The sequence below is a fragment of the Felis catus genome, chromosome C1 (assembly GCF_018350175.1).
Source record: "Felis catus isolate Fca126 chromosome C1, F.catus_Fca126_mat1.0, whole genome shotgun sequence".
Classification (NCBI taxonomy): Eukaryota; Metazoa; Chordata; class Mammalia; order Carnivora; family Felidae; genus Felis; species Felis catus.
The window spans coordinates 103,423,688-104,000,403 of NC_058375.1; the positions used below are offsets into that span (position 1 = coordinate 103,423,688).

General features: G+C 44.3%; 7 protein-coding genes, 3 long non-coding RNA genes, 1 other non-coding gene and 1 pseudogene across 40 annotated transcripts in view; 7 read left to right on the forward strand and 5 right to left on the reverse strand.

Annotated features, from left to right (window-relative positions):
* Nucleotides 1-63,964: 63,964 nt before the first annotated feature.
* LOC101095276 lies at nucleotides 63,965-64,411 on the reverse strand (annotated as a pseudogene).
* A 55,286-nt stretch (nucleotides 64,412-119,697) lies between these two features.
* Nucleotides 119,698-204,362, forward strand: BCL9 (BCL9 transcription coactivator). Of its 8 annotated transcripts, none has more exons than XM_045033403.1 (10): nucleotides 119,698-120,006; nucleotides 183,169-183,303; nucleotides 185,432-185,523; nucleotides 189,957-190,269; nucleotides 191,500-191,816; nucleotides 193,038-193,227; nucleotides 194,115-194,268; nucleotides 197,048-199,289; nucleotides 200,555-200,815; nucleotides 201,918-204,362. In XM_045033403.1, the coding sequence occupies exons 4-10, from the start codon at nucleotides 190,217-190,219 to the stop codon at nucleotides 203,033-203,035; spliced, it is 4,335 nt and encodes a 1,444-aa protein (XP_044889338.1). In that variant the 5' UTR covers nucleotides 119,698-120,006; nucleotides 183,169-183,303; nucleotides 185,432-185,523; nucleotides 189,957-190,216; the 3' UTR covers nucleotides 203,036-204,362. The 8 variants fall into 8 exon arrangements, with proteins under 8 accessions (XP_044889338.1, XP_044889342.1, XP_044889341.1 ...); XM_045033407.1 differs by having other exon boundaries at nucleotides 201,954-204,362; XM_011285100.4 differs by having other exon boundaries at nucleotides 119,699-120,006; nucleotides 194,115-194,214.
* A 2,966-nt stretch (nucleotides 204,363-207,328) lies between these two features.
* On the forward strand, nucleotides 207,329-214,811 carry LOC123379039. The gene is made up of 3 exons (XR_006582981.1): nucleotides 207,329-207,588; nucleotides 207,688-207,764; nucleotides 214,399-214,811. It is a non-coding gene; the product is annotated as an uncharacterized LOC123379039 (long non-coding RNA).
* Nucleotides 214,812-218,086: 3,275 nt separating this feature from the next.
* On the reverse strand, nucleotides 218,087-245,707 carry ACP6 (acid phosphatase 6, lysophosphatidic). Of its 6 annotated transcripts, XR_006582971.1 has the most exons (12): nucleotides 245,025-245,707; nucleotides 237,030-237,158; nucleotides 236,784-236,914; nucleotides 236,369-236,448; nucleotides 233,356-233,443; nucleotides 232,350-232,482; nucleotides 231,140-231,240; nucleotides 228,621-228,716; nucleotides 226,791-226,956; nucleotides 220,188-220,350; nucleotides 219,933-220,106; nucleotides 218,087-218,340 (listed from the first exon to the last, which is right to left on the reverse strand). XR_006582971.1 is itself a non-coding variant. In XM_045033408.1 (11 exons), exons 1-11 carry the CDS (start codon nucleotides 245,238-245,240, stop codon nucleotides 218,315-218,317), a joined length of 1,329 nt encoding a protein of 442 aa, XP_044889343.1. In that variant the 5' UTR covers nucleotides 245,241-245,707; the 3' UTR covers nucleotides 218,087-218,314. The 6 variants fall into 6 exon arrangements, 5 of the variants coding, with proteins under 5 accessions (XP_044889343.1, XP_044889344.1, XP_006935110.4 ...); XM_045033408.1 differs by lacking the exon at nucleotides 219,933-220,106; XM_045033409.1 differs by having other exon boundaries at nucleotides 218,087-220,106.
* Nucleotides 245,708-245,727: 20 nt separating this feature from the next.
* Nucleotides 245,728-345,825, forward strand: LOC109502579. 10 transcript variants are annotated; one of them, XR_006582974.1, is made up of 5 exons: nucleotides 245,728-247,275; nucleotides 327,563-327,704; nucleotides 338,729-338,776; nucleotides 342,075-342,223; nucleotides 345,295-345,825. It is a non-coding gene; the product is annotated as an uncharacterized LOC109502579 (long non-coding RNA). The 10 variants fall into 10 exon arrangements; XR_006582972.1 differs by lacking the exon at nucleotides 342,075-342,223; XR_006582980.1 differs by lacking the exon at nucleotides 327,563-327,704.
* On the reverse strand, nucleotides 306,772-324,039 carry GJA5 (gap junction protein alpha 5). Of its 2 annotated transcripts, none has more exons than XM_003990532.6 (2): nucleotides 323,884-324,039; nucleotides 306,772-309,912 (listed from the first exon to the last, which is right to left on the reverse strand). In XM_003990532.6, exon 2 carries the CDS (start codon nucleotides 309,878-309,880, stop codon nucleotides 308,804-308,806), a length of 1,077 nt encoding a protein of 358 aa, XP_003990581.2. In that variant the 5' UTR covers nucleotides 309,881-309,912; nucleotides 323,884-324,039; the 3' UTR covers nucleotides 306,772-308,803. The 2 variants fall into 2 exon arrangements, with proteins under 2 accessions (XP_003990581.2, XP_044889347.1); XM_045033412.1 differs by lacking the exon at nucleotides 323,884-324,039 and adding an exon at nucleotides 315,430-321,048.
* Nucleotides 345,826-379,658: 33,833 nt separating the features above from the next.
* On the forward strand, nucleotides 379,659-382,580 carry LOC109502580. Its single transcript, XR_002161261.3, has 2 exons — nucleotides 379,659-380,032; nucleotides 382,304-382,580. It is a non-coding gene; the product is annotated as an uncharacterized LOC109502580 (long non-coding RNA).
* A 46,523-nt stretch (nucleotides 382,581-429,103) lies between these two features.
* Nucleotides 429,104-439,087, forward strand: GJA8 (gap junction protein alpha 8). Its single transcript, XM_019837741.3, has 2 exons — nucleotides 429,104-429,208; nucleotides 434,145-439,087. The coding sequence occupies exon 2, from the start codon at nucleotides 434,156-434,158 to the stop codon at nucleotides 435,476-435,478; it is 1,323 nt and encodes a 440-aa protein (XP_019693300.1). The 5' UTR covers nucleotides 429,104-429,208; nucleotides 434,145-434,155; the 3' UTR covers nucleotides 435,479-439,087.
* Nucleotides 439,088-447,276: 8,189 nt separating this feature from the next.
* GPR89A (G protein-coupled receptor 89A) lies at nucleotides 447,277-507,333 on the forward strand. Of its 2 annotated transcripts, XM_003990534.6 has the most exons (14): nucleotides 447,277-447,501; nucleotides 456,082-456,141; nucleotides 457,099-457,202; nucleotides 461,752-461,858; nucleotides 462,294-462,395; nucleotides 468,656-468,776; nucleotides 469,671-469,751; nucleotides 486,542-486,651; nucleotides 488,959-489,047; nucleotides 489,966-490,058; nucleotides 503,091-503,186; nucleotides 505,293-505,382; nucleotides 506,493-506,558; nucleotides 506,692-507,333. In XM_003990534.6, the coding sequence occupies exons 1-14, from the start codon at nucleotides 447,460-447,462 to the stop codon at nucleotides 506,896-506,898; spliced, it is 1,368 nt and encodes a 455-aa protein (XP_003990583.1). In that variant the 5' UTR covers nucleotides 447,277-447,459; the 3' UTR covers nucleotides 506,899-507,333. The 2 variants fall into 2 exon arrangements, with proteins under 2 accessions (XP_003990583.1, XP_023114840.1); XM_023259072.2 differs by lacking the exons at nucleotides 447,277-447,501; nucleotides 456,082-456,141; nucleotides 457,099-457,202 and having other exon boundaries at nucleotides 461,852-461,874.
* LOC111562011 lies at nucleotides 469,022-469,156 on the reverse strand. The gene has a single exon (XR_002745072.1). It is a non-coding gene; the product is annotated as a U4 spliceosomal RNA (small nuclear RNA).
* Nucleotides 507,334-507,501: 168 nt separating the features above from the next.
* Nucleotides 507,502-552,557, reverse strand: PDZK1 (PDZ domain containing 1). 5 transcript variants are annotated; one of them, XM_019837738.3, is made up of 11 exons: nucleotides 552,372-552,555; nucleotides 547,784-547,849; nucleotides 536,458-536,530; nucleotides 533,305-533,516; nucleotides 532,388-532,637; nucleotides 530,038-530,174; nucleotides 529,019-529,214; nucleotides 526,102-526,298; nucleotides 519,552-519,770; nucleotides 509,664-509,954; nucleotides 507,502-508,351 (listed from the first exon to the last, which is right to left on the reverse strand). In XM_019837738.3, exons 4-11 carry the CDS (start codon nucleotides 533,512-533,514, stop codon nucleotides 508,298-508,300), a joined length of 1,554 nt encoding a protein of 517 aa, XP_019693297.3. In that variant the 5' UTR covers nucleotides 533,515-533,516; nucleotides 536,458-536,530; nucleotides 547,784-547,849; nucleotides 552,372-552,555; the 3' UTR covers nucleotides 507,502-508,297. The 5 variants fall into 5 exon arrangements, with proteins under 5 accessions (XP_019693297.3, XP_006935115.3, XP_006935116.3 ...); XM_006935053.5 differs by lacking the exon at nucleotides 547,784-547,849; XM_006935054.5 differs by lacking the exon at nucleotides 536,458-536,530.
* Nucleotides 552,558-564,111: 11,554 nt separating this feature from the next.
* CD160 (CD160 molecule) overlaps nucleotides 564,112-576,716 on the forward strand; it is an 18,043-nt gene continuing 5,438 nt past the window's right edge. Inside the window, exons 1-3 of one of the 3 annotated variants that reach the window (XM_003990577.6) lie at nucleotides 564,112-564,394; nucleotides 573,870-574,014; nucleotides 574,693-575,019. In XM_003990577.6, coding sequence (XP_003990626.3) covers nucleotides 564,347-564,394; nucleotides 573,870-574,014; nucleotides 574,693-575,019 — 520 coding nt within the window. In that variant the 5' untranslated portion in view covers nucleotides 564,112-564,346. Of the gene's footprint in view, nucleotides 564,395-564,684; nucleotides 565,221-573,744; nucleotides 574,015-574,692; nucleotides 575,020-576,716 lie in introns of those variants that run through there. The other 2 variants (XM_019837742.3, XM_019837743.3) reach the window with 2 other exon arrangements.

Genomic DNA, 576,716 nt, shown 5'->3' on the forward strand with positions numbered 1-576,716 from the left:
CAAGAGTCTCTTATGCTTTGGCTCTCTCCCACTCTAACCTCTTTTTTTCCCCCCATGGGTTTCTGTTAAGTTTCTCAGGATCCACATAAGAGTGAAAACATATGGTATCTGTCTTTCTCTGTATGGCTTATTTCACTTAGCATCACACTCTCCAGTTCCATCCACATTGCTACAAAAGGCCATATTTCATTCTTTCTCATTGCCACGTAGTTCTCCATTGTGTATATAAACCACAATTTCTTTGTAATATATATTTTGAACCAGTGAACAACATATGGTACAGTTTTTTCCATAGTCAGAAATCATGAGTCTGTAGCCAAGTGGTGAAAATGGGAATTTTTTCCTTTCACTATTTATCTAAAATCCATTCATAAGATGTTTGTTTCTGGGCTTTTCTGGTATAATTGTCCAAGTTATCAAAGGAAGAATGCTGTTAGGGAACATAGCGATGATTCCATTGATCTATAAGTTGAGATTTCCACTGCCATTTTGGGCTCTAGAAGTAATTGAACCAACAATCAAAGTAGAAAGCTGGTATATTGCTTAAGGTAAATATTCCCTATTCTAATAAAAAGAAAGATTCCATTTTATTTTTCATGTATGACTGCTGGAAGTTTCCAGGTCCCATTCTTTCACTCTCCCCTTTTCTCCTCATTTCCCCGAGAGTCTTGGCACCAGTGGTAAGTTTAAATCATGCAAACCCAACCTGGCCTCACCTCCTAGACACATTAAAAGCCAAAGCCAAAGCTTTGCTCTTCCTTCACTCAAGAATGAACTTCTCTGGCAATCCTTTTGGTGTTTACCATGTGAGTAATAAACTTTATTTCATATCTTTCATCTATATAAATTCCTAGAGGAAGAGATGCGGCTGAGCATTCAGGAGAGGATGTTATGTGTCCATATAAGACTTTTATTATCTCAGAGAAATAGTTTTAATGAATAATGGTGGAGTTACTTATTAAGCCTGAAACCAAGATGACTCCCTAAAGGTGGCTTTTAGGAATACTATGACCAATAGTATTAGTTAATGGAAGACTACAGGAAGCCCAAAAAGACAGAAACATAAGGGCTCATAATTCTTAGAATTAGAGGTTTCCATCACATCTTTAACTGAGGCAATAACTCTGAATGGAAAGAGAGCAAAGAATGGTCTCTTCATGGGGCATATGGGTGGCTTAATTGGCTAAGCATCAGACACTTATTTCAGCTCAGGTCATGATCTCACTGGTGCATGAGTTCGAGCTGCCACATGGGGGTCTGTGCTGACAGTGAGGAACCTGCTTAGGATTCTCTCCCCCTCTCTCTGCCCCTCCTCTGCTCATGCTCTCTCTCACAAAATAAATAAATAAACTTAAAAAAAAAAAAGAATGGTCTCACCATATAACAGATATGGGGGCTATAGCAACCACGCATAATTACTTTTCTTTTTTTTTTTTTTTTTTTTTTTTGCTTTATATATGTGTATACACTGACTAGGCATTTTCTCCCTTTATTTTTCTTGCCATTCTTTATAAAAAGTGTTAATGGGTGATTAATTTAAATATTTAGCCTGTTGTGATGGTTAATTTTATGTATCAACTTGATTGGGGCACGGAGTGCCCAAAATATTTGGTCAAACAGTATCCTGGGTGTTCCTATAAGGGTGCTTTTGGGTGAGATTAGCATTTAAATCAGTAGACTGAGTAAAGCAGTTTGGGTGGGCCTCATCCAATCAACTGACATCATCTAATCGGTTTTCTATCAGTTAATAGAACAAAAAGATTGACCTCCTCTGAGTACAATTCTTCCTGCCAGAGAACCTCTGAACTGGGACATCAGATTTTTTTTTTCCTACTTTCAAATTGAAACATCAGCTCTCCCAGAATCTCCAGCCTGCCAGCCTTAACACTGGAACTGTACTTATGAGGTTTTGGGTGAGGGTGGGGTTTGTGGAGTTTGGAGCTGATGGTCAAGAAAAAGTTCTTGATGTCTTTGGTGCAAAAGGTGATTTTATTAAAGCACAGGGACAGGACCTGTGGGCAGAAAGAGCTGCACTGGGGTTGTGAAGAGTGACTCATTTTAAACTATGGGGCTGGGGGAGGTAAAGTCAAAAGGGAAGTTCCTGAAAAGATTTTCATATGCTAAAGACTCACAGATTATGGGAGGCCTCACTATAGTCAAGCTAAGGTTGTTTTTCCCTCTAGCAAAACATTAAGACAGTAGGGAGTTCCTGGACTTTAGGCTATTAATGGGATTGCCTTTTTCTTATAAACGGGTGGAGATTTTTACCAGTTTAACCACTTGGTTTTTTTGTCCTTTCCTGTTTTTGAGTGGCCAGGAATGTCCAAGTAATATCATACATGTCCCACCTGAGTGGTGGGACGGTGGTGTGCTAGCTTGTACTTTGCCCTTTGCCTGCCTCATGCTCCCTCATCATATAGCATAGGCTCTTCTGGTTCTCAGGACTTGAGACTTGAACTAGAACTAAAACCATCTGCTCTCCTTGGTTTCTAGCTTGCAGATCTTGGGACCTGCCAGCCACAATAGTCACATGAGCCTATTCCTCATAATAAATCTTTCTTTCTGCATATACATCCTGTTGGTTCTGTTCCTGTGGAGAACTCTTACTAAATCAGATTTTGGTAGGAAGAATAGTTATAGAGGAAAAAAACATTTAGGATGAATTTTCTGAATTGGTTCTGAAATTTCTGGAATTGGCTTTCTAACCTGAGTAGATTTAAAGATGCTAATGACTCTAGTAGTGAAGAAAGCACTGATAATCTATGACATGATCCTAATCAACCACTTTTAAGAGACAAGGATCTAGACAACTGTGTATATGATACTTTCAAACATTTTGGTCAAACTAATGAATATAATTGTCTGGTTGCTCCTAATGTCACTGGATAAAGTAAGGAAAGAAAAGGATGAGCTCAGGGATTTGAATTCCCAGCTCAAGCGCTATATAAATAACCTGAATGTGTCTAAATGTTCCCTGAAGGAGAACCTTTCTTCTATAGCCACAGGATTGAGGGACTGCTGAAAAATCAAACCCAGAATCACATCCTATGCTTGGCTGGATTATGATGCAAGTTGAAACTTCAGCCTCAAAGGGCATCTACTATTTAAGTGGGAGAACTGATTAGGACACTGAGCCCCTAAATTCTGAGGAGACTTCTTTGCCAGTGGAAGCAAACTTTCCAATCCTAGTGGAAGAGCCCTCTCTATACCAAGTGGAAATGTCCTCCTCCCACTTAACCTTGCATTGCCTGAGAAAACCTTGCAAGACAATGAAGATTTTCCTCAGGATTTATCCCCACCACCCTTCTTTGCTTCTAGATCTATAGCTAGACTCAAGTCCCAGCAGGACCTTGGAGATAAGGTACAAAATGAGACTCATGTGGAGATGTGCTACATTCTAAAAGAGTGACTTGGGGCGCCTGGGTGGCGCAGTCGGTTAAGCGTCCGACTTCAGCCAGGTCATGATCTCGCGGTCCGTGAGTTCGAGCCCCGCGTCAGGCTCTGGGCTGATGGCTCAGAGCCTGGAGCCTGTTTCCGATTGTGTGTCTCCCTCTCTCTCTGCCCCTCCCCCGTTCATGCTCTGTCTCTCTCTGTCCCAAAAATAAATAAAAAACGTTGAAAAAAATAAAAAAAAAAAATAAAAGAGTGACTTGAGGGGCACCTGGGTGGCTCAGTCAGTTAACCGTCTTACTTCAGCTCAGGTTATGATCTCACAAGTTTGTGAGTTTGAGCCCCACGTCGTGCTCTGTGCTGATAGCTTGGAGCCTGGAGCCTGCTTCAGATTCTATGTCTCCCTCTCTGTCTCTCACCCTTCTCCCTATTCATGCTATGTTTCTCTCTCAAAAATAAACATTAAAAAAAATAAAAAACAAATAAAAGAATGACTTGAGCCTTCTAACTTATACAGACAGAAATCTGGGGAATATATATGGGAACAGAAACTAAGTATGTGGGATAATAGTGGATCAGGCCACATTTATTGATATGGGCTCAATAAGCAAAGATTCTGCATTATAATGCTGCAGCTTCAGGAATTAGAAAGAACTCTGTCTAGCTTAAAACATAAATCAAAAGGTGGCCTACAGTATGTGAGTTAGAAATGCAAGACCTACCTTGGTTTAATGTAGGGAAAGGGATTCAAGGGTTTATGGAAATGGGAATGTTAGAGTGTATTTGTCATTTAACACCAGCTTATCCACCCTAGAAGGGTCTAGGAGATATACCTTTCACCATGACTGTGAGAAATAAATTTGTGAGGGAAACCTCAGCCTCCTTGAAGACCTCTATGGTTGCTCTCTTTGTAGGCCAGACTTTACAGGAGGAACCGTGTCACTGAATTGGAAAACCTGAATGCAATGGGAATAATTGGATCCCAGGAGACAAGTGGCAGCACTCAACCACCAAAGGCAAGGTGTATGGTAATGGAGAGAAGAGACAAAGCAACAATGAGAATAGTTTGACTTGCATAGACTTATGCTGTTTGCTAGTTGAGCATGATGTTCCTAGAAGTGAAATAGAGATGAAGCCTATTAAATTATTACTTGATCTATATAAGCAGAAAATTTCTTGGTCAAGGGAACATAAGTTAACGTTATAAAAATCAGAGAGTCACAGCCCCTCAATCAGTTCCCAGACCTGAGCCACTTTATAGATTCAGAATCCCTTGAATAAAGGGGAGTCTAATTCTCCTTGAGGAAGAAGCCTGGTAATTTATATTGTTACTCTTTCTCCAGGTCTTCCCCCAAAAGGAACCATGAATTTTACTAATGTAACTGTACAGTGAGGAAAAGGAAATAGACCTTTCAGGGATCACTGGACTCTGGCTCTGAACTGACACTAATTTCCAGAGACCCAACACATTACTGTGGTACACCTGTCAGAGTAGGGGCTTATGGAGGTCAGGTGATCAATGTGGTTTTAGCTCAGATCTGTCTCACAGTGGGTCCAGTGGGTTCCCATGCCCATCCTGTGTTTATTTACCCAGTTCTGGAATGCACAGTTGGAACAGACATAGACAACAGCTGTCAGAATTCTCACATTGGTTCCCTAACCTGTGATGTGAGGACTATTATGGTGGGAAAGACCAAGTGGAAGTCACTGGAACTGCCTCTATGCAGAAAAATAGCAAAGCAAAAGTAACATAACATTCCTAGATGGATTGCAGAGATTAGTGCTATCATCAACGGCTCAAAAAATGCAGGAGTGGTAATTCCCCCCACACCCCCATTTAACTTGCCTATTTGGCCTGTGTGGAAGACAGATGGATCTTGGAGAATGACAGTGGATTATCATAAGTTCTACCAGGTGGTAATTCTAATTGCAGCTGTTGTACCAGATGTGGTTTCCTTGCTCAAACAAATAACACGTCCCCTGGTACCTGGTATGCTGCTATTGATCTGACAAATGCTTTTTTTAATATAGATATCAATTAATAAAGACAATCAGAAGAAGTTTTCTTTCATCAGGCAAGGCCAGCAATATGCCTTCACTGTCCTACCTCAGAGATATATAAACTATCTAGCACTGTGTCATAATTTAGTTCACAAGGATCTTGATTGACTTTGCCTTCTACAAAATATTCTGGTCCATTACATTGATGGCATTATGCAGATTGGACCTAATGAGCAAGAAGAAACTACTCTAGACTTATTGGTAAGACATTTGTGTGTCAGAGATATGGAAATAAATCCAACAAAAATTCAGGGGCCTTCTACCTCAGTGAAATTTCCAGGGGTTCAGTGGTGTGAAACATCTCATAAGGTGAAGGATAAACTGTCGTACTTGCCCCTCCTCCAACCAAAAAAGAGGGAGGCACAAAGTCTAGTATACTTTTTTGGATTTCAGTGGCAACATATTTCTCATTTGATGTGTTACTGTGGCCCGTTGACCAATTGATCTGAAAAGATACTACTTTTGAGTGGGACCCCAAAGAAAAGGCTCTGCAATATGTCCAGGATGTTGTGCAAGCTTCTCTGACAGTTGGGCTATGTGATCCAGCAGATCCGGTTGTGCTTGAAGTGGCAGTGGCAGATAGGGATGCTCTCTGAAGCCTTTGACAGGACATAACATATATGAGAACCACAGCAGCCATGCTTAATTTGTTTCTTTTTTGCTCTCGATATGAGCATATATAAGTAGGTATTTTCTCCCTTATTTTTCTTGCTATTTTTGTGAAGAGTATTGGTTGATAATTAACTTGATTTTTTAGCCTTTAGTTATAGGATATTTGCAATGTATTGTGACTAAACTACAAACAAAACTCACCTAGAGAATATGACTGATGAGTCTTTGGGACACTGTAATCTGAAACGAGAGGAAGTGTGTCTTTGTGTGACTAGTGCTTCATGTAAGGCACAATCATTATATTATTGTTTAGAAGTTTACATTGAAGTTTAAGAGTGTATGTGGATGACTTGCCAAAGGGGTAAACTATGCCAGGTTGTGTCTTGGCACCCAGCATCATCCTCACCATTCTATGCTCTCTTCTGAGTCACAGGGGCTGAAAGTCTGGAAGCAGAATTTCCAAGATTCCCTTACTACTGGAGTTCTATGTTAGGTCTAACCAATGAAAACACAGATGACACACTATGAAGCACAGGGAGAGTAAAAACATTTTCTTCTGACTCTGGCAGTGATGGTGACTATAGACTAGGATAGTTTCTTGCAGTTGTGGTATTAACTACAGGCAGACATGGGATCAAATGAGCTCCAGCATGGAGGGTAGCAGCTTATTATTACATTTCCTGATCTCTGATCTCTGGGAGGTACCATCTTCCTTCCATGTGTGCTCCTTCAATGTTTCTAAAATTCATAGAAATGAATTCTCCATATTAAATGTTTTTCTATTTCAAATATCAAGAGTGTCTTCCATTTTCCCCGACTGAATCCTAACTGATAGAGAAAACTTAGTCTCACCCTTTCTAAATCTTACCCCCCAGGGTATGGTAATCTCTATCTTTTTTTAAAAAAGATTTTTTTAAAAAGTTTTTTTTCAACATTTATTTATTTTTGGGACAGAGAGAGAGCATGAACGGGAGAGGGGCAGAGAGAGAGGGAGACACAGAATCGGAAACAGGCTCCAGGCTCCGAGCCATCAGCCCAGAGCCTGACGCGGGGCTCGAACTCACGTACCGCGAGATCGTGACCTGGCTGAAGTCGGACGCTTAACCGACTGCGCCACCCAGGCGCCCCAAAAGATTTTGTTTTTAAGTAATCTCCACACCCAACGTGGATCTTGAATTTACAACCCTGAGGTCAAAGGTCATGCGCACATGGACTGTGCCAGCCAGGCACCCCCGTGGCAATCTCTTTAGATCCAAATGAATGTAATAATTAGACTCATTGGTAACAATGATAAAAACATTAAATAAATGAGTAACAATTTTTTTTTAGGAAGTTAACTATTGAGAAAGGCATTTTCATGCATACAGTCTTTTATTCTCATTCAGTCACATAAGTATGGGTCTTGGGCCTGGAACGCCTCCTTACCAAGATATAAAGAGCCCATACAGCCTGAGCTGGGCTTGTCATCTTGCCTGTGAATATTTTTCCCTATTTCAAACTCAGTGTGTGCTCTTTTGTTAAGCTTAAGTATGTATCTTTTAAAATTTTTTTTAAATGTTTTATTTATTTTTGAGAGAAAGAGAGAGAGATCATGAGTAGGGGAGGAGCAGAGAGAGAGGGAGACACAGAATCTGAAGCAGGCTCCAGACTCTGTGCTGTCAGCACAGAGGCCAACATGGGGCTCAAAATCATGAACCGCAAGCTCATGACCTGAGCTAAAGTCGGAAACTTAACTGACTGCACTGCCTAGGCACCCCTTAGGTGTATATCTTAATGGCCTTTAGACATGCCCCCAGCTTTCAGTATTTTGGATTCCATGGAGAGAGGGAGAGGTCCTTCCTGAAGCATTGAGATAGATACATGTAGGTAAATTTCCCTGCATAAGTTGTGGGGAAAGGTCCATTGGCCATGAGAGATTAATGCCCCCTTACTGATGTTGATCTTGCTTTTTCTCTTCTCTCTGTAAGTATTGCTTCATCCAGTGCTTGGCCACCTTGTATTTTACTTGATGCCACAGGAATACTCCAATACCAAAATGGAACAGGACAAAGCATTTAGAGTCCTCCCCAGGATTGGTAACCTGTGCATGGTGTTATGGTCCCTTGGGATAGATAACTGGTGCATGGTATTTTGCTCGATATTAAGTAGTTCCTAGTTCTTTGTTTTCAACAAAATTAAAGGAGGACAAAATTCAGTAATTAGCTGATAGATCACTTTTATATTTACTCAGACATTTACCATTTACTGTTAGACATTTACCTTTTCTGATGCTCATTATTTCTTGAGGAATCAAGATTCCTTCTGTATAATTTCCCTTCGTTATGAAGAACCTTAGCATTTCCAATAATGCAGCTCTTCTAGCAATATATTCTGTTTTCTTTTACTTGAAGTTGTCATTATATCACCTTGATTCTAGAAGAATATTTTCACTAGATACAGAATTCTGGGTTGGCTGCTTTTTTTCATTTGACATTTAAAAAATGTAGCTCCAGGAGATGATCCAAGATGGCAGCCTAGCAAAACCTTGAACTCACTTCCTCCCACAGACATGCAGAATCTACACCTGCATATAGAGCAATTCCTAATGAAGAAGAGTTAAATGCTACTTGAACTTCTGCACAGCAAAGGATACAGGAATCACACAGAGAAGATTTGGAGAGACAGAGACATGGTAACTACAGGAATCCCATTCCTAACATGATGATCTGCAGTAGGGGGGAGATGTAACTGAGAAACTCCCATGTAGGCTCACTCACCCTAGGGCACAGCAAAAAAACCCCAGCAATTTAAGGGGAAAATGTACTATAAGTGAAGGAAATCCATTTACCAACCCTAGAGCATTCACCAAACTGTGGGGGACTGCTGGAACTCTCTCTGGGATTGGAGATGCTGGTAAATCCATTCTTTACATTCTTTCTCCACAATGATAGCATAAATGAGAGCAGAGCCCAGGCACTCTAGCTGGCATGCTAGGGCTGCCCTTGCAAGACCCAGGCTCTTGGCCCATACCAGCTCCAGCCATCGAACCAAGGTGGCTCCCTACCCCTGCCCATCTTAGTTCCAGCCATCACACTTAGGTGGCCCTGGTGCTGTGTACTCTAGGATCCCCAGCCCATGTCCACTTCCAACTCCAGTGATCTCACCAAGGTGGCCGCAGCACAGAGTGCCCCAGGATTCCCCAGCCTTATGTCAGTTCCCATGCCAGCTCGAGCAATCCTGCTAGGGTGACCCCAGTATAGAATAGCCCAGAAGTCCAGAGCCCATCTCCACTCCAGCTCCAGCCATTCTGCCAGCTAAACAAACCCACTTCTAACGTGATACTCAGTGATAAAAAGCTGAGAGCATTTCCTCTAAGATCAGGAACAGGATGAGGAATGCCTACTCTCACCACTTTTATTCAACATAGTATTGGATGTTCTCACCACAGCAATTAGGCAAGAAAAATAAAAAAACATTCAAATTAGAAAAAAAGGTCTATTTCACTTTTGTTAAGCTTAAATTTTTTTAAGCTTAAATTTGTTAAGCTTAAAAAATTTTTTAAACGATACATGTCACTATTTGCAGATGACATGATGTTATATACAGACTCCCTAAGACTCCATCAAAAAACTTAGAGCTAATAAATGAATACAGTAAAGTTGTAGGACACAATATTAAAATACAGAAATTATATGCATTTCTATACAGAATAATAAGCTATCAGAAGGAGAAATTTAGAAAACAATCCCATTTACAGATGCATCAAAGAAAAAAGATACCTAGGAGTAAATTTAACAAAGGAGGTTAAAAACCCCTACCCTAAAAAGTGTAAGGCATTGATGAAATAACTTGAAGAAGACACAAATAAATGGAAAGATATTTCATGGTCATGGATTGGAAGAATTAATATTGTTAAGATATCCATAACACCCAAAGAAATCTATAGATTCAATGCAATCCCTATCAATAAACTCAAAATGGATAAAGGACCTGAATGTGAGACAGGAAACCATCAAAACCCTAGAGGAGAAAGCAGGAAAAAACCTCTCTAACCTCAGCCGCAGAAATTTCTTACTTGACACATTCCCAAAGGCAAGGGAGTTTAAAGCAAAAATGAACTATTGGGACCTTATGAAGATAAAAAGCTTCTGCACAGCAAAGGAAACAATCAACAAAACTAAAAGGTAACCGACGGAATGGGAAAAGATATTTGCAAATGACAGATCAGAAAAAGGGCTAGTATCCAAAATCTATAAAGAACTCACCAAACTCCACACCTGAAAAACAAATAATCTAGTGAAGAAATTGGCAAAAAGCATGAATAGACACTTCTGTAAAGAAGACATCCGGATGGCCAACAGGCACATGAAAAGATGCTCAACGTCACTCCTCATCAGGGAAATACAAATCAAAACCACACTCAGATATCACCTCACACCAGTCAGAGTGGCCAAAATGAACAAATCAGAGGACTATAGATGCTGGAGAGGATGTGGAGAAACGGGAACCCTCTTGCACTGTTGGTGGGAATGCAAATTGGTGCAGCCACTCTGGAAAACAGTGTGGAGTTTCCTCAAAAAATTAAAAATAGATCTACCCTATGACACAGCAATAGCGCTGCTAGGAATTTACCTAAGGGATACAGGAGTGCTGACGCATAGGGGCATTTGTACCCCAATGTGTATAGCAGCACTCTCAACAATAGCCAAATTATGGAAAGAGCCTAAATGTCCATCAACTGATGAATGGATAAAGAAATTGTGGTTTATATACACAATGGAATACTACTCGGCAATGAGAAAGAATGAAATATGGCCTTTGTAGCAATGTGGACTGAACTGGAGAGTGTTATGCTAAGTGTAATAAGTCATACAGAGAAAGACAGATACCATATGTTTTCACTCTTTGTGGATCCTGAGAAACTTAACAGAAGACCATGGGGAGGGGAAGGAAAAAAAAAAAGGTTAGAGAGGGAGGGAGCCATAACATAAGAGACTCTTAAAAACTGAGAATAAACTGAGGGTTGAGGGGGGATGGGAGGGAAAGGAGGGAGGGTGATGGGTATTGAGGAGGGTGCCTGTTGGGATGAGCACCAGGTGTTGTATGGAAACCAATTTGACAATAAATTTCATATTAAAAAAAATACCAATGGCATTTTTCATAGAACTAGAACAAAGAACTCTAAAATTTGTATATAACCACAAAAGGCCTCAAATGGCCAAAGAATTCCAAACTATACTGCAAGGGTACAGTAATCAAGGCAGTATGGTATTGCCACAAAAACAGACAGATCAATGGAATAGCAAAGAAAACCCCAGAGGGAAGGAGTAAAGATGGCAGAGAAGTAGGGGGACTGGGATTTTCTTTGTCCCTGATACGCAGCTATATTGAGGTCAGATAACTTTCTTGCCACCAAGAAATTGATCTGTGGAGTGGCAGAAGGATCTCCACAGTGGGGGGAGACAGCTTGGCAGGATCAAGGTGCATGTATGTGAATTGGAGGAGATAAAACAGCATAGGCATGGAGGGGAGGGAATCATCTCTGTGGAGAGACAAAAGGGAGAGAAGGAGAGAAAGGTTGTGAAAGTGTGGCATCGAGTCAGCACAAGAGGAAAACCTCTCCAGACCACAGGCTGGGGAACAAGAAATATGGAGAGTTTCTTTTTTTTGCCAACAGCCTTAGGAGCTGAAATTCAGAGGTTTGGAAGTGCACGACCTTCTCTGGACTGAAGCCAGGAGCTTTGGCTTGTGCTCCTGGGGAGAAGAGAGCCACCCCAGAGTGTATAGCCTGGGGTAGCAATCTCAGGGGTGCACTGAGAAAGAATAGTCCCCTTCCTTGAATGCTTTGGGAAGAGGGTTTATTGCCTCCCTAAGGACAAAAACAAAAAACAAAAAAACAAAAAACAAAAAAACCCTGCAGATGCTAGCCAGCCAAAGGCCTTTTATCAGAAGAGCAGAGTGTCTCTACACCAGAACAGGGCCTGCGTGGTACAGGGTCCTTTAAGACATTGGGTTTTGAATCCCAGCCAAGCACCTAGAAGACACTAGAGAACTGTGGAGCAAGGCAAGCCAACCACCACACTATTCTGTGAAGGCTGCCTGAACAGTGTGGTTTCAGACACCAGCTCTAGGAAGAAGAGATTGGGGTGTCACCATTTTTCTCCCCAACAGCAACATGGTGGGACTTCAGAGAGCAGCACACTGGCCCCCAGTGGAGGCAGGACCTGCTTATGCCAAACCCCAAACCTCCGTGCCTGGCAACTGCTTATCTACTGGAGCAGGACTGACACTGATTTAACCAGAGTGTCTCTCCTCCAGACCAGCAGAGCCACCTGTCCCAGGCACCAACAGACAACTGTTTTTTGTTTATTTTATTTTATTATTTTATTGTTCTTTCTACTCTCTTCTTTTTTTCTTTTGGAATCAGGATCATAGCTTCTAATTTGTTTTTGGTCAATTCTTATTATGTATATATAAATTTTTTGTTTGTTTAATCAGGCATTTTTATTCTATTCTTTTTCCACCTTTTCTCCTTCTTTGTTATTTTCCTTTCTCTTTCTCTGTATTTAGCTTTATAGCTTTTTAATTCTTTGGTCTTCTTTTCTCCACTTTCATTTTTCTCTTTTTATGGGATCAGCGCCCCCCCCCCCACTTTTCCTTTTTTGTCCCCCAAGGTTACTTCAACAAACAAATCAAAGCAAACCTGGTTGGGGGGTGCCTGGGTGGCTCAGTCAGTTAAGTGTCTGACTTCAGCTCAGGTCATGACCTCATGGTTCATGAGTTCAAGCCCTGCATCAGGCTCTGTGCTGACAGCTCAGAGCCTAGAGACTGCTTTGGATCCTGTGTCTCCCTCTCTCTCTGCCCCTCCCCTGCTCACTGTCTATCTTTCTCTCTTAAAATAAACATTTAAAAATTTTTTTAAAAAAGCTCACCTGGTTGAAGATCCAAATGATCCACCACTATAAGCAAGGAGGAGTTCTGCAGAGGACTAACCAGTAAGAGCAGCCAAAACACAATAACAGAGCACATACAACATACACCAAAAACTTCCTGAAGTGCCAGGCACTGGACAGTGTATGACCCTTCTTAATATGGTAGTACTCTCAGGTGCAGGATACTTAACAAGCTTCTAAAATATGCAAAAGACAGAAACTTAGCCAAAATGACAAAACAGAGCAATTCCCCCCAAAAGAAAGTTCAAGAAGAAATGACAGCCAGAGAATTGTTCAAAACAGACATAAACAATGTATCTGAACAAGAATTTAGAATAACAGTACTAAGGCTAATAGCTGGGCCTGAAAAAACATAGAAGACACCAATGAAATTCTTGCTGCAGAGATCAAAGACCTAAGAACTAGTCAGGATGAATTTTAAAATGCTATAATTGAGGGGAGCCTGGGTGGTTCAGTAGGTTAAGTGTCCGACTTCAGCTCAGGTCATGATCTCACTGTTCATGAGTTTGAGACCTATATCAGGCTCTGTGCTGATACTTCTTGTGTGTCCTCTCTCTCTCTCTCTTTCAAAAATAAATAAATAAACATTAAAAAATTTTAAAATGCCATAATTGAGATGTGAAATAAACTACATACAGTGACACTGAGGCTGGAAGTGAATAGGTGAAATAGAAGATTAAAATATTGAAAATAATGAAGCTGAAAAAAGAGGGAAAGCAAATTATTAGATCACAAGGGGAGAATTAGTAAACTAAGTGATTCCATGAAATGAAACAATATCTGTATCCTAGGAGTTCCAGAAGAAGAGTGAGAAAAAGGGACAGAAAGTTTATTTGAACAAATTATAGCTGAGAACTTCTGTAATATGAGGAAGGAAACAGGCATCCAAGTCCAAGAGGCACAGAAAACTCCCTTCAAAATCAGCAAAAACAGGTCAACACCACAACATATCATAGTGAAACTGGCAAAATACAAAGATAAAGAAAGAAGTCTGAAAGTAGGTAGGGACAAATGGTCCTTACTCTACAAAGGAAGACACATAAGGGTAGTGGAAGTCCACTGAAACTTGGCAGGCCAGAAGGTAGTGGCAGGAAATATTCAATGTGCTGAGTAGGAAAAATATGCAGCCAAGAAATCTTTATCCAGCAAGGCTGTCATTCAGAATAGAAACAGAGATAAAGACTTTCCCAGGCAAACAAAAACTAAAGGAGTTCATGACCACTAAACCAGCTCTGCAAGAGATCCTAAGGGGGACTCTGAGTGGCAAGCAGCAAAGACTACAAAGAACCAGAGACATCACCACAAACATGAAATCTGCAGATAACACAATGGCGCTAAAGTCATATCTTTCAATAATCACTCTGAATGTAAATGGACTAAGACATAGGGTATCAGAATGGATTTAAAAAAAACAAGATTCATCTATATGTTGCCTACAAAAGATTCATTTAGAGCTGAAGACACCTGAAGATTGAAAGTGAGGGGATAGGGGCATCTGGGTGGCGCAGTCGGTTAAGCGTCCGACTTCAGCCAGGTCATGATCTCGTGGTCCGTGAGTTCGAGCCCCGCGTCGGGCTCTGGGCTGATGGCTCAGAGCCTGGAGCCTGTTTCCGATTCTGTGTCTCCCTCTCTCTCTGCCCCTCGCCCATTCATGCTCTGTCTCTCTCTGTCCCAAAAATAAATAAACGTTGAAAAAAAAATTAAAAAAAAAAGAAAAAGAAAGTGAGGGGATAGAGAACTATCATCCTAATGGACGTCAAAAGAAAGCCAGAGTAGCCGTACTTATATCAGACAAACTAGAATTTGAAACAAAGACTGTAACAAGAGATGAAGAATGACATTATATCATGATTAAAGAAAGGGTCTGTCCATCAAGAAATGCTAACAATTGTAAATATTTATGTCCCCAATGTGGTGATCCAAATGTATAAATCAGTTAATCACAAACATAAGCAAACATATTGATAATAACACCATAAATGTAGGAGACTTTAATACTCTACTTACAGCAATGGGCAGATCATCTAAGCAGAATAATAAGAAAACAATGGCTCTAAATGACACATTGGACCAGATGGATTTAACAGATATATTCAGAACATTTCATCCTAAAGCAACAGAATACACATTCTTCTCAAGTGCACATGAAACATTCTCCAAAATAGATCACATCCTGGGTCACAAAACAGCCCTCAACAAGTATAAGATTGAGATCATACCATGCATATTTTCAGATCACAATGCTATGAAACTTAAGACCAACCACAGGAAAAATATTTGGAAAGACCCCAAATATATGGAGGTTAAAGAACATTCTACTAAAATATGAATGAGTTAACCAGAAAATTAAAGAAGAAATTAGAAAATAATGGAAGCAAATGAAAATGAAAACATGACAGTTCAGACCCTTTGAGATGCAGCAAATACAGTCCTAAGAGGTTAATCCATTGCAATTCAGGCCTATCTCAAGAAGCAAGAAAGGTCCTTACACCTAAAGGAGCTAGAAAAGCAGCAGCAAATAAAGCCAAAATCCAGGAGAAGAAGGGAAATAATAAAGATTAGAGCAGAAATAAATGATATAGAATCTGAAAAGAGAACCTAGAAAAAGTCCATGCATATATGGCCAATTAATCTATGACAAAGAAGGCAAGAATATACAATGAGGAAAGGGCAATGTCTTCAATAAATGGTGTTGGTAAAATTGGACAGTTAGATACAAAAGAATGCACTTGGACCACTATTTTATAGCATATACAAAAATAAATTCAAAATGGATTAAAGACTTGAGTGTAAGACCTGTAACCATCAAACTCCTAGAAGAAAATATAGGCTTATGTAAGCTTTTTGACATTGATCTTAGCAATATTTAGCAATATTTAGCAATATTTTTTTGGACCAGTCTACTCAGTTAACAGTAACAAAAGCTAAAATAGATAACTGGGATTGCATAAACTAAAAAAAAACTTTTGTATAATAAAAAAAGCCATCAACAAAGCAAAAAGGAAACCTACTGAAAGGGAGAAGATATCCACAAATAATACATTCAATAGGAGTTAATATCCAAAATATATAAAGAACTTACACAACTTAACATAAAAAACTGGATTAAAAAATTGGCAGAGAACTTAAATAGACATAATAATAGACATTTTTCCAAAGAAGACATATAGATTACTAATAGGTACATGAAAAGATGCTCAACATCACTAATCACCAAGGAAATGTAGATCAAAACCACAATAAGATATTGTCTCACCCCTATTAGATTGACTATTATCAAAAAGACAAACACAACAAGTGTTGGTAAGGATATGGAGAAAAAGGCACCCTTGTATGCTGTTGGTGGGAATGTAAATTTACATTGCACATTTACCAATTGGTGCATCCACTATAGAAAACAGTATGGAGGATCCTTTAAAAAAACCATATAATATAGCAGTTTCACTTCTGGCAATTTATCCAAAGAAAACAAAAACACGGATCTGAAGAGATATATACACCCCTATGTTCATTGCTACATTGTTTACAATAGCCAGTGATATAGGAGCAACCTAATCAATAGATGAGTGGATAAAGAAGATGTGAGATTCACACACACACACACACACACACACACACACACGTAGAGGAATATCACCTAGCCATAAAAAGAATGAAATCTTACCATTTGCAACAACAAAGATAGAACTAGAGGGTGTATGTCAAGTGAAATAGGTCATACAGAGAAGACAAGTACCATATGATTTCATTTATATGTGGAATATAAAGAATAAAACAGAGGAGGAGGAGCCAAGATAGCAGAATAGCATGGAAGTTTTTTTTTTTTTGCGTCTCTCATCACCGAAATACAGCCACACCAACACTAAACCATCCTGCACACCTAGAAAACTGATCTGAGGATTAACACAACAATCTACACAACCTGAACCACAGAATTCAGCAGGTACATGGTGCAGAGAGGTGAACTGGGGGAGAGAGAAGCTGCAGAGGGCAGGGAGCTGTTTCTGTTTGGGGAGAGAGGATGGAGATGGGGGTGGGGGGGGTAGTATGGGAAAGCATCCCCCCAACCCCCTGCCTGAAAGTAGCTGGAGAGAAAAGAAAGAATATGAAAGGGACTGGAAAAAAGAGAGAAAGGAGAAAGGAGAGGGTTTAAATTCCATTAAGACTCCATAAACAGGGGGAATGAAGAATCTGAAACTCCACAGCTTGATACCTGGCAGTGCTCTGGTGGGAAAGGTGAATCCCCTGGAGCAAAGAGCGAGGTCCTCAAGGTCTTCAGGACACATAGGAAGGGGCAGTTCTGCTGCTGGGAGGACATTCAGTAGAGGCCCTGCAACCACCCCACAGGCAAAGTTCCCAGCAGACCCTGGAGAACAACTGCATGCACTGGTGCTGGAACAAGGTCATTAAGGGTGAAGCCTGGTGCCAGATGTGTCCTGTGATTTTCCATAATCCCTGAAACGCTGCTGCTACAGATCGTGTGAACTTTTTCTAGGCGGACTGGCACCCAGCTGCAATCTCTGCGCAGCAGCAGCATGGTGTCAGAAACGTTCTTGGGGGCCGGCATCCGGCCATTGCTCAGTGAGACCCTCCTCCAGAGGGCCTGAATGGGTCAAAGCAGCATGCAGTCCCTCATAAGTGAGGGGTTGGGAAACACAGCCGCATCTGATATATATATAGAGATATCTATATCTATATCTATATCTATATCTATATCTATATATCTATCTCAGGAGAGAAGTCCCACCTGGCAACCTGAGAGCTTGGTCACGGACAGTATAAAAGCAGGGAGCGGATGGGAGGTGGAGACACCAGCGATTGCTAGTCGGGGAGAACAGAATTCCAGTACTAGAGACTGAGTAGCTTGGTGATGCCATTTTCACTGCTCCCTCACATGCGCTCACACACCGTCAAGCGCCACAATAATCCACCCCAGTAAACTGAGCCGCGCCATCTAGTGGAGAATTAAGCCATTACACTAAGTGCTGCCCAACTGGGCCAAACTCACTCTTCAGGAACACAAATCTCTCTGCCTGCTTATTTTCCAGACTATAAACTTAGTTTGACTTCTAGGGGAAACTGATGTAATTTCAATCATATTTCAGTCTGCTTGCTGGTCCATCTATTCAATTTTTTCCTATTTCTTTTCTTATTCTTAAATACAGAAAGAGAAAAAATTTATTTTTATTTTCATTTTTTATTAAAAATATTTTTCTTTATTTTTTCTACAATATTTTTTCTTTTATGTAAAAATTTCAAATTCTATTTTATTTACATCATTTCACTTTATTCTATTTCATTGTATTCATTTTTTCAAATTTTCAAACATCTTCCATTTTTTTCCATTTTCCCCTTATCTTTCCCTTTTTTTCACTAATCTATCAAGCTCCTTTCCACACCAAACCAAAACACACTTAGATTCTAGCATCATTTATTTGATTTTTTTTTGTTTTTAGTTTTTTAATTTTAATTTTTTATCTTACTCCTTTTCTTCCCTCAAAATGACAAAATGAAAGAATTCATGCCAAAAGAAAGACCAGGGGAAAAAATGACAGCCAGGGAATTTAATCAACACAGATACAAGCAAGATGTCTGAACCAGACTTTAGAAACATGATAATAAGAATACTAGCTGGGGTTGAAAATAGATTAGAATCCCTTTCTGTGGAGATAAAAGAAGTAAAAGCTACTCAGGATGAAATAAAAAAATGCTATAACTCAGCTAAAATCTCAAATGTATGTCACGGTGGCAAGGATGGATGGGGCAGAGTCCCATCAGTGATATAAAGGACAAACTTCTGGAGAATAATGAAGCAGAAAAAAAAAGTGAGACTGATGCAAAAGAGTACAATTTAAGAATTTGAGATCAGTGACTCATTAAAAACGAGCAACATCAGAATCATAAGGGTCCCAGAAGAGGATGAGAGAGAAAAAGTGTTATGTGAGCAAATCACAGCAGAAAACTTTCCAAACCTGAGGAAAGACATAGACATCAAAATCCAGGAAGCACAGAGGACTCCCATTAGATTCAACAAAAACCGACCATCAAAAAGGCATATCATAGTCAAATTCACAAAATACTCAGGCAAGGAAAGAATCATGAAAGCAGCAAGGGAAAAAAGGTCCTTAACCTACAAGGGAAGACAAATCAGGTTTGCAGCAGACCTATCCACAGACACTTGGCAGGCCAGAAAGGAGTGGCAGGATATATTCAACGTGCTGAATCAGAAAAATATTCAGCCAAGAGTTCTTTATCCAGCAAGGCTGTCATTCAAAATAGAAGGAGAGATTAAAAGTTTCCCAGACAAACAAAAATTAAAGGAGTTTGTGACGACTAAACCAGCCCTGCAAAAGATATTAATGGGGACTCGCTGAGGGGAAAAGATGAAATACATACATACATACATACATACATATATACATACATACAAACCAAAAGCAACAAAGGCTAGAAATGACCAGAGAACACCACCAGAAACTCCAACTCTACAAACAACATAATGACGATAAATTCCTATCTTTCAGTACTCACCCTAAACGTCAATGGACTAAATGCTCCAATCAAAAGACATACAGTAACAGAATGGATAAGAAAACAAGATCCATCTATATGCTGTTTACAAGAGACCCGCTTTAGACCTAAGGCACATTCAGATTGAAAGTTAGGGGATGGAGAACCATCTATCAAGCTAATAGTCTCCAAAAGAAAGCCAGAGTAACCATACTTCTATCACACAATCTAGACTTTAAAATAAAGACTGTAACAAGAGATGAAGAAAGGCATATCATAATTAAGGGGTCTATCCACCAAGAAGACCTAACAATTGTAAACATTTATGCTCCAAATGTGACAGCACCCAAATATATAAATCAATTCATCACAAACATAAAGAAACTCATATGGTATATAATACCATAATAGTAGGGGACTTCAACACCCTACTTACAGCAATGGACAAATCATCTAAACAGAAAATCAACAAAGAAACAATGGCTTTGAATGACACACTGGACCGGATGGACTTAACAGATAGATTCAGAACATTTGATCCTAAAGCAGTGGAATACACATTCTTCTCCAATGCACATGGAACGTTCTCCAGAATAGACCACATGCTGGGACACAAATCAGTCCTCAACAAGTACTAGAAGATCGAGATCACACCGTGCATATTTTCAGACCACAATGCTATGAAACTCGAAATCAAGCTCAAGAAAAAATGTGGAAAGATAAGAAATACTTGGAGACTAAAGAGCATCCTACTAAAGAATAAATGGGCCAACAAAGAAATTAAAGAGGAAATTAAGGGGCGCCTGGGTGGTGCAGTCGGTTAAGCGTCCGACTTCAGCCAGGTCACGATCTCGCGGTCCGTGAGTTCGAGCCCCGCGTCAGGCTCTGGGCTGATGGCTCGGAGCCTGGAGCCTGTTTCCGATTCTGTGTCTCCCTCTCTCTCTGCCTCTCCCCCGTTCATGCTCTGTCTCTCTCTGTCCCAACAATAAATAAAAAACGTTGAAAAAAATTAAAAAAAAAAGAGGAAATTAAAAAGTACATGGAAGCCAATGAAAATGGTAACACCACAGCCCAAAACCTCTGGGACACAGCAAAGCAGTTCATAAGAGGAGTTTATATATAGCAATCCAGGCCTTCCTAAAGAAGGAAGAAAGGTCTCAGATACACAACATAACCTTACACCTTAAAGAGCAGGAAAAAGAAGAGCAAATAAAACCCCAAACTAGCAGGAAACAGGAAATAATAAAGATTAGAGCAGAAATTAATGTTATTGAAACAAACAAACAAACAAAAAAACCCCACTGGAACAGATCAATAAAACCAGAAGCTGTTTTTGAAAGAATTAACAAAATTGATAAACCACTAGCCAGACTGATCAAAAAGAAAAAGGATAGGACCCATATAAACAAAATCAGGATGAAAGAGGAGAGATCACAATCAACACAGCAGAAATACAAACAATAATAAGAGAATATTATGAGCAATTATACGCCAATAAAATGGGCAATCTGTAAGAAATGGACAAATTCCTAGAAACATATACACTACCAAAACTTAAAATAGGAAGAAACAGACAACTTGAGCAGACCCATAAGCAGTAAACAAATCAAATTAGTAATCAAAACTCTCCCAAAAAACAAGAGTCCAGGGCCAGATGGCTTTCCAGGAGAATTCTACCAAACAGTTAAGGAAGACTTAACACCTATTCTTTGGAAGCTCTTCCAAAAAATAGAAATGGAAGGAAAACTTCCAAACGCTTTCTATGAGGTCAGCATTACCTTGATTCCAAAACCAGACAAAGACCTCACGAAAAAGGAGAACTATAGACCAATTTCCCTGATGAACATGGATGCAAATATCCTCAACAAAATATTAGCCAACCGGATCCAACAATACTTTAAAAAATTATTCACCACGACCAAGTGGGATTTATACCTGGGATGCAGGGCTGGTTCAATATCCACAAAACAATCAATGTGATACATCACATCAAAAAAAGAAAGGACAAGAACCACATGATCCTCTCTATAGATGCAGAGAAAGCATTGGACAAAATACAGCTCCTTTCTTGATAAAAACCCTCAAGAAAGTAGGGATAGAAGGATCACACCTCAAGATCATAAAAACGATATATAAAGGACCCAACACTAATATCATCCTCAATGGGGAAAAACTGAGAGCTTTCCACCTAAGGTCAGGAGCAAGATAGGGCTGTCCACTCTCACCACTGTTATTTAACCTACTATTGGAAGTCTTAGCTTCAGCAATCAGACAACACAAAGAAATAAAAGACATCTAAATCGGCCAGGAGGAGGTCAAGCTTTCACTCTTCGCAGATGACATGATACTCTATATGAAAAACCCAGAAGATTCCACCAAAAAACTGCTAGACCTGATTCATGAATTCATCAAAGTCACAAGATATAAAAACAATGCACAGAACTCAGTTGCATTCCTATACACCAACAACGAAGCAACAGAAAGAGAAATCAAGGAATCGATCCCATTTACAATTGCACCAAAACCCACAAAATACCTAGGAATAAATGTAACCAAAGAGGTGAAAAATCTATACACTGAAAACTATAGAAAGCTTACAAAAGAAATTGAAGAAGATACAAGAAGAAGAAGAAGAAGAAGAAGAAGAAGAAGAAGAAGAAGAAGAAAAAGAAAGAAAGAAAGAAAGAAAGAAAGAAAGAAAGAAAGAAAGAAAGAAAGAAAGAAAGAAATTCCATGCTCCTGGATAGGAAGAACAAATATTGTTAAAATGTCAATACTACCCAAAGCAATCTACATATTCAATGCAATCCCTATCAAAATAACACCAGCATTCTTCACAGAGCTAGAACAACTATCCTAAAGTTTGTATGGAACCAGAAAAGACCCCAAATAGCCAAAGAAATCTTGGAAAAGAAAACCAGAGCTGGAGGCATCACAATCCCGGACTTCAAGCTGTATTACAAAGCTGTAATCATCAAGACAGTATGGTACTGGCACAAGAACAGACATTCAGATCAATGGGGCAGAATGGAGAACCCAGAAATGGACCCACAAACGTATGGCCAACTAATCTTTGACAAAGCAGGAAAGAAGATCCAGTGGAATAAAGACAGTCTCTTCAGCAAGTGGAGCTGGGAAAACTGGACAGCAGCATGCAGAAGAATGAACCTGGACCACTTTCTTACACCATACACAAAAATAAACTCACAATGAATGAAAGACCTAAATGTAAGACAGGAAGCCAACAAACTCCTCGAGGAGAAAGCAGGCAAAAACCTCTTTGACCTTGGCCGCAGCAACTTCTTACTCAACACGTCTCCAGAGGCAAGGGAAACAAAAGCAAAAATGAACTATTGGGACCTCATCAAAATAAAAGGCTTCTGCACAGCGAAGGAAACAATCAGAAAAACTAAAAAGCAACTGATGGAATGGGAGAAGATATGTGCAAACGACATATCAGATAAAGGGTTAGTATCCAAAATCTATAAAGAACTTATCAAAGTGAACACCCAAAAAACAAATAATCCAGTGAAGAAATGGGCAGAAGACCTGAATAGACACTTCTCCAAAGAAGACATCCAGATGGCCAACCGACACATGAAAAAATGCTCAACATCACTCCTCATCAGGGAAATACAAATCAAAACCACAAAGAAATACCACCTCACACGTGCCAGAATGGCTAACATTAACAACTGAAGCAACAACAGATGTTGGCGAGGATGCGGAGAAAGAGGATCTCTTTTGCACTGCTGGTGGGAATGCAAACTGGTGCAGCCACTCTGGAAAACAGTATGGAGCTTCCTCAAAAAATTAAAGATAGAACTACCCTATGATCCAGCAATTGCCCTAGTATATCCAAGGGATACATGTGCTCTTTAGAAGGGGCCCATGCACCCCAGTGTTTATAGCAGCACTATCAACAATAGCCAAAGTATGGAAAGACCCCAAATGTCTATCACTGGATGAATGGATAAAGAAGATGTGGTATATATATATATACAATGGAGTATTACTCAGCAATCAAAATGAATGAAATCTTGCCATTTGCAACTACATGGATGGAACTAGAGGGTATTATGCTACATGAAATTAGTCAGAGAAAGACAAATATCATATGACTTCACTCATATGAGAACTTTAAGATACAAAACAGATGAACATATGGGAAGGGAAGCAAAAATAATTAAAAAAACAGGGAGGGGGACAAAACATAAGAGACTCTTAAATATGGTGAACAGAGGGTTGATGGAGGGGTTATGGGAGGGGGATTGTCTAAACGGGTAAGGGGCATTAAGGAATCTATTCCTGAAATCATTGTTGCAGTATATGCTAACTAAGTTGGATGTAAATGAAAAAATAAATTGTTAAAAAATAAATAAAAGTACCAACCAAGAATTCAAAAAACCAAAAACCAAAAAAAAAAAAAAAAAAAAAAGAACAAAACAAAGGAACAAACAAAACACAACAGACTCACAGATACAGAAAACAACTGTTTACCAAATGGGGGAGAGGTTGGGGACTAGGCAAAATATGTTGAAGGGGTTTAAGAGATACAAACTTTCAGTTATAAAATAAGTAAGTCATGAGGATATAATGTACAGCAAACAGAACATAGTTATTAATATTGTAATATAATTTTGTGTGGTGAGAGATAACTAAACTTATGTAGAAATCATTTTGTGATGTATAAAAATATCAAGTCAGTATGATACACAGCTGAAACTAATAGGATATTGTCAATTATAATTCAAAAATACATATGTACATACATGCATATAGATGAAAGAGGAAAAAAATAAAACTATAGGTTTACTGTCTTCTGTCCCTAATTGTTTATGAGAAGTCAGTGAAAATTCTGTGTATGATATCTTAAATTTCTATTGTGATTTCTTTTTTTTTTTTTAATTTTTTTTCCACGTTTTTATTTATTTTTGGGACAGAGAGAGACAGAGCATGAACGGGGGAGGGGCAGAGAGAGAGGGAGACACAGAATCGGAAACAGGCTCCAGGCTCCGAGCCATCAGCCCAGAGCCTGACGCGGGGCTCGAACTCACGGACCGCGAGATCGTGACCTGGCTGAAGTCGGACGCTTAACCGACTGCGCCACCCAGGCGCCCCTCTATTGTGATTTCTTATTTGATCTATAGGGTTTGAGAAATATGTTATTTAATTTCTTAATATTTTGTGATTTTTCATTTACCTTGTTATTGATTTCTAGTTTACTTTCATTGTGATCAGATATATTATACATAATTCCAATAACTTAAAATTTATCAAAACTTACGTCCCAGTTATATGGTTTATTTTGGCAGAAATCAATGAATAGCAACCAGATCAATGAGGCCAGAAGGCCAAAAGTTTGTTTGAAAGTTTGAAAGTTTGAAAATATTTTTGTTCTGATTGGCTTTTGTGATTTTCTTAGAATTTTTTAGGTCCTATGACAGTATCCTAGGATTTTACGTGCACTCAAAAAGAATGTTTATTCTACAGTTGTTAGGTATAGTAGTCTAGAAATATCAATGAGATGAAGTTGGTTAATTGCATTGTTCAAATCTTTAAATCTTTAACTAAAATTATTAACTTGTCTATTTCTCCTTTTCATCCTGTTAATTTTGTTTCCAAAGTTAATATTTTTAAATAAGGCTTGGGCTTGTTATATTTCTTAACTGAAGTAAAATTGGTGTATAAAATTATATTAGTTTCAGGTGTACAAGATAATAATTTGTATACACTATAGAGTGATTACCACAATAAGTCTAATGTCATTTGTCACCATTTGCAATTGACCCCCTTCACCCTCTTCACTCACTCCCCATAGTTCTGCTAATTTTGCTTCATGTAGTTTGAAACTATGTTATTAGGTGCATACACATTTTTTAAGATAACCATCCATCACCAAAATCTCATTTTACCAACATTTTAATCACCCCTAAATGATCCCTAATTTCATTTGTAGTCAGTCCCCATTCCCATCTCCAGCCCCATGCAACCACTGATCCACTTGCTGTATATTTGGATTTGTTTATTCTGGATATTTCACACAAACGGAATTATAAAATATGTGGCCTTTTATATCTGGATTCTTTCATTTAGAATAGCGTTTTCAAGGGTCATACATGTTGTAGCATATATTGGTACTTTGTTCCTTTTAATGCTGAATAATATTCCATTCTAAGGATATACCACATTTTATTTATCCCTTTAGCATTTGATGGACATTCAGATTGCTTCCACTTTATAAACAGTATGAATAATACTGCTATTAACATTCATGTACAAATTTTTCTTGGACTTATGTTTTCATTTCTTTCTGGCATACATCTAGGAGTGGAATTTCTGCATCCTTTTGAGGAACTCCCGGGCTGCTGTCCAAAGCAGCTATACCATTTTACATTCCCACCAGCAATGCATAAGGGTCCAATTTCTCCACCTCATCATCAACACTTATTATCATTCTTTTTGATTATAACGGTTATAACATTTCTAGCAAGTAAAGAGTGGTATCTCGTTGTGGCTTTGTTTTGCATTTCTCCGATGGCTAAAGACGGAGCATCTTTACATGTGCTATTAGCGATTTGTAATCTCTTCTTTTGGAGAGTCTACTCAGAAACTTTGCTCATTTTTTAAAAATAGAGTTATTTGGCTTTTTATTGGTGAGTTGTAAGAGTTCTTTACATATTCTAGATACAAAATCCTTATTAGATATATGTTTGCAAATATTTGCTCCCATTCTGTGAATTGTCTTTTACATTCTTGATGATGTTCTTTTTGTTTGTTTGTTTGTTTGTTTGTTTGTTTACTTATTTTTGAGGCAGAAAGAGAGGGGGAGAGAGAGAGAGAGAGAGAGAGAGAGAGAGAGAGAGAGAGAACATGAGCAGGCAAGGGGCAGAGAAAGAGGGAGAGAGAAAATCCCAAGCAGGCTCAGATGCTTAACTGACTAAGCTACCCAGGTGCCCCTTGATGATGTCCTTCGAAATACAAATTGTTTTAATTTAACGAAGTACAATGTCTCAAAGTATGTATTTGTTCTTTTGTTGCATGTACTTTTGGTGTCACATCTATAAAACTATTGCACGACTCAAGATAAAAGACTTGCCTATTCCTTCGTTTTTTTTTTTTCCCTAAGAGTTGTATGCTTTTAGCTCTTATATTTAGGAATATGATCCCATTTGAGTTAATTTTTGTGTACCTTTCTCACAAATCTTAAAAATTATGTTCTGTAACAAAACCTCCTTGTGAGCTGGAAACTGCCTGGAACACATGATCTTTTGAACAACACAGGTTCACTTTGACATTAATTGTGACGCACTGGAATATGTCAAAATGCCTCTGCACTTGTGTTTTAGGGGCCAAACAAGCGGAGTGGTTCTTCACAAAATCTCCTGGTAATTGTATAAGTTTTAAAAAAGAGAGAGAGACTTTTTCTTCAGGTTCAAACACACACACACAAAATCCAGCTGGCTGCAAAAGTTTAATCCCAATACAAGATTTCTATTTTGTATGCCTGTTGGTTATGCCCAGATTTCATACAATTTGCATGCCTCCATTATGACATTTCTGAGGTCTTCTAATAAACATCATTGCTCCTCAGTGAGCAGAAATAGCATAAATTATTAATGGTGTCTGCATTTTTGACATCTATATCTGACACTGTCAGATGTTTTTGCCCTAATTTTGTTGCAGTAAAACACTGTGAGATTATTCAAGCCTACTGCCTTTCCTTTGACCTGGAGGCATAAATTTGCCCTGAAGAGCTGCTGGGGTTTTTTCTTATATTCCAGAGGCACTTGGTTTTAGTACCACGACATGGGCAATGTCAAGCAGAATTTTGGGGGAGTGATGAACAAGAGGCTGTGGGGAAGACAGAAGGCACAGCCTTTGGGAAAGCAGTTTCCATTGGAACATAGTTGGTACGGAGAAAATGTACTGTTAGAACTGTAGCTCTGAATGCCGAAACACAGGTCAGCCTAAGCTGGTGAGTCAAAAGAAAAGGAAAGACATGATATGGAGTTTAAGAACAAGATCTGTGTACACGGACTCCAGCTCAAGTGAAGGAAAAAGTCCTTGTGTGGAATCTAAGTAAGTAGGTGAGCTGCAGTATGGCTTGTTTAAAATCCAGGAAGAGCAGCAAAATCAGCTACTTATTCAATAAACACAAAAGAGAGGCTTATTTTCATGGATGGCCATGGGGAGAACATGGAAGATGCTCAGACTGACCAATAGGGAACAGGTAAAGAGAGGAGTCCAGAAAAGCAGTAATAGTAACTTGGGATTTGGAACCACACAGCAGTATAACCAACAATATGCCTGAGATTTCTGAGGGGGGCACCTGTGTCTTCTTATTTCTAGTACTCCAGTGCCTAAAATGCACCTGGCATAAAGCAGGTACTCAGTGCATGTTGTGGAATGAATAAATGTTCATAATAGGATAGAGGTTGCTTGCTCATAAGCTTAGTTGAAGCCATTTTTTTGTGTGTGGATGTCTAAGGGTTTTTGTTTACTTTAAAAATGTTTTAAGTAAGCTCTAACACCCAACATAGGGATTGAACTCATGACCCTGAGACCAAGTGTTGCATGCTCTACAACGAAGCCAGTGAGGCACCCCAGGATATCTAAGGGTTGTTAGATGAACACAGTTCTCCAGAGAGAGGCAGGACTCTGCAGATGACTAAAGTTGGAGACCATAGCCTAGGAGTGCAATGGCTTTGTTCCATGGAAGAGTACTCACTGTCAGCACCCAGCAGTCAGATACGTGGTGGCTAAAGTGAAGAAGCAATGTAGTAAGGAAGAAAATTAAGGAGTGGCTATTTTGACAATCTTTCTTCTTAGGGCTGGGAAAACTGCACGGGTGCTGAAATGGAGAGCTCCATCTGTTCAACTGTTACTTAGGGCGGCCAAAACTAAAAACTTCCTGTGTTACTTGCAAACGCAAGGATCTATCAGAGGACTTTTGATCCTGGAAATAACAAATCAGAGGATAATTTGAAACCAGTATTGATAACACCTGACCCCAGGGCTGTCTACTGTTCCTCAGGAGTAATTGATTTGAACCACTCAGAGGAACCAGGAAATTCTTAAACTCTTCACAATATCATATTTACATTGTATAAACATCTAAGTATGACAATAATGACTAGTTGGTAGAAACTGTAAGAGTTGTCTCAGCAGATGTGGCAGTTCAGCCTCTGCTTGGGTATCTCCAGTGATGAGGAGCTCACTCCTCCCTAAAAGTTATTAAATGCTTGCTCAGATTAAATTAGTGAAACAAGGACTTGATAAGCAAAAAACTAAGATAACAGCAGCAACAACAAATTTAAAAATCAAACCTCTGTGCCAACATACATTTGCCTTGATTAAACATGAGGATAAGGAGAGTATTACAATTCAATAAGAATTTTTCAATTTCTCGCTTGGTTGAGCGTCTGACTTCAGCTCAGGTCATGATCTCGCAGCCCATGGGTTTGAGCCTTCGTCGGGCTCTGTGTTGACAGCTCAGAGCCTGGAGTCTGCTTCAAATTCTGTGTCTCCCTCTCTCTCTGCGCCTCCCCTGCTCACACACACACTCTCTCTCTCTCTCTCTCTCTCTCTCTCTCTCTCTCTCTTTCTCTCTCAAAACTGAATAAAAGCATTAAAAAAAATGTTTTAAAGAATTTTTCAACTTCCCAAATAGTGCTAATCACACAAGAGATTCACTGGAAAACCGTGTGGATTTACAAGTAAACGAAATGAGTTGTGACTGAAAACCCAAACATACTGACATTAATATGGAGAGTTTAACCCCTTCAGCTTATTCAACAGAGATTTCATATTTTGCTAAAGCAAATTTTTATTTCTTATTTATGTCCTCCAGGCTTATTGGGTTTCCACTACTTTAATTTAGTTTTAAGAACTGTTTAATTTTAACTTCAGTATCAAGTTTCTATTGAATTGTAAATACTTTAAGATCCTTGAAGCTTTGAGATGGGAATTTTAATGAAAGCTTTGTCTCTTAATCATGTCTTGAATTCTTATGACAAAGAATAAGAAGTGCACCTCGTTTTGTATAGATGCTTTGAATATCTCAAAGTACTTTAAAAACATCATTTTATAATCAGATAATATAAAGCATTATTCATAACATTATTATAACTACTTAATCCCTTTGTGTCTTGAATTTCTCATCTACACAATGAGTATAATAATAGCACTACTCCTAGGGGCGCTTGGGTGGCTCAGTCGGTTGGGTGTCCAACTTTGACTCAGGTCATGATCTCATGGTTCGTGGGTTCGAGCCCCGTGTCAGGCTCTGTGCTGACAACTCAGAGCCTGGAGCCTGCTTCGGATTCTGTGTCTCCCTCTCTCTGCTCCTCCCCCACTCATGCTCTGTCTCTCTCTCTGTCTCTTTCAAAAATAAATAAACATTAAAAAAAATTAAGTAATAGCACTACTCATAGCTTGTTGTAAGGACATGTAAAGCAATTAGAACAAATCCTGTCACCCAGAAAGTGCTCTATAAGTGTTAAATACTATTTATACCATCTAATATGTGCCCACACTCACAACATAATTTGGAATATCCGGCTTGAATTCAGTCATATGACAGTGTTGTATAGTTTCAAATTAATAGCATGGGTTTTATTTGTGGATTTGTTGGTTTATAATGAACTCAATCCAGAGGTGGCAAGTCATAATGGAGGATACATACACAGCATTGACCCTGGAGTCTGACAACTCCAGGTTGTATCCCATCCCTGACACTTTTTAGCTGAGTGAACTTGGGCACTTTATTTAATCTCTCTGTGTCTTATTTTTCTCATCTGTAAGAGGGGGTTATAAAAGTATCCATACCATAGGGTTGTTGTGAAGAATAACTGAATTAATATGTGGAGAGTATTTAGAACAGTGAGCTGTGTATAAGGGCTTACTACTCTTTCTAGTTGTGCTCTTATTTTCCAGGGCCTACCTTCATGTAGATGAAGTTGCATTTCAAGGCATTTAAAATAAGCAATGTGACCAATTCCAAAAGACAACCAGTTTTGACCCTTGAAAATTTATGTTCTTTTTGTTATTCTGGTCATTCAATAACTAAGCAAGTGTTTCTTAGAGTAACTCTGTGAAGAGTGTCCTTCTACAAGAGACCTTTTTCCCCCCTACCTAGATGAACTTGGGATATTCAGTTGGGATTTTCTACATCATGAGATGAAGTAATGTACCAGCTTCCAAGGTAGGAAGAATTTGAGGTTCATCTACAGAGATGATAAAGATCACAAAAAGCAGTGCCCTCATTACAAACGGATCTGTTACAAGTACACACAGATTCCTAACCCATTTCACATATGGATTTACCGAAAAAGGACGCCTGAGACTTGGGGATGTTACTGCCAGCAGCTACTCTGGAGTTTGAAGTGAACATCTGGAAGTCCCTTGAAGGTCTTTCCTCAACAAATTTTTCTCCCTTTTAAATGGGTGAGGATCCCATTGCTAACTTTTTTGCCATTTATTTATTTATTTATTTATTTAAGTAGGCTTCACACCCAGCACAGAGCCCAGTGTGGGGCTTGAACTCATGCCCCTGAGATTAAGACCTGAGCTGAGATTAAGAGAGTTGGATACTTAATGACTGAGCCACCCAGGTGTCCCTCCTTTTTCTCATGCTAACTACCCTTCCTGGCACATTTCACACATAGCCATGGCTTCAGCATCCATGTTTATGCCAATGACTCAAACTGTTACCTTCAACCTTTCTCTTGAGTACCAATCCTATACTTTCAATTGCTGACTGAGCACTTTCTCATGCCCCATAGCACCTTAAATTTCCAAAATGATCCCATGATCTTCATTCTAACTGTGCATCAATTAATGACATCCCCCTTACTCCTGAACTATCCAAATTGACTCAACAAATACATACCCACTCGCAGGCTCCAGGATACTCTAAAAATGGCTCCCACACTGTGAACAATTGCTGCAGGGGTTTTTCCAGTCTCCAAAACTTCTATCTTCAACTTACAGACCATTCCATTCAAATAAATATAGATCAGCATCATCCACTGTCCAGGTCTAAATGAGAAATTTTGAATGTCAGGATCTACTGACCACTAGGAAAAGTCAATGGGTTTTGTGATTTTGAATTATGTGCAAAATTCCATGAATGTAGGTAAATTCATTTTTTTTAGTTCTTGGATTTCATCAGGTCATCAGAACAGATCACGATCCAATAAATGTTGACAACCCCAGGATATTTTCTTCCAGAGGTCCTCTACTTCTCAGTCTTCCTTCATCCCCTTGCAGATGCCCCACTCCTATACCTAAGTCTGGTTTCTATGCAGATCCCTGGATTTCCTGCTGGTCCAGAAAGGGTAGGAAGATATTCTCTGAAGCCTCTGTTGTGGAAGTACTTGGTTGCTTTTCCTCGAAGACCTTGTCCAGAAAGGCAGGTTGACACAGTCCCCATAGCCAAGTTTTGCACCCCAGAAGCAATCGATTCCCTATCACCTCACCTGATACCCCAGAAACAAGCTCGGAGCCTGTTGGAACAGCCTCCCAGAATTGCTCCCAGTTGCAGGTTGTCCTTGCAAAGATGCAGGGACTTCCAAAGATACAGATGTGGCTGCTAGTCAATTATTGCCCTCAGAGCTCAGAATCCAAGTGCTTTTCTTCCCTCAGCCCTTGGAAATGTTCTCCAGTGTCCCAGAAACATTAGGAACCTTTATGCTGTGGTCATTCTTCTACTGAATCCTTCTGAGACTGTTTATCTTTTACTCCTGCTATGATTCATGACCGGACCATATCCTAAAGGATCCTTGTCCATCATTCAACTTTAGATCTTATCCTTTTGCCCATGGAGAGAAGTGTTTTCTGAAGTGTTCTTCATAGGCTAAAGAACATTCCACATGCACACATCAGCATCACAAACACCTACTCACATATTCACACACATGCTCTTATATACCACTGAGGCTTCACAATCCATCTGTGGCTCATGGATTCAGCAAATAAACCCACTGCTCCAAACAAATCATTGATTCCTGCTTTTGAAAGATGTCAGTTTTTACATACATACACATGGACACCCTGATGATCTTCATAAAGAAAAGTAAAGAAGATCAAAGATCTGCCAGGAATCCTTGGTCACTGTGCAGTCATCGTCTAGGACCATTACCAGCTCCCCTGAGAATAAGCCTCCAAGGCCTTCTTTACAGAGAGTACCATTCGTCGTGAAATTAGATGTTTGGGATACCTTTTACTTCATCTTCATCCAGGGAGTGGAAGATAAACTTTCAGATATATCTTTATTGGTGTGAGTTCACCATGATGTCCTCTGGGTTCTGCAATACTCCAACCAATGTCCTTACATGATTGACAGCATTTTCAGTGACCTTGTGGATGTGTTTATAAAACATGCTAATATACTTACCTACACTGACATCCCACGGACCCTCAAGCTGCACATAATTACCTATTTTGGAAGCGCCTCCAGCTCAATTGCAGCAGAATTTAAGAAATTCAAGGTAGAGATTCTGGGCATACTGTAATTAGCCATGCAGCCTCCGTGTTTATTCATTTACTTTTGCTGCTGTAACAAATTACCACAAATTTAGTGCCTCAGAACAACACAAACTTATTATCTTCTGGCTCTGGAAGTTAGATGTTCTATAGTCAAGATGTCAGCAGAGTTGCATTCCTTCCAGACGCTCTAGGAAAGAATCTGTTTCCTTGCCATTTTCACTTCTACAGGCCACCTATATCCCTCAGCTCATGGTCTCTTCCTTCATCTTCAAAGTACAACTGACCCTTAAACAACATGGGGGTCAGGGGCAGTGGCCTCACGCCCAATCAAAAATCCATGTGTAAGTTTGACTCCCTCCAGATTTAACTACTGACACCATCCTACTGACCAAAAGCTTTATTGACAACATAAACAGTCAATTAACACATATTTTTATGTTATATGTATTATATATTGTCTTCTTACACTAAAGTAAGCTACAGAAAAGAAAATGTTATTAATGAAATTATAAAAGAAAATCTAGAGTACCGTACTATAAAAAGTCTTCACATAAGTGGACCTGTGCAGTTCAAACCTGTGTTGTTCAATGGTCAACTGTAAATCATTCTAACCTCTGCTTCTATCTTCTCATCTCCTCTAACTTTGATCCACCTGTCTTCCTCTTCTAAAGACCTTCATGATTACATTGGATACACCCAGACAATCTGGGATAATCTCATTTCAAAATTCTCAATTTAATCACATCTGCAAAGTCCCTTTGCCACAATAGATAACATGTTCACAGATTCTGGGGCTTTGGGGACAGGACATCTTTTGGGGGCCATTATTCTGCCTGTCACAGTGAACAAGGTAACAGTCTTTTTAGGATTTAAGTTTCCCTTCTTCCTGTTAATAAATGTGTTAAGTACTCCTTGGGTTCACCAGTTGCTACCAGCAGCTCATTCTCTAGTTTCCCACCCAGACATCTGCAATTGCTTCCTTTCAGAAAGGAATACGAGTTTTCTTATAGAGAATGAGGTAGTGTTTCAGCATGCTTCTCTCTGCCTTAATTAAAACTTGCTCTCACTAGACTCTTTTGTGAATCACTCACAGGTGAATCTCAGTCTCCCCTCTTACAAATGCTAACCTGGATAAAAGTTCATTATCTGATTTAAGTGTGTGGGTTCAGTGTGCTGGACATGCTGTTTGAGAACAGTGAGTGGGTTGGTCTGGCTGCAGCACAGTGAGAAAGAGGGACGCATATACCACATTTCATTTATCTGTTAAGAAGTTGATGGACCTATTTTTCTACTTTTTGAGTACTATGAGTATGCTTCTCTGAACATTCATGTAAACATTTTTGTGTGGGGGTGCCTGGGTGGCTCTGTCTGCTGGCCTCTGAATCTTGATTTCAGCTCAAGCCATGATCTCACAGTTCACGTCGGGCTCTGCACTGACAGCATGAAGCCTCCTAGGGATTCTCTTTCTCCATTTCTCTCTGCCCCTCCCCAGCTCATGCACACACATGCCTGTTCTCTCTCTCTCTCTCTCTCTCTCTCTCAAAATAAATAAACTTAAAAAAAAGTTTGTGTCATATATGGATCCTGAGAAACTTAACAGAAGACCTTGGGGGAGGGGAAGGGGAAAAAAAGTTACAGAGAGGGAGGGAGGCAAACCATAAGAGACTCTTAAATACTGAGAAAAAAACTGAGGGTTGACGGGGGGGGGCGGGTGGGGGAGAGGGGAAAGTGGGTGATGGAGGAGCGCACCTGTTGGGATGAGCACTGGGTGTTGTATGGAAACCAATTTGACAATAAATTATATTTAATATAAAACAAAAACAAAAACAAATGAAAGTTTGTGTGTGCACATGTTTTCATTTTTCTTTCTTTTTCTTATAGTATTATATTAGTTTTAGCTGGACAATATAGTGAATCAGCAATTCTAAATGTTACTCAGTGCTCCTCACAATGTTTTCATTTTTCTAGATGTATACCTGGAGTGGAATTGCTAGGTCATGTGGTAACTCTATGTTTACCCTTTCAAATCTTTTTTAAGACTGCCAGATTGTTTTAGAAAACAGCTGTACTATTTTATATTTCCATCAGCATTGCATGAGCATTCCAATTTCTTCACATCCTTACCAACATTTATTATTATCTGTCTTTTTTTTTTTTTAATTTTTTTTTCAACTTTTTTTTTTTTTTTGGGACAGAGAGAGAGAGAGCATGAAAGGGGGAGGGGCAGAGAGAGAGGGAGACACAGAATCCGAAGCAGGCTCCAGGCTCTGAGCCATCAGCCCAGAGCCTGACGCGGGGCTCGAACTCACGGACCGCGAGATCGTGACCTGGCTGAAGTCGGACGCTTAACCGACTGCGCCACCCAGGCGCCCCCTGTCTTTTTTATGGTAACCATCCTAGCACGTGTGAAGTAGTATCTCATTGTGGTTTTGGTTTGCACTTTTTTATGTTTATTTATTTTTGAGAGAGAGAGAGAGAGAAAGGGAGAGAGAGGGAGAGAGAGAGAGAGAAAATGCACGGGGAGAGTGGGGGACAGAGAGGATCTGAAGCAGGTTCTGCACTGACAGTGGATAGCCCAACGCGGGGCTTGAACTCACCAACTGTGAGACCATGACCTGAGCTGAAGTTGGATGCTTAACTGACTGAGCCACCCAGGCACCCCTGTTTTGCACTTCTTTAATGTCTGATGATGTTGAGCATCATTTCATGTGCTGATTGGCCATTTATATATCTTCTTTGGAGAAATGTCAATTCAGATCCTTTTCCCAGTTTAAAATAGTGTTATCTTTTTATTGCAGATTTGTAAGAGTTTTCATGTTTTCTAAATATAATTTCCCTTATCAGATACATGTTTGCAAATATTTTTTCACATTCTATGGATTGCTTTTTCTTTTTAAAAATTTTTAAAAATTTTAATTCCAGTTAATTAACATACAATATTATATTTGTTTCAAGTGTGCGGGATTACCTTTTCAGTTTCTTGATGGTTTCCTTTGAAACACAAAACTTTTTCATTTTAATGAGATCCAAGTAATGTAATTTTTCTTCCACCATGTGCTTTTGGTATCACATCTAAGAAAGTTTTGCCTAACCCAAAGCCACAAAGATTTATTCCTATATTTTCTCTAAGTCTTTTATAATTTTTGCTCTCACAGTTTTTTAAGTTTATTTATTTGAGAGAGAGAGAGAGAGAGAGAGAGAGAGGCAGAGAAAGGGAGAGACAGAATCCCTAGCAAGCTCAAATCTGTCAGCCTGCCGTGGGGCTCAAGCTCATGAACCATGAGATCCTGACAAGTGGAGATCAAGAGTTGGACCTTAACCAACTGAGCCATCCAGGTACACTTTTGCCCTTACATTTAGATCAAAATGGATCTATGGTCCATTTTGAGTTAATTTTTTTGTGTGGTATAAGGTATGAATCTAACTTCATTCTTTTACATGTGGATATTCAGTTGTCCCAGTAGCAGTTGTTGAAAACACTATTTATTCCCCATTAAATTGTCTTTCACTCTTATTGAAAATCAACCGTGTAAGAGTTTCTGTATACATTTTCAATGCTATTTCATTGATCTATATGTCTCTCCTTCTGCCAGTATTATACTGCCTTTGTTGTAGCTTTATATAGTAAGTTTTGAAATAAAAGTGTTAAGTCCTCCAACTTTATTCTTATTTTTCAACATTTAGCTACTGAGTCCCTTGCATTTCCCTATTAGTTTTAAGATTGGTTTATCAACTTCCACAAAAAACCCAGGTGGGGTTTTAATAGGAATCACATTGACTCTGTAGATCAATTTGGGATGTACTACCATCTTAACCATTTAAATCTCCCGATACATGAATATGGGATATATTTCCATTTATTTAGCCTTCTTTAATATCTTTTGATATTTGCAGTTTTCTAAGTATACGTCTTGTACTTCTTTGTTCTTTCTTAATATAGGCATTTACATCAATCAATTTCCCTCTGTTATTGCTTTTGCTGAATCCTATGTTTCAGTATTTTGTGTCTTCCTTTTTATTCATCTCAAGGTATTTTCTAATTGCTCTTATGATTTCTTCTTTGATTCATGTTACTTAGGAGTGTGTTTCTTAATTTCCATGTATTTGTGAATTTCTCAAATGTTTTACTGTTATTGATTCCTAATTTTGTTTTACAGTGATTGGAGAACATACTTTGTATATAATTTCAATCCTTTCAAATTTACTGAGGTGTGTTTTCTGGCCTAGAATATAATCTATCTTGGAGAATGTTTCATGTGTACATGAGAAGAATATGTATTTTCCATTATTGGGTAATATATATGTAATATATATTTTCCATTATTGGGCATTGTGTGCCCCTAAAATTCATATGTTGAAGCAATAACCCCCAATATGACTGTATTTGGAGGTCGGGCCTTTAAGGAGTTTAGATAAGGTTATAAGAATGAAACTATAACCTGACTGGTGTTCTTATAACAAGAGGAAAAGACATCAGAGCTCTTTTGCTTCATGTGTACACGGAAGAAAAGCCATGTGAAAATACAGCAAGAAGGTGGGCATATACAAGTCCGAAAGAGGTGTCACCAGAAACCTAGTTTTCTGGCACCTTGATCTTGGACTTCTGGCCTCCAGAATTGTGAGAAAATTGATGTATGTTATTTAAGCCACCCAATCTGTGGTACCTTATTATGGCAACCTGAGCAAACTAATACAGGTGGAACATTTTATAGATGTCTGTTAGTTCTTGTTATAGTGTTGTTCAAGTCTTCTATTCCCTTGTTGATCTGCCTACATGTTCTATTCATTTTGGAAAGTGGTGTTGAAGTTTCCAATGATTGCTGTAGAATGATTTATTTCTCTCTTCCATTATATAAGTTTTGTTTTATGTATTTTGAGGTTCTGTTATTAGATACATATATGTTGTAACCTCCATTTTAATAATTTCTCAGGTCAAAAATCTTAAAGTCATTCTTTTAAAAAATTTTTTTGAATTTTATTTCATTTTATTTTTTTTATTTAAAAAAAATTTTTTTCAATGTTTATTTATTTTTGGGACAGAGAGAGACAGAGCATGAACGGGGGAGGGGCAGAGAGAGAGGGAGACACAGAATCGGAAACAGGCTCCAGGCTCCGAGCCATCAGCCCAGAGCCCGACGCGGGGCTCGAACTCACGGACCGCGAGATCGTGACCTGGCTGAAGTCAGACGCTTAACCGACTGCGCCACCCAGGCACCCCTGAATTTTATTTTAGATAACTAAACCAACTGAGCCACCCAGGTGTCCCAAAGAAAACTTTAATAGTGTGCTTTCCTCATAGATAAGTTAAATCAGATAATACCTAGAAAGCACTTAGCACAGGTCCATGTGGAATAATACATCCAAAAATGCTAATAGTACTTCAAGACCCTTCAGGAGTCTGCTTCTACCTCTTCACCTTCAAAGTACTAAATGAGGATCTTTCAAATACACCAATCTGGGGGCACCTGGGTGGCTCAGTCAGTTAAGCATCTGACTTTGGCTCAGGTCATGATCTCATGGCTCGTGGTTCAAGCCCCACGTTGGGCTCTATGCAGACAGTGCAGAGCCTGGAACCTGCTTCAGATTCTGTGTCTCCCTCTCTCTCTGCCCTCCCCCACTCATGCTCTGTCTCTCTCTGTCTCTCAAAAATAATAAATAAATGTTTTTAAAAAAATACACCAATTCTTTTTACCCTTTTGTCCTTTGGCTCATGGCTCTTCACTGTCTGGGATACCTTTGCTTTCATTCTACTTTGCTTGGTAAACAACTAATTACTCTTCCTTTAATAATGAATTCTGACATTGCATCCATCTGAAAGCATTTCCTGAGCTGTTTAGTTGGGGATAGGTGTTCTTCCACGTGGACAGTTTGCTCTGTATCTTATATTTGTGATGTATATTTGTGGTGATGGTCCCATGGCAATGAGGGTGAACTTTCTACTCTGCTCAGTTGACTATCACTCAGACAGACACATTAACAATTAAATATAGTAAGAAGGGAGCCAATGATAGAGAAACTCCTAGGGCATTATGGGAGCTCAGAGGAAGGACAATATCCCTCTTCTGCCATTTACAAAAACCTTAAAGAGAACTACCAAAACTGACTCACTAATTCCACATTCTGTCCACATACTGTCTTTCAAAACATGCCATTTAAGCTTTATTTCTATCAGTTCATCAAAGCACACCTTGTACAAGTCACCAATAACTTCCATGTAACCAAATCCAATCACCATTTCCAAGTGCTTATCTTACTTGATTTATCTGACATAAGTAATTGTTCAGTTTTGTTTGGCTATGAGACAATACTCTAGATTCTCCTCTTACAATATTGACTGATTCTTCTCTGTCTTTTTTTTTTTTTTTTAAATTTTTTTTCAACGTTTATTTATTTTTGGGACAGAGAGAGACAGAGGATGAACGGGGGAGGGGCAGAGAGAGAGGGAGACACAGAATCGGAAACAGGCTCCAGGCTCTGAGCCATCAGCCCAGAGCCTGACGCGGGGCTCGAACTCCCAGACCGCGAGATCGTGACCTGGCTGAAGTCGGACGCTTAACCGACTGCGCCACCCAGGCGCCCCTTTCTCTGTCTTTTTGATAGCTTCTTGCTATGGTCTGAATGGGTCCTCCTGCCCCCAGTTCACATGTTGGAATCTGAACACCCGAAGTGATGGGAGCTTTTGGGAGATGAAGTTCTCATGAATGGGATTAGTGCTCTTGTAAAAGACTCTCCATATGAGGCTATAAGGAGTAGTCTGTGACCTGGGAGAGGGCCCTCACCAGATCATGTTGTCACCCTGATCTGGGACTTATAGCCTCCGGAGCTGTGAGGAATAAATTTCTATTGTTTATTAGCTACCCCAATAAGTGGCATTTTGTTATAACAACCTAAAGGGACTAAGACACTTCTCATCTTCTTGGACTGTAAGTGTTGGACTGCACTGAGCTCAGTTATCAGAATCATTCCTGGGGTACCTGGCTGGCTCAGTCAGTTGAGCGTCCAACTCTTGGTTTCAAACAAGGTCATGATCTCAAGGTTTCACGAGTTTGAGCCCCAAGTCGGGCTCTGTGCTGCCAGTGCAGAGCCCGCTTGGGATTCTATCTCTCTCCCTCACTCTCTGCCTTTCCTTCACTCGCACTGTCTCTCTCTCTCTCTCGAAAATGAATTTAAAAAAATCTTTAAAAAAAGAATCTTTTCTTTTTTTACATTTTTAAATATTTATTTATTTTGAAGGAGAAAGAGAGTGGGGAGAAAGAGAAAGAGAGAGAGAAAATCCCAAGCAGGCTTCATGCTGTCAGCACAGAGCCTGACTTGGGGCTGGATCTCACAAACCATGGGATCATGACCTTAGCCAAAACCAAGAGTCAGACACTTAACTGACTGAGTCACCCAGGCACCCCAAAATCTTTTAATTTTCTTATGGACACTCACACCCTATGTACTCTCATCCATTCCTATGCCTTTATATTTGTATACAGATGACTTCCAAATTTATATCTTTATCCTTTTCCCCTTTCTTCTGAACCCCATACTCATATATCCAAATGTCTTGAACTAGGTTGGTAGTAGTAGAGGTGGTAAAATGTAGTTATATTCTGAATATGTATTTATGTTAAAGAAGGCAAGTTTTGCTGATGGATTCACTGTTGGGTATGATAGAACAAAGTCAAAGATGGTTTTAAGGGGTACCTGGGTGGCTCAGTCATTGTGTGTCTAAGTCTTGATTTTGACTTGGGTCATGATCCCAGGGTCATGGGATTGAGCCCTGTGTCAGACTTCACGCTGAGCATGGAGCCTTCTCAGGATTCTCTCTTTCACTCCCTCTACTCCTCTGCCCCCACTTACACACACACACACACACTCTCTCTCTCTCTCTCTCTCTCTCTCGCTTTCTCTCTCTCTGTCTCAAAAAAAATTGTCCTCATTTTACAGATGAAGAAACTAAGGCAAAAGAGATAAGATAACCTTTCAAAAGTCACAAAGCTAGAGAAGAGTGTTCCTGGATTGGCCTGAGTCTCTTCTACCTTAACCACTCTGATATCCTGACTTGCACACTGTGTGAGGTGTTTGAATTCTACAAAGCAGTAATTCTCAAAGTTTGGTCCCCAGACCTCACTTGGTAACTTGTTAGCAGTGCAAATTCTAAGTCCATACCCAGACCTCCTGTATTAGAAACTGGGCATGGGCCCAGCAACCTGTTTTTAACAAGTCCTCCAAGTGATTCTGACGTGCACTGAAGTTTGATAACCACTGTTATAAAGGATGAGGAGTCCCTGATGTATTTCAAGCTGAAGGAAGACAGAATCCATTTTGAGTTGTAAAAAGATCACAGTGGCAGGGTGATAGCATCATAAGAATGGCTTCCATTTTTCATGTTGATCAGACAGAGTTTATAAGTGTTACTCTTCAGTTGCCAAGCAAGGTTACATTAAGAAACTGAATATATTGATTTGTTTCTCCTGCTATTCAGAGAAAGAATTTTAGGCATTTTTAATGAACATACATAATGCTCAAATGGGGTCAATGTTGAGTAGAGTGAACTCTGTTGGTCAGCTCTATAGGAGGAAGAAAAGGTCCAGTCCAAAGAACAATTAGAATAGTAATGGTGAGGGGCACCTGTGTGGCTCAGTCAGTTGAATGACCGACTCTTGGTTTCTGCTCAGGTCATGATCCCAGGATCATGGGATAGAGCCCTGTGTCTGGCTCCATAATGAGCATGGAGTTTGCTTAAGATTCTCTTTCCCCCCTTTTCTCTGACCCTCCCGTGCTCTCTCTCTCTCTCTCTCTCTCTCGCTCTCTCTCTCTCTGTCTCTCTCAAAAAAAATAGTAATGATGAAACAACTGATATGGAAGGTAATACCTAAAATCTGAACACACATAATACTTTCTAGTTTAAAGATTAAAATACACATGAAGAATAAAGGGACAAATTCCTAGAAACATACAAACTACCAAAACTTAAACAAGAAGAAATAGAAAATCTTAACAGGCCCATAACAAGCAAAGAAATTGAATCAGTAATCAAAATCTCCCAACAAACAAAAGTGCAGGGCCAGATGGCTTCCCAGGGGAATTCTACCAGACATTTAAAGAAGAGTGAATATCTATTCTTCTCAAAATGTTCCAAAAAACAGAAATTGAAGGAAAACTTCCAAACTCATTCTACAAGGCCAGCATTACCTTGATTCCAAAACCAAAGACCCCCACCAAAAAGGAGAATTACAGGCCAATAACCCTGATGAAAGTGGATGCAAAAATTCTCAACAAGATACTAGCAAATTGAATCCAACAGTACATTAAAAGAATTATCCACCACATTGATTATAAAATCAATCAATGTGATACACCACATTAATAAAAGAAAGGATAAGAACCATATGATACTCTCAATAAGTGCAAAAAAAGCATAATACAAAATACAGCATCTATTCTTGATAAAAGCCCTCAACAAAATAGGTATAGATGGAACATCCCTCAACATCATATAGTCCATATACAAAAGACCTATAGCTAATATCATCCTCAATGGGGAAAAACTGAGAACTGTTCCTCTATGTTCAGGAACAAAACAGGGATGTCCACTCTCACCGTTACTATTTAACATAGTACTGGAAGTCTTAACCTTAACAATCAGACAACAAAAACAAATAAAAGGCATTCAAATTGGCAAAGGAGAAATTAAACTTTCACTATTTGCAGATGACATGATACTCTATATGGAAAACCCAAAAGACCCTACCAAAAACTTATTACAACTAATACATGAATTCAGGAAAGTCGCAGGATATAAAATCAATGTGCAGAAATCTGTTGCATTGCTATACACCAATAATGAAGCAGCAGAAAAAGAAATCAAGGAATTGGTCCCATTTACAGCTGCAGCTAAAATCATAAGGTATCTAGGAATAAACCTAACCAAAGAGGTAAAAGATCGGTACTCTGAAAACTATATAACTTATGAAAGAAATTGAAAAGGACACAAAGAAATAGGAAAAAATTCCATACTCATGGATTAGGAGAAAAAACTTTGTCAAAATGTCTATACTGACCAAAGAAATCTACACATTTAATGCAATCCCGATCAAAATACCACCAGCATTTTTCACAGAGCTAGTACAAACAATTCTCAAACTGGTATGGAACTACAGAGACCCCAAATAGCCAAAGCAATCCTGAATAAGCAAAGCAAAGTTGGAGGCATCATAATTCTGGACATCGAGCTGTATTACAAAGCTGTAGTGATCAAGATATTATGGTACTACCATAAACCTGACTCACAGAACACAACAGAAAACCCAGAAATGAACCCACAACAGTATGGTCAACTCATCTTGACAAACCAGGAAAGAATATCCTATAGAAAAAGACAGTCTCTTCAACAGATGGTGTTGGGAAAATTGGGCAGCAACATGCCAAAGAATGAATTGGACCACTTTCTTACACCATACACAAAAATAAATTCAAAATGATTGAAAGACCTAAATGTGAGACAGGAAACCATTAAAATCCTAGAAGAAAGCATGGGCATCAACTTCTTTGACCTCAGCCAGAGCAACTGCTTACTAGACATGTTGCCAGAAGCAAGGCAAACAAAAGCAAAAATGAACTCTTGAGACTTCATCAAGATAAAAAAATTCTGCACAGCAAAGGAAACAATCAACAAAACTTAAAAGGCGATTTACAGAATGGGAGAAGATATTTGCAAATGATATATCTGATAAAAGGTTAGTATCCAAAATATATATAAAACTTAATCAAACTCAGCACCCAAAAAACAAATAATCCAGTTAAGAAATGGGCAGAAGACATGAATAGACATTTTTCCAAAGAAGACATCCAGATGGCTAACACACACATGAGAAGATGCTCAACATCACTCATCATCAGGTAAATACAAATCAAAACCATGATGAGATACCACCTTACACCTGTCAGAATGGCTAAAATTAAGAATACAGGAAACAACAGATGTTGGCAAGGATGCAGAGAAAGGGGAACCCTCCTGCACTGTTGGTGGGAATACAAACTGATACAGCCAGTTTTCTGGAAAACTGTATGAAGGTTCCTGAAAAAGTAAAAAATAGAACTACCTTAAAACCCAGCAATTGCACTACTAGATATTTACCTAAAGGAAACAAAAATACAGATTCAAAGGGGTACATGCTACCCAGTGTTTATAGTAGCATCATCAACAATAGCTAAGTTATGGAAAGAGCCCAAATGTCCACCAACTGATGAGTGGATAAAGAAAATGTGACACACACACAGACACAATGGAATATTAATCAGTCATCAAAAACAATGAGATCTTGCCATTTGCAATGACTTGGGTGGAGCTAGAGTGTATTATGCTAAGTGAAATAAGTTAGACAAATACCATATGGTTTCACTAAATATGTGGAATTTAAGAAAAAAAACAGATGAACATATGGAAAGGGGGAAAAGGGGGGAGGTAAACCATAAAAGAGACTCTTAACAATAGAGAACAAACTGAGGGTTGATGGAGGAATGTGGGTGGGGGATGGGCTAAATGGGTGATGGATATTAAGAAGGGCACTTGTTATTTTGAGAACTGGATGTTACATGTAAGTGATGAATCACTAAATTCTACCCCTGAAACCAACTCCTGAAACTAATATATTAACTAAGTAAATTTAAATAAAAATTTGGGGAAAAAATACACGTGAAAAATGACAGCTTTGCTAAAATAAAGGAGGGGTATCCAGGAAGACTAGACTAGATAGAGTTAGATAAAATAGAAATGAATTAATCTAGGGTTTTATCCCCCAAAAATGTACTGGATCCCAAAATAATTTTAAAAACATACATTGATTTACTTGTTCTTTCATGCATTTATTCAAGAAAATGTATTGAGCACCTTTCAGTATGCCAGATATCACACTAGGCATTAAGACTGGAGGGGTGAACAAAATTAAGGAGATGGCCTCACAGAGTTTATATTCTGGTTGGGAAGACAGAAATTAAATATACATCTCTATGTCTTATTAAATGTCAGATAATGGTTAGTGTCATAAAGAGAAATGAATAAACTAAGGGGATAACAAGGAATTCTCTTACAGTTGAGAGGGTAGGGCACCCCTCTCCAAGGAGGTGACAAGGGAGGAGAGAGGGAAAGGGGAATAAATTGTGCAAATATCTAGGGGAAAAATTCTAGGCAGAGGGGACAGCAAATGGGAACATGCTTAGTAGTTCTCTTAAAAACCTATGTTATGGGGCGCCCGGGTGGCTCAGTCAGTTGAGCATCCGACTTCGGCTCAGGTCATGATCTCGCGGTCTGTGAGTTCGAGCCCCATGTCGGGCTCTGTGCTGACAGCTCAGAGCCTGGAGCCTGTTTCAGATTCTGTGTCTCCCTCTCTCTCTGACCCTCCCCCATTCATGCTGTGTCTCTCCCTGTCTCAAAAATAAATAAACGTTAAGAGAAAAAAAAATAATTAAAAAAAAACCTATGTTATACATGTCTTTATCTTATTTTATTTCTAATAATTATGTACATCCTTACATTGTTACCATTTTTATAAGAGCATCTTAAATATTCTTTCTTTGCAAAATTGTACTATTCAATACAGTTTTATGACCCAGAGTCACCATGTTGTACTTTAGATCTCAAGACTTACTCATCATATATAACTGTTACTTCATAGCCATTGACCAACATCTCCATGCTTCCCCCACCTCCCTGACATTCATAACCACTGTTCTACCCTCTGCTTCAATGCATTCAACTTTTTAAGATGCCACATGTAAGTGATATCATGAAGTTTGTTTGTTTGATTTTTTACTTTCTGTGTCTGGGTTATTTCACTTAGCATATTGTCCCCAAAGTTCATCTGCATTGTTGCAAAAGGCAGTATGCCTTTCTTTTTAAAGACTGAATAAATTTGCATTGTATATATGAAAAGAACAGTGGGAACATGCTTGGTGTAGTTGAAAACAGCAACAAGCCTAGTGGGGATGAAGCCAAGTGAGACTAAGACAAGGGGTAAGAATTAATGTCTGAGTAGTCAGGGGCCAGATCACACAGACCTCGGAGGCCAGGACATTCGAGGCTTTCTCCTTGTGTGATGAGAAAACACTGGAAGTGGGACAGCAGGATTTGTATCTACACATCATCCTTGACTTATGATGGGGTTACACCCCAATAAACTCATTGTAAATTGAAAATATTGTAAGTCAAAATGCATTTAACACTCCCAAACTACTGAACATCCTAGCTTGGCCTAGCCTACCTTAAGTGTGCTTGGAACACATTAGCCCACAGTTGGACAAAGCCTGTTTAAAATGAAGTATTGAAGATCTCATGTAATTTAGTGAATACTGTACTGAAAGTGAAAAACAGAATGGTTCAATGGGTACAGAATGGTTGTCCGTACACTGCCTGGCTGACTGGGAGCTGCGGCCCCCCCTCGGCATCACGAGCGAGAACAGTACTGCATATCACTACCCCTGGAAAAGACCAAAATTCACAACTTGAAGTACAGTTTCTACTGAATGCCTATTGCTTTCACACCATTGTAGAGTCAAAAAATCATAAGTTTAACCACTGTTATGTTGGGGGCCCATCCCAGGGTCATGGGATTGAGCCCTGCAATGGACTTCACACTGAGCACAGAGCTTTGAGATTCTCTTTCTCCTTCTGCCCCTCTCTCCCCCTTTGTGTTCTCTGTCTCTCTCTCTCAAATAAATTAAAAAACAAAACAAAATTTTAAAAAAGAGTCACTCTGGCTTCAGTAAGGAGAATAGACTAATAGAGGCAAGAGTGGAGGCTGGGAGGTCAGTGAGGAGGCTGTTGCACAGTCCCAGAGGCAGGTGATGGTAGCCTGGACTAGGGGGTTAGCAGTAGATCTGATAAGAACACAGGTGGGAAACATTTGGAAGATAGATCTGAGGAGCACATGTATCTTAAGGGATTTTTACATGGACTAATAGATAATCAAATTTAATCCTTCTTAAAAAAAACTTATGGGACGGATACAATGATCTTTATCATTTAGATAAATAAACTGAGACTTACACAGAGAGATTACAGCAATAACTTGTCTAGGATTAGAGGGGCAAAGCTGGGATTCAAATCTACCTGGCAACAAAGCCTACTCTTTCCGCTACAGTTCACTCACTCCGAATCTAGAACAGATGCTCTGGGAAAGAACCCAGTATTGCCTCAAAGTTTAAATGAATAATAGAAAGTTGGTGATCATTTTGATTCTTCCCCTAGGAAATACAAAATATTTGATAGAGGGGAAATCTTGGTTTTACAACAGTTTTAGCAATGAGGAAATATATCAAAGAAATTGTCCTAAAACTAATGGGTTGATTGAAATTTCTGAACACTAATGTGGATGGAACTAGAGCGTATTATGCTAAGCGAAGTAAGCCAAGAGAAAGACAGATATCATATGATTTCACTCATATGTGGAATTTGAGAAACTCAACAGATGAACACAGGAGAAGGGAAGGAAAAATAAGATAAAAACAGAGAAGGAGGCAAACCATCAGAGACACTTAAATACAGAGAACAAACTGAGGGTTGCTAGAGGGGTGGGGGTGGGAGAAGGGCTAAATGGGTGACGGGCATTAAGGAGGGCACTTGTTGGGATGAGCACGGGGTGTCATATGTAGGAGGTGAATCACTGGGTTCTACTTCTGAAGCCAAGACTACACTGTATGTTAACTAAAAAAGAAAAGAAAAATAAATAAAGGGGACATTTAAAAGAATTCTGAATACATAATGAACTCTAAAAACAGAATTAATCTTATTAAGAAAGATAAACTCCATACAAAGGAGAAATTGCTCCCCTCAAAAAAATTCTCAAGAAATCTGTTAAAAAGCACAGAACTTAAACATTCATCTTGAAGAAATTAGCAAAGGATTAAATATAATTATGTAAAAGATGCTTATCATAGTATTTCTATAATGACAAAATCATGAAAGCAATGTAAATGTTCAACAATACGAGATTAATTAAATACATTTTAATATATACTTCCACATAATATAATGTTATGCAGCCATTAGAAATTGTACATTCAAATATACTGAAAGCTATAGGAAAATGTTTGTACTATGACAATAGTAAAAAAAAAAAAGATACAAAGTGGAATATAAACTAAGATTTCTATTTTGTGAAGCTATAGGTGCATATATGTATGTATATACATACAGCTATAAATACAGAGACACAGAAAGAGAATGGCTGAGGGGAGAAGGGAAGAAAAAAAGAGAATAAGAATAGAAAGAAATACATTGGAATAAAACTGATTCTGTGGGCGGTAAGCATCTTTTTGGTATTATTTTTATCCATAAACATTTATTATATTAATAGTAATAAAAAGACCTTTATATAAATACATTTAAATAATATAGTGAAAACAATGGCAGGAGGGAGGTTTTGCTTAGCTAGTGAGAAATGAGCTCACTCTAACGCAGAGACGCAGATTTGGATCGAGTCTGCACTTATTCTTACCCTCTGGCAGCCACAGAAGCCCCTGAAGGAGGTGCCTGGGCTTGAGCGGGCAAGGTCTGTCTGGCGAGGAGCTGGGATGGTCTCCCTGAGGACAGCCCTGCACACTTCCCCCCACAGTCCAGGCTGCTTTGCACCCAAAACAGTTTGACACAACCCGTATGTTGACAAACCCCTTTGGGGTTCATTTTATTATGGTTTCTTTTCCTCATTGTTTTGTAGCTGTGACACCATTGGCAATGAACGATCAATCAGTTGTCACTGAATTCATTTTCTTAGGGTTTTCCAACCATCCAAACTACAGGGCGTGTTCTTCCTGGTCTTCTTGGTTATTTACCTGACAACTCTCCTGGGAAACACACTCATAGTAACAATCAGTCGTGCCTTCCACACTGTAATGAATTATTCCCTCAGGAACCTGAGCTTCTTGAACATCCGCTGCATGTCCACTACCGAGTCGGTCTGCACTGAACATTCCCTCAAAAAGGCCGTTATCTGCTTGACCTTCTCTCTTGTTCTAGAGATGGACATTTACAAATAAACTAAGAATCTATCGCATGATCTACCTGAGAGGCTGTCAAGTTTTAGTACTTTAACAACCCACCTCCTTCGTATGGCTTTATCCATTCTCATAACTATAAAAACCACATGCCTACAAATCTCAAATGTGTATCTCTGGTCTATACATTGCTCCTGAGCTTGTGACTTACAGATGTGATTGCCTACTGATATCTCCACTTAGATGTCTAATAGGCCTCACAAACATACTATGTTCAAAATAAAGGTCTTGATTCTCCCTGCCTTTTATCTGACCTTCTATTCATCCTCTACCATCATGCAATTCCCAAACCATGCTGAACAGTCAATCTATGACTGAGTCCTGTGTTTCTATCTCATCGACCTCACCACAAACCTGGACCTAGCCACTAACACCTCTTACTAAGATTCCAGCACTATTCTTTCACTTGTTTTTTTGATTCCACTCTTACTTCACTCCAATTTTTTTTCTACAAGGTAATCAAAATGATACTTTGAAAAATATAAACAAGACATCAAATACTCTGCTTTCACTCAAAAAAAACACAACACTTTTTATGTGTATTTCTCTTAGAATGAAATATAAGTATTCCTGGGTTTACTCCTCCAGTCATGCATGGGTAAGAGGGTATGTAATTAGAAGTAAAAAAAAAACCTGTAAAAATATCAGAAACAACCATTTTCAGACATTGGACAAGAGGTAGTACAGGGTCCCTAAGAAAAGGAAAACAAAGTAGGCTCTACCATTTCAAGACTTCCTGCCAAGGGGTAATTTCCCAACTGTAGTACAGGGAAGGAGAATCTAAACAAAGCCCAATCTTTTGAGCCCATCTCATTCTTTTGGGAAGACAAAGGAGTATGGGGAGGTTAAGAGCACTAGAATTCATGGGACAAGATATTAAAAGGAAGCAGTGATGCAGACAAAGAATTCCAGAAATTTACATCAGCATCTCCTTGAGTCTTTGACTGAATGCTGATCCGTGTGTGCATAGGGAGAAACCTCATGAACTTAAGCAGGAACCTGTGGGGAAGACCAATTACCAGGTAGATACAAACAACAAGAAGCCAAATTATTCCCAGATCCAGAAATCATTCCAGTTTCCACTATGGGAAACATAGAGACATCCATGGATACACAGGGCAGTCAGTAGAGATACCAGAATGGCCATACCTTAGAAGTGTAGCTTCAGGGGCGCCTGGGTGGCTCAGTCAGTTAAGTATCTGACACTTGGTTTTGGCTCAGGTCATGGTCTCACGGTTTGTGAGTTTGAGCCCTGCATCGGGCTTTGCACTGACAGTGTGGAGCCTGCTTGGGATTCTCTCTCTCCCTCTCTCTCTGCCCCTCCCCCACTTGCTCTCTCTCTCAAAATAAATAAACTTAAAAAAAAGAAGTGTAGCTTAATTTGGGGTGCTGGCTCGCACAGTTGGTAGAGCATGGGACTCTTAATCTCAGGGTTGTGAGTTCAAGCCCCACGTTGGGCATAGAGCCTACTTTAAAAAAAAAAAAAAAAAGGAAGAAGAAGAAGAAGTGTAACTAAATTAGCCCTGAAGGTCTCTAGACCTGACTTAAAGAACTTCATGAAGGGCCTTGAAAGAATCAAATTGATCTGCAACTAACTAAACTGATCGACGGAAAAAAATCAAATATTCTGTAAAGAAATGTAACAAAAGATAGAACTCAAGAATATAATATTCATTACTTCCAGCATCCAATTAAAAATTTGCCATATGTAAGATGAAGGAGAAAAATGCAGTTTCAGGACAAAAACAGTCACTATAAACAGATCCAAAAATGACAGAGATGATATACTTAGCAAATAAAGACATTATAGCAGCTATTATAAATATGTTCCATATGTTCCATAATGTAAAAGAAAGTATGAACATAATGAGGAGGGCAATGGAAGACATAAAAAGGAACCAAATAAAACTTCTTCTAAAGATAAAAATACCATATCTGAGAGAAAGTTCACTGTGAGACTAATATTAAGTTAAAAACTACAGAAGAGGGGCGCTTGGGTGGCTCAGTCAGTTAAGCATCCGACTTCAGCTCAGGTCATGATCTCCCGGTTCATGAGTTCGAGCCCCACATCGGGCTCTGTGCTGACAGCTCAGAGCCTGGAGCCTGCTTTGGATTCTGTGTCTCCCTCTCTCATCTGCCCCTCCCCCACTTGCACTCTGTCTCTCTCAAAAATAAATAAACATTAAAAAAAAAAAACTACAGAAGATCAGTAAACTTAATCCCAATGGAAACAGTGCAAGATGAAGCACAGAAGGAAAAAGGCTGGAAGAAAACCCAAAGCTTTAGGAATTTGTGACATAATTATCAAGTGATTGAATGTACAGGTAATTAGAATCCCTGTAGAAGAGAGAGAAGGGGAGCAGAAAAGGTATTTGGAAAACTAATGAGCAAACAGTTTCTAAATTTTATGAAATTATCAACCCACATATCAAGGAAATCCAATGAACTACAAGCAGGATATAAACACACACATATCACTTACATCATGATCCAGGTGCTAAAAAAAAAAAAAAAAAAAGAGAGAGAATCCGATAAACAGAAAGTTTGAAAGCAACAATAGGAAAAGACACATCACATACAGAGAAACAAAGATAAGAATTATCATAGATGTCTTTTCAAAAACTGTGCAAGCCAGAAGACAATGGGATAATATCTTTAAAGTTCTAGAAAAATTGTCAGCCAAGAAACTTATATCCAGTGAAAAATATTTTTCTTTCTTTTTTTTTTAATTTTTTAATGTTTATTTATTTTTGAGACAGAGAGAGACAGAGCATGAACAGGGAAGGGGCAGAGAGAGAGGGAGACATGGAACGTGAAGCAGGCTCCAGGCTCTGAGCTGTCAGCACAGAGCCCGACACGGGGCTCGATCTCACGAACTGTGAGATCATGACCTGAACTGAAGTCAGACGCTTAACCGACTGAGCCACCCAGGCGCCCCAAAATATTTTTCAAGAATAAAGCTGAACATATTTTCACTATAATTATCACTTAGGTGTTTCCTTGAGTGAATCATAAACTCCTGAAAGACAGATCTTCCTGTAGGCACAGAGTAAGCCCTCAGAAAATGTTTATTCTTGACCCAAATTACATTTAATTGCTCAATTGATTTTTTTTTTACCATCCTCTTTCCCATTCCTCCCCACACCCCACAGCTTTTACTCCTTGCTCTTGACAATAATGACAGTCATCTTTCTAAAGTCTAAAGGTCTCATCATGGCACATTTTTTGCTATATTTATACAGCAGATATATAAATATACATTTGTATATTATATGTATTCTAATATATATTTTACGTTATATATGATAGTAACTTTATACATTGTATTTATATACATATATTTTTATTACAGAAGTGTAAATAAAGACAAGTGTAATAAATAAACATCTTTTAAGTGCACTTTTAAAGAAAAAGCCTCTCTCCACTGTGAAACTAGTTCAAGAAAAAAAACTCCTGAGTATTAATGCGGAAGTCCCTCTGATACAGTTTTTGCAGGAGTCTAAGAGTCTAAGTGACAACTTTTACCTAATTCCTTCTTAGCGTTTCTACGTGTCTAAATTGGTCGATAAGCATCTACATCTGTCTGGCAGTATAATATATTACAGTTGTGCCCTTTTTGAGAACAAAACATGCACATTTTAAAGAATCAATTGTTTTCTCTGGGATTTATAATAGAATCAGTTTCACCTACTAGTCTATCAATTTGGTGATCACTAAACTCACTACCTGGGTGCCTGGCTGGCTTGGTCGGGAAAGCACATGACTCTTGATCTCAGAGTTGTGAGTTTGAGTCTTACATTGGATGTAGAGATTGCTTAAAAAAATAAAATCTTTAAAAAAAAAGTTCACTCCCGAATATTTTATGTTTAGAAAATAATAAGAAATCTCTCAGTTTTTCTGCCTCACCAATCTTCTTCTCAAGGTGCCATCCCTTAGTTACTTAATTAATAATAATAGGAAATAATTATTATCTCAAAATAAGATTCTACTTTGCAATAATTATAAAAACAATTTGCTTTTTCTGACTAATGGAAGATTATTAAAAGCCCATTTAATGCATATGTGAAAGTCAAATACCTTTATTAAAAGCCTGCTATCTAGACAGCATTATATTAAGTCATATAAGTAAGTTATTGGTAATTTAAAAAGTAAAGGTGAACAGATAAACAATTAGGAGGATTCATCATCAGCCAGTGTGAACAAGAAATGTTAAACAAAAAAGGACACCAGGTGAAAATTGGATTAATCCATGTAATGAAAATGCTGGAAATGGTATATATATGAGTAAATATTAAAACAATTTTCTTAGTGTGGCACCTGCGTGGCTCAATCAATTAAGCATCTGACTCTGGCTTAGGTCATGATCTCCTAGTTTGTGAGTTTGAGCCCCTCATCAGGCTGTATGCTGACAGCTGGGAGCCAGGAGCCTACTTCGGATTCTGGATCTCCCTCTGCCTCTGCCCCTCCCCTTCTCTTCTCTCTCTCTCTCTCTCTCTCTCAAAAATAAATAAACATTTAAAAAAATTTTAAACAATGTTCTTTGTCATTGTTTTATTTCTTTCAAAGATAATGGATATTGAGAGCAATATGTGTGTGATGCCAACAGCACAAAGGATAGGAAAGCACCCTGTTGTAAGGGTCAGACATTATTTGTGAAGCAGGATAATAGCATTCTAAGGTAGATTATAATAAAGTAACAGCGCGTGTTGTAAACCTTAGAGCAACACTTAACAATGACAACAACAAAGCATAGCTAATAAATAGTAGAGATAAAGTGGAATTAAATTCCTGGGCATACAGTAAGTATATTTTTATAAGAAACCACCAAACTGTTTTCCACAGCAGTTGCTCTAGTCTGCACAGCCACTAGCAATATATGAGCATTCCGGTTGCTCCACATTCTTGCCCATACTTGTTACTGTCAATATTTTTTAATTTTAGTGATTCTATTGGGTGTTTGTTGATATCTCATTATGGTTTTAATTTTTTCCTTTTCTAGGAACTCAAGATATAGAGCATCTTTTCCTGTGCCTGCTGGCCATTCACATATCTTCTTTTGCGAACGGTCTGTTCAGATCTCCTGCCCAGTTTTATTAGATTTTTGTCTTATTACTTAGTTGTAAGACTTCTTTATATATTCTATACATGCTTTGTTGGATATATATACTGTGAATATTTTCTCCCAGCCTGTGGCTTGCTTTTTCATTTTATTCAGTGTCTTGTGAAGAGCAGACATTTTAGAGGTTTTGAATTTTGATGAAGTTCAATTTTATTGTAAATGGTCTTGTCTTGTTTAGCGTCCAAACTAGGAAATCTTTGCCTGCCACTGAGTTATGAGATTATAGCTTTACCATGCTTACTTAGGTCCACAAATAAATTTGAATTAAGTCTTGAGTATGGTGTGAGGTAAGAGCTAAGGTTGGTTTTTCTCCTTACAGATATAAAATCATTCCAGCACTCTTTGTTGAAAAGATTATCCCTTTCTTATTGAATTGTATTGGCATCTTTGTGCTGAGATAAGGATCCCAGACATGAAAGAGTACCTTCCTTATGATTCCCTTTATATGAAATTCTAGAATAGGAAAAACCAATCAATAATAATAGAAATAAGAAAGTGGTTGGTTTAGGGAGGAGCCAAGTTGGCAGAACAGCATGGAAGTTTTGTGTGTGTGTGTGTCTCGCATCCATGAAATACAGCCAGATCAACACTAAACCATCCTGCACACCTAGAAAACTCATTTGAGGGTTAACACAACAATCTTCACAGCCTGAACCACAGAACTCAGCAGGTACACAACGTGGAGAAGTGAACTGGGGGAGAGAGAAGCCGCAGAGGGCAGGAAGCTGTTTCTGCTTGTGGAGAGAGGATGAAGTGGGGGAGGGGGGAGAATATGGGAAAAGCACCCCTTCCCCCCAAGCATCCGGAGAGAAAATGGAAAAATGGAAACAGCCGCAGGGACTGAAAAAAAGGGAGAAAGGAAAAAGGAGAGGTTTATATTCCATTAAGACTATGAACAGGGGGAGTGCAGAGTCTGAAACTCCACAGCTCGATATCTGGCAGTGCTCTGGTGGGAAGGGTGAATCCCCAGGAGCAGAGTGGGGTCTGGGGCTCTTTGGGCCACCCCGGGAGAGGTGGTTCCCCTGCTGGGAGGACATCTGGTAGACACGGTGTGGCCTCCCCATACAGGCAAAGGCCCCAGTGGACCCAGGAGAACAACCATATTTGCTGGTGCTGGAACAAGGTCCCTGGGGGTGAAGCCTGGCACCAGATGCGTGTTGCGATTTTCCAAAATCCCTGAAATGCTGCTGCTACACCATCACGTGAACTTTTTCTGGGGCGGGCTGGCACTGGCCACAGTCTCTGGGCATCAGCAGCAGCACGGTCTTGCAAATGTTCTTGGGTGCGACAGACCAGCACCCGGCCAGTGCTCGGTGAGACCCTCCCCCAGAAGGTCTGAGCAGTCAAAACCACAGTCCTTCAGAAGTAAGGAGTCAGGAAAAACAGCTGCATCTGAGATAAAGCTCAGGAGGGAGGTGCCACCTGGCAACCTGACGGCTTGGTCACGGACAGTGTAAAAGCAGGGAGCCAGACGGAAGCCAGAGACAAAGGACGGGTGCACGATTGCTGATCAGGAAGAACAGTGCTCTGATACTAGAGACTGGGTAGGTGGGTGACGCCATTTTCATGGCTCCCGTGCATGTGCATACACACCTACAAGCGTCTGAATAATCCACCCCAGTAAGCTGAGCAGTGCCATTTAGTGGAGAATGGAGCCATTACACTAAGCCCCACCCAACTGGGCCAACCTTACTCTTCAGGAACACAAGTCTCTCCGCCTGCTTAGTTTACGGACTATAAAGTGCTTCATAGTTTGACTTCAAGGGGAAAACAAAGTAATTTCAATCGTATTTCAGTCTGTTCACTATTCCATCTATTCAATTTTTTTTCTCTTTTTCATTTCCTTTCTTTTTCTTGAATACAGAAAGGCAACTAATTATTTTTATTTTCAATTTTTATTAAACATATTTTTCATTACTTTTTTCTACTATATTTTTTACTTTTGTGTAATTTTTTTCAAGTTCCTTTTACTTCCATCATTTCATTTTATTGTATTTCAGTGTATCCATGTTTTCAAATTTTCAAATAATTTCCTTTTTTTCCCTTTCCCGTTTTTTCTCTAATCTATCAAGCCATTTTCAAAACCCAGACCAAAACATACCTAGGATCTAGCATCATTTATTTGATTTGTGTGTGTGTTGTTTTTAATTTTTTCATTTTAATTTTTTTGTTTTAATTTTTTATGTCATTAATTCCTTTTCTCCTTTCAAAATCATGAAATGAAGGAAATCACCCCAAAAGAAAGAGCAGGAAGAAACGACAGCCAGCGACTTAACCAACACAGATACAAGCAACATGTCTGAACCAGACTTTAGAATCACGATAATAAGAATACCAGCTAGAGTTGGAAATAAATCAGAATTCCTTTCTGCAAAGATAAAAGAAGTAAAATCTAGTCCGGATGAAATAAAAAATGCTATAACTGAGCTAAAATCTCATTGGATGCCATGGCCCCAAGGATGGATGGGCCAGAGCAGAGAATCAGTGATATACAGGACAAACTTATGGAGAATAATGAAGCAGAAAAAAAGAGGGAGACTAAAGCAAAAGAGTACAATTTAAGAATTAGAGAAATCAGTGATTCATTATAAAGGAACAACATCAGAATCATAGAGGTGCCAGAAGATGAAAAGAGAGAAAAAGAGGTGGAAGGGTTATGTGAGCAAATCATAGTGGAAAGCTTTCCTAACTTGGAAAAAGACACAGACATCAAAATCCAGGAAGCACAGATGACTCCCATTAGATTCAACAAAAACCAACCATCAACAAGGCATATCATAGTAAAATTCACAAAATAACTCAGGTGAGGAAAGAATCATGAAAGCAGCAATGGAGAAAAAGTCCTTCACCTACAAGGGAAGACAGATCAGCTTTGCAGCAGACCTATCCACAGACGCTTGGCAGACCAGAAAGGAGTGGCAGGATATATTCAACGTGCTGAATCAGAAAAATATGTAGCCAAGAATTTTTTATCCAGCAAGACTGTCATTTAAAATAGAAGGAGAGATTAAAGATTTCCCAGACAGGGGTGCCTGGGTGGCTCAGTCGGTTGAGCATCCAACTTTGGGTCAGGTCATGATCTCACAGCTCATGAATTCAAGCCCTGCGTTGGGCTCTGTGCTGACAGCTTGGAGCCTGGACCCTGCTTCAGATTCTGTGTCTCCCTCTCTCTCTCTGCCCCTAACCCACTCACATTCTGTCTCTGTCTCTCTCAAAAATAAATAAACATTAAAAAGAACAACAAAAAAAAAAGTTTCCCAGACAAATAAAATTTAAAGGAGTCCGTGACGCTAAACCAGCCCTGCAAGAAATATTAAGGGGGACTTTCTGAGGGGAGAAAAGATGCAAATGAATAAATAAATAAATATAAATAAATAAATACCAAAAGCAACAAAGACTAGAGAGGACCAGAGTACACCACCAGAAACTCCATGTCTACAAGCAACATAATGGCAATAAATTCCTATCTTTTAGTACTCACTTAAACGTCAATGGACTAAATGCTCCAATCAAAAGACATACGGTAACAGAATGGACAAGAAATAAGATACATCTATATGCTGTTTACAAGAGACCCACTTAGACCTAAAGTCACCTTCAGATTGAAAGTAAGGGGATGAAGAACGATCTATCATGCTAATTGTCTCCAAAAGAAAGCCAGAGTAGCCATACTTCTATAAGGCAATCTAGACTTTAAAATAAAGACTGTAGGGGAGCCTGGGTGGCTCAGTCGGTTGAGCGTCCGACTTCAGCTCAGGTCACGATCTCATGGTTCGTGAGTTCGAGCCCCACGTCAGGCTCTGGGCTGATGGCTTGGAGCCTGGAGCCTGCTTCCGATTCTGTGTCTCCCTCTCTCTCTGCCCCTCCCCCATTCATGCTCTGTCTCTCTCTGTCTCAAAAATAAACATTAAAAAAATTTTTTTTAAAAATAAATAAAATAAAGACTGTAACAAGAGATGAAGAAAAGCATATCATAATTCAGGGATCTAACCACCAAGAAGACCTAACAATTGTAAACATTTATGCTCCAAATGTGACAGCACCCAAATATATAAATCAATTCATCACAAACATAAAGAAACTCATATGGTACATAATACCACAATAGTAGGGGACTTCAACACCCCACTTACAGCAATGGACAGATCATCTAAACAGAAAATCAACAAAGAAACAATGGCTTTGAATGACACACTGGACCAGATAGACTTAACAGATAGATTCAGAACATTTGATCCTAAAGCAGTGGAATACACATTCTTCTCCAATGCACATGGAACGTTCCCCAGAACAGACCACATGCTGGGACACAAATCATCCCCCAACAAGTACTAAAAGATCAAGATCACACCGTGCATATTTTCAGACCACAATGCTATGAAACTCGAAATCAAGCTCAAGAAAAAATGTGGAAAGATAAGAAATACTTGGAGACTAAAGAGCATCCTACTAAAGAATGAATAGGCTAACAAAGAAGTTAAAGAGGAAATTAAAAAGTACATGGAAGCCAATGAAAATGGTAACACCACAGCCCAAAACCTCTGGGACACAGCAAAGGAATTCACAAGAGGAGTTCATACATAGCAATCCAGGCCTTCCTAAAGAAGGAAGAAAGGTTTCAGATACACACAACATAACCTTACACCTTAAAGAGCAGGAAAAAGAACAGCAAATAAAACCCCAAACTAGCAGGAGACAGGAAATAATAAAGATTAGAGCAGAAATTAATGCTATTGAAACAAGAAAAAAAAAACCCACTAGAACAAATCAATGAAACCAGAAGCTGTTTTTTGAAAGGATTAACAAAATTGATAAACCACTAGCCAGACTGATCAAAAAGAAAAAGGATAGGACCCATATAAACAAAATCAGGATGAAAGAGGAGAGATCACAATCAACACAGCAGAAATACAAACAATAATAAGAGAATATTATGAGCAATTATATGCCAATAAAATGGGCAATCTGTAAGAAATGGACAAATTCCTAGAAACATATACACTACCAAAACTTAAAACAGGAAGAAACAGACAATTTGAGCAGACCCATAAGCAGTAAACAAATCAAATTAGTAATCAAAAATCTCCCAAAAAACAAGAGTCCAGGGCCAGATGGCTTTCCAGGAGAATTCTACCAAACAGTTAAGGAAGACTTAACACCTATTCTTTGGAAGCTCTTCCAAAAAATAGAAATGGAAGGAAAACTTCCAAACACTTTCTATGAAGTCAGCATTACCTTGATTCCAAAACCAGACAAAGACCTCACGAAAAAGGAGAACTATAGACCAACTTCCCTGATGAACATGGATGCAAATATCCTCAACAAAATATTAGCCAACCGGATCCAACAATACTTTAGAAAATTATTCACCACGACCAAGTGGGATTTATACCTGGGATGCAGGGCTGGTTCAATATCCACAAAACAATCAATGTGATACATCACATCAAAAAAAGAAAGGACAAGAACCACATGATCCTCTCTATAGATGCAGAGAAAGCATTGGACAAAATACAGCTCCTTTCTTGATAAAAACCCTCAAGAAAGTAGGGATAGAAGGATCATACCTCAAGATCATAAAAGCGATGTATGAAGGACCCAACACTAATATCATCCTCAATGGGGAAAAACTGAGAGCTTTCCACCTAAGGTCAGGGGCAAGATAGGGCTGTCCACTCTCGCCACTGTTATTTAACCTACTATTGGAAGTCTTAGCTTCAGCAATCAGACAACACAAAGAAACAAAAGACATCCAAATAGGCCAGGAGGAGGTCAAACTTTCACTCTTCGCAGATGACATGATACTCTATATGAAAAACCCAGAAGATTCCACCAAAAAACTGCTAGACCTGATTCATGAATTCATCAAAGTCACAAGATATAAAAACAATGCACAGAACTCAGTTGCATTCCTATACACCAACAACGAAGCAACAGAAAGAGAAATCAAGGAATCGATCCCATTTACAATTGCACCAAAACCCACAAAATACCTAGGAATAAATGTAACCAAAGAGGTGAAAAATCTATACACTGAAAACTATAGAAAGCTTACAAAAGAAATTGAAGAAGATACAAAAAGAAGAAGAAGAAGAAGAAGAAGAAGAAAAAGAAGAAAAAGAAAGAAAGAAAGAAAGAAAGAAAGAAAGAAAGAAAGAAAGAAAGAAAGAAAGAGATTCCATGCTCCTGGATAGGAAGAACAAATATTGTTAAAATGTCAATACTACCCAAAGCAATCTACATATTCAATGCAATCACTATCAAAATAACACCAGCATTCTTCACAGAGCTAGAACAACCATCCTAAAATTTGTATGGAACCAGAAAAGACCCCAAATAGCCAAAGAAATCTTGGAAAAGAAAACCAGAGCTGGAGGTATCACAATCCCGGACTTCAAGCTGTATTACAAAGCTGTAATCATCAAGACAGTATGGTACTGGCACAAGAACAGACATTCAGATCAATGGGGCAGAATAGAGAACCCAGAAATGGACCCACAAACGTATGGCCAACTAATCTTTGACAAAGCAGGAAAGAAGATCCAGTGGAATAAAGACAGTCTCTTCTAGTGGTGCTGGGAAAACTGGACAGCGACATGCAGAAGAATGAACCTGGACCACTTTCTTACACCATACACAAAAATAAACTCACAATGAATGAAAGACCTAAATGTAAGACAGGAAGCCAACAAACTCCTCGAGGAGAAAGCAGGCAAAAACCTCTTTGACCTTGGCCGCAGCAACTTCTTACTCAACACGTCTCCAGAGGCAAGGGAAACAAAAGCAAAAATGAACTATTGGGACCTCATCAAAATAAAAGGCTTCTGCACAGCGAAGAAAACAATCAGAAAAACTAAAAGCAACTGATGGAATGGGAGAAGATATGTGCAAACGACATATCAGATAAAGGGTTAGTATCCAAAATCTATAAAGAACTTATCAAAGTGAACACCCAAAAAACAAATAATCCAGTGAAGAAATGGGCAAAAGACCTGAATAGACACTTCTCTAAAGAAGACATCCAGATGGCCAACCGACACATGAAAAAATGCTCAACATCACTCCTCATCAGGGAAATACAAATCAAAACCACAAAGAAATACCACCTCACACGTGCCAGAATGGCTAACATTAACAACTCAGGCAACAACAGATGTTGGCGAGGATGCGGAGAAAGAGGATCTCTTTTGCACTGCTGGTGGGAATGCAAACTGGTGCAGCCACTCTGGAAAACAGTATGGAGCTTCCTCAAAAAATTAAAGATAGAACTACCCTATGATCCAGCAATTGCCCTACTATATCCAAGGGATACATGTGTGCTGTTTAGAAGGGGCCCATGCACCCCAATGTTTATAGCAGCACTATCAACAATAGCCAAAGTATGGAAAGACCCCAAATGTCCATCACTGGATGAATGGATAAAGCAGATGTGGTATATATATATATATATATATATATATATATATATATATATATACACACACACACACACACACAATGGAGTATTACTCGGCAATCAAAATGAATGAAATCTTGCCATTTGCAACTACATGGATGGAACTAGAGGGTATTATGCTACATGAAATTAGTCAGAGAAAGACAAATATCATATGACTTCACTCATATGAGGACTTTAAGATACAAAACAGATGAACATATGGGAAGGGAAGCAAAAATAATTAAAAAAAACAGGGAGGGGGACAAAACATAGGAGACTCTTAAATATGGTGAACAAACAGAGGGTTGATGGAGGGGTTATGGGAGGGGAGATAGGCTACATGGGTAAGGGGCATTAGGGAATCTATTCCTGAAATCATTGTTGCACTATATGCTAACTTGGATGTAAATTAAAAAAATAAAATAAAATAAAATAAAATAAAATAAAATAAAATAAAATAAAATAAAATGGGTCTTTTGTAGACGGCAAAAAAAAAAAAAGAAAAGAAAAAAAAGAAAATGGTTGGCTTAGGACTGAGGATGGAGAAGGTTGGCCAGAATGAGGAAGAACAGAACACTCTGGGTACTGGAAATGTTCTTTATTTGGATCTTGATTGTGGTTACGTGAGGTAACCATATTTGACATTGTTAATTAACCTCACTAAACTGTATACTTCAAATGAGTGCTTTTATTATATGTAAAATGAATATATAATATACATTATAGGCTAGGGGCACCTCATTGGTTTAGTTTGTAGAGCATGTGACTCTTGATCTTGGGTCATGAGTTCAACCCCCACGTTGGGCCTAGAGCTTATTTATATATACACATGTGTGTGTATACATACACACACATACACACACATATGTATTATCGTATATAGTACATATGATGCCTCAATATATGATATATAAATAAATTATATATAACAAATAAATAATACATATTATCCCCGATATATAATATATATTTTACCCCAATACATAAGTAAATTATATATATTTATAATATATATCATATTACATATTATACCCCTATGAAGCTGATTTCAAAAGTATATGCCTTACCATGGTTTGTAGAGCTGTACATAATCTAGTTCCTGCCTCTGTCTCTAGCCTAATCTCATACGAGCTCTCCACCTAGCTCATTGTCTTCTCTTCAGCCACAAGGGGTCTCCCTTCTTCAACAAAGCATGACCTTTCCTGTGGCCAGGCTTTTGCACTTGCTGCTGCTTTAACCCAAAGTACTTGCCCCTAGCTCTTTTTATGTCTGGCTCATTCTCATTCTAAAGATCTTCCTTCAAATGTTTCTTCCTCAAAAACCTGTTCTTGCTGGTTTAATATAACCACGCCTTACCCTAACCCACTCCCCTTTTCACTTGGCTTAGTTTTCACAACCTAGTGAAGGTGTTATCTTCCAAATACGACCAGGGACGTTTGAGTGGCTCAGTTGGTTGAACATCAGACTCTTGGTTGCAGCTCGGGTCATGATCCCAGGATCATGGGATCAATTATCTCTCTCTCTCTCTCTCTCTCTCTCTCTCTCTCTCTCTGCCCCTCTCCCCTGCTCATGCACTGTCTCTAAAAAAGAAACAAACAAAACAGTTTTTGAGATTCTGTTAACAATAATTTTACTTTTTAATCCAAATTAGTATTCCATTGTATAAATATCCCACAATATGTTTACCCATTCACTTTGTTGATAGAAATTTGGGTCATTTCCAGTTGGGTCTACTATGAAAAACACTGCTATAAACATTTGTGTATAAGTATTCCGTGGACATCTTTTTCATTTCTCTTGCAATACTCCCACTCAGAAAAGAAGGATATCTGCAAAGTCTCATGTTACAGCCCACTCGTAATTATTTTATTCTGAACTACCAAGCACTTCAGGTGGGGGAAGACTACTTAGCTTTAAATGGTATCAAACAAATTATAATATTTAGATATGCAAGAGCTATCCCTGATGGAAATGGTGAGAGAAGAGAGAGAAATTCATACATTTAGTACTTCTTTCTAAAAGTATGACCTCACTATTTTATTTGTTGTATGGCAGAATAAACAAGCATTTTAAATACCAGTTTGAAAGGCATATTCTATATGAATATCTACCAAAATATGGATAAATTAGAGTGTATTCATATAATGCACTATTTTTTCAACGTTTATTTATTTTTGGGACAGAGAGAGACAGAGCATGAACGGGGGAGGGGCAGAGAGAGAGGGAGACACAGAATCAGAAACAGGCTCCAGGCTCCGAGCCATCAGCCCAGAGCCTGATGCGGGGCTCGAACTCACGGACCGCGAGATCGTGACCTGGCTGAAGTCGGACGCTTAACCGACTGCGCCACCCAGGCGCCCCTATAATGCACTATTAAACAGGATGTGCACAAGCTAGAGCTACATGCGTCAACATGGATAAGGCTTTTTTAAAAATAGTTCGACTTTTTATTGAACAGGTTACAGAAGAGGCTTGGTCAGAGAAACCAAAGCGTATGTCATCATCAGACTCCTCTGATTCTTCTTTCTTTGCTTCCACTTTCTTCTCCTAGGTGGCGGCGGGGCAGCCCTGGTGGAGGGAGCAGGACCTTTGCTGGTGCAGCATCAGCTGCTGGGGCAGGTCGACCAGCCCCTACATTGAGGATGAGGCCCCGGTGTTGATACTGGCCAGGGCCTTTGCAAGCAAGCCTGGCCAGAAAGGTTCAATATTTACACCTGCTGCCTTAATGAGGGCATTGATCTTGGCCTCTGTGACCATCACCTCATAGCCGTGCACGATGAGGGTCAAGTAGGTGCAGGTGAGCTCCGAGAGGGAGACCATGGTGTGGGCGAGGGCTGAGCAGAATCAAGTGAGGACCTCACCCCAGTGCGTCCTTTGCTTCCCTGGAAGGATCGAGCACCTTAACAGCAGCTGGGGAAAAAGCAACGTAGGTAAATCTTATAGGGAAATCATCTTATATTTTAGGTTCATCATATATTTAGTCACCAATGATATATATGTTGTCTACTTTTCATTAAGGGAGGGAGACATCCATAGGCCCCTAACTAAGGAGTAGCCCTGTACAGTCATGTTATAACATCCCTCCCACTGCACTCCCACACACATATTTTGGACAATAGATATATGTTTGACCCATGAGCAGCCAATCCATAATTAAAACTAAAATACATACAATTCCATGCTCAATACAATTAAAACAAACACATGCAATCTGTGCTCAATAAATTCCATGCTCAATATGAATGGAGGTAATAACAAATTCTGTCTTCAGAAGCTTCTCAGGGTAGGTATATCTAAATGGGGCCCTGAACAAGGAAGAAGAAAAGAAGCATGTGGAAATATGACTGAGACTAAAAGTGAAACTTACTGACTCACATCACTAAACAAGACTAAGGGAAACAAAGTATACTTCGGAATAAGATACATAACCAGGATTAAAGAGGGATATTTGTAATGATAGAAGGCTATCATATCTCAAGAAGATATAACAAGCCTAACTGTATTCATTTAATAACAGAACATAAAAAACTGATAGAACTGAATGGAGGAGTAGATAAATCCACAAGTATAGCAGACATCAACACCCCTCTCAATTGCTGGTAGAACAATTAATGATGATAGCTTTAAAAACTATACCACAGACTCCACCAACCACCAGTAATAAGGCTTTCATACCCAGCCAAAGGGCTGGTGATCCAGTTCTGAAATCCGTTTCTAGAGTCTGTTTCCTAGGAACAGTCTCAATATTTACTCTTTTATCCATATTCCCTGGGAAAGAGATCTGAGACAGGGATTAGCTTTGCAAGACCCCACCTGTAACAGGAGTAGGAGTGGGTTGGACAGAGGGAGAAATGATCCAGGTTTGACAGAGGCCTCAGTTGATCCCATGTGGAGCTGGATGACTCTTAAGAGTTGTCTCAGGGGCACCTGGGTGGCTCAGTTGGTTAACTGTCCGACTTCAGCTCAGGTTATGACCTTGCGGGTTCATGGGTTCGAACCCTGCATCGGGCTCTGTGCTGACAGCTCAGAGTCTGGAGCCTGCTTCCGATTCTGTGTCTCCTTCTCTCTCTGTCCCTCCCCCACTCACGCTGTGTCTCTGTCTCTCAAAAAAAAAAAAAAAAAGCTGTCTCAAATTGAGGCAAGGGGACCAGGTCTTTGTACCTCCCACATCAAGCAGGCATTGGAAGGAAGCTGGAAGGAAGCATTGGGAGGAAACTCCAATCGGGCAAGAAAGCTCCTTTCAACTGAGAGCAATTCCTAGGCAGGGGCTTTGCTGTGAGCTAGTGGAATGGGAGCCTCAGTCCTGAAAGGGGAGTGCCTCATCGCATTCATTGCAAAAGATCTGAAGCTTAGTGTTGTTAACATTTGAGATGTCTATATGACATTCAAGTGGAGACATCAAGCAGCCAGTGGGGTATAAGAGCTTGGAGCTCAAGAGAATGGTGTGGGCCAGAGACAAATTTGGAGTCAACAGCATTTAGATGACATTCTAAAACTGTAACACTAGGTGAGATGACCAGAAGTATTGGAAAATAAGTAGTTCAAAACCTGGACCTTGGAGCACTTCCAGTGAAGAAGTCTGAGAGGAAGTAGAGGAACCAGCCAAAATAATGGAGAAGGAGCAGCCACTGAGGGAAGAAGAAAGCTAAGAATATGTGACCAGGAAGCCAAGTGCAGAAGGTGTTCCCAGGAGGAGGAAATGACCAATCGTTGCAAATGCTGTAGATAGGTCAGGGGAGAAGACTAAGATGTGCCTATTGGATTCAGCCATGTGGCAGCTGGTGACCTTGACAAGGGCAGTCTGAGTAGCATAGTGGGGGGTGAAAGCCTGATTGGAGTCAGTTTATGAGAGAATGGGAAGAGAGGAACTGGAAGCATTAACAATTAGCTGATGGAAGCATTTGCTATAAAGGGAAGTAAAGAAATGGGGTGCCGCTGAAAGGGAAATGGCGTTAAGAAAGGCAAGAAAGTTTTTCTTTTTTTTTAATGTTTATTTATTTTTGAGACAGAGAAAGACAGAGCATGAATGGGGGAGGGTCAGAGAGAGAGGGAGACACAGAATCTGAAGCAGGCTCCAGGCTCTGAGCTGTCAGCACAGAGCCTGACGCGGGGGTCGAACTCATGGACCGTGAGATCATGACCTGAGCCCAAGTGGGACATTTAACCAACTGAGCCACCCAGGTGCCCCGGCAAGAAAGTTTTTCAAAGATAAGAGAAATAACAATGCATAGGATGAAAATGGCCACACAGGACAATCGATAATGTGGAAGAAGAGGGGATAGTGCTGAGTGATGGCCTTGAGTAGACGATAGGGTGTGGGACCCAGTGCACAGGTGGGGGTGTTGTTCTAGTTGGGAGAGTAGGTCCTTCAGCTGGAGGAACAGTCAGGAGACAGAATACATGGAAGTTGGTAGGAGTACGGTGAAGTTCCTTTGATTACTCCAGTTTTCTCTGTGACATAGGAAGTACCAGGATCGGCTGAGAGTGAGGACCGGGGAGATGCCGGAAATCTGAGGAGAGAAGAGTTAATGGAAGGGAATGCAGTCTGATAGCTGGACAGCATTAATGCCCACTTGAGGTCTGTGGTCATTAGTTTAAAGGGACAGTGATGAGCATGACTGTTTCCTCATCACAGCTATTCAGCTGCCAAATGGGGCGCATCTGTAAAAATCAGCGCCTCCTTCATCGTGTTGTTGGAAGGATTTGAGGAGTCATTTTAATACACATAACACGCTTGGACAGGGTATCACTTAATGGTTCTTAGGATACTGTAGGGTACATTGTTATCTTGGGTACATATCTCAATTTTGATCACAAATGAGTTGACTCATAGAACCTCAAGGTTAAAAGCCATTGAGCCCAACCACTGAATTGATACTTGAATTGTATCCACATCGCCATTCAGCTTTTGTCTGAGCTGCTCAGGGACAGCGCATGTGTATGTAGTCATTGGACATCTGGGAAATCTGCTCTGTAGTAACTTTCACCAGTGTCTACTCATTCAGGCCACACTGAAGAAAGCATCCCTGTGTATGCTGTCTCTCTCTTCTACAAGTGGTCCTCATCAGGTTTGCCTATAGATGGGACAGCAGCCCACACAGCTGCCCTGGAAACTCAGTATGTTCCCAACCTTCCGAAACTTCCTTATAGGAATCATTAGCATTCACAGAAGAAAACATTTCTGTTTTTTAATTCCTCTCATCTCCTGTAGCCACATCCCTGTCAAAGCTTCTGACTTGGTTAGCTTGCTTATCTCCTCATCGAAAAGTGTGTGATCTGCTTTTCTCTAGTCTAGAACAATTCTTCATTACTGTGCTCTGGAGAACTTCATAAGATCCTAGTGATTATTCCATGAAAAAATAGTTTCATGTAGTCAAATAATTTTGGAAAACTGCAGGCATAACTAAACAGTTTTCTCATGTAAAAGTATGCTAACATGTACTATAAATTCCCAAAAGGGAGCTGTAGAAATGCTGTAGTGCATTTCCTAAACTTATTGGTTAACAAATGCATTTTGTTGTGGTTGCTTCTTTTCTGGGACTAGCATTCCATAAGACGATCTTTGGGAAATCTCGTCCAGAAAGTATATCTCAAACTTAACTATTATATGACCTATAAAATATTGCCTTAGGGACGCCTGGGTGGCTCACTCGGTTAAGTGTCTGACTCTTGATTTTAGCTCAGGTCACAATCTTGCAGTTCACGAGTTTGAGCCCAGCGTCGGCTCTGTGCTGACAGCTCGGAGCCTGCTTAGGATTCTCTCTCTCCTTCTCTCTGTCCTTCCCCAGCTCACTCTCTCTCTCTCTCTCTCAAAATAAATAAACATTTAAAACATAAAAGATAAAACATTGACTTAGATGACTGTATTATAAAATAACATAAGTATGTACAATCATAAAAATAGGTGTAAACTCCACTCCTTGCACTTGCAGCTCTTATATAAGCAACTATAAAACCAAATCAGTTTACAAATTAAATATAAGCCAACCCAATAAAATTCCAATTGACCACATTAAGTTAATGTGACATGTAGTACTGCTTTGCTTAAGCAAAATCGCCAGTGTGGAGTTTATCGATAAAGACATAAAATCCTATTATTAACTTGATTTTTTTGGCTTTGTGCACAGTAGACTTGCACTTGAACCATCAAATCATTGCTGATAAATTTCTTTTTAAAAAATGGAACTCATTTAACCACATATTTGTTTGGGGATGGGTCAGTCAATGCCAGGGTGCACCCCTCCCATATAAAATAGTATATTTTTAAAACACTCTTTTAAGCAAATTATTGATTTATTTTCTGCTATTGAACTGTATGTAGTAAGTTAGTATGAACAAAGAATACAAGGCAAACACTTAAAATAGGAGTAGCATTCAAATGTGGTGCTCACTGATGTGCACAGATGCTTCCAGGTTTGACCTTCCTGTATTTTTCTGTCACGTGGTAGTGATGACAATTCTCCCAGCGCTTGTATTTTCCTGAACTAGCAGAAAACTTCATCTACAGATGATCTGGAGGCATTATTTGGCTTTCACTTGACAGGAATATGATCTCAGGCAGATACAAAACCAGGTACCCAAACTAGGAGGCCATATTCAGTTTTTAAGAGAATCATCTATAATTCAGAAAATGCTTGTATTCATTTTTAGACGTGATTATAAAAGTAGAACAGATTAAGGGAAAGTAGAGACTGAGTGCTGCTGAAATGCCTACATTGATTTTTGCAGAGAGAGTTGGTCCACAGACTCTTTTCTTGGCAACAGGGAGGACGAGAAGTCGGTTGGCTGGAGTTTCCAGTTCCTGCTTTTCTCCCCTATGGCTCCCTCCCCTGCCCTCAGACAATACAGGAAAGGAGCTATTGGGTATGTTTTGACATTCATTCACACCAGTGTGCTACCTCTGTTGGCAGTTTTAAGACCTTTAATTCATTACTGTGGAAGAAAGACTTTCCCTCTCACCTAAAGGATGTTGGAATTCAGACTCCCTGGACTGGAGGAGGAACTGGATTTGGGGACAGAGAGGATATATAGGAGTAGTTCTCTCCTTAGAATTTAAGCCATATTGGGGCTCACAGGGGGCTCAGTTGGCTAAGCGTCTGACTCTTGACTTCGGCTCAGGTCATGATCTCACAGTTCATGAGTTTGAGTCCCATGTCGGGCTCTGTGCTGACAGTGCAGAGCCTGCTTGGGATTCTCTCTCTCTCTCTCTCTCTCTCTCTCTCTCTCTCTCTCTCTCTCTCCCTCTTTCTCTCTGTCCCTCTCCCCCATGCATGTGCACACACACACCCTCTCTCTCTCAGAATAAATAAACTTAAAAAAAAGAAAAGCATTTAAACCATATTTAGGAATGAAACTGAACAGAATACAAATCTAATCTGAATTGTGATCTGAACTCACAGGCTTAGGCAGGTGGCATACAGAAAGCTGCCCCCTGTTTTAACCTGTCTCAAGACACCCTCAAGTCCCTTCTTCCCGGTGTCCTCCTTTTGCCGGGGACCATGGCTGTGTCTGGCTTGGGGCTCTCTTCCTGTTTGCCTTTCCTCTTTTTGAAGCCTGTCAGCCATCTCTGTCCCATTCCACCACCTCTCCATCCAGGGAGGGAAAACATACTCCAGGACCCCCTCTGCTGGGCAGCTCGGGGATTGACATGGAAAACACATGAAGGGAACTTCGTGAGAAGGAATCCCAAGGGAAGCTCAGGTGGGGAGAAATAAGATGCATGCCCTTTGTCTTTCATCATGTGGGTGATAATAAAGATACTAAGATGTTAAAGATTGAAAACCCAGGATATGGTCTCCAGGTGCACACCAATGCTCTTTAGCTAGAAGAATGGTGGATAGTGCTAAGCAGCTAAGTGAGAATGTATCTTGAGGATCTTCTCTGGCTAGCAATCTCACGACTTCAACTGGATTTCCTGATCTGGAGAACTCTAAATGACCAATATTCCACCCAAGTCAGGCATGGTAGGATTCTTGCCTTTTCTCGAAGAGGAGAAAAAGAAACATGACCGTAAGCTGGGATTAAGAGCATGCAACTCAGATATTTCGTGCAAGTCATGCACCTAACTTATGTCTGTATAATGTTCATTGTTTTTCCTTCTTCTTTTTGTTTTTTTTAACTTTTTTTCTCATGTTTTCAACAACTATTTATTAAGCCCCTGTGATGTGATAAGCTCTCTGCCAAGACTTTGAGAGTCCAAAGATGAAAGACTTGATCCCTGCCCTCCAGGGATCAGTCTAGAAGAGGGAATGAACAATAAACTAAACAGCAAGACAACAGATAATTGCAATACATGACCATTCCTTTATTTAAAAAAATTTTTTTTTAATGTTTATTTATTTTTGAGAGAGAGAGAGAGAGTCAGAGCCCAACTGGGGGAGGGACAGAGAGAGGGAGACCCAGAATCCAAAGCAGGTTCCAGGTTCTGAGCTGTCAGCACAGAGCCTGACTTGGGGCTCAAACTCACGAACCTCGAGATCATGACCTGAGTGGAAGTCACTCAACCGACTGAGCCGCCCCCGCGCCCCAGGCCATGCCTTTACTTGCTACGGGCTTGTGAAGCCATCTACATTCCTGTTATCTCCACAAAGCAAGGCATACCCTGGTCTGCTGAGATTCTACAGTCCTTGCCTAATATCTTGTAGAGAAGGGCGTTCAGCATGTACGTTTTTGATAATGAAAATATAGACCCTTGTGTGAGGACAATCCATCCATGGGTTGCAAGCTCTTAGTGCAGGGATTGTAGCTAATTGTCCATTTCATACAGCAGGCAATTCACTGGGAAGAAAGTGTGGTAATACTTCCCTGCTGCCACCTGGTGCTTTATTTACACTAAATTAGCTCAGAGTAGTGGATAAGGCAACTGAAAATCATTTACCACGCTCAACTTTGAAATGAAATCCCAGCCCCATCCACCCAACACACATGTGGGGAACACGTGAATACACACTCACCATGCACACATATATCCTCTCCCTCATTGCTTCCATCTCTGCCAGCCCCAGGGCAGGTTTTCTGGGAAAGTGTGTTCAGTTAAGACTAGAAAATGGGGCGTCTGATACAAGTTAATGTGTAGGGGGTGCCTCGCCACTTAAAAAAATTGTTTTAATGTTTATTTATTTTTGAGAGAGAAAGAGAGACAGAGCACAAGCAGGGAAGGGGCAGAGAGAGAGAGAGACACACACACACACACACACACACACACACACACAGAATCCAAAGCAAGCTCCAGGCTCTGAGCTGTCAGCACATAGTCTGACGCGGGGCTCAAACCCACAAACTGCGAGATCATGACCTGAGCCGAAAGTCGGAGGCTTAACCCACTGAGCCACCCAGGTGCCCCACCACTTTTTCTCATTTGTTTTACTTTGCCAGTTTTTAGCTTGATTTTGAAGGTGTAAGCTTATCCTGTACATACAGGTTGTTTTTAAGCAAAGCTTTCCAGCCTTTAACGTGTCTAGTATTTTTCTAAGAATAATCAGAGAACTATTTATCATGGATTTTAATGTACGATGCAGACAGGTGATCTCAGCATGTTGGTTCCTGACCCCTTTTCTGTTTGTTGTCTGACTCTTGTAACTGTATGCCTGAAATAATTCAGTATTTTCAGATATCAGTATACCCTTAATCGTTAATGAAATAAAAAGCTCTTAGCTTCTCTTTGCAGTGGAGAAAGGGGGAAAAAAAAAAAAGACTAGGGAATGGGGCCAAGGTGCCATGATTGGACATTTTTTTTTTTTCCTCTGGAGGACAAAGCACATGCTGGAGTGATGAACCCAACTGTGTAAAGAGTTAGTGAAGCAAGGGGTGCCTGTGTGGCTCAGTCAGTTAAGCGTCCGACTTCAGTTCAGGTCACGATCTTGTGGTTCATGGGTTCAAGCCCCGTGTCAGGCTCTGTGCTGACAGCTCAGAGCCTGGAGCCTATTTCAGATTCTGTCTCTCTTTCTCTCTCTCTCTCTCTCTGCCCCTCCCCGACTTGTGCTCTGTCTCTCTCTCAAAAATAAACGTTAAAAAAATTAAAAAGACAAAGAGTTAGCAAAGCAACTGTGACCATCAGCTTGTTGGTTAGCCCCTCATCAAATATTTTTGAACACCTACTTTGTGACAGGCACAATTCAAGGCTCTGGGGAATCACTGGTGAAGAAGAGGAGTATGTTAGCTCACCTAAAGGGGATTAGTCTAGGGTGGAGAGTCCTGTTAAGTCCTAAACAAATAAATAACATAATATCAGGCCTGCATAAGGGCTAGAAAGAACATTACGTGTGGGGATATGACTAAGGTGTTTCAGTGACGTGGCCAGGGCTGGCTGCTCAGAGGAGGCCATGTTTGAGAGATGGAGAGGTGATACCGATGGTGAAAAAGAAAAATCTATGGGAGGAGAATCTAAGGCAGAGAAGCCCACACAGGCCACGAGAAGAGAAAGACTTGGGTACCTACAGAACAGAGGAAGGCGAGGGTGGGAAGAACCACATGAGGTGAGTGATGGGCAAGGGGAGGAAGGGGAAGCTGGCAAGAGTGGCGGGGCTGGACGGGCTGACACTGGGGGGACAACAGTAAGGCCTTCAGATTCGATTCTATGTGCAAAGGCAAAGCGGCTAGCTGGGTTGAAGCAAGGGCGTGATGCGACCTGCTCTGGTTTTGTGAATGATTGCGATGGAGGATGGGTTATAGGGAAATTATGAAAGTGTGAGACCAGTTAAAAGGCTGTGGCTGTGTCAGCTTTGAGATGTATTTTTCAGGTAGAGCCAAAGGGTTTATTGAAGCCCTAGATGCAGGGATATGAGTGAGAGAAAGGGATCAAATAGAGCCTTCAGAGTATCTAAGTAGATGGTGGTTCCATTTGCTAAAGTGAGGAAGGCTGAGATGGGGAAATGTATTTGGAGTGCGGAATCAGTAGCTCTGTTTGGCCATGTTACATTTGAAACATCTGTCCGATTGCCATGTGGAGTAGACAGGTAGGTGGTAGGCCTGGATTTCAGGGAAAAAAGGTCCAGAGGAGATGTGGGCGACATCAGCACGCGGATGGTGCGTGAGGCCATGTTGGTTCCCCTTACTCTGCTTTATAGCCTCGAATAACATCCTTACCTAACACCGTCTATCCCAGCTCTCAGAAAAGCATCTTTCCGTTGGCAAGAATAGCAAAGTAAAAGTCGGATGGGGTGGTAAAAATCTGCCATTTTAAAGAAGAAGCAACTCCAGACACACGCATAAGATGTCAGACTTTGCAAGGGCTCTGCCTCCGAACCCCTCATTTTGTTGATGAGAAGTTCCGTGTGCGGAGAGATAAACTGACCAGCGGTGTCACAGGTCTGGTGCGCACACGGCAGAGCCAGACCTTGAACCTACGTGTGCTGGCTCCCACGCGCCCTCTCGGCACTCCTCCTGGCTGCCAAGATGGCCCGATGGCATAGAGTCTGTGGGGTACAAACAAGGCCAGGTGTGTGTACCTCTCACAGGTGAATTTAAAATCAACATTTCAACCCGTATTCGAGATTTTCGTTCTGTACCATTCAAGAGTGAGTGATAGTTCCAGATTCAGCATAGAACAAACAAGAGCAAATAATTTTTAAAAATAACAACGTTCTGGAAACCAGTCTCTTCACCTCTGTCTCTAGGGCCGCTTTGAGACATCTGTCTCATCTGTCTTGGTCATCAGTGAAGGCCTTAGGACACCTCGCTTCCAGATGCCCTGGGAATCTGCATCTGCCCTTTGTGAATATGGCAACGGGCAGGGAAGGAGCGATTCTGCGTCCTGCAAGGCACCGCTAGAGGGCTGCAGAGACTAGCGGTGACAGGTACAGACGGTCAGCGAGACCCAACCCAGAGAACCGGCCATCATCACCTAGTGGCCCAACACTCCCTCCCTTTAGGCGAGGGAGGAAATTGGAGCCTCAGAAAGATTAAGGCCACTGGCTGGTGAGTGACAATCACAGATCTATCACAGGTTCAAAATTCAGTGTGACACAATGGCAAGGGTGTGGGTTTTAGAGCCAAGAATCCCAGTCGGTCAGATTGCCCAACTTGTCTGGACATCAGTGTTCTGGTCTGTGTTATGGGTAGTAGTGCTCCTGCCATATGCCATGCAGCATGTTACGTCAGTAAGTTGGCGTTGTTGAGAGGCCTTAGTAAACATTTGTCAAATGCCCAGACCTTTCTCCTCTTCTTGCCGAGGCGCTCGTTCCTCTCTGGACTAACTCACCCTCAGGAAGCAACTTTCAGTCATCAACCCAGATGATCCCATCTGCTTATAATGCTCTGCTGCATGGCCAAGTGTGTAAACGGCACTATATAACACAGAAACATAACAAGCAAAGCCACAGGATATATATGTGTATATATATTTTACATTTATCAAAGAGGCTGGGAAGGAGGGTGTCTTCCTTGTCAGTGTCCCAGAATTTGGAGGGGCAGAGGGAGGGAGACACGGAATCTGAAGCGGGCTCCAGGCTCTGAGCTGGCAGCACGGAGCTGACATAGGGCTCGAACTCATGAACCGTGAGATCATGACCCGAGCCGAAGTCGGACGCTCAACCGACTGAGCCACCCAGGTGCCCCATCCTTGGTTTGATTTTAGAGATGAGGAAACTGAGGACCAGAGAAGTTAATTAACTTGTCCAAGTCCTACCAGCATGCAAGTGGCAATGCTGGAGGTTAAGTTCAGCTCTGCCTGTGTTTTCACTGTGCCCTTTTTCTGTGAGGTGCTTGCAAAAGGTGAAACCATGGAAAGTGCCATAAAGGGAAGGCTGCCGGGAGTTCTGAAGGGAATAACTGCTCCTGACCGAGGGATCTAGAAGGAATTCTGGAGGGAAGCTCAAAGTGGCCAAGCCTAGAAGCGGGAAAAAGGAAGAAAGAATTCCCACACACCAATCTGTAGTTAACGTGATGCATCGAAACATGGTGTATTTGGTGTACGAGAGAAAGACACACAGGAACGCACGCACGCATGCATGCACGCATACTTAAGGCTGATTGAATTCTCTAAAAGAACTCTCCCTGGAAGGAAGTAGGGGTCAAAAGCTGAGGTGAAAAACAATCTAAAGGTAGAGTATTAACACCAGTGTGCTTCACTACCAGCTCGCCCAGGAAATTAATTTCACGTTGAGTCGTTCTATTAAAAACCCAACTGAAGTGTCTTCACAAGGTAAACAATGGGAAAGCCTCCAAGATCTTCCTAAAGCCTGTAACACAGCCAGAGGCTGACCTGACCTAATTGGCAGGTGTAGATCAGCGGCCAGGGAAACCCAGTTCTCTTCCACCTACCACAAGCCTGGACAGCTGCCACTCAAAGATGCTAGTCCGGTGGCCACACGCAGCAGCCTCGAGGCTACCCCACCCCCACCTTCAGAGGTGCTGCCCACCAGTATGCTAGTCACTGTGAGCACCTTCTGAACATGAAGGTCTAAACGCTCTTGCATAGCAGTTCTAGAAATAGCCAGGCACCTGAGTGTAACGTGACACAGGAAACATCCTTCCATCAGGTACAAAGAACGCTCCTCCAAAGGACAGGGAGAGGACGTCATAATTAGCATCATTCATTCATCCAGCAGAACTGAGCCCCCAGCTATAAGCCAAAGGTAGTTCTCAATCCTGGCTGCCCAGGAGAATCACCTGGGATCTTTTAAAAATACCAACGTCAGGGCTCCACCCAAAGCCAATTAAATGAGAATATCTGGGAGTGGAGCCCAGGCCTTGGTATTCTTTAAAAGCTCTCTGGACGATTCTCCTGTGGTTGAGAACCACCACATTAGACATTGTATTCAACAAAACACAGAATCACTGACCAGGCCTCAAGGAGCTCACGGTTCCACAGAGCCCTACATTCCGCGATGGGTTTTTTTCCTGTAGGTGACCTTGACTGATCTTCACACCAAGCCTGTGTTAGAAAGAAAACAACAGGCCCAAAATGGAGTCACTTGGGCCAGGCCCAACCCTGGGCCTAATACCTAACCTATTTGTAGTTCCCATCTTCCCCAGAAATATGTCTTACCATGTCAGTCAGGAATTTTCTGATGAACACCACTGAGGTGGTCTGTCACAAAGGCCCTCTCCATCCCCCAAAGGAAGATGAGGTAATTCACCTAATAAGGCCTAGAACAATCCTTTTTTCTTTTCTTTTCTTTTCTTTTCTTTTCTTTTCTTTTCTTTTCTTTTCTTTTCATGTTTATTTAATTTTGAGAGAAAGAGAGAGACAGAGAGAGAGAGAGAGAGAGAGCAGGCATGGGGGAGGGCAGAGAGACAGGGAGACACAGAATTCGAAGTAGGCTCCAGGCTCTGAGCTGTCAGCACAGAGCCCAACTTGGGATCACAAGATTATGATCTGAGCTGAAGTTGGCCACTCAACCAGCTGAGCCACCCAGGTGCCCCAAATCCTTTCTTTTCTTTTGCTTATAACTTTCTTTCCTTACCAGCCTTCCCATAAAAACCTTCCATTTTGTATGCCTTTCTACTTGCCAGATAGAATGCTGCCTGGTTAACGAATTGTTTAATAAAGCCAATTAGATGTTCAAATTTCCTTCAGTTTTGTTTTTTAACAACTGGGAGGGTGTTGTGATTGCCCATTTTGCAGACGATGTAGCTGAGGCTAAGAGGGGTATATGTGCCCAATGTCACACAGCAGGTAAGCAGCAGAGTGGGCATAGGAACTGGGTTTTCTGATTCCAAGACTCTTGCTCTACATCACAGAGGAACTGGACTTGAGAAACGGCACATCACAACTACACCATGGCAGGGGCCAAGAGCCAAAAGGACACATGGGGACAAGAATTAGGTGGACCTACTTGTCATAGCAAATGCATGCTAACCAGCTGATGTCCATCAGTGTTCCTAAACTGTGTCTGTGTTGATCAACTGCTTGTTTATTTAACCATTTTCATTAAGGACTTTTCTAGGCAACAGAGCCTGTGGCCAGAATAGTAAGTAGATTTTTAAATTTTTTTTTTCAACGTTTATTTATTTTTGGGACAGAGAGAGACAGAGCATGAACGGGGGAGGGGCAGAGAGAGAGGGAGACACAGAATCGGAAACAGGCTCCAGGCTCTGAGCCATCAGCCCAGAGCCCGACGCGGGGCTCGAACTCACGGACCGCGAGATCGTGACCTGGCTGAAGTCGGACGCTTAACCGACTGCGCCACCCAGGTGCCCCAGTAAGTAGATTTTTAAAAGATCACCTTGCCAGGCTCAACTCTTGGCCTTGGGATATGCTAACAACCCTTTAGAAGAATACAATTCATTGCACAAATTCTTAGGCTGTGAATAGTGGTACCAGCAGGTTTGCTGATTTGCTGGCCGTTAATTGTCAATAGGTATTTGAGGCGCAGCCTGTGTTAGTAGAAAGAAAGAGGGAGACAGGTGCAGCATGTGGCTAAACTCAGGGGCTTTGAAATCTAATCCCTTCTCTGGGTGGCAGGTTAGCCTTATAAAACCTTTGCCTCTTTCGGTTGCACACACAGTTTTGCCTACTCAGGAGTGTCCCGTAACATTTCCAAGGTGGCCTCAGAGATACTGAGTCTGGTTTCCCAAGGTCCTTTGGGAAGAAGGAACTACTACTCTTCATAACCAGATTTACTGGCGCTCTGCTTCTCCCTTCAGTATTTTGGCCTAGACTCAGCTCTGGTCTGCTCTTCCAACCCCTCCTCCTCTTCACTCCTGGGATCTGTCACCAATCAAATGGAACCCTCTCGTTTTGCAAACGAGGAGACCGAGGTCACAGGAGAGACCTGGCCAGAGCCAAGTGAAGAGTGGTAGCGCGAGGACCAGCCTGGCATCCTGGCCCCACCGCAGTGCTCTTTGCATGGGTTCAACCTTAGGCAACATCACCGTGTAAACAGAGCTAGTCTTATAACCTCTCACCTTTTTCAGATCAAGAATAAAGAACTTAGATATGCTAATACGCATTATTAACACCTCAGTACAGGCAAAACCCATATCTCTTTTTTTTTTTAATTTTTTTTTTAACATTTATTTATTTTTGAGACAGGGAGAGACAGAGCATGAACAGGGGAGGGTTAGAGGGAGGGAGACACAGAATCTGAAACAGGCTCCAGGCTCTGAGCTGTCAGCACAGAGCCCGATGCGGGGCTCGAACTCATGGACTGTGAGATCATGACCTGAGCTGAAGCCGGCCGCCCAACCGACTGAGCCACCCAGGCGCCCCCCATATCTCTTTTTTAAAAAGGATTTGCCTTGTATGTCAACTCTACTTCAATGATATATATGAATGAATGAATGAATGAATGAATGAATGAAAAAGGACCCATTAGGAGAAAAAAAGTCTAACAGCACTTTTGGTCTCTGACAGTCTGTATTCAGAACTTCTTGGCTCCTTTAGTAAGAGTAAAAGTAACAATAATCAACATACCATTTCCCGAGCACCCAGTATGTTCCAGGTGGTGTAAAAATCTGCTTTTATATATAGTTAATGCCCATGTAAAGTAGGTCTTTGTTTTTCTATAAGCAGATGAGGAAGCTCGAATTCAGAGTGGGCACTAGCCTGCACAAGTTCACGCAGTAAGTAGCTGGGCAGGGTGAAGTGTGCTGCTCAAAAGACAGGGTCTTTGTACCACATACGTAAACGACATGTACCCTCCTCCTGGACTGAGGCCTTATGGGAACGAGGGTCCGGAAACTGTGGACACGGCAGGGCCTGCACACGGATTCAAGGATGCACAAGGGAGAGAGGCACCAGCCCCCAAGGGCCGAGCATCTTGTAGTTCCCTTCTAACTGCTCCCCCTTCCCTGCCCCCCATCGTTACCATTCATCTCCTTGTTAGTCATAGACCCTGGAGGCTGTGAGGGAAACAGGCAGTTTGAGCACAGCCTGGCCCAACCCTGGAATGGAGCCCGATGCCTGTGACATTCATCAACTGGTTAATTTCAGAAAGGCATCCATTTGCACCAGCTGCTTAAAAAGCTCTCTGCCCTCAGGAGACGCTCAGCCAATCACAAAGCAAAGGCAGGGAGTTTTTCTGGTAACCATGTTCAACCCAGTGTCTGTCTGCTGCTTGTTTGGTTGTATAATTTCAGTGAAGCTCAGGAGAGTGGAGAGTACGGCTAAAATGAATGATCTTATTTCCTTTAAATTATTATTCTTATATTTATGGCTCACATTTGTCCTTACTGCACAAGTGCCCTATTAACCTATGATGATGATGATGATGATGATGATGATGGTCATGATGAAAATGAGTGCTATTGCTCTTTGCGTGGTGGGAGATGCCTGGCTGTTTCTGACAGATTCTCTCCAGGTGGCTGCATCTCATATGTGTGTTTGGAGAGAGGGGAGAGGGAAAGTCCCCACAAGTCTGGGGACTGTGCATGAGTTCTGTCAGTTCAGGTTCAAGCCTCAAAGTGAGAAAGTCCTTTTAGAAGTGATTGATCAACCAGAATGCAAACACATTCACATAGAGAAGGAGAGATCCCTCACCAGTCCCCAGAATTAATTCTCAGGTCCAACCAAGAGACCAAATGCTTTGTGATCACAGATTCGGGATGTTGTCAAGGGTGGGTGTGGGTGGGGACTGTGGAGGGCCAGCCCTTCTTCTACAGCTAATACTTATCAAGCTCTCTCATTGTTCTAGGCACTGGACATGAATGGCCTCAGACTCTGCAAGAGCCCTAGGAGAAGGGTGCTAGTTATCAACCCCATTTTACTAGTGGTAAAGCAGAAACTTGGGAGGTCACCTTATTCATTCAAGTTCAGGTGCGTCTATCTACAAAATTGATTCTCAACCACCTTCTTGGTCCTCTCTTAGGGTTAGGGGCACTTAAAGAGTTAGCCTTATCTGTTCACTCTGGGACCACCTTCTCCCTGGTATAGTACTGGAGACTTCTTTTTTTTCAATTTTTTAATTAAGTTTATTTATTTATTTTGAGAGACAGAGAGCAAGTGGGGTAGGGGCAGAGAAAGGGGGTAGAGAGAGAGAATCCCAAGCAGGCTCCAACACTGTCAGTGCAGAGCCTGATGTGGGGCTCGAGCTCATGAACTGTGAGACCATGACCTGAGCTGAAATCAAGGGTCAGATGCTTAACTGACTGAGCCACCCAGGAGCCCCAGTACTGGAGACTTCTGATTGATTTTTGCTTACATGTTCCTTTTTATGGTCTCTATGTAAGCCAGCTGTCTGGCTACATTTGACAGTTTATATTTTTGTTTTGAACTCAATGGTAGATTAGAAAATGAATTAAAAGTCAGGCCAGAAAAAAATGTGTAATATATATACATAGTAGAAAGAAGTTGAAGGTGATGCTAGAAGGGGGTGGGTGGGAGAAGATGACATAAATATGCAGTTGTTGCATTGATTCATTTATTCAACAATAAATCTGTGCTGAATACCTACTGTGTGCCAGCTACTGAATGCTTAGAGCTGACAATAAAAAGAACAGGTCTAGGCTATACCCTCAAGCTTCCCAGAGTGTAGTAGGGGCAGGAATGGGAAACACTAATGATCCAATGTTCAGGGTATTTGGAAGCAAAGGAAAGTGCATGGCCTGACCTTGCCAAAGTCTCTGGGTAGGGAAGGGGGCTGGGAAGACTTCACAGTGCTTCTTAAATTATACCCAATATCTTCTATTAACACATCAATAGCAGCATAAGATCAGTTGAAGAAGTTCTTGTTTTAAGTCCATGTGTAGGGCAAAAACATCTTAATATGGTAAGTACAGCTGATCCTTGAACAACACAGGGATTAGGGGCACCAGCCTACTGCCCAGTCAAAAATCCATATATAACCTTTGACTCCCCCAAAACATTACTACTAATAGACTACTGTTGGCCAGCAGTCTCATTGATAAGTCAATTGACACATAGTTTGTATGTTATGTGTATTATATGCTCTATTCTTACAATCAAGTAAGCTAGAAAAAAGAAAATGTTATTAAGAAATTAAGGAAGACAAGCACTGGGTGGCTCAGTCAGTTGAGTGTTCGACTCTTGATTTCAGCTCAGGTCAGGATCCCAGGGTTGTGGAATTGAGCCCTAAATTGGGCTCTGCACTGGGCACGGAGCCTGCTTGAGATTCTCTCTCTCTCTCTCTCTCTCTCTCTCTCTCTCTCTCTCTCTCCTTCTGTCTCTTTTCCCTGCTGTCTCTCTCTCTCAAATAAAAAATATATATATATAGTATGTATACAATATATGTATACACACACACATATATATACACATATATAAATTAAGGCACAGAGAATACATTTACAAAGCTGTACTGCAAAGAGCCCCCCTATTATGTGTGGACCTCCACAGTTCAAACCCATGCTGTTCAAGGATCAACTGTATTTAAAAAAAAATCGACAGTATTTAGAAATATTAGCTTCAAATTGAATAATAAGATATGTGAAGTGGAATTAAAATAATAATAAACTAATGTGTATGAATTCAGGCAGTAACCTAAACCATTGACATGATTAACTCAGTTGTCACTAGAACCCCAAGAGGTAAATATGAATAGTATTCCCATTTTATAGACTAAAGAACTGAGTCCCAGATTGATACAAAAGGCCAAGTAGTACCCCTCATCTATGATGTACCTAGTACTAAGGTTAAAGCAAGGGGGCAAGAGGAGACATCAAGTTTGAATTAGGACAAGACTCTTACACATGTGAGGTCTGTAGACTTGGGTCTTCATGGGTAAAATGAATGGGTAAGATCAATTCTGAGATGCTTTCAATGTCAAACCATGAAAATAATTCTTAAATTTATTTCCAATGGAATAAAATAAGGAAGGTCAAGAGATGAGAAACAGGAAAGCTGGGCTTTGGAAGATGCCTTTGGAACTTCATGGAACCTGTACCCACGACGTAATCTAGAACAGAATGGACGTATGAAGGAAAGGACGTGTACAGAAAAAACAAAAGTCTCCCTTGGAGATGGAAAAAGATTGATGCGGTATATTACGGCAGAAAACAAAGTAAAAGCATCGTTCATGATGGATCGCCAGTGGGAGAGCTGAGGAGGAGCATGGCCCCGATAACACTTCACGTAAGGTGGCAGGAGCGCCAGTTCTGGCATCAGACTACCTCAAGTTCAAATCCAGGCTCTGCTACTCTGTAGTGTGACCTCAGGCCAGTCCCCCAACCTCCTCCGTGCCTTGGTTTTCCACGTCTATAATCTGGGGATAATACTAGTACCTTCCGCCTGGAGTTGCTGACCGATAGGCTGAGATAACACACGTGTGGCAAAGTGCTCCGTGAATTTAGCCATTGTTGCTAATCCTAAAACAGTGGGAGACAGACAAGTCGCATTCCAGTCTTTGCATCACATCCAGCCTGATTAGGCCCTGACAGAAGTCATGGCAGTGACAAGAGTCAGTTGGGAAGGTCCCAAACACTGAAGAACTGAGACCAGCCTTATGGAGAAGTGAAGGTCAAGGCAGCAGTCATTACCTGTGTCCACACGTGCATAAAGGAGTCATTTCGTGTGTCCACACACTACACATGTCCACACGTGCGTAAAGGGGCTCCCTCAAAAATGCCAAAGAATTGTACCTCTTGATCTCATTTTGGGGCAGATCCAGAGAAAATGAGCTTCACACAGGAGGGAAGGACTTCCTGATGAGGGATTAGGTACAGAGTTCTAAGCAAGGAGGGGTGTCTGCTTGCTACCCTTTGGAGCTTTAACATATAAATACATAAAGTCTTATTTTGCTGACGTGGGAGCTTAGCCAAGGCCCAGGGAGTGATTAGAAGATGATTCCTTCCAAGTCTCGGGCCTAAGAACCTAGCACTGAACCCACTCGTGCGGTTGCTTTGGTTCTGTTTTCCCCACACTCAGTCACCCCTTGAGCTGCGCACCTACTGTGCGCCAAGCACCCTTCAAGACCCCACATTCCATTCCTATTCCAGGCCTCTTTTCCTTGCCGGGCCTTTCTGAAGCACCACAGTCGCGCACATGTGCATTCCATTCCCATCCAATTTCAATTCTTGTCCATCCTCCAGGAGCTAATTTCCGACACACGTACACATACTCAAGTCAACCTTAACGATGGGGTGCTTCCCTGGTGCCTGTGCCCGAGGATGGCCTGGTGGAGGCGGTGTGACGCTGGTTCGGACACTGAGCCTCCGCAGGGTCTGGGTCCCCACACTCACTCCTAGTAACGTGGGCCCCAGAAACCGTTAGTGCAATGCAGTGACTTCTCTCGGTTTCTTGGGTGCTGAGTAATGGGGGTAAACTAAAGAGAAGAATCGTATAAATAGACTACTTTAACAAACGATCATATTCACACATAGGAAACACAACAGCAAATCAGAACAACAGGGAAACGCAGCGCGCTAATGAGACCGGAAGGCTGTTTCGGTTTCTGAGCTCTGCTTGCTGGTGTTTTGAAAGGGCGAAGCAACTCCGTGGCAGGAATGTCCTGGGGGAGAAAATTCCACCAGGACCGGCTATTATCAGGCTGTCGTGGAGGAGGTGGGAAAAGGCTGCCCAAGAGAGTCTGATTCGTAGACTGCTCTCGGAAGGAGCCGATGCTGGGTCTGATCAGAGATCATGGTCTTAGTGCTGCCCGGTTTTTTGAGAAATAAACGCCCAGGATCACATCGCATCTTCGCAGGCTCCCCAGCCAGCCGGCCTGGGTCTGGGCTCGAGGGGCGGGCAGGGGAGAGACGAGAAAACGTGTAATCTGACGCCACCACCTGCTGGCTGGCTGGAGGGCTGGCTGGAGGGCAGGAGGGAAGGAAGGCGGGTGTTCAAGAATCTTTGTGGAGGTTTTGCTTCCTCCCCCTCCCTTCCCTATCCTCCCACAGAATTGCTTATTCCTCTGGCAAAACCCTGATTCTCTGCGCCAAAGTTCTCCACGCACGAAAGGGGGGTGTGTGATAACATCTGGTACCCGCTTTTCCAGTGTCTTGCAAGGCTTCATATTCTAATATTTCTAAAGCATCTGGAAGCTCAGCAAAAGGTGACCATTTGTAAGCACCTTGAACTGTCATTGACAACTGATATTTAGTGAGCATAGACTCTGGACCAGAATACGTACTGGCTATTATAGATCATCCCATGCAAGGCTTCGCAACAGCATGGTGAAGAAGGTATTGCTATCCCTGCCTTTCTGGCAAAGAAAAAAAAAGAAAGCCCAGAAAAATTAAGGAACTTGTCTACATTTATACAGGTAAAAAGAGTCAGGATTGAGTCTGACCCAATATGTGGTTCTGCCTTTCCTGTGTACTTTGAATTGTGTCTCCTGGGACGTTCTGTTCATTTATCCTGTGAATACTCTGGGTATCCTTTATTTTATGTTTTTCTCCCTTCTGTATCTCTGTGTCCGTGTGTCTGTTTTTCTGTGTCTTCCTCTGTCTCTTCGTCTCACTCAGACACACACACACGCTCACACGCCCTGAGTGCCCAGTTAGGGGGCGGCCAGTAGTTCTGGGCCCTGCCCCATAGAGACGGTTTCCCTGTTCTCCCTCCTCCCATCCCACACCCCGTTTTCATCACACATTTCCCAGAGACCTCAGTACCTGTCCCCTGCTAACGGGGCCAGTTCAGCTACATGAAGCCGGCAGTTTGAAATTCTTCCTCCCAGGGTGAACCTTCCTTGGCAAGGTCTGAAGAAGTTTGTCCGTTCATCGTATGCTACAGTTCACTTGCCGATAAATCCTATATTGCTTTGTATTTGTGACAGCCCTCCTCTTGTTGCCTTTAACAACTGTTTGGCCCTTGAATCTTCCACATGTTTTCTGTCTTGTTCCTAGAAGCAGGAATCATGTCTTGTGTCCGTTTCATCAACACCCCCACGTGCTTGACACACGACAGGCATTCAAGAAATATTTATTTGTTTTGTGTCCAGTTTCCTCCCCTTCCTGGGAATGGGTCTACCAAGTCACCTCTGCGCCCACCCTCTGTGCCTTGCTGGATATTCCCCCATCCCCATCCTGCCCAGGTTTTTCATTCCTTCCTCTCCTCAGTTAACTTGGCATGGAGTCCTGTTTGCTTGCTAAATCGCCTTCTTTGGGTCCTATAGGCGGAAAGCAAACCAAATGCGGAGTGTTGCTAAGTTTTAGTTCCTTGTTGGACAACAGAGTTTGCTGGCCACACGACCAGAAGGACGACAGAGTTTGCTGGCCGCACGACCACACTCTTCTGATCCTCTGTGTCTCCCACAGCTATCGTCTCCGGGCCTTTCCCTCGCTTGGAACATGCCATGACACATCCCTTGCAAGAGTTGTCAACGTTCTACCAACAGCTAAATCCAACGTACCCTTTTTGGCCTTTTATCTTGACCTCTCAGCCCATTTGTCCTTACTGACGGGTTTTTCGCAAACACTTCCCTCAGCTTTCGTGACATCACCCTCGTCTGACACCCTCTGGCTTCTCTGGCCGCTGCTTCCTCTGGTCATCATCAGTCCTACACTTATTAAACATAATTAACGTAATAGCTGGCATTAATGGATGCTTACTGTGTGCCAGGATTTTGGTAAACTTCGTAGATACGGTTCTGTAAGGTATGTACTGTCATTGCCCCATTAGAGAGGAAGAGGCCAAGGCTCACGGGGTGACACAACTTCCCCAGAGACGTATGGCCAGAGGCGCCTGATCCGATTCCAAAGCTTATTCCAACAGCAACAAGATGCTTCATGTCATTGGTAGGTTTTCTTCTCTTCACTTTTAGAGCTCCTTGGAGCTCTGGCGTGGCCCTGTTTCTCCTCTTGCTGTCTACTCTCCCTGGACAGTCTCGCCCGCTTGTCTTTAGCAAGGAGATAGTGCCACACGGCTACCTTCAGCCCACGCTCCTCTCCTGAGCTCCAGATCGTCTTCTCCAACTGCCTGTGGGCCAGTGACACGTGAGGTCTCAAACATGACATGACATCTGTCCCTCAAGACCTGCTCTTGCTCCCAGACTCCCTCTCTCAGTAGAATCACACGATTATCCACCGATTGCCTGAGTGAGGAAACTTAGTGTCCTCTGTGTTACATCTTATTCATCCTCCTTAACGGGGTTTCCAAGGCCCTTTAAGACTGCGTTTCTGCGTCTCTTTCCGGGATTTCTTCCCGTTGTCTTCACCTCGTTGCGATCACCCCATTGCGGTCCCGAGAATGAGCCAATCACTTCACTGCAATTACTTTCCCACCGTTGATGTAGTCTCGTCTGTTGCAGTATCTTGAGGATCCGGCAGAGCGCCGTGTACATCAAAGGCTCTCAAAATAATACTGAATGAATGAATGAACTGCAAAACAGCGTTAATTATAACTACTTCTCTGTTATATTGGGTAATTGTGAAAATTACATGCAATAGTATTTGTGATTGTGCTTTGTAAGCTGTAAAATTATAGAACAATAAAAAACTATGCATGGTTGATCTCCTCTGCTTTTCCGGATTCCCCGTCCTCTTTCTGGACCCACTATCTCTTCAATAGTCAAGAGACCATGAGCTAGCTATCCAAGTCCTGCTGGGGACTCCAGCTGACATTTGCCCCGGGCTCTCTTGCTTGGAGGCTCCCTTCTGATCCAGGAGCTGCTAAGGTTGCATTCCGCATCATCCCTAACTTGGCGCAATCTGCAGCTGCTGCCAAAGCCTTATACTCACCCCACCACACCCACAATTTGACTCTCACCCAATCCAATTTGGTTCTTTAGGCCAGCTCTCCCCACCCTAAAGAGTATTAGTGGCCGCCTTGGCACTAAGGGCTAGCACCTCTGTCCCCACACACCCTGATGGGACTTCTTGCTTTCCCTCTTTCCAGAAACTTTGCTAGTGGGGATATCCTGACCAAAGGTTCTCCTGGCCATGGAGAAGATGATTTGGAGAGGAATAAAATGCTAAGAGAGTTTTAAAGCACACTCTCAATCATTGCTGGATTCAGAGGAGAGAGGTTGGAAAGAATGTGAGAAAGGGGAGAAATGAGGAGTAGATGAGAGGGTGAGGAGTTGCTGGGTGGGCGGGAGAAGAACTCAGTCCTCCCTGATCATGCTCTGTTCCCTGACAACCACCCACTTTGGCAAAGCAGACGTCCTCTCTGGCCAGCTGCAAAGGTGTTCCATTCTCATCTAGTGTCACCCTCCACAAGACATGCCTTTGACCTCTTATGATTTAACTTAGAAATAGAATCATTGCTGACCTTAGAGGCCAAAATCAGAGGTCGTCACCGGTCATCATTTTAATCAGTACATTTGGGGGAGGTCAATCACTGTATCCTCTGGTGGTTTCAAATTATAAAAACAACCAGAATCACAACAGCCATAGCCCCATTGGCTCATTCACACAAGGTGGGGGCATAGACATGCCCTCTTCTCTGTCTCAGCACCTGCTTCTTAGACTAACACCCCTTGTGACTTCGTGAAAACTGCCCTGGATATTCAGTAACCTCAAGTTATCTGGAAGGGAAAGCAGTTAATGTGATCTGGCCCAGACCACCCATACCAGGAATGGACAAGCTTTTAATTCCATAGAAGCCTGTTTATCTGGAAATAGAACCACTGCGCATATGCTAAATTTCTTTCTTTTTGTAAAAAAAAAAAAAAAAAAAAAAATTTAATGTTTGTTTATTTTTGAGAGACAGAGAGACAGAGTGCGAGTGGGGGAGGGGCAGAGACAGAGAGAGACACAGAATCCAAAGCAGGCTCCAGGCTGTGAGCTGTCAGCACAGAGCCTGACGTGAGGCTTGAACTCCCGAACCGTGAGATCATGACCTGAGCTGAAGTCAGATGCTTCACTGACTGAGCCACCCACGCACCCCAATTTCTCTTTCTTTTTGAAATGTTGGGTTCTTTTGGAATGAACCTCTCTAAACGCCATACAAAGCACTGATTGGATGCTCCAGGTGAACACTGCCCCCCACCCCTTGTATTCACCTGCACGCAGGCCCCTTCCCTCAGCCCCTTTATGTCTCTCATCTGACATCGCTGTGCAGGACCTCTTTCCACCACGCAGCCCCGTCCTGGGCCCAGAAGCACATTGCTTGTATGACACTCAGGGTGCTAAGCTCACCTGCACCTTTTCCTGTTTTTCCTGTGCAATTTGGGAAGTGACAGAACTGTCATAATGTGTACGTTTAAGTCTCTGAGTTTTCAACAGAGAAGAGAAGGAGGGGGATCAGGAAGATGAGAAGGGGGGCAGACGCATTTTATTACTTTTCGAGATACTAGTTCTGGAGCCTCATTTTTTTTTCACGCTCCAAAAAAATCCCTGCATAACAACTAGATAGAATGATGAGCAGTGACACCTTGGAAGGCAGCCAGTCTAACACTAACCGTATTAGAGAGATAATATAATTTTAGACCTGGAGGGGCCTCAGACCTGATTTAGTCCAGCACTCTCATGTGGAGATAAGGACAGTGAGGCCCAGGGAGGTGTTGTGACTTGCTCAAGGTCACGTAGGGAGCGTGGTCTAGAAACAGCTCTCTGGGCAGGCAAGGCCACTCTATCCAGACTCTGGCAGGGTGAGTAGCGCAGCAGGGTCTGTGCAAAGGGCTGGGGGTAGGGCGGGGGTAGAGGCAGTGGGAGAGAAAGTGAGGGAACAGGGTGTTGGAAGAAAAGAAGCCAGGAAGGGTCCCAGAGGAAGATGTTCCAGAAGCACCGTTTCAAATGGAACAGTCAAGCCTGAGACATCTGGGCATGAGAGGTGCCAGGTGGGCCTGGACTGGGCAGTCGGGCACCAGGAAATTCCCTGGGAGTCAAAGCAGTCGGGAGAGGCAGAGTCAAAAGAGGCTGATTTGCAAACAGCACAGGGCTCTGCAAACAGAAACCGCAGCTGCAGGACCCAAGGACAGAATTTAGATTTATGGAGTGTGGATAGGACTTTTGGTCAGCATCAGTCACCTCCACCCTGTGAATCACAGCCAAATCTGGATGAGTTGTATTATTGACCATGATAATAGGAGGATGAATGGTGGCTGTGATCGCCTGTACTGCCATCAACCTATAAGATGGCTAGAAATTTTGATCTGGCCAGCCCTTGGCCCAGATAACGATGTGCCAGAGACACCGTGACCGCCGTGAGCAAGACAAAGGCCACTATGCACAATCCTGCGATGGAGGGGCCCGCTCTGTCATGGGTCAGAGCCCAGGTGAACACAGACCTTGGTTGGGGAGGTTGGGGGCGGGAGGGGTGGGTGGGTGGGAGCAAGGACAGCAAAAGCTGGAGAATGGAGAGGACCAAATCTTCCTCTCACGGGTTCAGAAGCCGTCAGTGAGGCAGTGCCCAAACGTTGGTGCTCCTAATGCTCAGAGGGCACACCTCTGAACAATTTCATTGCCAGCATATCCAGATTTTGTCACAAACCTTGAGTAAGTCACTTAACTTTGCTATGTGTCAGGCTAAATCAACACAATGCAAAAAAACCACATCTGGATGAAAATGAAATGCCTCTGTCAGTTGTCTGGGTGTTTTGTCTACCTGACATCAAACAGCTGGATTCTTGCAAACATTTGGATGACGCACTGAATTCTTCATTTTTCATTCAGATCACAAAATCATAAACTCTCCAGCTTGGCAGGAACTTAAAGGTCATCTAATCCCTGATATTTGGCATAGCCTCAAATGACCTGTTTGGTATTATCGTGCAAATCAAACACTAAGATAGGGTATGTGTTGTGTCTAATTATACATATTGTATCTTATTTAAACACATGTTTATTTTAACATTTTGTTCTCCTTGGCTGTTTAATTGAATTGTAAATGAATCATTTACAGAGTAAACTAGATTATTATATGTATGAAAATACAATGAAATCCTGTAATTAGCCCAGCCTTGATTTAAAAAAAATAAAAAGCTGCAGGTGCGTAAATGTGCATGAACCTTGATGCCACACTCAGCACGGAGCCAAGAGGCTGCGTGAGTTACCTTCCCTCCTGAAGTTACCCGCTTAGCTTGACAGAGAGCGGTTTGCAAAGAAGTTTGCCTCGTCTCTTGTTCACTCCCTCACTTAAGGCTGCCATTTAAAGAGCTCGAACCCGGTGTCCGTTCCTGGACGGAGGCTGAAGTGGAGTTGACTCCCAGTTCGTGAGTTTGAGTCTGCACCGGGCTCTGCACCCAGAGCGTGGAGCCTGCTTGGGGATTCTCCGTCTTCTCTCTCTCTGCCCCTCCCCCACTCCCTCTCTCTCTCAAAATAAATAAATAAATAAACATTAAAAAAAAATAAAAAACACAGGGGCACCTGGGTGGCTCTGTCAGTTAATCGTCTGACTTCGGCTCAGGTCTTAAAACCGTGGTTTGTGGGTTCGGGCCCCGCATCAGGTTCTGTGCTGACAGCTCGGAGCCTGGAGTCTGCTTCGGATTCTGTGTCTTCCGGTCTCTCAGCCCCTCCCCTGCTCATGCTCTGTCTCTCTCTGTCTCTCAGTAATAAATAAATGTTTAAAAAATTATTTAAAAATAAATAAATAAATTAATTAATTAATTAAAACCTTCATCCAAATGCAGCTTCACAGAGAAGATGCGCTAAGGAAGCTTTCTCCCCCACAGATCCGGCTCCTGGCCTCAAGTATGTATTTCATTTCCCTGACAATTTGCGTGGGGCTTTTCATTTTTCACAAGTGGTTCTTTGAGCCATTGACTCATTTATCCTGGTAGGCTCTGTAGAAATGGGTACAACCAAATTAAGATATAGGAGCACAGGGTAAATATATTCCAAAACCAAATAATGTGTGCACTGAGTTAAAATGAGGGTCTGGGGAGAAAAACCAAGTCGTGAAGGTCCGGGAAGAGGAAGAAAGGGTGAAATGAGATGGTGAGTCAATGAGGCAGGGAGATGGGGGAAGACTGTTCTGGATGGCAGGAGACGTAGATAAGGAGGTTCTTATATTTGCAGTGACGAAAGCTTATAACGGGATGGAGGGAAGGTGGGAGTAAATCAGTCAGTCGGCCAGCCAGCAGCGTTTGCGGGTACCCACTGTGCACAGAGCGTTCTTGGTACAAATAACGGTGGGGAGTTAGCCGGACTGAAAAGACCTTCCCGGATGAGCTTAAAAACTAGTGGAGGAAACCACCACAGCAAACAACACTCCTGTGAACTTCAGAGGAAGCAGGGCCATATCGAATAATGAAGATAGCTGTAATCTAAGCAGGTAGCAATACAACCACATGCACAAAAGACAACTCAAGCAATCTAGATAGTATAGATTTAATACATATGTATGTCAGGGCTAACATTTATCGAGTACTTACTATGCAGCAGATATTGTATTAAGCACTTTATGCACATCTTATATATGGGAAGTGTGGACTAGCCTGGGAAATCGAAACATCAAGTAATACGCCTGTTCATTTTGGTATGAAAGGAAATAAATGAAAGGGTATAGGGAAGAAGTGTGGGAACAGACTTTGGCATTCCAGGATTTGACATAACAAGCAGTGACTATCGAGGAGCAGCCCTTAAAGTGCAGGTCGTGGATTAACGTGCAACGTGCTCAGATAAGAGTGACTTATGTTGGGTGACGATTCTCTCTTAGCTTTGGGGGAGAAAGTTTCACTGCCCACTGGTTGCATCTCAGTACAACCTCCTTGTTCTATGTACTTCATTGAGTTTGTAGTCATTCTTCTGAAAGGATGCTTTACTGCACTTCTTGGGGGGAGACTAGAAACCACTGTTTTAAATGCGAGTTTGAAGACTTACAAAGATGTTATGAAGTGCACTTCACAAAGGCAAGGGGTCTCCTGATTTCAGAGCAGCGCTCAAGTTCCCTGTTGGGCAGGGGTAAGTTCTCTGATGCCTCCCTGTGGTCTAATTCCAGTGGAATCACCAGGGTCTGTACCAGTGGTTCTGTCAGAGCCGCTGCTGTGACAGCTTTGCCATTCTTGTCTCCTGGGAGTAACACCTCTGTTTTGCTCAGGGTTTGGGGGATGGAGAACTGTAAAATGTATTTCGGATTGGCCAACCTTCTCTTCAAAGGGTGCCTGGCCTCGACCCCCCATTCCCTGCTGTGCTGCGGGACAAGGCCCTGGGCTGCTCTTGCAACCAGGGTGGCTGTGTTCTCTGCAAGAGCCTACACTCTGCCCTGTGATCGAATGCATAGTTGGATCTCGATAGAAAGGCGGCCAGGGCGCCTGGGTGGCTCAGTCGGTTGAGCAACCAACTCTTGATTTGGGCTCAGGTCATGATCTCAGGGCCATGGGATCGAACCCCACGTTGGGCTCCACACTGAGGAGACTTCTTAGGATTCTCTCTCTCTCCCTGTGCCCCTCTCCCCTACTCACATACTCTCTTTCTCTCTTTCTAAAAAAAAATGGGGCACTTGGGTGGCTCAGTCGGTTGAGCGTCCGACTTCAGCTCAGGTCATGATCTCACAGTCTGTGGGTTTGAGCCCCGCGTTGGGCTCTGTGCTGACAGCTCAGAGCCTGGAGCCTGCTTCGGATTCTGTGTCTCCCTCTTTCTCTCTGCCCCTCCCCCACTCATGCTCTGTCTCTTTCTCTCTCTCTCTCAAAAAAAAATGAATAAACATTAAAAAAAAATTTTAATTAAAAAAAGAAAAGAAAGACAGTCGGTCTGAACTGTGTGTCAAGTGGGCTCCACAGAAGTGATGACATAGGGCAATAAGGTTCTTTTAGAAATTTGAACCGGTAAATTCCAAAAAGGAATCGGTAGCACAAAAAGCATCAAGAAGTTCAACAGGGAAGGTCAACTGGGGAGAATAGCGGGTCACGCTTATGGCAAACAGTACAACGCTGAAGGGCCGCCTCCTGGGGCAGATCCTCCCTGTGCCCATCAGACACTTCCCTCGCTGAGAGGCTACTGTTGCCAGATGGTTCTGGGATGTGTCTCTCTTCTATTGCCATAGGTATGCCTCAGTAAGCCCCCACCGACTGAGGCAGAGTGAGGTGGTGTCTGTTCCTGGGAAAGAAGATATCCCAGGACTGTCAGCCAGTTAGGGATCATTTCATCAGTGCTACCTGAAGTACAGCCCAAGGACCAGTGCACTCCACCGCCGGGCCGGTGCGTGCGAACCAAGAACAGAAAGTGAGAGTAAGCATTTGATACTTGAACGGGAATTTGACTTTGCCGCAACATCCAGTTTTATGGCTGTTGAATCTACCGATAAAAAAATTTGAGCCTGCGTTTAGTAAGTCTGGGGGTTTATTTTTACTTCATTTTTCTAGTAATTTATTTTTATTGTGTCTTACAAAATTATCAGTAACCGAAGGGCTGTAAATGGTAAACAACAACAACAACAACAACTTAAAAACAAGTCCTCTGGAACAGATAGCCCTGATCGATCCTTGATCCATGTGTGGATATCAGCAATAACAAATAATAGAGTAGAAAATATTACAGTACATTGCATATAGCAAGGTTGAGTATGGGTTTGTTTGTTTTTAACTCGATAAGTATGGTTTTGTGAAACTTTTCTTTAAGTATAAGTAAATACACACACACGTCTTTTTGTATACGTATACAGCAGGGCAACGAACCTGGGATCATCATGTTTGTTTGTAAAATGGGCCTCTGCTTTTTTCATAGGTATAGGGAAAAATATGTACATCACTGGAAAATTATGTAGTATCTATAGGATAGTCTTTTGCATTATCTGATTTTGACTCTATGGGATCTATTTGACAAGTGTATAAATTGCAGATCACTGGGGCGCCTGGGTGGTTCAGTCAGTTAAGCATCCGATTCTTAACTGTGGCTCAGGTCATGATCTCACAGTTCATGAGACTGAGCCCCACATCGGGCTCTGTGCTGATAGTGCAGAGCCTGCTTGAGATTCTCTCTCTCCCTCTCTCTCTCTGCCCCCTCTCTCACTCATGCTCTCTCTCAAAATAAATCAGTAAACATTTAAAAAAATGATAGATAACTGATAGCATTGCAAAATAATTCCTGTCTACAGACATGCAAATTCTATCACTTTAGGGAGTGGTTCAGATGACTCCCACCCCCCATGGAAGAAACCAGTTTTGCCTCTTTTTGTACATTCTTTTCAGTATTCCTGATGTAGAAACAGCCCCGTTCTCTGGATTCTCTTTGATCCAGTTGTAACATCCATCTAGTTCCCTCACTGGTTGAATTAAATAAAGTCTCTAAGGGGGCGCCCGGCTGGTTCAGTCAGTACAGCACGTGACTCTTGACCTCAGGGTTGTGATCTCGAGTCCCACGTTGGGGGTAGAGATCACTTTAAAAAAAAAAAAAAAAGGGCAGTAAAAAAAAAATCTGCAAGGCATGAGCATTCTAACTCTGTATGAGCGTCGAGTCTACCTTTTCTTAAGGATGATCTTTCAACGGAGGTCATGGTAACGCTTTCATGCCAACATCAGGTTGTGGTGTTCGTTGAGACTGAAGTCCATTCTGATGAAATGGGACCCCTTGACAGGAAGCAAAGCCTGGGACCCCAGCAAGGCTGAGGGGCTTCCTCCTGTGCTCACGTTCTGCAGCTGCCATTACAGGAATTGAAAGGGACTTCGATTGCGAAAGACCTTTGCGAAAGACCAGGTGCTGTCAATGACTTTGGTTGCTGCTCCATAATATCCCTCCCAGACCTTATTCCTGTGATATTTTAAAATACACATCCCTCTTATTATAGTTCAGAAAAATGTCAAGATGCAATTGAACGTAGACTAGGTAAATTCGAAGTATAAGGCCTCAAAGATAGCAAGAATGAACAGCAGCCTGAGAATCAAATATCTAGATGCTAGCCCAGGGGCGCCTGGGTGGCTCAGTCAGTTGAGTGTCCAATTCTTGATTTTGGCTCAGGTCATGATCCCCTGGTCAGGGGATCGAGCCCCGTGTCAGGCTCTGTGCTGAGCATGGAGCCTGCTTGGGATTCTCTCTCTCCCTTGCTCTCTGCCCCTCCCTAACTCAAGCATGCTCGAGCTCTCTCTCTCTCTCTCAAAATAAATAAATAAACATAAAAAAATAGATGCTAGCCCAGCTTGATCTCTAATTAGCTGTATGATCTTAAGAAAGTTACTTAACCTCTGTGGGCCTCAGATTCCTTATCTGTACTTTGACCTAAATTAATAGCTTTGATTTTGGGGGTGGGGCGGAACGTGGGGGTAACAACAGTTTTTTCAAAAGAAAGCTTGCACACAGTCCCAATTTGCAAAACAATGGCGGACACTCTCTCCAGTTGGGTGTCTGCTTGGTTTCAGCTCCCCACACTGTGGCCGGCTCTACTTACAGGGGCCCCTCAGAACCCCAAGGATTCCAGAATAGCACAGCCTCCTAGACGTGGAACTCAAGTGCATGAAAGCCCTTCCTAACGCTGTGATGTTACAGTCAATTATTTTGTCTCCGAGTGTCCTGACCTTTGGAGTGGTGTTTCTATCTCCAGTTCCCGTAACCCCTGGGATTCACCCCTCAGCTCTAGTTTAAAACATGTCTATTGTATTCTATGGGGCACCTGGGTGGCTCAGTCAGTTAAACATCCGACTTCGGCTCAGGTCATGATCTCATGGTCTGTGAGTTCGAGCCCTGTGTCAACCTCTGTGCTGATAGCTCAGAACCTGGAGCCTGCTTCAGATCGTGTGTCTCCCTCTCTGTCTGCCCCTCCCCCACTCATGCTCTGTCTCTCAAATATAAGTAAATGTTTAAAAAAAATAAAATAAAACATATCTATTGTATTCTAATAATCTGTTGAAATATCTGCTTCCCCCACCAGCCTGTGAGTCCCCCGAGAGTACAAGCCACATCTTCATTCTGGGCCACCTCTCTGAGCTCTCTCCTCCACCCCACCAGTGACCTCCTGCTCAGAGCTCGCTCCTGAGCCTCAGGCTCCCACGTGCAGCTGCGTGCCAGACAATCCCACCCTGGGGACCTCCCAGGCTCTTCAAAAGCAACACGTGTAGAACTGGCCAGAGCTTCCGTTCAGAACCCTCACCCCATCCTGACGTCCCATCTCGATGAAGGATGCTGCCATCCACCCGCTGCCTCACTTCATTGCCACATCCAACCTGCGACGTGTCCCTTAATTCCACCTCCTCCTATTCTTGGTTCCACATGCTTCTCCTCCGGTGGGACACTGCTATTGCCCAAGGACCCATGGCCACAGGGATAACAGCAGATAATTTTGATGGAGCTTTCGGGGTGCCGAGTGTTGTGGTAGTATGTACGTATATAAATAAGTGAATTAAGTAAGTTGCTCTTCATACGCGAACTCCTTCAACGTCCGTGCCTACTTGGTAGCTTAGTGCTCATTACCAGTCTCTCATTTGATGGTTAAGGACATTGAAACTCGGAGAGAATAAATAACTTGCTGGAGCTGGAACGCGAGCCCCTCTTTCTCTGATGCTAATGCTCCAGCCCTTGACCATTCCATGAAAACTGAAATGTGGGCTGGTGTTCTGTCCCTACCACCAGCCTTGCCCTTTTAAGTCCTTTCTCCCTTCTTATAGCCCGGGGCATTTTTAAAAATAGAAGTCTTATCATGTATCCTCCACTGACAACTCTTCATTGTTTTTCCTTTGCCCTGGATACGTACAAACTTGTTTCGAGCTCACTGGGCCCTTCACAATCTGGACCACATTAACCTCTCCGACTCTCTTCTTGCCTCTGTCACCCTGGGCTCCAGTCACATTGAATCGTTTGCAGTTTTGAGCACACACCTCACAGTGTCTCGCATCTGTCCATACTGCCTTTTGCTTGTGCCTGGCAAATTCTTTGCCCCACCTCTTTACCCAGCCGGCCCCTGGGCCCCGAGGCACACTCCAGGGCTCAGCTCAGAAATGTTCACTGCTAAGAAGCTCTCTGTGACCCACTCCGGTTGCCGGAGCCCCATGTATTTCCTGACGGTATCGCCATTACTCAACACCGGAAGTCCCTGTTTATTTGTCAGTGTGCCCCACCAAAACCAGCTCCCAGAGGGTAGAGACTGCTTCTCATTCATACATTGTCACCCTTTGCCCTAAGTTGGGTTCCTTTGAAACAGGTGAGGATTCTTGGCAGGTGATCGATTTATTGAGGGAGTATTTATCTCAAGCTGGTCCCAGAGGGAGCTCTGGGTCTTGATGACAACACAGATTGTCCCCTCTCCAATGAGCAAGGGGGCTGAACTTCCATCCCCTCAGAGAGAGAGAGGGAGAGAAAGAGAGAAAGAGTGTGTCGGGGACATAACCCCCTGGCATCACTGGGGACAGTGCTTCCCACCCATAGGATTCCAGAAAAGGGCAGCTGTGAGTCCTTAGCAGCCAGCAGGTGGGTACGCCCTCTGGCTAAGAGGATTTGCTACTCACCCCAGCAACTGAATGCAGCCTGCCGCATGACACTCAATAACTGTCAGAGGAATAAACGACATAACTTTTTTATTCATCTATTTCTCATTTATTCCTGGCTTAATGGTTTTTCTCGTGAATTAAATCCCCTTAAAGCTCTCTAGCTGTTTTCCCCTTCCCTGAACTCTAACCACTTTACAGTGTTCCCAAACTTGGGTAACTCTGGTTTCTCCCTTAATGTGTTTTGTTAAAGTACTAGCCAAATATGCACACGACTGTTCAAATTTCTACAACTTAATTAGTTGTTAAGGGTCTAACTGCTCCCCAGTCAGACCGTACACATCTTCTCAAATCCAGGAGGATTTGCGGGGGAAAAGTTTGTGTCATACTGGCAATTGTGGGCAAATTTGATTTTTAAAAAATTTTTTTTAATGTTTATTCATTTTTGAGAGAGAAAGAAACCGAGTGCAAGTGGAGGAGGGGCAGAGAGAGAGGGAGACACAGAATCCGAAGCGGGCTCCAGGTTCCGAGCTGTCAGCACAGAGCCCGATGTGGGGCTCGAACTCACGGACCATGAGATCATGACCTGAGCCAAAGCCAGACACTTAGTCGACTGAGTCACCCAGGCGCCCTTGGGAAGATTTGACTTTTAAGCCATTTGCTTAGAATGATCTGCTCCAGAATATCTACATATATCCTGCTTGAGGGTCTACTCAAATATATCTATCAATTCTCCATAATTTGTGTGTGTATTATCAAGGGTAAGGGCCCTTACCTAGCAGTTAGCTGCTGCCTGTTCAGAGGGCCTGACATCAGCAGCCCCCTTCCCCGGTTAGGAAGCTGGGGAGGTCCCCTGTGGAAGGAAGGTGGGTTATTCCTACAAGAAGTTTGCTTTTCTGCCCAAGAGGGCCAGGGCCCCGACTTTGTTCCTCAAAGACATTTTCTCTCTGGGAGAAATTCAGCCCCATCAGACTCAGCCAGAAGTTAAGAACCTTCAAGGTAGAGACTGAGTCTTGTTCGTCTTTACATAAACTTAGTAATACTTCACACTCGACTGTTTAAATGTACTTTCACATATAGTATCTCATTTGACCCTCACAAAAATCACAGTGAACAAAGAACCATTGGTCCCATTTTACCATCAAGAAACATCTAGACATCAAGACATCTGGAAGTCAAATGACTCCCCTACGATCACATAGCTATTAAGTGATGGAGCCACGATTCAAACCCAGGATTTCTGATGCCAAATGCGATGGTCTCTTCAGGGCACCCCCCTGCGTCCCTGAGTAATGTGAGGCTGGCATGCCATATGCCCTCATTAGCTGTTTGTTGGGTTGAATTACCTATGGCTTCTCTTATTCATGTCCAGTGCTCCCCTTCTTTAGTCTAGATAGCAAAGAGTACACGATGGGCTCGTCTGTGTCAGTGGAAGCATTGTGCCAATAAGGTCAAGGGCATTGGTTCAGTTCTCAAAAGAACAGTTACTTCTGTCCCAAGACAGTAGCAATCTTAGTTCCAGAGATAGAGGTCACTCCTAATCAACCGTTTTGCCTGAGTGTCATGGTCAACAGCAAGGAATGGACAAAATAATTTGAATAGGGAGGGGCAAATCCATTACTAATTCCAGGGAGCCTGGGAAAGAAAATCTCGTTATTTTAATTTTTCTCCTAGGAAAAGGGGTAGAGAATCAGTGGAGTTACCCCAAGAAGACTCTGGGTCAATATTCAATGATTCAACTGGATCTAGCCCTAAAATGTTTAGGAAGGAGGGGGTGAGCCAGGCTAAAGTGAGAACAACGGCACAGGAAGAAATGACCACCTGGGACATTTGGTTCCAAAACACATCAGGTCTTCAAAGAGGAGGTCAGAGGGTACATTTTCTGCTAGAGATACCTTGAAGAGTTTGAGGAACAGGAAAGTGTCATGCTTCCACTGGCTAAATTTTAAATCCAGAACCTCCAATAAAACCTTCACCCAAGTTCCCAACTTCCATTCCTACCACTTAGCTTATAATGACAAGAAAGAACAAACGCTTTCTAACAAATACTTGAAAACTTCAGAGCTCTTACTGCTAATAAAGCTCATAGCCATTCAATTTAATGAACACTGGATGACAGGCCTGTTGTACATCCACAACCCTATAAGGCCCCGGGAGTGGGGTGCATGAAGCCTCTGCCCTTGTTATCATCCAAGGAGTAAAACCATTGTAGTGCGTAGTAACACAAGTCAAGCAAAAAGTAAGCGCTGACTGGTGAATGTGCTCTAGGAGATTCAGGGGGAAAGCTGGCTGTGATCACATTCCTTTGGGAAATCTTCATGGGAGGGGACTGAACTGAACTTTGAAGGATTGTTAGGATCTGATTCTGAAGGCAGAGGGGAGGGGAAAGAGACTTCCTCTTTCGAATCCAGTGCCCCACCTACATTCTCCGGGCCCCCTTTGCTAGTTCGGCCATTGCTGCAGCAACCAGCCACAAGCGAACAAGATTTGGCACTTCGGGGCCCGGAGCAGTGCTGGCTTTCCCTTCCTGGCTTCCTCCGCCCTCGCCGTCCCATCCGCAGGAACCAGCTCAGCTGCTCTGATACACGTGCAAACTGGCAGCTCGTGGAAGTTAACACCCAATGGACAGCACTCGATCAACGGGGAGCAGAAGCTGGTGGACCGATGCCTCCGTCTTCCACCCTGCGGGTTCCCAAGTCTGAGATGCCTTATACAAGGGCTCTTCAGAGCGTCCCAACTAGCACTGAACGCGGGTTGCCCGCAGTGATGATCAGATAAATAAAGTCCGCATGGATTGGCTTCTCTTCCTTTAGGCCCCCAATCCTATTCCTTAGAATCACTTCCCAAAACTAACCGCCTGCACACAAGCTCTTGACTTGGAAAGAGTCTGGACTAAGGTTGAGAATGAGCTTGTTGCTTTTTCTTGTCCTCCCTGAAAAGCAGGTGTTCCAGAGAGAGGAGAAAGTCATGCAATACGGTACAGGGAGGGAGGGGCCAAATCTCTCTACCAAACCTCACAGGCGGATGACCTGCTCCTTCTTTTGGATTGGTCCTACAGGACTTCACTTAGAGCCCTCCTGGGGGTCTTCGGAGAGCTCCCTGAGGCCTGAGTGATGGAGAACGCCACCTCTGTGTGGTATAGGACACTTCACTGAGGCTGCAGCAGCCCAGCCCCGTGCCCTCCTCTTTCCCCAGTTGTCAGTGAAAGCTGAAAGGGGTTCTTGTATTCTGAGGCCCAGCATTGTGGAGAGGGCGAGAGCTGGACCTCAGCCTACCTGCAGCAACCTTGTGGCACTCCTGTACATCCCTCCCTCCCTAAGCCACCAGGTCTCAGCACCCTCCAGACGCCCGACCCATCCCCAGGTTGACATTTGCTCAGTCTGCACGCAGCCAGCCTCCCCAGACCACTCGGCCCCACTGTGTCCTCACCAGAAAGCATGCTCGGAAGGGCCCTCAGACCGGCTTACTCTGATCTTGGCAGTACGCCTGATCCTCTCTGAATGTAGACCATGTTGAGTTTTGTGCCTCACAAGTGAAGCATGATAATAAGAACTTGGAGAGGATCTCACAGGGATATGGGTTTGAGAGAAAGATCTAGACTGAATGCCGAGAGGAACAGGGTGACTTAGCTCGGTGAGAAGGAAGGATGTGCAATGTGCCAATGGTCCCAGTGATTCAACAGACCGACCCATGCCAGAGGCATGGGACATTGCCTGAAAGACTGAGGTTGGTGGGAACTTCTCCTTCAGAAGGACCGTGAAGGCCTTGCATTAGGTGGGAAGGTGGGGGCGGGAAGATTGTCAGGGAGACTGAAGAGAGGTAGATGACTGAGTAGGGTTTCTGGTAAGACCAACAGGACTCAGCGTTCATTTAAGGACGACTAAAGCCCAGTCATTGGTGGTGGGAGGCTTGTTCTCCTCGACAATCTCTCTGGCCCTGAGTGATGCCATCAGGCTCAATTTTACCCCTGTGCACTTGAAGGTGCAGGAAAGCGATGTGGAGAGGAGGGGAGAGAGGGCGGTGGGAAAGGCAAGAAGGAAGGGGGAATGGCATCTGTAATTGCTGTTGGAACGCCTCTGCATCAGCAGCCAGCCCTACAGGTCTTCTGGACCCTGTTCAGGAAAGCCGCATGGCCCAGGGGTCAGGATCCTGGCCTGGGCGACAGACCCGAGGGTCCCAGCGCTGCCTTAGGCAGGCTGAACGGCCCTCGCTCCACACGTACCTCCCAGCACAGCTTCCTCATCTAGAGTGGAAACCCCGTGAGGACAGGCACTTTGCCCTGTTCATGGTGATAGCCCTGGAGCCTCGTAGGGCACCTGGCAATGCATATTTTCTGAATGAATGCAGAAACCTATGAAATGGGAGTAATGTGACCACTGCTCCATAGGCAATAAAACATCATGACAAAGAACATGGAATTCATCTGAATTCAAACTCAGCCACTTCTAGCATGTAACTTGGGCAGGTTAGTGAATCTCTCCATGCCTCTCTGTGCCTCAGTTTCCTTATGTGTAAAATAGAGAAAAAGTACATCTACCTCAACCAGGTATGGTGTAGCTTAAAACAAGTTAATTTAATGTACGTGAAATGTATAAAATAGTGCCTGGTTATATATTTGTTAGTTATTATCATTGTTATGAGGATTAATTGATAAAAGGCAGAGAAATGCTCAGCCCTTGTGTTCTATTCTATATACTCCTGAATGATTCACCTCTCTTACAATGAAAGGTAATCAGATATTGTTATTGAAAAAAAATTTTTTTAACGTTTATTCATTATTGAGAGACAGAGACAGAGCGTGAGCATGGAAGGGCAGAGAGAGAGGGAGACACACAATCCAAAGCAAGCTCCAGGCTCTGAGCTGTTAGCACAGAGCCCGACGTGGGTCTCAAACCCACAGACTGTGAGACCATGACCTGAGCCGAAGTCGGACACCCAACCGATGATGGAGCCACCCAGGCGCCCCGAAAAAAATTTTTTGTTTATTTATTTATTTTGAGAGAGACAGAGACAGCACCAGCGGGGGAGGGGCAGAGAGAGAGAGAGGAAGACAGAGAATCTCAAGCAGGCTCTGCGCCATCAGTGCAGAGCTCAACGCGGGTTGTGGGGGGAAGGGCTCGAACACATGAAGCCGTGAAATCATGACTTGAGCCGAAACTGAGAGTCAGACAGTTACCCACCTGAGCCATCCAGGCACCCCTGAAAATTTTTTTAATATAAAAACATTAAAAAAATTTTTTTTAATGTTTATTTATTTTTGAGAGAGACGGAGACGGAACGTGAGTGGGTTGGGGCAGAGGGACAGGCACAGAATCCGAGGCAGGCTCCAGGCTCCAAGCTGTCAGCACAGAGCCCGACACGGGACTCGAACTCATGAGCTGCGAGATCATGACCTGAGCTGAAGTCGGACACTCGACTGAGCCACCCAGGTGCCCCCTTTTTTTTTTTTCTTTTTTTTTTCTTCTTTTTTTTTTTTATTTTTTTCAACGTTTTTTTTATTTATTTTTGGGACAGAGAGAGACAGAGCATGAATGGGGGGAGGGGCAGAGAGAGAGGGAGACACAGAATCGGAAACAGGCTCCAGGCTCCGAGCCATCAGCCCAGAGCCTGACACGGGGCTCGAACTCACGGACCGCGAGATCGTGACCTGGCTGAAGTCGGACGCTTAACCGACTGCACCACCCAGGCGCCCCAGGTGCCCCTTTAATATAAAAACATTTTAAAGCCCATAGCTCATCATCTGCCACACTGTAAGCTCTCCCTAAATGTTAGTAATTATTACTGTTGCTATTGCTTTTGGTATAAGAAAATCATTCTGATCTGACCAGATCTGCAGGCTGAGTTTCATCCTCAGGATCCATTTGGAACAGGAGCAGGTAGTGGCAGGCATTAACGGAGGAAAGATCCCCAGGAAAACTGCTCTTGGCATTGAATAGGATGGAGTAGCGGGAACTGAGCTGGTTGTAATGTTTAGCCGCAGGCTAGAGAAACAGACTTGAACAACAGCAGAACAGGAGAAAAACAGTGATGTGAAGAAGCACAGACACCGAGTAGAACTTGTTATAATTCACCAGACCAATTTCTTCTTCTGTACAGTTTGTTACTTCCATTACTAGTCAGAGAGGCTGGTTCAATTCCTCAAGAAGTATTTACGAAATTTGTACTATTATCATTTTTTTCGGCACTGTGATCAGGGTTGTGAGAAATGGAAAGGCAGTATATGGCAGCCTTTGCTCTTGGGCTTATAATCTCTTAAAGAGAGAATACAGTAGACACATTAAGATTGTATATGAATGCATCCCTAAGTGGACAAAGCAGGTGACTGCTGCAATACTTTAAGACAAGGGAGACGTTGATTCATTTGTTCATTCTTGCAAACACTCACTGACTCATTGTTTAATAGACATTTACTAAGCAGCCACTGTGCTGAAGGTCACAAAGGATAGGAAGTTCAGGAAACTACATGCCTGCCCTCAAGGAACCTGTACTTTAAAACTGAAGGTGGTCGGGGGGCCTGGGTGGCTCAGTCAGTTTCAGCTCAGGTCATGATCTCACCGTTTGTGAGTTCAAGCCCTGCATCAGGCTCTGTGCTGACAGCGTGGAGCCTGCTTGGGATTCTCTCTCTCCTTCTCTCTCTGTCCCTCCCCCCATCTCAAAATAAGATACATTTTTTAAAAATTAAAAAAAAAAAACCTGTTGGCGGTCTGTATGAGAACAGCTCCAATACAGGGCAGAACACAGTCATGTTTTAGGGATTTGCTCAGTGTTAGCATTACCAGATGTACCTGAGTGGTCTTGTGTGGCTTTCTGAGGATGGAATTTGATGTGAATTGAAGGCTCAGTATAACGTAAATGTATGGGGGCAGAGGTGGCATGCCGAGGAGGAAACTCGCAGAAGTAGAGATCAGCACGGCTTGTATTTCGTTGATTCATCAATTCATGGAACAGACTTTATTTTTGGAAATATCTATTATAGGTCTTAAAGAGGAATAAGAAATCGTTCCTTCCCTCAATTTGTAGGCTAACGGGGGAGGCAGGTGCATTTGTGAAAAGCATATTACAGTGTGGCATGTGTAACAATTGAAGCATGTGTAAAGTAACGTGCAGAAGGCTATAATGACGTGGGGACTCAGCAGGTGACAAGGGAGCCAAGACTGCAGGAACAAGGGCCAGCATGTGCAAAGGCTCTTTAGGAAGCCCATTGGAGAAGCCAGTGTATAAGGGCAGATGAAGAGTGATGGGAAATCAGGAAGTTAGACAGGTAGAGATCAGGTCATAAGGGCACTAGAGGCCATTCAATGGAATTTAGGCTTTGTTCAGAGGACAGGACGATCAGTAAAAGTTTTCGGGGGAAATGACCTACCACATTTGTATTTTGGAAAGATAATGATAACTGTGTCTTATATTATTTAGGGAGGGCCAACTGTGGTTTATAAACCTCAACCTCACAATAATCTTTATCACCTCCAGAGAGATGCACAAACTTGCCCACGTTCACTCAAGGGGTGAGGAGCTGAGGAGGCTTTCCTGTCTTACCCCTACACGCTGCTACCTCTCTGCCGCATGGAAGGGACCAGAAGGGAAGAGGCAGAGCTGTAGTCAGAACAAAAGATACTAAGCCCAGAACTGAAGCAGTGGGGGAGGAGTGTAGAGAAAGAGAGTCCAAAAGTATTTAAGACATAGGCTCTCCTGGGCATTGTGAGAGATTAGATGTGGGGAGAAAAGTGGGGAGGGGCTAGAGCGACCCCCAGATTTCTGCTCCTAAAACTGTGTTTCTTGTGGGGCTGTCTGCAGGGGTCGGAACTGTAGGAAGTGAGGGAGGCAGGGATGGACGTGATGGGGGAGGCAGCTGTGGGACATCCAGTGAGGACCCCCGTGGGTGGCGGATGGGTCCAGCCAGGCTGGCCGGACGAAGTGACACGCAATCTGACGGACTGGCCGGACGGGCAGGGCTGATTGGACTGTAGAGAGCCCGGATGACAGGATAACACACGGATGTGAGTTTGAAGGCAGTAAGGAGTCACTGAGGCCCTTTGATTAGGGAAGCAACATGGTCAGTAACAGCTTTTTAAATGTCAAGCCTCAAGTGACAATACAAGAACTTAAACCAGAGCTCCATTCCACTCTGTGGTGAAAATAACGCATCAGGAAGGATCGGCCAGCACCTCCCTGGGCGGAGACCAAGTGCTGTGCGGCTTAGCAAGCCCTGGAGAAGGGGCTGGCTCTTGGCTGTTGTCACCCTCCCATGTGGTGCCCCTGAGACATCTCGTTCCCGAGGTCTGCAGGCCTGCTCCGAGCCACGTGCACGGGCATCGTCGGGACTGCGAGGGCTCTTCCCGTCTCTCCCGGGGAAAGGCCAGAGGACTCCCAGCTCCTGTCTTTGTCTTTCTCATTCCTGCTACCACATGGTGACCGAAAGGTAAAGGATGAAAAGAAATGTTGGGAGATGAAATGGAGTGGGAAATATTAATTTGTACCTTGAGACACTATCCTGCCACTTAATAAGAGTCCTATTTTGGGAAAACCAGTTCACGACATCGGACAGGGTCTGGTGGAGTGAGGAGACAACCGAGGAAATGGGGAGGCCAATTAGGAGCCTACCGGGGTCACGGGGTGTTGTATGGGCCACACAGAGTTACTCTTGAGCAACTCGCGTATGAACCGCGTGGGTCCACTTACACGCGGGTTTTTTGGGATGAGTACCGTACACAACTCTAAATGTATTTTCTCCTCCTTATGATTTTTTAAATAACATTTTCTTTTCCCTAGCTTCCTTTCCTGTAAGAGCACAGCGTGTAGTGTATATAACGTATAGAATATGGGCTAATCAACTGTCTATGCTATTGGTAAGGCTTCCGGCCAACAGGAGCTTTTGGGGAGTCAAAAGTTATGCTTGGGTTTTTGACTGTGCAGAGGCGTGGCGTCCCTGACCCCCACAAGCATCAACTATAATTTATAATGGGCTCTCCCCTCTCGTTCGATGTTCACAGGGACTCTGTCATTTGGTCTTGTGATCCCCATTTTACAGATAAGGCAACTGTGCGAAGTTAAGCAGACAAAGCCACCTTGCCAGCTTAAATTAAACTTCGGTCTTGCATCGAAAACCTTTAAGGGAAGGAGCAACCCTTGTGCCCTCACAACCCACGCACATCCTGCAACACCTCCTTGCCTCTCCGGGAATACGACGCCTAAACATCAGAGCCCAAAGGTGCATGTGGTGGCTCTATGTTGAGAGAAGATCCCACTGGGAAGGAAGGCTGCAAGCCTTAAAGCATTCCTCTGGGCTTTGGAGGGACTTCCCACAGAGAGCTGCTTGGAGCAGCACCACACAGCCTTCCGCAGGCCCCGGTGTAACTTCGCTGTTGAGGCTCAGCGTACAGCCGGCTCTGACAACCGTCCTCTGATCCATGCTGAATGAATCCCGGGTACACACTGTCAGAATCTAAGAGGCAGGTGTGGCTCCCCTGACGCTTTGAATAGGAACTTGTTCAAATCATGTAGCCTCTCTAGGAATGGTTTTTCAAAGGAGTGGTTTATAATTTCTCCTCTGCAGCAGGAGTCAGGGGGTGGGTTGGGAGGAGGAAAGGGGAAGTACTGATGGGGGAGGCAGGGAGAGAGACACCTTCCTGGATCAGAGCAGCAGAGATCAAAGGAGAGGGGTGATCCCGGCTTCTGGAGATGAGAGGCGGGGAGAGAGTGCCTGAGTAGGTAAAGGAGAGAAAGAAATGAGATGTGGCAGGTGGAGCCCTCTCTAGAGAGAACGAGAGGAGGTTTCTGTTTCCCCACAGGAGTTTGCTATTCAGGGCTCCCTGGCCCCACCCTCAGCCTCTGTAACCACTTCCTCTTCGTCCAAGCTACAGCTTCTGGTCCCTACTCTTCCTGACCTTCCTCCCCAACGGCAGGCACCGTCTCCTCCTCTCCTCCTGTGGTTTATGCATTCCTACCCCTATACATCCACTCACCTAGATAGCCCCCAACCCTTCACCCTGTCTCATTGATCAGAACCAAGTTTAAAAGCTGAATGCCCTGTGAGTCTGAGAGCCTCCAGCCCCAGAACCGAATCGCCTACTCCTGTGCTTTCAGGCGCTAGCCCACCTCAGAATCACCTGGGGGGCTTTATAAAACACAGACTGCTGGGACACCCCACCCCCAACAGTTCCAGATTCAGCACGCCCGAGGTGGGGCCTGAGAACCGACATCGCTAACAAATTTCTAAGTGATGCTGAGCTAGTGGTCTGAGGACCACTAATCTAGATCATTCACGTAGCCTTAATCACGCACTGCCCCAGGGGCGCCTGGGTGACTCAGTCGGTTAAGCGTCAGACTTTGGCTCAGGTCATGATCTCACAGCTCGTGAGTTTGAGCCCCGTGTCAGGCTCTGTGCTGACAGCTCAGAGCCTGGAGCCTGTCTCGGATTGTATGTGTCTCTCTCTGCCCCTTCCCTGCCCACGTTCTGTGTGTGTGTCTCTCAAATAAACATTTACAAAAATTTTTTAAAAATCATGCACTGCCCTGTATTGATACCTTAATTGAGTGTGTGTATCCTGCCTCCCGGATGAAACTGAACAGTTCAAAGGCAGTGGTAAGTACATGACTGTCTCCTCCCCCTACATCCCGCAGTACTGAGCCAGCAGACTCTGAGCAGGTACCCAGATCCAATAAAATTTATTAATTGGTTGTGAAGGGTTAGTTTTGATTTGGGGTAAAAGTATGAAATAGGCAGTTTGTCCACAGGAACCCTCCCACTTTCTTCTCTTTTTCTCTACTGATTTCTGTGCCATTCACTCTTCCTCTTCCAGGCTGAACCTGCTCCCCAAACCATATGACCGTCCTAAAAACCCAGGGTTCTGTTGTTCACCCCCTTAGCGTCTATCAGCAATTCTTATAAGCCGTTGGGCTGAGAAGGAGAAAAGTGAGACCAGGCAGTAGCCATAGAGGATATGGGGCCCAGGAAGCCTGTATTTTTATTTTATTTTACGTTATGTTATGATATGTTATTTTGTTTAAAGATGAGGGGAACTTGAGCTTATTTAAGACTGACTGAAAGAAGCCAGCAAGGTGATGGTATGAAAAAGACAGTAGGATGGAGAGAGTGAAGATTGAGGGGGGCAGGGAGATCCAGAGGAGGAGAAGGATTGACACAGACAGGAGCAGGGACTCCTCTCTCACTGTAGATAGAAAAAGGAAAGGGGTTTAGATTCAGGGACAATGAGGCTTTGGACTTTAGGGGACTCCTCACTCTAACATCTTATGATTCCACGAAATTAAATTGCCACAGAGTCAGTGGCTTAAGGGGCACCTGTCTTTGGCCAAGCTTTTTTTTTTTTTTTTTAAGATTTTAAAGTAATCTCCATACCCAGTGGAGGTGGGTCTCGAACTCCCAACCCTGAGATCAAGAGTCACACCGTCCACTGACTGAGCCAGCCAGGCAACCTTACTTCTCCTTAGCTAAGCTTTAACCCAAAGAAAAGAATTTTTCCTGCAGAAGTCTCAGGCACAGGAGGCCTGGCAGCGGGGCCTTCCAGTGGCCTCAAACACCTGTTGTCCTACTCCATAAGGTGGAGTTGGAAAAGCAGGCCAAATATGTCCAACTGTGACAATGTAAGGTCTAGAGCAGGGTCACAGTGCCAAGCAAGTGCTGGAACCAGATTTGGAACCCTCCTCCACCTGACCCCAGAAGCCATCCAGTCCACCCCTCTACACTCATTCGTTCTCTGACCACCTAAAATTACAAGGAAGTGTGGGCAATTTTAAGACAGCTTTTCTTAGCCCTTGGCATTCAGACTGGAGATCCACGCAGCCCTAGCCCATCTCTGAGAAAGAGAAGAGTAATCACAGCAATAATAACAAGTTGTAATACATCCTCAATTACGTTAGCATGCCAAGTCCTGCTACATTATAGGAACAGGTCAATAAGTGTAGGTTGCCATCATCTTCTTCCTCCATCCTTCTCCTTACCATCATCATCACCATCATCATCATCATCACCATCACCACCATCACGGTGTGTCCAGGCACCATACCATGCTATGTACTTATGTGTTTATTTATTTTTAAAGTATATGTTTTTCCTAATTACAAAAGTAATAGATGGGCAGTATTAACAAGTTCTAACAAGAAAGGCATAACAGAAGAAGGGCAAGTGTGGTGTCCTGGGAAGAGGGAAAGCCCTGGGCTCAGACTGCCTGTGTTCATATTAGGGCTCTACTGATGTTGGCTGTGTGATCTTGTTTAGCGCTTCTGTGCCTCAGTTTCCTGATTTGCTAGGTGAGGGCAAGAAGAGTTCTTAACGTCATACAGTTCTTAGGAAATTTAAGTAAGATGTTGTATACATAAAGCATTGATCACGGTGCTCGGTACATAGTAAGCAGTCAGGAAAAGGGGATTGTAATTGATATTATTATTATTGCTGCTGTTCTGTAAATGAAGCTCCCCACAATTCACATCTCAGAAGTAACCAGTATTGACAGCTCTTTGCATATCTTTTCAGGTTTTGTTTCTATCTATCTATCTATATCTATCTATCTATCTATCTATCTAATGTGGGGCCCAAAATATGTATACTATTTCACATCTTTGTTCACATGACAAATATTCTAGATGATTCTCAAACAGTCCTACAAAGTACATATTGGTAATACCATTTGTTATGGATATCCATCAGTTATGGATAACTGATATACCCTCTCTGAAGGTGGCATCTTCATATCGCAAACGTTCCAAGGAAACCTTTGGAGGCTGAAGTATAGGGTGTAGGTCAGCAATCTTTTTCCACAAAGGGCCAGAAAGAAATAGTTTGCACTTTGCAGACCATATGGTTTCTGTTGCAACTACTTAACTCCATGGTTCTAGTATGAAAGCAACTGTAGATACTACGTGAACGAATAAGGGTGATTGTGTTGCAATAAAACTTTATTCATGGAGACCAATTTGAATTTCATCTAATATTTACATGTCATGAAATAGTCATCTTTTAAAAACTTTTTCCAGCCATTATTTTGAAATGTAAAAACCATTCTTAGATTGCAGGCTATACCGTACAAAAATGCTACAGGTCGAATATGGCCCATGGGTCCTAGGGAGCACCCTAGATTGCCATGCTGGAACGTGGTTGAAAACTAGAGAGGCAATGACGTGTAGAAGTAATACCTTAATATGACCTTCCTACCTTCTCTGTAGTATCTTTTCCTCTGCTTGAAATGCATGAGCCCACCAAATCTCTTCAAATCCTACTCCAGGTTTAGATCACACACTGCATCCTCTGTGAAAGTTTCCCAAAATTCCTCTGAAGAAAGAAATGCTTGTTTCCTCCCCAGATTCTCTTAACACTACTTTCATAGTACTATATACGTACTTTTCACCTACCAGAATCCCTACTAGGCCTCAAACTCCTTGTGAGTTCGATTTAGTTAATGTGCATCTGGAACAAGTATGCTGCTTGGCATCTAAGAAGGGTTGAACTGAGTTACTGAGCTTCATTCTCTCTACTGGGGGCAAGAAAGAGAAACCTGTTAGAAGTAGTCTGGGGGGAGAGCTGGAGAGGGGTTATTTAGTGTCCTGAACATCTCAAGGGACCTCAATTCAGGAAGCCTCCCCCAGAGCAGACAAGCAAGGATACTTTGTCTCTCTCTCTCTGTCAAGCCACATGGATTCTCTTCTCTACCTCTCTGAGCAGGTTGATTTCATTACTTTTCTTCCCCCACTCAGAAGTTCTCTCAATTCAGGAGCTAAGAGAGATCAACTAGCTTCTGTTAAGTCCTGATTCAATTTCTTAGAGACAGAATGTTACTGGCCAGGGGAGCTGGTTGCATCGTATAAACATAAGTGCTCCAGCTTTTCTGAGCAGGTGGCCTGGGTGTTATACTCCAGGAATGGAGGACATGTTTTGGGCAGAAACCGCTGAATATGTCCAATACCTGGGTTCCTGGCTGGCTCTGTTGGTAGAGCACACGACTCTTGATCCCAGGGTTGTGAGTTCTAGCCCCACATGAGGCCTTCTTTAAAAAAAAAAAAAAAAAAGCCTGTGACACCTGTTGGCTTCATTTACCTTGTGATGGCTGGTGTTTTCACTTGGAAGCATCTCTCTCTTTTCCACTATCTAGAGGGCATGCTCCTTTAGAACAGAGGCAGTCTTACTCATTTTGGTGGCGCCAGGCTGAGCACAGTGTTTTGCACACAACAGGTAATAGCAAATGCTTATTGAATTGGACTGAAAATACCACCTTCTATTCAGTCTTTACTTCATCTTTCATCTTTATGAAAGGTACACATTCCATTGCTAGGCAAAAGACAGGTGGCATGAAGGATAAATTTCCTTTTCCTGGCTTCGGGATTTTTTTTTTTTATTAAATTGTCTTAAGCTCAGATAATTGCATTATTTCCATTCCAGGTTTTCAGAGGTCAAACGACCTCGGGTCCAGATGTACTATGAATGCCACTATCATAGTTGCAGAGCAATTATCTCCTTCCAGCTCTGCAGGGCGGAACAGCTCCAACTCTGGAGCCAGTCTAGGGAGAGATCCTTGTGTAAGTACCCCTCTCAGAGGTAGCGAAAAGTGAACTCCCAGCCGCTTGGTGCAGAGGATTACGTGGTTGTGGCTGGTGGCCGAGGCACTGGCTGCCTGCGCTGGCTTCTAAGCAGGCCCCGGAGCAGCTGAGGGCCTCAGGTCACACCTGAATCCCTCTGCCTTTAACCAAGGCCAGGGAGACCGAGCCTCCAAGGTCAATCAGGGGAAGCAGTCATTCCCTGGCTGTCTCCCTGACTGCTGGAGAGACGCTCTCTAGCCACGTTACCACATCGCCTCTGATCTGTTCCCGTGGGGGAGAAGTTGGCTCATTGTTTACCAAAACCTGCAGCTCCCATCGGTACCTCTGCTGCCTCTTTCTGTGCTGATGAGCTACAAGCTTTGTATATGTATAGAAGCGGATCTCCGGGAAGGGGCATTACAGATAAAGCCCTCGGCAAATGCAGCATGTTCTAGTTTGTGCCTTCCTGGCCTTGGCTAATATCGATTCCTCAGGCCTTCTAAGCTCCCTTCCACATCTAGCTTAGAGGAGAGGGAGACGGGACACAGTGGCCTCTCTGTCCCACTGAAATGCCAGTTCCTAACAGACACTCTACAACCTGCATAGTTGGGGTACTTAATCATGCAGATCCGGGCCCACCTCTCTCCCAAGACGACTGTGTGCGTGAGCACGTATATATGTGCCACGTCCCCCCCCCCCCCCCCGTGAAATGCACAGAACTCCAAATTATCATTAGTTAACCCACTTAAATGACAATTATAAATACGAAGCAAATACATATGAACTCCAGCAAATCTCCAACTATCCTTTATCTCCTTTATCATTCAATTAGGGTCCTCTACAAGCATGCATAGGTCCTTTGCAACAATTAGAGCTTTTTCAGAAAGTTGCCTGGAAAAAAAAAAAAGATGAAATAACTCGAGCTTAAAAAATGGTGTGTGAAGACCTTGGGGCATTGAATCTGTTGGCCGCTTCCAGAATGGTTATCCTGTCAACCTCCCCACATTGAGCCTGTTCTTCTGATTTATTGTACTTTAAAGAGAAGGAAGAAGCCGTATTCGTTCACTCTGCAGGAGAGGGGCTTCTGTTCCTCACTACGTGATGATCTGTGGTCACCTGCCATCTCTCACTGGAACTCAATTATGTGAATCTCTCGTTAAGATATAAACTTAAGTTGTGCTCCCTTTAAATATTTTTTGCCTGTAAAATGGATCTTCTCAAATTTCTATGCATCTCTCAACATTTGGGGTGGGAGCATACTATGATTTGTAGATTATCTACATGCTTTGTTCTTTCTTCTTATTTTAAAAAAATCTTTTTAATGTTTGTTTATTTTTGAGAGAGACAGAGACAGCCAGAGTATGAACAGGGGAAGGGCTGAGAAAGAGAGAGACATGGAATCCGAAGCAGGCTCCAGGCTCTGAGCTGTCAGCATGGAGCCCGACGCAGGGCTCGAGCTCAAGAACCGTGAGATCATGACCTGAGCCGAAGTCGGATGCTCAACCGACTGAGCCACCCAGGCGCCCCTGTTCTTTCTTCTACACTATACTTTTTGGCCACTGATGCTCTTTTTTTGACCTGAAGCTTAGCTGAGAAGAGAAGATAAAATTCAAACTAATAATTTTTAAGTTCTAAAACACGAGTCTGCCACAACCATTTTCTGAGATGCTCGCACTCTGCTCCAGGATTACTTGGAGGGATCCTTCCAACTAGTGTTTTCAAATAATAACATCATTTCTCTAAGATGTGCTGTATGGAAAATATTTTCCTTGAGTGTTTGTGTTTACAGACCAACAGTTCACGTGGGAAAGCTAATAAAGGGTAAAGCAAATGATGATGCCATTAACATGTCCTTTCAATTACCTGCGGTTCAGAAAAATCAATGGTGAGATAGACAATATAAAAGAACAGTAAAGAGCAGGGGCTCTGGGTCCAACAGGACCACATTTGGGTGCCTTATATGTATAAGCCGTGCGACCTTGAGCAAAGCATTTAATCTCCCCACGTTTGTGAAATGAGAACAAATATAACATCTAACGTCTGCTGATTACTTTTTCATGTGCTGGGCACTGTGCTAATTATGTCACATGCATTCATTATCTCATTTCTTCCTCAAAATAATCCCATGAGGAAGGTACTGTTGCTATCCTCATTTTGCAAACGAAGAACCTGAAACTCAGAAAGGTTGAGTAATTTGTCCGAAATCACAGAGTGACTGTGACTCACTGTAACACGATACCATGCCCGGCTGGCTCTAGACACCCAGTATGAGCACAAAAGCACCGTGTTGCATTGTGTTAGCAGTACTTTTCTTACAGGGTGAGTTGGAGCAGTTAAATGAGATACTGCCTGTCAAAAGCAGCCCTGATACATAGTAGGGCTCTTATTGCCACAGATGTTTACCTATTACTTGCTAAAATTTGTATAGCGCTTTACTCTTCATCAAGCCCATTGACACAGTAACTCATCACTTCATGATATCATGTGAAGTATCATCAAACTGTGGCTCAGAAAGGTTAAAAGCCTTGGCCAAGGGCATTTAGCTTATAAGTACATCACATCGGAACTCATATCTTTCACTTCCAGAACCCAGAAACTTCACCCTGCCTTTTAATCCTGGAGGAGGTAGCTATATTTTTCTGTAACGTAATTTATTTAATTTATTATTAGGAGAAGCGGCTATTTTCAAATCAGGTGAGTTCTAATCTTGCCTGCCCTCTAAATTGCTGCTTTATCTTGCTAAATCTTGAAACTTGGTTCTTGATTTTCTGCTTGATTCTCTCCTTTAGGTCAGACAGTTCACCTTCCAGAAATGCGGAGAGAGAAACCTCTTTTGTCTGACTCCCACATTTTTTCCCACAGTCAAATACATACAGGTAGACGGATATCAAATTATGAATGGGCTGGGTTTGGTAACACTAATTTGTGAGTTGGGTGTTTGGAGGGCTGAGCATTTTTCCCTCATAAAAACCATGTTTGACATGGAACTTGAGCCCCATAGGGACCCCGCAGGGACCTATTGTGAGCATGTGTCAGGTGCAGGGAAAGGAGAGTGTGGAGGATGAAATCAGGGTCCCTCTTCCTGTATGTATGTATTTATTATTTTTTAATGTTTATTTATTTTTGAGAGAGAGAGAGTCAGAGAGTGTGAGTGGGGGGAGGGGCAGAAAGAGAGAGGGAAACACAGAATCTGAAACAGGCTCAGGCTCTGAACTATCAACACAGAGCCCGACGCAGGGCCTGAACCCATGAACTGTCAGATCATGACCTGAGCCGAAGTCAGATGCTTAACCGACTGAGCCACCCAGGCGCCGCAATTTTTAAATTTTTTAAAAAAGATTTTATTTTATTTTTTAAAGTTTATTTATTTCTGAGAGAGAGAGAGAGAGCTGAGCAGGGGCAGAGAGAGACGGAGACACAGAATCCAAAGCAGGCTCCAGGCTCTGGGCTGTCAGCACAGAGCCCGACGCAGGGCTCGAACCCATGCACCGTGAGATCACGACCTGAGCTGAAGTCCAGTGCTTAACCAACTGAGCCACCCAGGCGCCCCTAAAAGATTTTATTTTTAAGTAATCTCTACACCCAACATGGGGCTTGAACTCACAGCCCTGAGATCAAGAGTTGCATGCTCTATGGACTGAGCCAGCCAGGTGCCCCGGTCCTTCTTCCTTGAATTCCAGACTCGCCTCAGATACAATTTTGAAACTATTTGCCTTTATTGTGTTCTCACCTTCTCATAGTTAATGCCATCCCCTCCTGGCCCTTTATCTTCTCCCGCTTCGAGCAAGCCCCAAATCAGGCCTGTCTTAAACCAAGACGCTTCTCAATTCTGAAACTATCTACCTGCTTCCCCTAGTCTTTTCCACTTCACTCTCTAAGCTAACTGGCCATTTGATATGAATTAGGTATTTGGAGGAAAGTAGCCTAATGAAATAATTCACACTAACCTAAGAGTGGCTGATTTTCCTCATCCCCTCTAGAAGCATTTGTTTTTTTTTTAAGATTGTTAATATTGCAAGCGAATGTGCAATTGTTGGAAATTCTGGCAGTGAAAGAAAATAAAGTGAAAAATAGCTATCACGTGGTAGGTATTTGGGGGGAGATGTGCCATGATTTGGGTAGATCCGCCCAAAGAGTCTTCCTTGCTCTATCCCTTCATGCCATGACCCTCTCCGGCACACATGTACACACGTACCCAAACACACGTCTCATCAGCTACCTTGGCTTTGACCAGGGAAACTTACCAGAACGATAGCGTTTTAGTGCTAGACACGGCGCCAGGGCTGATGGCGTCGGCTCATTTTATAACTGACGACACCAAGCTCGGACAGAAGGGCCTGGTTCACATCCCCGTGAGTGGTAGAATGGCACTAGGATCCAGATCTTCCACTCAAGAATCCACGACATTTTCTACCCTACTCCATTCTTAGCGTTCAAAAGTCTCCTAAAATAAACTGAGGAACACTCACACCGTGACCTTGCTCACTTGCCTATTTGCATTTTCTCTTCTTGGCTCTTTGGACTTGGCAGGTGCAAACCATCAGTGGTAGAGGCAAGATAGTACAACCTGGCGTTCCTATCAACATGTTGTGACCCAGGCGCTGGGGAGTCTCGGCCCTCTGCCAGGTGGGACTGTGGAGGAATTGGAAAACTGGGGCTGTCGGGGGGGGGGGGGACCCTGGCATAGGCTTTCTTCTCCATTAGCCCCTCCTGGAGATGTCACGTGAAGACATTAGCATTGTTATTGCCTCTCTCCTCTCTCTCTCTCTCTCTCTCTCTCGCTGAGCATTCAGATTGTCACTCTAATAACTGGAAGGGGTCTTCACTCTCCCACTACTGTGCAGCGGTAGAGATCACAGTCTCTGGAGAGGAGGGCCGCCTGGGGCCACATCTCAGCCAGCACTTCCTGCCTCACTGAGCTTGGCACCTTACTGAACCTCCGTGCCTCAGCTTCTTCATCCAGGAAATGGGAGCGGTAACAGTTTATACCTTATGGGGTTGTGTAACAGACGGAGGAGCTTAATAAATGTTAGCTACCGTCATCATCATCATTATCGTCAACACCTTGCGGGTGTTTTTAGTTTGCTTTTATTCTTTTTTTAAGGAAGGGAAGCCTTCCTGGCCTTAGCTGCCTTTCTCCATTGCCCGGCAATCTGTAAATCGTGTAGTCATTAAAGGTTAAGTTGACCCTTTATGCAATTTTTGCCTAGAAGGCCCCATTGTGTATAGTGAGTCATCATGGCTTAGAAGTGGACGGTGAGTCAGTAGCCTGTTAAGGGGAGGTCAGAAGGTCCCCTGGCTCAGAGTGAGAGGACTCAAATCCAGTTCTGAGGTGCAGAAGGAAACAATGCATTTGTATGGCCGAGTGGGGTGTTATGGAGAACCCGAGCTCTGCAGGTGAGAGGGCATAAACTAGTGGGCAAATGCCGGGCCTTTGGCATCAATCACACAGACCTGATTTCAGGGTCTGATTTCAGCCCCACTCGTACCTTGCTGTGTGACCTCAGGGAAGTTAATTAACCTCTCTGTGCCTCATTTTTTTATCATCTGTAAATGGAGATGGTCTGAATAGAAATGCTTTCATGGTACAAATGCTTGGACAAGTGCTAACAATTAAGTAAATACTCAACCAAAAGTAGTTACTATTCTGGGGCACCTGGGTGGTTCAGTTGGTCAAGTGTCCAACTCTTGATCCTAGCTCAGGTCTCAATCTCAGCGCTGTGAGTTCAAGCCCCGAGTTGGGCTCCATACTGGGTGCGGAGCCCATTTAAAAAAAATAATAAAGTGGTTATTATTCTTATGATCGCCATGAATGGGAGTTGGGACAGAAAATTCTAGGGATCGGCCCTAATGGAGAAGCAAACTAGGTGATGAAGTAACAGGAACAAGGATGTGCCTTTGACCTGGTGAGTTTTAGGCAGTGACAAGCCATGTAGTCAGCATTAGGTTTAAAGAGCCCTAATTTCCCCTTTGTCGCACCTCTACGAAGAGTGAGTTATGTGCGTCCACGTAATTTGCATTTTGTAGAAGATTCTGAGAAATAGAGTCTAAGCCACCTTCCTGTAAGAATGCAGGTCTAGATCAGCTCCAGTTAGGAGCTAAGCTTCCCCACAGACCCCGCGTGCTGGGGGGTCACTTCCTGGCCTAGGGGGAGACCCTGTCAGGTCTGTGACTGCACAACACAGTAAGCATATGAATGTCACATAATCATCCTGTCCTTCTTCTTGATCTCAATCGGCCCTCCTGATTTCATGCCATCTGCAAATTCGCACATCTTTTGTGCTCCTTCTTGTTCACATTTTATGCCTTCGTTTGCCATCTCATTTCCCCCACATGTTTCAATCTCTGGGCTTCCATTTTTCTTCTTCCTTTTTCAATGCAGTCTCTCTCTCTCTCTCTCTTTCCCCCCCCTTCTCTTCTCTCCTTTACACCCCCACCTTCCTCCTCCCTCCACACCAATCAAATTCCTGCTTGCTTCATGCCATATTCATTATCCTACCTCATTCCCCCCTCATTCCTCGAAAACAGCTCACTGAGACTCACCCTCCCCCCTCCCCCCTTCCCCGCAACTCCCAGCGCCCACCCTCCATACATTCCAGCCGCCTGGCAATCAGTAACTGTAGCATCACACTTCACAGCTCTCGGAGTTTACACTACTTGTTACTACTCTCCTGGCTACTGCTCTCTAGGGTTTCTGCAAAAAAAAAAAAACCAAACAAAACAAAAACAAAACAAAAAACAAAACCCAAAAAGCAAAAAAAAACAAATCCACTTTAAAAATATCCCGGGTACAAGTTGAACCCACAGTTAAAGTTTACTCGCACCTTGACACGTTTCATGGCTTTATTTTAACTAGTAGCTCAGGTCTGGGCTCAGTTATGCAGTGAAGAGAGACCAGCTCCTCAGGGGACCAATTTTTGTCTACCGGAGAGAAGAAAAGGCACCTATAACATTCTACAGACGCGCCGGAGCTGGGCCCACCTACCCTCTCACGTCCCCACTCCCCCAGTGTGGAGCTGACGGGACCTTGCTGTTTTGTTTGTGGAGTCATTTCTTTCACTCTTCCTGGAGCTCAGGCTACCCCCCGGGGGTGGGGGGGGGGGCGTCTCTGTGCACACGTGTGTGGCCACTGCTGTTTTTCCAAAGGGCTCACCTCTCTTCTGCCATTTTACCAGGACACAGGAGGCTCTCCTGCTCTCCCGCTCCCTCTCTCTTTCTCTCCCTGCCCCCAACTCAGCCTAGGCTTTTTCCTGTCTCTTAACTCCACCAGTGCAGCAACTAGCTGAGCTGCTTGCGTGTGAGTGAGTGAGAGAGAGAGAGAGAGAGAGAGAGAGAGAGTGTGTGTGTGTGTGTGTGTGTGTGTTTCTGCCTGCGCAGCTAGGCCAAGCCTGCGAGCCTGCCTGTCACTGGAGAGTTTTAGTTTGCATTCAGAAGAAAGGAGGAGGGGAGACAAGGGGGGAGGAGGAAAAGGTGGAGGGGGAGGAGTGGGGGGGGGGGGGCGCCCAGAAGGGAGGGAGAATGTCTTGTTTGTGGCTTGTCAGCAATTGCTTGAGACAAGCTTCCATGTGTGAAAGCTACTTGGCATGAATGCCTGGGCCGTACCAAGTGTCACCGCAGCAAGAGGGGGAGTCAGAAGAAAAACAGATCAGACCAGAGCAGACAATAGGCCCCTAAAGTGTTCCCCCTAAGTTGCTTTGATGTTGTCCTAGTGTCTTGATACCAGGAGGCCGGGGATTGCAGGAAAAGGGCCTTTTTTGTCTTCATTCACTTTCCCCCCTCAGTTTCTGAAATGATTCTCCAGAATTTCTCCTCATAAAAAAGGTAAGAGCCCTAACAATTCCTTCTTCTGTGGCTGGCTCGTTCGCCCGTGCCTGGAAGTGGGGGTCTCATTCCTGCGCTGCTCAGGAGGGAGCGCTGGGGTCCTGCCGCTGGAGCTCTTGCCTTTGCCCCTAGAAGTGCTGCAGGGCTGGGGATGGCCCCTCTTTCGAGGGAACCCCAGTAACACGATCTGTGCCTCTGGGTTGGTGGGGGAGAAGGGGTGGATGGAGAGGGGCGGGAGGAGGGTGTGAGGGTGGAGGTGTGAGGGGGAAAGAGAGAGAGGAGAGAGAGAGGGGAGGCTGAAAGAGAGGGAGAGAAGGGCAGAGCCCTCGTTCGGAGCAGCCCCAGCCTGGAGCCCAAGGAGGCCTTGCAGGCTGGGAGCTGTGCGTTCTCAGGCAGGGCTAGGGCTGGCCGGGGGGCGCCTGCAGAGATGGCCTCGAGCTTTGTGTGTGCGAGGGTGTGCGTGTGGACGTCCCCCACATGGCCCTGGCCCCCCTTGTGAAGGGGAGGCACCCCAGCCCTCATCACCCCGAGCCCAGACTCGGAGGCAGAGCGGCAAGCAGACGAGAAGGGAGAGCAGGAGAACTCTGCTGCGAGACAATCCAGAAACTTTTCCAGTCTCGGGGATTTCTCTGGTGGTAGATGCTGTAAAGGAGTTGTGGGGGGGGGGGTGCGGGGGGTGGGGAAGGGGGGCGTGCCTCAGTTTCCCCTTCTGTACAATCCAGAGAGCTGAGTGGGGATGCCGCAGGTCTGCCTGGGATTTGGCGACACAGTACAGATCCTTGTGTCTAAGAGGCATGGAGACATCTTCGAGCTGGCAATCCTGCAGGATCCCCAAGTAGAACTGTTATCATCATCATCGTCAAACCATCATTAAAGACACCCCGAGACAAAAAACCGGGAAACACAGATCAAGTGTCTGAGCATTTCTAAGGAAACAAAATGCCTTTTTCCACCTGTTGGCTTCTGTCCTTTCCTCTTGTGTCTTTTCGTTAGATTTATTGGCCGATTTGTACAGAGAATGGGGTGGGAGGGCTTAGGTTTTCCCCTTTCCTCCTCCCTTGTACATATTTTTTTTAAAAGAAGGTCCCTGTAAGATGCTTGAGAGAAAATGTGCCTCCTGTTAGAGTAGTTTATTCAAGACCTTGTGTTTTCTGGCTCTGGTAAGGCTTGTAGACACATCTGTAAACTCTACCTTGGAGGTTAAAGATTTTTATTGTGGCTTTTAGAGATTAAATGAGATTTATTTACAATTGCTGTTTATCAGAGAGTAAATGTCTTACTGTGTGTGTGAGGGTAAGAATGTGAAGGCTTTTTACTCGCTGGTGGTTTTGTGGATAAAACCTTTTGCTTTTGAAAGTGACATCTTGAGAGATGGGAAGAGAAGGCGAAAATCAGTGCCTAATACTCATCTTAAAAAAATTTTTTTAAGAAAAAAAATGTCTGCTTATTTTCTTGAACTGTGGATTTCCTTTCTTCTCTTCTTACGCGGCAAGGCTCTCAGTTGTAGCTCTCTTTGAATTCTCTGGGGGAATTTCGCTTTCTTACCTAATTCTAGGTTTTCTGTGACTCTGCTAGTTGTCCCCCCCAAGAAAAAAAATCTGTGAAAGTCTGGGAGGCTGTGCCTCCTTCCATTCGAACTGCAAATGTTTATCAGACTGACTCCCTGTGATAGCTAGAGATTGAAGCAAAGGGCCGGCCCTGGTTCAGAATATTTATGTTTTTCTCTGGGAGGCCTGGAGAGCCTGACTTCTGGGTGTGAGAAGGGCTGAAAGAGAGATACTAATTGGCCTGGATCGGGCAAGAAGCGCCCTCCACACACCCATATAATGTTTCACTGGAATAGAACTGAACTTCGTATTTAAAAACTTAATTCTTTTCCACTTGGTAAAGCAGAAGATCTTACCACGGTTTGGTTCCGGATATCTTCCTAAAATGTTAGAGTTTCAGAACTGCCAGGGGAGAGAAAGGGTATTTATTCCTCAGGTCTTAAATGAGAACACCAAAGGCCTGGAAGGATCAGCAGTGATCTGAGGGGTTCAATGAAGCTGCCCTGGGGTTCTGGGTGCCCCGATGGTGTCGCGCTGGCCCCCTTCCCTGGCCTCCACGCTGGACCCTGTACGGCCCAGCACTCGGGTCTGCCAAGAAGATTGGCACCTTTTTGGCTTCTGCTTGCCGTGCTGGACTAGGGCGGTACACTCAGCCCTGCTCACGGCACACGGAGCGGACAGGGCGACCCCGTGTGACAGCGTGGGTTCGCAGGAATTCATTCATGTATTCACTTGTCTGTTCAAGTGATATTTGAGGGGCATTTCCTAGATACCAGGCCCCTTGCTGGGCACCGAGGACACAGGGAAGGACCAGGCGCGTGGTCCCTTGCTCTTGGAGCACTTGGTCCTGGTGGTGTAATCAACATTCACCACACAGTTAAATTATAATCATAATACCGATAATTCACACCGAACAGCATGCAGATACCGTCATAGGGCAGAGCATAAAGGCGTAGAAGTAACTGCCCTAAATTTGTAGCTAGACTTAAGCTAGCTGTCCTTTTTTCTTGGCTGAGTTCTCCCCCCAGCCAACTTCCATTTCACTGGAGGCATCCCAACTCGCACAGAGTCCAGTGTTTCCAGTTAGAACCCCTCCCCCCACCTGCCCACAGTGCAACAAAGATACAAATCGTATCTATTAACCCTTTACACTTGTACTATTAAATAACTTCACACTCATTGTGAGTTGGCCTCCGTGGCAGCCATCGCCCGGGTGACTCACGTTAGCTGTGGCCTCTGCACCCTGTTAACCTCTAATGGGCATTGGGAGAGACATGTGGTTCGTGAAGCCCTTGTCTCATTTCACTTATTCCATAGTTTCTCCAGTTGATGCCAACTAAACACATAGCTGTGGGAAACCCCGCCATTAGCACTGTCCCCTCACAATTCCAAAGACTATAGATAGCGTAATGACATGGCTTTTCCCATTCCTCCTGACACGGACGTGTATCTACAAAGGGCAAAATATTTTAAAGCCTCTTCATCTTACCATAGTCCCCTTTGGGCTGGGTTATTAAAATCTGACTGGCTTGATCCCCCAAAGTAGGAGAATCTCCCGTCCCCATTTTGATCTTGCTTGGAGGGAACGTATGGTTGAAATGCCACTCTCTTCCGTGCAGGCAGACTTGTGCTCACGCTTGTATCCCCATTTTCTACATGGTGTGTTTCTCTAGTACTCAGAGGAGTGTTGTCAATCCATCTTTTTTTTTTTTTCTAGGCTAATTTAGTACTTAAAAGGAAGACAGACATGCCCACCCACACATAAATCATAGGTTTGGTGCCTCTACTTGGGGAACCTACACAGGTCGTGTGGTTAAGTCGTGTGATGAGTCATTTCTCTGCACCCAACGTTGTTACGCGGTGAAGTACCGGCCTACATTGTAGCGACAGCCCTATCCACAGCTTGCCATCGTCATCTGCATTTGGCACCTGTGGCCATTGCCTTCTCCTGTGAGCTGTACGACTTCATTTGCAAGTATTTGATCACTTCCGACACACTCTGCCCGCCCCCCAATGTGTTACTCACTGGGGCGCTGCCTCTGGGGGAGGCAATCTGAGTCCGCTTTGGAAGAGTAATCCAAGGAGGGGAGTGGGGAGCTAAGATGTGGATAGAAGGAGGATCTGGTTGAGGGAGAAATTTAACAGAACTGGGAAGCCAGACAACAAGTCATCAGGTCGTCCTTAACTCTGGGGGAATAAAAATGAAGACTGATGACATTTAAAAAGTGCATTGTTTGTGCACTGTGTGTAAATAAAAGTGCGAGAGCTTCTAGTCCCTCTGAAGGTAAAACCGTTACTACGTGTGGGACATTCCCCAAACTCCTTGGTTACAAATGCCGATTTTGCATGTAACTTTAGTGAAGGGAATTGTGTGTGTGTGTGTGTGTGTGTGTGTGTGTGTGTGTGTGTTTTCCCCCAAAAGATATAAATATAAGGTGTAAAATGGAAATTTTCTCCATTTCTTTTAAGCCTTGACATTTTAATGCACTTTAAAATATCTGCTAAGCCCTCTCTTACAATAGCCCTATGAATTAAGTAGTATCGTTATCCTTCTGTTATAGTTGAGTAAGGTTATGTGACTCACCCAAGGACTCACAAGAAAATAAGGGGCACCATGGCTAGCTGATTAAATTTCCGTTTTTCCGTTAGGCCAAATCCCTTCAAGAGATGAGAAGCAGAGACGTGAGGCAGTCACCATTGATATTCCAAATTTACTCCTTTCTTTAAAGACAAGAGTTAGAGTGTTCAGGTGCCTGGGTGGCTCAGTCGGTTGGGCCTCCGACTTCGGCTCAGGTCATGATCTCGTGGTTCGTGGGTTTGAGCCCCGCGTCTGGCTCTGTGCTGACAGCTCAGAGCCTGGAGTCTGCTTCAGATTCTGTGTCTTCCTCTCTCTCTGCTCCTCCCCTGCTCATGTTCTGTCTCTCAAAAATAAATAAATGTTAAAAAATTAAAAAAAAAAAAGATTTAGAGTGTTGATCAAAAAAGAAGGGGCCCCAATTCTAATTTAAGCTTTACGTGGTTTTTACGAGTGTATTGGACCACTTTTTGGTTTTGGTTTTGCCATGCTATGACCCAGGACTCCCCATTCTGCTCCTCTGGACCTCTTTCAGAATGAGGGGCTGGGCTGCCTCATATCTAAGTTTCCTTCCTGTTGTTCCCTACGTCTCGAATTCTGTGAAGAGAATGTTCCACGGATCTGGTCTTTTGGTTACATTTTACAAAGCCCAATTCAAGAACTGTGGTCCCCAGAGGGGAGATGTGAGTTTTGTGGGTATATGGGATTCATTCCTACACATCCAAACCACGTTGACGTTTTGAAGTGAAAAGCACAATAAGCAAAAGTGGGGTTTTAATTTATGGATTTGAAGAGAATTGGCCAGTCAGCATGCAGGCGCGTGTGCAAGGAGACTAAAGAACCAGTTCCAAAAGAATAGGCTGTTTTGAATGCACATCTTCCTGTATAATAAGTATGAATTGAAAATGGACGGGCCCCGGGTACATCTCTTAGCTTCATGCTTACTGCTTCCTCCCAGAAATTGTGCTGTTCCTTTTCGAACTATGCTTGCATACTGTTTCGAGGGCGCAAGGGACCAGTTTAAGCAACGGCAGTGCCGATGACACACGCTACGTGTTAAACACCGTGCTTTGGGGGATGACAGGGCTACTGACGATCTTTATGATCAGCAGCTCCTGGAGGATATTGCTGAAGACTTGCTGATATGATGTGTGAGATATATATATATATATATATATATATATATACACACACACACACACACACATACATATGTGGAATATACCTTTAGGACGTGAGTGAAAAACTGCCTCTGAAATGTGACCAAGAGAGACAGATAGGGTGGAGACTGAATGATGTTTTTATTAATCATGTTTTGTGTGAGTAATTCCAAGCACTAGTCGCTTGAAACTGGCTAAATCTTTGAAAAGATAGAATTTAAAAATTTCACATGGTAGCTCTTAATGCAATTTTCGGAATCCGGAGTAAGAACTTGCACCATATTTTAGGACTATCATCTTACTTGTGGCAAGGGAGACTAGTTCAAGGCGCTTTGAGGATCAGTAAACCACTGACTCTCTTTGAATTGGTCTTATTTCTGTCTGCTAAAAAAAAAAGTATCTAAGATATAATTACTTTTAACTGGGGAAGGGAATTTGGAAGACCATATTTAATAATATTTTGACTTATACCTTTATTTTTGGTTGCTTAAAATTCCTAACATTGGGTATATAGCTTAACTTCATAAAATCCTAAGAAGCAACTATGTAAGAGAAATATATTATTCACTTTATAGATGGGAAAACATGAAGAGGTTTGTGAAATGCTATACCAGCAAGTTTTTTAGAACATAAGACTATGCTCTATAGGGGCGCCTGGGTGGCTCAGACGGTTGAACGTCCGACTCCGGTTCAGGTCATGATCTCACAGTTCGAGCGTTCGAGCCCTGCGTCTCGAAACCTTCTTCAGATTCTGTGTCTCCCTCCCTCTCTCTCTCTGCCCCTCTCCTGCTTGTGCTCTATCTCTCAAAAATAATTAAATAAACTTAAGAAAAAAGACTATGCTCTATAGAAATATGTGAAATGTGGTTATTGTTGAATGCTAAACTTGAAGGAAAAGAAAAACGTATTCTATGTATCAGTGTAGCCAATCTAACTTTTGATGATCAAGATAATTATCAAAAGTATTTTTTATGTTATATGTTAACAATACTGGAATTAAAATAAAAATCTTAAAGTATTTTTATTTTGTTCGTGGAAAGGTTCGAAATGCCTCTAATCAAAAGCTTTGGAGAGCTTTAGTAATTTACGTGAAAACCATAATCGTTGGGGTGCCTGGGTGGCTACGGTTGAGCATCTGACTTCGGCTCAGGTCATGATCTCACGGTTTGTGGGTTCGAGCCCCGCGTCGGGCTCTGTGCTGACAGCTCAGAGCCTGGAGCCTGCTTTGGATTCTGTCTCCTCCTCTCTCTGCCCCTCCCATGCTCATGCTTTGTCTCTCTCTGTCTCTCAATAATAAATAAGTGTTAAGAAAAAAAACATTTTAATAAAAAAAAAGAAAACCATAATCATTCTTTTCCTTGAAAAATACATACACAAACTCAAAATGAACAGTAATGACAGTTGAAAGGAACCAAGCCATCATTTGCTCAGAAGAGAAACTTGGGAGCCTTGCGGTAGCTTTACCTTGTCTAGTACTAGCTACATTGGATTTTCTGCTATCCTTGGGGCTGGCGTAGTTAGCGTATGGTTGGGGAGAAAAACTTTGCTTAAGGTGTATGACTAAGGGACTTTTTGAATGTGAGTCAAGGGCATACTTGCCTTTTCTAAAGACTCCTGGATTGGTGGCTTATTGTACGGAAGTCCATGATATCCCAGGGTCTTTAAGGCAACTGTGGTCTAAAGGATGCAGAGCATTAGTGCCCAGGTCATTACCTTCGCCTGGACATCTTTCTGCCTCATCTTTTCCAAGCCAACTCCTGCCGCTCCTTCAAGACTTATCCTGGGCATTTCTTCTGGGAAGCTTCTTAGATCCTATCTCTGTCCCACTGCCTCTTCGGCCGGGCGTATGCTTATGTGGCCTTTATGACACTGCGCTGGAATAGGATACTTCCTGCTCTGGGCTGTAGCCCCTTCAAGGTTTGGGACTGTCTTTAGCTTTTGTGCACCTGCTGCCTAGCACAGGGTGAAACAGCAGGTGGTCATTTGTTGCTGTCAAGTGAATAGGTAATTCACAGTGAAATGTAGCTTATTAAGAAATTTAACTAAACCGGGGCACCTGGGTGGCTCATTCGGCGACTCTTGATCTCAGCTCAGGTCTTGATCTCAGGGTTGTGAGTTCAAGCCCTGCACTGGGTTCTGTGCTGGGCGTGAAGCCTACTTAAAAAAAAAAAAGAAGAAATTTAGCTAAATGCAAAAAGAACAACAGGTAAAAATCTTAAATTATACAACCTTACATCCCAAGTTAAAAAAAGGAAGTTTCTTGTATTAGGATATTCACCCTTCTCCTCCTTTGCAGAGTAAACTATACCTTCATAGCAAAGTATTTTGTGAATCCCTGAATCTTTCCTCTTCTTGTGCTCAGCTTTTCTCCTGGAAAGTTTGTTAGTTGTGTTTCTCATTGGTCTAAGAGTTTACTTCTTATGTCAAAGGGTCATAGGCGATAAATGAGTGGTGCGGTCTGTATTGATATTTAGGTAGTAACTAAACAGGAGAAGTTTCTCCTATCTCAGAAACAGGGAAAATAGATCTTTGAGGAAGTCTGGACAATCAGAGGGTAGTCAGGTGAACGAATGCCTGACTTCCAGGAATCTGCAGCTGAGACTCACCTGAAACAAGAGAACAATACAATTGAAACTTCATTTTCTAAAAGAGGTTTTAAGTGCTGAACCCTCAAGAAAAGGCCTTCTGGTTGCAAAGAACTGACTCATGGAAGTTTCCTCAAGGAAAGGGGTTTCCCTGTGGGGATGCTCAAGAAGGAACCTGAAATCAGAACTGAAGTCTTTCAGGACCTGAGGCAGCTCCAAGGGCAGCCTCTTCTTTTATATCAGTCTCGTTCGCTCACTGTGTGTTTGCCTTACTAGCTCCTTTTGCTGCATGCTGATTTGGTCTTCCAGCTTTATTCGGCGTAACCTCTCTCCACCTCATAGCTTTTGCTTACACCTAGTGTTGCTTCTTTGACTTGCCAAGACCTCCATGTCCAGAACTCTACCCTCTCTACCCTGCTTCTTTTGTTTCTTCTTCCTCGTGCCTTCTTTCCCTACATTTTTCATCTGTAATTTTCCCTGATAATTGCTTCATTCTCTCAGGTTTTCCTAATTCAGATACCCAAGAAAGAATCCAGTAACCCAGCTAGCCTTTTCCTTGCCCTTCTTCTAAGTCCCTAACCAGCCTTGCCCGAGGGTCAGACGCAAACCTCTAGTAAAGGGAGGTGGGTGAGGGTGGGGGGGGGGTGTTAATATAAAACTGGATTGCCGTTTAGTAAGAACTATGGAAGGGCCATCTTCCCTTCTATGTAGGTGGCAACAAATGTATTTGACATATCTAATATAAGTCCATTATGGAAATTTAAAGAAATTAAGGGTAACCAGATTATTAAAAATTAAAATGTTTCACGGTTGACAGTATACAGAGATAAGAAGACTGTGGGAACAAATAGCAAATTTGTAACCAGGAAAGAAATTAGGAGAGGGAAATGTATTAGAGTTAGTTCTTAGATGAGTGACATCATTTCATACATTTATTAAAAGGCTGGAGTGTGTGAATAGTGAAAGTGAGAATATATTGTGTCAGATCCCAGAGGCTGGCTTAAAAAGCAAGCCTAATCGAGGCACCTGGGTGGCTCCGTCGGTTGAGTGTCGAACTTCGGCTCAGGTCATGATCTCACGGTTCGTGGGTTCATGCCCCGTGGCGGGCTCTGTGCTAACAGGTGGGAGCCTGGAGCCTGCTTCGGATTCTGTGTCTCCCTCTCTCTCTGCCCCTCCCTTGCTCGCACTATGTCTCTCTCTCAAAAATAAATAAAGATTAAAAAAATAAACAAAAAGCAAGCATAATCCAGGGCTCCTGGGTGGCTCAGTCAGTTAAACGTCCCACTTTGGCTCAGGTCATGATCTCACGGTTCATGGGTTCGAGCCCCATGTTGGGCTCTGTCCTGACAGTTTGGAGCCTGGAGCCTGCTTCAGATTCTGTGTCTCCCTCTCTCTCTCTCTGCCCCTCCCCAGCTTGTGCTCTGTCGCTCTCTCTCTCAAAAATAAATAAACATTAAAATTAAAAAAAAAAAAGCAAGCATAATCTTGAAACTGGGGATTAGGGTGGGGATAAATAGGCTTCTTAGGGAGTTTCTGCCTATACTTTCTGCCTGTATTTTCTTTCTCTGCTTCCTATTCTGTTCTTGATCCCACTTACTTTAGCTTCTGGAACAATCTGTCATGAACTAATGATGTGACCTTGGGCTGGTTATTTATTCTCCCTGAAACTCAATTTACTCATCTGTAAAATAGGGATAATGATTATTATCTCGATAGCTTATTACAAGAATTAAGTTAGATGGCATAATATATTTAAAGGCATAATATATTACCTAGGATAGGTAATGAGCACATAGGTGCTCAGTCCATTGTAACAATTATTCTAGCACACAGGAAGGAAGGAAACATTGACTGAATGTGTTGGGTAAAATTTTGCTTCTTATATCATTTATCTCTTGTAGGAATCCTAAAGAGTTTGTATTATTATTTCTACTTTATGAACAAGGCTACAATTTTAATAATTAATTGAGTATTTGCTACGTGCAAAGCACTGACCTGAACCTTTTCCTGTGTTGTCTTATTTAAATCAAGTTAGGTGCTCGTTATGTTTCATGTCGTAGTTGAGGAAATTGAGGTCTAGAGAGTTTAACTTGCCCAAAGCTGTACAACTGGTAAGCGCCAATCAGAGCTTATGTGTAAGTCTGTCTGAACTCAGGTCCATCTGACTCGAATGTTTTCCAAAGTCACTTAGTGGCTGAATGTGAATGTGATGGAATCGAGATTCTGGTCTCGTGTAGGGCAGCGTTCTTGAAGTTCACCACCAGAGGTATGCACTGACTGAATGACAGATAGTGGTAAGCACACACACACTTCCGCTGCATCTGAGTCTGAATGCCATGACTAGACAGACAAGGGCAAATTTTGGAAAGAGTACAAAGGAAAAAAAAATTTAAAAATTAAAATATGTCCAAATAGGCCTCCCAGACCTGATGAAACGATTTAACAAACATGTGTTGAATGTCTACTGTATGTCAGGCAATGAAAAATGATCTTGGCCTTGTGAGAATGCAAGGCAAGTAAGACTGAATTCCTTCCTTTAAGGTGCTTTCATTCTGGTGGAAAGAGATAGATGCTCATACAGTTAAAGCCTGTAGCACTGGATCAAGGAACTATGGGAGTCAAGGGAGAGAACGGTTAGTTTGGTGGGTGAAGGAAACGGTGGTAGAAGGAACAGAGGAAGGCTTCATGCAGTAGACAACATCTGCCGTGGTCTTTGAGGGGACAAATACAGAAGGACAAGAAGCCTCCTATAGTTTCCTTTTTCTTGATACCAATGGTTTTACAAAGGGTGGTACAAAGTAACTCCTGCAATAATATATTGAGAGTTAGTAGTGTTTTTAAAGATTAGGTTCGTGGGGCGCCTGGGTGGCTCAGTCGGTTAAGCGTCCGACTTCGGCTCAGGTCATGATCTCTCAGTCTGTGAGTTCGAGCCCCATGTTGGGCTCTGTGCTGACCGCTCAGAGCCTGGAACCTGTTTCAGATTCTGTGTCTCCCTCTCTCTGCCCCTCCCCCGTTCATGCTCTGTCTCTCTCTGTCTCAAAAATAAATAAAGGTTAAAAAAAATTTTTTTTTAAATAAAAAAAAGATTAGGTTCGTTGAGTGTGAAGAAACAGCTACTCTTGTTAATCATAAGAATATATTTGGGGCGTCGGTGGGGGGGGGCTCAGTTGGTTAAATGTCCGGCTTCGGCTCAGGTCATGATCTTGGCGTTCGTGAATTTGAGCCCCGTGTCGGGCTCTGTGCTGACAGCTCGGAGCCTGGAGCCTGCTTCGGAGTCTGTGTCTCCCTCTCTCTCTGCCCCTCCCCGGCTCACACTCTGTCTCTGTCTCTCTCTCTCTCAAAAGAAATAAATGTTAAAAAAAGTTTTTGTTTTTGTTTTAAAGAATATATTTGTGTTTTCCTGGTCTGCACTTACGTGTGTTTCTATTAAAAGGACCAGAAAATGGAATCCTGTTTTCTATGCATTCTAGTTTGAAGATCTCAAGTTGTCCAGCAATCCAACAAGAAACTACAAATCCCCCAAGTGGCCAAATGGTACACCAGTGTCCGCTTTCAGCTGTATCGTGAGGCGTTAAAAGTACTAAGTTACCGGCAAGTGGGTCACCTATCCATTTAAATTTGGAATGGAGATTTTAGTCTGTGGTTGGGAGTTCTCAATTTTTCTTACATACAATACCAGGTTTTCTGAAACAAAACAAAACAAAACAAAACAAAACAAAACAAAACAAAACAACAAAACAAACAAAAGAAAGCAAAATACCAGTCCCAATTTAAAACGTTCTGCCTTCTCTCCATAAGTATATTCATGATTGGTAATCTGTGTGTTCTGATTGTAATTCAAAGTCATCAATTAAATGTTTGGAGAGGCCTGGAGACATCTTCTGCTCACAGACTTTGTCCCTTGTTTTTGTTTGGTTCTTTGCTCAAGTCCCTTTTTTCCCCCGATCTCTGTTGATGGACATGATGCTCACCCTTCCTAGAGCCTGAGGAGTCTCTCCATCCCCAGAGTGTCCATGTTATCTGGTTCTTTTCTTGAAGTGACCATAAGAGCTCTACACGTTCACCATCACAAATCCCTTAATAGGCGATAAACAAGAGGGCAGGTTTTAGGTGCCATTCACCTACAGATCCCTGTAAACACCCAACACGGCCCCGGCCTTACGAGTAGCTGGCGCTCAGAGATGTTTACTGAACTGAACTGAATTGAGTTCTGGGTTTTGTCGGACTGGGTTTTTCAGAGCTATTTATTTATCTTGAGAGACACAGAGACGGTGCGAGTGGGGGAGGGGCAGAGAGGGAGAGGGAGAGAGAGAATCCCAAGCAGGCTCCACGCAGCCAGCGCAGAGCCCCACGCGGGGCTCGAATTCGCGAAACCATGAGATCATGACCTGAGGTGACACCGAGAGTCAGACGCTTAACCGACTGAGCCACCCAGGTGCCCCACGTCGGGCTGGCTTTGGGTCTAGTAACGTTGGTGTCTGACCTCCAGTTCCCTTTTGGAAAAGAAACGTTGCTTTAAAAAGAAAGCCTTTTAACTGATTTTAGGATGAAAGAAACCATGTAGTATAAACAGTAATTGTAATTATTATTAATACACATAATTAAAGTAGCATGAACTGGTAGAAGTGCTTCCATGCTTACTCTTGCTGGCAGAGTGGGCAGGCCTGATGAACTAACTGGTCTTTTCCATCTGTAATATGTATGATTCTTTGAAATTTTATGTAGACAAGTGCGAGCTAATGTACACTGGAAGGAACAATTGAAACAGCTCATACTCACTGATGGGCTCTGAATTACTCCACTTGTAAGTGCCCAGGAAAAAGATCTCGGATTCATTGTGGATTGCTCAATGGAGACATCTGCTTGCTGTGCAGAGGCAGCCAGAAGAATGAATGAGATATAATAGGCTGTATTAACTTTGAGAATGGGATAAAGAATGATGCAGAAAATAATATAGTGCACATAATTTGGCATTGACTAGTTCTGTAATTACAATAAAACATTTTAATGACATACATTGATGTCATGACTTCACCTTAAAATCAGAATTCGGCATTGGGTCCTTTCGTCTCAAAGAAAACAAAGCAGAAATACAAAAGACCTAGAGAAAAACAACAGACCATCTCCAAGACATGCAAAGGATTTGCCTATAATGAGAGACTGAAAAGACAAGGACATTTTAATTTGGATAAAGGGGAAGGGGGGGGAATGACATTGTATAAATTTATTTAAAATTAATGAAAGTTTCAGAAAATTGCTCGAGCTCGCTTCAGATTATCCTTGGTAATGGAGGTCAGAGATAGGCAGGATAATTGAAATCCTTGATAATCTCCAACCCTCATTTGAGCTATTAGTTGCAGCCTCCCGTCCTATGAAAAGTTTTAACAAATGAACAAATAGGGACATTGCAGCCCACGGTTTGTGAACTAAACGGCCGACAAGAAAGGCAGCCAGGGTGTTGGGAAGCTCACAGAGTTTGCAATCAGGTGACCAGGGTTCTGGTCCATATTCTGTGTTTATCATCTGTCCAACCTTGAGTGCTATGCTTGACTTCTAGGAGACCCAGTCCCCTCATCTGTAAGATGGAGATAATAGCAATACTTGCTTTGCACGCTTGTTGGGAGAACCAAATGGGTCCATTGAAAGTGGTGGGTGAGCCTTGATGTTTGATATTGCGGATTGGTTGTTAAGAGTATTGGCTTGCCGGTCTCCTGGCACCTGGGAACTTACATCACACCTTCCCTTCTCTTGAACTTTCTCCAGCTTATGTTTGTGGCAGGAAATTTTAGAAGAGGTGTGCCACATTTCTTTAATCTTCAGGATCATCCACAGGTTGTCTTACTCCCTTGCTCCCAGTAAGCCTTAAGATAATTTTGCAATGTTTTTATTAATGCATGATTATCTAAACGTCATCTCCTGTAATGTTCACAACAGTTTGCTGAGGTACAGACCCACAGTTGTCTTCATCTTCCAGATATAGACACGGAAGCACACACAACTTGCTTAAGGACACATAGCAATGACTGAACAGAATCAGACCTGTGTTGTCTTACCTCTGGGTTGATTGACAAAGTCTAGAAAGCCGACTTTTGTGACTATGCTGATTCCTCTCCTGGGGAGTGACTGGCTTACTTATTTCCCTAGGAACACCTACTCTATTCTTTGGCACCCAATTCAGGACTAACCTCCTTCATGGAGCCTGTCCTGAGCCCTCCTTTCCCCAAGAAGAAGTCGTCTTGTATGCCTCAGCCCCCCATATTGTAGCTTTAAACATACTACTATGTTAACAGTGGAAACTCTTATGCCCTATGCAATGAATAGTTGGTGATTTGGTTGAACAAGTTAGTTAAAGCAGGAATCATACAAAATGATGGAATCGTTCCTTAAGCTTTTATTTCAACTTAAAACATCCCTCAAATTTTTGATGTAGGGCCAAGGCCTCTCTTGTCTTTTGAGTTTCAGGCCTCCCATTAGAGTTCTGTGCCCTATTTCTCATATAAGCCACACCTCTGAGGCTTTTGCAATCATTTTGTCTTGGTTTCCTTTAAAGTAGAGCAAGATCTTAAAGCCATTCTGTGAAGCAATCAGATTTTTCCAGATTTTTTACAGGTGGCTCTCCCACGCATACACTGACGGCACATGTTTTTAGTAGTTCACCTTTCCTGTGCCTTTCCCAAACGTTCACCTGAGCTCCGGTAGAAACAAATTCTCTCTTCTTTATTCATATTCCTTATGTTACGTACATTTACTTAAATTGTGTAATAACAGTGACGGGAGGAACTAGACTAAGTAGGTTTGGAAACAAACATGCCAACTTCTGGTGGGCAGACAACTCTGCTGTGGGAATAGCAGAGGGCAGGCTCCTAGAGGAGCCCACCACTGGCCGTGATCACCCCGCATCATGGGTCTATGTCTGTACCTTTACAGATGGAGTGGAGGCCACAGATGACTCAGTGAAGTGTCAGTCACTCAAGGGAGCCCCTGCTCAGTGTGGCTTCTGCTCCATGTCTGGCCTCGAAGATGAATGCCTTGAAGGTCTAGCATTTATCTTTCTGGTTAGGATCTAGCACAGTGACGGGTATATAGTGAGCCCTCAATAAACATCAACTAACACGCCAACTAGCCGTGCCAACAGAAACAAAACATAACTTTGCCACTGTTCATTTTCTGCTGGGAGTACTAAACAGCGATCACCTGTCCAGAAGTTGGTTTAGGGAGAGAGAAGAAGAGCTAGCAAGTGAATTTCAAATATTAATGGAAGATAAGATAATATGTACCATTAAACAGTTAAATGTGAGGCAGCTATAAAGGATTGGATTTTGTTTAGGGGCGCCTGGGCGGCTAAATCGGTTAAGCGTCCAACTCTTGATCTCAGCTCAGGTCTTGATCTCAGGGTCGTGTGTTCAAGCCCCGTGTTGGGCTCCACGCTGGGCGTGAAGCCTACTTAAAAAAAGAAAAAAAGGAAAGAAAGAAAGAATAAAAAAGAATTGGATTTTGTGTAATATGTAATTAACCTGTGTAACTCTAACACAAAAAAATAACATTGAGACAAGCATGCTTGATAACATTTTATAAAAGACAAGATATGTCCTTACGTGAGACAAAAATCCACACTTAAAACCACAGTATCTGACTACAAAGAGCCTCTCTGGTGATTATGTTCAGGGCCAGCCAGGTCATGAAAAAATTTCCCTTACTCATATATCATTGGAGCATGGAGTTGATTATACGCTTCTTGTGACAAAGTAAAGCATCTTGAATTGAGAACCAGAAGAGGAAAGGAGTCAGATGTGAAGGATATTAAACTTGACAAAGACATTCTGTGGTAGGTGATTGGTTTGGAAGATGGTGGTAGACTTCTGGTGAAGGCAAGGATATCCTCTTTCCTAAGATAAAGTAGGCAAAACATTTAGCCTTGCGCTCAATAAATGTTGAACCAAAATATACTCACTAAGCAAAGTTGGAAAATTATAGAAGGTTTACGCGACTACAGGAAATGGGATGATAAAAAATACAGACATATATATATATAAATATATAAAGAATGTATATAAACATAAATTTATATAAAGTATATAAAGAATGTGTGTGTGTGTGTGTGTGTGTGTGTGTGTGTGTAGAATAGAATGGATTCTCCTTGGGATCTAGTGCGAACTTTCTCCTTAGTTTACCATTGTGAGAATCTGTAGACCAGTACCAATTATTAATTCTTGAGGACCTCCCTGTTTCTCAAGAGGTTGTGAAGGTGTTATCTATCAAAGGAAAAAGGGAATTAGCAGGGCATTGAGCTCTCATGGTGTGCCAGTCATTATGCTAAGTGTTTAATATGTGTTATATTCCTTTGAATATAAGTCGCCATTGATTTTTGTAAGACCCATATTACTTTATGTGCCACTATGACACAAAATAACACTCTCAATTAAACTATGGCACACTACCAGTGTTCAAGTGCATCTTGAGGGGTTGGGGTAGAGGGGAAAGTGGGTGATGGGCATTGAGGAGAGCACTTGTTGGGATGAGCACTGGGTGTTGTATGGAAACCAATTTGACAAGAAATTATATTTTAAAAGAATGCATCTTGATTTGCGAGCTATTAAAAGGTGAAAAACTACCCATCTTAGAATTGAGGCGATATGGTATCTCATTTAATCCTCCCAACGACCCTTGAAATAAGTATTAATATTGCCAGATGAAGAAAGTGAGGCTCAGAGGAGTCAAGTAATTGGCCTAAAGGCAAATAGCTGGCAAGCTCCAGGGCTGGAATTTGACCCCAATTAGTGTCTCCAAATCCAGTCCCCTTTTCATAGTCCTGTGCTGCTGATTGAAATCAGGGCTTGCTACAGAACTCAGGGATTTTTTTCCCAATAAAATGTGTTCTACTAAAAGTATTTACCTTAGGACCTATCTCCCAAAGACGTTTCCTTGAGGGAAAACTGTGAGCGACACTGGGGTCAATGATGGCCATGGATTTCTAAGAATAGAAGGAAAATTTGAGTTCCTCTGGTGCATGAACCCCTGATGATAACATTCTCCCAAGGAGCCACGCAGCCTCTGAGAATCACCAGCAGGACAGTCACTTGGGCGGCCCAGTGCACCTGTTGTGAGCTCGGCTTTCATCTACTCTCTAGTCCTCGTTCTGTCTGCAGAAATATATAGAGTTGGCCTCACTGTCTTAACCCCTTGTGGCCCCTTCCCATGTTTGCAACAACTATGAGGGTCTCTCTAAGGCTTCTTTTCTCCAAGTTGAATACTCTGAGTTCTTCATAGGACATGGTATAGAAATCTTTATCTTTGGCCACTCTCCTGAATGCACCTCAGTTTGTCTGTGTTCCTTTTACAGAAAGGTATGCAGAATTGATCATTTTGCTCCATAGGAGTAGAGAATGATCACCTCCCTTGCTTTAGGTACCATACTTCTCTTGGTACAACCTGCAAGTACATCCGATTTTTCCAGCATCTCATCAGAGAAGTGTTAAGCTCGCCTTCCCCTGCTCTTTCTCCTTCCTTACTCTCCTCTAGAGCCTCCTTTTTTTTTTTTTTTTTTTTTTTGAACACATGCTGCTATGTGGGCAACCTGGACTTTTTGGTAATTTCTGTGTTGGACCTAAGTCGTTTATGCTTTGGTCACTTTGAAAATTCCTTTTGTTAGCACTGACATTTTGAGAATTTTTGACTTTGGGTTTTTTGTTTGTTTGTTTGTTTGCATTTGATGGCCGTGACTCCCAATTTTGTAACATCCACAAATGAAAACATTTAAAAACGTCTTCTATAGCTTTAAATCATTGCTGTACAAATGGAGCAGGACAGGGCCAAAGACAGAGTCCTTTGGGAAGTCATAGTTGTTGAGTTACCAATCTACCACATTTTCCCGTTGTGCCCCCCATATGTCTCCATCTTGTCTAGAAGAATATAAGAGGCTTCACATATGCCATCCCTTGTAACCTGGGCAGATAATACTGCTCCTCTTTAACAGCTGGGCAAACTGAGCCTCACCAGGGGCCAGTGTTGGAGGAGGGGGTCGCTTGCCCAGGACTGCCCATTTGTTAGGAGTAGAATTGGCATTTGCACCCAGTTTCTCCCATCCCATCCACTCTGCATGGCTGTACCCATTATGAATTATTTTGCTGTGATCCAAAGATGCAAATGTTACCCCCATTTTCCTGAGCTACAGGAGAGCCCTTCTGACCTCAAAGAGCCAAATGTTATAACAGAATCGCACTCTCTTCCTCCCTCCCCTAGAGAACCACAGGCAAGAGTGTGGATACCTCAGTCCTCTCTAGGCATAGGACTTACGCCCTCACCTTCCCATCGATGTCTCTTAGAAAGAGGTGTGAGAACAGTGTGTGAAAAAGATTTCCTGGACATTCTGGGCAATTTGAGTACGTGGGTCCTGAAGGTGTGAAACTAGTCCCAGAGAAAACAGAGGTTTTAAAGAAGCTAGAAAAAGGCTGTTTACCTAAACTCTTGGTAATAAAGTCACACACCACACACACACACACACACACACACTCTAGAAACCAGACTTAGAAAGCCTTGCTCTCACTCCTCACCTTAGGACATGTTACAAGGACTTCATATTTCAGAATAAGTTACTATTGTGATGTTTAAAAAGAAAAGAAAAGCAACAGAAATGATACAGGGAACTACTCCTGGGGCTCAAATCCCACAACTGGTATCCAGCTTGCTGGTGGGTGAGAAGCTGTGTTGGCGTGGATGAGATTCACAGGGGGCGGCAGCCCAGGGTGAGGTAAGACATCCTGAGCAAGTATCAACCTTCACATGTCTCAGTGATGGACTGACCTCTGGTGTATCCCTTAATCTTCCAGGAGGAGTCTGTTAACTCTTAGGAAGGAATAAAAACAGGTACCATTGCTTCGTGAGATCTTCATGATTCTCGGCTCTAATTAATAACAGATGGTTCACAGTGAAACCATGTACTAACAATATGCATAGCTTAAAAAAACAACATGGACATCTAGTTTTCCCCTTTCATGAAAAGAGTCAAGTCAAGATCAATGCAAGACACCCAAGATAGTCGTGAGGAAAGGTTATCTTCTTGCTTCCCCAGCGAATGTACCCATTTTCTACATAAATAGGGGCCTTTCCTCCGTGGGGACATTCACTCAGTACTTTCTTCCAAAGCAAAGTCACTTACGATAAGTGAGCTCACAACACAATTGATTGAGGTAAACCCCAACACACTAAGTCAGTCTTTCTGGAATGCTAATATACTAATACTACAGTGAAGAATGAGGGAATTAGATGAAACTTTTATCTTTTTTTTCTGAAAAGGAACTGCTCGACTCAAAATTAATTGCTAAGGGAAATGGTTCTACATTATTTCCCTAAACCTACCTTGGGGATTGAAGGACTATGGGTAGTGGGGAGCCCCAGACATGGAATCTATGTCCTAGGGCACTGTTAACACAGTGCATAATTTTCAGCAACTCCCAAGTGACTTTTTCTGACATCCATTCCATGTAAAACAATGGAAACCTATTTCCATGCTTATTTGTGTTTCCCGGGAGCCCTGAGATGCCATGGTGAAGATTAAAGGGCTAGACCCTTCTTCTTATTCCCTCTTATGATTATTCATAATTTTCTAAAATCATCTCATTGAACAATGCCGCCTAAAGATGAATTTTAGGTATATTTGTCTATTCATTTGTTCATTCATTCAACAAATATTTATTAACCACCTCCTGCATGCTATGTTCTCTGCTAGGGACTAACAAGCATAAAAAATGAATAAGCTTCAATCATCATCCTCAAGGAGCTAATCATTTAGTAGAGGAGTAAGACGTACACGGACAGCTGTAATACAAAGAACAGTGGAATAAATGCCTTAAAAAGGTTCTGACAGAATCCTGTGGGAGGTTCACATCTAGTCAGAAAAAACAGAGGAGGCAGCACGAAGATGGTATCATTCGACTCTGGGGATAGAGCAGCATAGGATCTCAACAGATGTGAGCGGAGGGGGCATGCATTCAGACCCAGAACACCACAAAAGTAAAAGCAAAGGCATGTTCCAAGAAGAGCCAAGTAGATCAGTTTGGCCAAAGCATAGAAGGGAACTGGGTGAGTGTGGAGAGAGGCACAGTTTAGGATACATGCTATAGGATCTTGAATACTGGGTTAGAGAATTACAACTTAGCTTCGTGGGTAGCGGGGAGCCACTGAAAGTTCTTGAGCGGAGAGGTGGTGTAAGCAGATCTTTAGTTTGGGAAGATTCATTTGGCTGTGGTGTGTGGGGTGGGCTGCAGCAGGGTTAGATGAGAGTCCGGGAGACCAGTGGGGGAGCTACCGAAGTCTTTCTGGCGTGAAGGCTTGAGGACTAGAATTGCGGTGATGGCCGTGGAAAGGCAAAGGGGGGGTTGAGTTTCAGAAACACTGGAGGCAGACCTGGTAGGATTTGGCAACAGATTACACGGGGGTGGGGGTTGACTCACACATGACAGAAGACTGGCAAAATGACGCCGCTCTTAAGAGGAACTGAACGCGTGCACTTGCACACTTGCACTTAGGTGTTTGGGCGAGGGGGTGGCAGGATTAGGGGGAACCTTTTTAAAAGGCAAATCAAATCTCATTGCTCCCCTGCTTAGTAATATCCAAATGGCCTTCCACTGCATTTAGAATAAAATCCAAACTTCTTACCACTGCCCGGTGTAAGCTCCACGTGAGCTGGCCCTGATCTGCTCCAACCTTATCTCCCAGCACTCTGTCCTGCTTCCGTTTTAGCCACATTGCCCACCTGGCAGTCCCTCAAATGTACCAAGGTCATTTCTGCCTCAGGGCCTTTGCATTTAATATACACTCTGCCCACAACACTCTGCCCTCAGATCTTCACCTACCTGGCCCTTTCTTGCCAGTCAGGACTCAGCTTAAATGTCACCTCCGAGGAGAGGCCTTTCCTACCCAATCCATTACCATACCCTTTGCCCACAGCCACCCTTTATCCCATCATCCTGCTTTTTATTCTTCACGGCATTTACCATAATCCGAAATGCTCTTATTTATTTGTCCCCTTTGTGTCTGTTCCCCTCTACCAAAAGCAAGCTCTAGGAGTGCGTCTTGTTCGTAGCCATAGTCTATAAAACCTAGCCTGCCACGTATGAGGTGTTTCATGAATAGTTGTCAAGTGAATGAACGAATGAGAATCTGTTCTTCCGGGGGTATGTTGGCTTTTTATGCAGGTGTCACATTCACGTAGAGATGGACAACGAGGACTAGGGTATGTGGGGTTAGAGCTCAAGAGAGGACCATGTTTGCTATTTGTCTCACAGGAGTTGGAAAGTCAGGAAAAGTCAGCTCCTGGGCCACTTTGAGCAAAGGCATCTTCTCACTGCTTCTGCCTTAATCGCTGATGCTAAACTTATAGTCTCCAACTCAACCTGTGGTGTCCAAGTGAGTGTCTGTTGCCCTCCAGAGATTGTCTACTTGGTAGACTTTAGCAAAAATGCTACCTTGTCTGAAGTAGTTTTTGAAATTCCTGTTTTAGAACTGCAGACAGTCTGCAGCATCTCAATAATATTGTGAAATATTAATAACTATTCACTAAGCACTTGTGCCAGGCACTGATACTAAGTACTCTCAGAAATTAGTTCACTAAGTCCACCTCAAAACCTTGTAAGGCAGGTAAAAAGATTCCCCGGTTTTGCATTGAGGAAACTGAGACCCAGAAACGTAAATCCCATGAGCAATGTCAGATGTGAGGTTCACATGGAGTCTGGGGGACTCCCAAGCCTGCATGCTTACCTGCTGTACAGCGTCCTCTGTGATGAGGTGTGGGAGGGCAGGCAGGGGGTGGGTGTCTTCCTCGTTTTTGAACATGAATGTGACTTTTATAAACAGCCAGGAGCTGTGGCATAGAATCCTGGTTATACCACTCAATAGGTGTGTGATCTCAGGCTAGGAACTTTGCCAATAATACAATCCTGCTGAGATGCTCCTCATAGAAGTGTTCTGTCAACTCTAATCTGCAAAATGCCTGGCACATAGTGGGACTTCATTTTGTACTCCTTTCTCTCTTATAAGACACACCACTAACTCTTGGTTTTTTCAGGGTTTGATTATCTAGATGGTAGATCACCGAGTCCTTTGCTTTCTCCCCATCTTTCTTATTCTTATCATGTTTAGAAGGATTATATAATTTGTTTCCACTTCTGTTGGTGAAGTTAGGTGAGAGGAAGGATTGGAGGTTGTACTGTCTGAGAAAGGAACTGGAGAAAATGCGGTCTGAAGTGATGGCTTCAGATTTCTACTTCATTTTTGTTTGAAGCCTGTGACCTTGGGCAAGCATCCGGGTCTCAATGTCCTCATCTGTAAAATGAGATCATATGACTTGTCTTCTACATCACAGGGTTATTGTGAGGATCAAATTATAGCCATAAAAGAACTTGGGAGAGCATAGAGTTATAAACAATTGTAAGATATTGTTATCATTGCCATCCTTACAAAATGAGAGTCCATCCTTCTTTTCAGAGGTCTAATACAATAATAGTGCTTGCTCTGTCTGTAAATTGCCTAAATTAAACTCATGCCTTTCTTTATTCTTCAATTGAAACAATTCCCAAATCACTCCCTTAATCTTTTATCTTTATACTTAAAGTTCTTGCTTACAATGCAGTTGATATCTGCCCTATCCAATAAGGTGGCCAATATCCACATGTAGCCAGTTACATTGAAATTAAGTAGAATTAAATAAAGTTTAAAACTCAGTTCTTCCATTACACTGGGCTCATTTCAAGAATTTAGGAGCCACATGTAGCTAATGACCACCATTTTGGACAGTGTCACTAGAGAACATTTCCAGCCTTGCAGGAAGTTCTGTTGAACAGCACCATTGTTGATTTTCCTGAGTTGCATTTTTCCATGCTTTCTCATAACTCTATAGCCACAATAAAACCAAGCTAGTTGTTCTTCAGATGAGGACACTGAAACCTAATGTATTTGCCAACGCCTATATGAAGAATATCAAGAATCGTAAGCCATCACCTACTCCAACTTTCTAATTTTACACACGAGACAATTGAAGCCCAAAGAGGTGGGATCACTTGCTCCAGCCCATGCAACTCTTCAGTGGATTTCCACTGCTCTTCACACAGTGTAACTGTGGACACATGAGTAATAGAATAGGCTGATATTCCTTTTGCAGGGCTGCTAATACCATCCATCTCAGAAGAAGATATGCCTGAGACAGAATTTACAAGTAGCTTGCTATTGTCGTTCAGCATCCTTCTCTGGCCTGGCTAAGTGAACCCCCACTCGGTCACAGTGAAGATGTGCTGGAAGCTGGAGAGCATGCCCCATCCATGCTGTCTCTAAGTTACAAGTGCCCTAGAAAATGGCTGCCCTGCAGACCGGAGTATTCCATGATGCAGAATTTGAATCAATTCCCCAGACCAGCTCAGATTACTGAGATTGGCTTCACTTCATCTTTGCACTTATTTAAATCATGAAATATTGATCTTTAAGCAAACTGCTAGGGAATTTAGAATGGGGATTGTTATTCCCCAGGCTTACATGCAATATGGATGTAAAATGCTAAATAGCGCTTGGTACCTAGTAGGTGCCCAATAGATGTTTAATTCCATCCCTCCAGCTCCACCCATTTCGACCCCGTCATCTCACCAGCTGCCAGCCCTGTCCTAGATAACCAACACAATACTGGTAATTCCCAGTTTGCTAGAACCCCAAACAACTGTTTTTTAAGTCTTATCGCTCTCATTAACCTTCAGAGAGAGACTACAACCAGTGTATTAACAATTTGTAAACATATGGGGGGAAGGGGGCACATGTTTTTTTAATATGTCGTCAAGACAAAGGATCTGATTGGTTTAAAGCATTTCTAGAGGCAACAGGGAGTTGGCATTTCTACAGCCAACTTCCAATTGGAAGTAGGAAGTGTGCCAGAAAATTTGCACTGTGTGGTTACTTTACCCCTCCGTATATGTGTGTGGACCAAGCAATAGCATTAATAAGTTTAGGAAGAGAATTCTACCCTGGCCTGCTTTTCACAGTTATAGATACCTTATTTCCAAAATATTCTAATTGAGTTGACATTTCACACACATTTGGTATATGCCTAAGGGAAATTTAGGAGGGAAAAACAAAATGGAACCTGTTCATTTATTTCTGAGTCAAGTAAAAGCAAGGAGAAAATATTTCATTTTGAAAAACCAAATATCCTCAACAATTAATGATATAAAAATCAGTATTTTCCTAAAGCATCAAACTTGGCATGTAACTGAGCCTCAGTGGGGAATAATGCCTAACTCTGTTAGAGGAGAATATGGGTGGAAATAATGAGACCGTAAGAAGTGAAAGCAAGTAGTGTTCCTGCATAATGAAGCCTAAATCCGTTCTTGTCCTAGGACCACCCCCCCCCACCCCCAATCTCAGGAACCAATCTCTCCTTCCTCCTAAGGCAGAGATCCCCTTATCTACTTTGAGGGTGGCTTTGCTAGTGACCCAGCAGGTCTGACTGCTTTTCCACTCTCTATTTCAAATTTTATGTTACATCTCAGCTCTAATAATTGCACTTTCAAATTGCACACAACCTACTCTGCAACGCGGTTGCACACACGAACACTAGCAAACCCCTTATACTCCCCTCCTCGGAGCAAGCTTCATCCTCCCAGGAATGGAAGCCTTTGCCTATGGAGCTTTAGATATGCTAACAAGCCCACCTACCTCTGGAGCCAATGCCTTATCTTTTTAGACGTCCAAGGCACCCTCTCATTCCAAGAAGGTTCTAGTCATGCTACTTCTCGCCAATAGCGCTCTGTCATAGGATTGAAGTGTTTTAGGGCACAACTGTGATCGAACGAGACTTTAAAACCCGACAGAGCAAATTCTTCGTAACAATGCCCTGTTGACACACACCACACAGAATGCTGGACTTCGTGGCACTGGGAAGTTTCAGAGACGACATACCATTTGGTCCAACTTGTAACAATGCTTAAATCCCTTCTCTCAGTCATTTCCTACCTGGGCAATACTGAACCAGAAAGATGAAAAAGAAGCAAAACCAAGCAACTTTCTTAGTCATTTTACTTGGATCCAAACAGAACAATTAGTAATCGTTGGTGATTTCTTATACCCTTACTTGAGCCTTTCACTTTTTTTTTTTTTCAAGTACAAGAAAGGGATGAGATGAAAAAAGGAGGACAAATTCAGGCAACCTGTTAATCTTCTTTTACCTGCTTCCTTCCTTCCCACAGATCTTCCTAAAAGACTTAGTAAATGAGATCATTAGACTTGAGGACATCTTTGAAGAAAGGCCTCTTTCTGTCTAGGCCCAGATCAGAGGGCAGTTCAAGAGAGGATGCATTTCTTTATGTGTGTCCTTGTGCACATGTTTCCATTTTCTATTTTTTTTAAAGTTTTATTTGCTTATTTATTTACTTATTTAATTTATTTATTTTTAAGTAATCTCTACACCCAACGTGGGGCTCGAACTCACAACCCTAAGATGAAGAGTTATGTGCTCTTCTGACTGAGCCAGCCAGGGGCTCCCCCCGCCCCCCACCATGGCTCTCTTGGTCATCTGTCCTGTCTCCCTCACCATTCTCATTATTCATTTACTTATTCAATCATTCCCTGAGTACCCACCACTGTGCCAGGGGCTAAGGATTCCTAGAAATCATAAGATAAATGCCCTCCCTACAGGAAGCATACTGTGTTGTACAGTGATAAATAGCCCTATATAAAGTGGCAAAAAAAAATATTAATTGGAGCCGAGAGGAGGGAAGGTGATGACTGGGCAGCTGGGGGAGGTAGGGGAGGAGAAATTCTTATAGGACTAGAGGAGTCTTCTGGGTGAACAAATGGGGAAGAGAGGCAAGTAGAGGAAAGGCACCCAGTAAGAGGGAACAGAATTTGCAAGATCGTGGAGCCATTTGAGACCCAAGTCTTCTTAGTAGATAACTACTTTCTTGAGGAGGATTCTTTTTGGAGAAAGTAGAAGGACATGGGCAGGGGGTTAGTGGAGGAAAAAGTCTGTCACATGATAAGGAATTTGAACTTTATCCTATAAGGTCATTCTGACAGTACTTTGGAATAGGACAAGACTGGGGACAGAGATATCAACCAGTAGACTGTCACAGGGAAACAGGAAAGAGGTGGTGAGGGTTGCTGGCAGGTAGAATGAGGAAGAAGGGGCATATTTAAAACATACCGGAGGGGCGCCTGGGTGGCTCAGTAGGTTAAGCGTCCGACTTCGGCTCAGGTCACGATCTCATGGTCCGTGAGTTCGAGTCCCGTGTCGGGCTCTGTGCTGACAGCTCAGAGCCTGGGGCCTGCTTCGGATTCTGTGTCTCCCTCTCTCTCTCTCTGCTCCTCCCCTGTTCATGCTCTGTCTCTCTCTGTCTCAAAAATAAACATTAAAAAAATAAATAAAACATATCGGAGGTAGAATCTGCAAGATAGTGTGGGAATAAGGAGTGGAAAGGGTCTAGGAGATGCTGTTTTCTGGTTCAGGCACTTCGGCATTAAAGGTGTCACTTTCTGAACAAAAAGAACAAATAGAGGTTAAAAAAGGAGGATTGACCACAGGAGATTAGTTCTGTTTATGTTGAATCTGAAGACTCCGTGGGACTCTATGGGCATGGTGATGCCTAACGGGGCTAGTGTTTGGAAAAATCCAGTTAGAGCTCAGCTTGTTTCAGCAAACAGTTATGGTGTGCTTTCTGTGTGCTCCCCAGGATGTCCGGGTTAGAGATATTGGTGTGAGAGGCAGCTGTTTGTAAGTGGCAGTTGAAATTATGCACAATCACCCAGGAAGAGCACGTTGGGAAAAAAGACAGGTCTTGGGATGGAATGGTGGGGATCCCTGATCCCTAATGAGAAGGGAGAGGAGAGCTGAGGAAAAGTAGGGAGAATGAGAAGTAGAGAGGTGGTATCGTGGAAGCCACGTCAGGGAGAGAACCGCACGAGGCACGGAGGAGTCAACGGTGCAAATCCACGGGCAGACAAGGTGTGGGCTGGAAAGCGCTTTTTCCATTTGACAGCTGGAAGCCATTTGTGATGTAGGGGGAAGCAGTTCTCTGAAGTGGGGCAGGCAGGGGATTTGCATCCTCATCGTCTTTGGAGTAGGGGTTGTGTTTTCAAGTTCTTATATATTTATACTCTCTACCATTTGCTGCTCTCTGTCACCCTATCCCTTGGCCCATCCCCGCTCCATAATATAACATTATTGACTGATTTCTCTCCCTAATTCCAGACACATTCTCAACTGCCCACAGACACTTCGATGGCCTTCCGTGGGCACCTCGAGCAAAACAAAACACATTCGCTTTCATCTAAAAAGCCTGAATCTCCTCCGGTATTCCCTGTCCTAGTTAAATAATACCACCTTCCATCCAGTCCCTTAAGCTGGATACCTTGGCCTCATTGAATTCCTTCTCTCCCTTACCTTCTCCGTCCAAATGGTCATGAGGATCTGTTGACTCCACCTCAAAAATGTCCCCAAATTCAGCATTTTCTTTCTCCACTGAGCACCATGTCCATACTCCTTTTCAGACTTCTTTCGTTCTGTTATAATTTTGCATATGTGCATGTTTCCTCCTTCAAATCCAGAGATCCTTGAGAATAAGACCGTTCCCTTATTTAATCTTATATCCCTATGCCTAGTACAGTGCCTGGCACCCGACTGACTCTCCACACATACCGGATGAGTGAATGAATAAGATCTTTTCATATGTGACGTTCACCTTCCTGTCTAAAAGCTTATGGAACCATTTCTCTGCCTGTGGTTCTGACCTTTGTGCTCTCTGATCTGCCCACCAACCAACCTGCTTCACTTTAGCGCTAGTTGGGTGACACGTGACCTTTGCCTGAGGAAGATCAGATGCATTAAACCAAGCAGTTATAGATTTGTCCCTCTCCATTTCTCAGAGAAGAAAAATGGTAGACAACCCGGTCTTTAGGGGTGGAGAAGTGAGTGTTTACCAGAGAGTAATTACTCCTTCATTGCAGGGCTACTAACTTCTCAAAGCTACCCTCATGTCAGACTCAGAATAGGAATCCAGTAAGTGCCAGCTGAACAAATGAGTAAATGAATGAGCCGAAGCTTGAATGCAGAGGAGAAATGTGAATCAGACCCCCAACTTTATTTTTTTTTAATTTTTTTTGTGTTAAATTTTTGTAATATTTATTTATTTTAAAGGAGAGAGAGACAGAGGGCAAGCAGGGGAGGGGCAGAGAGAGAGGCACACACACACATAGACTCTGAAGCAGGCTTCAGGATCTGAGCTGTCAGCACAGAACCCAGTGCGGGGGCCTGAACTCACCAACTGTGAGATCATGACCTGAGCTGAAGTCCGACTGAGCCACCCAGATGCCCCACAGACCCCCAACTTTAAACCAGAACCACTTTCATGCCTGCAGGAAAGATTAGCTTTAAGGAAGACCCATTTTAAAGGTGGGCATGATGATGAGGTCCTTACTAGGGGCATTCTAGCCCTTCAGCCCCCCAAATGTGTCATCATGTTCTTTTTTAACAAATACTTGGCATGACACTGGTGATAGTTTCGGGGACAGGCATATTCCTTAAAGGGGACTGGACGGACATATACACAGCCTTGAAGCAACTGGCCCCCTTTGGGGCTCATCCTGGCCAGATGGGGTAAAAGAACAGGCAGGACATGAACTCCCAGATATCTCTGCCTCAGGTGACTTCCCAGTACCTCTGTCATTTGCAGGAGTCAGTCCTGGGCTGCTCAGAGCTTCATATCCACTGGGTCATTTCTGATGCCTATAAATGGGAAGCCTTGTTTTTTGGCAACTTCGTTGACTTTTTCCCCCTAAAGCAACAAATGTACAACGTTTTTGTTTTTCTTTTGCCTCAGATGGGAAGAGCTGGTATGTTTTCTCAGGCAAATATCCCAACATGCTGTCTTCAGAGGAGCATAGTTGTGTGCACGCGGGCACGTTGTGTGAGCTTTCTGGCCCACAATTTTCTCATCTGTCAAACGAAGGGGTTGGTTGACTTACCCACGTTCTCCCTTAGACCTAGTGTGCTGTGATTTGAGGATTCATAATATTTCCCTCACCACCCTCACGTCTCTGTCTGGCACGTCCTAGAAGCACAGGAAACTGAATTATCTCAGCTATATTAAGGAAACAAACCTGACATATTGAAACTCGGTATTCATACAAAAGACAAGAAGAGAATCAGGAGAATGGCACCACGATCCTTCTTATAAAAGGTGTCTTCATTTTGCGAGAGCATTTATTTATTCATTAATAGATGTGTTCATTTTTCATCCTCTTAGATTAATCACCGGTTAGGTTTACTATTATTACTATTATTATTATTATTATTATTTTATTTACTGTTGCTGCTCTCTTCTTCTGGAAGCTCCACACCCACCCGAGGCTCAAATACACACAACCCTGAGATCAAGAGCCGCGTGCCCTGACCACTGAGCCAGCCAGGTGCCCCATTCACCTGTTCGTTTCTAAGGCCAGTGCTAAGAGACAGGATCCTGCTCTGTTTCAGGATTCTTTATAAGTGTGCTCTTGTAATATGTCACACTTGGGTTCCCTGGGACCAAGGGCCTCTCCCTGAGTCCCTCACTTGTCACGGCTGCCCATGCTCTTAGCCAGGGTAAGGAACCAATCCTTGTGACCCATAGCAAATGAGCAAGGAATCCTTAGTTCCTATAGGTGCTCATTCACATAAATCCATCTCTAGCAAAGGAAGGAATGGAGGTCAGGAATACCACATGTGTGTTATCTGCTGCTTAGGTCCAAAGCTCTAGAGCCACCCTGCTGGCTGAGCAGCCAGAACCAATCCCTGGCAGAGACAGATTGGTACTTGGTCTCAGGGAAGCGGCCTGCACATTCCCCATCCACCAGGCTGCACACACCGGGCCCACTCAGGTGCCCCTGAGGACACAGTGGGTCACGAACATTCCTAAGCGTATCCCACTACGAGGAGAGACAATCAGTGGGTGAGAGGTAGTCACTCACCGTCACATGACATTTGCAGGGTGCGATCGGTTGTGGTCCTCATGGTCTCTTTTGGCCCTTACCGCTCGGACGTAAGGAGGATTGTTCTCATTATCCCTGTTTTACAGGGGAAGAAAGTGAGGCTGCTGGTTCAAGACCTGAGTTTTCTGATTCCAAGTCCATTATTCCTTTTCTCCTTTGCCTTCTGATGCCCCAACCCTGCAGGTGAGGAACGAAGCTGACAGCAACCCCCGGGGCAGAGTACTGCAGACAGAGGCAAGGGTAGTTCTGTTTGTCAGTCTCCTAAGAGTTAGCTGCAGACAGAGACCCCCTCTTCCATCAAAGCCAGGCCTCCGGGTTGGGAGGGGCTCAGTGATCCGGGGCATTCAGACAGGGTTTACCCCCTGCCCCTTCCCAGGTGACACTGAGGTCCCTGCTTCCTCCTCAGCAGGTGAGAAAGCCCCTTCATCCCTGCATCCCACTCCTGTTCCCCTCCCCCCAGAAGAAGTATAGCCACACCTCTGCAGGTTGAGGACGTGCCACAGGAAGGACGCTCCAAAGGCAAGGCACCTTCTTAGTTCCTAGGTTTTGCACCCAAACTCTTTCATTAACCCAGTATTCTAGTCGTTGGCTCCACATACATTTACTAAGCATCTACTATATTGAGGCCCTGTTCTGAGTACTAGAGGTGAAACACCGTACAAAACCACTCTCCTCCTAGAGTTTACATTCCAGTGGGACACAGGCCAGAGGCCAGGTTGCCACCAAGGCTTTTGCTCAGAGGCTCCTAAGAGTCAGGCAACCAATGTGTTTCCATTCTAGACTTTTCTAGCATCAATAGAAATCACTTCCAGGATAGGCTGCAGCTTAGGCGGCTCAGGAAATTCCTGACCCACACCGACCACAGGTGACCAGCCAACCCTTTGATCCCATTAACACCTTTCTAGAAGAAAAAGTCCACAGGTTGAAGGTTTCAACCCTCTGTAATACTTAAGAACAGAGGTTTGGGCTTCGTCTATTGGTGTTTGTTTTCCCCTGGTAGAGCATTCCAGCAAAGAAAATCTGTGTGTATGTGTACCCACATATTTGTGGAGTCTTTTATTAGACTCTGAAGATAAGAGACAACTAGAGAATCCCTAGCATTTTTTTCTCAGAAGAAAAAAAAAGAAACAACAAACTAAAACCCAAGTGCTACCACTCAGATAAGATAGTGTAAAGACTTTCCACAAATGGATGCAAGTGAGTTCTGTGGTGAAAAGAGTTAAAATATGTCATTCTGATAGGGGCAGATGTCTATCACAATATAGGAATTCTAAGGCAAGTGGTCTAATGAATATGCTTGTCAGGGGGTTTGTGTTGGGGGGGGGCATCTCATTTTCCATAGGGTGGAGCGTGTATTAGACACACAGTAAAGACTCCTTAGCTGTTGATGGTTGCTGGCTAAGAACAAGGTTGAGAGGCTCACCCCTCGGGACAGAACCAGAAATTCTTAGCCAGAAGTGACCTTGGAGATGCCAAATGGGAAGGGAGAATAAGGCAATTCAGTGTAACATCTAATAAGAGGGTACATGCTGGAGTGAGACCTGGGTTCAATTCCTGACCTTGTCCTTTGATAGCAGTGAGGGTTGTTGTATTGTCATTTGTTTCTGTTTTTGGAAATCATTTATTCCTTTTTTTTTTCAAAAAAAATTTTTAGTGTTTATTTATTTATTTTGGGAGAGAGAGCAAGCAGAGAGAGAGCGTGACAGAGAGAGAGAGAGAGAAAGAGAGAGAGAGAATCCCGAGCAGTCTCTGCAATGTCAGCCCAGAGCCCGACGTGGGGCTCAATCCCATGAACCGCTAGATCAAGAGTCGGATGTTCAACTGACTGAGCCACCCAGGTGCCCCTGGAAATTATTGATTTAGGTCTCAGTTCCCTCATCTCTAGAATGGGGGCATATTGTATAAAGGTTAAGTCTGAAAATTCACGTGACCTGGTCCAGTGCATACAGCGAATGTCATTTTTCTGGAAGAAGAAGTGATTTGCTCAAGTCGCACAGCTAGTTAGAGACAAACCTGAAAATAACAACGGTCCCTAACTCCCTGTCATGTGCTTTTTTCCCACTACCCCTACACTAGGCCAGAAAAGAGAAGCAGAACAGGTAAAAGGTAGGCTGAGTTCAGAAGTGAGTATGACGGTGCCTTGAAGAAAAAAAAAATCCCCACTGCTTACTGAGGGCTGCTGTGTGCCAAGTACGTATCCTGCATTCCACGTGTGTTATCTTACTAATCTTTGCAGAGACACTACATGGCATTATTATTATCCCTGTACTAACGACACAGAACTACAGCTTAGGTGGAATAAATAATCTACCCAAACCCAGATCTGTCTGCCTGACCTCCAAACCCGTGCCTTACTCTTAGCCGTGAAGACTGTGGTAAGAATATTGAGGCATTTTAAACATCAGCGCAAGGCAGACAGGCCCCGCCAGGCTGCAGGTGGATCCTCCCTTTACTGCTGTCACTGCTTTCGGTGGCCACCTTTCGTGAGACTGTGATTGTCATTTGTGGGAGGACGCAGTGGGTTTGAGTGGCCGCTGTTTTTATATTATTCGTTTGACTCATAGGATCTGTATAGACAAATGGAGATCCTACTGCCATCTGGGACCAGAATTCCGGAGGAACAAGCTATCCGTGCACCTTGATGACAAGGGATGGTGTTGTATCTCCAGTGTGAAATGCCAAATAGTCCAGGAATGATAAAATCACCCTAGTTTTTCTTATGAACTCCTAGAAGTCATCTTTGTTGGTATAAATGAGATCATTTAGCCTAATTAGTTCCAAGCTTAATTAGCAGTAATTATCCCAACATGGGAGTAATATCCAAGCAGGAAGTGCCGAGTCCTCGATTAGATAGATCTCTAATTGGTGTTACAATATTGTAATTAAAGCGTGTTTGTACGCCTCTGCCGCAGCACGCGATTTGTTTCATGTCTGATTAAACAGGGAGACCCAGCAGCCTTTGAGGGGGCCAGGACTCTGGATCTGACTCCTATAACATGTTAACCCTGTGACAAAAAAATAATAGGGCCCCCCTCACGGTCATGGTGACTGTGCAGCCCTGAGCCGAAGGCCTTCCCGCGGAGAGGACGTGTGCTTTGTCTCCCCGCCGCGTCCACTGCCCTGCAGCGTGTGCAGGAGAACAGAAGCATTTAGCAGAAGGACCATTTTGTAAGTTGTATACTTTTGGGGGCCGCCTCATATGTAACCCAGAGGAGACGCTGCAAAAAGAGCAAACAATAACAGCTATCATTTATTGAGCATTTACTATGTGCCCCAAACTCCTAAATGCTTTAAATACCAGACGTATTAAGTCTTTCAGAGTGAACCTCTGAGATAACTACCACGATCCCTGTGTTACACGCAAACACCTGAAGATGAGATGAGCTTAATTACAATTAGCTTCAGCTAACTCCGAGGTCACGGCCTCAGGTCTCAGCTCGAACCATCAATCACCCCTCTAGAAGGCTCCCTCCGACCCGAGACCAGGTTCCCTCCCCTGCCGAGCTCCTTGTAGTTTTCCTCACTCGCTGTATTACAATTTTATGTCCCTCTGCCCCTGCTCTGTGCCCAGTGCCCAGCACCTGGCGACGAGCCAGGACCGGACAGGTGTTTGACAAACAGGAGTTAAATAAATTGTCAGGATGGTAAGTTGGGTGATTCGAACTCAGCTCTGCGTGCTGGCATAGACTGTTTTCCACTGCATCATGCTTCTTTTTCTCGTGTTTAAAATTCTGGGGGCTCCTGGGTGGCTCAGTCGGTTAAGTGTGGTCTCTTGATTTCGGCTCAGATCATGATCTCATGGTTCACGAATTCAAGCGCCACGTAGGGCTCTGTGCTTACCTGCGGAGCCTGCTTGGGTTTCTCTCCTCTCTCTCTCTCTCTCTCTCTCTCTCTCTCTCTCTCTCTCTCTCTCCCTCTCCCTGCTCGTGTTTTCTCTCTCTCTCTCTCAAAATAAATAAACCAACTTAAAAAAATAAAATTCTGAAATTAAGCTTCCAGGTAGTACACATACAATGAATATTTATTTGGGCAAGGGATCGGGGAATAGATTTTCTTTCCTCTCATTTCAAAATGCTGTATTATAATTTTGCAATAGATCCCTTAACCATTCACCATATTTATCTATTTAATGCTTCAACTTATGGTACAATGTAGAGATTTTTGTCCATACTCACATAATCGATAACTGGATCTAATAAGCACAAGAGAATTTGAGTAAACCAGATAGAATTTATGTGCATTTATATATCATTGGATTCTGAAAAGTTTTAAAAATGTGGCGAGCACTTTCAGAATCTGTATTTCAGTGATTGCCAGCTATGGTTTTGGCATATCCCAAGAATGTGTAGTTATTTCGAATGGCAACACAAAATTCTCATGAATTATTATTTTTTCAAATTCCAGAATAACTAACATACAGTGTTATATCAGTTTCAGGTGCACAACATAGTGATTTAGCAGTTCTGTACATTACTCAGTGATCGTCATGATAAATGTCCTCTTCTTCCCCATCACCTTTTTCTCCCATCCCCCCATCCACCTCCCCTCTGGTAACTATCAATTTGTTCTCAATATTTAAGAGTCTGGTTTTTTGTTTGTCTTTTTTTTTTTCTTTGTTTGTTTTGGTTCTTAAATTCCACACATGAGTAAATCATATGGTATTTGTCTTTCTCCGACTGGCTTATTTTGCTTAGCATTATACTCTCTAGCTCCATCCATGTTGTTGCAAATGGCAAGATTTCATTCTTTTTTATGGCTGGATAATATTCCATCGTATCTATATACCATATCTTCTTTATCCATTCATCTATCGATGGACACATGGGTTGCTTCCCTACCTTGGCTGTTGTAAATAATGCTGTAATAAACATAGGGGTGCATATATCTTTTTGATTTAAGTGTTTTCATATTCTTGGGGTAAATACCTGGTAGTGGAATTACTGGATCATATGGTAATTCTATTTTTAACTTTTGAGGAACCTCCATACCATTTTCCACAGTGGCTGCACCAATTTGCATTCCCACCAACAGTGCACGAGGTTTCCTTTTTCTCCACGTCCTTATCAACCCTTGTTGTTTCTTGTGGTTTTGATTTTAGCCATTCTGACAGGTGTGAGGTGATATCTGATTGTGGTTTTGATTTGCATTTCTCAAGATTCTCAGAAATTAAAAAAAAATTAACTTTGCTGCCGGGGTGCCTGGTTGGCTCGGTTGTTAGAGCATGTGACTATTGAGATCTCGGGGTTGTGAGTTCAAGCCCCATGTTGGGCATAGAGTTTACTACAAATAAATAAATAAAATAAATAGACCCTAAGGTGCAACTTTTAAAAAATGTAACTTTGCTGGATGTTTAAAAGAAAGTGTGACAACCTTTAAAAGAAAGGATGCATTGTGGAGGAATAAGAAGTAGGCTAGATCGGAGTGGAGCCAACACCTTTAAAACTTTGGAAATCAGCTGCTATTTAATCTTGGTCACTGCTGAAACATATTTAGGGATTAAGAAGCTCAACAGTTGGGGCGCCTAGGTGGCTCAGTCGGTTAAGCATCCGACTTCAGCCCGGGTCACAATCTCGCAGTCCGTGAGTTCGAGCCCCACGTCGGGCTCTGGGCTGATGGCTCAGAGCCTGGAGCCTGCTTCTGATTCTGTGTCTCCCTCTCTCTCTGCCCCTCCCCCATTCATGTTCTGTCTGTCTCTGTCTCAAAAATAAATAAACGTTAAAAAAATTTTTTAAAAAAAGCTCAACAGAAATATTTGTTTATTCATTAAAAATTTTTTATGCAAATAACTTTTTTTTTTTTTGCAAACGAGTAGATGATACACAAAGTATAAAATTCACAAAGTGTTTAAGTGAAAAAGTCTCCTTCCACCTTACCCCATCCCACCGTCACTTCAGAGGTGGCCAGATTTGCATATACCTTTCTGGAGATATTCTATGCGTATGCAGATATATCCATTTTGAAAGGCATTATTTCTTGACCCAACTCCGTAGCACACACTGAATCATAACAGTGAATTAGTTCACTTCCTAGTCTAGGCCAAGACAGGAAGTGAGAATGAGACATTCAGTACATAGACACCAAAAGCACAAAGCTCTGTGAGTCTATTTTTAAACAAAACTACTACTAAACATCGTGGCGATGTATTGAAATGTGAATGGTACTAATGGTACTGGGGCTAATGAATGAGAAATGCTTCTTGACTTATGACAATAATAACACCATCACGTGTGAGTCCTGAATCTTCCTGGGTTTTTCTGTTCTGACTGACTCTTAGGATGATGTTTCTACAGGGCTGTTCATTGAGTACCGGCATAATGAGGCGGAGGTGATGGGTTCCAGTCTCTGTTAGCAACTTAACTTGCTGCTGGTCTCTGTCACTAAAGGAGTTAGGTGAGAAAGTGAGGATGAATTCATGCAAATTTAGTCCCACCAAGAGAGAAAAGTCTCTTTTATATAAAGGACATCATCATTACATTATTTTGTGTGGACAGGGCTTGGTTTATTATCTTGGATGACTATTTTAGTGCAAGAATAATTCACTAAGCTTCCTGTAGTATTGCACTAATATTTGGGGCTTTTTTTTTTTTTGGCTTATAAATAACTAGGAATGATCTAACCATGATATGAAAATAATTGGATTTGCATTTATACAAGTAACAGGTAAACCAGGTTAAAATTGTTGCGGTCCGAGTATCTTATGATACCCAAGGAGTACACTAGGCAAGGTCGTCACCAGCTTGTTATAGTTTATATTTAGAATTCATTGAGCCCTACACATACAGGCTTTGTAGAAAACCTGGTGCCCTGGGAACTGATTATTTATCATCTCATTTTGTTTATCAAAGACTTGCCTAGAGTCCCTGTGGTTTTTCTTTTTCAGGAAGGGCTCACCTTGGATGGAGATAGACTCTGATGCTTCTTTTACGGCTGTGGAAATCTCTCTTGACTCTGAGTAGACTGTTTTCTTCTGAATGTGCCTTTGGCAAACAAAAAGACCAATGTGATAGAATGTTCTGGAAACATCACCCAGGACCACTGTAACCTTTTGCCTTTATTTTAAATATCCTGTTCCATTATGCTTATAAAGGCACGTGTATTTTGTGTCCCAATTTTTGGCTTAGACAATGTAGCCACTGGAACTGGAGCCAAGTGGCTCTAGTTTGGGGGCCGACCCTTTTTGCTTTCCTTGGTGGAAAAATAAGTTTTTGCTTTGTTTCTCTGGACCTTGATCTTTTCATTTGTAATGAGATGTTGGATCAGTCTCTAAGGTACCTTTTGTCTTTGAGATTCAACCAGTATGAGCTTGAGCAGTGCTTCCAAGGGTGTGTGTGTGTGTGTGTGTGTGTGTTTAATGTTTTCATGATATCAAGTTCTGAATGAATCTAGCTATGTAAGTCATTATGTCTATAAGGACAAACTCTAGATATTTTGGAAGTTAATTGATTGTTTCCCTTTTACCCAGCTTAAATCTAGAAAACCTTCCTCCTCTGTGACACTTCAATACATTTTGAGTTCTCCCACTCAAAGTATATCCCCTCCTGGTTCCTGGCCAGTTTTTCTTTGCCTTCACAATGTTTCCAAGAATCTGCCTTTCTCCTCCTGCTGGCTGATAACTGTGTGACTTCAGTTGCTCCCCTTCTACCATTAATAAACTTAGTGGTACTCTTGTCTTTTAGAGCAGGGACCATGTGATATTCATCTTATTGGGCTTCCTCCTCTCTATGTCAAGTGCCTCGTACATATTGGGCTTTCAGAAAGGGTTGTTGATGGAGCTGAGTTTCTGACAATTGCTACCCATCACATCCTTCAGAACTTCCTCCAAAGAAACCTTTCTGGACTAACTCAATTCAGACTTTGCATTCCCTTTATTTGCATGCCATACTACTTCTGTACATGTGGCTTGCATCATATTAACTTGTGCAGTTCTGGGTTCTAGCTATTCCTTCTGAAGTATAAGTATGAGAGAAAGGTCCTCAGTCTTGGCATTCGAAAACTTGGGTTCCGTCTCTGCAAATTTTCTAATTGAGTGATCAAGGACGGTCACTCAGCCTCCCCAGGTCTCAATTGTTATTGTTGCTATTTAACCTAAAAGATGGAGGGAGAGCAACCGTGTGGCTGGATCTAATGGTTCTAGCCTTAGAATCCTGATTTTTGGCCCACTGGTTCCCTAAAGAGATTATAAACTTCTCAAGGGCCAAGAAATTTCTTTTTTCTACAATTTGGAATAGATAACAGGCTTGACATAGATGGTACTTAGTAAATTCTTCCATAGAAAATGGAGGTTATTTTACCCCTTCGGGAAAGAAAGCTAAGCCCAAGAGTGCTCTTCTCATAACATAGCCCATGACCTAAAGTGGCTCTTGGATCCACTCTAGGAAATGCTATTCTGGACTCGGACACGAGCCGCGAAGACCAGCACAACATGTTAGTCATGAAGTTGAGGGGTACACCTAACAGCTTTGCCTTTTTAAGTAAATGTGTTTATGGTTTGCACTGCTTTCCTCAGTAAGATCACTTCCTTCCAAGTAATGAGAGCTGTGTGTGATATGGTTGAAATCCTGTCCCTCGGCTGAGATGGAGAACTGACGTGATGCTTGAGTGGGGCCCATTATCCCAACGGCACTCATAGGAATGCTAAGTCTGGCAAATATTAACTCGGGAACCACAGCAGCAGTGAGGAGACAGCTGTCTGCCCACCTTCCTGAACCTACCACTTTGGGGGTGTTTTCTGATTTTCCTTTCCTTGGCTTGAGCATTGCATTTATTTCCCCCTTTCATTCATTTCTCCTCTAAAAACAAAACAAACTTAGTGGTACTCCCCCTTCTTTCTCCTCTAAAAACAAAACAAAACAAAACAAAAAAACACACACACACCAAAACAAAACAAAACAAAAACAAAAACAAAAAACCCACCAAAAACGAAAAACCAAAAAACCTAAACCAAAACAAGGACATTGTATTTCCTCCATTTGTCTCCAACTGGAAACTCTGATGTTCTCATTCATTTCAGAACAGAAACCTTTTCCTCTTTTGCCTAAGTGAGGCACAGTACATTTATTCATCCTCTCTGCCTCCAAGCCACAGGCCTGGGCATCGGAAGAACTCTGGAATCTTCCAGGGGTCCCTGGGAACAGACTCCCATGCAGGCAGCTATAGAATGCATGGGTTGTGAGAGCAGCTCAAAACCATTCCTGTGTGCTGGAGACACTTTCTTCGGAGGAAGAGAAGCATATGATCTTTATCCATATGGCAGGGAAGGGAGTGACATATTAGGTGGGAGAATGCTAATGTACATCTGAATGGATGTAAAGAAACGACTTATAGCTAAGAAGGAGGAGTTTGTGGTTTAGGTTAAAACCACAAAGGAAGTGAAGGACGTTACCACCTTCCTCTTTGTGGGTAGAAGATTCTCCTTCGGCTCATCTCATGGGCTCTGTGAGACGGAGTCTTCCTACAGGAATATGTTTATTGCTCCTGCTCTTCCAGAAAAGCACCCTGCGTAGTGGTTTGTGGTCTTAGAGAGTTTACGCTTGATTTTTAAAGTATAAACATGCTATAAATTACCCCCATTTCCAAACCTGGTGTCCCAAACATGCTTCCCTTATCTTAAATAGAAAAGCAAAGAATTAAGGATCTCTGGGAAATAAAGGGAAGAAAAAGCCTTTTCCCAAGTTACCTAAGGAATTTCCTGACTTTAATTCTCTTTTGTTTTCCTGGAGGAGACCTTCTGACTAAGCTTTGACTTAGCAAAAAAATAAAAAATAAAATACAGATATAGATATGTATGTGTGTGCGTGTGTATACATATATATATGTAGCATATATATATGTAGCATATATATATAGTGTATATATATAGCATATATATGTAGTATATATATGTAGCATATATATGTAGTATATATATGTAGCATATATATATGTAGTATGTATATATATGTAGTATATATATGTGGTTGTGTTCTCTTAATAGCAACCATTTATTGAGGACTTACTATGTACTAGGTATTTTCGTTATATAATTTTTGAACTTGCAAAAAGTCTGAGAAATAGGTTTTATTATTCCCATTTTTATAGGTGAGAAAACTGAAGCCAAGAGAAATCAACTCGTGCTATGATCTTGAACCTTGCACTCTGTGTGTTTGATGGTAATACTTGTGCCCTCCACGCCTCTCCTTACAGTCTGGTAGTAGAAGTATTTCAGCCACTGATGCCGAAAACTTAGAAGTAAGATTTGAGGGGCGCCTGGGTGGCTCAGTCGGTTAAGTGTCTGACTTCAGCTCAGGTCACGATCTCACGGTTCGTGGGTTCGAGCCCCAAATCGGGTTCTGCGCTGACAGCTTGGAGCACTGTTTGGGATTCTTTCTCTCTCCCTCTCTCTCTGTTCCTCCCTTGCTTGTGCTTTCTCTCTCAAGATACATAAATAAACTTAAAAAAAAAAAAAGATTTGAAAGCTGGCTCTGCCTCTTATAACCTAGATGGCCCTGGGCAAACACTTGGATCCCTCCAGGTCTTATCTGGTATGTCTTGACTGCTGTGACACTTGCTTAACGTTGGGAAAAGTTCCCCTCGTTGGCTTCTTATTGGAATTAACTGAAGCAACCAATATAAAGGTGTAGTATATTGACTGGCAGTAAACTCCCGAGAGGATAGACACATGCTAATTGTGTATGGGTCAGGTTCTAGACCAAACTGTGAAACCGTTAAAGTGTGCTTGGGGGAACTTTCCCTCTCTTGTTTAAAGACTGCCCTAACTCCTCTCTCTAGCAAAAAGATGCATCTAGGTGTAACACTTGGAAGAGAGAAGCCATACCTCTTCCACGCTAAAACAAAAGAAGCAAGCCTTGGTTGCAGAATTCTGTCCTCCCAAAGCTTGAGGCAAGGGCTGTTCTGTGGTTAATTGTGTGTGTGTGTGGGGGGGGGGGGTGTCCAGGGGTAGGAACAAGAAGCCATCTGTGTCCCCCCTACCAGCCCCACGGAGCACAAGGACCCAAGGCAGCCTTTTCATCTCTTCTTTTCTGGATGTGTTCAGTGCAGGGGCAGTTGTAGATCCCGGGTCTCAGCTGCTTTTGATCAGAACTTTTTCCCCTCCTGTGGTGATTTTGCATGAATTTTAGACCCTGGCAACTTTCAGTTGCCTGGATCTGGTTTTCATTGCAGATTCTGTCAAGATTTTACATTTAGGTGGCATTTGAAAGGCTTTTCTTTTTTTCTTCTCTGAATATTCTATGTGAACTTGAGATTCTGGACGTCCCCCCTGCTGCCCAGTTTATTCTATTTTAAATGTAATATTGGTGAACTTTCTTTTTCTAAAGGTTTTATTTGTAAGCAATCACTACACCCAACACAGGGCTCGAACTCACAACCCTGAGATCAAGAGGCACACACTCCATCCACCGACTGAGCCAGCCAGGCACCCCAGTGTATTGTTTTAATTACAAAATTAATAGTGATTCATCGTAGAGAATTAGGACAAAAGAAGAAAGAAAAACGTAATGACCCACGAACCCAGCTTTTAGAACGCTATTCACATTTTAATTCATTTCCTTCATTCTTCTATGCATATACATGTTTCTATCTCTGTAAATTGTATTACGTATGTTTTGAAAAATTAGGATGTATACATTTTGTATTCTGCTTTTTCCACATAGCTTTTTTTTTTTAACGTTTATTTATTTTTGAGACAGAGAGAGACAGAGCATGAATGGGGGAGGGGCAGAGAGAGAGGGAGACACAGACTCTGAAACAGGCTCCAGGCTCCGAGTGGTCAGCACAGAGCCCGACGCGGGGCTCGAACTCACGGACCGTGAGATCGTGACCTGAGCCGAAGTCGGCCGCTTAACCGACTGAGCCACCCAGGCGCCCCCACATAGCTTTATATCATGAGCATTCTTCTCATGTCATACATTTTTTTAAAGATTTATGGCTGTATAATATTTCACTGTATGAATGTACCAGGGAACACCTAACCATCCCTATTCAGCTGATGTTTAGATGCTTCTTTGTAAAAATTTGAGTGTCCACACTTTCTTTTTCCTTATAAATAATTCCTAGAAAGGGAATTATTGGGAAATCAGGGAATAGAGTATATACTTTTAATTTTTTATTTAAAAAAGTATTTGTACCTGATTACTTTAATACTGGCCAACCTGTGTACAGTCAAAGCCTTGTCAAAGTCTCTTGATATATAGTGTTAAATTGATTTCCAAAAATGTTGCTCTAGGACAGGTCAGTCTGTGAACCATGGGCCACATTTGTCCTGTGACCTGTTTTTGTACCACCCATGAGCTAACAATGGTTTTTACACATTTCAATGGTTGGGGAAGAAAAATCAAAAGAAGAATAGTTTATGACAAGTTAAAATTATATGGAATTCACATTTAAGTTTGCACAAAGAACGCATGTTGGGGACATGGTCATATTCTTTCATTGACGTCTCGTCTGTGGCTGCTTTCGCCCTACAGTGGCAGAGCTGAATAGTTGCAACGGGGACTATATGGCCCACAAACCCCAAAATATTTACCGTCTGCCCCTTACGGAAATAGTTTGTGGAAACAGTTTGCTGACCCCTGCGTTAGTATGTGATCCTACAAATTGCCAGTGGGATTTTCTTACTTATTGTTAATCTGAACAAGTCAACAAATAATTATGAAGTGTTTACCGTGTGCTGGGCCATCATAGAAAATACAACTGACTTCCTACTTCTTCAGTCATTAGTTAGAATGATGTGTTCGCGACTTCAAGTGATTTTTTTTTCTATTAGTTTTCTGTGGGTGTTAAATGGTAAATTTTGAAATGTTAAAAATTGAAATGTCAAATTTTAACTCAGGTGTTTATGTTTTTCATATTGCTTTGTATGAGCTCTTTATATACTAATAAGGTTAATTTCTTTTTCAGTCATATTTGTTAAAATCCTATTTGTTGGAGATACTTTGTTTCTATTAGGTTGTTGGTCTTCCAGTTTTATGAATTTTTTTACAGGCAGAATTTTACATTTTTGTGCAGTCAAATCTATTGAATTATTTACTTATTTTTCCTTTGATTTTATTCTGAGAATATCCTTCCCTGTCCCCAAGGTCAGATAAGTATTCATCTACATTTTCTTCCAGTTTTTTTTTTAAACTGATTCGTTTTTATATTTATCTCTTTAATCCCTCTGGAATTTCTTATTATACGATGTGAGACGAGGATCTTAAATTTTTTCCAAATTGCTGGCAATTCGACGCGGGGCTCAAACTCACAAAACTGTGAGATCACGACCTGAAGGGAAACCTAGAGTCCGAAGCTTAACTGACTCGAGCCACTCGGGCGCCCCAATGTGTATGTCTTTTGGTATTCTGTTTGTGTGTGTGTACGTGTGTGTTTTGTTGCTCATTCCCTACAGACGTCCACTTTGTTGTTCCTGATTAGGTCTGTACAGTACACAGATCCTAGTGGATTTTGGCATTCTATTTTTTTTTCCCCTCCGGTGTCTTACTCCTTTACGGTGGTAAATTTCAGTAGCATCGCCCCTTCTCATGGTCAATTTGTCAGGCATGCAGTATAAGCTTATCTCCTACAAGTACACAAATCGTAAGGAAACTTCCTACCAACAAGAGGTAAAGGCCAGAGCCAGGCCTCACACATATGTGACCCATGAACCGTAGTGCTCGTTCATAACCACTCCAGGTGACAAAGCCTTCAGCTTTTGTAACCTAGGAGGTTGGAGGTTTTCTGGCTGAATAGTATCAACTGGTATAAAAAGAGCAAATCTCTGAAAAGGGTTCCCAGAAGAGCTGTTACATGATGCACAGCCCCTAACCTTCTGTTAACGGCTCACCCCAACCCGACCTTGGTTCACAGTGGAGTTATTTCATTTACCAGGTGTGAAAATTGGATTTTACCACAGAGGAGGGGAGTTATTACCTATCAGGTCTGCTCTTTAGGGGGGCAGAGATTGGTGTGGGATTTATTAAGAGATGTGCTTATGCACAGAACAAACCATTAGAGATGTGTTCCTTTAAAATGGATTTGCAACCTTTGTCATTTTAGGAGTGCTATTTTTTTTTTCTTTTACTTTTTCTGACAGCCTCCTTTCCCTTGTAGATTGCACACATCCCACCTAGGATGTGAATATTTTATATGGCACCATTCTGCCAAGAGAGGGACCTCAGGGGTGTGACAGAGTGCAGTTGGGGGTGGGGGTGGGGACTGCCTGCCGTTTGGATGCTGATATTAGTCACACATGGATACAAAGGATGGGAGGTGGGCTGATAAAATAATTTTCATGTTGATTCACTGCAGTCTGGTCCAGACCTCCGTTTGATGCAGGTATTAGGGTCACTCAGATCCTCCAATGAGGGAATTCTTGAAAATCAAGAGTTTAGATTTCCCTACTTCTTGTTAGAAGCCACAGACAGCCTCAAAGTTAGTATCTGGATAACCGCATCTGTTTTTGAAAGAAGACACCTTGTTTACTATCATGGTGGAGGAGGTGGCTGAATTTATTATTGTTTAGCATTTCTAGCACACTTTGTTCTCGCAGAGTGCCTCAAACTTATTTATGTATGTATATTGGTTGCTCTCCAGCACTCCCAGGAGATGAGTGGGTGATAAGTTTTATTATCACCTGCTTTTCCAAAGAGGAAACAAGAGCTCCTGAGAAGAGAAGGGGCTGGCCTGGGTTTACAGCTCAGGGCTCCTGTCACCCCGTTGGGGGACTGGGCCCTCAACAAAATGGTGATAAAGGCAGGCAGGCCTTGCTCCGCCCCCTCCCAGTCCTGGTGGGCCACCTGGGTCCCCTCCCATATCCCACTGAGCACCGAGTGCCCTCCCTCGAAATAAAAATCTACACGGTTCTTGGCCTCTGACTCTGCCAGCGCTTGGCATCTAAACACACAGGCTTCCTCACCAGGGCGCCTTACCCCCCTGCTTTTCTTGTAAAGGTCCTGCTGTTTTCCTCACCGCCCAGCTCCAGTCCCTGGAGTCGTCTGTGACTCAGCCCCTCCGTCCACTTTAGTTGTCCGGTGTGCCATGTAGATTCTGTCACCAAACATCTTCACATTCGTCCCTTCCCACTGCCACTGCCTGGACCCCTGTAATAGCCCTTTCCTGGGTCCCCACACTTCCCATCCTAAACTCTTCAGTCCCGTCACACTCCCTTAAGCAACCTCCGCTCCACAAACACTGTGCTCCCTCGGGGTCCATTCTCAGCTCAGGGTGGCCTTCTAACCCAAGTGCACACTCCTAGCCAGCACTCAAGACCCCACCTTCCTAAGGAGCCATTTCTCCTACCCAGTCCCTGAAGATCACCTTTGATCCTGCGCATCAAGATCACCTATGGCGTTTGGTAAACAGGCGCATCAAGATCACCTATGGCGTTTGGTAAACAGGCTCCAGCCAGAGAGGGTCTGATCTGGTGGGATGGCTCTGGGGCGAGGGAACGTGTGCGGTGGCCACGCTGCCCTGCCCGCCGCCTGCAGCCAGGTATCCTGCCCCGCCCCCCCCCCCCCCCCCCCGGGGTGCGCCGCTGGCCCCGCACCCTGAGCCGCTCACCTCACCGCGGCGTGGTTCCCACCAAGCCTTGGGCTTTCGGCCCCTGCTGGCTCTGCTGTTCCTTTAGCCTGAAGCCCTCCCCGGCCGCCCCATCCCCACCTGTTGAAATTTTTCCAGTGCTTTAATGGCCCAGCTCAACTCTGAAGGCGCTGCTTCATGAAGACTTTTCTGATTGTTCCAGAGGGATGGGGTGCGAGTTCCTCCGCATTCAACTTAAGATCCTTTCATAGCACAGCTTGGTCTTACCATTCTAGTCCCCATCTTTCCTGCCTGGCCCCTTGGCTGTCCCTAAACTCTCACTTTACAGGCATCCCCAGAACAGGCCCAGGACGCATACCTCTGCCAGGAATGCGGTGCCCCTCCCCCCTCCCCTCCCCCCTCCCCCTCTCTTTTTAAAAAACTTACCCTACTAGGCTCAGCTCATGTGTCATTTCCTCCGTGCCACATTCATCACAACCAACAGTCTTTCTAGACTCTCCCCTGCCCCCACCGGCCCTAAGTCACTCCCTCCTCTGTGCTTTGCAGGCCCCAATCGAGAACTCAACTGCCCTGGCTTTCTTCCTGCTTTGCTTAACCTGGTTAACGCCACCCTGGGCAGTGAACTTGGCCAAGGTTGTACTCTGAGGTCCATACTCTGTCAGTCCCGGAATGCGTGCCTGAAGGAATCTGTTTGCTCCGAGCCATTCCGTCCCAGAACGAGCTCTGCTCCCTGCCCTTCTCCCCTGCCATTTGTCACCTCCTGCCCTTTCTGTGCTTTGTTTTATTCCCCCCACTAAATTGCAAGCACTCTTGAGAGGAGAAACCTTAGAGGATTTCCCTCTCTATCCCCAAGCCCGGTTCCTTACCCGTGGCAGGAGCTCAATAAATGTTTGTTTAATTGAATTGTAGGGTGTTGTGCTCAGCTAGCTGGTAAACAACCCTATTTAAGGGGTTAACAAATAACACGCGGAGAAGTTCTTCTCCTTTGGGGGCATTTGCATTTTAATGGGAATCTTAAAAACCCAAAGGAAATGTTCTCTAATGGTGGGATTGCCTGCATTGTAGGAAGGCTCATTTTTGGTGGTGCTGGAGAGGGACTCGGGTAACGTTTTCCAGCCCTGGAGTCCTTCAACTCTTTTGGGACATGGACGCACTTTGGGCAGTCTGGTGAAACCTATGGTTGGAATTATAATTTTAAACACATAGAATGAAATGCACAGCGTTGCAAAAATCGTTACAATGAAACATGATCAAAATGCCAAAAGCATCAAATCCGCCATACACTAATATATGTGCTTCTTTATTAGAACGTTAATAAAAAGGTCTACTGGCAAATTTAGTAACTACTGTAATTGTGTCATCGGTGATGAGTTTAAGCGATATTTGGGATGTCTGCCACAACTGAAAGGTGATACAAAAATCCCTGTGATTCTATTGGTGAAAAAGTCATGGGTGGTTCATACGGCCTTGATCTATTGCCTGTGTTCCTGTTTGAAGGAAATGATAAGTTCCAGTTAGAAGTTAGTGGAAGTAAACGTATATTTTTTTCCTCCATCCAAAATCCAGCCTTAGTCTCCAGGTAAACCTGGGATTAAGAGACCCTGCTTAGCTGCACAACCCCCCGCCCCCCATGTGATGTTGGTGGTGGGTGGTCCTGAAGCCAGGGTCAGTTGGCTGGCCCTGGGCTTCCTTGTCTATACTCCACAGCCTCTATCTGGAGATCCTAGATTCTTTTCTTTTTCCCCCTGTATTACACAACCAAGGGCAGTAGTCTAAATTTGTTTCATTTTCACTGGAGACGTGAAAAGGAGAAACATAAAAGGATTGTCAGGCTTTGGGGGAGGGAGGGGATCTTTTAGTCCCTAGCCTGGGAGGATCCCTTCCCAAAGTCCTAGGCTTGGGGTGGGGGCCAGAGGAAGAAGGTCATTGTATGTATGTATGTATTTATTTATGAGAGGAGCAAAGAGAGAGAGAGAGAGAGAGAGAGAGAGAGAGAGAGAGAGAGAGAATCCCAAGCAGGCTCCATGCTCAGCATGGAGCCCCACACGGGATTCTATCCCAGGACCCTGGGATTATGACCTGGGCTGAAATCAAGAGCCTGGAGGGGCACTCACTCAACCGGCTGAGCCAGCCAGCCAGGCGCCCCGGGGTCGCTGCATCCTGGGGAAAGCAGTTGAAGTTTCCCTAAAAATCACTGCTGGCTCCTTCTGAAGTCAGAAGTCCACATGGAGGCCAAAGAGCCTGATTCCTGGGGGGTGGTCCAGCATGATATCCACCCCGAGTGTTGGTTAGTGACTAAGTGAAATATCATTGCTCTTGAAACACCGCGCTCCCTAATGCTGATGTTATTTCTAATTTGGGTGAAAGTGTTTGTGCAGTTCTCTTTTTAGCAGCCAAATGCAGGGAACACGTTCAGTCCATTCCCACTCTCCTTGTGTGTTTTAGTCACGTAGAGGCAATTTTCCCCCACACAGACCGACCCTGCCGTTTGCCGTGACTTGGGGCACAGACCTCTGTTCTCCGGGGTGGGGGTGGGGGGTGCGAGCTTAGGGAATATAAGTAAATTTTAATATTAGTGGGACACGTGGCTACCAGAGTGAGCACCCTATCAACCAAGGCAAAGCATCATCCCTGCCCCGAATGGTAGTGACACCAAAGGTTTTGTCCGCGACACCTTTCTTTCCTCTTGTGTGCCTTTTCCTTGCCACTAATCTGCTTTCTGTCTCTATAGATTTGCCTTTTCCAGGACATTGCGTATAGAGGGGATGATGCAGGCTACAGTCCTTGTGCGCCCGACTTCTTTCCCTTTGTGTAGCGATTTTGAGGTACAGCCATGTTATAGTGTGTGTCAGTACCCCATTCCTTTTTATTGCTGAGGAACGCACCACATTTTATTTATCCGCGCATCGGTTGATAGACATTTGGATTATTTCCACGTTTTGGCTGTTAGAATAATGCTGCTATAGAACATTCACACACAAGTCTGTGTGGACCTGTTTTTCTTTCCCTTAGCTAGACACCTAGAGGTGGAATGGCTGCTGGGTCATATGGTCAACTTACGTTTAACCTTTTAGGGAACTACCAAACTGTTTTAGGTGGCAGCACCATTTTCCGTTTCCCCCAGCAACGTGCGGGGGTTACAGTGCCCCCCCCCCCCCGTTCTCGCAACACTTGATGTCACTTGTCTTTTCTCTCATGGCTGCCCCTGGGTGACATGTAGTACGTCTCACTGTGGATGAGCGTCGGTTTTGAACTACGCGCCCCCCCTTTCTGACCACAGTGCTCCCCCCACCCCCACCAACCCCACCACTTCCCCCCCATTTTAGGCTAGAAACCAAACTGGAGCTCTTTTCCTTCCTCTTACGTTCACACGCTTCAGCAATGAGCTACTCTAGCCTTCCTCAGGTGGCGCCTTTTCATTCACCTTTATGTTACCCTCTCTGGGTCTGCATCACCTCACACCGAAATTTCTGCAGCCTTCCATCTGTTCTCCTGGCCCGCTGTGGGTCTACCTTCCTTCCTGGAGCTGCAGATTGTTAGAAGAGTAACATACAAAGGGTGTGCGTGGATGTGGAACCAGGGGAGCTGTGCCCTCGTCCAGGAATCACACTTAACTGTCACATGACCTTGTATGAGTTCTGCAACTTCTCTGAGCCCAGCCTCCTTCATGAAGTTATTTAACCTCTATGAGCCATGGTTTCTTCGTGTGCGAGGTAAGATTGATAATAGAGCCTATCTTATAGGGTTGCCGTAAGCCAACCATACAATCCAAGTAAAGCCCTCCGCACAGTGCCGGTGGTATGGGGAACACTCAGTGCTGCCTAATATTATTACTTTAATTTTTTTTAATGTTTATTTATCTTTGAGAGAGAAAGAGACAGAGTGTGAGCAGGGGAGGGCAGAGAGAGAGGGAGACACAGAATCTGAAGTAGGCTCCAGGCTCTGAGTTGTCAGTACAGAGCCAGACGCGGGGCTCGAGCTCATGAACCATGAGATTATGACCTGAGCTGAAGTCAGACGCTTAACTGACTGAGCCACTCAGGTGGTAAAATAATATTATTATTTTAATTATTGTTATGACTATTATTATTATTATTCATTGTGATGCAGGTTTCTTCCAAACCTAGCACATGGCTATCATAAGGATCAGGTGTGGCTGCGAGTATGAAAAGGCTTTGAAGAATGCCATGCAAATTGCAGTAGTGTTATTTTTACCCAGTTTTTCCCGTGCTCAAGGAGGGAGGCAGGCGGGAAAAGCAGCGGGAACACAGGCTTTGCTGCTGGCCTAGTGTTCGAATCTGAACTGTGTGCTATGCAACAGCCACGAGGCTTGGCCAAGTCATTCAACCTTACCATTTCGATTTTCTCATCTGTAAAATGGGTGTAACTATAAATCCCATTCTGGATGATGCTGTAAGGAAGGTGCCTATTCCGTAAGCAGCGTTTGGTAAAGGGTGGCTTTTTCGTTTTTTTAACGGTGTTAATCATTCGTGCATGCTTCACTATTGTGTTCTGTGTAATGAACTCCTACCCTATTTATTCAATTGCATTTGTCCCTGCACCCAACACCTGCTTTCACCTCAGAATGACTTGGGTTTTAATCTCAGCTCCCACTCGGGTTTCAATCTCAGCTCCCACTTAAACTACATGATTTTAGGACAGTGACTTATCTCTCAAAGTATCTGACCCCTCAACTGTAAAATGGGAACAATAGTTCATACTTTGTGGGGTCGTTGTGTGTATTATAAGAGACGATATAAATATAGTCCTTAGACTATTGCCTGGCACATGCATATAGCAAATACTAAGTAAAGGCAGCGGTCGTGTTGGCTTGTAATCACCATTACTATTATCGTTTTCTGTCCACACATACACTGTTCTCCTTTCAGCCTCTTGCTTGGCTCCTTGTCTCTCCCTCCTGGGTCACTATCCCCACCTGGAACTGCTCAAATCCTATTCAAGGCCTAGTTCAACTTCTGGTGCTGCAGATGATTGCTCCAGACTCTACTTATTGTTTTCCACCCTGCCCCCCGCCCCCCACCAAAGTCGAGTTTGTTTCCTGTCTGTCATGTCTGTAACACAATTTAGGAATTAATTGTTACTAAACTTTTTGTGTTTTCCCAACTGAACTGTAAGGTTCATGACAAGGACTATTTCTTCACCTTCTACTGAAATTCTCACTCGATTTAATTTGGCACTAAAATGCATAATAAGTGTTAATTTAACTTCTCATTGATAAACAATAACTAAGAAAGCAAACATGTAAAAGTCATTATGAAATTTTAAAACCAGGGTTTTTTTGATCACCTTTTTTGATAGTGTTCTTCATTGATACGATTCAACTTTGATCCTGAGTGAAATTATTTATTCTGAAACACAGAGTAGAGAAAGTGGAGAGTCCCCAAGTCAAGGTCAGCATTGTCTGTTAAGTTAGTAAAGCTTGTTTTTACTGACACAAATGACCTTGTTTTTGTTTTCACTGTTACATCTTGGCATCTCTGTCCAATCCGACCCTTCCCCTAATCCCAGAGGACCTACTGCCTTCAGAAAGCCCTCTGAGCATCTCCTGGCTTTAATTTTTGGGAAGGTTCTCCAAACTCCAGAATTCATTTTTCCTTTCTTCTCCACAACATTCCCTCCATACAGGTAACAGTTAAGGAGGACAGAGGTCTGGCCAGATAAATTATTAAAATAATTTGTTGTGTTACCCTTCCCAAGGGCTTGGGGAAGGGACATCTTAAATCCAAAGGTATGAATTTCTAAGGGCAGAGTTTAAAGGAGTGTGTTAGGAGAGTTGAAGAGATCCCAGTGAGGGAGATTTAAATGTGAGAATAAGTGAGGTATTGAGGAGGTAACCTTCTCAGTGCTCCTAAAATCTCCCCCTAAAGCCAGTCCCATTGTGGATAACCCAGAGATGATGCAAGGTAGTAATAACCAACATTTACTGGGGACTTACTATGTGCCAGGCACTAGTCCTACATGTCTACATGTGGGCGCTCATTTATTCCTCACGCTACCCTGGGAGGAAGATATTGGCATCGCTCCACTTTGTGAAAGAAAAGACGAAACCCTAGAGAGGTTAAGTAATTTTTCTAAGATCACACAACTCTCTGATGGTGGAATTCAACGCCGGGCAGTCTGATGGAGGGCCCCTCTACCCAGAAATGGCTCTGCTGAATCTTCAGCCTCCCCTTACAAGCATTCTAGGAAATCAGAAGAGCCAACTTTGTGAGCAAGACTTAGACACCATCATCATCATCGTCATCCTCGTGGCAGCAGACAAGGTGTGGTGCCATTGTGCGAGGGTGCTGCATAGAATGTGGGGAAGACACTGATTTAGCCCCACTGCGGGTCTGAATCAACCTGCCTGCTGCCCCCTTTGGGTAGTCTCAAATGCCTCCACTTCCATGATGCATTTTTTGCTCATCTCACCCAGCCCCCGGATAGTATATCTCCTCTGATTGCCATTTTACTTTTTGCCTCTGCTCTGCCACTTATTTATTACTTTCTATCTTGTATTGTGGTTATTTATATACACTGTCACACAGCTGAGCCGTTGCACATTGCTGAGTCCTTTGCTGGGCTGACTCCTACGCGTTCTTTGAGATTCTGCTCAGGTCTGGTTGCATTCCGTGACTCTCTTGTGTGGATTAGATGCCTCTCTTCTGTGTGCCCCGGACACCTGGTATTTATCCATTTCCTAGCATTTATTATACTTGATTATAAAGGTTCACTTGTCAGTATTCTTAACTAGATTGATCCCAGGTCCCAACATGAGGGGACTTGTCGTATACTTACTTGAATCTTTGGTGCTTTGCACAATACCTGGCACTTACTGAACCCTTCCCTCCCCCCTTTTTAAATGAATGAATCATCTGTATAAGTCTGATTAGACTTTGAGGACAAAATTTGATACCTGATTCATATTTGTGTGCGCCCCCCCCCCACCAAGATGCCCAGCACTTAGTAGCTGCTCAGTAAATATAGCAATGACTAAATGATTGCAAAACACAGAGAGGTATATGATTTTGTTCTCCAGATATAGGGCAAGACTAGGAACTACCTTAAAAGGTACAGAGTGTTAAAAGTTTGCATATCCATGCTATGTTCTAAAATTGGAGATATAAACACCTCCTTCTATAATGGATGAGAAAGAAAAGAACACTTCTTTTTCTTCATTTTGAAGTTACTTGGTTACTAAACTGTAGTCCAACATTCCATCAAACCCAGGTCCAGATGACTCTAAAGGCAATATTGTTCCTGTCACACCACACCATTGAGATCTTAGGGTAGAGGGGCCCTAGTTGGGCCCAGAAGAACCAGTAGGGCTGAAGTCATCAGACAGGAATAGACACTGCATGAACTGTAATATATATAAACAAGTCTTTTAGGAAGACCTATCTGGAAGGAGCATGGAGAACTGACTGACAAGGGGAGAGGCTAGAGGCTGGAATGGCTATTTGGAGGCTATTACAGCAGGCCCAAGTTGGGACCAGAAAACAAGAAATTGATTTAAGGAGGAAGTTGTGGACACTGGTGACTGAGAAGAGATAGATGGATGGAGATTTTGAGTCAGGGTTACGCCAAAGTTTTGAGCATGAGTTAAAGATAGTAAATTCAGAGGTGAGACTTAATTTTGAAAGATGGTGAGTTTGTTTTTTGACATGTTGAGTTGATTGTAGATAGGCAGGCTGAGTAGACAGAAATGCAGGATTTAAGCTCAAAGGCCCTAGGATGTGTTGGTCCTCTGCAAAGGGGCAATGGCTGTAGTTAGAAGAGTGAGAGAGGCATCATACGGAGACTTGGAGAGGGGAAAGATTAAAGAAGCAAGGACTTTAAGGAACACTCACAATTAGGAGACAAAAAGAGGAATTTAGATCAATAAAGGAGACAGACCTCTAGGTATCTATATGAAGGAAGTGAAATCACTGTCTCAAGAGACAGCTGCACCACTAATTACAATAGCCAAGACATGGAAATGATCTAAGTGTCCATCAACGGATGAATGGATTAAAAAATGTGTTATATATGTACAGTGGTGTATTATTCAGCCATAAAAAAGAAAGAACCCTGCCATTTGCAAAAACGTGTATGAAACTTGAGGGCATTATGCTAAGTAAAATAAGTCAGAGAAAGAGAAATACTGTATGATCTCATTTATATGCAGAATCTTAAAAAAAAAAAAAACCCAAATTTACAAGAACAGAACAGGTTGGTGGTTACCAGAGGCAGGAAGTAGGGGGTCGGGGGGAAATGGGTGAAGGTGTTCAAAAGGTACAAACTTCCAGTTGTAAGATGAATCAGTTCTGGGAATGTAGTGCCTATAGTCAACAATACTGTATTGTATATTTGAAGTTGCTGAGAGAATAGATCTTAAAAGTTCTCATTACACACAAAAAAATTATAACTATGTGAGGTGATGGATGGTAACTACTCATAGTGTGGTAATCATCTCACAGTACATACATACATCAAAGTATGTTATTGTATACCTTAAACTTATACAATGTTATGTGTCAATTACATCTCAATAAAATTGGGGGTGTGGTGGGGGAGACAAAATCAGAATAACATTCTATCTTGCGGTTCAAACTATGAGAGATTCAGAAAGGAAATGATATTCATTGGATGCTTTGGGCGATTAGGTTTGGCCATGTTGAAGAGAATTCTAGTAGAACGCTTGGGTTAATAACAGAGGAGGAAAATGGATGGTGAGAATGTAGGTTACCTTTTGGATAAATTGCGAATAAAAAGAAAAGGGAAGAAGAGTGTTGGAGTAAGAAAGATTTTACTGAGATACTAAAGCAAAGGCGAAGTAGATGGAAGAGAAATAACCAAGTAAAAAACTCCTTTAGAGGTGGGGTGAGATGACAAGGTAGGTCTTGCAATGTAGGAGGAGTAGTGGATAAAATTTGGGATAATTGTTGCAGGAAGTGTTATAGGAGGTGATGACGATACATAGAAGAATTGCCGAGTAAATGGTAACAAAGTTCAGTTGAAGCTCTATCGCCTAAATGTTGGCTGGGACCCACTTTCTCGGTTTTGTGGCTTTTTTTCTAATAATGTCTGGCAGCCCAGGAGTGGAAACAAACATCTTAGATTAGGCATTTTCACTATTGGAACAATGGGTGGCCAGGCACTCCAGAAAGGCATTGTGGCACATGAGAGCAACCTGGATGCAAACCATGGAGCTGTGGTCCAGTTGCAGTTCCAGAGAAGCCAGGGAGAGGGTGATTGTGGGAAGTGGGAGGCCTCCAGCTCGGAAGGTGGAAACCCAGGAGAAATAAAATAGGTGTATCTGAAGGGCAGCATTTCTAGAGATATGTCTGGGAGAAGAAAATGAAATGAAGTAGTAGAAATACTTAGAATTATTGCTGGGAAAGAGGTGAAGAACAAAATGAAACAGGAAATTAATGGCAATTAAAGAGGAAAAGTGTTGTGGGTCTATAATGGCAGATGTGAAGGACTGGAATGAAGATGAAGAGATTTGGGGAGACATGATTGGAGCACCTAGAACATCCCACGTGTTTCTCGTTAAGCTATGATGGACTGTGGTCCAAAGACTGGGGAAGAAGATCAGCATTTATATTTTATTTTTTAAATGTTTATTTATTTATTTTTGAGAGAGAGAGAGAGAGAGAGCACAAGCAGGGGTGGGGAAGAGAGAGAGGGAGAGAGAGAGGGATTCCCACGCAGCCTCCACACTGTCAGCAGGGCTGACTCAGGCCTGACTCAGGGCTGGATCCCTGAGTGAGATCATGACCTGAGCCCAAATCAAGAGACTGGGCACTTAACCGATTGAGCCACCCAGGCACCCCGAGGATCAGCATTTATATATCAGTCATTCGGGGCTCCGGAAGGAAATAGCAGGCTGAAAGTCACAAGGCTTGACCTTTAGATGGCAGACATGAGGTTAGGAGACACAACCACACAGGTCTGAGTATGAAAAATAAAAGGGAAACATCGATGGTAATTTTTCAAAGAATCTGAGCGTCACATCGCAGATCTGTCAGAGCTTTCACAGAGAGGATGCTTCTAATTCCCAGATTGTGGACAGCAGGTCTGTGGTGACAAAGAGCAAGACCCACACTCACATTCAAGTGCCAATGGCCCCAGGTGGAGTGGTCAGAAGTGGGTCAGGAGGTGGGAATATTGATTTCTTCCTTACAAAAGAGACACTTAGCCCTAAGTTTTCCCAGTAGGGATGAAGCTCTGAGACTCCCCATTGACTTAAATGGACTGGTGAAAGCTGGGTTAGGGAGATTTGATTCTCCTTCATGGGCACCCTAGCAAAGAAATTGCCTGCTGGGTATTTTATTACAGCATTGGGCAGTAGACTACAAAGGTTAAGACACCATTCCATCCTAACCCTTCATTTTCAGTCACAAATGACTCTCTTGGTAGTATTCCTTTGGGGTTGAAACTTGCCTGTTTTGGTTTGGACAATGGAGTAGATGAATCGGTAAGAAACAGTATAAACAGCAGGAAACTAGACAAACTGAGGGCTTTGACCAAGGCAAGAATTTGTTAGGGCCTCTGAAAGCCCTAGCACCAGCTGGCTGAGTGGGCTCAGCCTTTCTGAGTCTTACTTTCAACATCCTGAGGTAGAACTTCATGTTCTCTTCTACAATGATAAATATTAGTAGGAATGAACAACGCTTGGCAGTTAGAACAGTGCTGAAGAGTGTTGGACTTCAATTCTACTCCCTAAAAATGGGTATAATCTTGGCAAGTCATTAAACGTCTATGTCTTAGAATTCACCTCTGTAAAACAGAAGGGGGTTCTTTCCAACCTTAAAATTTCAGTCTAAGTTTATCAAGAGCTGGGGGAACAAAAACATTTTGAAAGCGGAATTTACAGGTAAAAAAAAAAAAGACGGGAGTCAAACTTAAATAAAAGATACTGTGAATAGTTGAAGAACTAACAGGCCAAATTTATACCATCCATGTTTACATCAGAGTCAGTGCTTTATCATCATTATGAGAAGCAAATTTCAAAAAGGAAACAACAACAACAACAACAAACCCAGGTCTCTTCAGTGTCAAAAGCCTCAATTTTTAACATTGTTAACCATTTGGATTAAAAATGATTTATCTTAGAATTTCGAGAGGAGCAGAAATAGTTTGAAGCTTTTATTTATAGGATGCTTTTAAAAATGATTCCATCATCATCCATTAGTATTTATGTATATACAGCATGCTAGATCTCTATACAGCAAAATAGAATTATTTCTCAAGTGAGATGGAAATGAATGGAAGTTAGAAAATTCAGAAGACAAAAATTCTAGTAAAATAAACTATTTGATAGAATAAATAATATTTTTAAATGCATTTCAATCCCATGTGCAATGCAGGTAATTGAACATTACTATGGAGACTCTAACCTTTCGATTTCATGACTTTTAGCACACGTTATTCTTAATATATTGCTCCGTTACCCTAGTGTTGCACATTTAGTATTCATTTACATTTTTCTTCTGGTTCAGTAAATAATTTGAATTTTGACACATAAAGTTGAGGGCGTAATGCCTAGTGAAACGGTTAAGACTTTTTTGTATGTATTATTTTTATAGTGAGCTTGACTTTGAATAGAAATGATCAGGCCTGGAACACCCCACCCAGGAGCTTATTTTAGTAATGGTTTTCTCTTACAGGTACCTTCTGTAAATCCCTTCTTTCCACCTACATTTGCAATCCCAAATGTTTCTTGCGTATTCCTGGTTTTAGCTGTCTTTTCACAAGTGCATACCTTACTTTTCCCCCCTGTCTTCTTTTTATAGAGGTTCTCACCTACCTCCAAAACTTGACAGAAAAGCATTTTAATTGTTTCTCATTTGGAATTCTTCAATTGATCTTAGCTTTGTATTGTTTTTTTTAAAAAATTTTTTTAACGTTTATTTATTTTTGAGACAGAGAGAGACAGAGCATGAACGGGGGAGGGTCAGAGAGAGGGGGAGACACAGAATCCAAAACAGGCTCCAGGCTCTGAGCTGTCAGCACAGAGCCTGACGCGGGGCTCGAACTCACAGACCGTGATATCATGACCTGAGCTGAAGTCAGCCGCTTAACAGACTGAGCCCCCAGGCTCCCCAGCTTTGTATTGTTTAAACATACTATTGTCTTTTTTTTTTCTTTATTTATATCCTTAGTCATAATGGAAGACAAAGAGAAAACATCTTGCTATGAAAAAACAGGTTTTCATAGGATCTAGGCTGGGGAGACACGGAATAGAAACTTACATGGCCACCCAAGACTTCTAAGTGGTTTCCAAAGCTTCATCATTCAGGGTTCTCCTTTACAACCAGCACCATTAGTTAAAAGATTGCCCCAGGGTAGGTTTCCTACTTTGTAGACAGGGAAACTGACTACAGAATTAAGCATCCTGCTTAAAACTATGGGTGGTAGAAGCAAAACCAGAAGAAAATTTATCTATTTCTCTTGGCCATGTTGCCCCTCTTTCTTCAGGGAGACTAGGCAGTACATTGTAACATAGGCAGTCTTCACTTAACTGATTCAGAAAGGCTGTAGGGCCAGTGCACGAAGTTGCAGAGAAACATCTTAGACCAAGATTCTACAAAGCACAAATACAGAGATGTAACAACAGTGTGTTCCCGGGAGGACTGTGGAGTAGACGTGTCTGTAATAACAGTTGGTCACGGCAGCAACGAGGGCCACAAAGATAAAACAGGAGTAGCCTTAATCTGAGCTTTATTCAGCAACATGCGCTCACCAGGATGCCGTCATTTTTCCTTCTGAGAAAAAGTGCAATCTAAGGGGTTACCTTCCCACTCCACAGGGGACAGTGCCGGGATGACTGGGCTTCGAGCCCTCCAAAGCACAGGCCTCCCGAAAAATCAGGGGAGCGATACTTCGATCAAAAAGCGGTTGTGAAGCCATTCGAGGATCTGGGCATTAAGTCCTCTAGGGCACCAGGTTGCGACGCGCGAGCGGGGCTGGGCTGGGCTGGGCTGGGCTGGGCCGGACGTGGAAGGAGAGACCCGGCACCAGCCATCGCGTCTGCAGGACCCGGGCGAGAGTCGGCTTTGGAGAGGGTGGGGGAGAGTGCAACCCCAAGAGGGGCCTGCTCCCCTGGGAGGGGAGAAAGCAGGCAACCGCTAATGAGGTGCACAGATTGAGAGGTGAAGACGCGGGACCTGCGCTAGTGGCATCCTGGAGGTGTGAGGGGGTCGCCTTGAAGACTGACGACTAGGCCGGGACCAGGGCAGCAGGGAAGAGTGAGGGAAAGACCCCTTCCTTTGGCAGCTTCCAATTCGTTTCTGTCAAAGATGGCCAAATTCCACGCTGCCCTGCCCCCCTCCGTGCCTTTACTGGTCCCCTGGGGTTGCTCCCCGGTGCTGCAGCAGGCGGTGGGGAGGTCCGGGTGAGTGTGTGCGCGCGGAGGACGGCTCGGGGAAAGAAGAGACCCTCCCCGGCCGCACCTCCCACCCCACCGGCCCTTGGGGAGGTGCTTTCAGTTGAGAAACAGGGCTCTGCCGCTTTAAGGTGGGGAGTAGGCGTCACCTCTGGCCGGGTGACGAACCGGGGCGGGGACCCCGTGGGCGTGCCCATGCAAAACAGGAGGTGGTGCTGGCGGTGGGCGGTCCCATAGTAAAATGTTCCGGGGAGGGGCGGGGTCGAGGAGGCGAGGCTACTTGGTGGGCGGGGCGCTGGGGGCGGTGCCTCTCCGGGAAGGCCGGGGAAGGGGAGGAGGAAGCGGCCGGGTTGGTACCATCGCGCGCGTTCCGGGAGGGGGAACAAGTGACATTCCCTTGGAGGGGGGCGGGCCCTTCCCGGCGGCGGGCCCAGCGCCGAGGCGGGGAGGGGCAGTCCCCAGTCCCCCGCCGGGCGGGACGCCGGGGCCGGGGGAGGGGGCACTTCTCCGCTCGCGTCCGAGGCGGGGCCGGCGGTACCTTTCGTGGCGCGGTGCGGCTGGGGGAGGGCCGAGGGGAGGGGGAAGGGGCGGGACCGGGAGGGGGGAGCCGGAAAGGGGGAGGCGCCGGCGGACAATGGAGCCTATGTGTGCCTGCGGGAGTGGGACGGCGCCGCCGCCGCCGCTGCCGCCGCCGGGGGGAGACGCTGCGCCGCCGCTGCCGCTGGCCCCGGCCCCGGCCCCCCGGGGCTGAGAGCCGCCCCGGACCGAAACCTCCTCCCCTACTCCGCTCCTCCTCTCCCCTCCCCCACTCCCGCCTCGGGGGTAAGTGGCACCTCGGGGGGGAGGGGGAGGGGAAGGGCCGGAGTCGGGGGTGTGGGGGGGCCGGGTCCGCGTGTTTTGAGCCGGTTTGGGGGCAGGGGTGGCCACAGCCGCGAAGAGCCGTAGGGGTTGGGGGGGAGGGGAGAAAAGGGGCGGGGGTCGAGGTTGCGGATTTAGTGAGTTGAGTCTGGAGAAACCTGTGGGGGAGGAGGGGGGACGTCCTTTGCCCACCGCTCACTGAGCAGTGGGAAGAGACCGCGGCATCTCTCGATTTTTTAGAGGTTGTGTCCCAAGCAGTGCTTGGAGAGGCTGAACGAGGAGATGGGACGGTCCCAAGGTCCGGGGATGGAGGGGCTTTGGAGGGGGGAGATGGAGAGCTAAATAAGGGAATTCGGGTTGAGTTTGGTGGGGTCTGTAAGACCCCGGAGGTGGATAGAGAGGTAAAGGGGACTTTGCAGGCCAGTGACTTGTTGAAGGGTGAGGGGAAGTGAAAGCTAAGAAGCATGTATGAGTAGTAAAGGGCTCCAGTAGGTGAGGTGGTGATGTCTAGGTCACTGAGTCATTGTGGGGGTCGTGGACACAACAGTGATTTCCAAAGTGGAGCCCTAGCCATTGACCTTTGAAAGTTGCAAAGACTATTGAGATGTCACTGGTTAGTGTTGGGTGAGCCTGGTGAGATGGAGATATCCTAAGGAGAACAACAGCAGGGTTGGTTATTATGTTCAGAGGGAAGGGCCAGAGGCCTGTAATATTGTCGCTGGGGGCCTTCCCTGGTGGCTCCCAAGCCTGAAGGAGGAGGCCTCAAATCTGTCCTCCAAGGGCCCCCTGGTCTGTGATAGAGAGGAAGGACTTAGAGCCTAAATTCTAGTCCAGTTAGGGATGAATAAAGTTACTGGACAAGGTAGAGAAATAGGCATAAGTATCTCTTGGTGGAGAGAGACTCTAAGGTGGGATGGAATTGGTGCAAAGTTAGTCTTTGGTTAAGGCAAACATGGTTTGCTCCCTGGCCGTAACTTCAGTGGGAAAGTGATTTGGTGGCTGTGTAAAGAGATACATTTTGATCAGTGATGTGTGGTGGATAACTAGCATTTGAAATATTCGAGAATTAAGTGTTCATTCTTAGACCAGAGATTTGGACTCTTGTGCACAGAGCACAAAATGATGAGTCCGAAGTAGTAGGTAGGAAGGATGAGTAGTAAAATAGTTGAGAGGTAGGGCCTGGGAGGGGCAAAAGGTTATGGGTAGGTAACAGTCATGTGTGAGTTTGACTCTGCATGGAGATTGTGCAACATGATTGCCCTGTTGATTTTGGATTTTTGTCTTGGTACTAGTGGTTCGGGATTTTAGCAAGAGATTAATGCTACTGCGAATAACATTTTGGTCCTAAGTACAAATGTAAGAAAGACATGCTTACTAACTATGGAAAAAAGACCCAAGCTATTAAAGACAGATGAGTTCATGAAAGGACAAGTTAGATGATGTAAGGATGCTTTGAAGAATGAGGATTCCAGTAATAGGTGGTTTGAATAAAAAGAGAAAATCTAAGGCAAAGTTGGGGCTGGGGTGACATCTCACAATTTTAGGACCTAGGATCTATGATTGAACCATTATAATGCTATTTTGTAGTAACAGTGTTGAATGTTAGATGATAATAGTTCCACAAGATATGGTAGGTTGGTAAGGAGGTCATTGACTAAAAGGTGAAGAAACGATTCCACACTGGTCTCTTCTTAGAAGGCAAGTTGTATGTAACTTGGCTTTTGAGCTCAGGATCCCTGACCTCGATTTTTAGATGACTAACATAGGTGAAAAAGTACTTATGCACATTAGAATTTGTTCTATGGGATATTTGCCCCATAGCCTTCAGAAGTGTCTGCTGCTGTGAATCAAAAGAAAATGCTCTCTGGCTTATAGGGGGGAAAACGTACAGAGGTTTCACAAGCATTATAACCAACTAAATTATTTGATCATGGTGACTTGGGATGGTGGTTAGAGCCATGAACTTGGAATCAGGAAGCTGGCTTCCCATTGACTTCTGTGACTTTGAACCCATCTCTCATATTTATTCTCCAGTTTTCCCATTGATGAAGTGGGGATCCCACTGCCCTGACCACTCATAACACATTGCATTGCTTAACAAGTGAATGCCTATCTGTAAACTGCTTTGAACACTTCTGAGAATGAGAGATGATGTAGCCCAACTTTTTTCTCACTTCTAAAAGACTGCTCTCTCAGGAACAGACCACTTTCAGCTTTTGTAACAATCATGGCACCATAGTTGATCAAGGAACAAAATGGAGTACCTTATGCATCTGTCTTGTTCTATCATCTGGGTTTTGGTTTCCTACTGATTTTTTGAAAGGTGATACCTCTTCTCCATTTACGAGGAAGTTAGAGTGATGACAATCGGAGAGTGTAAGGAGAGGTCCCCATGGAGAGTAGGAATGTATATGCTGTGAATGCTCACCTAGACTGATGCCTGCCCTGAATTTGTGTGATCTTGGACATGTTACTTGGCTTCATGGTGCCTTAATTTTCTTCAACTATGAAATATTGTTGGTGGAATAACCCACTTGTCCGTCTGCCTTGGTTGACTGCGCTGTTAGAGTCTATAGAAACTTTATTTGTCCCAGAGCAACTTTATTTGTTCCTAACCTCCTATGTCCCACATACACCTTTGGCAGGCTAATGAAATACAGGACCTCTTTTGGGAACTGTGTTTTTAAAATGCATAAAATGAAACACATGGACTTACAAATGACATGGAAACAGTTATCAAAATGTTAATCAGTTATGATACAGTAATACATATGCTTCTTTCTAACACATTAAATAACAAACTGTAGCTGCAGGTCTAACCATACTGTAATTTTGAACTAGCGATGAGTAAATATTGTGTTGAAGTATCTGCAGCAAGTATAATGTGACATGAAAATGTCCTGTGGTTTGTCTTGGTGACAGTCACAGGGTTGCTAATACTATCACGGGTCGTTACCTCCCTTCACAATTGAAGGCAGTGCTGACTTTTGCTGAGGAGGGGAGTGAGTACAAACGAGGATGGACGTTTCCCCCCAGTAAGTCCACAGCTGCCACCAAGTCTCTCCACAGACCCCATGTGAGGCAGTGGGTCCCAGGTTAAGGGCTCCTGCCCTAGACCAGCTGATTTTTGAAAATTAAATGATCTTATGTCCACTCGCGGTTAAAGCTTTGCAGTATTTTTTTCGACATCTCCATCATGCCAAATCCAAGAGCGTAAAGAAGGTATGAAGTAAAAGTTCGTTTTGCAGCCTGTTGGTGACTATTCTTGGTTGTGGAGAAAAGTAAAAACGATGATTAGCATCAGGCTTTCACGTCTGGCGGATTTTGCTTTGCGAAACAGCCCCGTCTTCAGGGGGGCGGATTTGGGCTGTGCTGCTCCGTCTCCTTGCAATTTGAGTTTTAGTGGTTTGCCTTCATTCTCCATTTTTGACCTAATTATTTTCTCACTACTCCTTCCAAATACTCTGTTGGCCACAGAGCATTGGGGAATGGGTGGTTTTCTTTGCAGTTGGTGTGAACTGGGGTATGAACTTCTCCATTCTTCTTGTCCCTGTAGGACTCAATGTGGGACTAGCTGGTGTCACTCCACTTTGACCTAAAAATTCCCTTCTGTTTGGGAGGCAGAGCTCATTCTTGGAAAGTTCTTCCGTGTCCCAATGTAGAAGAGAGAGCAGATCGGACATCTCGAAAGGTAAAGAACCTGATGATGAACATGTAACTTCTGCGATTCACTCTGAGTATTTTAGAGTTTTGTTTCTGTTTCTGTAGGGTCTCTTATACCTTCCACTTGTTCATTATTGTAACAGTTCCCAAGGCAAAGGTCGTCAAGTCGAATGCAAGTCTAAACTGTAAGTGTAGTCACCTTATACTTTCCTGTGAGCAGGGACTTCTGCAATCGCTCACCTCATGGGAAAGGCAGGTGGGAAGACGTTAAACAGGTGTTTAGCGTGTCTTCATTGGTCTGTGTAAATACAAGCCAAAGGTAGCAAAACTTAAGCCCCAAGCTCATTATAATCCTTGGATCACTCAGTATTTATTGAGTTTCTCTTGGGCATCGGGTGCTGAGATGATGACCCTTTTTCTCAGGGGGCTCTGTGTCTCCACATAACAGAGATACAGTTTATGAGGCGTAATAGTGTTGTGACTATGACGCTGAAGGGCCACAGAGGACATGCCTAGGGGTAGCTGGGAATCAAGGAGAATTTCACAAAGAAGGGACATCTGTGCTGACATTTTACTTTGGGTGGCCATCATTCCAAATGATAGTTGAAGTTCATTTTTGAATGTTTACATTTTGCCAAGACTCTTCAGTTTGGTAGAAATGTTTATTCGCTTGCCTAAGGTTTGTTGGCCTGCAGGGCACTAGAGGCATTTTGACCCTTCGAGTATGAAAACACAACGTTTGTATTTTGTGTGGACCAAGATTTTCTGCACATGCCTATCTCCTAGTTGTCTTTCCCCCACATGTTGGAGAGAGAGTGGTTCTTCCTGTTGTGTACTCTTTCTGCAAGGAAGCCTGTTAGGAGTTGGCATGCCAGAAGTCAAGAATGAGCTAGGAATGGAATCCTGCAGCCTTTTCGTTCCACATTCTAAGTTTGATACTCTGCCTTTTATGGAGCAGTGGTCATAGTGTAGAAATGAAATTTGTTAAACATGACATAGTTGTAATAAACTTGACTTCTTAGAGCAGGAAAGTGGGAAAGGATCATTGGAGGAAGGGAAATTGGAATTGTAGAGGTGGTTCTGAGCTTGGTCAGATTAACTTGTGAATTTCTTTACAACATTGTGACCACCTTGTAGAGTCTCCTTTTAAAGATTCCGAGGTAGTGTGGCCTTAGAACAGTCTGGAACTTGGTTCTTCCTTGCAATTTCAGAACTATAAAATCTGGGCAAAGCGGGGAGGCTCAGGGTTCTAATTCTGTTTTACAAGGACTCACACTGGAAATTGTCCTGCTCGACCAGTAGCTTGTTTTATTGACTTACCTAGCTCAAGTCAATGTAGCCTTGTGCCACAGTAGGCACTCAGTCAGAGGAAATCATCTGGCCAGGTTGTTTGGCCCCAAGTTCTCCCGAAAGTATGTGAACCGTGCTTGCCGAACGCTTGTGATGCAGAACCCGGTTGAGAAGGGGGAGGACTGTGCTGCGTCGCTCTGTGCCTTTGGCATCATGTCTCCAGTTGTGTGTCTCCCGCCTTCCCAGCTAGCTCTCACTTCTACCTAATAACAAGGACTGGACAGAAGCAAAAATGGGAGGGGTGTTTTTCTCCTACCAAATGCCCAGAAATTTAAAAAATAGAAACATCGATTTTATTTGCTCTTAGTATTTCACCAGTCGCTGAAAATAAAACGTGCAGTTGGGGAAGAGCCAGAGTCCCAAGGCCTAGGGCCTTGAGATGTCTGCAGATTGGATAACACACTCTTTAAAAAATTGGAAGTTGATTCCCTTTACCTGGGAGGTGACAACAGCCTCTCAATCTAGTATTCTAGAATAAATAGGAAATCTGTTCTTCTCTTAAGGTGTTCAGTGACAACACGATATAGTGGATTTAAAAAAAAAATCCGTTTAGGGGTGCCTGGGTGGCTCAGTCGGTTGGGTGCCTGACTTCGGCTCAGGTCATGATCTCACAGTTTGTGAGTTCGAGCCCCGCGTCGGGCTCTGCTGACAGCTCAGAGCCCGGAGCCTGTTTCGGATTCTGTGTCCCCACCTCTGTCTGCCCCGCCCCCACTTGTGCTCTGTCTCTCGCTCTCAGAAATAAATAAATGTAAAAAAAAATTTTTTTTTAATCCATTTAGAAGTTTTTCTTCTTCATCCTCATCCAGGTGAGGGTCACCTTTGAGAAAGGGGTTCCCGGACTCCCCCAGCTCCTCACCTCCAGGATGAGCACTGCAGTATCGTGACCCTTGGGGTTTCGGTGAGTAGCCTGACGGATGGTGGCACTAGAGAACCTGGCTGGCTTAGAAAGATGATCTTGGGGAAAAACTTCGGCTTTTGTTCAACAGATATTTTTTGAGCAGACACCACATGCTGGGTGCTGTAGTAAGCGCTGGGAACACAGAGGTGACCAAACAAATCACCCTTGACCCCTGCCTTCCCTTCCTGAAGAAGAAATCCCGAAGCCGAGATTTCAGGCATTCGGCAAAAATATTCAGACTCCATACGGAGGGTTGTGGTGAGGGAGAGACGTGTCGGGAATGACTCCCGTGTTTCCGGCAAGAACCGACTGGGTGGACGAAAGTGCCATTGACCACAGTGTGGAAGACTGAGGGGCAGGTGCGTCGGGGAGGGATGAAGAGTTCCTCTCCCATCTAGGGAGACGCCAAGGTGGTGGCTGAGTGTGCAGGTCTGCGGGGCGCCAGCTGAGCTGGAGATGGGAAATTGGGAGTCGTTGGCTCCGAGAGAGCTTACAGAGTGGGGAGAGAAGAGTGCCGAGGAGCCCTGAGGAGCTCTGAGTCGTAGAGGCTGAGTGGAGAAGGGGCTGGCACAGGGCGCAGGTGGAGAGCGACTGGGGAGGCAGGAGGGAAACCAGGGAAGTGTGGTGGCCTGGAAACCGAGAGGGGAGAGTTCCAAGAAGGAGGTGATCAGCTGGCAGACTAAGAGGTGGAGTCCGATGAGGTTAAAAAAGTGGCCAGTGGTGACCTTAACCAAAACAGTGGTTTCTGTGATCCGGGTGGGGGTGAGGGGTGGAAGTCAGTTTAAAATGGTTAAAGGGTGAACGGCAAGTAAGGAAGGGAAAACCACGTGTCTTGTCAACTCTGTGGAGAGACTTGGCTCTGAGAGGGACTAACAACATGCTTTGTTTTCCTGTAATTTTTTGGTCTCTGTTCAACGCTGGAAGACATACCACGTGTCTGCGTGGTGGCTGGAAGCACGCAGCAGATAGCGGGGAAGACCCAAGGACCCAAGGAGAGAGAGAGAGAGAGAGAGCGAGCGAGCGAGCTCTTGGAAAGCTGGAAGGGATGGGGCCTAGACCACCTGTGGTGGGACTGACCTTTGAGGAAAAGTGGGCTATTTTCTCTGTTTCGATGATAGAGAAGAAGGAGGGGGTGGGTACCGTGAAAACAGGTTTGCAGACTTGGTGGTGAGGACGACGTCACCTCCTGCCTGGTGACTTCTTTTCTCCTTGTTAAGTCCTGGGCAGGACCGTGCCCTGAGAGAGGGGAGGGCGGGGTGGAAGGGGACAGTTGGAGAGGAACAAGATATGAAATGCCATTGGGCAGGATAAGTGAGTGAGCTGGCTACACAGTGATGGTCGCCATAGTACCAGTTAACCCAGAGGCTGATACCGTGCCGCCAAGCGCTGTCTTCCGGGCGCTAGCTCACCTTGTCCACCAAGTCCCCATCTTGACAGTGATGAAGAGCACAGCCGGGGGCCTGGCCGAATGCCAGCTCTCCCACTTACTAGAGTATGACTAACTCGCATATGACTAACTCACGTATGACCCAACTCGCTCCGGCAAACGGCTAAACGTTTCAGAGCCTCAGTTTCCTCACCTCTCAAATAGGTGGGGGTACCTGCCTCCTGGCGCTGTGGTCAGTGACTTAATATGTACAGGCCTTGCCTGAAAGAGTGCCTGATACCTCGTTAGGAAGAATTTTAAATATGAGCTAAGAAGAAAAGGGAGAAGCATTGAATGAATAGATCTTCAAGTTGGAAGCCTGAGTTCTATTGGAGGAAAAAGTCTCTCTGTGGCTGTAATGAATCATCTTCTGTGGAAGACCTTTTCCAGTCCTTAAAATGACAGCTGAGCACCAGCCTGCAAATGTAGGCACCAAAGAGCCAAATTGTAGTCTTTGGAACTATATGATGAGACACTTAGTGGATTCTTTTGCTGGGCTAAGGCTAGGGTGACTGACTTCAACTACTCCCCTGGCTCATCCAGGGGTTTTGAAAACCCGGGATTTTGTTCCCCGTCAGTCAGGGAGTCCACATGCCTGCTTCAGCCTTCGTGCTGTCTCTCCGCCCGTAAGGTCATGGTGAGGAGGTGGCTTCGATGAAGAGTAGGGTCGGGGAGAACCGATTGCAAACCTGGGAAGAAGCCCTGCACACCATTCACATGTGCTCCCTCCATTCACCTGTAAAATGCCCATCTATCAAGGCTGAGAAACTCATGAGAATAAGAAACTGTCTTTAGGAGTACTTTGAAGATAAAAGTGTTGTGTGCTCACAGTATTATTATCATAAATCATCTTTGCTACCAGTTCATCAGAAATGCCTGGCAGACTGGGGCACCTGGGTGGCTCAGTCGGTTAAGCGACTTCGGCTCAGGTCATGATCTTGCAGTTCCGGAGTTCGAGCCCCGCATCAGGCTCTGTGCTGACAGCTCAGAGCCTGGAACCTGCTTCGGATCCAGTTGTCTCCCTCTCTCTCTGCCTCTCCCCTACTTACACTCTGTTTCTCTCTTTCAAACATAAATCAACATTAAAAAAAATATTTTTTTAAAGATAGGCCTGGCAGATTGAGGCGATTTGATATTTGTAATATGTTTTGAGTTCCTTTGGAGAAAGTGTACCACAAATGCCAGGTGTTTCTGTTCTGGGAGAAGCAGACGGAGTATGTCACTGAAGGTCCGATCACATCTTAGTACATCATGCTGAGTATTATAGACAAGCCAAAGAACTTGAAAACAAGATTCTTGTCTTCAAAGAACATAGTCTTTCTTCATAAGGAGATAAAACATACACATAGGACTATTCAGTATGACATATGATTGAGTGCTAGAATGTGTGATGCAGACAGAAAGTACCAGAAGTTACAGAAGGGGACTATTTGGTGGTAACTACTTTTCTGTTCCTGAGGTAAATGTTTTCTGATGGCTTTGTCCATGCAAGATTCAGTAGCTACTTGTATGTTACCAGGGATTCCTCATGTTTAGTGAGAGGTTACAAAATGGTTTATGATTATGTATGTCAGACTTGACAACCACGATCAATTTTATAGTTCAGACTGAAAAAAAAAAAAAAGCTGAAGGTGGTGGGGGCTAAAAGTACAACCTTAAATTCCATCAAGACCAAAATGTTTTTTTGGGATGTTTTTCCTCCCGAGGTCGGCATAGAAGACATTCCATACCATTTTCTTCTAGTTGTTTTTCCTGACTTCATCATTTAAAAAGAAAAGAAAAAAAAAAAAAGTAATTATGTGCACTGAGAACTTCCATAAATTCCTTTTAGCGTCTCAGGTAAAATAGCTGGGACTATTGCAGATTTCCAAAGGAACGCATGGATGTTTAACCCTTGACCGTGATCAGACTCGGCGCCAAAACCTGTAACAACTCCCAATCTCCAGTCCGGTTCTGGAGTCCCACAAAGTGTGTGTAAGTGGTAACACCCGAGGTACTTCTGCCTCCCTGTGATTCTTCAGCCACGAGTCCCGCATCTTACCTCCTTCTGTCTCAGTCCCGGGCCCCTTCGCCAAGCTATCAGAAGTCCCGCCAAACTATCAGAAGAGAGTAGAGGGGACAGCGGTTACCCGAAAACCATATTGGAACTGCCCTGGAAGGATCAGTGACTGAAAGTGGGTTTTGGTTGTCCCTGAACTAGTCCAGGCGTCCTGAAGTAAAGGGCGTTCTCATTTGCTCTCTGGCTAGGTTTGGGAATATTTTCTTGACCTTTATGCTTCAAATTAGCCTTGCAAATTAGCTCAAAAACTATCTTAGCTTCCAAAGATGTTCTTTTACCTTCAATATGATGGATCATTCCCATGCTTAGCCATGCCTACGGTCCCTGTCATTAAACAGCGAGAACTCCAGACACATCCTTGGCATAATTTAATAGAAAGATCGTGGAAGTCAGGGGGCAGAACTGATTGTATTTGGTATTGGCTCAGCAGCCGATCTCAGAAGGACCTCCTCCAATGTCTCCCCACCCTGAGGCCCCGAGAATATAAACAGAGATTAATTTGTTTCGTGGTTTGAAATCGGGATGGGTTTGCTACATTTCAGTGCCGTTGTCTGCCATCAGAGGCGAAACACCGGATAGTTGCTATGGATTTGGGAGTACCCTGTGGTTTCAAAGCATTGTTTTGAAAAGAGCAGATAAACCTGCGTTTTGGGTGGGTTTGTATCTGGAAGTGGAGAAACGTAAGGGAGAATATATGGCTGAAGATGAAATGTTTTTCTCGTGTGCTTGCCGACGCCCGGTACATGATACTTGGTGGGAGGCCCGTGTGCTTGGCAGAGAGTCCTGTCACTCTCTAGCTGCCTTCTCGCCAGAGCATGAACACTGCTCCCCCTTTGGCCCTGTTGGAAGCCGAGGAGTGATGTAGCCGCCGCGTCTAGTTGGCTAGACTGTAACCTTGATCCTGTTGTAAGGGTGTTTTATGTCTTTCTGGGTGGCCTTTTCCCGTAGTGTGCCCTGGAGATGCGAGATTTTCCTTTGGCAGCAGGAGGCACACACCCAGAGGATGCCGGAGCTGCAAGGGGAAAGGACCCACTTCCACAGCAGAGAAAAGCAAAGAGGAAAAAGGCATACAGGTGGCCAGCGCTGAGGGCCGCGCCCAGCAAGCCGCCGGCCGCCGCCACTGCCCTCAGCAGCTGTCTGTGCTGCAGCCCGAGAGGAACTCGGTGAGCCCGTCCCTGTTTGTGACTGCACGCTCAGGATTTCAATCAATGCATTCCAGTAACCCCAAAGTGAGGAACTCTCCATCAGGAAACACACAGAGGTAAGGGCTAGAGCCCGCCCGGCCGCCCCCTGGGGGTGTCGCAGGTGGACCATGAACACTCCTTGAGGGAACGGTGTGTTTGGATTGGATGCAGATGAGACTCGAGTGGGGAAAAGAGGAGAAAACAGAATAATAAACGGGCTATAGTACCATCGGGCTTTCTGTTAGAGACGTCCGTTGGTGTTCTTCCGCCCATTGTTCTCCGACTGCGCCTCTCCACCCCTGCCCCCTCCCCAAAGCGCATAGGAGAGGACCTTAGAGTTCACCCAGCACCATGTGCTAACCTTGGTGAGTGAGGAAGCCGAGGTCTGGAATGGTGAGGAGGCCTGAGATCCTAGGACTAAAACACCAGCCCTGGACTGGACTCCCGCTGTGAAGCTTTCTCCTCTGTTCCACAGTACTTAAATTGAAACTTTTTTTTCTTTGTTTTGAGAGAGAGACAGAGAGAGCACATGCAAGGGAGAGGCGGCGGGGGGGGGGGGGGGGGGGGGGGGGGGGCGGGATCCGAGAGGGAATCCCAAGCAGGCTCCACACTGTCAGCACAGAGCCCGACACAGGGCTCGACCCACCAACTGTGAGATCGTGACCTGAGCCAAAACCGAGAGTCGGACACTCAACTGACTGAGCCACCCGGGGGCCCCTTAAATGGATATTTGAAAGAACTTTTTCCACATCCCTTGGGGCACTGGTTAGCATATCTGCTCTGGTGTGCGATACTGCTTGTTTGAGGGACTCGTGTCTGGTAGGGTTTCCCTAACCTGCCATTCAGCAGCGGGTTTCCTCGTGTACTCTCCGGGTCTTGCTCGTATTTTCCAGCAGGGAAGCTAGGCTCTTGTTACAGCTGTTCCTTGTCATCAGCCAGGGGGTGGGTAGTATTTTGATCTTAACGATGCCTGTTTGTTTACTCTGAGCTAGTCTTCGTGTGAGAGTCACTTCTCTATGTACATAGAAACCATTGTCCTTTATTGACAGAAGCCCTAGAGATGGGTCCCCATGTGACTCTAGGGTTCCTGAGACCTGGCAGGCCACTCTGCCTGACCCTCCTCTCTGTCGATAGCTCCGAGATGAGAGTGGGGTTGGAGGGGGTGAGGAAGGAGCCGAGGTGAAAGGTGGGGTAGTTACTTAGTCCTCTGTGTCTCCTTGACCCGCTCCTAGAAACTGCTTCTTCCTGATTTGGGCTGCCCAGCTGTATCCGGCATCTGATCTCTCTTTATTATTTGTCTCTTTTAGTAGCCCTAAGTCAAAGCAGGAGGTGATGGTCCGTCCCCCTACAGTGATGTCCCCATCTGGAAACCCCCAGCTGGATTCCAAATTCTCCAATCAGGGTAAACAGGGGGGCTCAGCCAGCCAATCCCAGCCATCCCCCTGTGACTCCAAGAGTGGGGGCCATACCCCTAAAGCACCCCCTGGCCCAGGTGGGAGCATGGGGCTGAAGAATGGGGCTGGAAATGGTGCCAAGGGCAAGGGGAAAAGGGAGCGAAGTATTTCCGCCGACTCCTTTGATCAGAGAGATCCTGGGACTCCAAACGATGACTCTGACATTAAAGGTATGTCTATAAGATCTTTGAGACTCAGAGGGAAGTAGGTATTCCCGAGGGAAGGCCTCCGCCATTGCTGGATGCCGGAGAGCCTAATAGCAGCGGAGTGGGGAGAGTAGGTATCAGACTCAGGCGTTGTCACGGCTTATTAAGAGGGAACCATTTCTTCTCATTTTCCTGCTCACTGTGAAGAGCAGTGTGGAACCACTTTGTTGAGGAGCTCTTGCTCTTGATGATGCAGGTGTTCTGGGGGTTACAGTAGGACGTTCCGTGGTCCTAACCACGTTCTTATGGATGCGTCTGGCCTCCGTGCTATTTATACTCCAGAATCAAACCGGCAGCTCCAGCCTGTCGACCCCAGTGGCCCGCACTCGAGCAGTTTTCCTGGCGTCCCTTCCTTTTCTCTGTCAGATTCACCCTCTAAGACGTGGGTTTTGTGCTCTCTGGCTCCCACCTTGCCAGCGTTGTAGGCACGAGGGTTGGCGCTGGCACTAGTGTGGGTTTGTCCCGGCTGATTTCAGTGTGGCAGGATGAGTGGCTACGTTGGAGGAGACATAGGGGAGGCCCCACAGTGGAGCCAGCCAGGAGGAATGTGGGACCAATGGCTGTGGTTTTAGTTGTTTTTCCTCCTAGTGTAAAACCAAAAATCCTAACTGTAGGCCAGAGCATGAAGTTAGCATTCCAGGAGAGGAAGTGTGAGCCCCCAACCCAAATTAGAGATGAAAACCTGGTGACTGTCCCCCGTCTTTCGTTCCTCCCTCGGGTGTTTGTGGGGAGGTCTGTCATGAGTGCCAGCGCTGTGCTGGGTGCTGGGGGGCCACGGTCAGCAAGATGGATGCAGCTGCTGTCCCCGAGGATGTGAGCGCACCTAGACGGCACATCGTTAAATGATTACAATCAAATTGGACAAAAATGCTGAAATCAGAGAATGTGGGGGCTATGGGTTCAACCCACAGGGGCATCCAGTCCAAGAGGTTCCAAAAAGGTTTCCAGGAAGGAGGGATGTTTGCGCTGATATCTGAAGGATGCGCCCTAGAGAAGTAAGGAGGTGGGGGAGGAGTGCTTTGTAATTCATCATTTCGGGGCAAGTGTGTTGGAGTTTTTAAAATTAGAGGTCTCCTGTTAGCAAGGTGCCTCCTCCTTGAAATTCTCAAGGTGGGCTTGTGCTATATAAATGCTGGCAGAAGAAGTTTTATTCTCTCCGTGATGCGGATCTTTTCATTCTTCTAGAATGTAATTCTGCTGACCACATAAAGTCCCAGGATTCCCAGCACACGCCACACTCGATGACCCCGTCAAATGCTACGGCCCCCAGGTCTTCCACCCCCTCCCATGGCCAGACTACTGCCCCAGAGCCCACACCTGCTCAGAAGACTCCCGCCAAAGTGGTGTATGTGTTTTCTACTGAGATGGCCAATAAGTAAGTTAATGGCTGTGTCTTGCTGTTGGCATGGCTTGTGTGTTTGGACACCTAAGTTCTTATTCCCACTGAGGACTACTCCTTCCCCCCTCCCCTGACCTGTGTTATGATCACTTAAAGTTAACAGGACAGAAAGGAGTAAAGTAAAATAAAATATTAAACCTCCCTACCCTCTCTCCCCAGAGGCAACCACTAATGATACTTGGGCTTTCCTTCCAGAAGTTTTTTATGCTTGTAATATACATCTAGATCTTTTTTAAACATAAAAGAGATCAATTACACAATATACACTTTTCTGTGATTTAGCATCCTTTTTTAAATAACACAAGTAATACAGGTCTATCTTGGAATAATTAGAAAACATGAATAACTAAAAAGAAAAATCTGCCTGGAGTTCATAGAGATAACTACGGTGAACGTTTTGGTACCTATGTCTCTGGTGGATGGACCAGCAGATTTTTACTTATTTAATTTATAAAAAATGTGACTATACCTTACATACATACAAAGTGAATTTTGACAGCCTTAGAGTATCATTAGGTATTGTGAGATTTCATATTCGTGGTTGGGATTTTGAACTAGGATTCCATAAAAACACACCTACCACAGGACATTGGTTTGAAGGAGAAAATCTCAGGTTTTTTACATGCCTCTTTTGAGATTTGCTAATGGCTGTCATTAGATTTCAGAAGTCTGGTGGTAAGTGATAGACACAGATAATGAAAACCCTGTGTTTCTCGATTCTTATTCAACATTTCTGGTGGCTGTCTACACGGAACCGCCTTCCTTCCCCTTGTACAAGTTCAGTCTGGGGTTAAAACGTTTTGGAATTACAGGTAGTGAAATAGAAGCACGTCCTAGCGTATGCGTCTCTTTCGTCTCTGCAGAGCTGCGGAAGCTGTGTTGAAGGGCCAGGTTGAAACTATCGTCACTTTCCACATCCAGAACATCTCTAACAGCAAGACAGAGCGAAGCACAGCCCCTCTGGTAGGCCATTCTGGAAGTGGAGTGTGGTTTAAAGGCTCTGCAGCAGCTGTACAGGTGGGAGACGGTGAACGTCATTGGCAGGGAGGGTAGTCTTGATGGTGTAAGCTGCATTCTGGACACCTAGTCCTGGCGCTGTGTGGCTTCAGGCGGATCACACTGTACTGGCCTTTTCTTTTATTTTTTCTTTTTAAATTTTTTTAACATTCATTTTTGAGACAGAGAGAGACAGAGCATGAACGGGGGAAGGTCAGAGAGAGAGGGAGACCCAGAATCTGAAACAGGCTCCAGGCTCTGAGCTGTCAGCACAGAGCCCGACGCGGGGCTCGAACTCACAGACCGCGAGATCATGACCTGAGCCGAAGTCGGACGTCCAACCGACTGAACCACCCAGGCGCCCCTGTACCGGCCTTTTCTCTCAGCATGCTGGTATACTGATGGATTACTGGGAGAGAAAGACACAATAAAAAAGGAGTTATGTGGAGACCTTAGATTTCCTTCATGTTAACTAACCATCTCTGGGAAAAGCTGACTTCAGACCCTGTGTTTCTAAAAACTGACAAACGTTCTTGAGTTAGTTGCAGAACAGAAAAGGAATAACTAAAGCCACAGTCCTGGAGCACATGCTGATAATACCATAATTACAGTCTCAGTGACTTTCAGAATGATCCTCATGTATTTCAGAGTGAGAGGACCATTGAGTGCTTTTAATCGCTTGATATTTCCAAAATTATAATAAACGTTAGTCTGTTTCCTGTCTGGAACTTAAGTGCCTGCTGCAAACCACATTAGAAAAAGCATGCTATGGTTGCTTCAAGACAGCGTTCCAGATGGAACCAAAAGTTATTTCTTGGGACAGGTGTTGGCGAGTGCCGTGGGGACACTAAGAGGTTCCAGACACAGTCCCTGCTTTCAGGAAGCCTAAGATCTAGCGCTGGGTTGGGTCTTCGACATGGGAACAGTTAAGTGACATTAAATGACTGGAGTGGCAATTCAAGATAAAATAAAGTTTTCATCTATGTCGTTTATCAACGAAGCCCCTCTCTGTTGACATAGCAGAGCTTGGGCTTTGCTAGACTTAGAAAAGGCATTTCGCGCTGCTCATACATCTCTTCTAGTCAAGGATAGAGGTAGACATACATAATATTTAAATTTATATATATATATATGTTTTTTAATTGATACTTAAACCTTTTATACACATACATAATGTTTAAGATTTATATTATCTGGAACGCACAGGGTACGTTGTAGTGCAGACTAACATTTGATCGATTGGATGACAGATTGTACCAGTTTTCACCTCCACCTTCTCCGGTACTGAAATGAGTCGGAGAAGGAGCTGGAATTGGGAATAATCAGATTGCCGTTGCTCCAAATCTGAAATCGAAAGTGGCACTGAAGTGTTTCCTCTGTTCTGGTCACATGACAGAGTCCATGCCCACCCCCCCAACAAACAAACAAAACCTGGCCACCAAAGGCAAACTTAAAATGGCACTGGAAGGAGGATGAAGGTGACCTCCGCGCTCCAGTGAGGGAGGCGGGGACATGGAAAACACTCGGAGCACACGGAGCCCTCGCAGGTTTAGCCAGCCTTCCCCGAACCGGTCTCTGTCTGCAGACATATGTGTGTGGCTACCTGCAAGCGAAACATTTACATACATATTCACAGAACGGGAACAGCCGAGGATAGTCTTTGTGTTTATGCAACACAAACTGTTCCATGCGGAGATACACATGACGAGTCGTGTACAAATGTGCACACAGGGAACCATTCCAGAGAGTCAGTGGGGAGGCAGGGGTTTGGAAACGCAGACTGGATTGAGTGAACAAGTAGGAGCGAATGAACATCAAAAAATAGATCATGTGGCTCCCTGGAGCCTGGCGAAAGATCCCTGAGCTGGGGTTTGTAGGCAGGGCCCTTCGGTTCTCCTCCAGTACCTCCCGCAGCACCAGGGTGTAGACCCAGGACACACACGTCCCTCTTCCAGGCACTAACAGCATCCTTGTCACCTATTGCAGGACTTAGTGTAGCGCTGGTACTTAATAAATAATAACGAGGCTATCATCCAGCCTATAGAAAGGGCGGTCTGCCGACTGTTGGAAAGAACAGACCGAGAGACACCATGAGCTAGATAGCCTCAGATTTCTCCACGGACGCTTCCTGCCTGCGGATTATCTTACTACAGTTAATGTACAAATTCTTATCGAATATGGAATCAGTGATCACAAACTGAAAACAGAAACCAGAGATGTCAGGCCCCCTGGAAACTCAAGGAGAGGAGTACTTAGGTAGTCCCCCTGCCAGAGGAGACACCGACACTGAGCGGCCTTCCCTGCTTCCTCCAGCTGGGAGAGTACAGAGCTGTCAGTGACAGGGACTTTCTCTTTCGGTTGAAAACATCAGCCCTCTTGATTGACAGTGAGAAGTCTGCATACCCAGTCGTACTTTCGGGGAAAAGAAAAGGTGTTAGGTACAGCCTCCCACATACCAAGAAACTAATCTCTCTTTGAATCAGCAACACACGGTACATGCGATATCAAACCTGTTCCTCGAAATAGATACTCAAATGTATTCACTTTGGCAGAGTGGCTCTCCCCCTGGCATGCTTATAAAGTTATTGAAACCTGATCTTCAGCACGGGAAAGAGGATGCCATTTGACAGTAAAGGGAAAGAAAAAAATCAGAACGTCCCCATGTCCAGAGTGGGGCTGTACAGCAAATGTCAGAGTAGATTTATGTGACGGGGACAAATCCTTTATAACGTGCCTTGCCTTTTTCATCGCCTCTTTGTACAACTTACCAATGATTTTTTAAAATCTCGTTTGTTTTCAGAACACACAGATATCTGCCCTTCGGAATGATCCGAAACCCCTCCCACCACAGCCCCCAGCTCCGGCCAGCCAGGACCAGAATTCTTCCCAGAATACCAGGCTGCAGCCGACCCCGCCCACTCCGGCACCAGCACCCAAGCCTGCTGCACCCCCGCGTCCTCTGGACCGGGACAGTCCTGGTGTAGAAAACAAACTGATCCCTCCTGGGGGCAGCCCCGCCAGCTCCACGCCACTGCCCCCAGACGGTACCGGGCCAAACTCGACACCCAATAACCGAGCGGTGACCCCTGTCTCCCAGGGGAGCAGTAGCTCTTCAGCAGATCCCAAAGCCGCCCCACCTCCACCAGCGTCCAGTGGCGAGCCCCCCGCGCTGGGAGAGAACCCTGATGGCCTGTCTCAGGAGCAGCTGGAGCACCGGGAGCGCTCCTTACAAACGCTCCGAGATATCCAACGGATGCTTTTCCCCGATGAGAAAGAATTCACAGGAGGACAAAGTGGGGGACCCCAGCAGAACACTGGGGTATTAGATGGACCTCAGAAAAAACCAGAAGGGCCGATACAGGCCATGATGGCTCAATCCCAAAGCCTAGGGAAGGGACCTGGGCCCCGGACAGATGTGGGAGCTCCATTTGGCCCTCAAGGACATAGAGATGTGCCCTTTTCTCCGGATGAAATGGTTCCACCTTCCATGAACTCCCAGTCTGGGCCCATGGGACCTGACCACCTGGACCACATGACCCCCGAGCAGATAGCTTGGCTGAAGCTGCAGCAGGAGTTTTACGAGGAGAAAAGGAGGAAGCAGGAGCACGCTGTCGTGCAGCAGTGCTCCCTCCAGGACATGATGGTCCATCAGCATGGGCCTCGGGGCGTGGGCCGAGGGCCTCCCCCTCCGTACCAGATGGCCCCCGGTGAAGGCTGGGGGCCGGGGGGCGCAGAGCCCTTTGCTGATGGGATCAGCATGCCTCATTCTCTGCCCCCGAGGGGCATGGCTCCCCACCCCAACATGGCAGGGAGCCAGATGCGCCTCCCTGGGTTTGCGGGAATGATCAACTCTGAAATGGAGGGACCGAACGTCCCCAACCCAGCATCGAGACCGGGTCTTTCTGGAGTCAGTTGGCCAGACGATGTGCCAAAAATCGCAGACGGTCGAAACTTCCCGCCTGGCCAGGGTGTCTTCAGTGGTCCTGGCCGAGGGGAACGCTTCCCAAACCCCCAAGGATTGTCCGAAGAGATGTTTCAACAGCAGCTGGCGGAGAAGCAGCTGGGCCTCCCCCCGGGGATGAGCATGGAAAGCATCAGGCCCAGCATGGAGATGAACAGGCTGATCCCCGGCTCCCAGCGACACATGGAGCCTGGGAGCAGTCCCATTTTCCCTCGAATACCCGTCGAGGGCCCTCTGAGTCCCTCTCGGGGTGACTTTCCGAAAGGAATGCCCCCACAGATGGGCCCTGGTCGGGAACTGGAGTTTGGGATGGTTCCCGGTGGGATGAAGGGAGATGTCGGTCTGAACGTCAACATGGGATCCAACCCTCAGATGATACCTCAGAAGATGAGAGAGGCTGGGACGGGCCCTGAGGAGATGATGAAGTTACGCCCGGGTGGCACAGACGTGCTGTCTGCTCAGCAGAAGATGGTGCCCCTGCCGTTTGGGGAGCACCCCCAGCAAGAGTACGGCATGGGCCCCAGGCCGTTTCTCCCCATGTCTCAGGGTCCAGGCAGCAACAGTGGCTTGCGGAGTCTCAGAGAACCAGTCGGGCCCGACCAAAGGACTAACAGCCGGCTCAGTCATATGCCAGCACTACCTCTCAACCCTTCCAGTAACCCCACTAGCCTCAACACCGCTCCTCCAGTGCAGCGTGGCCTGGGGCGGAAGCCCTTGGATATATCTGCGGCAGGCAGCCAGGGGCACTCCCCAGGCATCAACCCTCTGAAGTCTCCCACGGTGTGCCAAGTCCAGTCACCAATGCTGGGCTCGCCCTCGGGGAACCTCAAGTCCCCCCAGACTCCATCGCAGCTGGCAGGCATGCTGGCGGGCCCGGCTGCTGCTGCGTCCATTAAGTCCCCCCCCGTCTTGGGGTCTGCTGCTGCTTCGCCTGTTCACCTCAAGTCTCCATCACTTCCTGCCCCGTCACCTGGATGGACCTCCTCTCCAAAACCTCCCCTCCAGAGTCCCGGGATCCCTCCAAACCATAAAGCACCCCTCACCATGGCCTCCCCAGCCATGCTGGGCAGTGTAGAGTCAGGTCAGTACGCTCGCGTCCTCACGGTCGCCCCTTGTGAGCCAGAGATTGCAAAAGCCTGGTTTATGTCCTTTGAGGAAGCTGGTGTCCTGACTTCATGCAGCTGGTGCCCGGAGACATGTCTCTGAGCTCTGCACTCGGAGGTGGCCTCCGCCGAGACGGACGTATCTGTGGCCGGGTGCATCGTCGGTACTTCCACGGGGTTAGGCACAGGCGTCCCATCCTGGCAGAGAAACACGGCTCTCAGGGCAGTGTATGTGTGTCAGATGGGACTGTTAAAAGGAAGAGGAGAAAATGGGAAGTATTTGTCATTTCACAGACAAATTTACATTTGCACGGTGAACATGTTGGTGAAATAAAATGCCTTAACGGTGGGTAAATGTGGCTACTTTAAATACTAGGCCCGCCCACTGGAGGGGGCTGCCCTCGCATCCACAGGCTCTGAGTATAATCCTAAGCACAAAGGGGAGGCCGCTGAGAGATTTGAGTGGTTCTCGTAAATACATGTTGGCCACAGAAGCAGTTCCCAAAACCTCTTTGGTAGACTGCTGTTCTCACAGATCAGCCGCAATTTATCAGTATTTTCTTCCCAGGAGAAGCTCTCACTGATGATGGTGGTTTTATGAATGGGACCAGAGGTGGTCCTTGGAGATGAGCACCGAGGTGTAAATACTAGGTCCGCCTTGTCTTCACTTGAGAAAAACTAGACTCCAAGTAAGATAGAAAACGTATACTACCAAGTTAAAGCACCCCTCTCCATTGGTTAGCGGGTCATGAAAGCAGGACGGTGGGACAGCCACCTCAGAACTTTTTTGTTCAAACGCTTTGGTTGTGGAAATTAATCAAGAGCATGTGTAGGGTTGGTGGCTGGGGTCGGATCGCTAGTCTGGCTCCACAGCAGACTAAATACTGGAGTTGAATTTTGAGTTGTGATCGGCAAGGGAAAGACCCGCTTACGTCGTGTTCTTTTCAGTGAAATAGTTGTCCGTAAGCCGTGTTTTTCCCAAGCTTCAAGTTCTGTCTGAGGCATTCTTGGCATGTTTGTCTTCACGTCTGCTGATTCGTCACCTCCGTATTGCGCTGCGGTCTGCCCTCTGCACACACACAGATCTTGACTAGAAGACTGATGAGTCGTGTCCCGGGTCTAATAACACTGTCCTGTTCATCTGTCGCATCCCTGACCTTGCTAGTTCATAATCATCGGCCTGATAGCCTTCAAGAGCAATCTAATTCCCTGCCCGTTTTTGTTTTATTTTGCTTTCTTCTAGGTGGCCCCCCACCTCCTACAGCCAGCCAGTCTGCCTCTGTGAATATCCCTGGAAGTCTTCCCTCTAGTACACCTTACACCATGCCTCCCGAGCCAACCCTTTCCCAGAACCCACTGTCTATTATGATGTCTCGAATGTCCAAGTTCGCAATGCCCAGTTCTACCCCTTTATACCACGACGCCATCAAGACTGTGGCCAGCTCCGATGACGACTCCCCTCCAGCTCGCTCTCCCAACTTGCCATCAATGAATAATATGCCAGGTAAGCAATCAGGATGGAAGCTAGGATACGGAGCCCGTGTTAGACAAAAGAGAGACTTCACGCGTGCTTTGTTGACAGCTGCAGACCTCAACGGGTGGAGGTGCAACGAGTTGAGAAAGAATACCGTCGATAGAATTAAAGTGTCTGCACTAGAGGAAGATAGCACTTTTGTATTAGTTTGACTCAGTCCGTGCTTATTGGAAAGCAGATTTCTTGACAGTTCTTAGAAGGAACTTATAGAAGTTCTGATGCTTCCGTGTGCCTGGATGGGTTCGTTTTTCCCTTTTTGTGGTGGGGGGGGTGTCGAGGGTCAGAGTAGGGAGGGTCCTCCTGGAGCAAGACTGAAAGCAGTTTCCTTTTAACATTCTGATTGGATGTCTTTAGTTTTGAAGTGTTTTTCTGGAAGGGCAGCCTCCAACCACAAGCAGCCACGGGATTTGAGATGGTGGAAAGCCCCCATTTCCTAGCAAGCACCGTCCTTACCATACTCAGTAGTAATTCCACAGAGAAACCAAATACTTAAATGTCCCAGAGACTATAGTAGAAACTGCATGCTTTCCCTCTCTGTTAAAAGCTATGTTTCTTTAACGTTTCATACACCCTAGAGTGTGAAATGCTCTCTGAGTAAGGCAGTCTAAAAAGATAATGCTAGATGTCATTTGGTAAAGGCCTGTTTGGTTTCCTTGTTATTATTTCTGATTCTTGGACTTGTAGGACTGATTAATCCTCTTTCTCCAAAGAGGACCATACTTACTTCAGACAGATTCTTTTTTTCTGTATGAAATGTCTCCAATGAAGAAGACTACACTGGTTTGCATATTAATTTGTAACTTTTCGCACAGGAGACTTTCTTCCTGGTTGTTTTCTACATACTCTTACGTCATACAGTTTGATACTCAAAATATAACCTCTCGTAGAGCTGTTGGGTGTCTGTGCTCCAAAATGCATTTCGATCTTGTTGAGGGCAGGGATTTCGTGACGTATGTTTTCCCAACAGAGTACCTTGCACATTTGGCTTTTTGTTGTTGCTGATTGGATTTGTTGTAGTTTTTCTAAGTTGCTCTCGGTTAAGGTGATTCCTTTGATATCTTTATTTTTCTAGGGATGGGCATTAATACACAGAATCCTCGAATTTCAGGTCCAAACCCCGTGGTTCCGATGCCAACCCTCAGCCCAATGGGAATGACCCAGCCGCTCTCTCACTCCAATCAGATGCCCTCTCCGAATGCCATGGGACCCAACATACCTCCTCATGGGGTCCCGATGGGGCCTGGCTTGATGTCACACAATCCTATCATGGGGCATGGGTCCCAGGAGCCTCCGATGGTACCTCAAGGACGGATGGGTTTCCCCCAGGGCTTCCCGCCAGTACAGTCTCCTCCACAGCAGGCTCCGTTCCCTCACAACGGCCCCAGTGGGGGGCAGGGCAGCTTCCCAGGAGCTATGGGTTTCCCAGGAGAAGGCCCCCTTGGCCGCCCCAGCACCCTGCCCCAGAGTTCAGCAGATGCAGCACTTTGCAAGCCTGGAGGCCCCGGGGGTCCCGACTCCTTCGCCGTCCTGGGGAACAGCATGCCTTCGGTGTTTACAGACCCAGACCTGCAGGAGGTCATCCGACCTGGAGCCACCGGAATCCCGGAGTTTGATCTGTCTCGCATTATTCCATCTGAGAAGCCTAGCCAGACACTGCAATATTTCCCTCGAGGGGAAGTCCCAGGCCGTAAACAGCCCCAGGGGCCTGGGCCTGGGTTTTCGCACATGCAGGGGATGATGGGCGAACAGGCCCCCAGAATGGGACTAGCATTACCTGGCATGGGAGGGCCAGGGCCAGTGGGAACTCCGGACATCCCTCTTGGCACGGCTCCATCCATGCCAGGCCACAACCCAATGAGACCACCAGCCTTTCTCCAGCAAGGCATGATGGGACCTCACCATCGGATGATGTCACCAGCACAATCTACGATGCCCGGCCAGCCTACCCTGATGAGCAATCCGGCTGCCGCCGTGGGCATGATTCCCGGCAAGGATCGGGGGCCTGCTGGGCTCTACACCCACCCTGGGCCTGTGGGCTCCCCAGGCATGATGATGTCCATGCAGGGCATGATGGGACCCCAACAGAACATCATGATCCCCCCACAGATGAGGCCCCGGGGCATGGCCGCTGACGTGGGCATGGGTGGATTCAGCCAAGGACCTGGCAACCCAGGAAACATGATGTTTTAAGCTGCTAAGATTGGATGTGCCGATCCTTGTCAAGATGAGATTCCGGGTCCTGAGAGCTGCCTTGAGGGAGTTCCGGGAGTGCTGTTGGTCAGGCAATAGGAGAGCAGAGACCCGAGGGCTGCTTTGGGGGAGGGGGGAACTCGAGAATGTATGGATTTACCTGAAAACAAATGATTCATTTAATCAACAGGTGTGTTTTTTTTAAGATTTATTTTTTAAAAATTATTTTTGTGGACTTGGGTATCCCATGATGGCACCTACTTTTGGGAATCTGTAGCCTGTGCTTCGAGAATTGCCATCGGTCATGTGTTGCACCGTTCTCTGTATGTTTACGTCCTTTGGACTGGCTTCTCCCAGGATTCTTTTCTGGTTTTGTTTTTGTTTTTTTGTTTTGTTTCGTTTTTTTGTTTTTGTTTGTTTTTTTATTTGCTTTGGGCTTTATTTTTTTGTGTACTGTACTATATTGTAAAAGGGATTTTAGCAGAGACTTTAGTCTTTGGGACAAGAGGAGAACAGGAATGCTGGGCCGTTTACTTTAGGTGGAGAATCCGTCTTCAGACCTTTGGACTATTTTCTTTCAACTCCAGTGTATAGAAAAAAAAAAAAAACCAAACTACGACCTCAGAGCAGAGTATTAATGAAAAGCACAAAAAAAAGGAACTAAGTTCAGCGAGGGGTGGGGGGAGGGGGGAGATTTTTCTTTTCAAAAATAATGAAGCTTAGGACGTTTGTTTTTCGGTTCGAGTGCTCTCCGGCACGGTCTGTCTCTTCCAGTCGGCAAACCCACCTTCACGTTTTTCTCTCAGTTTCCCTCTCCTCCCCGCCCCCCACCCTGCCCTCATCTCCTTGGTTAAGTGTATCTCCTTCTCCCGCGCCCCCGCCCCCAACTGGTGACCCCTGCTTTCCTCCTCTTTCCCTTTGGCAGCTGCAATACACGGTGTTCTTTTGGGGAAGTAAATCTAATGAAAGCCTCGCCTTCCAGGCCGAGCGTCGTCCCGGCTCCGCGAGGGAAAGGCCTGTGCTTGGGATGCTCGGCGGTCTTCTGCTCCCTTTCTCTTCTTCCCCGACACCCCCTTCCCTGCCCACCTTGTTTTCTGTTCTCCTTTTCTTAGGAATTCCCAAGTGAATTTTATCGATGTGGGAGTGGAACAGATGCTAAAAGCTATCCAGGATTTCGTTTTTGTTTTTGTTTTTAATTTTGTGGTTCCTCCCCTGCCCTCCCCCTCCCATGCGTAAAACGTTCTGTGTAACCTCCATTAAATTTGGTACAAAACCACTCACCAGAGCTGTGGTGTCAGAAAAATAAAATATATTGTTTCTTACAAAATCCAATTGCCTTTTTTGTTCATTTGGGTTCCTGTGCTGTTCGGTATGGGGCATGGTGGCTGCCAAGTGGCCCAGAGGCTTCCACCTTGTAGGGAGTTGGCTGATGAGGAAAGGAAGGCTAGCAAAGTCTACAGCGGCCCAGGTGAAGCCTCTTCCCTGTGGACGAGGCGGAATGAGGAATAAGCCCCCGAGGATTTATCCTGCCGGACTGGGTCCTGTCCTAGTGGTGAAAGCCAGGCTGTTGGCAGAAGAGCAACCCCCGTCCCCAGTGCTGCAATTCACCTCTTTACCAGAATGGTCTTTCCCAGGAATTTCTGGGAGAGTCAGTTTAATGGCGTGAAGTAATTAAGGCTGAAGGTAGATTTGCAGTCATTTGCATAAGCTGTGAAATGTCCCTGGATCTTGTTAAGGCAACGCATTCCTGCTGTCCCTGCAAATCGCGGCTCTCCACAGTCCGTGGGTTTCTGCGGTCCCTTCTGGCTCCCCTCCTCGCTGCCTGCTCGTCAGCGTCTTCCCCTCCCCCGGTCCTGCTCAGGCTGTGCTGGGTTCGATCCCCCACCGCACACAGGCCCCCCCCCAGTGCAGCAGCGCGCACCCTGCAAGGTACACGTCTGAGGGACCGGCTGTTTGTGTTTCTGTGCTTTTGGATTTGTTCCGGCGTGTGGATTTCTTTAGGTCCTGGGCGTTTTTAGCGGAGCGAGTGGGCGTCTGTGTGCGTGTTCGTTCACAGGTGAGAGAAGTGAGGAGCTGCAGGTGCGGAGTCAGCTGCAGACAAACTTGGACAAATTGGGCTCTGCTGGCGTTCTACAGTCCGGAGTTTTTCCTGTGACCGTTTCTGTCTCCGGGAAGGGTGTTTGAGAGCCGTTTTTCTCTCCCACCGTCGGCAGCCCTGGCTTCTCAGTAACACTGGAGCCCCAGACAACAAACGTGAGAGCACCTCCCCCACGGTCCCCTCCATGTGTGTTCTCGTGCAGATCTTTGAGGGGCCTACGAAGTAGGTGGTACTCATCTCCTTTGCAGATGAGAAAGCTGAGCTCAAGTTTAAGGATTCTGGCACAATCAGATCTATTCAGATGGTCCTGCGTGGTGAAAAGTTTATGCGAGGGGAGCAAAAATGAGGGTTTTGTTTCATGAACTTAGCCATATTCCTAGGTCCTCTGGCTTTGAAGCATAGGGAGGAGAGCAGGGAACAGCGAAGCATGGGGAACGTGAGAGGAGAGCCCTAAGGAAAGGCTGGGACCTGGCATTTGCCCACTGCACTGGCTTCTTGGGCAGCCCCACTGCCTGCTGCACCTGATGGTGCTGTGCTCACTGATAGTGCGTGGTCCCTTGCTACTGTCCCTAGCAGCCCCACTGCCTGCTGCACCTGATGGTGCTGTGCTCACTGATAGTGCGTGGTCCCTTGCTACTGTCCCTAAGAGAGAGCCACGGGAGGGCAAGAGCGGAGTGGCCCCTGCTGGGAGGCGCTGGGAATGTGGCACTGCTCGCGCCGCCCCCTGCTGGACAAGTGCGGCAGTGCAGATGAGCTGCCCGCTGCAGAGCCGCGCAGTTTTGAAAAGCCCCCTTCATAAATCTTCATTCATTTACACTGTCAGCAGATACCAACAACATTTCATCACGATGATATCTGATAAACTAAGTTCATTTGGGGTTTGAACAGAACAATTTCTAATTTACTAAGAATGCTGTGAAATAAAATCACATTTGAGGGACTGGATGCTGTTGCACAGAGAACTAATTTTTAAAAATTAGCAAAAGGTTGATAAAGTTATTTCATGTTAACATAATCCTGTGAAAGCCCAGCCAGTCTCCCCGCAATTTCAGGACTAAATGGAGGATGTGCAATAATGATGGGTTACTTCATGTCAGGGGGTAAGTGGTGGGGTGTGGATCATAGCATTATTTCTTAAGGACTAACAGAGTGTGGTGTTTTTTTCCCTAAAACAACGTGAAATAAAATAAGCTTTTTAAGAGGATCTGCACTTATAAATGAAAATAAACCACTGTGGGGGTCTTGTGAAGGGCGAGGCATGAGAAAATAGAAATTTTAAAACAAATTTGCAGATTTTAAAGCTACTTTTTTAAAAAATTCATCCAAAATTTCTCCCAGACTCCCTACTCCCCTGCTGTCACCAGGGCCAGCTTTCATGGATGGGAAACCTGTGCAGCTGCCCAGGGCTGGGGCTTGGTCTGCCGTCACCTTTTGAAATTCTCAATAATCGTTGGATAGGGGACCCCACAGTGCCATTCTGCACTGGGCTCCACAGATGGTGTAGCCAGTCCTGACTGTTGTAAACTGGACAATCACAGCAGCTCCATAGCGGCGCTGGGCTCTCGGCCTCAGTCCTTCCTCCTCCCCAGTGGCACGGGTACCCCAGGCAGGGTGGTGGTGGTGTTCCGTTTGAACAGTCTACACTTTAGTCATTTCCTTTTCTGAGTACTTTCAAAGTGCTGCGAGGATGGGGAAGCTGTATTTAACACAAGGACTCATTGCCTTAGCAACCACCATCTAGAGAGCACCTACGGTGTGTCCAGAACCGTGCTGAGGCTGGGACGAGGGAACAGGTGCAGAAATTGATCATTACAGTACAATACGGTCATTACCGTGGTGAAGGTGCAGGGTGCAACAGGCCAGAGGGGAAGGTGATTTTTCCTGGTGGAAGGTGGTGGTGGACCTTTCAACAGGCCTGCCTGTTGAAACTGGATGGGCGCTATAGAGGAGGTGGAGGTAAGAAATGGGCAGAGGGAGAGAGGTCACAGAGAGCCGGGTGGGGCCCATCGAGGGGCCCGAACTTCAACGTTTGAGCAAGGGACGCAGGTGATCAGCTTGGCCCTTCAGGAGTGTGCTGTGGTGTGGGAGTCAGGCTGGGGGTGGGGTGGGAGAACACAGGAAGGTCACTTGCCAAGACTTGCTTATTCTGCAAAATCCGTAAGTGCACAGACTCATCTCTTTTGCTTTAAAAAACATTAGCTTGAACTGTATCTTCGGTGCTTGTTTAAAGAACTTAAGCCTTACTGCTGCTTTCTTTTCTCTCACCTAGACCAGTCATTGTTTTTCAGAGCCACAAACCCTTGTCTCTAAGAACAGTCATGGCATCTCAGTTCGGTGGTAAAATTCGAACGATACATCTAAAGCAAACAGTTTGCAAAGCAGAAAGACCAGTTTGTGGCCAACTGGTATATTTTATACTGGAGGGAGTTAAATAATAAACGAGGTTAAAAAGAAGGTATGCTATGGGGACTGTAGGAATAAAAATGGTCTTGCTCTTTAACATGGCTCTTTATCTGGGTTACTGTAATAGACTCCATCTGTTTTCTGCCTGTAGGTGACCACACTTCAACTGTTAACTTTCTGGTTCAGTGCTTAGTTGTGTTTGGCAACCAATACTGCTAGAGAAAGAAGGTGAGTATATGATCACAGACACAGTAGATAAAGAGAAGGTGCTCGGTGCTAACCACCCTCTTCCTTTCTCCAGCCGCGTCTGGAGCTAGAGTTGAGGGCAGAAAGAACTTACAAATCTTAATGGTATTCAGTGTCTAATTAGTTAGCGTTCAAGATGGATTGAAATTTTAAAGTTTTTTGTTTTTTGTTTTTTGTTTTTGCCGCAGCCCAAGTTCTTTCTGTTAAAGGCTCCTGGAGCCTGTGGGTTTTTTTGTTGTTTTTTTTTTTTTTCTTTCTCATCTTTACCAAGCCTCCAGGAGCTTTCATTTTCCCAGCTTCCCACACAGAAACCCTCCGTGAGCTTCTTTGCCTGGAGACTCCTGCCCATCCCCACACATCAATCTGATCTAAGCGCGCATGTTCAGTTCTCAGTGGTGCTATAAGAGCTCGGGAGTACTGGCCTCCGGTTGCTAGGTTCTCAGCATCAAATGCAGCCAAGCCGGGCCCAGCACCTTGCTAGAGACTGAGTCATCCCCACTGCGTTCAAACCAAATATATTTGGTTACAGGGAATCCATGGACAACTGTGATTTATTTCTTTCCCCAAATGCAAAAGGTCTCCCAGGCTTTGGTGAAGTTCTTTATTCTAGCTGTCAGTAGTGCTATTAAAATTTTTTGCACACACAGATTTATTTATTCAAGTGTATATGCACCTTTAATATACTAAGGTATGTAAATAATTAAATGCCAGTTTTGAAATGTCAACACGCTGCCGTGAAGATTAGTTTGTTTTTTCCTTGTCAATGAGGCTGGAGAATCCCTAGAATTCTCTTCATTCCTGCAAGGCCTTTAAAAGTAATGATACCAGGGGCGCCTGGGTGGCGCAGTCGGTTAAGCGTCCGACTTCAGCCAGGTCACGATCTCGCGGTCCGGGAGTTCAAGCCCCGCGTCAGGCTCCGGGCTAATGGCTCGGAGCCTGGAGCCTGTTTCCGATTCTGTGTCTCCCTCTCTCTCTGCCCCTCCGCCATTCATGCTCTCTCTCTCTGTCCCAAAAATAAATAAATAAATGTTGAAAAAAAAATTTTTTTTTTTAAAATAAAAGTAATGATACCAGTAAGGAAATACAAGGAACAGATCCATACAAAGTACCAGGCATCACTTGGCCCAGGAAAGAAAGGATCTTTGGCATCTGTGTAACAGAGTCCAAGGTTTCAGCAAGGACTGTTATAAGAAGGTCTTACCACCAGTGGAGTATGAAGGTATAGGAGTTGCCTACGAGAAACGTGCATATGTCTCATTGAGAAGATACATGCTAGCAATGACTATAGAGTATGACCATATTCTATTCTCTGCATCACCATATTCATGTTGATATCACACCCCAAAATAATTACTGAATTCACCAATAAAGATGACTGGGGCTATACAGAATGAAGTTAGTGATCTTGTGACTACTTGTGACCCCCTTCCTGCATTATTAATCTCTCCCCTGGCTTTCCATCATTCCCATCAGCATACACACAGGCCCTACATTTGGTCCTAGGCTTTCTGCTTAGTCTTCTAATTCATCTAGTCACCGTCTGTACGCTAACTCTAGAACTTCTATCTCCCTCTCTGCCTATTCATAGGAGTTCTAGACTTGCAGCATCAACTGGCGCCTGGACACTGCCTTGTGGGTGTCTTGCAGGCACTTCAAACTTAACAAGTCCCACACTTGACTTCTGAATTTCCCCCACATCTAATCTTCGTAAGTGATATAGGTCCATCCACTTAGTTCTCAGCTCAGACACAGGGAGTCATTCTTAATTCTTTACTTCTCACATGAAGCCAGCAGCAAATCCTTTTATGTCTATTTTCCATTCTTCTCTCCATTCCAGTTCAAGTTACCATCTTTCATCTGCTCTATTACATTCATTTCTTTTTTTTTCCTTAAGCTCTTATTTGTTTATTGATTTAAGTAATCTCTACACCCAACGTGAGACTCAAACTCACAACCCTGAGATCAAGAGCTGCCTGCTCTTCCAACTGAGCCAGCCAGGTGCCCTACATTCATTTCTTTTTCTTTTTTTTAAATTTTTATTTTATTTTATTTTATTTTATTTTATTTTATTTTCTAAATATAATTCATTATCAAGTTAGCTAACATACAGTGTATACAGTGTGCTCTTGGTTTTGGGAGTGGATTCCCATGATTCATCACTTACATACAACACCCAGTGCTCATCCCAACAAGTGCCCTCCTCAATGCCCATCACCCACTTTCCCCTCTCCTCCAGCCCCCATCCACCCTTTGTTCTCTGTATCTAATAGTTTCTTGTGGTTTGTCTCCCTCCCTCTCTGTTTGTAACTATTGTTTCCCCTTCCCTTCCCCCATGGTCTTCTGTTCAGTTTCTCAAGTTCCACATATGAGTGAAAACATGATATCTGTCCTTCTCTGACTGGCTTACTTCAGTCAGCATAATACCCTCCAGTTCCATCCACGTTGCTGCAAATGGCAGAATTTCATTCTTTCTCATTGCCAAGTAGTATTCCATTGTATATATAAACCACATCTTCTTTATCCATTCGTCAGTTGATGGACAGAATTTGGCTATTGTTGAAAGTGCTGCTATAAACATTGGGGTACAAGTGCCCCTATTTCTATTTTTAATGTTTTGAGGAACCTCCACACTGATTCCAGAGTGGCTGCACCGGTTTGCATTCCCACCAACAGTGCAAGAGGGTTCCCATTTCTCCACATCCTCACCAGCATCTGTTGTTTCCTGAGTTGTTCATTTTAGCCACTCTGACCGGCGTGAGGTGGTGTCTCAACCTACATTCATTTCTTAACTTCTGCTTCCAGTCTTGCTCTTCTCCAGTCTACTCTCCACATGGTAGCCAGAGCGATCTTAAAAAGTATAGCCCAGATACATCAATTTCTTCCTTAAAAATCTGTAATGGCTTCCCAGTGCAATTTGTATAAAATCGAAGATCTTTCATGTGACCCAGGTACCTCTCCAGTTTCACTTCATGCCCTTCTATCCTTACTCACTGTGCTCCAGCCAAACCACTCTAAGTCCAGTATCTCCAGTGTGCCAGGACTCACATACACTGGTTCCTTGGACTACATGCTCTTAACTCCAGCCACTCCCAGTGACTGATGCCTTCACCTCCTTACATCCCAGATTGTCACCTCCTCAGGCCTTTTCTGATCACCTATCTAAATACCTGCCTGTCCCTACCACACACACACACACACACACACACACACACCATTTTGCATCACAACATCCCATTTGTGTCCCTTATAGCAAGGGTTCATTCTATTTCACCCACTCCATGAAGTCAAAAACTGAATTTTTCTGGCTTATCACTTATTCACCAGCATCTAGCATAGTGCCCACCTTCTAAGAGGGATCAGTAAATATCTGCGAATGAGAGAAACGAAGGGTCCATGTGAGTTTGGGTGGCCAAGGAAAGACATCATGGTGGTTATGGTACATGAGGTGGTCTGTATAATAAAGCTGGGGGTGGGGACAACACACGTGAGGGAATGGAAGAGGGAATGAACAGGGGGAGACAATCAGACCACTTGACATTGAAGGGAACAGCTTCAGCAAAATAGTCATTTGGGTAACAGAATGAAACTGAAAAGAGAGGGAAAGAAGAATGGCTCCAAAAGCCAAGAAAAGTAATCTCATCTTGATATGGGAAGCAGCAGAAGCCACTCTTTGGTCTAGATCAGGGGAACTACACGATAAGACAATTAGTGTATAAAATGGATCGGGTCTGGCGGGGGGACTCAGAAGGGACTGAAGCAAGGGGCAGCCCCAAAGCTGGAAGAGCTGACTGGCGGCATGTACCAGTCCTCCAGGGTGGAGGACGAGAGGCTGCTGGCAATGGAGAGTGAAGAGTGGAGCCAAGAGAGCTGTGAGGGAAGAAGCCCCAAGGTTTCATCAGACACGGGGTGGGGGGGGGGGTGGGGAGGAGGAGGGAGGACTCAAATAAGACACCAAGGTTTCGAGACCAAGGAACTGAAAGAAGGAATTATGGCATTGGAAAGGACCTACCTCCCGCTCTGCAGTATCCCTAGCAGGTGGCCGTCCTGTAACAGGAGGCCATGCTGTTGAATAACATCAGTTCTAATATTTAGAAAATTCTGAACACGGGGGCGCTTGGGTGGCTCAGTCAGTTAAGCATCTGACTTCAGCTCAGGTCATGATCACACGGTTTGTGAATTCGAGCCCCGCGTCAGGCTCTGTGCTGGCAGTGCAGAGCCCGCTTCAGATCCTCTGTCCAATTCTCTCTCTGCCACTCCCCTGCTCATTCTCTCCCTCTCTTTCTGTCTCTCTCAAAAATATAAATAAACATTAAAAAAAATTGTGGACACAATGAGTCAGGTTTCCGTTAGCTCTTTGGCCATCCCAATTTTGCCCTTAGGAATATAGAATAAGGACAGTCCTTACTTCACAGGCCAGCCTTCCAGATGTTCGAAACAGTTATTAGGTCCCTCCTAATTTTCTTCTTGCCAGGCTAAATTCCCTGGTCCATCAATCACGACCAATGAGGTCTGGTTTTGGGTTCCCTAATAGCCCCCATAGTTTTATTCTGTTTCATTACAGTTTATAAACCTCTTAAAAGTATGCCACTAAGAACTTAAGACAGTAGTATTTGGTGCCCTAGTAATGTCTGGTCAACACAGAGCCCAGTGAGACTGTTGCCCCCTTTTATCTAAACAAAGTTCCTCTCCTTGGTGACAGTTCACCTTCCCCCCCTTTCTGTGGGGGGAATTTTAGGAAATGAAAACCCCAAGATCCTTTTCATGTAAAATTAACCCTTGCCCCTCATTCCGTATATTTTTTGCTTATTTTTTTACCCTGAATTCAGGATTTTACAGTTATTCCTCTTTAATTTCAAGTCCAATTCTGATCTATTATCCTAGAATCTTCAAGTCCTTAAAAACCTGTCCTAAAATCCTTGGCATTGGTTCTCTCTGATTTTCATATCAAAAGCAAAGATGTTAAGATTTTCATCCAAGTGATGAAAGGGTCCAGAATAAAGTCCTGAAGCTCACCATTAAAGCTACATTTTTTTAAAACCCGTTTGTTTTTACTGTGATAAAAAAAAAAACAAAAACAAAAACAAAGTTTACCATTGTAACAATTTAAAGTGCATAGTTCTGCAGCGGTAAGGGCATCATTGCCACGCAACCGTCACCACCATCCATCTCTAGGACACCTTTCATCTGGCAAAACTGAAACCCTGTCCCCCGTAAACAGTAAGTCCCCATTTTGCCCTTCATGTAGCCCTAGCAACCACCATTCTACTCTGTGTCTATGAATTTGACCACTCTAAGTACCTCATACAGGTGGGAACATACGGTCTTTGTCCTTTTATGACTGGCTTATTTCCCTTAGTGTAATGTCCTCAAGGTTCATCCATGTGGTAGCAATGTGGCAGGGTTTCCTTCCTTTTCCAGCCTGTGTGATACTCCACTGCATGTATCTGCCACATTTTGTTCATCCCATTCCTCTATCTATGGACACTCAGTTTACTTCTGCCTTTTTGCTATGGTGAATCATGTGCTATAAACACGGGTGTACAAATATCTGTTTGAGTCCCTGTTTTAACTTTTTTTTTTTCCTTAAACTTCTTTTAGTTTAACTTCTTTTCTCTTTTGACTTTCCTTTTAAAAAAAAATGTTTATTTATTTTTGAGAGAGAGAGAGCACAAGCAGAAGAGGGGCAGAGAGAGGGAGACACAAAATTTGAAGTGGGCTCCAGGCTTCTAGCTGTCAGCACAGAGCCCGACAGGGGGCTTGAGCCCACAAACCGGGAGATCGTGACCTGAGCCAAAGTGATGCTTAACCACCAGAACCACCCAGGGTGCCCCTCTCTTTTGACTTCATTACAGAGGTGGAAGTGCTGAATCCTACGGCAATTCTAAGCTTAAATTTTTGAGGAACTACCAACACAGTTTCCCACAATGGCTATATCATTTTACATTCCCACCAGGAGTGTACAAGGGTTCTACGTTTTCTACATCCTTATCAATACTCGTTATTTTCTGGGTTTTTAAAATCATAGCTATCTGATGGCTTACGGTGTGAAGTGGTATCTCATTGTGCTTTTGATTTGCATTTCCCTGATGATGAGCGTCTTCTCATGTGCTTATGGGCCATTTGTATGTCTTCTTTAGAGAAATGTCTATTCAAGTCCTTTGCCCATTTTGAACCGGTATGCGTGTGCGTGTGTGTGCGTGCGCATTGAGCTGTAGGAGCTCTTTATATATTCTGGATAGCAATCCTTTATCAGATATATTATTTGTAAACATATTCTTCCATTCTATGGGCTGCCTTTTTACTCTGTTGACAGTGTCCTTTGAAACACAAACGTTTTAAAATTTTAATGAAGTTTAACTTGTCTAGTTTTTCTTCTCTTGCCTGTGTTTTTGGCGTCATATCCAAGAGATGACTGCCGAATTCAAGGTCATAAAGCTTTTCCTCTATGTTTTCTTCTAAGAGTTTTATAGTTGGAACTAATCTTCAGATTGACATCAATTCAGTAGTTTGTTAATTTTTAAATGTACTTTTACAATCACTTATAAGTCCATTATCATCCAGCTCACATTTCCCATCTACCTATTCAGTGATTGATTCTTTTATTTGTTTTTTTTAGTCAGAGCGTACAAAGCTAGGAATGATGGATACGGCAGCAAACTGGTCAGGGATGGTCACATCTGGTCCTCACCAAGCTCATAGTCTGCTAAAGAAGTCAGACACGAAACAAGTGATCACAAACACACGTATGACACAACAGAAGAAAAGGAAGTTGCCAACATGTTAAGACTGCGAAACATACACTGACTGGAAAGATTTTCATCGAATTTCTTGGGAATATTTGATTTATTGGTCTATTAACCCAAACAGAAAAGAGAGTTTGCTCACAGACTTTTACTTGTTAAAGAATCCACTCTAGGGCTTGGGTTGCTCAGTTGGTTAAGTGTCCAACTCTTGATTTCAGCTCAGGTCATGATCCCACGGTTCGTGGGTTCAAGCCCTGCATCAGGCTCTGTGCTGACAGTACGGAGCCTGTTTGGGATTCTGTCTCCCTCTCTCTCTGCCCCTCCTTTGCTCTTGTGCTCTCTCTCTCTCTCTCTCTCTCTCTCTCTCTCTCAAAAATAAATAAATAAACATTTTAAAAAAGTTATACAGAATAAAAAACTCCCCTAAAAAAAAAAAAAGAACCAACTCTAGACCTACTGGGGACAGAGAAGCTCTTGGTCTTCAGATTCTACAGTCTCTCATTTTATGGGTTTTGAAAAACTAGGACCACATTTGCCTTTATATTTTGGTTCTCTGAGATAATTATAACTTGTCCTAGGCTACTCTCTGAAGTAACATCTAGAACTTCTTCCTCTATCTCAGGGCATTATGCATCTGCACACGAAGATCTGAACTCATTAGAAGCAACCAGGTGCTATATGCTCCTCTGTCTAAGTTTTTCATCCATCCCAACAATGCTTGGCCTTTTTTGGCTTGAAGATGGCTTCCCTTCTTAGAAAATCCTGATTAGGGAAGAGAGAAGGATCTGGAGTTAAATGGTTTCATTTTGTCTTTCCTCTACAAAATCCCTTTACCCAGATAGCAGCCCATCTTTTACTTCTTCATTATTTTCTCAGACTGTAGCCTAGAGGCCGTTAGCTTCCCCCCCCCCCCCCGCCCCGCCTCACACAAGCCTCTGGTATCATGGGTAAAAACTGGGGAAGTTGGGAAGCCAGTGCTTGTTGGGGTTGAGGAAGTGCTCAGTATGAAGGGATGGTTTAGCAACTATGTGCAGACAGTTGGAAATAAGAGCAGGGGGATGACAGGTTTGGATTAGCTATGGAAATGTGAATTCCTCCACCGGGAGCTGAGTATGGGTTATCTCTCCGTGGAAGTAAGAGAAGAGAGAACCAAATGGAGGGCCAGGAACTAAGTCATGAAGGATTGGCACCGTTGGAAGTAGGGGAAGAAATTCCAGAGAAAGAAGCTGAAATTCGTAACATAGGAAGAAACCTTAGAAATGATCCTAGCCCACCTCTCTCATGTAACTGATGAAGAAATGGTTGTCCAGATAAAAAAAGAATCAATCCGGTCACTGGGGTAGCTACAAAAGTATAGAGTTGCATAAATCCTGAGGGGGTGGGAAAGTGGCTTGCAAGATCCAGGAGGTGGTCCACAGGGCCAAATGCTCCTGAGGAATCCAGGAAGGTGAGGATGCAAAGAATGGCTCTCAAAATTGATTGACTGATGCTCTGGTCCCCCAGAGGGCATTTCTGGTTAAGAAACGGAAGCCAGATTGCCAGCGCAAGGATCAGGGGAAAGGGTTTGGGTATGAAAGAGACGGAGATGCTGAATTGTACACATTCAGTGGGTTTGGCAGTACTAGGCAAGAGAAACAGGATGCTGGCTAGAAGGAAAGCAGAAATAAAGTTTGAGACAATGGTAATATTACTAAGTCAGGAAGAAAGGAAGCAATTAATTGAGTGGGAGGGACCGAGGATACGAGAGAACTTGCACCATCCTTGGCAGGAAGACCTCAAGAAGGAGGTGAAGAACCGGAGCATGCGTGGAGGTAAGCTTTGGAGAAAGGAAGACACCAAAAGGAAGGAGGTACCACATGTGGGGAAGGAGACAAAGCCAAAGGGAAAGCAACATCCCAGGGGACAGACGTGGGGAGAAAAACCAAGCCGACCCCAAGGTCAAAGGTGGGGGTCTACGTCCTGCCTCTGCCTCTTGCCAGACCATTGACTTTGAACTCTCTGAGCCAGCTGCTTCACATTTCAATGCCACCGAGTTTGTGAGACTGATTTCAGATAACATATGTGCATAGGTCTACTACCAGCTGAGTTATCAGAGCATTTTTGAGATTTACCCCAGAGCTCACAATGCAGACATCTGAAATATCTCTGCTAGTGAGTAAATTCTAAAAGCTTCACACATGTGCTGGTTGGACAATAAGAAAGTTCTATTTGGAGCTGGAAACTTTCTTCTTTCAGAAGGGAGACCCAGGGAGTCCTCTCGCTGCTCCCCTGAAAGGTAGCCCAGAAAAGCCTTAGAGAAAGCTGCACCAACTACAGTGGACACTGTAAGATGGGATGGGGGGAGCAGCCACAAGAAGGTGTCTGCAAGGGCTACTATTCCCTGGCGCCTCCAAGCCCAACTGGGCCCAACATGGTGGACTCTTCAAGGGATTCTTTAAGGTTCAGAATCATCAAATTAGAGGACCAAACCCCATCCCTGACCACATGAAAAGGAAAATGAGGCCTGCCTCTGACTCAGACTGTTTACAGGGAATGAAAGATGCTGTGGAATCACAGAGCCATGGATTCTCAGGGTGGGTAGAGACTTTAAAACCATTTATTCCAACCCCTTGGATGGTGTATGAGCCTTTACAATAGTCTGGCTAAATGCCAGTGTAAACTCAAAATCCTTCCGTGACAGGAACCCTCTGAGATAGCCCGATTCACCCACGGCCAGCTCAGAGTATCTCAAAGGTTTTCCTTACATTGACCTCAGGTCTCCATGGCCCTGTAGCCTATATACTGGTCTGAGTGCGGTCCTCAGGGCCCATGTAAATACTGTACCAAGTATGTCCTCAGCCCCTTTGATCCCTCCCCCTTGGTCCTTCTCCGGTTGGCGTGTTTGTCTGTTTCTGCTAGCAAGTGTGGCTGCCAGATCCAAGCATAGGTCTCTGGGTTCTGCAGAGGGACGGAACCACGGCCCTCATTCCAGGCACCGGCACAGCCACAGCACATTTAGAACTTTGAGGAACACATCATACTCTTGATTCACATGGAACACGTTGCTCACAACCACGCTTATCCCGTTGTGGGCAATTGATTTTGAGATCAAGAACTTTGTATTCATTCCCAGTAAGTTCCATCTCATAATATTTGGCCCAGGATCAAAACAAACAAACAAACAAACAAACAAACGATATTGGCATGGACATATCTAATACACCTATCATTTATCCACTCAGTCATTCAGTCATTCAATAAGCTATTCCTCCCAGTTTTATGTCTTTAGTAAGTGTATCCAGCCTGCACACCCTGGTTGTTCAGTTGTATTTTTTACTCAGATTATTGACAAATATGTCCAAATGGGCAGAGGCCTACATATGCCACAAAACACTTCCCTGAAAAACGATTGACTATTGACTTAGTTACTTTATGAATTCAGCAAACACATTCAAATCAAATATATATTGAAACCCTCCTATGTGCCAGGTCCTGATCTACGTGCTAGAGAAACATCCTGCAGTGAGCGAACCAGACAAGATTCCCGCTGATTGCAGAGGGGGAGACAGAGGATGATAAAAATAATAATGATAGCTGACATTTATTGAGTGTTTCCTATGTGCCAGGCATTGTTCTAAACACTGCACGTGTTTGTTCTTCACAAAATCTTGTGAGGTAAATACTATCACTGTTCCATTTTCTAGATTAAGTGTACAGAGACCCAGAGGAGTGAAGTTACTTGCTCGAGATCGTACAGATTCTAAATGATGGACCGTCAACCTCGGCAGTCCGGCTGCAGGGCCTGAGCGTCTAGCCACCGGGCTTCTGGTGTATCTCTACAAAAGTAAACGCTAAATTAACCATACACATAAGCACATAAGGAACAGAATCACATTCAAGCTGAGGTCTGAATCACAAACAGGAGCCAACATCTCAAGATCTGAGGGGAAAGCAAGGGGTAGGGGATGAGGTGGAAGGGTGGGCAGGGGTCCTGTCAGGTGGGGCCTTGCGGATTAGGGAATATTAGGTAGGGATTTGGGGTATAGGAATTCAACCAGTTAATTGTTTCAGTATCTGGCCAACACATATCCATCTTGTCCACAGATATACTGTGAATGGTACCCTTTCCCGGGATTACCCTCATCCTGGATACAGGACACCCCCTTCACACACTGGCCAGTTCCCTTCCAACTGTCACCCTCAGCGTGGCACCGCAAGACGCACTCTGGACCCACAATCAGGACTCAGAGTCCATTAGAGCTCCTTCATGCTATGGGTCCTTGGCCAAGTCACAGGCCCTCTGATCTTTCAGTTTCTGGGGATTTTTCCCATTGCTCCGCAATGTTACCTCACTCCCAGAACAGAACCACCATGGTATTGAGCATCTGGGGACCCTCTGATTTAGGGAACACTCACTCAACCTTTCCCCTTCCTGATCTTTTCCATCCTCGTCTCCACAAGGCCCAGGTAAGCTGGATCTAAACTTATGCATCTGGCTTCCCTTACTAACAGCTCCAGGGACCGCTCTCTCATCTCCCAGAAGCCCCGCTGGTTTGACCCCATCAAATTCGACTTACCCAAGTGTTATACAACCCTCCCCTTAATTACACACTCAATCAGTTCCTTCCGAGCTCAGCAATTTGTGGTCTCTGGGCATCCCCGACTGCTTTTCTGGAAGGAGCTCCCTGGCTGGGCCTTGGCAAGCCTCGTTTCTAAGGCCACAGTGCCCAGAGTTGAAAGCTCTGCTGCTATTTCACACTCTATTTCCTTCCAAATTAATTCTCTGATGAATACTGTCCTTTGCAGTGATTCAGTGCAGGCCATTTCCTTACATCTCTCCTTTACCTTTGAGACGTTTAATCTCTCTCGAATCCAGATTTTCCTCTGCAGAAAGCCTGCCTCAGAGAAAAATGCCCTGCTTTCCCAAGCGGTATAAACAGCCTTATCACCATTGGCCCCAACCTCATGGCACACCTGCTTTACTTGTTTACCTGGGCCATGCCTTGGATTCCAAAGCACACACCTGCCTTCTATAAGGATCCCCACACCACAAGGAGCAACTCACACTTCCGGGCCTATGGTGAGCACCACTGAAGTCTAGTTTAAGGCCCAAACACATGAAGATGTAGATTCATTCAAGAAGCTGTTCTTGAGCAGCTACATGTTCCAGACCTTTCACAGAGCTCTTTTGCTCTCACCCTCTACCACTTGCTCCCTCCCACTCACAGAGAGCAGCCTCCCCATCAATATTCTCATGAACAGAGGCTCTGCAATGTTAAGTGGGTTGTCCAAGGTCATAGGGCCCGGGAGAGCATTAAGGCTGGAATCCAAATCCCTGACTCTTTATCTTTACTCCAAGGTAGGCGTTTCTTTCCCCGTCCCACAAGCGGCTTAAACTCCCCCAAAACAGTCACCAGGATCTTCTCACCAACAGTACGCTATCCAGCACAGGGTGCCCATGCCTCGGGAACCCTCAGAGGAACGCTCCGAAGAGGTTTCTGAGGAATAATGTGAGTGATGCCTTACATTTGTATGGCACTTTCCTCCTCACGTCATTAAGTGCATGGCATAGCTAATCAAGGAGAAGAGCCCGGGGATAATTCTGTGAAGGACACACTATATGAGAGCCTCATTTCACAAATGAGGATATACAAGCTTGTTCACGGGAAGTTAACGGACTTACCCAAAGTCACACAGATGGTACATACAGAGGTAGGACTTGAACTCGCAGCCTGTGATTCCCGGACCGGTGCTCTCTCAAGTTCTGATACCAGTTTGGATCTTTGCTTCCAAAATGGAGACTGTGGGTCATGCCACCTCACCCCAACTCCAACCTTCAGGGAAGCCTACATTTCAAAACCAGGTAGAGAGAAAGGAGTCCTTGGGAAGATCAGCTTTTTATTGAGGACAGTGCTTTTCATCTCTTTCTCTCTCCCCCTCCTTAGACGGGGACCAGGTTCCTAGAGGCTGGCAGGGTAGACGGAGCAGTCAGGACTGCAAGGCCAGTCCCCTGGGCCACTAGAGGGCAGGGTCTGAATGGAGCACACAGCCCTCTTCCTAGAGAGTTCCCCAGCCAGGCAGGGGGACTTGAGCTTTTCTCTTGCAGCCCCAGGGTACTCAGGGAATGGCAACCCTAGCCCCAGTGTTGAAGAATGATACTTCCCTGGCATATAGTAAAATATATATGAAATAGTTGTTCTTAACCCCTCCTGCCTCCGTTGCAGATACATGGGCAATGCCCCCCGAGGATTCCAGCAAAGAGAAGGAGTGCCAGGTACCACGTGCAAAGACCTGAGTCTTTGCTTACAACAAATACAAACGGGCCAGCAATGCCAGGACCTAGTGCTCTGAGAACTGGCGCTGGGGTGGGACGGGGACTCTCTTCCTCCTCTGCAGGTGGGCCCTTTGGAGTTTTGATCCCCTGGCTGTCCTTTTGAACCATCTACATGAAACTATTAAAGGGGAGTCAGCGCATAGCAGTGACTGGCCTTGTCTAATGCCAGTTATTTCATCTCAGCACCTGCCAGACAGCCAAGAGCTCTGGGAAGTAAGATCAGCCACGAGGCCCTCAGGAGGGTCTGCCGGGTGAATTCCCGCCAAAGTCAATCTACCCATACAAGCCGGGGGATGTGGGAGAAGAGTCACCACTGTCCGCTACCCGGGGAGGCCCTAACTTTGGCCATCCAAGGAGCAACTCACTCTGCAAATCCTTTTAACCTTAGGAGCACTCACTTAAAAACATAAAGAGAAAGGAGTCAAGGCCAAGGGCGGGTGAGGAGTTTATGAAATGCTCACATCTATCCTGAGGGCAGATCGTCAGGTAGGCAAATGTTAACATCCCTGCTTAATAATTGGAAAAACACAAGCTCAGAGAAGTTAAGTGACTTGCCCACAGCCACGTGACTGGTGAGGGAGGGAGTCAGGGCTCCCCTGTACACACAAGCACACTGCCCCTGGTAAGGGGTAAGAGAGGAGGCACTGTCCGCTGAGAGGGAGGCTGGGAAGTGCACTCCCAAATTTCCCTACGAGGTGAGGAAGCCTGTGTCAACTCAGAATCTAGAGGGCAGAAATAACAAAAAGGCAAAACAAACAAATAAAAAACCCTCTCTGAAGGCTCTTACATTTACTTAATTAATTCTCACAACCCTAATTAGTTGGTATAATCATCTCATTTTACGTGAGAGGCTCAGAAATTCCTGTCCAGGGGTCACAGAAAAGCACAGAGTAGTGTGTAATTTGAACCCAGTGGAAGCCTGGGTGTTTGCCTTCACTCCATGTTTCCCCCTGGTGGCGAGTGGGGAAGAGTGCAGAGGAGCACAAACAAGGAGGGATTTCAGAATCCATCAGTAAGGGCCTCTGGGTGGCTCAGTCGGTTGAGCCTCCGACTTCGGCTCAGGTCATGACTGCCACAGTCCGTGGGTTCAGGCCCCACATGGGGCTCTGTGCTGACAGCTCGGAGCCTGGAGCCCGCTTTGGATACTGTGTTTCTCTCTGCCCCTCCCTGCTCATGCTCTGTCTCTCTCTCAAAAATAAAAACATAAAAAAAAATCCATTCAATAAATCTTTGCCCCCTGGGCATCACACTCTTGATTTGGGCTCAGGTCAGAATCTCACAGTTCATGGGATTGGGCCCAACGCTGATGCCCAGAGCCTGCTTGGATTCTCACTCTCCCTCTGCGCACCCCCTCAAAATAAGTACGCTTATGAAAAAAGAATATTAAAAAAAAAAAAACAAATCTTTGCTGAAGTCCATTGTGCCAACTCTTGTACTTGGCTCTAGGAACACAACAATAAACAAGACAGACAGCCCCCTGTTGCAAGACAAGCAGAAACATGAGAGGTATCTAGATAAGCAGGGGTGAGGTGGGAAAAGGGAGTGTGTCGGGGGTCAGGGGATGGAACAATGTGTACCAAAGTCCAGAGGCCACAGGAGGCTTCCTGTTCCTAAAACGGTTCAGTCTGGCCAGGGGGGATATGTGAGGAGGTGCGAGGCGTGGATTGGAGATAAGCAGGGGCCAGCTCTCAAAGGGAAACAGAAGGCAAGAAAGGGTATTAGGATGCCACTAAGTAATGCAGGAGGATATCATGGGCCCCAAGATAGTAGTGACAGAGGGGATGTGTTCATTCAACAAATGTTTGAGTGCTAGCATGTACTAGGCACTATTCTTGCTGCTGAGGGCATATCAGTGAACAAGGTGAAGTCTATCTTTATAAAGCTTGCGTTCTAGTCAAGCAAATAAATATCAAGCACTGATAAATATCCTATCACGAGAGAAAAAAGATACAGGACCAGGTGTATTGGTTGATTAGGGCTGCCATACAAAATACTACAGATCAGGTGGCTTAAACAGCAGAAATGTATTTCCTTACAGTTCTAGAGGCTTGAAGTCCAGGATCATGGTGTCAACAGGCTGGGTTTCTTCTGAGGTCTCTCTCCCTTACTTACGGATGACCATCTTCTCCTTGTCTCTTCACATGGTCCTCCCTCTCTGTGGATGTCCTCATCTCCCCTCTTCTCATAAGACACTGGATTAGGGCCCACCCACATGACCTCTTTTTATCTTACTTGCCTCTTTAAAGGCCCCATCTCCACAGAGTCACATTGAGGTACTGGGAGTTAGAGGACTTCAACATAGGAATTTTGAAGCGACATCATTCAGCCCGTTAACACAAGGTGATAGAGCATAACTAAGGCTGGACGTAGAGGGAAGAGAAGGGTCTGAAATCTTCTACGTAAGCTAACATGGGAGGGCCTCTCTGAGATGGCAGTGAGCTGAGATCTGAATGAAGAGAGGAAGCTAACCGTGCAAATGTCTAGGAGAGCATTCCAGGGAGAGGAAACCGCTTGTGCCAAGGCCCCAAGCTGAGGTGAGGCTCACCGCATGGCTATGAGGCATACGAGGACAGCAAGAAGGCTTGCACAGACGGAAGACAGTGGGAAGAGATAGGAGAGGATGTCATAAGGTCCTGAGGACCATTATGATGACTGGCTCTTTCTTTGAGATGGGAAGCTGGGGCGAATTTCGAGAGTGACATGGTCTGTTTTAAAAGCAACACTTATGCTGAGAAGTTGGGGGGGAAGGACAGGGCAGAAACAGGGAGACTTCGAAGAGGTAAGAGATGATGCCGAGACTAAGTAGCAATGGATGTCTTGAGAAGCAGTCAATGCTGGACACAGTCTGAAGAGAGACACAATAGGATTTACTGATGCATTAGATGTAAGACATGAGAAACGGGGGCAGCAAGGGAAATTCCCAAGTTCTTAGCCCAAGCAACTGCCCGAGGTGGTACCATTTAAACCTAGATGCAGAAGCCTGTGCGACAAGTAGGTTTGAAGAGGCAGAAATTAAGTTTATCGTGAACAATGGGAAGTTTAATATACAGTAAATATCTTAACTATCCACGTAGAGATGTTGAGTTGACAGGTGGAAATGAGACTGGAATTCAAGGGAAAGGTCCAGAGCGAAGATATAAATTTGGGGATAAATTTGTGTAAAAATACGTTAAACTATGGAACTGCCTGAGATCGTGTAGGGAGGGAAAAAGTAGAAAAAAGGTAGAGAAAAGACCCAAAGACTAAGACCTGAGATACTCCAACACCTAGAGATGAGGAAAAGGTAGAGTTAGCAAAAATTAAGAAGTTGAGAAATTTGAGGGAAACCAAGAGAGTATTTGTCATGGAAGCCAAATGAAGAAAATATCCCCAGACTGTTGACGAGAAGCTGAGTGAGCCCGGAAATTGGCTGTTGGATTTAGCACTCAGAGGTCGCTGATGACGTTGACAGAAGCTGTTTCCATGCAGTGGTGGGGTGAATCACTGTTGGCTCAAGACAGAATGGGAAGAATCAGAGTCTAAATGACTTTTGAAAAGTTTTGAGACGTTTTGCTGTAAAAGGGGAAAGAAGAGTAGCAATAGTAGGTCAAAGATGTGGGAAAAAGTTGTAAGACAGACTTTACAGCACATTTGTATGCTAGTGAGAAGAAGTAGGGTAGGAAGATAAAAGTAACAATGTAGAAAAAAAGGTAATTGTAGGAGTCAGTGCAAGGCTGGAGGTTGGCCTTAGATAGGAGTGGGATGGTTCATTCTTAGTAACAGGACAGAAGGCCTTATGGGCACCAATGCACGTGAGTTAAGAGATTTGGCAGTGGTCGGGGGTGAGCAATCTTCTGATTGCTTTTACTTTCTTGGCGAAATAGGAAATATAGTAATTAGCAGAGTGAGGATGGGGAGGGGACGATGACCGCCAAAGATAGATATGAATAGATTCAAACAACAAACATGAGAGACTGGTAGAACTTAACTGATTAGACACAGGAAAATGGGAGAGGAAAAAGACAAGAATGGATTTCTGCTTTAGCAACTGAGTGGACGGTGGAGGGGTCTTTCATTCAGATACAGAAGGCTGAGGGAGGAGTAAGTCTGAGAGAGAGGGGGCTGATTCTGACACTGAAAGTTCGGGGCCTATGGGACATCCTAGTGGTCATGACTGTCTGCAGGCCAGATGAAAAACCTCAGCTACAGAAGTAGGTCTGGGAGCTGTCAACACAAAGATGGTTGGAAGTGGAGAGGGTTTCGTGATTGCTGTTTTCCCTAAGAGGTAAAGAGATCGACTGGTTTGAGATGAGAGCAAGTTTGAAAGAGATTCTGGGGAAGAATGAGAAAATTGATAAGGAAATAGGGGGACCATCAGGTACCTCGGGGGGCCCAGTTAGAGGTGGAGTTCTTAGAGTGCCTCCAGCCTGCCACTGTGGAGCCTGCATCCTCGCTACTGGGGCTACGGCCACCAGAAGCCGAGTGTCCATCCCGCGCCTTCCAGCCGGGTCTCCACAGCAGGGCTAATCTCACTGACCAGCAATGTCCCCTGACCTCCAAGCTTACCTTTTACCTACACACAACACCCTTCCCTCCTTGCTTTCCCTGGTTAACTCCTACTCACCTTTCCTACTCAGAGCAGCACAGAACCTCCCTAGAAGCCTTTCTTAACTGCTCCTCGGGCCCCTGCCAGCTGGGGCTAGGAATTTCTTCTCTGTACCCAAAGAGGTCGATACACCTCATCACAGAACGTAACACACTGCATTATCATCACTGACTTACTGCCTCTCCCATGGGCGAAAACAACGTGAGGGCAGAACCTTTCCACCTTTATAATGCCCACTACTTAGTAGGTGGCACAATGTATGTTTGTGAAATGAAGACAGGCAAAAAGAACTCGAGTCCCAAACCAACACAATTCTGCAGGGTCACAATGACCCTAGCCTGTGTCATGGCAGATGCTTCTGGCCATGGAAATCAAGCCACAAAACAGGAAGTACCCCTTTGGTCTCAACATTACACCTCTCTTCCTTTCAAGAAGTGACCTCAGTATATCGTATCTGCAGGAAGGAAATACCCTTAGGTTAAAATACATTAACCCTTGTTTCCTGCCTTCCCCAAACACGACAACCAGAGGCAGTGTGTTAAGGCATTTTATTGAAAAACCAACGCATCCTGTTTGTATACATCGGTCACTCTCCATCTCCAAGTTCAATCACATGTGCTTGAGAGCAGAGTGTGTGGTATTTTTCTGGGCTCAACGTGTAAGCTGACAGGGTGTTTAAGAACTTGTCCAGTGGACAGAGCTGGTCAGGGCATCCTTTTGGCACCTGCTCCTGGGGAAGAGACAAAACTCAGCGGGGCCACTGAGGACCCTGGCCTGCTGTTTTCAGCTGTGCCCAGAGGTCCGAGGAACTTGACCCAATGGTGTGTGCATGCACACACGTAACAGCCAGGAAGGCCCCACTAGCCGGTCAGCTTCTGGAATAGGCGCACCATGCCCTACTTGAGACGGTCACTCAAGAACTGCTTCTTGAATTGGCCGAGGAGACATAGTCACATCATACCCCTGAGCTGGGAGGCGAAAGTCTGCCCTGGGCGGGGGTGGGGTGCTCCAGCGCCTGACCCGGACAGCAGCTGAGGCACCACAGTGCAGACAGCATACTGCCTCCCAAGGACACCAGCATTAATTTTCAACACAGCCTCCCAGTCAGGATGCCACATCCTGGCAGAGACACTCAGGAGGAGGGGGTCCTGTTCCTAGAAGGACTCTGTAGCAGGCTCATGATAAGGCCCAAATCCCAGCCTGCCACCATATTTCCAGTTCTGCCCTGTCTCTGGGCCATGGCTGTGAGCCACTCTATTGGGTCCAGAGAGCTGATTGTACCAAGGAGACTCCACTGGGCCCAAGGAGGGAGCCTTGGCGGTAAACCAGGTGAGCAGGGTTGGAGGAAGGGTGCCTCGCCACCTTACCTCCCCATGGTAATAGAGCTGCACAAACCACTCCTTAGATTCCCGGTGCTGGTAGAGTTCCATGGTTAGATCAACAGCAAACGGGGGCCATTTGTGGTCAAAAATCCCCAGGATGATTAAGAGAGGCATGAGGGTCACATCGTGAGCCGCATAGAGGTACAGCTTTCTGCAAGGAGGAAACAGTTCTCTATAGGCCTTTCCCTCAGGACTCAGAAGACCAGGATGATGTCTGCCTCCTTTGACACTTATCAGTGAGCCTGATGGAAAACTGCTTTGAAGTAGATGCTGGGGGAACCCTGATGCCACTCTCATATTTTCATGAGGAGGGATCCCCACTGGGATAGCTGGCCTTCCCTTCCTGCCCACCTGCTTGTCCACCCACCCACTCACTCCTCCCCTGATGAGTTTTGAAGTAGAAACCGGACATGGGTCGCTTGGTCCTACCTCTCTTCTCCCCTTGGGACCTGCCTGCCTGTGGCAAATGTCCCTCCTGCTCTCAGCTGTGTGATGAGTGTAGTACAGCATGCCCCTCCTTGTTGGGGAGGCTTGCAGTTCGGGGGAATTAAGTTCATTTCAAAGGAATATTAATAAGCCTGTTTGGCCTTCAATATATTCTCCAAAGGGCTTTAATCAGTAAGAAAGGTGCCATTTTTATCTTTATCTGCCCATCCCCTGTATCTATCTCTTTAAAAAGATCAAGGATTTCATGTGTTGACTTTTTTTTTTTTTTTAGTTTATTTCGAGAGAGCGCGCGCACACATGTGTGAGCAGGGGAGGGGCAGAGGAGGAGAGAGAATCCTAGACAGGCTCTGCTCTGTCAGCATGGAGCCTGTCGTGGGGCTCAAACCCAGGAACTGTGAGATCATGACCTGAGCCAAAACCAAGAGTCGGATGCTCAACAGACTGAGCCACCCAGGCACCCCTATGTGTTGACTCTTAAACTAGAAGACTAACACTGGACCCCGTAGTATTCTACAGATACAAAGTCAAGGGGGGCAAGGTGGCCAGGGCCAGTGAGAAATGTACTGTCACTGCAGGTGCTGTGAAGGACAGGGAAGGACACTGGTATGATCTGCTACTATAAATCTGGCCCAAAGTTCCTGAATGTCCCTATGTCACCTCACTGTCCCCTATTGTTCCCACGTTCGTGAGTTTCTAGCTATGTACAATCTCTCTAAAGAAGGCCGCCTACAACAGCGCTTCAACAGCAGTGTGCGCATAAACCCCTGGGGATCTTGTTAAAATGCAGATCCTGATTCAATAGGTCAGTCCAAATCTAGAAGCTCCCCCAGTAGCGGTGAAGCTGTTCACCTGTAGATCACACTCTGCTCGGCAAATGCCCAGGACACGTCACATTCCCAATCTGTGCCCCCAGCCAGGTTCCAGGCACTACAAAGTGGGGACAGAGGTTTAGGCGCTACTTCCGACATTTAAAAACGCCTCGCAGATATCATACCCTTCTATACACTCGGTGAAGGTGTTCGAACTAAACAGTCTATTCAGCAATTGTATCAGCATGATATCATAATTAGCTACTCTTTCACACATGTTCCATTAGTAAAAAAAAAAAAAAAGGAAAAATAAATTTAGGGTTCTTAATCACTAACATAAAATTTTCAAACCATGGCAGGACTGCTGCAGCAGGAAGAATGGTAACAATGTTGTGAACGTCTTTGGGACTCCTGGCCTCTTACACAACTGCCTACTGTCACTGACAGCCTGGTTCTTGCCCCCCTAGAACCTGCCCCCCAGCCTCCCAGACCCCAGCCCTTGCGGCCAGAGGCCTCTCCTGCCCTCGGCCGCACAAAACCCAGTTGCTGTGGCAGGTACCTGGTCTTGCCTGGTGCGGTGGCAGGGTCCATGACTTCCCGCAGGTTGCTCTCCAGGATGTGGAGGAATGGGCCAACTGCCATCTGAAGGCTCTCCCTGCGGCAAGTAAACAACACTGAAGCAGCCGGCACACGGGGCTGCGGGCGGGTCTGCCACCAGGACCTCATGAGCCCAATCAGACGGCGGAGGAGAGAGTAACCTGTGGGATGGTGGGGGGGGGGAGGGGGGAGGCGCGTGGAGCCACCTCTGGCATGAGGGTTCTCTGTGCACAGAGACTTCCAACAACAAAAGCTCCAGAATGTGGATCTGGTAAGAACACAACTGGAACGGGAGTGGTAACCAGGGTAAGTCAGGAAGAACCAGGCCCTCAGGGAGAAAAGAACAAGCTGGGAAGGGCAGGGCATAGTGATTTCCAGGAATTCCAGGAGGCCCTTAGAAAAGGGATAGGAAGGAACAGCATCCCAAGCTAGGCTTCCCAGATGCCAGTCCTCCTCCTTTGGAGTGTAGACCACAAGGACGTGTCAGATGTATCTGATACAACACAAAGTTCAGCGGTGGTGCCTGCAGGGTTGGCACGGTGGCCACGCCACTTTCCCCCTCGGGCTTGTGCCTTATGATCACAGGGTGGCTGCTGCGGCTCAAAGCCTGTCTCCCAGTGGTAAACGAAGCAGGAAGCTGAGCAGGAAGCTGTGCAGGAAGCGGCACAAAGGCTTGGTCGTGGTGCCTCTCACTTTTTATCGAAGAGGACAAAACCTCTTCCAGAAATTCCCAGAGCCCAATCTGGACAAAAGGGAACGAGGTCATCATGACTGGCTTGGAGCAATCCTTTCATGGTGACTGGGTAAATACATGACCACCCTTACGATGTGTATAATGTGTAAATAAACGGGAATGTTGAAGTAATGGATGGGGAGTAGGCAACCAATACCGTATGCAACATCTACTTTCCAGAAGAAGGTACACAGGCCAAGCCAAGTTGGCTGGCACTGTGAGGCTATCCAATTTGTCCTTGAGGAAACATCAGTTTTATGAAACCAGGGCTAACTGAAATGCAAAGAAGAGTCAAGGCTTATTTAAAATGCTTTACACTGGGAGAAAACAAACTACGGCCATTGGCCAAATCTGCTCCACCTGCCTGTTCTATAAATAAAGTTTAACTTGGAATATAGCCATACCCACTTGTTTGCATATCATCTATGGCTGTGTTCATGCTACATGGGCAGAAATGAGTGGCTGCAACAGATAATGCATGGGCCATAAAGTCTAAAATATTTACTAAGTGTGTGGGGGGGGGAAGCACGGGGGGACAGTGAGTGATAAGTTAGGTCTGGTGGGGCCACTTCAGGAACAGATGAGGGAAGGCGGCAAGTCACAGTGAGTGGAGGCAAGCTGGCTGGCACAGCTGGAGTCTTCTGGAGGCCCCGAGCAAGTACACAAGCGGACACACTGAATCTGAGCGGGAGAAAAGCAGCCAGGGGTCCTTACCCTTATGCAACAGACCCCGCAAATTCCTGAAACGTTAGCTGGATTTTGCTCACACTTATCTTCCCCAGGACTGATCCTCTCTTTCCCATCTCCTTCTCTACCAAGTTACCTATTCTGAGTGCAACCTGGATATTCTTTTTTTTTTTTAATTTTTTTTTTCAACGTTTTTTAAATTTATTTTTGGGACAGAGAGAGACAGAGCATGAACGGGGGAGGGGCAGAGAGAGAGGGAGACACAGCATCGGAAACAGGCTCCAGGCTCCGAGCCATCAGCCCAGAGCCTGACGCGGGGCTGGAACTCACGGACCGCGAGATCGTGACCTGGCTGAAGTCGGACGCTTAACCGACTGCGCCACCGAGGCGCCCTTCTGAGTGCAACCTGGATATTCTTAACCAACCAGAAAAAGGTGTTTTGTTTTGTTTTGTTTTGTTTTTTAATTTGGTTAAGAGAGAAACTCTCCACTCTGGTAGGCAAGAAACAGGCCTTCTAAAAACAGAGCCCTGTATAAGCAACACAGAAAACACAGGACTGATAATCAGAAGAGCCGGCCTAAGTCCTGGCAGCTAGCCGAGCCTAGGTGAGGCTCGCACCTACTTCATCTATTAAGCCAGGACTTGGACCCTGACAGGGAAATGCACCTACCTCACAGCGAGAACAGGAAAATGGCTTGAAAGTTGTAAACTGATGAACAAAGTCAGCAATCATTATTCTTTCGTCAGCTCTCCCCACCCAAACCCTTTGAAACTTAAAGTAAATGGGGAAAAAGTCAGTGATTAAGAGAAACTCAGTCGAGAGGTGACTCCTGGTTCTTCCTAACAGTGAACAGAAGCACCAGCTCACCAGTCCCAGCTCCAGAAGTATAAGGACGCAGGGTCGAACCCACTCAACAGGCCAGCAGAACAGGGTGATTCCCACCTCAGCACATGTAGAGACATGCGCTGGCAGGTGTGAACAGGCCTGGTGAACCCTTTTCCCCACATACAGGGAGGCCTGACCGAGCGTGACTTAGTGACGGTGGCTGAAGGCTTCTCACCTGTCTTCCCCCTGCATAACGTACAAGGCCGTGTCCACAGCTCTCTGCTCAATCATCTGTGCAAATCTCCTCAGTGTGGGGCAGCTCGGGAGGCTGTGCACCTGGAAGGGCCACAGGGACAGTTTCACAAAGAAATGCTTCTCGTTCGCTGAGCTAGCTCGGCAACTGACCAGCTTCCACAAAGCCTTCAGGGGCCTGTCTTCTCCCCGGGAGGGCCTCAGCAGCCCCCAAAGCTACACCCCCAAGGCCCTTTTAAAGCAATTCCTAGAGATCTGGAGGCCCGGGGTGGGGGGGCGGGGAGGAAGCTGTTTTTCCTCCCTTTCTGATGGTTTTCCGTCTACTCCAAAATGAAAAACATTTGTATTTTTTTTTTAACTATAAAAATACATAAATAAAACACAGAGCAAGGAATTCGTAAATTTCCACACGGCTTTTATTTTCCCAAAATGGATTTCTAAAAAGTATGCCATGTAAACACTTTTATATAAACTCTCACCTTATAACCTGACATCTATATTACCCATAAGCACAGGGCATTTCTGCCTTCAGGGCACACTGTCGTCCAGACAAGAGAAGGAAGGGGGACCCAGGCTACACTGCACCGTTGGGTGTCTGCCTTTTGAATCTAGAGAAGGCTTTCCCATTGGGTGGTCTTCAGTATCCATTAGATAAAGAAAGAATCTATGGCTCGATACATTTGGGAAAAATAGATTTAAAGACTGATCAGCTTTCTTTACTTCTCAGATTCTTTAATATGCTGCTGTGTGTAGAGACTCTCCACAAGGTGATATAACAGAGATTCCAAAACAGTCAGACAGCAATCCCTCCCTACCCATCACCCACCCTGCCCCTGCTGGCCCGGGATGTACACATTCACATCATAGGTATTCTGGGGAATGTGCTTCGAGAAACTCTGATCTAGAATTAAATGACCATGTGCCTAACCAAGTGAGGAGTCCTCCCTACGTGGGCCCTATCCCTCCGCTCCCACATCCACCCCACCTGCACGTCCTCCCACAGCTGCCTCCATAAAGGGAGACCTCTGCCTCCACCTTCACCTCCACCCCACACCCCTCCGCCCACACCCCTCCCCTCCACACATACCCCTAGGCCACACCCCTCTGCCCAGTTCTAACTCAGGAGCCAGTAGGTCCAGCTGCCTATCCCCAGCCCCCCAACCCCCAGGGCCAGAGAAGGACAGTCACCCAACCTGCTCAGCAGCCACATTGTCAAGGAGGCTGAGGAAGTCTACTCCATCATTACTGGCAATGCCCATCCCTTCCTTCACCTTTTGCAAATCCTCGGAGATTCCTGGCTGCAAACAGGCAGCCTGCCTCCGGCCTCTGCCAAAAAATAAAAAGGAAACCCTTATATTGTATAGTAATTAACAGTTTACAAAGTGTATCTCATTCATCATTTGGGATCTCATTTAATCTTCAATAATAAGACGTTGGGGTTAGCTGGGTTTAGTCCCATCTTACACGAGTCAACTGTCAACTAAGGTTCTATGAATTCAAATGACTTATAAAATAAGTTAACAGGTACCAGAGCTAGAATAATAGCCTGGATTTCCAAATTCCACTCTAGCATTTTCTTCTATTATACCCAAAATGATACAACCATGGCCCTGCAGTCTGCTTGAAAACAATATTCTCTGTCTTCTGTGGAACACATACTACATAGTCTTTGTGCAGCCCAGAAATATCTGAATGCTGAAAAGCGCCCTGAGCCCAAACCGAGCCATTCTACAGGGCAGCAAGCTGGTAAGAGTAGGGAAATCTGGGTCTTCGGCTTGCCCATGTGGATTTGCAGTTTTATGACCTGTTTCATTGCCTTCTACTTAACCTGACAGTTTTGTCGGCCCCCTCAGAGAGCCCACAACCGCCGAGAGGACAATAGTTTGTAAAGGCAAACCCAGCTCGGGCTGTTGGTACCGGCTCTCTGGCCCAGCAGGTGGCCTCCCGCAGGCTTGCTGTACCTTCCCTAGAGGCCTGCCGCTGTGAGCAAGACCTTCATTTCCCGGACAGCGATGGCAGGCCTGAGTGCAAAGCAATCCTTCCCACCACTCACCCACCAACACAGTAAGCCTGGACAGGCCCTCAGGTTAGGCAGAGTCCTGCGAGCAGAAGTGCCACGAGGCTGGCTGTCCACACCCCCCTCCACCTCTCCCTCCCCCCCCCCCCCCCCCCCATTGAGCAAGAAGCCAGGGCGGTTACCTCGTTCTCTCCTGCAGGCTCCAGCAGTTCTGGTAGTTGGGGTACAAGACTTCAGAGTTTGCTTCATCAGTGTGGATGACGATGGGTCCTGGAAGGAAGGTGAGAGCACAGGCAGGAAGAGGCTTCAGCTTGTCCCTCCCAGCATCCCCACCCCCTCCTTCTCTTGTCTGCTTTAGGAGACAGATCATCAAGGTCACTGTTTCAGGACAGTAACTGCCTTGAACATGCCCTGGCCTTGCCAACAGGAGCTCTTCTATGGGCTGAGAAATGGAGACAGCAAGGAGCAACCTTGTTCTGTCTGGCACAACCCCTCCTCTTGGGCCACATATGACTAGAGCAGGTACAGACCTGGATCAGACTTGGGCATTCTAACAAAGAATGAGCTGTCCCGGACTCCATCAGAACTAGGTGACTTTCTTGCCTCTTAAAGTCCAATCCTATAGACCAATATAGTGACTCAGCACATGACAATCTAAGGAAAGCCACCACAAGGCCACAAATCCTGTCAGACCCCACAGCCTTGCCTAAAAGGAAAGCCAGGTTTCCAGATGAACTGCCAAGAACCACACGTTAGACCAGAAATAATGTTTCTTATTATACAGTTGACCCTTGAACAACCCAGAGGTTAAGGTCACCAATCCCCCCATGCAGTCAAAGATCCATGTATAATTTTTGATTCCCCCAAAACTTTACTGATAGCCTACTGTTGACTGGAAGCCTTACCAATAACATAAATAGTTGACTAACCCATCTTTTGTATGTTATATGTATTACATACTGTATTCTTACAACCAAGTAAGCTAGAGAAAAGAAAATGTTATTAAGTATAAGAGAAAATAGGGGCGCCTGGGTGGCGCAGTCGGTTAAGCGTCCGACTTCAGCCAGGTCACGATCTCGCAGTCCGTGAGTTCGAGCCCCGCGTCAGGCTCTGGGCTGATGGCTCGGAGCCTGGAGCCTGTTTCCGATTCTGTGTCTCCCTCTCTCTCTCTGCCCCTCCCCCGTTCGTGCTCTGTCTCTCTCTGTCCCAAAAATAAATAAATGTTGAAAAAAAATTAAAAAAAAAAAAGAATAAGAGAAAATATACTTTTATAGTTCTGTACTGTACTTACCAAAAAAAAAAAATTTATGTGTAAGTGGACCCATGCGTAAGTGGACCCATGCGGTTCAAACCCATGTTCAAAGGTCAACTGTATACCTCGCAGGAGCCCGCTACTACTCAGAGCTCACAAGTACCTTTATCCCCTCCCATCAATACGCAGAGAAGGTGCTCTAACACCTTCCAAGGCTTTGCTCTGTGCCAGAGATGGCAAGGGCCTGTGGCAGCTTCCTTTGCTACACAACTCAAGACCGACCTTCTCTAAATGGCAAAGAGACAGCTGCTGTCAGCAGCTCTCCGGAATTCACTCCGATCAATACAGGGTGATTAGGTGAATCTAAGCCCCAAAGAGCTATTATTCCCAAACAAAAATGTGACAGTCAAAATTCTAGTAGCATATGGTAACTTTACTAGAATATCAAAATTCAGACACACTTTGTCAGGCAAATGATCAGAGGCCCTCTCCAGACAGATGTGTCCTCTGAGCGGCAGAGTGTAAAGATGAAGATTCTGAAGCCAGACTGCCATACTTTGAATCCCTGTTCCACCATTTGCCAGTTGTGTGTTCCTGGGAAAGTCATTTAGCCTCTCTGTGCCCGAATTCTCTTATCTGTAAATTGGGGATACTATTGCCTACGGCCCCGGATTATTACAAGAACTAAACGAGTTAGTAGATACAAAGCTACTAAAAAAACTTTGGGACATGGTCAAATTGGAGTCCCAGGGCGTGCGGGTCCAGTGGCTCGTGGTGACACCACTTCCCTCCCTGTTGGGAATATGGGGCAGTCTCAGTCCGAGACCTGCCTGTAGGTCAGCCTGCTTTCAAGAAACAGCTTTCCTACTTTTGGTGTTTCAGAGGAAACGGTATTTATTTGCCTCTTAGAAGCTGGGCAAGTGAAGAGCTCTCAGAAGGCCAGGCACTGTGGACTCTTCCAAAGCTCAGGGGCTCCTAAGGGGCAGCCCCTCTGTTTGCTCTATGTTACTCAGACACACCCTGCTTGTGCTCAGCAGCCAATTTCAGCCGGAATTAGCAGCTGTATCCAACCCCGACTAGGGTAAGGCTGGCCTCCTCTGGCCTGCAGGTTTCTATTCTTTTACATAGTTGTTGTTTGTTTGTTTGTTTTTTTTAATAAGCCTGATGGCAATTTTATATCTATTTGAGATACTACAAAAGAAGCTAAGCAAGAACCTTTGCCTTATAGCACCATTTTAGTATTTCAATATTGGTGAGGTCGTGAGGATATGAAACTCAGACTGGCAATTACATGTAAATTTCAGTCAAGTATAAATGGCAAAATGAAGGTCCCTCTGACAGTCAAAGGCCCTCAATACATAAGATCCATGAGGGAAAATAACACATGTGGTCCTTGGTGGTGAAAAGGCTGGGCACCACTAGCTGCAATCACTCACCGGTTGAACATGTTAAAACCCAAACTCAATAGACTTTCTCAGTGAGGAAAGGCTGAACAGAATACTGTTAATACCATCTGAGTCATGCTGTGGGTTAACACCAAGACCAAGCCAATGGCAGCAGGCTTGGGTCTCGGCTAAGTGTTCCTCCTGCCCTCCCTCCTTTTCAGCGGTGTCTTACCTAAGCAAAAAGCCCCAGTATTATTCACAAGACCTGGCTGGGGATGCCTTAAGCAGCCTGTGTAGAAGCTTAAGAGGAGAAGTCAGGGGCCAGAGGCACATCAGAGTGGCTGACACATCACCGTGGAGGTGGAGGTCAGGCCGGCAAGGCCAGCAGGAGGCCAGACAAGCGAGGGCCCACCAGAGTAGGCACGCCATGGAAGCCACGTGTGCAGGAGAAGAGACACCGGAGGAACAGGCACTAAGAAAGAGAGGCGGGAGGGCTTTGGAAGGAAGAAGAAAAAGCTCCTCAGGGACAGGGCAGACTTCTAGACTCCAAACTCAAACCTTCTTTCTGACTTTGGAAAAGCCCAGCCAGCAAACATCGGGTAGACTCCAGATTCCGATATATATTAGTGGAACGAACACTGGAAAAAAACAAAAAGGTAGAGACACTCAAAAAAGGAAGATTTGATTCTATACACTGTCTCATCCTACAGAGCAACTGGGAGGCTTTAAGATCACATGAGGGGGGCTATGGGACTGGGAGGAATCCTTTCTCTGCGGGATGGGTGCCCCAAGGGACCCAAAAGCCAATGAACGTGATCTCCACTGACCACATGTTCACAGGATGCTGTTATATAAGGGGAACTGCCCCAAACTACCTTGGGTGAGAATGGGCACCATCCTGGGGGGTGAGTACAGGTTTCCTCATGTGTAAGATCTTAAAATGGAAGCCACGTCCCTTTTACGAGTGACTCACAAGACCTCCAGTGGATTGAAGGTTGGTGAAAGAAAGGGGATGTCCTCCACATAGCTCTTCCTCAGCCTCTGTCCTAGGGCAAACATCTGCTGCATGCCCACATTAGTCAGCTGTCCAGCAAACATGCCTCCCTGGTGCGGGGCAGAAAGAGAAGCATGAAAATACCTCCCCGTCTGCTAAACTCAGCCCAGAGAAAACCATGGAAACTTTACAGGGGGCTTCCCAGGGCAGGGAGGCAATGCTCACCTTGAGTACGGTCTTACGGTACTGAGAGTCAAAAGGAGAATGTGGTTTCAGGCCACCAGCTAGATTGGTGACAGTGTAATCAAACTGAGTTTGGGGTGGGACCTCTAATAGCTGGAGATTCCACTCTGCCTGTTATGACCACAAAAAAAACAACACATTGTTTAGAAGGTTCTTGAAACTTACAGCATTAATATCCAGCAGCACCTGAAAGACATAGCTGGGATCACAGACACTAGACTCACAACCTTCCCATGGGAAGGAAAGAAAGAAGCTTTAACTCTAGCTCCAATTAAAGGAAGGAAAGACAGTAATTTATTATTCCGGGTACCCTCAGCCCAAGCCCTGTTACTGCTCCACTAGCACTGGCTATTAAGATGCTGCTCTGGCACTAAGCCCAGACTGCAGTAAAGGGGAGAAGTCACCAGAAGGCCTGGCATGCAAATACTTGGTGAATGAATGAATGAACAAATGAATGAATGAAAATAATATGACCTCAGTGAGCAGACACTTGTAAGATTTTTCTAGGAATCAACCTCCAGGTCTCTATGCCTCCCCTGCCCTTAAGGATACATGATGTCCTAATTATGGTATCCTTAAGGATACCTAATGTCCCTTTGCCTTCCTTTCATCGAGTTTCTCAAACAAGGGGCTGCCCCTTCTTCACCTCTTCACCATCTTCCTTTTCTCCTTGCAGTCTGGCTCCTGCTCCGCTCTACTGTCACGGTTTCAAAACATCCCCAGTAGCCACAGGTCTCAGAGCTCCAACTGCCCATGAAACTCGCTGAGTCCGATGTGATGACTCCAATTTTAAAAACGAAAATCTTTTCTTCTTCCCATATGCCAGCTCCTCTCCCGAACACATTACGTCGCTCGCAATGATGCCACAGGTCTCCTAGGCCCCAAAACTCAAACCTCTGACTCTCCCCCACTACTCCACCAGCCGCACTAAACTCTATGGATCACTGGCTAGGAAAAAAGTCATTCCCAAAGGTCCTCCTTTTATCTGGTAAGAGTGTAAAACCTTACTACCTCAGGCAAAAGCGTGTGACTGACTCCCTTCCCTCCACCCCCACAATCCATACATAGATACAATTCCCTGCCCCCCATTAATCTTGCTAAGCCACTTTCATCATGTCAATAGTTGTTTCCTAATTTTTCAAGAGATAGGCACCTGGCATTCCAGGACTCCTACACCTCGGCCAAGCCCCTGTCCCCTGCTATAGTGTCACTGTGCCTCTCTCCTCCCGTCCCCAGATCAGACCATGCCCACTGCCTCCTCTGCATCTTCTTTCAACTTGCTTCCTGTGCTCGGGAGGGACTCCTGCCCATCCAGCTTCTCTTCAAGGTCCAATGATAGCTCAAGTCTTACTTCCCTTCAGTGACTACTCTAGCTTTTAGTGCTTGTCTTCTTAAAAGTACGAGGACGGTGTTGTAGAAAACAACGTTGTGTGGCTAGAGCGTAAGTGTAGAGGGCTGGGAAGAAATGGTGAAGAGAGAGCGGGAGACCTGTAGCACTTAAAATCACAAGATCATTTAACTCAATTTCCCACTATGCGATTTCCCATTCCTTTTAAAACTAACATTTGAAAACTTACTATGTCTTGTAGCACTGTATCTATCTTGGCCCCTCCCAGAAATAGCCCAGGGGAGCACCACTGGGGGGGGACCCCAGGTTCCATTCACACAAAGGAAACCCTCCATCTTTCAAAGGACATTGTCTCAGTCCCGCCTGCAGCCAGTCCTCCAGACCTGGGCCTCTTCCCCCACTGGAGCTGCAGCAACTGCCATCAGAAGACTGGGTGTTCAGAGCACAGACCTTCTTCTTACCGTCCTGTAACTATGGCTCCTTCTTCCAAAGTTTTGATCCTGTAACTTGCCTGCATAAAACCCTTCCGGGGCTCACAGCTGCATGATGGCCCCCGCCTCTCCGTCTCTCTCTTCACCATTTCTTCCCTGCCCTCCACACTTACTCTCTAGCCACACAACGTTGTTTTCTACAGCACCGTCCTCGAACTTCCTAGCTTTTCAACCTCATGTTCCTTCTACCTGGAATTTTCTTTTCCCTTTCATCTGAAAAGATTTCTGCTTATTCCGCAAGACAGCTTAAACGTTCCCAGGAGCTGTGACAATGGCCCCGTGGTCTCAAAGTAGCCTCGGTGGCTCTTTTTGGTGGCCTTTACCAAACCGTATTAGAAGAGCTCCCTTACTAGTCTGTCCTGCTCAGCAGTCCTGCTCGGAGAAGAGAGATTGGGTCATCGATTTACCCTTGCATTTTGGAAGCCCAGCAAAGGGTCCGTACACAGATGATCTGCCATACCTTGTGGAAGAAACCAAGACTGAGATAGCATGATCCTGCCTTTTCTAGGTTTTCGGGTTAGCAGAGATAGCAAGCTAGAATGGAAAGGACGGCAGCACCAAAAACAGAAACTGTGTGCCACAAGAAACCAGATGAGGGTCACAGTAGTTCAAAGGAGAGACAGACCTCTTCTGGCTGGGGATTCAGGAAAAGTTTCATGAAGGGATGGCCTTTGAAGTGAAGACGATTTAGAAAAGCAAAGACCTGGACTTGAGAGTAAAAGGTGGGTAAGGAGAGACTGGTATTCAGAATTCCAAGAATAGGAAGAAGCTTGAGCGAAGCAGAGATGGCCAAGAATGCCATGCAGGAAAGAAGTGGTTTGATTTGCTTCAACCTGGGACGAGTTTTGAAACTTTTTTTTTTTAAATAACAGCCCAGTTTGTTGTTGTTAAGTTTACTTATTTATTTTGGGACAGAAAGAGAAAGAGAGAGTGAGGGAAGGGCAGAGAGAGAGAGAGAGAGAGAGAGAGAGAGAGAGAGAGAGAGAGAGACACAGAATCCCAAGCAGGCTCCACACTGTCTGTGCAGGGCCCGATGCAGAACTCAAACTCCCAAAATGTAACATCATGACCTGAGTCGAAATCAAGAGTCAGATGGTCAGCTCACTGGGCCACCCATGCGCCCCACAAAATTTTTAATTAGCAAATACCAAGTAGAGTTTAACTTTAGATTTCCACATACAAAGGCAAAAACTGGAGTTCCTCTAGTTGAAGCAGGAGTGGGAACACAGAGCCCTAGCCCCTCAGACCCTCTGAGGCCACAGGCTCCAGGGAATAGCTTGACAACCAGCAGCATAGATCATAACTAGAATGGGAAGTCTAGATGCAGAAGCCAACTAGAGGAGGGCCTAAGGCCCCATCTAAGGCAGTAGGAATAGAAGGGGTGGATGCAAGAGATTCGAGTCAAACCTGGCAAGTGAGTGGATAAAAGCTTTATGTGGGGGCTATGTTGGTAGGTAAATAAGGAAGGTTGAAGAAAGAAATTACGTTGGTTTTGAGCCTGGGTGCCTAAGGCGACAAGGGTAATAGAGGTCCTCCTCGACTAAAACTAAGGCCAACGCAGAAGAACAGACAAACTGAGTTCGGTTTTAAGTTTGAGGTACCTTCTTTGCGTTCCCAGGGCTCCCAGCATAGGAATCTCTTTTCTTTCTCCTTTAGCACATCTTAAAATTCTTTTACAGCCGAGACTGAATTATCCATCCTGGTAAGGCCATTGTCTAGCACAGGCTCCGATACCAAGTCCACAGGGTCTATTCAGCCTCACTTAAGAAATCTCCTCTTATTAGCGACATTCACCAACAGAGGATCTTTGGTGTTTCCCAAGAGATGACTCCTGGCAGTCCAGTTCATGCCAAATCTACAATGCACGTTTTCAAACTTTTAAGACTACACGATACACTAGTTCCGTACATGGTGTCTAACCGCGCCCCCCCCTCCACACACACTCTCATTCTTGTTCCTGCTCTTCAGCTTCCGAGTTCATGGCAAAGACTAACTTTAAAATCTTACTTATTTATGCCCCATTTTTAAGAACTAACTTAAAGGAGAGGATAACAAGAACTAAAACAGAGTAAGACAACCGATTCAAAGTAGGCAAGAAAGACAAAAGCAAACAAGTATGGGCACAAAAACTGGATACGGAAATAAAGTTTCTCAAAAAGGTACACTCTAAAGACCCATGGATTTCACTGTAGGTGGGCCAAAGATTCAGCGCTAAGCTTTCTGGCTTTTATGAAGGGAGAAACTCGATCAGCTAGACAAGCTTAAAGATAAAAGCAAGCCAACTGTTCAGGAGAAGCACACCACTTCTAATGCGAACAGACAAATTCCTCCCAAGGGTCCTCATAAAGAGGATAGAGTAATATAATGAACATCTTTTCACTAGTCACAGCAACGAGTTCTGTGGGATTGTTTCTCATAGTTTTCTCAACACAGAATGATGGCATCTCACCAAAGCACATTTCTGTGAAGACAGTACTATACCGGGATTGATATGCTACATTCCAGAGGTAAAAGACAAAATCTACATAAAAGTAAACAAAACCCTTCCAGGTGTGGATTTTAAAAAAAATTTTTTTTTCAACGTTTATTTATTTTTGGGACAGAGAGAGACAGAGCATGAACGGGGGAGGGGCAGAGAGAGAGGGAGACACAGAACCGGAAACAGGCTCCAGGCTCTGAGCCATCAGCCCAGAGCCCGACGCGGGGCTCGAACTCACGGACCGCGAGATCGTGACCTGGCTGAAGTCGGACGCTTAACCGACTGCGCCACCCAGGCGCCCCATCAGGTGTGGATTTTAGAATAAAGCGGTGGTTTGAAACCTTGGCTGCACACTGGCATCACAAAAAAACAAAACAAAACAAAACAAAACAGCCCCATCCTGAGCTCATCACATCTGGATCTCCTGGGATGGGGCCTCAACTTTATTAATGCTATCCAGTCCAGATAATTCTAAAGCTCCACCAGAGAAAACGTTGCCATGTCTGGATGCTCTGGGCCAGTTAAATCAGAATCTCCAGAAGGGACACCCAGGCATCACTATTTTTGAAAGCTCCCCATCGGAGTCCAAAGTCTTTCCAAGAACAAGCAGTCATGAACACTGCTCCAGAGGAATGAATGGGGCTATGGGCACATCCTTCATGCCACGCTTCCTGAATAGTGAGTGCTTCTCTTAGCTGAGCTCTGGGTAAGTATTGAATAACAATTAGACTAACAGTACGCCTTCCAGCTGGCCTACATTACCAAATAAATAGGAACCCAAATGTCTTAATCAACAGTGGAACTGAGATAAGCTAGACTTTACTTTACAAAAACTGGAGGAACCCGGCTGAGTTGGAGGCCATCTTGCCTAGAGGTGAACTAAGGGAAATCTGAAAGCAGGGCCACACTTATCTTGTGAATATGTACTTGAGTCGAATCTCATGATCAGAAAAAAATAGCCAACCAAGTTCCAGAGCTTATATTCCCAAGCACAGCTGAAGGAAGACAAATTAAGTCAACAGCCATTCAAGCCAAATGAAAACAACTCAATAACACATCTCGTTTTAAACAATGCTGCTCTCTGAAGATTTCTGAGATAACTGAATGAAGTGACTTGTCACTTGTATTCATCCATTAACCAGTCACAAGCCTGGAAACATCTACCAAAGGCAATTTTCGCTTTAGAATTGCTACCAGGTGGTCCCTTCTGACTACAGTTAGTAACAGAACCAGGAAGATTAGAAAATCCCAATAACAACCGTTATCAAACTGGACCTTGAAAAGAAAACCTGAGAGAAATCATCCAGAAACAAGTTACAGGGAGCCAAAGACACAGGCTCACAGCCTAAATGGAAAGAGGTTTGGTCCCACCCCTGGCATTTGTGCTAATCGAAGATGTTTAATGCATTGGCCTGATGTCTGGAGAATGTGAGCAGGCAGGAGGTGACGTGCCTTCCCTAACTGCAAAGGGAGGCCACGGACTCAGATGCTTCTTACTTTGTGGCTACACAGACAGAAGAGAATGAAGCTGGCATTCTACCTGAGCTACAAACTGCGCCTTCCAACAGAATGGCAGAAGGTAGCCATCACACCCCCGCTAGCTCAGGAAGAAGTCCTAAAAGAATCTAAATCTTTCTCAGGCCTTAAGGGAGTATATATCCTGTATATATTAGGCCCAAGCCTAGACACTCAGACTTTAATTCTCTGCTACCACCGATAGCTTTGTCTTTAACGTGATGAGTCTTCTATCCCTATGTTACTTTCCAGCCTTTCTGTAACAAGAATAAACGAAGAAGGGGGGAGTGCACATGAGATGGGCGATGTGCAAAAGTCACAAGGAAGATTTAGTAAAAATACAAAAAGGGAGAGTAAGGGATTGAAAAAGCACCAAAAAGAAAGGAAGGAACGGTGGGGGTGGGGGGGCGGGGGAGGAGGGAAGATGAGAAAAAAAAAAAAATTCCAATACCAGATGGAAAGTGGTACAGCCATTCAGAAAGGCTAACTAGAAATCTGGTAGCAGAATTAAGTGCCTGCCAAAATTTGTTTATTCATGTGGGAGGTGCTTTAAAGGTTTGAGTTCATGTGTGGCCAGCTTTAAAAACCAGATTTTCAGGGGCGCCTGGGTGGCGCAGTCGGTTAAGCGTCCGACTTCAGCCAGGTCACGATCTCGCGGTCCGTGAGTTCGAGCCCCGCGTCGGGCTCTGGGCTGATGGCTCAGAGCCTGGAGCCTGTTTCCGGTTCTGTGTCTCCCTCTCTCTCTGCCCCTCCCCCGTTCATGCTCTGTCTCTCTCTGTCCCAAAAATAAATAAAAAACGCTGAAAAAAAAAAAATTTAAAAACCAGATTTTCAGTTGGACACTGTGAGGACACAACCCTAAGGGCTTCTGGAAAGCAACGATGATCATGAAGAGAATGCCAAATATGAGGTTTAGACATCTACTGAACTTGCTCCAACATCAGCCTGGAGGACCAATTAATGCAAAAGCACTCCACAGGTAAGTGTGACAGCTGGAGGCCTGAGGATTTCAGGCTGCCTCTTTATCTTCGCTGGGAAGCCAGTTCTTCAATTACAGGCCTGCTTGCACCAAAGGCCAGAGACCTCAACTGCCTCTCTCCAAAAATCAAATCCAGGAAGGTTAATCATTAAAAAACAAAACAAAAACAAAAACAAAAAACACCTAGGGGCTCCTGGGTGGGTCAGCCAATTGAGCTCAGGCTCTTGATATTGGCTCAGGTCATGGTCTCCCAATTTGTGAGTTGCAGCCTCCCGTGGGGCTCTGCGGCTGACAGTGCGGAGCCTGCTTGGGATGCTCTCTCCCTTTCTCCCTCTCCTGCTTACTCTCTCTCTCTCTCTCTCAAAATAAATAAACAAACATTAAAAATAAATAAATAAATAGAAACTATTTGTGCTTTAGTCATAATTACCCTGGCCAAACCTGGTAGATTTTAAGACATTATAAACACAGAACTAGCCAATTAAAAATGTTTTCCTACCTCAAATCCCTTCCACAATAGTTTTAGAAACCCAAAATAGAAAATAAGACCCAAGATACAGCACTTATTTAAAAAAAAAAAAAAAAAAAAAAAAGCCTTCAAGGATCTCAAATGATCTCCAGCAAACTGAAAGCCGCTGTGATACCTGTTTCCAAAGATGTTGACCTCTGCTACCCGCTGTAATCCCAGTTATGGGGGTTCCTGCAACTCTTGACAACCTTCAAACAGTCACACAGAAATGCTCTACACTTTCATTCTCAAGTTCACCCAAGTATCTGTTAGAAATGCAGCATCTCAGGCTCTATCCCACACACCTGCTGGATTCGAATCTTCATTTGAACAAGACACCTAGGCGATTTCTAAGCCCTCCAAGCAGCGCAGTGCTACCAACTGTGCTACACCACTGCCATCAATCAGGGGTTACAACTAGAAGTCCCCGGGGTGCCCAACATCCGGAGGGTACGAGGAGGATGGGCGGCTAGCAGTGCCAGGCCAGCCCCTCTGCTCAAGGTACTGCAGTTTTCCTCTGGTCTGGATCCAGCCGGAATCCCGCTCGATGAGGGTAAAACTCCCAAGGTGTGTGTTTCGGGGCCAGGCGCCCGGTCCGCCTGCGGTCGATCGCCCCGGACCTTGCCCCACCAGTCCCGGCCCCGGCCGACCTCTCACCTGCTCCCGCGGGAGCGGCTTGAGAGGACTCCGCGCCCCGTGTCGGAACACGACCTGCACCATTTTCAATTCCAGCAGACTCCGGTCGACGGGACGCTGGCTAGGCGCCCCCGGGGTCTCGGCCCGGGCCACCCGCCGCTGGTGGACGCAATACGCCAGCGAAGTCAAGACGCCCACCGGGGCCCACACGCGCACGCTGAAGACACGGGTGATCATGGTGGACGCCCCTGCGGGGTGAGGCTGCACCGGGCGAATACAAACTTTCCGCCCGCGCCGCGGCTCAGCGGCCGCTTCCAGATTCCCGGGAATCCGCGGGAGCGCACATCCAGCCCCCAGCCAAGCTGCGGCGACCGCGGCGACTCGCGGCCCTGCTGGGGGGAACCCCAAGTGGGAGCGTGGCGGGAGAAGCGGAGGTGGGAGCAGCGAAGACTCCCCGGGAGTTTTAACTCGGGTAGGGGTTGGCCGCTCCCGCAGCAGACACCGCGGGGGGCGGGGGGGGGAGGTCGGCTCCTTATCTTTCGCCCTCTAGGAAACCTTAAACTTGTAATCCCAGTTTGGCCTCCGGGGCTCCGAAGGGACGGGAACCAGCCCTAAGATCCTTGGCGGCTGAGACTCCACGAACACAGGGGACCGGATTCCACTTTTCGGTCAGCAAGCTCTCACACTACCACTGCAACCACCCAGGGACCAGTCCCACGTGGATCCGCGCCGAGGAGCACGGGAAAACGAGTCCCGCGGTGACGCCTCTTTGGAGGCTCTGGGTTGTGAGAACTACAACTCCCACAAGGCTGCGCGCGGCGGGCTCAGCGCTGGGAGGTAATTTCTTGCCCCAGACTTTGCATCTCGCTCCCCAGCAGCTGAGGGTCCAAGTCTCCGGGACTGGGTGGTCAGTGTAGTTGGTAGGAATGAATCCGCGACTTTGCCTGGCCGATAAGGTAGGAAAAGAGAAGACTGCGGTAGAACTGGGTGATAGAGGGGAGTAATTTTGAGTCTAAGGCGTGTAGGACACTTCCGTCCTGGAAGCTGGGGTCTGTGAGGCTAAGAGCCCAGACACCAATTTACTGAGTGATCACCCCTTGCGAAGGATGGCACTAGGCGTTTTATATTTAATCTTCACTTACCAAGATTAAAGATTAAACGGCCCCTTCTGAATTCAAAGAGGCCCAAGTTGTCGCATACACGTAGAACTTTAAACTCACTTATATCCATAATATTTCTTGTGGAAAAATCCAGGGCCTGCCTGTGAGTGTCCCAGTGACTAAACACCTTAATTTACAAAGGACAGTGTGACCTGTAAGCACCTGTTGGTCTGGTTTCTCTTGCATATGGGACTGCCTCAAGCCTGGGTTCTAAATCTTGACAACAGAACATAATGGAACCAGCTGTGTCTGAAGGCAAAGGTCAAGTTGAGAGGAGAGACCTGTGTGAGAAGACTCTGAATATAGGCCATCTAACCAGTTCCTAAATCCTTCTGATTTTTAGTCCTGGATCAAACTGGGCCAAATCTGAAGACAACATACTTACGGAGTATGACTTTTGACCTGGATCTAAGCTTGTTCAGCAAGCTGCAAGGTTATGAATACCCTACTATGGGGGAAGGGTGATTTTGGAACAGGCTCATTGTCACAGTTTTCCCCCTGGCCTCACCCCTGCCTGGTTGGACTCTCTTCAAAGTCTTATTGTGCATCCTGATGTGAGTACAAACTGAAAGCTGTTTTTCTATAGGCCCCGGGAGTGCCAGACAACACTGCTTTGGAAACTATAATCCCCGTAGTTAGAGATATCTGTTCTCCACAGCGTGGCAAAACATGGTACAACTTTTGTGCGGAAGGACCCTGATAATTTGAACAGCTTCGGCAGCTTCAGTACATCAGGGTAAGCTTTAAGATGATGTAACGTTGGCATCTGGGAACCAGTACCTTCGGCCACAATGGACAGGCCACCCTAGCCCACACCCTCCACTCTGGCAGCCTCAGCACAAGTTTGTCAAGCATCAGGAGCAGCACCTTCGACCTATTTAAGCAAGAGCAGCGGGACACACACATTGGCCGGGACACACATGTGTGGTTGGGGTGGCTGCGCTGGGGATATCTTAGCAGTGGATCTCCGCAGGAAGCCAGAGCAGGTTAGGTTGGAAAATGACAGATTCTGTGTGGTGGCTGAGAGCACTGTTTGTCAGCACATATATGACAACTCTTGGGGAGTCCTATAAATATTGAGTACGTGATGCATGGTGGTGCTGATACTGCTGGTAAGTGCCATTTGTTTGTTTATAATTTTTTTTTTTTAAGTGAGCTGCGGTTTAAAGGAAAGGCTAGACATCGTGAAGTCACGCCCTAGGGTCTGGGGATGGCCCCGGGGGGAGAGGGGAGGAGGTGGACGAACTGAAATTGCTGTTGTTGTGACCCCAGTTTTACCATCAGGCAGGGATGGCTTGGGAAACCCACCAAATTGTGTGCAGACAGTGGCATTTAACATGATGCCCAAATTGGTTTTAATCATGAGATTAGATAAGAAAGAACCACATTCACTTGTTTTATGTGCAGTGGTGAGCACAGAGCCTGGTTCATAGTAAGTACTCCAAAAATACTTGCCGAGTGAAATTATAGGATCTATCACAGGAGTGCTGTTGAGAACATTGTCCATTTCATCACATTTTGCTCCCTATATAAATCTCCTCCTGAGAAATTTCTTTTAGAGTAACATGTTAGTTACTCTAACGAGGATTATAAACTATGAGGATTATAGTTGAGGATTATAAATATGTATAAATATAAGGATTATAAATATATATGAGGATTATAAACTATGAAGATTACTTTTCCTTCATTTTTACTGGGTTGACAGGAAGCTTGGAGCCTACTTTTAAATTAACTACAGCAAATATTTGGTCAGTATAACTGTGGCCTTTTCTTCCAGGGTATCACCCTGGATGGGAAGGGAGCAAGATTGGGGAAAGGCTGTTCCGAGTGTGAAACATTTAGGAGGGAGTTAACGGGAGAGAGAGGGAGGAAGGAGTCAAGGATCACTGGTAAATTCCTGACTTGGGCAGCTCCACGAGAATGCCTTTTTACCTGGACGGGGGTCGAGCGAAAGTTGCCAAGGTAATTTTGAATATATCTGATGTGAGGTACCCGTGAGGCATCTAAGTAGAAATGCCTTCTAGATAATTGGTTGTGTGGGTCTGGAGCTCAGATGGGAATGTATACATGAGGTTCTTCTGCACCTAGTTATTAGCTGAAACAATAGGCCTGGGTAAGATTCATGGGGCGAGTGGATAGAGTGGGGCAAGCAAAAAAAAGGGGGCTAGGACAGGACTCTAGGAGTCTCCCCGAAGGGCAGAGGGAGAGAAGCCTGAGAAGGAAAGTGGGAAGGAGCAGCACAGAGATAGGAAGAAGAGAGTGAGATATCAAGGAAGCCAAGGTTCCAAGAAGGGAATGGACGACAGTGTCAAATGGAACTGAAAGGTCCGATAACGTGCAGACCGAGTGTCCGCTGGATTTAATGACAAAGGAATTTGGGGTCATTTTAGTGAGAGAAGTTGCAGGAAAATAGCGGGGTGGGAATTAAACAGAAGTGGGCAGCAAGTGGGCAGTAAGCGTAGACATCTTGAAGAAGTTTAGCCGACAAGAGGAGGTGAATGAGTACGGTCGCTGGAGGCATTTGGTTCATGAAGTTAAGGGAGAATCGTCTTGAAGATGGGAGATGTTTGCACAGTTGACCCTTGAACAACACAGGTGTGAGCAGGGCGTGTACGCTTACACATGGCTGTTTTTTCAGTAATTACAGTACATACTGTATGTGTGTTTTCTCTCCCTTATGATTTTTTTAATGTTTATTTATTTATTTGGAGAGAGACAAAAGTGCATGCATGTGGGGGAGGGGCAGAGAGAGAGGGAGACAAAGGATCCCAAGTGGGCTCAGAGCTTACAGCAGAGAGCCCCATGTGGGGCTCCAACTCATGAACTGTGAGATCATGACCTGAGCTGAAGTCACCTGCTTAACCAACTGAGTCACCCAGGCGCCCCTCTCCTGTATGTTTTTCTTAATAACATTTTCTTTTTACTAGTTTGCTTGATTGTAAGCCTACGGTACCTAATACACATAACGTACAAACTGCGCGTTAACTGACTGCTTGTGTTACCAGTAACACTCCTGGTCGACAGTAGGCTGTTAGTAGTTAAGTGTTTGGGGAGCCAAAAGTTATAGGTGGACTTTTGACTCCGGGCGCCGGGAGGGAGAGGTCAGCACTTCTAACCCCGTGTTGTCTGAGGGTCAATTGTACATATGTTTAAATGTTGATAAAAAGAAGGCTGTGGATTCGGAGAGGTTATAAATATAAGAGACAGGATAGAAGATCGAGTGGAGCGCTTAGGAGGGTAGGAAAAGGGGACAAATGAACTCAGATGTCATAATTAGCCTCAAAAGGAGAAAGTACATATTTTCCATGTTGACAGGAGGAAAAGTAGAAAGGGTAGGTGTGTGTGAATGGAGTTACGTTTCTTTTTTTCTTTTTTTTTTAATGTTTATTTATTTTTGAGAGAGAAAGAGAGACAGAGCCTGAGCAGGGGAGGGGCAAACAGAGAGAGAGAGACACAGAGCTCGTAGCTCCAGGCTCCATGCTGTCAGCACAGAGCCCAACACGGGGCTCGAACTCACGAACCGTGAGATCATGACCTGAGCCAAAGTCAGACGCTTAACTGACTGAACCACTCAGGCACCCCATGAATGGAGTTACATTTATAATATGGGAATTAGAGGGTTTTTTTTTTTCCTTTAATGGTTTCTTTTTTCTGCAAAATCAGTATGTGTATGGGAAGGGAGCCAGGCTTGATGCTTTTGAAGATTTGAGGATCATGGGAAAGTGAAATATTCACAGTACACACAAGTGAGGGTAGTGCACCATTGCCTGGTGCATTGGAATCACCTGGAGGGTTTGTCAAAGTGCAGGTTCCAGGGCACCATTGAGTCTTACAGATCAGGGTGGGGTCCAGGACTCTGCAATTTTAGTAATTTTAGTTTTAGACAAGTACCCCCAGGTGATTCTGATATACGAGCTCTTCAGATCACACTTTCAGAACTACTGATAGTCTAGGACGGCGTTATTTTAGTACAGGGGGATTTTTTATAAAAATGGGAGAAAATTGCCAGTGGAGAGGAAGCAAGACAAAAAGGAATCATTGATAGGACAAAGCCCTTAAGGAGGTGGGAGAAGGTATGATAAAGAAAGGAGGAAGGATCCACCTTGGACAGGAGAAGTCCCACCTCTCCAATTAAGATCAGCCATCCACTGGAGGGTTATGTCTTTCATTAAGGGTCACCTCTTCCAGCAAGATAGGGAAGAAGGAGGTAAAGACACACATTGAGGCAGGTAAGATTGATAGTTTCATCTCCAACAAATTATTTCCCCCAGTGATGGGTTTTCTCTTTTCCCCAATAAGTTTGAAAAAGAGAAAACCCATCAATAGTAATAATAATAAAAATAATAATGTTACTTATGTATTATCATATTAATTATAAAGATATAACATAAGTACATAATTATAATTGGATTGCTGGATAGTTTGAATTAGAGCCCCTGTCCGTGTAACATCTGGACCTATAATATGAGCCCCAGATAGATACTGCTAAACTTATGCTGGGGAAGGGGTTAGTAATTTGTGTGCTATATCGCGTGTGTGGTATCCCTCCAACATGTGAGATTAAAACGTTGGTTTTCCTTCAGAACTTCTCACCAGTAAGTCTCTCTCTTCCTGTTATCACCTCAGTGATCGATGGCTTCCTCGATTATTTTCTTGAATATCATTTAGCACTTGTTGGGTCACAAGTGGCAGAAAACTTGATTCAAGCTGGGTTAACAGGAGGAAAGAAAAGAGAGGAATTGATTAGCCCACGTTATGGAAAACTTCAGAACTGCCTCAGGCTTAGCTGGCTAGAAGCACTGATAACATTGGTTTCTAATGAAAAGAAATGGGCAGAAGCCCTGAATGGATGTTTTTCCAAAGAGGACATACAGATGGTTTCTGGCTTCTTTTGCAGCCTCCAGCTTTATTTCTCTCTCTCTGTTGCTTTGAGCCTCAAACTGTGTAACTTCAAACTGTCTGGCGACTGCTAGGCTGCCCCTGGTTTGCACCGTGGCCGTCGCTCTTCCCCATTCAGCTTAGCTGGAAACAATGAGCTTTTTTTCCCTTCAGGCAAACAGAGATCCTGGGCCTCAGAATCACTTGCCAGATTCGGGACACATGCTTAATTTCTGAACAAATCATTTCTGACCATCCCTGGAGTTGATGGGGAAGTAAGTGAAACCCACCCGAAGCAAACGAGCAGAGGGGTGAACGCAGCTCTTCAAAGGAGACTCAGAGAACTGTTTTCAGCAGCAAAGGGACAATGGATGATGAGGGGACACAGCAGATGTCTTCCACACCTTTCTCCCGTCTTTCGTCCTGTTATTAATCAACCCCCTGTGCGCCTTGTCAGGGGCTCACGGCGAAGTTGCTCACCTTTCAGCAGAGGGACGTGGGCTTAATCCTCTCCTGCAGCTCTTAGAACTCCAATTAGGTATGTCTACCTCTGCCTCTGTACCTCCGTCATTTCCTTGTGTAAACACTTGTATTGGCTCCCCTTTGCCCACAGGATGATTCTTGGTGTCAGCGTTCAGTGGCCCACCAGTCTGGTATTCCGTGCTGCTTTATACCTGGAATACTGGTATTTCTGTTGGTGTCATACTGTTAATTTAGGAATTTTAAAAAAAAAATCTCAATTATTTATGTCTTGATATACCACAGACATGCTTCATTAAGACTTGGACTATATAGGTGGGGCACCTGGGTGGCTCAGTCGGTTGAGCGTCCGACTTTGGCTCAGGTCGTGATCTCATAGTTTGTGGGTTCGAGCCCTGCATCAGGCTCGGTGCTGACCGCTTGCTCAGCGCCTGGAGCCTGCTTCAGATTCTGTGTCTCCATCTCTCTCTGCCCCTCCCCTGCTCACGCTTTGTCTCACTCTGTTTCTCAAAAACAAATAAATGTAAAAAAAATTTTTTTAAAGACTTTGACTATAGGTGAGCTTGTTGAGAAAGCTGTCTTCTATACTTCCATAAACTTCAAGCAAAAGAAGAAAATAGCAACCACCAAAGGAAAGCTTCTAATGCAGAAATGATTCTTATCTATTACAAAGACTTTCCAGCAAATGGAATATGAACAGACACTATTGGCATTAATATGGTATCTGCATTAACATCTCTACTTAGGTAAGATAAAATAGGAAGATGAAAACAAATGAGAAATACTTTTTTGGAAGATACACACACACACATGCATATATACATATACATATGTGTATATATATATATATATGGCTTGTAGCTTGTAACCAATAAAAAAATTGTTAGGGGTGCCTGGGTGGCTCAGTTGGTTGAATACCCGACTTTGGCTCAGATCATGATCTCAGGGTTCGAGGGTTCAAGCCCCACATCAGGCTCTGTGCTGACAGAGCCTGGAGCCTGCTTCAGATTCTGTGTCTCCCTCTCTCTGCCCCTCCCATGCTCATGCTCTGTCTCTCTGTCTCTCTCTTTCTCTCTCAAAAATAAATAAATATTAAAAAAATTTTTAATAAAAAAATTGTTGTTTCTGCAGAGAAACAAAACATTGCCCCCCTCCAAATTTCCTCAAAGTTATCTCCCAAGAGATAGGCTTGTTTGAAGATCATAGGCTAGAGAAAAATATTTGAGAACAGCTTACAATTATCTCCTTATTATTCTCTTAACCAGTGTAGATTCAGAAAGAAACTTTCAGCAACTGGAAAGTTTTTCATAACTCAATGATGACATCATTGAAAGACCAAGATCACTTTTTTAAAAAGATCATAATTTTATTTCATTTTGTTGTTGTCAATTTCAATTCATTTTTAACTCTCAATTAAACTTTATGCTTAAGCAACATTTTATCTTTATATTGGAGCATTGCTCCAATATATTGCTCCATTATATTATATATAATATATATATTATATATATATATATTATATATATATTATATATAATTATATATATATAATATATATATTATATATATATATTATATATATATTATATAATATATAATATATAATATATAATATATATATATTATATATAATGCTCCATTATATTGGAGCATTGCTTAATGCTTAAGCAACATTTTATCTTTATATTGGAGCATATTCAATATATATTCAGTATATTTACATTTTACTTACGATTATCAATTTTTGTATTTGTAATGTATTAAATACTTTGTTTTACTGATCTCAAGTACTTAAAATACATTATGTGAAATAAATACCAAATACACTGACATTTTACTTTAGTATTTAAGTGACTCTTTAGCTTGGCACTGGAGGCCCTTTCAGTCAGCTCCCTGTCCATATTTACAGCCTCCCTCACGCTGTCCCTACTCCTGGTATAGATGTATTTATCTATGTCTCCTTTGCCAAATAAAACTTGGATCTGGCTACCTCCATAATTTTGCTGGAGGCTCCTTTTCCTGTTTCTCTGCCTGTAATACTTCCATTGAACAAGCACAACTAGTAGAATGAAATCTTAAGGCAAATTCATTTTTGACCCCCCACTGTCTCTTTACATCTCACCAAGGGGCTGTCTCTTCCTTGCCCTTAGAGGAGACAAAGGTTGTCCCTCAGAGGTAATAAAAGCACTCAGTCACTTTTTAAGTCACAAAATAAAGTGCCAATCAGGAATTAAAATGGCAGTCCAAGAGAAGAATTAGAACTTGAACCTTGAAGTTTCTCCCCTCCTCATGCTTGGGCTGACCGTAGGCTAGAAGTTTGACATTTGAAGGTGAGGAAGAGAAGCATTCTTGGCTTCTCTTTCCTCCTCGAATGTTCCTTCTTCTCTTCTTCCATTGTATCAACCTATCTCTGACCCCTTCAGGGTCTGGAGTTTGGGGAGGGACATTAGCAAAGAGGAATTAGGAAGGGAAATTAGCACAACCCTTGTCGATAAGTACGTACTGTGGAAATGATCGAACCGGTGCTGTCTGAACCTTGCAGCTGGTTAAAGTTGATTGCTCTTTTAGGGACTTTTTCGTGGGTTCCCCAGAGACCTTCCCTTTCCCCACACTTCACCCTGAGGTGTGGCACAGCAGTCCCCCATCCAGCTTGCTTCTGCTAAGGCCCCCACCCCTGCGGGAGGTCATTTTGAGCAGACTGACTCCCTTTCCCTCGGGGACCTCCTCTGGTCCCTTGGAAGGAAGCACTGTTTGCCCAGGTGGCCTCTGGGAGTGTGGCTGCTTCCCCACACCTCAGCCCTCTAGATTTACGTGTCTCAAGTACATGCCAGGTGGCAGTCCTGTGTGCCTCAAACTGCCAGAGACACACATTAAGCTCTGCAGGTGGTTCCCTCAAAGTCCTGCGCTGTAATTTGAGGTAAGGAGCATATCTCCCTCTCTCTCCTCCTTCACCCTTGGGGAGGAGGGTAGAATTCTTCACACTCAGTAGTTCTCTCTCCAAAGAAATGCTTTGTTCAAAATGCTTCCTCTCTCCAGTTCAACGTCCCTTTATGCCATCAATGTAGGTGACAATTTAAGAGTTACCTGCCTCTCTTCCCCCACTTTTTACCACCTACTTTGAAAGTGTTTGCAGTTTGGTCCAACACACAGCTCTGGAATGTGCCTCAGCGGAAGCTTTCATTTTCTCATCTTGTTACAACCCTAAAGTTCACTTTCATGCCTCTACGTCAACAAAATCTTCTTCATCACCCCCAAGGTAGTCATTTTTTACTTCACTGAACTGCTAGCTATGGATTGTCATGCCATTCACGTGGCGCTTATTTTCCACCTTGTGTCGAGGTATACTTCGGAGACATTGTGAGCTCAGTTCCAGACCTCCCTGCAAAATAGTGAGCCAAATGAATTTTTTGGTTTCCTAGTGCGTACGAAAGTGACGTTGCCACTGTGCTGTGGTATATTAAGCGTGCGGTAGTGTTATATCTTAAAAATGCATATACCTTAATTAAAAAACACTTTATCACTAAAAAATGCTAACCACCAACTGTGCTTTCAGCAAGTCACAATCCTTTTTGCTGGTAGAGGGTCCTGCCTCAATGTGGTCAATTGGCTGCTGACCAATCAGGGGTGCAGGATGGTGGTTGCCGAAGGTTGGGTCGTTGCACAATTTCTTACACTAAGACAGCAGTGAAATTTCTATGTCAATTGGCTCTTCCTTTCACAAACAATTTCCCTGTAGCATGTGCTGTTTAAGAGCATTTTAGGGGAGGCTGGGTGGCTCAGTTGATTAAGTGTCCGACTCTTGACCTCAGCTCAGGTCATGATCTCATGGTTTGTGAGATCGAGCCCCACCTCAGGCTCTGCGCTGACAGTGTGGAGCCTGCTTGGGATTTTCTCTCTCCCTCTCCCCCCACACCCCACCGTGCACGTGCGCTCTCTCTCGCTCTCTCTCTCTCTCTCAAAATAAATACCTAAACATTAAAAATAAAGTTTAATAGCATTTTACCCATAGTAGGACATCTCTCAGAATGGAACCAATCCTCTCTAACCCTGCCGCTGCTTTACTGAGTGTATGTAATATTAGGTAATGTCCTGAATCCTTTGTTGTCATTTCAACAAGCTTCACAGCATCTTCACCAGGAGTAGATTCCATCTCAGGAAACCGCTGTCTTTGTTCATCCATCAGGAGCCGCTCCTCCTCTACTCAAGTTTGATCATGAGATGGCAGCCATTCAGTCCCATCTTCAGGCTCCACTTCTAATTCTCTTGCTATTTCTACCGCATCTGCGGTTACTGTCTCCACTGAAGTCTGGAACCACTCAAAGTCGTCCGTGAGAGGTGGATTCAACTTCTTCCAAACTCCTGTTAATGCTGACATTTTGACCTCTTACCATGAGTCATGTATGTTCTTAATGGTATTAGGATGGCAAATCCTTTCCAGGTTTTCCATTTACTTTGTCCAGCTCCATCAGAGGAGTCACTGTCTATGGCAGCTACAGCCTTATGAAATGTATTTCTTAAATAGACTCAAAAGTTGAAATGACCCCTTGACCCATGAGCTGTGGAATGGATGTTGTGTTAGCAGACATGAAAGCAACATGAATCTTGTTGTACATCTCCATTGAAGCTCTTGGGCACCCAGGTGCATTGTCAATGAGCAATAATATTTTCAGAGGAATCTTTTTTTTCTGAGCAGGAGGTCTCAACAGTGGGCCTAAAATATTCAGTAAATCATGTTGTAAACAGATGTGCGGTCATCCAGGCTTTGTTTTTCCATTTCCGTTTAGACAATAAGCAGAGTAGATTTACCATAGTTCTTAAGGGCCCTAAGATTTTCATAATGGTAACTGAGCATCGGCTTCAACTTTGAGTCACCAGCTGTATTAACCTCTAACAAGAGAGTCAGCCTGTCCTTTGAGGCTTTGAAGTCAGGCAGTGCCTTCTCCTGCTGTAGTCATCAAAGTCCTAAATGGCATCTTCTTTTAATATAAGGCTGTTTGTCTACATGGAAAACCTGTTGCTTAGTGTAGCCACCTTTGTTAATTGTCTTAGCTGGATCTTCTGGATACCTTCCTGCTGCTTCTGCATCAGCACCTGCTGCTTCCTCCTGCACTTTTAGGTTACAGAGACGGCTCCTGTCCTTAAACCTTATGAACCAACCTCTCCTAGCTTCAAACTCTTCTTCAACTTTCTCACCTTGCTCGGCCTTCATAGAATTGAAGAGAATGAGGGCCTTGCTCTGGCTCAGGCTCTGGCTTTCAACACACCTTCTTCATGAAGCTTAATCATTCTAGCTTTTGATTTAAAGTGAGAGACGTGATTCTTCCTTTCCCTTGAATACTTACAGACCATTGTAGGGTTATTAATTAGCCTAATAGTATTGTGCCTCAGGGAATAATGAGGCCTGAGAAGAGGGGCAAAGACATGAGAATGCTCGGTGGCTGGAGCATTCAGAACACACACGACATTTATAGATTAAGTTTGCCAATGGTGCCCCAAAACAATTATAGTAGTAACATCAAAGATCGCCGACCAACAAATATAACAATAATGAAAAAGTGTAAAATACTGCAAAGATTACCAAAATGTAACGCAGAGAAACAAAGCAAATGCTGTTGGGAAAATGACACCGACAGACTTGTTTGATGCAGGATTGCCACAAACCTTTAATTTGTAAAAGAAAAAAAAAAAACACAGAATCTGTGAAGCGCAATAAATTGAGGTATGCCTGTATATAAGTATGCTTATTTCCACCAAAAATTTGTAGTTCCTCAAAGGTAGAGACCCTGCATCTTTCATTTTTATATCACTGAAGTCTTACACATAATGTGTGGATAGTATTTATCATATCCAACAAATGGATTGCTCAATATTGCTGTGTATTATAAAGTCTTGGAAAGTAGGTAATATCTTCAGTTCAACCTGTGTTTATTGACTGTGTGCTGAGTTTCAAGCAGTGTGCCCGGTAGAAGATACAGGCATAGACAAGATGCAGTCCTGTCTAGGTGGAGCTCAGGGGCTGGGATATTACAAAAAATGACATGACTCAATAAAGATGTGATCTAAAGTTGTGCACAAGAGGGAGTGGTTAACCCTAACCAGAAGGCTCAGGGAGGTCTTCGTGAAGTTGGAACTATCTGAACAAATTTTAAAATTGAGCTATAATTTACATATCATAAAATTCACCCTTTTAAAGTATAAAATTCAGTGGTTTTTAGTATGTTCGTAAAGCTGTACAACCATCCCTACAGTCTAATTCCTGAACATATTCATTACCCCAAAGGGAACTTCAGACTCATTATCAGTCACTCTCCATTCCTCCGTTCCCTCAGCCCCTGGCAACCACTAATCTACTTCCTCTGTGGATTAACCAATTATAGACATTTCATATCAATGGGATCGTATAATATGTAGCCTTTTGTGTCTGGCTTTTTCACCTAGCGTGATGTCCTCAAGGTTAATCCACATTGTAGCACATATCAGAATTCCCTTCCTTTTTAAGGCCGAATAATATTCCATGGTATGTACGTACCACTTCATCCAACATTTGGGTTATTTCCACGTTTTGGCTATTGTTAATGATGCTGCTACAAATATGGGTGCACCAATGTCCATTCAAGTCCCTTTCAGTTCTTTTGGGTAGGTCCCCAGACATGGAACTGCTGACTCTTATGATAACTCTATGTTTAACTTTTTTGAGGAACTGCCATATTTTCCACAGCAGCTGCATCATTTTACATTCCCACCAGCAATGCGTAAGTGATCCAATTCCTTCACGTTGTTCCGAATGCTTATTTTCTGTTTTTCATTTTGTTTTTGTTTATTTATAATAACCATCCGAATGAGCATGAAGTGGTATTTCATTGTGGTTTTGGTTTGCATTTCCCCCAATGACTAGTGATGCTGAGCACCTTTTCAGTTGCTTATTAGCCATTTGTGTATACTCTGGGGAGAAATCTCTAATCAAAAAGTTCATTTTTAAAAATGTTTATTTATTTTTGAGAGAGCGCAAGCAGGGGAGAGGGCAGAGAGAGGGGGACAGAGAATCCCAAGTGGGCTCTGCGCTGACAGGCTGACAGCAGAGAGCCTGGTGAGGGGCTCGAACTCACGAACCGTGAGATCACAACCCAAGCCGAAGTCGGACGCTCAACTGACTGAGCCACCCAGGTGCCCCAAAAAGTTCATTTTTGAGTTTTGTTTGGCTTTTTTTTGTTTGTTTTGGGGAGTTCCTTATATATATGTCAGTACCTTATTAGATATATGATTTGCAAATATTTTCTCCTATTCTGTGGGTTATCTTTTCGCTCCATTGATAATGTCCTTTGATACACGAAAGTCTTGAATTTGGGTGAGATCCAATTTATTTTTTTTCTTTTGTTGCCTATGCTTCTGTTGTTACATGTGGGCACCGCTTTTGAAACACAACCGTGTTTGGCAGAATAGTGCATTGTACTTAGTCATTAGAACCTGTTTGCATTAAGTGTGTCGGTCATTTTCCAGGCTTAGCCAGTTGTAGAAAAGAGAGACGGAGCTACCTGAAGGAGAGGCTGGGGTAAGATGTTACCATGAGCGCAGGGATTTTTGCCAATATTAGAGCAACAGCTGTCTGACAGGAACAAGGAAAAGAGTTGCTAGCAGGGGAGAGAATTGCATTGAGAAGAGGAAGCGCTTAAGTTCCCTGTTTCACAATTTGAACCAATCTTAGATGAAATGGCCTTACTGAAGTGGGGAAAGCAAATGTCATGAAAAAGCTGTGCAGTGCTTTTTAAAAACATCCCTCACAGTCCTCTTGGTTCCGTCCTATGAATTAGGGAAGCGTGCCATATGTGAGAACATGGTAAACGTGCTATGTAAGATTGTTTTGTTATTTGTGTAGTAACTAAGCATGTGATGCGGGAGCCTAAGAACCGGGATCGAGGAGGGAAGGCATGGTTGTGGAAGGCACCTAGATCTCCCTTCCAGGAAAGACTTACTGCCCAACTGCAAGGGGTGTAATCAAGAGGAGCCTCTAGCTGTTAAATCCGTCTGATTCTGCCTCAGCTACAGAGGCTACTCTTCACCTGAGGTCGTGCCCTTCTGCGTGCAGCCTGCATTTGGTGACTGAGAAAGGTCAGGCCATTTTGACCCGATGTGGGACACTCATGTGGGCAGTGCTTGCTCTAAAGTGCTCTAGTGGGGTGGTAAAGCCTCTTCAGGTCTTTACTGCCTCCTCTGATTCATTCTCCTTCCACTCCCTTCCTTGCCCAAGTATCGATCCTTGACCAACATCTTCTACCTGAAATCCAGCTCGGCATCTGCTTCTGAAGAACCCAACCTGTGACCAGTGACCCTAATGATGATCTAATCTGGACTCTTGGTTTTTTTTAAATAATGAGAGTTATTTTTTCCAAATCCCAAATTATCCTCACTTCTTTTTTTCTGAAATTTTCAGATTAAAAAAAAATTTTTTAATATGAAATTTATTGTCAAATTGGTTTCCATACAACACCCAGTGCTCATCCCAACAGGTGCCCTGCTCAATGCCCATCACCCACTTTCCCCTCCCTCACACCCCCCCATCAACCCTCAGTTTATTCTCAGTTTTTAAGAGTCTCTTATGGTTTGCCTCCCTCCCTCTCTAACTTTTTTTTCTTTTTTTTTTTGCCTTCCCCTCCCCCGTGGTCTTCTGTTAAGTTTCTCAGGATCCACATATGAGTGAAAACATATGGTATCTGTCTTTCTCTGTATGACTTATTTCACTTAGCATAACTCTCTCCAGTTCCATTCACGTTGCTACAAAAGGCCATATTTCATGCTTTCTCATTGCCAGATAGTATTCCATTGTGTCTATAAACCACAATTTCTTTATCCATTCATCAGTTGATGGACATTTAAGCTCTTTCCATAATTTGGCTATTGTTGAAAGTGCTGCTATAAACATTGGGGTACAAGTGCCCCTATGCATCAGCACTCCTGTATCCCTTGGGTAGATTCCTAGCAGTGCTATTGCTGGGTCATAGGGTAGATCTATTTTTAATTTTTTGAGGAACCTCCACAGTGTTTTCCAGAGTGGCGGCACCAGTTTGCATTCCTACCAACAGTGCAAGAGGGTTCCCACATCCTCTCCAGCATCTGTAGTCTCCTGAGTTGTTCATTTTAGCCACTCTGACTGGCATGAGGTGATATCTCAGTGTGGTTTTGATTTGTATTTCCCTGATGAGGAGTGACGTTGAGCATCTTTTCATGTGCCTGTTGGCCATCTGGATGTCTTCTTTAGAGAAGTGTCTATTCATGTTTTCTGCCCATTTCTTCACTGGATTATTTGTTTTTCGGGTGTGGAGTTTGGTGAGCTCTTTATAGATTTTGGATATTAGCCCTTTGTCTGATCTGTCATTTGCAAATATCTTTTCCCATTCCATTGGTTGTCTTTTAGTTTTGTTGGTTGTTTCCTTTGCAATGCAGAAGCTTTTTATCTTCATGAGGTCCCAATAGTTCATTTTTGCTTTTAATTCCCTTGCCTTTGGAGATGTGTCAAGTAAGAAATTGCTGTGGCTGAGGTCAGAGAGGTTTTTTCCTGCTTCCTCCTCTAGGGTTTTGATGGTTTCCTGTCTCACATTCAGGTCCTTTATCCATTTTGAGTTTATTTTTGTGAAGCGTGTAAGAAAGTGTTCTAGTCCTCACTTCTTGTAGAATGAAGTAAATATTTCAGCAGAAAGAAAAAAAAACAATCACTCGTAATGTTGTCCGCCATCTTTGGAAACCATTTCTCACAGCGTTGGGTAACTATTCTAACATTTGGGTGGGTCATCATTTACTTATGCCTTGAATGATTATTGTTGTTTATTCTTTTTTTTTTAAGTTTTTTACCAGCATAAATAATGCTACCATGCATGTTCTCGTGCATGAAAGTTTTTATGTGTTCTAAATTATTTTCTTAGGCTCCAGTCCCAGAATTACTGGGTTAAAGGTGTGCCATTTTAAAGGCTCTTATCGGATAGTTTTCCAAAGATTTGAACCAGCTTTTACTATTACCAACAGAGTACAACAGGGCATTGGGGTGCCCCTTTCAGTGCCTTTTCCCTATCATTTCATAGATGAGATAATTACTGGTTAGTCATTTGTGACAGTGAAGAGTCTCCTGAATCTTCGATTAGATTAGTTCTCTTTTGCCTAAATGTGTATAAAACCCAAAAGTGCAAAGCAGCTCTTCTCATCAGCTTACCAGTGTACTTTATTCTTAGACGTGGAATGCTAACTCTTGGGATGCTTTTGTGGGGAAAAAGGAATAGGTGTGATGGTAAATGTGCAGAGATTCCCCCCTGGGGAGCGATTAGAGACAAATCACAGAAGCGGTGGCCTTGAAAAGAACTGTCCAGGCAGAGACTACACCAGTGGACAGGCACCCTGGACCCAGTGGGTCCCCTCGTTTCTGTCACGGTGCTGTGCGTGTGTGGTAGCAGTGGGCCCAAAACACAAGAAAACCTGGGGACACCCAGACAGTAGTGTTGTTTCACTTTACAAACGGTGATATTCTACACCTGTAGAATATTCTATACCTGTAGGTGTTCTACACCTGTTCCATAACCTTCTCTTTTTTTACTTAATATATCATAAAGTTTCCATGTCATTAAATACGTGTCTATACATGGTTTGAATAGTTTGCATTAGGCTAAATAAAATATAGAGATTCTGAAACAGGTCTTAGTATTTTCGTTTTATTTTTATTTTTTTAATTTTTTTTTAACGTTTATTTATTTTTGGGACAGAGAGAGACAGAGCATGAACGGGGGAGGGTCAGAGAGAGGGAGACACAGAATCGGAAACAGGCTCCAGGCTCTGAGCTGTCAGCACAGAGCCTGACGCGGGGCTCGAACTCACGGACCGCGAGATCATGACCTGAGCCGAAGTCAGACGCCCAACTGACTGAGCCACCCAGGCCCCCCAGTATTTTCATTTTAAAGATGAAGGCACTGATGGGCAGAAAGCTTAACAAACTTGTACAGTTTCCACAATTAGTAAGTGGAGTAATTCCCATTGAACTGAAGTCACATCTGAGTCCAGAACCCAAGATTTTTCGTTATACCATGTGACCCTCCAGGCATAAACAGTTAAGCCCAACACCAACTCCGTTCTTTTGACTATCTGGCAGGAGCTATGCAGAGTGGGGGGTGTGTATCAGCAGGCAGAGTGGTAGAAATGCAGCTCCCGACCACCATCCCCTTGAAATTTTTCTGTTCCTTTGCAATTAACAAGCTTACAGCAATTTAAATTCAGTTCAGTCACGTAACCATTAGGCACTGGGAACACAGAGATTAACAGGGATGCTGGTTTAAACAGCTGTGTCTGCCTCAACACGTTTCAAACACGAGGGCAAAGGGGAAACATGTTCATGCCTATGTGCCTACCACATGCTCACGTGCCACCCCGAGATCACTGCTGGTCCCTCACTTGTGTATGTACGGTCTCTGCCAGAGAAATGGGGCCTAATTAGAGTGGCACACATTTGCTCATATGTCAGATTCCTCTTGATACCAAAGGAAGCCTTTCTCTCTGGTTTTTAGTGATGAAGATACCAATTGTGATTTCCTCCCCATCGTATGCTACCACTAATGCTGATGTCCGATTTGGACAGGACACGAGCATTTGCCTCTTAGAAAGGGTGCCTCTGATTCCCACTAGAGGGCACTTGATGCTAATTCTGGGCCAGGTGCCATCCCTGGGGGCATTGGAAGTCTTCCTTCTTTGATCACCGGCTGTCAGATTCACAAAAAGGCCCTGGTGCTCGCTTTGTTTGTTCTAGAGAATGGTTGGGGAGTGTTTCCTTGGCCAGCTAGGAGAGGAGGAGAGAGTGGTGGGAGCATTCCCTGCCTGCCTGGCTCTCCTTAACGCCCCCTCCCCTGCCTTCCCTCCAGAACCTGTCCTTCAGGGCAGCAGGCCCTACAGAGAGTGGAGGCAGAAGGGTGTCACCTGCCTTCAAGAGCAATAACCATGCACAGTGCCGCTCGGAGCCTGCAACATTTGGAGGAGTGGATTAACCATGGAGGGGTTGCGAGAACTCCCAGTTCAGAACACAAAAGAAGAAAGAACAGAACATTGCGATGCAAAGATTTATGAGGGAGAAAGATTCACTAAGAAAAGGAAATTGGAAACCAAGGAAGCAGAATATTCAAAAGACAGCCATGCACCACGCATAATAATGAAGTTTCCCTGACTCCCTTTGGCTCAGGTCGGTTTCTTTAATAATTTATATAGCAACTCTCCTTCGTCTGCCAACAGGTGGGTCTGGGGGCTTTGCAAATGTTTCCTTATTGCTCCTTTCACTGTGTCCGAGAGGAAGGTCAGGGTGTCCAGAAGGCTTTCCTTTGGGCACCCAGATGGAGAAACAGCCTCTGTGTGCCTGCCATTTGCATAAGGTAATGGAGTGAGACTATGGCAGCTAGGGGACTAGCGGGCAGACTTCCTCATTGGTGCCATATGGACCATGCCGAGGTCCCACAGGCACCTCAAGAGGATGGGTTGGGGCTGAGGAGTGCAGGCAAATGTCCGTAGGTGAGTGGACTTTGCGATGGAGGCAGGCACTCAGACTGAACTGGATCCCTTTGCACAGTGGTGCCACCAAGACCTGATCTCTGGCTGTGTCTTGTTCGGTTGATTTATGATGTGGGGGATGCTCACCGCATGCTCTCTTGGCTCCCATCCCCCTAGTGTGGGCTCGTGTGTCTCCCCCCTGGGCTTGCAGCTAGCCCCCCTTTGCCCTCTCCCTTGGGGTTGGGACTGGGCACAATCAGTGCCAGAAACCTGCTCCCCAGACCCCATTTCTACCGTGCCCTCCCCAGACAGAAACCCTTTTGGGGTGGAACTCACAAGCAAGTTGTATCAGTCCTGCAGAGATGCTCTGTTTGTGTGATGTTTTAAAAAATATTTTGAATTTGTTTCCAATGTTGAACAGGGACGATTTTAGATAAAAATCTGAATTTCTAGGGGCGCCTGGGTGGCTCAGTCGGTTAAGCGTCCGACTTCGGCTCAGGTCATGATCTCACAGTTCGTGAGTTCGAGCCCCGCGTCAGGCTCTGTGCTGACAGCTCAGAGCCTGGAGCCTGCTTCACATTCTGTGTCTCCCTCTCTCTCTGCCCCTTCCCTGCTCATGCTGTGTCTCTCTCTGTCTCAAAAATAAATAAACATTAAAAAAAAAATCTGAATTTCTAGCTTATGGGGGGAAAATTAAAGTATTTGTCAACATTAGTTCTGCACTTCCACATTACAGTGGATTGAGCAGAGTAGTGTCACTGCCTTCAGACAGGGCTTGTGTTTCCAGTTCACTTCTGTCCCTACACCTCCCCTGCCTACATATCTCCCCAGCTTTACTGCTAAGGGTGACCTATCTGGGTCCCCTAGACCGAGCTTATGATTCTTATTCTATGGCAGACCTTGACCCAGAACAGAGGGTCCCAGAGCAGCATTACCAAAGGGGTCCCAGCTTCATGGTCCTCATGCCCAGTGATGATAATTCCAAGTCTGGCTTTCAAAGAAAACACACATGCGCACGCACACGTGCACACACACATACACACGCGTGCACACACGTACGCACATGCGCACACACACACACACACACACATGTGATACTGTTTCTTAGCCAGGCAGTGTCACTAAGGATAGAAAGGAGGGGTCAGTTATAAAAAGAGATTATTGAACTGTGTTGTAAAAGCAATACAGTTTAGTAATTTGATTATGGGAAGTGAGGGAGAGAAAGAAGACAAGGATGTCTCCAGAATTTCTGGCTGAATAACTAGGAAGATAGTGGTGACATTTACTGAGAAGCGGAGGCCTGGAGGAGGGGCAGGTTTGGGGAGCACCAGATAGATGCAGAAAACAATTGGATCTCTGACTCCCAGGCTCAGTGGTGATGCCTGGACTGAAGATAGAGTTTGCAGAGCCACCAGCTCTGAGGTGGATGATGAAGCCATGAGAGTGAAGAGATGGCCCAGGGAGGGGATGCGGTCTGAGAAGAGAATAAGGCCAAAGTTAAAGTATTAGGAAGCACCAGGCAGGGGAAGAGTCAGCAGGAGACTGGGAAGAGACTTCTCCTCACAGTGGCATGGCGACTATCAGAAGCTGGAGTCTCAGAAGCCCAGAGAGAAGAGAACTTCTAGAAGGGAGTGCTTAGAGAGGCCATATAAAATGGGGTGTGAAGGGAAGAATCTATTTGGGAGTGTGGAAAGAAGTCATTGTTTTGTTTTCAGGGAACAATAGTTGTAGGGATGGAGACAGGAGCCCTATTGCTGTGAGTTGACACATCAATGGGAGAAGAGTGGAAATGTGGTTGCCAACTACTGTTCTGAGAAGAAGAAGAAGAAGAAGAAGAAGAAGAAGAAGAAGAAGAAGAAGAAGAAGAAGAAGAAGAAGAAGAAGAAAATGAATGAAGGGAGGAAGGAAGGAAGGAAGGAAGGAAGGAAGGAAGGAAGGAAGGAAGGAAGGAAGGAAGGAGATAAAAAGTAGTTCAGAGAAATTGCAGAATTGGAAAGGGTGCTTGCTTTTTCTTCAGGTGGAAGAGGCATGGGCATTTTGACATGTTGCAGACTGCAGTGGGGAAAGAGGGGCTGACTTTAACGGGGTGTGGAGTACGCGTGGAGCAGAGCCCAGCACAGTGCAGGTGGGGTGCAAAGCACAGGGCCAGCGTCAAGATCAGGGAAAGGGACCGTTCACCTGCTGGGTCTAGAGAAAAAAAAAGGAGAAGGAGGTTGTGGGTAAAGAAGTAGGAAGTTGGATCTCATGTTTGATTGTTTCAAATGTCTTTCAAGTTGGAAGTGAGGCAGGTGGCTGGAGGAGAGGACTGGGGTGTGGAATCTGTGGTGTGGAGAATGCTCTCCTTTGGGGGCTCTATCTGAGCCCCAGAAGTAGATATAAGAAATTCCTCATATCCGTTCTTCCTATATTCTTTAGAGGTTTTTTTTACTTCTTTAAAAAATTATATTGCCCATTTTAAGTATACAACTTAATAATTCTTAGTGCATTTATAGAGCTGTACAGCCAGAATCACAATGCAACTTTATCAACATTTCCATCACCCCTTAACAATCCCTCATGCCCATTTTCAGCCAATCCCCATTCTGTCCTTTAGCCCCAGGCAATCACTAATCTACTTTGAGTCTCTTTGAATTCGTCTGTTTTGGAAATTTCATAGAAATGGAATCCTACAACCTTGGTCTTCTTTTACTTAGCATAATGTTTTCAAGAGTTCATCCATGTCAAGCATGTTTCAGTACTTCATTCCTTTTGATGGCCAAATAATGGCCTACTGTGTGTATATATCCCATTTATTTATTTATTCACAGTTCATTTGAGTTGTTTCAAGATTTTGGCTGTTCTGAATCATGCTGCTGTGAGCATTCATGTCCGTGTCTGTATGCACATAGGTTTCCTTTTCTCTTGTGTAAATACCTAGGAGTGGACTCACTGGGTGTTACGGTAAGGATTTTTTTCCCCCTTTTTAAGAAACTGCCACATTGTTTTTCAAGGCAGCTGAACCATTTTACAGTCCCACCAGCAATGTATGAGGGTTCCAGTCTCTCCACATCCTTGCCAACACTTGATATTGTCTGGTATTTTTTATTATAAACATTCAAGTGATATGAAGTGCTATCTCATTGTGGTTTTAATTTACTTTTTCCTAATGGTAATGATGCTGAGCATCTTTTCATGTACTTATTAGCTATTCATATATCCTCTTTGGTGAAATATCTATTCAAATCCTAGGGGCGCCTGGGTGGCGCAGTCGGTTAAGCGTCCGACTTCAGCCAGGTCACGATCTTGCGGTCCGTGAGTTCGAGCCCCGCGTCGGGCTCTGGGCTGATGGCTTGGAGCCTGGAGCGTGTTTCCGATTCTGTGTCTCCCTCTCTCTCTGCCCCTCCCCCATTCATGCTCTGTCTCTCTCTGTCCAAAAAAAAAAAAGTTGACAAATCCTTCGCCCATTAAAAAATGAGTTTTTTCTTATCATTGAGTTGTAAGAGGGCTTCTTTACTTAGACAATTCCTCATTATTCCAGTCCCCTGTTATAGTTAGTATTTCTTCATATGAAATTTCCCCTCTTGAAATTACTGTGTGATATCTCTCTGTATTGCATTCCGATTTATACACGTGGCTACTAACATCTGTTCTCTGATAGGCAAGTAGGAAATACTCAGAAAAGAAATATGAGGGGTGTCTGAGTGGCTCATTCAGTTGAACATCTGACTTGGGCTCAGGTCATGATCTCACAGTTCATGAGTTTGAGCCCCACATTGAGCTCTGTGCTAACAGCTCAGAGCCTAGAGCCTGCTTCGGATTCTGTGTCTCCCTCTCTCTCTGACCCTCCCCTGCTCACACTCTGTCTCTCTGTCTCTCTCAAAAATAAATAAACATTCTAAAAATGAAAGAAAGAAAAGAAATACAAAAAAGAGAAAGCCTCGGAGCTAGACAAATGTGCATCCGGATTCTAGTTTTGCCACTTACTTCAACGTGACCTTAGACAAGGCATTTAAACTTTACAAACTTTCGTGTTATCATCTGTAAAACAGGAAAATGATGCCCTCCCCCCACACACAGGATTTTCTTAAAGATAACAGTTACATAAATAGCTTATCACAGAGATTGACACTTGGCAACGACTCAATAAATGAGGGTGAGCCACAAGAGGAGCAAGTGGTCAAGAGCTGAAAATAAATCTTAGCGTGTTCTGCCACTGAGAGTATTATTCAGTCAAACCACATTTGATGAAAAGGTCCTTGTTGTTATTTGGTGAAAAACGTCCTTGACCAGGGGCGCCTGGGTGGCTCAGGTGGTTGAGCGTCCAACTTCAGCTCAGGTCATGATCTCACGGTTCGTGGGTTCGAGCCCCACGTCATGCTCTGTGCCAACAGCTCGGAGCCTGGAGCCTGCTTCAGATTCTGTGCCTCCCTCTCTCTCTGTTCCTCCCCCAGTCACACTCTGTCTGTCTGTCTGTCTCTCTCTCTCTCAAAAATAAATAAAGATTAAAAAAAAATTTTTTTTAATGTCCTTAACTGGCACCTGAGTGCTACTGTTGTTGAAGAGATGTCAAAGAGAGAGGCCAAGTGATGGCTCAGAAAGGTCCTCCTGTCGCTGCTGCGCTGTGAGAGCTTATCACGAATGTGGGCTGCAGTCCTCAGTTTCATGGGGCCCATTTCATCAGGACCTTCACAGTGTCCAGGCTTTGGAAGCCCAACTCATGGCAACTCAACTCACATTGTTATTTTAGTCTTTAGGATAACGACAGCAACTCGCTCTTTTGGGGATTGATCCATTACTCAGTCACTAACCGTCATGAAGGTTAGAAAGCAGTTACTTATTTTCATGTCCAACTGACTATATACGGAGACACGGGCTTAAGCTAAAATGCCCGAGTTTGCACTGAAAAAGCCTAAATGACGACACATCACGAGCACCACTGCACTGCTTATGATGATAATTATTTAGTTTACAGGTAGATTTGGACATTTCCATATATTCATGTCTTGTGTGTAAAATGCTTTGCTGTCTTGAACAGTGTTAGAAGCAGAATCAGGAATAGACACGATGAAGGAGTCATAAAGGGGTGATAGACCGCCAGATGAAGGATGGATCCTAAGGCTGTTAGAGCCCGACACTGCCACCTGGGGGCTCGGGGCAGTTTCTGCACTCCTGGGTGGGGAGGCCGGAGTGTGCTTGCGAACACCTTCCTCTTGTTCTGAGAGGGTCTTCTTAGTGATCAGTGTGGTCGAGGAGATATGAGTGGGGAAGCCTGCCTCACACGTGTTAAGTATGCTATTTAGATCTGTTTCCCGGAGTGTGATCTGTTACCTGCAGCATGAGGACACTTCCTTCTACACTTGCATTCGAGCCTGTGCACTCTGCAAGCTGCGTGTGTGTGGAAGACACGCGTGGGCTTTGCTCCAGCACCTACCCTCTAAGGCCTAGAGCCCAGATTGCAGGCATATGTGACACACAGGCCTGGTTGCTCCTTTGTTGCACACCAGAGAACAAACGAGAGGACGAGGTGGGCGGCGTACCTTTGGTTTTACTTAGCACCAGGCGGGCCATTTGTGTCACAGACAGGGGGTATGATGCACCTCGTATGAGGATGAAGACACAGAGGCAAAGAAATGAGGTGGGCTTTGCACTGAAGAAGGGGAGAACTTTGGCTCTGTGGGAAGTGGAGCCCAGTTTCTGGACGTGGAAATGTAATGACATCTGTTAGCTACTCTCTGTTGTATGTTCCTTGGCCCAAGGGCATTTATTACACATTCAGACCAGTGTTAGCCATGTTTGGGGAGTTGAAGGGTATGATTATGCTCACATGGAAGGCACAGTGTGTGGCATGGGCTGCTGTTCCACTTACAAGGAGATGAGGTGAAAGCAGGGTCTTAGTGCCTTGATGTCCTAGAGCAAGGACTGCGCCTGAGATGACATGTGACAAACAGGATTTATGAACAAGTAAGCTTTTCTTAGTGACCACTAGAGGTGCTTGGGAAGGTGAGACGGATAGAGACTGGACTTCCTGCAGTCATAGAGGACAGGGGCTCAAGCTAATGTTATTTGGGGATGAAAGGTCAGAGAATTTGAGCACCTCCGGGTCATATAAATACCTTAGGGCTAACAAAATCACTGACACTATCACAAGCAGAAGCATAATCCAAGGACAATATTAGCGATCTGGCATTGCCAAACCATTATTAATAATAAGCAATACAAGACTGACATTTATTTCCCCCCCTCTTCTCTTGCCACACGTGGAAATCTGGGCGGGGTCAAACAGTCCTTGCTCGTGGTTCATACAGGACCTTGTGCTCTCTGGAGCTTCTCCTAAATGCCCTTCTTGCTTCATGGCTCCCGCAGTTGACCAGCTCTGATGCTCTGATTCAGTTTCTATTCTTGACTTTTATTTTGCTCTGCATTATTCATCACCCTGTGATTTTTAAGAATTAGCAGTCCGTTCTGCCTTAGCCTTTCATGGTGTCCTCAGACTTCGTGGTCTCTGATTGTCCTCCTTACGTCCTCCTTTCCTCCTTCTCTTCCCTGCTCTAGAAAAGGATTTAAGGTGCCCATAGAGATGTAGTTGACCAAGATAATATATTAAGTAAATTTAAAATGTTAAATCAATTTTAAATTAAAAGTAAGTGAACAAGAGAAAAACGAGAGCAAGTAATAAGGGAGATGCAAATGTATATCTCTTAGAGTCCCAACTCTTGGTTACTAGCGGGTCCTCCTTCGGTGCATGCTTGCTGGAGATGATTCAGAAAGAGGAGAGCGAATTAACTGCCCCAGTCCCAGGGATCATGACGTATAAACACGCCATACCAACATACTCCTGATACTAAAACCAGAAAGAAAAAATTTCCGAAAGAATATCCTAAACAAGATCATGTATTTTGCAATCACAAAGGCCCTCACCCACCACAGCAATTCTTAAGGTAGGCACTGGGGTGGAACTCATTAGGGGTGACCACACCAAAGCTCCGTTCAATAAAAGTGGTTTTCCAGGCGGCCAGTTCAATAAGATCTGCTGGTCTAGATTTTAATAGTTGTTGGATGGTGGTGAGTATGAGACTCTTTTCCCTCAGGAGTAATGGATCTTCTCTCCTGTGTTTCCCAGTAAGCTCAGGACTTTGCCCCATAATGGTGGTCCATCGCGCTGTGGATAGGATGACTTTTGACTTTGTTCCCTGAGCCCTGCCAGCACAGCCTTGCACTGCTTATGACCTGGCTTCTAGGCTCAACCTGGGTCGCTCTCCCCTCTCTTTCCTGTCAATCTTTAAAATTCCAGCATATTCATCTATTCCTATCGAAGGCAACCCCTCCTTCCACACCATCTGTGCAGCCTTGGGTGGGTTCCTCATCCTTCCCAAGACTTACTTTCCCTAACTAAAATGGGCTGTATCTATGACATGGTTTTGATGCGAAGAGTCAATGAAATAGATAAATCCTCTAGCACAGTGCCTGGCAAATATAAGGCAACAGAAAAATCTTGGTTCTCCTCTCCTTTAATATGAGACCGCATTTAAAAAATTTATAGCTTGTTAAATCTAGCATGTTACTTATTTCATGTATAATTGTTTTCTTCTAAGGAGAGTCTGCCTTTCAATTATTTAAGCCCCACTTCCCCCCAAATTACAGATCATAGTGCTTTGAGCATAGTAGGAACTCAATGCATATGGATTGAATAATTCCAACTGGAATGCTTTGAAAGGGAGGAGTAGAGCAGGAAAGGGGACAAATCCATCTGAGGGTCCATATGGTGGTCAGTTAAAGCTGTAGCAGTACCTGGTTCCCAAGGTACCCTTCTATCATTTCCCTCCCTATCATTTCCCAAAGCTATTTGTCCTGTCAGTGTGATTAAGAGACAGTAAGACAGTGAGAGAGACAGAGATAGAGACTGAGAGAAATGTGGGAGGGGGTAAAAGGCAGGAGGGAGCTACAACAGTCTTTTTTTCTCCCCATTCAATGTCACTAAATAACCCAAATATTTTAATAGCCCTATTTTCTCAATTCTCTTCCAATTTAATTGAGGACTTTGGTAATGCACAGTTGTTAGCACATTAAGGATTTTTATTTTTCTTAAGAAAAGCTTTGTGGTTGAATGAAAGTCACATACAGAAGGAATATATATATATTTTTTAATCTCTATTGTAGAACAATTCTCAAACATGAGTCAAACACTCTCCCCACCCCTTTTTCTTCACCAGCCTCCCCCAGTGCCATGTAGGGAGACTTGAAAATAACTCACGGTATTTCAGGGGAAATCGGCAGGCTATTTAACTTATCCTAGATGGGTCTTAAGATAGAAGTATCCTCCCCTCAGTATATAGCACAAAGCAGGTGTAGGCGGGTCCAGGGTGGAGGAGTTGAGTGGGCCTGCCCATTTAGGGAGCTCAAGCATATCAGAGCATGTCAGAACGTTGGGGGCGGCTGGCCGTGGGTTCTGTTCGAGTGTGGGCTTAATGAGCCTCAAGGGAGAGGACCAGGGCCAGCTGGAGCTAATGGTTGCTCCTTTTAAGAATTGCAGCCAGTAAAAGGGATACCTTTTAACGTCACCAACTGGAACGTTTTACCTGGAGAAAAAGGACAGACCGAGTGTACTGAGTCAGTCCAAGGAGGCTGTATGGGGTGATGGGGAGGGATGGTTTTGAGCATAACTGCATGACACTGTGGGGTGTGATATCCCTGATAATAAAACTTTAGGTGGGTCTCTCTCTCTGCCTGGTTCTGAGCATTTTGGACAATCGCATACTAACTTTCAAAAGTCAGGTAATGTCCATCCAATCCCAGATATCTCTCTATATTAAGAACTACAAAAGTCTTTTTGCTTTGGGACTTCATGAAGTTGGAAGAATTAAGAATGACTAAGCTCACATTCTGGAATTAGAATTTCCTGCATTTTACCATATGACTAACGCACACACATAAATGCATACACAAGCCGCAAAGCATATAAAGTAGACGGGCTAAGACGCTGGTAAAAATCCTCAGGTCTGACTGAGAGAATGACCTGTGTTCGTGTCCAACTCATGACTCTCTTATTCTGGCTCGGTAGATTCTCTTCTATGCACCATGCTAGTTTTCTAAATGACAGGCCACCCCGAGACGTGTATTTCTGCTCCTGGGGCCTTTCTTCCCTGTCTTTATTATACGCTGGTTCACTTTATGCATGGCTTTTATCGGCATATTGCCAAGAAAATTGCTGACTTCCTCCTACGAGCAAAGAGAAACAATCAGACTAGAGCTGCCCCCAGCACAGCGGCCCGCCCACCCGAATCTGTTGGGGCTATGCTGCCTTTCTGACTTCGGTGTAGATGAGCCCTCTGTCTTGTCTACAAGTCCCAGCTCCCCCACTTGGACCTCTGATCCCAGCTCCTCTCACCGACTCCAGCACAGCTCTCCCTGCCCTCGCCTCCCTGCCCTCCATGGTCAGCATGCACACGTGCTGTTATTCTCCCATCTAGACAATAAATCTTTTCTTGACCCCACTTCCTTCCACAGCTGCATCCCATTTCCCCGTTCCCCTTTATAGCAAAACTCCTTGAAAGAGGTGCTGCCTCCAATTCCTTTCTCCCATTATCTCGTAAACCCACTTCAAGCAGGCGTCCGTCTCCATTAGGTCGCTGAGGCCACCGTCCACAGGGTCAACAATGACTTCTACGGAGCTAAAGCCAGTAGTCCTTTCTCATGATCGGCCACTGCCCCTCCCCCGGTCACCTCTCCAACCCCACCACCGACTTGGCTCCCTCCGTCCCCACTCCCCACAGTCCTTACTGTTCCGCAAAGCCTCCAGCACACTCTCTCCTCAGGCCTTGGTACTGGCTGTTTTGTCAGCCTGGGATGCTCTTCCTCCAGCGATCTGCATGCCTATCTCCCAGATTTCTCTTAAAGCTCTGCTCAAGTGTCACCTTTTCAGTGAGGCCCACCCCGACCATCCTCCTTAACCTTGCAGTCCCCACCCCAGCTTGCTGTCCCTCCCGGTTCTCCTTTATATTAGTTAACTATTGCCGCATAACAAATTGTCCCCAAACATAGCAGCGTAAAACAACAACAGATATTTCTTATCTCTCATAGTTTCTGTGGGCCAGGAATTTGGGAGTGCTGGGTGGATTCTGGTTTGGACTCTCCCATGAGGTTGAGGTCACATGTCACTGCAGCAGTCATCTGAAGGTTTGACTGGAGCTGGAGGATTCCTTTCTTTCTTTCTTTCTTTCTTTCTTTCTTTCTTTCTCTCATGTTTATTTATTTTTGACAGAGAGACAGAGCATGAGCATGAGCATGGGAAGGGTAGAGAGAGAGACACAGAATCCAAAGCAGGCTCCAGGCTCCGAGCTGTCAGCACAGAGCCCGATACGGGACTCAAACCCACAAACTGTGAGGTCATGACCTGAGCTAAAGTTGGACGCTTAACCAACTGAGCCACCCAGGCGCCCCTGGAGGATTCAGTTAGAAGATGGTTTATTTACCTGGCTGTGGGCAGGAGACCTCAGTTTTTCCTCACATGGACGTCTCCCAGGGTATTTGAGTATGCCTTATGCCATGGCAGCTGGGTTCCCCCAGAACAAGCGATCCAAGAGACAGCCCACAGAGACCACAACATCAATTTAACCTAGCCTTGGAAGTCACACACTATCCCTCCCACAGTCTCCTGTTGGTCACATAGGCCAGATCTATACAGAGAGGTGGGATCACGGGCACCATCTTGAAGGCTGACCACCACACCTTCACTCTGTTTCTTTCCATAGTGCTCACCACCCTCTGAGACACCATATTGTTTACCTATTTCAGATGTTTACCTTTGGTCTCCCCACACTAGGATGTAAGGTCCCTGCGGGTGGTGGTTTTGATCTGTTTCACTGAGTGTTAGATCTCTGGTGTCTACACTGTGTCTGGCACAGAGGAAGCACTCAGATATTTGTCAAATGAGCAATTGAATATAAAACCCTGTAAAACTCTGTCTGCCTACCTGATTGTTATTCTGGAGAAGCTTCTCTGTCTTAAATTGCAAAAAGCTGCAGCTCCAGCAGACTCTTTACACTTCCCTGAGCATTCAGTGACCCATCTTTGTTTTCTGACCCAATCCATTTAGTGCCTTTGCCAGAGTGAATAACTTCCTGATTGAGATCTGAGCTAAAAACAAAATCTTCTCCACTGGAGCACCCCGCCCCCCGCAACAACACCATCGCTATACACACTTGCACAGTAAGAGTTTTTCTTTGACCATTTCATGCCTACTTATGTACATAAAAGTAATGAAGTCTCACAATATCTTCTGACTTGGGACTAAGTAGCTAAGGGAATGATGATACGTAGACGGAGCAGGTCAAAGGACAGAGCTCTGGAGTGAAGGTTGCGCAAGAGAACCAAGGGCATATGGTGGCTCCGTTCTGTGGTCTAAGAAAGGAATTATTAGCATGCGGGGGTGGGGGGCGATCCTGCCACCACCAGTATTCAGGAATTACTGAGAGGAGAAGCATCTGTCTCCTCCCTGCTGGGTCTTGGCAATGCCAGCAACTGAGGTGGTAGGGGGCATGCTGGTACCTGAGGAGGAGGAATCCCAGCTGAGGGCAGTGGTGAAGGAGCAGGCAGCAGGGCGAGCTGGTGAGGAGAGAGCCCTGGCTTCTCCTCCGTCCACAGCTCATGGCTCCATCTGTGCTCTTGGGGCTCATCCTGACTTTCCCTCACGAGTCCTTGCTTCCTCCATTTCTCCACATACGTCCCTTGCTTCTTTCTCTACCACAGACTGACCCCCTCAATCTGAAAATGTGATCAGGTCTCCCCTTTCCTAAAAAAAATCTCTCCTCTCTCCTGGGACCACTTTTTCTCAGGGCTTAGCTATCTCCCAGGTACAATGAACACACACACACAAAACCACTTGGTCCCGTTTCCAACCACCATTTGTCTTTCCTTAGCAAACTTGTTAAATGAGCTCTTCACATTCCTGGCCTTCCTCATCAATTTATCCAGTTATTCATTTATTCATATAAGCAATTTATTGAGGACTTACTATATATATAATATACTGTGAATAGAGCGATGGAGTATGGTTTCGATGCTCAAGGCGCTCTCTGCCTAACAGGACACAGATAGGAAACAGATTATAATGTTATATAAGGAGGTGACACAGGAGAGTCATTAGAGAGGAGAGAAGCAGGAGTCAGAGATGGTTTCCCAGAAATGTGGAGCCTGAACTAGATTTTGAAAGACAACAGGTGGATCTAGGGCTGGGCAGTCGAGGGAAACAGAGAGAATCTTGGAAGCTGAATAAGAGATACTGGCCAACTTAAAGGCACCGAGGTGATGTAAAATGAAGAAACCATATTTGAGTTGGCAGCATGAAGATCACTGGAGGTCTTTGCAGATGCAGTTGGAGTGAGGAGTATTCTAGCAGGGAGAAATCTTCACATAATAATCAGCAGCCTCTTCGGGTTGGCAGGCGATTAAATGAGTTAATACAGGTAGAGTGTCAATGCCTGGCACACACTTGATTAGTAGGTGGTGGAGCCAGAATGCATATTCTCATCCTTGGGTGCCAGTCCCATGCTCGTTCAGCTGCATCAGGAACGCCTACTCAAAGGTTTCCATGTTCAGAGATCTCTTGGGGACCTCTTGGGGGAGAAAAAAGAGAGGTGGAGCAGGGCAACCCAAGGCAGCTCAGAGGTCTCCGTGCTTGTTCAGGAGAAGCAGGCTCTGAGCTCCCTGTGTTCTGACAGGGCCAGACCTCCTCACCAGTTCTCCCCACATGGCTTCCCGTTCTGACTTCTTCAAAGAGGAGGATGCCTTCTAGGGTGCGGCTGAGGGCAGACCTTATCTCCTGACAGTGCCTGGACACCCCTGCTCCCCTCTCTGCCACACATTGCAGTCGGGGGGCTTTGCTATCAGGGGAGGGGACTGAGGCTGCTGGGGATGGCTGTGCTGTGGCCACTGCAGTTTTGTTGACTGCCCTACGATGAGGTGGGAGTGTTCTCCAGGAAGAGAGCTGTGGGGAGCTTCTGGACACGAGCCCAGGAGGCATGAACCACATGGACTAAAGGGATTAGCAGATCCCCTTCGGTCCCTGACCTGGGGACAATCTCAGATGAGGACAAAAGTAGCATATTTATGCTACAGTTTGGGTGTGCCTGGGTGGCTCAGTCAGTTGAGCATCTGACTTCGGCTCAGGTCATGATCTCGGGGTTCGTGAATTCAAGCCCTGCGTCGGTCTCTGTACTGACAGCTCAGAGCCTGGGGCCTGCTTCGGATTCTGTGTCTCCCTCTCTCACTGCCCCTCCCCACTCATGCTCTGTCTCTCTCCCTCGCTCTCTCAAAAATAAACATTAAAAAAAATTTCAAGTTTAAAAATGTCATTCATGAAGAAGCAAGAAGTCAGCCATAATACCACCCAGAGATAACCACTTAACATGTGGGGGATCCAGGCTTTTCACTGACTTTTTCCACTTAATATGGAAACTTAATTTCATATTAATAAATATACTTCCAAACACATCACTTTATTTTTTTCATGAAGATATGAGTGGGTTTTTTTTTAAGTTTTTATTTTACTTCCAGTGAGTTAACATACAGTGTTATATTAGTTGCAGGAGTACAATATAATGATTCAACAATTCCAATATATCACTTTAAATGGTTGTGCAGTATTCCTGTGAATCAACTGAAGGGGTATTTGAGTAGAACAAGAAGGCATGGTTTATGCGGTCCTATATACTGCCTCATCCATTGCCCACCAGGTAGCCTCTCCAGAGACCACATTCCCACACCCTCAGTATATCTCCAACAGGGCTTTTTTCTCCAAACTATTGCCTCCTTCCAAATTCCATTCTTCTAGCTACCCCCACTCAAAACCCAAGAGTCACTGTTTCTTCCTTTCCTTAACATCTGCTTATCACACATCTTGTCAATTCTTTGCAATACTGTTTCACCCACCCCGCCTTTCATTCCTGTTTTCAGTACCTGAGGCCAGAACTTTATTAACTTATGCCTAATTACAAAATTCTCCAACTTACTGAAGTTGCTTCTTAATGTATGTCTCTGCCTTCTGTCTTCTCTCTCTCTCTCTATTTCTCTGATTCATTCTGCAGAATGCTGCCAGACTTCAAATACTACTCAGAAACCTCCGATCACTTCAAATGTCCTTAAAAACAAGTCTTGCATTTGTGTAGTGCATCTCATATCATTTCTACTTCTGTAAAAACAGTATGTCTGGTAACATATAGGAACATATCATTCTCATTAAAAAAGATCTACTTATATCTATGATCTAGAAATATCTGTCCACCTCATACCTAGCCCAGTACTTGACAAATGGTAGCCACTCAAAGTGATGAATGGATGGATACATGCATGAATGAGGTGCATTCTGTTTCCCACTGACTTTCATCACAAAGCTGGAGCTTTGTCTTCTCTGTGTTAAAATTTAGAAGTTAATTAATGGATAGACTTGAAGATCTTGGTGAGGAAGAACCAGCATGGTGCATAGGCATGAGGCATTGTACTGAGCAGGTTGGTGGTAGGAACTTTCCATCACTCTTTTAAAAGATTCTAGAGTAACACATCTAGAGTAGCATATCCAAAATCTGGCTAGTGCTCTCCAGTTTCCCTAGCTTCCTTCCTTAGATGACCGGAATGTCTGCCAAAAGCAACTTGGAAGAAAAGGTAAAATATTTGGTTTTGGATCTAATGAAAGGAAATCTCCTGTTTGGTAAGGGTCACACGGGTGACCAGAAAACTGGTGAGTCCTATCAGTACAGCGTGTGCTGGACTTTGGAATGAGAGTGCCTGGAACACACTACCATCCCTCTCTGAGCCTGATTCCTTATCTGTAAAATAGAGCTAATACCTACCATGTAGCGTTGTAGAGAGGAGTAAGTGCAGTTGGGATGTGTTTGTGCCTAGCACATAGTAAAACAGTGAAATAAATATTACTATTGAATTAGGGTTCTTCCGAGGAACAGAACCAATAGGGTATATGAGACTCATTATAAGGAATTGGTCCACATGGCCATGGAGGCTGGCAAGTCCAAAACCAACAGAGCCGATGTCTCAGTTCAAGTCCCAAAGCCAGCAGACCGTTGTAGAACCAGGAAGAGTCAATGTCCCACTTTAAAGGCCATTAGGCAGGGGAATTCTCCCCTACTCAGGAAAGGGTCAGCCTTTTTTTTCTATTCAAAACATCAACTGATTGGATGAAATTCACTTACATGACAGAGAGCAATCTGCTTTACTCAGTCTACCCCTGTAAATGTTAATCTCATCCAAAAACCCTCTCACAAAAACACCCAGAATCATGTTCGACCAATTATCTGGGTACCCAGTGGCCCAGTCAAGTTGAAAGATAAAATTACCCATCACAACTATTATCAGTGATAATAAATTGTGGGCACAGAGGGATATGAGAGTAGATCACAGGATATTGATCCGTTGGGGTGGTAGGTATAGGGCAGGGCCTTGGAGGAAAGGATTGATGAAGGCTCCCTGAAAGTTATGGAGTCTTAACAGATTGTGCATCATCCAAGGGAAGATGTCCATTCCACGTAGTGATCTGGGGCTCAGGGGAACTTCCGGGAGATAAGGATTTGAGGGTCACGTTCAGAGCTATGAGAATGGATGAGATTAATCAGAAGTGTATAAATTAAAAAAGCGGGGATGGAGCCATGAAAAAGACAGCATTTTACAGGCAGCCGACAGAGAAGAGTAGCTAAAGGCAAACCGTACTGAAATGGAATATTCCCCCAAATCTAAGACTTGAGGCAAATGAACACCTTCTTCTTGATCTGTTCTGTCAATTCAGAGATCTGAAAAATGAGTTTGCAGACAGTTGGTGCTACTTGCACTGAAACTATAAGCACACATGGGGTGAGGACTTTGTGATATTTGGCTCTGGCTATAATTAGACCTTACTTACCTGTTGTAGGCTGCCTGCCTCTGGCCCAGATTTCTAGGAACCACCATTAGGTACCCAAGGCAGGGGACAACCCAGGAGATAGCCACCTACATGGAATGATTTGGGAAGGTCTTTCTATCCCAATCCCACCCCTTCTAGTACCTACAGCAGTTCCTCCATTACATTCCCTCCTTCTTGAAGGGAAGGACCATTTCCTAACCAACAATAAAAGTTTAAGAGAGCTAGCTCTACTTTTTTTTTTTTTTTTTTTAATTTTATTGAGAGCTGGCTCTACTTTTAACTGGCTGTATGATTGAAAGCCAGGCACTTCCTCTCCAAGACCCAGATTCCTTCTTTGTAGAATGAGGAGATTGAACTCCAATGGGCTTTTAAGTCCTGTCTTGCTTTAATCTTCCATCAATCAGACTGTAAAGAATTGAATTGTCTGAGTTAATGAATTTGTATTTTTCCATTTGGGTTAGGAAATCCCACCAAGAAAGGCAACGTGTTGTAAGATATTGATATTTCTGATGGCTAAGTGTAGGATTTTGTCAAACTGGAGGCCCTGTAGGATTTTGGTGGGGGTGCACAGGGGGGAGGTTAAGGGCAGAGAAAGAGAAAGGAACACTCCGAGCAGGGGACACTGATGGTGAGAAAAAGCCTATTGGGTAATTGGGTTTGGGGTGGAGATAATAGGATAAAATCTACACCAGCTAGGAGAGCTCCTGGAATCTAAGAAATCTAAAGGGTTTGAGAACAAGGATGGGGTTTGGTTCTGTTTAACAAGCATTTGTTGAGAATATACAACATGCCAGGCCTTGGCTAAGCAGAATGGATGCAACAATGAGTAAAAACCAAATGCCTGAGCTTCAGGAATTCAGTCAGAAACTAAAAGGGGAAAAGGAGCATTTCAATAGAGTTTGGTAATTATACTGCAGGTGGTTAAAAGTGTAGACTCTTTTGAGACACAGAATCTGAAACAGGCTCCAGGTTCCGAGCTGTCAGCTCAGAGACTGATGCGGGGCTCGAACTCAGGAACCGCGAGATAGTGACCTGAGCCGAAGTCAGACCTTAACCGACTGAGCCACCCAGGCACCCCATACTTGAATGTCTTTTTAAAATTTATTTAATTTCTAGAATTTACAGCAAAAAATAAAAATAAAAAGAATTTATAGCATAATTTAAAAAAAAGTATAGACTCTTTTCATCTAAGTCAGATTGCTTAGATCTGAATCCCAGCTCTGCCACTTACTAGTTGTGAGACCTTGAGCAAATTTCTTAATCACTCTCGGTTTCTATTTTCCCATCAATGAGATAGGGATAATAACAGTACCTACTTATAGGGTTGTGGCAAGGGTAGAGTGAGTTGCCTGGAATAAACACTATATAAAAGTGTTCTTACTTGAGCAGTCGTGGAGGTGGGCATTAAGTACTATGGGAAAAGAGCCAGGGAAGTGTCAAGAGGCGGGGTGTCCCCTATACAATTGGTGGTCGTTCTGCACCTTTGCGTTTATTTCTCTTGGGCTTTCCCGAGTCTCTACCAAACCACATGACTGCTCACCCCACCTCACAGTGCCAGTAACTTGCCATCGTGAGCCAGCAGAGTAACAGTCTCCCATTCTCAATGCCTCTTTCATGAGGAAGCCCTTGCCTCCAGGAAACAGAAACCATCTTTATTCTTGTGCAGCGTACTTCCGTCAGCCACAACTGTCAGTCATCCCCAACATCCCCCTGAGTTCCTGTCCTGGGGTCATTTGCCTGGGACACCTGTGCTTCTCATCACAGTCTGAGCAGTGGGTGTCGCTGGTCTCCAGCTTCTCCTGCTCTGGGGGTCTGCTTCATTCTCCTTCGCTCTGGACGTGGTGGGCTCCTGCCATTCTGTGCATCCAATGATGTTAGGAATACCAGGAAGCAAAGACAGGTGAAGGGAAGGCAGCTGTGAATGTTCTAGTGTGGGAGCTTTAAAAGCACTGATCCAGGAAATAGAGGTCAAGTTCTCCCTGACTCTGCCGCCAGCGAGTCACGTGACTCAGGCAAGTCTGTCTACCTCAGTCGGCTTCCTTCCCTGGGTTGTAAAGCAGGCGTGTTGGGTGAAGTCAGTGGTTTGCCAACTTTTCACCACCATCCCTTTTTATCGTTTCTCTCTGCGTGGACTTCATGTTTTGAAAGATCGATCTTCCTCCAAAAATCCTCTGCATTTTCAAGAATTTATTTTACCATCTGTAATTAATCAGAAACTTTAATAAGCAAGGGAGAGTTTAATAACCCTGAATTCACAAAAGCCCAACGAAAGCAAATATAAATAGACCAGACTTTTTAGACGTTCTGTCATATTATTCCTGGTTAAGTGCATGATTTCCAGCAGACTTTTTGAAATATTGGAAATAGCTTTGGCTCTCCCGTTGTCACTTTAGTATATTCCTGAGCATATACATGGTCTCTGAGCTTGAACAGCTTGGCTAGGTGATCTCTAAAGTCACTTCTACTCCAAAAATGCTTTAAATTTATGACATGTTTATGCTTCTGGTGAGCTGAAATGAGCTGGAGGCTAGAGATCCAACCAAAAGAGGCATGTGGGGGCCAGCTGTGCTTCTGTGTGCAGTACAGTCAATCTTCATCCATTTTGATACGATGATTCAAAATTGATGTTATTTTCACATGGGTTGAATCGAAGTCTATCTTTGCTAAGCTTATGAAACAGGTTTGCTAACCACAATAGCATATGCCGAGTCTCCCAGTAGCCTGTCAGGGTAATCACAGGGCAGGCACAGAGTCTTCGGGCACTTAATTTCCCCAACCCCACGCATGCACCCCACAAAAATGATATCCTCATAATCAATCATTTTGACTGTCTGAAACATCTTAAGTTCGCTGGAAGAATAGCATTGCATAAAACCATATATTAATTGAGCAAATAGCTTTCTAGGCAAGAACCGTGCTAGGTACTGGGAAGGCTACAGACGTATACAAGATGTAGCTTAATTGCATTTCTACAAAAACATTTTTTTAGCAGGAAAACCTTTTCAAATAGTGTGCATTACAGAGGCTCTGTTCCGTTCTCATTTCTGGGGAAACATAGAAGAGAGATGAGCAGAAAAGAGAGAATGAAAGAGAAGACCGGGGCAGCTAGAGGCTGCTGCCAAAGAAGCAGACCCCACGAAGGAGTTAGGACATCTAGCTTCTGATTCTTGAGACTGGGGTCGGCTTTGACATCATTAGTTAATAGAGGTGTAAAAAAAAAAAAATGCTGAATGCAGACCAGAAATGCTTCGATAAGTCTATTCAACAACTACTTATTGCCTATCTACAATATGCCAAGCACCATGTGGTGATAAAATGCCAACTAAGTCCCGGTCCTTGTCTTCAAGAATCCTGATGCCAAAGGAGAAGCCGTATAGGAAAATAGACATCTGTGGATGAAAAGTGCCACAGGAGTACCAAGCAGCACAGAGAAGAGAATGATTTTTTTTCTATCATGGTCACTGAGGTTACTTTACAGAGGAAGTGACCTCGAGGCCAGCCTTGAGGTAAGTTTCAGCCTGATTACCAAGGGCGTTCTAGGCACAGAGAGCCACATGGACAAAGCCACAAACGTTCATAGACAGAGGTGGCTGGACTTGAAGGGAGAGCCAATGAGGGTAAAAAAATGGAAGAGGGCATTCACTTAGTCCAGATCAGTGTTCCCAGATGGAGACAAATCTAATATTGTTGTAAGGCATCACTTCACTTAAGATATTTTTTTTTTAATTTTTTTTTTCAATGTTTATTTATTTTTGGGACAGAGAGAGACAGAGCATGAATGGGGGAGGGGCAGAGAGAGAGGGAGACACAGAATCGGAAACAGGCTCCAGGCTCCGAGCCATCAGCCCAGAGCCCGACGCGGGGCTCGAGCTCACGGACCGCGAGATCGTGACCTGGCTGAAGTCGGATGCTTAACCGACTGCGCCAGCCAGGCGCCCCTTCACTTAAGATATTTAAGGGTATTTCCTTCAAGACTCAGTGGGGTGTGATTCTCAGTTGACTATCCAAGGCTATGAGTAGATGGACATGCAGCAATCACGAAAACCATTTTGTTTATTTACTTATTTATTTGGGTTTGGGGTGGGTTTTTTTAATGCTAGTTTTGTCATTTTATTTTTAAAATTTTAATTCCAGTAGAGTCAACATAGTGTTCTATTAGTTTCAGATGTACAATAGTGATTCAGCAGTTCCAAATATTACTCAGTGCTCGTCATGACAAGTGCACCTCTTAATCCCCATCACCTATTTCCTTCATCCCCCACACCTCCCCTGGTAACCATCAGTTTGTTCTCTATAGAGAACAAAGTTAAGAGTCTGTGTCTTGGTTTCTCTCTCTCTCTCTCTCTCTCTCTCTTTCTCTTTCCCTTTGCTCATCTGTTTTATTTCTTAAATTCCACATATGAGTGACATCATATGGTATTTATCTTTCTCTGACTGACTTATTTTTTTTTTTTATTTTTTTTTCAACGTTTATTTATTTTTGGGACAGAGAGAGACAGAGCATGAATGGGGGAGGGGCAGAGAGCGAGGGAGACACAGAATCGGAAACAGGCTCCAGGCTCCGAGCCATCAGCCCAGAGCCCGACGCGGGGCTCGAACTCACGGACCGCGAGATCGTGACCTGGCTGAAGTCGGACGCTTAACCGACTGCGCCACCCAGGCGCCCCTCTGACTGACTTATTTTGCTTAGGTTTATAGTCTCCAGCTCTGTCCATGTCATGGCAAATGGCAAGACTTCATTCTTTTTTATGGCAGAACATTATTCCATTGCATATATATACCACCTCTTCTTTATGCATTCATCTATCAATAGACACTTGGGTTGCTTCCATAATTTGGCTATTTGTAAATAATGCTGCTAAAAACACAGGGGTGGGGGGGGCAGGTCTCCCTTTGAATTAGTGTTTTCGTATTCTTTGGGTAAATACCCAGTAGCGTGATTACTGGATTGTAGGGTGGTTCTATTTTTAACAACTCTGTACTGTTTTCCACAGAGGCTGCCCCAGTTTGCATTCTCACCAACAGTGTACGAGGGTTCCTTTTTCTCCACGTCCTAACCAACACTTGTTGCTTCTTGTGTTATTGATTTTAGCCATTCTGACAGGTGTGAGGTGGTATCTCATTGTGATTTTTATTTGTATTTCCTTGATGGTGAGTGATTTTAAGCAAGTTTTCATGTGTCTACTGGCCATCTGGATGTCTCCTTTGGAAAAAATGTATGTTCATGTTGTCTGCCCATTTTTAATTGGATTATTTGTTTTTTAGGTGTTAAGTTGTATCAATTCTTTATAGATTGGCCACCCAACTCAGTTCCTGGCTTCTCCTTATTCAAGGACCTTTTAAACTGTTTGTTGTCTTATCCTTTTACCCCTCTCCCTGTTCCACAGGTCCCCACTCCTGTGTTTTTAGTGTATGTCCTTTCAATTCACTGTCCATACATTTACTACATAGAGTAGGTCTCGGTTGGAGGACTGGCCGGAAGGGTGACACACACTGAGCTGAAGTTACTTGGACCTTGTTTTCCTGGCAAATCAGGATATAAGCAAAGCAGCAATGTAGAAGGCATCCACCAGAGGAAGAGAATGCAGGTTCTCAGTGGCTCCGAATGCCTGCCTTGTTCTCATAATGGAGATTCATCTGTGAAGTTCGGTGGTCTCAGCATCCCCAGAATAAGGAATTCTCCAGATCACAGGAGTTTAGAACTGTGGGTTCACTGCCTTTAGTCCCTTTCTGGCCTGAACCACTATCAAGCAGCTTAGAGATAACATTGCTTTAGACCCTCTCGGCCCCATCTGCAGATTCTATCACCACCTGTAAGGGAGGTGGGGTGGCGTTGGTCAGGGCAGGGGACGGGAGGGGTTTCACCTTGAAGTGAAAAGGTTTTTGTTTGGTCATTGGCAATATCCTCGTTTCATATGTCTTTCCATATTTGTATTGTGCCAACCCCTTTTGAAGGAGAGGAAATGAGTTTTTATAGATTCCTATTTAACAAGCCTCAAAGCTTGGCGGAAGTCATGTGATCACCTGTGATCTGTGTGACACGAGCCTCTGGCCTCCTGGGTTTCCCGTGTGTCTGCAACACATGTTCGCTGCAATCCTTTCTAGAGAAGTTCTACATGACCATCACAAGGCTTACACTTCTATGTGTGCTATGTGTATGGTACCCTTCCTCTGCATGTAACAGGCAGCTTGAACACCTCCTGGATAAGACGTGGAAACAGACTGGGACGGGGGACAGGGGTGGGAAAGCATCATTTTCAAGCTCTGGCTTTGTGTTGAGTCACTTTTCAGTCTGAGTTTTCGGCTCTGTCAGCACCCCAGGAATCACTGGGCACAGCCACCCTGACTCTTGGAAGCGGAGCCGGGGTGTGGCTATTGTGGGAGCCAGTGTTAGAGTGTGACTGGATGGGGCCCAGCCTCAGCTGTGCTTGTGGTGACAAGGAGACTGCCATGCCAGCCCCCTCCTATCCTGACTGCTCCCTATTCACTCATCCCGCCTGGTAGCCTCCTGAAGGAGGTGAGGGAGGTGACAGAGGCCACAGGAGGAGAGGCTAAGGGAGGGGCTGTGGAGGGTGGGCATCGGCCTTGTCGCGTGTGCTGTAACCTCTAGTGCTGGCTCAGGCACCGCACCCACAGGAGCCATGGCCCGCACTCAGACCCAATAGGTCTCTGGAGGATGAGCACAGGGTGACTTGGGCAGGCAGGCACTTCTTGGAACTCTCTCAGAATTTCCTGTTGTTGTTCAGAGTCATGTGACCTTGGGAGGGGTCCAGCTCGGCCCTCTGGGGGTACCTTAGACCGGCCCACAGAGGGGACCACCATCAGCAGAGCTTGGTGGCCATCTACAGCCTGCTACCTGCAAGCTCGTGTCTGGGCCGCAGGCTCACGTCAGACCACAGTGAACTCCTTCCTGGCCTCAAACAAAAGCTCGGACGAGTTAAGGGTGATGGTCTTCCCATTTTGTGCACGCGTGAGCACATTTCATAAATGATGTAGCCTAAATGTGCCTTTATTTTTAAGTCAGTTTTGGGGAATTTCACACGCCAAATCCACTGACCTAAATGAACAGGACCAGATCCCACTTCCCCTGCAACTGTGGGACCCTGGGCAAGTTATTTAAGTCTCAGCTTCCTCATTTGTAAAATGTAAATAAAAATAGTCCACCTTAGAGGGTTGTTGGAGAGGTCAAATAAGCTTTTTCATCACAGGGCCTCATCACAGGGCCTCACGTGTGCACTGCTCAATAAATGGTAGCTCCCATTAGGATTTCTACTTACAGCTGTCCCCTGCCTTACAAGAGGTACACACTCGCCATGTGCCTTCACCCTCAGAGAGGCTACTGTTACCTGCCATCTTGTGAACGCGCTGTGCAGAGAGATGTTGGGATCGATGGGACCACAACCAACCAGAACTCAGGGAGGCCTTTCTTACAAGCCACTGGCACCCAGATGCGTGGGCTCCCACCAGCCCCTTAAACCCCGTAACTGAATAGCAGTAGTGGATGGCACGCTTCTAAAAGTGGCGTAGAGTGACTGCAAAAACACAAGTGACCCATCAATGGCAAGCAATTACAAAATACCGTTTCACTTATTGCAAGTGGGAGACGATGAAACATGGGCAGACAACTTAAACCATCCATTCCAAAGGGCAAAGAGGGCCCATGGACGACAGCAGCTTTCTTCAGGAAGGCCTTCTACTGAGGACTCACTCCCTGCTTTCTAGGGCCTTCTCCTGGGAGACCCCAGGAGGCTCCCAGAGCCACTCTGACAGACACCTCCAGTGCTTCTAGTGCTGTTCCTCGCAAGCACATCTTCTCTGAAGCTTGGAAACCTTCTCCAGGGGATTGGCCCCCCCTGGCTTGGGCACGTTTCTGCTGCCTAGCCAAAGAGAGGCATCGGCGATGGGGGCAGAAGGGAGGAAAAACTGGGGATCAGTATTAACAGGCTGCCCAGCATCTTAGGCTGGCAGGCCAGCAGGATTTGGGGGCTGTGCGTGGGGCATCCTGCCACCGTGCGTCCTGGCTCCCATGTCACTTCATGGTAGTACTGAGCTTAAGGAGAATAAGAGGCAGCTGGGAGTAGAGGAAGTAAAAGTAGCTCCTACTTGCATGGCATTTTGCAGTTTGTAAAGATTTCCTAAGCAGGTCCTCATGTGACCCTCCTAACAACCCTCGGAGCGGGGGAGGGAGCATCATTCCGACTTGGCGGAAGACACTGAGCTCAAGTGAAATGACTTGCTCCACGGAAGGTCTGGATTCACAGCTCTGTTTTGCCACAGGCAAGTCATGTGGCTTCTCCAGGGTCAGCTTCCTCCTCTATAGAATGTGGGGGGTGGATATGCAGACCTTACGTGGTCTTTTCACCTCTGATATTCTCCAACCCATCTAATTTAGTATATATAGGCTCTTCTCAGCTCACGAATCATTCTCCGTGAACATTTATTCTATACAAGTGTTCGTTCCAGCCAAGGATTCCCACTCCGAAAGAAGCATATGAAGTCCTCTCTTCTCCTTGCTGCTGGGGACACTTAGGCACCCACTTACAGACGCTAGCAGCTTCAGGGACTCTCCCTTTCTGCCATTTATGCTGGCAGAGGACACTAGGAACTCAGAACTTCTGCTGCCGCGGTGGCCCTATGCACAAGACAGGATCGCCGAGCCCATGTTGGGGCTCCCCTCGGCAGAGACCGCATTCTATTGTAGAATGCAGAGTGACTTTTTCTGCTGGAATCAGGTTTTAAAGGCTGCTGGAGATCTGTAATGGTAAGGTGCTATGGTTAGTTACATTGTGAGTTTAATAGGTCCCTATGGAATAGCCTGGAAGCCTCTCTCTCCCGTTCATAAGTTTCTCTGAAACAAGCCTGTTAAGTTTCAACACATGTGGCTCAAGAACACTATCTGTGGCTGCAGACTGACTTGTACTTAACCATCATTCCCGACCTATCAGGGTTGTGGCTCCTACAGTCTCTGGTCCAGAACCCTGCATGGAGACACGATCAATCAATTATCTCAGGTGGCTATTATTTCTCTTAAATAACCATTCTGCTCATTGCTAAGTGCCTGTGTTCTCCCAGAGTCTCCATAGACTAAGCAACATGTCAGCATGAGATGATAGATCCAGAGTGCGAGGAAAAGGACTTAAGGCACGTGGTAGGTAATGCCCCAGTGTTATGATATTGACGCCATGCCTGTCCCCAAATCGCCAGCCTGGCTCCACTGTTAGACATAACACTGGGCTGGGAGGGGTGTGGGAGATTCTTGGCCAACTCGGCATTTCTTATCTAGTGCTGACCTCACTTACCATAGAACAGGGCTAGAAAGTGTGTGGGTCTTGAAAGTTCAGAGTGTCCTGGGCTCAGGATGGTTCTTAGTTTTAAAGATTTCTGTAGAACTATCCACCACTGCCCACCCCCACGCCACCCCGCACCAAAGTTTATAAGCTCTGCTAGCCAATACAAGAAATTCAACTATATATTTTGTTAACTCTGTTTTGCTTTCTTAGAACGTACAGCATAATAGAAGAAACAGACATTTATAAATAACCCTGACACTAGGCAGACAGATAAGTGCTAGACCAGATACACTAGATATACAAACACAGTGCCTTGAGAGACTATTTCAGAGGATCTTAAAAGGGTTTGGGAGGGGCACGAGATTAGAACCGGGCCTTAAAGAGTAAGAGGTCTTTGACAGATGCTTCTGGGAGAAGGTAAGGGGTGCTGGAGACGGGAAGGAGAATAGGTGGGGGGTGTGGTGGGCACCAGCCAGGGAGCGGGGTGGGGGGGGGGAGAGCAGGGGGGAACCGTGGGTGCAGGCGCTGGAGATGGAGGCTGTAGCGTCATCGTGGAGGACTCTGAAAGCCAGGTTTAGGAGGCTGGACTTTATTCAGCGAGGATCCCTTGCAGGAGCTGAAGGAGGCAGGGGCTGTGCCGGTGTGTGTTTCAGGGAGACCACCACAATGTCAGAACGGAGGACAGACTCATGGGGGGTCGGACAGTGGGCACCAGCAGGAGGCTGAGCGAGGGCCCAGGGGGAATGACTGGGCATCTAAACTTAGGTGAGGCAGAGATGACGGAAGGGAAGGGGAGGGTGCAAGAGACATCATGAAATGCTTACTAAAAGTTTTTATAGTCCAGACACGTGCCTCTTTAGGGCTGATCTTATGAGAGCGTGTCCACTATTCTTCTGGGGTCTCTTTTATGAGATATTCCTCTGCTCAGAAAGTTACAGTGGTTCCCTGTTGCCTGTTGGATCAAATCCAGGCTTCTTCCCATTCTGACCTTCAAAGCTGCCCACTAACTGGATCCTTCGTGATTTCCTCTCCACTGTCATCTGCAGATGTTAACATTGTAAGCAGTGTAGTTCTGCTTGGGCCAAGACAATCTGCTCATAGTCTCTGGCCTGGCCTGAATCGTGCCTCAAGGCCTCTCTCCTCTCAGCTGAGGGCACCTGACGCCCCTCATCTGCACCCCGACATACATATACAGGTTTAACTCAGTTTCACCCAGCCTCCTTAGTAGAATACTGACACGAGGTAGGATTGAGTTCCAGGTTCTGGCTCTGTTTGATGTGTCTCTTCCTGCTGGAGCTCTCTGTGCCTTACACTATTCTTCCCTGAATATGACAGAAGGGATTCTTCTAGCTTGTCCAGACCCACAGGAGGGAGAGACAGAGGAGGGGCAAAGTGGACGAGGCTCAGCCACACCTCTCTCCCTGCTCCACAATTCAGTCAGGATTGCTTGGTTTGACCAGTTCTTTTTTTTTTTTTTTTTAATTTTTTTTTCAAAGTTTTTTATTTATTTTTGGGACAGAGAGAGACAGAGCATGAACGGGGGAGGGGCAGAGAGAGAGGGAGACACAGAATCTGAAACAGGCTCCAGGCTCTGAGCCATCAGCCCAGAGCCCGACGCGGGGCTCGAACTCACGGACAGCGAGGACAGCGAGATCGTGACCTGGCTGAAGTCGGACGCTTAACCAACTGCGCCACCCAGGCGCCCCTGACCAGTTCTATATGTGAGCTGACAGGACATTGTATTTGAAGAGTTTCATACCACAGAGGGCTTTAAATGCATTGGCCTAGACTTGGCCAACTTCTTCTTGATGTAAAAATGGAGCACAAGGTCGGAGAGACTTGCTTTTCTCTATTTGCTTCCTGGTCAGGTGCCGACAGTGGCGCATGGCAGGGGCTTAAGCATGAGGGAAGAGGAACCCGGTCCCAGGGCCTTGGAATTTACACTCAATCTGTTTCTGGTTACAGCAGTTGTTCAGTTCGATTTATTTTGAGACTCTATAATCCTTGAGTCAGAAGGTGGTGACTTGGTGAATCTATATTGGGCAGGAGGTGGTAAGGCAATGGGGACAGCCATGATGGGGGTGTGGTATGTGGTGGTATTAGACGTGAGGGGCGGAATGGAAGGCTTGGATAGCCTTCCTTCAGGGGGCCTGGGACAGGAAAACAGACTTCACCACTGCCACCAGGTGCTCACTCTCCCCTTGCAAAGGCCCTATGAGGTGCTCCTTTTCAGAAGTCAGACTCCTCTTTCCCAGCGCACCTGCTTCTGACAGACACTGTCTGTTTCAGGGCTTATTTTTAGCCAGTTTTGACTGCACCCAACCGTGTTTCACCCTCTGCAAAGTTCTAAAGAAGCGATGGTTTAACAATAGGACCAGGCATCAGGCCCCGGAGTCTGTCTTATCAGGGGGAAACACCTAAAACTGCCGTAATCCTTCCTCTCACACATCTCTATAAGGAAAGGTTTCCTTGGTTGGCCAAAAGGAAGTGTGGCTACTTGTATAGACGGGTGGTGGCAGATGGCAGAGCTCCTTGTCCCTGCTGATCGCCAGTGGTAGGGCTGCCCCAACTCAACTGCACCTAGTAGGCAAGCCCTGCTTTACCTCACTTCCCCCCATTGTGTGTCCTGTGCTCTCCTCCTAGCTGTAGGCACACACCACGTCCATTCATTCGGTGAGAGCTGGGCACCGGCCAACCAGGCAGACTTCCAAAGTGCCAATCCATAAGGGTTGCATTACTGGGCTGTAAAACATCACTGAGTATAATGAAATGAAAGAAGATACGTTTACCAAAACACCTTTCAAGGAGAGCACTAAATTTATTTCATTCATTTACTAAATAAATGTTTAGTTGCACCTATTCCATTCCCCCAATCAATAGATATTTATTTAGCACCTTAAGGTTTGTGCCAGACACTGGTCTAAGCACTGAGATACAATAATGAGCATAACAGTCTTCACCATGGTAGAATTTATATCCTAAAAGGGAGACAGACATATACAAGGGTCTTAGGTCAAGTTCCTCACAAGCAGACACTGAAATGATTTGGGTTTAGCGATCTATTAATGAAGTAGAAATGAAAGGTGATAGGGATTGTAGAGACATGAGACCTTGTGGGATAGGAAAAAGTCAAATCATCTGAGTCCCAAACAATGGGAGGTAAGACATAAAATTGGTGTATGCAACAAAGGTCCATTAAGATTTCACAGTTACATAGAGGGACTCAGTCTATGAAAAAGACCAGCTTCAACCTCCATATTCAAGCTTGTGCTTCAGACAGCCTCAGAGTAGCCTCCAATGAGTTGACAGAGGCATGAGGCTGAGAAAGCAAAGAAATGAGGCAATATTGAGACTTATGTCTAGGAAAGATTTCTGGGTATGGCTACAGGCCTACAGGGTTAGGGTTAGGGTTAGGGTTAGGGTTAGGGTTAGGGTTAGGGTTAGGGTTATGAAATTGACTGGAAGCAAACAGATTAGAAGCCTACTGGGTTGTTGTTGTTTTTTTTTTAATTTACTTATTTGTTTTGAGAGAGAGACAGAAAGTGAGTGGTGGAGTAGCAGAGAGAGGGAGAGACAGAATCCCAAGCAGGCTCCACACTGTCAGCACAGAGCCTGACACAGGGCTGGAATTCACAAACTGTGAGATCACAACCTGAGCTGAAGTCAAGAGTCAGGCACTTAACCAACTGAGCCACCCAGGTGCCCCTAGAAGCCCACTGCCTTTGAGAGAGCTCTGTTGTCAGAGAAATCATGATCCTGATTCGAAAAGCAGAAACAAAAACAAAACAACCCCGCCGCCCCCCCCCAAACACCTTGTAATATAAAACAGTTCTCAGGCCTTTAAATTTGCATTGACTGGAAGCAGGCTGTGAATTATATAGTCCCAAGGATGGCCAAGTCAGCAAAGCTCACTTCAGAGAAGGCCATGGGGGAAATTGGGCATGGACCCATATTCCAACGTTATAGTCTGGCACCAGAGAGAACAGTGGACAAGGAAATTCCTTCAGAGATCAGGATTAAGGGCTAGTCAGAGAATTTCACCCTCACACTGGAACAAACAGTCTTCACTGTGTCTATCCAGAAAGATTTTATCGTTGCTGCGGACAAGTGACTGCCTTGTAGCTCCCATTATTCCTTTTTCTGAATGGAATTTTATTATGGCTTTCCTGTTCCTACCTCCATATCGTGTTTTGACTGGTGGTTAGTGGAGAGATGATACTTGTCTTTGTGTTCATAGGTCTCTGGACCACAGGGGGCTACATCTAGACTTGCTAGAGATAACTGTACATCACTCAGAGATCCTGGTCTTTGAGCTGGATATAGTGACTGAGTGGGATTTTGGATGTGTGTGTGTGTACTAAGAGTGTAAGTATAAGACACGTGTGCAGTAATATTTAATGACCAGTCTACCTCCTTAGCAGGCTGATAACATTAGACCTAAATGGCTAGCTGTCTATCCAATATTCATATAATATACAATTGATATGGGGGTAGACTACATTTCCTAGCATCCCTTACATCCATATAACTCACTACCACCAATGGAATGTGAGTAGAAATGATGTGTGTCACTTCCAAGCTGGGACTTTTAAGAAGCTAATGGGGAATATCCACATTTTCTTCTCCTGTCTGCCATCTGAATGTTGAAAACTCTGAGTTTCTAGGGAATAGTGGAGCCACAAGATGGCCCCTAAACACCACATAAAGGAATGCTTGAAACCCAACCATATGAAACATGTACATTGGACAATTACATGATCAAGAAATATAGATTGTGTTAAACCACCATTGAGGGGGCGGGGTTGCACAAACTAGCGTTACCATAATGCTAGAAACAACTTCATATAAGAGTTCATGACGCTGAATCAGGCATTCATTAAGCCCTTAAATGGTGTTCCTACATCATGGTACGCAAAGACAAAAATGCATATCCAGATAAAAACATCTATTTCAGTGAGAACCAAGGTACCGTTCACTCCACAATAAAAGGATTTAATGTAGTCACCCTTCCAGGCAGGTGACAGTTTTGTACCTCTAGGTCATGATACCATACCGGGGGTTCAAGGTTAGTCACTGCTTCTGGGAAGTTAGATACTCAGCAGCGATGGTGGCCAGGTCAGCCTCTGCGAAGGAAAATGCATATTGTAGCCTATCTATAATTGTAACCCTGCCATTGTGATGATGTTCATAACCTCACTGATTAAAGACTGAGGTGACTGGGAAAGAGGCTGGCTGACATTCATAGAGCAAGATACCTGCACTGTGGACATCTTTGGGAGAACATTCTCATGGAACAGACATTTTCACATCCTGGACCCATTATGATTTGTCCATTCATGTGCCTCTTTCCCAAAAATGCTTTGTCACATATCCCTTCCAAGTCTTTGACTATTTTTCCAAACCATTAGTCATTGTCCATGAATTGGCTTAGATCCAGATCTCAGGTCATCTCTCCTTTCAGACCAAATACCACTTAAAGCTCTGTACAATGGAAGGATTTCTCTCCTCTGTAGTCCTTAGGGCCACCCCTTCCAGCCTGTAAATAGAGCTGTAACATGACAGGAGTCCCCTTACTGCTGGTGCCAGCATATTGTGCAGATCCATCTATAAACCAGCTTATTTTCTTTTCAATATATTAAATTTATTGTCAAATTGGTTTCCATACAACACCCAGTGCTCATCCCAAAAAGTGCCCTCCTCAATACCCATCACCCACCCTCCCTTCCCTCCCACCCCCCATAAAACCAGCTTATTTTAAGCTAGGACTACAGATGGGAGATGCTGCGATTGAAACGTGCTCCCTGAGTTCATAGAAGATGATGGGATTCTGAAGTAGAAGAGGCAACATAGCAGCACTTAGCCATCAAAGGCAGAGTGGGCATGGTTACCATAAGGGGTATCAAGCCCAGAGTATAATCCTATAATTCCTGACCCACAGGAATCATTGTAAGTGTTAAGCTGATGATGGATCCCTAGGAACAACATAGAGGAGCAGCTCAATACATTCCTTCTTGACCTGTATAACCAAAGGAACTCTAGGTCTGGAAAATATAAGCCTGACTTGAGTCACTGCAGTAGAGAATCTAGATCAACTCAAAGACCCAGAGCTCACTGAATGAAAGGAAGACTGAAAAGCCTTGAGAAAGTGCCCTGAGGTATTATCACAGGTATGTACTACAAATTTTTCTAGCCTTCCCTAAGCAGCCTTCCTGTAGCCATTGCCCACGTAACTAACTGTACACTGTGGGGGAAGCAAATACCCAAACATTTTCAGAGATTATTGAACACTGGATCTGAGCTAAACCCTGAGGACCCACAACACCACTCTAACACATAAGCCAGAGTGGAGGCCTTGGGGGAGGGTGTCATGCCATAGAGACATTTTTTTAATTGAGGGTATCAAGGTAGGTGGCTTGACCGAGATGGTAAAAAGGAAATAAATGGAATTTGGGGCTTTGTCCATATCACAGTAGTCCCAGTAGATCACAAATATACCCCATTTTTCCCCCATGTTCCTGAGTATATATTGGGAATAAATATACTCAATAACTAAAAAATCTGTATGTTTCCTCCTGACCTATAGAGTGAGGACTATCATGGTAGGAAGAAAATGGAATCCGTGGAGCTACCCTACCAAAATGGTGGATCAAAGCACCCTGTTTATCGTGGAATCACAGAGATTAGAACTAATAAAGCCTCGAAAGAGGCAAAGAGGATAATCTTCACTATACTCCCATTTACATTACTTGTTTGTCTTACGTAGAAGACAGATCATGGAGCATAGTAGCGGACTCTCATAAACCAAGTCAGGTAGAGGCTACATTTAGTTCCAGACAGACTTTTCGACATTGTAGATCAATACATACCCTGGCACTTAGTATGCAACTGTTCATCTGAAAAATGATTTTATTTCTACAAGGAAACACCACCATCAAGTAACTTTCATGTGGAAAAGAGAGTTTTCCCTATCTTGCTACAGAATTACATCAGTTATCCAGAGTCATGTCATGTTTTTACTCTAAAAGGCATGCATTTCTCAAGATGGTGGCAAAGAGAAATGTCTTGGAACCCTTTTCAGAGACAAAGGTAAGGAGTGAATGAGTGGGATCTATATGATAAATACATGCTGACATTCCTATTTCCCTAAATTTTTGGATTCCTCCCTTTACATTACACCAGAGAATTTCTGTTGTTGCTGATGAGAAGTCCACTGGTGTTCTTTTGTAGTTAATCTATCTCTACCATAAATTCTGGGATTTTTCATTATTTTTATGTTTTATAGTTTACTATAATGTGGAGTTTGGAGATTTATCATATTTAACACTTAATGAGCTTTATAAAGCCGAATATTTATTTCTTCCTTCAGTTCTAGAAATATCTACCATTCTGTCTTCAATTTTTGTGTCTTTGTCATTCTTTAGTCTCTCCTGAAACTGTTTTATTAGACTATATTGGGCTGCCTCCATGTGTTTTAATTTCCTTTTTAGATTTTCTATTTTTTAATACATTGTGCTGAAATTCTAAGAAATTTTATCACTTCTATTTCCCAATTCACTAATTCCCTCTTCAGCTCTGTCCAATCTATAACTTGGACCTTTTTTTTTATATTTCAGTGCTCTATTTTTCATTTTTAAGATATATACTTTTTTTTCATATTTACACATTCTTGTTTTGTGAATCCTGTATTTCTTCTGTGGATGCTGCTCTATCCTTTATTCCTTTGAGGATTTTAAACATGCATGTTTTATGTCTTTTTCAGAGTACTCTGTCATTTCTCTTTTCTCAGACGTGTTTCTTTCAATTTATTGGATATAATGACTGTATCATTATCCTGCCTTTCCTCAAATGCTTTATTAAGAATTGTGAGCTTGGGGGCGCCTGGGTGGCTCAGTCGGTTAAGCGGCCGACTTCGGCTCAGGTCGTGATCTCGCGGTCCGTTGAGTTCGAGCCCCGCGTCGGGCTCTGTGCTGACAGCTCAGAGCCTGGAGCCTGTTTCCGATTCTGTGTCTCCCTCTCTCTGACCCTCCCCCGTTCATGCTCTGTCTCTCTCTGTCTCAAAAATAAATAAACATAAAAAAAATTAAAAAAAAGAACTGTGAGCTTGTCTTCGATGAAATTTTTAACAGCTTTTTTGCAGTATAACCTATCTACCATACAATTCACCTATTGAAGTGTATAATTCAGTCGCTTTTCAAATATTCACATGGTTGTACGTCCATCACCACAATCAATTTTTCATTACCCGTTCCATGACATTTTGTCCCATATGTACTCCTGTACTATGATGACCTCCCTGTGGAGCAGTTTTACAATTTCAGTGCAAAGCACCAAAGCATATATTTTGTTTGAGGCTTGGCTCAAGACTTGGGCTCTGAGAAAATAGAGTCATACTAAGCTCTGAACTCATCATAAAGGTTTATGCCTGGGTATTATGCAGGTGACTATTCTTCCTTAGCCACTGGTAGTACCTCATTTTGGCATGCAGTTCCAGGAGGGAGGGGAGAGTTATTCTAACTTCCTCTTTTACATATCATCTTACTCAGGAATTCTGATTCAGACCCACTGCCAATAATGGAGCTACCAACAAGAACACTGGCCTTCATCCTTGCTTGGGCATTAAAGCTGTGGTTTTGATGATGTTTATGTATTTCCTCCTCCCTGGGATCATGAGGCTCCACTCTAGCCTTTGCCTGTGACTGTAGGTTCTTTCCATATATTTTCTTCTCCCTTTTTAGTGCAACAACTTTATTTCTGGTCCATGAAGACTTCTCTTTCTAGTGATTTATGTATGTATTGATTTTTAAATGTTCTATCTATTATATGTGATGTGGAATGAAAGTGTGAGGTTCAGTCTGTGCTCAATCCACCTCATTGCCATAGAATTGGTAAAGGCTTTTCCAGACAACCTTCTGGCAGTCTTCTCAGATTCTCAGGGTGTTCATCCTGCCCTCGACTCCCCAGGATGTTCCCAGTGGCGTACCCCATGCTTTGGGCCATTACCTCTATAGAATAGACTCTTTGGATGTGGAATGTTTTTGCAGTTTTAATGCAAGACCCCCTATGGAACTGAAAGACTAATCTTGTCTTTCCAATATACTTGCAGGCCAACTTCCTGTCCTTTAACCAACTTGTTAGCATGAGCAAGTGTGTGCAGGGGAGATGGGTGGGATCTCATGGTGGACTGCTATCTGTCTGCATCTGCAAATACCTCCCTCTCTGATCTGTGAAGATGGAAGGGGCAGAGAGAACCTCTTCAAAGTCATACCTGTGATGGAGCAGAGCACAAGACTAGAGAGGACACAGGTGATTTTAACTGGTTCTATCACTACCTAGCTCTGGGGCTAGTGGAAATCACTTTGTTGTCTTAGCTTCTATGGGAATACTTATAACAGCAGTTTGTCATGACAAATTGCTTTTTTTTTTTTTTTCATTCATGCAGCATGTATTTCAGAGACAGTCTGGCCTGATCTAGTGCCAACTCTGCCACTAAACTCTAACTCACTTGATGACTTAGGGCAGCTCATACAAGGTGGAAACTCCATGGGTACCGATTTCAACTAAGAAAACTTGGAAGTTGCTAACAGAGCTATCTGAAGATAGGCTGGATTGTCTGGGGAAATGGCATTATAACAGCTAACATTTATTAAGCAATCATTTGCTTACTTTTCACAGCAATCCTATGAGTTAGATACTATCACCCCATTTCAGAGATGAGGAACAAGAGCTCAAAAAGTTATATGGAAGTAGAAAACTAGGCTCGGACCCCAGATCTGTGAAACCAGGCTGACTACTCCCACCCACTCTTCTGTTTTGTCAGTGGAAGTGCTCAGAAGAAACCGGATGACCACTGGCCAGCAGGGGAGAGATCACAGCAGCAATTAGGTTGGGCTGAGTGACTGCTCAGCACTGAAGTTCTAGAACTCTTCATTCTCTAGGGCTCTGTTTCCTGGAAAGTAAGACTCGAATTTGATTGCTAGAGGCTCCTTTCTGTCTTAAAATCCTGTGATGCGTGTGCTAGGGATAGATGGTGTCAGAAAAGAAATATCATATATACTCTCTGACGTCCCAGGATTTAGTTGGGAAGACGAGCCATGTGTGCATGAACCCAACTGCCCATGGCCCACTGCTCTGCTGGTGGGCAGGGAAAGTCAGCAGGGGGGACAGAAAGTGTTGGAAGGAATGAGCAGGGGGCTTGGAATGGTAGGGTCTAAGTGGGTGCCAAGAAAAGGAAACAGAAAGGGTGAGTGTTTGGAAAGCCAGACGTGTTTCCCTTTGAAAGCTTAGCCGCCACACAAGCAGCTCTATCCATGCCTTGACAGCTCCTAGCCTCAGCTGTCAGAGGGTGTGTTTCACTCTCTCTAACCAGCTAAAGTGTCCTGGCTGTCCCAAACTCAACACCTCCTCTTCTGGTCTCCTGCCTGAGCCTGACACAGGAGGCTGAGAGAAAGACCACCATCGCTTTGGCTGCCTCCCACTCCCAGAAAGCCCTTTGGGTTAAGGGCTGCTATAAATATTAAGATAGGAACCCTGACGTGTGTGTGTGTGTGTGTGTGTGTGTGTGTGTGTGTGTGTGTGTGCGCGCGCGCGCGTGCACAATTTTTTTTATTTTCCCCAAATCTTCAGAGTATTTTAGGCATGGGGAGGAAGAAGGACAAGTTAATGACAGTGATGTCGTCAATTAACTGGGGAGGAGACTTACACTTCCTACACTTTAACTTCCTTTCCTACCAAAAAGTTGAACAAAGCTAGGAGGTTGTCATGATTTGTTGTTAGGGGTGGATGGGAGAGTGGGGTTGCCCTGTAAAGAGGGACGTAGCAGCATAATAGCAGCAACCAGCTTGGATATTTGTAGGCAGAGTCTTTAAAGCCACTGCTTGGGAAAGGGGAACTCTTTGGATAAACCACTGTATCTGTTGGAGCGTGGTCACTTTCACACTAAATGGAAGTTTCCATCAGTGGTATCTTACCATGCACAAGCAGTACAAGGAGAGGAAGGAAATGCCCTTTTGGAAACTAGTTTACAGATAAAGTGAGGCAGTGGACAAAAATGTGGAATCCAGGAAAATTAAAGAGAACAACTTCAATTCAATTTGGAAATGTTTTCTGGCATCTTCTGCCTGACCAACATGGTCTAAATGCTGTGAGGCACAGGGTCTTGGAGGTAAGATCTATCCAGGCAGATAAGACTAACACACAAGAGGGGCACCAGGGTGGCTTAGTCGGTTAAGCATCCGACTTCGGCTCAGGTCATGATCTCATGGTTTGTGGGTTTGAGCCCTGTGTCAGACTCTGTGCTGACAACTCAGAGCCTAGAGCCTGGAGCCTGCTTTGGATTCTGTTTCTCCCTCTCTCTCTGCCCCTTTCCTGCTCATACTCTGTCTCTCAATAATAAATAAATAAATAAATGTTAAAACATTTTTTTTAAAAAGACTAACACACAAGAAACTATGGGAATCCCTATAAATGCTGAACAGAAAAGACAAAATTCTTGACCTACACTCCTATACTGTACTTGTTCTAGAAGTGAAGTATTGCAACTAACCTTGATGTTCCAGACTTGGTCGAATGCTATATAAGTTTGGGTAGAGTGAGGACAGCTAGAGTTCAAGTAGGAATCATTGGTTCAATCTGGATTCCTCAGGGAGCAAAGTCTGAGGCAGAGACTGATGTGCTAACACTTTGTTAAGGCATACAGTTCTAGTAGCAAGAGCGGGAAACGAGGGGGAGAAAAGCATGGAAGGAGGTAGGGCCAATAGGTAGATAGATGTATTATCAAGCTGGGCACTCTTAAGTGGGACCGGTTGTTCAATCTAAAGTACTATATCCTGGAAAAGCCCTAAGAACCAGGTCTTGGGAGGTGCCTGGGTGGCTCAGTTGGTTGAGCTTCAACTGTGGCTGAGGTCATCATCTCGTGGTTCATGACTTCCAGCCCTGCATCAGCTCACTGCTCTCAATGCAGAGTCCACTTCGGATCCTCTATCCCCCTCTCTCTGCCCCTCACCCCCCTCTCAAAAATAAAAATGAAACGTTAAAAAAAGAAGAGCCAGGTCTCGGAACCACTAGCAGGGTGGGGGTAGGGGTGGAGGGAGGGCTTCTGTCCCCTCCTGGTCAGAGGTTTGCCCTTTATTGCACGGACTACTCAACAGTTCTTGGTGGTTCATTTGTTGGGCTGGGTGCTGAGCGGAGTTCTGCCACTGTGTCAGAAAAGGAAACCTGGGGAGGGGTCAGATGCGCCTGTGTGAAGTTGGGCCACACCCACAGCTGGGAACAAGAGGCAGGTGAGGCTGAGAAGATCTGAAGTGATACGAAAAAAAGGGGTCTAAAATACCCATTACCCCTCTGCTGCATGATAATCACTGTCTTACCACAGATTTTCCTCTCTGGGTGCCCAGGTCCTGGCACTATGTGAGGCACAGAGCAGGCCCACATTATATCTGTGTTAACTAAGTGAACAGAGTGAATTTTGTTGAAATAAATGAATAAATGATCACACCGACCTGAAACCCCTTCATTATCCCGGACTTCCTTCTCCTACCACTATCCCCATCCTGTACCTAACCAGCCACCAAGTACCCATAGCCTGAGGCTCTATGTTGTCTCACTTCCTCCCTGGTTCAAAAGGGAGCCTCCCAGCCTCCAGGGGCTCCCCTCTGCAGTCCGTTGACAAGCTGCTTCGTCTAGTCAACCTCAAGTACAGCGCTGATCACCCCACTCTGCAGATGCCCCAAGAAACTCGGTAGCTCCTCATTGCCTACGCAGTGAAAGGTACGCTCTCAACCAATCTCCACAAGTGCCCTTCCCACCTCCTGGCCTCATCTTCCCCTTCTGGATTCTTGTAGTTCCTGGAACATACGGTCTTAATCATCTTTCACAGCCGTTTCAAGTGGTACTCACTCTGAGAAGCTTTTCCTGCTCTTTCCCTCTCCGGGGGTCCTTGCCTGGCCCTGAAGGCCTGCACTGCCATTTTCCTCTCGCTTAGCACACCCAGCTCCTCCCTTGGAATATGGCAGCATTCTCCTCTCCTACTAGGTCTGAGCACCTGCGGGCCCTCCGAGTGATATGCTCCCAAGCCGCCCAAACAGCGCCTGCCCATGGCCCTGACCACACCCACTGCACTGAGGGGGCGCCAGCGCTCCTGGGTGCCGGTCAAGCCCCCACAGGGGGTGCAAGAGCTCGTGGGTGTGGGTGGAGCCCCCACACTCACTCCAATGCTCGGCCATAACCAGGCGCGGCTACCAGACCATCCGCTGTCACGCAGTCGGCAGCCCTGACCTTGGGGTGGGTGCCTCCTGCTAACCTTATTCCATTTAAGGGTGGCGCTCAGAGCCCAAATAAAGACAGATTTTCCCAGGCATGAGTACTGCGGAAATGAAGAGAGGCGGCTCCTGGCAGTCACCCCAAGGGAACACCAAATTTAGCCCAAAGGTTGAATATAAATACATTTTAAATTTTTTAATTGCAAAAATAACACGATAACATTAAAATAGTTTAGAAATAAGGAGAACTAAAGCCCTCCCACAGATCCACCCTACCGGCACAACTGCCTTCATTTTTGTTTGTTTCTTTCAGATCTTTGTCCTTTCAAGTTCCTTTGTCCTTTCAAGTACCTACTTTACACGTAATCGTGGTGTGGGTAGTTTTGTATCTTGCCTTTTTACAGAAGACTATAGGAGAAGCACTTAGGAGAAGCAGCTGTAGACAAAGAGATGAGTGGTTGAATCTCACTTCTACACCTGCCAGCTGTGTAGGTTACTGAATCTTTCTGTTTCCTTATCTGTGATGGGGGGGTGGGGGTGGGGGACAAACAACCTCAGGATTATTACTATTACAAGGATGAGATGATAATTCAGAAACTCTCTTAGCACAGAGCCTGGAAAACAGCACTTAACAATTCCAGGTTTGTTTTACAAACCAACTTGGGGATTTTTTTTATTTTTAATTTTATTTTATTTTTCTTAAAGTTTATTTATTTTGTGTGTGTGTGAGAGAGAGAGAGAGAGAGAGAGAGAGAGAGAGAGAGAGAGAGAACAAGCAGGGGAGGGGCAGAGAGAGGGAGAGAGAGAATCCCAAGCAGGCTCTCTGCACTGTCAGCGTGGAGCCCAGGGCAGGGCTGGAACGCACAAACCACGAGATCAAGACTTGAGCTGAAATCAAAGAGTCGGATGCTCAACCAGCTGAGCCACCCAGGTGTCCCTGGGGATTTTTCTTTAAACAGACTTTTCCCCAGCTAATGACGCCCTACACAGGTTTTTACATTGGTTGTCAAATGTATAACTTTGCCTCAAACCTTTGTAAGCTTACACCCCTCCAGGTTATATTTCGGTCCACTTGAGAAAAGCCCCAGGGAGGCCTACACGGACTTTCCACCCCACCCGATTCCCTTCCCGATTTGGGCTGCTGTTTGACCCACAGCTGCTTCCTCGGGGGATTGAGCTTGGCCAGGCTGCGGAGCCCAGGGCAAGAGCTCTCCTGAATGGGTTCATGCAAGGCTCTCAGTTTCTCTCAGAGGAAACCCTTGTTAGCAAGTAATTGTGGCCCATCCATAGGGCCTTGAGTCAGAGTCTTGGAAAATCAGCTAGGTTAAAGGGACAGAAGGGACTTAAGCCTTGTTTCCTGGCCATGACTTCCCGGGGCTGCATCAGCCTTCCGTGTAGTTGAAGAGGCGCCAACGAGGTACCATGCCAAAACTCATCTCCCCACCCACCACCATGCTTGATGGGGGGCCTGGGAGTCTCACTATTGGTTATTCCTCAGATTTCTGACTTTGAAGGCATCTAGTAAGTCTTGTGTGTCACCATCAATAACTGTCCTTAGCAGCGCCTCACTGTAATTCTGATAATGGGCACCCACCTTGTACTCTGTTCAAGACCCTGGCCTGATGCATTGCCCGCCTAGTACCCCAGCCCCTGGGATGCAGCTGTTAACCTGCTGCCAGCTGACAGATGTCCCCCGTGGTGCCTGCCTGGCATCTTGCACCACTCCTGTGGCCTGGCTTCCGTACTGATGCACTCTCCCTCCTTCCTCACTGGCCCCCTCTCCGTGTGCTCAATGTCGCATTGTTCTGACTCCTCTGATGCCAAGGCTCCTCTGGACCACATGCTGCTGGCTCTCTGCACACAGTCTTCTGCCCACCAGCCTGGACTCAAGGGAATGGGCCCAATTTACAAGGCCCCAGGCATGTTATAAGAATCAGTCCTGGAAATAACAGTTGCAACATCAAATAGGGCTTTTCAGAACGTTGACATATGCTATTTAGTTGTTTTAATTAAGACTTCCCTTCTTTTGAGTAAAGAGACTTTTCTGTCCTTTGGGGCTTTTACTGAAAAAGGATGTATGTTTCGTAATAGTCATTGCCAAGTGGTGGTGTTTTAGGTGCTATTTAGATGCTGCTTGAATTCTGTGTCTTTCAAGAATGTTGGCCCAGACTGAAGTCAGGGACGGTTGTATTGTGGGGTTTCCCGGAAGAAATTCGGGTCCTTCTGCTCATCAGTGGCTGGCTTTGTCTCACCTGTCAGATCTCAACTTCATTATTACCTCCTCAGAGAGGATTTTCTGCCCATCCTGAGGAACATCCCTCCTCTACCTTTGTTAGCATCTTATCTGTTTCCTCCTTGGCGCTTATCACAATTCATAATTATTTTGTTTGTTTCCTTGTGTTAGGGTGTCTTCCCTACCAGAATGGAAGCCCCAAAAGATGGGACTCACACGTTTTGTAGAATGGCATTCCTAAAACCTGACATAGTGCCCAGCCCAAGCTAGGTGCTCAACAGATATTGTTGAATAAAATTTTTCTCTTTTCCAAATGAAAGAAGATAAAAAAACCTATAGATCATACTCATTGCTGCCATCAAGTAACCAATGAGAAGAGAAACTATTGATCCTGTTCTATTTACGTATCTATCATTTATACATTCTGCTTACTGTTCAATCCATGGATCGACTACAGGGCCTTCTAGGGTCAACGGAGGATTGGGGAGTGGGAATCCTGTTTTTGGCAGCCCCTCGAACCTCACTGTTTTCTTCATCTGCACATCATGAAAACAATCCTTCAAGACACCAGCGGGGTGCCCACTGCCCTTGTTCCCCTGTTTTTCTCTCTGCTGGGAAAATTTGCTACTAGGAAGAAATCTGAAATTCATTCCTACTATGATTCTTCATAAAAGTGTTATTAGCACTTAAGCACTAAGATACTTTAACCACAGTAATGAAACACTGGTAGTAGAAATTCTGACCTTATCTGGCACTGGAGGGAGGGAATTTGGAAAGGAGTCTGCAGGGGCCTACAATCCACAGTGTGTTCACTGTACTACCTTCCTCAGTGATGAACCTTTAAAGGGGAGAGGAAGAGAAAATGAGAGCAGATACATGAGGTTGAAATCTTACTTGCTGTAAAATAAGTCCCTTGGCTTTTGCAGTCTGGGTGTAATATAAACTGTTAAATGTTAATAGCTATGTTTATAAAACCGTGAGAGGCACTGCTTCTTTTCTAGGAGAAAAAATGGATCTCAGAGGGTTTTTCCAGTTGGACTCCGCAGGCCCCTGTGGGCTGAGCACCTTGCTCTTGGACAGATGCCCCCTGAGTCGCAACTCTGCCGTCATAAGATGTGTTCTATGATCTTGCAAGCCTCTTCAAATGAGCTTTCCTACCCTGATGAACAGCACTGACCAGGAATTAAGAGAATTCTTCTGTTTGTGTTTCTCAGCCTTTGTTTCTTCCTCTAGGAAATAGGACCTCTGGGGGGAGCGGGGGGAGGGGGTTGGTCAAGTGCTAGGTGGTCCCTTGACCCTTTGTTTGGGGCAAGAACCATTTCTCGTCATCCAAAATGATGTGATCCCAATCAGGGAGGCCAGTGAGAAGCCTCCACTGTCACAGAAATTTCCTGGGCCTCAGTATCTCTATAGGAACACCAAGACCCATTTCAGAGTCATCCTTGAGGCCTTCACTTGTCTAAAACCTCAGCCTCTTGAGGTCCAGGCCAAGTGTCCTGTTCCATGTCGTTTTGTCCTGTGTTTCACTTCCCGGAGCCTGTGGTTCTTAGAATTGATAATAAATGAATTCCCATTTAATTCTATTCCAATTGTTTCCTCTGTGTTAATTTGAGTTAATTTGACCTCAGTTAATTGGACCACCTCAGTTAACTGGTAGATTGTGAGCTCCGTGGGGAAAGTTCTGGAATCGTCTCTTGACATCCCAGGTTTTCAGATGCTATGAATTCAACACGATAATGAAAATAATAAAGATAATAATGACAATAATATCAATAATTATAATTTAGTGACAGATATTATTTCCCAGGCATTCTGTTGAACTCTTTACGGTCTCTCATTTAACAACCCAATAGGGTAGATACTACAAAGCTCAATTTACAGACGAGGAAACCAAGGTTCAAAGATTAAGTAGCTCGCTGGAGCCCAGCTGTCAATCAGAAGCTGGGATTTTCACCCTTGCAGGCTGGACTCCAAAGCTGTTTGCATTACTGGCTGATGGGTGGGGTCCGAGTGCTTCCCTCCCCCACCAAGTCCGCCATCCTTCTTTGTGGTCGCGGCGTGAAAGAGACACCAAAGCGACATGCAGGGCCAAATTTTATTAAGACACACTACACATATCATTTCCTGTTTCATTACTGAAAGCCCCATCATCAAGGATAATCTCATAGGATTTCTAATCCAATAACACCCATTTCACAAAACAAACCCATTTTAGAGATGGAAGGAGAGTCTTCTCGGTTTTGTTTTGGACAGTCTTCATGCCAATGCCGACAATAGATAAAAAGGTGTCTTCTCTAGGGACCTGGAATGAGCAGTCATTCTTCCCTAAATGGCATCCTGGTCAGTCCCCTCCAACTCTCTGCCCTCATACTTCTCTCTACTCACCAATAGCCAATAAGCAAAGGGGCCTGGAGACGGGTGAGTGGGGCAGAGGCTGAGCCTACCTCTGAACCTTCACCCTCCTCTGCCTCGAACTCTCACCTACACAGGCCAATGCCACTATAAACAGTGAGGTTCAGTCCCTCTGCCAGGCATCTGGAGGTGAGGGCAGGAAGATACAATTTCCTTTAAGGTTTCCTTTCCTTATTTCAGACTCTCCTCCCCCTCCCCCTCCCCACCCTATTGGCACGCGTGTGCACACACACACACACACACACACACACACATATGCATTTTAAGAAGTAATCATCTCCCTGTAAGTCTCAGTATCCAATTCTGAGCATCCTTTACCTTCATCCAAAATGGCAACCACCCATTATGGATGGACTGAACAGAGAAACCAGGCCAGTCCCTGGGAAGGCAGGGCTTTTTCACAGTCTGCAGTCCCCACTGCTTTCTGGCAGTCTCATTAGGAGCACCAGGGAGACATAGGAATTTGTGTGCTCTTAAATGAGGCCCCTGCCAAGAGAGCTGGAGATTCCCTTACTGCTTCCATGCCCCTGCTAAGCCCTCCAGGGAGAGAGAGATCTGGGGGCTCCATAGCTGTCATCACACCTCCTCTTGGCACTCTAAGTTGGCAGTCAGCAAGGGAAATAAATAGGAGGGAAAAATAGTTTTCCAGTATTTTCTCTCTTTTTTTTTTTTTTCACTTTTATCTTCACAGCAGAATTATTTTTTCCCAACGGGAATCTGAGAAGCACAAAGCCATCCTTGTTTTAATAAGACCTAGGGAAATTCCACTGGCCTTTGTGGCTGGTGATCTGGTCAGGATCTGAGAGAGGACGACGGCTTCTTGGGCATTCTGGTCGATAAGGTCTTTAGGGGAGCACTGAGTGAACAACCAAGGAAGGGAGGGATGGGATGGTTTCTATCATCAGGTTGAGCTGTAAAAGAGCCGCAGGATGACAGGTGGTGGCAGGGATTCCAGTGGGGCCTGTGTACACAGTCGCTCCCTAGGGGAGTGTGCACCCCCATGGGCTAGTTAGTTGTCACCCTGGCAGAAGTAAAGTTTGCAGCATCACCAAGTGGGACATTTGCCAGAGGTACATACCAAAGCACTTGTAAAGTTGAGGTTGCTGGTCAAGTTCCAAGGGCCTCTTTTTAAGTAAGACTGGATAGAGGGAGGGCAGCCAAGGGCAGCCCAAGGCCACCTCATTGTCACTCCAAGGTTTGACCCACAGAGACAACAGATTCAAGAGCGCATCTAATGTAAGGTCCTTGATTCATGCTCTTTATTGGCTAGGAACGTTGGGCTCTTTCTTGCAGGAAGAAGGGTGATCGGGTCAAGGAAGCCATAGGAACTTGGAGAACCCATCTGGTATGTGGCTGGTATGTAGGGAGCCATCTTATCCTTCTGGCTATCCCTCCCAGGCCAGATTTGCCACAGTTCTCTTTTCTTCCTCTGCCCCCTTGACTAAAGAATCTGAAAGTCTTCTAGGTACACTGGTTAGAGGATGGGGAAGGGACAGTAGCCTGGGTGGGAAGCCATGTCTCTGCCTGCACTTGCAGAGCCCTGGTCCTACCTTCTGGAATAAATGAGCAATGGCCTTGAGACCCAGAGCCCAGAAGGAGCAGAACAGATATGAGAATGAGAGATGGGGTCGGTAGGGACACATCTTCCCTCTCTGAGCCTCTTTTGTTCCCACCTGGTCCTGGTTCCCCCGCACTGGAGGGTCACACTGATAGGTCGTCTGACCTGGCCTTGCTGCTGGCCTTGCTGAGACGGCGCTTGTCGCTCTGGTAACCATGGGGGATGCGGTGGCCTGGAGAGGCTCCATTGGGTACCTCAGGCTTCTGGGCATAACGGATGTGAATGAAACCCTCCCCGGGAATCTGCTCCTGGCCTTGCACTTGCTCAGTGGCCAGGTTGTCTGTGTTCTGCTGGGAAGCCATCTTGTTACTGAAGGGATTGAAGAATTTCCCCCCAGGGCCATTCTCCAGGCACTGATTGAAGTCAGGGGGTGGTGTGCAGTTCTGGACTATGCCGGCAATCGGACCAGGAAGCTGACACTCAGCCGTGCCCTGCCGAGATTTGGCAAAGCGCTGCCTGATCTTCTTCCAGCCCAGGTGGTAGAGCTCAGCCAGGCTGAGGAAGAGGGACAGTGCGGCCACCGCCAGCATAAAGACGATGAAGACATTCTTCTCCGTGGGCCGGGAGACATAACAGTTGACAGGGTGGGGGCAGGGGCTCCTGCGGCAGACGTGCAGGGTGTCCAGGAAGATCCCGTAGAGGAGGTACTGGCCCACAATGAAGGCCACCTCCATGGTAGTGCGGATCAGGATGCTGCAGACATAGGTGTTGAGCAGAGTGCCCTGGAGGACAATCCTTCCATTCGCTTCTTCCCAGCAGGACAGCTCTGCCTTCTCGGCCGCGGGGTACTCGTAAGAGCCAGCACCCCGGACCTCTTTGGCCCTCTCGGCCTCCCGCAGCTTCCGTTTCTCCTGCATGCGCACGGTGTGCATGGCGTGGCCCATGTACACGAGTGACGGCGTGGACACGAAGATGGTCTGCAGCACCCAGTAGCGGATGTGCGAGATGGGGAAGGCTTGGTCGTAGCAGACGTTCTCGCAGCCGGGCTGCTGGGTGTCACACTGGAAGTCCGCCTGCTCGTCCCCCCAGGATGACTCGGCTGCCGTGCCCAGCACCAGCATGCGGAATATGAAGAGGACGGTGAGCCAGACCTTGCCGATCACCGTGGAGTGCTTGTGTACCTCCTCCAGGAACTCTCCCAGGAAGCTCCAGTCACCCATTCCGGCTCAGTGGGGGACAGCCACCAGGACTTCTGCAAATGGGGCAGAGAAAGAGAGAGAAAAGGAGAGGGAGGCTTGCAGAGTCTCGAGGGTCCAGTCATGCTCTGGGATGCCACCGGTCCGTGCCAATGTGTTCTTTAAAAAAGGACAACTCAGGAGTCAAATTCACCTAAAAAGCTCTCTCTCTCTCTCTCTCTCTCTCTCTCTCTCTTTTTTTTCCAGGCCAGCAAAAGATAAAAGGAAAGAGAAGATTAAAAATGGTTGTGTTAGCAAGATTCAAGTGTGATTCCCGCACTTGAATGGATCTGGAAATCGACTGAGGAGTGTGTTACGGTGGGGATTTTGTGCTATTACCTCGAGAGAGTCTACTTCAAGAGGTCTGGGGTGGCCCCCGGGATCAGGATTTGCCCCAAGCAGCCCAGGTTGTTCTGAGGCTGGCTGTCCAAGGGCCACGCCTGGAGAAATGCTGGTGAAGCGGAAAACACACAGGACTGGTCTCTGCCATCACGAGGCTGGCCATCTGCCTCACTGAGTCTGCTTCCTTGTCTGTAAAATGGGGATAGACTATAGCTACGTCAGTGTCCTGAGGGTTAAATGAGTTGAGGTATATGACATGTTGGGAATCATAACTCAAATGTTCCATAGGTTTGAACGGCTCTGGGGTGAAAAAGAATTATTCTGGCTCCAGAAGGCAGAACTGGGCGAAGGGGAAGGAGTAGGTGAGGGGGCGGAAAGTCTGGCCTCTTAGGACGCATTCTCTCGTCTTTGGACATGGCCCAGCTGTCTTGGGAGGTGGCGAACAAAAACGTGTTGGGTCACACCAGCGAAAAGCACTGCAGATGAGCGCTTGGGTTCGTGCCCACCTGCTATGCCTCAGTGTGGTGCGGCCACTGCAACCATACAGCTCAGCCTATCCTCCCACGTTCAGAAGGCACCCATGCCCAGACCTGCTCCTCCTCAAATCCAGAATAAATGCCCCAAACAAAACCTCCTCTCCTCAGGCCCTTGCCTGCTTCCTCGGCCTCATTTCCTGTCTGTCCCCATGAGTGCCTTTGGTTCCATATCCTAGAAGATTCCCAGATGCCCTCTTCCCAGCCACATGCCCCCTCACCCCTAGCTGAATCCTATTAACCCTTTAGAACTTTAACCCAGTCAGGGCTCCCTCCAAGCTCCCTGATCCTTCAAGCTGAGCCTCTTCGGCTCCTGTGGTGGCCCTGAGGACACTCAGTTCCCTCCTAGCACTTGCCATCTTGTTTTGTGGTCCTCTGCCTGTCTGCGTTCTTCCAGTAGGGGCTCCTTGAGAACAGAGATTGCCTTTTCCTCTGTATCATCATCACCTGTCCCAGAGCCTAGCCCGGAGTGGGTGCTTAGTAAATCTTAGTTGAGTGAATGAAGGAGGGGTGGCAAGCTCTGGTGTTCCCTACCCAGGAGCAAACCAATTCCCTATTCCTTGGCCGCATCCCTGTAGCAGAGTAAAAAGGCCAGATTTCACTTCTCAGTCTCCACTGCAGTGAGATCTGGTCAGCCAGGTATGGGGACAGTCTAATGTAGAGGGAGTGCTCTAGAAACTGTTTTTCCATTCCCCAGTAAATGGAGGGAACCTCGCTGGAGGTCTCGCCCACCCCCACTACCTCCTGTGTGGACAGGCCTGTGTGAGTCAAGATGTCTGAAACTGTCCAAAGATTCTCAGAAATGCCAACCAATATCCTGAGGCCTCTGAATCAACCCTTGAATCTCCTACCTCCAGAATTCTTACTTGATGAGTAATAAATGTCCTTATGGCTGAAGCCTCTAAACAATCCTAATCAACAGAGTGATAAAATATTATAATGAAAAAAAAAAAAAGGAGGGAACCGAACATAAATATTCCCTTCTTGGAAGGACAGAACCTCAGAATCTACTGGCATCTTAGAGATTGTCAAGTTCAAACCTTGACCTTCACATCTTTACTGCCGATGTGCCCCTGGTTCCTATCTGAACATTCTTTATGCATACGAGGGAGGACAGGGTGGGGTGCCATATTTCAAGATGCAGGCTCCCTGGACTCCTGAGTTGGGATCTCCTTGACAGAGACCAGCCTCCTGGCCCTGTCTTCTGCCAGGCCTCTGCTGCCCACCCCTGAGAGTCCGCACATGAGTGTAAAGGGCTTTATCTCTGTTCCCCTCCATATCAAAGACCCATCCAGGTCTTGAGGCCTTTCCTCTGGCTTGCGATCAGACATCTGCCCTTTCCCTTAGGTGGTGAAGGGTCCTCCCCCATCCCTTAGCCTCCAAATGTGGAAAATTGTGGAGCGTTTGCTCAAAAGGAAAATGGCTGATTAGACAAGAGTTTGAATGATCTGTCATCTCTTCTAGGCACGTGCCTAGTGTTCAGCACCTTCAGGGGCATCCACACACGTGCAGGGACCAGGATGTGCTGAGTGTCTGAGAGAGGGGAGGGAGAGAAAGTGGGGCGGGTGGGGGAGACATGGGAAAGGAGAGAAGGGGAGAGGAGGAGCCGAAAGAGGGAAAGGACCAGAGGGAGTTGGGAATGGAAAAGGAGAGACCGCGGAGTGGTTAAGAGAAGGCAGTTTGGGGGTTAGTTAAGTGGAGTTCAAATCCCTAAATACCACTGAGCTTGGAGAAGCTACTGGATCTGTATCTCAGTTTCCCATCTGCAAAATGAGGATACTGTTATTTATCTCATAGAGTGTTATGAGGCGATGTATAAAAAGCACTTAGCACAGTCCTTCCCATATAAAAACTAAAGAATAAAAGGCAGACTTTACTAGCAAGGGAAATGGTAAGAAAGAACAAGAATGGAGAAGGAGGGGGAAGGAGGAGAAAGAAGAGATTTGCATTACAAAGAACAGATGGAAGAGCAGAAGGGGAGAAAGTGAAAGGGAAACAGAAATGGAAATAAGAAAGACACAAAAGGAAAACTAGAAACAAATGTCATATCCTTCCAAAATTTGGGGCAAGTTTTCCAAACTGCCCTCAGTCCCTGAAGACTTTCCCCTTGATCTTTTGTGTCGCTCATTCCTTGCATGTCCCCCAGGAGATCTAAAAATAGTCCCGGGCAAAGAATGTGACGCTTTGGTCTGGGCTGCCAAGAGGCTTGACTGCTGCCCCCCTCACTTGCGGTGCAAGGGATCCCACCTGGAAGAAAGAAAGCGCGGTGGAATAGGAGAAAGACGGTTACATCAGGTAGGCTCCCTCATGGGGAGGGAACAAGAGAAACTAGCTGACGAGGTGGAGGGGTGACGCAGACTCCATGTGCCCTGGAGACCGCAAACAGGTGACGGGACTGCGCATCTGCGACTTCCTGGATGACTTAGGCGAGGTCAGAGAAACTTAAAGCTGCTACCATGTACCAGTTGCTCAGTTTATAATATGAAAGTCAGTTTCCCAGCTACACTAGGTCCCTTTGGGGGGGACTCAGCCAAAGAAATATGTAGATTAGATATTCATTGAGTTTACCGGGTGTACAGCATACAAAATGTTTTGTAGACTATTATCCGTTTCTTGGCAGGAAGTGTGTCAGAAGGGGCAAAGGAAGCTGCCCATGCCATGAATAAATTCTATCAAATACAATGGCAATAATACACCTCACTGCTTTAGCTGTGATCCTCACTGGCGTCCTACTGCTTATGAAGTTCAGACCCTTTAACTTCAACTTGAGATCCTCCGCAGCACAGCTACATCCTTTTTTCCCGTTCCGCTCACATACCCAATACTTAGGCTACACAACTCCCCACTCACAAATGGGGAGTATACATGGCCCACACCTTCTCACCTCTCTTTGTCTTAGCTCCTTTCCTCTCTACCTACAAAGTCCTTCCCTTTCATTCATCCATTTAAATTTTTTTTTTAAGGTTTATTTATTTTTGAGACAGAGAGAGCCAGAGCATGAACGGGGGAGGGGCAGAGAGAGAGGGAGACACAGAATCCGAAGCAGGCTCCAGGCTCCGAGCCGGCAGCCCAGAGCCCGACGCGGGGCTCGAACTCACGAACCTCGAGATCGTGACCTGAGCCGAAGTCGGAGGCTTAACCGACTGAGCCACCCAGGCGCCCCTCATTCATCCATTTAATAGGAGTGGTTACCAGGTATCATACGAGACCCTTAAGACACAGCAGTTAAAAAGACAAATAAGGAGTCCCTGCTTTTACTGAACTTAACTGCCTTCATATCCCTTAATGAAGGGGAGAGACCAAACACATAATTGCAATAAAGCATGATGTGTTTAACATGAAGAAAGTTTAGTGTGCTCTGGGAACACCTCAGGGGAGTTGGCTCTGGCTTAGGGAGTTGGGGAGGGCCTCGTTAGGTCAGGACCCTCTGAGGAACCCTGGATAATTGAACTCTACAGCCTTTTGCAACTGATACAACTGAAATCCCCAAGGCAGAAGAGATGGTCCCCGGAAGCCAGATGAGAACATCCCAACTCTGTAGTTTCTTCACTCCAAAACCTTCAACATCCTCTCTATGCGTGTCATATCCTGGGACAGAGCAAACATTTGGAAGAGTCACCAGGGAACTTGCTTGGTAACAGTGACATGGTGCTTAGACAAGAGGGAAAGGGCCAAAGGAAGGCTTTTGTGTATAGTGAGCAGGAATCATTTTATTCCCCTACTTTGTGTATTACGTGGCTACACACAAAATTCAGGTACTTACATTCCCAGTCCAGTGTTAGCATTGTTGCCTTCCTACACAGCCAGTGTTTTCAAAGAAAACCAAATTAGAGCAACCTGGGTTAACATAAGCTCATAGCCAGGACCTTTTCCTATGACCCCACAGATCTAGGTAGAAATGGAGAAGTCTTTCCTCAAATTGATCCCAGCCCTCTTTGATGTCTCCTGAACTCTAAAGACTCTAAATTACTGTTCAGCCTATAGGGTACATTCTTACTTATATGCTGACTTATACTGATTTTCCAAAATTTTCTATCAGCCACCCCACAAGTACTTTTTTGAGTCCCCTCTATGTGCCTACCACTGTTCTGGGTACTGAAAATTATATCTAAGAGACACCAGACCTGGCACTTACTGGGCCCTCAGTGATGTCTGTTGATCCAATAACATCAAGCAAGAGTCCTGCCCTCAAGGATTTAACAGCTTTTCCCTTCAAATGAGTAACAGATTTCTCCAAGTCAAAAGCCCTGTCTTCTACTTTGTATTCTTATTGCATTAGGTTCTCATTTAGGTAAATAATAAATGCTTTCTTGTTTGTTTGTTTTTGGTGTTTTGTTTTGTTTTATTTTGTTGTTTTCTGAGAAGGGGAGGAGCAGAGAGAGGGAGACAGAGGATCCAAAGCTGGCTCCGCACTGACAGCAGAGAGCCCAGTATGGGTCTTGAACCCACAAACCACGAGACCATGACCTGAGCTGAAATCAGACACTTAATCAACGGAGCCACTCAGGTGCCCCCATAATAAATGCTTTCTTAATGATTGAAAAAAAAATGCTTCATCTAGCAGTAAGATTACAGAGTGATCAAAAGGAGGCTCAAATCTTCCTTAAGTCCAGCAAGAAAAAATAAAACCCTACACAGTTCAAAACATACTTCTCCTACCTTCTCTTGTTGACTCCAAGAGTGCAGGACCACGTTTGTTTTTTGTTCACAATTGAATACCTTCAGAACATATAGACCCTCAATTTTTATTGCTGAACAGAGGAATCCTCAGAGCCACTTTGTGGGGTGATGACTGTCGCCTCTGTTGTGCAGAAAAGGAGACATCTACAGAAGGTAAAAGACCTGCTTGAAGAGATGAAGACAAATGGAGACAGAACCTAGACCACTGAGTTTCTGGTCAAGTCTGGTGCACACCAGAACGCTTCCCTCCATCTTCCTTCCAAGGGTAGAGCCCATCGATTCTTATGTCTCCCCCTTCAGTACTTCAAAAGCTTCTTCTCACCCTGGGGCAGTGAGTTATTTGAGACTCGACTACCATTTAGTGATAAGGCCTGGGGGCCAGCTTTTGGGCAAACAAGAAAATATTTATGATGCTCCCTTGATGTGACCAGCACTGGGTGGGGTGCTGAGGGGATTACAGGAAAGTATAATTCAGTTCACCCTCACAATTCGGGCCCCAAAGATCAGTAAGACTCAATGTTGAAGGAACTCACTGTCTGGTGACGGATACAGACACAACCAAACGTGCAAATACACCAGGCTTCCCAGAAGAGGCAACCCTTGAGTAGGAGTTAAGTGGAGGTGACATTTGTGGAGGTGAGGAGGTGGGAGGCATCCCAGACAAAGGCAACCACAGGAACAAATCTACCAAGTGAAAAGAAGCATGGTTTTAGAGGACAATGAGCAGAGCAGGGGAGGTAGAGTCTAAAGAATAGGTGGGGGCAGGTTATGGAGGGCTTTGGAGGCCATGCCTAGGAGTTTAGAGTAGTTCTCAACCCCTATGATAGACCATGTTTTTCATACATGACTTGCTCCTGTGGGTAGACCCTAATGGGACACAGCCCTCAGATGAGGTGGGGACATAAGGCACGGCACAGTCAATAATCACCCTGCTGTCCTTTAGTAGTGGCTGTAGCATAAACTAGGTAGGCTGCAGGTTACAGGTGCCACCCAGCACCCTGCTGAAACAGCACCCTGTCTCTCCTGCTCAAGAAAGCATATTGCAAGAGAGCAAGAAGCTACCATGGGGATTCCTTGAAAATTCTCTTCCTTCTATTGATTCTAATCCTGTCGTGTGGAGCCACACGTAACAGTTGCCTTCTCATTTCTGTGCCCCCACCCCAACCCCAAGTCAGAAGCTGGGCCTCAGACTGAACTGTAAAGTCACTGGGGTTTCAAACACGTAATGAGAATTATGTGCCCTATTGGCTGTGTGTTATCTCTCCAACTCAACCCTGAGGTCCTTGAAGAAAAGGCCCGTATCTGTTCATCGTTGTATCCTCCTGCTAAAATCCCCCTACCCACTCTTTCCTCTTAGTGCTTGACATTGTGCCTGGCACCTGATAGGTTAATTCATGTACTTTTAAAAATCAACCACAGTGAATGAATTACAGCATTCAGCTCACTTGAAACACCTGATGCCAGTAGAGGGACTCCCTGGGAGGGTGACCTTGGGGCACCTGCACAATGGCTGTGGTGACCAGAACACCAGGGAGACAGCAGCCCCTGAGCCTTCCTTCTGTCTGTCGGTGACAGAGCCCTCTGCTTCGCTGAGAGCAGGACTGGATGTACCTGCTCACCATGGACTGTTTCTTCTCCATTTCCTCCCCACAGATCACTGGGGAAGCTCACCCAAGTTTGTCAAAATTAGATTATAAGACCACTCTGCAGAGCCTGAGTCTAATTCTGGACAACGACACATGTTCGGGGCATTATCTGACAGATCTCTTGTTCTCAATAAAGGTTGTTATTCATGGTAATAATAACAGCACTCTGGCCCATGCTATAATTCCGCTCACCAAACAGTGGAATGTGGCACAGAGCAGGGCTGACTTGTTTCCCAATGAAGAGAATTCTGTTGTAAAAGGACCCGCGGGGCCTCACTTAAAGGGTCCTTGGACATAATACCACATCAGTGCAGCTCAGTTCAGAAAATGTTTATGGGACTCCTGTGCTGTGCCGACATCAAGGGTGGCTTTATAAAGTAAAGCACCAAGCATGACCATCATCTCAAAACCCTTTTGTCCCTTATTCATTAGTGCACGTCTTTGTGATTTCCCCTTCCTCCCCCTCCACAGTTTCTCACTATAATGCAGAGATACAGGGAGGATTGCATAAGAAAGTGGTCTTGATCTTCAGCCAGATCAGCAATCTTTATTACCCTTGGAGATGCTCAGCTCCATTTTCTAGTTCACCTCAAGTGACACAACAATCAAACTTTCAGTCTAGGCGATGATGATTATAGTAACATAAAGCTACTGAGACCTTTCTATGTGCCAGACATTTTGCAAGTTTCTTGACATGCGTTTTCTCATTTGATTGTCCCAACAACTTGGGCAAGTGGGGATTATCCCCCTCCCTTTTATCCGGGCTGGGGGAGGTTGGCTGAGCAAGGTCACTCGAGGAAGACTGGCCAGTAAGCAGAGGAGTTGACACCAAAACCGGCTCTGGCCTTGTCTGACAGCAATGCCCCTGCCGGTCTTCACAACTGTGCTGGATTCTATCTAATCACCTAGAGTTCCTTTCTCCAAAAATCCTTACCAGTCAGAGGCTGGCCACTTTTACATAAGGTGAGCGCTGCAGAGATGTTTTCAAAGTGACTGTTAGAATCGGGAGTTGAGTTCTACGTGCTTGGGGGTAATTCTCACATTTAGAATTTCCACTGTTTTCCTGACTTAGGTTTGGGGCAGCCTCTTCGGCCTCCGGGGAAATAACCATGTGGGTAATACAGCTACAGCTATTGAGCTGGGCAGTGTGGGCAACCTTCTCAGAAGTCTGGGGCAGGGGGCTTACACCCCTGAAGCTTGATCACTAAAGAGGGGGGAGGGAGACAGAGATGAGAGAGAAGAAGGAGACAGATGGAGGAGATGAAGTGTCACTTTAATTTCCCTTCGACTCCAGCCAATGGCAGATAATTAACCGCTCTCTCCATTTCATTATTTTCATTCTAACAAGGACAGAGAGGGTCGCTCAGAAACACTCTACTGGCAGACAGTTGTTTCAAAGCCACGGGGGTGGAAGGGAGCAGGCAAAGTGGGGAAGGAGAATTATGCCGGGATAAGTAATTTTCTTCTTAAACTGTTAGAAGAGGAAATATTTGTAAGAGGTGGATGGGAGGTAGTGGCAAATGGAGACATTCAATTACAATGAAATATTGGAGGTCCTTATTAATTACCCCCAAAAGGTTGATTAAAACCTATGCGGGCATTAATGAAAATTGAATTTATGGGATGCTTACATTTCTTTATTATTTCCACCATCTTGCCATAGATTCATATAGTACAGTAGAGCCGAAAGGAATCTAGACATCAATCAAAACCAATCCCTTACTTTTATACCAGCTGAGACCAGGTTCCAGGAAAGTTCAGAATAGCGATAACAGGTACCACTCAGTTGAGAGTTTTCCACGTGTGAAGCATTTTACAACTATACCTTTAGCCCTTCTGTTAACTCTGGTAGGAAAGTAGCTATGATCCCATTTTACAGCTGAGAAAACTGAGGCTCAGAGGTCAAGTGACTTGTACAAAGTCACACCAGTAGCAAATGCTGCCTAAGGGACTTGGCAGCTGGTCTGCCTGACTCAAAGCCTACCGTCGCTCTGTGTCTCTCAAAGGGAAAGCAAAGCAAAGAGGCCCCAGCACTGACAGCTGGTGACAAACCTATGACCAGAACTCTATCTAGTCTCTTACCTCCCTGAGCAGGGCTCTTCCCACTTTCCCAGAAGAGGCTCAGGGTTTTTGCTGTTAGCCTCTGGCTTATTGGCTGGCTTATTGGCTTGCATATGCTGTTCCTAGAATGAACGATTCCATCGAAGCCCTCGGCCCCCAGTTCTCAGGATTCCCAGACTCTTCAGCATCTGCCACCATTTGGCCAGAATTCACATATAGAAAGTTATTTCCTTTTTTAGCCACTAAGTGCTCTTGGCTGCAGCAGCGTCTACTGCCGGGTTTTCGGCCGGCCAGACAACAGGCTTTGGTGCTCCATTGATGTCAAATCGTGACAAGAACAGCGGAAACAAAAATAGGTAGTGGGCCTCACGTTTCCTGCGAAATGGTGGGATTCGAACCCTGCCTCCACGCTCCAGTTGTGAGCCCTTAGGCAAGCCACTCAGCCTCCCGGTTTCCTCCTCATCTGAAAAAGGGGACTGTTTCCTTGTGGGGGTTAAACAATACGTGGATGTGTGGAGGCCCCTAGAACAGTATCTGGCACATAGTAGGCCCTCGGGAAGGTGAGGCCCTTGTCTTTGTTTCTGACATTTCCAGTAAGAACTCCTCTCTGGCATGACCCAACTAGTCAACCTGACACAGACTTCGGCAGTGCAGCCGGCCGGTTACAGTGATTCACAGGGACCCTCATTGTAGCACCGGGTGGGGTAGGTGACCGTCAGAGGCGAGGAAAACATGGGCGATGGGAAGGATATTCATTTCACTGTAAGTTAATTATTTCACTGGGTGTGCAGACCCTCGGGGGCAAGCGTGGAGAAGAAGGGAGGTACAGGGCCCCACTCAGATCAGGCCTCTCTCGTTCTTGAAATAGGTCCGGCCTGCCTCCAGACTTTTCTCTTAAGTCAAGCCTTTGGGTCTAGGGATGGACTCCATTGGAGGTCACATTACAAAACGTGTGCTCCATGTAATTCCTGCCTTCTGAGAAACTGCAGCACTTTTGGATCTGCTCACCAACCAAGCCAAAGGCACATCCACAGGGTAGGTTTGAAGCTGGCTCAGTTCTACTTCGAAGGGAAATAAATAGGTGATAGTCTATTCTGTGACCTGAGGGAAGGGCCATCCCGACCCCTCACCAAATCTGCCCTCTTCTGAGGTTCTGAACGATGAAGATGCCAGGTTGGATTAAGGTCCTGGAAGTTATCTCTGAACAAGAGCCTTGAAAGAGGGCCTCTTTTCAATCCCAGCTGTTTCTCTGTGACTCTAGATGAAACGTGTCCCCTCCCTGAGCCTCAGTTGGCTCGTGTAGAGAAGAAAGCAGTTGAGCTGGATGGTTGCTAAGGCCCTTCTAGCTCTAGGTGAGAACATCCGGGGAGTTTGTGACTTGACCAACTGTGATAGTGTGGCAAGTTAGTGACAGAGCCAGAAGGCAAAGCTAGAGTTTCTGACCCCCAGCTTAGAGGTCAGCACAAGTAGTCCCAGAAAAAAAGTCTGTGGTCGTAAAAACCAAGCGGTTCTTCCTCAGAATTATTTGCCAATATGAGCCTTCCCTGTAGAAAGGCTTTTACATAAAATGAGAGGTAGTTCAAAGAAACGGGCTGAGGACCAGGTGATCCGGATTCTACCCTATTGTTCTATTGTTCATTGAGCACTTAATATATAATAGCCATTTTAAATACGGGTTTCCCCCACTATCCAAAAAGGTAGAGGGCTCCTATGAAACCATCTGTAGGCCAAGATGGTGTAAAGCGAAGAAGCAATGACCTTGACATAAGTATAAATCCTCTTTTGGGGAGTGCCTGGGTGGCTCAGTTAAGCAGCCAACTTTTGATTTTGGCTCGGGTCATGATCTGAACAGTTCGTGGGTTTGAGCTCCGCATCCTGCTCTATGCTGACAGTGCTGAGCCTGCTTGGGATTCTCTCTCTCTCTCTCTCTCTCTCTCCCCCCTTCCCCACTTGCTCGCTCTCTCTCTCTCTCAAAATAAATAAACAAACTTTAAAAAAATAAACAAATAAACTTAAAAAAATAAACAAATAAACTTAAAGAAAATAAATCCTCTTTCGGATTTCCATCAGTGAAACAGACACTATAATGTAGGTCTCTTGTAAAAGTTGAAGTGGCCTAAAGCAAACTTTCTGGTAGTGGGGGAAATCTGTACATTATTTTATTTAATCTTCATAAAACCTTACAAGGAAGGCATTTATTAACCTCTTAGGCAGATGAAGAAACCGGGGCTCAGAGACATCAAATAATTTTCCCTAGGTCACACAGCTGAAATTCTAGCCCAAATGTGACTCTGAGTTAAATTCTCCCTTCTCTCTGCGCTGTTTCAATACCTCTGATTCTGAGACCTCCTGACTCCCTTTCCTTATGAACGTGAGTGGATTGTTGAAAGCTGATTTTTTTTTTTTTTTTTTTTGATTTGCTAATACCCAGAAACAAGTGAATCACAAAGGGGACTCAAGCTGTCATTCTCCAAGAACAGCAGCTTCCGACTCGAGACAAGGACTCAGTTTCTTTTCTAGGAGCCCTGAAACTTTCCTGGAAAAATGGGCATCTCTTCCCTTAGGTCAGCTTAATCCTTGAGCCCACGTTGGGGCCAGCTGGCACAGAGAACTGCTAGAATCCCAGGTGGGGGAGGTCTTCCCTGACACAGGGCGCTAAGCCCGGGCCTTGGGTCTCCCTGGCCCTGAGGACTACGGGTCTCCTGCCGGATCCAGGCAGACAGCCTCCCTGTCCTGCTTCCATCGGTGCGGTGGGATCAGCCAGGCTCCAAGAGGCCAAGCTGCACGGTGGTAGCCTCCGCCGGCGGCCAGAGCCCAGAACCCTGCACGGCGCCCCGCCCCGCCCCCCGCGGCCCGCAGAGATGAGGAGGTGCAGGTGGGCACGTGGGTGTCACTGCCAGAAAACAGGACTGTGGAGATGCTTAAATGGAAGAAGCAGGGAGGCCTGGAGAGAAATGGAAGCTCAGAAAACAGCTGAGGACAGAGTCCGAAGGGGCCGAGGTTGGCATGAGCAGGCTCGGATGTTCTCCCAAGCAAACAGGCCTGACTCACTGCGTCAGCCCTCAGAGGTCACCCTCCTTTCCTAGGCTTCGTTTTCCCCATCAGTCGAAGAAGGTGACGGGAAATCTGAGAGACCTCTTCCAGTCCTCATGGCCTAGGACTTTTGGCCAATGGCAGGACAGGGGACAGGAGTGAGGCAGCTAACAGACAAGAACCGGTCTCAGGAGCTCGGTGAGAACGTCCATGGGGTTCAAAGGCAAAGCAGGACAGTATGATTGTGCTCCTGCCATGTCTCTATGAACTTCATGGCTCTGGGTGGGAGTGTGGCCAGAGGGCACCGGTGTGGAAGCCGGGGACACACCTCCTGGTGTTCTCTGCTCTGCGAGCCGAGCCGTGTCAGAGGACTGCTCCTTGGAGGAACAGCCAGGGGAGTAGGCTCTAAACAGCGCTGCCGCCCTGGGGAACCTGCCAGAAGGTGGAAAGTTCAGAGCTGTCCCTAGAGAGCAGTGAATCAGGCTCTTGGGCCGGGCTGGGACTCTGGGGGCATTGAGGGCCCGCTGACAATGAAAGTCAGGCTGGGCTGCCTATAAACACCAGCTCGTGTCCCCGGTGGTGAGCCCACCCCAGCTGGCACACGGAGGGGCTGCACCTCCACACGCCGGCTGCTGTCTCCTCTCCAGTTTTGCTGGATTTCTCCTGGGTCTCCTGACTCCCCGTCCAGTGCTCCTCACTCTGTCCTGCCTTTTCTCCGGCCAGTCGGACCCCACGTGCCAGAGCCTTGTGAGACGCCAAGGAGTAAAAACCAGGAATCCCTCCATTATGATGTGACACTGGGAAGGGGGGGTCAAGTTAAAAGTGAGCAAGGGCACAGGAAAGATGTAAAACCCTCATGTAAAGCTTTCCTTTTTCAAGGTTCCCAGGTGCATTTGAGCCGAAGGAATCATAACCTTGTACAATGTTCCTGCTGAATGGGACCGGAGGGATCATTCTGCTTCAGACCCTTCATTTTCTAAATGAGGAAACCGAGGCCCAGAAGGGGGAAGTGTCTGGCCCAAAGACACACAGCCACTCAGGGCACCAGAACCCGGGCATCTCGACCCCCAAGTCAGGGTTCTTTTGCCACACGCTCAGAAGAGAGACCAAGGGGCCCTGCACCCAGGAGGAAAGGGGACCTTCGGTGGGCACCTCCTCCCGCTTCCACTCTGGGGGGCTCACCAGCCTCTCTCCTCCGACAGCGACAGCGAGTGGCAGGCCAGCAGGGACATGATACTCTGCAGGAAACTAAGCAGGGAATATTTTTAAACCACCCAACATGCCTTAGGGGGGTGGAAATCAAAACACTCCCCTAGATGCTGCTGCGGAAAGCATTTCAAAAAAGATTCCAAGCCTAGAGGAAGCATCGTAAAACAGTGATGGTTTTGGTTTTTAAAGGGCCAATTCCGTCTTAACCAAAGTTCTTGGAGATGGACCGCCATGCAGCTTGGAAGATGCCCCTGGAGCCACAAGTCCAGACCCAAGGCAAGGGCCCTCCCCTCCCACTTTTAGCACTCCTTATAAATCAAGTGTCATTTATCTGCTGCTTCACAACCTCAGGGGCGCAGGGACTAGCCAGGAGTAGGGGGCAAGCCCCCAGGGACAGAGAAGGAGCTTTGTTGCTCTCCAGCCTGGAACTCAAGGCTCTCCCGTCAAGGGTCGTCTCATCTCTGGAAAGCAAGTCTGTCCTTACCTTCTCCTCGTCCTCCTTTCTGGAATGTCCGCGGGCTTCCCGCCCCGGCTCCTGGCCGCCTCCTCCGCCGCCCACGGTTCAGGCTCTCAGCCTGCCAGTTGCGCTCCCACCCCGCTTTTGACTCCCTGTCTGTCGCCCTCCCTCCTCCCACTTCTTCCTACTCTTTCGGTCCCCACCCCCTTCCCCTGGGTCCCTCCCTCCAGGCTCATAATCTGTGCTCACTTCAAAAGTTTTCTTCCCTCTACCTCCCTGCAGCCCGTCCTCACCACCCTCTCCCGAGGAGACTGACAGAGCCCTCCTCCTCCCCCGCTGACCTCCGCTGTCGCTGTCGCCACAGTCCTGGCGCCCCCCCTCCCCACTCCCTCCGGTGACAAGCCGCCTCCCTAGCCTCCACAGAGCCTCCCTGAGCTCCTCCTGGGCATCAGGGGAAGACTGGCACATGGCCCAAGAGATCCCTCTTTTCCATCCTTTTCCCACCACCAGAGAAAAAAGAGTGCTGCTTCACGGAACAGGTCTTTTGGGGACCTCCATTCTGTCCTCCTCTGGGAGCTAATCAGCTAGCATAGGAAACCGTGGTCTCACAACTCACAGCCACCAGCACCCAGAATAGACACCAAGGGTAACTGAAAAGCTCCAAAGGGCAGGGAGAGGGCACCCCCACTAACCAGGATCATCCTCCTCGCTCCCTCTTCTCTAAAGAGACGAGAGCACCTTCCATGTGCCCGATGCTGGGCTAGAGTATGTATATATATATTCCATTTTTATTTCGCTAATCATTCCAGTTTCCAGTTCTACAAGGTAGACATTCCTACACTTGAGGAAACCCAATCGTGGTGACCCAGTGGGTTAGTTAGTGGTAGAGTGGGGGTCAGAAGTTTTAGCCAATGCCCAAATTCACCTCTGTGCTCCTCCCACAAAAGCATACAGGTCTCCCAGCTGGACTCCAGTGGATGGAAGGAAGCTTATCTCTTGTCAGATCATACGTCACAGGGGAGCAAATTCAGAAACTGAGAGTTTTCTCTCCCCTTAATCTCCCCTCATTCCCACCTCAATTCCTCAACTTAATTTAAGCACGGGGCCATGGGCCCAGTCGTAGTGTGATAAACATCAATGACAGAGGTTGCTGTGAGTGGACTGAACCCAGACAAAGCAATGACCAAGAGCCCACAGGTTGTGACAGCGAGAGGAAAACCCAGAGATTATCTGGAACAGCCAGGGAAACTGAGGCTCAAAGAGCAGAGACCACGTGTCAGTGTCACACACAGGAAAGTAGGTGGCAGAGGCAGGACCAGAACCCAGATCCGTTCCTTGGCTCCCTCTTATCGCCGTCACACCTAGCGCTGCTCACGCACATGCCAACATTTTGCAAAAATTGTTTGTTTCTTTAGTGGGTGATGTTTTTCATGGGTGAATAAGCTTAGGACCAGCAAGAGGGGGAAGAACATGGGGCCAAATTTCCTAGGGAGGCAGCAGCCCTATTGGAACTAAATTCTGGATTCTGGATTCCTTAGTCAGAGTTCCACTCTTTTTTTCCTATGTAGCAGATTCCAAGGCCAGCCCGTCCGGGTTTTGAACCATGGCTCTCCTGCTCACTAGCTATGTAACACCGAGCAAGTTAACCTCTGTGCATCTCGGTTTTATAAATTGGAGATAATAATAATTACCCCCTCAGGTTGTTGTGAGGACTAATGAGTATGCGTAAAGCACTTAGGACAGTATCTAGAGCACTTAAGTGCTGTGGATGCGACTGCACAATCAATACAATACAATACCAGTCTCCTCCTGCCTGTACAGCCATTTACCATGGCTGGGCCACACTCCAGTGTGTGGGCCACACACTTCACATTCAGCATGTGAAACCATAGAGAGCCCTAGCGATACCAGTTTCTTCTCCACAACAGAGATTATCCGTCTACTATGGCTTTGTCCTCATAGCCCAGCCAGTCTGGGGGCTCCTGGAAACCCCTTATTATATCTATCCAGGAAATGGGCCAGTCAAAGAACACATAAGTCTCCGTTGAAGGATAATCTGAGAGTGGGGAAGATTTAATGAAGTACTAATTCCCAGATCACTGGCTTCCAAAGGAGAGTCTAGCTGGGATTAGGGCTATGGATGAAGGAGAGCGCCATTTTCCTCTGAATGCCCAGAAGGAAAAAACTACCAAGAGGTAGGCACACCCATGATCTGGGGCAGAACACAGGGCGCAGAAGGTAAATGCTCCCACCGTGCTTGGCAGGTAGAGAAATAGGGCAGTGAAGAAACTGGATGGGCCACTAGAGGTGACCCAGGAAGTCCAAGTCGGTGTTGGGAGAAGACTGAGGTCCCCAACTAGGATCATCCCAACGCAGGGAAGTGGGGCAGCTCTCCAGCCAGGTACTGCACTCACGGTGCTATCTAGGACAGAGTGCATTTTGATGGTCCAAAGCTAGAAGTCTGGTTTATTTCTTACCTGGGTCTCTTCCAGGCTCACGTAAGGACTCTGCCAAAATTAAGGAAAATATCATTCAGGCTGTGGATTCTGGGTGATCATCTAATGGAGCTAAATCTAGCTGTCACCGCATATCCAAAAAGGATGCCACGAGCAGATGCTCAATGCCCCAGAAGAGGAGGTGTCAGGCCAGGGGCCGTGGTGGGAACTGAGGGTCTGTCTGCTGTGTCGTCGCCTTCATCTTCACATTCCGCTTAAGACACGGTCTTACACAGAGGTGCCGAGGTCTATGTGCCACGCATTTACAGATAGGAAGAACTCAGGGGGATTTAGAGAGCCAAAGAATTGGTTGGCAGTACCTGTAAGGGAAGGGCTGTAGACGTGGGATAGCAAAAGAGACATCCTTCCACATCTACTACGTGCAGGGTTTTGTGTGAGGCACTCTTCACCTTATTCTACTTGGAGATGAGAAGACAGACAGATGACCTTCTAAAGACTGTCTGAACCATCCATCACGGTCTCCTGGACAAGGAGCCCGGCCTATGGGCCCAGCCTCTGCTAAGTAGAAGAGAAGGGCCATCTTTTGTCCACAAGAACCTGACATTCCAGTCAGCTATGCAGGCAAAACAATTAGTATCAAAGACAGTACTCGATATGTGTTTGTCCTCATTGTATGATGATATCCTAAAGTGTTACGTTAGATGAGGAAAACAAATCTTTTGGAAAACAGATTCATACAGTGTGATCTGTTTGTTGTGCTTTAGTGAAGGAGAAAGGGCAAGGCACATTTATTGAAGGCCTTCGATGTACCAGGCGTTTTCACCTCACAACACCACAAGGTAGACACTGTGTTATTATTTCTGTTTTGCAGGAAAGAAAATTCAGCCTCAGAGAAGTTTAGTAAATTGTGCAAGCTTAGTCAGTTAAGAAGTGGAGAAAAGGCCTGCCTGATGCGAAAGGTCAGGCACTTTCTCCCCATGGCCGTGGAGGAATTCTCATGGAACCCATGGCCTGGTCAGAGAGTGGGGCACAGGGCTCTCCAGGTGGGAGCAAACAGGCCTGCAGATGTCACAGAAGGAATGGGCTCCAACCCCAGCAAGAGAGACCGCATTTGGCCATGACCAGGAAGGTGGCGCAGCCCCAGCTGAGATTTCCAGGCAGAGGCACAATTTTTCTACAAGTCTTTTAAAGGTGGCATTTTGAAATTGCTCCTTCTTCTTCTTCTTCTTTTTTCTGTTGCTTCTCCTTAGAGGCAAGAGGGCAAATGAGAAGACCTTTGAATGTCCTTCTACCTCATGAATCTTTGACTCCCCAAGTTTCCTTCCCAAGACACTGTGGTCCAGATGTTTGAAGAGCCTCCTCCCTTAGAACCTACAACCATAACACATGCAAGTAAGTTCTGCTGGCATTTAATTAAGAGAGTGACGAGTCCCACATGCTCCCTCGGAGGTCCTAAGTAGGTAACTGGAGCCATGGTTAGTGGGCTGAACTCACCCTTTCCTGCCGGTGGAGAGGCAGACACCACAGGCATAAGCCGTCCCCTTTAAGACTTTTGCTTTCCAGATAGTGGCTAAAACGGGCAAGAACACCCTGTTCCAAGAAGCAGAAAGCAAAAGAAACACAGACTTCCTTGCCCCTGGTGCTTTGGTCTATGAATCTACTCTCAATACATCTCAAGTTTTAATCCCAAAGAAAAGCTCAAAGTCACAATCATACCTCTTCTCGGGCTTAAGGCAGATGGGAACTTTTGGGATCCCAAACTTAAGGACTCTTTTGTAGTGGGCTTGGGCCAGTGGCCTCCACGGATGTGAGAAGAGAAGGGGGGGGGGGGAGGAGGAATCCAGTATCAGCCAAGCCTGATTTTCGCCCCCTAAATTCAGGGCATGAAGACAGGGCCTTGGAGTACCCAGTCCAGGGATTTCATTTTATGACCCAAATGAGACCTTTCTCTGGGAGATCTTGGGATGGCATTTGCCCTCTAGATCCAAAAGGAAGTCCTTGAAAGCAAGAAGACTATGAATTTCACATTATTTTAGTTATTATGTCATTATAAGCAACATCTAGGGTTAACAATGCACACCTCTTTTTCCTGTAACAGATTCTGCATCCTTGGTCTACCCACCTCACAAAGACCAAAAAGAACTTAGTCCTCCTTTGTTTTGAAGGGTGTTTTCAGGCAAGTCCAAGGTACAATACCAGGGGGTCTAGTGGCAAAAGTAATAAAAATACAAGGTCAGGAAACTTTTTGCCAGATATGCCATTAACTCAGGTGCCCTCAGACAAATCATGCCAAAAAAGAGGCATTTCCTTGCGTTTAAAATAGAGATACAATATCCCATGCCTGTCTCGATAATTTAGACAATAATGTTCAAAACCTAACTCAACAACAAAGTTTTCATCTCCTCCTAAATTAGTGCCCAGCTTCAACTATAGCTGCTAGGGTCAAATTATTACAGAAGGTTAGAGGCATATTTAGGAGATTAAGATTATTCCATTTCTTCAAAGTTTCATCTCACATTCAGCAGCTAAATACTCAAAGTAGAATGGATAAGGCTGGGGGCAAATCACCTTGTGGTTAAGAGTACTTGGGTTCAGATCTTGGCTGCACCTCTCAGCCGCTATGTGACCCTCTTTGGCATGTGGGGACCCATTTGGAACCCAGGAGTTGGTAGGGAGATTATTGTAAACTGAAGACATTTGAGATTCATCGGACACAGGAAGAAGCCTTGTTGGAGCTTCCCTTATCTGACTAAAAGCAGCAGCTTCTGGGAAATGAGGCCACCATAAATCCCCTCTTTGGGGGGGAGTTGCATGGCCGTGAAGAAGACAGAAAGATCACCACACCTGCATAAACAAACATTATCACAAACTTTCTTATCTCCCATTTGTTCTAAAAATTCATTTGTCCTTCCTAAAGGAATCAATTTGTTCTTCCCATAGAAGCCTTTTCTCCCTCCCCCTTTTGCACTACCTAAGTTTAACCTTTAACCTTAAAAATTTTTTTTTTCAATGTTTATTTATTTTTGAGAGAGAGAGAGACTGAGCGTGAGTGGGGGAGAGGGAGAGAGAAGGAGGGAGAGGAAGACACAGAATCCGAAGCAGGCTCCAGGCTCCAAGCTGTCAGCACAGAGCCCGATGCGGGGCTTGAACCCACAAACCGCGAGATCACGACCGGAGCCAAAGTCAGACACTCAACTGACTGAGCCACCCAGGCACCCCTTAACCTTTAACCTTTTAGGGAGCTAGCTACTTTTGTTAGTTTCCCTATGCATATGAATAAACCTCTTTTTCCCCTGTTATCTATCTTCTGTCAGTTTAATTCCAAGCCTCCAATAACTGAACATAAAGAGTAGAGGAAATTTTTTTCTCCCTGGCAGCCTCATCTGGCTCACTTTTGAAATGAAAATAACATGGGGCGCCTGAGTTGAGCATCCAACTCTTGATTTCAGCTCAGGTCATGATCCCACAGTCATGACATTGAGCCCCATGCTGGGCTCCGCACCGAGTGTGGAGCCTGCTTAGGATTCTCTCTCTCCCTCTCTTTCTGCCCCTCCCCAACTTGTTTTCTTTCTCTCTCTCTCTCTCCCCGTCTCTCTCAAAATGAATCAATAAAATTAAGTAAACATTTAAAATGAGAATAACATAGGGGACGACTGGGTGGCTCAGTCATCAGTTAAGCGTCCGACTCTTGATCTCGGCTCAGGTCTTATCTCAGGGTCATGAGTTAAAATCAGAATAACATAATAACTATGAAAGTTATAGATTGGTTATGAAGATTGAATGAGATATATGTTTGGCATGTAGTGACTGCTAAATAAATATCCTCTCTCATATATATAATACAGACATATATACCTACACATCCATGTAGATAGATAATAGACATAGATATATATATACATGGATACATACATACAGCATATAATGAATCATGCATCCGTTCTCTAGATTAAAATTAAATCATAGAGGGGAGACTACTTTGAAAGAAATGAAAGATAAAAGATTAACAATGGAAACATGGTGTTATCAATATTACAGCTATAACTATTTTGTCCATTTCCATTGGTTCCTTTGACCAAGGCCACCAGATGGGGCCACGTAGGTGGGACACCGCACACATCCAAAGGTGCCATTCAAATACAACCTTCCCTTTGTACCTGAGAGCACATTTCAATTGCTTTTCCAGGTGATACTGCACTTCCCCCCACCATCCTCCTCCAGAGTTTGAGGAAAAGCACCTACCCTGTAGAGTCATTTATCTGCTAATCATGAATTCAATGAAGGTATACTGAGGACACACTCTGTGCAGGGACAGGGCATACAGAAGTAACAGAGACATAAGTTTCCCCCCATACTTTCCATGGCTGGGGAGAGAGCCCCAGGCACCAGCAAGTAGACTACAATGTAATGAGTGCACAAGTGGGCGTAGGTACAAAATGGTACAAGGGGGTTATAGCAGCTCCCCCTGATTCACAGTTTAACTTTTCACAGTTTCAGTTACCCGTGGTCAACTGTGGGTCTGGAAGCATATGATCCTCCTTCAGACATATCATCAGAAGGCCAATAGTAGCCCAACACTATGTCACAAGGCCTGTGTCATTCACCTCATTTCCTCTCACCAGGCAGGCATTTTATCATCCCACATCATCACAAGGAGTGTGAACACAGTACAATAAGTTATTGAGAGGGAGGGAGAGAGATCACATTCACATAGTTTTTGTCACTGTCTATTGTTTTAAACTTTACCATAGGTGTGTATGTGTGGGAAAAAAAGATAGTACATATAGGATTTAGTACAGTCCGTGGTTTCAGCCATCCACCCCTGGGGGTCTTGGTACAAATCCCCACGGATAAGGGGGCACTACTGTATCAGCTTTTCCTTCAAAGTGGTGGTGGTGGTGGGGTAGAGGGCAGAGTGGTTATCAACAATAGCACAAAGTCAGAGTCTACTTCCCTTCAAAAACAAAAGCTCCCACAAGCACCCTAACAAAAAAGACTTAACACGACTCTGTAACGGGGTCCAGACGGCCAGAGAAAGCCAGTGGGGAATCTTCTTTTACGGCAAAAAGGGACTGGCCATTCTGTTAAGTGTTCATCAAACCTCTTAGGCAGGAGGAAGGATCAAAACTGCCCCCCCCAACACCAGACCCAAGCCAACCCTAGCTTTGGAGTATGTGGAGGGGAAGAGGAGAAGAGACAGGGATCTAGCACTTAAGCCCCACATCCAGTGAATTTCAGATGTTGATTCTTATCTAACATGAAGACTCAGTTCTCAGATGATGGACCAAAATCTATCAGCTCCAGACAGACTGCTTCTCTTTGCATTGACATGTCCTCTTTCAAAGAGGCTGAAACTCGGAGTCAGAAGACTAGAGATGGACTCTCAACCCTGTCCCTTACTTGTTGTGAGATCTTGGGCAAACCACTGAGCCTCAACGTCCTCATCTATAAAATGGTGATATCGTCTTCACAAGTTTATTCTTTGAGCACAATACAACTTCGTTATTATTACATGCTATGGAATGGAGGTAAGATCTCAAGAGAGAAGCAGTGGCCCAGAGGCCCAGCTGGGGCTTGCATGCCCTGAGCTGCCTGTCCACCAGTCCACAAGGAGCCTCTGTAACTTGTTGCAGAAAGGAGATCTTGCCCTGGAGCATTGTGCTACCAAGCTGGTGAGCTCAGCCCTTCCCTGGCTCCAGCATCTTAATTTGTAAAGAAGGAATTCTGAGGCTATCAGAAAGGAAGTCAGATTGTTTTCGGAAAACAATAGCCAAGTAACTACAAGTCATTAGCTTCCTCCCTGGGGCCTGAAATCCAGCTTGTCTGGGTAGCAGAAAGGTCTGGTGGCACTGTTTACTTAAAGACTTCTGGACAGGACCCATAAATTAATTCCTGTGCATGACTTTCTGGAATGAGAGGAGGTGAGTCATGGAAATGGGAGAACTTCTGAGAACGGAGAAGAGATTTCTATTTCTTCAGAGCACAGCTAAATCCCTGATGCTAGCCTGCCTCTCCTGGTGCCCAGTGGACATCTTCCTTTCAAGATGACTCTTAATAGGTTTCTTCCCAGAGCAGAAAACAAACAAACAAAAACAAACTCTGTTCCTCGCCTTTTCCCTGAAGGCCTCTGGGAAGCTAGATGCTTCTCAGGCAGGGTGCTCTAGAAGTTTCTCTGGACAGGAATCCTCTCAGTGACAGGAGCAGACCCAAGTTAGGATCCAGAATCATGACTTCTTAGATGCTTGTCTCCACCACACAGCTATCAAGGACTCACAGATGACAGAGCACCACCGGAGCTTGACAGGAACTTAAAGAGTGTGCCAGATGAAGATACTGAGGCCCCCAGTGGGGAGGCGGCTTGTCCCAGATCAAAAGCAGAATCCAGATCTTTCAAAGAATTAAGGAAACCTGGGGACTTCCCTTAGGGCTGAACAGGCCAATTAACTGATAATAGATCCTCTGACCTCTGTTAGGCCTCTTAGCTGAAAGTCCCTGGAGCGTAACTTACTAAGAACTAGAGAAAAACATGATTGCTTGACCTCTTTAGGTCCTGGAACAACTTGTCTCCCAGAGCTTAAGATGGCTCTAGATCCGGAAGGTGTTTGAGAGGAGATGCAAAACTCGCTCTTGAGCTCTTTTTAAACATCTCTGGCCAAATCATGAACTTGCTGATCTGGACTTTAGCCAAAGGAGCTTCTATTACATCCATGGACGCCTAGAAGGTTTTTGGTGAAGTTCATGGGGCCTAGAAGCCCTTGCATTCATACACAAAGCTTTAGGGAAGAGGGATCGTTGTCTTGATCTGATTCACAGAGCACTCTTGACCCAGAAAAGCTTAGAGATTACCGCTCTAGACTACTGCTCTACCGCCAAGAAAGGTCATTTTTCACCAACCTCCAAAGTAATTGAAATGGCTGACAAATCTAACAGAGGCAAGCATGGCCTACTCCTTCCCTGGCCTAGAAGTCTCTTACCAAACAGGTTGAAATTTGTCCCACAGACATGAGGTGAGTTTCTCAGTTCAGACTTCACCTGTCAGATATGGAAAGGCCCTCTGAGATCAGATTGTCCGTTCCTTTCTTTTATAACTTGCAAACTCACACAGCTACCCAAGGCCAGCACCCAACACAAGACATCAAGTTGACACATAAAATTAACCACCACAGTAAGCAGAGGAGTGCTGAGGAAGACATAAATCACTAGCATAACTAGGGAACCCTGGGCAACTCCAGCCAACTTGATCAATGAGAAGTAATACTCATTAAAAAATGAGTTAGTAGTGCCAATCTCCACGAACTCTTCGGTCTTGAAAACTGGGTGCCAGGCTACCAAATGGAGTGTAAACCAAAGAATTTGTCCATAACTTTACAATCTTTCACAAACTAATAGGGATTTTTGAAATACTTAGGGAATAAGGAGGAAAGGGTCAAGTAGGTCTCCAAACCGAAAATGGCTGTGTCCCAAAGCTCCAATGTAACCTGGTGATGCGGCATTGGGAGTAGGTTTCCCCATAGAAATAGCGTGGTAAAGGGTAGTTGGCTTCCCAGGCTAGTCCCTAAAAGTTTATTTAAGGCATAATGCTGCTTAACTACAGCGTGGAGAGTACTGGAGACTCTAACAACCTAGTTAAGATGGTCTCAGGATGGGAAATAATGATGCCAAGTTCTGACTAGGGACTCCAGGAATACATCCCCTTGGAGTTTCCAATTGAAGAGTCTCTGCCCCACACCTACATTGAGGATGGCCTCTTCCTGCCTCCTTCTCTTCATAGCGAAGGGAAATAACATTTATTGATATCCCAAGTTTCTTACTGCAATGACTGACCTCTTCAGCAAAATCCCCTTCATAAATGAATCTCTGGGCCCAGCCACAAATAGAAAGCTTTATTTTTTCCAACACTTACGGTGTTTTCCAAGTATCAAAAGTAAAAGTATATTATGGTGAAATTTTTGGTAGTGCAGAAAAAGTATAAACAGGACTTAAAATCACCTATCATCACTGTGACAATATTGATATCTATTTTTTGCCCACTACATTTTTATCATTATAAATTTTACAAAATCGGAATTGCATTATGAGCATTGTTTTCTAATTCACTTAATATGCCAGGGACATCTTCTGTGTCAATAGATATACATCTTCTTCACCTTTTTAATGATTATCAGGAGTATAGTGACGGGAAATGACACCCAGAGGCCATACAATCTGCTGGTGCCTTTTCTCTGCAAGAATGTTACCACAGCACTAGAATTTGCAAGGATTAGCATCTGCGTGCTGTGTGGTACCCCCTAGACTGATATATCTCCTACGCCCCTTGCAAAGTCCTTGGGTTACATAGTTTCCTACTCTTTGGATTTACCAAAGTTCATTTCACTCCCTAGTATTGGGCATTTCAATATCTGTTACTAAAATATTACTCGTTGAAGGTAAGTAGCACCCTTTTAAATTTCTAAGACAATGTAATTTGGTGCTGTAATTTGGTGCAGACACATCCCCCTCTCTGCCCCAAGTGAGTTACTCTGAGTTACTCCATGTGATTCTGAGTCCTCATTTCAAAGCCTTGCAAGCAGATCGTGGGAAAAAACAGAATTTCTGAACAAAACAATTTAAAACAAAACAAAAAATACTAGGTTCCCCCATCCAACCAACCCCTTCCCCACCACACATAACACACAAAAGGAAGTGTGCTGGGTGAGTGGTGAATAAGTGGAGATAAGAGTGACCTTGACAGACCCTGAGAAAACCCTGCAAAAATCTTGAGAGAAGATTTCTATGGGTAAACATGGTAGAAGTTTAAATCCTGGACAACAAAACCAAAGTTTGTAAAAGCCCTCTCCAACCTCCAGCCCTACCCCCACCCCCACCACCCATGGGAGCCTACTGCCCCCAGAACAACTATCTCCTGTGCTTCTTGCCTCCAGTCGTGCCCAGCTTTCAGTAAGCTTATAAGGGTCTGGAAATGAATAGCAGCTATGCCCATGGAGGCGAGGACATGTGCAAGACACAAAGGCTGATGGGATAGTGAGAGCCCAAGGACAAAGGTGCTGACTGGGGACTCAGGAGATGTGAGCTCAGATCCTAACTGACATATAGAGCTGAGTGACCTTGAGAAGTCACTCTTGTTCTTTGGCCCTCAGCTTCCATGTTGGTAAAAAGAAGAGATTGGGCTAGATTACACTGACTCTTCCTTCCAGTTCAGTGTCTGTGATTCTAAGCAATTGGTTTTCTCCATACCAAGCCAAAGCTTGGAAGAAACTGAAGTTTGTCTTGGGTGCCTAACTATATCTACTCTTGAAGCTGCTCTCTGGGGAGCACAAAATATGTCCCAGACACTTTTTATTCCAGATGGTGGCACTGTACTGAAAACTCAAGGGTACTCCAGATAAGGAGAATGGAAATGAGCAAACACTTGGAGGTGTGTTTCAATCAGGACAGTTTCATCTGTCAATAGCAGAAAGCCCAGGTGCATCCAATCACACTGACACTGTACTGTGGGAAAGTCAAGGATGACTTACTCTTACTTCTCCATTTATTTATTCGTTTTAAAAACCCACTGAGTTTAGTACTGTGTTGGGAAATAGATGTACAGGTGACTCAAACATGGCCTCTATATTAAAAAAAAACAAAGTCTAGAGTGTCATAAGGTGTCAGGGGTGCCCAGACCCCTCTGAGAACCAAATGAGGGGTGTTACCAACCAGGCATTCCATGGGCATAGAGATCTAGTTGGAAGAAAAAGTCTGCCTGGTTTAGATCACCATGTATAGGAGGATATCCTGATATCTGGATTGAGGGAATTGGACAATACATGCTGGAAGTTGGTGGCAAAGACTATAAAAAGGATCAAGATGGAGCTCTGATCTGGGAGGAACATTGAGCGGAAATCAGGAAGCTTGCCTGTCAGCATCTATTCACCCTACACACAAGGGTAGAGAGAGAGAAAGTCACATTCCAGGTATGGCTTATGGACTGTGGATGTTCAAGTGACCTCTTTGTGATGGTCGAAGTTCAGGTAGACATGAATAGGAGGGAACCATGACAGGTGACTTCAAACAGGTAACTGTAACAACAGCAACACCACTAACACTTACAGTGCCAGACTGTGATCTGAGTCTTTAATACATGGCGGCTCATTTCATCCTCATAAAAACTCTGTGGGGTGAGTGCTAGTGCCCCCATTCTACATAGAAGGAAGGCAAGAACAGAGACCGTGTCCAAGGTGACCTTGTCTAAGGTTGGTGGTACAGCTCGGATTTGAATCCAGGCAGTCTGGTTTCAGTGTCCGTTGTGCACGCAAACACAAAATCAATCACATGATGATGTGATAAGTGCCACAGCAGAGCTGAGGTCAGAATGCTGTAGGAACCAAGAATGGGGCAAGTCATGACCGTGCCAGGGGGCTCCACAGAAGAAATGACATTGTGGCACATCTTGAAGAGGGAGTAGAAGTTCTCCAGAAAGAGAAATGGGGTGAAGTACATCGCAGGCAGCATGAGACAGCATGAGCAAAGGCATGAGGTGAGAAAGTGAGATGGCACTTTCAAAGACCAGTAAATAATTCTACCTAGCTGGACCAAAATGTATGGGGAAGCTTGGCTTGCAAAGAAGCCAGAGTTTGGGGCCAGATTTTTAAGGGCTTTGCAAACCACATTAGTTTGTCCTGAGGAGAGCCAAGGAAAGGGATGAATCAGGACTGTCCTCCAATCTTCAGGGGTTCACAGGGTGATTTCTCAGTTGTCCTATCCTGGATCACTCCCAATATAAAAGCACTTCTGCTTTAGCCACCTGCTCCCTGCTTTTAGCTTCCCCACCCCCTGCAATTACAGGTGGAACTCAGGGCTGGGAACTTAAGTCCTACTGCCAGTCCAGGGCTGGAAGGACACATAGCTTCTCAAAGGCAGAGCTGGGCAGGACACCCCAGTAGCTTTCCACCATGGAATCCTGGGCTCCTCTCTCACCATGCAATCCCCAAATCCAAGGAAATCCACAATGGATGCCACCAAATAACTTATTTTCCTTAGACTCTCTAGAAAGAGCCCTAACATTAAGCCCCTTAGTCAGAAGGCTCCCTTGGACTTTATAAGTGATGGGATGAATAGACATTGGAACTTGACTCCCCCAACAACTTCCAGTTCACCAGCAGATTCTCATTCTCTCCAGGGTACCCCTGCAGCCTTACCAAACATCATGTGTCTTTCAAGTCACTGTGTCTCTATTTCCAAAAGTTTCCCCTTCCTCGAAGTAGACTAGGATAGACCTACTTATAGGTCCCAGGCCACCTGCTCCTTGGTGCCTCTGCTGACCATTGAGAAAGAGGCTACTAGACGTCCTGTAGCCTCCGGGGCAAAGTGACACACTCATGGGAACATCCAACAGCGGCCCCAAAGCCTTCAGAACAAGGCATGTCACAAAGAACTCTAAGCGCAACTCCAATGCAAGCTCTGTCCCTTGTGGCTGTGTGAACGGGCAAGGCCGTTAACCTCTTTGGACCTGAACATCCTCCTTGTAAACAGGTATTCCTTTTGTGAAAAAAAGACTGTTCTTCCTATGACAAATCCATCCCAATGTTGTAGTGAATTGATGTGTTCCAAACAGCGAAGTGCCATGCAACCGATATGATTAATCAGATTCTTGCTCTCCACACTGTGGGGAAAGCTCTTCCTATGAGTAGAAACTCTTCTGGCTTGTCAGTGGCATGTCAACAACCAGGAACAGCTTAGCCCAGGGACTTGCTTATGACTCTAAGGCAGAGCAGGCAAAGTGCAGAAAGTATGTCTGGTCAGCTTCTGCATAAGCCTGGGTGGGGACCGGCAGGGGAGGCAGGAAGTTTTTCCCACTGCTATTATTTCCATATGCCTTCATGTGCCATTCTCCTCCTGACCCCAGTCTCAACCCTCAGGCCCAGGTAGTCGGGTGGTGCTCAAAGACTCTGGAGTCCAGAAGCTGTTGGCATAGACCCTCCCCAGTGTTGAGGGGAAGCAGGTAGATTTCAACCCAAAACCTTATAAGATGTTTACTTGTGTTTTACTTTTGATAAAATAATGAGGCAGACAAGTTGAAGACAGGTTTGGATCTTTCCAGTTTGATCAGTTTAGACCACAAAGAGCAGCTTGGCCTGACTGGGAAGAAGTCTGCAGGTAGGACAGAAGGAAGCCGGGCATACTGAGCCCAGAGGAAGGAGGGACACAAATGGAGCATCCTGGTATTTGAAAGATTGGCACTAAGAGGAAGATCTGGCTTATTCTGGGCAGCTCAGAAGAGTGGAGCTGGGATCCATGGTAGGAATGAGGAGGAAGAGGAGGATGACTCACAGGAACTTACTCTTACTGGAAATCTAAATGCTTCACAAGTGTTAATGACATTGAATCTTCACAACGATAGCATGAAATGGTTACTATTATTGCCTTCTATTTTACAGGTGAGGAAACCAAGGCATAGAGGCTAAACAGCTTGCCCAAGCTTCACAGTGAGTAAATGACTGAGCCAGGCTCCAAATCCAAACATTGTAGTTCTAGAATCCTATATAAGCTTTCTGCCTAGTATGACAAAGTACTTTCAGAGTTCACCAATTTAAAAAAAGAGACAGAGAGAGCTGTTTTATGGAAATATTTAAGCCAAGACTAAGGGGCCATTTTCATGGGATGCTGGCTCAGTAAAGATTTTTTGGCAGAAAGTATCAGAAACCAATGCTTACTATTTTGGGCTTGGGGAGGAGGGAGAAGGGTGCTTGGTGGGGGGTAGGAAAATGGAAGGAGCAAGAGAAGAAAGATGGAGAGGAAGAGGAAAATGAGGAGGAGGAGGGGACATTTGTTGGAAGAATGTGGGGAGTGGAATGCAGAATAAAAAACACTTCTGAAGATCCAGAACTTGAAGACCAGAAGAAGGATGGCTAGGATCTAGGGAATAGGAACTGATTAACCATTTCTTCGGGGCACTACCCAAATGAATCAGCTCTAATGGATTTCTGTCTTTTTGCCATTCTGCTCAGGATTCAAATTCCAGGAAAGAACATTCCCTCGGCCTAGCCTTGGGAAAGATTAATGATTTTTTAAAAATCACTAATATTTATGGTGTGCTTATTTTCTACCAGGCCCTGTTCTAAGCACCATATTTACACATGTTTTCTTCTCACAATAACCCTGTGAGGCGGGTACTATTGTAATTAAGAAACTGAGCCACAGAGAGTTTGAGTTATCAGTCCAAGTTAGCACAGATGGTCTAGTGGTAGAGCTGGGATTTAAGCCGAGGCAATGTGGTGCCACCATGTTATGTGTCCTCTAATGTCAACAGGGAAAGAGTAAGTCCCTCAAGGCAGAATTTTTGTGTTGATGAAAGAGGAGAATGGATGTGAAGAGATAAAACCCACAGATGTTCCCTCATGGCTGGGTCCTGTTAGAGGGAAAAGGTGACTTCCTGCCAGGAAGTCCACATTCAAGTCTCCATGCTTACCCTCTGGCCATTGCCAGGGGAAGACAAAAGCAAGCAAGGAGCGAAAAGATAACAAAATATCAGATGTACAACAACTAAGCTGTTAGATATCTACAATGAAAGGACTGGATGAAATACAGATATAAGAGCATTAATAATTTCTGAACAGGACCCAGCCAAATGACAAAATTCTGAAAGAATAAGAGCCATGCCTAGGGAGGGCAACATGGAAGACAACAAAGAAAAGATGCCAAATATGGAAGAACTTTGAGAAACTGAGATCAACTGGAGAAAAGCAGAGGCCAATTTCTCACAAGTAGTAAAAACGTGATGTGAAGCTCTAAGTATTCCAGGAGGCTGGACTCCATGGTGGTTTGGGGGGAAAATTTAGAGTCAGGCTGCTGGGGTTAAATCCTGCCTCTGGCACCATCACTTGCGGTCCTTTGGCAAAGTTGCAGGATCCCTCTGAGCCCCGGTGTTCTGATCTGTAAAAGTTTAAAAATGCCTATGTCGGAGAAAGTTGCGAGGATAAAACAACGTGTGAGGATGTGTTAAGCACAGTACCTGGAGTAGAGCAAGTGCTTACTAAATATTAGCTACTTAGCCAGTATTTGTTAGCTCCTGCAAGCCCACCACGGTCTTGGGACCAGCACACAGGGGCCCCTGGAACCAGCCCCACTTGGGGAATCACAAGCACCAAGTCTATAACAGCAGAGATCTGGACCCAGCATGGGAAGCCAGGGAAGGCAGTGCTGGTGAACAGATGAAGGCATGCATGGAGGGGCCCTCACCAGGTAGATGCGCACAAGAGGGAGCACAGTCTGGTCTGAGAGTCGGGATAATGGAACACCAGAAGTGAGGCCCTGGAACAACATTCCACCCAAACTATAATTGTAGTAACTCTTTGTATAACTCTCAGAAAACCCCTTTGATGACCACAGGTTCTGGGGCCATGTGTAAGCCATTTATGCTTTCAGGGTCTCAAGTTCCTTGTCCGAAAAAACAGGGGCAATGATATCCACCTCAAATCACTATAGTGAAGAGTAAATGAGGCAATGCATGTAAATCTCCTGGTGCATGGTAGGTACCAAGTAAATAATAACATCCCTCCCTCCCACCCACTGGTATAAAAACACCCACTGGTATAAAAACATTAAACAGGGAGTTCAGTGGAGCCAAAGAATAAGGAAAGTGGCTACTTTAAAAAAAATTTTTTTTAATGTTTATTTTTTATTTTTGAGAGAGAGAGAGAATGAGCAGAGCAGGGGCAGAGAGAGAGGGAGACAGAATCCAAAGCGGGCTCTAGGCTCTGAGCTATCAGCACAGAGTCCAATGCAGAACTCGAACCCACGAACCGTGAGATCATGACCTGAGCCCAAGTCAGATGCCCAACAGACTGAGACATCCAGGTGCCACTAGTGGCTGCCTTTTGAACTTAATTTCCAGAACATCCTTGCATTCAAGTGAATCCATATCTTTTCCAGTCTCACAGTCCAGAATGACCTCTCCACTCCATCCCATCCTGCCTTGTCTAACAAAAATCTTTATCCTTCAAGGCCAAGTTCTACTATCACTACCACAAGGAATTGTTTCTAGAAATTCCCTCAGCATGTGACTTATTCTCCAATTTTTCTCTTATTTCCCTCTGCCTTATGCTATAATCAATTCTTGAAGACAGAGAAAATGTCTTACCCATTTTGGTGTTATTCACAGTCTAGGCTACACACACATTTTTTTTAGCACTTTACTTTCATGGGGTCTGGGGAGCATCCTGCCCCCTGAGTTCATGTCTCCGTCTGTAGCAACACCTAGCGTGTCCACTTTGGCCTCCTCAGTACTCCCCAAGAAGGGAGGAGGGGCTATTCTAGTTAGGAAATTTGAGAACAAGGGCCAGCCGTCCAAGGCCAACTTGACCATTCAGTACAGTGGCTAGGGTCCAAATACTTGTAGGGATCCACAAAAAAATGTTTTAATTTCTTTTAAATTCAGAAGAAAAAAAAAACTTTTTCAGGTTAGGTCCAAGAAAATGTTTTAAAATGTAATGCTAAACTAATGTCATGCTACTATGCTCATCTTTATGCCAATGCATATGTAATTTTTAGTATCTTTTATGGAAGCAGGGACCCCTGAAGGCAAAAGGGCCTGTGACCCACAGAAGTCATGGTGCAGCTCTGTGGGCATGGGTGGCTCAGATCCTTCCCCTCTCTTCATTCCCTGCCTGCCATCATTTAGCCCCTCCTCCATGCTCACCATTTGATAAGGCCATAGCCATGTCCAGTAACTGGGAAGAAAGGCCCACTGTTGTTATATACCCTAAGCTAAGCCTTTGCTCTTAGGCTCATCAGTACCAAAGGCAATATGTTGACATCCTTCTGCCTGCACTGGACTGTTCTCACCCATTTTTCCTAACTTGGACAGAGGAAGGGGATGTCATTTATTCGGACCCTTGCGATCACTGTATTGATCCTTTAAATGACCTTGCCAGGTAAGTATGATGTTTATTCAACAGATGAAGACATAAAGAACAGAGAGTTTTCAGATTTGAGTCAAGGTCAAGCAGTTAACAAAAGGATTTGGAACCCAGACTTTTGGACTCCAAGTTAAAGCTCCTTTCTGCCACTACATTAATTAATTGAGTGTTGAATCAAAATGGCCAGAGGATATTTACCAGGCACCACAGAGCTTGGTTGAGATCTTCCCAAAATTGTTAACTTGGCAATTAGAAGCTCCAGCTGAAACCTTCGACATTTGCCCTCCCCTTAACAAACACTTCATAAAGTTCCAATTCCATTTTCCTGCCATGAAGACACTTCATCAGTTGGAATATATTTTGACACTCTCCTCTGCTATCTTTGTAGGAACATATTGGGGGGGGGGGAGGAAGGTCTTTCATATACTAGAGTACTTGGAATAAAAATATAATGTTTGATTTTCATGGAGACAGAAATATGAATAATAATGTACCTTTTTGAAATTAAATTTCTATTCCAGGAGGCCAAAACTCAAGATAAGCCCTTTCTACTGTCTGGCCCACAAACTTGCCCACTGAGCCTTGGAAGGGAAAGAGGCTTTGGGGATGAAACTAACAAACAGCTGTTCTTGTACTCTTATTCCAAGAAGACTCTTTCTTGTTTCCTCTCAAACTAAAACCCAGTAGATCAGTGGTCAAATTTCGAATCCTCAAATATTTGCCAAAAGAAATGTTTTGGGAGAAAAATATCTCCCAATTTCTTTGCCAGATGAAATTCCAATGTTGTTAGGCAAGATAAAGTACATGATTTGCCAGAAAGGAGTCCCTAATTTCCACCTTGAATTTGTGTGCATTTCTGCCTCACCTTGTTCCTATCCACCAACCCCAAGTAATTGTTAAGCTTGACTCACCCAAGTGCCTAGAGCTCCCTAACAGCAAAGATTTAGACAAGGTTTTGAGTAAGCTGGATTCTGTTTATAAGCTAGGCTTGTGTTCATAACATATTATGTTCATAATGATGAACATACAATGTTCATAATGATATTCATAAAATATTCTAGAATATGGTTTTGCAAATACAGGTGAACCACCTGGCCATCCTAGGGTAGCTCTCTTTGGTGTGAGTACTATAAACTTTGCATTCTCTTCTCTCACTCATGTTTCACACACGTAATTAACTCTTCCTGTTAGACTGTGAGCCCCGTGAAGGCCTTATTCACAGCTTTGAGCACAGTGTGTAGCTGTATAACAAAGGTTAAGAGCATGGGTTCAAGGGGAAGACAGACCTGGATTTGAATGTGACTGAGCTACTTAATTCATTGTATGACTTACAGAAAGTGACTTCCTATTACTCAGTTTTCTCATCTATAAAATGGGAGTGATAATAGATCCTGCCTCATAGAGCTATTGGGAAGATAAAATTAGCTCACACATGTAAAGCATTTATTTAGTTTGGCCCCTGGTGCTTTATAAGTGCTTATTTAATAAGTATTCACTAGTAGTATTGTATTAAGCACTAAATGGGTATTCTGAGTAGAACTTTTAAAAATGAGACCAAGCTCAGGCAAGAGGAATGCATAGGTCTGCCCTCGTTAAGGGGGATTCTTCTCCAGCCCACGGGGGTATTGCCTGATAGGCTTCTGGGGGCAGGAGGGCGGGTGCCTCACCTGAGTCCACAGGGACCCATGAGCATATCATAAACGGTCCTGGAGGGAACCCCTCTTGAGATGTTCGCCTTCAGTCTTCCCCTGCCCCACTCCCAGCGCAGTAGGAACTGAGACCTTTTGTCCAGGGAGACTGTTCCAAGAAGAACCTGACCCAGAGCAAGGGAGACAAACCCCACCGTGGAGGAAGTGTGCCCCAGTCTCTCACCTGCCCCGGATGGATGCTGTCTGTGAGGCTATCAGCTCAGGGCCTGCCCCAGCTTCCTCCACTCTTGTTCAGCACTCATGGCTCCCCTCCCCATAGTCCAGCTGTGGGAACCGCTGCCTTCACGGCCTCAGGGCCAGCGCGGGGCAGGAGTGCAGCTTGGAGGGGGCTGTCTTTCAAATAAGGACTGAGGGGCGTGTGTGTGTGTGTGTGTGTGTGTGTGACTAAGATGAGGGACCAATGTAAGGGTACCCCAGTAATAATATAGTAAAACCCCCAACACAAATGTGATCAAATGAATTGTTTTTTCAAACTAAAGAAAAGCTATAGTCTATGCAAAGAAATGTGTTAAGGCACTCAGTTGTCCTCAAAGGCTAAACTGTCCCAACTCCAAACATTTTCTGGGATTTCCTAGTTGTAATCGGTCCTAGGAAATGTCCAAGAAGCCCTAGAACGTAATTATAAAAGAAAGTATCTAAAACATCGCAATTGCATTAAAGGTTTCTGACCTTCAGAGTTCGGGATATTCTTTCTTTGTTTAGTTACTGCATCAGATATTTTGTTAGTTTTTCCTTTTAATGATTTTCTCTTTATGCCAATATCTGAGTTAGTATCTTTTAGACACTCTTCACCATGAAAAGGGCTTTTTTCTTCTGATTATATAAATAATACATGCTCAATGTAAAAAAAAAAAAATTCACAATATGTAAACCATAAGGAAAAAAGTACAAAATCACCTGAAATGCACTACCTGGAAATAATAACTATTAATATTCAATGATTATATCTGTGTAATCTATATATCAATATTTATATTTGTATAGATATATAAAAATATGTGACTTTTCACAAAAGTTGTGGATTTTTTAAATTTATGAACACCTGTTTTTGCTTAAGTGCAGTGTTCTATATATTCCTGACATAAAGATCCAGGAAATAGGGTAGTATCTGATGCGTATCTCAGATTTATCTACCTATATATATATATATAACTAGCCCTATGTATCATACAGTGTCTATAAGTAGGTAGAAATTTCTATGGCTAGCTATATATACAACTGCCTAGAGATCAGCTTATATGACGTGTGTATTTTTATTTGGCATCCTAATATGAATTCCTACACCGTCAACCCATCAACCTGCATGTATCATAAAGAATAGGACACATCTGTGCTTCTAAAAGTTTAATGCATAATTTGTGATTTGTTACTTTACAGGTTAACCTGGCCTATGTCCCAAGGCACGTGGTGTACCATGGCTTATGGACCAAACCTGAGATCGGGAGATCTTCTGATCAGGCGCTAAACCCAGGAGACTGTTTGAAATTCGAAATCCTAAGAGTGATCGTAGCTCAAAGGGAAGCAGAACACAGCCAAAAAATGTCAACTCAGAAAGGCACCTCTGGTATCAGCTGCAGCAAATCGCTCGCTTTAGGGATGATGAGGCTGGGACCCTGTGAAGTGGACCCGCGTACCTAGCGCGGCTGAAGCTGTACTTCCTTTCCTGAAACATCATCCCACTTCTTTCCATCAGCTTTTGTTTCCTGTTACATGTGGCACCGCTGTTTTCCTCTTCTCCCAGAGTACACTTGCCCAGGAAGTACTTGCACCTTTTTGGTCCAGGCATTTTCAGAGATTGAGTCAGAGGTGGAAACAGGGGAAGCAGGCTCCCTGAGAAATCAGATCCCATTACATCTAGAAAGGGCAGAGGGAATAATAATAACATTAAAACAACGTGTAACAGCTCTACAACAATTATCACAACAGCCAGTCCATGTAGCACTATGTTTCCAACACTGTCCTTCCTACTTTAAATATTAATTTATGCAAATGCTGTGTGTATATCATCTGATCCAGACAACGACCCAGTGAAGGAGCCACTGTTATTATCCCCTCCTTACAGAGGAGGAAACCGAGGCACATAGAAGTTAGGAAACTTCCCAGGATTATAAAACTAGCGAGTGGCAGAGCCAGGATCGTGAGCCCAGAAGTCCAGCTCTGGAGTCCAGCCTCTTGCCCACTAGCCCCCCGTGGCCCCTCACAGAGGCAGGAGTACAGACATGCTACAGTGGTATTGATGACATGGCAGAAGCAGAATTCATCCAGCCCTTGCCTTTGTCACCCATGTGCCTGATGAGCGAGCAGGGCAATCCTGGCCCCTCTTCTCAGTTTACCCTGCCTGGATCTGTGGCTCCTGCCCAGAGCTTCCGTAACTGTTTGTTGGCCCCCTTTCTCGGTTCATTGTTCCGTGTTTGTTTTTTCTAACATTTCATGAGAAGATCTTAAACCTATGCAAAAGTAGTCCAAATAATAAAAATAAATCCCCATTACCCAGCTCCTACCCACAAGTGTTGGTCCCTGGGCTTTAAAAAATACATCATTTATTTCATTTTTTGCCCTTTTTTAAATTTTTACTTGTTTTGAGACAGAGAGACAGAATGTGAGTGGGGGATGGGCAGAGAGATCGGGAGGCACAGAATCCAAAGCGGGCTCCAGGCTCCGAGCTGTCAGCACAGAGCCTGATGCGGGGCTCGAACTCACAAACCATGAGACCATGACCTGAGCCGAAGTCAAGACACTCAACTGGCTGAGCCACCCAGGCGCCCCTCATTTTCTGCCCTTTAAAAATATGTTTTCATAGGCTGTATAACATGTTTATATATTAACACTGTCAGGCATTTTATGATTTATGGGTAATTAAACGCACATACTTTGGAGGACACGGTCATACGGCACTTAGAAAAGTGTGACTACCAGTGATTTATGGGCATAACTGACGTGTCAAAGCAGAAATGCAGTCGGAATATCTGGGTCCAGGCTCTGGCTCCACTGCTCACTAGTGCGATGACCTGCACAGGTCACCTCCCTTCTCTGAGCATCATCTTTCTCATCCATGAAATGGGGCTGGTAATTCTACCCACCTCTCAGGATTGTGTTCGGGGACGTGAAAGGCTTTACGACAGTAACAAGCCACATAGAGACGAGTAGCAAAGCAGACTAATACAAGGTGGGTGTCTATGGCACCAACACTAAAAGCTGAAATCCAAGGCCGCAAAGGTCAATTTGAGGATCACACCAAGAGGCATGAAGTGGAGAATCATTGCCAACCGAAGTTACCTACGTGGGCTTTAAAACACGGCCCCTTTGTCCTTCCCTGGATATATGAGGTGGCTGCCGTCCCAGCTGGGCCCAGGATCCTTTCGGGTCAGTCAGTGCCTTATGGGCTACGGAGGTCATGAGATGACTGAGGAAAGGAGGCTGGGCCCCATTTTATCTCCCCAGCCCCACTACTTTTTGTAGCCTAGTTAGATGTCTTCTTTGGCTGACATCTCCCCAAAACCTTCAGTAAGGAATTCTCTCCTCCAGTCCTAGTCCACTAGCTTGGCCGGCCCCAGTCACCTGGCCAGCCAAAGGGAATTCAGAGACAGCCCTTCTGTTCTCAACACTGTAGATTCTATTGTTTTGGGGTTTTTTTTTAATGTTTATTTTTGAGAGAGGGAGACAGAGCATGAGTCGGGAAGGGGCAGAGAGAGAGGGAGACACAGAATCCAAAGCAGGCTCCAGGCTTCTGAGCTGTCAGCACAGAGCCCGATGCGGGGCTCAAACTCACGAACTGAGATCATGACCTGAGCTGAAGTAAGACGCTTAATCAACTGAGCCACCCAGGCACCCTGGGACATATATGTTTTTGATTACTTAAAGTATCCTAGGTGACCTTCATGAAAACCCTAGGAGGCAAGTGTAGATCTTCTAAATGAAGAAAGCAGGAGATTAGGTAACCCAGCCGAGGCCACATTGCTAATAATGGCAAAGAGACATCCAAATGTAGCACTGGGTGTTGTAGAGACTTTTTCTCTTAATTTTTTTTTAATGTTTATTTTTGAGAGAGAGACAGAGCACGAGTAGAGGAGGGGCAGAGAGAGAGGGAGACACAGAATCCGAAGCGGGCTCCAGGCTTCTGAGCTGTCAGCACGGAGCCCGACGCGGGGATCGAACCCACAAACCGCGAGATCATGACCTGCGCCGAAGTCGGATGCTTAACCGACTGAGTCACCCAGGAGCCCCTGGATTCTATTGCTTAAATCATATTTATAACGTTTGCCAGCTACCCTCTGACACTGTGCCTTATTAGGCCAGTGACTGCTCTCACTCTGCCTCCAAGGACACAGAACAGGCAGGACTGGCCGCCTACAGAAAGTGGAGTCAAGATAGCACCAAGAATGGTTTCCACTACCAGTCGAGAAAATACCAGCATGCTACTCTCTCTCGATGGACACACTGCCACCCAGACGACACCCAGCCCTGCCCACTGCTGCCCAAACTGTCCCCAGCCTCCACTAATGTCCACCCCTGGAGCACAGCAGTCCCAGCCAGACCCACCACTCATGTGAGGGAGCTGACCTCTGTTCTGAGGGGCTCCCGGCCTCTCACGGAAGAGACAGGGCAAGACAAGTGCAGTCCCTCTGAATAATCACGCGTCAGAGGAGCAAATAAACACAGACAGACCAGCTGCCACAGCACAGGGAAGCCGAGAGTAATTGAACTTGTACACATTTTAGAAGCCATTAGAGAATATTTTTAAATTGGGATATTTCTGCCCCAGAGTCCCCCTGGGGACTTTGCTCACGGACATGCCTGACGCCTGAGAATGGCAACTTTCCACAAAGACTTATGTGTTGGGGTTACAAGGCCACATACTCTGTACGTTTCCCCAGTGATCAAGCCTGGAAGAAACCAAAACTGGCTGTAAGACCCAGGGGGCGGCCCAGTTATACGGGCTCAGGGCTTTGGGCGGCCCATGCTTGCCATATTGGGGTAGGAGATTTCTCTCCAACCCCAAAGAAGGACAAATGAACACCCTCGAGCCCGAAGGCTGTAACCTGGGCTATTCGATCTGTGACCCCGTAATCACAGGTTGCTGTTCTTATCTGCACATATGTTTACTTGATGCCTATAGTATCTCAGCTCCCGAGAAACTACCAGGCTTAAGGCAAATGTGACAGATGGAAAAAACAGCCTTTAAGACAAAGGATTTAGAAGCTGCTTGTGGCATGTCCCGCAATTTTAAAATGTATCATTTAAAAGGACCGTTTTCTTTATTATCACCAGATGATGCTTAGTAATTGCGCTTGAGAAACAGTGCTCGACAGCACATTTCTTGAGCAACTACTGTGTCGGGGAGGGTTTACCAAAGTCGATAAGACACAGTCCAGCTTTCAAGGAGTCCACAGGCTAGTGGGATACATAGGCAGTTGAAGCTGTCGTTTTAATTCCAGAGAGAGAACAAATACTTAAAAAGAACTGGTGTAGGGGTGCCTGGGTGGCTCAGTCGGTTAAGCATCTGACTTCCGCTCAGGTCATGATCTCATGGTTTGTGGGTTCGAGCCCCACATCGGGCTCTGTGCTGACAGCTCAGAGCCTGGAGCCTGCTTCAGATTCTGTATCTATATCTCCCTCTCTCTCTCTGCCCCTCCCCCACTCTCTCTCTCTCTCTCTCTCTCTCTCTCTCTCTTAAAAATAAATAAACATTAAACAATTAAAAGAGAAAAAAAAGGAACTGGTGTAATGCCTATGAGCACCAGAACAGAGTGACCGCGTGTGTGTGGAGCGGGATTTGGGCATTAGAACAGGCTTTGCAGAGGAAGTCAGGGCTGATGAGAGCGAGGCTAGAGGAGGTAGCTGAGCCCAAGTTGAGAAGGAACCAATGCAGGGGTGGGGTCGAGGGGGTGGTGCGAGTGCTGCTTCCCCAAACTCAAACAGCACCGCGTGCTTGCCCTGCAAATGCAGCTTGGCCGTGCGTTTTCTGGGCTCGCTCACTCTTCTGATCAGACTGCTATCTGAAGACCCTCCAACACAGAAATGCCGGAATTTCCACTCTGAGAGCCACAGTAGAATTTTCGGCAGAGGACAGACTTGTCTCAACCGGTAAATCTATCCCCGACAAACCACAGGGGGCGCCTCTTGGAAATCTGGATCTTCAAGGTTGCCAGGTGCCTTAATGTGAATTAGAAAAAGTTCTTCTTCAAAATACTTTATCCTGACAGTCAGAAGAGCATTGCAATATATTGCTTTCATTGGGACACTTCACTGCCACCTGCCAGAAAGTTATCATGATATACAAATCTAGAACGTCTAAAATGTAAACAGAAACCTCTTAGGTATGTCATCCTACACAGTGTCCAACCTGCACAACCGTACACGGCAATAGTAATTCAGAGAAGGGCTGACCCATGTGCTTTGTTAAAAATGAGGCTGCTCAAGGGGCGCCTGGGTGGCTCAGTCGGTTAAGCGTCTGACTTCACCTCAGGTCATGATCTCACAGTTTGAGTTCGAGCCCCACGTAGGGCTCTGTGCTGACAACTCAGAGCCTGGAACCTGCTTCAGATTCTGTGTCTCCCTCTCTCTCTGCCCCTCCCCTGCTCGCGCCCTGTCTCTCTCTCTCAAGAATAAATAAACATTAAAAAAATTAATTAAAAAAAATGAGGCTGCTGGAGACAGGCAGAGATCCAGTATAGTAATGGTGGGGGGGAGGGAGGAAGAGTCCTCGCCGGCTGGTCCATGAAAAACATAATGAGCACAGACACTGCCCTTTGCCTTCTCTGACATCACCAGGCACTGTGGGTAGGCCTGACGCTGGGGCCTGGGAGCGATGCTTCCCTCCAGGCTTTTACTCCTTGTCCACTCACCCCCCACCCCAACCCAGGCTGTCCAGTATCTTTTGGAGACATACCCCCTCATTCCCTTAGTTTTTGCTCAAATGTCACCTTCTCAAGGAGGCCGACTTGACCACCTTGTTTAAAATTGTAGGGGTGCCTGGGTGGCTCAGCCGGTCGAGCGTCCGACTTCGGCTGGGGTCATGATCTTGCCGTCCGTGAGTTCGAGCCCTGCGTCGGGCTCTGTGCTGACAGCTCAGAGCCTGGAACCTGCTTCGGATTCTGTGTCTCCCTCTCTCTCTGACCCTCCCCCGTTCATGCTCTGTCTCAAAAATAAATAAACGTTTAAAATAAAATAAAATAAAACAAAATAAAATAAAATTTGTAAACCCCAGGGTGCAGGGGTGGCTCAGTCAGTTAAGCATCCAACTCTGGATTTTGGTTCAGGTCATGATCTTGCAGTTTGTGAGCTCAAGCTCCCATGGGGCTCCACGCTGACAGTGTTTGAGATTCTCTCTTTCTCTCTCAAAATAAATACATAAATAAGCTTAATAACATTGTAAACCCCAGAAACACCCCACACACACACAAATTATCTAGATTTATACATCTTTTGATATACCATATATTGAATTTATTTCTTATGCTTATTAGACATCGCTTCAAATAGAAGGTAAGTTCTATTAGGGTAAGGGTTTGATCTGTCTTAAATCACCGTTGGATCTCCAGTCCTACAAACAGTGCCTGGCACATACTTGGTACGTAAATAATCAGCTAAGTGAATTCAGTGTCCTCCTTTTGGTCACCACCCTGCCTGTTTCTGAGGCCTACTCTCTAAACTTTGTTGATTCTGGAAGCTCTTGTTCTTCTGACGTACCCAGTGTGATTCGCCCAAGACCTTGAGCATGACCCCAGGCCCCCCCCTCTCAGAATGCCCCCGGGCCCCCCTGGAGCAAGGTGCTGGACCCTATTAAAATGTCTCTGGAAGGAGAAAGCATGTTAAATGAAAGTCCAATATCGGCACCCTTCGCTGGATATACTGGTGACATTCCTTCCCACAATAATATGACTCAACTGTAGCTATGTACCAAGTAGGCATTAAAGTCCCCATTTCACAGATGAGGAACGCGAAGCTCACAGACACGAAGAAGCATGTCCCAGTCCCACGGGTAGAAAGTGTTAGAGCCTGGATTCAAATCTAGAACTGCCGACGCCCCAAATCTGGAGTCGGCTGGCCGTCTTCTCAACAGTAGTGCTACCAACTGAATAGCTGATGTGGTCGGTTCACACCAGAAATTCATAGTCAACATTAACCAAGTGGGCCCCATTTTTTTCTCTCTCCGTTACACACACTTCCAGGGGTAAATCATTTTCATCGATGCAGATGGTTTCCTATCTAGGGAATTGAAAGCAAGGAAACCAAAACAGAATCTGTCACTGTTTAACTTGAACTTGAGGAAAAGATGAGAGGGAATAAATCTCAGCCACTCAGATACTCCTTTGAGTAAGTTTGTTTCTTGCTCTTCGGCAAAGTGATGAAGCAGAGAGCTGTACTGTGGGCTGTACCCTGATTCCTCAATGCTTAGCCATTTGTTCAGTGTTTAAAAAAAAGGAAAAAAAAATTTGAGACAGATGGGTCCAGAGGAGAAGGCACTGGCTTTAGAGAAAGGGTGCCAAGCGGGCATTGTGGAGAAGCCGTACCAAGGAAGGCACCAGGTGCCCGGGCCAAATTCCTTCCTTTACTGAATCATGACAGAGCACCTCCCACGTCCCAGGTTGAACCAGAGCACACGTGTACAAGAATACCCTTTGTTAAGAAACAAGTCCTACCCCGACGGAACTCTAGAATCAGGACCAACATAGTTGTCAGGTCTACGGGGTTGAGATCAGACATCTGGAGAGTTATGAAAACGTTAAGGAAAACATTAATTTCATCTTTGCTGGGGGAAGAGAACTGTGTGCCGTTTACTCTCTGGTAAGTGGACAGCATGATCATACACAGGTGCAAACACCTCACAGTGAGAACCTGATGGTGACACGCCACCCTTCCCGAGTAAGGAATTGGTAGCGACTCTTAGCCTGCAGTCCCCAAGAGACTGCCTCAGCATCTCAGTGGATCTGGATTTCTTGTCTTCTTTCTCTACCCAGATACTGCCGATCCTTTCCGGAGTGCCACACTATGCTTGTCCCAGCACCACCTGGGGACAGGTCACTTCCTCGTGTTGTGACCTCATCGAAGCTTTCAGGAGAAGCTCAGCGTCTCTACCTGGCTTGGTCTGAACGTACACGGAGTACTCACTGTTAATAAGGTTCAGAGGCCTTCCAAAACATGTGACAAACCATCCCGCCCACAGCCCTTCATCATCTTCGTGTCTCTCCCTCAGCTGCCTGCCTTCTGCCCCCCCAACCCCCACCCCGGTTCCGCGTGGCCCTAACCTGTAATGTGACAATGGGGACAGGACTTGCAAGCCCCTTGCAAAAAGAGTAATTGACAGGTTGGTAGGAGCGGAAAATGGGTCCTGTAACTAGAACACAAACCCCATGTGATCACCATTCCCCCCTTTGGCTGAGGTCACACGTCATCCGTGTCTGTCATCAGTTCATACACCAAATTTTATGACCCCAACAGGCTGTGCACTGAGTTCTGTGATACAAAGATGAACAGGACCCACCTCTGCCCTTGGGGGATCTCACAGTTTAGCTGGGGAGACACAGTAAACAGATGATGACAATCCAAAATGAGGAGGGCTCTCATAGAGCCCAGGGGAGAGGGCTTAGAAGGAACCATCTGAGCTGAGAATAAGGGAGAAGAGACATTGCAGCGGCCCTAATGACACAGTCCAGCCTAAGACCTGACAACTGCGTGCTGTTCCAGCCAGGGGAGACTTGAGCTGCCCTCTCTCTGAGCCGCCCATGTTGTCAGCGTTCAGAGACAACACACACTCTAAGAGGGTTCCATTTCCAGATATTCCTGATATCCATCACTGTTTACATGGTGAAGTCAAGAATGCAGACATATAAATAAATGAGTTTCTCAGAGAGGGGGTGTCTCTGTGAGACGGAGAGCTGGCTGGGCCAGCAGCAAGACAACTTGGTCGCCAACGCACACTTGGAAAGCTGACAAAAATGACTTAGCACCCCTAAGTGATTCTCAGACGGGAACTGGGAACAGCAGTGACCACGCATGGCCAGTCCCCACCCAAATCTGGTGTCACAAACTGACGCAGGTCTCAACTCCAACATTCTTCTTAAGACAAAGGAGTTAAGTTGATGGGAGTAACTCTTCATTTCCTCTGCATTTCTGTAGATTACTGGGAAATTGGAATCCGTCTGGGAAACAGTAGCTCTGCCCCTGAGTTATGTTTTTCCTTTGAGAAAGCTAATCAACCTATATGAGATTAGTTTTCGTATTAGTGTGTTGGAAATTAATGCCCTTCCCACCTCCTTCATGGTATTTCATGAGGATGCCTGGACACGTGCATTAGGGAAAGTTCGCATGAAGGGTTTACAATGAGAATCTATGAAAATTCGTGCTGATCAGCAGTTTATTTATTGATTTTTTTAGTTTATTTCTTTATTTTGAGAGAGAGCAAGCGAGCAAGCACGTGTGAGGGGGGGAGGGGCAGAGAGAGAGGGAAGGGAGAGAGAATCCCAAGCGGGCTCCACGTGGCCAGCACAGAGCCCGACTCAGGGTTTGAACTCACTAACCGTAAGATCATGACGTGAGCTGAAACCAAGAGTCAGGCCCTTAACTGACTGAGCTACCGGGCATCCCCGAGCTGTTTATGATCACCCCCTGTCTATGGTGTTAAGTAATAGAAATAGAAGCAGTACTTTGAGTTCAGACCCCAGCCCTGCCACCTACCTTCACACCTACCTATGTGAACAGGTTGCTCATTATCTTTGACCCTCAGCTCATCTGTATGGTAGCAATAAAATGATTCACTTAGTGATTGTCCTCATTGTCTATTCATGTATTCATGCCACAAACACTTCCTGGACGCCTACAATGTGCTATGCGACAGAAGACAGAAGGCAGTATAGCCTAGCTGTGTGACTTGGGGCAAGTCGTTTAACTTCTACACACCTCAGTGTGCTCATCCGTCAAATGGAGATAAGAATTGTACCCACTTCATGGGGTTGATACCAACACCAGATTTCTTAACATATGTAAAGTGCTTATAGGAGGGCCTGAAGCACACGGCTTTATAACACTAGCTATTTTTCTAGGTACTGCATTCCTGATTGGAATTTACATTCTAACAGGAGGGAAGGGCAGAAGTCATAAATAATTAAACTATTTAATATGAAAGGTGATAAGTGCTGCATGAAATAGAGCAGGAAAGGCAAGACTGAGTGTGCAGGGGGTGGCTTGCAGTCTTTAATGTGGTGGTTAGGGTAAGTCTTATTGGAAGGGGACCTCTGAGCAAAGAACTGAGGCAGATAAGAGAGTGAGTCAAGCCTGCATCTGGGGGGAAAGTATTATGCAAAGAGATCAGTTGGTACAAGAGCTCTAAGGCAAGTGTGCACCCGGCATGTTTGAGAAATAGAGTGCAGAGGAGGAAAAAACTTCCCAGTATCCTCTCGTATTCCATTTCTGGGGCACTGCAAGTTAAATTGACAAAAGATAGCTTAACAGGAGAAGAGGTAAACAAATTTTACTTGATGTTAATATTTTAATTTTTTTAATGTACACACAGAAAAGGAAGTAAAAACCCAAAGAAGTGGTTAGGGCTGGGAGCTTATATACCACCTTAACAAAGAACAATAAATTTGTAGAGAAGTACCATACAAAGAAAAAGGATGTGGGCTTCCAGGGGCAGTGAATTGTGGGAAAATAGTTATACAGAAGGAAACTAATGGAATACAAGGGTTATTTCAGTGAGGTTTCTTATGCAGATTCAAGCTGGCCCCACCTCCAATATGAGAGTTGTCTCCTCTTCCTGATATGGAACGGGGTGGGTGGGGAAGAACTTCACAAGGGGAGTTTATGACCCACTTTTAGGTAGGCAGAAAGAGGACAGAGAGCTCATCCTACATCTGCTGTTTGCCAATTGTCTTTGGCTCAGAATAATCCACATGCCAGAAAGATATGCCGTATTTTGGGATGGCATATTCTGATCTCCTTCATAAGGAAGACAGTGTGACTAGAACCAAGTAGGGGAGGACAAGAAGGGTAGGAGATGAGGTCAGAAAAGTAACAAGACCAGACGGTGTCAGGATACCTCATAGGACTTGGGCTTTTGCAATGAGGAAAAGAGAGAGCCACCACAGGATTTTGAGCAGAGGAGTGACATGGTCTGATTTACACAGTCTTAAAAGATTTGGCTACCATGTGATATAACAGACGATAGAGGGCAAGAATGGAAGCAGAAAGATGGGTTAGGAAGCTGTTGCAATAATCCAGGCGAGAGATAACAAAGGTGCTAGCAGTGGAGTGGTGAGAAGTGGCCAGATTCCAGACATATTTTAAAGGTGGAACCAAGAGCATTTGTTGAAGGATTGGATGTAAAGGAAAGTGGATGACTCGACAGAAAGATGTAGTTGCCATCAATTGAGATGAGGAAGACTGACGGTAGAGTAGGTTTGATCGGAAGGACACGGATTTGAGATGTTTATTAGATGCAGGTATGTCAAGCAGGTAGTTTGATATACAAGTTCAGGAGTGAGTGGGGTCACCAAGGAAGTGAGTGCAAATAGAAAAGAAGACCAAGGACCAAGCCATGGCCACACCAATATTCAGGGGTCAGGAAGAAGAGTTCTCGAGAGAGAGTGCAAAAGAGGAAAATCCAGAGACTGTGATGTCCTGCAAGGCAGGTGGACAAAGTCAAGTGTAGCCTACAGGTCATTCTAAGGAAGATGAGTATGGAAAATTAACCATGGGATTTAGGAATGTGGTTGATTAACATGCAGTACTTGGTCAGGGGAGTGCTCGGTAAATATCAGCTCTCATTATTGCCCCCCATCAGTAGGCTCTATCAAGCACCCAGTTGTATCAGCATCTCTGCTCCCACCTGTCTGCCACTCGGTAAGAAGCCAGGTTTGCATGAGTAGAGCTAGATCCAGCAAGCACTGGAACCAAGGGAGAGGGTAATAGAATCCCTCTGGAAAAGTGGGGAAAACTGAGCCCAAAGAACCAGAAGGAGAAATCTAAGTCAAGCTGAGGGCTGGGGGAGAGAGGGTCAGATCAAGGATACGTTGGGTGTGAGCAAGGTGGCCCTGGGTAATCTCAATAAATTCCTGGTTTGGCCTCTGTGGCCTTTAAGGGCTGGTGAGTTCCTACGGGGCCGGGCAGTTTTGTCTCTTAGCTTGTTTATTAAAGTATAATGAACATACAATGTTATACTAGTCTCAGGTGTACAATATGTTGATTCACCAATTCTATACATTACCCAGCGCTCACCACGATACCTGGAGCCACCATCTGTCACCGTACATTATTACGAAATATTGACTATATTCCCCGTGCTGTACTTTTCACCTCTGTAACTTCTTTATTTTATAACTGTAAGTTTGTACCTTCATCTTTTTACCCTTTTCGCCCATCCCCCCACCCGCCTCCCCTTCAGCAACCACCAGTTTGTTCTCTACGACGAAGAGTCTCTTTGTCTGTTTGCTTGTTCATCTGGCTTGTTTTTTAGATTCCACATGCAAGTTAAATCGTATGGTATTTGTCTTTCTCTGTCTGACTGATTTCACCTAGCATAATAACGGGGTCAAGTGGTTCAAAGGGCCAGAGGCAGGCAGAAGGTACAGGCATAGGCCTCTCTAGTCCTCCCTCTTAAGACAAAAAAACAACACTAAATTTAGGGAGTCCAGTTATATAGTGCATTGTACATAACTTATATGCCATTGGCCAAGTCCTGTGCCTGAAAATAATAATCGCTGACCCCAAGGACAGCAGATCACGAAGCTCTCCTTAGCCTTGTTCCTGATGCTGAGTATTTGGGTCTCATGGGACTGATAGCCTCAAGAGTACATGTCCATAGTCAGTCTGTGGGGCGGGATGTTGGAGTTGGAAGTTGCTCCCACCCCCCCGAATCCTGCTCACTCCCCCTCAAAATTCTCTCCTCTCTTGGCTGTTACTGGCTTAGGATTTTCCAGAAGGCTTGGTCTCCTCCTTGTTAAAGCAAGGGTAACAAAGGATTGAATGATATTATGTTTGCATTTACAGCACTTAGTACGGAGCCTGGCACATAACGTGTCAGGAAACTGTTGCTTTTGCGGATGCTGGCAGCCCATTGTTAGGAGGCTGACACTCTGGGAAAGAGGACCGCTTTGACCTTGCCTCCTGGGGTGAAGGAAGGCTTTTGAGAAGCCGGGAGGTCAGGGTGGGAACGCACAGGAAGCAATAGGCAAACAGGTGTGAGAAAACTGGGAGCTTCAAAAACACACTGTCCACAAGCCTACTCCAGCAGCAGCTGTTCTGATTGAAGCAGAGCTGTATCTACAAGGACCAGGATGTGGTCTCACACTCTGACCTTTGACAGCATGTTAACCCGTTGAGTTGTACAGCAGGCCATCAGACGGTACATCTGTTCTGTGTCTCCAGACCATTTCCGGCCACTGCCTTCCGCCTCCCATAGCCTGCTGCGATCCTCCCTTATAACTTACACTTCAGTGAAACCCAGCCACTTGGGACTCTCCAAGAATGCCTTGTGGTTATTGCCTCAACACCTTTGCTGTGCTGTTCCCTTCCCTGCCACTGTGTCTGGCTGGCTCCCATTCATCCCTCAAAGCTCAACTTATGTGTCATCTGCCCCAAAAAGCTTCTCAATCATTCTTTCCAAGCTGAGCACAGAGCCCTCCTCTGTGTGACCACAACCCTGTGCTTACTGATTTGATAGCACTTAGCACTTTATTTATTTTTTTAAGTTTACTTATTTATTTTGGAGACAGAAAGAGAGAAGGGGAGGGGGCAGAGAGAGAGGGGGAGAGAGAATCCCAAGCAGGATCCGCACTGCCAGACCAGAGCCTGACGCAGGGCTCGATCTCACGAACCAAACTGCGAGACACATGGCCTGAGCCAAAATCAAGAGTCGGATGCTTAACAGACTGACCCACCCAGGTGCCCCTAGAACTTAGCACATCTAATAACATGAACTGCTTAATGCTGTCTCCCACTAGGTTTTAAACTCTTCCAGCAAAATATCTCACCTGTCACTCTCCAGCCCCAGCACAGCAGCTACCACATAGGAGGTGCTCACGAAATGTGGCAATATACACATTTACAGCACAAAGACAAAACAAAAACCAAAAAAACCAAAAAACCAAAAAAAACAAACAAAAAAACTTTGTGCATTTGGGAATAAAGAATGGAGAAAAAATAGCCAAGAGGTTTTCATGCATGTTTGGAAATAATAAAGGTAAGAAAGACCATGTTTTCTCTTGTTATTTGGAAAGATTTCACCAGAGAAGGTAGTTTTTAATAGCCATTTGGGAAGAGAACGAGAAGACAAAGAGCGTTTTCAGCCGTGGGGGGGTGCGGTGCAGTGGGGGTGGTGGGAGAGGGGAGGAAGAAGAAAGGAAAGGAGTCAACAGGGTTTGAGGGGGAGAGAGAAGTCCAGCCCTTCTCGCGCAGCGTTGTCTTAGCAACTTCTTTGTCTATTACCCTCCCGTGGATCACATGGGAAAGCAAGGAAGTAGCCCATGACATAATGGCCGGGAAGCCAGCTAGACCTTCATTTGAGTATTGCCTCTTGTCGGTTGTACGATTCTGGGCAAGTTGCTTGACTTTGCCGGACCTCAGCTTCCTCATCCACAAAACTGGGACGCAAACACCCACTGCACGGAGAAGTACCGGTATGAAGGTGAAATGCAATCCTATTTGCAAGTGCTTAGGACAGAATCTTTTCTTAGCGGTCAGACTTTGCTGCGACAACAAAGAAGCCCCAAATCTCAGCGGTTTTCAAGCACAGACGCTTCTTTCCTGAGGACTGGACTCCACTGGTTTCCCCCTTGGCTTCTCATTCAGTGGCTCATGATGGAGGAACAGCCGCTCTCTAAGGCAAGCTCTGCTCCCCGTGGAGAGCAGGCTCCGAGGGGGACAGAGCTGACCTATGCCAGCACACTTAAACCTTCAGCTCTGACATGTCTGCCCATGCTCCACCTGCCAGAGTAAATCCCATGGCCCAGCCCAAGGCCGCTGGGTGGGATGTCACCTGCAGAGAAGCATGGCAAACATAGGAGAGCACAGATAATTGCCAACAAGTGAAGCGCTCTACCACATGTGGCCTTCTGCTGGCCACTGCCCTTGAGTAGACTCACGGTACCTGGGAGATGCAAGGGGTCTTAGAGAAGGATAGGAATGTGATGTCCAAGGAGTCCAAAGGAAAGGCATGGCTATGCCCAAATCTATTTCCACTCCCACCCCACCCCTACGCCATCCCTTTTCCTACACACCTGCTCCATCGTTTCAAATTCCCAGCTCAGGTAACGAATAAAAAAAGAGTGGATTATTTAAAGGGGATCATGATAATATGTCACCTGTTAAGATCTCTCATTTCTTTTTTAACTTTATTTACTTATTTTGACAGAGAGAGAGAGCACAAGTAGGAGAAGAGCAGTGGGGGGTGGGGGGGTGGGGAGAGAATCCCAAGCAGGCTCCACACTGTCAGTGTGGAACCCGATGTGGGGCTCAGACTCATGAACCGCGAGATCATGACCTGAGCTGAAGTCAGGTGTTTAACTAACTGAACCACCCAGGCGCCCCATGCTCCCTCATTTCTTAGTTTTCTTCTCATCACTCACTTTTTTACCAGACAAGCTGGCCTCCTTGGTAGTCTTTGAATCCACTAAGCATGTTGCCACCTCAGGGCCTTTGCATTGCTAGCCCATTTTCCTAGAATGTTCTTCCTAAGTGTCTGCCTGACTTGCTCTCTTACTTCTTCAGGTCTCTGCTCAAATGTCATCTTCTTGGAGAGGCCTTCTGTGTTAGTCTATTGGGCTCCCACAACAAAATAGCAGACACTCTCTGGAGTTTCTTCTTATAAAGGCCCTAATCCCATTCGAACAGGTCCTGCCCTCATGGCCCATTTACCTCCCAAAGGCCCCATCCCCAAATACCACCACACTGGGGGTTAGGGCCCAACATATGAGTTTGCAGGGACACAAACATTTAGTCCACAGCACCTTCCCTGATCAACCTCAATAAAATAACAAACCTTTGCCCAACCACACCCGTGTGGCCCTTATACTGATTCACTTCTTTCTCCATAGCATTTGTCACAATCTGACATATTACATATTGGCTTATTTTTATGTTATTTATTATCTGGCTCCATCTTTTAGAATATAAGCTCTATGAGATCAAGGCATTGTTCACTGTTATGTCCTCAGCACTGACAATAGTGAGTGATTCATAACAGGGAGCCATTAATATTTGTTGAATTAATTCATTGAGCAAATATATGCTACAGACTTTAAATTAATCTAATTTTAATCTTCATGGAAACTATGTAAATATATATATGATATTGTCGAGTTCCACTTAATGGAGGAGAACACAGAGAGTGAATATAATAAAATAATGATAATAATATAAAATAATAATATAATAATAATATAATATAAAATAATGAAAATATAATAATAATATAATAATATAAAATAATGAAATAATGAAATAATGAAATAATAATATAAAATAAAATAATGAAATAGTAAAATAATATAATAATATAAAATAAAATTATAATATAATAAAATCAAATAATAATAATGAAATAATAAAATAATATAATAATAATATAAAATAATAATAATAATAATAATAAAATAACTCTCTTGAGGTCATGCAGCTCAGGGCCCCCAAACTACCATACTCCACAAGAAGACAAGTCCTTCTGGCTGCAGCTGACACACAGAAGCTGCTTCTCTGTTTCCCAGGACCGGGGTGACAGCATGGAGAGGGTCTCCTACACCCTGTGGGCCAACAGGCCCTCGCTCCCTGGCCGCTCTGCTCCCCAGGGAGAGTGACGGGTAGAGAACACGGCAGCCTACACGTGGGAGGTGGGGAGGTTGGTGTCGGGAGGGTGGAGGGAGGCCACCGTTCACTCTGTGTGACAGCGACCGGCGGGAAGAAGGTGAGCTCGGGCAACAGCAGCACTTTTCAGTACTTCCTCGTCCTCTCCAACACCATGCCACAGCCGGTATCATCTCCTCACGCTTCCCTCCCTCTCCCGCCCACAGAGCCTCCCTTCTGCTCAGGCCCGAGAACACTGTCCACCGGCAAAGGCCTTGAAGAAGCTGCATTTGTCTTTGACCCTCACTGAGCATGCTCAGTTCTGGATGGAGAGGGAACTCAGAGTACTCCCCAGCTCGTTGCCCACCTTTTTCAAGGCTGACACACGGACGCTTCAAAATCCATTGTCACTGGTGGCAAGAAATTGTGTTCATCCCTCCCTCCCCGTGTTCCCCTTCCCCAGTGCCCCTCCCTGGTCAGTAGTCACTGAGTGAGAACTATAGAAACAGGAGGTCACCACTGATCAGTTCTTCCTTCGACATGGGTTTACTGAATACCACCAGGATACTGTCCAAGTGTCCCCGCCGCTCACGGTGCAACAGCCCCCACCAGAGAACCCAGGCCCTTCCCTGGATGTCACTCTACGGGAGCTGGCCACCCGGCTCCCGTGCAGAGACCAGTGAAGTGACGTGGGTGTACTTGCCGGATCAGCTTGTCTGCAGGCTGCTTCTTCACCTGCCCTGAACTTGAACTCGCAGGGCCAAGGGAACCTGCAGAAGCAGTGATCACCCAGAACCAGCACTCCCCCCGCCATCACCAGGGGCTACCATTCAAGGGCCTCGGAATGGCCCTGCCCCTCTCTTCCTCTGCCAACTGTTCTTGGACCCTCCAGAACCCTATTTTGTTGAGCTGCCAATTACAATTACACTGAAATCAGTGGAGTGGGCTGCCATCACCATTTGTAATAAAATAAATTAAAAGAGAAAAAGAAAGGGGCACCTGGGTGTCCGACTCTTGATTTGGGCTCCGATCATGCTCTCAGGGTTGTGGGATGGAGCCCGGAGTCGGGCTCTGTGCTGAGCGTGGACCCTGCTTGGGATTCTCTCTCCCTCTCTCTCTTCCTCTCCCTGCTCTTACTGCTCCTGTGCAGACGTGCCCTCTCTCACTCCCTCATTCTCTCTCAAAAATAATACATACATACATACATAAGAAACTATCGGTATGCATTGCACAAAGTAAATGTGAATCTTGTTCTTTAACACTCTTGTTTCAGGAAGGTACTATGTGTAAGTGTACGTGTCTGTGAGTGTCGAGTATTCTCGGTTGAGTATTAAGTGTATTTTTTCCTGGGTGATGACAGAGTCTGCCTATAAAAGAACAGTACCTATTACAGGCTGTGGTAGAAAGTCTTCCAAAGCCAGGACTGACCTTACCCACTCAATAAGGGCAAGTTAGGGCTTCCTGAACTGTGGGCTATGAACTCTGTGAGAGGCGGCCTAACACCTCTGCCCAGGGCTGATCAGTGCATCTGCAGAGGAATGTGATTTGTGAGTGAGCCTGAGCAGAGGGTTTCACAGTCTCAGAAGAGGAGGATCCCAGATACTGAGCCCCAGGATAACACCAAGGGCCTAGAGGCAGCAGAAAAAGCACGGGTTCTGGTGCATGGATGGCCCCAAAGAGGACAGTGTCAGTCAGGCTGTCAGAATCTAGTGTTAATACAAAGCACCTTGCTAGGCACCATGGGGCATCCAAGGAAGAAGAAGGGCTCTGGCCTTAAGGAGCCCACAGCACAGCAGGGTTGAAAGCCAGGTAGATCTGAACAGCAACGGGCAATGTATACAAAATAGTATGTTAAGTAAGAGTAGTATGCTAAGTAAGTATGCTAATAGTATGTTAAGTAAGACGTCCTGCAGTAGGTGAGTGGATAAATAAACTGTGGCACATCCAGGCAATGGAATAGTACTTAAGCACTAAAAGTAAGTGAGCTATCAAGCCAAAAGATATGAAGGAGACTTAAATGCATATTTACTAAGTGAAGGAAGCCAAATGGAAGATGCTACATGCTGTATGATTCCAACTACATGACGTTCTGGCAAAGGTGAACAGGTGGGGCACAGAGGATTTTTAGGGCAGTGGAAATAATCTATATGACATTATAACGAGGGATATATGTCCTCATACGTTTCTTCAAACCCGCAGAACACACAGCATCAAAAGGGACCTTAATGTAAACTAAGGACTTTGGGTGACCATGATGTGTCAGTGCAGTTTCATCGGTTGTAAAAAACGTACCGCTCCGGTGGGGGATGTTGAGAATGGGACACACTATGCACATATGGGGGCAGGAGGTATGTGGGAACTCGCTGTACCTTCCACTCAATTCTGCTGTGACCTGAACACTGCTCTAAAAAATAAAGTCTATTTTTTAAAAAGAAGGGAAAAAAAGAAAAAAGAGAAAAGAAAGACTTCCCGGGTATGAACTGTAGGGGCAACGAGTGCCAGAAACAGAGAGTGTGCAGGGAGGAGCGGCTGAGCAAGGCGGAGGGATGCGGAGTGTGAATGGAGGGAAGGAAGGGCATTGGAGATCCAGGGAAAATGGAGGCAAGGCTGCTCAGTGTGATGTGTTCGTGAGAGTGTAGCAATATTACTGTAGCGGAGCAGAGGGCTTCTGCATGGAGGCTGGCTTCATATGGTGAGGCAAGATTATGGAAGGTCAAGGAAATGGACTTGACATTATAAGTAAGATAAAAATCTAACATAACCCAAAAGTCAGCTGCAGGCACGCTGGCCACTTGAGATCCAGATAAGATTGGCTTGAATCTCTAGTCTACATCCTGTGGAAAATTCAATGCTCTCCCCCACACGTCTGCACTTTCACAGAGCTATTACGTTTCCGTGGTCTCTTCTGGTTCTGGAATTAATTCAGTTTATCAATGCTCACCTTCCAGCACACGTGGCCCTTCTCACCCGGAAGTGAAAACCCAGTCCCCTCCCTTGATTAACTCACACCCCCCCACAAATCTTACAAGGCCTTTGCCCACATTTTGAGGAAAATGGAGAAGAGATTTACTTTGCAGCAATGCAAATGAATGAAAAGTTAATAGTAAAAAGTCCTGGTTCTTTTTTTTTTAATGTTTATTTATTTTTGACAGAGAGAGAGAGACAGAGAATGAGCGAGGGAGGGACAGAGAGAGAGGGAGACACAGAATCCGAAGCAGGCTCCAGGCTCCGAGCTGTCAGCACAGAGCCGACGCGGGGCTCGAACTCACAGACTGTGAGATCATGACCTGAGCCGAAGTCGGACGCTCAACCGACTGAGCCACCCAGGCGCCCCGCAAATTAATTTTTTTAATTATTACCACGAATTTTACGATTTGTCATTACATTGCATAATACCAGTATTGAATGTAAGTATAAGAGCGTTTACTTTATACGCAGGATCCTTGAAATCACACAGTTCATATAGGTAGCTCACGCTCGTACTTTGTTCCACTGCAACTGTGGAATGGATGTACAAAACTCACCTATATCATTTTACTTCTTGATGTGTGTATGCTGTTGAAGCCAGTGGTTTCCATGACATGCTTACGTTGTCCTAGCTTTGAGCCTTGCTGAAGTCCCACATGCTGTGTGCTCATGGGACATTGCCAAGACTCTCTGGGAATCAAGAGGCAAGGAAGGGCAGCGACACGTGGTTCCTCTGCTTGTGTGCTTGATCCGTTGTCTCACTGGGCTTCACTCACCAAACCCAAGTTCAAAGATAAAATTACTAAGAATTTCCAGACAGTGCTGTCTTAAGCAAGCATTAAACCAAGACAAGGCCCTTCTGAGGACAGGGCCCTATGTGACTGCACGGACGTCATGCCCAGGAAACCAGCCCAGGCAGGAAGGCTCCTGGAAAGGGGGTCATCCCCTCATTTAAAGAGTCTTTCCCTCTGCTGGAAAGCATTGCTGCTGCATTTGGAACACGTGAGAGCCATCTTCTAAGCACGAGGGGAACTAAGCTGAGGTCAAAGCTGACGTAAGGAAAAAAGGCAGAAAGGAGGTCTCTGAAGGTTGTTGAGACTCTGATTTAACCAGTTCTGGTAGCCACTTTGAGTTGAGTTTCTCTTATTTGCAACTGAAAGCATCCTAACTTGGCCCCAGCCCAGGAATCTACATTTGTAACTAGCTCCCTAGATGATTCTGATGCAGGTGGTCTAGGAATCATAAGTTTGAGAAGCTCGGCTCTAAAATGATGGCAAACATCCCAGCTGTATGGGGAAAACCATGTTTCCATGAGATAGATGACCCCAACTGATTCAGGTGGATGCTTCATGTGCAGAGTGCTTCCTGGCTTTGACCGTCAATCTGGCCTTTGTATGAAACTCAACATATCCCCCACGCTTAAGAATTTCTCTTTTTTAAAGTTATTTATGATGGCTCAACATCCAAGGAACTAAATAGCTGGAAATCTTGGTTACATATATATATTTTTTTTTTCTTTTCATTCTATCCCTCCAGGGTGATGTGGGAGGACTTCCTGACTTCCGCACACGTCATGGAGAAAGCACACAGTAGAAAAGTTATTTTAGAATCTCAAGACTCTCCAGGGGCTCTCCCAATCACTCAGTCCCCATCTATTGATCTAAATAACCTCAAAGAACAGTGGATACCACAGCTGTTCTTGCCAAGTAGGATCACAGAGCCTAGCTTGCCCTCCTAAGCAAACAGGGGCCAAGGAGTCTGACCCGTGCTGTCCTGGTAGAGCTTGAACCAGCAAGGGAACAGAGGCAGCCACAGCTGGGAGTACTGAGTGAATGGAGAAGAGAAATCAGCATTCCGGGGGCAAAAGAGGGCCCAAGACCCGGAGACGGTCCAATAAAGTGTCCAGTCCACAGCGGTCCAGAAAGAAAAACTGGGCAAGGGAGCTGCAACCTGAGTCAATACAAGAGGGAGGGGAGAGAGTGAGAGTGAGAATGAGAGAGAGAGAGAATGGGAGGCTGAGATGGACACCGGCAGTCTCCCTTTTAGGGGAACCTGTGGCTTCCCATGTGTTTGGGGAAAAACACTTCTTGTGTGATGCCTCTACTCTCAACACTTCATTTCTGACACTTCTGGTTACCAAGTGTGGGCGGTGAGGGGTTTTCCCACACCAAGCAATTCTGTGACATCAGTCTGGGGTCCTACAACTTAACTCTGGCACTATCCAGCCGGAGATGGCGTCAGATACCACAGGTCAAAGGCTCCGTCCTACAAGACAGCTCACCCCCCACGCCGATACCTGTGCTTCTGACCTGCCAGCTATAAATCAGGTGTTCCCACAACCCCCTTTTTGGGTTCATTTGCTAGAGCAGCTCACAGAACTCAGGAAAACATTTTATTTACCCGATTATGTTTATTATTTACTTGATTACTATTAGAAGAGGATATAACTCAGAAACAGCCAGATGGAAAAGGTGGATTCAAGTAATCAAACAAGGAACCCCTTAGACTGAGGTGGCTCTAACACCTTGGGAGCCTACATAAGCCGCGTCAGCAAATAGAAACCTAAGCCAGAGTCAACTCCTATCAACGCCTGAAGATTAAGATCAACCAATCACCTAGCTGGCCAACTAGCTTTCCCAAATAATGCAACCTGAGGCTATAGCTAATCAAAGAATTTCCTTGCTCTTCTTGGGAGTCTTCTCTATAAGAACCTTGCCCTTAGCTCCTGACCACTTCTGGGTTGGTGCCGCCCAATTGGAATTGGTGTTTTCTCAAATAAACTCTGAAAAAATTTCAGCGCTCGGCTTATCAGTGACTCAGATGCTTAGGGCAAGGTATGTGCAAAGAGGGCTTCCCTGAACTCTTCAGGCGCTCCCACCACCCCACTTCTCCATACACTCACCCATCCACAAGCTCTCAGAACCTTGTCCTTTGCGTTTTTATGGAGGCTTAATGATGTAGGAATACTTGATCAAATCATTGGCTATTGGTGATTGATTCAAACTCCAGCCCTTCTCCCCTCCCCTCAAGTAGGTGAGTGAAGCCGAAAGTTTCAATCACCTGCTCGCTTCCCCAGGCCCCATCCTTAGGAGTTTCCCAAAAGTCACTTCACTAGCACAAACTCAGGTGTGGTTGAAAGGGTTTTGTGATGCATAAAACAAAGACAACTTGATCGAGCTTAGCCCTTAGGAAATCCCAAGGGTTTTAGAAGCTCTGTGCCAGACATGGCAAAGATCAAATATACATTGCTTATTATAAACCATAATATGCCACAGAAAAGGAAGAACTGTGGGTGGCATTAAGCTGATTTGTTGCAGAGAAAGGCACACCATCACCTTCTTAAACGCATTGGTCTCCCAGCAAATTGCTAACAAGTAAAGATTCAAGTCTTCCGTGTAGTATATGAGAGGTGGCAATCTTGCTGGAAGGAGGCAGAGGACAGAGACAGAAGATCACTTTAAAGCTCCAGATGGCCCTCAGTAATGCACTATATTATCCTACCACATCCTGGAGGAGAACAAGTTCTACCTCCCCAGGAATTATCATCTCCCCCGAGGTAAGGACCATGTTTTATTGCTTTGTATGTAGCAGCACACTATGGTGAATTTACACTCTACCAGAGGAATGGAGTTGAGCTAAGCTACTTCTTTAATGACTCATTTTGACTCAGAAAGCAGTAAATAAAAGTACATAGGGCCATCCCTTTGTAGAGACAAGGTCAACAGGCTTCTCCATAACCATGGCATAGGGAAGTAGGGGGGTGCTCAAATACACGTTGGCCTCTGTCCCAATCTTACTGAGGTCTCACCCTGAATAAAACCAGTAATAACAATCACAGTGGCTTTCCCCGCCCCCCCCCCTCATTTTGTGAGACTCATTTCTTCTTGGGAAAACTCCTTTACTTGAGGCTATTATCCCTTTGTAATTAAAACAATATATTGTAATCTCCACTTTGGATTCCTTTGAAACGGTGTGGATAATATGCAATGGCATTCTGAAAACTTTTATTTAGGTTCTCTTGAGTCAAAGCAGAAGCTTCCAGAAAAGATTTATCATGTTAGGTCCACAGAGTTATCTCAAACAACTTACGTGCAAGATATGGGAGCCCCTGGGGAGATTTGAAACTCTGTTTCTAGTGTGAAGGAGGTGCAAATGTAAGACCATCTCAGAAGCCATCACAGATCCCAACGACATATCACCTGTAGATTTCCTAGAGGAAGAGTCGGGCTGCATGACGCAAGCACAGCAGAGGAGGGCTTCTCCCTTCTGGGCAAAGTCATCTTTTCCTTTTTTTTCTTCTGCTAGGAAAAAGTCACTTCTTTATAGGTACATCCTGTAAAAAGACATTTTGAACTTAAAGAATCCACTGTTCGGTCTTTTTAAGGGACACCAACAGGGGTGGCGGCCTCAGTGTCCTTATCTATAAAGTGGGTTCATGGTGCCCACCTCAGAGGGTCTTTCTGAAACTAGATTAGACTGCGTGGTGAAGCACTTGGCTGGAGCCACACATGAGAAAGTTGCTTCATGGATATCCGTTGTCTTTCCAACTTTTGTCAGCTGACTGTAGCCCCAGAACTTACTTGGGGCGCTACATGCCAAAACCCCTATTACACTCTTCTCCTGGTCTGTCCTAAACTCTATTTTTTGTTTTAATGTTTCCTTATTTTTGAGAGAGGACAGACAGAGCATGAGTGGGGGAGGGGCAGACAGAGACAGACACACAGTATCCAAAGCGGCTCCAGGCTCTGAGCTGTCAGCACAGAGCCCGATGCGGGGCTCAAACCCACGAACCATGAGATCGTGACCTGAGCCAAAGTCGGATGCTTAACCAACTGAGCCACTCAGGCACCCCCTAAACTCTATTTCTGGTAAGGAGCTGGCTCTTATAGGTGGAGGGAAAAAGACTTTGACTCCCTAACTGTGACCATATTTTCCAAAACCAAACATTGAAATGCATGATGTCACCATATGGATAATAGGCAGGGTGTCTTCCTCCTTCAGACATGTTAACTTACTCATGTGAAAAGTCTTCCAAAGGCAAAACAAGTAAGCCACATTCAGGTATGTATTTAAAAAACTATCTTTTTGAAGAATGAAATACATTTAAAAAAAAAAAAAAAAGCAAATTCAGAAGGAAAAAGAAGTCCTTGACACTGGGACTGTATGAGACCGCACAGTCATCACAGACACATCTTCTTCATTCGCTAATCACTAAGGATTGTTAGCGTTGCAAGCCAGCAATGCTATGTCCCCGGCGCCTGCCGTGGGTTGACCTTTCTTTGCCAAGCAGCCGGGGACATTTTGGTCCTTGGCCGTGTGTGCTGCGATTTCCTCAGACCCACAGATCTTGTGACATACACCCTGAGTGTTACTGAGCTGACGTGCCTGGAAAGCGGTCAGTATTCAAGTGACGGGAATGAAGAGAAAAATCCTCCAAAAATAGACACGTAACCAGATGCAAGGTTGAGAAATCGGTCAAACTGCTGTATTATTGTTTTGCTTTGGGTGGTTTAATGCGATAGCTCACTTTGGTGTCACGTCTTACATTCCTCAGTCGAGGCAAAAAGACTGGTTATTCCCCTTCACCTTTCCCCAACCTTTCCTCCCAGCTCAGAGATCGATTGCTTCGAATGACCAATTCAACTAGAAGATGCCCATTCAATGAAAGACATGACTGTCCTGTGTAGTCATCTCCCCCTTGGTTAGCACTGCCCTTCAGAGAGCTAATCCCCAAAACCACAGAGAATTCTCCAGCTGCTTTCTCTTCCTCAGATGGAATTGCACCAGCTTGACTAGGTTAAGACGCACGGTGGTATTCATCTCGTTGGCTCAATTCTCGAATTCTCCCCATTCACTAGACCAGTCTTATCTATAGCCAGGCCGGCCCATGAAAACCTTACGAGTTAGCAAAATGTGCCTCAAACCCTTTTTTTTCCCCTTATGTCTTCTTCTGATAATCACTGTCTGCTCCCCCTCCCCCCTCCACCAGTGCCCAAGATCTTACCCCTCCTTGTTAGAATAAATTCTTTGATGAAAATTGTATCGGGTAAGTATGTGTCAGTTAGCATCAGTTTGAGGGTGTAAGCCAGCTCCAGCCTCCGCCTACTATACTCCAGCCCCTTAATTAGCCATTCTCCCTCTATTCTTAGCCCTGCCCCATTTCCCAGGCCCATCCCAAGGTTAGGGTGGTAGTTGCAAGCATGGGCTTTGGAGTCTAGCTCTGTGACCTTGAACATGTCACACAGCCTTTCAGCAAAATGGGTACAGGAAATACCTGCGTCAGTAACCTACGTTACTGTCAGGAGTGAGACAAGATCTACAACATGGTAAGTGCCCAATAAATGATGACTTTACTTATTAGTCTTGGTTTAGGCAATCTTAGCCTTCTCGCCCTCTCCCACTTCTCCAGAGAGGACTAAACGTTCCCTCCACCAAGGACACTGGAGTCCTATCCCTGAATCCCATTTCAGGCTGGGGCCCAGGAACAATTCCAGGCACCAGGGCTCTGCCCCGGGTTCTACCTGCTCCACCTGCTAAGGGGTGGCTTCGAGCCCAGTCCCTTTCATCTCCATCAGCACCTCTCCCACTGAAATGGACAGTGGGCATATTCTTAATCTTATATGAAATGTGAACAAAAGCATATTTCAAAAGCATTGCTTTGCTCCTTGACTTACACCATACCATCCAAGTGAAAACAGTGCATGATATGCAACAGCAGCTCTAAGACAAGAATCCCAACACCTCCCCCAACCTGATTTCTGTCCCTAAGTGCCGCAGATCTGGAAATTCTGGAGTCATCACTCACCCTACTCCCCTTGGTCACTGATAGGCCAGTTGTGGTCAATGTGGACCAGGGTAGCTCCTCAAGTACTGTCCTGCCCTAAGGCTGGTTGACAGCTAGGTGCAGCTACTCTCAGAGCGCCTCATTTTCTGAGAGCAGACAGACTGGGGTGGGTGGAGGGGGTTCCATCCATCCATGGGAAACCACCCTGACCTGAGGTCTTGCTTCTCTGTGCCTCCCATTGGCCTCTGGTCACTCTCAGCTTCCAGGCCTCCTCCCGTAGGTACAGGCATGCATGAAAACAATGGCACAGGGTCCTCCAGCCCGAGTGTTGCTAGATTCCCATCCACGGAGCCTCTTCCACCTGGTGGGTTTTTCCCAGCCAGAGATGACCTTCCCAAAGCCACAACAGCCTCTCCCCGGTAGGTGGAGAAGGCCTACTTCAGTGTGGGTTCCCGGACCTCCTTTCCTGCCGCGTAGCTCTCCCTGACTGATCTCCCTTCCTGAGTTGTCCAGGGTCACCTGCCTGTCCAGACCTCGGGGCTCTGCTCGCATGTCGCCAGCATTCCATCTACTTTAATGAGAACACACGAAAATACCCTCGGTACAGGAGCAATGGTAACAACTCATTGACTGCAAAATCTTTCCTATAATTTCATACTAACGTGCTATCATCAAGGATGGCAAGGATGATGGCATCCATAATCAGAAAGGCAGAGTCTGCCCTGGGAAGACGGCTCATTATCTCCACTAATTACTTCTGTGCTTTTGTTTAAGCCATTTCCCAGCCTGGATGGCCTTGCCCCCACTGCCTCCCATCAATTAAAGTCTTACTCATCCTTTAAGACCCAACTCATATGCCACTTTCTCCAAGAAGCCTTTCCTAATCCTCCAGTTAGAATTAATTGCTTCCCTCTCAATGTTCCTGTGACATTTATTATATAATACTTCATATTATCATATTAAAGTGTTCTATGATACTTATTATACAATATTCCTATGTCATTATATTAGGTGTTTATTATGCCATACTTATTATACACTATTCCTTTGGCATCATATTAGGATGTTGTCATAAAGATATATGGAAGGTGATTTAACACACTGCCTAGCCTATAATATAGCCTCAGTAAAGAGAAGGTCTCACTAAGGTTAGGATTTATATTTTATATCTGGCCCAAAAGTCAAGTTTTAAATGTACAGAGTTTGAGGAAGAGAACAACTTCTTAGGCAGTGTAAATCATAAAACCTGGCTGTTCTGGGAATACATCTGGAAAAAAATACAGAAATGGGGCATAGCCCTTGTTCCTTCCTCTGCTAAGACGCGCATTTCATTTTGTCCAAAAGACATCAGATCTCAGAATTAAGTGGGTCCTACCAACCAACCTTTCCCTTACCATCCCATAAAACACACAAAATTCCCTCTCCCTCATTCCAGCTATGCTCAAGCTCACTTCCACCTGAATACATTCTTTCAAATGTGTATTTATTTATTTGAGAGAGAAGACGAGTGCACAAGCAGGGGCAGGGCAGAGAGGGAGAGGGAGACGGACAGGGAATCCCAAACAGGTTCCACACTGGAACCATGAGATCATGACCCAAGCCAAAATCAAGAGTTGGACGCTCAGTGGACCAAGCCAGGAGCTGCCCCACCACCACCAGGGTACTTGTGAGCAATTGTAACAACCATTATAAAATAGCTCTCATTTACAGAGTCCCTGTGTATAACAGGCCACAGGCTAGGTGCTGTAGTATTATCTCAGTTAATCCCTCTGAAAATAGAAAGGTGAGATAAACTTACCCAAAAGCACAACTAATAGGTAGACTGTTTGGGATTCAAACCAAAGCCGAACTCCCAAGCCTGGGGTCTTACTGTTGTGCTTTCCTGCTTCCTTAGTTGTTGGAAAGCTTTCTTAAGTTTTATATTTTAGGTAGAAGCCAAAAGTTCCACCCACAGCTGTGAGTTTTACCCTTTGAGACATCAGATCACCATACTGAATCACCTTCCACTTTACAGGCCTGCCAAGATTCAAAATAGGTGGCCTGTCTCCAAGCCCTCTCCTCTCCAGGCTAGGCGTCCTTCAGCTATTCACTGTCCTACAAGATGGCTTCAGAGCCCCTTCATGGCCGGGTCCCACCTCTGGCCATGTTTCAGTTTGTCTCTGCTGCTCTTTAAGGGCGGCACCCGGAATGAAGCCCCCTCTGCAGGTGGGGGCAGGCGGAGTCGCAGTGCTCTCAGGCCCGCCAGGCCCCGCCTCAGGGTGATTCTCCCTCAGCTGTGCTCGCGTCACCCCAAGTCACCTCCAGCCTCTACACGTACAGTTGGCTTTTTAGGGTTAAGTGTAAGACTTCCCCTTTATCCCTGTTAAATCCCACCTTGTTACGCCCGGGATGTCACTTGAGTCCGCTGAGAGCATTCTAAATCCTGATCTTGTCATCCAACGTAGTTGCTAACCCTCCCAGCAAATTTGATCACTGTGTTCTGTGGACCCGTCCGAGTCATTAATAACAATGTTGACTGAGACCCCGCAGCAAATGACTAGAGACCTCCCTGAAAGTTGACACAGATTCATTAATCATTAGTCTTTGTGTGGGATGGTTCGACCAATTACAAATCCACTTAACTGTACCAGGCTCACAAGGCCTATATCCTGCTGAAACCCACCAGCCTAGTAACCCCATCAACAAAGGAAATGAGCTTAGTCTGGCATAACTGGTTCTGAGTGAGCTCCCGTTGTTTGATGAAGATTGGTCCTGCAGGGTGGATCCTGAACCCACACTGCTTCTCCTGATGGTGTCTGTACATAAGCTGGGAGTTGCAGTAACATGATAAATCACCTGTAATCACTCCCAGAACTCTAACAGACCAGAGCTCCCAATTACCTACCCTAACACAAAACAAAAAATGTTCCAATGCAAGAGAGTGGCCTGAAGGTAAATTGCAAAATGTATCTTTGGTTTTCTGACACATTGCTCTGATCCCTTTCCTATTTCATGGTGTCTTCTTTTCCCTCCCCGCTATGAATCCTGTGACCTTGTGAAACCCTCTGACTGCGTAAGGTTCCCCACCTTGGTACCTTCCCACCCCACCTTCCTGCCCTCCCTGAAATGGCCCAAGACCAAAATGAACTTTTCCTGAACCACCCCCCTCCATCCTAATTTTTTTTAATTTTGAGAGCGAGAGAGAGGGAGAGAGAGAGAGAGAGAGAGGGAGAAGGAGAGGGAGAGAGAGAGAATCCCAAGCAGTTTCCGCACTGTCAGCGAGGAGCCCAATGTGGGGCTCAAACTCACAAACCTAGAGAACATGACCTGAGCCGAAATCAAGAGTCAGATGCTTTACCGACTGAGCCACCCAGATGCCCCCTCCATCCTTTTTTCTTAATGTACTGATCGCAGATAGACACAAAGGAAAAACCAACTGGGTTCAAAGAATTCACATCGAGGTACAAATTGCCCTGTAGGAACATTGGTATTTTTGAAACAGCAGCATAGTTAACCCCAAATAATCTCTAGTTAGTGAATGAGAAGCCATGTGATAAAGTTTTGGTAAAGAATTGCAAGCGGAATTGGCAATCTCTTTCACTGGGGAGCTCTTCTACTAGTCAAGGGTCTTGAATGCAACTAACAGAAACTTACTCTGATTACCTTAACCAGAAAAGGGACTTAGAAAAGGTATCTAATATTATCCTCAGAACTGAGGAGGAGGCTTGGAAGTGAGACCGAGTCTAAGAAAGGCTGGGCAGCCAAGAACTCGTTCAGATCATGCAACAAAACCAGGCCGTCGAGAAGGCTGTGGCAGGCTCCGCCGTTGATGGCCTCTCGCTTCCACTGGACACTCAGTACGAAGTCCCTAGGCACCTCAATCTCCGCCTCTCTTGCCTAGAACAGTTTCAACTGCCCCAAAGATTCAAATACCAGGGCCACTGCACCCATTGGCCACGCCTGGGCTGCACAGCCACTCCCCAGTGGCAGGGAGCAGGAAGAAGGCTACCTTCCCTCCTTGGCTTTCCTAATGGGAGACTCCATCTTCTCACCCTCCTCCCTTATTTTAGGATTCAGAAGTAGAGCATCCAAGAGCATGAGGAGTGTCCGGTAAAATCCCTAGATCTTCTTAAGCTTTACCGTGTACTTTGACTGAGAGTCGGCCCTTGAGTCTGCCCCTTCTACAGCCATTTGTGGAGGCTGGAAGGAACTTGCTACCTTCAAGAGTCCCTGAAGGAGATAATTTACTACAGTAGCAATGTAATCCTCTCACCTGTCACTGCTCCCAAGCCCAGCAGCCAGAATCTTGACAAACCACATTTGAACAGAACTTTTTATCAGAATACAGCACACATATAAAGAAGTGCACAAATCACAAAAGTATAGTGCTGTGAAATTTCACAAAGAGAACCTACTTGTGCCGGAAATGTTACCGGCACCCCAGGTGCTCCCCATTGTGTGTCAGTCACTACCTCCCCAAGGTAACCGCTATCCTGACATGTAGCATAATAGATTTGTTGACTCTACTTTTAAACTTTAAAATATGGAATCCTAGAGTATTTTATTATTTATGACTCTCTTCTTTCTCTCGACATTTTATTTGTGAATTCTATCCATGGTGTTGGGGATGGTTATAGTCGACCAACCACTTTCAGAAGATTACTGCTGCACTGGCTGGCTGTCCCCAGGAGCCCTGGGAGTTACAGATATCCTATACTGAGGTCGGCTCAGAAAACAAAATCTCTAGACATTTGTTACACTCGCAAGAAATTTAGCCCCAAGCGTGAGGGGTTGCAGTATACTCGAGGAATACCACCTTCCTGTTATAATGTGCTAAAACCAGGTTATTCTGAGTAATAGCAGTAAGTGATAAAGAATACCTTGGATTTACAAATGTGTTTCGTGTGAGTTTAACCTAGTCTACAAAGTGTGCTCTTAGTCCCCGAAAATGCTTACACCAGAAACAGAATTCAACTTAACATGTAGTTCAACGACTTGGTTTCCTTGAGAGGATTCAGAGTGCATGGGGTGTCGGGCTTATTTTGTGACACACAAGGGCTGACTGAGCACTCGGACATGCCCATGTGAGCCATCTTCCTTCCTAGCGCAATGGTCTCCAAACACATGGGTGACTTGGTGCAAACCTGGCTTGAGGAATCATGACAGCAAGGGAGGGGTTACCGATTCGGCCAGAGATCACAAAACAGGTTTACAAAGAGACTGCTGATGGAGACAAAGGGACGCATTAATAGAGGGGCCCAGCCATGGGCAGGACAAGGAATGCTAGTTGATCAGACCTAAAATATTTATGCTTTCCCAAAAATGTGCTCCAGAAAAGCAGTCTCCGTGGAGAAACAGGTTGAAGATTAAATTGCACCTCCCCAGGGCGCCCACAGTCATTTGATAGTGCACTTGTGGGGTAGAGGGATCTGGAGGTGAGAAGCCAGGGGGAGGGAAGGAATGGCTAGCAGGGCTTTGTGGGGAGAATTCCTGACTCTCAGCTGTTGGTTCTGTAAATGGAAGAGAAAAGTACTTTGCATTCCATAGGTCTCTGTGAATAAAGCCATCACTTTGAAAGCCTCTCTGTTCTCCATTAAATCCCACTAATAGGACAAAGAGAAGTTGCTGCAAGTCTAAGAGTCCCCGGTTAGTGAGGAGGACAGTTAGGTCAAGTCTGCAGCCTGGCTGCTGGACCAGGAGGAAGCCAGAGGGGGCCATGACTTGGCCCCATGGGCTAGCCTTTCCCCAGCCCTAATGTCTGATTCTCTCTGCTGCCCATCCCCAGCCGAGCCCCAGATTCAGAATCTTGTTTACAACTGGATGCGGATGCAGACAGTAATGCAAAGAGGAAAAGGGAGAAAGAAAAGAAGCAGAGAGAAGAAAGAATCTGAGCATGAAGTACAAGTTGAGAGACTGCCAGGATTAGGAAGAAAAAGGAGTGTGGGAAGGGAGGAAGGAAGTATGTCTTCAAGTCCTAAGTTCACACTTCCCCTGAAACCATGAATTTCCCCCAGTGTGGATGACAGGCAAGGGAAGCCATGAAGAGACCTTGCAGGCGGGGCAGGCAGAGGGAGGCTCCAGGGGGCTGAGAGATGAATTTCTGATTTTACACTTGACTGCAGCATCCATTCACATTTGTCTGTTGAAGCCCTTTTGAAAAGGAAACCGATATGGAAGGTTGAGTACTCTTCAATTCAGGTCAAAAGTCTCAACAATTATATGTATCAACATGTATCAGGCACAGTTTGAAAGTTGCAGGAGATATGACAATGGGACAGAAGAATGTCTCTGTCCTCTTAGCTACCAGGGAATATGGGACAGATTGTGTTCAGGGCCCCGCGAGGGGTAGATACCAAATAAGATATTGAAGACCAGCAAAGGGAGAGAACTACCCCCCGCCCCCAGTAAAGTGAACAAGGAAGCCTACCAAAAGGAAAGTATATTTGAGAAGAATATTGGAAAATAGAGGGGCGCCTGGGTATACTCAGTCAGTTAAGCATCTCACTTTGGCTCAGGTCATGATCTTGCAGTTTGTGAGTTCGAGCCCTGCATCAGGCTCTGTGCTGACAGCTCAGAGCCTGGAGCTTGCTTCTGAATCTGTCTGTGTGCTTCTGATTCTGATTCTGTGTCTCCCTCTTTCTCTGCCCCTCCTTCACTCATGTTCTCTCTCCCTCTCTCCCTCTGTCTCTTTCTCTGTCTCAAAAATAAACATTCAAACAAATTTTTTTAAAAAATGAAAAATAGAGGATACTGTACATGTTTGAAATGTGTAGTCAAAGCTTAAGCGCCTACAAGGAGGTTAGAAGGAAGAAAAGCCCTACTATAAAGGCACTTGAATGCCAAAGTTTGGGTTTTACTTGATAAGCAATAGGGAGCAATTGAATGTTTTTCTACAGGAGAGTTTCCATGATCAAGCTGCATTTTAAGAAGAATAATCTGGTGGCAGTGTGTGTAAGTGATCATGACAGGAAGGTACTGGAGACCCAGAGTGCAGTTTACTGGAATAGTCTGGGGGCGCCTGGGTGGCTCAGTCAGTTGAGCGTCCGACTTCGGCTCAGGTCATGATCTCGTGGTTGACTGAGTTCGAGCCCCAAGTCGGGCTCTGTGCTGACAGCTCAGAGCCTGGAGCCTGCTTCCGATTCTGTGTCTCCCTCTCTCACTGGCCCTCCCCCTGCTTGTGTTCTGTCTCTCTCTCAAAAATAAATAAACATAAACAATTTTTTAAAAAGAAAGAAATGGAAGGACAGGATAGATAGGAGCACGTGTGTTTTAAAATGTTTCACTAATAACATTTACAGAACTTAGCTATTGCTTAGATATAGTCGGTACAAGAAAGGGAACAGAGACTCCAAGGTTTGTGTCCAGAGCTGATACGAATGTAATGGTGCCATTAGCAAAAATAGAAAAATCAGACAGAAGCTCAGGAGTGTGTGTGTTGGGGGCAGGGGGAGGGGGGCACGGGAAGGCAAGGACAGGGCTTAGTTTGGGGGATATATTGAAATGTTAGTAGCATTTCTAAATAAATTGTCTAGGACGAGGTGGAAAGGTGGAAAGTAATTGACTTGCAGCAGAACACATAGACATAATTACCATCTTCGTGGCAACAGGAAAAGCTGAAATCACCAAAAATTGAAATGCTAACACATAGCTGAGACCTCCCTGTCTACCAAGAGCTGTGCTAAGGTAATGAACGCGCCACCTCATTTATCCTCAAAACACCCCGTGTGGTAGACACTGTCGTCATGCACAGGGACAGACGGACAAGACTGAGGGTTAGACAGATTAAGTGAACAAGGATTTGAACCCAGGTAGTCTTGACTCCGAAGCCTGCACACTCGGACATCAGGGTCCACCGCTTATCAAATGCTCTTCTGACAGGGCAAGCTTTGATTTGGGGGTGGAGGGGGGGTGACTGATAGAGGAATAGACACAGCGGTTTGTGAAAGAAAACAAAACAAAACCAGGAGAACGGAACGCAGGAACGGCAGGACCATGGGAAGCAGCTATAAAGCCTAAACAAGTTTATAAGTCTGGGAGATCCTGAAGAGGCGCCCAGGACAGGCTAACTGACAGAGGAGGCCCTGGGGGACGCGGGAAGGGACAGAATCAGGGGACCCAGGGAAGGCGTTAGCCTGGGCAAGGAAGAGAGAGACTCCTCTGGAACCGAGGAGGAGCAAGAAGGTGGAAATACCAAGGAATCTTGAGGAAAAGTTGAGCCATCTGAGGGAGAGAGCTGTTAGGAGCTGAAGTCTGTCTCCCCCAAAAGATGTTGAAGTCTTAACCCTCAGTACCTGGGAACGTGACCTTATTTGGAAATAGAATCTTTGTAGATGATCAAGTTAAGATGAGGTCAGCCGGATGGGCCCTAGGCCAATATGACTGTGTCCTTATAAAGAGGGGAAATCTGGACACAGAGACAGACACAGAGAGAACACCATGTGAAGAGAAAGGCAGAGGATGGGCTGAGAGGTCTACAGGCCAAGGAACGCCAAATATTGCCAGAAAACCACCAGAAACTAGGAGAGAGGCATGGAACAGATTCTTCCTCACACCCTCAGAAGGAACAAATTCTGCCAATACCTTGATCTTGGACTTCCAGCCTCCAAAACTGTGAGAGAATAAATTTTTGTTGTTTAAGCCACCCAGTCTGGGATACTTTGTTACGGCTGCCCTAGCAAACTAAGACAGTGGCCCTGACCTTCTTAGGAAATGGAAGATGTGTCCCTCACACCACACAGCCTCTGTAGGGAGAAGCTTCCAGTTAGTCCAGGGTCAACCCAGGTACTGGCTGCTGGAGATAACACTGTAAGGGCAGCACCTGGCCAGAGCTGAGGAGGAATCAAAGGGGAAAAGTCTTCCTCCCTTCCCCCTCCAGGGATTGATAGAGTGACCGCTTTCCTCACCTGGCCTGATTCCTTGAGGTGCCCTGGGGACAGGGTACAGAGGTGGGGGGCGGGGGTGGACGCTGTCCCCGCACTGACCACAACCGAAGCACGCACACGTAAGCCTCTTGCGTGCAAAGAGTCTCTCGGGGGTGAACTTAAAGCTGTGATCTGGGGCTCCAGGATATCAGGCTCAGCCCGGAGGTGGTCCTTAACATAAGATTGTTCTCAGAAGGTTATATTCGAATCCCTTGAAGTGTTGTTCTGAGGCTGAGGTTTTTGTTTGAGGAGAAAAAGGAGGAATTCATTTTATGTCCGTGTTGTCTGCAAGTCTGTTGTCCCCAGCAGCCCTACTGATCAAGGGCTCCGTTCCATTCTTGACATCCCCACAGCGCCTAACCTAGGACCTGGTACACAGTTGCTGCCCGATGAACACAGAGGGGTGGTTGAAGAACTTCTTTGATACTTAGAACAAGGATGATCGTTTTGAGGAGAGCAGAGAGCATGTCCGTGTTTTGGGTTGCAAATGCATATTTGGAACTTTGAAACCCATTTAGAGGCAGAACTAAAGCTCACTGAGTGCTGGGACATTTCTAACACTACGGACACCACTTGTTCCGGCACACAACCTTCCAAGGTCATGAGGCACTGTTCTCCTGCATTCATGTGGTGCAATCAGCTTTTTTCCTGCCTGGGGCGGGGGAAGGGGTTGTAGCAAAACAGGGAGTATACTGGAGGGCAGAATTTTTAAAGGCAGCCTATGCTAGAAGTCTGGAGACTAAGCACAATTGACTGAAAGCCCACGGTGGGGGGTAAGGGAGGCGCAAAAGGAGAGTGTGAAATGGATCAAAATACCAAGCACTTGAAATAGTTCTGTTCCCTGACTAATCAGTGGAATCTAATGGAAAGATAGCCCGAGGTGGGGGGAAAGAAAGGGAAAGTTAAAGGAAATAGACAACTGGGGTAAAGTAAAAACCAAGGCAATTAAAAATATACAAGGAAGAGCTTTGCAAAGAACTCTTTCATCAGTGAAACAGATCCATAGAGGAGAGGAAGCTGGCTAGGACATCGTGGGGACTCACTAACAACGCTATCTCGCGTGTATCTAGCACTTTACAAGGCACCTTCACAAGCATCAACCTAGAGAGAGAGGCAGAAGTTGCTGTTTCCACTTTGCAAGTGGAAGAGCTGAAGTTCAGAGAGGGTGTGCAGCTTATTCAAAGTCACACAGCTAATGAGTTGCAGAGCCTGATCTCTAGCAGTCAGAATGGAAAAGGATTTCGTTCAGAGGCTGAATGAATCTTATCTAGAGAGAGGTTAAAGGGAGTCCTGTCTCCAAATTTTCCACCCAAACAGACAAAGAGATGCAATCTCCCTTCCGTGCAGCAGCACGCTGCAGTTACAGCATGGCTTTGGGAATCAGACCTAAACCCCAACCTTAGCTCTCCCACCTGCTAACAAGAGACGGTGATCAAGCCGTTTAATCAGTCTGAACTCTGTTTCCATAACTGTAAGATAACAATAATACGTCCTGGAATTATTTTTGAGTGTGGGGGGGGAGGGGAACACCCATAACCAGGTATGTAACCAATTGCTAATACTAAGTGCTTAGTTTTTCTAAGAATAAAAATATTTGTCCTATTGAAAAAGTAAATTTTAAGCTTTTAAGAAAAAAAATCAGAATTCACTGAAGGGTGTGCTCATTTTATTCTCGCTCCCGACACCTGAGGAAAGCCAACTGGCAGGTTGTTCTATCATCAGAATACCTCTATGTTCTTCAGATGTTCAGAGCGGAATTACTAGGGGTGGGGGTAAGCTGTATCCAGAGGGCTGGCCAGGCATAAACATGAACGGCAGTCACACCTCATTGCCCGGGAGGCCAGTCCAGTCCCTGGACGGAGTCTCCTACCCCCGGTCCCCCGCTAGGGCCTGCAAGACACCTCCTGCAATCCTCAAATGACCCAACAAAGTAACGACTGGTATCAATTCCTTTCCACAGGTATGGAAACTGAGGCCTGTAGAGATCGAATCACTTGTCCAAGGTCAAGTTAAATTAGAGCTGCTCTGACTCTCTGTGTTCCAAACCCATGGATCTCATGAATTGGTAACTTTAAATTTTAGGGATTGATACAGAATTGCCAACTCGTATGACAGATAAGAATGTAATTTCTAAGACCCATCATTCATATATGCATTTGTTCAATAAATATTTATTGATCTCTACTATGCCCCACACAGTGTCTTAGGGGCTGGGGGCACAGCAATGAACAAAACCATGTCTCTGCCTCCTGTCATCATCATTTATCATGTTTTAATACCAAGGATGTTTTAATATCACAAAGATGTTTAAACGGTTGTTATTATAAACACATGAGAAATAGGAATACCACACACAGATAACAGTAAGTCTAAACATAGAAACCATAATAATATAAAATATAAGAAAAAGGATTGGAAATAATAATACCAAAACATCGGAAAAATACCAAACACAGGAAAGAAGACTGTTTTAAAAGATAGGAAAGAATCTCAGAATAAAAGTAAGTTCTTCCCATGAGAGGATATTTAGAACTTATACCAACAAAACACTGAAAGAGACAAGTTCAGTTTGTATTTTACGATACTAAACTGTAGGTCATTGTTGGCCAGTTTGGAGATTTATATTCAACAGTGCACTAAAAAGTGCAGTTTGATAGTCCATCTATCTTGTTTAGATAGCTCATTTCAAATCATAATCTTTATACAAATTTGTTTCTCATGTAACTGTGCCGCTAAAAGTGGAAATAATCTTCTAACACTGTGTCTCCCAATTTGGGGTGAAACCAGCATTTCCCCCACCTCCTCCCCGGCCATCCTTCCCACAGCTTCGAGAGACCAGGGGAAGGCGGGATGTGAGGGCGACACAGGTATCCAGCTAGTTGGGCCCGCAGGTCTCTGACCACCCATCTAATAGCAGGTGGGCATTGATCCAAAAAGGGTGGGGACACTTCCTCAAAGACTAGCGAGGTCTAAGACTATGCCGGGGAACTGCCCCAAATTTCAGTTCCCTCTCTCTTCAGAAGGCCCCCATGAAAATGCAAATATTCCTGGGATGTGAAGCCTATCTGGCCAACACTTTCCTTATCGGCCACAGCACCTTTGTTATCAGCAAACACCCTGGCTTAAATTATTTGACAACTTTCCAAGTGTGTGTGGGAAAGAGACCCTGCTTTGTCCCTCACAGGGGGAGGTGAAAACTGGAGATACGGTTTGGGGAATGCAAGGTGGGAGGAGAGAATAGTTACAGGAGGACCCGAGATAGGCCCCCACTAACTTGACCCCTTCCCTACTGGCCCTGCACTTGTGGGAGCCGGACAGAGGGAGGACGGGAGGGGTGTATATGTGGATAATCTATGAGAGGACTCCTGGGAAGCCGACCGCAAGCTCTGAAAAGAGGGTTGCAGGCAAGTTTGGGAGGCCTGAGTGGAGTATGTGGGCTCTCAGGGGAAGGCTGATCTGTTGTTTAATGGACGCATTAAAAAAAAAAAAAAAAAAAAATTCACAGCCAGCTGCTCTCCTAATACCCAACTTGTTCTTGCCTCCCTTCTAAAGTCCATTTGAAAATGTACCCTTATGCACTCCAGATCACTTTAAGCACTTAGTAAGTAGTTACAATATGACAAACTTGTTGACTGGTATGAGATGCATAGGTTATAACACACGGAGTAGCTGGGAACAGTGAGCTCTGGCCGGGGCAGGGGCGGGTGCTGTGTACTGTTGTCAGGGCTGACCGTGGAACCAGGTCCTGCTCCAGGAACTGAGGTTGAGGGTGACTTCTACGGCCTTTCCTCAAGTCCACCACTTCTCCTCAGATTCCTGGCTGTCGCTTAATCAAGTCATTGTCACCGTTCACCTGGACCGCTACGGCAACCTCCTAGCTGGTCTTGCCAATTCATTCACCACATAGAATCAAGAGTGATCTTCAAATGCAAATCTGAGGGTCATGGAGACAGTGTAACAAACTAGCACTAGTCAGCTGGCTCCTTGCATGAAAGCCAACCCTGAAGACGCTGAAGAAGCAAGAGTGAGTTTAATGGATTGCAATACTTATTGTGAAAACTATGTGTGTGCTCGGTTTTGGGGTTGGTAGGAAGTCCAAAGTTGGTTAGATCTTGGGGGGGGGGCGGTGCTGCAAAGGCAGAGAATGGCAGTCTAGAGCTGACAAGGGCTAGAAACTTTGGATGGTATACTAGTTTCCTATTGCTGTGTAACGAATTATCACAGACATACCTTATGACACCATACTTTTATTATCACCCAGTTCCTGGGGGCTAGGAGTTCGGGCATGGTGTAGCTGGGTTCTCTGCTCAGGGTCTCACAAGTCTACAATCAAAGGGTCCACCAGGCTACATTTTGTTCTGGAGCTCTATGTTCTCTTCCAAGCTTATGTGTTTGTTGGTAGAGTTGAATTCCTTGTGGCTGTAGGACTAAGATTTCTGCTTTCTTGCTGGCTGTCAGTGAGGGCTGCTCTAAGCTCCTAGAGGTCCCCCAAATTCCCTGTCAGGTGGCCCTCTCACAAGCTGGCCACTTACTTCTTCAAGACCCACAGGAGAAGCGCTCTCTCGCTCTCTCTCACTCTCTCACTCTCTCTCTGCCTCTCACTCACTCTCTCCAGTCTGCTCAGATGGGATCTCATACAATGTAACCACAGGAGGGACTACCTTATCATATCACAGGTCCCACTTACACTCAAGGGGAGGGGATTATACAGGGTATGCATACCAGATGCCAGGAATCTTGGGGACCATCCAAGAATTCTGTCTACCACAGTTGGCCCTCTGGCCCTCAACGATTTATGTCCTTTCCCATGCAAAATACATTCACCCCCATCTGCTATAGGCTATAGCCCCCCCCCAACTAATTTATATGTTAAAGTCCTAATCCCCCAGTACCTAAGAATGTGACTGTATTTGGAAACAGCGTCTTTAAAGAGGTCATTAGGGTGGGGCCTAATCTAATATGACTGGTGTCCTTATAAGAAGAGGAAATTTGTACGGAGGGAAGACAACCATCCAGAAGCCAAGGATAGAAGCCCTCAGAAGAAACCAATGCAGCTGAACCATGATCTTAGACGTGTAGCCTCCAACACTGTGAACAATAATCTGTTGTTTAAGCCACACACTCTGTGTTACTTTGTTATGACACCTCTAACAGACTAATTCATTATCCCATGATCCTCATCTCAGTGCATCGTCAGCAAAATCTTATCATCTAAATTTCAATCTCATCATTTCATCAACTCAAAGTCCAAAATCTCATCATCTAAATCAGTGCTGATGAGAATCCCAGGTGTAATCTATTAAGTACAGCTCTTGGGATGCAATTCCTCTCCACTGAAACGAAAGAGACAAGCTATCTGCCCCCAACATGCCCAAAATACAATGGTGTGACAGCCTTAGGATGCTAGCTATAGATACCTTGGTTCAAAAACTGGGAAGATGGGAGGTAAGAAAGAGTCCCTGGTCCTTCACAGCTCTGATATTCAGTCGGGCACATGTTAGATTTCCTTGATTAGGTTTCAAGGCTTGAGAATAAATTCTCCCTGGCTCTCCACCCTCTGGACCCTGTGTTCTGCCCTCTGAGCCATCCTTCCTCTTCCACAAAAAGTAGCACTTGTTGTAGCAAAGTAGTTACAGCAGTATCCTTCCTGCCAGTGCCTCAGGGTCCTCTTCTCCGCCTGAGGTGGAGAGAGGGAGGTAGAGAGAGGAGGGCATCTTCGCAGGCGAGAGGATGGCCATGAAGACGGGAAATCAGTTTCACACAGGGGTATTAATCAAGCAATTAAATATGCTATCGATAGCGGGAGTCAGGTTCCTCACCATCAGAAAATGCAATTACGATTATGGTAACACAGAAAATCAGAATGAACTCTGTGATGTTGAATTTGGAGCTAGCAGTTTGCAATAGATATAGTTAGATATGGAAATAAGTGTCGAGGTAAGCATGTGTATGTGTACATACATGTATTCCCTAGCTCTGTCTAATGAGAAGTCTTAGGAGCCTTGCTTATTAGCAATAAGCATACCTACTGCCCAACTCCTGGCTTCTAAAATGTTTTTTTTTTTTTTAATATTAATCTATTTTGGAGAAAGAGAGAGACAGAGTGTAAGTGGGGAAGGGGCAGAGAGAGAGGGAGACACAGAATGTGAAGCAGGCTCCAGGCTCCGAGCTGTCAGCACAGAGCCCAACTTGGGACTCAAACTGATGAACCCAGATATCATGACCTGAGCTGAAGGAAGTCGTTCAACCGGCTGAGCCACCCAGACGCCCCATCCAACTTGTGGCTTCTAAACACCATTCTTCACTTAAAGGAACTGGGGCTTCTTAGAGAAATGTCTGAGTTCAAGGCTGGGGCAGGGAAATCATAAGATGAGCCTATAAATTCTTTTGTTGCCAGAGGCAAAGAAGTACCCAAAGAATGATAGGGATAAAGAAATGCCAGATCGAAGAGACTTCCACTGGGCAAACTGGGAACAATTGGAGTATTAAAATTAATAATGATAGTAAAAACCCATAATTCACGGAATAAAATAGGAAAGAAACGGTGAATCCTTACAGATAGAAAATAACAACTGAATAAATTAGAAGCTTGTTGGCGAATAGGATGGTTACATAGTTTCAAATTTTTCCACACAAAATATTTATTAGTTACCAAGAGAAAAGAGGTAACTTGAGACTGGGGAAGCCTGAGGGACACCATCTTAATAAAGCAAAGCTACCATCAATCAGGAATAGGGAAAAACTGGAATTTGCACCGCCTGATACGATGCACTGAGAATAGCACAGCTTCAGCTCTGTGTTGTTCCTTCCAACAACTTCATAACCCGAATAATCTAATCCAAGAAAATAGGAGACAGGCCTAAATGAAGAGACATTCTACAATGTAACTGGTCTATAATCTTCAAAAGTGGGAAAGTCGTGACAGTCAAAGATTAAAGAACTGTCCACACGGCAGCGGACCAAAGAGACAGATTCGTGTACCATGTGGTTCTCAACTGGATCGTTCTGCTGCAGAAAGTACCATTGCAACACTTACACTTTGGATGAGGTCTGATGGCGGTCTAATGGTTTGAGGTTAATTTTCTAATTTGGTTGATTGTGTTGTTGGGATGGAGAAGAATGTCTTTATTTGTAGGAGATACCGAAGTTCTGGGCTCACAGAGAATCAGATTGGCAATCTAGTCTCGAATGGTTAAGGAAAAAATTGTTAACTTCTATAAGTACTGGTAGGGTTTAGGAACTTTGTAATTCTTTCCCAGTCTGCTTCATAGAAAAGGATACTATCAAAAAAAATAGGCTGTGACCTGAGCTCCCCGGGGCAGGGTATCCCCCATTTCTTCCTGGTGGGTCCTCCCGGAACAGAGGGAGTGGAGAGCAAGAGTTTGTTGCAGATCTCAGGCTGTGGAAAGGAGACGCAAATGTCAGCATAGCAGCAGCTGACTGAGTGCGGCTCAAGGTTCCCTGTCCACATTTCTGTTTTAACTTCACTGGCAAACCATTCTCACCGTTCTCCCAAGATTTGCCCCATCTGTAACATCATCACCAAATCAGAGACCTAGGTCTGGCTCTAAAATCTCTCCCATTCTGTAGACCGCAGATCTCTTCCCGTCCCTGAATCTTCCTAAACCAACCACCCATCTGGGTCTCCTCAGAAAGAGACTTACTTGCTATTATATCAGGGGGGATTTTGCTGACGTTTGATTTCCTGCTTTCTCTCAGCAAGTGAGGAAACTGGTTACAGCTAATTCTGCTGGGAGGTAACCAGCTGTTTTTGCACAATCCTGCAACCATTTCCATGAATTAACTTGGGAGCATTGCAGACCCTTGAAAAGCAGCGTAAGGCTCTGGTGCCTGATAGCTTTAGTAGGATTTAGCAGCCTCAGCAATGGACTGAATATAAAGAAACATAAAATCTATTAACAGCTGTGCCTGAAAATGTCTGTGCAGTCTTGGGTGAGATAAAGAATCTCTCTATTCTTGTGGGTAATATGATGATAACACCACTAGCCCATACCTATTGTCAAGGTGTGTGTGAGGATAAACAGAACGTACTTAGAGAATCTTGAGTTCTTTATTAAGAGAGCAGTGTATATAGTCATACTGCTGTATTTATTCAGGGCGTATTGGAAGGGAGCGATTTTAAGACCTGCTTTTACTAAATAAAATAAGGATTGTTATTATTAACAATTACATTATAGGTAATAAGACTTATTAATTTACTTACTTATTCATTCAACACACATTCACTGAGCACATACATTGTGCTGATCACCAAACAGGAACAAAGGAGGCAGCTAGGAATAATAGCTTACGGAGCATAGAGTCTGGTGGGGAGATATGCAACCAGCCAGTCCTCACAAGTGCAGGGACGGACAACAAGAGAAAAATCCTGTCCCTCAAAAAATTAAAAATAGAACTTCCACATGACCCAGAAATTCCACCTCTGGGTATATATCTGAAGGAAACAAAATCACTGTCTTGAAGTGATATGGAGCCCCATGTTCACTGCAGCATTATTTGCAATAACCTAGACACGGAAAGAACCTAAGTGTTCATCGACTGATGAATGGATAAAGAAAGTGTGGTGTGTGTGTATATATACAATGGGCTATTATTCAGTCCCAAATAAAAAGGAAACCCTGCTATTTGGGACAGTTGTGGATGACCCCTGAGTGCATTGCACTAAGTGAAATAAGTCAGCCAAAGAAAGACAAATAGGCTATGATCACACTTAAATGTGAAATCTAAAAACAAAACAAAACAAAAAAAACCCAAAACACCAAAAACACAACTCACAGGAACAGAACATTTTGGTAAGGGGTGGTAAGTGGGGGAAATGAGTGAAGGTGGTCAAAAGGTGTAAGTTCCAGTTATAAGATAAATAGATTTTGTGGATGGAATGTACAGCACGGTGACTATAGATAATAATACTGTATTGCGTATTTGATGGTTGCTAAGAGTAGGTATTAAAAGTTCTCATCACAAAATATATATATCACTCTGCATTATATACACATATCAAATCATTCTGCTGTACACCTGAAATGTTCGCGATGTTCTACGTCAATGATATCACAATAAGGTGGGGAACCAGACTGGTTTCACTTCACTAAACATAGATATTATCAGGCAAGTAAAAGCCTCCCAGGTCTCGGAATCAGGAGAGGATCTGAGACCCAGTCCTCCTGTTTGTTGCTACATGAGCCTCAAGAAGTTACTTAACTCTGACAGCCTTGATTTCATTAGCATTCTCCGAAAATCAGCACAGCCACACCTGCACATGGGATTCTTGGGAAGCCCAAATGAGATAATCAATGTGAAAGCAATTAGAAAACCCAAGAGATATGAGTTTTTAATTGTCGCAGAGTCTTTATACAACATTTCAGCGTGGTTGTTTTTGTGTGCCCCGGCCGCTCTGGGGGGAAGGAGCCAAGTGTAACAAATTCGTGTCTCTCTGCTTACCAGAGGCGTCCTCGCCAAGCCCCCCCACCAGGTACTGTGGAGATGACTGTGCCCAGACATTACACATCCACCCCTGCTTGCCCCTGTCCACAGACCGCAGTCCCGGTCTGTTCAACGTTTTTAATAACACACTGGATGAAAACGGGAGAAGATGTTTATCAACGTAAAGCCCAAACGAAGCCAAGAATAGAAAATACAAAGATTGACAGAGTCAGGATCCAGGATCCCATCTCCCCAGGATAACAAGGTGAAATGTAATCAAGATAAATGGAAAGTCCTGTATTTAGAGTCACAAAAATAGCTGCACAGCAGCGCAAACATAAAGACTGGAATATTGCTGGACTTCTTCTTTTGGTATTTCACATACGACCAGTGTTCCGCTGTTCACAGAGCACTCGTCTCTCATTTAATCACCCAGGAAGTTCGCTTTGGTGAATGTGACATGTTAGATAAAAATTTACCCTGATTTATCCTTTTGGTTGCAAAGTCAATACTTCCTTAGGTTTGATTACGCCTGAGTTCGTGGGGCATCACCAAGCACAGCTGCATTGTAATCCTTATCACACCTACAAATGTCAATAGCATAGGTACTGTGCCCAGGATTTGACAGGAAGGCACGGCTGAGGCTGGGAAGAGACATAAGATTTCCCTCTTTAAACTCAGAATCCTACCTTTCTGGAATCTCTATCTCCTCTAAGAAACTTGACCCAGTCTTCCCAGTGCAATTAATCAGTTTTTCACTATATTCCCATCTACAGACAAATGTGGGGGGGGGGGGGAGGGAGGGTGTCCATCTGTCTGTACAGGACTGTTCACATTAAACTCAGTTATCCTCCATCAACCAACTCACCCACCCCAAATTCAACTCTAGATTGTCTTGAAAGGTAAGGTCCATGCCTTGTACCTTACAAACCTTCAACACTCTATCGCAGAGATTTGCACATATCAGGTACTCAATAAAAACAGGCAGACGAGTGACGATACTAGAGCCCATTCTTTGCAGTCCTGCTTACATCTGAATCACTATTTTAACTCTTAAGTTCCATCTAGTTACTTTTACCCTCTGAATTTTGTTTTGTTTTTGTTTTCATCTTCCAAAGGGGCATATAGTAACCACTTTATGAAGGACTGTTTCCTGAGTACTAAATGCTAGCAAAATTCATAGGTTAAATAAATACTTGTTCCTTTCCCCTTCAATTTCTAGCTCATTGGCTCTACTGAGGTCACGAAGAGGGTTTCTTTAAATGGAATAATCAGAATAAGACACCCTGACTAGCCTTCCCAAGTTCCTGCAGAGAGATCAGATATCAGTGGCTTCTGGTCCCCGGCAGCCCACAATCCCTGCAGACTGTCCCAGTGCCTGACTAATCCCTGGAGTCACAGCAAGGCAGCTGTTTTTCTATAAGTCAGCTAAGCGGGGCTATTTGAGAAGCATGGGGTTCCTCTCCCTACCACTGCCCATAACAGCATTCCATCTGCACAGACCTGGGCTCTTGGACCTCACAATTGTTTACATTTCAGCAAATGTTTGGTCGCTTACTGTGTCTCAAGAACTGTTCTACGGCCATAAGGAGATTGAAAAATGGACTGAAATATAACCGTACCCTCAAGGAACTCAGTCTACTGAGAGTTGTGGAGTAGACTTGTACCAATGAGTCTGCCACGGAGCAGAATGTGATTAACAGCCAAGAGAGACACACGCCCCAGGGGGCTCCCCAGGGCTCCAAAGTGGGAGATCTACTCTAGATCTGGTCAAGAAAGGCTCTGCAGGGAGAGTGGCATTTGAAATGCTCTTACAACGATGAACAGGTAGCTGTGGGGGTGGAGGGGTCATTTAGGTGGAAGGAATAGCCTAAGTAATGGCGTAGAGGTGGGAAAGAATGGGATGTACTCAAGTCACAGCCAGCACAACAGGTGGCCAGAACCTAGGGCATAAACAGTGGAGTAACAAGTCCAGAAGACTAGTATAGGAGGCAGCTTCTGAAATGCCTCCTAGTGATTACCTCCACACCCTCCTTGTGGAATCCCCACCCCACACTCCCATGTAATAAAGCTATAAAGACTTCCATCTTGTTCATTCGGTCTCTCTCTCTCTCTCTCTCTCTCCCTCCTTCTCATTCATTTTGATAAATCCTGCTGCCATGTTATGAGGTACTGAGGCCCCCAGTTCAACAGCCCACAAGAAATTGAATCCTACTAATAATCGCTGGGTGAGCTTGGAAGCATTATTGATCCAGTTGAACCTTGAGATGATTGTGGCCCCAGGTGATGCCTTGAGTGCAGTCTTATGAGAGACCCCAAGCTGGAGGACCCAGCTGAAGCCATACCCATCCTCTAGACCCACAGAAACTGTTAGATAATAAATGTGTGCTGTTTTGAGCCACTAAGTCTGGGGATCATTTGTTATGCAGCAGTACATAATTAATATACCTAGAAAGGATGGGAGGACATTCGGGAGCACACTGACACATGTGCCCTATGGCTGATATCTCTTGTCTATAGCTGATATAACACATGCCAAATGTGAGATATTAAAAGAATGATGATATGACTAGAGATAGGTTTGTCAAACACTGATGTGGCACACAAGAGGAGTTGGAACGGGCAGAGATCCCCGAGTTCAGAAATTATACAAAACTGTCGATGACCCCATGGTCTCCTGATGAGAAGGAAAGAAGACTGGAAAACCTTGGAGTTTTCCTTGGGGAGGAGAGTGAAGACAGGCAAGGCATTGAATTAGACTCGTATGGTCTTAACTGTAGATGGAATGTGGGGGTAAAGGAGAGGGAGGAAATTAAATGAAGATTCTAAAGAGTAAGGAATAGGAACATGGAAATAGGGAAACATTATTTACAGAGATGAGAGAAAAAGTTTTGAACGAAAGATCCTGAGTTCAGCGTGGGACCGGTTGAGTTTGAAGTGCCAGTGAAGCGTCTGCACGCGTTTGATACTCAAGGCTGAAGCTGAAGCCAGAAGTTTGGGGAATCACCTACATAAACTTCAAAACCTGCTCCAAATGGGAACCAGGGTCGTGAGTCCGAGCTCAAGTGACCCGTCAACAACCTGAATACAAAGCACGTGAAGGTGAGGGTGCAGCTCAGGATCATGGTCCCACCTGCTCATGTGGAAGTCATGAGCTCACAACTGGGCTCACAACTGGCTTATTTCCAGTGATGCCAGGGATCTCGGCCTCTTGTCGGCAGGACCGAGGGCTCAGCCCAAATGCAGCAGGGCCCTGATAAAGGTGTATACATTTTCTTGCATAAAGATACCAAAGACTGGGGGTGCCTGGGTGGCTCAGTAGGTTAAGTGTCCTACTTCACCTCAGGTAATGATCTTGCAGCTCATGAGTTCAAGCCCTGCATCGGGCTCTGTGCTGACAGCACAGAGCCTAGAGCCTGCTTCGGATCCTGTGTCTCCCTCTCTCCCTCTGCCCCTCCCTTGGTCACACTCTGTATCTCTCTCAAGAAATAAATAAACATTAAAAAAAAAAAAAAAAAAAAAAAAACAAAGACTGGCCCAGAGAGTAAGGTAAAGTCTTCAGGTCTCCTTATAGAGGCCCCTTCAAGATGAATACTCATGGTCAAGTTGTAAAAAAGGCGGGAAAGAGGGGTTATCCCCTAGAAACAGAAACTAGAATGGTGTTCTCCCAGGGCTGGGCAAGGGAGAAATGAGTTGCTGTCTAATGGGTATAGTTTCCAGTTTTGCAAGGTGAGAAAGTACTGGAGATTGGTTGCACAGCAATATGAGTATACTTAACAATCCTGAAAAGGTATTAAGATAGGGAAGTGGAGCTCACTAGAGGAGCGGTTCCTTTGGGGGAGGGGGAGTATTTGTTTCTTTACCTCCTGACTCTATGATCCCGGACAAGCTTCTCTAAAGCTCATCCTGTTGATTCTTCCACCTCAAAGTGTGTCACATGCACGCTTTCCTTTTTATTCTGCTGCTGTCCCCTGGATCCAGGCCCCATGCTACTTGGATTGTTGTATGATCTCCTAGCTGTTCTCACTGCCTCCCTGCTCGGCACCCCAGGCTCGCTGCCCCAGACTGATGATTCCAGAACACCACTTGGCACATACCCCACTTTAAGACTCCACTGGGCCAGAGTCAAATCCTGCAGGAGCTCTCTGAGCTGGTCCGTCCCCTCCACTGCATCTGGGCTGTCTCTGCTGAGTCCCGGAGGTGCGTCATGATTGTGCCCGGCGCCTTGTTCTTACTGCTTGTGCCCTTTGCACTGCCTCGGGCCCCTTCGGCAGTTATGCACCTGTGGGTGACCTTCCAGGCACAGCTCAGTGCCCTCCCATCTCCATGAGGACCTCAGCCCTCTGTAGCCACACCTTCCTTCATACTTCCAGAACTTTTTTCTCTACTAGCCATTTAATCATTATTATGCCTTATTGGTGACACCAAAAAAAAATGATGTAAGCTCTTTCTTGTTCACTGTGTGCTACGTACTATACATACTTACACTTTACACACTCATTAACCATTAATCCTTACCAAATTTCCCTGAAATAGGTATTATTACCTTCATTTTTCAAATGAGGAAATTGAGACCCAGAGAGGTTATACGACTTATCCCAGGTCACAGCAGCCCAGAGGTGGTAGAGCTGGAAATCAAATTCAGGCCTGTGGAACGCCAGCGCTTGGGTTCTTTTTGAGTTATATTATGTGACTTCTCATTTACTTTGGCGTCATTAATTCAGCAAACTGTCACAGTGCACCTGTTACGTACCATGCATTGTAGCATGTGTTAGAAGAGGGCCAAGGATGAACCAGACACAAGCCCAGGCTTCGAAGAGCTTTGAGATATACTCCTCATCTTGCATTTCTTTTGTCCTGTATTTTCTGTCCTCCCACACCTGCACCCAGTGGACGATCTTTTCCAGCAGACCCTAAGTGCATAAGATCAAGGATGGGTGTTTCTGTTAAGCGCCGCTGTCGTTTCATTGTGTAGGACAGTATCCGGCACATAACAGATTCTCAAGAAATGCTTCTTGACCAAGTGAATAAATGAGTGAAGGAATGAAAGACTATTGAAAGAGGCTGAGGATGTGGAAGGAGAAGTGGGGGAGGAGCCAGAAGATAGAGCCCTCTATTTCCATGCCCCAGTATTCCCAAGGGGAACAGCATAAATATAGCAGTTCAAGAGCAAGAAGGAATTTAGTAGTATTGTCACTGCTTAGCTGATGGATGGGAGTCAAATCGTTCCCATGTTGGATATCTGGCCCATACGACTGACTGATAGACCCTGTACAATGTCCCCCCTCCCACACCAGGAAGAGAGGACTTCAGGCCCAGGGTTCCCAAGTTCAATAGCCTTTTCTTTTTTGCCTTAAAAAATTGCCGAGGCATGAGATATTTCCGTTCTCTACTGGCATCTTTGCACTGTGCCCAGAGAAACAATCATATCACGTTCAGGAAGGCAGGGGCCTGCAAAGGCAGGGAAACAGGAACCGTCCCCACGGATGTCCTCCCGGGGGAGACAGCCAGGGGCTGGGAACAAATGCTGTGTGAAAAGGAAAGCCAGACTTCACCAGCGGCTCCAGGTTGGGGGGCTGGCCCTTCCCAGCATCCAGCAGGACCGTCGGCCGTGGAGTCCGGGAACAGCATGTTATTCTTAAACACACACACTTTTCCTTCCCTACCCCCAGCCTCCTAAACACACACATGAAATCTTGTGTGAAATCTGAACAGGGAGTGTGGTACTGCAGAGCACATTCCCACTCCTTAGCCCCGTGCCAGGCCCTCACCAGAAAAGCATCCATCTCCCTCTCCAATATATCTCCAAAAGCCCAGTGCCAGCCTGGGGGCTCTGCTCACTGTCCCCAAACGTGTGTCAAGCCCAATCTCACTCTAAACCAGTCTCCTCTTCCCCTTCCACACACTCCCTTCCCTTCCTCTCTGATTAGCAAATTCCTCCTCTTGGGTCCTTGACCCAGAGCCTCTCAGACAGAGTTAGCCTCTCTCACTCTCGAGTTCCAGCAGCACTTCCTGTCTAAGCCCGTGCTTCCTAATCTTTTTCATGGAAGAGAAAATGATAATATTTGTATGGCACCCTGGGGTGACATATGGAGCTGATCTCAGCAGGGCAGCTAACCCAGGGACTCCCGATGCCTGTAGGACAAAGGGGACCAATACCTCAGACGTGCCTGTAATCCATTCAAGGTCACCACACACAGCGAGCTCAAGTCTACAGACGGCCCCACCCTGTTATAGAGCATTCGAGTTTCCACGCTAGTTGAAGGAACAGAGGATGCCTACATGTATAAATAAACATACACACAATCATTTTTAAGTTCTTTGTGTAACAGAAAGAATATGGCCTTTGGCATCAAAGACATGCGAAGGTTCAAACGCTGGCTGTGCCACTTACTTGCTGTATGAACTTAGGCAAGTTAATGTCACCTCTCTGGTCTCACTCTTTCCATCCATAAAATAGAGGCAATAATGCCTATCCTCCTAAGATGGCGTTTTTAGGGGCACCTGGGTGGCTCAGTCAGTTAAGCTCCCGACTCTTGATTTCAGCTCAGGTCTTGATCTGAGGGTTGTGAGTTCAAGTCCCATGCTGGGCTTCATGCTGGGCGTGAAGCCTACTTAAAAAAAAAAAAAAGATGTGTTTTTAAATTACCTTTAGCGAGGCATAATTTACACACAATAGAGCTCACCCACTGAAGGCACGCACTTTACTAAATTTCCACAAGGGTATACAGCTGTGTAATCACCACGGCAATTGAGATATAGAACACTTATACCACCCAAAAAAGTTCCTCCAGCCTCTTTACGGTCTATCCCCACCCCCTACACTCCCTGTCCCCTGGCAACCATGCATCTCATTCCCATCACTGTAATTTTGCCTTTTCTAGTTTTTCATATAAATGGAATCGTACAATCATAGTCTTTTGTGCCTGGCTTCTTTAACTGAGGATAATTCGTTTGAAATTTATTTATGTTGTGTGTATCCATAATTTGCTCTTTTTTAGTGCTGGATAGAATTCCATTGTATAGATATGCCACAATTTGTTTATTCATTCTCCTGTTGAGTTTCTTAGGATTGTTGGCTTTCACGAATAAAGCTGCTGTAAACATTCTGACGCAAGTCTTTTTGGCAATGTATCTTTATTTCTGTGGGCTTAACACCTAAGAGTTAAACTGCTGAGTCGCAGAATAGGTTCATGTTTAACTTTTTTTTTCTTCACGTTTTTAATTAAATTCCAGTTAGTTAACATACAGTGTAGTCTTAGTTGCAGATGTAGAATGTAGTGATTCATCACTTACGTGTAACACCCAGTGCTCATCGCAACAAGTGCCCCCCTTAATCCCTATCACCCATTTAGCCCATCCCCCGCCCACTTTCCCTCCAGCAAACCTCGGTTTGTTCTCTATAGTTAAGAGTCTATTTCCTGGTTTGCCTCTCTTTTTCCCTCATATGTTCATCTGTTCTGCTTCTTAAATTCCACATATGAGTGAAATCAGATGGTATTTGTCTTTCTCTGACTGACTTATTTCACTAAGCGTTATACTCTCTAGCTCTATCCAAGTCATGTAAATGGCAAAATGTCATTCTTTTTTATGGCTGAATAATATTCCATTGTACATATCTACCACATCATCTTCATCTACTCATCAGTTGGTTGGACTCTTTCCATAATTTGGCTAATGTTGATAATGAAAGGGCGGGCCTACGCCGGCCGACTCCATCTTGTCCTGTGTCCTCCACCTTGAGTGACTATGTCCCCGACATGACCCCTTTTCCGGGAAAATTGCAGAAACCTCAGACCGCCCCTCCTCCCCTTGAGTAACCTCCCGCTCACCCGTTCAAATTTCCTGATCAAAACACGCCCAGCGACCTGCGTAACAGGACTCCGACCCTTCCCCAGCCAACCGGCTGAGGCCACAGCCATTACCTCACCAACTGCCCCTAGACCCCTATAAAACCTTTGTGCTTTTGAAACTCGCTCTCTCTCCCTGGTATCTCACCGCTGCATCGGTGCAGGTAGGGGATTGAGCTCGAGCTAGCTCAAATAAAGGCTCTTTTGCTTTTGCATCGGACTTGGTTCCCTAGTGGTCTTTGGGGATCACGAATTCTGGGCATAACAGATAATGCAATCCCTGTTGAAATACCACCAATATTTTCCACAGAGCTAGAACAAACAATCCTAAGATTTGTATGGAACCACAAAAGACCCTGAATCACCAAAGCAATCTTGAGAAAGAAAAGCAAAGCTGGGGGCATCACAATTCCAGACTTCAAGTTGTATTACAAAGCTGTAATGATCAAGACAGTATGGTACTCATACAAAAACAGACACATAGATCAATAGAACAGAATAGAAAGCCTAGAAATCAACCTAAAACCATATGGTCAATTAATCTTAGACAAAGTAGGAAAGAATATCCAGTGGAAAACCCAGAGCACTTTTTCTGTTCTTAGGAGATAAGCATTCAATATTTTACTACTAAGTATGATGTTAGCTGTAGAATTTTTCATAGACATTCATTATCAGATTGAGGAGGCTCTATTCCTTCTCTGGTGAGAATTTTAACCATGAATGAGTGTTGAATGTTTTCAGATATTTTCCTGAATTTATTGAGTTGATTGTTTGGCTTTTCTTCTTCCTTCTGTGAATGTGGTATATTATACTGATTTTCACATTTTAAACCATCTGTTTATTTTGGGGGATTAACTCTACTTGATCTAATATATAATCCTTTTTAAATTATTTTTATTTTGGGGGGAATGCAAGCTGATGCAACCACTCTGGAAAACAGTATGGAGGTTCCTCAAAAAACTAAAAATAGAACTACCCTATGACCCAGCAATTGCACTACTGGGCATTTATCCAAGGGATATAGGTGCGCAGTTTCGAAGGGACACATGCACCCATGTTTATAGAAGCACTATCACCAATAGCCAAAGTATGGAAGAGCCCAAATGTCCATCGACGGATGAATGGATAAAGAAGATGTGGTATATATATATACAATGGAGTATTACTCGGCAGTCAAAAAGAATGAAATCTTGCCATTTGCAACTACGTGGATGGAACTGGAGGGTATTATGCTAAGTGAAATTAGAGAAAGACAAAAATCGTATGACTTCACTCATATGAGGACTTTAAGAGACAAAACAGATGAACATAAGGGAAGGGAAACAAAAAGAATATAAAAACAGGGAGGGGGACAAAACAGAAGAGACTCATAAATATGGAGAAAAAACTGAGGGTTACAGGAGGGGTTGCAGGAGGGGGGAATAGGCTAAATGGGTTAGGGGCACTAAGGAATCTACTCCTGAAATCATTGTTGCACTATATGCTAACTAACTTGGATATAAATTTTAAAAAAAATTTTAAAAAAATTTAAAAATAAAATTAAAAAAACAAAAAAAATATTTTTCGTTTTTAATCATCCCTTTTACACATTGCTGGATTCAATGTGCCAATGTTTCATTGAGGACTTTTTAAGAATATGTTCTTGAAAGACAATGGTCTTCTTTTTTCTTTCCTTGTAGACTGTTTTTTGGTTTTTGGTTTGGGGTTGTTTGTTCATTTGTTTGCTTTTTGGTTTTAGAATCTTTGTTTTCTAGTCTGTATAATGTTGACTTCATAAAATGATTTGCAAGTTTTTTCTCATCCTCTGTTTTCAGAAAGAGTTTATGTAGAAATAGTATTTTTTGACCTTAGATGATTAATAAAATTCACTAATAAAACCATCTGGACCTGTGGTTTTCTTTGTGAGAAGGCTTGTGAATTTTCTTCATTTTTATTCAGCTTTTATTTTTCTTGAGTCAATTTCAAATTATGTCTTTTTCAGTGAATTTGTCTATTTTAATTGAAACTGTCATACTTATTGGCATAAAATTGTTCATAATTTTTCATTTCGTCCTTTTTTTTTATCTGTAGCATCTATAATGATGTTCTTTCTTTAATTCCTGATTTTGAATTTTTTTCCTTGATCAGCCTCCTTGGGGGGCTTATGAGTTTTACTAATCTTCTCAAAGAATCAACTTTGGCTTTATTAATTTCTCTGTTTGTCTTTTACTTAGTCAACTGCAGCTCTTTATTATTTCCTGCCTTCTACTTTCTTTGTTTTTAATTTTGTTCCTCTTTTTGTAGTTTCTTAAGGTGAAATGTAGATCACTGATTTTAAACATTTCTTCTTCTTTCTTTAAATGTTTATTTTAGGGGCGCCTGGGTGGCGCAGTCGGTTAAGCGTCCGACTTCAGCCAGGTCACGATCTCACGGTCCGTGAGTTCGAGCCCCACATCGGGCTCTGGGCTGATGGCTCAGAGCCTAGAGCCTGTTTCCGATTCTGTGTCTCCCTCTCTCTCTGCCCCTCCCCCGTTCATGCTCTATCTCTCTCTGTCCCAAAAATAAATAAACGTTGAAAAAAAAAATTTAAATGTTTATTTTCAAGAGAGCATGAGAGGGAAGGGGGGAGAGAGAGGAGGACTCAGGATCCAAAGCGGACTCCACACTGACAGCAGCGAGCCCAATGTGGGGCTCAAACTGACGAACTGCAAGATCATGACCTGAACCAAAGCTGGACAGATGCTCAACAGACTGAGCCACCCAGGCACCCCAAACATTTCTTCTTTTCTTAAAAAAAAAAACACTTTAAATTTCCTTTCAAGTATTCCTTTAGAAGTATACTGATATTTTGGGGCGCCTGGGTGGTGCAGTCGGTTAAGCGTCCGACTTCAGCCAGGTCACGATCTCGCGGTCTGTGAGTTCGAGCCCCATGTCGGGCTCTGGGCTGATGGCTCAGAGGCTGGAGCCTGTTTCCGATTCTGTGTCTCCCTCTCTCTCTGCCCCTCCCCTGTTCATGCTCTGTCTCTCTCTGTCCCAAAAATAAAAATAAAAATAAAAATAAAAATAAAAATAAAAATAAAAATAAAAATAAAAAAAGAAGTATACTGACATTTTGTTTCATTTTCCAGTTTCTCGTGATATCTTCTTTACAACATGCTGTTTGTCCATGGGTTGTTATATTGCTGCATATGTGGGGATTTTTCTAGGTACCTTATTGTTATTGGTTTCTAATTTAATTTTATTGTAGTCAAAGAATATTTCTGTAAAATATTAGTCTTCTGAAAGTATTGAGAGTTATTTTATGGCCCAGCATATGGTCCAACTTGGGGAATGTTCCCTGAGCATTCAAATGTTTATTCTGGTGTTACAGGGTAGAATGTTCTATAAATGTCAATTAAATCAAGTAGTTCTAAACATTTTATCCTTACTCACTTTTTTATTTACTTGTTCTATAAATTGCTTAGGGAGAGTTATTAAAATCTCCCACTATAATTGGATATTTGTCTATTTTTCCCTTCAGTTCTGTCACGTTTTGCTTCTGTTATTAGATGTATTTATATTTAGGATTGTTGTGTCTTCTTGATGAATTGACCCTTTTGTCATCGTGAAATGTGCCTCTTTATATCTGGAAATATTCTTTGACTTTAAGTCTACTGATACTAACATAGCCACACCAAGTTGCTTCTATCTACTGTTTCATTGTAGATCTTTTTCCATCTTTGACAATGAACCTATATGCATGCTCTTTGTATTTAAGCTCTGTCTCCTCTAGATATCACCTACTTGCGTCTTGATGTTTTTTAACCCATCTGAAAATCTATCTTTTAAGTAAAATCTTTAGCCTATATTTATTTAATGTAATTTTCGAGATCATTGGGTAGAAGTCTGCCATCTTGCTCTTTCTTTTCTACTTGTCCCATCTGGATTTTTCCCCTGTATTTCTCCTTCCCTGTCTTTTAGTTTTTATTTTGATTAATTGGACTTTTTGGGATTCCATTGTATTTCCTCTGTTGGCTTTCAAGCTATATCTCCGGAGATTTTTTTCTTAGTAGTTGCTCTAGACATTACCATAGGTATCCTTAATCTACCATAATCTAGTGAGAATTAATATTGTGCCACTTTACATGGAACGTGGGACCCTTGCCACACTATACTTTCATCTATTCCTCCATCCTTTATGCTATTATTGTCACATATTATACTTCTACCTATATCATATGCCCTACAATATATTCTTGCTAGTTTTGTCTTAGGCAGTCACTTGCCCTATAAGGTAGTGTTCCATATTTACCTACATATTTATGCTCCTCTTTCATTCCTGTAGATCCGAATTTTCATCCGGTATCATTTTCCTTCAGCCTCATAACTACTCTTTAGCATCTCTTGTAATGTAGGTCTGCTGGCAACAAAGTCTCTTAGCTGTAATTCATCTGAAAATGCTCTGTTCCATCTCATATTTTAGAGATAGTGTCACAGCATGTTGAATTATATTGAATTCTGGGTGGATGGGGCTTGTTTTTCTTTCCACCTATGAAATATGCCATTCCATTTTCTTCTGGCCTTCATTATTTCCTGTGAGAAGTCAATTCTAACAAGTTTCTTGGTTTCCCAGTATGTTGTGCCCACTCCCCAACTTGGCTGCTTTTAAGCCTTTCCCTCTTATTTTCTTTACTTTTTAATTGCTTATTAAAATAGTTGACATACAATGTTGCATTGGTTTCAGGTGTACAACAAAATGATTTGACAATTCGATACATTACTCAATGCTCCCTGCGGTAAGTGTAGTCACCATCTGTCACCATACAACATGACTGTATTATTGACTATATTTCCTGTATCTTTCATCTCCATGACTTATTTACTTTATAACTAGACATTTTTAGGGGTGCCTGAGTGGTTCAGTCGGCTACACGTCCGACTTCAGCTCAGGTCACGATCTCACGGTTCATGGGTCCGAGCCCTGCGTTAGGCTCTGTGCTGACAGCTCAGAGACTGGAGCCTGCTTCAGACTCTGTGTTTCCCTCTCTCTGTGCCCTTACCCCCCCCCCCACTCTCTTTCTCAAAAATAAACATTAAAAAAATTATAATTGGACATTTGTACCTCTTAATCCCCTTCACCCATTTTGCCCATCCCCCCATCCACCTCCCCTCTGGCAACCACCTGTATTTAAGAGTCCATTTTTTTTTGTTTATTTGTTCATTTGTTTTGTTTTTTTAGATTCCACATATAAGTGAAATCATATGGTATTTGTGTTGCTCTGTCTAGCTTCTATCACTAGCATATAATACCCTCTAGATCCATCCAGGTTGGCACAAATGGCAAAATCTCATTCTTTTTTATGGATGCATAATATTTGTATGCGTGTGTATGTGTGTGTGTGTGTGTGTGTGTGTGTGTCCCACTATACCATATCTTCTCTATCCATTTATCTACTGATGGACACTTGGGTTACTTCCATATTTTGGTTATTGTAAATAATGCTGCAATAAACACAGGGTTGCGTATAGCCTTTTGAATTTGTGTTTTCGTTTCTTGTGGCTAAATACCCAGTAGTGGAATTACTGGATCCTATGGTATTTCTATTTTCAACTTTTTGAAGAACCTCCATACTGCTTTCCACAGTGATTGATCAACTTATATTCCCACCAACAGTGCACAAGTGTTCCCTTTTCTCCACATCCTTACCAACACTTGTTATTACTTGCCTTTTTGATACTCGCCATCCTGACTGGTGGTAGGTGATACCTCGTTGTGGTTTTGATTTGCATTTTCCTGATGATGAGTGACACTGAGCACCTTTTCATGTGTCCATTGGCCATCTGCATGTCTTCTTTGCAAGAATGTCTATTTAGGTCTTTTTTGCCCATTTTTTTTCTTTTCACCCAATGTTAAATCAGATTGCTTGCTGTTTGGTTTCAAGTTGTATACATCTTTTATGTTTTTTTGGATATTATCCCCTTATTGGATATACCATTTACAAATATCTTTACCCATTCAATACATTGTCTTTTCATTCTGTTGATGGCTTCCTTTGCTATGCAAAAGATTGTATTTGGTATAGTCCCGATAGTTTATTTTTGCTTTTTCCCCCCTTGCCTGAGGAGACATGTCCATAAATGTGTTGCTAAAACCAATGTCTATTACTGCCTGTATCTTATTTTAGGAGTTTTATGGTTTCAAGCCTCAAATTTAGGTCTTTAATCCATTTTATTTTTGTGTATGGGTAAGAAAGTGGTCCAGTTTCATTTTTTTTTGCATGTAGCTGCCCAGTTTTCCCACTGCCACTAACTGAAAAGACTGTCTTTTCCCCATGTATATTCTTGCCTCCTTTGTTGTAGATTAAGTGACCATGGGTCTATTTCCAGATTTTATTTTTGATTTTCAAGATTGTAGTTTGACTATAATTTCCTGAATAGGAATTGAATTGATGAACATTGAAAATTGGACTAGTGTGTTCAGATTGCAGATTAAATCTCTTGAAACATTTCTTTATTTATACTTTGACCAGATAAAGAAGGCAATGAAGACCTTGGCGAGTATTGAGATTAGGTATCCAGAATAAAGAGGTGAAAAAAGGAAAGCCACGAGAAAAGATTAAAGAAATATTATACTATAATATAAGAAATCTGGGAGGATTCATGAAGAGAAATTGCACAGATATCTAACAATAATGAAAAAAATCTCCAAAAAGATGTGTCCTAGCTATGTAACCAAACAATTTGAAAGAGAGACTCAAGAAGAAGGACGAGAAGAAGGAGGAGTAGAAAGAGTTCTTAGAAATTAAAATATAAAAGCAGGAACAAAATAATTCAATAGAAATATTGAAAGATATAATTGAAGAAGTCTCTCAGAAAGTAGAACAAGAAAACAGACATAAAAGTACAAGTCAAAATTAAAAGATAAATTCACGATGTCCAACTGCTGATAAATTAAAAGTTTCAGAAAGAAAAAACATGGAGGGGGCACCTGGGTGGCTCAGTCGGTTGAGCGTCCGACTTCAGCTCAGGTCATGATCTCACGGTTCGTGAGTTTGGGCCCCGCATCGGGCTCATGCTGAAAGCGAAGAGCCTGGAGCCTGCTTCAGATTCTGTGTCTTCCTCTCTCTCTCTGCCCCTCCCCTGCTCACACTCTCAATCTCTCTCTCAAAAAACAAATAAATATTTTTTAAAAAATTTTTTTAAAGAAAAAACATGGAGGAGGAAATCACAAAAGAAATGATACTAGAAAAGTTCCCAAAAATGAAGGGCATAAAGTTACAGATTGAAAGGATCCATCAAAAATCTATGCAATGAATAGATTTACATCAAGCACATCACTGTGCAATTTAAGAATGGTGGTGATAAAGACAGGATCCCAGGATCCCTGGAAGAAAGAGAAAGAGGAAAAAATGCAAGGTAAAATTTTGAAGTTCAGAAATCAGAATGGTGTTGAACTTCTCAAAAACAAAACTAGATGCTAAAGGATAGTGGACCAGTGTCCTAAAATTCTGAAGAGAAATGTTTCCAATCTAGAATTGCATTTCTGAGTACAATGCTGATTGAGTATGAGGTAGAAAGAAGGCGTATTTGAACATGCCAGTCTCCTGGTGTCTGGGAGTCTCCCAAAGATGTTGTTTGGAAAAATGTAATACACACAATCAAAATTGTGAGGAAGGGGGGAAATGTGTGTGAAAGGGGATTATGTTAAGAAACCTATGTTCTTATCTTCTATTATGAAATAGTGAGATAAATACCAGAAGAAATGCCTAGTTGCCCCTAGAAAATGGGACTCAGAGATAGGATATCTGTTAAAGTACAAAGTGAATTTAAAAATATGTCTATGTTGCGGCGCCTGGGTGGCTCAGTCAGTTGAGCTTCTGACTTCCGCTCAGGTCATGATCTCGCGGTTTGCAAGATCGAGCTCCACGTGGGCTTTTGCTGACAGCTCAGAGCCTGGAGCCTGCTTCAGATTCTGTGTTTCCATCTCTTTCTCTGCCCTTCCCCCACTCATGCTCTCTCTCTTTGTCAAAATAAATAAAATTAAAAATATGTCTATGTATTGCTTCTTGGGGGGGAGACTAAAAATTACCTTCCTAATTTCTTTTTCTCCTGCATAATTGGCTAAACTGACCCCCTTGTTAGGTTGGAGCTACATGCATGTGAGTGGAAGCCATGCATGCTGTTTTCAGGCCTGACACATAAAACTCTGCAAAAAAAATGTTTTCATCAGTCCTTTAGCTCTACCTAAATAAAATTCATTTTAATAACCAGAGTTGTTGAATAATGAAACAGGTTGTCTCAAAGAAGTGAGTTACTCATTGCAGAAGTATTCTAATTGGAGCAGTAAGGCCCTATCAAGCAGGTGGAGAAGTTGATCCTGTCTTTGGCATAAGGATGGGTTAACGAACACCTATGTTTTCATCAAACTGTCGTGTTCTATAACTCAATTTCAGAATTTTGGGGTTATCTCATTCATCCATTCATTCAACAAATAAATACTAAAGGCCTATTATGTGCCAAGGGCTGGGGATACCACAGTGAGCAGGAGAAATGCACCCATCCTGGAGGAATTTACCCATCTAGCAAAGGTGTGAAAAGAAATAAATCTGAGCTCTAGCACAAAGGATTTAGATTAGCTCTAAGGAAGGGCTTGCTTAGTTGTTAAACAGGGGAGTTTTGTGATTTGTATTCCTTTCTTATAAATCTTTTAAAATTGGAACAATCCTTGTCTATCTGGGATGGTTTAAAATATAATCAGGTAATGCTTGTAGACAGAGGAATGAATTCAAGAGTCGCTTGAAATCTTTTCTAGTCTGGTGAACCAATTATCATCTGAACACATCTGGGGATATGTTAAGTCAATACGTAGAGCATTTCATTCAAAATCTTCATGTCCATTTCCTAATCTTAAGCAAAGTTTAGGAGATGGATGGGTCTCTTTCCCCCTTTAATTAGAAGGAAAACTGAGGCACATGACTGCCCAGAACCAAAACTAAACTTAGACAAGAGTATACTTTCTTACCATTGATATTGATTAAATACCTATCATGTGCTATGTATGTACTGACCTAGATACCTTAAGTATATTATTTACTACTTCTAGCAACACTAGGGGTACATATTATTATTCATACTTTGAAATTAGAAAACTGAAACCCAAAGAATAATACAACTTGCTGATAGGCAGCAAGATCAGTATTCAAACCCAGATCTGTCTGATTCTAAAGCCTCTACTCTTAACCACGGTACTATAGTGTAGTGTGATCATACACAATGTATATATAGCGATTGGGTTTATAAATAATTCCCTGGGCTCTGCTAGCCAAGAAACATCCCAAGCATGCTCTCTTGGTAAAGACTCATTTTGCCCCAGAACATGGAGGGTCCTAGTCATGTAGGTTAGAGAAGGTAGTTTGAGAAGGTAATGGCAGGACCCTCGGCCTCCAGGGCCAAGCAGCGTGTCTCCAAAGGACAGATTCAGTGCTCCTGATGAGGAGATGGTACCACTGCCAATTAAAGTCTTCCTTTCTGACTGGATCCCTCCTCCTCCCAGGGCTATGAAGCAGAAGGTTAATCCCCTACTAGGGGAAAGTCATCTTGCCTTCTTTTTTTTTTTAAGTTTTTAAATTTATTTTTGAAAGACATAGAGACAGAGTGCTAGCAAGGGAAGAGCAGAGAGAGAGGATTCGGACCAGAATCCGAAGCAGGCTCCAGGCTCTGAGCTGTCAGCACAGAGCCAGACTCAGGGCTCAAACTCACGAACCACAAGATGGCGACCTGAGCCAAAGTCAGCCGCTCAACAGACTGAGCCACCCAGGCGCCCATCCATCTTGGCTGCTGATGCCAGGATCATCCTGCAATTTGTTGGGGAAAATGTTTTTCCATCTGCTAATTGGATATGAAAGGATTATCTTCTCACCGATTCTGTAGGAAATCACTGACATGATTACATTTAGAGCACTCTTCAAACTATCATGGAAGACATATCCTACTGTAGAAAGCAGAGAAGTCTCTTAGAAGTCAGATACCAAAGCACTGCCATATCATCCCTCAAAAAAATCATCCCTCCTTAGTCCAGGTTGTACTTTGTATTACACTTAATTGTATACTGTCTTATAACATAGTCATCACTGTATGTTTCCCACCTACGATACTAAAGTGCAGCTTGTTGGAGTAGCCTTTGGAGACAAATGGACCTGGATTCAAATCTAGGCTTTATCACTTACTACTTTTAGTTGGAATTGTACAAGTTGCTAAATTGCTGAATTTTTCTGAATCTCCTTTTTCCCATATTAAAATTTGGTTGATAATGTCCCCCAGTAGAGGGTAATTCTGAGGACTGATAGAGATGATGCGTATAAAAGCAACTGAGAGTTACTAGACGCTTGGCCCAGGTTTCTTTCCACCTGTAGAGCAGGGACCATATCCTTGTCATCTTTCCATCCCTCCAAGTGCCTAACTTATCATCTTGAGCTTGCAAGATATTCAGTCACTAGCTGCTGAATGAGGAAAGAGCTCTGAACTTGGAATCAAAAGACCTAGGTTTTAAGTCCAACTTACTGGTTGTGTAACCAGGGTCCAGGTGCTTTCCTTTGATGGACCTCCGTTTATACAGAGTTGACCTCAGATGCAGTGAGCATCATCATGCCAAGTACAGCAGGGCACAGCAGCACCCTGTTTATACATTAGAATTAGAATATAGGAGGAGCTTTTGAAAAATATTGATCTCCAGCCTTACCTAGGTCATAAAAAATCTTTCGGGATGAGGTTTAGGCATTGTATACATTTCCAGAGGAGTTTCTAGTAGACAGGGAAGGCTGAGATTCAGTAGTCTAGTACAGCACCTGACACATTGCAAGCACCTGACACATTGCAAGCACCCAGTAAGTGTTTTAACTCTCAGGTGGAAGTGATGATAAGAGCAATTTCCTTTGGGAAAGACAGGAATCCGTGTTCCTAGTTCACTCCACAAATCCTATCACTTAGAAATTCATTATTTAGGGGCACCTGGGTGGCTCAGTTGGTTAAGTTCCAACTCTTGATTTTGGCTCAGGTCATGACGTCAAGGTTCATGAGTTCAAGCCTCCCACTGGACTCTGCACTGACAGCACGCAGCCTGCTTCGGATTCTCTCTCTCCCTCTCTCTCTCTGCCCCACCCCACTTAGGTGCATGCACACAAGCGTGCGCTATCTCTCTCTCTCTCAAAATAAACATTTTAAAAAAGAAGTTCATTTATTATTTTAAAAATAAAAATGCTGCTAAGATGGCTATATTTATAAATATTTACAATTTAAGCTGGAAGAACTCTTTAAAAGCATCTAGTACAAACCTCTCATTTTTGTAGATAAGGACAACTGAGACCCAGAGAGAGGGCGTGGCTTTCCCTGTGTCACATAGTGACAAGAACACAAGCCTGCAAACCCCGGACTGCTGTTGTGGCATTGGATAATGGCATTTTCCTCAAGCTACTAAGTGACAGAAAGCAATGCAGAGACAAGAGTCAGTCATTCAACACATGCACAAAGTTTGTGCAAGATACTACGATAAGTGCAGTGGTGGCCAGGATAAATCAAGGAGGGATTCTACTTTGCTGGGGAGATTACAAATTTCTTGAGAAGAAAAGGTAGGTGGCAGGGTTCTTACTTCACTTTCCTCTCAGTACTGCCTTGGGCCTGGGAGCAGGCAGACTGGTCACGGGGTCATGACAAACCATCCTCATGCTACCCTGAGTGGCTACCTTTAAGTTGTCATTGTCGTTATTACTTATTATTCTTAACACAGTATAAACATCATAAGCCAAGCACTGTACAGACCAACCTTTTGCTGCCAAACTCAACCCAGACTGATCACATGAGAATTATCTGGAAAATTCATCTTTGAAAGAGACATCATTGAGATTTCCAGCCATGGCAGACCAACTTGCACAGACCAATCCTCATTCCAAGAACAGCTAGAGAATCTGGATAAACTATTTGAAATAAAAACATCAATTGGAAGGGTCAGACAGCTACCAAGGCAGCAAGGCCTTGAGGACAAAGATCTTTGACTCAGGAAAGGTCAGTACGACATTCAGCTTCAAAAGGGTGACTGTGAGGCTAGGAAACTGAGCAGAGCTGTTGGCAGCCTTACGAGAATTGAGGTCAGTGTCTACCAAAGAGGAAAAGATCTGATAACACCCTAGGCTTTCAATTAGGACCTCTAAAAGGCTGGACTTTAAGTGTAAATGTGAACTAGAAATGGACCACCCCTCAAAAAGAATAAATCTCAGTTTTCTATGAACTCACTTATACATTGGGTTGAGATAAATTGCCTCTAGACTGCTTGCTAGAAGCAAAAGTGTATATCATCTGAAGTAAAATAATGTCACTAAGAGTCTCAAAACATCCCTACAATATTTTATTCACAATGTCTAGGATTCAAACAAAAGTTACAGGCGCATTAGAAGACAAGACTAACTGAACAAAAGGAGGGATAAAAAGAAAATAGAAGCAGACCCAAGAGAGATTCAGATCTTGAAGTTATCAAACGATAATAACTGTGAATAATATATTCAAAAAAACATATGAGGAACTTTCTCCACAGAACTGGAATCTATTTTTTAAAGAATCAAATGGAAATTCTAAAACTGAAATAATAAAATAATTTAAATTAGGAATTCAATGAAGAGGTTTGAAAGCAGATTAGACACAGCTGAAAAGTGTGTTAATGAGCTGGAAAAAAAAGCAGGTCAATAGAAAATATCAAGAGGGAGAGAAAGGGAGAAAGAGAAGAGCATTAGAGACACACAGGACATGGGGAAAGGTCTAAAAGATATGAAAGTTAAGTCCTGAAGGAAGTGAGAGAGTGAATGGGGAAGAAGCAATATTAGAAGTGATAACAGGTGAGAATTTTCCAAAACCGATAAAGGCATCAGTCCACATACTGGAATCCCTATGAACACAAGCAACAAGCAACACACACACACACACACACACACACACATCACCAGCCCCACAACTGGGCACATTATAGCAAAACTGCTGAAAACCAAGACCAAGAAAAAAACTGTAAAATTATCAGTGGGTGAGTGAAATCACATTACCTACAAAGGAGCAAAACAAGACTGACAGATGACTTTTCAAACAAAAGCTATAGAAACCAAAAGGCAATGACATATTTAAGCTGCTGAAAGAAAATAACTACTAGTCTTTAATTCTATAACTCATCAAAAAAAATATCCATCATCAAAAATGAAGTTTAATCCATTTTTAAACAAAAACAGAAAATTCATCAAAAGTAGGCTGGCACTAAGAGAAATACTAAAGTTATTTCCTGAAGAAAAAGGAAAATCATCCCAAATGGTAGTTTGGAGACACAGAAAGGTAAAAAGACAACAGAAATGGTAAATATGTGGATTATTCTAAAGAAATAGGGTATAAATTGATAGTATCATGTAAGGAAACCCTAATTCCCAAAGCTGCTTGCCTTTTGGGGTCAAAACTACTATAGTTACCCAGGTGATAATTGGTTGAGGTAATTTCACATTTCCCAACCATCACATTTGTGCTGGCTTCTCTTCTGAAACCACAAAAGACTTTATCCCCTAACCATCAAAACGAAAGTTTGTTATTATTTTTTAGATCAGTTTGTCTTTGGCCAAGATTTGTTGATCTGTCATGATGATTCTGTTCCAATATGTCTGAATATGCTTTCTCCAACACACTACACATAAAAGGCTGTTACAGTCTTTGCCAGCATAATTTGAAGAATTCTGTGGTCCAAGAATCTAATGATATATATTTAAAAATTAAAAGTCTTCAGTCTCCTTCATCACCATTTGTTTTCTGCTCCCGTCATCAACTACGTTGGATGCTCTGGTACACTCTACTCTACTTCAGCACCAGTTGAGTTGTCCAATCTTGAGTAACAGCCACAGCCATTTCCAGTTTTGCCCCAATGCAAGACTTTCTTTAGGCTAGAATTAGGCAGTTTTGACTCTGAAACTCAGGCTTATCTGTTGTAGATGTTCTTTCAGGGTTTCAGATCTAGGGTTGCTAATATATCATTGCTATATTCAGATCTAGGGTTGCTAATATATCATTAGTACATTAGTGGCTCGGTACCCAAGATTTAGTGGGACCAAATGTTGATCCCTTTCATTGGTTATTCACACATTTTGTTGTCTTTCTAAAAAAGTTCAACTTACTGCTCGGTGATGTTGAGTGAGACAAGTTAGATTTGTTCATTCAAGAAACACTTTTTGAGCACCCAATACAGTAAAATCCTGCAATGACATTAAATTAGAATGAAGACCATTATAAATTGGCTCCTATCCTCCATCCAGCCCCCATTCTCAAATGTAGCCATCTAAATGTCTTATTATTTGGGGGGAAACGGAGGGAATGTGTAAGGAGAAGAAGACAGGATAGGGGAAATTTTGCCTTTGAAATCAGAGAAGTGGAGTGCCCCAGAATCCCCACGTATCTACTTAAATTGGGCCAACAAATGGGTACCACTAGCCAGGAGATTTCCAGAATCACTGCTCTTGCTCTGGAAATTCAAACAACAGGATCCAGAAGCATCCCCATCAATATTTAACCTAGAACAGACAACTGCCACCAGGAGATGCCAAAACATAGCCAGGTGGTGATAAATTTCGAGGGGAACTCCCTGCTGGCTAGCTGAGCTGGCTGGCCCCAGTTATCTCATTAACTGAATTAATTTGACTCCTCATTTTTTATTAGTGGATTTCTGGACACAATTTAATCAAGAATCTGCAAACTCTTCTTAAAATTAATTTTAATTAATATGCCCTCAAGGAACCTACATTTTATTGGAGGAGCCAGCCAAGTTAACTAATAATCATCATGCAACTCAACAAATTCCATAACAGAGATATGACTAGGATGGGATCATCCCAACCAAACAAAAGGATAATGAACTATTTTTCTTTTTTTTTTTAATATTTTTCAAGAAATGAGAGTGATCACCTTCACTGTAAACACTTTCAGACTTTGAGCAGGTTATCAAGAATGATAGGTGTTAGATATTTGTCAGACCAACAGGTAAGTGTGTCGAACAAATATTCCAAATGGATTAACCACCAGCCCCCACTGCAGTACGGTCTGCTTTCATTGATTACAATCGGGGTTATTATTGTGGTTATTATTTCAGTTGTTCTTAAGTTCAAGTTAGAGTGCATTAAGTCCGTTCTTCAACTAAGCTGATTAACTTCTAAGCAGGAATACATACGAACCCCATTTGACTATGCTAATAGAAAGACCAGTTTAAAGAGGTTATAAAAATCATTAAACACAAAACCAACATGAGAGAGAAGAAAGATCCCTTCGGGACCAAAACTTCTTTATTTCCAAGAATAGAAGAAATGGCAACAAGCAAAATCACAACTGGAAATTTAACATTTTATAAGGCAGCTGGAGAAGGCTGTCCGAGGCTGATTTCTTACAGACAGTACAAGATGAAGGAAGCTCAGAGACCCCAAATCCCTGGACACTAATCTCCTCAGTGTTCTTACCGTGCTGTCTCTGCACAGTTCTTTTACCAGCTCTTCTTCCAATCTATTTTAGCGGTCTGCCAAACAGCAGCCGACTGGTTTGGTTATTAAAAAAAAAAAAAAAAAAAAGCCCCACCCCCAGGAACCATTATAACAGGGTTTCAAAAAAGCAATTTACAAGCAAAACTTTACAACAGGAAACATGAAAGGAACTGGGTTATGCATAAACCATAAGACATATCTGCCAGGGCCCTCTTCCTTAAAAGGTTGGATCTAATTACACAGGGAACCATCAAGGGGACGAAGTTAGCATGAATGACCCTCAGAGCTCCATGTTACCAAGACTGAGGGACAAGGACTAGGGGAAGACTTTGGTGTCTGTTGCAACCAAAATAATTCCAGCTTGGCGACTAGCTATGTGTCCCTTTTCTCTATGATCCTCTAGGTCTTGGTCCCTTGTATACTCTTTTTTATTTGCCAGTTACATGTCTTAGTTTCTTTTACCCAAGCCCTCTCCTGACTGATTATACTAACAGGCATGTGAAGGTACTGGACCTTCCACCCCCCATCTCAGAGCAGATGTCTCATCTCCTAGCCTTTTGTCCCAGGCCCACCCAATAAAGCGTGCTGCACTCAAAATGATGCAAGGTCTACTTCCACATATCCCCAGTTTAAAGCTTGGTTATAGACTCTCTCCTCCCCTCCCCAACTTGTTTCTTTATCAAGAGAAAGCAAATCATGTTACCCGAGTCTCAAACTCTAGCTGCTATCTCTACCTCTACATTCTCCAAAGGACATGTACCGCATAGTGGAAAAATACACGGGTTTTAAAGTTCAAGGCAGGGTGGGAGGAGGGCGCCTGGGTGGCTCAGTCGGTTAAGCATTGGCCTTCAACCCAGGTCAAGATTTCACCCGTTTGTGGGTTTGAGCCCTGCATCGGGCTCTCTGCTTTGCCTGCAGAGCCCGCTTCAGATCCTCTGTCCCCCTCTCTCTCTCTGCCCCTCCCTCGCCCTCTCTCTCTCTCTCTCTCAAAAAACAAAAACAAAACCTGAAAATAAGAAAAAAAAAAGTTCAGGGGGGCCCCGGTGTAAATCCTGATTCTGCCACTTCTTAAGCACTGTGACCTTGAACATGTGAGCTAATGCATTTGCACTGTGACCTTGAACATGTGAACTAATGCATTTAACCTCCATTCCTCCATCTGTGGAATAAAAGAGCTGCTTCATAGACCTTACACAATGATTAAATGACATGGTGTATTTTGTAAAAGCACAAGCCCTTACATGTGTATTTAATAAGTGCTAACTGTTAGAAAAGAGCCTTTTCAGCTTTAGGTGTCTAACGTTTTCATTTCTCATAGTAACATTGACGTTCACATGCACATATGTCTAACTCTTAGGATATAATTGGTAAACGAGAACTACATCGTGTCAGCCCCTTATAGCATGAGTGATGGACAGTAGCAGACCTTCTTGCTGATAGTTTTGATCAAGGAGTTGCTGTACTGGGTGTGTGTGTGTGTGTGTGTGTGTGTGTGTGGTCTGAGATTTCCAACCAAAGTGGATGATGAATAGAGCTGAACCAATTTCTCTGTTCCGGTAATTGGCAGAACCATTTCTCAACCTGTTCCCATCCACCTCTGGGGCCTTTCCCACTTACCATGGAGGCTTTGGAGAAGGAGGTTAGCCTCCTTCCAGAGAGAAAGTTCCAGCAGAAACAGCAGCTGAGGCTTTAGGCAGGAGCAAACTCGTGTGCATTCAGAAACTAACCATGATTCCAGATGAAGCTTGGAGTTGGGCACCATTCCATCTTTTACAGTGAGCACTTCACAGTTTTCCAAGTGCTTTTGTATTTCCAACCTCCTGGGAAGGCCAACTCTTTACCGTATTCGTATTTTGCACCCTGTATGTCCACTTCACTGAGACAGTATTAATGTAAGGATTACTTATGTATATTATTTGTTCAATGCCTCTCTCCAGGAGAATGGGACCATGCCTAACAAGCACAGCATTGTCTTTCCAGCTCCTAGCCCAGTGCCTGGCACACAGTTGGTCCTCGATAAATATTTCTTGAATAAAAAGAGGTTAAGCACACACAAGCCCATCACTTTCTAATAAAACATTTGTAACGAAGCTAACAGGTTTAGTTGAAAAATTAATCTATCGCCAGAACAAATACCATGACATTTTCCGAAGATCTTTTTTGGATAATCCATGCTGATTATCAAATCAGCAAAGGACAACAGACACCCTAACTCTCCCTGCTAATAAATCATTGTCCCATTTAAGAAGTCGGGAGAGGATTTTCTTCCCAATTCCATTTCATCAGTTTTACTTAAACAGTTGTCAGCCCTAACAGGTTATTTCTTCAGATTAATTCTTTGCACTTTTTTAGAAAATATGATGGCACATCACCCTCATTCTGATCTTTCTATTCTTCAAGATTGTCTTATCACAGTGGCCCATGACCTAGAAAGCAACCTGAAATTCACAATATATATGTGGACATTTTTAGGAGAATTTCAGATTTTTCTAGATTGCCCTCTTCTGATTCCCACCCATGGTATTTTCTTTCTTTCTTTCTTTCTTTCTTTCTTTCTTTCTTTCTTTCTTTCTTTCTTTCTTTCTCTCTCTCTCTTTCTTTCCCTTAAAATTTTCTTGTTGGAGACTCTAAAAATAAATAAATAATCAGGGAGGTGTGATAGGCACCCTGAGATGTGCTCTACTCCTGGCGTTACCCCAAGTTCACTGTAGCTGTGCCTAGGGCTGCCAACACGGTTGGATGACACATCAGACACACTGGCCATGGCCTGTTCTGTCTGGCAGTGCCAAAAGCTACTTTGATTAGTTTTTATTTCTAAATGCAATTGGTGTGAGGGTGAAGCATGGATTTGTACGCCTTGTGCCGGGCACATAATCTGTCTCTTTCACCTATTTCTCCACTTGCAAAATTGGTTTGACAATATCCTCTTTCTCTCCACATTGATATATAGTCAAAGAAAAACTATCCAGGGCCATGGTCAAAAGGCGCCATACAAGTGCCTCAAAAGGATCTGTTTTCTGGACTCTCTGCTTCATATCTTGCACTGCTAACTGGCTTCCCTCAGCCGTGTTCTGAGCTCCTGGCCTCAGCATTTACCAGTTGTACGAGCAACAAATACAGATTCATCTTAGTGCAAACTAAGTCAAACGAGAAAACAATTCTCCTGAAACATCTATCACAGTACCCCAGAGCCAAATGCAGTTCGCCCTGGGATAATCCAAGCAACAGCTCTGCAGGCAATGAGGGCCAGCCTTCTCTGGGCACTTACTATGTGTCAGCAACTGTGTTCAGGGCTCTGCGGGCATGAGCTATCCAATCCTAACAAATAGGTGTAATTGTTAAGCTGCATTTTACATATAAGGAAACCGAGGCACAGAGAGATTAAATGATTTGCTTGAGAGCGCACAGCTAGTAGGTAAGTGGTAGAGTCCCGATTCGAGCCAGCTGGCTTAGCTACTACCCTCTAGAGCATTTCAAGATAATGACAGTGACCGTTTATGTGCCAGCCATTGGGCCAACTTTACATAAATTATCTCATTAAATCCCCATAACAATCATCCTCATTTACAGATGACAAAACTGAGATTTCAAAGGGTTAATTTGCCAAATATCACGCAGCCAGTAAGTGGTAGGTTCAGAGCCAGGCAGTCTGGTAATAGAGTCTGAGAGCGAAGAAAATACTCCACCATGTTGAGAAAGTCAACGATGAACTCCAACTATAGAGCCTTCCATGCAAGGCCCCCCTCATCTTTTAAAAGGACATGAAAATGCACCCACTGGATCCAGTTGGGAGAGAAATTCCTCGGAAGTCTTCACTTTAATGGGTTTGCAGACAGGCCAAGGAGAGAATGAACTCATGAGTAGGAGCCTCGAAGTTCTATCGCCCGGGCTTTTGATCAGCCTGCAGGCTTTGGAGGGCAAGCCCAAGGTAGGCGGCTGGCAGGAGAGGAGGCCCACTTCCCACCACCTTCCGTGGCCCCAGGAGCCCCACCAACCCTGCCTCCAGCAACAGAGGCCTCTGGTAGCAAGCAGCTGGGTGAGTTAAACTCACACAATCTCAGCCATAGCTCTTAGAACGGACCCTCCTTTACCCTAGCCAGAATGGCCCCAGAGTGCTGCTGTCTCCTGGGCCTCTACTCTCCAAGGTCAGAGCCTGCCACCTGCTGATTCACCCTTTGCTTTGCCACCACATGAACCAACACTATAAAATATACTTCTGCCCTTTCGTAATCAAATCTTTCCCCCCTTTCGATCAGGGATACAGTCAAACAGTGCAGGAGCAGAGGAAACAGGGCAGGCCTGGGAGAGGGAAGGGGGGTGTAGCAGAGAATCTTGGGACTCTCAGGTTTGGCGGTGTGGGGGGCCATGAGAAACAGGGCAAATATTTCAGTGCTGGAAGGAGCTATTGAGTAGGAAAAGAGGAGAGTGGGGGATACCTTCTGGGGCACCTGCCCCACCAGTTGGGTAAACAGAGTGAGGGAGGGCAAGTAAATGTGGTCCCACAATAAAGCCCCCCAAGTTAAGGCCGGGTCTTGCCCTTTTGCATTCCTAATCCTCTCAGCCACTCACATTTAGATCATGCCCTTCTATTCTGGGTGATGAATAGAATTCACTTGACCCCAACCCTGAAACAGACCTGGAATTGACCTCTTCCTTGGCCCACAATCTCTGAAGAAGTAAAAAAACAAACAAACAAAACAAACAAACAAGCAACAACAACAAAAAACACACACCTGGGTGGAGCAAAAGAGGGACAGCATCGCCCCCTAGTGATGGAGTGATGCAAGGACCATCTTGGTGGAATTCTGGACGCTTATTCTGGATGCTTTCTTGGGCTGCCCAGGCAGAGGCACGTTGTTGGAATGGAGATGATCTCCTTAGAACCTTTCTGTTACATATGACACGTTTTGTCGGATAGGGAGTTTCCCCTAACATCACCCTGCCCCGCCACCCTCCCAGCCAACTACACCTGTCTGCAGCGCCTGTTTTGAAGACAGGTTGCCCCTGCAAGAAAATGTTCAGTTTGGTAAGTCGGCAGATGAGGGCTGAGGAGGAAAAGAGAGCTCTGATGTCTTTGTTTTCATTTCAGCCCATTCCGCCAAGTTGAAGCAGACTGATTTTCATTTGTCTTAAATCCAAAAAACAAAAACAAAAAACCTCTTAAACCAAACACCATCACATATGTACCCTTAAGGAATAATGAACTGCCTTTTTAGGCAAAAGAAGAAAGGCCCAGAGGATCGTAGCCAAGCCCGGGGTGAGCGGAGAAGGCAGGGAATGAACTTTGTTGACTGAGTAAGTGCCTGGGTCTTGAGCTCAAAGGCCAGGACAGCGGCACGGAACTCTGGGTGCCAGGGTCAGTGCTGTCCCCACTGAGCGGCACTGCCGGCTTTCCCTCAAGCCCTAGGCAGACACACTCTCTCCCTTCTGCGCTGTCAGTCTGGGTCGACCTGAAGCTTTGCCACCACTCCGGGGTTACTCTCCTGCCAGTGCCGTTCTGCCCTGGGAAGAGGAGAGCGGGCACAGAGGCTACTCAGGGCACAGCCAGACCGGCCCCTACATCAGAGTGCAGAGCCCAGAGTCTAGGCCCACCCTGGGCAGCGCAGAAGCGGAGAGGAAGAGAGGCAACAAGAGCCGGCCTGTTTCCATAGATACGGATTTCAGCTGCATTTTATGACAGCCATGCCAGGCTGCCTGGAGAGGCATTGTTTGGATGCCTGGGGACCCGCTCAGAAGGAAAATGAAGTAAGAAGCAATGTTTTAAAAAATTCCAAGTGGTTTTTCTCCCAGTTTTAGGCCAAGAGCCCCCTCTGCCCTCTAGGGAGGTTGACATTTGGAGTTAAGACAGGAAGGCGTGTGCCTCCCTGGGGCCCTGGGCTGGGCTGAGCAGATCTGGCTCTAAACTGCAATAGACCCACCACCAGGAATCTGGGGGATTCAAAAAACACTCTTCTCCATCCTTTTCGAGTTCTCATACTTTCAGGTAAGGTGGGACTTGTCACCAGGATGCCCCTTCTTTAGTTTGGGGGGAGCACCTAACATATCTCTAGGGGCACATTTGAAGCCCTATGACCGTGGTGATGTCAGGAGGGTGAGAAGTTTCTCCCCTGGGGCTCCCACACCCTCCATTTACATGTCCAGAGTCCCTTTCTGCCTGAGCGACTATAAACTGGCTTTGATCTATTTTGGTGGACCGTCTAGAGAAAAGGCACCGGGGGCCTGCAAAGAGGCTGGCCCCAGCAAGTCATGTCAGAAACACGAAAGTTGAGGGAAATCTTCACTTCCTCGGTAGCCACAGGACCTGAGGAAGAACAGATCCCTGGGGTAGCAAGTGTTTGGGAAAAGGGCAGCCTCTTCCTCTGGTTACCCTGGAGGGTGGGATGGGGCACAAACGGGCCAGGGACCCGAGCCTCTTCAGGTCCGTATAACCTCACAGGTGGAAGCAAAGAAAGACTGCGGTTTTGGGGGCCAGACGACTGGGCGCTGTGGTGCCACTCCCTGGGAAAGCCTTGAGGTGAGGCACTAAGAAGGCAACATCCTACCTTGAAAGTATGACCTGGAACACCTTGACAGGGTGAGTCTGCTGCTTAGGGAGCTGCCAGAGTGAGGAGGGTGGCAATTCCACTTCTGCTTTTAGGGGGAAAGCAAATCTTCTGGTTATTTCGAAGACCTCATGCCCTACAGGCCCAGAGGCCGGAAGGTAACAACTTTGCGGTCCACTGTCTTGGTTCCCAGACACAGTGCCGGCTCAAGACTGATCCCCATGTCTGCAATCGCAAGGAACCAGAACCACCACCCTGCTTCCCGGCCCCTTTTTCCCTGCAGTTTTTCCCCCCCTGGAACCATGTGGGCTGCTCCCCCAGTATCTGCCCATTTGAGAAAGGTCATCTTCATTAACCCGGGGAACCCTGGAGTCCTGTCCTACCCTTCTCAGGGACCCTCAGAAGAAAAAGAGAATCTGGTCTCAGAAGAGGAAGAAAACAGAGAAAGAGAGTGTATGAGTGTGTGTGTGTGTGTGTGTGTGTGTGTGTGTGTGTGTAATTTCTGGCAAAGGTCATGTGTGGCAGGGTCCTCACTTTCAGATGTAGCCTGAGAAGCTCTAGCTCCTCGATCCTAGGCTGCTGAAGGTCACTGTCAAAATCATTCTTAGAAACAGGCCACTGCTGGGGCTTCTCTTACAGCTGCCGTACAGTCCCCACCCTCTGTGATCTTCATGATGAACGCCACTGGGGCTTTGAGAGGACAGGGCCTGGTCTCCTGTGAGTGGCTCAGCCAGGGGCATGGGAAGAATTCCTCTTACTCCTGGACTCAAACAATCCACTCCCTGAAACACTCGCTTCCCTTTCCAACTTCTGTAGCTTCACCTCCTGCCATCTTATCTACCTGGAATGTCCTCTCTGTTCATCATTCATTCATTTATTCATTCCACAAAAGCCCACCAAGTGCTCTCATTTGCCTGGTCTTCCTAAAATAGATATGAGAATGGCACATTCCCCACACTCCCAAATCTCATTGAACAGTAGGGGAGACAGACAAAGGAATGAACTATTGAAATCTAACCTAGATGGGGTCAGAGAAGAATTTCTGGAGAAAGTAAAGCCCAAACTGAGCCTTGATGGATGAGTCAGAATTGGAAAGGGAGGTTCAAAGTAGAGGGGACTGCATGGGCAAAGGCACAGAGGCAAGAATCAGGGTGCTGTGTACAGGGAACTCAGTAGATCAGAGCTTTTGAGGGTCCAGTGCAAAGCTATGAGTGGCAAGATATGGGCTGGAGGAGTAGGCAAGCTTCAGACAGCAGAAGACCCTATGTGGCATGTTACAGGCCCCAAACTTCATTCTGTGGCTATTCTTGAGCCTTCCTTCCTAGAGCTTTAGGGGTCCACTGTGGTGCCCGGGAGAGAGGACTAGGGGCACGTTGCCCTTGACCTGAATGACTTATTTTATACTCTCGATTCCAAAGTAAGGTTGAAACTGAAATAAAAATTGTTAAATAGTATCTCTGTATATAATAACAGGCTACAGAAGGGTTCGAAGTTTGGGAAGGCCAAGTTTGTGTTTCAGAAAGACCACTCTGGCTTCCAGGCCCTGCTGGCAACCACTCCTCGGGCGGTCTATTGCCTAAGAAAAGCTCTGGCGGTAACAAATGATTTACAGCAAAAACGAAAGCTTCCTTGTTACCTCTGTAATAATTGTTGCTAGATATATTTCATTCACAGGGAAGAAAATGAAGGGGGGATCCCCTTTCCCTGCTTGGACTTCAGACAGAACCACCTTAGCCAGCTTGCTGTGTTAATAATGCCATCTAGTGGTACAAGTGCAGCATGACCCCCGGCAAAAGGAACCAAGCTTGCTTCTGACCTTTTCCTCGCGTTCATTTGTAAAATTCTGTATTCTCTTATTTAACCCTCAAAACAACTCAGCCAGGTACGTCACACTGTTAATCCATGTTATGGCTCAGGAAGCTGAGGGATGGACACGAAGCAATATTTGTTTTGAGTCTTCTTTGGACTAGGAACCTTGGTAGGTCACGTACAGGAGATCGGCATTATCCCTACTTCAAAGATGGAGGGACTGAAGTCCTTGGTGATGGAGAGACCAACTAGATGAAGCTATAGACTGAAGTTTTCCAGGCCTCCAGAACCATGTTCTTCCCGACAAATCTGGTCAGATTCAAGCCTCTTACTTAAGTCAAAAAGAAACCAAGTGGTAAAGGATTAGAAAAGAGGCAGGCTTTTTCCGGAATTCGGGGTAACTGGCCCAGACTACAGCTATTTTCTTTGCTACAAAGACAAGGCAAAAAGAAAAAGAAAAAATGTCCTCCCCATTAAAGGGCAGAAAATACGCCTGTAAAAAAGAAAATAATAATGTTCTTGCTCTCTTCCCACCCACGCGTGATATCTGAATAGAAGTACAGATCAGGCATCCAGGATTGTAAACAGGCAAAACAAAACATCTATGACACGAATGATCCCCAGGTTTGGTTTTCTGATTTGCAAATCAGAATGGGCCCTGGAAAACGGTAATGAAGATGAAATCTGTTGCCAAATGCACCAAGATGATGAATAAAATTCATATAATTCCTTTACTATCAAAATTAAAAGGCCACTATAGACAAAACTAGGAGGAGAATAGGCAGTATTCATATTGCTCTGACAATTCCATTTTTTCAGAATGGTCTCCTGAATTTTAGTGAAAGGTAGAAGCCTTTCTGAGCCAGGCACAAAGACGAGAAACCACAAGTTTTTTAACGACAGATTTGATTAGATAAAAATATAAACCCTCTGTACAGCAAAACACACTAAAAGCAAAGTTACAAGTCACGGTTTGCAAAAAGTTTACAATATTTATGACAGAGAAATAACAGCCATGGTCTATAAAAAGAGTTTATAAACCAACATGAAAAGACAAATAACTCCCCCAAAATGGACACAGGATATGAGTAGGCGATTCAGAGAAGAAATGCAAACGGGCTAGTAAATATCTGAGTCATCCAGTAATCAGAACACTGTGAATTAAAATAAAGAATATTCTCTGTTCATCCTGTTGTCCAGAAAATGTAAAGATGGACAATAGCCGGTGGTGGTAGGAACAGACCATGAAGTGCCCTCTCACACGCTATACTGAGAGTATAGTCTAGGGCAGTCTGTTTTGAGAGTAATTGGTAGTACTTACTGACTTTTAAATTTCGCCTATCTTTCGAACAGTCAGTTCTACCTCTAGGAATACATCCTTCAAAACTATTCCTACGTTTACCCCCAAATATGTACACATAGATGTTTATTATTTTTTTTTAAGTTTGTAATTGCAAAAACCACGGAAGCAACCATGTGACTGAACGGATTTACAGGATGTCCTTAGTATGGAACACAATTGCAGGCATTAAAATGATCTGTACATATACAGCAAAGATATCAAGATATATTAAGCATATATTAAGTATATCTTTAAAAAGCAAAATGCGCCTGAGAGGACATACACCAAACTGTTAAACACGGTTGCAGTGACGAGGAGATAGAAAGAAAGGGTGAGCTGAGATCTTTACTTTTTATCCTGCCTGTTCCTATATGGTTTGTTTTTTCATGCTGCACATTTGTAATTTTTAAAAAAATATATGAATACGTGCAAGTGAATTCCTCTATTTAGAAAATATTTGCAGCTATGTGGGTTTTTCAAAACAAAACAAAACAAAACAAAACCACCCTTTTTTAAACACACAAATGTTAACCGATTAGCACAAAGACCGGAGACCCCAAATGCTCTGAAAGGTCAGCACTGTAGGACTGAATCTCATAATTAAAGGCGACAGCATGGGCCGCCAGAGCAAACATGGGCTTTGGAGTCAAGCAGATCTGGTCCCAGTCCTCGCCCTGCCCCTTTCTGTCTGTGACCCCGAGCAAAATGCTTAACCTCGCGGTGTCTCAGTAAATGGAAGTAAAATTGCCTACGCCATGTATGTACAATTTTTTTTCTCCCGTTCTGATTTATGATATTATATATGTAGGATGGGCTAATATGGCAGCTGAGAGACCACAGGGAACTCCACAAGAGTTGTTTGTTTTCTGGATGGACCCAGAGAAATGTTTCCAGGGCCTTGCGGTGGAGGCAGAGTGTCAGGAAGTGCAGGGGGGCATCAGGGAGGGTTGCACTGCAAAGGCTCTGGGCCCCAAGGCCAGGATGACCAATTCTAGTAGCCGGGGTTACTTTCAGCAACAGTTCTAAAATGTTAGTATGCGTTAGAATCACCTGGAGGGCTTTTTAAAACAGTTTGCTGGTCTCTACCCACAGAGTTTCCGACTCAGTAGGTCTGGGGTAGGGCTTGCACCCCCGACAGGTTCCCAGGAGATGCTGGGATGGGGAACCACAGTTTGAGACCCATTGACTTACAGCATCAACAGCTATTCCCACCCCAGTGAATTTGAGGCTGCATCAGCCTCTTTCCCTACCCCTCTTCTGGAATGTTCTCTCTGCAACCTCCCCAGGCAGCTAGAATGCCAGGACACTCCCTGCTGTCACCCCCAGCCAATGGCCGGTTTCTGTAGCCTGTGCTCCTCTCACCGAGGCAAAAGGGCAGCTGAGGAGAACCTAAGACTCCCGGTGGGGACAGGGGAGGAATTGGGGGCACACCGAGAGCCAGACCTAGCCCTGGCCCAGGTCCTGCTTGCTCTGCACAGTCAGCACAAGGTCGGGAAGTGTGTCCCCCTTCTGCCTAAGCAGATTGGGAAAGATAACTTTGTTAGCAGGAGAAGCCAGGGCCGAGGGGTCGTGCTCTATAGAATTGGCGCAATCTGCTCTCACGCATGAGCTGCTCCGGTCAATAGAGTGCCCGGCCTTGTCCTGACAGCCGTCTGTGCGGGAAATCCTCTCCCTAGTGAAAGTGACCCCTGTCCCCCGCTCCAGCCCACCCCTTGCCCCTCAGGGCACAGGAGCCCTTGAATCTCAGCCAAGTGGCCGTGATAAAGAACAATTTCTGGTTCCCAACCAAACTGGCCAGGGAGGAGGGACAGAGAGGGCCATGGCTCACCACTGCCCACCCCCCCAGGTGCCACAGACAAGGGAAAGCAGGTACTGATCCCCATGCTGCTTAAGCAAAGAACCTTTGCTCCCACTCCAGGAGTATCTAAACCTTCCTAACAGTGGTGATGGCAGTTACTATGCGTCAAGTGCTCCCCGAATGTCTAGTACCCAACTCCGTGTCATGCACATCATGTCATTTAATCACAATGACTCTTTGAGGAGACGCTGGTTCCTGTTTTTCACAAGAGAAAAGTGAGGAGGAGCCACGGAAAGTCCCAAAAGTGAGGTCAGGCAGCTGACTTGGGGGGGCGGGGGCAGGGGGCTCAAACCTATCTCACGCCAAAGCCTGGTGTGTTACCACTTCTCTGTTCAGCTTCCTACCAGACGGAGGCCCCAGCAACTAAGGCCAGATGTGGGAATTGGGGCCTGGGAGACCAGATTCCCAGGGTCCCCCCCCCACACTCCTTGGGCAGATGGGCACGAGGCCTCTGCGCGCTCTGTGTGCCAGGTTTCACCCGGGGGCCTGTGCTTCACCCATCCTGGTGCCCCCAGCACAGCGCCAGGCACACGCTGGCTACTTCGCAGAAGTGTGTGGCCGAAAGGAAGGGCAGAGTGGCGCGTCGGATGCTGGGTATCTTGTTTCTTGGTGTTGTCGAAGTTTTAAAGACCTGCAGGTGGACGGACCGTACTTGGATAAACAGTCCAGAGACAATAGTTTCATTCCCAGCAGTTTGTGTCCACCCCCCGCTGGTGCGGCCCCGCCCTGGCCTGCCTGCTGCTACCAGACTTGGCCTGACTTATTCTTCCCCCACGCCTTCCCAGCTCCCTCCCTCAGCCTCCTTAAAGTGGGCTCCAGCCTCACCTTCTCTGTGAGGCCTGTGTGAGCGCCACCTCCCCCCACTGGCTCTCCCAATCCCCTCTCCACCTGGCCATTGGGGGTAACTCTTATCACCTCCCAACCTACTGTGTGATTCCCGGAGTTGATTCCCGGTGTTAATGAGAATCACCCGTCTCCCTCACTCGCCCAGAAGCTCTGCCACAGCAGGGGATCTTTGTTTTACGCACTGATGTGTCCCAATACCTCACAGGGTAGAAGCTCAGGAAAGGCTTGTGAAATAAATCACTAAACGTTGCCCACTCATCAGAGCCAGGCTTGGACATTCAGGGAAATGACCCGATTCACCCACGGCCCCTGGTCCTGGGTTTCTCAGAGACTCATTCTCCCTGGCACACCCTAGCAGCTGGAAGAGGTTCTGTGTCTCCTCGTTGTAGTCACTGGGATCAGCTGAGAACGGGCCCCTCAGGCCCCATCCATCTGCCTGCCCTTTTACCCACCATAGGGCCCCCCTGGTTCTCCCTAGAGTCTTGCTGCTTGGTGAGTCTATGCCCCCTACGTGGAGACATCCAGAGCCATGGAAAGTGCCTGGGCCTCAGAGCTGCACTGAGACCTCAGGATGTCATTTCCACCCTGAACTTTGGTCCCCCCATCTGTAAAATGAGGGAACAGAGGCCAATGATCTCTCCTGCTCTTTTCCAGTTCGGACATTTTCCCTTTGGAAGGGGAGCATACATGACTGTAGTCAAGGCGCACTTAGAAACAAACCAACCCATGACCCTGGGGTGGCAGGACACAGTCGGTCAGACTCAGAGGGGAGGAGATCACAGTGAACGTAACTAACAAGTGGAAAGGTATTCACAGCATTGCACGGGTTACATCAACGGCTACCACCGTTGTAAAAAAATCCTTTTCACAGAACGGGAAAGGCAGTCATTATCATCTCTTGTCCACAGATGAGAAAACTGAGCCCCAGAGAGGCTGAGCAAACTGCTCACAAACAAAAAGTGAAAGGGCCACACCCAGAGCCAGAGCTTCCCACTGAAAATCCCATGATCATCCCACACGTAACTGTGTCACTGTTTCCAAAATGTACCCCTGGTAGAAGAATGCCACCATTACATTACCCAACATGTGAATGATCTAATAATCCATTCCTTACTACAGAACATAACAGTAGAATTTGCATTTGAATGTAGTTATGTCCCACGTTCTAGAGATTTATTTAACACCCAATAAAACAACAAAGCCACCACAAGAAGTCTTCCCTCTGAAAGACCTGAGAAAATGACTCTAATTGCTGGTTAGGAATAGACAGTCATCATGGGGTACCTCAGTGGCTCAGTTGGTTAAGCGTCCAACTTCGGCTCAGGTCATGATCTCATGGTTCGTGGGTTCGAACCCTGCATCGGACTCTGTGCTGACAGCTCAGAGCCGGGAGCCTGCTTTGGATTCTGTGTCTCCTTCTCTCTCTGCCCCTCCCCCACTCCTGCTCTGTCTCTCTCTCTCTCAAAAATTAAATAAAAATTAAAAAAAAAAAAAAGGAATAGAGGGGCACCTGGGTGGCTCAGTCAGTTGAGTGTCCGACTCTGGCTTGGGTCATGATCTCACAGTTCGTGAGTTCAAGCCCCACGTCGGGCTCTGTGCTGACAGCTCAGAGCCTGAAGCCTGCTTCAGATTTTGTGTCTCCCTCTCTCTCTGCCCCTCCCCTGCTCACACGCTGTCTCTCTCTCAAAAATAAATAAAGATTAAAAATTTTTTTAAATAAAAAGGGAATAGACAATCATCTCTGAGTGACAGATGAGCCTGAGATGAGCCTCTCTCCCCATCTCCTTCAAAACGTTCCTCAAGACGTAAGGGGTTGAGTGTTTATGCTTTCAAAGACTGCAAACAGAAGAACTGAAAACAAAAATAATTCAAAAACAACTGACCACAAAAATGGGCACTATTGGTAGAGTGTCTTCAATGTCAATGGAGTAAATAAGCAAAGAAAGTGCTCAGTGACAAAGCTAGATTTGTCCAAACTCAAGACACTAGAGTCGGTGCAGAGTTATGAGGACATTCCTTGTTTTTCCAGACTCAAACACATCCTCTATGGCCATCTCTCCACACAGTGATGTCAGGAGATGGGGCTGCTCCACTATATGAGCCAAGTTAGCCAGGGATGCCATCAATGAGAGAAGTTCATTTGAAAAGTCTGTAGGTTCCAGAATATTCCAAGCTTCAGGAATCAACATTTGCCAAATGTTCTCAAAAGAAAGTCTGATTTGGTTTCCTTCCCTCTCTCTTCTGACTCATTGATATTGAGGAATAGCCACGGGCCATTTGTCTTTAAGGAATTCTCTAGAAGGCTCTGTCCCAGTTAAAGTAGTCCTTCAAATTTGAAGTCCGAAAGGAATCAGAATTCTAAAGGGAAGGAGGCTGTGGACTAGTGAACATTTTAATATGATTGGAATTTGAGACTCCTATGGCCTTGGTACTATCCCCCTTCAAACTGCCACCATCAAAACGCAATTTTCCCATGACACCAGAAAGGACAGGAAATAGGGGTAGAGAAGAGGCAAGTGCTTAGATTATTTTTTTCTGGCTTACCCTAAAATTGCCTTCCATTTAGTAATCATACCTTGTAGATTTCCTGAAACCATCCCAGTTTCGACTATTTTTGCTCCATCATTTCCACACATAAACTTGTAAAATAAAATGCCCCAGCTTGGGGTTTGGAAACTGTGGTCAAAACAACCATTTTTCAATGGTCAGTCCCAGACAACGGGAAGAGGGTGGGCCTCAGGGAGACAGAGAGCATGCGTTCTTGACCTCCAAGCTAGCTTTCCAAACATCATTCTTCAGTAGGCCACATTGGTATTTCATTCCAGAGCTTCCTGGGGAGCTAAGCCATCATAGCCCCATTTCACAGATGGAGGCACTAGTGTCTAAAACTGTTAGCTGACGCTGCCTAATCCCCTTGACTCTGCAGTTTCTCAAAAGTATTTGTAATTATGAGGAAACCAAGGAGGGAAGTGTTACTATATTGATAAATGGCACCAGAATTCTTTGGAGTGTTAAGGCTCCTTCCAAAGAAAGACACTCTCTGCTCCAAGTTATGAGACCCAAGACTAACCCCCCAAGACAAGAGGATAGATCATCCTTTGAAAAAGACCAAACACTCTTCTTCTGGGGTGACTTTGGCACAGTCTGACCGGGGGCAGAGGGATGAACACAGGTGAACATCGTCTGTCCCTACCTCCCTAGGATTCTCTAAGCTGAAGGTGGGGCTTGGGGAAAATCCCCCCAGGCTCAGGGCCTCTGGAGAGAAGCCAAGGGCTTTCTGCAACAGAGGGCCAGTCTGCTGCTAAAAGACACTTTCGGAGGCTGCAGAAGCCCATCTAAGCTTTCCCGCATCAGCTTTTCTCCACCCTCCTCCCCTCTGTGCCCAACACAGCTCTCCTATTCTCTCTCTCCCATTCTCTCTCTCCCATTGTTTTCCAAACATCCCTCCCTTCATAAAAGCTGTCTGGCTGGGAGCTTAAAATATTGCTGGACAGTAAAACCTACCCATCAGGACCAATCCAGTCATATCTGCTCAGTCGTGCAGCACAGTAGGGGCGGGATAGAGAAGTGGGAGGTGGGCTTTTAGGTGCCAAAGGAAGGAGGCCAAAGTTGCCATTTTGCTGCTGAGCGCCAAGAGAGAAAGAGAGCACATATTTCTCCGGGGGACCTTACTCCTATTGGCAAGTTTTCCTTGGGTGATGGTGGTTTGTAGCCTTCCCCCCTGCCACCCCAGCTTCCTTCCCAGCCTAATTAAGGGCCATATCCAGGCTTCTCCAAAAGGAAAAACGTTGTCACTAAGGTTCGGTCTTGGGTTGGGATGGCTGGATTTAGAGTCCAGTTCTGAAAACCCTCTTGGAATTGGCCTAAGAGTTGGCAGAGGTTTGGAAGGGAAAGGAATGTAGGAGTGGGGGAGAGGGAGGGGAGTGGAGATGTCCAAATTCTAACTAAAACTTGACTTTTTAAGGTCTTCTCATTTTTCAGAATGAATTAACATGCCTCCAGGAATCCCGAGGGACCTAAACCGAGTATCTGGTGTTTATGAAAGAGTTTTGCACTTTTTCACTTGAACTCTGTGATAGGAGTAATGGTAGTGACTACTGAGTGCTGTGGGTGTAGAGGAGGCTTCATGCTCTGTGTTTTCATGTTGGAGCATTTAATGGGGCACAAGAACAGGTCTAGCTAAGGACCCTAAAAGTCTTCCTGGGAGCAGACTCTGTTGGCTCCCTAGGAGAGCTGCTCTTTAAAGTAGCTGCTCTAGAGACATGAATGGAGGCATATTTACACTCCCTTACAATTCAGAGTGGTCAGTGGCCATCTAATCCTTCAGGGAACTGGTTAACACAGATGTAAGTGTGTTTTTCTGCCCCTTTAAAGCCAAGAGAAGGTTATGTTATACTGGAAATCGCCCTGGGCTTGAAGCGGGAAAACCAGGGCTCCCATCTCTGCTCTGCCCTCACTAGCTGAGACCCTTTAGACTTATTTAACTTCCTAGTCTACCTTCCTATCTGGTAAGGGGGGGGGGGGGAGGGGGTTAATAATGCCTGGTTCTCTTTTTCTCAAATAGTCATTCTGTGGATCTGTGAGTTCTGGTCCAAGATGAACTTTTCAGCAGCCTGTAGTAATAATGCAGTAAACAATGTAGCACATTTTTTCACCAACTTAAATGTGTTCAGTCTAAAGGCCTATTATTCTGAAATTGTGTCTTTTCTAGTTTTGCGGTGTGAAAATTCCCCTTTTGTGGAATGATGGTGAAAACAGACTGTAGTCATAATTAGTGATTTAATAAGTTTCCTATTTTTATGTCCTTGCTTGGTACAATTAGGAGCTGGTAGCCCTATGTTGGTCACTCTATTTTGTTGTTGTTACTGTACTAGTCTGTGAAATCCAAGGCTGAGAACCACGGGCCTCGTTCACAGGTTGTCATAAGGGCTGAAATAAGATATGGAAAAGTGTATCAGTTATAAATAGACAAGGGAGACCCAAACATAAGATGTCATTTTTATCATTACTTAAAACCATAATCCTCTGGTGGGTGTTCTGGTGGATGTCCTGGGGGTGGAGGCTTGAACTCCATCGGTTTATTTTCCATCTGTAAGAGATCTGTTCCTCTTTGAAGAAGAGCAGAAAAATATTCTTTCTTTGGTTTAGATTACTCCCTGCTCCAGTGGAATAGCTTGTTCAGATATACTCCGATCTGACTTCCTTTGAGTATAATTTTCATGTGCAGAAGTCAGGAACCTTTCCCTTAGCACCTCTAAAGCTTCTCTTCTTATTTTTTTTAAATGTTTATTTCAGAGAGAGAGAGAAAGCAGGGGAGGGGGAGAGAGAGCGAATCCCAGCCAGGCTCCACACAGTGAGCACAGAGCCCAGTGCAGAGCTCGATCCCATGAACTGTGAGATCACGACCTGAGCGGAAATCAAGAGTCAGACGCTCAACTGACTGAGCCACCCAGGCGCCCTAAAGCTTCTCTTCTTAAAAGCATAGTTGGCCTGTTTCAATAGGATGGAATTGGAAAGATTTCATCCTAAATTAGTTTCTCTCTTTCCATTATTATGAGAAACCTTGTCATGAGACATGAAACACACATACACACACATATGCTCAATCCCAGCATTGCAGCATGGAATGTGGAAGGACACAGCCCTGTTTGGCTTTACTTTGGAAATTACTGATGGGGTGCTCAGGAGGGTCTCTTGTTTCATGAACATATATCACATCATTCACATGTCAAGAATCTTTTCTAGATTCCAGGTTATTTATATCTTTGATCTTATACAAAACAGTGCCTCAAAAGAGCTAGTTTGGGATTAATTTACTATCCTTTTTTGGTAGTTAGCATTTCTCTGCAAGTTCCCAGCCTCCCCATTGCTAACTGCAGCAAAGAAGACTGGAGTTCTCCAGACTTTAAGTAATATCAGTATTCCACACACTCAGAGATTGAGAAGTTCAGATTTGAAATGATTACTATTGGTCCCATGCACTGGTGTTTATGGAGGGCCCACTCTGTGAAAGTCTTTGTTTTGTGTCATGATGGCTCACAGAAGATGAAAACAAAATGGTCCCTGCCCTCCAAGAGCTTTTGATTCTCAAAGGAAGAAACAAGACTGATAGACGTACGGTTCCGGGAGTGTGTGCTCGCTGCACACATTCATCGTGGCACACGAGTGAAATACACACGGAAATCCCAAAGGACTGATACAGTACAGTACAAGGAAGAGTGTCAAAAGCAAGCTGACATATCAATGGGGATAAGACATTAGCAACACGAGATTTAGAGTATGTTAAAGCCAGACTTGATCCTGTGGGAGTAAATTACATAAATTGTTGTTTTAACATGAATGTTAGACTGACTCATGTTGTAAGAAACTTGGATTTTCCCGGCTCTGCCACCACTAGGATTTATGCTTGGGCTGCCTGTTCGTGATGCTTCCCATCTTTTCCCCAAAGGTGATGGAAATGGCTGCCACTCGTTACAGGGCAAGGACTAGATTTAACAGTACTTTGAGGAGTGTCAACTGCAGAAGTATAAGTAGGCACATGTGATTAGGATTCCGCACATCTGGTTCTGAGTAGAGGACCCTCTCCCACTCTCGGCACCCCCATGCCTACAAGGAACTCTTTCCAATGCTGGAGTCATGATTAGGGAGCCCCGGATGCTCTCACCTTCCCAGGAGGAGAGAAGCTGCTGTTGGATGCCCTACCTAATTGGGAGTTTCTGGGGTTCCAAAAGGAGCAACAAAAAGCAGACGGTGGTTGTACATAACCTGAGGGCATGGGCTGGGCATTACTCATGCCAGTCGTCATTGTCTGCCACCAAGGACTGTCTGGCCAGGCTCCAAACCACAGGTCGGAAGGAGGCTTGAAGATGCCACTTTGTTTATCCTCTCCTGGCGATGAAAATTACACCCAAACTATCACTTTTCATTACCCATCGAGTGGTTAACAAATATCACTGTCATTAAAATCACCACTGTCAGTGGTGGGTATATTCCTTTGCCCCCATAGGCTTCTAATCCTGTAGGGTAGGGCGAGGCGGAAAGAAGCCCTGAGCAGCAACTCGGGCAAGGGCTCTTGTCCTGGTCTGAGAGCAGTGATGAGGAAAACACTGCAACTCTAGAGATGTGCAAGCTGGAGGAATATCTGCCACAGGTTGAGGTAGAAGGGTTTTTTTTTTTCTTTTTTTAAGTTTTTTTATTTATGTGTTTATTTAAGTAGTCTCTATGGCCAACGTGGGGTTCGAACCCATGAGTCCAAGATCAAGAGTTCCACGCTCCCCGGACTGTGCCAGCCAGACGCCCCAAAATGGAAGTTCTGATCGTAGTCCTTCATAGGTTAGCCCAGGGTTGCAGTGGATGAATGCCCCAGTTTGCACACATCACCCTGTCAGTTCGATCCCATGTGCATTAGTCGTTGCTGCTGCTAGGGGCATTATATGCTATCATGTTTAATGGCATTTTTTTCCAACAAATTTTTAGTTGTATTAAAATAGCCGCATGGTACAGACCCTAAAACCTTTTTTACTCAGTGGGACACTAAAAGCGTCTCCGTGGACCTTCCTCACCCCGTAACATGATTCCTCCCTGAAGCCCTCTCCCCATCCTTTGGATGTAAAAGGGTTATACCAATAATATAAAAAAATATTGCTCTCAATTTGTGAAGCTATTAAGAATGGTTTCCAAATCTCAACCCAGAGACAGAAGAAACATAAATTGTGAGTACAGGAGTTGCGTAGTTTTGATCGAAAGCAATGTTATCTCCACAGAGTGGTGGAAAGAAGTCAGGCTTTGGGACCAGGAGGACAAAACTCCTGCTACTTAGCTGTCTGATCTTAGTTTATTTAACCTCTCTGATCTTCTGTTTTCTCATCAAACCAGACGGGTTAAATACCTTTTGAGTTTTCACTACGTGCTGGGCCCTGTGGCAGGCACTGAGCACGTAGCAGTAAATAAAACAGGCGTGGTCCTTATCCTCGTGGAGATTAGAGTCCAGCATAATCAAATTAAATGGAATAATGTAATGTCAAAAGTCTGCCGCAAAGGAGACGTTCAAAAAGTGTTCCTTTCCTTCCACTTCAAACGCCCGATCATGACACATCCCCACACGGTGAAAAGTAAGGTGGCTGCAGACCATCTCACACATCCTAGAATTGTGTTGGGGGCCCGCACCCCCGTGGGGTGGGGTATTCTTTAAGGGTTATGCGTCTTGAAGCTTAGTTCAAGCTTGTGGTCTCGATTTAAATCCATGAAACCATGGGGTTTCTATCTATGGTCAACCGCGAACCCTTATTTGGGGTGGAACTCGAGGAATTCCATACCTATTGCCTCCCGTACCCTTGCAGACCACCGCTTGCTTGCACAGTGACTGAGAACAGGTGTTAGCGTTTCAACCCATTTTACAGATGAGGAAGCTAGTGGAAGCAGATCCTTCAGGCCGCTTCCCCCACCCCCACCCCCACCCCCGCCTCACCGTCTGCGCCAAGAGCGCTGCATGGGCGCGGCTCACGCGCGGACTGTGGCAGTTAACTCAGAAAGGAGAGGGACCCCGAGGGTTGGCACAGACAGCCTCGCTCGGGGGTGCCCCGCGGCCGCTCAGCTCTTGCCTTCTGCCTCCTCCAGGTGGGTGAGACATGGGCGACTGGAGTTTCCTGGGGAACATCTTGGAGGAGGTGAACGAGCACTCCACGGTCATCGGCAGGGTCTGGCTCACGGTGCTCTTCATCTTCCGGATCCTCATCCTGGGCACGGCGGCCGAGTTCGTGTGGGGGGACGAGCAGTCCGACTTCGTGTGCAACACCCAGCAGCCAGGCTGCGAGAACGTGTGCTACGACGAGGCCTTCCCCATCTCGCACATCCGCCTGTGGGTGCTGCAGATCATCTTCGTGTCCACGCCGTCGCTCGTGTACGTGGGCCACGCCGTGCACCACGTGCGCATGCAGGAGAAGCGCAAGGAGCGCGAGGCCGACGAGCTGTGCCAGCAGGGGGCGGCCGAGGGCGGTGACAGGGCGCCCCTAGCCGCCGACCAGGGCAGCGTCAAGAAGGGCAGCAACAGCAGCAAAGGCACCAAGAAGTTCCGGCTGGAGGGGACCCTGCTGAGGACCTACATCTGCCACATCATCTTCAAGACCCTCTTCGAGGTGGGCTTCGTCGTGGGCCACTACTTCCTCTACGGGTTCCGGATCCTGCCCCTCTACCGCTGCAGCAGGTGGCCCTGCCCCAACGTGGTGGACTGCTTCGTGTCGCGGCCCACGGAGAAGACCATCTTCATCCTGTTCATGCTGTCTGTGGCCTCCGTGTCCCTCTTCCTCAACATTCTGGAGATGAGCCACCTGGGCCTGAAGAGAATCCGGTCGGCCTTCAAGAGGCCCGTGGAGCAGCCCCTGGGGGAGATCCCCGAGAAGTCCCTGCACTCCATCGCCGTCTCCTCCATCCAGAAAGCCAAGGGCTACCAGCTGCTGGAAGAAGAGAAAATCGTGTCCCACTATTTCCCTCTGACCGAGGTCGGGATGGTGGAGACCAGCCCCCTCTCTGCCAAGCCTTTCGCGCAGTTCGAGGAGAAGATGGGCCCCGGGCCCCTGGGGGACCTATCCCGGGCTTACCAAGAGACACTGCCTTCCTACGCTCAGGTGGGAGCCCAGGAGGGAGAGTCGGGAGAGCAGCCCGTGGAGGAGGGGGCGGAACCGGAGGTGGGAGACAAGAGGCAGGAAGCCGAGAGAGTGAGCACGGAAGGGCAGGAGACCCTGGCAGTGCTGGAGGGGGAGAAAGTGGAGACTCCCGAGGTCGGGAAGGAGGGTGAGAAGGACGAGCTGCAGGCTGAGAAGGTAGCCAAGCAAGGGCTGCCCGTGGAGAAGTCGCCTTCACTGTGTCCCGACCCGAGCAGGGATGACACCAGACCACTGAGCAGGCTGAGCAAGACCAGCAGCCGCGCCAGGTCCGACGATCTAACCGTGTGAAGTGTTGCCGAAGAAAGAGAGAGAAGAAAACCCCTGAGCTGACCTAGGGCAAGATGAAACGTAAAGGATGCCACCATGATTGGAGTCTTCTGTCCCTCCCCTCCCACCCACCCCTGGTTGGACAGGTACTGCAGGGGTACGGTACTTTGCTGTTCAACTAGGAAACCAGCTCTCCCATATAAAAGGGCCACCAAGATAAACCCACTGTCCCCTCAAAGTTCCCAGTCTCAAATGACTGCCCTGCCCCTCTACCCCAGCTGCAGTGGGGAACTCTGCTTTCGCCCCCGTTTCTCCATCGGAATCCTTCCGATCAGAACTGTGGATGCCTCACAGCTGTTTACCAGCCATGACTCAAGCCTGCTGGCTCAGCCAGACTTTATCACCCCAGCGCTTCCCTAGCGGACGCCGTGTGACCAAGTATCAGGGGGCCCAAACTCAAATGCCTACAGGATGCAGGCAGGTGCTTTAAATCGGTGGGGTGGGCCTTTTCTAATGCCATGAGACGTCTAGGGGTGTGAAGATTGGCGGGGGAGGGCAGAGGGCAGCTGTCGCTCAGTGCCAGGCACTGATTACCGGGCAGTGTTACCACAGAAATTTCAGAGTTTTCCACAGAATCCAGAAGCCCAAACTTCTCGGTGAAATGTCCAACCTCTTTAATATTGCCAGCTAAAATTTAAACATGCCATGTGGGCCAAGCAAAATGTGTGCCAGCCAGATTTAACCCATGGGGCACCAATGTGCAAGGTGAGCCTACACTAGTGAGCCCGGCTTTCCCGTGGAATTGGTCATGTTACTTATGGTCTTAACTTGTGTCTAGGGTGCCCAAATCTCATTTCACCAATTTGGAGTGTCCGGGTAAAGTCATCAGCCCAGGAGATACCCAGTATTCTCACTGACCTCTCTCTCAGGTCACCGTAGCTCCTGGTTTCTGATGCGATTATACCCCTTGAATTGGTGGGAATTCTGTCCGGGGCACCATCAGGGAAAGAGGGCAGGGCCCCAGACCCTCTCCCTGAGCTGAAAAGGCCTGGAGGTCTGGTCGCAGTCTTCTTCCCTGAAGAAAGAACTTGCCCTTCTTTCTTCTCCTCTGCCAATATCAGTGCTCACCCTGAGAGCCACCCCTCCTTCCTATCAGGGGCTGGAGGTAAGCCCAGTTCTGAGCCAGCAGATAAACTGTCTGCTGGCCCGTCTTGAGGAGAGTCAGCTCTCAGGCCTTGCCCAGACATAAGATGTGCACAAGGAGGACCATCACGGCGGTACGAGGGAGAGCCTCTTACCAAGTGGGAGCTCAAACAGCCAGAATCTCAAAGTCTGGTCCCAGGCCAGGCCTCCTCCCTAGAAGGGACACAGAGGCTTAAAGGGAACAAGAAGAATCTCAAAGTTCTCCTACCCTTGACCCTTACAACCAACACTCCTCAAACATGCAGTCCAGTTTGGGAAACCCTCAAGTACAAGTACATATTTCCCACAGGAAGCAATTTCACCTAGAGCCAATCAATTCCCAGAGCTGAGGGACAAAGCGATAACCAGGATGGTTTATCTGAACCAAAGCTATGCTTCAAGGGATAGAAACCAAAATGACACGGCAGAGATCTGGACATGGGACCACCAGGGAACCCGAAAGAAGTACCCAGAAAACTGCCTTAATTCTGTCTTCCCCCAGCCAGCCCCATCCTGGAGTAAGGAGTTCCCTTTTGCTGCCCCTCTGATTATCCCCTTCCTTTTAAGAGGATTTTCCAGAGCAGAGAGAGCCTCCTCCCAAACTATTCCTCCCCTCCCATTCCGTGGTGTCCCATTCTAAAACAAAGTGGTCTAGAAATTAAATTCGTTCTAAGGTATGGTTGTTTGATAAATACTCCGGGGAACTTTTACATTTTCAAAGAGACAGCTTAAAATATATTTTACCTAGGTTAATCCACAGTGACACACTTTCAGTGAAAGAATGTATCAGGCAGTGGATAGTTGAATAGAAGAGGTGTATTTATCTCAGAGACATGTGACTTTCTGGCTACTGCTTGACTCTTCCCCTGGCAATCAACACCGCTCCACCCAGAACTTCCCTATGGTGAGACAAGTCACACGCCCCGGGGCCTGGGAACAGACACTGCGCCACTGCGCTCACCCCAATGGCTGCACAATTGCTCCTACAGTTTTGCTCCTGCACACTCATTTTAAGAAGATATAAACTCAGAGCCTGAGAACAGCTTGATCATCACCAGAACGGAGTGTCTATCTCCACAAGGACCTCATCCGAAAAAGAGAATTCACCCTGCTCTAAGTGAAAACTGCTGGTGCAGGGGTGAAGGCTGCAGGCCTCCTTGTCTTGGCATGAGCCTGTGAGTGAGTGTATTTCCCGGGAGGAAGCAGGATCCTGCCTCACTGTCTGTACCGACCCCGCCACCAGGGAAGTTGCCATTTTCCCTCTTAGTCTCCCCAATAAAAGAGGAAGACTATTTGGGGGCAGAAATAGACACAGACATCAAGGGACCAGGATTTTTTTTTTTTTTTTCTATTTCTGCCATTTAGTAGCTGTGCTGTTGTCATCCCTTAACCTCTGTGTCTCTTGGTTTTCTGTCTACAAACTAGAGATGGTATTTGCCACCAACCTACCTCCAGGGGTATCGTTAAGGATTAACGAGTTGGCCGCCAAGCCTGGAGCCCCCCCCCCCCCCCCCGCCCCTGCCCAGTGTCACCACTCCCTGAAAGATTCCTCTAGCAGCAGGGAGACTGGGAAGGAAGGGAGATGGGTGGTTTCCATCCCCCCCTCTCAACCTGCTTTGCATTTACCTAGTGAGAGTTTTTCCAATGTGGAATAGACACTCTGGAGATCAGTTTTCTCAGAGAAGGCTCAAAACAGAATCTGGACCCCCATATGTTTAGTAGGAACCTGAGGCTCTTTGACCTTGAGAAACGACTGGGGACAGATTGGCAATTACTTTCATCCTCTGGAAGAGGTCCCAGGTTCCATTTGCAGGCAGCTCTGTGTCCGTGGAGGCCCTTAACGTTGTACAGCTGGATCCCTCAGTATCTGTTTGGAGGCAAATAATTATGACCGACTCAGGATTATAATCCCCCCCTGGGCTCCAGTAGGTCCAGCTTTAAATCCTACTCTGGGTCCTTCCCTTGTTAGACTAAAATCCTTAGGGCATGTAGACCTACTGATAAAAAGAATCAGTGAACAGCTGGATATCCAAAGTACATCCTGCTCCAGAGGAAAAGGGCCAATCACTTAACAGCAGCTATAACACCTCCTCCATCAGGGGAGATCTGTGACAGGGAGGGACAGAGTAACTCAAAGTTCAGTTCGGAAATTTCAAACCTGGGTCTGTAATTCCTAGGCCTAGCATTTGGGGCATCATAAAAAGGCCTATCTGCTTTTCATGGTGACACTGCAACTTGCCACACAGGTGACATCTCCCACACAGAATCAGACAAATACTCCTGAGGGTCACTGTGACCTGGGGATAAGATTTACCCACAAAGAACAATGAAGGTCAAGTCAGAAGTGTTGGCTGCCCCAGGACCCCAAGATGTCACTTACCTGCTCCATATGACAATTTTCCCTCGGTCACCTGGGGGGGGAGGGGGTAACAAATTTTACCCCTCCTTCACAAGATAGAACAAGTGAATTGATACCCAGGAAACACCATGAGCATATTAGAAGAAATACGTGGGTGTTTTTTTTTTTTTTATTCACTAATTTGGAAATCAAGGAAAGGGAAGACGGCCTTGTCCAAATTTGTCAGAAGTCCTTATTGTAAAATGCATAGTGAAGCAAGGACAGTCACCACTTTCAAATCCGGCATAGATTGTTGACTAAGATCCCAACAAAAAGTCAGCTAATAAGTAAAGTGAAGGAAGTAAATGGGGGGGGGGGGTGGGGGGTGGGGAGGGGATGGGCAATGTTTCTGTCGTCCTGAATTCCTAAGAATTACACTGTGAAAAGAGCACGTTTTTAATCACGTGAGAATTCAATGCTCAAGGTAGTGCTACAGGAGGTGGTCAGCTTCCCAGGGCTCATGTGTAGAGATGTGCCAGCCCCTGAGACCAGAGTCTCTGACTCATAGCAGAAGGGAGCCCCTGGATACTGTCGGAGCTATGTGCAGCAACTCTGCAGTTTAAGCCATGTGGAAGGCCTGGGGCAAGGCTAGTGTGGGCAGCTGCTCTCCGTGAGCTCCTGGGGAGGGTGGTTAAGTCATGCTCAGGGTGAAAAAGAAGCTACCACCCACACAGCATAGCCCACCCCACTCCTCCCCTCCCCCCCCACTCCTCCCCTCCCCCCCCACTCCTCCCCTCCCCCCCCCACCCCGAATTATTCCTCGATGCATACTGTGTGCAAATGACCACACAACCCAAGTTAGCAACATTTAGATGCAAAAGGGTTTGCCTGGTTGGATGGAAAACTCCTGTAAGCGTAAATCCGATCTGTAAAACAAAGTCAGTGTGTGCCTAGAAGTGATACTGAAATAGGGAGACTTTCCCTTCTTGTAATCATTGTACTATAACTAAATATGTAACCGGGAAGGGAGGAGAAAAAGGAAACGAAACTCGAGGTTCAGCAGTTAGACAAAAGAAGACTTTAATGAAGACAAGTCAGTCTCCACTGCCCTAGACACTGCAGCTCCCAAAGTCGACCACCAAGGCAGCAGTGGGACATACTGTCAGCTCTAGCCCCCACTTCCTTCTGGAAGCTCTTTCTCTAGGGCAGACAAAGAATTCTGGAAGAATCACATGAAGTTTCCTGGAAGGAAAAATTGATGGCTCCATTGCCTTTTTCTGCAAAACGTTCCACCTAGGAAACAGGGTTAGTAAAGACTCAGCTAAGGAGCATATTCCTAACAAATTTCCTGGGGGAAATCTCCGGCAAGGGAGAAAGGCATTCTTGGGATTGGGTCCTGAATTCTCCGACCCTCCACATCCTTATGTTAGAGCTAATAGTCACATGTTAGACTGTTACAAAACAAATAAAACTAACTTGACTTTTCGCCATCTTTGTTTTTTTTTTTTCTTTTGACTTGTCAACCAAGCTAGACTGTGAAGAGACTGCCCCAGTTCATGGTTACCTTCCTTTGGAATTGAGGGGTTGGGGAAGAAGAGGACTGGGGTTTTGGGAGGAGGGCAGTGGTATTCTGGTAAACACTTCACAAACCGCTCTCTGCAGGGTGAAGAAGCCCTGGTTTATAGCATTTGCCAATTTCCTCTGTGTAAATTCTCCAACCATTCCCCACTAATTTCAGACTTCCAACAAAATGTCACTGAAAACAGAGCTGGGAGAGATGTATAGTTGCACAACATTATAAAAGATTTCCACCTTATAATAGATACCAATAACCCTGTTAGCGTAGCTAATAGTCAAATAATTAAGAAGCGATGAGCTTTGACTATTTATTCCCTTGTGTCTCACATTTTCTTTAAGTTTATGTAGTTTAATTGTTAATAATGACTGTACCTAACAACTGGCTTACAAAAGTCCAGGAAATTTAGTAAATGATTCTTTCGGGCCAGTATACGTAGTTAGCTCACTACTGAGTAGAATGGAGGAGACTCTGATTCAGAAAGAACATGAAAACTCTCCTTTTCCGTTGAGATGTGGTCACTTTGTTCCTTCTCTTTCTCTACACAAATGTCAGGAAAAATCAAAAAGTATACTTGTTTGGCCTTATGGGAAGAGGCAAAAGACACTCTCCTGTGTCTCTGAGAACTGTGGGAAGAGTTAAGGTTACTCATTACGGATAAAAATAGATAACTTAAATTGGCCAAAAGATCCTGCCTGGGATTTACCATGTCATTTCTCTGCTAAAATCCTCCCATTCTTCATTACATACCCAATAAATTCTACGTTCCTCAAAGCAGCTTACAAAGCCTTCATAAGTGACCTCAACCCACCCAGATAAGACATCTGTTTTTACCTGCCCAAATCTATTCTTCCTTCTGCTATAATAACTTCCTCAGTTGGAGGAACTTGGTAGAACTCTAAGTAATGCCTATCTGACTTCCCCTGGTCAAGGGTCAGGGTTTTTTTTGATCCAAATGGGCAAACTTCCCTCCCTGGAATGCAGATGTTGAATGGAGTAACAGAGAAATGCAACCTGGTTGGACTTCATTCATCTTGACAAAAGCCGCTGAACAGACTCACAGTGAGTTCCTAATTACCTAGATTTCTGGACCATGCTTGGTTCCACTTTTTCCAGATCCTGTTCATTAAACTTCCTTTAGTTTGCAGAACTACCCCAGAGTTTTGTTTGTTTGTTTGTTTGTTTAACATGGCCAAAATTATTTCTATTGCTTGCAGTCAATACCACCTTGGTAGCCTCATCTCCCACATCCACCCATGTGTATGTGTCCTAGCCTTCTGGGACCATTGGCCAGTTCCCAGTATAGACAGGCCTAGCCCATGGTGACGAATGAATTCCATGATGTTTCAGGACTCTGTCCTGGCCTACCTTTTTCTCCATGGTCAACCCTTCTCACCTTTCAACATTCAGCTCAGTTGTCTCCTTCTTTATCAAATTTCCACAAACTTCCCAAGACAGTGTTAGTTGCTCCCTTGTCTGTGATCCCTTGATACTTGTGTGCACTTCTACCATAGCATTTATCAAGTTGTTTTCTCTCTTGCTTTTCTCTCTTCTGACTGCAAGCAACTTTAGGATAGAGATTTCACCCTATAGATCTCTGAATATTCAGTACTTAGCACGGGGCCTAGAACATAGTAATGTTTGGTGAACGCATGAATGAGGACTGAGACATCTCCCGAGGCAGGAAGGAAATAATTGGCAAATGCTTCCATCACCAAAGGGATGTACTGGAAGTTGACACTACATAGGAATATATCTGAGAAAGATTCCCTAAAGGTTCCAGGAGTTCCAGGCTTGAAGGCAGGCAGGCTTGCTTTATCATAAATAAAGGAAGGGTGGTGGTGGTGGAGATTTTCATATGAATTGCTGGATATCATCACCCAGAGCAAACTTGGAAGCCTTATGTTGAAGATGGCAGTCAGAGTCTTTGAATGATTGTAGGTCAGAGGGCCTCCCATCCCTACCAGTTTCTATTTGGACTTTTGAACTTTGAGTTAAATAAAAATAAACTTTATTGTGTTAGTCCTCTGATAGCTCAAGATTTATCTCATATAGGATCTAGCAATACCTTGTATATTTATAGAAACTGAGGTTAGATGCAGTTATAACAAAAATCTAAAATCTGTTGCTTTGGCTTATCAGTTGAACAGTGAGTGGTAAAGAAACGAAAATCAAAGGCTACAAGGATAGAACTCCAGGCTATGCCATGCACATATTTAGTAAAAATGTCACCTGTGATGATTTATGTATCAGTTATCTGTTGCTGAGTGACAAATCTTTCCAGAACTTCGTGCCTTATAACAACGATGACCACCTATCATCTCTCACAGTTTCTGTGGGTCAGGAATTCTGGAGCAGCTTGGGGTCTCTCATGATGTTGCAGTCAGAATTTGATGGGGCCTGCGGTTGGGGTGGTCAGACGCACTCACTCACACGATTACATGACTAGCAAGTTAGTGCTGGCAGGTTGGTTGCTCTTGGGTCTACTTGAGGGTCTTGTGAGTTGGTGGCTGATTTCCCCTTGGGCAAGTGAACCAAGAGATCAAGGCAAACATTTCCATGTCTTTTATGACCTAACCTTAGAAGTCACATTCCATTACTTCCACCATATTTTTATTGGTCACTTTCCCTCAGACCGTTCCAACTCCTGTGGAAAGAATGAACTAGAGAGGAGCAAGATTTGAGGTAAAGACATCAAGTGTGGTTCCTTTTCCTTTGTTTTAATGCTTTCATTGTACAAATGATATGTGGTTTAATCTGCTCCAAATGCTCTTGGAAGTAGGCAGGATTTGAATAGACGGTAACAAAAATGCTAATTCTGGATTGCACCATGAGGGAAGCCCTTAGCCAATGATAGTGTCTGGTCATGACTCCTTTGGCTAGGACAGAGTTTTGAGGGGCTTTTCCGCTCTCTAATGCTCAGCTTTCCTGAACACTGTTCAGTTTTTCTAATTCATCCAGGTTTTCCAGGGGCATTTTTTCTATCTTTCTCACTTACTATAGTTATCATCTTTATAGATGACCTATATAGCTGGAAGAAAGAACCTATATGGCTGGACCTATATAGATAGAAGAAAGAACAAAGCATCTCCAGAATTGAGTTAGACTAATAAAACCTCCAGAAAATGGATGAGATCAAATAAATATAAGTGAGCCGAACCAAAAGAATATAATGTGACCCAAAAATCCTCAATCATGTCTTGAAGGCAGACACAGTTGACAAGGGATTTTCTTATGGGATTATAAATATGGACATCTCTAATGTCTCTCAGATCAGAACTTCAACTTTCTCCAATATCTTTTTTCATGATTGTATCAGACTGAAGCCGTCATTTCTAGGACAACTTTGTATCTTTTTTTCATTGCCAACTAATTGCCTTTCCTTTAAATATTTTTAAAAAAATTTTTAATGTTTATTTATTTTTGAGGAAGAGATAGAGACAGAGCATGAGCAGGGGAGGGGGATAGAGAGAGGGAGACACAGAATCTGAAGCAGGCTCCAGGCTCTGAGCTGTCAGCACAGAGCCCAACGTGGGGCTTGAACTCACAAACTGTGAGATCATGACCTGAGCCGAAGTCGGATGCCCCACCTACTGAGCCACCCAGGAGCCCCCCTTTAAATATTTTTTAGATACTTATCCAGTAGTCAAAGACCCTTCTTCTTGACTTTTTAAAAATTGAGCTAATTACTGTGTCTAGTTAAGTTCTACGTGTATACTGGGCCAGATGGGACTCTCATCTTTACAGATGAGTAAGAGACAAGGAAAATAACAATAAAGAGATGGCTAACCACCTGGAGTCTATGAAAGGTCTCAGAGACACAAGAAGAAAACCAACAGTGGACACCAAGAGTAAAAGAATAGTGTAATTTCAATTTACTTAAAAAATAAAAGTAAGCTTAAAATCTGTTTTGTGCTCTCAAAAAAAATTAAAGACAACATGGGCTCTGTAAAGCAAGAGATGAAACAGAAGATAATAAGATAGTACATTGAATTGGAAAAGGAGCTGTCGGTCAGTAAGCAAAGCCACAACAGGATTTAAGAATAAGAACAGAATTAGCAGCACATAAAGCCAAATCAGTATTGTAAAGAATCGATATCAGGAATTCTCCCAGAATGCCAAGAGAAGGAACAAAGGCATGAAAATTATCACAGAGGAGATAATAGATATGGAGAGAAGGCAATAGAAATCCAACACATAAATATGTATCCTCCTGAAGGAGAGTCAGGACAAGAGAACCATAAGCATCAAAGATGTAATGGGAGGAAACTTCCTTAATAAGCTGATAAAAGACCTGAAAACACAAATTGAAAGGAATTCATCATGTACCGGGGGGAAAAAATCTAGACAAATTTTGATTTGCAAGTATAAAGACATAATCCTACAAATTTAGGTGTAAGAAAACAATTCCTGCTGTTGTTTGTGTACTGCTAATGAACAGTTACGTTTCCACATTCTTGTCCAGTTGTGGACATAGGGCAGGATCCCACCCTGTCCATAGGAGGTGAGGCTTCCTGTGAAGAAAATGGATATTTCAATGTCAAATGCTGAAAAGAGAAAGATTCTTGCTTGGAATAGAAAGAAAAAGGAACTCCTTTCTCTGCCTGAGCCTCACTCTCTTAGGCCCGGTATCCAATAAGTGCCAATGTGCTCAATATGCTTCCAAAGAAACAGAACAATGGTGTCTGCCATATAGAGGCAAGTCAGGAGTAAGTCAGGGAGTGAATGAGTTATTATCAGATCTAAGAATAGTATCTGGCACATAGTAAACACTTGGTAAGTATTGGTTATTATCACCATGATAAATATATTATTCTATGTGATATAATTATTGTCATCATCTTGTGACATATGACTAGCATAGTTTTATTGTTAAACGCTGTACCTTAGACTCCACTGAGCTACAGAGAAGGGAAGGGTTTGTGCACTTGGTCTTGAGGGGTTGAGAGGGGAGCTCTCCCTCCCTCTCAGAGGTCACTGTTGGTCATGGGGATTGGTAATAGCTCTAATGGGAAAGAGAAGCGAAGGTGAGGACAAGAAAGCAAAAACTCATGCCTCTCAGTTTCAGCCATCCCTCCCAATGCTTTGAGAGGTGAGTCAAGTGGATATTAATCTAGTATGAAGGTTTCTGGAGACATTCTGCAATCAAAAGCAAGGGGTAGTAGTTCTCTGGGTCACCCAGGCCCGTCCTTGGCCTGGAAACAGGTATTACAAGGGAGAAAATCCTGAATGGTGCCATTCAAAGCTTTGCACAGGGCTGGGGCCAGTGGGACTGCATACCTTTCTCTGCTATGCCAAGTTCACTGAGACCCTGATCCCCACCATACATCCCAGTAAGCCACCAAGGTAAACTGTTTGCCTTAATATACTCTCCCAGAATTCTGCACTATTACACTGCCTTGAATCTCGGTGAGGTGAGATTCCAATTTATCACGTGTAAGGTAAATGCCTACACAGTAGCCTCTGTGCTGGTATCTACCTGCATCCCTGAGAGCTGTAGCCAAGGACACAAAGGTATCTGGTTTGACTCTCCCATAGTAGGGCTACTCCCACTGTTCCCTAGCCTTCTGGATAAGGGATTGGACATTTGACAGGTAGTATGGGCTGCTTAGAAAGGCAGAGTTCAACTCCAAGAAAGAGAAACACCTTCCCCCGTGTGTAATAAATGTGTGAGTCTCGGCTACTCAGATTACAGTACTCTAAACGCTCAGGTCCTCAATGCCAGGTGTACTCAAGACTGCTTCAGGGAATTGACTGTAGGTCTTCCCACACTGGGCCATTGCCATCAGCTGGAGCCTGCTTCTAGTGCTAGGAGACTACAAGAACTACGAGAACTAGCTAGAGCCCTAGTGGGATAGGACAAGCCTCACAACAGTGAGGCCTTCATGAAATGAGTATTGGATGGATGAAGCAGTGATTCAGTCTATAGTTGAGCAACTTCAAGCCATTTCCCGAAATAACTCATCTTCAGACCCTTAAAGAATTATTCCTTGTTTTGAATTAAATCAAGCTTCATTTAACTTCCAGTCCTTTGTCTTACATCTATCTCCAGGGGCCATATCAATTCTACCCATTCTTTTCACAAGAAGACAGCTATCATGTTCCTGAGTCTCCTTACTTCAGTTCCTTCCATCAGGCTCACCTCTGAGCATGCTCCGATTCATTTCTGTTCCACTTAAAGAGTGGTACAAAGAGCGTAGTGCTCAATGTGTGGGCTGATGGGTACCAAGTACAATGAGATTATCACTCTCTTGTTATACACGGTGTGCTTTTTTTTTGTTATTACATCAGAAATTACTTGGCTAATTATATATGCTAAAAATATCATCTGCCTTTCCACTCTTCCTCACTTGTAATGATGCAGTTGTTTGTATAGCCAAGTATAAGTTGTAACATCTAAAACACGATGCCTGAATTATCACCTAACTCATTATAATCATTAACTTAATCTTATTAGCCATGACCATTAGAAAATGGAATTACCACTTAAAAAAAGATGTTAGCTCAGGCCCCCCCTCCCCCCGCCCCCATCTTCAGCCTCACAAATTAAATGCTACCTTGCAATACATCAGCTTTTGGATTTTCAGACCTCCTAATTCTATCTCGCTCCTTTTAGCCAAGCCCTCTATATTAAGCCCCGCCCCCAGAACGGCCCTCCCTGGCCCCGCCCCCTTGGCTTCCAAGCGCCTCGCGTTCGCCCCGCCCACCCTCGGCCCGGGGCGGGAAGCTCTGGATAGAGCCACGGATTGGCTGACTGGGACGCAGCTTGATGGCGTCGGGCTGGCAAGCTGCGGTCCCGCGGGTGGACCCGGGGCGAAGGCCGCCTGTGTGAGAGGGCCAGTGGCCCAAGCTCGCTGCGGACACGGGGAGGGGAATCGGGGGCACTAGGCCTCCCTACATTTCGCCATGAGTTTCCTGATCGACTCCAGTATCATGATTACCTCCCAGGTGAGCTACTGCCTCCCGCCCCGGGACCCTCGAGCCTCTTTTGCGAATCTTCTCGGGGCTTCGGTGATGCCGACTTGGCCCGGGGTCTCGCTCTCCTCTTCCGCGGCCTGGGCCCGCCTCATCGGTTCTCAGAGCTCGGGGAGGGTGTGGGATTTGCTGCGTCCGGTTCCCTCGCCCTCGTAGTGGGGAGGCGTCCTGCGGCTGTCCGTGCCCCCACCCAGCCTCCATCTCCCCGCTTCCTCGTCCACTTTTGGAGGGAGTTAGGCGGCTTCGGTGCTCCGAGCCGGTGCCGCGAGAAAGGAGCGGTCCCCAAAGCGCCCCGAAGCTTCTGGACCGCGCTGCTGACCCATGGCTCGGGGAAGAGTGTGGTTCCGGGCGCGGAGTGCGCAGCAAGCCAATCGGAGCCGGCTTCTGGGGACACGTGGGGACCTTGCTGGTTAGTTGTCAAATCCTGAATCCGGGTTTGGAGGAATTTGCCGCGGTCAGCTAAGAGAACTTAAAAGTACTGTGGAAGGTTTCGTTTGTGCACCAACACCTCATCGTTTAATCCTCTTTCTGCTGCACACGCTCTTCGGATCTTTTCCCGACGCTCCTTTCTTACCGATCGGGCACCTTCATTCGTACAGTCAGCAGACTTGACCATTGTGTAAAGCTCCGAGGGTACAAACACAAATAAAACACTAATTCATGCTCTATAGAAGCTGTGTCTAGGGGGTCTCTTGCTTTTACCAGCTTTCATTCGCTAAGCCACTCTGTTTTCTTCGTAGCACTGATATTTATGTTTTGTTTATTAATTTAATTTTTGAGGTCCTGTCTTGTTCAAAGCTGAATTTCCTTTCCCTCTAAGCGCAAGCACTAAACACAATTATTTGCCAGCCAGCTGTTAATATTTGTAGAAGCTCATATTATCTTAATTATCGATCCCCCCCCCCCCCGTCATCTCCCAGCGTTTAGAGTATATTTTCTTTTTTTTTTTTTTTTCAAGTGGCAAACGACAGAAACAGTTCCTTTTGAGGGTTTAAGGGAAACTGAATCTTTGATCCAGTTTTCCTATTGCTTCATCCTAATGCTTCTGTCTTTGGAATGGAGCATCGTCCTTGTCTCTTGAAAAACTTTGATTACAACATTTCGGAAATTATGAAATGAGGAATGCCCTAATAAGATAACTTTTTATTTTAAAAAGTTTTTTTAACGTTTATTCATTTTTTTGATAGAGACAGAATGCGAGTGGGGGAGGGGCAGAGAGAGAGGAAGACACAGAATCTGAAGCAGGCTCCAGGCTCTGAACCGACAGCACAGAGCCCTACACGGGACTCGAACTCACGGATCATGAGATCATGACCTGAGCTGAAGCTGGATGCTCAACCGACTGAGCCACCCAGGCGCCCCACTATAACTTTTTATTTTAAAATTCACTATCCTTTATATGGTTTTCATAATTGGTTTATTGGTTGCATAATATTCAAATACATTGATGCACAAAAATCTGGACCCATAATTCTCTTTTCTAACTTTTCTTAGGCTTTTCTAATTGTCCCTTTGTGACAATTCAGGTTTATTTTTAGCTCTACTACCAACTCAAGAAAAATGACAATATTTCAGTAGCATTTTTTTTCTTTACTCAATTTTTTTTTTACTCAATTTTTTAAAAATGTGAGTGAAGAAATTGGCATTGCATTGTAGCCTTTAAGATTTTTAACACGGATATAATTGACAAATTGAAGCAAGAAAGTGGCTTTCTGATATTTTACATCATATACTTTAACTTTCACACATGCATTCATATGCAATATTAAATATTTAATGCTCTTTATAAACGAGGAACTAAGACCAAAGAATCATTTGTGTAGACTGTTGTCTGTCCATTTTTTATGTGGCTACTTCATTATTTTGGTATCAGTAAAAATGTCACTTTAGAGAGGCTTTTCCTGACTCCCTACCCCGTCACAATAGCACCCATTCCAGCCACCTTCTGTCTCATTTTCCTGTTTTATTTTCTTCTTAGCCTCTATCACTATTATTTGTGTGTTTGTTAGATATAAACTTCTTGAAGTTCTGGATTTTCTCTTTCTTGTTCTATGCTGTATTCCCCAGCATCTAAATCAGCTGCTGATGCATAGAGGCCTAGTAAATATTAGTTACCTTAGAAATACCTCTTCCTCATTTTTTCCTGTTTTGTATGACCTGAAAGATTTATTTAAAATGAAGTTTCGGGGAGCCTGACTAGCTCAGTCGATAGAGCATGCAACTCTTGATCTCAGGGTCGTGAGTTCAAGTCCCATGTTGGGTGTGGAGCCTACTTAAATAAATGATAACATGAAGTCTGAAATAGTTCTTTTTCTTGACTTTAACCAGGTGTTCCATTCCCCTCATCATTTCTGAATCTGTATCAGTCCTCAAAGCCCCTTTTCCAGCCTCATCTCTTAAACTCTTGGCAGATAACCTTGCCTCCCACTGTATCAATAAAAGTGAGGAAAAAAGATCTGATCTCCTTCTACACCGTAGGTCTTAATCTAAGCAGTTAATGTATGTCTACAACCATTTCCAGCTGCTTTCCTCCCTGGTCAGAAAAAAAGGTGCCCGCTGCTCCTTTTTAAGGACATCCTCTCTACCTGTGCCTTTGATCTTAGAGCAGCTTTATTGTGGTTAAAAGCACAAGCTTTGGAATCAGTCACAGACTTCAGGTTCAATCCTGATTTTGACAATTACTAAATGAATTAACTTCTGTAAACCTCAGCTTTCTCTGAAATGAGGATAATGACACATACCGTAGGTTTTTATGATTTCATGAGATTACAATGCTAAGTATTTAGAGTTCCTGGAATATAGTACATGGTCAATAAAGGATAGTTGCCGCTAATCATAATAAATCATTAATACCTTCAATTCAGTTTCCCCGTATGCATCTTTGCCACAAGTAGTTTCACCACATAATTGATTGACCATAAGGCAATTTTGCTGTAAAAGATAAACTTACAAAAATAAAACGGGACATTCATTTAAAAGGACATCATAAAAAAATAAAAAAAAAAAGGACATCATAAAACATGAAAAATGGATAACAAAATTAAATAGACCTTATTGTGAGATATAAAATATTTGAATACATCCAAAATGTGTAACATAGCACACTTGGCAATACTAGGCAAATAAATGATTTCATTTTGTGGATTGTACCCTAAGCACTATCTTCAGTATTTCATTCATAGCATTATACGTGTTTTTTGGTTTTTTTTTTTTTGCTTGTTGATTTGTCTCCTCATTTGGTATTACATATTTTTGTTTTTCCTCTAAAATTTCTTCTTTCATTAAGAGATGTGTCAGTTTCCGAATACCAGGATGTATATTTATAACTGATCTTTTCATTGAACCCTGAATGCCTTCCTCACTGTTGTTTGTTCTTGGTGCATGGCCACATGTCCGCCGATGGATGGATCAAGGTTCTACGGTCAGTGTGGGTACAAAACTGTGTCACTGTATAGACCATTCTGAGGGCTATATATATATATATATAAATTATATATATTTATATATAATATAAAAATGGATGTATTGCATCGATGGAGAAATGAGCCAAACTGATAACTTGCTGTTATCTTTTACAGCAAAACTGCCTTATGGCATATTAGTTACACAGCAGAATGTTTGCAGCAAAACTGCTTGTGGCCAAGATGGTTACCGTGGAAATACCAGATGCAACAACTCCTCCTCTAGTGTCCCATCAGTTCCTTCTCGCATGTTTATCCCCTTACTCTACTCCTCTCTTCCCCTTGACCTATAAACTTTCTCTTTCTCCACATTTGTCCTTAGGCTACTATCTAATGTTTTCTCTTTTCCAGCCTTTTTTGAGCAGTCAGAATTGTTTTTGTGTTGTTTTTTTTTTTTTTCAACGTTTTTATTTATTTTTGGGACAGAGAGAGACAGAGCATGAACAGGGGAGGGGCAGAGAGAGAGGGAGACACAGAATCCGAAACAGGCTCCAGGCTCTGAGCCATCAGCCCAGAGCCCGACGCGGGGCTCGAACTCCCGGACCGCGAGATCGTGACCTGGCTGAAGTCGGACGCTTAACCGACTGCGCCACCCAGGCGCCCCTGTGTTGTTTTTTTAATTGAAGTATAGTTGATACATAATGTTAACTTTGGTTTCAGGTGTACAAAAGAGAGCATGGTGATTGCACCAGTCTGGGAGTTCTGCTGTGCTACCCTCTGTCACCATGCATTGCTATCACAATACCATTGGCTATATTCCTTCGGCCGTATCTTCATCCCTGTGACAGTCGTTCCATAACCGGAAGCCTGTATTTCCCATTCCCCGTCACCCATCCAGTGCATCCCCCCACTCCCTCCTATCTGGCAGGCTTTAGTTTGTTCTATGAATGTATGGGTCTGTTTCTGCTTTTTGTTTGTCTTGTTTTTTCGGATTCCACATATAAGTGAAATCATATGGTATTTGTCTTTCTCTGACTTAATTTCACTTAGCCTCATACCCTCTAGGTCTATATGTGTTGTCGCAAATGGGAAGATCTCGTCCTTATGGCTGCATAACATTCCACAGTGTGTGTGTGTGTGTGTGTGTGTGTGTGTGTGTGTGTGTGCGCGCGCACACCACGTCTTCTTTATGCATTCATCTATCTGTGGATCCTGGGGTTTGTAAATAATGCTGCAATAAACATGGGAGTGCATATATCTTTTTGAATTAGTGTTTTTGTTTCCTTTGGGTAAATACCCAATAGTAGAATTAATGGATCCTATGGAATTTCTGTTTTTAATTTTTTAAGGAACCTCCGTACCATTTTACACAATTTCCTTTCCCACCAACAGTGCACAAGAAGGGTTCCTTTTCCTCCACATCCTTGCCATCACTTGTTATTTCTTGTCTTTTTAACAGTAGCCATTCCTACAAGTATAAGGTGATATCTTGTTGTGGTTTTAATTTGCATTTCCCTTTAAAAAAATTGCATTTCCTTGATGATTAGTGAGGTTGAGCATTTTTTCATGTGTCTGTTGGCACATGTCTGTATGTTTTCTTTGGGAAAATGTCCATTCAGGTCTTCTGCCCATTTTTAATTGGATTATTTGCCTTTCGGATGTTGTATAAATTACTTACATATTTTGGATATCAACCCCTTATCAGATTTATCATTTGCAAATATCTGCTCCCATTCAGTAGGTTGTCTTTTTGTTTTGTTCGCGGTTTCCTTTGCTGTCCAAAATCTTTTTTTGATGTGGTCCCAATAGTTTATTTTGATTTTTGTTTCCTTTGCCTGAGGAGACCTATCTAGATAAATGTTGCTAAGGCCAATGTCAAAGATTACTGCCTGTGTTTTCTTCTAGGAGTTTGATAATCTCAGTCTCAAATTTAGGTCTTTAATCCATCTTGAGTTTATTTTTGTGTAGGGTATATGAAAGTGGTCCAGTTTCATTCTTTTGCATATGGCTGTCCAGTTTTCCCAGCACCGTTTATTGAAGAGTCTGGCTTTTCCTCACTGTATATTATTGCCTCCTATGTCGTAGATTAATTGACCATATAAGCTAGGGTTTATTTCAGGGCTCTGTATTCTGTTCCATTGATCTATATGTCTGTTTTCATACCGGTACCATACCGTGTTGATTACTACAGCTTTGTAGTCTATCTTGAAATGTGGAATTGTGATACCTCTAGCTTTGTTCTTCTTTCTCAAGATTGTTTTGGCTGTTCAAGGTCTTTTGTGATTCCAAACAAATTTTAGTATTATTCTGGTTTTGTGAAAAATGCTGTTGGTATTTCTCATTCTTGGCTCTCGCTAGGTTAATTTGTGTTCATTGTCTCCCTTGCCTTACCCTTTTCACCCCCAGCCCACCTGCAGTCTGGTTCCTGCCCCCATTTCACTATTCAAACTGTTTTCCTTAAGGTCAGCATTGACGTTCAAGTTAACCAAATCCTTTGAACAATATTCAGTCCTGGTTTTATTGTCCCTCTGCTTCATTTAACACTCCTTCAAACTCTGTTCCCTTGGTTTCAGGATACTCCACTCTCCTGGTGTCTAGTCTCTGTCCACTCTTTCTCTGTCTCCCTCCTGCTCTCTTCTCCCCATTCCTACCCTCCACTGTTTCGTCTTGCCATGTTGCTCTTCTCACTCTACATACTATTCCTGGGTGATCTCACATGCTTAGATGGTTTTAACTCAGGTGTATCTGAGCTCTGCCTTCATAATCTCTTCTGTGTTCACCTGGATGGCCCTCAGGCACTTAGCAAGTGAACTCCTCTCTTAATACCCCAGCCTAGTTCCCAGACCTTTTATTTATCCAATATTCTTTATATAAGTTGGGTGGCCTCAATCTTCATTGTGTATTCCAGACAAGTCAAGCTTTATTCCTCCCTGCAGATTTAACCTTCTAAGTACTCAAATCGATTGCCTCCTCTCCAGCAACCAGTGTCTTCATTCAGGCCTTTATCATCTATCATCTGGACTGCTGCAGCAACCTTCTATAAACTTTCTCTTTCTACAGTGTTGTTTCCTTCAAATCCATGTGGCCACCAAAGTGCTCCAAATAAAACAAACCGGGCCATGTCTTTGCCCTATTAAAATAGGACTCATCACCTATAGACTATAAGCTCCTTCGGGTGGCCTTTAGGACTCTGACTCATTGGTCTCCTGCTCCTCCTAAGTCTCATTTTTAACTGCTTCCTTCTCTGAATTTTATCTTCCAGCAGCACCCAATCATGTGTTGTATATACCCATGTATATTCTCAGGATACTCCCATGTATATACCATGCTATTTTCTCACTTCTGTGCCTGTCCTCCTAGTCTTTCCTATGTGGAAGGAAAGCCCAGTCTTCCTACCTCCATCCCTGTCTTTTACCTGCGTATTGCTTTTTTTCATCCTTTAAGAGAGTAGTCGTTTAATAGTTTAGGTGTGGTAGAAACCTTGGACTATGTGATAAATACCTTAGAACCTCTGCCTAGAAAAATACATATAATCCCCAAATTTGCACATGATACAGGTTTTAACCCTGAACTAAAACCTTCTTCAACTAAGATATTCTCCAGAAAATCCACCCTAACTCCCTACATGATCTCCCTCTTCCATATTCTTTTACATATGTGTATATTTCTTTCCTCGCACGTCCCATGTGACATTATAATTACTTACTTAGTGTCTTCACCACTTATACTTCAAGCTCCTTGAGGGTGGTGACTGACTCATCTTTGTATCCCCAGCACTTAGCGCAGCACGTTGAAGTTGTCACCAAAAAATTGAGGCTTAGTGTTCAAGAACAAACCACCTTTTGCCATGGACCATCTATCCGTTCAGCAGACTTTAATGGAGAGTCTGCCATGTGCCAGGCATTGTACAGGGTGCTGGAAATACAGATTGACATTCAAACATCCTTGTCGTCACAGAGCTTACAGTCTAATGTCTAAGAAAGTGTGATTAAATTAGACATTACAAAACTGTGTGGCAAGTCCTTTGGAAATACAGGGTAGAATAGGATTATATAAAAAGAGCGACTTACCTTTTAGAGGTCAGAGCCAGCCTTCCAGACGTTCTAAGAATTAAGACCTGTAAGGATTAGAGAGAAGTTCCTGTCAGAGGACAATGTCCATAGAAATCTTGATATGAAAGAAGAATATTGTGTCTAAAGAACCATAAGCAGTTTCATGTGGCTGAAAATGTGAGTTTGGTGGGTAGGAGGGACACAACAAGAGGCTGGAGGAGTCTTCTAAACCATGCTCAAGAGTTCACACTTCCTTCTGAAGTTGGTGGGGAGGCATAAAAGAATTTTATTCTTAAAGTCCTTAACCCATATAAGAGGAGTTATGGGGCACCTGTTGGCTAAGCCAGTAGAGCATCTGACTCTTGGTATCTGGGTCGTGAGTTCAAGCCCCATGTAGGATGTAAAGATCACTTTAAGAAAAATAAACTGTTTAAAAAAAAAAAAAAGGAGTTGTATCAGTGTGTGTATGTAGCAAAGGTTCTGTTCACCAGTGAAAAACAGACCAGCTTTTGGAGCACTGAACAGGGCTGTCTTGTGGCTACGATCTCTGATGCCAGCTTGAACCAAAACTGAAACCATTGAAGTGGGATCCTTCAATCTCTTGGCTTTATACTGAGATGAAAACCACTTTACGTGGATTAGGAAGGATTGTGGAGAGGCTAAGAAAGCTCCACGAAAGAAAAGACATTAAAAAGTCAGTTTTTCTACCTTTTTTTTTTTTTTTTAATTTTAACTCCTTTCCCATAAAGTTTTGGTTTTTCGAGATACTTGCAAACAGGGATCTAATATAAGAAGCAAGTATCACTGGTTTCTGTTTTTGTTTGCTAGCATCTCTGGCTAAAATGATAATCATAAGATTACAGGAAAAAATATTTTATTTTTGCCTAACTTAAACAATGTTCTAAAACATGGATAACTTCAAAAATGGAAGAGCATTTTAACATCCTCTCCCAATGTTACGGACTTGACATAAGTGGATCTTGTCTTTACTCTCTGAGATAAGTTAATTGTTTAGCAGATCTTTTATCATAAAATTGTCTGTATTAGGCATTTCTCAAAAGATGACATATATTGACAATTCGATTTTCTTTCTCCTCCAGATACTTTTCTTTGGATTTGGATGGCTTTTCTTCATGCGCCAACTGTTTAAGGACTACGAAGTAAGAAGATATCATTTTGGTTATACTACTCTATGTATTTAGATTGTTTTAAAGTGGGCGAGTAAAATGCCTCTGTTCAAGAAAGGTCATGTTCACTTCCAAGATAGGGAGTTTTGGCCAAATGAGTACTATATAATTCTTAAATTGGGGAATATGATTTAAGTTTAGTTGATTTTTTTTTTTTTAAAGCAAGTCATATGTAGCCTAGGAGCAAGAACTGTCATGTCTTAGTAATATCAGTATACAGAACAATAGCAGATATTTTTTGGAAGAGAATTTAACTTACGTCTCATAAATGTTCCCATTAGTTTGGGTATCTGACCTTCAGTGTTAATGACCAATCTTACATCCTAAGTTAATACCAAAATGCTAAGGCTGATCTGGTTCTTAAGTCTTGAATTCATAGAAGCACCAGCGTAGACTGGACATTTCCTAATTAATCCTCATTTAGTAGTAAGCTCAATGGCTGTGGACTACTTTTAGATCATTTCTAGGATGTTCACCGTTAAACCTTCCCCAGGGAGTTTGGGGTTGTTGTCTGAAAGAGCCCAGGATTCTAGAGATTCTGCTCTGCTCAAGAAGGCCTCCCAGGGGAGGTTCCAAAACTGGTCCGAGGCCTGCAGAGTGTTGAAGAAACCCTTTTAGTATGAACCTACATATATGTGTACATCTGTCCATTTTTTTGATCAGTGTGCATCATGAATTCCAAGTGCTAATTCTGACCCTGTCACTTCATCTTGGGCTTTAAATTCTCCATCCACAAGATGATGATAAAAGTGCGTCATGATTTAGAAATACTACCTACTTCCATCTGTTTCTTTAGCTCCAAGAAAGTTGCTATTGCCCTGTTTCCAGTGATTTAAGAATTTCTTCTTTGTCAGACTTGTGACCAGAAGATTATCAATTCAATATTTCGCACAAGGACATGACTTGTATTCTGTATTTGACTTTTAATAGGTACGTCAATACGTGGTACAGGTGATCTTCTCTGTGACTTTCGCATTTTCGTGCACCATGTTTGAGCTCATCATCTTTGAAATCTTAAAAGTATTGAATAGCAGGTGAGTGAGTACTAATTAGCTCTTCTCATGAAGAGATCTATAAGATTTCTTTATGGTAGAAGACTTACCTGAATCCCATAGCTGAAAAAATTCTACCATGCAGTTAGTTTAGCCTCAGTAACTATAAGAATCCTAGCAAATATGGGTCCCAGCCACCTGGTAGCTGGTTTGACACAGACTGTGAGAAATAGGGAAAAAGAGATCTGACCATTAGCTCTGAGCTCATTGAGAATGAGGCTGTGAGAGAGAACCTAGGTCCCAGGCTACACTCCTAGAGCTTTTATTGTTCTGAGGCTGCTCTTTGAATCCTGCTAATGGCCTTTCACATTGCTGTGCTAATGAAAAAAAAATCTCTACCTGAAAAGATCAGAATTCCTCAGTTAGTTCTGTATGGGCTTCTCTGAAGTCTGAACTCCAGCTCTCACTACCTTTGTTGATTTCACAGGCCTGGTCAAGTCTGATTGAATTTAAAGTCTTCTTTAAAGCGTTTTTAAAAAGCAACTCCTATTCCTCTCCAAATAACAGACATGTTGTTTGTTATAGTCCAAAGTATTTCTTGTTAAACAGGAAGCTTGGGGTTTTTTAGACCGTTGTGTGTAGAGTACATTGGCTATTCTGTGTTGACCTGTGTAGTTTTTATCACTGCATGGAAAAATCTTTCAAGAATTAGGTGGCATTTGACTCTGTAGTCAGGAATCGGTGCTGAGCTGAGCTGTATAACTTGTTTCAGACTCCTGACACTTGAGACTTAGACTGTATTCTCAGATTCCTTTGAGAATCAGAGTTGATAATTAATGTCTCTTGATAGGTAAATTAAAAGCTTATCATATGATAAAACAAGAGTATGTTCTGCCTCTTCTATTAAACTAGTTCTTCAGGGGCGCCTGGGTGGCTCAGTCGGTTAAGCGTCCAACTTCAGCTCAGGTCACGATCTCGCGGTCCGTGAGTTCGAGCCCCGCATCGGGCTCTGGACTGATGGCTCAGAGCCTGGAGCCTGCTTCTGATTCTGTGTCTCCCTCTCTCTCTGTCCCTCCCCCGTTCATGCTCTGTCTCTCTCTGTCCCAAAAAATAAATAAATGTTGAAAAAAAAAATTAAAAAAAAAAATTACTAAATTTTATTATCACAAGCTGGAACTTTCACTGCTATCTAACTAGAGGCCGGTAAGTTGTTCTATAATGGACCAGATAATATTTTAGGCTCCACAGCTTTTGTGGTTTCCATTACAACTCCTCAGCTCTGCTGCTGTGGAATGAGAGCACCCATAGGCAATGAATAAACAAATTCATGGCTGTGTTCATGGCTGTGTGGTATGGCTGTGTTCCAATAAAATCTTACTTATAAAAGCAGGTGTCTGGCAGGCCATAGTTTGCTGACTACTGATCTAAGTGCCAAAAGAAAAGACTGTGGCTCAGATATTTTCTCAAACCAAAATTGTTTTTGGTAGATGATGTCCCCACTTTTAACTCATTTATAATTAATCCATACAGGAAGACCTTTAACTCAATTACTTTGATGTATAGTTCTTAAATAGTTTATCTTAAAGAATATAGGAAGTTGCATTGCTAAAATCTGGTTGTTCTTTGGGTGCTTTTGGGGGGGTTGGGTTTGTGTAAACTAAGACATGTTCAGTTACCCCTATTTCTTTCATGCTAACATTTGGCCCTACTATGTCACAGAAATATGGGCCTTGATTATGTATTATATTGGTGTGTTGACTGCGTTCAGAAGTTTTCAAAGGAAAATCTTGGCCCTAACCAAGAGTATTTTTTGACTCCCCTCTGAGCAGAAGTGGTATTGTCTCCTATTCAAATATATAATCTTGTTAGGATCCTCAATTTTTCCAAGAGAATGTCATTTTACTCTTGGCTCATATAACAGTTAAAACATGTGGTTCACTTTTAATTGGCAATATGTGTCACCCTTGTCATTTCAAACTGTCTCCCGATGCTTTTAGAAGTTGAGCTGAAATACTAAGTACAATTGCCCAGAGAATGTGCAGTGTCTTTGTTTCTCTAGATGCTGTAACAGTGGGTTAATCCAGAGCAGTAAAAAGCTGTCTGTATATCTAGACTAAATGATATTGGCATTTCGTAGTGTAGCTTTTAATGAATAGCTCTTTATTTTATGATACCCGCCCCCTGTACTAAGGAGGAACGGTAAGGAACAGCCCAGTGAAACTCATTTTGACCTTTCTCTTGAAAGGGTGTTGTTGAAGACATTGTTAATTGCCCTCACATTTTCTTCTTTAGGAAATCTTTGGAGAAATTTCATTATGGTCTTGGTAATAATTTCAGTAATAGTTATGCTTCCTTGAAGCAATTGTTTTTTCCCGTAGCACTGTCACTTGTTTAACTGATCAAATTTTCTATTTGATGTCGACCATTAGAAAGCTTAAAGCTAAATTTATGATCCACTCATATAAGTTTCCAGAATCCTATGGTTTGCATTTTCAAAACTGTCATCAGGCCTAGCCTACTTTTTTACCTATCTTTTCCCATGTTTTTCCTTTCTTTTCCTACTTACAGTTTATTTCATCATTCTGTATTTTATATATCCTCATAAACCACTTAACCACTAAACTTTTTGAAACAAGGCCCAAGTGTAAGTTCAAAATCAATAAATACAAAAGACACTATCAAGAAGTAAACAGACAACCCAAGAATGAGGAAAAAATTTTTATAAATCACTTGAAGGAGACTTCAATCTAGTATATATAAAGAACTGTTAATAGTTTAATAATAAAAAGACACATTGTTAAAGAACAAAGGATCTGAATAGGCATTTCTCCAAATAAGATACAGATGCCCAATAAGCACGTGAAAAGACACTCAACGTCATTAGCCATTTGAGAGGAAATGCCAATCAAAACCACAATGAGCTACCACTTAACACCCATCAGGGTGGCTATAATCAAAAAGACAGTAACAAGCGTGGGCGAGGCTTGGAGAATTTGTGGAGAACCCTAGCATTCTTCCTGGGGAGAATGTAAAATGGTGCAGCCACTCTGGAAAATAGTGGCAGTCCTCAAAAAATTAAATAGTAATCATATGACCCAGCAATTCCACTCCTCAGTATAAATATAAAAAGAAATGAAACATGTCCACACAAAAGTTTGTACACAAATGATCATAGCATCACTGTTTATAATAATGGGGCACCTGGGAGGCTCAATCGGTTAAACGACTGACTTTGGCTCAGGTCATGATCTCACCGTTCGTGGGTTTGAGCCCCGTGTCAGGCTCTGTGCTCACAGAGCTGTGCTGTGAGCACGGAGCCTAGAGCCTGCTTTGGATTCTGTGTGTGTCTCTCTCTGCCCCTCCCCCGCTTGTGCTCTATCTCTCAGTATCTCTCAGAAATAAATAAATGTTAAAAATTTTAGAAAAAAATAGCTTACAAGTAAAACAATCCAAATGTCCCGCAACTAATGAATGAAAAAACAAAACGTGGCATATCCATACAGTTGAATGAACGTTATTTAGCCATAAACAGAAATGAAGTATTGATAGATGGCGTAGCATGCAAAGTGAAAGAAACCAGATACAAGACCATATACTGTATGATTCCACTTATATGAAATTTCCAGAATAGGTAAATCCATAGCGACTTAAAGTAGATTGGTGGTTTCCTAAGGCTGGGGCAGTTGAGACGAAAGGAGAGCTAATGGGAACAGAGTTTCATTATGGAGTGATGAAATGTTCTAAAGTGTGTTGTGATGGCTGCCAACTCTGTGAGTATCCTAAAACCATTGGATTATTAATGGGTGAGTTATATCTTAAAGGGCTGAATTATATCTGAATAAATTTGTTATTTAAAAAATGTCCACAGTAGAGGATTGGGCAAAATGGGTGAAGGGGAGTGGGAGATACAGGCTTCTGATTATGGAATGTGTAAGTCATGGGAATAAAAGGCATAGCGTTAGAAAAGTCCTAAAAATATTTTAGTCAGTTAATAAAATACAGTTTATAAGCATTAAAGTAGTCATGAAAATCAAATGTTTATTTATATTGAAGATACATAAGAAATATTTATGTCTTTATAGCACATATTGCCATTAGTATTTATTTTCTCTTAATTCTTATGAGCCTCCCAGTGGTAAGAGAAACAATAGATAGTATTGTAAGTATAGTATTGTATATTGTAAGTATAGTAAGAGAAACAATGATAGTATATGTTAATAGGTTATTATACACTACCTATGAATATATTGTAAGTATATTGTAAGTATATTGTAAGTATAGTAAGAGAAACAATGATAATATATGTTAATAGGTTATTATACACTACCTATGAATATAACTAGAGCATTAACATTCTCATTTGAGTAGGTAAAATTCTTAGGAAGTTAGGATGGTCATATATACCTTTCAGAACTTTATAATCTATTCTTTAACCTCTATAAACAAGCAGACCGTAACAGCCTACTTGACTAATTGGATGGGATATATCTGGTATTGAGTTCAAAGAGCAAGAGATCTTTCGGAAAACTAAAGAGAGTGGAAGTTGCTGCCTCCTTCCCCTCTTAGCCATATTCTTTGATACTCATTTCAGTTCCCGTTATTTTCACTGGAAAATGAACCTGTGCGTAATCCTTCTGATCCTGGTGTTCATGGTGCCTTTTTACATTGGCTATTTTATTGTGAGCAACATCCGACTATGTGAGTATTTGTAAACGTGAGTATTTTACCTGCTCATGTCAGCACGTCGATTGAGACAAGGATTCGTGGGGACTGAGGCTGTGGAGAGTTTCATTTCTGTATTACTCTCAGTAACTACTGTTGCTTGGGGGTGCCCCACACCAGCATCTTTAAAAAGTAGGCATAAAATCAATGTTGAATGAATAATTAAGCCACCTGTGTGGCCACAACTATCTTTCTGTTTCTACTGTTCCATCTCCCCTAACCCACATCTTAATTCAGCCAAATTCCTCTTGCGACGATAAATACGCTTTCTCTAAAAATGGTATTATTCCATCATTCCTTTGCCAAGTGGACAAGCCAGTCAAATAGTAGTTAGCATGATTCCATATCTGGAAGTAGAGCAAGCTCTCTAATGTGGATCCATTTAACCTTAGTCTTTCTCCTCCTTCTTAGTGCATAGGCAGCGACTGCTCTTCTCCTGTCTCCTGTGGTTGACCTTCATGTACTTCTTCTGGAAACTAGGAGACCCATTTCCCATTCTCAGCCCGAAACATGGTGAGTGAATATGTGACAGGGAGAGGGAAATAATTGTTTACCATTTTCTAATTTTGAAAAACAATAACTTTTTTAAAAGTTCTGGGGCGCCTGGGTGGCTCAGTCGGTTAAGCGTCCAACTTCGGCTCAGGTCATGATCTCACGGTCCGTGAGTTCGAGCCCCACGTCGGGCTCTGTGCTGACAGCTCAGAGCCTGGAGCCTGCTTCAGATTCTGTGTCTCCCTCTCTCTCTGACCCTCCCCCGTTCATGCTCTGTCTTTCTCTGTCTCAAAAATAAATAAACATTAAAAAAAAATTTTTTAAAAAGTTCTGATTATGGGAAATATAGCAAGTTATTTCTCTAAAAATGATCTGCTTTTGAACTGAACTTCCCTTCGTCCTAGGAAGTCTCAGTGCTGGCTTTGGAAAGAAACTACCTCTATGATTTTAGAGCAGGAGTTTTTGACCTTAGGTTGGTGAATGAACTTCAAGAGAGTAAGGGGTAGGAAAATTTGTCTTTAACTTAAAACTCCATGGGGCGACTGGGTGGCTCAGTCGGTTAAGCGTCCAACTTCGGCTCAGATCATGATTTTGTGGTTTGAGAGTTTGAGCCCCGCGTCGGGCTCTGTGCTGACAGCTCAGAGCCTGGAGCCTGTTTCGGATTCTGTGTCTCACTCTCTCTCTGCCCCTCCCCTGCTCATGCTCTGTCTCTCTCTATCTCAAAAATAAATAAAACATTAAAAAAATTTTTTTTGAAAACTTCTGATATCGTATGCAGAAGTACGGGGAAACATTTATGTGTGTGTTTGGAGGCAAAGTACCCATAATCTTTTATTAGATTCCCAAAGGGGTCTATGACCCAAAAGATAAATGACCACTGCTCAGATGATGATAAATATTGTCTTTAGGGAATATATGCATTTTGGGAAAGAGCGGTGACATAAACATTCAAAATTGGTAGGTAAAGAAAAGCTTTCTAGGAATCAGTGTCTCTTCTTACACAAAGAAAGTTCACTTCAAATACAAGAGCAGGGGCATTTGGCTGGCTCAGTGGATAGAGTATGTGACTCTTGATCTTGGGGTCATGAGCTTGAGCCCCAAGTTGGGTATAGGGCTTACTTAAATAAATAAATAAAAACTTAAAAAAAAAACCTCTTTAAATATAAGAGCAGATTATATAGCCATAATTTCTGTGCTAAAAACCATGAACAATAGTCTCTCAGCTAAAAGTCCTAGTACTTCAGAAATATATATATATATGAATCTATCTAAAATAGATTAGCAAGCCCACCTATAATAAATATACTGGCACTTTGATACCAGAGGTTTTAAAAAAATACACATCTATTCATTTCACTCTCCTATTGTATCAGGGTTCTTCTAGCAGAAAACAGAATCTAACTAGTTTAAAGCAGAAAGTGATTTATTATGGAGTATTAGGGAGTTTATACTATTTATAGGAAAGCAGGATGGGCTACCAAAAGCATTCAGATTCTTAGCATGGCATACAAGACCTTCTATGGCCTGACTATTGCTGTCTTTCTCTGTGCCTGTCTCCAGTCCGACCAAATTACTTGAAGTTTTCAGAGCTGTTCTGTCAGCCTCAACATTCCTTGTGGAAAATGCCTTTTCTTTCCGTATTGAATTCCTGTCAGTTCATTCCTCTTAAGATTTTTCTGGCCATCATTACAAGGTATTAATTGCTCCCACCTCAATATACTTGTATCACCTATAAAGATTATAATTACTTGTTACCTTTTCTGACTTCCTCTTTAACTTGTGAGTTCCCTGAGGAGCCTGAGGTCAAAAACTCCATCTTACTGGTCTTTGCGTCCCTGGTGTCTAGCATGAAACCTAACACATAAAGTGTTTAATACGTGTTTATTGCATTACTGAATGAGAAAAGCAATTTCTGTCTCTCCAAGGTAGTAGAGGAGTTTAAGAATATGAGATTCTGGGTAGGAATTTAGGATTTGCTAATATGATTAACATGTACATGTCCGTGTAGGGAAGGATTTTGGTGTAGAGAGGCCCTGATAATACAGATCTCATATAAATGGTTTCAAATAAACCCAAGAGGGACAAGAATTCTAAAAGGACCCCAATGCTTACAATGATAGCACAGGTCACGTACAGCCCAGAGAGACTCTGATGCCTGTCTCCAGCTTTCTGCTTGTGAGCAGTCAGTTCACATGACCTGTACAGCCAGACCATGCCTGAAGGAATATGAAGACCACCACATCTTTTGGATCTTCATCTGTCCTTATTTCTAAATCCTATAGGGATATCCTAAAGAAGCTACTGGGGGGAAGCGCTAGAGAGAGTTTCACTTTTAGTCTTTCCTTAGTATTTCCTCCAGGAAATAAGCATTTTGGTTTTATGTCTGAATATTCAGGTGTCTAATTCATTTGACTAAGAGAAGTAAATAGGAAGCAAAGTTTAGGCAATGGATGGAAAGCAGCCAGGCTTACCCTGCCATCGTAGAGCTTGTCCAGGACTGCCCCAACAACCAGTATGGTTCACTGTTGTGGAGACCACAGAAGACTGCAAGACCCAGGCCTTGCCTATCATGAAAAGATGTCCATGAAAATACTCCTTCATGCAGTGCCCGTACCTAGGAAAGGTGGAAGGCATTCAACAGTGAGAAAGGGTAAGAGAGGCTAAGAAAGTACATGAAGCTAAAAGGAGTCTGTGTGAGCAAATGGCAACAGTTAGGTGGCCTTGTGCATGTCACTTCATCCATTAGACTTTCCATCTAGTAGCTAGAAAACAAATAATGATTGACCTTTACTTCATAGAAATGCTAGGATGAAGTCGGTAGTATCTAAACAGTAATTTAGACCAGAAAAAGATATTTAATAAAGGGGTACTACCTTAAAGGGAATAAAAGTAGAGGGGACATTTTTCTAGTTTTTTTACATTTAGTAACCTATATTAATTCCTTGGACTTTTTTATGATACCAGATGATAATTATGTACCCATAGTCAATAAACGTCTACTGAACACCTTCCATGTGACAGGCAGTAAGAAAAACAAAGATCAATAAGGCAGGATTCCTTCCTATAAAGGGGATGTAGGGGCACCTGGGTGGCTCAGTTAGTTAAGCATCTGACTTCGGCTCAGATCATGATCTTACAGTTCATGGGTTCGAGGCCCGCATCGGGCTCTGTGATGACAGCTCAGAGCCTGGAGCCTGCTTCGGATTCTATGTCTCCCTCTCTTTCTGCCCCTCCTTCTGCCCCTCCTCAGCTCACACCATCTCTGTCTCTCTCTTTCTCTCGGCCTCTCAAAAATCAATAAACATTAAAGAAATAGAGGATGTAAAGAGTTATGTGGGAAGTAGAATCAACAGAATTTGGATGAGGATTTAGTCATTCATTTAACATTCCACAAATATTTTCTGAGCACCTAGTTTATTGTTAGTGCTGGAGATTCAACCATGAACAAACTAACTAGGTTTCTGCCCTCCAGCAACTTACCTTCTGGCAGGAAGGACTAAACAATAAATATATAAACGAGTGATTGCTGATCGTGATCATTATCAAAGAGCAAACAGGTTGCTATGGTAGACAACAATGCAAATAAAGATGTCAAATTACATGTAAGCGGTTAGAGTCATCTTTTCTGAGGAATTATTTAAACTGAGATTTAAAGGACAAGACAAAGGTAGACCCAGCAAGAAGGTGCCAGAGACATCGTGTAAAGCCCTGAGGTAAAAAAGCCTGGTGTAGTCATTGGAGAGTAAGAGACAGAATGGAAACTAGTGGTGTAGACTTTTCTGTCATGGTGACTAGATACTTGATGATGTCATTTTCTAGGATAGGTAATGCAGAAAGGGGAAGATAAGTTGAACTTGAGGTATGTTGAATTTGAAGTGCCTGTGCACATCCAAAGTGATGTTCAGTAGGCAGTTGGATACACGGGGTCAGCAATTTAGGACAAAGAATGGATTTAGGAGTCCTCAGGGAGATAACTCCAGGAATCTAAAAAAATCAGGCACCATCAGCTAAATGTCGTTAGATGAATCTGGAGGAAAGCGCAGTACCACCCATGGAAAAAATGTATAGACTGAAATGAAAGATTATTTTGGCCCATTATGAACAGAGAAAGACCAAGAAAATACGAGAGAAGTAAAAGGGATAACTGAGGGAAATGGTATGAAAGCCAAGAAAGGAAAATAATTTTAAGTAGCAACGATTCAGTGTCATAAAAGATCAAATAAAGGCAGGATTGGAAATGTCATTGGGTTTTGCAACCAGAAGAAAATTCATGACCATATTACAGTAATGGTTAAGAGCATAGGCTGTGGAGCTACACTGCTTGGGTTTGAAGCCTGACTCTGCCTCTTGCTAGCTGTGTGGCCTTGACAAAATTTACCTCCTCAGTGCTTCCATTTCCTTACCTGTAAAATGAGGTTTTCGATACCGTTTGCCTCATAGAGCTGTAATGAGGAGCAAATGAATTAATACAAGTAGAATGCTTCCACGGTGCCTGGCGCATAACAGGTGCTTGATGAATGTTGCCAATTTTTTATTGCCATTACAATTATTAGTGAAAGCAGTTTCCTTTAGGGTAGGAGAATGGAATGAAAGCTGAATTGCAGCCAGTTGAGGAATAAGTGGAAGTGAAGAAGAGGTAATAGGAAGTGTAAACTCCTTTCAAAAAGCGTGGCCATTAAAGGAAAAATAGAGGATTGGTAACTAGAGGTAAACTCAAGGCCTTAGCCTTCCTTAGGAAAGAGACTTGAAACTGCAGGGAAAGAACCAGCAAAGAAGGAAAGATTGAAGATGAGAGAGATGACAGGAGATGGAACAGGATTCTGGAGGAGGTAGAAAGGGAATAAGATCACAGCACATAGAGAAGTCTTAGCTTTGGACACTGTCTTGTTTGAGGGGGACAGGGTGGGAGGATGATTGCAGATGTGAATATAGTAGAGTGAAGGTGGTATAACCAATAACTTCTGTAATGAGGGCATTGGCTAAGGAGAACAAGGATTGAGAAAATGGATTAAAGATTATCTGCTAAGGGGTTGGGAGAAACGGTTGACCAAGGGCAAGAAAAGGATCCCTCAGTAGTAGTGTAAGCCATGTTAAGACTGGAGACCTAAATCTGTAATGGCACCAACGTCGGGACGCGTTTTAGCAGTTTTAGCATCTCAGGCACGGGCACAGGGAAGACCGAGTGTCAGATTGATCCAGGATTGGGAGTTTTCAGGATCAGCACTTCAGAAGGACAGTGGGGACAGAGTCCTAGTGAGAGAAGTTAAAGCAAGCAAGCTTGGAGGTCAGGCTCAGTGAAGAAGGAAATGGAAGGTAGGGGGAAGCAAAGGACAAGAGACCAGAGGTCACAAAGAGCTCTAAAATGGTGTAGTGGAAACACAAGAGCAAGAGAACATGATTATTGGAATTTCAGTTCCAAAGCCAACAGAATTCCTGCATGGCAGCTCTGGTGTTAGGCCATAGGGGTAGATAATGCTGAAGTGGATCCCCTCCTAGAAACAGGAGTAAAAACAAAGCTAGTTTTGTCGGGCGCTTCCAAACTCCCTGGCTTGTTCTTCAGCATTGCCTTCTCTCATTTATCCAAGATCTTAACAGCATTTATTTTACCTACAGACTTTCAGCATTCTCAAATCATAGGAAACAGTTGATAATTAGAATGCAACTGATCATCAAAAACTCACATATTTGCATTTGAAGTACTCATTCACGTATAAATTCAGCCCATTTGTTAGATGCCTTATGTGTTTATTGGCATAAATGAATAAAACATAAGCTCCTAAGACCTAAAGAGCTTATGACCTAAGGAGGAAATGTGTGTGTGTGTATATATATGTATATATGTGTATATATATATGTATGTATGTGTGTATATATATATATATACATATGTATATATTGACAGTAACTATAGTGCAAAGTGTTACTTTGCAAAGTAAATCTCCAGCAGACTTACTTTGCTGATACATATATTTTTTTTTACCAAAGCTTTTACTGAAAGTGCGTTGCTCTGTTAGTGTTCACACTACCTTGAGTAAGCAATCAGTGAGTGTTACTTATAATTATTACTATTACCATCACCCAGTAGGAGATGATTCTAGAAGCATGTGAGATATGACGAAAATCAACAGACTTTTATACATTTATTATGGAAGATATACATATTGATAATTAAAATTTGGCTTACATAAGCTGTATGTAACAGTTGATGTTTTTCGTGATGTTTCCTCTCACAGTACATTTGATCTTTATCAGCTGACATTAAGGTGCTTTGATGTTTTTAGGGATTTTGTCCATAGAACAGCTCATCAGCCGGGTAGGTGTGATCGGTGTGACTCTCATGGCTCTTCTTTCTGGATTTGGTGCTGTCAACTGCCCATACACGTACATGTCCTACTTCCTCAGGTAAAAAGAACTTCGTCTCTTTTCTTTCTTCCTATGACTTCATGCATACGTACGTGATATCATGCTGCCATCATTAATACTTAAGTATTAGATCTGTGACACGGACTTTTTATTCTTTCCCTCTGCCCTTATGGGCATTATCCTAGGAGTCTTCCTGAATAAGTCTTATCACTTATATTGTTTGTCCTTATTTGTCCTACATTCACTTATTTTTAAAATGGTTGTTTCACTCAGACCCTCTACCTCCTCTTAAAGGCACATTTCTTGTGGACAGCAGTGCAAGCTAATCCCAACTTCAGTCAATCGCTTCCTCCCAAAAGTAGCACTAATTGTGCCTCGGATAAACCTCATTGGCTACAAGACTGCCCTTGCACAAAGCTTTGCCAAGCTGCAGGCGTGCTTACTGGATCAGGGGCGCCTGGGTGGTTCGGTCGGTTGGGCTTCTGACGTCAGCTCAGGTCATGATCTCCCCGTTCCCAAGTTCAAGCCCCATGTCAGTCTCTGTGCCGACAGCTCGGAGCCTGGAGCCTGCTTCAGATTCTCTGTCTCCCTCTCTCTCTCTGCCCCTCCCTCGCTCATGAATGTCTCTCTCTCTCTCTCTCAAAAATAAACAAACATTAAAAATATTTTTTAAAAATGTCATTGGATCAGAGCTGAGAAAGACTATATAAGAGAGCCACTTACCTTCCACTACCCTGAGACTGAAAAAATATTAGCTATAAAACATGGCAACAAAAGGACTTCTGTTTATTATAATCATGTTAATATTCTCTAGAAAGAGGTCCTTCAATTACTGGATAACAATTGAGGTTTATGTGTTTGTCAGCGGCCTTGTATTTATTATGCCCAAGGGTGGGGTCCCAAAACATTGCTAACAGTTTGTGCTTATTATAGAAATGTGACTGATGCAGATATCCTCGCCCTGGAACGGCGACTGCTCCAAACCATGGACATGATCATCAGCAAAAAGAAAAGGTAAGATGCCAGCACATTAAAAAACCTATACTCTTGGGGCGCCTTGGTGGCTCAGTCGGTTAAGCGTCCGACTTCAGCTCAGGTCACGATCTCGCGGTCCATGAGTTCAAGCCCCACGTTGGGCTCTGGGCTGATGGCTCAGAGCCTGGAGCCTGCTTCAGATTTTGTGTCTCCCTCTCTCTCTGCCCCTCCCCCGTTCATGCTCTCTCTCTGTCTCAAAAATAAAAATAAATAAATAAACGTTAAAAAACATGTACTCTTAGAATTTCTCAATAAGAAAAGGTGACTGTGAATTGATGATAACAGGGAGTTTCATCGTATTCATTTTTACAATAAGATACCATCAAAGATTTTGAGGTTCCTTGGTGGCTCAGTCAGTTAAGCATCCGACTCTGATTTCGGCTCAGGTCGTGATCTCATGATTCATGAGCTCAAGCCCCGCATTGGGCTCCACGCACTGACAGTGCAGAGCCTGCTTGGAATTCTCTCTCTCTCCCTCTCTCTCTGCCCCTCCTCAACTCACTCACTCTCAAAAATAAACTTAAAAAAACAAAAACAAAGACTTAATGTTTAGTCTTGTGTGAATGAAATTTTCAAATTCCATTTATTTCCTGACTTTAATTCTCTTGAGATAAGTTGTTAGAATAACTTCTATAGTTGAAGGTATTCTACATTGATTGGATGCTTTAAAAGTCTGTTGTCCTACATTTTTACAAAATCTGCATGCCTGATTTCAATCTTTTCAACTTCCTTTTCTCCAACTACTTTGAAAAATCCTTCAAGTCTTCTAGCTGTTGTCCTTTTTGTCATTTTTAAGAAGTAGACTTACAGTGTGTGTTTTTAAAGTGGCATTTCTAGGGGCGCCTGGATGGCGCAGTCTTAAGGTTAAGCGTCCGACTTCAGCCAGGTCACGATCTCACGGTCCGTGGGTTCGAGCCCCGCGTCGGGCTCTGGGCTGATGGCTCAGAGCCTGGAGCCTGTTTCCGATTCTGTGTCTCCCTCTCTCTCTGCCCCTCCCCCGTTCATGCTCTGTCTCGCTCTGTCCCAAAAATAAATAAAAAATGTTGAAAAAAAAAATTTTAAGTGGCATTTCTAGAAATCTGTATCACGGTGGGTTAAAGCCTAGGCTCTAGACTCAGACTTTCTGAATTTGAATCCTTGCCGTAGAGTTCACAGTGTGGCCTTGAGCGTTACTTCATGTCTTGGTTTCCTCAACTGTAAAATGGAAATAATAAGAATGAGTTGACATGTAGAACTCTAGAACAGTGAACCATACATAGCTAAGGAAAACTATTGAACTTATTAATAGTCTTGGAGGACAGTCATTAGGTTTTAGTGCTTTGTCTTCATTTATGCATTCATGTATTTTCATTCTCAATATAAGAAGCCCAGTTTCTGCTAGGCACTTTGCTAATTGCTGAACGGTCATAGAGATAGAATGAGGAACAAGATAGTAAGTTATTGTCTTCATTAAGCTACTTAGTCTGTCTTTATTAAAGTCCTGTTTCCCAAATAAAAACTGTGACATAGAGGTTTTAAACTGCATGAGTGTTTCTGCATTTCGTGTTTCGTCCTTCAACATTTTTCTATAGTAAGACCCATCAAGTCAAAGTCAAAGAAGGCTTTAATGGAAGAGATGACAACAGACTTTACAATGATAAAGAGGATGAGATTTACCAGCTAATTATTTGTCTCCATTTCTGTACATCTGTCCGAGGGTATTGAAAGTAGATACACATGGATATACATTTGTTCTCTGGGTTTTGTCCACATTCATTTTATACAGTTTATTTTACATGAATGAATATGAATGTAGATTTAAAAAATATAACAGTAAGAGCAACATTATTCAGTATTGAAAGATAATTGTAAAGGAATAATACTATCTTGATTCCCATGATTGTTCTCCTTTTTACTATATTTTATTCATGTAGAGATAAATGAATCCCCCACCACCTTCCCCTCTGCCAACCATCATTTCTGTGTATTTGAGTGTTTCTGTTTTGTGTTTATTTTTAGATTCCACATATAAGTGAAATCATATGATATCTTTCTGTCTGCCTTGGCATAATAACTTCTATATTCATCCATGTTGTTGCAGATGGCAAGGTATCATCCTTTTTTTTTTTTTTTGGCCATGTAATATTTTCTGTGTGTGCATGTGTGCGCACGTGCCCAACATTTAGGTTGCTTCCGTATCTTGGCTATTATAAGTAATGCTGTAGTAAACCTAGGGGTACATGTAGCTTTGAAATTATTGTGTTTTTTTTTCTTTGGGTAAATACCCAGTAGTTGAATTACTGGATCCTATGGTAGTTCTATAGTTCTGTTTTTAATTTTTTGAGGAACCTCCGTACCGTTTTCCACAGTTGTACCAGTTTACATTCCTGCCCACAGTGCACAAGGGTTCCCTTTACCTCCACACCCTTGCCAACACTTGTTAATTCTTATTTTATCCATTCTGACTGGTGTGAGGTGATATGTCATTGTGATTTTGATTTGCATTTACCTGATTGGTGATGTTAAGCATCTTTTCATGTGTCTGCTATCCATCTGTATGTCGTCTTTAGAAAAATGTCTATTTAGGTCCTCTGCCCATTTTTAATCAGACTGCCTTTTTGATGTTGAGTTGTATAAGTTCTTTATATATTTTGGATACTAACCTCTTATTGGATACATCATTTGCAAGTAGCTTCTACCATTCAGTAGGTTGTCTTTTTATTTTATTAATGGTTTTTTTCACTGTGCAAAAGCTTTTTATTTTGATGTCCCAATAGTTTCTTTTTGCTTTTGTTTCCCTCAACAGAGAAGTCATATCCAGAAAAATATTTCTAAGATTAATATCCAAGAGATTACCACCTGTGTTTTCTTCTAGGAATTTTGTGGTTTCAGGTCTCACATTTAGTTCTTAATCCATTTTGAGTTTATTTTTATATATAGTGTGAGAAAGTGGTCCAGTTTTATTCTTTGCATGTAGCTGTGCAGTTTTCCCAGCACCTTTTATTGAAAGGACTTTTTTTCCCATTGTATATTCTTGCCTCCTTTGTTATAGATTGTTGTATAGGTGTGGATTTATTTCCGGGCTTTCTATTCTGTTCCACTGATCCATACTACTTTGATTACTATAGCATTGTAGTGTATCTTTAACTCCAGGTTAGTGATACCTCCAGTTTTGTTCTTCTCTCTCAATATTCCTTTGGTTCTCTAGAGTCTTTTGTGGTTCCATACAAATTTTAGTATTATTTTTTCTAGTTCTGTGAAAAAGGCTCTTGGTATTTTGATGGGGATTGTATTCAATCTGTAGATTGCTTTGGATAGTATGGACATTTTCATAATATAAATTCTTCCAATCCATGAAGGTGGTCTATCTTTCCATTAATTTGTTAGCTGCAATGTCTTTGATCAATACTTTATAGTTTTCAGTGTACAAGTCTTTTACTTCCTAGGTATTTTATTATTTTTGGTGCAGTTGTAAATGGGATTGTTTTCCAAATTTCTCTTTCTACAATTAGTTTCAGTTTTACTTCTTTCTTATGAATTTGGATGCCTTTTATTTCTTGTCTGATTGTTGCAACTAGGACTTACAGTACTGTGTTGAATAAAAGTGGTAAGATGGACATTCTTTTTTCCTGATGTTAGAGGAAAAACTGTTTTTCATCATTGAGTATGACGTTAGCTGTGGGTTTTTCATATATGTCCCTTTTTATGTTGAGATATGTTCCTTCTGAATCTACTTTGTTGAGAGTTTTTATGATCCAGTGTTGAATTTTGTCAAATGATTTTTCTATATCTATTGAGGTGATTATATGATTTTTATCCTTTGTTTTGTTAATGTGATGTGTCACATTAATGTGTGATGTGTCAATATTGAACCATCCTTGCATCCCTGGAGTAAAACTCACTTGGATCGTGCTGAATGATCCTTTTAAACTGCTATTGAGGGGCGCCTGGGTGGCGCAGTCGGTTAAGCGTCCGACTTCAGCCAGGTCACGATCTCGCGGTCCCTGAGTTCGAGCCCCGCGTCAGGCTCTGGGCTGATGGCTCGGAGCCTGGAGCCTGTTTCCGATTCTGTGTCTCCCTCTCTCTCTGCCCCTCCCCCGTTCATGCTCTGTCTCTCTCTGTCCCAAAAATAAATTTAAAAAAGTTGAAAAAAAAAAATAAAGTGCTATTGAATTCAGTTTGCTAGTATTTTGTTGAGGATTTTTGCATCTATGTTCATCAAGGGTATTGTAGTGTCTTTGGATGGATTTGGTATCAGTAATGCTGGCCGTGTAGAATGAATTTGGAAGCCTTTCTCTTTTTTGGGGGGGGGGTGGTTTGAGGAGAATAAGTATTAACTCTTCTTTATTTTTTTTTTTATTTTTTTTTTAATGTTTTATTTTATTTTTGAGACAGAGAGAGACAGAGCATGAGCGGGGGAGGGTTAGAGAGAGAGGGAGACACAGAATCCGAAGCAGGCTCCAGGCTCTGAGCTGTCAGCACAGAGCCTGATGCGGGGCTTGAACTCACAGAGGGTGAGATCATGACCTGAGCCGAAGTCGGAAGCTCAACCGACTGAGCCACCCAGGCGCCCCAATATTAACTCTTCTTTCAATGTTTGGTAGAATTCACCTGTAATTCCTTCTGGTCCTGGACTTTTGTTTATTGGGAGGTTTTTGATTACTGATTCAATTTTGTTACTAGTAGCTGGTCTGTTCAGAGATATCCTATTTCTTCCTGATTCAGTTTCAGAAAATTCTATGTTTCTAGGAATTCATCCATTTCTTCTAGGTTGTCTAGTTTGTTGACATATAACTTTTTGTGGTAGTCTCTTACAATCCTTTGTATTTCTGTGGTGTCAGTTGTTTCATTTTTATTTCTGGTTCTATTTGTTTGGGTCCTGTCTCTTTTTCATAATGAATCTGGCTAAAGTTTTGCCAATTTTGTTACCTTTTCACAGAACCAATTCTTGATTTCATTGATCATTCTACTTGTTTTTAGAGTCTATTTCATTTATAATTTCTGCCTGATCTTTATTATTTTCTTCCTTCTAACCTTGAGCTTTGTTTTTTCTCTGGTTCCTAATTTAGGTATAAAACTAAATTGTTTGAGATTTTTCTGATTCCTTGATGTAGGCCTGTGTTGCTGTAAGTGTCCCCCTTAGAACTGCTTTTGCTGTATGCAAAAGATTTTGGATGATTGTTTCTCCACTTTCATTTGTCTCCATGTATTTTTAATTTCCTCTTTGATTTCTTAACTGACCTGTTGGTTTGCCTGGTAGCATGTTTAGCCTCCATGTGTTTGTTTGTGTTTTTTCCAGTTGCTTTCTTGTGATGGATATCTTGTTTCATACCATTGTAGTCAGAAAAGATGCATGATATGATTTCAGTGTTTTAAAAATTTATTGAGACTTGTTTTGTGGCCAGCATATGATCTGTCCTGGAGAATGTTCCATGTGTACTTGAATGTGTATTCAGTTGTTTTGGGATGTAATGTCCTGTATATATATTTTAAGTCCATCTGGGCTAATGTGTCATTCAAAGATGAAGTTTCCTTTAAAAAAAAATCCAGTTTCCTTACTGATTTTTCTGCCTGGATATTCCATTCATGCATTGATGTAAGTGTGATGTTAAAGTTCTCAACTATTACTGTATTACTGTCAGTTTTTCCATTTATGTCTCTTAACATTTGCTTTATGTATTTGGATGATTCAGTGGTTGCATGAAAAGATGTTTACAGTTGTTCTGTCCTCTTATTGGACTGCTTTCTTTATCTTTATGTAATGCCCTTCTGTGTCTCTTGTTAAAGTCTTTGTTTTAGGGGCACCTGGGTGGCTCAGTTGGTTGAGTGACCAACTTCAGCTCAGGTCATGATCTCACAGTTTGTGGGCTTGAGCCCCACATCACGCTCTGTGCTGATGGCTCAGAGCTTGGAGCCTGCTTCGGATTCTGTGTCTCCCTCTCTCTCTGCCCCTCCCCACCTTGTGCTCTGTCTCTCTCTCTCCTCTCTCTCTCTCTCAAAAAATAAGTAAACATTTAAAAAAATCTTTTAAGTAATAAATAAAGTCTTTGTTTTAAAGTCTATTTTGTTTGATGTAAGTACTGCTACCCTGGCTTCCCCACCTCTCACCCCCGCTTTCATCTGCATGGAATAGGTTTTCTAAGCCCTTCATTTTCAGTCTGTGTGTGTCTTTGGGTCTGAAGTGAGTCTGTGGTAGGCAGCATACAGATGGGTCTTGTTTTTTTATCCGTTCGGTCATTCTAAGTTGTTTGATTGGAGCATTTAGACTGTTTACATTTAATCATTGATAGGTCTGTACTTACTACCATTTTGTTCATTGTTTTCTGATTGTTTTTGTAGTGCTTCTGTTCCTTTTTTCTTCTCTTGCTGTCTTGTCTTGCAACTGATGACTTCCTCTAGTGTATGCTTGGCTTTCTTCCTCTTTATTTTTTGTGTATCTATTATACATATTTGTTTATGGTTACCATGAGGTTCAGATATAACATCCTAAGTATGAAACGGTGTATATTAAGCTGATAGTCACTAAGATCAAACACATTCTGAAAGAACTTTTTTCACTCCCCTCCCCCCCCATTATTTATATATATATATATATATATATATATATATATATATATATATATATATATATGTTGTCATATTTTACATCTTTATATTCATTGTTTTCTTCTACTTATGGCCTTTTCTTTTCACTTAAGGAAGTCCCTCTAACATCTCTTCTAAGGCCTGTTTAGTGGTGATGAACTCCTTTAAGTTTTGGATGTCTGGGACAAACTCTCCTTCAATTCTGAATGATAACGTTGCTGGGTAGAGTATTCTTGGATGTAGGTTTTTCTCCTTTCAGCACTTTGAATATATGTTACCATTCCTTTTTGTTCTGCAGTTTCTGCTGAAAAATCAGCTGATAGCCTTATGGGGTTTCTCTTGTATGTAACTATTTGCTTCTTGCTGCTTGTAAGATTTTGACATTTGACATTTTAATTACGATGTATCTTGGTATGACCTCCTTGGGTTCATCTTGTTTGGAACTCTTTGCTTCCTAGACCTGGATGTCTATTTCCATCCCCAGGCTAGGAAAGTTTCTGTTATTTCTTCAAATAAGTTTTCTACCCCTTTCTTTCTCTTCTAGGATCCCTATAATGTTAATGTTTACTTGCTTGATGCGATACAAAAGAACCCTTAGTCTTATTTTTTTTTAATTCTTTTTTCTTTTTGCTGTTCAGCTTAGGTAGTTCCCATTACCCTTCTTCTAGATCACTAATCCATTCTTCTGTATCCACTAATCTGTTGATTCCCTCTAGTGTATTTTCCTTTTCAGTTATTGTATTCCTCAACTCTGATCGGCTCTTTTTATATTTTCTGTCTTTTTGTTGAAGTTCTCACTGGCTTCTTACCCTTCTCTCCAGTTTCATGAGCATCTTTATGATCATTACTTTAAACTCTTTATCAGGCATATTGCTTATCTCCATTTCATTTGGTTCTTTTTCTGAGGTTTTGTCCTACTCTTTAGTTTGGAACATCTTCCTCTGCCTCCTCATTTTGCCTTTCTGTTTTTATTCTACGAATTTGGTGAAACAGCTACTTCCAAACTTGAGGAAATGCTCCGGGTATCATCATCTTCTGTGTAGACTGTATGTGACTGGTAATTTTTGTTGACTGGCAGAGGCTGGGGGCCTTGGAGCACTCCATTCTGGGTCTGTCCTGGTGGGATGTTTAGAGCTGAAGTGGGTGTGGGCCAGGATGGTCCTGGGCCTCTCTGTGCAGAGGGCACCCTGGCAAGATAGCTGAAGCTGAAATATGTGCAAGCTACGGTGTCCCAGGGCACCCCATGCAGGAAGCACCCTGACTGGGTGGCTAGAGCCAAGGCTGGCACAGGCCAAGATGCTCCACTCCAGGGGCACCCAGTTGGGGGATGGCTGGAGCTGAGGTGGGGAATGGGCCAGGGTCCCCAGGTATTCCACTCAGGGGGTGCCCTGGCAAGACAGCTGGAGCTAAAGTGGGCACAGGCCAGAGGTTCTCGAGAGGCTCCATACACAGGGTGCCCTAGCAAAGTGGCTAGAGCTGAAACACACGTGAGCCAGGAGGTCCCAGTGCGATCTGCACTAGAGGTGCCCTAGCAAGCTATCTGGAGCTGAAGTGGTGTCAGCATAGAGTGTTCCAGGGTGCTTTGTGCCTGTGTCACATGGTGAGATGGCTGGAGCTGTAGTGAACGCTGACCAGGGGTGCCCCAGCGTGTACAGTTCTGGGGCTGCTTTGGTGGGACAGCTGGGACTGATGAGGTCCAGGGGCTTGGGGCTCCCTGAGGTGGTAGTCTGACTAGGGTGCTCAGATCCTGCTCCTGTCTGTACTATTAAGGTGGAGGGGGAACATAAACTGTGGTACCTGCCAGCCCTGGCCAGCTAGAGAGAGTTCCAGCAGCTCCCCAGCTGTCTGGTAGGCTTGTAGAGCTGGTTCCTTTATATTCAAGTCGTTCTTGTAAACCATGCCTTTTTTTCTGTGCCTCAGGCCAGACAAATCTGTTCATGGTCCCTCAGTACAACTCCTCTCCCCTGCGCCCCCTGCATTGTACAGCATTGGCGGGGGGAGGGAGGAGGAGGTTCCCTTTAATACCGAGTCTCCACTATTTTGCCATTCTCTGTGGTCTGTCTACCTTTTGTTGTGCAGAAGCTGTTCAGTCAGCCCTCAGTCATTTTTTTTTTAATGTTTATTTATTTATTTTGAGGGAGAGAGAGAGAGAGAGAGAGATCTGGGGAGGGGCAGAGAGAGAATCCCAAGCAGGCTCTGCACTGTCAGCTCGAACTCACAAACCTTGAGAGCATGACCTTGAGTCAAAATCAAGAATCAGACACGTACTGACTGAGCCACCCAGGCACCCTAGCCCTCAGTTATTCTTCAGGAGGAATTGCTCTATAAATAGCTTAGATTTGGGGTGTCAGTGGAGGAGGTGAGTTCAGGGTCTTCCTACATTACCATCTTGACACCTTTTCCTTGGATTTGTACTTTTAAGCCATTTCATCATAAGTCATGGTTAGGAATTGACCCTGATCCCTACATGTACCCCTACAGGTTTTGTCTAGTCACAATCTGGGATGGTTTGTGATCCTCTAGTAGATCTTATTAATTTGAGTGGCTCTCAGAAGAGTCAGCCTCCTAACTTGGCCTAATTATCACCGCAGTGGAGCTATCAGGGCAAATAAGCTAACATGACAACACTGGGGCCCTTGGGATTCATACTAGAAACACTGTTTTCACAAATACTCCTGGTTGGGCAGGAGTAGTGACCAGAAAACCATCTTTTAATTTACCAGCAGAGAGCCATAGTGAGATGACCTACAAGAAATATAACATCTGTTATGTACAAAAGAATTAATGCTTAAAAATGGGGGTAGGAAAGAGGCACACTGTGTTCTCCCTGGGAACACTAAAGAGAAGATGAGATTTATAGTATTTGGAAAACATTCATCAAAAACCTAGTTCAGGGGTGCCTGGGTGGTTCAGTTGTTTAAGCATATGACTCTTGATTTCAGCTCAGGTCATGATCTCACATTTCATGGGTTCGAGCCCCTCATCAGGCTCTGCTGACAGTGCGGAGCCTGCTTGGGATTCTCTCTCTCTCTCTCTCTCTCTCTCTCTCTCTCTCTCTCTCTCTCCCCCTCCCTCCTTCCCTCTCTCTTTCTGTGTCTCTCTGCCCCTACCCTGCTTGATGTCTCCCTCAAAATAAATAAATAAACTTCAAAAATAATTTTTTTTAAACCTACTTCAATTAGTATGAACACGCTGGTTTAGTGATCAAAGCCTTCAGCTTTTTTCAAGTTAAAAGAATTAAGTGATCTGTTATTTTCTTTTTCTTTTGACTTAGATGTCAAAGTTTTTGTTTTGGTAATCTAGGATATAGCTAAATTATAGTCTGTACTCACAAACAGTATTAATACAACTTTGAAATTGTGGTTTTGTGGAAGATAGAAAATACAGCTATGCAACTCTCCCATAGTATAATGAAAAGAGTTTGAGCCAGTCACTTTACAGTAAACATGCTAAGTGATCTTGAGCAAATGCTAGACTTAGTTTCCTCATTTGGAAAATGACAGGGTTGCCTAAAGGGTCTCTAGGATCCCTTTCCAACCACAAATTCTGAATTTCTAATTTTTCTGTTTGTGACTAAAAAAAAACTAGAGTATTATAATATGTAAAAGTTTGATGCAAGCTATTACTATAAAGAAAAAATCTTAACCTATACTCTTGAGTTGGTTTATTTATTTATTTATTTATTTATTTTAGTCTCTCTTGAAAACTTGTAGAGATAGGGGAAAAAATACATTCACTGGTGAAATTTCAGCACCAGCCACAACTGCCTTCAAACCATGGTACTGCAAAGAGTTTACGTAAATCCTTCTATAGAGAATCATAAAAACTAGAAAAAAATCATAAAAGATATTATTCAAAGACACTGGAAAATGAACAGAGGTAAAAATTTTGAAGAGTATCACGTTACCTCACGTTTTGTGGCTTTCTTGCTCGGGGTTGCTCTTCAGCCACTGCCCACTATCCTAGCATCCACTCAGACTGATAAATTTCCAGTTACTCTGGTTTGAACTTGGAAGTGAAATTTTGGAGGCAAGAGACATGTAGAAGTACTAAGATAATAGAATCGAGGTATAAACTATCCAAGTCCCTGCCTCATCACTAAACAATACATTTGCAGAGTAGATACCAGAGAGCCTGAGAAAAAGTAGGGAGAAACTAGAAGGGCGTTTACCCTTGAAAGACATAATTCCCTCTTAATGTGATCTGCAGGTGTGTGGTGCCTTTGGCTGCGTGCATTGCCTGAACTGTGTGTAAGATGGGCACACAGCTTGAATGACAGAAAGTGAAATTCTTAACTGGTTTAAGGTGTCACAAGGTAGAACTCAGGACTGGCAAGGTGCAATTAGAAATTTTAGAGGAACCCCTAGAAACAAAGGGACCAGAGAAAGGATAGGCCTTAAAATATAAAATCTGTTCAGATTCTTTGTCAACCACTAACTAACCTGCTCAGGCTCAGCAGAGACCGCCAGAGTCAGCTACAAAGAGAGCATCTGGATGCTGAAAAACTAAGCAAAGATAGTAGTTGCTGCATGCAGTAGGTATGATGGCTTCACAGTTTGAGCCCAGGTAAGCCAACTGCTTAATAGAACAACAACCAACCAAAAAAAAAAAAAAAAAAAAAAAAAACCAGTCCTCGGGGCAGGGGGGTGGGGGGGTGATAGATTCCCAAGTTACTGCAACATACTATCTACAGTGTTAAGTTTTCAGCCAGAACTTACTCAACATACAAAGAAATGGGACCAAGCAATCTATGTTCAAGATAAAAAGCAGATAATAAGACACTTAACTTCAAGTGGGCCCAAATAATAGCCTTTAAGTCTTTTTGTGAAATCTATTATGAATTCTAAGAAATGAAGGAGAACATAATATCAGTGAACAGATAAAGCATCCCAAAAGAGAAATGGAAACTGTATTTTAAAAAGAAAACAAACTCAAAAACTGAAAAGTACAATAACTGAAATGAAAATGTCACTAGGTAGGCCTAGCAGAATTGAGAAGTGGAAGAATCAAGTTGAAGATAGATCAATAGAAATTATTCAGTTGGAGGGGCGCCTGGGTGGCTCAGTTGGTTAAGTGTCCAACTTCTGCCTAGGTCATGATCTCGTGATTCATGAGTTCAAGCCCCACATCGGTCTCTGTGCTGACAGCTCAGAGCCTGGAGCCTGCTTTAGATTCTGTGTGTCCCTCTCTCTGCTCCTCCCCTGCTCATGCTCTGTCTCTCTCTGTCTTCTAAATAAATGTTAAAAAAAAAAAATTAAAAAAAAAAAAAGAAATTAGTCAGTTGAAGAATAGAGAAAAGACTGGAAAAAATGCAGGGTATTTAAGCATAAAACAATATCAAGCAGTTCAAAATGTAGTTGGGGTCCTAAAGAGAGAGAAAGAGAGTATTTAAAGAGGGGTGCCTGGGTGGCTCAGTTGGTTAAGCATCCAACTCTTGATTTCAGGTCAGGTCATGGTCCCAGGGTCATGAGATCAAGCCCCTGCATCAGGCTCCATACTGGGCGTGGAGCCTGCTTAAGAGTCTGTCTCTCTCTGCCCTTCCCATGCTCAGGTGCATGCACGTGCGCACGCTTGCGTGCTCGCTCTCTCTCAAAGAAGGGGGCGGGGGTGCATTTAAAGAACTAATGGCCAGAAACTTCCCAAATTTGGTGGAAAATGTTAATTTACAGATCCAAGAAGCTTAACCCCAAGTAGGGTAAACACAAAACTCTACTGAGGTTCATATCATCAAACTACTAAAAGATGAAGATGAAAAAATCTTGAAAGCAGCAAGAGAAAAATGATACAGGGGAATGTTGCAGACTTTGAATCTGGAGTTCTCTTTTGTCCAGCAAGAGATTGGATGCAGAATTGAATATGAGAGAAGCTAACGTCCAGGAGGAGACAAGAGCCCCGAACAGGGGTTTTGCCTCTGTATGTATTGATCTCTCAAGGTTTTACATACATGGTGAATGTGCAGAAACAAACAATAAGATAGTGACCATTAATTTGTAAGAAGCAAAGGGTTTGGGGGGCAAGTGACGGTAGAAGTTGAGATTAAAGCACAATGATATATTGGCGCCAGATGCCAGATGGACAGTGTTTCTCTGTGGGCGATACAGCCACGTAGCTGTTCTCTCCAAAGTGTAAGATTGCTGGAGCGCGCTGCCTCCAGGCTAACAAGGCACCTTTCTACTAGCTAACCTTGGGCACTTTCGCCCCGTAGTGGCTTTGTCCCTCTATTCTCAGAGGCTTCTGTCCTGTGGAGGTGGCTTTTCTCCCTAAGCCTTGTTTTACTTAGTGACTAACCTTGGGCACTTGTGCCCCACAGTGGCTTTCTGCCCTAAGCCTTGTTAACCCACTGGTGCAAGTGTACAGAATTCTTAAGCTTATTTTCCACAGGGGAACAATGCAAAATAATGGTCATTTAACAGGGTTGCAGGTACATAATAAACATACAGAAACTTAAAGTATTTCTTTAAACTGACATTTAGAAATACAATACCAATTACAATCACTCAAAAAATGAAATACTTAGATGTAAGTCTAACAAAACATATATAGGTCTTACATGCTGAAAACTATAAAATGCTAATCAAAGAAATCAAATATCTACATAGAGAGGCATACCAAGTTTATAGATTAGAAGACTCAAAATAGTAGATATGTCAGTTCTCTCCACACTGATACACAGCTTTAACATATATCCCAACAAGATTTTTTTGTAGATTTTATATGGAAAGGCAAAAGTACTTAGAATAGCTAAAACAATTTTGAAAAAGAATAAAATGGAAAGAATCAGTCTGATTTCAAAGTTTATTATCTAGCTATGCTAACCAAGACTGTGTGGTATTGGCAGAGGTATAGACACATATCAATAGAAAAGAGCAGAAAACTCAGACATAGACCAACACAAATATGCCCAAGTAATTTTTTTACAAAGATCCAAGAGCACGTCAGCGGAGAAAAGATCGCTTTTTCAACAAATAGTTCTAGAGCAATCGGATATCCATAGATTTAAAAAACATTTTTTTAATGTTTATTTTTGAGAGAGAGACAGAGACAGAGCAGGGGAGGGGCAGAGAGAGAGAGGGAGACACAGAATCTGAAGCAGACTCCAGGCTCTGAGCTGTCAGCACAGAGCCCAGCGTGGGGCTTGAACTCAGGAACCACAAGATCGTGACCTGAGCCAAAGTCAGACACTTAACTGACTGAGCCACCCAGGCACCCCTTCATAGATTTTTAAAAAAATGAATCTCAATATAAATCTCACATCTTACACAACAATTAACTCAAACGGTACAACTGTACAACTTAGGGAGAAAGAAACATAGGAAGTCTTAGGAGGGCTCTAGGGCTAAGCAAAGAGTTCATGGATTTGACACCAAACATATAAAAGGAAAAATTGATAAATTAGACTTCATCCACACCACAAACTTCTGCTCTGGGAAAGACCCTGCTCAGGGTGAAAAGACAAATTACAGACTGGGGGGAAATATTTGTAAACCACAGATCTGAGAAAAAACTAGTATCTAAAATATAAAAACTTTCAAAACAGAGTTAAAAAAAAAAAGTCCAATTAGAAAATAGGCAAAAGACATGGAGATATTCATTGCAGAGCATATGTAGATTGCTATGAAGTAGGTGGAAAGATGTTTTAACATCCTAAAACGTGAGACAAATGCAATTAAAACTGAGATACCACTATACACGTATTAGAATGGCTAACATAAATAAGCGACACCAAATCCTAGCAAGGATGCAGAGAAGCTAGATTACTCATACATTGCTGGTTAAAATGTAGAATAGTAATTCGGGAACACATTTAGCACTTTCTTTAAAAACTAAACCTGCAACGACCACACAACCCAGCAACTGCCTTCCTCAGCATTCATGCCAAAGAAAAGAAGAGTTGGGTTCACAGAAAACTTGTACACTGACGTTTGTAGCAGTTTTATTCATAGTGGCCCAAATTGGAAATAACCCAGATACCCTTTAGTGAATGAATGGTTAGGGGGTCGCACATGTACAGAATACTACTGAGTAATAAAAATGAATGAAATGAATGAACTGTCGCTGAAACAGCCTGGGTGAATCTCCAGAAAATTTTGCTAAGTGAAAAAAGCCAATCTGCAAAGGTTCCATGCTATCTGATTCTATTTCTATTACATTTTTGAACTGACAGAATGGAAACGGAAAACAGATTTGTGGTTGCTAGGTGGTTAAAGAGGAGTCAGAGGGGAGAGGGGGGAAGTGGGCTGTACAAGGGCATTGTGAGGGATCCTTGTAGTGATGGAAATATTCTGTATCTTGACCGTATCAGTGTCAATACCCTGGTTGTGCTATTGTACTATAAATTTGCAAGATGTTTCCATTGGGGAAAGCTGGGGAAAGGGTGCGTGGGATGTCTCTGTAATTTCTTATACCACATGTGAATCTACAATACCTCAAAATGTTTAATTAGAAAGGAAAAGTAATTGCTTTCTTCCCACCTTTCTAGTTTGTACCAGAAGAATAGTGGAATGGTATATTTAAACCACAGTAGACACTTTTCAGCCTCTTGACTTGAACTACCACCAAACCTCAGCCAGGCACATGTTTTTCTAGACTGTGGGGTTTTTTAATGGCATCCAGCTAATAATGAAAAAATAATTTCTCGTTCTGGACTGCCCTTATCATAAAGAGGCAATAATGATGATGGTCACAGGATGTGGTGTTGATGATAGTGACAAAAAGTTCAAGATAAAAAGTACAAGTACCTCGTACTATTTCTTTCTTTTTTACCACATCTCCGGAAGTCTGATAATGTTAACCATTTCTTTTAAAAATACATGTTTATTTCGCATCTGCAACTTATGGTAAGAAAGAGCAAAATTGGTTTAGGCTAAAGTGATAAAATTAAAAGTGAAAGTGAGTCATTTAAAACAAGGTCACGCTTGTTGTGTGCAGCCAGCCTTCACTTCTTCCAGTGATTGTGCCTCCCTGCCTATTCCGGGGCCACGATACAGTGTCGGTCACCTTGACATCATCAACCAGTTCCACTCCACAGCCAGTCGTTGCATTTGTCGTGCTGTAGGCATCGAAACTAAGGACAATAGAAATGGGCCTCAGTGCTCCCTCTCTCCCCACTGCCTCTCTTTTAATCCGGCCCGGTAAACTGAAGTGAACTTTCAAATGAGTAAGATAGAACCTCTTCCTTCTTCATACACTTGTTCCAGCTTTTCCACCTATGAAAATGGCAAGACTCATAACCCTTAGTTCTCCCAAGTCAAAAGCTTCCTAGTGAGCCTCTTCTTGGTTGTTAATGACCTCTTCCAACAATGCTAAGTTATAGTGAACATGTGTAATTAAAGAGCTAAAACTTGGAGCTATATCCCATTCACTCGATATCCAGGCAAAGGTCATTTTGAGAAGAAAATTAAGTCAGCATGACCCAATATACCTCATATTCTTATTGTTAATACCTTTAATCACTGTCTTAAAGAATCTAGCCCACAGAGGGCCACCTGGGTGGCTCAGTCGGTTAAAGTGTCTGACTCGGTTTTGGCTCAGGTCATGATCTCATGGTTTTGTGGGTTCAAGCCCGGCATCTGGCTCCGTGCTGCCAGCACGGAGCCTGCTTGGGATTCTCTCTCTCTGTCCCTCTGTCTCTGCTCCTCCCCAACTCATGCTGTCTCTGTCTCTCTCAAAATTAATAAACTTTAAAAAAAAAAGAGAGAGACTAGATTTATGTGATTTTCCTGCATTTAGTTTTTGTTCTTTGTCTGCTTTCAAAAAGGAAGGAAACTTTTTTAGTTTTTACCCTGAACCTGGCCCTTCAGGTGTGTTAACTATTTTGTCCTTAAATGATAATGGTAGAAATTACTAATATTAGTATAGAGCTTTGTAGTTGACGGCATGAGTTCTTATATACGGTTTCAGTGATCTTCACACCCGTCCAGAGATGAGGAAATGAAAACTCTGCAGTCTTCTAGTTTCTCAGAGCCAATCTTCACATTTCTTGCCTTGGCCAAATTCTGTGCTCCTTTGCATAGGCCACATTGCTTCTTGGGAGTGTATAGTTTCCCCTTGGTTGTGAGTAGTGGCAAAGCGGGACTCCGGAGTTTGCATTCTTTCCTGAACAGCTCAGCAAGGGAAAAGGGCAGTTATGAGACTAGAAGGTGGATGAAAACCGACTATGAGGATTAAAGCTCCCTGCTGAGGTTTTATCTTTTCTCTCCTTTCAGGATGGCAATGACACGGAGAACTATGTTCCAGAAGGGGGAGGTGCATAACAAACCATCAGGATTCTGGGGAATGATAAAAAGTGTTACCACTTCAGCACCAGGAAGTGAAAGTATCCTTTATCCCTCTGCCTGATTCTTTTTCTCAACTCTGGACCAAGGCCAGAAGAAAAAAGTAGTGTTGGGATGGTCTTCTCTAAGGTACCTGACTGCATCAGAGTCCAGCTGGCCAGGGCTAGGCTTAGGAAATACAGAGTCATCTCTCCAGTGCCCCTAAAAGATCATAAAACCATTGTCTTTGAGCTCAAGAAATCCTAAAAGTCACTCTTTCCATTTTACAGATGAGAAAATAGACCCAGAGAGGTTAAGTCACACTGTGGTTTGTGGCAAAGATAGGACCTCCTTTTAGTTCTTTCCTCTACACTATTCTATTTCCCAGGTCTGAAAAACTAGCATAAAACACAGTGACTCCCGAAAATGGATGGTTTGTATGTATATGAGCTGGTAAGGGCCCATTTCTAAAGCAATTGGTATTGCTAAACAACTTTTAAGCAGCACTGTATCTTCATTGACTTTTAGTTTGAAGGATCAAGGATATTGGGTTTAATGGGTTGTTCTTGGCCCAGTTGGTTGCAGTGTTTGATTCCCAGATTGAGCAACAAAATCTCTTTGGGTCTACCAGGCTATTAAGTCAAAATTGCGGGGGGGCGGGGGGGGGGGCTGGGGTGAGATAGCATGTTCCTCCTTCTTTCTCTAGCCTGAGGGAAGTACAAATTCCCTTTTGCTTCAATTGGAGGAAAAGGATGTAATCTGTCCTTGCTATAAATTGTGACATATCTTTCCGGTGTCAAATGTAGGTAAGAATTGGACCGAAGAAAGGCAGGATGACCATGAGAGAAGAAAAAAAGGATTACATTGAATTCATTTACCCTGGAGACATTTATTTCATATCTTCTATTTCCAGGCAGAGTCCTAAGGGATAAAATGATGAACAGAATATGTACCCTCTCTCCTCAAGAAGCTGACCATCTAATCATGGGAGAGGCAGACATGTAACTAGTTAAACCCTGTTGTTTGGTGGCCTGGACCATCCCAGTAGCAGCCACTACTGAAGAAGGAGCCGAAGGGCACTATGGTGATTTGAGCAGTACAGGCATACCTCAGAGATGTTACAGGTGTGGGTCCAGAACATTGCAATAAAGCAAATATCGCCATAAAGTGAGTCAGATGAATATTTCTGTTTCCCAGTACATAATAAAAGTTTTGTTCACACTATACTGTATCCTATTGAGTGTGCAATAGCATTCTTTAAAAAAAAAAATGTACATACCTTAGTTTAAACCATCGCTAAAAAATGCTAATCATTACCTGAACTTTGAGTGGTAATCGCTGATCACAAATCACCATAACAAATTTAATAATAATGAAAAAGCTTGAAATACGGTGAAAATTACCAAAATGTGATACATTTTGGTAGAGACACAAATGGTGCCCATAGACTTGTCCAATGCAGGATTGCCACAACCTTCCATTTGTTTAAAAAAAAAAAAAAAAAAAGGGAGGGGGTGAAGGGGGCAGTATCTGCAGAAGGCAGTAGAATGCCTGCCTCTAGCAGGAAAAGTCACAGAGTTAGGGAGGCTCTGGACCAAAGTGAATCTTCTGACTTGGGCTATTTTCACTATTTTTTATGACTTTAAAGTCCATGAAAGCTAAAGTTTAGGTTTAAGCTATCTTAGTGATAGTAAGTCAAATCAGCAAAAGTATCAGGATTAAAATTATTTCCCTCTCTGAGCCCCTGTTTCCTCAATGGAGACAATAACAGGCCCTCACTGAGTTCTTGGAAAGTAGCATAGTGTAATGGAAAGAGCAGACCTTGGAGGAAGGCATATCTGAGCTTTACTTTCCTTATCTGCAAAATGGGTAATAACACCTATCTCATGGGACTTTATGAGAATAATAGAAGATAATGTCTATAAAGAACTAAAGAAGGGAATGTTTATAAATCCCAGCCTGTATTAAACTCAGTAGTATTAATTCCCTTTCCTAACATTATATTTATTCAGATAATTTAGGGGGAAATTACGCTATATTATAGGAGTTTTACTATGTAACTATTTAAGATTTCAAGATTACATTTGACTTACTCTAATTAGATAAAGAAAAGCAACAACAAAACCATCTGTCTGAGCCACTTGAACTAGTGAGAAACTGAATTTGGTAGGTATTTGGTAATGCTCTTGGGGGAGAAGCTTTTTCACACCTGTGTTGGAGGTTGGGAAAACTGCTCTGAAGGAGTACTGCTGGCCTTGAAGCAGGAAATTGAATATCCAGGCTGGGAGAAACCAAAAGCATATGATTTCTTCATTGCTATTTCTTGAAACTTCTATGTGATTTAAACCTTGATGCCCATTTTGTGCCAGATCTCACTCTTATCCAACAGGAAGTGGACGCTTTGGAAGAGCTAAGCAGGCAGCTTTTTCTGGAAACAGCTGATCTGTATGCTACCAAGGTACAGAGAAAGGAAACGGAAGTGTGGTTTTTAATCAGTACGACTGAAGGCAGAACAAGACTAAATAGCTTTGTAGCATCCTCTATGGCCACCCAGCACAAGAGAGACCTCATAGCTCCAGTATCAGCCATGAAGCATTAAGAGTCTGTTCTTCATGACATTGTTCCTACCCCCTAGCAAAATTCTTAATGGAACGCTGTCAATAATAAAAATTAGTGGGATAGTCGGGCGAGGTTTTTTCAACATCTGGGAAGATGGCTCACACCACCCCCTACTGATTCAGGGTCAAGATGGTAGCTCCTCTGGTTGCTTTTTATTCCTATAGAAGTTAATAATATTGCAAGAGTGATGCCATGATCTAGCCATGTTTTAAAGGATCCAGACCAAGAAGTGACCTAACTTTCCTCAAGTTAAAATGCCATATAATTTCTGTAAAAATGCCATATAATTTAAGTATGTAAAATCTATTAGCTAAGGTCATTCAAACTATTTTTATCCTTTTTAAGGATCACTTCACTGGAATAGCCATAATATAGAGGTAGCATAGGCTTTGAAGACCGACTTGAGCTTCAATTCCCCTACTCACTATCTGTGTGACCTTGGGCAAGTTATCTAACAACCCCCCCCCCCCACGCTGTAAGCCTCAGTTTTCTCCTGTGTAAGATTAAGATAATAGAACATAGAAGAGTTGTTATAAAAATTAAAGGAGATAATGTATGTAAGGTGTTTATCCCAGTTTGGTGCTTAAAGTAAGCATTCAATAAATGTTTCCCACTAGTATTATTTTAATATTATGAAGCCATGTGTGGGTTTTTCGCTCTGGCAAAACAGTGATTCATAGAGGCAGGAATGTTTTAGCTGAGTATAAAGTTTACATTTTGCTGAGACTAACCATGTTCTGTATTTGTTTTCCCTCAGGAGAGAATAGAATATTCCAAAACATTTAAGGGAAAATACTTCAATTTTCTGGGTTACTTTTTCTCTATTTACTGTGTTTGGAAAATTTTCATGGTAAGTATATTAGTTTTAACTGTCAGGGTTTAGGTTATTTTCCCTGGTAATGGCAGAGAGAAAAGTAGGTTTGTAAATTCTAAATCCAAAGGAGTCAACAGAGAATGATATCTTTCACATCCCCGAGACTGACTCTCCCCCTTTTCTTTTTAAAAAAATTTCTTTTAATGTTTGGGATGTGTGGGTGGCTCGGCCGGTTAAGCGTCCAACTTCTGCTCAGGTCATAATTTCATGGTTCGTGGGTTTGAGCCCCATGTTGAGCTCTGTGCTAACAGCTCAGAGGCTGGAGCCTCCTTCAGATTCTGGGTCTCCCTGTCTCTCTACCCCTGTCATGCTTGTGCACGTTCTCTCTCAAAAATAAATAAACATTAAAAAAAATTTTTTTTTTAATTTAATGTTTATTTATTTTGAGAGAGAGGGAGGGAGAATGAGCAGGGGAGGGGCTGAGAGGGAGGGAGAGAGAATCCTCAACAGCCTCCATGTTGTCAATTCTGAGCTCGAAGCAGGGTGCAATCTCATGGACCGTGAGATCATGACCTGAGCCGAAATCAAGAGTTGGATGCTTAAGGGACTGAGCCACACCCAGGTGCCCCTCCCCCCACATCTCATTTTTATGTCACATAGAAAAGAGGAATTGTATTTTTCTTCAGTCAGAAATCATTAGTAAGGTGTCTTAGTTTATAAACTACATGAAAGGAATACAAAGGTTTTTTTTATTTTACACTCTGCTTTCCATATTACCCATGAGTATATCTATGTAATACAATCCCTACCTTCAGCTCAGATCAGAAACTACTTCCCCTTTTTAATCATCTGTATATACCTAAAAAAATTAAATACAAAGTAAATTCCAAAACATTATTTCTACAGATAAATTCATCTTATGTGGCACTCTCAATGCCATATTCTTTATGTGCATTTTGTGTACATTCATTTTGTGTCTCATCTGTAGGTATTCGTGGATTTCAGTGTGATTACAGAAAAGGCTGATTGGACTTTCTGTTTTGGTGACTTTCCTACTGGGGCTGTGTTTGCACAAAGAGGAGCTTTGTCAGCTTGTTAATTTTGATCAGTATAGATGAATGGAAGATTCTGGATTTTAATGGATCTAATGTTATAATAAATTGATGTCAATGCCTATTCAGAGGACCTTTTTAAATCCTGATTCATTCAGTGGAGAAGATAAATGAAGATAGTATGTTCAATTAACTAAGCTACTAAAAAGTTTTTCCCAAGACATAGCCTTTAGAGGAGCATATCATTTTTAACAGCTTTTTGGAGGTGTAATTGTCATTCAGTAAAGTGCACATATTTAAAGGGTATAGTTGGGTAAGTTTTGACCTATGTAGACACCTGTCCAACAACTATCACCACACTTTGGAGAGAACATACCCATTCATCACTTCCAAAAGCTTCCTTGTACCCCCTTGTAATGTCTCTCTCATGTGTCCCCAGGTAACCACTTATATTTTCTAGAATTTTATGTATATAGAGTCTTAAAGTATGTACCCTTTTTCTGTCTGGAAGCTTTTACTCAGCATAATTACTTTATGTTTCATTCATGTTATCGTGTGGTCAATAGTTTATTCCTTCTCATTGCTGAGTAGTATTCCGTTGTGTTATTGTACCACAGTCTGTTTATCTGTTCACCTGCTGATGGGTATTTGTTTCCACTTTGGGGATGTTACAAATAAAGCTGCTATGAACATCTGTGTACAAGTTTATATCTGGACATGTGCTCTCTTTCCTGTTATGAGGAAACACTTAGGCTAGGTCACATGGCAAATGTATGAAATGGCCAAACTTTTCCAAAGAGGTTGTACCCTATTACATTCCCACCTGCAGTGTTTGAGAATTTCGTTTACTCCACATCCATGCTGACATTTTGTAGTCAGTCTTTTAGACATTCTAATAGGTATGAGGTGGCATTGAATTGTTTAATTTGTATTTTCCTAATACCTAATGATGTTGAACAACTTTTTCATGTGTTGATTTGCCACCTGTATATGTGAGAGGGTGGGGTAACTATTTGCCATCTTTTAAATTAGGCTTCTTTTTTATTGGGTTTTGCATATTTTTCATTGCATTCTGGAAACCCTTTATCAAATGTGATTTTCACATATTCTCTCCCAGTCACTGGCTTGGCTTGTCATTCTCTTAGTATCTTTCAAAGAATTGAAGTTCTTAATTTCGATGAAGTCTGCTGTATCTTTTGTTTTCTGTTATGGGTTATGCTTTTGGTGTTGTATCTAAGAAATCTTAGCCTAACCCAAGGTCACAAAGATATTTTTCTTGTCTTATTCTATACATTTTATAGTTTGAGGTTTTTACATTTAGGTCCATGATCCATCTGGTGTTAATTTTCTCATATGATGTTGGAGTGTGGATCCAAGTTCATTTTTTTCGCATAGATATCTACTTGTTGTAGCACCATTTGTGGAAAAGATTATCCTCTCTCCATTGAATTGACTTTGCAATTTTGTCAAAAACTAATTGACCATATATTTTTTCTATTTGTTTTTTCCTATTGATATATATGTTAATAAGTCTTGAAATAAATAATACTCTTTTTTTCTCCTTTTTTAAAATTTGTTTTGGCCATTCTGTGCCCTTTGCATTTCCATATGAATTTTAGAATCAGTTTTTAATTACTGCTGAATACAAAAATACCTGCTGAAATATGTATTAGAATGTCATTGAATCTTCAGATCAATTTGACTTAATTTTGACTTAATATTGAGTCTTACAATTCATGAATACGGTGTAACCATTTATTTAGATCTTCTGTAGTTTCACTCAGCATTGTTTATAGTTTTTAGTGTATAGATCTTTTACATTTTTCAGATTTATCTCAAATATATTTTTGATGCTATTATAAATGGGAATGTTTTTATAATTTCAGTTTCTGAGTGTTACTAGATACACAATTGTATCTAGTATAATTATGTAGTTACACAGTTGATTCTTGTCTGTTGATTTCATATCCTGCAACCTTGCTAAACCCGCTTATTTTTAAAGTTTTTTGTAGATTTCATAGGATTTTTTCTACATAGACAATCTGTTCTCTGCAAATACAGTTTTGCTTCCTTGTTTCTTTTCTGGATGCCTTTTATTTCTTCCCTTCCCTTCCCTTCCCTTCCCTTCCCTTCCCTTCCCTTCCCCTTCTACTACCCTCCCCTTCCCCTCCCCTCCCCTTCCTCTCCCCTCCCCTCCATTCCCTTCCCTTCCCTTCCCTTCCCTTCCCTTCCCTTCCCTTCCCTTCTCCTCCCTCCCCTTCCCTTCCCTCCCCTCCCGTCCCATCCCATCCCATCCCATCCCATCCCATCCCATCCCATTCTATCTCATCTTTCTTCTCCTTCAGCCATATCACACCAAAGTACAAAATTAAACAAGTGGTAAGAGCAGTCATCCTAATCTTGTTCTTCATTTTAGGGGGAAAGCATCCACTCTTATGCCATGAAGTATGGTGTTAGCTGTTGGCTTTTCCTAGATGCCCTTTATCAGGTTGAGGAAGTCCCTTCTATTCATAGTTTCTTGAGTGTTTTTAATCATGAACACGTGTTTGATTTTGTCAGATGCTTTTTCTGCATCTATTGAGAGGACCATATGATATTTTTTCTTTTTAGTTGGCTGGTATAGTATATTACATTGATTCAAAATGTAGCATTTCAGATGTGTGTTGTATTTTTATTTCATTCAGTTCAAAATATGTATAATTCCTTTTCCTTGACTCATGGGTTATTTAGAAGTATGTTATCCAATATTTGGTGATCAGAGGAATATCATCCTGTAATTGATTTCAAGTTTAAACCATGTGATCTGAGAACGTACTTTGATTTGTCTTAAATTTGATCTCTTCAAATTTACTGAGACTTGTTTTCTGCCCAGAATATTTTCAACCATGGCTAATATCCATCCCATGTGCACTTGAGTAGAATGTGTATTTTGCTCTTGCTGGTTAGAATGTTGTATAAATCTCAATTAGATCAAGTTGGTTGGTAGTATTGTTAGTTTTCTGTATCCTTGCCAATTTTTCTATCTTCTCAGTTATTGAGAGGAGGTGATGACATTTCAAACCATTGTTATGGATTTGTCTATTTCTCTTTTTAGTTCTCTGTGCTTTGTGCGTTTTTTTTTTTTACTTATAATTAACATACAGTGTTTCAGGTGTACAATATATTTGATTCAACAATTCAATACATTGCTGAGTGCTCACCACTATAAGTGTGGTCACCGTCTGTTACCATACGATGTTATACAATATTATAGACCATATTCTCTATGCTGTGCATTGCATCTCCGTGACTTATTTATTTTATAACTAAGAATTTGTGCCTCTTAATCCCCTTTATCCATTTCACACATTCCTTTACTTACCTACCTTCTGGCAACCGCCAGTTTGTTATATGTATTTAAGAGTCTGTTTATTTCTTTGTTCATTTGTTTTAAGATTCTGCATGTAAGTAAAATCAGGTGTTCTTTCTTTCCTTGTCTGACTTATTTCACTTAGCATCATACCCTCTAGGACCATCCACGTTGTTGCAAATGGCTAGACCATATTCTTATTTGTGGCTGAGTAATATTCCATTGTATAAATACATCATATCTTTTTTATCCATTCATCTATTGATGGGCACTTGGGTTGCTTCTATATCTCCGCTGTTGTAAATAATGCTGCGGTAAATATAGGGGTGCCTATAGTTTTTCGAATTAGCATTTTCATACTCTCTGTAAATACCCAGTAGCAGGATTACTGGATCATATGGTATTTTTATTTTTAATTTTTTGAAAAACCCCCATACTGTTTTCCACAGTGGCTATACCAATTAACGTTCCCACCAACACTGCGTAAGGGTTCCTTTTACTCTACATCCTCACCAACACTTGTTATTTCTTGTCTTTTTTATTCTAGGCATTCTGGCAGGTGTAAGGTGATGTCTTATTGTGGTTTTGATTTTCAGTTCCCTGATGACTAGTGATGTTGAACATCTTTTCAAGTGTTTGCGGGCCATCTCTTTGTCTTCTTTGGAAAAATACCTCTTTAGTTCCTCTGCCCACTTTTTAATTGGATTGTGTTTGGGGTGTTGAGTTGTATAAGTTCTTTATATATTTTGGATATTAATCCCTTATCAGATACATCATTTGCAAATACCTTTTCCCGTTCAGTAGGTTGCCTTTTCGTTTTGTTAATGATTTCTTTCACTGTGCAAAAGCTTCTTACTTTGGTGTAGTCCTAGTAGTTAATGTTTGTTTTTATTTCGCTTGCCTTGCAAGACATATTTACAAAAATGTTGCTATGGTCAGTGTCAGAGTAATTACTGCCTATGTTTTCTTCTAGGAGTTTTACGGTTTCAGATCTCACATTTAGATACGTAATCCACTTTTAGTTCATTTTTGTATGTAGTATAAGAAAGTGGTCCAGTTTCATTCTTTTGCATATAGCTGTCCAGTTTTCCCAACACCATTTATTGAAGAGACAGTCTTTTCTCCACTGTATATTCTTGCCTCCTTTGTCATAGATTAATTGACCGTATAAGCATGGGTTTGTTTCTCAGCTCTCTATTTAGTTCTGTTGATCTAGCTGTCTGTTTATGTGCCATTACCATACTGTTTTGATTACTACAGTTTAGTAGCATATCTTGAACTCCAGGATTGTGAGACCTCCAGTGTTGTTCTTTTTCACGATTGCTTTGGCTGTTCAGGGTGTTCCGTGGTTCCATACAGATGTTAGGATTATTCATTCTAGTTCTGTGAAACATACAGTTGGTACTTAGACAGGGATTGCTTGAATCTGTAGATTGCTATGGGTAGCATGGACGTTTTAATAATGCTGATTCTTTCAGTCCTTGAGCACAGAATAACTTTCCATTTGTTTTTGTTGCCATCAATTTCTTTCATCAATATTTTATAGTTTTCAGAGTACAGGTCTTTATCTCCTTGTTTAAGTTTATTCTTAGATCGTCTTTTTTGGTGCAGTTGTAAATAGGATTGTTTTCTTAATTTTTCTTTCTGGTACTTCATTATTAGTGTATAGAAATACAACCAATTTCTGTATATTAATTTTGTACCTGCAACTTTACTGAATTTATTTATAAGTTCTAATAGTTTTTGGTGGCGTCTCTGAGGGTTTCTGTATATATTATTATGTCATCTGCAGTCAGTTTAATGTCTTCCTTATCATTCTGAATGCTTTCTATTTCTTTTTCTTATCTGACTGCTGGAACTAGGACTTCAGTATTAATGTTGAATAAAAGTGGTGAAAGTGGACATCCTTGTCTTCTTCCCAGTCTTAGAGGAATAAGCTCTGTTTTTCACCATTGAGTATGGTGTTAGGTGTACATTTTTCCTATATGGCCTTTATTATGCTGACGTTTGTTCCTCTAACCCCACTTTGTTCCCTCTAAAACCACTTTATCATGAATGGATGTTGTATGCTTTTTCTGCATCTATTGAGATGAGCATATGGTTTTTATCCTTTATTTTGTTGATTTGTTTTATCATGTTTGATTTGTAAATACTGGATCACCTTGGTATTCCTGGAATAAATTCTGCTTGATCATGGTGGACAGGTTTTTTTAAGACCATTATTGAATTCAGTCTGCTAAAATTTGTTAAGGAATTTTGCATATATGTACATCAGAAATATTGGCCTGTAGGGGCGCCTGGGTGGCTCAGTCGGTTAAGCGGCTGACTTCGGCTCAGGTCATGATCTCGCAGTCCGTGAGTTCGAGCCCCGCATCGGGCTCTGTGCTGACAGCTCAGAGCCTGGAGCCTGTTTCAGATTCTGTGTCTCCCTCTCTCTGACCCTCCCCTGTTCATGCTCTGTCTCTCTCTGCCTCGAAAAAAAAAAAAAAAAAAAAAGAAATATTGGCCCGTAGCTTTTTTGTTTGTTTTTGTAGTGTCTGTCTGGTCTTGGTATCAGGGATTTTAAATGCTGGCCTCATAGAGTGAATTTAGAAGTTTCCCTCCTCTTCTATTTTTTGAAATCGTTTGAGAAGAATAGATATTAACTTTCTTTCTTTCTGTAGATGTTACATTAGTTTAAGGTGTACAACAAGCATGGAATATCTTTCCATTTGATTCATCTTCACTTTTTTTCATCAGTGCTTTGTAGTTTTCACAGTGTAGGTCTTTCACCTCTTTGGTGTTAAGTCTTTGTTAAATGTTTGGTAGAATTCACCTGTGGGACAATCTGATCCTGGGCTTCTGTTGTTGTTGTTGTTTTATTATTATTACTGATTGAATTTCATTGCTACTAATTGCTCTGTTTAGATTTTCTATTTCTTCCTGATTCAGTTTTGGAGGATTATATGTTTCTAGGAATTTATCCATTTCTTCCAGGTTGTCCAGTTTGTTGGCATAGTTTTTCATTATAGTCTCTTCTTTCTAAAAAAAAATTTTTTAATGCTTCTTTATTTTTGAGAGAGACAGAGACAGAATGCGAGTGGGTTAGGGGCAGAGAGAGAGGGAGACAGAATCCAAAGCAGACTCCAGGCTCCAAGCTGTCAGCACAGAGCCCGATCCGGGGCTCAAACTCACGAGCTGTGAGATCAGGACCCGAGCCGAAGTCGGTGGCTCAACCGACTGAGCCACCCAGGCACCCCCATTATAATCTCTTCTAATCCTTTGTATTTCTGTCGTGTCAATGGTTATTTCTCCTCCTTTATTTCTGATTTTGAGTCTTCTCTCTTGATGAGTCTGGCTAAAGGTTTATCAATTTTGTTGATCTTTTCAAAGAAACAGGTTCTGGTTTCATTGGATTTGTGGGGTTTTGGTTTTGTGTGGGGGGTTTTTTTCCCCTCTATTTCATTTATTTCTGCTCTAATCTTTATTGCTTCCTTCCTTCTGCTAGCTTTGGGCTTTGTTCTTTCAAAGTCTAGCTCTTTTAGGTGTGAGGTTAGATTATTTGAGATTTTTTGTTTGTTTCTTGAGTTAGTTTTGTATTGCTATGAAATTCCCTCTTAGAATGGCTTTCTTTACTGCATCTCAAAGACTTGGAACCATCGTGTTTTCATTTTCATTTGTCTCCCTGTATTTTTTTTTATTTCCTCCTTGATTCCTTGGTTAACCCATTCATTGTTTAGGAGCATGCTGTTTAGCCTCCATGTATTGGTATTCTTTTTAGATTTTTTTCTTGTGATCAATTTTTAGTTTCATATCATTGTGGTTGGAAAAGATGCATGATATGATCTCAGTATTCTTAAATTTATTGAGATTGTTTGTGGCCTAACATGTTATCTATCCTGGGGACTGTTCAATGGGTACTTGAAAAGAATGTGTATTCAGTGGTTTTTTGGATGGGATGTTCAGTATATCTTTTTTAAGTCCATTTGGTCTAAGATGTTGTTCAAAGCCACTGTTTCCTTATTGATTTCTGTCTGGATAATCTACATTGATATAGGTGGAGTGTTAGTTGTCTGTTATTATTTATGTATTTAGGTACTCCTGTGTTGAGGGCATAGATATTTAGTTGTTATATACTCTTATTTGATTGACCCCTTTATGATTACGTAGTGGCCTTCTTTGTCTCTTGCTGTAGTCTTTGTTTTAAAGTCTACTTTATCTAATGTAAGTATTGCTACTCTACATTTTTTTTCCACCTTTTGCATGGTGCTTTTTTTCCAGCCCTTCATGTTCAGTCTGTATGTGTCTTTAGGTCTGAAGTGAGCCTCTTAAAGGAGCATATAGATGGGTCTTGTTTTTTTATCCATTCAGTCACCCTCTGTCTTTTGATTAGAGAATTTAGACCATTTACATTCAAAGTAATTATTGAGGGGCGCCTGAGTGGCTCAGTTGGTTGAATGTCAGACTCTTGATTTCAGCTCAGGTCATGATCCCAGGGTTATGGGATCAAGCCCATATTGGGCTCCACGCTGAGAATGGAGCCTGCTTAAGATTCTGTCTCTCTCTTCTTCTGCCCTTCTCCCCCACTCATGTGCATGCTATGAGCATACACTGTCTGTGTCTGTCTGTCTCTAAATAAATATAGATAGATAGATAGATAGATAGATAGATAGATAGATACTTATGTACTTCTTGCCATTTTGTTCATTGTTTCTGGTTGTTTTTGTAGTACTCTGCTCCTTTCTTCTTCTGTTACTCTCTTCCCTTGTGTTTTGTTGGTTTTCTTTAGTGTTATGCTTGGATTCCTTTCTTTTTACTTTCTATGTATCTATTGTAGGATTTTGATTTGTGATTGGCATTAGGTTTATATATAACATCTTAGGTGTATAGCAGTCTGTAAAGTTGATCAAACTTAAGTTCGAGCTTAAGTTCACACACACTCTAAAAGTACATTTTTATTCCCTCTCCACATTTTATGTAGATGATGTCATATTTTGCATCTCTTTATTTTGTGTATTCCTTGACTGGTTTTTGTAGACATAATTGATTTTATTACTTTTGCTCCATACTGGCTTTACAAGTGATTAATCTATTATGTGTATAATTTTTTTAAGTTTATTTATTTATTTTGAGAGTGCACACAGGCAGGGGAGAAGCGGGGGCGGGGGGGGTGGCAATGGGGGGAGAGAGAATCCCAAGCAAGCTTTTATTGTCAGCTCAGAGCCCAGTGCAGGGGTCAGTCCCATGAACGTGAGATCATGGTGTGAGCTGAGATCAAGAGTTGGACACTCAACCAACTGAGCCACCCAGGTGCCCCTCTACTGTCTATTATATGTTTGCTTTTACCTGTGAAAGTTTTTCCTTTCATAATTTTCTCCTAATTATGGCCTTTTCTTTCCACTCAAAGAATTCCCTTTGACATTTCTTGTAAGGCTTATTTAGTGGTGATTTCATCCTTGAACTTTTGTCTGGGAAACTGTTTATATCTTTTTTTATTCTGAATGATCATCTTGCTTGTAGAGTATTCTTGGTTCCAGGTCTTCCTTCCAGTACTTTGAATGTATCATGCCACTGCTTTCTGGCCTACAAAGTTTCTGGTGAAAAATCAACTAATAGCTTTGTAGGGTTTCCCTTCTGTAGTAACTGGTTTTATTTTTCTCTTGCTGCTTTTTTTTAAATTTTCTTTAATGTTTACTTATTTTTGAAGGAGAGAGAGACAGAGTGTGAGTGGGGGAGGGGCAGAGAGAGAGGGAGACACAGAATCAGAAGCAGGCTCTGGGCTCTGAACTGTCAGCACAGAGCCCAGCGCGGGGCTCGAACCCATGAACTGTGAGGTCATGACCTGAGCCAAAGTCGGACGCTCAACCGACTGAGCCACCCAGGCACCCCTCTTGCTGCTTTTAAAATTCTCTCTTTATCATTACTTCCTGCTATTTTCATTATTACACATCTTGGTGTGGACCTCTTTGGGTTAATCTTGTTAGGGGCTCTCTGTGCTTTCTGGATTCGGATGTCTGTTTCCTTCCCCAGATTAGACAAGTTTTTAGCTGTTATTTCTTCAAAGACGTTTTCTGCCCCCTTCTCTCTCTCTCTTCTCCTTCTGGGATCCCTATAATACAAATGTTATTACACTTGATGGAGTTGCTGAGTTCCTTTAACCTTTTCTCATTTTTTATTCCTTTTTTTTCCTTTTTGCTGTTTAGCTTTGTTGCTTTCCATTACCCTGTCTTCCAGATTGCTGATCCATTCTGCATCCTCTAATCTGCCCTTCCCTCTAGTGTGCTTTTTTTAATTTTAGTTATTGCATTCTTCATCTCTAGTTCTTTTTTATGTTTTTGTTGAAGTTCTCCTTGAGTTCATCCACTTTTTCTCAAGTCCAATGAGTATCTTTATGACCATTGCTTTGAGTTCTTTATCTAGGTATATTGCCTTTCTCAGTTTGATTAGCTCTTTTGCTATGATTTTGTCCTGTGCTTTCATTTGGGACATATTCCTCTGTCTCCTCATTTTATCTAGCTCTCTGTTTGTTTCTGTGTATTGGGGGCCAGCTGTGACTCCTGGTCTTGATAGTAATGGCCTTGTGTAGAAGAGACCCGGTGGTGCCCTGTAGTGCAGTGTCCCTGGTCACCAAAACCAGGTGCTCCAAGGGTGTCTCCTCTGTGGGAAACATGCGCCCTACTGCTGTGGCTGAGTTGCATTTGCCTTCAGCCCAGATGGCTGCAGTGACCTGCTCTGCCTGCTCTGGGCACACTGGGCAGGGTTTGGTCCCTGCACAGCCAACTAAGAGGCTCAGCTGCTGGAACTATGGGCGCACTGATGTAATCTCTCCCCTTCCCCAAGACAGCAGTCCCTCTGGAGTGGTGCTGGTCCCTGCTAAGGCTGCTTGTAGTAGGGCAGGAGCTGTGCTAGAGGGCCACCTGCCGAGGCAGGCAGGTCCCCAGGTGAACATGGGGCCAGGGCACTTGGTGCTAGCGAGATAGGTAGGGAGTATTAGCCCTGGTGCCCACAGGTGTCTGGCTATCTAGGCTGGGGGAGGAGAAGAGAAATGGTGCCCAGCAGTTTTGTTCTTGAAGTCTCCCTGCGCCTCCAGCACATACTGAGATTAATAAATGAATATTCTTCACGTATACCCTGGGCACTTTTCAAACTGCTGCTTCTTTGCTGTCTCTCAGGCCAAGGTATTTATTCTAGCTCTTCAAGGGCAGGGACTTCGTTTCCTGTTGCCCTCTGGCTCTTCCAGAGTTAGGCCTTGCTAATTTTTAAAGTACCTGGAGTTTAGCCCTGCTGATTTTACAAGCTCCCCAAGTTAAGCCCCACTGGTTTTCAAAGCCACATGTTACCGGAATTCCTCATCCCACTGCCTGGGGTGCCTAGGGTGGGGTCTGATCCTCTCCTCTGTGCTTGTGGTGTCCCTCCTGTTTGTGGTTAGTCTCACAGACGGGTGGGGGTTGGTTCCCAACCGTGTCTCAGCCCCTCCTACCCTTTTCAATGTGGCCTCCCAACACTTTACTGTGGATGGTCTGTTCTGCCAATCTTCCGGTGGTTTTCAGAGTAGAGTTAGTTGCACAGATATAGCTGTTATCTTGATGTGTTTGAGACACGGTGAGCTCAGTATCCTCCTACTCTACCATCTTTCTGACACCTCTGCTTCATGTATTTTAAAGCTCTGTTATTTGGTACATGCACCTTCTGGGTCATTTTGAACCCCTTATTGAAATGGCCCTTTTAATCCCTGGCAGTATTTTCTGCTATGAAATCTACTTTGATATTAATACAGACTTCTCTTTCTCTTTATTAGTGTTAGTATATCTTCTTCCATTCTTTTACTTTTAACCTATTTGTATATTATATTTAAAGTGGATTTTTATAAACAACGTACAATTGGGTCTTGCTTTTTTATCCAGTCTTACAGTCTCTGCCATTTAATTGGCATGTTTAGACCAGGAGTCGGCCATCTACAGCTCACAGATCAAATCCAACCACCACCTGCCTTTGTAAATAAAGTTTTACTGGAAAGACAGCCAAGGCCATTCATCTACGTATCATCTGTGGCTACTCTCACTACAGTGTCAGAGTTTGCCAACCCTGGTTTAGACCATTTACATTTAATGCGATTATTAATATGGTTGGGTTGAAAACAGCCATGTTGTTATTATGTTTTTTATTTGTCCCATCTGTTCTTTTTTCCATTTTTTCTTTGTTTCTGCCTTCTTTTGGATTAATTGGATATTTTTCATAATTCCATCTGATCTCTTATTGCCTTGTCAGCTGTAACTCTCTTTTCATTATTTTAGTGATTGCTCTTAGAGCATTCAGAAAATAACCAGAGGGAATGACCCTGGAATTCCTTGATTTCACTCTAACTGTATCACCAGAATGTTACCTTTCTGACTTCTGTTAACCGAAGGTATACATGCCATATGCCATAGCCTTTTTTTCTCTTTATTCTTTACAGAAAAGATAGGGTACATAAGGACTTTTGTTTGCCTATATGTGAATAACTATAATAGATGTTTTATATGTGATTTAGATTGAGAGTAGAATTGAATTTTTAAGAAGATCTACCTATAGGATAGGTAGGATGGAACATCTACCTGTAGGATGTTATATTAATTCATTATTTTGAGTCACTTTTTGAAATAGTGATTATTGAGATGCTCTAATATATAAAGGTCTGTGTCTTTACAGGCAACGATTAATATCGTTTTTGACCGGGTTGGGAAAACTGATCCTGTCACAAGAGGCATTGAGATCACTGTGAATTATCTGGGGATCCAGTTTGATGTAAGAATTAAGTCTGTTTTTGTTCTTCCCATTCTCCATTGTTTTTTGACATATTCTTATAGCAAATTTGTAAAGGGCATAAAACCGTAAGTGATGGCTGGTACTTATTACTGACTTAGATGCTGATTATTTCTATAGTTCGTCTTCTGCTTTTCTGTAGCTGACTGCTCCTCACCAGTTTCTCCCCACCAAATATTAGATACTTCTCTCTGTGATATATAATGAGATCTTCAAATCCAAAACTCACCTTTGACTCCTCTAGTAGAAGATTAACTACTAATTAGCGTTCCACGTTAGAAGTGAAATTATGTCTGCTGTAAAAAATTTATCTTTATCAATTAATTAATGTGGACTTTGAGCTAAAGATGGTAAGTGTAACCCGTGCAGTTTTAATTCTCTTTCTACCTGTTTTATGATACCACTATCATTAAACACTCTTGTCCCCATTTATGTTTTCTGTCTTTATTAATAGAAGAGTATATTTAAAAAAAAATATATATATATACATATATATATATATATATGTATACACACACACACACACACATATATAGCCAATGATTCTAGTTGATTAGCACTTTGATAGTAAGCCCAGAGTCATGCTCTTAGTCCCTGTGAGGACCATTTAGCTGGGCTAGGATCCTAGTGACAGACTGCATGCTACCCCAGCCATCCGTCTCAGCTGGACATGCTCCTGGTAGCTAGATGCTGGATAAAATGAAAATGAACCAGAGCAAAATGAGCTCCAGTCCTTGAGAAACAATTCAAAGCACATGTTTTTGTTTTTGTTTTTGTTTTTAATGTTTTTATTTATCTTTGAAGGAGAGAGAGAGAGACAAGAGCATGAGCAGGGGAGGAACAGAGAGAGAGGGAGACACAGAATCCGAAGCAGGCTCCAGGCTCTGAGCTGTCAGCCCAGAGCCCGACGCGGGGCTTGAACCCACGAACTGTGAGATCGTGACCTGAGCCGAAGTTGGACACTTAACTGACTGAGCCACCCAGGCGCCCCAAAGCACGTTTTTTGATGATAAACCAATGGTGTAAACTTTTTCACATGAAGGAACATGGTATCTTTCATTCAAGTAGCTTATAAAATATCCCATAACCCATGCTTCACTGTTACATATGTGTTTTCTTCTCCTCTTTTCATTTCTTCCTGGGCTCAGTTATTAGAAGTGTTCTTCCTTATCAGTGCTTTGTGAGGCTACTTAGTTGCTGTGTGTGTATATATATATATTTAATCTACAATTCATCTGCATACTCCACGTTTCAGAATTCTGAGTAACACCTTTAGATGTTAGTAATAGCACTTCCCTGGCAGCTACTTTTCAGACCCGAATCAAGCACAGGGTTCCAAAGCTGCCTGCCACTATGAAGCAGTCCAAGAGGAGAAAAAGGTACCCTCGTGTAATTCAAGTGAAGGTCAATTATGTCCTAGACTGTAGCTGAGAATGTTGACATATTCTTTTATTATAAAAAGAATAATTTCTTAAAGTTATGGGCAATGAGGGGACTATCCTTCACAGATGTTAAAACTAATTTAGCTGCTATTTAATTTCCTTTTAATCCGTGCTTTTCACGTAATACATTGAAGCTGCATCATTAGCTCCATCTCTGTTTCCTCAGACTGACTAGTGTTATTTTCATCACTCCACTGCACTTGCTTCCGTCCTGTCTTAAGTCTCATTAAGATATCCACTGCAGGGATGCCTATGTGACTCAGGTGTCTCTTGATTTCAGCTCAGGTCATGATCTCATAGTTGGTGAGTTCAAGCCCCGCGTCGGGCCTGCTCTGCGCTAACAGTGCAGAGCCTGCTTGAAATTCTCTCCCTCTCTCTGCCCTCCCCCACTCATGCTCCTTTTCTCTTGCTCAAATTAATAAACATTAAAAAAAAAAAAAAAGATTTGCACTGCCACCTTCCTAGGTGTTGTTAGTTGCACCTTACTTTTCTCCCTTCCTAAAAAAAAATTTTTTTTAATCAGGTAGGGCCCAATGAAGTACCCTCTCACAGTCACATAAGCAATCAGAATGTATCAGGAGAATAGCCTTCACGTGTCTCTCAACAGAGATTTCACAGATACTTTTCCTTCTTTCTATGGTGGCAGGTGAAGTTCTGGTCTCAACACATTTCCTTCATTCTGGTTGGAATCATCATCGTTACATCTATCCGAGGACTGCTGATCACTCTTACCAAGGTAGGTTGTATCACTGAGTTTAAATTTCTTATTTGCTTAATTACACGTGGCACCACAAGATAATTTTACCTAATTAAGATTTCTGCCTTCTGAGATCTTAAACAACAGTCACAAATAGTTGGATTTACATCCCACGCCCATCAGATGCGTACTTTTACCAAAGGTCATAGAACGAGATCATGGTCCGTTGCGTTCACGGATACGGCACCAGCATCTGGGAACAGAAGCTGGCATGCAGTAGGTGTTCCAGGGATACTTGGAATGGATGAAGAAGATTGGAGGTATTTGGGTTAGAATTTGAGTATTTGAGGTGTTTGAGGTTAGAATAACTGTGAGGGTCCCTTATAAGGAGGACATGGGAGTAGGAGAAGCAGAATGTTTGGCTATTTTCTGATCAACACAGGAAGGCTTCATGGAGGCAGAAGGTAAATTTTCTCTTGGAGACGAGGTGGGGAATCTCGAAATCCAAGAAGGGTTTGAATGAAACGAGTGAAGAGGTTGGGAGGGGAGGAGGAAGGATGGATCTACAGGCATCTCGCACAATTTTGGAAAGAGCTCAGGAGCCTAGTAATAATTATAAGAGCTTGGAGTGGCCTGAGGTAATCTGCTCTAATATTTCATAATGATATGAAAGTCATATGTGTCACATAGTTTCTGACAAACTTGATACAGATTGGAATCCCTTCATGTCATAACGTAATTCTTAAAACCCCCAAATATCCCTCTGAGCACAACATAGCAAGCAGTCTGTTTCTCTTCATGGCGTTAACTGTATCAGTCGTTCCCTATGGGATTGCTGCATGGAAGAGACTTTATTTTTTTAACGTTTATTCATTTTCGAGAGACAGAGCATGAGCATGAGCAGGGGAGGGGCAGAGAGAGAGGGAGACACAGAATCCGAAGCAGGATCCAGGCTCCGAGCTGTCAGCACAGAGCCCGACGCGGGGCTCAGACCCATGAACTATGAGATCAAGACCTGAGCTAAAGTCGGACACTTAACCGACTGAGTCACCCAGGCGCCCCGGAAGAGACATTTTTAATTATGCTACTTAATGCTCTTGACACAAGTGTCTAGCAGTACCGCATAAATTCTCCTCCCTTTCTTGACAGTTCTTTTATGCCATCTCTAGCAGTAAGTCCTCCAACGTCATTGTCCTGCTGTTAGCACAGATAATGGTAAGTTTCACGAACTAGCTTTATGATTACAACTGAAAAATACCAGAAGTGTTTTGTACTTCTGAATATTTTAACAATTCCCTTTGATCCCTGACCACAAAGTGACCTCTGGGTTAATTTGTTTAACTTCTAGGGCATGTACTTTGTCTCCTCTGTGCTGCTGATTCGAATGAGCATGCCTCTAGAATATCGTACCATAATCACCGAAGTCCTGGGGGAGCTACAGTTCAACTTCTATCACCGTTGGTTTGATGTGATCTTCCTGGTCAGTGCTCTCTCCAGCATACTGTTCCTCTATTTGGCTCACAAACAGGCACCAGAGAAGCATATGGCACCTTGAACTCATGCCTGTTACAGACTGCTACGGGCCAGTAGCGTCAGAATTTGGATTTAAGAGAAAACAATGGAGGGGACCAGGGCCTAATATTTTTTAAACAATCAAAACACTGAGGTAGCAGATTCTACCTCCAGCTTATGCCTTCCTCCTCAGCTGATACTGTGATCATGTAGCATTAGCTAGAACATGAGCGTGAAGTAAACTCAAGCTAGCCCTCAGCGGAGCGCATCCCACGTGGGTTTGAGGCTGATGCAGCATGGCGGAAGAGGGGTGGAAAAGAGCCAAGAAACTAGTCTGGGAGAATACACTGGAGCCCTAGGGTAAGGGGAAGTCTGAGGTAGCTGGGCCAAACACACAGGATCTCTGTCAAGGCTCACACGGAGGAGGTTCTGGCTTTCCCTTAAGATTGACAATCATTAAAATCAGATTGGAACCCTTTGGCCTTAGCTTCATTTTATCAAGGATAGCTTGGTAATGTGCTTGTGTGATCTAACGTGAGTTGGCATCCCCCAGCCAACCCCCGCCCCATAAAAATTACCAACAGGTTATCTGTTCTTGTCCGGGGATGGAACGGTGTGCTACTGAAATAGATTCTACCGAGAGAGGTCAGGTATATCATCTTTATTGATTTCCTTTTAAGTCCGTATTTGAGAGTGAATTACTGTGCATTTAAGTTGGTGATGATGTCTCAGGTTTTTTTTTTTTCTTTCCATCTGCCCCCTCATGCTGTGGGGTAAAACAATGAATAACTGTTAACTGGAATAAGTTTTCCTATTGTAGACCCTACTTTTCTCCATCTGTGAAAGGAAAATGTTGGAAAGTTTATAGAATATTCAGAAATGCAATTTAAGGAAATCCTGAATTTTATTGTGCTGGGACTTCCAGAGGCAAAATGAAAGTTAAAGCATAAAAGCAAGTTTTCCAAAAACAAAAGCACTATTAAGGTTTGATCAGCTAACAAGGAAGACTCTAAAGGCATTCTTAATGGCATCTGTTTTAGCAACCACAACATTCTTACAAAACCATAATTTTAATAGGCTTATCTGCTCAGATACTATAATGAGCTCTCACGTGTACAGATTTGTGAATCATCTTTGGTGCTCAAGGAGCCTATAGAATTAAGAGATAGCATCATACAAAGAAATGTAGTTAAGTTGAAGCTTGAAAGAGATCACTTGAAAAGAATCTGGTTCCTGCCTTAAGTTGGCCATAAATAAGCCATCTATTGCGGTATCTGCCCCCAAGGCAAATGACAACAGAAGAGAGTCACACGTGATGAACTGGTTCCCAGAGGAGCTCTTCTCTAACAGAGACAGTAAATGGGTGGCAGCTCATTCCTTGGGAAAGGATTCTTTCTGAACGCCCAGAAACAGCTGTCAGCCAAAGCCACTATTTGCTCTCATCACATCTCTGTGTCTTCAGAATTGGAAGAAGAATGTGAGGCTGTACTGTGCGCCTGTGCAAAAGAGAACAAAAGATCTGTAAGTGCGAGTATGAATGTCAGCAGTTGCGTGACTTGAGGCAGGGAGTAGAGTCCCTCACTAGAAGCCAGGTAATCTGGATTTTACATTTGGCTTTGTTTCCAGCTTGCTGTTTGACACTAACAAATTTCTTAATGTCTATATATCTTTTCTATAAAGCTAGCACAGTCCTACAATTGACTTGCTATAGAGCTATCACTGAATTTTTTAAAGACAACTAGAATGCTTTCTTCGTGAAGCAGTCACGAATGCAAGGTCAGTGGCTATTATGTGTGCTGTGGTCTGACTGTATGTCTCCAAAATTCGTCTATTGAAATACTAATCCTGAGGTCAGGTGATGATATTGGGAGGTAGGACCTTTGGGCGGTGATTAAGTCATGAGGGCAGAGTCCTTGAGGTTGGGTTTAATGTCTTATAAGAGAGCCCCCACCCCCCACCCCCAGAGCTCCCTATCCCCTTCTACCATGTGAGGACATAGCAAGAAGTTGGCAGTTTGCAGCCTGGAAGAGGGCCTTCTCCGGACCCGAAAGCTGTCAGTGCCCTGATCTCGGATTTGCCAGCCTTCAGAACTGTAAGAAATAAATCTGTGTTGTTTATAAGCCATCCAGTGTATGGTCTTTTATTATAGCCCTCCAGACTAAGTGGGTATTCATTAACAAATAGTATTTAATTTATATTACCAATAATTAATTGTAAATAGAGTAGAATTAAAGGTAATAGAAAGAAGAATGATGCAAAAGACTTATCAAGGAATTTAATCCAAACACAGAGTCATGCTTATTCCTCCCTAGCAATAATACACCGCCAATGATCTTAAAAACAACATGTCCCTAAACACCACAGTTCATTTTCATGCTTACCATTAACCAGGCCCTGTTTGAAGTGCTTCAGTAGTCTTAGATAATATAATCCTAATAACAGTCCTACAAATCCTCCTTGTTTTACAGGTGGGGATAATGAGGCAAAGAGAGAATAAATCCATTTGCCCGAGGACGTTAAGTGACAGAACCAGAATTTGTACACAGCTAGTCTGATTCAGGTTCTTCTGGTGGTTCCATTATAATTTTGATAAACTTACCTTCTCTGGACAGTTACTGTCAACTCCATGCTATGAAAAAGAAACTTGTCCTCATACCACTTCCTCTCCACCAAAATGACTTCTCTTTACGTTGTAATTTTCTAGTATTCTAGGAAATCTGTGGCAAACATAGACCTGAGGTGTACTTATGAAAGACTTTATCATACTCTGATAGGTTAGATCACTGAGAGAAACCTATCACCACTCACTCGTTCTTTTGCCACGTGTGAGTCGTGCTCTGGTTCTGCCAATGTTCCTTCTTTGGAATCAGGGGGGGCATCCAGTGGATCAGCCATAGAGGAAACGATAGGGATTTTCTTAGCCTGGAAATAATCATAGGCCTTCTTTCCACAGACTAAGAGTGTGACATTCTTCCCACTATTCTGGATTCTGTCCACCACTTTCTCATAGGGTTCTTCCAGCACCTTCCCTCCATTCACTTCGATGATGATATCCTCATCCTCCAGCCCTGCCAGTTCGGCAGGGCTGCCCTTCTGTACCTGTGAAAAAGAGGTTCTGAATTATCTCTTCCAGGCACAGATAAGGGAATGTTAGATTGGCTTCCCTTCAGAGGAGAGAGGGCTTTGAGAATTTCTTCTTAACCATGTTATTTCTCCTTGAGGTACAGAAGAAAGGCGCTCTAATGCTTTTCTGCTTCTCAAAGCTTCAACTTCCATACTCAAATGAATACCATTGGAGGGGTCCAAGATGATAGCACAAGACTCTGAACTCACCCCCCCTCACGGACACCAAATCTATACCTACATACAGAGCAATTCTTCCTAAAGAACTGAGGGCTGATTGAACAGTATCTGCACAATAAAGGACAGAGAGACCACATAAGGAACGGCAGGAGACATGGAGACACGGTCATGATGAAAACCGCGCTGCACGAGCAACAGAGCACGGAGGGGTCTGCACACAGACTGGGGTGCAGCAAAAAAGCAGTTTAAAGAGCAGCTAGACTAAAGGGAACCAACTCACTAACCCTAGAGCATCCACCTAATGGGAGGGAAACTGCTGAACTTCTCCAGCGTCACAGCTACTGGCAGGTACCACTGTTTACATTCCGTCTCCACCTTGATAGTGCAGACGGGCCCAGGGCCAGGCACTCTAGCCATCCTGCCACCTCGGCAAGCCCTTGGACCTTAGCCCACACCAGCGCAAGGCAGCCCCAGGATGGCACCCACCAGGACACCCTCAGCCTTTGCCTGCTACAGCTCCAGCTGTGCTGCCGGGGCACAAAGCACCCCAAAATACCATCCCCCGCCCCCAGCCCAGGCCTGCTTCAGCCATGCCACCGACACTGGCTCCCACCAAAGCCACCAGGCACACACAGTCTGCACTGGGGACATTTCTACACCAGGCCACTCCTTTAAGACAGAGAGAGGTGGCTGTTTTGCCTAATTCATAGAAACAAACACCAAAAGTCAAACAAAATGAGAACAAAAAATATGCTCCAAATGGAAAGAAGACGAAACTTAAAAGAACTGAACAAAATGGAGATGAGCAATCAACCTGCTGAGTGGATGAACTCAGAACTTACAGAATATATTTTCTCTTTAACTCTGATTGGTTTTTTCTTAAAATAACTGGAAAAAATACACCAGAGGGAATCAACAGATGATACAGAAGAATCAGGTAAGTGATCTGCAAAGACAGGTAATGTGGAAAGCACCCAAACTGAGCAACAAAAAGAAAAAATTGTAATTGAGTTTAGGTTAAGGAATCTCTGGGAAAATCTCAAGCATAGTAACACTCATGTCATTCCTGTCAGAAAGGGACAGAGAGCCTATTTGAAGAAATAATCGCTGAAAACCTCCCTAAAACCTGGGGAGACACTCAGGCCCAGGAGAGCCCCAAACAAGATGAACCCAAGGAGGAACACCAAGACCCATAATAATTTAAATCTCAAAGATCAAAGATAGAGAATCTTAAAGGCAGCTAGCTACATACAAGGGAAATGCCGTGAGGCTCTCAACTGATTTTTCAGTAGAAACTTTGAGCTAGATGCCACTCTCCCTCAGGCCTGTAAAGGGCTCAAAGGAAAAAACCTACATGCAAGAATGTTCTACCAACCAAGATTATTTTCAGAATTGAAGGGGAAAGAGTTTCCCATACAAAAGTTAAGGAAATCACAACCCTTAAATTAGCCTTGTAAGAAATGTTGAAGGACCTTGTCTAAGCAGAAAAGGCCATAACTAGAAGAAAATTATGAAAGGAAAAAATTTCACCAATAAAAGCAAACCTAAAGGTGGTAATCAGTCACTTTTAAACCTAATATGAAAGTTGAAACACAAAAGTAGTAAAATCAATCATATCTTTAAAAAAAAATAAGGAATTTACAAAATAAAAAGATGTGTAAAATAAGACATGCGTTAAATGCGGAGAGGAGGGAATAAACATGTGCTTTTAGAATATACTTGAATTTAGGGGCGCCTGGGTGGCTCAGTCGGTTGAGCGTCCGACTTTAGCTCAGGTCACGATCTCACGGTCCGTAAGTCTGTGAGTTCGAGCCCCGCGTCGGGCTCTGGGCTGATGGCTCAGAGCCTGGAGCCTGCTTCCGATTCTGTGTCTCCCTCTCTCTCTGCCCCTCCCCCGTTCATGCTCTGTCTCTCTCTGTCCCAAAAATAAATAAACGTTGAAAAAAAAAATTTTTTTTTAATAAATAAATAAATAAATAAACGTTAAAAAAAAAAAAGAATATACTTGAATTTAAGTGACCATCAACTTAATATACACTGCTATATATTTAGGATGTTATGTAGGAACTTCATGGTAACCATAAACCAAAAACTATAATTGATACACAAAAAATTAGAAAGGTATCCAAGCATAACACAAAAGTCATCAATCACAAGCAAGAGAACAAAAGAAAGAAACAGAAGAACTGCAAAAATAGCCAGAAAACAAGTAACAAAATGTCAGTAGGTACATGCCTATCAATAATTACTTTAAATGTAAATGGTCTAAATGCTCCAATCAAAAGAGGGTAACTGAAGGGATATAAAAGCAAGACCCATCTATATGCTGCCTCTAGGAGACTCACTTCAGGCCTAAAGACACAGGCTGAAAGTGAAGGGCTAGAAAACATATACCATGCAAATGAAGCAGGGGGCTGGGGGAGAAGCCAGAATAGCAATACTTACATTAGATAAAATAGACTTTTTTTTAATAAGTTTTGTTTTTGTTTTTTTTTTAATTTTTAATGTTGATTGACTTTTGAGAGAGGCAGAGAGAGAAGAAGACACAGAATCCAAAGTAGGCTCCAGGCTCTGAGCTGTCAGCACTGAGCCCAACATGGGGCTCAAAACTACATGAGATCATGACCTGAGCTGAAGTTGGACACTTAACCAACTGAGCCACCCAGGAACCCCAATAAAATAGACTTTAAAACAGACTATAGCTAGAGACAAAGAAAGGCACTACATAATGATAAAAGGAACAATCCAACATGTAACAATTATAAATATCTATGCACCCAACATAGCACCAAAATACGTAAAGCAATTTTTAATATACATAAAAGGAGAAATTGACCGTAATACAATAACAGTAGGTGATTTATAACACTCCACTTAGATCAGTGGATATAATCATCCAGACAGAAATTAGTAAGAAAATGGGGGCTTTGAACAACACATTAGACCAGACAGACTTAACAGGTATATACAGTACATTCCATCCAAAAACTGCTAAATACACATTCTTTTCAAGTATATATTGAACATTCCCCAGGATCGCATGTTAGGCCACAAGACAAGTCTCAATAAATTTAAGATTGAAATCATATCCTACATCTTTTCCAACCACAACAGTATGAAACTAGAAATCACACACACACAAAAAATAATAAATAAAAAATAAAAAGAACACCAATATGGAGTTTGCTACTCCATGTAGCTACTAAACAATGAATGGGTCAACCAAGAAATCAAGAAGGGGGGAAAAAAACAAAAACATGGAGACAAATGAAAATAAAGACACAATTCAAAGCCTTCAGGATGTAGTAAAAGCAGTGCTAAGAAGCTTATAGAGATACTGCCCTAAGAAATAAGAAAATTCTAGGGGCGCCTGGGTGGCGCAGTCGGTTGAGCGTCCGACTTCAGCCAGGTCACGATCTCACGGTCCGTGAGTTCGAGCCCCGCGTCGGGCTCTGGGCTGATGGCTCAGAGCCTGGAGCCTGTTTCCGATTCTGTGTCTCCCTCTCTCTCTGCCCCTCGCCCGTTCATGCTCTGTCTCTCTCTGTCCCAAAAAAATAAATAAACGTTGAAAAAAAAAAAAAAAAAAATTTAAAAAAAAAAAAAAAAAAAAGAAATAAGAAAATTCTCAATTTAGCCTTCTACCTGAAAAAGCTAGAAAAGGACCAAAACCCAAAGTTAGTAGAAGGAAGGAAATAAAGATCTGAGTGGAAACAGAGATGACAAAAATAGAAAAGATCAATGAAATCAAGACCTACTTCTCTGAAATATAAACAAAATTGTGTACCTTTAGGCAGACTCATCAAGAAAGGACTCAAAATGAGAAATGAAAGAACTTACCAGCAACAGCATAGAAATACAAAGGATTGTAAGAGACTATTATGAAAACTTAGAAGCCAATAAATGGGACAACCTTCCCTCTTGCCACTTTTATCCAACACAACACTGGAAAACCTAGGCACAAGAATCAGACAAGAAAAAGAAATCAACACATCCAAATTGATAAGGCAAAAGTAAAATTATTATTTGCAGATGACATACTATACATAGAAAACCCTACAGACTCCACCAAAGAAACTATCACTATTCGTGGGTTCAAGCCCTGTGTCGGGCTCTGTGCTGACAGCTAAGAGCCTAGAGCCTGCTTCAGATTCTGTGTCTCCCTCTCTCTGCCTCTCCCCTGCTCACACTCTTTCCCTCTCTCAAAAATAAATAAACATTAAAAAAAAATTTTTTTAAGATATAGTACAAAGCTACAGTAATCAAAACAGTGTTGTACTGGCACAAACAATAGACACATAGATCAATAGAACAGAATAGAGAGGTGAGAAATGATCCCATGCTTATTTGGTCAATTAATCTACAACAAAGGAGGCAAGAATATACAGTGGAGAAAAGACAGCCTCTTCAATGAATGGGGCTGTGAAAACTGGACAGCTACATGCAAAACAACGAAACTGGACCACATTCTCACACCATACACAAAAATAAACTCAAAATGAATTAAAGACCTAAATGAGAAACCTGAAACCATAAAAATCCTAGAAGAAAATGTAAGCAGTAATGCCTTTGACATTGGCCTTAGCAACATTTTTCTAGATATATGCTCTCAAGCAAGAGAAATAAAAGCAAAACTAAATTATTGGGACTACACCAAAATAAAACAAATTTACACAGCAGAGAAAGCATCAATAACATGAAAGAGCAACCTACTAAATGAGAGAAGATATTTGCAAATGATAACACCAGCACAAATAAGTTGATTAAGAATTGGGCAGAGGCCCTAAATAGACATTTTTCCAAAGACATGTATATAACTGACAGGCACATGAAAAGATACTCAACACCACTGATGATCAGGGAAACACAAATTAAAACCACAATGAGATATCCTCACACCTGTCAGAATGGTTAACATCAAAACAACAAGAGATAACAAGTGTTGGCAAGGATGTGAAGAAAAAGGAACACTCATGCATTGTTGGTGAGACTGTAAACTGGTGCAGCCACTATGGAAAATAGTATGGAGGTTCTTCAAAAAATTGAAAATAGAAATATCATCACTCATATGAGGACTTTAAGACACAGAACAGATGAACACAAGGGAAGGAAAGCAAAAATAATATAAAAAAAGAGAGGGAGACAAAACGTAAGAGACTCTTAAATATGGAGAATAAACAGAGGGTTACTGGAGGGGTTGTAGGAGGGGGGATGGGCTAAATGGGGGATGGGCTAAAAGGGGCATTAAGGAATCTACCCCTGAAATCATTGTTGCACTATAAGCTAACTTGGATATAAATTAAATATTAATAAATAAAAATTTTTTAAAAAAGAAAATAGAAATACCATAGGTTCCAATAATTCCACTACTAGGTATTTTACCCAAAGAAACTGGAAACACTAATTTGAAAAGATACATGCACCCCTATGTTTATAGCACCATCATCTACAATAACCAAAATATGGAACCAACCTAAGTGTCCATTACTCAGCCGTTAAAAAAAAAAAAAAAATGAAATCTGCCATTTGAGACAACATGGATGGATCTAGACGTAAAATAAGAGAAAACAAATACCATATAAGTTTCACTTATATGTAGGATCTAAAAAAAAAAAAAGCAGAAATCGATCCATAAATAGAGAATAAACTGATGGTTGCCAAAGGGGAAGGGATTGGGGTGATGGACAGAATGGGTGGAGAGTAGGAGATACAGGATTCCAATTATAGAATGAACAAGTAACAGAACAAGTTACAGCAGGTCTACGGTCAATGATATTGTAATAGTGTTGTACAGGGACAGATGGTAGTTCTACTTGTGGTTGAGCACAGCATAACATTTAGAGTTGTTGAATCACTATGTTGTACACCTAAGAGAACATGTGTCAACCATACTTCAATAAAAATAAATTGGACAACCTAGAAGAAATGGATAAATTTCTAGAAACAGAATCGTCTAAGACTGAGTCAGGAAAAGATAGAAAATCTGAGCAGACTGATTACAGGTAACAAAATCAGGAATCATAAACTCTCAACAAACAAAAGTCCAGGATAAGATGGCTTCACAGGTGAAGTCCACCAAACATTTCAAGAAGAATTAATACCTATCCTTCTCAAAGTATTCCAAAGAAGCAAAGAGGAAGGAAAGCTTCCAAATTCATTCTACAAGGCCAGCATTACCCTGGTACCAAAACCTGACAAACACACCACACACATACACAAAATTACACACCAATATTCCTGATGAACATAGATGCAAAAATCCTCAAAATATTAACTGGCCAAATTCTACAACACACTAAAAGAATCATTAACCACAATCAAGTGGGATTTATTCCAAGGATGCAAGAATGGTTCAATATCCACAAATCAATGTGATACACCACATTAACAAAATGAGAGTTAAAAATCTAATGACCAGCTCAATAGATGCAGAAAAAATATTTGACAAAATTCAGCATGATAAAAACTTAACAAAGTGGACTTAGAGGGAACATACCTCAACATAATTAAGACCCTATATGACAAACCCTCGGTTAACGTAGCCGGTGAAAAGCTGAAAGCTTTTCCACTAAGATCAGGAGGAAGACAAGGATGTCCACTCTTGCCGCCTTTATTTGACATTGTACTGGACGTTCTAGCTGCAAAAATTGGAAAAGGAAAAGAAATAAAAGACATCCAAATTGGCAAGGAAAAAGTAAATCTGTCACTATTTGCAGATGACATGAGACTATATGTAGAAAACCCTAAAGACTCCACCAAAAACTATTAGAGTAAATGAATTCAGTGAAGTTGCAAAAGTGAAAACATTAATATACAAAAATCTGTTGTGTTCCTATACACTAATAACAAAGTAGCAGAAAGAGAAATTTAGAAAACAATCCCATTTACAATTCCATCAAAGAGAATAAAATACATAGGAATAAATTTAACCAAGGAAGTTAAGAAAGAGTTGTAAAAGACCTGTACTCTGAAAACTGTAAGACATTGATGAAAGTGGAGATGGCACACTTAAATGGGAAGACATTCCATGCTTATAGATTGGGAGAATAGCGTTAAAATGTTCATAATACCCAAAGCAATCTACAGATCCCATACAATCCCTATCAAAATTCCAATAGTGGTTTTCTCCAAACTAGAACAAAAGAGTCTAAATTTGTGTGGAACCACAAAGATCCCAAATAGGTAAACAATCTTAAGAAGAACAAAGCTGGGGGTCTCACAATCCCAGATTTTAAGGTATCCTCAAAGCTACAGTAATCAAAGCAGTGTAGTACTGGCACAAAAACAGACACATAGATCAACGAACAGAACAGAGAGCCCAGAAATAAACCCACGCTTATATGGTCAATTAACCTACAACAAAGGAGGGAAGAATACACAGTGGGGAAAAGACGGTCTCTTCGATAAATGGTGCTGGAGAAACTGGACCACTTCCTCATACCATACACAAAAATAAGCTCAAAATGGATTAAAGACCTAAATGGGAGACCTGAAATCATAAGACTCCTAGAAGAAAACACAGGCAGTAATTACTTCGGCATCAACCTTAGCAACATTTTTGTAGATCTGTCTCCTCAGACAAGGGGAAAAAAGCAAAAAGAAACCACTCAGACTGCATCAAACTAAAAAGGTTTTGCAGAGTAAAGCATCAACAAAACGAAAGGGCAACTTGCTGAATGGAGAAGATACATCCAATGACGGGTTAATATCCAAAATATATAAAGAACTTATACAACAACAAATAATCCAATTAAGAAATGCACAGAATGGGCGTCTGGGTGGCTCAGTTGGTTGAGCGTCCAACTTCGGCTCAGATCATGATCTCGTGGTCTGTGAGTTCAAGCCCTGCGTCGGGCTCTGTGCTGACAGCTCAGAGCCCGGAGCCTGCTTCAGATTCTGTGTCTCCCTCTCTCTCTGCCCCTCCCCCTCTCATGCTCTGTCTCTCTCTGTCAAAAATAAATAAACGTTAAAAAAAATTTTTTTCATAAAAAATAAAAAAAAGAAATGCACAGAAGACCTGAATAGGCATTTTTCCAAACACATACACATGCCAAGAGACACATAAAAAGATGCTCACCATTATTAATCAGGAAAGTGCAAATCAAAACCACAATGAGATGTCACCTCACACCTATCAAAAAAGCTAGTATCAAAAAGATAAGAAATGACAAGTATCAGCAAGGATGTGCAGAAAAGGGAACGAACCCCTGTGCACTGTGGGTGGGAATGTAAATTGGTGCAGCCACTATGGAAAACAGTATGGAGATTGCTCAAAAAATTGAAAATAGAAATACCATAAGATCCAGCAATTTCACTTCTCAGTATTTACCCAAAGAAAACAAAAACACCAATTTGAAACTATCTATGCACCCCTTTGTTTACAGCAGCATTATTTACAATAGCGAAGATATGGAAGCCACCTAAGTGTCCACCAATAGATGAAAGGATAACGAAGATGGGGGGAGGGAGAGGTCCACAATGGAATATTACTCAGCCATAACAAAGAATGGAATCTTGCCATTCACAACAACATGGATGGACCAAAGGCAGACAGAAATCAGCCTTATTATTTCACTTATATGTAGAATCCAAGAAACAAAACAAACATTCAAATCTAGAGAAAAAATTGGTGGTTGCCAAAGCAGAGGCAGATGGGGGAGGGATATGGGCAAAATAGGCAAAGGGGATTAAGAAGTACAAGCTTCCAGTTGCAAAATAAGTAAATCACAGGAATTAAAAGTACAGCTTAGGGAATATAGTCAATAGTATTTAATAACCGTATGGTGACAGTGGTAACCACACTCACCAATGATGAGAATTCGTAATGCATATAATTGTGAAAATGCTACATTGTACACCTGAAATTAATAGAACATTGTATGTCAACTATACTTCAATTTTTAAAAAATCATGAAGATCATCAGAAGAAAATAAGTAGCATTACAGTGGTTGAGTACCATATTGTAGGTCTTCTGAGTTGGAGCATTAATTAGATTTCATAGGTTCCCCTTCTTCATTCCCAACTTGAGAGCTATGGGGATAGTCTCACTGCCACTCCCTATAGGCTGGGGGCATTACGCCAAATGCACAGGAGTAAACAAGTATCACTCCCAGTCAGACTTGGTAGTGACTGTCAACTACAGTCATGTCAATTCACTCTATTTGACTTGAAAGTACCTAAAGACAATTAGATGTTTAAGAAAAATAAAAGATGTGAGCTTAGGATGTACTCGTTACTACCTTAAAGGGTACGGGACCATGACAGCATTTATTTAAACCCAAGTGAAACCATCAATGTAGGCCTTCAATGTAACCTAAGCCATCAATGAGTGGGAGAGACTAGGACTCTCCTAACTGTGGCGTGTTCATTGGGCTGCTAGAACCAGATTACCATACCTCTTTGACGAACGAGCCTGGCCGACCCTGAATGGTGTTTAAGTGAAAGCCATAGCCATTTTCACCTTTAACCAGCCTGCAGAGTTTAGGCTTATGATCTCCTACTTCCTCTGTGGTATCTGGACTTGAAACCTCCACAGGAGCGGGAGCCGGAGCCTCCTTGACAGAACCATTAGGCAGTTCTTGGCTTTGATAGTAGAGAAATGGAGAAAAGTGAGCCTTTGGAAAGGAAAGGAAAGGGAAAAAAAAAAACAAAAACATGAATTGTAAGTATGAGTAGTTATATTTTCTTAAATGTGCTGGCTTAATTTACAAAGTGTCATACATGGTCCACAGCTCTTGCAGATACGTCTGATTGGGGGCAGTAAAATTTCTCTACCACCCTAACCAGAAAAGGTATAAAGAAATATTGAGCTTGGTCATGAGTAATGTGTATAAACATGTAACCAAATACGCATATACATAAAATAAAAGCTGTTATCACCATCTGAAGTACACGTACTAATTTGTTATACTCGTTTTTATTATTTATTGTTGTAACCATTAGTTGAAACTTCTGTTATGCCAAACTCATCTTTAAATACTTCTAATCCATCTCAACTCCCAGACCATCCATGTGAAGAAGAGTGTGATGGTCTTGAATACAAAAGAGGCATAGAACAGGAAACATATGACTGGTTTTTGTAAATAGAATTAACAGCTTAGACTGTGGGTTTTAATTGAGAGAATCAAAAAGGTAGATTTGAGTATGGCAAGATCCTGGACCAGCAGTTAAATTGCTGCCCACGAGTGTCCAGGACTTTTATTAGGCAATGAGTACAAAATCAGGCAACTGAAAGTGAGTACAATGTGTGCTCTGCCCCAAATTGTGCTGTTCAGCAGCCTGGCTAAAATTAGATTGGGGTCCTCTGGTTATCAATTCTCTGACTAACCACAAGACCACATCTTCCTTTCTAAACAAGAATAGCCAAGAACCTCATAGTTACCCAATTCAACTACATTTCAGACCTTTCAGTTATATACTTGCAAATGTTCCACATTTCTTTCTGTCTTTAAAATATGGAAAGTTAAACCAGCATTACTTTGATTCCCAAACTAGACAGAGATCCCACAAAAAAGGAGAATTACAGGCCAATATCCCTGACGAACACAGATGCAAAAATTATCAACAAGATACTAGTAAATTGAATTCAACAGCATATAAAAAGAATTATTCACCGTGATCAAGTGGGATTCATTTCTGGGCTGCAGGGCTGGTTCAATATTTGCAAATCAACCAATGTGATACATCACATTAATAAAGGAAAGGATAAGAACCATATGATCTTGTCAACAGATGCAGAAAAAGCATTTGACAAAATACAGCATCCTTTCCTAATAAAAACCCTCAAGAAAGTCAGGATAGAAAGAACATACCTTAACAACATAAAAGCCATATATGAAAAGCCCACAGCTAATATCATCCTCAATGGGGAAAACCTGAGAGCTTTCCCCCTGAGATCAGGAACATGACAGGGATGTCCACTGTCACCACTGTTGTTTAACATAGTGTTGGAAGTCCTAGCATCAGCAATCAGACAACAAAATGAAATAAATGGCATCAAAATTGACAAAGAAGAAGTCAAACTTTCACTTTTCGCAGATGACATGATACTCTACATGAAAAACCTGCAAGACTCCACCAGAAAGGCTGCTAGAACTGATACATGAATTCAGCAAAGTTGCAGGATATAAAATCAGTGTACAGAAGTTGGTTGCATTTCTATATACCAACAATGAAGCAACATAAAGAGAAATCAAGAAGTCGATCCCATTTACAATTGTACGAAGAACCATAAAAAACCTAGAAATAAACCTAACCAAAGATGTGAAAGATCCACATGCTGAAAACTATAGAAAATTTATGAAGAAAATTGAAGAACACACAAAGAATGGAAAAACATTCCATGCTCATGGATTGGAAGAATATTGTTAAAATGTCAATACTACCCAAACAATCTACACATTCAGTGCAATCCCAATCAAAATTACACCAGCATTCTTCTCAAAGCCAGAACAAACAATCCTAAAATTTGTACGGAACCACAAAAGACCCTGAATAGCCAAAGTGATGTTGAAAAAGAAAACCAAAGCGGGAGACATCATAATCCCAGACTTTAGCCTCTACTACAAAGCTGTAATCATCAAGAGAGTATGATATTGGCACAAAAACAGACACATAGACCAATGGAATAAAATAGAGAACCCAGAATTGGGCCCAAATGGATGGCCAAGTAATCTTTGACAAAGCAGGAAAGAGCATCCCATGGAAAAAAGACAATCTCTTTAGCAAACGGTGCTGGGAGAACTGGACAGCAACATGCAGAAGAATGAAACTAGACCACTTTCTTACACCATACACAAAAATAAACTCAAAATGGATGAAAGACCTAAATGTGAGACAGGAAACCATCAAAACCCTAGAGGAGAAAACAGGCAACAATCTCTTTGACCTCAGCTACAGCAATTTCTTGCTCGACATGTCTCCAAAGGCAAGGGAATTAAAAGCAAAAATGAATTATTGGGACCACATCAAGATTAAAAAACTGCACACTGAAGGAAACAATCAACAAAACTGAAAAGCAACCAATGGAATGAGAGAAGATACTTTCAAATGACATATTGGATATAGGGTTAGTATCCAAAATCTATAAAGAACTTATCAAACTCAACACCCAAAAAACAAATAATCCAGTGAAGAAATTGGCAAAAGGCATGAATAGACACTTCTCCAAAGACGACATCGAGGTGGCCAACAGACACATGAAAGGGTGCTTAACGTCACTCATCATCAGGGAAATACAAATCAAAACCACACTGAGATACCACCTCACACTGGTCAGAGTGGCTAAAATAAACAACTAAGGAAACAACAGATACTGGTGCAGATGTGGAGAAACAGGAACCCTCTTGCAGTTGGTGGGAATGCAAACTGGTGCAGCCACTCTGGAAAACAGTGTGGAGGTTCCTCAAAAAATTAAAAATAGAACTACCCTACAACCCAGCAATAGCACTACCAGGAATTTATCCAAAGGATACAGGAGTGCTGATTCATAGGGGTGCATGTACCCCAATGTTTATAGCAGCACTTTCAACAAAGGCCAAATTATGGAAAGAGCCTAAATGTCCATCAACTGATAAATGGATAAAGAAGATGTGGTTTATATATTCAATGGAATACTACTTGGCATGAGAAAGAATAAAATCATGCCATTTGCAGCAACATGGATGGGACTGGAAGGTATTAAGCTAAGTGAAATAAGTCAGGCAGAGAAAGACAGGTATCATGTTTTCACTCATATGTGGAACTTGAGAAACTTAACAGAAGACCATGGGGGAAGGAAGGTGGAAAAACTAGTTACAAACAGAGAGGCAGGGAGGCAAACCACAAGACTCTTAAATACAGAGAAAAAACAAACTGAGGGTGGATGGTGGGGTGGAGGAGAGGGGAAAGTGGGTGATGGGTATTGAGGAGGGCACTTGCTGGGATGAGCATTGGGTGTTGTAGGTAAGCAGTGAACCACGGGAATCTACCCCCAAAACCAAGAGCACACTTCACACACTGTATGTTAGTCAACTTGACAATGAATTCTATTTTAAAAATGATAACAAAAAATAAAATGAAATGTGGAAAGTTATCAGTGACTTGTTACATACAAAAATACCTCCAACATCACTACCCAAAGGGCAAATCAACTGTATGTGATCACAGCAGCTAATCTTGAGGACAAGCATAGTAACATTAAACAGTGAGTTTTCATTCACTTTCAGATATCTGGGTGCCTAGTATGTGCCAGGAACTTGTTTAGGTGTTTGTTTCATTCACGGTTATATCTCAAAGATCCACCCACCCCTGTGTGGAACCTGCTTTACAGGGGCTGAAGGGAGGGGGAGGAAGAAGATGGGGAAAGCATGTTTTTCAAAATTCTCTCTTGTATTAACCAAAACATTATAGTTAAATCATTGTCATAGAATTAGGAGGGAGTGGAAAAGAATTAATGCCAGAATCCCCTTTATAGCAGCCTGTGAAGTGACTTCCTGACTTCTGTCTGAACTTTTCTACAAGCTGGGAGGTCACCACTCAGCAAAAATGGCTCACCCTGTTCCTGGCAGCTTCAGTTGGGGCTGTTGTTGGGTAGAGTGTGCTCTATATTTGTTAGATCTAGTTAATTTTGTTCAAGTCCTTGAGTTCCTTATCTTCTGTCTGGTGGCTCGATCCGTGATTAAGAACGAGGAATCTTCCAACTATTATTGTGGAATTGTCTATTTCCACTTCCAAGTTTGTCAATTTGTGCTTCATGGTTTTTCCAGCTTTATTAATGTGTAATTGACAAACTGTATATATTCAAGGTGTATGTACAGTGATACACCTGTGATTTGATACAGTGATTTGATACACCTGTGAGTGATACAGTGATTTGATATACATACACATTGTGAAGTGATCACCACAATCAAGTTAATTAACATATCTGTCCTCTTACACAGTCATCATGTTATCATTTAGTCTTTTTAATTCTTTTTTTTTTTTTAATGTTTATTTTTGAGAGAGAGAGACAGAGCGTGAGCAGGGGAGGGGCAGAGAGAGAGGGAGACACAGAATCGGAAGCAGGCTCCAGGCTCTGAGCTGTCAGTGCAGGGCCCGATGAGGGGCTCAAACTCACAGACCTGAGATCATGACCTGAGCCAAAGTTGGAAGCTTAACCAACTGAGCCACCCAGGCACCCCTGCTTTTAGAATTCTTGAAGATACTCTCCTTTCCTCCCCAAAAGTCTATGCTTATTCAAGCTAAATACTCACATTGTGACTTCTAGAACCTCTGCTCCAATTACCTTTCTTGATACTGGACTTCTTATAGTCATGTTCTCAGAACTGGACACGATGTTGACTTAAACATTTCTATATGCCACACATTATTCTGAATGTTCTAAATATTAGCTCATATAACACTGCACAGTAGCTATCCCCACTTTACAACTAAGGAAACAAGTACAGCCAGGGTAACTTGCCCAAGCATACATTACTTACTAGTCATTTTAAGTACGGTCTGACCAACTGTCCTCTCCAAAAGCCAAGTGTCCATTTAAATTGCCTTTTTGGGGTGGGGGCAGCTATGTAGGGTATCATCAGGTTTCTGTTCTTTTTTTATAGTCCTCAAATCAGGTCTCACCATTTGATATGCATACAATTTAGTTTTAAATTAGTATGTGAAATTTATTCCTGTTTAAAGTTAAACTTACTAGTTTTTATGCTTCTTTCTATCCTGACTGCATATTTTGAATATTATAATCTCTAGTAAATTAATTACCCATCAACATATTAAGCCATCTGTATGACTAAAGTATGTTAAACATTTTCCATGTTTCCAAATTGGATTATAAACAGCTTAGGATACGCAGAATACCATTGGAGACATCTATGCAGAACGACATTGTTCCAATATCAATTATCCTTCAAGTATGGCCGTAAACTAGCTAAAATCCCACAAATCCTTCTATCATCCAGTTTACTCTTCAATTTTCTTTACACAAGTATCTTGAAATACCTAATCAAGATGTGCTGAGAGGGAATATGGTGGAATGAATTAAGAACTTAGGTTCAGGGGTGTCTGGGTGGCTCAGTCAGCTAAGCATCCGACTCTTGATCTCAGCTCAGGTCTTGATCTCAGGGTCATGAGTTCAAGCCCTGCACTCGGCAAAACAACTTGGGTTCAAATACTGGCTGGGATGGGTGACTTAAAAAAATGAAGCTTAGAGAGACTAAGAAATTGCAAATCTGTAAAAAGGGGCTAATACCACCCCTATCATATTCCTCGCTCTCTATCATTTATGTACCTTTGGATGCTGCCATTATTGTATATCACATAGAATAAGTTCATCTTTGTTCATCTGTGTGACCACCACCTAGCAAGGTGGATGGTACATCGAAGTCCCCTGAATGTCTCTTAAACTAGACTGAAACTCAGTTCTTGTGATAAAATTAAAAGATTATTAAAAAAAAAAAAAAGGCATGCAGGTAACACCTGTTGTGATTAAAAGTTAAGAGCAAATAAGATTAGTGTGACACTAATGTTAGTCTTGGTGAATCCATGTTTCTATTACCTTGCTAAGGGCTCAGGAGCTATTTAATAATTCTTTCTAGGCTTTTATGCAGGGTTAATGGCATTTATTGGTTTATAGTTTAAAATCCAGTTGTTTGCTATTTGGCACAGTTAGAGCTATATCTGCCTATTTCCAGGGTAATGTTCATAGATTCTTCTCAGATCAGCAAGAGTAATTCTGTAGTTACATTCGCAAATTCTTTCAAAATCTCGAATCTAAGGATTTAAAACTCACGTACCAATCACTTGGCATTCTCTTGTCACTACCAACTTGACCTTCAATGCAGCCTTAATGATGACCGTTACACCCCTTCCAGTTTGAAAATCAAAGTGGTAACTTAGCCAAAGTTTGAGGACTTGAGGGAATGGACCCAACCTTAATGCACGAATGCGTGGCCTTGAATTATTTACCAGTCTATACATGTGGTCCGTCTCTTTGTCCACCACCAGCAGTGAAGTCTGATCTCCGCCCTTTCTAATCATTTCCACCACACTGTCATGATCCAGGGATTCCACAGACTCGCCATTGACAGCGACTACCAAGTCGTTGTTCTTCAAGCCGGCCTCCTCTGCTGGACTTCCGGAATCTATGTCCTTGACGACTTGACCTACCCTCCCAAAAAATTAAATAAAATTATCAGAAAGATCCCTAAATTAAACTGTGGCATTTCTGCTGGAGCCCAAGGATCTGATAAATAAATGTAAAAGGCATGCTGAATACTACTGCCCCTCCCCCTGGCATCAGAGAAAGCCTGTGAGCACCCTATCCAGCCTCATTTCCTGCCCAGAACTTACTCCAGAAACAAACTTAGCCATTACCAATGAAAGGACCTTAAGGAAAAAAAAATCATGTTACTAAAAGTGTCTGAGGCTCAATCTTGACAAAATAACATGCTAAGTGTTAGGAGTCAGCTAGTTCCCAGGAAGCTCTTGTAACCCATACATCTTATGGAGAAGCTAAGCCATTAAAAGGGGGGTTGAAAGAAGAAAGAAGAACAAAACCAAAGAAGACAGAGCCTAGGAAACCCATGCTGGCATTTTAGTAGCCACTAGGTGTATTTGACTGTGAATGTGTTTGTGGGCGTGCCTCGACAATGTGTCTTCCGCCTTCCTCTCCCGACTTGAACAGTCTTTACCAGACGCCTTCAGATCTCCCACACTGTCTTTTTTGTTGTCCTTCCCACTTTTGTAACAAGCTCCAGTTTCACTTTTCCAGCTGGCTGCTGGGCATCTCCAACTAGGTATCCCATAGATCCCTCAAATGTAACATACTCAAACCAAAAGCCATCTCTGCCCATCACCCCCATCCCAAAGCTCCTCCTCTAGGTCACCTGTTCATGGGAGCACCATCACTCCAGTCACTGACACGTAGGAACAATTCTTCCTCAGTGTCCACTCCCCATATTCCAATCAACTCCTAGGTCCTTTGTTGCTGCCTTAATATTTGACACATCTCCTCTTCTCTGGAGCCACTTCCTCTACCCTCAATGCAGGTGGTATTAGTTCCTGCCTTAAACTCTACCTACCTTCAGTTATGAATTGCTCTCCCTGTCCCTGATCTCTGTCTTCTCCAATACAGATCTGCCTTCAGATTCTTCTTGATGCAATGTCGGACCAAGTCATTCCTCGGGGCAACAGCACGAGTGTGGGCTTTAGAACAGAACAGACCTGGGCGCCTGGGTGGCTCAGTCGGTTAAGCATCCGACTTCGGCTCAGGTCATGATCTCACAGTGCATGAGTTAGAGCCCTGCATCGGGCTCTGTGCTGACAGCTCAGAGCCTGGAGCTTGCTTTGGATTCTGTGTCTCCCTCTCTCTCTGACCACTCCCCCCCACCCCCCGCCCCAGAGCTCATGCTCTGTTTCTGTCTCAAAAATAAATAAAAACATTAAAAAATAAAAATTAAAAAAAAAAAAAAGAACAGAACAGACCTGAGTTTGGTCCCAGTTAAACCACAACTATTTGACTTTATAATAATTACTGTATCTTCTCTAAGCCCTTAAGTTCAGAAACTCTTCTTGCAGAATTATTAGGATTGTGTTTGAGATGCGTAAGCCCCCAAGGTGCTATAGGCTTAATTTTTTCTTATCACACTGCTGAAAAAACTTTTAACTCCCCATCGACCACAGAGCCAAGTCTAAACTCTTCAACCTGGTATTAAAGGCCCTTCATCATCTCTTTCCAAACTACCTTTCTAACATGGTTTCCTGTGCTACACCTCAGATGCCAAACTGTGCCCATGTTTCCCTGCTTTATTCACACAATCCCATCCTAATGGAATGGCCTGCGTTGTTCCCACACCATCTGTTTGTCCAAATTCTATTCATACTGCAAAGCCTGAGCTCAGGTGCCATCTCTACTATGAGGTCTTCCTGTACTTTTTTAGTAAGGAAAATGTGTTCCAACCTTGAATTCCAACAGTATTTTATCTAACCCATATTAAGGTTCTCCTCACAACTACCTTCAGCTACGGACATAAGTATTGCATCTCCTCTACTAAACAGGAGGCTCCTTGACTGAAGAACTCCTATTTGATCCACTTGATATTCTAGAAGGCCCTGTGGATGCTTTTATATAATATGAATCAAATTAACATTCGATTAATTCAAATATACATAATGAACAGAACATAGCAACTTCTAGGAGAATAACAGTTTGCAAAATGGCCTGAAGCTGCGTTCTTTTATATATTCAGCTTCCCTAGAAGGACTGTAGTTCTTTTCTTGTTGAGTTGCAAGGAATCAGAAAGATTCCTGGTTCTATTGGATTCCCAGGCCCCAGCCCACACCTCTGCCTCGGATCTGGTGGCGTACTGGAGCTGGCTCGTCCAAGCTCATGAGAACCCTTTCTTGCCAATACTTCTCCACATTGCACTCTGTGACAGCACATTGGTAGCTTGAAATCAGATGTAATGGGAGTATTTGCACCACCGAAATAAAATAAAATAAAATAAAATAAAATAAAATAAAATAAAATAAAATAAAATAAAATAAAATAAAATAAAATAAAATAAAATAAAATAAAATAAAATAAATCAACAAATGCTACAAATTAGGTGGAATTTTCCCCCCGGAGAGCAAATTTACAGCACACTACCGCCCAGATCTAAAATTCTGCTTTATCATTCTGCTAAGGAAAACCTGAGAGACCCATTGTCAGGCCCCCATGGAAAATGACCCGGCTATGCCTTCTAGTCTCTTACTATCCCCTCGTGCAGCAGCTAGGAAGTTGGGGGCCTAACAGAACTCTGGAGTCGGACTAGGATGAAGAATTGGACTTCATTGTTCAATTGGTTCCACTGCCACGCTTTCTGCTCGTCTAGCGCCTCACCTTTCTGTTCCGGGCCTGCCCTCAGGTAGAAACCATAGCCATTGCTCCCCTTCTTCATCTCCACGAGCCGGGGCTGGTGGGGTAGCAGTTTCAAACTGGCCGTCTCTCTCCTGAATCTGGTCTTCTGCTCGGTGTGGAGCTTGTCAGTCTCCTCGTCCACCAGCAGGAACATGACGCGGCCTCCAGAACTCTTCACCTGGAACAGCACACACAGTAAGACTGACAGCGGTCTCCAAGAACGGCACGGGGGAGGAGGAGAACTTCTGCGCAGAAGCACACAGTCTCTAGGTTCGACAGAAAATATGCAATGTGAGGCCTGAGTTTGAACTATAACACTACCTCCTGATCTCCCTGGGATTTCTCGACCCCCACTTCTACAGCTGTTTTCCCCTTTGTTAAGTATGACCTCACCCACACAGATGCTAACTGAACCCAAGTGAGAGCTGGGATTCAGAAAACCCAGAAAGGTACTTAAGCGAAGTACTTACGTCTAGAGAAGGAGTTTGGAAAAGAAGGTAAAGGTCTACTGTGAAAAATTATTCTACCAGGAGAAGTTGGTCAGTTTTCATGGTTCCACGTGACCTCAAAGGAAAACCTGAGAGTGTAATCCATGTGTCATGGACCCAGGACATAAGACCTGGGGTAACAGGTCTTCCAACACCTCCTACACGTAGCTCTATATTCATCATCACATTGGTTATCTGCCAGCTTGAGCTAAAACATTTTAGCAAAACACTCAATTTGTTATAAATTCAGACGGAGCTCCCAATCAGGTACAAAAAGATCCAAAAGATAAAGTTGACAGTTCTTTAGAACACTTTTCTTTGAAATAACACGAAACTAGCCTTGTTCCAAAACCCTATGCTAACCCTGCTGACACCGCTAGTGAGTCTATTCACTCTAAAAACAAAGGATTAGCTTCCCATCATTATATTCCTTCCATCATAAACTACCACTCCTGTCTTCCTGTCACTTCGGAGGAGAGTGAAAGGTAAGAAAAGTGCCCCTTTGGGCTATACCTTTGCAACGACTTCCTCATGGCTGGCGTCTTCTACATTCTCTCCATTTACTTCAATCAAGTGATCACCGGCCAGGACACCAGCTTTCATAGCCACACCTTGAGGTGTTATATCAGTCATGTACACTCCCTTTTTGCCTGAAAGGGAGTGGACCAGCATCACAACTCCATCACACAGAAAGTCCAGCAATAAGGGATTTCCTCCCAATAACGTAAAAATTACAACCTCCAATTTTAAGGCTAACTTTGCCTTCTGATCTAGAATTATAATTACAGCTCCTGGCTTTGTGCTAGGAGCTTTGTTGGGTTTTGTTGATTGTAATAGAATTTCCGACCCCAACTAAACGCAAGGAAGGAATCTCAGGTGGCACTGGCCTTTTGAACCGGAAAAGCACCGAGCTGTGCCTGGGCTGTATTGTTGTCACACTCCCATTCTTCGCATTTGTGGAATTAGAAAGCATCTGTTCCATTCTGTCCTTTTATTTTTTTTTTTAATTCTTTTTAACGTTTATTCATTTTTGAGAGAGAGAACAGAGCGTGAGCAGGGGAGGGGCAGAGAGAGAGGGAGACATAGAGTCGGAAGCAGGCTCCAGGCTCTGAGCTGTCAGGGCTCAGAGTCCGACGTGGGGTTCCAACGCACAGACCGTGAGATCATGACCTGGGCCGAAGTCGGATGGACAGTCAACTGACTGAGCCACCAGGTGCCCCCTGTCCTCTTTAATTAGTTCTATCACCAACCGTCATGTACCAATGAGGTCACCAAATCTCACTGATGCAAGCCTAGGAGGACAGAGCCACAGAAGGCAGCTAGATACAGAAATGATACAAATAGAGATAGAGATAGAGATAGAGATAGAGATAGAGATAGAGATAGAGATAGAGATAGAGATAGAGATGATAGAGAAATGATATCAATTCTTTCAAGATATTAATATTTCAACCTAGGCAAAGGGCAGCTTCATAATGACAAAATAAATCACTTGTAAGGAATAACAGTAGAAACTGCTGTCTTAAAATTTCTCCCATTACAATTTCTCTTGTTATATATTTGTCATGTAGAAAACATTTTCTTCATAAAGCTCATTTAAACCATGCATTATGTTCACTAACACAAGGGCCAAATGGACTGAATCTGAATTATGATCATTTTTTTACCATTTTGCTGATAATGGACTTCTAAGAAATGCCAGGCTTCCCTTGACCACCTACACCACTATGTTTAATAGTGGACAAACTTGAGAAATGCCTCTTCTCCCTAGTTTATATCTCTTGCTATAGGTTAAATAGGCCTTGGAAACAAGTTTTATGTTTACTATTGGTCTGTTCTTTATCACTTACCTAATTATGACCAGTGCTTCTCCAGTATCAGAAGGAACATGGGAGGAGCAAATTCAAGGTGGAACCAGTAGCCTCTATGGCTCTAAATCCCAGAGACACCATTACGGAACCACAGTCAATTGCATAGTCTGTATCTCTGAAACTCTACAAACAGAGCTTCTAGTACTTTCTGGTGGTCAGGAGTTTTCAAATCACTATGTACCTCTCAGAGGTCAGGGATGTACCTCAGAGCAGTTGAGGCTGGGCCACAGCTGAGAAGGTACTATTTAAATGTCATAGGAGGGTGGGATTTTTTTTTTATTAAAAAAATTTTTTTTAAACGTTTATTCATTTTTGAGAGACAGAGAGAGACAGAGCATGAGCGGGGAAGGGGCAGAGAGAGAGGGAGACACAGAATGTGAAGCAGGCTCCAGGCTCTGAGCTGTTAGCACAGAGCCTGACGTGGGGCTCAAACTCATGAACTGCAAGATTATGACCTGAGCCAAAGTTGGATGCTCAACCGACTGAGCCACCCAGGCACCCCAGGAGGGTGGGATTTTTAATAGCATCCTCAGCCACTAGAATGGTGTCTGGCACATCAACAGGCCCTCAAGAATTTGTTGAATGTGTGATCACCTGGGCACTTGAAGTGGGAAGACAGCATCCTTACTCAAAAGTAGCTATTATGAAAAATTTCCTTTTTCTTGCCTTTTATTCCCCCTTCTCCCCTCCACCCTCACCCTAAAGAAGCTAGGAAAGAATAACAAAGAAGCATCAGCCCTCTAACACTCTGATCTCAAAGCTCAGCCTAACACTAGGGGACAGGAGTGCCCAGGGGCCCCTCGTCACCCCATGATGGGTCCAGTGTCTTGATCCCTTGTTGTGCAATAGTCAAAGCAAGGGAAGGGTCAGGGAAGGAGGGAGAGGGGAGGGAGAAGCTACAATTAGACAGCCATAGCATCTGAAAAGGTGGTCAAAGAAGCCATTAGCCAATAACAGTATCTTTCTTCTGGAAATCCTGCCCTCAAGCCCACCTTGGACAGTTTTCAGAGAGAAGCCATAGCTGCTCCCCTCCTTCACCAGGTAGCAGAGTCGTGGCTGCGTCCAAGTCTCTGCTCCTTCCTTCACCACAGGGGGCAGTTTCTTATCATTCAAACTCGGCTCCTTCCGACTTTGACCCAACTCTTTCAGGTCTACCCGTTTTTTCATGGCCTTCTCATAGGAATCCCCATCCAGGACTAGTAAAGTCACGGAGTTCCCACTCTTTCTGACCAGATCCACGACCTAGGAGAAAGAAAAAGATAACTTGAACCAAGAAGCGATTCCAGGGGATGCTCACCATCTGGCTCAGTCTCTGGATCCAGAGGATTCCGAATGCTGGTCTCTGAAGCCCAAACAGTCAGCACAGTGTCCAGCCGTCTCTACCCCACCCCTCCCAAGAACCAGGTGCGGGCTGGAGGGGGCGGGGCTCTAGCACTGTTAGAACTTAGAGCGCCCCGATCCCAGCTGGGCTCATGGAAACAGCATGGTGTGGTGGAAAGGGCGTGCATGGGGAGGCAGGCAGAAGTGGGGTGAGGTCAGACTGTCCCACATGTTCACTGCATCAAGACATTAGTAAGTCATCGGAGCCTCTGAGCCCTCATCTGCAGAATGGTAATACGTACCTCATGGGTTGTGACAAAGGTTCAACAAAACAATGATTATGAAGTCTCCCAGCATAGTTCCTAGCCTAGAGCAAACACAATGCCTATTAGCTCTGACACTATTCAATCTAAGAACCATTTTGTGGTTCTCAGTTAATTTGGAGGAGACGATTAACTGGCAGAAAGTACAGCCATAGGGCGTCTGCCTTGCCAGTGGCAGCTGGGAGACCTCTGCTGACCCCAAACACTAATCAGCAGATATGTGGGAGCCAAAGAGATCCTAGAAGAACCCCAAATGTCCCTTTCACCTGCATGTGTTCCTCCTTGTCCACAAAGACACCATTGATCCTAAGAACTCGATCTCCGTCCTTGAGGCCCGCCTTCTCCGCTGGGCTACCCTTCTCAACCACCCGGACCAGGTGGCCATCAGTGTCCTTCTCAATTCGCAGGAAGAAGCCATAGCTTTGCCCTTCTTGTTTAGACAGCTCACATTCTCGTGGGTGGAAGGTGGAGGCCATTTCTGTGATGAAAAAAATTGGATAAACCCAGGGGACAGAAAATCCCCTTGGAGAAAGAACCCATGTGTTCCATCTCCCATAATTCTCTTCTTCTAATCACACCAAATCTAGACTGTAGCAACACTGAGGTTTAGGAGGCCGCCTTCCAGGACCTGCCAAGGATTTCCAAATCTATTTCCCAAAGGATGACCTTTTTACTTGAGTTTCAGACCCATGTATTTGGCTGGGTCCCAGACATACATTTTTCAGTTTCAATAGCTCCAAACCCAAATTCCTCTTTGTTTCCTAAAGAAAGTAGGTTTAACACCTGACCTAAATATTTTAAGGAAATACCAGCCCAGGACACCTGAGTGGCTTAGTCAGTTAAGCGTCCAACTCTTGATCTCAGGTCATGATCTCACGGTTCGTGAGATCGAGCCACATGCTGGGCTCTGTGCTGATGGCATGGAGCCTGCCTGGGATTCTCTCTCTCCCTCTTTCTCTGTCCCTCCTCTGCTCATGCTCATGCTCTCTCTCTCTCTCTCTCAAAATAAATAAATAAACTTTAAAAAAAAGAAAGAAAGAAAGATACAAGCCCACTTTCATTCAAATATTTGAAGAGCCTCCCAAGTAATAGGCCTTGAGGATAAATCTGTGGACAACACGGACCTTTACTTCGCCTCTCATACAGAGGAGCACACATTTTTACAACACGTGGTGAGGGATATGCTAGGAAAGAACACAGTGATAAGGCAGACTATAACAGAGGGCGCTGGGAGCAGGGACTGGGACAGGCAGAAGTAAGAATGGCTTCCTGGGAAAACGCCTTTCCCAAGACCTGAAGGACTAGTGGGAGGCAGGTAAGGTAGGACAGGATCAGGAAGACCTCAAACAACTAAAAACCAGAGAAGCCAGGCCTCAGAGCTGGCCTGGCCTATTGGAGAGGAGACAGAGAACCAGGACCCTGAAGTTTTAGAGCAAAGTAGGGATACCCAACAGAGAAAGGACTCCTGTGGCCGGGTCAGATCCTCCTGTCTGAAGCAGCTTCTGTTCCCATCCATCCTGCCCTTCCTCTTGCCCCATTGCCGGAGCAGGGCCCCGGGCCACAGGAGGAAGCAAGGACAAGTTTGAAGACCACCAGCTGGGACTTTGGCACTCGGTTCATACAGGGAAGGCTCCTGCCAGCACCATCGATCCCTCCTAGCGTAAGCATCTTCTTCCACAGGAGAGTGAGAACAGAAGCCAGATCGGCTGGTGCCAGGCAGAGGTCCAGGAGCAGAAGGCTGGACTCTGAGGTCACGCAGCCTGCTGCGCAAGCCTCGTGCTCAGCTCGTCACAGTTCCCTACCAGTAAATCAGAGAATAAACCGTCTGTCCCTTCCCTCCTGGAGGGACAGGAACAGATGACCGTGTGGGGTATGGGGGGGTGGGGCGTGGAGGAGAGACAGCAAAGTGCTCCAGGCTCCTTAGAAGCCACCCCATGGTGATCCCAGATAGCCATCTCTGACCTTCATGCCCACAGAGACATACAGTTCAAACCTGGCAGAAAGCCTCCCGCTGCCTGACAACTTGGCCATTACAGACAGTCTCAGCGGAGTCTGGCGGCCACGCCACCAGCGGCCCGAATGACTAAGCGGCCAAGAAAACAAACAAATAGACACTGTTCCAAGTGATCTCTCACCGAGGGCCCGGGGCTGAGCCCTCCCCACTGTGTCTCCCGCGAAGAGAAAAATAGAGCCACAATCGTGAGGTCATCACCCACCCGTGGGGGAGCTTCGCAGCCCTCCTAGCATGACCCATTGCCAGGAAAGCACCGCTTTGGGAGGAGACAGGGGAGGGCATTAGGAGGGACTGGGCATCACCGAGCAGGGCTTCCTTGCATGCAGGCACCCGGGCTCCCTGGGCCTTTACTTTTTCTTTCTGCTGAGCATCTGGCCTGCAAGTATCACTCCCATTTTCCAGCTTGAATCCACATCGCTGTCCACTCACCTCTAGATCCCTCTCAACTTGCAATTTCATAGAGCTGAAAAGCTAGAAAAAACCCAGAGCCCTCCGAAATTTGGGAGCAATTGTAAACAAGCCTCAACCAAATCCTGCAAAATCTGCAACAAGTCCTTATAATCAAAATAAAGGCCATTTCTCAGGCCCTCACCCCTAAAATTCAGCGATCTCCCACCCTGGGAGTCAGCCACAGGATCAAAACCTCTTTCTCTGCAGGTCTGGGAGGATAGAACGTGAAACCACCTTGCTAGGAGACTAGTCCTGTGTTTGGGGAGCGGGGAAGAGGCAACGTTTTCCTGGGTCTCGGTAGAGACCCAAAAGCTCAACACACAAGAAAAGACCGATCACTGCTTCTTGGCAAAATCCCAAATTGTTTGTTTGATGAAAGTTTTCCAACAGCCAGACAGCAATCACTCAGATCCGCACTTGTGTCTTGGAAGCCTGGGCGCCGGCCCCCTACATCCTCCTGCCACCCGTCAGCCCTCCCCACTGGTCAGCCGCTGAAGGATTAATGCCGGTGCCCACGCCACACTGATGAAATATGTAACTCCTTCCACCACAGCAGCAGAGAAAAACATATCGAAACCCCAAAGCCGGGCCTTCCATTGGACCCTCAGAGCCCTAAAACTATTTCCTTGGCCATCTTGCTGAGAGACAATTCAGCTAGGAGTCAAAGGGGCTGGGCTCCAGTCCACCCCCAGGCCTGGGTCCATCTAATCCGCATCCTGGTGTTACACTGGCCCCTAAATAGGGGCTGGGATCCACGACGACCTGCTGCTTTGTGATGAGGATGCCTGGGACTCTGGAACACAGGGCCTAATAGGAAGGATCTTTGTATTTAAGGGTACTCATTCCCTGTTTCTTCAGCCCCAATCTCCGTCTTCTGCTTCCTGAGAAAATCCAGCCCAGATCCCTATGGTGGACAAGTGTTTAACTAGCGAAAGCGTATGGATTTCTATAATACCGTATCAGCAATCATCCAGGGCTGGAGCCCATTAAATCTTCAACAGGCGTTATTCCCCCAGTTCACATCAACCCTAGAAATGAAAGAAAGCTGTAACCATTTCTGAGCTCTGGGAAGAAAGTCAATTCTTGGCAACCAAGTTGCTTGTCTGTGGGAAAGAGAACAAAGTGCTGGCTGGTGGACAGGAGAGACTCAGGGCCGAGAGCCAGATATTTTTTCTAATCAATCTTAATTATTAATCTTACCTTTAGACCCCACCTTCTTCCAAAAGGAGTAGATTATTGCTACGAGGAAAGAGAATAATATGCCCATGGCCCAGAAGAAAAACGCGGCACATTTTAGAAGTTGGGAAGGCAAGGCAATGACGACAGACGAGGGCACAGAGGACCTCTGGATGTGGCCAGAGAAGAAAGAATTGAAGCCGCTGGGCTATTTACCACACGAAAGAAATAGCTGGTGGGACCCAGAGGACTCTTCTGAGCTCCAAGCCGGCCAAGGGTTCTAACCTCTCAGACAACCATCAACATGGGCCCATCTCTGACCCCGAGTCAACACCCCCTCACCACCAGCCTGCACACAGAGAAGTCTGAGCCAGGAGCTGTTCCTAACGGTTCATGATCTACAAAAACCAGACCCAAAAAGCCAAGAGAGTTCGATTTGGTTGGCCGAGGCTCAGAAGTCGGCTCATTTTCCCCTCAGTTTGTGTGTCTGGGTCTGGAAGCTGCCGGACTTTCCTCGGCAGGGCTGGCTGGGGAAGCAGTGAGACTCCACTCAGTTGATCCTGAAGGCGACAGGACTTGTAGTGAAGTGTGCTTTACCTGTCACCCTGCACGTCAGAAATTTCCCTGTTCTACCAAAACAAAAAACAAACAAAACCAAAAACAAAACAAAATAATAATAATAATAATAATCTGATTGCTTTTTAAATAGGCAGAGGACCTGAATAAACATTTTTCCAAAGAAGACATTCAGATGGCCAGCAGGACATGTGAAAAGATGTGCAGCATCACTCATCATCAGGAAAACACAAGTCAGAGCCACAGGGGGGTCACATTACACCTGCCAGAACGGCCAGTAACAAAAAGAAATACAAAGTGCTGGCAAGGATATGGAGAAAAAGGAACCCTTGTGCACTACCGGTGGGAATGTAAATTAGTACAGCCACTGTGGGAAACAGTATGGAGGTTCCTCAAAAAATTACACAGAGAACCACCATATGGTCCAGTAATCTCACTATTGGGTATTTACCCAAGGAAAACAAAAACACTCATGCAAAGAGATACGCGCACCCCTGTGTATGGCAGAATTATTTACAATAGCCAAGATATGGAAGGAGCCCAAGTGCCTACCAATAGACAAATGGATAAAGAAGATGGAAATATATATATTATGTATAATTTAATTACATTATATTAATATGTAATATTAATAAATTAATGATGATATGTTATGATATATTAATATATAATGTACAAATATATATTTATTGTTAATATATTAATATGTACTATATTAATTATATTATATAATGGAATATTACTCAGCCATAAAAAGGAATGAGATCTTGTGCTCGCTTTGGCAGCACATATACTAAAAAGAATCAGATCTTGCCATTAGTAGCAACATGAATGGACACAGAGGGTATAATGCTAAGTGAATAAGCCAGAGAAAGACAAATACAATATGATTTCAGTTATACATAGAATCTAAAAAAGTGAACAAGGCAGAAGCAGGCCCATAAATACAGAGAACTAACTGAGAGTTGCCAGATGGGAGGGGTTGGTGAATGGGCAAAAGGGAGGAAGGGGAGTGGGAGATACTGGCTTCCAGTTATGGAATGAATCAGTCATGGGGATAAAAGGTATAGCATAGGGAATACAGCCAATGGTACTGTAATAGTGTTGTATGGTGAGAGACGGTAGCTACACTTGAACATAGCATAAAGTATAAAGTTGTCAAATCACTATATTCACCGGAAAAGAATATAACATTGTGTGCCAACTACAAAAAAGACAAAAATTAAAAATAAAACATTCTCTGTTCTAAGATAATTGTTATATGTGGAAATTTCTAATTTAAAACTATCATAGGGGCATCTGGGTGGCTCAGTCTGCTAAGCGTCCAACTCTTGATTTTGCCTCAGGTCATGACCCCAGGGTCGTGGGATCGAGCCCCACATCAGGTTCTGTGCTAAGCGTGGAACCTGCTTAAGATTCGCTTGCTCTCTCTCTGTTTCTCTCTCTCTGCCCCTCTCCCCTACTCATGCTCTAAAAAATTAAAAGAGAAGAGAAGAGAAGAGAAGAGAAGAGAAGAGAAGAGAAGAGAAAGAAGAGAAGAGAAGAGAAGAGAAGAGAAGAGAAGAGAAGAGAAGAGAAGAGAAGAGAAAAGAAAAGAAAAGAAAAGAAAAGAAAAGAAAAGAAAAGAAAAGAAAAGAAAACTATCATAGACATGAATGCTCATAAGCCTACCCAGTGCAGGAAACAGGTGGGAGTGAAGGGATCTTAAAGCCACTTAGCTCATGAAAACTCCATGATCTCCTAAGAAATATTTGAGAGTCTCAAAGTCAGTGGGAGCCTGACAAGAACACAAAGCATTTCCCACTACAAAAGTGAACATGGGGTTCTCTGAAACGTGCCCTACTCCAAAGCAGAGTTATTTGTCTAACTCCTGTGAGCCTCCAGGTATTTCATAAAGGAATCCCGAAGTTGCTAAAGATCAGATAAAACACAAGTCAGGAGATCAAATTCTTCTGAGGAAGGAAAAGAAAGGACAGCTCCTAGCAAAGTGAAGTAAAGCAAGAATTATAAGATCTTCCTTCATCTCCTCAATCCTGGGAGTTGTCCACTCATGCCCAAAGGCCCCATCCGCTTTCATCTGAGTGAACAGATATACTTCGTCGAAAGAGTATACATCTATAGACCTTCAGGTGATGCAATAATAAATCACGTTGCCATTTGAAAACTCGCTGTGTGCCAGGCATGTACACAACCTCACTGAACCTCCCGAGCACCTTACAGATTGGATTCTCAACCCTAGCTGGCCCCCAGAATCACCTATAGAGATTTCTAGAAATCGATGCCTACGCCTCACCCCAGATCTACTGACTCAGGCTCCAGGCTTGAAACCTGAACAGGAGCCTTTTTAGAACGCCCCACTAACTTAAGAAACTAGTGCTTAAAACCACCCTTTGCTGTTCCTAACTCCCACTTATTCTCCTCAGTCTTGGGATAACACCCTCATGGATCAGAAAAGAATGTCAAGGTTGGGTGAACTATTAACAGCCACCTTAAGCTCACCTTTACTCAACATGAGAAACCAAGGGGGCAGCTGGGATAGGAGAGGCCCTGGCCACCATGTGCAGTCCTCGGGATCCAGCTCTGACCAGTCAATGCCTTGGCCAACAGTATAGGAGTGCATGGTAACCTGAAGCCTGTGCCTCATGCCTCCCTCCCCAAGTTCCAGTTCTGAGCCAGGCAAACAGGATCAAGCAGGTGAAAACAACCTTGAACGGCTCCCATGTGATCTTCACTCTATGGGTTAAGTCTGTGGGGCCACTGTCCACCCCCTAAATCTAACCAACCTTAAAAGCAGAAGCCATGCCTCCTCCCCCAGCACCCTGTGGGTGGAGTCTTAAGCTCCATTCCTGTCTGAGGCCCTACCAGTTATCCTGTGGTTCTTCCAGTCATCCCGTGAGCCCCTGGGCAAGAGGAGTGCGTGACAGCTCTACTTCAGCTTCTTGTTCCCTTCCAAGCACTTTCGCCCTCCTTAAATTCCTCAGTTAGCACACTGGAGTGGGTGAAGGCCACCTAGGATCGTTTTCAAAGGTTCTTCCACTTTCTACTGAACATCAAGAAGAAGACATATGACCCTGGTTTCATTTGTCCAGACCACCCATGTTCGCCCTGATTTGAATGCAGAATACTCTTGGGGCACCTGGGTGGCTCAGTGGGTTAAACGTCTGGCTCTTGATTTTGGCTCAGGTCATGATCTTACAGTTCATGTGTTTAAACCACATGTCGGGCTTCATGCCGATGGTGAGGAACCTGCTTGCGATGCTCTCTCTTCCTCTCTCTCTGCCCTTCCCCCGCTCATGCAGGCATGTGCTCTCTCTCTCCCACCACCCCCTAGAAATAAATAAACATTTTTAAAAATGCAAAATACTCTTAAATGGTTGATGGGATAAAGTTAAACACCACCTCTATTCTCAAGGGACTTTTATAGTTGAATAGGGGCAAAGGAAAAGTTTTAGTACAAAAAGAGCTGCCTCTATGAGCACAATCTAAACGCCATAAGACCTACAACGTGGGGCAAATTCAGGAAGACTTCACAGATTAGGTAGGACTTGATGGAGATCTTGACAACAGATAGGTAGGACTTCAATAGGTACGGAAGTAGGAAGAGAACATTCTAAACACTGAGAACGATGTGGACGTCAGGTGTGGAAGTGGGAACGTGCTTGGGTGTGGTCAGAGAAGAGTCAAAGGCCCAACATGACAAAAAGGACGGCCAATTTGCCTTTCTGAAATCAAGAGTCAGATGCTCAACTGACTGAGCCACCCAGGCCCTTGGACTTCCGTGTCCTAAGCTTAGTGACATTTTCCGTTCTCCTTCTCTCTACCTCTTGCCATCATTTCCCACTGTTAATTACCCGATCTTGAGATTCTTCTATTAGTTTTGACTACACTGTAAAATCTTGGCCTTGAACTCCAGCCCGAGGATCTGGCCTGAGTTTCGTGGTCAGCAGACGCCACTACAGGCAGAGGAAAGGCAGGCTCAGAGCTGGGCTCCACGAGAATGGCAGGCGGGATGCACTGGAGCCAAGAAGCCCCGTGGGGGGGGCCAGGTCACAGGCTGTTGTGATAATCCTACTCACAGACGGTCAGGCCCTGACCCGGCACGGCAGCTGTGAGAACAGAGTGGAGGCAACAGCAGTAAAGCGACAGATTATATCAATCCTTCAGTCCTGTTCCCTCAGATTTCCGGAGGCAGAGGTGGCCACAGCCAGGGCCGTTTCGACAGCACCCGTGTCCACAATACTCATTTACACCCACTGTGACCAGAGGACAGGTGCAACAGGTCGGCAGCCCCCGGGGGTGTCATGGCCCCTGTTCCTCCCCCTAATCTGACCTCTCTCACATGCAGCTGGGTTGTGGTTTGCCCTCACAAGGAACAGCCGGCTCCCGCACAGGGTGCTTTTGGCTCCTCGCAGTTCTGAGCTGCAAGATCGCTCTAATTCTGCCATCACCGTCTCCTTCTACCTGCTGCTCCAGGAAGGCCGTTTTTTTCCCCAGATTTATTACTTTAGCTCAGTTTTTCCTCCTATCCAACTGTGATGCCTTTCCTGCTTCAAGCCCCAGACTCCCCTCTCTTATGCACTGAACTGTGTCCCTCCCCAAATTCTTCTGTTGAAGCCTTAACCCTCAAGGTGATGATATTTGGAGACTGGACTTTACAAAGAGATCATTAAGGTTAAATAAGGTCACAGGGTAGGGAAATAATCCAATAATCCTTACAAGATGATGAAGAGACACAGGGAGTGCAACCCACAGAACGGCCAGGTGAGCCCACACTAAGAAGGTGGCCGTCTGCAAGCCAAGTAGAGAGACCTCAGAAAAACCAACCCTGCTGATGCCTTCACCTCAGACTCTCAGCCTCTGGAACTGTGAAGAAATGAAATTCTATTGTTTAAGCACACACACACTCCACCACCCAGTTTATGGTATTCTTACTATGGCAGTGGGGAGACTCACAAGGCTTCTGCTTGAGTTCAGTGTTGCAAAGGGAAGGTGTCAGAGAAAACCAAGCTCATGCCTTGGTGACTGACAGAAAAGTGATACCGTTAAAAGATGGTGTCATGGTGGGGCGCCTGGGTGGCTCAGTTGTTTGAGCATCTGACTTCAGCTCAGGTCATGATCTCATCGGGCTCTGTGCTGACGGCTCAGAGCCTGGAACCTGCTCCAGATTCTGTGTCTCCCTCTGTCTCTGCCCCTCCCTCATTCGTGCTCTGCCTCTGTCTCTCAAAAATAAATAAACATTTTTAAAAATGTTTTTAAAAAGATGGTGTCATGGTAACGAATGCTATGGCAAAGTCAGTTTGTGATGGGCTTAGATCAGAGGACTGGACAGCACATCCTGCAGGTAGATAGGAGTGTGGGCTCAAAGACGGTGGCCTGGGTGTGCACGGCAGAGCAAGGTGAAGCTCCGTGAGTGGGAACACGAAAGGACGAGGACGCAGGATAAAGCCTGGGGTAATCCTATATCTGGGCAACCAGAAGAGGAAGCAGAGAAAGAACAATCAGAAGGCCAAGGTTTTACAGTGTAGTCAAAACTAATAGAAGAATCTCAAGATCGGGTAATTAACAGTGGGAAATGATGGCAAGAGGTAGAGAGAAGGAGAACGGAAAATGTCACTAAGCTTAGGACATGGAAGTCTAAGGGGCGCCCGGGTGACTCAGTCGGTTAAGCATCTGACTCTTGATTTCAGCTCAGGTCACGATCTCACAGTTCAGGAGTTCAAACCCCACGTTGGGCTCTGTGCTGACAGCACGGAGCCTGCTTGGGAATTCTCTGTCTCCCTCTCTCTCCCTGCCCCTCACCCACCCACACATGCATGCTCTCTCTCAAAATAAATAAATAAACTTAATATAAATAAAGTAAAATAAATACATAAATAGCATGGAAGCCCAGGGGTGCCTGGGTGGCTCGTCGGTTAAGCATCCGACTTCGGCTCAGGTCAGATCTCACACTCCGTGAGTTCGAGCCCTGCATCAGGCTCTGTGCTGACAGCTCAGAGCCTGGAGCCTGCTTCAGATTCTGTGTCTCCCTCTCTCTGACCCTCCCCCATTCACACTCTCTCTCTGTCTCAAAATAAACATTAAAAAAAAAAAAATTGCATGGAAGCCCAGGATGGAGTGGGCCTGAGAAGCAAAAGAATAGTAAATAACAGAGGCAATGAATATAGACTCATCTTGAAAGGGATGATGGAGACGGGGCGCCTGGGTGGCTCAGTCGGTTAAGCGTCTGACTCCAGCTCAGGTCACGATCTCGAGGTTTATGAGTTCAAGCCCTGCATCGGGCTCTGTGCTGACAGCTCAGAGTCTGGAGCCTGTTTCGGATTCTGTGTCTCCCTCTCTCTCTGCCCCTCCTTCACTCACACTGTCTCTCTCTCAAAAATAAACATTAAAGAAAATTTAAAAAAAAAAAAAAAAAGGCGGGATGATGGAGAGCATCGGGATAGCAGCATCGGGATAGCAGCATCGGGATAGGGGAAAGCAGAGATGATGATTTTATTTTCAACGTGAAGAAAATGAGCAGCATGTTGCCATCAAGGCAGGACAGGAAATGGGTTTAACCTCCATGGGATGAAAGATTTCCACTGGGGCAGAAGTTAAAAACAAAATGAGAGGGGCGCCTGGGTGGCGCAGTCGGTTAAGCGTCCGACTTCAGCCAGGTCACGATCTAGCGGTCCGTGAGTTCGAGCCCCGCGTCGGGCTCTGGGCTGATGGCTCAGAGCCTGGAGCCTGTTTCCGATTCTGTGTCTCCCTCTCTCTCTGCCCCTCCCCCGTTCATGCTCTGTCTCTCTCTGTCCCAAAAATAAATAAACGTTGAAAAAAAAAAATTAAAAAAAAAAAAAAAATGAGAGAAAGAGGAAAATAAGGCCACTCACCTGACCTTCAATCCCTCCTGCAAAGTAGCTGAGACAAATGAGGATCTTTGGGAACACAGACCAAGTGTCCATGGGCTCAAACTGACAAATAGCAGAGGCTGGCCGGGAGAGGCCTGTGAATTAGCCGGTATTTGGCAGGAAAAGATAGCTGCAGTGAGGAAGTAGGAACCCAGAAAGCTGGATCTGCCGACTTCTCAAGAGAATCTGGAAATCTGGATGTATGCAGAATGTCCCCATTGTAAAAAAAATGACAGCTATTTCCAGTTTTTTAAGAAACTCCATGTAAACGCAACAGACTCAAGCCCTGGGCTGGCAGTTTATTAACCACTGGCCAAAAGGATTTCCAGTAGCCACAGCATTGTTTCACTAAAATGAGTCAACAAATTGAATACAATGTTCTAAGAAACAACTTCAGTTAAATTTTTTCCCCTCAGATAGTTAGGTCGATCTTACTAATTTATAGCGGACCAATCAGGATGGTTTCTCATGGCTTCTTCTCACCATTGGGTCCATCAACAAGAGAAGGAGACACTAAATTCTACTCCTGAAGCCCTTATTACACTATATGTTAACTAACTTGGACTTTAAAAAATAAAAAATAAAAAAAAATAGGAGAAAGTGGTAACTTTTACCCTAAGGTGGGGTTTGACCTATGTAAAAAACAGAAGGCTAGAAGATGAGGATTTCTATACTTAGGATGAGCACAGAGCAGGAACGGGAGACCAGTGTAGGGCTAGAGAGAGGAGCGGTCAGGGACTGACTCAGCAGGGTGAATGAGGAAAAGGAAGGAGGTACTGAAGGAGTAGTTCCAAAAGACAAGGGATCGACCTGGAAAAGTCATCTTAAAAGATCTTTAGAACAGGGACGCCTGGGTGGCTCAACTGGTTAAGCGTCTGACTCTCAACTTCAGCTCAGGTCATGATCTCAGTCATGAGATCGAAACCCATGTTGGGCTCTGCGCTGAACTTGGGGCCTGCTTGGGATTCTCTCCCTCCCTCCCCTCTGCCCCTCCCCTGCTCTCTCTCTCTTTCAAAATAAAGAAGTAAACTTTTTTTTTTTTTAAAGATCTTTAAAACAGAGTAATTTCTAGTCATGAAAAGTCTAAAAGAAATGTCTAGGTATGCAAGTGATAGAAAGGAAATTTATACTTTTTAAAATTTTTTTTTTAATGTTTATTTATTCTTCAGAAAGAGAGAGAGACAGGGGCGCATGGGTGGCGCAGTCGGTTAAGCGTCTGACTTCAGCCAGGTCACGATCTCGCGGTCCGTGAGTTCGAGCCCCGCGTCAGGCTCTGGGCTGATGGCTCGGAGCCTGGAGCCTGTTTCTGATTCTGCGTCTCCCTCTCTCTCTGCCCCTCCCCCGTTCATGCTCTGTCTCTCTCTGTCCCAAAAATAAACGTTGAAAAAAAAAATTTTTTTTAAAAAAAAGAAAGAGAGAGAGACAGAGCATGAGCAGGGGAGGGACAGAGACAGAAGGAGACACAGGATCTGAAGCAGGCTCCAGGCTCTGAGCTGTCAGCACAGAGCCCGACACGGGGCTCAAACTCGAGGACCACAGGATAGTGACCTGAGCCGAAGTCCAACGCTCAATCGACTGAGACACCCAGGTGCCCCGGGAAGTTGTAGTTTTATTTCCATCTTCCCACATCACTCGAGTCTGGGTAAAGGATATCAGTAAGAAAAAGAGTTTTAAAAAATAACCCAGTTTTTAATCCCAGTGTTGGCACTTACTAGCACCAAGAATATGGGTGACTTCCCTAATTTTGAAAGACAGAAGTGTGCCTGAAATCAGAGATGCATATGGGCACGGTGAAGACTGCTTAAGACAGAACCTGTGGAGCATCTAAACACAGTGTCTGAAGCACAGAAGGCCACTGCGTCATCTTCCCTGTCCTCTGGTGGGAGCCCCGATGCCCTGGGGACCCCCTCCTCTGTGAGAATATTTGAACAGTGTTCCCCATTTTCTTTTTGAAGCAGACAAGGAGGGATGGGCTGGGGGGTAGGCAGTCCCCTTGATTAGTAGGTTGGCGGTTTTCCATCTGTGGCCTGAATGCCATCTCTGCAAAGTCAGCTTTAGCTGTTAGGAAGTCAGGGCTGAGGATTTTGTTCCTCACGGAATAAAGTGCAAATAATGAACTTAATGAATTCAGATTCCTCAGAACCCAGAAGTTTCATGTAAGTTTGATAGCCAGGGAATTACAAAAATAGAACCAAATACCACCTATCAAGGAAGTATAAAGTGCCAGGGATGGGGTGCCTGGGTGGCTCAGTTAAGCGTCCGGCTTCAGCTCAGGTCATGACCTTGCAGTCCGTGGGTTTGAGCCCCTGTCGGGCTCTGTGCTGACAGCTCAGAGCCTGGAGCCTGCTTTGGATTCTGTGTCTCCCTCTTGCTCTGCCCCTCCCCTGCTTGCTCTCTGTCTCTATCTCAAAAATAAATAAAACATTTAAGAAAAAAAAAAAAAGTGCCAGGGAGCCTTTATAAAACTTCAAGGCTAAGTGGGCCAGGGGGTCCCGGCACCTGAGGCAGATGAGCTCTAACAGACATGCACACGAGGTAACCAGGACAGGGACCAAGGAACAGACGAGGGTAGAGAAGATGGAATGAGGGAGGCACGACCCAATATACAGAAAGCTGGTCCGGGTGTGGATCATCCGTAGCCAAGGAGTAACCAGTGATTAAGGCCCACTGGCCACATAGTATCACTGACTTTCCAGAAGATTACAGAAAGGATGTAGGGGGAGCTGCATTCTGTTTGGAGGCAGAAAAACAGAAGAGGGCTGTCACTGGTGACAGCCAGGTGCAGTGACTTCAGGAGCAAAGAAGGGGCCCCGGGACTGTCTTCTGCAGAGGATACAATTGGGTTATTCCACAAACAGGGTACCCCGCAACCGCCAGCCACGAGCACCATGGGTCTAGTGTCGCCCTCTCTCCTAGTTGGGAACCAGTGGCGCAGCGAGTACAAAACACAGCCTCTCTTCGCAAGGCACTTACGTAACCAACGCCGGAGCCAAGAAAAAACTAAACAACAACACCTTCACGAGACAGCAGGTGAATAATGTTTAACCCTAGGAATTGTGACTGTGGATAGATATCTGATTGTATACCTAGGAGATACCGAAGAGTAAATTATGTCTGTTTCATCAAAGGCGGGCCGGGCAGAGAGGGCAGGGGCCCAGCGGAACATTCAGCCCGAATGCTGCTCGCTTTGCACTGAACGCCTTGCTGGTCTGGAAAAGCCTTGCAACTTCAGCAAGGAGGAAACAGCGTCGCCGGCAAGGCTGAGAATGGCCGCACACTGGGCCCGCGTGGAGCACGGGGCTCCTACACCACCGGAGTGCATCTGTGACATGAACAGAACACCAGACTCCCGTCGCAAAAGCACAGTTGGTGGAGACGGAGATGTTAAGTCAGCAACTGTAGACGGACCGAGAATTCCCTACAGCCACCGGCCCTGCCCAAGGTGCCCAAGGTGCACCTCCTGGTGCCCCCTCCTGCCCTGTGCCCGCGTGCCCGCCTTCCTTCAGAGCCAGCCCCAGGGCCTCACAAGTGCCATTTCTTCCAACAGCATAGGAGGAACCCTATTGTGTCTCAGCTGGTACCGACAGACGTCTCCAGCAAAGCAGACATAAAGACATAAATCTTCCTTCAAAAACACGTCACCTGGGGCAGATCCTGTGTCTTCGCCACAGATGAGGCCACCTGGATTCCTCCTTGGAAAAGCAAGACCTGTGGAAATTCAAACACTCGTGTATTCATTTCAAAGAATCGGTCTCAAAACTAGAAGGATAAACGGGGCTCTAAAACATGTATTTGCTGACTTTACTTTCCCGCCATCACAGCTACCATCTGGGCCTAGCCAGCCACAGATTCCAAATGCAGGAAATTAATGGAGGGCATTCCATTGAGCATTACGTAGAGAAGAGTGACCCCCGGCCCAGTGAGTGATCCTTGCTTCTCATTTATGATAAGGAATGAATCTGCTGGTCTCAAAATACATCTGGCCCTGCTGCTGCTGAATACCACCCCCCAACCTCCAGGCACCACGAATGATACTTTGTCCTATACAGCAGGACTCTGGGCTGCAGGTCAGGGTCTTTCGTACTCGACTTGCTTGCCTAAGAGTTCTGCAAGCTGGGAGAGGGATGGAATCGATCCTGGGTAGGAACAAAGATGCCGTCCGAGAGGGTACCCCTTGGCTGTGGGTGAAACTGCTGCAAAACGGAGAAAACCTGAAAATAGCCAGACCGCCCTGAGGGGCGGCTGGAACAGGGGTGATCCCCCCCAAGTTGGCATCTTGTATCACAAGACCCCTTGACCTTGCATTTCTTTTTCTTTTTTAATTGTTTAGCATTTGTTTATTTTTGAGAGAGAGAGAGAGAGACAGTGTGAGCAGGGGAGGGGCAGAGAGAGAGGGAGACACAGAATCCGAAGCAGGCTCCAGGCTCTGAGCTGTCAGCACAGAGCCCGACGTGGGACTCAAACTCACGAACCGTGAGATCGTGACCCGAGCCGAAGCCAGACGCTTGACCGACTAAGCCACCCAGGCGCCCCTTGACCTTGCATTTCTACCCCTTCCCTGTTTTCGTGTGTGCCAGAGTCCTCCTGCCCCCGGCTCTCCTGGTCACTGCCTTCAGATCTTGCCCTCATCTTGTCAGGCGCTAAAAGAATTGTGTAAGAAACAGAATCCAGGGCAGCTGGGTGGCTCAGTCGGTTAAATGTCCAACTCTTGATTTCGGCTCAGGAAACGATCCCACGGTTCATGGGCTCGAGCCCCGTGTCGGGCTCTGTGCTGACAGTTTGGAGTTCTCGGTCCTTCCCTCGCTCTCTGTCCCTCCCCCACTCGCATGCACATGCTCTCTCTCATTCTGTTTCAAAAGTAAATAAATAAATAAACATTAAAAACAAACAGAAGAAACAGAATCCAAACCCCTTGCTCAGGCTCAGCATAACCCAGCCCTGTCTCATTCCCCAGAGCTCCTCAGCAGACAGCAAACTGGCCTCCTCGTGGTCACCGACACCCAGCCTGCCCTTTGCTCGTGCTACCTGCTCTGCCTGAAGCACCTTCCTCACCCTGATTACTTATTCATAGTAGCTCCTAAGCAAACATTCTTTCCAAGTCAATGAATTCAAAACCTACCCATTTAAAATTTTCAAATTTTAAGTTAAACACAAATCCCTTCCTGACCACTACCATCTGAAGGCATCACTCCATCATCCAAATTTCAAGTAGCATTTATATAATCAACAAGTTACATTCAGTTCCTACTGTGGGACAGATACCAAGGCCCCAGCCAGGTTAGACACTGTTCTGCCCTCACAGAGCCCACTAGTGAGGTGCGGAAAGTCACAAGCATAATTACCCAACAATGGCATGGGTGCTAGAACATTTAAAAGAAAATGCTTTGCTGCTGTTTTACATATTTATCGAGTTCCTACTAAGCACCAAGCACCAGCCTCGGTACCTGTTACGAGTTTGCATTCAATCCAAATGCTCCATTCTACAAGGGAAAAAAAAAAAAAAGATTCTGAAAAGCGACAGAGCCTGGACTCAAAGCCACTTGAGTCAGGGCTCCTTCGGCCATCACCCCAGCCTCCCCACCATGAGGCCTATGCTGTGTTAGGGGACGCACACAGTTAGGCTGGACGGAGGAAAGCACTGCAGGTGAAGAGCGCGATGTGTTCAGGAACGTGAATGGCTCAGCAAGCCCAGACAACAGGTATATGTTGAAAGGAGGAAGCAGGTCAGGTGAGACTGTGAGGAATCTTAGGCTCCGTCCTGTCAATTACAGAAGAGCGAGCGAGCGCATCAGTGCTGAGAGCAGTCGAGGCTTAGAGCCTCGGGTGCCGGAGGCCATCTCAGACCCAGAGCAAACCCTGCGTTGCTGCCTCAAGGCTATCTTTGCTGTTTATCAACACTCCTTGCCACGGCCTGAGCTCCTTCCTCCCCTGGGGTCCTGCCTGTGGCAAAAGTGTCCGAATATCATCAAAACAGTGGCACTGACAGTGTGAGAGGCCCTGTGTGCCTTCCCCTCTCTGATCCTCCTAACACTAGAATGAGGTACTGTTGTGCCATTTGATGGATGCGGACACAGAGCCTCAGAGGATAAGAATGTGTCTGCTCTGCCACGCAGTTTGCCAATGCCAGTGCCCATACCCTTCACAGCCACCGGACAACCAGGCAACAAGATTAAGAAAAGCTGGACAGTCCTTCACGAAATGCCAAGGAGAGGAGTTGCCGAGATCTTGAGGAAACTTGTCCAGTTGAACTTGCTACCCTCCTCAAACTCCTATGCAACAAATATGAAAATCATTTAACCAAGATGCAACCCAGAGATGCCCATGCCCACGTGATCAGACCCAGGACCTCAGATAGCGTCAGAGTTCTTAAGTGTCCTCTCCTTAAGAGCAGTTTATCAAAAACATCCTGATTCTGGGACACCCCGGTGGCTCAGTTGGTTACGCCCCTGTCATGCCTCCGACTTCAGCTCAGGTCATGATCTTGCAGTTCATGGGTTCAAGCCCCGCATCGGGCTCTGTGCTGACAGCTCAGAGCCTGGAGCCTGCTTCGGATTCTGTGTGTGCCTCTCTCTCTGCCCCTCCCAGCTTGCTCTCTTTCTCTCTCTCAAAAATAAACAACAAAAAACCATCCTGATTCTATTCTTGCAGCTCCTTCCCTGACACACTAACTTCCATTCAGCCAAATATCTAAGCGTCTACTCTCTGCCAGGAGCCGCCCTAAGAGCTGGGATTACTGCAGGTGACACAAAGGACAAGATCCCTGCTCTCCTGAAGCCTGACATCTGGCACGGGTGACAAGTAGAAGGTAAACGAGAGGATTTCTGGTGACAAAGGCTATGTGTGAGGAGAGTCAGTGGTGGGACAGCGGGGTGGGGGGGGGGGGGGGGGTGGGCGGGTAGGCTTAGCACTTCCTGGAAAGGTAACATTTGGATTCAGACCCAGATGATGGGACAGAGCCAGCCTTCCAAGCAGCCGGGAAGCTCCGAATACTTAGAGCCCCACCTTACACTTGGTGAGCTAGTCATTAGCAGCGATCCACTCTCGACTCCTGACTTACAAGTGAGTAAAGAGGCTCTTCGCGATGAAACACCAGGACAAGGAGTCCCAACGGACTACGAGCCTGTTTCTTCCCACAGAGCCTTGGGACACACACACTGGAAATGCACACACCTTACCTTTGTGCTTTGAATCTCCTCAAACACATCCTGTTTATAATTTTATGTTCAGTACAGCCCTGGGGAAAAAGGAGAGGCCCTCACTGATAGATGATGAAATTGAAGCTCCAGTTGGCTGACTCCTCCAACGGTCTGTCACTAACAACCAAATCCCAGGGCAGGCTCTTTGAATTCTAGTCCCAAGTCCTTTTCCCTGGAGGAGAAGGAGCTGCCTAGCCAGCGGTCTAGGAACACAAGACATCATTACCAGCTACTTCATAGTTTATGGTGCAAAGAACATACAAAAGAGTCAAAGATAAGAACCATTTACTTAGTCATAACACACAAACTCAAAGTCCCTGAGTTATTTGCTGCAGGAAAAGAACATGTGACTACAGGTGACTAGACACCCAGCCCCCGTGGCTTCTGGATCCGGGCCTGAGAACACGTCAGTGCAACCCTGCGGGGACAGCTGAGGAGGGAGGAACCAGCCCAGACCCGACCTCGGCCAGTGAGCCCTTAGGTGAAGTCACACTGAAGTCCCTTGACTCTTCCTTCCGCTGAGGAAGCGGCCTGTGGTTCCCAAACGTGGCTACACACCTAAATCATCTGGAAGCATGTTAAAGAAACAAAGATTTTCAGCCCCACACAAGACCCTAGAATTATAAACTCCAAAGGGTGGAGCCTGGAGAAGTCGATTTAAAACTCAGCCAGCCTAGAAACCCCTTGGGTTTTCCTCATTTCTTCCTGGGAGCTCCGTTGTCACACTCCCTTATGGGTGCACGCCAACACCCCCCCAGGCAACCCTGGGAAAGCTTTTTCTGAGGATCAGTTTGCCAATCCCTTTGTGAAGCAGACCCTGACCTGCGGGGGTCAGGAGTCACAAGCAGAGAGGATCTCGGAGTGTGGGCCATACCCCGCCACCCCACGAAAGGGCCCTAGCTCCTTCCCCATGAGCCTCCCTTGTGCCCTGGCAGCCAGCCAATGCTTGGAAAAGGAGAAAGGAAGAGAAAGAAGGTGGCTCAGGCCCAGGCAGCCGGCGCCCTCAGGCAGGGGGACCCAGTGTCAGCTCTTACCTGGATCTGGGAAGAAGAAAAGCGGGTCCGCTCACCAGGGAATTCTCTCTCTGCTGGCCGGCTCTAGTCTTGGAACTCACTGGACTTTGAACAAGGATTGATTTAAAAGCTGATGTATTTAACAGGGACCTGTGGTCTGAGTTCCAGTGACCTCTGTCCTGCTTCCTGCCAGCTGGTGGGCCCGGAGCTGGTGTTAACGCCAGTCAGCACTGGGCCCGCCTAACCCTGCGGGGATGCGACTGTTTGTCCGCCCCTCCCAGAGAAGAGGAGGGGGAGGAGGGAAAGGGCAGCTGGGGAGGAGGCGCCTCTGCCTTCCTCGGTCCTCTCCGTGCCAGGTGTCATGGTCACCCCAACCAACACCTCCATATGCAGTGTGTTAAGAGTGTCCACTGGGCCCCAGCACAGGCTCAGGGCTGAGGGCCACCCCCTGGGCATCCTCATGCTGAGACCTTCCTGGGGAGGGGTAACCCATGTAACCCCCGCTGAGTAGAAGGCCTGCAGGCCAAACCCTGCTCCGACTTCCCAGATTCCCTTCCTTTTCTCAGATGCCCTCTCCTCACCCCTTAGTTTTTTCACCTGAGGCTGCTCTGTTTCTATTCTCCAAACTACGGACAGTTGCCTTCCTCTCGCACCCACTGAGGGTCTCTCAGGCAAGCCCAGCCAGGGAAGGTGGGAGGTGTTACCACAAGTCCTCAGTGTAGCTGTGGCCGCCTGGGCGGTGGGGAAGGGCCCTGCGTCAGCCCCTCGCCCCCCAGCCGCCCTGAGCAGACGATCCCTTAGCAGCAGCACCCACACGGGCAGGCCCCGACGCCGGGCGGCTGACTGACCTGGATCCTTGGCCCACACTAGAAATCGGGGCAAGAAATCGCTCCAGGCAGTAAAGCAAAGCAAACCGCAAGCCCAGGGAGGACCGGGTGGCCTCAACCCTCCTCCACCCAAGCCGCAGGGGCTGCTGATCTCAGCTGGGCCTTGGCTTTCCCCTGCAAAGGCAGGGCCCAAGCCACAGAGTAAATGGTCAAAAACGACAAACATCTGAGCCGCTAACTCAAAACGGGTCATTTTCAGCTGTATTGCCATGTGCCCTGGGCCTCCTGGGTGGATGTCTTCCCAAGAGGCAGGACATAATGGGGAAATCTGAATTTAAGACTGGAACACCTGTGTTCAAATGCTGACTCTGCCATTTCCCAGCTGTTTGATCTAGAGTAATCCACTCCAACTCCGAGACTCACTTTATCATCCATAAATAGTGGTTATTATATTGTTTTCAGAGATTTTCTTTTTTTTACTGAATCAAAATGTCTCTCACTTCTCATAAATCCAAATGGTTCCCTCCGGAGCTACCCTAAGTCTACTCTTTATTCTACATAGCAGCCCTTTGAGTATTAAAAGGCTCCTTACATCCTCCATAGGCCTTCTTTTCTCTGGGATTCTGTGAATACCCCTTATTCCTTGGCCATGACTTCATGGCTTCTCACCCTGGACCCCAGCCAATCTGTCAATGTCTCTCTTAAAATCAAGGGCCTAAAAGGGAAGCTTTAAGGTGAGGGAATTGTTCTATAGCTCGAGTGAGCACGTGGCTATGTAATTATCTAAAATTACCAAATTTCAGGGGCACCTGGGTGGCTCAGCCGGCTAAGCAACATACTTCAGCTCATGCCATGATCTTGCGGTTTGTGAGTTCGAGCCCCGAGTCAGGCTCCGTGCTGACAGCTCAGAGCCTGGAGCCTGCTTCGGATTCTGTTGTCTCCCTCTCGCTCTGCCCCTCCCTCACTTGCACTCTGTCTCTCTCTGTCTCCCAGAAATAAACAAATATTAAAAAAAAATTTTTTTAGGGGTGCCTGGGTGGCTCAGTCGAGTGGCATCCGACTCAGCTCAGGTCATGATCTCATGGTTCCTGAGTTCGAGCCCCGCGTCAGGATCTGTGCTGACAGCTCAGAGCCTGGAGCCTGCTTCGGATTCTGTGTCTCCCTCTCTCTGCCCCTCCCCTGCTCACGCTCTGTCTCTCTCTGTCTCAAAAATAAATAAAACATTAAAAAAAATTTTTTTAACTACCAAATTCCATCAACCTATCCACGTAAAATAGGTGAATTACACTGCATGGAAATAATACCTCCACTGCTAAGGAGCCTAAGTCAGTAATGTTTATTCTTGAAACTTCTAAAATAAAAAAAAGTTGGACAAAAATAAAATAAAGACAGCCCTCTCAGTGGCGTGTATATTAACCAGGAGACTTCTCAGACTTGCCCTTTACCCCAGCATTATGGAGAAATTGCCACAAGCCTTGAGACTGGAAACAGAAAATGCAGAGAAATGCAGAGAAAGTTTTGGCTCAAAATCAAATAGAAACAAGCAATTCTTTTTTTAAGGGACAAAACCCTTTCCCAGTGGAATGTTGGTTGAACGGAATGAGGTTTGCTCTCACTAAAACTTGAATTTTAAAAGCTCTCATGCCTGTAAATGGATATGATGTGATTAACGCAAAGCAGTCTTTTTACTGATTACTTAGATCTAGACGTTAATGAGAAGAGAAAATAACATCTATTATGTGACTGTTAAGCCTTTATATCTATGATTCTGTTTAACCCTCAGCCCAACCCTTTGAGACACTGTCTCCATTTAACAGATAAGAAAAGCCTAGACTCACCTGGTCAATTATCCTGCCCAAGATGACTCGGTTCAGAAGGACTAAGGAGCCTGTCTGTGAGTGTCACTGTGCCTGTTGGATAAGGGACAGTCCGGGGAGGGACTGAGCTTTCCTTGTCTAGGGGTATGGTATGCCAATGGAGGCTGATGGTTCTGTATCTTGTTACAGAGAGATATCCCGCACCGCTGGGGAGCTCAGAGTAGGTGTAGGGGGAAGGAGTAGACCGCTAGTAGACGTGGGTCTTCCAGCTTGAGTCTCTTCCAACTCGGAGTTTCTGTGACTCTAAACACCATGGATCGAAGACAACAGTGTCATGAGGGTGTGCAGGATAAGCCTGGTGTGTGGGTAGAAGGGCATGAAGGTAAGAGGTGTGAGTGTGGGCTTTGGAATATGGAGCATGGAACCCATGAATAGTTCTGTATTTTTTTTTCTTGCGAGCTCAAGTTTGGCCTTTATCTATCGGATAGATAGATAGCAGCCCGGGTGGAGGGTCTGCTTTTGTTTTTGTGAGGCAGCACCCCTCCATACCGCTAGGATGAGGAGGAAAGCCACTAACAACCTGGGGCCAATGTTGGTGTTTCTAGACCATGCAAAGCATTCACCCCAGCTACAACCCCAGCCCCTTCTGAAGGCAAATCTATGATTGGGAATTCACAGGAGGAAATTCTTTCTTCTTCCCAGAGTGCAGGCCAAGATACATGGTTTCCTTGCTCTCCCTGATCGGGTTTTCTCTTTTCTGTTTTTACTCTAAATAGGTTCCTCTTCATCATACTTATATCTTATGTTTTTAAATTATTGTCTGTCTCTCATCCACCACAATATAAATTCCCAGGGTCAGGGATCTGTATTTGTCACAGCATCCCAAGTACCTGGGATAGAAGTCTAAATTACAGCAAGCTTTCAAAAAATGGAATCTCATTCTGCCAGCATGACTGGCTTGTATCCCACCCTTTCGCTGAGAATGTAACCTTTTGAGGGTCTCAGTCCCTAGGTCCTCTCTTCTATCCCAAAGTGACTCTGTGAGGACAAACCGCTTACTTACTGCTGTTTCAGCTTCCTCTTCCCTTCTGGACCTTAGAGACCTCCTTCCTTCCTTGCCTCCAAGTTTAGCTATCTATTGAAAAAGAATTTGATACATGTATTTTTTAATGTTTATTTATTTTTGAGGGAGAGAGAAGGAGCACGAGATATTAACAACCTCATAAGATATTTTGGAGACTTAAGTAAGAAGACATTTGTAGATCACCCAGAACCTGGTAAATACTCAGTGTATACTAACATTATTACTATTGTTTTTGTAAGTTATGCCCTCTTGATTTATGGGCACACATTGTACAAACGAGCTCATGCAAATAAACGGGCTGGGAGTACACCATGGGCAACTCAGGAGTTCATGATGTTTGGGGGCATTATGGATAGCATTCTTGCCCACCCACAACACAGCATTCTGTGCAACCGGTCAGAAACAGAAAAGTACAAAGACCTCCAGGGCTTCCCAATACTTTTTCCCATCGTATCACACAGAGAAATTGATAATAGTTGTCTAGTTCACTAGGAGATGAAGCCCTTCAAAGCTGGAGTGACTCACAATGGGCCAGCTGCCCCAAGCCTTCCCAGACTCCTCAAAGTTTAAAGGGATTGATACTTTGCCACACCATGAGGAAACTATAAAACATTATTGGGAGCAACTAAAGAAAACTGAAGTGAATGAAGATCATACCATACTCATGGATTGAAACTTCAACTCTGTAAAGATGTTCATTCCCCCCAAACTGATCTACAGATTTTTTTTTTTTAGTTTATTTATTTTGAGAGAGAGAGAGACAGAGAAAGAGAGTGCATGCACACATGGGCACACACACAAGCAGGGGAGGAGCAGAGAGGGAAGGGAAGAGGAAGAATCTCAAGTAGGTCCACACTGTCAGTACAGAGCCCGGACATGGGGCTCGATCCTACAAACCGTGAGATCATGACCTGAGCTGAAACCAAGAGTCAGACGCTTAACCAACTGAGCCACTCAGGCGCCCCGATCTACACATGAATGTATTTCCCATCAAACTTCCCACAGGGCATGTTTGTTTATTTGTTTGGTTGGGTTTTTTGGTGGAAGTTGACAAGCTAGTTCCAAAAAATAAAAATAAGGAAGGGTAACAAGACAGGAGAGTGACAGTAATTACTACAATCTGGCATGGGCACAAGATAGACAAATGGGCCAACGGAATTGATTAGAAACCCTCCACACAGACCAATACAAATAAAAACAGTTGATTTATGACAAAGAACAGAGGGAAAGGTTGGTCTTCAATAAATTGTTCTCGTGTATTCTTCTTGGTTCTGATTTATTGCTTTCGCTATATTTGTGAGATCTATCCATGGTGCTCAGTGTAGCTATAGTCCATTTGTTTTCATCCTGGGGTTCCACTTATGTACGTAAGGCCCAAATATCAGGCAGGACTTAGGGTGATGCCTCTTAGGTGGTAACACAATCTCCTGACTTCCGGGATGCTGACAAGATTCCAGCTCTTGAACTGAGTGGTGGTTACACAGGTGTGTATGATTAAAGATTGAGCTCTGCATTTTGCTTTTATGCATTTTTCCTATACATATGTTTCATGATCACTAAGGTTAAGAAATAAGAAATTTTAAAAGTTATGTGTAAGGTACACTGGGGTAAACAGAGAAAGCTCTTCAAGGCTGCAAGTGACCTACCCTGAGGGTGTCAGCTGCCCTTGGTCCTGCCTGCTCTGTAAAAAATTGGAAGGGATCGGGGCGCCTGGATGGCTCAGTCAGTTGAGCGTCCGACTTCAGCTCAGGTCACGATCTCACGGTTCGTGAGTTCGAGCCCCGCGTCAGGCTCTGGGCTGATGGCTCAGAGCCTGGAGCCTGCTTCCGATTCTGTGTCTCCCTCTCTCTCTGCCCCTCCCCCATTCATGCTCTGTCTCTCTCTGTCTCAAAAATAAATAAACATTAAAAAAAAATTTAAAAAAAAATTGGAAGGAATCAATACCTTGGCATCACCTCTACATCCTGGTCAGAATCTTTTTTTTTTTTTTTAATGTATTTATTTTTGAGAGACCGAGTGAGTGCGTGAGTGAGGGAGGGACAGGGAGAGAGGGAGACACAGAATCCAAAGCAGGCTCCAGGCTCTGACCTGTCAGCACAGAGCCCGACGTGGGAAAACTCCACACCCATTAAACCACAACTGCCCATTTTCACCTGCCCCCCTGCCCATGACAACCACCATTATTCTCTGTCTTTATGAGTGTGATTACTCTAGGTACCTCAGATAAGTGAAACCATACGGTATGTTTTATTGTGACTGGCTTATTTCACTCAGCGAATGTCCTCAAGTTCATCCACATTGTACAGCACGTGTTGGAATCCCCTTCCTTTTTAAGGCTGAGTGACACTGCACTGCGTGCACACACATTTTATTTATCCACATTTTATTTATCCACTCATCTGGTGATGAATCTGTTACTCCCACCTTTTGACTCTTGTGAGTAATGCTGTTATGAGCATGGGTGTCCGAGTATCCGTTCGAATCCCCACTTTCAATTCTTTGGGATGCATGTACCCAGAAGTGGTATTGCTGGATCATATGGTGGTTTTATGTTTAATTTTCTTCAGGAACCGCCATACCGTTTTTGGCCACAGCTGCACCATTTTACATTCCCACCAACAGCATGCAGGCTTCCAATTTCCCCACATCCTCACCGTCACTTGCTATTTCTCGGGGTTTTTTTGATAATGGTCATCCCAATGGGCACAAGGGGATGTCTCATTTGATTTGCTTTTCTCTAAAGATGAACGCTGTTGAGCATCTTTTCACGTGTTTATTGACCTCTTGCGTATCTCCTTTGGAGAAACATCTGTTCAAGTCTTTTACCCATTTTTTAATCCGCTCATTTGCTTTTGTGTTGTTGAGTTGTACGGCCTCAATTTTTTGACTAGGAAACAAAGACCCAGAGAAGGGAAGTGACCCAGCCAAGGCCACCCCAGGTTCATAGCAGAGCCATGGCTACAACCCAACGCTTTTGTCTCCAAGGCCTAGGCCCTTTTCTACTACACCCATCTGCCTGGCTCAGTGCAAGTTTCCAGCCTCCCTCCCTCACACTTGAGGTCCATCCCCGATAGCCCCAATTTTCACTCCAACTTCAGATCTGCCTACCCCTGTCTTACCTTGTCTTTTTAGTAGCTCATTAACTTGGAGCCTGGAATTTTAAGCTCCAGTGGGTTTCTGTCCCTGTCCTGAGTCCATGTTTATGACAGTCCCCTCCTTTGACTACCCAGGTGACCCTGGCCTCATCCTGCACCCGAAGAGGCAGTCCGCATACCTTTGGAGGAATTTATTAGGCCAGGGTCCAGATGCAGAACTGAGATAAATGTTTTACAGCAGCGCAAGGCCACTCGGCTCTGCCATGTCTCACACATTGGGCCCCACGTGATTGCTGATCTGAACTTTTGTGTTTTTTCTCAGCAACCGGGGGGCAGGTCAGGGGAGGCCCGAGAACCCCTGGAGAGCTGCGAATTATTAACCTTTGCAAATGATACTTTAGCAGTCATTTTCTCCCTCTTCCCTTTCCCAGCTGAGGGGGCAGAATACACAATACATTTCCCCTAAAAGGAAAACGGACATGCAGAGCAAGAACAGGGCCATGCCCTGGGTTCCTGCCTGAACAGAAGTCCCGGCACTCTCAGAGTATGGATTGGGGTCTTCACTTGCCTCTTTCTGAGAAACACAGAAACAGAAGATCAGTGGTCCTTGGGAAGTCTGGACCCCATCTTCGATCTGCCTACCCGTCTTACCTTGTCTTTTTAGTAGCTTCTCAGGGCCCCGAGGGACATGCTTTGGAGCAGGAGAACAGCAAGGAAAGTGCCGGGCTTGTCAAGGCCACAGCCTCGGCCTGACTGTACCCCTCACAGAGACACTGGGGACCAGCCTATGCGGGGGGGGGGGGGGGGGGGGGGGGGAAGGGCAGTGAGAGAGAATCAGGACCAGTAACAGCCTTGTGGGCTCAAGTCTGTGGCACGACTTCAAAGACACCCCTGCCTCAAAGTATGGCCTCCTCTGGGACGGTTCTAGTGTCTCCTGACATCCCAGCTTGGAGGGCAAACTCATCTGTGTGCCTCCTCCTGTTTCCCATTGTTTAGAATTCTAACGTGCCAGGAAAAAAAAAAGATAAAAGCAATGCTTGCCTTCATTATCCACTGAAGAATGTACGCTTTCTTCTCAGAAGCCCAAGTCAGGACAAGGACAAAGACAAGGATCTGCCTGAAGGTGGAGAGCAGCCTCTGTGCCCAGCCAGCCAGACGAGTGCCTGCGAAGAATCCTCTGCTAAACACTATCTTTTCCTTTCCCCTAGATCAGACTGGAAATACCCTGGAGGACAAAATGGTAGTCCCTGATTCAAAGCACTAGGCATCAGGAAGGCCTGGGGTCCCTGGTGGCTGTGGGGAGGCCGAGAAAGCACAGATGTCACACCGTATCTGAGATCCATCCCTGAGAGCCCCAAATTTTCACCCCAACTTCAGATCTGCCTTCAGAGGCTGGTTTCCTCAACTCCTTTGGTGGAAGACAGAGCTTGGCAGGAGCCTCAGGGAGGCTGGATTCACTGGATTCACACGGCCTTTACTGGATTCACACAGGTGCTCCCAGGAGGCGAGACACCGAGGACGATGGGGGATCCGCAGCTACAGGCCCACGTGCTACGTGACTTTGGGGTCCAGGGGGCAGTGTGGCCCTGAGCTGCCAGGAGGAGCCTTTTTCCTATTTGTTCACACGGCACGGTGTGGCTCCACAGTGGCAGTGAGAGAGGGCACACCAGCCCAGAGAACAGACAAACCTGTGACTGTAGCCATTTCCAGCATGAGGCCAGTAATGTCCCGGAGAAGGTCAGGACCCCCCACCCCCACCCCCCACACCGTGCAGATCTGTGGTGGGGCAGGTGAGCCAGCAGTCCTGCAGGCCCGGGGCCCCTGTCAGCACAAGGCCTGGCTGCAAAGGCCCCTGGTGTCCCTGTGACCAGGGAGAGACAAGACAGACTGGCCAGCACGCCACAGTGACCGCAGTGGATTTTCTCTGCCTTCTCTTTAAAAAGACAGAACTTGAGGTCGATATTGCTGGAGAACCACTCACTACAGACTGGAAATTAAAACTGCAACTGAGAGACGCATTCTTCCCAAGGCTTGTTCTGTCGCCTTGATACCAAACCCCCGAGGCTGCCACCTCGTCTCCATATGAAACGGTCCTGACGTTCTGCTCATAGATCGCCAGGAACTCTGGGCAACAGGCCGGTGGGGACAGCCGCTGGAGGTGGGGGCCAAAATGCCTACACAGCTTTGCTTTTGGTGCCCTCCTGCTCTGAGGTTTGGTTTCCTTCCAGACAACTGTTGGCTGTACCTGAAGGGTCAATTCACCCTTCCCCAGGGGAGACACTGGGTCGCCCACCAAGCCCCTGGAGCCAAGAGGGGCCGAGGCCCAGACACAGAAGGGCAGCAGATCTGCAGCTTCTGACGTACTTCCTCACGGTCGCCTGGGATGCTGGCGGTCCCAGCAGTCACAAAACAGGCGTGCCGAGTACCACGCTATTTGACGTGCATTTTCTCATTGAAACTGCACATCAATCCTATGACAAAAGTGCCGTTATCAGGCCCATTCTGTGGAGGGGGAAATTAAGAAAAGTTGAGTGGGGTGCCTGGGTGGCTCAGTCGGTTAAGCATCTGACTCTTGATTTTGGCTCAGGTCGTGATCTCATGGGTTGTGAGTTGGAGCCCCGCCTCAGGCTCTGCCCTGACAGCATGGAGTCTGCTTGGATTCTCTCTCCCTTTCTCTCTGTGCCCTCCTTGCCTCTCTCTGTCTCTCTCTTTCTCTAACCAAATAAATAAACATTTGAAAAAAAAGGAAGAAAAGTTGAGTGACTTTCCCAAGGTCACATAATAAACAGTGGAGTCAGGAGATGGACCTCGAAGTGTGACTCTTGTGCCTGTGACTTAACCACCATCCAGACACATGTTCCATGAGGAGGCCTCCCCGCAGAATTGGGAGCGATGGTTGAAAGTTAAGGGGAGGCAGATCTGAAGGCACGATGAGTGCGAATTTTTATTTTTATTTTTTATTTTATTTTTGAGAGAGAGAGAGAGAGAGAGAGAGAGAGACAGAGTGTGAGTGGGGGAGGGGCAGGCAGAGAAGGAGACACAGAATCCAAAGCAGGCTCCAGGCTCTGAGCTGTCAGCACAGAGCCCGACGCGGGGCTCGAACTCATGAATCGCGAGATCATGACCTGAGCCAAATCGGATGCTCAACCAACTGAGCCACCCAGGCGCCCCGAGAATGAATTTTTATACTGGACGTGTGCAATAAAGAATACCGAGTGGGTGCTCTGGGTGGCAGTGAGCTACACAGCACGAGGGAGACGAAAGTAGACGATGCAAGAGGTATTGCACAGAAGAGTCTGCAAGGAGCGATTCAGCAGCGGCAGGGACTTGTTAGGGGCACATACTCTTGAAGCCCACTGCAAACCCACTGAATCAGAAACTCCGTGGCAGGGCCCGGCCATCTGTATTTTAACTATCACCCAGTGACTTGAATACACACTCAAGTTTGAGAACCCCTGGCATCGAACTTTCTGCACCCTGCCAGGGACCAGGCCAGGCCTCACAATGCTGCAGAAGTGGGATATGATTTAACACCCAACAGGATCTTCTTTTCATGTTGAGCACTTAACTAGTAATACCTGGAAAACATTGTATCAGTTGCTACATTGTGTAATTGGCCTCAGGAACCTTAGATATCCAAAGGCTGACAGGATAAATACTTGGGAGGCTGTGGGCCAGGGGCTGTCCCTGAAGCCACCGGCAGCAGGCAGCCTACACTCCAGCCATTTCTGTCGCCTCCTTGGTTTCCCAACAAGCCCGCTGTGCCCCCTACACCTTGTATGTTCCTATCATTCTCACATCTGAAAAATGCTTCCCCTGCCTTTTGAAATCCTACCTTCTTTAAAAGTTCAATTCAAATGTCACTGTGTCCACTAAAGCGCCTGTCTGGCATGGGGGCCGTTTCCATTTCTTCTTCCCTTCTGTCTCTTCTTCCTGGGTTTTCTCCCACTTCTGGGGCGCTTACAGCACCGGGCACATTCTGCCTCGTCCCACACCACGTAGACCCAACAAAGCGCGCTCTGCTGGAGAACGGGCCGGCCAGGGCTCGGTCATGCCAACCCCACGGTGCCCAGGACACAACAGCTTCAGTGAGCAGAAGCAGCCCTTGAAGGAAATCACGTACGCAAGTGTCTGCACGATGGACAGACGCTCCCCGACTGGTGCGAGAGCAGTCCTCTGCCGTTCAGTTTCACGCCTGAGCTCTTTGCAGAACGTGGAGGGGTTTGCAACTAAGTGCAACTTAGTGGCGGGGTTTGCAACTAAGTGCGAACACACGAGTGTCCGCTGGTGCTCCGTGGGGCCCCAAGCTCGCATATCCACGGCTTTCTCACCTTCAGCTCCTCTTACCCTCAACATCCTCCTCACTGTTGCACAGCCTCCCGGCCGATGAGACAGGCTGAAGGCTGTCATGGCCAGCCTTCTGAGTATCCACAGAGACAAGCATGGACAAATCTCCACTTGAAGGAACAGAGAAGTCACGAACGCGACCACTGCTATGGGGACTGGGTTAGCAAACCCCTGGCCCCATTCAGCAGTTCACGTCCGTGGAGCCAGGCATCCTCTGGGCTGCGGTGGACCACCCTGTGCCCCGGGTGGCGGTGAGAGACCGTAGATGGGAGCAAAGGCCTCCCCCCCCACCCCAACGCCCGACGCTGGTTTCCATCCCCCAGGAACCAGCACATTGTGTTGTGAAAGCTGAGCAGTGTAGCAGAATCAGGAGACAGAACTGATGGCTGTCCACCTGACAACGCGATGACTTTGGTGGGGCCTTCTCAAAGGACCTCAGACCCCAGAGCACTCTACTGGGGACCACAGAGGGCCCCAGATCAGGAACTCCCTGGCCGCACACGGGTGAGAGTGACTCTAGATCAGTCATGAAAAATTTCCCCAACCCCACTTCTGATGACACCTCTTGGGCTCCTGGGGAGCCTGCCATTGGTTAGCAATCATGCTGGCTGTTTGTTGCAGAACCACGGGGCTTCCTGCTGCTCTGGGTGCCCCCTGGCACAGAGCCTGGCCCAGTCTTGCAGAAGTTAGGACCTTGCAGAAGTTAGCTTCTCACTCTCACTCAGATCGCTGCTCTTCCCACCAAAGTGCACAACACTAGAGTTTAGGAGTAATCCCAGCAATCCCCCCAGCCACCAGTGACCAAGAAGGAACAGAACAGAGCAGAATGGAAATGGCTCGAGGCGTCATAGGTCAGCCACCCACCTGCTCACCGGTACGTACAGGACTGTTTGGGCTGCCCCGCTCCCTGTCTCCGGTGCCCGCCCCAGCCTCCCTCATAGCCCCACCCTCCTTCTCCCCCTTCAACCTGGAGCTGCTCTCTACTCTGCCCAGTTCTTTTTTTTTTTTGAGAGAGAGAGAGAGATTGAGAGAGTGTGTGAGAGGGGAAGGGGGCAGAGGCAAAGGGGAGAGACAGAGTCCCAAGCAGGCTCCATGCTCAGTGCGGAGCCCGACGCAGGGTCCGACCCCACAACCCTGGGACCATGACCTGAACCAAAATCGAGAGTCAGACGCTCAACCGACTGAGCCATCTAGGTGCCCCTACTCTGTTCTGTCTTTAAGTCTCTCGGGAAGACTTGCTATTCTTCTTTATACGTGACAGCACGTGGCTGTCCTTACATCTCCTAGTCATTCTATTACCCGTCTTGTCTTTATTCTGAATCACCGAGTGAAAAGCCTTTGTCCCCGAATGTGAAGAAAGCAATTTCCAAGAGCACTTTTTCTCAGCCCTCTCAGCAGGCAGTTAGAGTCTGTCCCTAACACACAAAGAAAGGAAGAGGAAAAGGAGAGAGGAGCAGAGGATGGGGTGGTAGAGAAAAAAAAGGCACAGTGGGGGTGGAGGAGAGAGAAGTAGGCCGACCCCTGCCTGCTACAAAAACCCATGCTGTGGTTTTCAAAGACCATATATACCAGCCGTGAAGGTGTGAGCAGTGACGGAAGTGGGAGACGCCCGAGGAGCAAGTCAGGGGCTGAGGCTCCATCAAAGTGCCGTCACCAGAGCCCCCAGCCTACGAGCAAGAAAGAAGGACGTCAGTCCGGAGGTAATAAGGCCCGCTGGGGACCCGGGGTCCAGGAGCAGGGATGGGACAGTTGACAGAACTGCTCACGTAAGGACAGGCTCCCGGTGGGGTCCCTGAGAAACCCTGATTTTTGAAATGTCCTTTACCCTCGGGAGCCTGGGAAACAGAAGTGTTACTCGGTGCCAGCTGGGCCACCATGCTCGCCCTTCCCCTGCAGGCTTTCAGGGGTACGGGCCCCATTCTGGCACCTCAAGTGAGAAAGAACCGTACTGTGTGTTCATGGCAGGGAAATCTGGGCGAGCTCCTTGAAGCAACTGTCCGCGAGGGAGCCTCTCCTGTGGTCCTGGAGCCTCTAGGCCACTGTCTTTTGTTCAGTGCTCACAGGTGATGAGTGACAAAGGGTCGTTCTCACCAAGAAAAAGGAGGTGGTTACTAGAGGAAGTTACCAAGTTTGGGATCAACTCTCCTCCGAATCCCTCAAAGCCTGGCCTAGGACAAGCCTCTGGGCTCCTTGGTCCTGTAAGGCACCCCGGAAGGAACTTCACACTGCAGATGTTTGCTCTGGGGGTAACACCAACAGGAGGGGGCTTCAGGCCAACTGGCATGTTTTGGAGAGTCAGCTTGGGAATTTCAGGGTGAAAATAATGGTTTAGAAACAGTTTCCCTTCGGGCTCCTGGGTGGCTCAGTCGGTGAGCATCAAACTCTTGATTTCTGCTCAGGTCATGATCCCAGGGCCGTGGGCTCAAGCTGAGTCTGGGTCCATGCTGAGTATGGAGCCTGCTGAAGATTCTCTTTCTTTCTTTCTCTCTCTCTCTCTCTCTCTATCTCTTTCTCTCTCTCTCTCTCCTTCTGACCCTCTCCCCTGCTTGAGCTCTCTCTCTCTCTCTCAAATTAAATAAATAAATATTTTTCCTCCAAGTTCCAGAGTTATGCACTTTAGTGGAAGACATTTCACTTCGAAATCAGGAGAGCTGATTGCCTCAGTTTCCCTAACGGCAAAATGAGGAGCCTGTTCTACAGGAATTCTTAACTGGGGGGTCCATTCATGGGATTCCTGAATCTGGGAGAAACATTATTTATTTCCACCAGTCTCTAGCTGAAAGTTAGCCTTTGCTTCGATCATGAATGTCGGCAACGACCCTCGACAGAATTTGCCATCAACAGAAATCAGAAATATTTTCACATCTCATTACAATCGTCATGGATTTCTCAAAATGTTGCCTACGCTCATCACTACTATGAAGTTATGATGGTTACTGATGGTTACTGGCTGGGTGTGCCCAGGAGGTTAAGAGCCACAAGCCTGAGAAAGCAGGCAACTGCTCCAGGGCTTCCTAATATGCTAACCTCAGTGTATTTACTAATCTGTTTCTAGTTTAAGGAAGTCGGGGTAGAGGCGGATGAAATCCCATCTCTGGGTCTGGGGGCATCATTCTCAGCTTCGCGGGAGAGTTGCAAACAAGTATTTGTGAGGCTGATTGCTAACCTTCCAGCCCCCCTGAGAGGTCAGATCTGGGCTTTAGCAGCAAAGAGAAGAGCCTCTTCCTTACCGTCGTGTCCCCACCAGCGACAGTCCCCACGCCCCAGAAAACCTCGGGCACAGATTCATGTATCACTTAATTATCGCAACATTTCGCAGAAAGGAGTTTTAAACACAAGAGGAATGAGCGGCTGGGCAAGGTTAGTAACGCGCCGGAGGCCACAGGAAGCTTGGATTGGAATCTGGGACTTCACGTGCCCCCACCTTTACAAGGTCGGGGGCCAGGAGGGTGCTTACCTCCGGAGGCGCATCCTCCGCATCCACAGGCCCTGGGCAGCCAGCATAGTTCAGGGGGCCCAGGGAAGGCTGAAAGTTGAGGATGCCATCCTCACCTGTCACCCTTGCCGATTCCGGGGCTTGCCCAGAGAGTCCCATTTCCCTGTCCACCATCTCTTCCCGCTGTGGAGGGCCAGTTGCTGTTCTAGCACAGGCTGTGCCCCCAGGACCCACCGAAAGCGACCTTGCACCCCCTACACCTCTCCCAGTAGTTCAGGGTTTCCGCGGGTGGCAGCACGCCCTGCCTCGCGCCCTGGCGGCTCACGGGCCTTCCCTGTTCCATCTGGAAAGCAGCGCCCTCTAGCGGTCAGAGTGCAGAAGCGGCTGTGCCTACCCCGCCGGGCCCTGCCCGCGTCACGCCGGGGTGCCCCCCCTCCTCCGGGCACCAAGGTCACCTACACCAAGAGCATCCTTTCCCCCATGGCCCCCACCCGTCCCGGCCCTCTTGAACCGCCCACGATAGACTTACACTCTCTGCTCCAGCTCGGCCCTAGGCACCGCGAGGCCCAGCCACAGGGAAAAGCCTGGAGCCTGCCAGCCGGCCCGCCAGTCTGCAGCTCTCTTCTTGGAAGCAGTCCCTACCCTGCCCCCTCCCATCCCACTGCATCAGTCCCTCAGGAAACACGCCTAGAGAAGGAACATGACCTTCTCAACATCTCACAGCTAATGCAGAGCCCGGATTGGAGGCCAAATCTCCCCAGCCCTCACCACCGGCTCCCCAAAGTCAGCAACCATCTGTCAAGGCCTAACTGCACTCCCTTCTTGCAGCCTTTCCAGACCCCTCGTTCAGAATTTCTCTTTTCCTATTCCTTGATATACTTTATGACCTTATTATTGTCATCAAAGCCCTCCTTGGATTGCAGCTGTTCCTGAATGGCTAGATAGCTGTGAGAAGAGGGACAAAGGACATAAGACTCACATACCTTGGGAATTAAAATCCTAGCTCCTTTACTTAGAAGCGGTGATTTTAAGCTACTCACAGTGCCTCTCTAAGCTTCCATATGCTTAGTAAAAGTGACAGATTTTTAAATAACCATAATAGCTGTGTTTTAGAAGAACTGAACACAATTGTGTATGTGGATGTTGCATGGGACACTGAAAATTGCCCCCAATATGAGGAAGCATAAAAATAATCATAGCTAACATTTACTGAGCCCTTACTCTATGCCAGCCACTATACTGGCATTATACCAGGTAACTAGTTTACATGGTTGCCTCCTTTAACCCCAACAACAGCCCTGGGAAGAGAATATTAGCACCATTTTATAGCTCAGTAAGCTGTTTTTCAGAGAGGTTAAGAAACTTGCCTAACATCACACAGCTAGCTAGTAAGTGTCAAAGCCAGATTATAGACCTGTCCTTCTGACTAAAGGCTGCATAGAACCACTAGGACAGTCTGCCTCGGTTTTAATGATCTCTCTGTGCTCTATGGTGCCTGACACATCAGAGGTGTTCAGTGTTTGTCAAATATGCCCATTTATTTATTAAGGGCTGAGCACAGTTCCTGTCCCAGGAGCCTAAGAAACTTGCCTGTCACACAACTAGTAAGTTTTGGATCCGGTCTTAGACACAAGCAGTCTGGCCCCAGAGCCCATGCATTTTTTTTTTTTTTAATGTTTATTTATTTTTGAGAGAGAAAGAGATAGCGCGTGAGTGGGGTGGGGGTGCAGAGAGAGACACACACAGAATCCAAAACAGGCTCCAGGCTTTGAGCTGTTAGCACAGAGCCTGATGCAGGGCTTGAACCCACAAACTGTGAGATCATGACCTGAGCCAAAGTCGGACGCCTAACTGACTGAGCCACCTAGATGCCTCCAGAGTCTATGCTTTTAACTACAAACCTAGGCTAAATGAGTAATTGCAATCCTTCTTTATCTTCCTTTTCAAATCAGATGTTACTTTGTAGCTAGACACAAAAGCATGTCACTAAATGTTTCAATGTTTTGCTTCAAGAGTCAGCCAGACATTCTGATGAAGACATGGAACAGCATGAAAGTATAACAACACAGGACAGGGAACAAGAGGTCAGGGCTAGGGCAGCAGCACTGGGGGCCAGACCACTGGGATTTTATTAGGATCGTGGCACATTAATAGAGAAGTATAGAGAAAATCAACAATTGTCTTTATTTAGATTTTCTTTTGCTAACAGCACTTCACAGTTTTTATCCTATAGATCCTAATACAATCTTGCTACATTTTAAATTCCTGGGAATTTTATGGGATTTTTGTTGTTGCTGCTATGAGTGGCATTTCTACTTCTATCATATTTTCTGACTAGCAGTTGTATCCAGGAAATATTTATAATTTTATGTATTTATTTTGTGAGTATCTGATTAAATTTTATTTATGTTATATGTTTATCTTATTATTTTATGTAAATTATAAATACATAATACTCTATACTATGGATATGCCATAATTTATTCAACCATTCTCTGACCGATCGGTGTTTACCTTTTCTCTAGTTTTTTGGCATTGTAAATACTGTTGCAGCAAATATCCTTAAATATATATTCCATCACACTCATGTTTTTATTTCTATAAGCAGAGCCAAAAGTACAGGGTATATTTTCACCCAGGGTGAACTATTGTACGTATTTCCTAAGACTCTCAGTAGAATCAGATTTATTTTTTTTAATGGTTATCTATTTTTGAGAGAGAGAGAGAGAGAGAGAGAGAGCGTGTGCGTGCACATGAGTGGGGGAGGGGCAGAGAGAGAAGGGGGACAGAGGATCCAAAGTGGGCTCTGTGCTGACAGCAGAAAGCCCAATGCAGGGCTCAAACTCACGAACCACAAGCTCACGACCTGAGCCAGAGTCGGAAGTTCAACGGACTGAGCCACCCAGGCACCCTGAATTGGATTTATTGATCATTTTCATTTGTGCTCATCTGTTGGGTGGTAATTCTGAAATTCTGGACTCTGAACTTTTTTTTTTTTTAATTTTTTTTAATGTTTATTTTTGACACAGAGAGAGACAGAGCATGAGTGGGGGAGGGGCAGAGAGAGAGGGAGACACAGAATTCGAAGCAGGCTCCAGGCTCTGAGCTGTCACCACAGAGCCCGATGCAGGGCTTAAACCCACAGACCGTGAGATCATGACCCAAGCTGAAGTCGGATGCTCAGCCGACTGAGCCACCCAGGTGCCCCTGGACTCTGAACTTTTAAAACTTTGCACTTCCCTATTAAGACTGAACAACTTTTCATTACATTTCCTATTTTGTGAACTGCCTATTCAGATATTCCCTGAATATCTGTTGTTTCTAATATTCTTTCATTGTTTCTAATATTCTTAATTCTCTTGGGTTTTCCAAATGCAAGTCACATCAGGGGCGCCTGGGTGGCTCAGTCAGTCGAGTGTCTGACTTTGGCTCAAGTCATGATCTCCCAGTTTGTGGGTTTGAGTCCTGCATCGGGTTCTGTGCTGACATCTCGGAGCCTGGAGCCTGCTTCAGATTCTGTGTATCTCTCTCTGCTCCTCCCCTGCTCATTCTCTCTCTCTCTCTCTCTCTCTCTCTCAAAAATAAACATTAAAAAAAAAAGTTACATCAAGTGGAAATATTTTGCCTCAAGATTTCCAGTATTTATACCCTTAACTTTATTCTCTTGTCTAAATGCAATGACTAATGTTCCCAGAAAAATAGAAAATAATAAAGGTAATAGGAAGCACCTTTGCCTTTCTCCTAATCTTAATAGAAATGATCTTATATTTTACCATTAAATATGATTCTAGAATTTTATTTGAGATATATATTTCTCCATTATGTTGAATAATACTCAACTGTCACCATTTTCCTTAGAGTTTTCATGGGAATGAATATGAGATTTTATCAGAATATTGACTTTCTTCTTTGATTTATTAACATAGTAACTGATATTAATAGATTTCCTAATATTGAATCATCCAAGAATTTCTAAGATAAATTCCACTCCATTTGTCATGGTGTGTTACATTTTTAATATCCTGCTTGATTGATTTGTTAACGTTTTATTTAGGATTTTACATGAATGTTCACATAAGTCAGATTGGTCTGCAGTCTTCTTTAGGCTTTAAAGTTTTGGTGTTAGTAACAAGAAATGAGATTTCCTTCTTTTTCTATGCTATCAGTTTGAACAACATCAAAATATCTCAAAGAATTTATTTATAAACTATCCAACGTAGTGCTTTCTGGAAAGATAGTACCTAATAATTTTCTGTTTCTTCCATGGTCATTGGGCCCTTTAGGTTTCCTCTATTTTTTGAGTCAATCTGGCCATTTGTATTTTCATAGAAAATTATTTATTTCAACCAGATTTTCTAACTCTTCAGCTTAAGGTAATACAAAAATATCCCTTTTCATTTTTAGCTCCAATTACATTTATGATTTTTTTCTTCTTTCTTATTCCTAATTTTCACTTTCCTCCATTTTCCCTTTATTCCATTAGTTTATTTTCATTTTATTTTATTGTGGTTTCCCCTTATTGGGCTATAAGCTGGAATTTAAAGGATGGTTAAGAGTTTATCAGGCAGAGGGGCAGCTGGGTGACTCAGTCAGTTGAGCATCTGACTTTTGGTTTTGGCTCAGGTCATGAGCTCATGGTTTGTGAGATCAGGCTCTGCACTGACAGTGTGGAGCCTGCTTGGGATTCTCTCTCTTCCTCTCTGTCTCTCAAAATAAATAAATAAACTTTTTTTTTTAATTAAAAAAAAAAAAAAAGAGGGGCATCTGGGTGGCTCAGTCATTTGGGCATCCAACTTCAGCTCAGGTCACGATCTCATGGTTCATGAGTTTGAGCTGACCAGAGCCTGGAGCCTGCTTCAGATTCTGTGTCTCCCTCTCTGCCCCTCCCCACTTGTACTCTTCTCTCAAAAATGAATAAATATTAAAAAAAAAATGAAATGAAAAAAGAGTTTCTCAGGCAGAGACAGAAAGGAAGGCATCTCCAAAAGAGTAGACAAAATGGGCAGAAATCTGCAGGTTTGAAATAGCTTAGGGTATTCAGTGAATTGTATCTTGGGTCGGCTAGGATGGTGATTCAGGGGTGGGAGGAGGAAGCACCAGACTAGGAAGGAATCCCACCAGGGAGTGTCATTCTACCTCTACCTCATCTTTGCAGCATGTCCTCAGGACCCAAATGCCTGATGGGAACACCTCATTGGCCCAACCCCAGCTTTCGGAGGGTAGGAAGAAAGTGTATCTGGTCCTTTGGGCTCCTGAAGAGAGCATCAGAGCTCTACTTTCTATGAGGACTCACAGGGAGGTACTGAGAGGAGAAAAGAGAGGGAGGCTGGTTCCACCAGAAGATACTACTGGGTAGCCAGAAGAATGATAAATATCAACTGTGTGGAGTCACTGAGATCTTTTAACTGGGGAGAATGCCACATTCAGATCTGTGTTGCTGAAGCTTGTTTTTCAATATTTTGAAGTAGACAGCCACCTCATTATACAGGTGAGGGAACGGGCCAGGTGAGGACCTGAGACAAGCCCGAGAGCACAGAATCATCAAGAGTTGGGATCAGAGCGCCACCAATTTTTCTAGGTTTAGGAAAATTTAAGAAACACTCTGAAGGAAAGAAATGCAAAGTATCTTTACCTGAAAAGAGGAGGTAATGGTATCTGTGAAGATTAAAATGATTCAATGCATAGGGGGCACCTGGGTGGCTCAGTTAAGCGTCCTACTTCGGCTCAGGTCATGATGTCGCGGACCCCTACAGTTACAGTGGCTTGTTCCTTGTCCTCAATTTCATTTCTGAAATTTTTCGCAATATACTGTTTTGGTTCAGTTTGGGGTTTTTTGACATGAGGATACTTTTTCTTAGCTAGGATGAGAGGATATAAACGGTAAAACAATAAAAATATTGGAAGAAAACTGTAAGTCCAACCTGAGGGAAACTTCTTAATACAGGAAACAGAGGACTTAAAAGATAGATGCACTGTATTTAACTACACACAAACATGAATTTTCCTGATGGAAAGAAACATCATATCAGAAGATAAACAATGAATTGGGAGAAAATATTTGTTAAAACAAAAAAGTCAGGTTACTATCTCTAACAGAGAAAAAACTGATTTTTTAAAAAGGTGATTTTGAAAAACATGCAAAAAAAAATGAACAGGCAATTCATAGAAGAGGAAATACTATTGACCAATAAATGTATGAAGAGATCCTCCCCCTCACTAGATATGGAAATGCAAAATAAAACAACAGTGAGATCTAACTTTTTAGATCTCAAATTGATCCAATTCATCAAATTGGAAAAAATATGACAGTATCCAGTGCTGACAAGCACATTCTTGAACATCTGAGTTTCAACCATATCTTTGGAGAGCAATCTGATAATATATAGCAGAAAAAAAATTTAAAAAAAAATTTTTTAATGTTTATTTTTTACAGAGAGAGAGAAAGAGACAGAGCATGAGCAGGGGAGGGGCAGAGAGAGAGACACACACAGAATCCAAAGCAGGCTCCAGGCTCTGAGCTGTCAGCACAGAGCCTGACACAGGGCTCGAACTCACAGACCGTGAGATCATGACCTGAGCTGAAGTCGGACGCTCAACCGACTCAGCCACCCAGGCGTCCAGCAGAAAAAATTCTAACGTTCATATTCGTTGACCCAGTAATCCAACTTAATTTAGAAAAAAGTATTCTGACAATAGAGCCTTTAGTGTCTCCCTGTATAGGTGTCTTACCTCTTTTGTCCTCTCTCCTCTCCAGCATACCTCACTTGATAAACTATCTCATTTCCCAGCCAGCTGGACCCTCATGCCCAAGTCTTCCTCCACCTGACTTATGCCAACTTAAGCTAGTGCCTGGAACAGGGAGATGGTCTTGGAGCCCGGAAGGCCTTGTCTAGGAATCCCCATGTGCTTTCAGGAAATCGAGGCCAAGGACTTCACTGGAGCCAACGTTTGCTTTGAGTTTCTGCAGCTGCTGACAACGTGCCGGACCCTGATGGCACCTGGCAGAGGCTGCTTGGTCCTGGCCATTCTGCTGGCAATGGTGGACATCCGACTTGGTGGTGAGGACAGCCCACCCCCAGATCCCCAGAGCAGAGACAGCCATCAGGGAAAATCCCGTACTCGTGAGAAGGGATGGATCCCAAGATTTTTTTCTCTGGTGGGGAAGAAAAGAACCCACTGCCTCTTGACACTAGTGAAAGGGCAAAAACATAGTTTCATGTTTTTTGTTAAAACGAATACTGTTGCCCACCCCATCAGACCTTCTGCCCCTGTGTGTTGCTATGTGTTGCTGAGAGCCTGGTAATCTGGACCTCAATCGAAGATCTTTCAGCATTTTACACATTTCCAACTTTATGAATCCCAGGTTTGAGACTCAGATACTACAATATGTGTCAAGTATATAACCCATTTAACCCCCATGTACCTCAGTTTATAAAATGGGAACAACACATGTGTCTAGGGCTATACCGAGGATTAGATGTATACAAAAGTACTTTTAGTAAAGGTCCTATGCAAGTTCCATTTGGAGAGTAGAAATAGAAGTCATTTCTGAATTAATGAATAACTGGGATTGCAGGTCTCCCTCAGATAGGGGTATAGGCTGTAGACTACTCGTCTAAGGGGTGGTATTTAATGTCTGTTAGCCTCCATGTCTGCTCAACATTTCTCTGTGAATGAATTAGTCGGCCATGTATACCCGGCCTCCTGGGCCTAATTCCTCCCCCTTCCCCTTCCAGGGTGCTTGCACATCCTCAGCTCATTTTCCCAGGATGGAAAGCAATTAAGCTTGATCTGTACTTTGCGGCATACAAAAGAAGAGGCTGAGGGTGCTATAGTGTTTTTGTGCAAGGACAGGTCTTCGGGCTGTTTCCCTGAGACCAGCCTGCGGCAACTGAGACTTCGACGGGATCCCAGGGAAGATGGCATCAGCGAAAGATCATCTCAGTTGGTGTTCACCATAAACCATGCCACACCATCGGACAGCGGGACCTACCAGTGTTGTGCCACAAGCCAGAGGCCAGATATGCGCCTTCAGGGCCACTTTTTCTCTGTTTTAGTCACAGGTAAGCTCTGATCTCCCAAATGCCACCAGATGAGATAGTAAGCAGGGTCGGCGGCTGGAGCCAGAAGTAGTTACTTCGGGTCCTGGGTAGGAGTCTCCTTGGGGGAAGAGTCCTTCCCATGACTCGGTCATTTCCCACCAGTCCCACCAGCAAATGCCACCTCTCCTCAAAGCATGGATACAAAAGTGGTCTCATTTTGTCTTTAATTTTAAAAATCTTACTGAGGTAAGCCATTCAATTTTGATTGACGCTGAGACTGAGTCACAAGAAGGTAAAGCAAATTGTTCAATTTGTCTCACTGACCAGTGCCAGTAGAAGCAGATAGAGGTCTGGAATTTAGGCTTCTTGGTTCTGATTCAGAGATCTCTCACAAATGTGGTTCTATTTCTAAATATAGGCACTGAGCCTTCAGGCTGTGATAGATATGGATTTTAGATCAAACGGATGGTTGTCTTAAGAGCATTAGTTTTAAGATCTTAGTTTTAAGAAACAGAAACCCACTCAAGCTGCCATAGGTTAAAAGGAAAAAAATAATAAAACAGGAAGCATAGCTGGCATTTATGAGTTTTGTTTCTGGAATCAGACACCAGAAATCCAACAGAACTTAAAAAGAGTTACGATCTCAATGTCTCTGGGGCAGCAAGGCCTCTCATCTCTGCATATTCCCTTCATTTTGTGCATACTCCCCTATTCTGTTACTACTTTGACAAAACCTAAATATGGTTACTCCAGCCTCAGCTTTATATATGACTTCCTCATACACCCCGCAGTGCGTGACTGTGTTTCTATATTCCGAAAGGAGCAAGCCTTCAAAACTGAGAATTATGTTCTTTTTAAAATTTATTTATTTTGAGAGAGAGAAAGAGCAAGCAGGGGAGGGGTAGAAAGAGAGGGAGAGAATCCCAAGAAAGCTCCATGCTGTCAGCACAGAGTCTGAGGCAGGGCTTGAACTCATGAACTGTGAGATCATGATCTGAACCGAAACCAAAAGTCGGACGCTTCACTGACTGAGTCACCCAGGCACCCCGAGAATTATGTTCTAATTGGAATTGTATACCCAACCAAACTACCAATCAAATGTGAGGAAAGAATAAAGACAGACATGCAATGACTGGAAAAGAAAAAAAAAGCCATCAATGTGATCTTAAGAAGCCACCAGAGGTCTGCTTCAAAAAAACAGGAAAGTAAATAGGTAGAGTGGATAAAATGGGATCCAGGAAAGTAAGGACTCTAATAGGGAAAAGAGATAAGGAAACCCTGGAATGGAAAAGGGCCAAAACAGGCAATTAGTCCAAAAGGAACAAGAGAAAGGGGACTCTGGAAGATGTATAGTGGGTAAAAATTGAATTGATAGGTCTTCTTTCTGAAGGCCTGTGATAGATTGGATAAAGGATTTAAGACACAGATATGGAAAATTTTGCCTGGTTAAAAAAAATTAAAGTCATCATTATCTCCAGGGAAAACACTAAATTTTACAAAAGGAAGCCTAATCATGGCACACAACTTGGCTCTGTAATAGGTAACATTTACAGAAACCAGATCATCTAAAAATTAATTTAACTAAAATGTGTAATATAATGATTTGTGAAAGATGCAGAAACGGGGAAGGAGGTAGAGGTTTAAGAGAAACATATCCTCATCTTCTTTAACAGAAAATCAATAACGTCTAAACTTTATCATCAAGAAGTGGCAATATA

Excerpts from the sequence above, each read along its gene's own strand:
- ACP6 (XM_045033408.1), bottom strand. The coding sequence starts at position 245,240 with ATGATCACCCGTGTCTTCAGCGTGCGCGTGTGGGCCCCGGTGGGCGTC. Across the intron at positions 236,915-237,029 it reads ACCGTAAGACCGTACTCAAG|GGAGGCATGTTTGCTGGACA; the intron begins GTGAGCATTGCC and ends GCCCCGCACCAG. Across the intron at positions 233,444-236,368 it reads TTTCCAAAGTCAGAAAGAAG|GACCCATCGTCATCCACACT; the intron begins GTTTGAGTTTGG and ends CCTTCCTTCCAG.
- GPR89A (XM_003990534.6), top strand. The coding sequence starts at position 447,460 with ATGAGTTTCCTGATCGACTCCAGTATCATGATTACCTCCCAG. Across the intron at positions 456,142-457,098 it reads AACTGTTTAAGGACTACGAA|GTACGTCAATACGTGGTACA; the intron begins GTAAGAAGATAT and ends GACTTTTAATAG. Across the intron at positions 486,652-488,958 it reads TTCAGCACCAGGAAGTGAAA|ATCTCACTCTTATCCAACAG; the intron begins GTATCCTTTATC and ends ATTTTGTGCCAG.
- GJA5 (XM_003990532.6), bottom strand. The coding sequence starts at position 309,880 with ATGGGTGACTGGAGCTTCCTGGGAGAGTTCCTGGAGGAGGTACACAAG.
- GJA8 (XM_019837741.3), top strand. The coding sequence starts at position 434,156 with ATGGGCGACTGGAGTTTCCTGGGGAACATCTTGGAGGAGGTGAACGAG.
- PDZK1 (XM_006935053.5), bottom strand. The coding sequence starts at position 533,514 with ATGGCCTCCACCTTCCACCCACGAGAATGTGAGCTGTCTAAACAAGAA. Across the intron at positions 529,215-530,037 it reads ATGAGGAAGTCGTTGCAAAG|GTGAAGAGTTCTGGAGGCCG; the intron begins GTATAGCCCAAA and ends GTGCTGTTCCAG. Across the intron at positions 509,955-519,551 it reads CAGGCTCGTTCGTCAAAGAG|GTACAGAAGGGCAGCCCTGC; the intron begins GTATGGTAATCT and ends TCTTTTTCACAG.
- BCL9 (XM_045033403.1), top strand. The coding sequence starts at position 190,217 with ATGCATTCCAGTAACCCCAAAGTGAGGAACTCTCCATCAGGAAACACA. Across the intron at positions 199,290-200,554 it reads GCTGGGCAGTGTAGAGTCAG|GTGGCCCCCCACCTCCTACA; the intron begins GTCAGTACGCTC and ends GCTTTCTTCTAG. Across the intron at positions 200,816-201,917 it reads ATCAATGAATAATATGCCAG|GGATGGGCATTAATACACAG; the intron begins GTAAGCAATCAG and ends TTATTTTTCTAG.